This window comes from Chrysemys picta, chromosome 6 (assembly GCF_011386835.1).
Source record: "Chrysemys picta bellii isolate R12L10 chromosome 6, ASM1138683v2, whole genome shotgun sequence".
NCBI lineage: Eukaryota > Metazoa > Chordata > Testudines > Emydidae > Chrysemys > Chrysemys picta.
In genome coordinates this window covers 71,020,900-71,597,615 of record NC_088796.1, presented here as the reverse complement: position 1 = coordinate 71,597,615, position 576,716 = coordinate 71,020,900, and the positions used below count along the sequence as shown (strand labels likewise).

At 42.3% G+C, this 576,716-nt stretch overlaps 6 protein-coding genes and 4 long non-coding RNA genes across 23 annotated transcripts; 3 read left to right on the top strand and 7 right to left on the bottom strand.

Moving 5' to 3' along the window:
- Window positions 1-1,093: 1,093 nt before the first annotated feature.
- Window positions 1,094-3,639, bottom strand: LOC135972394 (uncharacterized). The gene is made up of 2 exons (XM_065550336.1): window positions 2,658-3,639; window positions 1,094-1,663 (listed from the first exon to the last, which is right to left on the bottom strand). The coding sequence occupies exons 1-2, from the start codon at window positions 3,232-3,234 to the stop codon at window positions 1,188-1,190; spliced, it is 1,053 nt and encodes a 350-aa protein (XP_065406408.1). The 5' UTR covers window positions 3,235-3,639; the 3' UTR covers window positions 1,094-1,187.
- Window positions 3,640-27,570: 23,931 nt separating this feature from the next.
- Window positions 27,571-30,201, bottom strand: LOC135984325 (uncharacterized). The gene is made up of 2 exons (XM_065599252.1): window positions 29,121-30,201; window positions 27,571-28,126 (listed from the first exon to the last, which is right to left on the bottom strand). Exons 1-2 carry the CDS (start codon window positions 29,695-29,697, stop codon window positions 27,651-27,653), a joined length of 1,053 nt encoding a protein of 350 aa, XP_065455324.1. The 5' UTR covers window positions 29,698-30,201; the 3' UTR covers window positions 27,571-27,650.
- Window positions 30,202-78,374: 48,173 nt separating this feature from the next.
- LOC122172170 (uncharacterized) lies at window positions 78,375-81,484 on the bottom strand. Of its 2 annotated transcripts, XR_006172228.2 has the most exons (4): window positions 80,932-81,484; window positions 80,705-80,775; window positions 80,516-80,604; window positions 78,375-79,073 (listed from the first exon to the last, which is right to left on the bottom strand). It is a non-coding gene; the product is annotated as an uncharacterized LOC122172170 (long non-coding RNA). The 2 variants fall into 2 exon arrangements; XR_006172229.2 differs by having other exon boundaries at window positions 80,705-81,482.
- A 26,989-nt stretch (window positions 81,485-108,473) lies between these two features.
- On the bottom strand, window positions 108,474-207,895 carry KCNN2 (potassium calcium-activated channel subfamily N member 2). 10 transcript variants are annotated; one of them, XM_005281596.4, is made up of 8 exons: window positions 206,807-207,895; window positions 205,958-206,053; window positions 181,612-182,030; window positions 137,132-137,273; window positions 118,985-119,095; window positions 116,334-116,461; window positions 110,700-110,769; window positions 108,481-109,080 (listed from the first exon to the last, which is right to left on the bottom strand). In XM_005281596.4, exons 1-8 carry the CDS (start codon window positions 207,893-207,895, stop codon window positions 108,796-108,798), a joined length of 2,340 nt encoding a protein of 779 aa, XP_005281653.3. In that variant the 3' UTR covers window positions 108,481-108,795. The 10 variants fall into 10 exon arrangements, with proteins under 10 accessions (XP_008168207.3, XP_005281653.3, XP_065406403.1 ...); XM_008169985.4 differs by lacking the exon at window positions 116,334-116,461 and having other exon boundaries at window positions 108,474-109,080; XM_065550327.1 differs by lacking the exons at window positions 108,481-109,080; window positions 110,700-110,769 and adding an exon at window positions 118,029-118,156.
- LOC101947715 (protein FAM204A-like) lies at window positions 138,982-139,888 on the top strand. The gene is given in 1 exon segment (XM_042840467.2): window positions 138,982-139,888. A coding segment is annotated over 1 exon segment (738 nt). The 5' UTR covers window positions 138,982-139,003; the 3' UTR covers window positions 139,742-139,888.
- LOC135972392 (myb/SANT-like DNA-binding domain-containing protein 2) lies at window positions 195,632-205,950 on the bottom strand. Its single transcript, XM_065550335.1, has 2 exons — window positions 197,089-205,950; window positions 195,632-196,259 (listed from the first exon to the last, which is right to left on the bottom strand). Exons 1-2 carry the CDS (start codon window positions 197,624-197,626, stop codon window positions 196,135-196,137), a joined length of 663 nt encoding a protein of 220 aa, XP_065406407.1. The 5' UTR covers window positions 197,627-205,950; the 3' UTR covers window positions 195,632-196,134.
- Window positions 207,896-207,961: 66 nt separating the features above from the next.
- Window positions 207,962-367,680, top strand: LOC101948431 (uncharacterized). Of its 3 annotated transcripts, none has more exons than XR_010588827.1 (7): window positions 207,962-208,094; window positions 288,319-288,396; window positions 303,905-304,117; window positions 339,500-339,616; window positions 360,938-361,073; window positions 362,826-362,895; window positions 365,004-367,680. It is a non-coding gene; the product is annotated as an uncharacterized LOC101948431 (long non-coding RNA). The 3 variants fall into 3 exon arrangements; XR_010588828.1 differs by lacking the exon at window positions 207,962-208,094 and adding an exon at window positions 253,644-263,961; XR_010588829.1 differs by lacking the exon at window positions 360,938-361,073.
- Window positions 233,254-244,787, bottom strand: LOC135972393 (uncharacterized). 2 transcript variants are annotated; one of them, XR_010588832.1, is made up of 4 exons: window positions 242,759-244,786; window positions 242,217-242,512; window positions 240,043-240,162; window positions 233,254-234,142 (listed from the first exon to the last, which is right to left on the bottom strand). It is a non-coding gene; the product is annotated as an uncharacterized LOC135972393 (long non-coding RNA). The 2 variants fall into 2 exon arrangements; XR_010588831.1 differs by having other exon boundaries at window positions 242,217-244,787.
- Window positions 339,610-570,953, bottom strand: LOC122172180 (uncharacterized). The gene is made up of 5 exons (XR_010588830.1): window positions 569,176-570,953; window positions 444,641-444,735; window positions 378,739-378,860; window positions 343,432-343,506; window positions 339,610-342,717 (listed from the first exon to the last, which is right to left on the bottom strand). It is a non-coding gene; the product is annotated as an uncharacterized LOC122172180 (long non-coding RNA).
- Window positions 416,097-418,636, top strand: LOC135972391 (uncharacterized). The gene is made up of 2 exons (XM_065550334.1): window positions 416,097-417,072; window positions 418,067-418,636. The coding sequence occupies exons 1-2, from the start codon at window positions 416,496-416,498 to the stop codon at window positions 418,540-418,542; spliced, it is 1,053 nt and encodes a 350-aa protein (XP_065406406.1). The 5' UTR covers window positions 416,097-416,495; the 3' UTR covers window positions 418,543-418,636.
- Window positions 570,954-576,716: the final 5,763 nt, after the last annotated feature.

Here is a 576,716-nt window from a genome sequence, read left to right as displayed (position 1 = left end):
AAAATAACTGTTGGGGATGTGGAGATGCCTATAGTCATCCTCGGGGACCCAGCCTACCCGCTAATGCCCTGGCTCATGAAGCCCTATACTGGCGCCCTGGACACTGAAAAAGAACTCTTCAACTACCGGCTGAGCAAGTGCAGAATGGTGGTGGAGTGTGCTTTTGGCCGTCTCAAGGGGAGATGGAGAAGCTTACTGACTCGCTGTGATCTCAGCGAAACCAATATCCCCATTGTTATAGCAGCTTGCTGTGTGCTCCACAATCTCTGTGAGAGCAAGGGGGAGACCTTTCTGGCGGGGTGGGAGGTTGAGGAAAATAGCCTGGCTGGTGATTACTCACAGCCAGACAGCCGGGCGATTAGAAGAGACCAGCGGGAAGCGCTGTGCATCCGGGAGGCTTTGAAAGCAAAGTTCCTGAGTGAGCAGGGTAACCTGTGATTTTATAGTTTGTGTACTGAGAAGCTAAACCTGCCCCCGTTTCTTTACCCAGGTAATGTTGACTATCCTATCCAGTTACATACCCCCTTCACCCCCCCTCCAACACACGTGTCGAAATAAAAATAGTTCTACTTTGTTAAAGCACACCGTTTTCTTTAATACTGTTTTAGCGGGAATTTTTTAAAACTGGGACGCAGACTGTGGTGCGGGGCGGGTCTAGTGTTGTGATGCGAATGCAGCTTCTAAACTCAAGGATTGACAGGCTCCGCTGCGGTGGGATGCTTGTTTCAACGGAGCCTGTCACCCCTCCTGATCGGGACTGTGTGTATGGGAGGTCTATTTGACTTTGTGGCAGGGGGAGGACGGTTACAGATCCCATGCTGTGTGGCTCTGTGATCCTGTCTAAGGACCGGCGCTTAAGATCTGTAACTGCCCTCCCCCGCCACAAAGTCACAGAGCAACCCACCCCCCCCAACATTACATCAAAACAACCTCCCAGACTAACCGGGGCAACTAGTCACTGCATCACTGCACTGTGTATGTGCCCTGCTGCTGTGCCTGCCCCCGACTATGTACCCTGCCAAAGGAGACTGTCCTGTCCAATTTCCAACCCCCTTTCCCCTCCTCCTCCAAAAGAACATGATTGAAACAGTAGTTAACAGAAACGAATTTTTTATTATCAACTACACATGGCATTGGGAGGTGAAACTTGGACGTGGGCTTGTGTCAGGCGGGAAGGAAAGAACTTTTCAAATTTTGGGAAATGAGAGCCTTCTGCTACTAGAGCTCTCTGCAGGGGTGGAGTGAGAGTTAGCAGGGACTCTGCCGCCTCTCCTTCTTTGCACTTTGGGTGAGGTGGGTATGGGACTTGGTGGCGGGGGAGGGCGGTTAGAGATGGACTGCAGCGGGGCTCTGTCCTCCTGCCTCCGTTCCTGCAGAACATCCACAAGGCGCCGGAGCGTGTCCGTTTGCTCCCTCAGTAGTCCAAGCAGCGTTTGAGTCGCCTGCTGGTCTTCCTGCCGCCACCTCTCCTCCCGATCCATGTTGGCTTGGTGCATTCGGGTCAAGTTCTCCCGCCACTGGGTCTGCTGTGCTGCCTGGGCTTGGGAAGAGGCCATAAGCTCAGAGAACATGTCCTCCCGTGTCCTCTTCTTCCTACGCCTAATCCGCGCTAGCCTCTGGGAGTGTGATTCCAGGCTAGGTTGTGAGACAGTCGCAGACGGGGCTGTGGAAATGGGAAAAAGGGAGTGAATTCCTCAGAAAGATAAATGTAGTTGTGAACAAAGAACATAGTCTTTCTCTGTGAACAAGACCATGCACAGCACCTTTCACATGCGCACTCAGCACAAGGTCGAATTCTCGGCCTTCGCATTCTGTGCCTGGGGTCTTGAACAGCACATTTGAGAAGCGAGGCAGCACAACGGAATTTCTGTTGCAGGCAGACATGGTAAGCCGTACACTTGTGGCAGTTTAAAACTTTTATATTACCACTGGCCTCATTTCACATTTAAATCAATGTCAGTCCCTGCTGCCAGCAATCCGGCAAGCGGGAACTCTGCCCCTGTCCCACCCCCTCGCGGCTGTCCCCGGGAATGATCCCTTTCGGCTGCCCCTCTCCCGCCTCCACCGCGTGGCTGCAAACCAGCGGTGACAGTTCTGTAAAGGAACGGGAAAGCAGTCCCAACACTAACATTCCCCTACCTAATTAAAAGCAGGTCACCATGGCCGACATCACCCTGATGAGGATCTCCGAGAGCGACAAAGAGAGAATGCTCCGGGAAAGCCTCCAAAGACCAGGGCCGTATGCCGCCCTGCTGTGCAGAGCAATGATCCCCGAGTACCTGATAATCTCGTGGCGCGGCAACGTGTCGTACTTCGGAGGACCCAATAAGGCCGCTCTCCCCAAGAACCTCATGCAACGGCTTTCAAGTTACCTCCAGGAGAGCTTCATCGAGATGTCCCAGGAGGATTACTGCTCTATCCCCGCACATATAGACCGCATTTTACTGTAGCTGCAGTAGCAGGGAATACACAGTAGAGCGGCTTGTGCAGGACAATCACTGAAAACCGGACATTGCTAGATTTCTTTTCAAAACTTGCACTGCCCCTTACTAAACCGTTAAGCGCCTAGGGCACACTAATCATGAACAACCCATTCTTTTAATTGTTAATATTCCTGTTTTGTTAAAAATAAATGTTTAGATGTTTACAACACTTACTGGCTGATCCTTCACCAGATTCTGTGTCCGGGGTAATGGCTGGGGACGCTTCGTAGGGGATCTCTGTAAGGGTGATGAAGAGATCCTGGCTGTCGGGGAAATCAGCGTTGTGAGAGCTGCCAACTGCCTCGCCCTCCTCATCTCCTTCCTCATCTTCCCCGTCCCCTAACATGTCTGAGGAACCGGCCGTGGACAGTATCCCATCCTCAGAGTCCACGGTCACTGGTGGGGTAGTGGTGGCGGCAGCACCGAGGATGGAATGCAGTGCCTCGTAGAAACGGGATGTCTGGGGATGGGATCCGGAGCGTCCGTTTGCCTCTTTGGTCTTCTGGTAGCCTTGTCTCAGCTCCTTGATTTTCACGCGGCACTGCGTTGCATCCCGGCTGTATCCTCTCTCTGCCATGTCTTTAGAGATCTTCTCGTAGATCTTTGCATTCCTTCTTTTGGATCGCAGCTCGGAAAGCACGGACTCATCGCCCCACACAGCGATGAGATCCAAGACTTCACGATCAGTCCATGCTGGGGCTCTCTTTCTATTCACAGACTGCATGGCCATCACTGCTGGAGAGCTCTGCATCGTTGCCAGTGCTGCTGTGCTCGCCACGATGTCCAGACAGGAAATGAGATTCAAACTGGCCAGACAGGAAAAGGAATTCAAATTCAAATTTTCCCGGGGCTTTTCCTGTGTGGCTGGTCAGAGCATCCGAGCTCGCACTGCTGTCCAGAGCGTCAACAGAGTGGTGCACTGTGGGATAGCTCCCGGAGCTATTAGCGTCGATTTCCATCCACACCTAGCCTAATTCGACATGGCCATGTCGAATTTAGCGCTACTCCCCTCGTCGGGGAGGAGTACAGAAGTCGAATTAAAGAGACCTCTATGTCGAACTAAATAGCATCGCAGTGTGGACGGGTGCAGGGTTAATTCGATTTAACGGCGCTAACTTCGACATAAACGCCTAGTGTAGACCAGGCCTCAGTTGTGGCTAGGTTTATGTTGTGGTCTTAGAAAAGCAAATGTTCTATAACTATGCCTTCCATTGGAAAGCTTGCAGGCTTTCCGAGGTCCTGATTCAGCAAAGCACTGAAGCACATATTTAACATTAAGCATGTAAGCAGTTCCATTAACATCCTGGGGACTACTCGCATGCTTAGAGCACAGGCACATATTTTAAGTGCCTTGCTGGACTGGAGTCAATTTGCCAATGGTATGTCACACTTTAGCTTCACGCTCCTCAAAAATAGTTTTTTTTTTTTTTTTTAAATGTAAGTGCTGAAACACTGACTTCTGAGTAATAAGAGCTACAGCGGCCTCTCTATTAATGCCTTCTTGAAGTGTGTGGGTGGGGGGGGGAGGCAGAAGGGGCTATTCTTTTTAACTACTGTAGTCTTAACTTTCAAACATGGGCAGTTTAATTCAGGATATCATAATCCCCCATTTGGAAATTCCACTCAGCGTGTAGGCATGCAAAATGGCACAGCATGTCTGAACACCCAATTTGGATATTCTATTTAGGCCATCCACACTTATAAACCGGGTTCCCCATGTTGCAATAATTGCAACATTGATACTAGTCAATTGCAACATTCACTCTAGTTCATACTGAATAGTCAAAGATGCTCTGCAAGTGCCTCAGCGATCTTTTTTTTCAATAGCACCAAGACTCTGTCTGCTTGGCTACTGTAATAATTACGGTTAGCTAAAAATGCTTTTGTTCTGTATGTGTTCCCTTTTTCAAACAAGTGGCTTAGTTATCCTCAGTGAAGTTAAAGTGAAAGATAAGAAATGCTGTAATGTGCATTAGAGTTGATGAAAATCCTTTGATTCTGTTATGCTCTGCACCCCAGAATAGTAATCCACAAACACAAAGAAGAAGCAAGACGTGCTTGTCAATCAAAGCATGTAATAACCATGAACTGATTAGGTCAGCAAATCTGAACAAAACATAACAGTCCAAGCAGCAGCGGGACTGAGTAGCTGCATACACCCGATGCTATACACTTGCGTGCACACAGTGTTTCTGCTGCTGTTTAAGGCTGAGTTCAAGGAGTGGGAAGGGGCACACACCCACACACCATCATCATCACAATTTCCTTCCTTTCTCTCCAAAGTTCAGTGATACCTGGCTGGAGGCACCAGGTGAACTTGGGGGGCCATAAGTTATACCTCTGATCTAGCTCAAGGATTGGATGGTGTTGCTGTGGTGCAACCTCCCCAAATGACCACATGACAACACCATTATATTTAGAAAGAGCATCCTCTTTCCCGGGGTGGCTCTGGTTTTTGCCGCCCCAAGCACAGCAATCAGGTGGCCTTCGGCGGCGTTTCTGCGGGTGATCTGCCAGTCTCGCGGCTTCAGCGTACCCGCCGCCAAAGCCACAGGACCAGCGTACCTCCTGCAGGCATGCCGTCAAAGGCTGCCTGACTGCCACCCTCACGGTGACCAGCACGCCACCCCCCCCCCCCCCCCGTGGCTTGCCGCCCCAGGCACGCACTTGCTGCGCTGGTGCCTGGAGCCGCCCCTGCTCTTCCCCCTCAGTTCCCTTTTCAGGAGGCAGTATGTCTCACTTGTTAACAATGCATTCTGTGTGATAAACACACTCCCCATGCTCTGTACCCTGCAGCCTGAAAGATCACAAGTATTGAAAATGCATCCAGACCCTCACCTAACATAGGCGGCTTGTCCAGGCTAGAATGCATGGAGTCTTGCACAGGTATTCTTGTTGAAATGCCCATAGTTTCTAATCACATCAGATGGCTTTGAGGCTGGTGAAGGGGTGGGATGAATGTTTTCCATCAGCACAGCCAACTTGGTCCTCATAAATCACCTGAAGAGCCAGTAGAATGGTGTTTCTCCAATATTTTCACAAGGTGTACTCCAAATATCCTATAAAGCATGACATTAATGCAACAGGGAAGGGTGTATCATGATAATCTTCCAGTATCTGAGCTAAACACTGCTTCAGAGTCCCATACAGTCTCTCCTGCATCCCACTTCCTTTGGGATGGTGCACAGCAGAATTAAAATGTACTGTACCAATACTCATTAGCCTTCAAACTCTTGATACAAAAGGTGTTCTGTTATCTGAAACAAGGCTCTCAGTAGCCAAACATAGTGAATAAAGTGGTCAGACAAGAAACAAGCTCCTTTTGGAGGTGCCTTGTGAAATTATGAATGCAAATGGGTAACGTGACTAACAGTCTATTACAGTCAACAGTGTGTTTCCATTCAGTGTAACTGAAGGGCCAGTAATATCCACTGCAATTTTCTGCCATGGTCTCTCTGACTGCTGGTTTCAAAGGGGCCAGGGAAACAGTAATTGTGTGCATTGTGCATGCTTCACACACAGCTCAATGTCCAAGAGCACAGATCATAGGAAAATCATGGAATAGAATTTAGTAGCATAGACCTTTTCAGTCAAGGCTATTTATAGAGCACAGAGTATACAGCTTCCAAGCTTTTATAACCATTGTAAATCAGACAAGTGTCCAGATTGTGAACTCACCTAGAAGACAAATGTTAACTTCAGCACCCATATCTGCCATGCATTTCAGCCTTGTACCATTAATTTCCATGATATGGGATGCCATGTAAGAAGCTTGTACTAAAAGAAACATCCGGATCCCTGGTAAAGGTGGTCTTGTAGCTCCACATTCACAGTATGCACTCCAGGCCTCCCATCTACATGCACCAGTGTACTGCAGCACACTTACTTGGTGTCCTTCCTTCCCAAGACCAGCACATAGCATTTCTAATCCCGCAGGCCTCTGGGCAACAGGAGGAGAAGCAGCTGACAGCTTAAGCATAAATTCAAAGGTAGCAGCAGGCTGAAACCCATATCCCCCTTTTGGCTTGAGGCCTCTCAAATGCCTTACACTTAGCAACCATGGTGGCATCAAAAGTTAGCGTTCTAGCATCTTCAGGCTGTAACCATTTACCCAGGCAGTAATTGGCTATGCCAATTACAAAAATATCCCTGACAATGATCATCATAGTGTCCCCAAATTCTCAGTCCTGGGCCAACCACCGCTACTGAGATGCAAACTCAAATATGGTTTCACTGGCCTGTTGGTGCACTTCCTCTTTAACAGAACAGACTATGGTCCTAAATACTTAGTGAGACACTGTACACCTGCCTTAAGGGAGGACTTGGCTTCAGGAGTCCATCATAAATACCAATGCCATCCCAACTCAAGCAGTTCTGCAGTAAGGGTAACCTAGCAGCACTGGAGAGTTTCATGATTTGTACATAGTTCTGAAAATCCTGAATAAAGTATTGCCAGGCAACAGCTGAAGAATATGCAGGAAGCATGGGTCGCAGAAAAGCAGCACTCATCCCCATAATGTCATGCTGTGATACACCCCACAATAGCAATCCAAAATCACACAAACAAACCAAGATGGGCAACTAGACTGTCAATCAACACTTGTAATAACTATGAACCGATTAGGTCTGCAACAGCTTGAACAAAAAAGTCCAAACATCAGATGTGTAGCAGCAGAGACAGAGTAGCTGCGTGTGCACACACACAGTCTTGAACAGGAACACGGAGTTCAAGGAGCAGGAAATAGAACAGGCACACAAAGCAGAATGCCCCCCCCCCCCCGCCCCCACACACACACCAGTCATCACAGGTTTCTCAGAATTCCATGTGAAAACATCCAACACTTCATTTCCCAGGGGTTAGCACTCCTCCAATTTCTGCTCATTTGAATTGTCACAAAATTATTTTCACATTTAAAAACTTGCAAAAATGTGAATTGGTTTTGCAATATCCCTACTCCCCTGGTGTGCACAGTGACTCAAGGGGGCAGCCAGGACTCCATCCCCTCATGCATTTAGCAGCAGATCTGACTGGCCATGTGGGTTAATAAGCTGCGCTCAATGGAGTATAGTAGTGAGAATACCTCATAGTGTTCTAACCATCCTGTTCTTCCCTCTCCCCACCCATGGGCAGGACCCTAGTTGTTCCACTACACAATGGGACCAAATTCCATGGCAAACACCCTTAAATTCTGCAACAATTAATTTATTCTATCTCCATAAAGTAACCTTCATGCTCATGCTCCCACCCCTACAATCACCCAAACACTGTGATATGAAACCAGTCAATGATCATTTCCAACAGTTGTTTTTATTATGCTTTCTGGATGGCCTGTCTCAACAAGCCTTGGCTGCATAGTTTTCCAGATGACACAGCTGAAAACCTCCTCTCCTGTGTATGCTAGGAAAGGGGGGATCCTGTAGCCAGCCTCATTGGCTCATCTCCCTGGGCCTCGGATGCTGTACTGTTCTCCAGGCAGGCCAGCTGCCCAGCCTTCCCTGCTGCTTGCCCTTGTTCCCTGGTTATAAACTGGAATCCAGCTTTGCTGCTTGATTCCAGGGAACAGTGCAGGAAACGTGCACCATAATCAAACTAACTGCCCCTTGTGGGGAAAGCCAAAGAGCAAGAAATGACTGCAGGCTGGGTCCTAGCAGGGCAGGGAGAGAGAAAACAAAAATTTCAATTGATTTGGTTGCAGCAGTATAATGAATTCTGTGTGGCCTCTTGGGTGGCAGGGGGAAGAGGGAATATTCTATGGCTATAGAATCATAGCATCCTCTGGGCCCTGACTGAGATGAACGGGGCAGATCATAGGTCTCGGAGAGACAGAAAACTCAAGAAGAGGGCACTGCATTGTTTTTACGTTTGACTTACATCTTTAAGGTTTCCTTCAAGGAGGCGGGCTAGCAACATACTTTTTTTTTTTTAAAATATGAAAGCTAAGATCCTAAAGCGCAATTCTGTGGGAAGGAGTAAAATCTGTAGCTGAGGAATTGCAGAATCCATGACGCCCTGGCTATTGTCTGCATCTAAATGGCACAAACTAGCCCTGAGTTGTTATAGCTGTAGACATTTTTTTATTTTATTTAGAATGATAGACTATCAGGGTTGGAAGAGACCTCAGGAGGTCAGCTAGTCCAACCCCCGGCTCAAAGCAGGACCAATCCCCAAATAATCATCCCAGCCAGGGTTTTGTCAAGTCTGACCTTAAAAACCTCTAAGGAAGGAGATTCCACTACCTCCCTAGTTAACCCATTCCAGTGCTTCACCATCCTCCTGGTGAAAAAGTTTTTCCTAATATCCAACCTAAACGTCCCCCACTGCAACTTCAGACCATTACTCCTTGTTCTGTCATCTGGTACCACTGAGAACAGTCTAGATCCATCCTCTTTGGATCCCCCTTTCAGGTAGTTGAAAGCAGCTATCAAATCCCCCCCTCATTCTTCTCTTCTACAGACTAAATAACCCCAGTTCCTTCAGCCTCTCCTTATAAGTCATGTGCTCCAGTCCCCTAATCATTTTTGTTGCCCTCCGCTGGACTCTTTCCAATTTTTCCACACCTTCTTGTAGTGTGGGGCCCAAAACTGGACACACCACTTCAGATGAGGTCTTACCAATGCTGAATAGAGGGGAATGATCACATCCCTCAATCTGCTGACAATGCTCCTACTTATACAGCCCAAAATGCTGTTAGCCTTCTTGGCATTTAATGAGTATTGGAAAGTACACTAGTCTTTTCCATACTCAGGGGAGCATAACAAAGAACTTTTAAGGCTGATCCATGCACTGAATGTATCTAGTATCTTAAGGTAGCTCTTTGAATAGAGAGTTCTCCTGATACTCCTTTTTACGGTGAATCAAACTTTTGATTTTAATCACTACAGTGGTTTGACTTACTGACTTTTGAAAGTTCAGGTGCTGCCAACTTGCCCTTCTGTAAAAGGCAGAAAGGAATCTAATTAAGGGATTTACATGTCTGTAATCTAGCCTGAGAAAGGTCTCTTCATTGTTGCCAAAAACACTTAAGCGGTTAAGCTTTACCCGTAACGTTGTCGTGCTGGTGCAGGGCAGCCTACAGCTGGAAATACCAACTGCTTCCACAACGACATCAGACAGAATAATTCATGCATGCCATATGATGTCTTTGCTCAGAACTGCAGGTTTTTGGCACCGGGCAGTTTGTTTCCTTCTTTAATGCCAGCTTTATTTAAAAAAAAAATCTTCTGAAGGCATCCCTTCCTCAATGACATTTAAAGAGTAGAAAACAGGGTTTGACAGATCACGAAAGGTAATGATTACAGTAACTTTTTAACTGCCTCAGGGCTATATTAGTTATACACCTTCCCTGACTTAAATAATGAGCATTCTTATAATCATTTCATGGATGAAGTTCTTGGGTCTGACCAAGCTGCATGGCCAGGGTTTGGTGCTAGGTACCTGAAAAGGAGGTGATAGGATGGGCCCCCAGACTGGAACAGACTGATACAGGATTATTCTGAAATGCTGTAGGTACTTTTTCTAATCTATGCTTGTTCTAATCTAAAGCAGCAGTGGCGTAACCCAGGTGTAACATTAGTGATATTGACCAGGGATTAACATAGCCCCAAGTGTAAAACTGTTCTGAACCCCTGTCATAGGTTTCATCCCCACTCTGATCTTTAGGGTACAGATGTAGGAACCTGCATGAGAACCCCTAAGTTTAATTACCAGCTTAGATCAGTATGCTGCCACCACCAAAACGTTTAAACAACTGTTTAAGTAATTTGGGAACTCTGTCTTTCCCCCCAAAATATCTTCCGCCCAAGTACTATAACCCTTCCCTGGGTAGCCTTGAGAGACTTCTCCACCAATTTCCTGGTGAACACCGATCCAAATCCCTTGGATCTTAAAACAAGGAAAAATCAATCAGGTTCTTAAAAAGAAGACTTTTTTAATTAAAGGAAAGGGATGAAAGGGATACCTGTGTGAGATTAGCATTCAAGCTACTCTCACAGGTAACAGATTTAAAACACAGAGGATGTTCCCCTGGGCAAAAATCTTAGTTACACAAAAGAAAACCCAATTTGATTATCCCTCTATGCAAAAAGAACAAGTCACAAAAGGAAATAAACATAAGCTAATTCATTCCTTCTCTAATACTCACTACTCTGGTTGATTCCTGGATCTTAATGAATAGAACAAAGGAAAAACTTCCCTCCTTCCTCTTGAAAAATCTTGTCCCCCCCCATTGGTTCCTCTGGTCAGGTGTCCGCTAGGCTAGGTGAACTTCTTAACCCTTTACAGGTAAGAGGCATTAACCCTTAACTATCTGTTTATGACAGGCCCATGCTGCTCTACATACACTGTATGAGAGTAGAAACTCCATGAAGTTTCATGCACAGAATCAGGTGGACTCCACTCTGCCTCCACTTGTGGAACTGAAATTTATCTGGATCCCCAGAGAGGGAATTCCATGTAGCCAAGAGGAGCTGGGGGGTGGTGGGGAAACAGGATTTGGATAGAGCACTTGTCCTTTCCATTGCCCCCGCACTTAAGATCTGCTCCCTTCCTTTCACAGATGCATAAGGTTCAGGGCCATTGAATACAGAAATTATTATTATACAGGGTATATTTCACAAGCTAGAAATGTATACAAAATCTCACACTTAACCACTATAAAATCACATTGATATTTAGGGAACAAACCTTGAATAATGTATATTGTGCAATTATACAAGAATTATGCAAGAATGCCCAGATGCTTGTAGACTATCTAACTGGTCTTTCAGTACAACCATGCCAAACTGCCAGATAATAAAAGAATTCACATAGTTCAGTAGATACCTTGATCCAGCTATTGCGACTTGGGACGAAAGCATCACTTAGTCAATGCTGATGTCAAGACTCTCTCCTCCCGTAACTTAGCAATAAGAGTAATTTACTTCAACAGAAATCTAGTTGCTGATATAAAAAATAAAATAAAATACACAGCTCTAATGTTGGCCATGGCTAATCTACCTGCCAAATGCACTACCTGACACTTGCCTTAAGGTAAGTTGGGAATGGAGCTCCCTAGATGAACAGTTCCAAGGACCATGAAGGCATCTGTCTCAGTCCATTGTTACTTACAGTATTTAAGTACTCAGGGAAAGTGCTCCCATGAAGGACAAAAGAAGCGGTTCAAGGACACGCTGAAGACCTCTTTGAAGTCCTTCGAGATCAACACCGCCACATGGGAAACCTTTGCCCTGAACCGTCCAGCATGGCGCAGCCTCATTCACACAGGCAGTAATACCTCTGAGGCGAGGTGCATTGCTGAGGCTGAAAAAAAGCGTGAGCTGCGCAAGTCCAGAACTGCTCGTACATCAACAGTGCCATTACATGTCTGCCTGACGTGTGACAGGACGTTCCACGCGTGAATCGGACTGATCAGTCATCTTCGGACGCACAGAGCCCGGTCATCGAAAGAATGAGTTGTTGAGGTCTTCATCGATAATGATGGAGAACATTATTTATGGGTCTGACTGTCTTCTCACATTGGTGTAATCAACTGCAAATCAGTGTTAATTGCTGACTTTGATGATGTTGCACAAGTGTAAAACATGCATGAGAGCAGACTCCAGCCCCAGGTGTTTTTGTTTTTCATTGTTGTGCTACCAGGATTGCTAGTTATTCTGCACACATCAAAACAACTATCCGAATTATTTCAGTCATCAGTAGAATGGGTATTTTTGTGCTACTCATGATCACCCAAGTGGAATAGCCATTTCCTCCCACCTGTGCAATATACAGCATATGATGAACTACAGCTTTTTCTACTTCTGGCACGTTAGACTATTATCTCTTTTTTTCCCCAGGCTTTCTTGTCTGCTTATCTGCTCAATATCAGAAGACTTCTGTTTTCTGAATGTTTTAGCCACTCAGTACAAAACAAAAGTTACCCATTCACGTCTAGTCATCACACTCTACTATCTCTCAGCATCAGTATCATGTTACTTCCTGACCCATTTAGAAACATTTTGAGGTGCTCAGGTGATCATTCATAAGCATGTGCTTTTCACTGCCTTCTCCTAAAGCTTTTGAATGGGAACATTTTGAGATTGTCCTATATTCCCAGTCTAACATGTTCCAGGAAAATGTCTTCTTTCAGTGCATGAAGAAATGGTTGCTTACAGCAAAGGTAGAGCTCAAATGGGGTTTCTTTTCCAAAGCAATGTCTTTATTTACTTTCATAAAAAGACCTTGCTTGTGACTTTGGAGAAGGTAGAGCACAAAGATCGTTCAAAGGAAAGCAAGCAGTGGGGAACACCAGAATACAGCATCAGCCTAGTTTTGTCTTTCCATGGCTCTTTAGAGTTTGGTCCCTTTTAGCAACCATGAACCAAATTATTTCCTCTTTTCCCAGATATGATATTGACTATCAGCAACTGATTCCTACAAAGACTATTCAGTGCACCTGCATGGGTCTGGGCAGAGAACTAAAACTGTCTAGTTTTAGTTAGTTTGCAATGAGATGAACATGAAATTGTGCGTAAGCTGGGGAATCCTGTTGCTTGGAAGGCATTCAGGAAGCATGGCTTCAATTAAACTTCATAGCATTAGTTCTTTCTTTTGTTTTTCCCTTTTGGAGACTTACCAAGATCAATACAAGCATAACTAGTGCAATGTGCACACAGCTCTAATTAAAGAACAAATTACTGTGCAATCTTCTCCCCTTAGGTGTTGATACTGTTCAGGAGCAAGAATACACCATAGCGTGCTTTCTTCGGCTATGACTGGCAATGTTACAAGTCTAATCTGTGTCCTAATTAAATTTGACAACTACATTGCAACCAAACTGATCAGATGTCAGCTGTAATCATAGAATATGATTATTGGTGTCAGGGTTCATAAATATTTTAAGTACCTTCACCATATCAATCTGAAATATTGCCAGTTTTTCTTCTAAGTGAATCTTCCTGAGAGGCAAAAGAATGAGGTATTTGAATAAAACTGCCTCTGTAAGAAACAAATCAGAGGGCAAATTACATTTAAGGGAATAGAAAGAAAACTCAATGTTTTTATATGCAAATAAATTCAGAAGGATATCTCTAAAACTGTATGATTATAAAAATTAAACTCTAGATAATACTTACATACATTTATAGCAACAAAATATGGAATCGGAGTCATTAGACAATCAGAAAACCCTTGGTGAATACCCAGAGGAGTCACTAAACTGACAGATTATTCCACAAAGACAATCTGCTCCATGTTTTCTTCTCCTTTTCCCAACAGCACATTTGAACTTTGGAGACAATATTTCAGGTGCTCACTTTGGCAATGTGGAACTGTTTATATTGCAAATAAAATATCCTCTCGTGGGGGGGGGGGGGGGGGGGGCGGGGGCGGACATTTGCATCAGTCTAGATTTTTTTATTTTATTTTTAAAAAGTGAAACAAATAACAATGCAAATGGTACAATGGAGAGAGCACCTCTGCCATGTATTAAGTAAAAACTGATGTGTAAAATATAATAAAGAATGGATCATGTGATGTTTCAATCTCAAATGTCTTTTAATATGGTATTAAAACCTCTGCCAGATCTGTAACTACTACTCCTCCCCACAAACTCTTGCCAAACAAAATTATTTATTTCCTCCAACCTTAAATTCACATCTTCTTAGTTTTTAAGTCTTTCCTTTGAACTGATAGTAGTAATTCTACTGGTTGCATGGATCTCCTGTTTACCGTCTGTGGATTCAAGACTGTATGAAATGTAAGAAATACTATGATTGTTTTTACACATTGCACTCTTACTGAGTTGAGTACATATGGATTTCTTGTGGTTAAAGAAAGAGATGTATTCTATAGGTGCCAATACAATAAGCTTTTTAGAACAAAATATCCTTTCTATACAAATGTGAAGAAGCTGTAGCTGCATCTTGGAAAGTCTGGGTCCCAAGAGTTGACTGATCACTTAAGATGCTGCAAGATCTAGCACATGGATTGGTGTCTGTGCTGTGCCTCATTGTTCCAGTGATTGCCTTAGACTTGTGAAACTGAAAAGAGCTGCCAAAACCCTTTTGGTTTGATGTGATTTGTCATCAATGCAGATGTGTCACTTTTCAAACTTTGACAAGTATTTACAGTAGTTTTAACAGATTGGCCGGAGCTTCAAGATTGGGATCCAGATCGGGGTTTTTCAGATCCAAGGATGGAATGTAGGCTTATCTGCAGTTAGTAGGTAGTTTTGTAGCAGAAATTTGCCAGTCCATGGATGTCCTTCCGTCTCTCTCTTCCTTCCCCTCTTCTCATCTCCATCTCAGCACTCCTCCTACAGCTAGGGACATAGTAAGGCACCAACAGTTTGCTATCCCATGTGCCCCTCTTAGGCCTAGGTTTGCCATTGCACCTGTCAAATGTCTTGTTTACTGTCTCTCCTTGTAAGGTTAGAGTTGGCCCCAAGACACCCTTCGCTCACATGAAACATACAGTTGCTGAGCCTTTTCCACAGGTCCTGTCAGTCTTCATGCTCGTTTTAGTTGTCTCCATCTGGGAGCAAACAGAAATCTGTCCTTGGCCAAAAGCTGTTGAAGACAGAGAAGCTCTGCTTGAGCTGCAAGAGGGAAGAGGTGCTGTCCCTTAGCAGCATTTACATTTTAATGCCCCCTTTATCAGAATTACAGGGGAAGCCCACTTAGCTTGTACACAGTTACAGTCATTTCATGTCCCCAGTCCTGTGTTGTGGAACCAACACGTTCCTCTCTGCCTGTGTGAGCTCAGGAAAGTCATGTAGACACTGTTCAAACACGGGTGCCTAGAGTAGTGACTTCACTGGGAGTTGTAGGTGCTCAGTACCTCTGAAAATTGAGCCACTTATTCAAAATGCCCACTATAAGGCATCTGTCTGAAAATATTGCTCATTAACATGTGCCTCGGTTTCCCCATCTGCAAAATACCAATCACTTTTGTAATGCACTTTGTAGGTGGCACCTTTGATCCAAATGTCTCATACAAAATATTATTAGTGATACATTTAATGCTTCTGCTGCCTGTACTGTTGCTGCTAACTGGAAATGGGTGGGCAGTCAGGGTCTCCTATGAAAAACCTTCTCAGGGATTGGGAAGGAGCAGGACTACTGAGAAGCCCTTCCCTCTTGAAGATGTTGGATCTGAGATGTGGATCAATTCATTGCCTGGCAAAAATAATTCAGGAAACCAAATAAGGTTGGGCTATATTCCAGCTTCAATGGGGTTCTATACAAGTACCTGGGTAGATTTATTTGGAGGATATAGCCCTTAGTCGGTAGACTCCTCCTGCAAACACTGGCAATGAGACATCCCATCACAAAAACGCTTGCAAATTTAAACCAATGGGAAATGCATAACTTTTTTGGGAGGTGGGGGTAGAAAAGGGGAGTTTTTATTATGTTGAATATGAATCTCTCAAAGAGCAAATATTATTTAAAAAACCACAACATTAAAGATATCTAGCCCATTCGTGCATAAACTGAAGTGTAAGAAACAAACAAGCTTACCACTTATAAATCCAGTATCTCTCAAATTCACGTTTGATTTTTTTTCATTCATCTGGATTCAAAACTGAGACCTCAAAGGCAGTCTTGTACATCAAGCAGTCACTGAATGGTTGCTTACATGTTGGAATACCATGCTTTAGAAGTGTATCAGAATAACCAATCCATGCCATAGCATCTGGAATCAGCTGAGTTGTACATACTCTCTCCTCCCTGATAACACTCTCAGAAGATTTTTGATCAAAGCCCCTGAGCTTTAAAACATCCTACCAGAGATGAATGCTCTTGTGAAATGAGTTGTTAACAAAGGTTCCTCTCAGAAATGGACATGATGGTTCAGACGTGGGATAGTGTCTGATCTCAGAATTCCAAAGTGGTTGTCATGAATATAGACCAGCCTACAGTGCTAACAAAATGGTGCTACTGTTCATGCAAAAAATGAAGGTGTTTTCTCTCTGTAGAACAGCACATATGAAAGCCTGACAGTAAAAGGTCCCTGTGAGACATTAACAAGGACCCAAAGTGTGATCTTGCTTCAAGGTTCCTCTGGAATCTCTGGCAGTGTACTGTTGAGGGAGAGCTGTAGTTCCATGTGTGGCTGAGAAATAATAAAAATAAGTGGATCATGAGATGGTATCTTTAATCTTATGTTCTCACTTTCCTGAGATGAGTTGGGCCTTCTTTTAGCTTGAGGTTGTCAAAATGTGAATAGGAACCATTTTGCTGCTGATCATGCTGGCCACAAACTGCTGCCAATGAGTGTCTTCCCTGGCTGATGTACATAAAATGGCTGACCTGATGCGGTAATGCACAGCAACTAGCACATGTTGCTCCTCTGGAGCTGGCACTTTCAAGCACAAAATATTTGTGCCACAGTAACCACATGTAGCCAAGTAAAAATTTTGTTGCGGATACATTTTTTCCACACTATTTTTGCCAGATGGTATTTTCCCAACAGGGTAGGGTGAGGTGGGGGAAGCAGATTCAAGATGGGGATTTCATTCTGGTTCATGCTATCATGATGAACCAGAATCATTCTACAGGTTTATTTTGATCTGAAGATCACATTATGGGGGAGCAGATCTGAAAGGCCACTTGTGGGGGAGGAGGGGAAAAGGGAGCAGAAGCGCACTTGCTTAATATTCTTTAAATCAAAAATTCACTATGGGACAAAAACTTCAGGCTAATATTATCTCTCCCAATGGAATCATCCGCTATTGTGAGAGACTGAATACCAAGTGGACAAGTCTCACTTTTACGATGTAGCAGCATTGTCTGCGAATATTGTCACTGATTAGAAATAGGGAAGCTGCAGTTGTACTTGATACTCTGAAGGAAACCTTTTAAAGTATAGGTATAGTTCAGTTAGATGCAGACAGACTGGTTTCCAGAGACAAGTAAGGAAGAAGCAAAGTTGGGGGGAGAATAAATTACAGAATTCAAAACCACCCAGAATGAATATAGAAAACTCACTCCAACAACAACAAAATTAAAACAATTAGAAATATCTTGTGTTGTGTAGATATTTTGGACGATAACAGGGCTATTCCGACACTATCTACCGATAGCCTGACTTTTCTGTTTGCTGCCCCATACATGAAAAGTTACATGCCTCACCACTAGCTTTACATGGAACTTGTATCCAAGGATCCCACTGCAAATGTTTTCTCATATCCAAAGAGCAAAGTATGTTCTTGGTTGGCTTGTTTAGCATCTACATGGCTTTTATTTCACTTTAAGGAAAACCAAATAACAAATGTAAGGTGCCATCAGAGAGAGCGAGCGAGAGAGCACCCAATTTAATCTGTAACATTCTGACTTTGATGTTGAAACACCAAAGGGCAGCTGCCTCGCTTCAGCAGAGACTCCTCTACATTTAAAGGAGCCAGTCATAGAAAAGAGACTGACAACATTTCTTTTCAGTTGTAGCTACTTGGACAGCAATAGAGATGGCTTCTATTCAAAGGTCCAAAGCAAAGATGGAATTTTACTGAAACAGTCTTTTAAAAACTATTGTTACGCATCAGGCTGTACACCATTCTTGGAGAAGTTAGGTGATCAATATTTTCCATTTATTACACAAATGACTTTATTTAACACGGGAACCTGAATCTCTCTAGTTCACATGGGACCACAAATATCCTGATCCAGAGTAAATGCTAGCAGGGAAAATTTCCAGAGTCGTTGAAAGGGTTAACAATAACACTGGTCTACAATTTTTGAGAAGTCGTCTGCTTCAGAGATAAAATGTGCTATTTATTATGTATTTTGATGTGCTGAATTCAAATATAACAATTAAAACAACTGATTGGTTACTGTTTCTAAGATATTTAAGTTTTTACATTTTATGTCTATGTATATTGTGTAGATAGTAGAGTTTTAATCATAAATTGTAAACATAGGTCTTTTCATGTGTTTATGGTTGCTTTACATGATAATATTTCACCTATCCTGTTTATGTAACACTTTAAAAATCAGCAAGAGGGTTATATAAATAAAATTTATTATGAAACAAAAGGCAAAAAACTATTATGTACATAGTTTAGTCCTATTCAGTGTCTACTCGGCGCTTCTTGGCTTGTCTCTTGTATTCATTAAATGGAGCATCTCTTGTCACTGTCCAGCAATAGTCTGCAAGCATTGATGGGCTCCATTTGCCCTGATAGCATTTCTCCATTGTTGCAATGTCCTGGTGAAATCGCTCGCCGCGCTCGTCGCTCACTGCTCCGCAGTTCGGTGGAAAAAAATCTAGATGAGAGTGCAAAAAATGTATCTTTAGTGACATGTTGCAACCAAGGCTTTTATATGCTTTGAGGAGGTTTTCCACCAACAACCTGTAGTTGTCTGCCTTGTTGTTTCCAAGAAAATGTATTGCCACTAACTGGAAGGCTTTCCATGCCGTCTTTTCCTTGCCACGCAGTGCATGGTCAAATGCATTATCTCGAAGGAATTCACAAATCTGAGGACCAACAAAGACACCTTCCTTTATCTTAGCTTCACTTAACCTTGGAAATTTTCCACGGAGCTGCTTGTGTTTTGTCAATAGCCTTGACAAAGTTCTTCATCAGACCCAGCTTGATGTGTAAGGGTGGTAACAAAATCTTCCTTGATTCAACAAGTGGTGGATGCTGAACACTTTTCCTCCCAGGCTCCAATGACTGTCAGAGTGGCCAATCTTTCTTGATGTAGTGGGAATCTCTTGCACGACTATCCCATTCGCAGAAAAAACAGCAGTACTTTGTGTATCCAGTCTGCAGACCAAGCAAGAGAGCAACAACCTTCAAATCGCCACAAAGCTGCCACTGATGTTGGTCATAGTTTATGCACCTCAAAAGTTGTTTCATGTTGTCATAGGTTTCCTTCATATGGACTGCATATCCAACTGGAATTGATGGCAAAACATTGCCATTATGCAGTAAAACAGCTTTAAGACTCGTCTTCGATGAATCAATGAACAGTCTCCACTCATCTGAATCGTGAACCATGTTGAGGGCTGCCATCACACCATTGATGTTATTGCAGGCTACAAGATCACCTTCCATGAAGAAGAATGGGACAAGATCTTTTTGGCGGTCACAGAACATGGAAACCCTAACATCACCTGCCAGGAGATTCCACTGCTGAAGTCTGGAGCCCAACAGCTCTGCCTTACTCTTGGGTAGTTCCAAATCCCTGACAAGGTCATTCAGTTCAGTTATGAGGTGTGGTTCAGAGGAGGAGGGTGGGAGAAAATGTGGGTCCTGTGACATTGATGGTTCAGGACCAGAAGTTTCATCCTCTTTCTCTTTCTCATCTGACTCAAGTGAGAATGATTCTGGTGCATCAGGAACCGGCAGTCCTTCTCCGTGGGGTACTGGGCGTATAGCTGATGGAATGTTTGGATAATGCACAGTCCACTTTTTCTTCTTTGACACACCTTTCCCAACTGGAGGCACCATGCAGAAGTAACAATTGCTGGTATGATCTGGTGGCTCTCTCCAAATCATTGGCACTGCAAAAGGCATAGATTTCCTTTTCCTGTTCAACCACTGGCGAAGATTGGTTGCACAAGTGTTGCAGCATATGTGTGGGGCCCACCTCTTGTCCTGATCTCCAATTTTGCAGCCAAAATAAAGGCAATAGGTTTTCTTAACCATAGTGATTATACTGCGCTTTTGTGATGCAAAAGTCACTTCACCACAAACATAGCAGAAGTTATCTGCACTGTTCACACAAGTACGAGGCATTTCTGCTCACTTTGGCTACACAGAAATGTGTTCCTTTGCAAAATCAAACACTGACAAATAAGAGAGCACGACTCTGTATGATTTCTAGAGCTGATATAGGGCAATTTGTTCAGCAGAGTGATGTAAGCTTTGTTATGATTGCCTCATCCATGACTTCTAGGAATAACATGATGCAATTCATATCATGTATGACGCAATACCAGCTTCAGATTGCATCATTCATTGTTTTGCCTAAAAAGCAAGTACTGTCCAAACCCAGTCATAGATTTATTCATAGATCCAGTCAAAGATGTATTTTAGTTATTTCTGGTTTAAATTGAGATCCCTTTATAACTCACTTATCCTCCGCTATTCCCAAGTCAAGGGTCGTATATACTGACCCAATAGCATATCTTGAAAATTAGAGCCAATCAACAATTTTAAGCATCATTTTCGTTCTCAGTGACCCAGAATTAGTAAAGTTTGACTACATTTATTTCAGAAGCATTTTGGCTGTAGAGCAGTGTAATCAACTAATCTTTACCACAAATAGGCAATATTGCCTTTCTTCAGTTTCTCTTGATAAACTGATAAAGAAATTCACTAGTAACCTACACCTTTTGATGCTGCCCAGTGTCTTACAAAGATAAGATCTAAAATAAATCTCTCCCATCATGACATAAGGCACTAGCAATTTCTTTAATCAATTCGTACCTCGGGCAGATGCTTGAAAATTTGTTGGTGATTTACAAGAAAAATCATAAACTTCTGACAACATGAAACTGGCCTTTTTAGCAGGACACAAAGAGCTGGGCCAAACCCTCATTGACTTCAACGTGAGAAGAATCCAGCCTAGAGCAAAGATATAAATGTTTATATTTAAAGCACCTGCTTTCATTATTTCTAACTAGAAAATAGAGCAGATGAAAACCTTTGCGGATTAGAGTATTAACAATGGCCCCTTCAAAATCAGCCAAACCAAAATCTCCTAGCTGGATGCCGCTATGCTGGTGTGAAGAATCCAGATACAGCCTTTGCAGCTTAAGCCGCTCTCTGTTTTTAATGCAGTCTAATGACTTGACAGAATGCTAAACATGCTCACTGTAATTCCTTTTTGTTTAATAAATATTGCATTTGCTTATAATAATGCACCAGAGTACTAATGGGTTTTCTATTAGGATCTATCCAAACTGATGGTTCTTATTAATGTTAATGAAATTGCCAGATGGCATTTAGAATCAACAGTAGACTGGGATTCAAAAATGAAAGTCTATCATGCTTCATGTATGTAGCTAAAACTTCAAACTGGGGCTTGAACTTGCTAAATGAATTATAAATTGCTGCGGAGTAAGAAGTCCTTAAAAATATAATATTGGTTTCTGTATACTACTATTACAGTTGTAACATAAAACCTACCCTCTGCAGATCTTTTGTTCATCATACTTTCACTGTATGAACAGTACACCTCTCCCCAATATAACGCGACCGGATATAACACTAATTCGGATATAACGCGGTAAAGCAGTGCTCCGGGGGGGCGGGGCTGCACACTTCGATGGATCAAAGCAAGTTCGATATAATGCGGTTTCACCTATAACGCAGTAAGATTTTTTTGGCTCCCGAGGACAGCGTTATATCAGGGTAGAGATGTACTAAATTTATCTAGGGCTAATTAGCAGACAACTTCAAGCTGCTCGAAACCCACAGACACAGGGTGTGTGGTAAACGTATTGTGGAGGGATAGTGGCACATTTCTTGACTTCTTTTTTTTTAAAGTCACATTGCAATGCAAGTGTTCCTTCTTTCTCCAACCTGTCCTTCAGTTTTCCCTTCCCCAGAAGCTCAAGCGTATGCTGGGCTCTTCTCAGCAGCAGCCACAAGAGGATTGCACTCAGACTTGCCTAATATCTGACTTCCCAGCTGAGTCTCTGGCTTTTGGCTAGTTGCCAGAGTTAATGGAGTTGATGGCTGACTTCCCTTGCTAGACAATCAACACCCTTCCTGCTGTCAGCTCCTCTCCCTCATACAATGAAAGTCCCACTGGAAGGGAACCCTGAGTGGCAAGGGAAGAAGGTAGGTGAGATGGAGGGAGAAACTAGTAGGCTGACAGGAAAGGTCTTTAAAAAAAAAAAATCATGCTAAAATCAGTTATCAAACCATGTAGATCTTGTTAAATACTTCTGCTGAGCCTGCTTCTAAATCATTCCCTGGAACCACAGGTCTTACATAAGCATCTCAGCAGTGTTATGCTTCGGTTAGATCAACACTGCTGAACACGCCTAAAAAAACCTACTGAAAATTCCTGTAAATTGAAACTGAGCCAGTTAGGAAGACTTTAAGATGCTATGGCTGCATGAAAACAGTCTCATCATTTGCTTCCAATATGATATCTTTGTATGCATGTTTGCACAGACACTTAAATGTTAAGGAGATAGTAAGAAAAGAATAGGGTGGGGCAGGAGTGCCTGGTATGTGTGGAGAAGCAATTACAACTCCCCCACCCCCCTTATCTCTTAAGGAGACACTTGCAAATAGCTTTTGGCCCAAAACTTAGTTGTCACTGCTTGCTTGTTTGGAGTTTTTTTTTCCCCCTTCTAAACAAGGGTTTACAAAATCTAATATGAGTAGACATGCTTGTAATGTTGTTTATGCTGAAGTTTTATAGCTTCTAGAGTTGTAAAGAAAAGCCTACCAATTACTTAGTGTTGGAAACCCAAATAGTGTATAACGACGTTGGGCTACTGAACAGAAGTGCACGAGCACTCTGGTTTCGCTGCCCTAGCTAATGGAGTGCAAAATTGAGCTAACACTATACTGGGAGCAAGCTTTTATTTTTATTTTGAGTGTTGGTGATAACAGAAGTGAAGCAATATTTTAAAGACAAGTTTTAAAAATATTGTGTATATTGACACTCATCCTGTAAGTAATGGAGAGACTGAATAGGGGCAAAAACAAGTGGTGGATTTTTTTTTAAAAAAGTGCTGGGAACTTTTTAAAAAACAATTAAAAAAATTTATATAAATCTATAAACTAAGTAATTTACCTCTTTTGTACTTTTCATTCTGTTTTTGTTTCCAAATACCACATGCTACATGGCATCTCGAATAGAATTATGCAATTTTACAACTTGTCTGGTCTTGTAGCTACAACAATATTACACAGACCCAACATTGTTAGGGCGGAGGTAACAGTAATAAAGTAGGTTTCAGAGGGGTAGCCGTGTTAGTCTGTATCAGCAAAAACAATGAGGATTCCTTGTGGCACCTTAGGCTTGGTCTACACTAAACCCCCAAATCGAAGTAAGGTACGCAACTTCAGCTACGTGAATAACGTAGCTGAAGTCGACGTACCTTACTTCGAACTTACCGCGGTCCACACCCGGCAGGCAGGCTCCCCCGTCGACTCCGCGTACTCCTCGCGGCGAGCAGGATTACCGGAGTCGACGGGGAGCACTTCTGAGTTCGATTTATCGCGTCCAGACAAGACGCGATAAATCGAACCCAGAAGTTCGATTGCCTGCCGCCGAACCAGCGCGGTAAGTATAGACTAGCCCTTAGAGACTAACAAATGTATTTGTTAGTAATAAAGTAGGAGAAGACCTACATGAATAGGGAAAGGAGTGGACTGGCAGGGAGGAGGGAAAAAGAGAAGGCTTTAGGCAGAATGGATGTCTGGTATTACGTGAGCTGTCAACGTTTTTAAATCTAGAAATGAGGTCCAAATGTCTTTGAATTCATATAATTGCTTTCTACAGCCATAACGTATTCTTTCTTTGGCTGCTAACTCAGACTGGTCCAAACAGTGCTTCTCTATTCTGGCCATCGGCCTATTTTTCCATTGTTGTAAAATCATGTGCTTGGTGATCACTGTGGCCCTAAAAAACAACAATCTTTATGACAGACTTGCATCCAGCTTAGCTGGTAAATAACCTAGGATGTATTTTTCAGCTGATGTTTAGCTTGTAAAACTGAGCTCTATTTTAACTCTTGTGGCTACTTTTTTCCACAGCTGTCTGACTGTTGGACAGTCCCATGGCATATGCAGGGCCGGCTCTGGCTTTTTTGCCGCCCTAGGCAAAAAAGCCACCCGCCGCCCCGCCCCCCTGCGAGCGCGGCAGGGGAGGGTGCCGAGCAATCCCCCACCAGCCGGAGCGCTGGGGGGAGGGCGGCGAGCCCGCCGCGGCTCTGCTCTCCCCGGCGGCCAGAGCGCCGGGAGGCGGGCGGGGAGCCCGGTCGGGGCTCTCCGCTCTCCCCGGCGGCCAGAGCGCCGGGAGGCGGGCGGGGAGCCCGGTCGGGGCTCTCCGCTCGCCCCGGCGGCCAGAGTGCCGAGGGGAGGGCGCAGAGCCCGGCCGGGGCTCTCCGCTCTCCCCGGCGGCCAGAGTGCCGGGGGGAAGGCAGAGAGCCCTCGGCGGCCAGAGCGCCAGGAGGAGGGCGGAGAGCCCAGCCGGGGCTCTCCACTCTCCCCGGCGGCCAGAGTGCCGGGAGCAGGGCGGAGAGCCCACCGCAGCTCTCTGCTCTCCCCGGCGGCCAGAGTGCCAAGGGGAGGGCAGAGAGCCCCCGGCGGCAGGAGCACTGCGGGGAGGGCGGCGAGCCCAGTCGCGGCCCCGCTCTCGGGTCGGAGCGCCCCGCCGCGCCGCCCCCCTCCAGGCGCCGCCCCAAGCACATGTTTGGTGGGCTGGTGCCTGGAGCCGGCCCTGGGCATATGCATCAGGGTTCCTTTGTCTGTGCTGCAGTACCAACAAACATCAGAGGATAAGACTTCTCTTGAGCAACATCCTCTTCCAATAGTGGGGTGGGTTGGCTTATTTTTGTTTTGTTTTTTTGGTGGGGTTTTTTGTTTGTTTGTTTTTAAATAAAATCTTTTTCTTTGAATCAAACCTAGCCTGAGATCCACAGAAGTGTTTTGAACATTCTGTAATATGCTCTGCCATTGAGATTCTTTTAAGGGCTGTGATGACCCCTCCCCCCCTTCTCAAAAAACCCAGACCAATGGAGTTTCTCTTCATTAGCAAAGTATACATAGCAGACATGGATGTGGGGAGTTTATGAAGCATTTCTAAGGCCTTGTCTACACTACGAGAGTAGTTCGATTTTACTTGCATCGAATTTTTGGAATCGATATTGCAAAGTCGAACGTGTGTGTCCACACTAAGGACAGTAATTCGACTTTGTGCGTCCACACTAACGGTGAAAGCGTCGACATTCGAAGCGGTGCACTGTGGTCAGCTATCCCACAGTTCCCGCAGTCCCCTCTGCCCATTGGAATTCTGGGTGTAGCCGGCAATGCCTTCTGGGTAACAAAATGAGTCGAGGGTGCTTTTGGGAAGCTGTCGTCATCCGTCCATCACTCCCGCCCTCCCTCCCTGAAAGCGCCGGCGGGAAATCAGTTCGCGCGCTTTTCCAGTCATTGACAGCGCGGACGCCACTGTACTCCGAGCATGGAGCCCGCTGCGACCATCGCTGCAGTTGTGGCCGCTCTCAACGCCTCGCAGCTTATCATAAAGGTTTCCCTGAGGCAGATGCAGAAAAGTCAGGCGAGGAGGCTACGGCACCGCGGTGATGTCCTGAAGTCTGAGAGTAGCACAGACCTGTCAGAAAGCAGGGGACCCAGCGCCGAGGACATCACAGTGGCAATGGGTCATGTTGATGCCGTGGAACGGCGATTCTGGGCACGGGAAACAAGCACTGAGTGGTGGGACCACATAGTGCTGCAGGTCTGGGATGAATCCCAGTGGCTGCGAAACTTTCGCATGCGGAAGGGAACTTTCCTGGAACTTTGTGAGTTGCTGTCCCCTGCCCTGAAGTGCAGTGACACCCGCTTGCGAGCTGCACTGAGTGTACAGAAGCGAGTGGCCATAGCCCTCTGGAAGCTTGCAACGCCAGACAGCTACCGGTCAGTCGCGAACCAGTTTGGGGTGGGCAAATCTACTGTGGGGGTTGTTGTGATGCAAGTAGCGAAGGCAATCGTTGATGTACTGCTGCCAAAGGTAGTGACCCTGGGAAACGTGGAGGCGATCATAGATGGCTTCGCAGCGATGGGATTCCCAAACTGCGGTGGGGCCATAGATGGAACTCACATCCCTATCCTGGCACCGGACCACCAGGCCACCCAGTACATTAACCGAAAGGGATACTTTTCCATGGTGCTGCAAGCACTGGTGGACCACAGGGGATGTTTTACCAACATCTACGTGGGATGGCCGGGCAAGGTTCATGACGCTCGTGTTTTCAGGAACTCTGGTCTGTTTAGACGGCTGCAACAAGGTATTTACTTCCCGGACCACAAAATAACTGTTGGGGATGTGGAGATGCCTATAGTAATCCTCGGGGACCCAGCCTACCCGCTAATGCCCTGGCTCATGAAGCCCTATACTGGCGCCCTGGACACTGAAAAAGAACTCTTCAACTACCGGCTAAGCAAGTGCAGAATGGTGGTGGAGTGTGCTTTTGGCCGTCTCAAGGGGAGATGGAGAAGCTTACTGACTCGCTGTGATCTGAGCGAAACCAATATCCCCATTGTTATAGCAGCTTGCTGTGTGCTCCACAATCTCTGTGAGAGCAAGGGGGAGACCTTTATGGCGGGGTGGGAGGTTGAGGAAAATAGCCTGGCTGCTGATTACTCACAGCCAGACAGCCGGGCGATTAGAAGAGACCAGCGGGAAGCGCTGTGCATCCGGGAGGCTTTGAAAGCAAAGTTCCTGAGTGAGCAGGGTAACCTGTGACTTTAAAGTTTGTGTACTGAGAAGCTAAACCTGCCCCCGTTTCTTTACCCAGTTAATGTTGACTATCCTATCCAGTTACATACCCCCTTCACCCCCCTTCCAACACACGTGTCACAATAAAAATAGTTCTACTTTGTTAAAGCACACCGTTTTCTTTAATACTGTTTTCGCGGGAATTTTTTAAAACTGGGACGCAGACTGTGGTGCGGAGCGGGTGTAGTGTTGTGACGCGAATGCAGCTTCTAAACTCAAGGATTGACAGGCTCCGCTGCGGTGAGATGCTTGTTTCAACGGAGCCTGTCACCCCTCCTGATCGGGACTGTGTGTATGGGGGTCTATGTGACTTTGTGGCAGGGGGAGGACGGTTACAGATCCCATGCTGTGTGGCTCTGTGATCCTGCCTAAGGACCGGCGCTTAAGATCTGTAACTGCCCTCCCCCGCCACAAAGTCACAGAGCAACCCCCCCCCCCAACATAACATGAAAACAACCTCCCAGACTAACCGGGGTAACTAGTCACTGCATCACTGCACTGTGTATGTGCCCTGCTGCTGTGCCTGCCCCCGACTATGTACCCTGCCAAAGGTGACTGTCCTGTCAAATTACCAACCCCCTTTCCCCTCCTCCTCCAAAAAACCAGGATTGAATCAGTAGTTAACAGAAACGATTTTTTTATTATCAACTACACATGGCATTGGGAGGTGAAACTTGGACGGGGGCTTGTGTCAGGTGGGAAGGAAAGAACTTTTCAAATTTTGGGAAATGAGAGCCTTCTGCTACTAGAGCTCTCTGCAGGGGTGAAGTGAGAGTTAGCAGGGACTCTGCCGCCTCTCCTTCTTTGCACTTTGGGTGAGGTGGGTATGGGACTTGGTGGCGGGGGAGGGCGGTTAGAGATGGACTGCAGCGGGGCTCTGTCCTCCTGCCTCCGTTCCTGCAGAACATCCACAAGGCGCCGGAGCGTGTCCGTTTGCTCCCTCAGTAGTCCAAGCAGCGTTTGAGTCGCCTGCTGGTCTTGCTGCTGCCACCTTTCCTCCCGATCCATGTTGGCTTGGTGCATTCGGGTCAAGTTCTCCCGCCACTGGGTCTGCTGTGCTGCCTGGGCTTGGGAACAGGCCATAAGCTCAGAGAACATGTCCTCCCGTGTCCTCTTCTTCCTACGCCTAATCCGCGCTAGCCTCTGGGAGTGTGATTCCAGGCTAGGTTGTGAGACAGTCGCAGATGGGGCTGTGGAAATGGGAAAAAGGGAGTGAATTCCTCAGAAAGATAAATGTAGTTGTGAACAAAGAACATAGTCTTTCTCTGTGAACAAGACCATGCACAGCACCTTTCACATGCGCACTCAGCACAAGGTCGAATTCTCGGCCTTCGCATTCAGTGCCTGGGGTCTTGCACAGCACATTTGAGAAGCGAGGCAGCACAACGGAATTTCTGTTGCAGGCAGACATGGTAAGCCGTACACTTGTGGCAGTTTAAAACTTTTATATTACCACTGGCCTCATTTCACATTTAAAGCAATGTCAGTCCCTGCTGCCAGCAATCCGGCAAGCGGGAACTCTGCCCCTGTCCCACCCCCTCGCAGCTGTCCCTGGGAACAATCCCTTTCGGCTGCCCCTTTCCCGCCTCCACCGCGTGGCTGCAAACCAGCGGTTACAGTTCTGTAAAGGAACGGGAAAGCAGTCCCAACACTAACATTCCCCTACCTAATTAAAAGCAGGTCACCATGGCCAACATCACCCTGATGAGGATCTCCGAGAGCGACAAAGAGAGAATGCTCCGGGAAAGCCTCCAAAGACCAGGGCCGTATGCCGCCCTGCTGTGCAGAGCAATGATTCCCGAGTACTTGATAATCTCGTGGCGCGGCAACGTGTCGTACTTCGGAGGACCCAATAAGGCCGCTCTCCCCAGGAACCTCATGCAACGGCTTTCAAATTACCTCCAGGAGAGCTTCATCGAGATGTCCCAGGAGGATTACTGCTCTATCCCCGGACATATTGACCGCATTTTACTGTAGCTGCAGTAGCAGGGAATAAACAGTAGAGCGGCTTGTGCAGGACAATCACTGAAAACCGGACATTGCTAGATTTCTTTTCAAAACTTGCACTGCCCATGACTAAACCGTTAAGCGCCTAGGGCACACTAATCATGAACAACCCATTCTTTTAATTGTTAATATTCCTGTTTTGTTAAAAATAAATGTTTAGATGTTTACAACACTTACTGGCTGATCCTTCACCAGATTCTGTGTCCGGGGTAACGGCTGGGGACGCTTCGTAGGGGATCTCTGTAAGGGTGATGAAGAGATCCTGGCTGTCGGGGAAATCAGCGTTGTGAGAGCTGCCGACTGCCTCGCCCTCCTCATCTCCTTCCTCATCTTCCCCGTCCCCTAACATGTCCGAGGAACCGGCCGTGGACAGTATCCCATCCTCAGAGTCCACGGTCACTGGTGGGGTAGTGGTGGCTGCCACACCGAGGATGGAATGCAGTGCCTCGTAGAAACGGGATGTCTGGGGATGGGATCCGGAGCGTCCGTTTGCCTCTTTGGTCTTCTGGTAGCCTTGTCTCAGCTCCTTGATTTTCACGCGGCACTGCGTTGCATCCCGGCTGTATCCTCTCTCTGCCATGTCTTTAGAGATCTTCTCGTAGATCTTTGCATTCCTTCTTTTGGATCGCAGCTCGGAAAGCACGGACTCATCGCCCCACACAGCGATGAGATCCAAGACTTCATGATCAGTCCATGCTGGGGCCCTCTTTCTATTCACAGATTGCACGGCCATCACTGCTGGAGAGCTCTGCATCGTTGCCAGTGCTGCTGTGCTCGCCACGATGTCCAGACAGGAAATGAGATTCAAACTGTCCAGACAGGAAAAGGAATTCCAATTCAAATTTTCCCGGGGCTTTTCCTGTGTGGCTGGTCAGAGCATCCGAGCTCGCACTGCTGTCCAGAGCGTCAACAGAGTGGTGCACTGTGGGATAGCTCCCGGAGCTATTAGCGTCGATTTCCATCCACACCTAGCCTAATTCGACGTGGCCATGTCGAATTTAGCGCTACTCCCCTCGTCGGGGAGGAGTACAGAAGTCGAATTAAAGAGACCTCTATGTCGAACTAAATAGCATCGCAGTGTGGACGGGTGCAGGGTTAATTCGATCTAACGGCGCTAACTTCGACATAAACGCCTAGTGTAGACCAGGCCTAAGGTTCCCTGTAGTTCTGTGGCCTCTGGAATTCCTAGGGCATCTGAACCAAATTGATACATTAGTAATTGTCTTACTTGTAAATACTGCTCCTCCACTGAGGGTGAGAGGTCATAATGTTGCTTTAGCATTAGAAAAGGGATAAAGCCCTCATCATTGACTAACTGGAAGATCCATATCCTAGGGTTACCATACTTAACAAATAAAAAAAGAGGACCCTCCACGGGGTCCTGGCCCCACCCATTTCCTACCCCCAACCCCGCCCCCTCCTCCCTCCCACTCCCAGCCACATGGAAAGGGCAGCCTCTATGCCTCCGGACCCTGTGCCCCCGGCCGGGCACTTCCCCTCTCGGGCTCCGGTGGCGCAGGGTCCGGAGGCATGGTGGCTGCCCAAAGCCCGTAACAGAGCTGAAGAGTCGGGGAGGAGCAGAGCCGCCGTGGCCGGAGGCTCTGCTCCTCCCCTGACTCTTTGGCTCTGTTTAAGAGCCGAGCTGCCCTAGCGCTACCGGCTTCGGGCAGCCCCCATGCCTCCGGACCCTGCGCCGCCGGAGCCCGGGAGGGGAAGTGCCCGGCCGGCGGCTGGGGTCCAGAGGCAAGGGGGCTGCCTGAAGCCCATAGCGCTTGGGCAGCTCGGCTCTTAAACAGAGCTGAAGAGGGGAGGAGCAGAGCAGCCGCGGGAGGGGAAGTGCCCGGCCGGCATTTTCCCGGACATGTTCGGCTTTTTGGCAATTCCCCCCGGATGGGGGTTTGATTGCCGAAAAGCCAGACATGTCTGGGAAAAACTGGACATATGGTAACCCTACCATATCCTGCCCCTGCTCAGGCAGTTCTTCCAAGTCATAGGTTTGTCCCCAAGTTGCAAGTCTGGGTTACCCCAGAAATTTTATTTATAATAATCATGGAGAAGCAACAGACAGAAAAAGGCTACATGTGAGTTGCTTCTGCCATTCTCCTGGACCCTGATTCCCTTCACTGGAAAGCCATGTAAATTTTGCATACAGGACCCCTCTAAATATTCCTTTGAGATTCAGAATGCACAGCATGACACACTTTCATACCTCTGATTTTGGTAATCTCAGTTATTGCCCAGGTGATCAACAGATAAAGCCAGCTCTGGATAGAAATAAATAAATAAATTTACATATAGGCCTATCTGAAACTGCATCAGGAGATCTTGTTTCTCTCTGGATTCTCCATTGACATTATTAGCTTAGGCCTATATCTTCAAAATTCGTCCACTTATTCTGGGGGCTTCTGTTTTTGGAGCCCAATTGGAAACACTTAGTCCCTGATATTCAGAGGTGCTGAGCAAGCACAACTCCAGCTGAAATCAAGCTGCAGATAGTCAGCACTTCTGAAAATCAGACACAGTAGGTTGTTTCAAAATCAGAACTGAAAAACTGAGGCTCCCAAAATCAGTGGATATTTTTGAAAATGTTAGCTGTGCAATTTTCTAATCTGTGCAAAAATGTTCATCCAATTGTGCACTTTGTTTGCATGTGTAATTATCACAACTACATGCACTAACAGCTGGTTAGATTCATAAGAACGCTGGTATCCTTTCAGCTTGATTCCCTCGGGATTCCTATCTCATCTGCTCTAAGAGGAATGTTTATGGACACACGGGTCCAGTGTCAGAACTTAAAGCTATGACTCAGAGACCCCAATCTCCTTGAAACAACATTAATAATGTTGTTTGATGGGTAAGTAGTACATATAATTTTATTAAAATCTCTTCTTAAATATGACTCATCTCATAACTGGAGGATGAGTCACTTAAGTGCTAAGGATTTCCCTACAATGATGATGTCATTCTTTTGGAAAAGTCCATAAAAGCTCACAGCATCCTAGTAGTTGTGTAATACACACTGCAGGAATATGGCTTTGAATTGAGTGCCTTTAGACTGCCCCCCATGGAGTCCTGCTCTTGGACTGAAAGGTATTATATCAAAAAATCATAAAAGCTGTCAGTGGAAAAGACCTAGAGTATCAGATCGCCCCCTCCATCTCTCCCTGCCAGTGCTGAACCACTCCTACACAATATTTTGTCCTGTCTAGTTTCAAAGTTCCACTTCCCTCGGGAGACTATTCCACAGCCAAGACAATTCATTTTCAAGAAGCCTTCCTAATAGCCTACATTTTCCCTTCCCCAGTCAATCCAATAACTCCTAGTTAGAGCTCCATCTGCCACTCTCAATTCATCCCCGTACTTTGGGCTAGATAGCATCTTGCCCTTCATGAGTTTGGCTCAGCAGTGTGTAATTTGCTGCCCACTATGAATACAGGTCTCTTGCAGCATCACTGCTTCCCAGGTGTCTCCTTTCCATTGAGTTAAATGTGTTTTGAGGGTCTTCCCCAGATGAACTGGTGTGCCGTTTCCCAGGCTGAGTCTCACTTCGTTGTTTTCTGCCCTTTCTAGGTCCCTTGGTGGAGTTTCTATATCCTGACACGTGTCTGTAAGGAAAGTGGGAGAGTTAACCTGGTTTTCCTTCCCCACCCCTCACCTCTTCGGTATCATTAATGAAGACATTAAATAAGACTGAACTAAACACTGATTCCACCTAGACAACTCCCCACAACTTTACACATTGCATTTAATCGTGACTCTCTTCACAGTCTTTGAGTCTGTTTTCAGTTCAGCTGACTGGCCAGGGCACTCATCCAAACCAATCTGAATGAATTTTTAAGTAAGATTTCACGAGTCTCTGTATTAAATGCTTTATGACAGCTGATGGTGCAGTGTAGCCCAAGCCCATTGGATATCTTCACATTAAAGAGGGGCTCCTCCTCAGGATCATTCTCCCACGCCTCCATTGCATTGATATGTATTTATGCCTGTGGATATGGACAGCCCTGATTGGCTAGTTGACCCCTTCACTGAGAACAATAAGCCTCTATGCCCATTATCAATGGTGGTGATAATAAAGAAAATAATAATAATAAAGAAAATCAGAGTTTAGGTTGAAAAGATGCTGATGGCAGAGATTGTCATGGCTCTTACCATGCCCAGGGTTGGGGTTCTGGCCTGGCCAAGGGGAGGGGCCTCAGGAGGCAGAGGAGGAGAGGGGGGCCCATGACAAGGGGGGGACCTTATCAGCTCTCCCGCTGCAAAACATGGCCCCCATCACCATCAATCTGTGCCTGCCCAAAGCTACTATGCCCATGTTAATGGGGTCCTGGGCCATGATGGGGGCTCTTAGTATTACCACTATGAAAATTATTATTAAGAATATTTTCTAGAGTGAATGAATACAATGTACAAACGCTCACCTGTGTGTGTGTGTGGGGGGGGGGGTTGTTTGTTTTGTTTTTTTAAGGTAACTTGCCACTGTTGAGCCATAGTCTAGCAGCACTAAGCCACACGTACAGGGTGTGTTCTAGTGGACTCTTATTGGTGCATTCCTCAGAGGGTTGAGGCTTTATGTCTCTCAATATGCCCAAGGCAGTCACTAATAGCCTACTAAGGGACACCTTGTGCTGGCTTATTGCTATAGGGGAAAAGTAACGGAAAGAATTATTGAAGCTCTGACCTTCTTACTATCAGGTGTTGAGAATTTTATGACAAACTAACCCTTGGATCCAATTTCTTCAAGTGAGCCATAACTTATAAAGTTGAATCCATATTTAGGAATAATGTTTTCTTTAGCAAAACTGTAATTATTTTATTCCATAATTGACTGTCCTGGATCTGACCTATTCCAATAGCCTTACCTTGACATGGCTAATGGTTGCCCTCTTTGAACATTCATTCAGCTGACATTATAGTACAGTTCTTCTCAATCCCTCCAAAGCAGTATGAGCAGACTCCATATAGAGTATGTAATATGATATTTCCTATGACATGACTACATTTAAAAACAGAAACAAATTCCCTCTTGAAGATGGAAATATACTCTAAGAGTATTTTTATTTACTCCTTGTATCTGGCTTTCTCATCACTTTTGGGGACTAGAAAACCAAAGTAATTGTGATAGGGTCCACTAGCTATATTTCAATCACAAAGACAAAGCTACTGGACAAATTACATTGCATTTACAACGGGACTGGGGGGTAGTAGAATCATACAGCAGCAAACAGTAAAATACCACTCCTGAGCAAGCTGTCTAAGGTATTTTCTCAGGTGCTTGTATGGCCCCCATCACTATGGTAGTCGAGCACCTCACAATCAATACAGCATTGTGAAACAGCAATGTAAATGTGCTGTGGTCCTCCAGCAGTGTTGCTCCAAAAGCAATAATTTTGAAATAACCCAGACGCATCTTTTCCAAATTATTTTAAAAGGCTGAAAGTGGAGGATTTTTAACATAATTGTAAAAGATGCTCCTTCCAGTCACACTGAGTTTAAAAAGAAAAAGAATTTAACACTAGAAGCACCTTTCACAAGCTTAGGGTTAAGACGGTACTAAAAGATAAGGCCAGATCCTCTCCTGGTGTAAATAGGAACAGTTCCACTGGAATCAATGGAACTTCACTTATTTATATTGTGGGGCCACCGCTATGGGCACCCGCATGGCCCCACAATATGCCAACATTTTTATGGCTGACCTGGAACAACGCTTCCTCAGCTCCCGTCCACTCATGCCCCTTCTCTACCTACGCTATATTGATGACATCTTCATCATCTGGACCCATGGGAAGGAGGCCCTGGAAGAATTCCACCATGCTTTCAACAGCTTCCACCCCACCATCAACCTCAGCCTGGACCAATCTACACGGGAGGTCCACTTCCTGGACACCACCGTACAAATAAGCGATGGCCACATTAACACCACCCTATACCGAAAACCCACCGACCGCTACGCCTACCTTCATGCCTCCAGCTTCCACCCCGGTCACACCACACGATCCATCGTCTACAGCCAAGCACTGAGGTACAATCGCATCTGCTCCAACCCCTCAGACAGAGACCAACACCTACAAGATCTTCACCAAGCATTCTCAAAACTACGATACCCACACAAGGAAATAAAGAAACAAATCAACAGAGCCAGACGTGTACCCAGAAGCCTCCTGCTACAAGACAGGCCCAGAAGAGAAACCAACAGAACTCCACTGGCCATCACCTACAGTCCTCAGCTTAAACCTCTCCAACGCATCATCAGTGATCTACAACCCATCCTGGACAATGATCCCTCACTTTCACAGACCTTGGGAGGCAGGCCAGTCCTCGCCCACAGACAACCTGCCAACCTTAAGCATATTCTCACCAGCAACCACGCACCGCACCATAACAACTCTAACTCAGGAACTAACCCATGCAACAAACCTCGATGCCAACTCTGCCCACATATCTACACCAGCAACACCATCACTGGACCTAACCAGATCAGCTACAACATCACCGGCTCATTCACCTGCACGTCCACCAATGTTATATATGCCATCATATGCCAGCAATGCCCCTCTGCTATGTACATTGGCCAAACTGGACAGTCACTACGCAAGAGGATAAATGGACACAAGTCAGATATCAGGAATGGCAATATACAAAAACCTGTAGGAGAACACTTCAACCTCCCTGGCCACACAATAGCAGATGTAAAGGTTGCCATCTTACAGCAAAAAAACTTCAGGACCAGACTCCAAAGAGAAACTGCTGAGCTCCAGTTCATTTGCAAATTTGACACCATCAGATCAGGATTAAACAAAGACTGTGAATGGCTATCCAACTACAGAAACAGTTTCTCCTCCCTTGGTGTTCACACCTCAACTGCTAGCAGAGCACCTCACCCTCCCTGATTGAACTAACCTCGTTATCTCCACACTGATATATACCTGCCTCTGGAGATTTCCATTACTTGCATCTGAAGAAGTGAGGTTCTTACCCACGAAAGCTTATGCTCCCAGTACTTCTGTTAGTCTCAAAGGTGCCACAGGACCCTCTGTTGCTTTTTACAGATTCAGACTAACACGGCTACCCCTCTGATACTTGACACCATGCAAGGCACTGCATTTAGCCGTATGGAATGGAAATCTATCAACCTCATGAAGAAACTTGCACAAATACAGACAGATATCATCTTCCTTTCCAAATGCAAACAGATGGACATCATACCAAATGGACTGAAGGTGAAAAATCCATTGCTATCTACATACTGCACAGACCACAGTGAGAGATTATGCCATACGTTATCAAAGAAACTGAGGAACCACCTGATCAGCATCCTTTACAGCAAACAGAAAAACATCAAGAAAGAGCTCTCCAACCTGGAGACTCTCATAAATAACCAACCCTCCACACAAACGGACTTTACTAAAATAAGACAGGAGATCTACATTACACACTTCACCTCTCTACAAAGGAAAAAGGACCGTAAGCTGTCTAAAATCCTACCTGCCACATGGGGCCACAACAGGGGTACCCCTAACTCACCCAGCAATATCGTCAATTTATCCAGCTACACACTCAACCCAGCAGAAGAGTCTGTCCTATCTCGGGGACTCTCCTTTTGCCCCAGCACCCCCACGAACATGATACAGTTCTGTGGTGATCTGGAAGCCTACTTTCGCCGCCTCCGACTCAAAGAATACTTTCATGATAACACTGAACAGCGCACTGATACACAGATACCCTCCCACCAACAACACAGGAAGAAGAACTCCACATGGACCCCTCCTGAGGGTCGAAATGACAGTCTGGACCTATACATAGAATGCTTCCGCCGACGTGCACAGGCCGAAATTATGGAAAAACAACATCGCTTGCCTCATAACCTAAGTCGTGCAGAACGCAATGCCATCCACAGCCTCAGAAACCACCCTGACATTATCATCAAAGAGGCTGATAAAGGAGGTGCTGTTGTCATCATGAACAGGTCTGACTACCAGAAGGAGGCTGCCAGACAACTCTCCAATACCCAATTCTACAGGCCGCTTTCCTCAGATCCCACTGAGGAATACACTAAGAAACTACACCATCTACTCAGGACACTCCCTACACTAACACAGGAACAAATCAACATACCCTTAGAGCCCCGACCGGGGTTATTCTATCTACTACCTAAGATCCACAAACCTGGAAATCCTGGACGCCCCATCATCTCGGGCATTGGCACTCTCACTGAAGGACTGTCTGGATATGTGGACTCCCTACTCAGACCCTACGCCACCAGCACTCCCAGCTATCTCCGTGACACCACAGATTTCCTGAGGAAACTACAATGCATTGGTGACCTCCCAGAAAACACCATCCTAGCCACCATGGATGTAGAGGCTCTCTACACAAACATCCCACATACAGATGGAATACAAGCTGTCAGGAACAGTATCCCTGATGATGACACAGCACAACTTATTGCTGAGCTCTGTGACTTTATCCTCACGCACAATTATTTCAAATTTGGTGACAATATATACCTCCAGACCAGTGGCACCGCTATGGGCACCCGCATGGCCCCACAATATGCCAACATTTTTATGGCTGACCTGGAACAACGCTTCCTCAGCTCCCGTCCACTCATGCCCCTTCTCTACCTACGCTATATTGATGACATCTTCATCATCTGGACCCATGGGAAGGAGGCCCTGGAAGAATTCCACCATGCTTTCAACAGCTTCCACCCCACCATCAACCTCAGCCTGGACCAATCTACACGGGAGGTCCACTTCCTGGACACCACCGTACAAATAAGCGATGGCCACATTAACACCACCCTATACCGAAAACCCACCGACCGCTACGCCTACCTTCATGCCTCCAGCTTCCACCCCGGTCACACCACACGATCCATCGTCTACAGCCAAGCACTGAGGTACAATCGCATCTGCTCCAACCCCTCAGACAGAGACCAACACCTACAAGATCTTCACCAAGCATTCTCAAAACTACGATACCCACACAAGGAAATAAAGAAACAAATCAACAGAGCCAGACGTGTACCCAGAAGCCTCCTGCTACAAGACAGGCCCAGAAGAGAAACCAACAGAACTCCACTGGCCATCACCTACAGTCCTCAGCTTAAACCTCTCCAACGCATCATCAGTGATCTACAACCCATCCTGGACAATGATCCCTCACTTTCACAGACCTTGGGAGGCAGGCCAGTCCTCGCCCACAGACAACCTGCCAACCTTAAGCATATTCTCACCAGCAACCACGCACCGCACCATAACAACTCTAACTCAGGAACTAACCCATGCAACAAACCTCGATGCCAACTCTGCCCACATATCTACACCAGCAACACCATCACTGGACCTAACCAGATCAGCTACAACATCACCGGCTCATTCACCTGCACGTCCACCAATGTTATATATGCCATCATATGCCAGCAATGCCCCTCTGCTATGTACATTGGCCAAACTGGACAGTCACTACGCAAGAGGATAAATGGACACAAGTCAGATATCAGGAATGGCAATATACAAAAACCTGTAGGAGAACACTTCAACCTCCCTGGCCACACAATAGCAGATGTAAAGGTTGCCATCTTACAGCAAAAAAACTTCAGGACCAGACTCCAAAGAGAAACTGCTGAGCTCCAGTTCATTTGCAAATTTGACACCATCAGATCAGGATTAAACAAAGACTGTGAATGGCTATCCAACTACAGAAACAGTTTCTCCTCCCTTGGTGTTCACACCTCAACTGCTAGCAGAGCACCTCACCCTCCCTGATTGAACTAACCTCGTTATCTCCACACTGATATATACCTGCCTCTGGAGATTTCCATTACTTGCATCTGAAGAAGTGAGGTTCTTACCCACGAAAGCTTATGCTCCCAGTACTTCTGTTAGTCTCAAAGGTGCCACAGGACCCTCTGTTGCTTTTTACAGATTCAGACTAACACGGCTACCCCTCTGATACTTGACACTTATTTATACTAGCTGGCAACCAGGCCCATAGACTATAAATGGCACAAGATTTGACCTCAGTGTGACAAGAATAGTCGAATGGATTCCCATTTAGTCTAATAACAAAGGAAACGTAACCATTGATATGAATGTAAAGCTTTGTATTTGGCTTAATAAAGTTGAAATGTGTATTAGAGGCACCATCCACAATCTGAAACAATCTCCTTCTCCCCAGTTCTGACCTACCCCAGCTGCTGCTGCTGTTCAGTTGTTCTGATTCCACTCTCCCCTGAATCAGCACTGCTGGTAGCAACACCACTTATAAATCGCTCCCAAAGCATGGCCTCTAGAAGGATTGAATCCGCCAAGTATGAGACCCACAGATACAGGTGATGGACTGAAATGTGGCTTAGTCCTGACAGGAAGCACACAGCATTTAGGAACCCTGCTTTTAGCGTGTGTCTACACTACAGGATTACTCCGAATTTACAGAATTCGATTTTGGCAACAGATTGTATAAAGTCGAGTGCATGCGGCCACACTAAGCACATTAATTTGGCGGTGTGCGTCCATGTACCGAGGTTAGCATCGACTTCTGGAGCGTTACACTGTGGGTAGCTATCCCATAGCTATCCCATAGTTTCCGCAGTTTCCCCCACCCATTGGAATTCTGGGCTGAGATCCCAATGCCGGATGGGGCAAAAAACATTGTTGCTGGTGGTTCTGGGTACAGCCTCACCCCTCCCATGAAAGCAGCGGCAGACAACCGTTTCACACCTTTTTTCCTGGGTGAACTGTGCAGACTCCATACCATAGAATGGAGCCCGCTCTGCTCAAGACAGCATTCATGAACATTGTAAACACCTCGTGCATTATCGTGCAGTTTATGCTGAACCAGGACCTGAAAAACCAGGCGAGGAGGAGGCTGCGACTGCAGCGCGGTGACGAGAGTGATATGGACATGGACACAGAATTCTCTCAAACCGCGGGCCCTGGCGCTTTGGAGATCATGCTGTTAATGGGGCAGGTTATAGCCGTGGAACGCCGATTCTGGGCCCAGAAAACAAGCACAGACTGGTAGGACCGCATAGTGTTGCGGGTGTGGGACGATTCCCAGTGGCTGCGAAAGTTTCGCATACATAAGGGCACTTTCATGGAACTTTGTGACTTGCTTTCCCCTGCCCTGAAGCGCCAGAATACCAAGATGAGAGTAGCCCTCACAGTTGAGAAGCGAGTGGCAATAGCCCTATGGAAGCTTGCAACACCAGACAGCTACCGGTCAGTCAGGAATCAATTTGGAGTAGGCAAATCTACTGTGGGGGCTGCTGTGATGCAAGTAGCCAAAGCAATCACTGAGCTGCTGCTACCAAAGATAGTGACTCTGGGAAATGTGAAGGTCATAGTGGATGGCTTTGCTGCACTGGGATTCCCTAACTGGTGGGGCGATAGATGGAACCCATATCCCTATCTTGGCACCGGAGCACCAGGGCAGCCAGTACATAAACCGCAAGGGGTACTTTTAATGGTGTTGCAAGCACTGGTGGATCACAAGGGACGTTTCACCAACATCAACGTGGGATGGCTGGGAAGGGTTCATGACACTCGCGTCTTCAGGAACACTACTCTGTTTTAAACAGCTGCAGCAAGGGATTTACTTCCCAGACCAGAAAATAACCGTTGGGGATGTTGAAATGCCTATAGTTATCCTTGGGGACCCAGCCTACCCCTTAATGCCATGGCTCATGAAACCATACATAGGCAGCCTGGACAGTAGTCAGGAGCTGTTCAACTACAGGCTGAGCAAGTGCAGAATGGTGGTAGAATGTGCATTTGGACAGTTAAAGGGTCACTGGCGCACATTACTGACTCGCTCAGACCTCAGCCAAACCAATATGCCCATTGTTATTGCTGCTTGCTGTGTGCTCCGCAATCTCTGTGAGAGTAAGGGGTAGACCTTTATGGCAGGGTGGAAGGCTGAGGCAAATCGCCTGGCTGCTGTGCAGCCAGACACCAGGGCGATTAGAAGAGCACACCAGGAAGTGCTGCGCATCAGAGAAGCTTTGAAAACCAATTTCATGACTGGCCAGGCTACAGTGTGAAAGTTCTGTTTGTTTCTCCTTGGTGAAAACCCACCCCCTTAATTGACTCGTTCTCTGTAAGCAACCCACCCTCCCCCTTTGATCACAACTTGCTTGCAAAGGAAATAAAGTCACTATCGTTTAAAAATCATGTATTCTTTATTAATTGATTATAAAAAGAGGGAGAGAACTGACAAGGTAGCCTGGGTGGGGTTTGGGAGGAGGATAGGAGGGAAGGAAAGGCCACTAAAAAAGTTCAATATAATGACAGCCTTTTGGTTGGGCTGTCCACTGGGATGGAGTGGGAGGGTGCACGGAGCCTCCCCCCGCGTTCTTACACATCTGGGTGAGGAGGCTATAGAACATGGTGAGATGGGAGGGCAGTTATACAAGGGCTGCAGCGGCACTCTGTGATCCTGCTGCCGTTCCTAAAGCTCCACCAGATGCCGGAGCATGTCCGTTTGCTCACGCAGCAGCAGCTTTGCATCCCACCACCTCTCATCTCGAGCATCTCTCCTCTCCTCACGTTGGTCCCTCATGTCCTCACGTTGGTCCCTCCTGTCCTCATGTTCACTGGCATCATTCCTGTACTTTGCTACCGCATCCTTCCACTCATTCTGATGAGCTCTTTCATTGTGGGTCGATTCCATGATTTTAGAGAATATTTCGTCTCGCGTCCTTTTTTTCCACCAGCGTATCTGAGATAGCCTTCGGGATGGAGGAGGGAGGCTTGAAAAATTTGCAGCTGTGGGAGGGAGGGAAAAAAGGGAGAGAAGTATTTAAAAAGATACATTTTACAGAACAATGCTTATACTCTTTCACGGTGAACAACACTATTCACATTACATAGCACATGTGATTTCAGTACAAGGTCGCATTTTGCATCTTAATATTGAGTGCCTGCGGCTTTGGTGTTAGAGATCACAGACGCAGGTCCGGGCCACAGAATTTGGCTTGCATGCGGCCATGGTAAGCCATTGTCTTTCGGCTTCTGCAGCCTTCAGAAAAGCAGCGCCCTCCTTTCCCACATACCAAGCAAAGCCCATTGCATGCTGCAGTTTTCATGTTAACGTGCAGCAGCAGAAACCAAACTAACCCCCCCATCCAATTCTCTGAGATGATCGCTTTATCCCTCCCCCCACTGCGTGGCTGGTATCAGGGAAGATCCCTGCTAGCCAAACGTAAAAAGCTCAGCGCCAATTCCTCCTCCCTCCCCCCCCCAGCTTGGCTAACTGCAGGGAAGGATTTCTTTTCAGCCACAGGCAAAGAGCCCAGTAGGAACGGCCACCTCAGTCCCCTTAATTAAATTCCCATATTTCAACCAGGTTACCATGAATGATATCACTCTCCTGAGGATAACACAGCGAGATAAAGAACGGATGTTGCTTGAATGCCAGCAAACACTGGGTCCAAATGCTGCCAGGCAATGATACCAAATTATTTGCTACTAGCATGGTGTGTTCAAGTTGGAGGACGGAATAAGTCCAGAAACCTTCTGAAAAGGCTTTTGGAGTACCTCCATGACAGCTTCATGGAGATGTCCCTGGAGGATTTCCACTCCATCCCCAGACACATTAACAGACTTTTCCAGTAGCTGTACTGGCTGCGAATCCATCCCAAGCCCTCAGGGCAAATTAATCATAAAAAAAGGCTTGCTTTTAAACCATGTTTTATATTTGCAAAGGTAACTCACCAGAGGTCCCTTCCATGGCTTCATGGTCTGAGATAATGCCCTGGGAGGGTTGTGAGGGTACTTCAGTCAGGCTGAGAAAAAGATCCTGGCTGTTGGGGAGAATGGAGTGCTGTGTGCTCTCCACAAGCTCATAGTCATCCTCCTCCTCATCTTCCCCGTCTGCAGAATCCTCAGGCATGGCTGAGATTATCCCCTCCTCAGAATCAACAGTCAGGGGTGGGGTAGTGGTGGTGGCCCCCCCTAGAAATATTTTTATTTCTGTACCCTCCCTTCCCCATCAAATAATAAATGAAGTATCCCTTTAATAGTCTTAAGATATTTAATATCCTAAGATAGGTCCTTTGGACCACATTTCATTTGCTTCAGTGTTGTGAATTTAACTGGCTGTAGTAGTTAAAATTGCTTTTGAAATCTGCTGAGTGTGCATTAATGGTATTAATAACAAAACTTACATAATTACAATAAATTATTGGCTAAATGTGCTTCCAGTGTTCCTTTAGAAAACTGTAATTTATGCTGAGTACAAAGTGTACAGTATGATTTCAGATTTTGTAGATAGAAGGATAATTTTGGAATTTACCCATGTGACTAGATTGTGAAAAGATGGCCCTGAATATTTACCAAAGTCAAGATTAGAGGTCTGCATGCATTTCTAGATATTCAATAGTGTGCCTGATTTGTAGGTACCCTCACTGCAAATGTATGGGTAGATTTAGGTGTTTGCACATGCAAAGAAATCTAAATATTGTAGGCTGTATCCAGAAGATTAGTTCTTCAGCCCTGTTTCTCTGGTGCACAAAGCTGCCAGAAATCCCCCTCTGCTCTTCTGATGATTCCTTAGAGTGGTGGAATTCCAAGGTGGCATAGAGCCATCTATTTCATCATACTCCATCCCCTCCCGCCCATTGGCATATTGTATGCAGTAGGCTGCAGGGCTGTTACTAGCAGGTCAAGTTCCAGTACCAGATATGGACTGGCTACAGAGCTTCCTTCCCAGAGAGACAGATCCTCATGTGTTCACTAAAAAATGCTTTATGCACTGCCAGGAATGACTGTTGTGAGGTTAAGGTACGTTATACACAGTGCCACCTTGTGATTTAAACAGTACAATACAGTTTAGTATGCCATTACAGGCATAGTGAGTGTTCCCTGGCTCAAGGCCAGAGCATCTGTGGACATCAGAGATTACCAAAGTGCAAACCACAAAGCAGCTGGGTATAACTGAAAGCAACAACGAGGCTGCTCTAAATTTTGGCTGGTGACTGAGAAGCTCCCCAGATCTGGGAGCTTCAAAAGCAGGTACAAGAACCAGGATTGTGGCTGTCCCTTGGGTAGGTGCCTTTTACTGAGTAGAACAGGTTCATCCACAATCTGGCCTATAGTACAGGGGTAAAATATTGACAGTGGTATATGTGGTTGTGACTAGGAGTTATAGACTGATCAAGGGAGAGGAAAATGTAGGCTGAATGTTAGAGAAGGTTCCAAGTGAGATGTCCTAGGCTGTAAAACGGTTTCTCAAGGGAAATGGGTGGGTAGAAGTCCTGGAGTAAAGTGAGCTGGAGTCCAGAGACTGAAGGAGAAGGCTGGGCAGGGATATGGCTGCAGAGTCAGTGTGGTTATTGATGCCATAACAGTCAATTATCAGTTTCCAGCTTTTTGTTTTGCATTAGCCCATATTTAAGCATAACACTAGAATCAGGAAGTGTATATGCATACAAAGCTTTAATTTTTTTTTTAAAGTTAACCAGTCTTTACCAACTCTTTGAGTTAATGGCAAAAGTTTAGGGTGATTCTTATTCAGTGTGAAATTCTAAAGGAGGTGGGAACTGCTTCCACACATGGAAATGTAAAATTGTACGACACTGCTGTTGTAGGGTCTGACGAGCAAAGAACTCCTGTATATCCCACGCTTAGATCAGACATTTGTTTCATGCTGCCTATTATTTTTTACTGTGATTGTATTGGCCACTATCAGTGTGCTTGTGACATACCAGGGTACAATACAGACTGAGTAGCTGTGTCACGCTTGCCCTGTAACCTGGGGTGACTGTTACAATGCCTCACTACTATCGCCTCCAGCATGTAAGTCACTCCCAGCTATGTCTGTATGTGTGCTGCAGCCAGCTATCCAGCCACACCTTGGCTCTTACCAACCTGGGTTATGCTGCAGTGTGACCCCAGCACACTCCCAGTTCCCAATTCCTCCCCCCCCCCCCCCCCCATGTATGTCCTATAGTGCCCAGCCCTCTCCAGGACAGTGCAAATATGTTACATCCATTATTCCTTTGAGAGTAATATGCACACAACTTGTTAACTCAAATGGAGGTACCCAGACCTTTCAACTTGAAACACTGGCTTAATATACTTGTTTTACTGTTTTATCTAACTACAAGGAGATTTTAAGTGAGTACAAATAATGAGGGCTAAAAGTCAGAAATAGTTATGAGAAAAAAAGATGAAATATCTACTGGTGCCTAACGGAACAAACTATATTAAATTCTAAGCAAAGTTTTCTCACCACAGGATATCAGTAATCTTACTGACCAAACTCTTTAGGCCAGGACCTCTTCCCCAGAAACCAATGGCTGTTTCCTTTTTGTCTCTTCAGGTGCAAGTGAACACAATGGTGGTGCTATGGGATGCTTGTACCTATGGTGACTGGATGTCCCGATTTTAGAGGGACAGTCCCAATATTTGGGGCTTTTCTTTAATATATGGATTCCTGTTACCCCCCCCCCCCCATTCCACCCCAGCCCTGTCCCGATTTTTCACACTTGCTATCTGGTCGCCCTAATCATACGTCCTTTTCATAGCATTGAACAACCTTTGCAACTGAGGCCGCGGAGACAAAGAATTGACATGGAATGATATTCCCTGCTGTTTTTCCCCCACCAGTTTGAGGTTCCTCTGTCTTCCCTTCCTGCTTGACTATTTGGTTTACTGCTTAAATGCAAATTAAAGCAAGCACACATTCCTTTGTTTCTGATAGACCTGTTTGCTAACTTCTGTGTGGGCAGAAGTTTGAAACCTGTGTTAATACCACCATACAGGGGGAACAAAATTGGTACATATTTTACCAGGACAGAATTGACCAGCAAATTATGAGTTTTTACACGATACCTCACAATGCATACTTTGTACAAACATTATTACAATGGTGTCTAGGATGTGAACACAGGGGTATATTCTGTCACAGTGCTCAGTGCTATACATCATGCAAGACACATTCCCTGCCCCAGGGAGATCACCATTTCAAATAAAATAACTGCCCAATTTAAATGTCATCTATTTACCAGGGATTGAAGGGTTCAGTCTCAAAGCAAAGGAAATACTTAAAATATATTAGTGTCATTTAGGGGATTAAGAGTCAAAGTTTCAATTGAAAAGGTGATTCCATTAGGAATTTAATGAAAAAGCTAGCTTGCTTGTTGCATCAATAGAGGGTCACCTAATTATATTTCTCTTCTAGCCTGAGCTTGCTAGTTATCTTATACACAAAGCAAACTGTTCTAGTAGCTTAGAAGGCAGACTGGCACCTTGACCTCTTCATATTTCTACTTCTGAAGTTTAGGAAAGGGAGAGCTTTAAACATTCCACTGGCTTTTAAATACCAAAGTCCACTTTTATTTGGTGTACTCCAGATGTAATTTTTGTTTCCATTATCCTGGCTCAAAAGGTACACAACCTATCAAGGACTGAGGTGATGCTTATCTGTGGGGTAAAACAACCAGAAGAAATGGCAAAGTAGATCAGCATTCCTTGCTGTAGGGGGTTGCCCATCATTATTCTATTCAGGTGCCAAGAGCACTCTGTCATTTGCACAGGGCAAGAAGGTACATTCATTTTTTGAGCTGTGGACCTCACTATTAGCCATCCTTGCCTTTGACATTTCAAAAAGAACAGGAGTACTTGTGGCACCTTAGAGACTAAGAAGTGGGTTGTAGCCCACGAAAGCTTATGCTCTAATAAATTTGTTAGTCTCTAAGGTGCCACAAGTACTCCTGTTCTTTTTGAGGATACAGACTAACATGGTTACTACTCTGAAATTTGAGTGTTGGATTCCTGCAATGAGCTTTACAGTACACACGGATATACCTTAGAAACATTTGGAAACCTGCAACTGGTGAAGAATATCATGGTCCCTATACTAAGTGATATTTGCCACATTACACCTGTAGGAAACACCACTCCATCTGTTCCTTATTGTAAAGGTCTATACAATCAAATAGGAAGTAAATATGCCTTTTCCACACATGTTTAAAATCATCCTGTAGAATTTAATAGATAACTACAGCCCTGCTATAGAATGATTCAAAAAAGCTCCAGAAGGAATCTTTATTAGGATTTTTGAGCAATTTCTATAGAACACTATTAAATTTTTTGTCCAACCCAATTGGCTTTGCCCCATCTAGCTTTTAGGGGCTCTGCCATCTACATGAATCCACAAACCCTGGGTTAGTTATGTAGGCTTCCTAGTCAATGCATGAAGAAAGGTTCCTCAACGTGGGAGCCACAAAAACAGGCATGCTAGGTGGTGAGCCACCTAAGCTAGCCAATTGTAGAGGGGTGTGTCCTAAGCCCTGCCCCACTCAGGGAGTTAGGTGCCTCCCTCCAGCCTGGACTTAGCTACCTATGTTCACCTGATTTGAGGATCATACTGGGTTTAGGCATCAGAGAGGAGCCTGCCTGAGGCAGCAGTGTACACACAGAGAGGCAGATGCTTAAGCACCTAGGGAACTTTTACCCTGAATGTTTAGGCACCAAATGAGTTCAGGGGAACTTATAGGGTTCAACAGGAGTCTTCTTAATTGCAGCAGTGCCCCAAACTGAGATTTAGGATACGTCCACACAGCAGCTTCCCAACACAGATAGACAGACACGTGCTAGCTTGATCAGAGCTAGCACACTATAAATAGCAGTGTGGCCACAGCCTCATGGACGGTGGCGTGGGCTAGCTGCCAGAATACATAGCTGCAGGAGGGGGTGGTCAGGTGGGAATGCAATCAGATAACTAGCCCAAGCCACACTGCTCTTTCTAGCATGCAACTGAAGCAGAGCTAGCAGCTGCTTGATAGACATGTAAGGGTATGTTTACACAGCAACTATAAAAGTACTTCTATGAATCCCACGCCAAGTGCCTTAGGGTTGCCTGTATACATATTCTTCTCAGAGACCATGGTGTAAGTAGCTTTTGTGATTATTTCTTAAAAGGGAAACTTTTGGCCTTAATGCCTCCTTGTGGTTTCTTTGTAGTGAAAACTGAGTGACTGTACTTGTCCTTCATTGATTTAATCTCCAAACTTCTAGATTAGTTGTTCATACTCAATTTACCTCAGTTTACCTGATTTTGCCCCTCCTCTAGTGTAAAAAAAGTTGTGTGACCTCTGTCAAGGCTCCTTCCCCACTCTGAACTTTAGGGTACAGATGTAGGGGCCTGCATGAAAACTTCTAAGCTTAACTACCAGCTTAGATCTGGTCCGCTGCCACCACTCCCAGTGTGGTGAGTCCCTTCCCTGGGTAGCCTTGAGAGACTCTTCCACCAATTCCCTGGTGAACACTGATCCAAAACACCTTGGATCTTAAAACAAGGAAAAAATCAATCAGGGTCTTAAAAAGAAGGCTTTTAATTAAAGAAAGAAAGGTAAAATCATCTCTGTAAAATCAGGATGGAAAATAACTTCACAGGGTAATCAAACTTAAAGAGCCCAGAGGAATCCCCTCTAGCCTTAGGTTCAAAGTTACAGCAAACAGAGGTAAACACTCTAGCAAAAAGTACATTTACAAGTTGAGAAAACAAAGATAAAACTAACACGCCTTGCCTGGCTGTACTTACAAGTTTGAAATATGAGAGACTTGTTCAGAAAGATTTGGAGAGCATGGATTGATGTCTGGTCCCTCTTAGTCCCAAGAGCAAACTCCCCACAAAACAAAGAGCACAAACAAAACCCTCCCCCCACCAAGATTTGAAAGTATCTTGTCCCCTTATTGGTCCCTTGGGTCAGGTGTCAACCAGGTTACCTGAGCTTCTTAACCCTTTACAGGTAAAAGGATTTTGGAGTCTCTGGCCGGGAGGGATTTTATAGTATTGTGCACAGAAGGGCTGTTACCCTTCCCTTTATAGTTATGACAACCTCTGATGTAATATGAATCCAAATGTTAGCTATCTATCTGACTGGGTTCTTTACAGTTTTGATTGCACAAATAGTTATTGCTTTATACTTTGAATATCCAAGTTGTAGGTCAACCCACAAAATGTTACTAAATATGCAAGCCATGGTTTGTTTTGTCCCATTCAGTGTTTGTTTAGTTTAGGTGCTTTCTAATTATTAATATAGTGCTTTATTTTAGAACACTATCTTCTGATGTCTGTTTTTTCATAGATCTGATCAGAAGAACCGGTGAATTTTTCTCTCTTTAAGCATGAATTTACCATCTTGTATTGCAGTTAGCTAGGATGATTTGGTCAGGAAATTTTATTCAGTCTCCTAAAGGCCCAGGTGGATCTTGTCAAGGTCTGCTTGAATTCAAGCTGTTATGCACTAGATCCTGGCAATCAGTATCTAGTAAAAGTTAGTCACATTGTATGTGTTTTAAGTGGCTCTTTTAGAATGGTATTTAAAACAAGGACATAGTGAATGGCTGGCCAAATACGGTGGGCTTATACATCAGCTCCCAGCTGGAGCACTGCACTTGAAATAATAGAAGTCGCACTGTCTGTCCTGTGAATAGCATGGCAGAACACTTTTTTAAAAATGTTTTGAAAATCTTTTTATCCCCTATCAATACACCATGATAAAACATGCCACAATGCAAAGGATCAGCTGAAAAGTAAGGATAGCATATTTTTCCTCAAAACATGGTTACAGGTGTTCTATATAATGATAAAATGGACATTTAAACAAACAAAAACAGCTGGAACTAGTGATAAATGTACAGATTAAAAATCTTAGATTGAGTGACTTTTCCATCTTGAATCTTTGCAGAACCCCAGGGAGCGAAATCCTGGCCTCACTGCAGTCTATGGGAGTTTTCCCATTGACTTTACTGGGGCCAGCGTTTCACTCACTTCTTATTAGCATGAGGATTATTCTTTTTACTGAACAAAAAGATGATCCCCCGTTTTATAATTTATACTTAGTGAGACATTTCCAACATGCTAGTTGTCAAGCTTTCAGCACAACCAGAGCGCCAAATAGCTCTATTCAGACTAAGAAGAAACCTTTACTCAGGGCCTTTCGTATTTATAAAACTATTAGTGCATTGATATTGTCCTGAAATTCAGACCATTAGAGACATTTTATTGCAGGAAAGCGGGCACTGCAAGCTTCTTTGAAATCGGTAGTGGTTTGAGGTGCACCAAAACACCAGCAAGATGCTAGTTATAACAGGCTTGTTTTATTTCAAAACTTTGACAAGCCAGTTCCAGACAATCATGTTTCTTTTAATGTGAGTGATGCCAATCAATATGTCAGCCAACAAGATCAAAGAGTCATAGAAATTAGAGAAGAAAAAAACCTGTATGGTCATCTAGTGCATCCTCCTTCTAACATATGGTTTTTCTCTATTATGTGCTTTGTACAACCTGATTTTTAAAATGTCCCAAACATGGGATTCCATATGCCTCCTGGGAGACCGTTTTGCAGCCAGGAAGTTTGGTCCTAACATTGATTGAATTTTTCCTGTGTAAATTTCTGCCCTTTATTCCTAGCCATAATTGCTCTTAAAATATCTTTATTCTTTAGAGAGTACCCAAAAATGTGCTAGGCACTTTAGAGACCAAAAATTAGGTCAGTGGCTCCTAGGTGCTATGATAATACTAATAATAGAGTTTTGCCAGCAAAGGATTTAGGTCCAGATCTTCAAAGGTACTTAGGTGCTGAGCTTCCATCAATTTAAATGGGAGTTAGGTGCCTAAATATCTTTAAGAATCTGGGATTTAGCCCATTGTCCTAGCCCCAAGAGGTTACAATCTAATTTGAGTTGTGTCAAAACTAATGAAAATAACAAATAAGTAAGAACAAGGGCTGTGGTAATAACACAATTACCTTGATATGTGTACACCTGGGTGGTTTTGCTATCTTTTTAAAATGATGATATATTAAACCATTTCTTGCAGACAACATGGGGAAATATGGATTTTAAGAGGGATTTAAATGAGGAGCAGGTGATAGATTTGTGAGCAGGTTTCAGGAAGGAATTCTGTAAACAAGGTATAGCATAGAAGAAGTCAAAGAGATGGGATTGGGAAAAAGAAGTGGTTGGGCCATCCAGTCTACCATCACTGCCAAATCAGAGGGGTCAGAAGGGAACACGATAGGAGACAGGTACAGAGATGTAGGCTGGGGCAGAGTGGTGCAGGGCCTTGAATGCAAGAATTAGTTTTATCTTGCTATGTAGAATGAAGGGAAAATAGTGGAAGGGTGGGTGGCACAGCCTGAATGAGTGGCAAAGAAGATTACTTTAGTGGCAGCATTTTGAATAGGGAAAAGAGGGGGCAATGCTGGCATCACAGAGAGCAAATTTTCGGTGATGAAGACCGGGGGTGATTAGGGCATGGACATACGATTCAGCCATTGAGACAGATAGGAAGTACAGTCCTATCCTACATATTTCCCAGTTCTGTCTATCTTAGTTTTGGACTGCACCCATCACTATAGTATCTGAGTACTTTCCATGTAAGAATGATTAGCAATAGTGAGTTCCCTCATGGACTTCATGAAATCACTGGCTCATCTCCTGTATCAGGTTATGGAAAGCTCTGCTTGTGGTATAGGATGTTTGGCATCTTTTGTTCGGTATTTTGTACTATCCTGAATAATTCCTTTCCATCCTCCTTGTTTAGACAGTTCAGTATTTGTAGATAATCAAGTCCCTTTCATTTGTCCCCTCTTAGCTGAGCTGTACATATTTAACTAATTTAAAGGTCAGTCCCTCCAGGGCCTTAATCATTTTTGTTGCTTTTTTTCTTAATCCCATCTATATCTTTCTTATAATGAGGTATCCAGAAGTGAACAAAATATTCCAGGTGTAATCAAGGCTGCACAGAGACGGCCTCTAGCTCCCCATTTCTTCCTGATATGTCTCTGCATATACAGTCTACAATTGTGCTGATTTCCCCCAGCCCCTGCCAAATGGCCTTGCAAATATAGCTATTTGCTACCTACTCTCACTCCTACAGTAGATTTCTTTCAGCATTATTGCTTTCCAGGGTTGTTGTGTTTTTGGTTTGTTTGGTGGGTTGTTGTTGTGGTTTTTTTTGTTTGGTTTGGTTGGTTTTTTTTGGGGGGGGGGGCTCCTTTCAGTATTTTCTTACTCCCAGTCTTGTTGAGGGAAGAGTTCTTATGTAGGTATCAAGGTTCAATGGTTTCATGCCTGTTTCCTTGTTTACCTCTTCCTAGAGCTTCTGTTTTTTTAAATTTCATGGTCCACTGTCTTTCCCATTTGCGATTTCAACTTGTTGTGTGTCTTCTAGAACTGGTCAAATAAATTAGCTGCTGAATTTTGTAGTACCTTTAAAATTATTTTAATATTGTTTTCTATTATTTGACCAGTTCATAATTCAAGAATATATTAATTGATTTTTTTTTTAGTTAGTTGAAACCATTGTTCAAGTTGACTTTGATGGCTATATTTTTCCATTAGTCATCCAACTCTAGAGCGATTAAAAATACTGAACATTTTTAATGGACAATTTTTATTTTTTTTTAAAGAAAAAAGTTGATGAAATTCAGAATTTTCAACAAATATGGATCAGGTCAACCTATCTCTAGCCTTTCCTGTGGGACATCCTCTTTGCACTCAGGGTTTCTGTACAGTTGAGAGTTCCTGCTCAGTAGTTTGATTTCTTGTGCCTTTTTCAGACATTTTGCATACTCTCTGAGCATCTCTATCTTTTCCTTCCTTAACAGAAATGACCTGGAACCCGCTACATGCCACAGGTGGGTGGGTGTAATTATAATAAAAGCTTACTGAAGGTTGCTTAAGAGAATTTCACTTAAAAAATTCCTTTAAGAAATCAAGGAAATTGCCACTTATGACAATATTACCATGCACCTCAATTCAACTGCCTCACCATGTAAATGTAAAACATTCAGACTCTTTATAACAATCCCCCTTGTGATGGGTCCCGCTGGGGTGCCATCTGGAACTAGGGTACCACTGAGCCCTCTGGCTCACCAGCCTGGGCTTCCTCTCACATGGTGTTGCTGTGACAAGTTGCAGACCCACTCCCAGTTCTACACTTCCACCAGCATTCACCACAGCTAGGGACACACCCATGCAGTTACATGTAGGCTGACCAGCCACTACCTGAACCAACAATAGAGAGGCTACAGCCAAAATAACCACCAACTTCCCAATCTAGGACCCCAGAGCTGTACCATCCTGCCCTGGTCAAAACCCCAACCAGTATGAATTTATTATCCAGTTCGACTCCGCCTCAAAAATGCAACAGCCTTTGCACATTGAGCTAAGATTTCCAAGCACTTCATTCAAACTCACTGGTTTAGATAAAGCAAAAGCAAGTTTATTAACTACAAAAGATACATTTTAAGTGATTATAAGGGATAGCAAACAGATGACAGCAGATTATCTAGCAAATAAACAAAACTGCAAACTAAGCTTAACCTACTAGATAGATTGCATATGAATTAGCAATCTCTCACCCTGTCTGATGAGACAAGCAGGCTTGCAGATTCTTAAGGCACAAGCTGCACTTGCTTTGCAGCTTGGGATCCCCATTCGTGTTCCAAGTTCTTTCTCTTTGGAGCTTCTCTTACATGTTCAGTTGGGGGTGGAGGGAATGAAGGGAGTGTCACTCCCTGCCTTTATATAGCTTTAGCATATGGCGGGAACCCTTTGTTCCAAACTCAGTTCCCAGACCAGCTTGTGGAAAAATACAGGCACCCCAAAATTGAGACCAGAGTCATGTGACTCTTCCTTAGCCTAGCAGAAGCAGACTAGCTATCAGCAAGAATATTGTGTTAGTATAGTATGTGTCTGTGACCCAAGGACACAGAAATGTTGAGTTAAGAAGAAGTCATTGTTTTTGCTCACTTTTCTTTGTGTGTCCTTTTAACATGCTTTATACCTTTTAGACAAATTGGGCTCAAATCAGAAGTGAGTTGAGGAGGGTTCTAAGTGATTGACCCTTCAGTATGTAATTTACATGAACTTAGACCCATGTGCCCAATTTTTGGTGCGTAGTTTACATGTCTTTACCCATGACCTCTGAATTTGGCTCACCGTATACATCCATAACACAGAGTAATGGTGAGCAAATAAACACCATCTCCTTCTTAGAATGAGGTTAGGTTAGGGTCTGGTGTTTGAAATGGGAATATTTTGCTTACTCTTTGGGGAACATCTTTATATTGCTGAGGATAGTGAATTTGCATTTTTCAAAGCCCTCTTTAACCATGGAGACTTGCTTCTTGTAAACTTGTTGGAAATTCTGCTAAAAACTATATCATCATTGATATTTCACTGCAATCTCAATAATGCATTATATCACATTCTTGGAGACAATGAGACCTGTATGCTAATTTAAGCCAATAAACATTACTGAGTCCAAAAGGACCAGATGTTCATTGCTTGCTGTATCTAGGGCTTCTAAAAAAGAGAACATAAAATAGTCACAATTTTTATTAAAGCCAAAAACCTGCTTCAGTAAGCTAAAAGCTGTGATAATCTTTTAACCTCAAATTAGAAGGAAGTAGTACCTCTTGATATTAATAAAATATATACTTAGGTGAAATTTTCATACTCCAAAAAGCAGCTAGTCATTCTACTGCTTTAAAAATATATATATGTAACAATATTGAGTTGTTTCTCCAATTCTGGTGACTTATTTCAGCAGATATGGAGAATTTTACAAAGAGAAAATAGGATGAGCATATTTTTAAAAATGAAATTGAAAAGCTCCTGTAACAGATTCTTATAGTAATATTTAATCAAGCACATTGCATAGACTGTATATATATCGAAGGCTTTGGTTCTGTAAACATTTATGCCCATGTTACCTAATGTGATCCTCTTAAGCACAGATGTGTTTTCAGGATGGGTGCCTTAGGTCTATATACTTAGAAGCCTGAAAATGTTTTGTGTGTGCAATATGGGGCAAGCTAATGTTAATATGAGGACCTTTAAGTACTGCATTCCCTGACTTCTTTGTCTTTAACATGCTCTGATCCTGAAGGCAGTTCCTGTTCCTGTATTCTTACACAGCAGTAACCCCTCCTAGCAATAGCCAGGCCCCCTGCTCCTGTCAAGTTTTGGAATCCCATCATTGCCTATTTATGTCTTGTTTCTAGTTCAACAGTTTGTTTTTAAGCTTTTCCAATGATAAGATCAGTGTTATTGGAGTAACATTTTCTGTTGCTGAATCTGATAAAATAAATTCATCTGCTTTAGATTAGAGCTGGGTGGAATATTTTCCATGAATAGTCATTTGAATTGTTAAACAAAGCCACTTAGTTTTTGTTTGTATCCCTCTTGCACTTTTTGTCCAAGAATATTCTAGTGCAGCAGTTCACAGACTTTGGTACCCAGACCACTGTTGGTCTGCAAATCACTTGCTAGTTGTCCACAGAGAGCTGGCTGGTCACAAAATGTGGGCTCCTCCTCTCCCAGATTCAGTCCCATTAGAATAATAGTGAAAACAGGCTTTTTCGCTGCATCTCCACAAACTCCACCATGAGGCTTCTGCATTTGGAAATGAGTGGCTAACCAAGGCTACTCTTAGTCTGTAGCCAATTATCTCCAGCACACTCAGCTTCTTTGACAATCAAAGGGAGAAGGAATGTTAATAACATCCTACTGCTCAAGCCAGTATTGTAATAAGTTGGGTGGTCAAATGCTCATCCCAAATATTTCAGGAGCCACCTATAAGATGGCTACATTTAAAAACAACTTTTGTGTCATATTCTCACCTCTGAAAATGTTATTGAAAATGTAATTTTTGTTATCTCCATGGAAATTGAAGTAATAACATGTACCTGTGTTTATTTTATTTTTTTGAGAATTGGTTTACAGGAACTTTCATGGTGAATGATATAGGAAAGGGTTCTTGTATAACTGATTTGTTCACCTTGAGGTGAGACAGTGTATGAGTCATGTACCTTTAGCAATAGTACGGATACAGTTTCATGGAGAAATTTAGTTCAGAGCATTAATCATTATATTATATCACACTATGCATTAATAAAGATAATCAAATCAAAGCAATGTAGGGTAGGAAGGGACCATGAGAGGTCATCTGAGGCAGAACCTATGCCATTCCTGACAGGTGTTTGTCCCACCTGGTCTTAAAACCCTCTAATAATGGGGAATCCACAACATCCTTTAGAAGTCTAGTTTAGATCTTAACGATTCTTCTAGTTACAGAGTTTTTCCTAAATCTAATGCATTACTTCTTGTCCAACCTTCAGTGGACACGGAGAATAAATTATCACGGTCCTCTTTCTAGCAGCCTTTAACATATTTGAAGACTATCAGTTCCCCTTTTAGCTGTCTCTTCTCAAGACTGAACACCCCCCATGTATATGTATGTATATATAACTTACTTTTAACTTTTTTACTCATAGGTCATGTTTTCTAAACTTTTTATCTTTTTTTTATTGTTCTCCTCTGTAGTCTCAGAATGAAATACAATAAATTGGAATTTGGCCAGATCACCAAGATTAACAGTTTCCTATTCTTATAAAAAGTGTCTTTAGCTTCCAAATACCATACTGGAGTATTGTCTCAGCTCTCACAGAGGAAAGAGAATCACTCAGTGAGTTACCACCACCACTGAAGTACCTGACTGATCCTTTGAGTACTGACCAGTACTGATACTGTTTCGCTTTATGATATGTGACAAGATTGCAACCAGAGGTGACATAGTTACAGTGGAGGTAATGTTAAATACATAATACGAGATAGGAAACAGATATTACTACAAATTCATTTTAAAGAACTATTTGCTCTTTCTTAAATCTAGCTAGAAGTTGCCAATAACTCTAAAACACTCCGATTTCACTGAAGAGACATACCTCATGTTGAGAGATACCATAGCATGTGAATAGCCCTCATGGCAGCAAATAAAAAATAATATCCACTCCAAGATTTTCATGATTAACTTGCAAACTCTAGCATCCTCCTTCTTTCCCCTTTGCCATCCAGTTAGGTTGCATCTGGGATCATGATATCCAAAGATAGACAATTCAGTGAATATGCACTATTCTTTCACTTGGAGACCTGGGCTCCCAACCTGTTCAAGAGCAACAAATGATTTTAGTAACATCATCCTCATTATCAAGCAGACATCTGCCTACATTAAAAAACATCTTAAACTATTCAGTGTGATTCCGGGGAGACCCAGGACTGCAATAGCAGGAGTGTTGCTAATTAAGAATGAAGTGCATAGGGAGGCTTGTGATATATCCAGCTCTAGATGATCCTCAGGTCCTAACATTTATATTCATCCAATAGGGGGCAGAGGGGGAAGAGTGCGTCTATGGTTATTTTGCTATTGCACATCCCAAAATAGAATCAACTGACTTACTAAAGTATACATCCTTTACTCTGTAAATCAGAACCTGGCACTACTTACAGTATTTTAGCATAATATGAAAGAGAGCCTCCCACAAGACTCCTAGAACATAAATTAAAGAGGGCAAGTGGAGGACATAATCTAAAAGCTGAAAATAACTGAATTAAAACCAGAAGTATCATTTCACAGTGGGAGATTGACAGTTGTACAGCATTGGTGAAAAGGAGGTTAAGGACAAAGAACTAGTGTACATATATAGATATGCTCAAATAATTATTTTTGGGAAGTTTTATGACCCGAGTTATAACAGGAGGTCAGACTAGAGGATCACAATGGTCCCTTCTGGCCTTGGAATATTTGAATATATGTAATTTACAGATACAACAGCTTTGGAAACAACTACAACAGCTTTGGAAACAACTTGCAGCTAAATCAGAAGACATGGAAGAAAATTATTAACGTAATACATTATAAACTGCAGGGATGTATTTAATCAAAGACAAGTAAAGATAAAAGAAATGTATCCTACATGTAGAACATTAAGAATATAGATATTCTTATTCAATAGACAAAGGAGAATTGTGTTGCATTAGTTTGCGAACTGATGACTTAAACTGTGGGTGGTGACCCCAAGTGGGGCTGCACCATCAGCAGATGGAGTCATGGCACTCCCTAGTGTGTGGAGGATGCCATTTTGCTCCTACCAGTGTGACCTCACATGTACAGTGCGTGTGAGGTCATGATGCATAGAGGATGTCATTTTGCTCTGCAAAATGGCATCTTCCACACAGTGACCTCACATGCACTGTACATATGAGGTCACACTATGCTGAGGATGCCATTTTGAAGAGCTAAATGGTGTCCTTCATGCAGCATGACTCGCATGCTCCATGTATAAGAGGTCACGCCATGCGGAGGATGCCATTTTGCTCTTCAAAATGGCATCTTCCATGCTATCTGGGAATCTCAGTAGGAGATACTTTGTTAAAATGGGATTGTGCTGACAAAAAGATTTGGGAACTTCTGGTTTAAGTTAAACCTCAGATTCTAGTAGGGCATCTTCCAGATCTGTTCATTTAAGTGTAAAATTTTGTGCTGTAATAGAGGTGGGATGTGGATCTTTCACATGATTGGTAATGGATTGGTTAGTACTTTTCACCACTTGCTCATTGGTTTCAAGAAAGATCTAGTCAATTGTAACAAGGTCTTTCTCTAAATTAAGTGTAGGAGTCTAAACTTTCTGAAATCCATTAATCTAAAAGAGTGTTGTGGTTTGCTCCTGCCTCAATGTTCTCAATATTCAAGTGCTTTGCTGCCTTTTAAGAGGGTAGAAAACAGACTGAGTATCTCTCTACTTCTCATTGAGGTATTCTTCAAGATTCTAAGCCTCCAAGGGAAGCTCCTGGTGTCCTGGTTAGCAGCACACAATATGCTTAGGTTGATCATACATCCTGTTTTGGCAGCGACAGTCCTTTTTTTAAGCCCTGTCCTGGCTGTCCAGACTTTTTTGGCAAAAGGGGGCATTTGTCCCGTTTGCTCTTGCCAACTTGATCAGTACACCTGTGTTTCAATATCAAAGCAATGGGGGCGGGGAGGAGTTAAGCTTTCATTCTTTGTGGTAGGAAGAACAACTTTCTCCCTCCCCCCACAATTAAATTTTGCTTGTATTGATCATGTTTAAAGTAATAATATATTATATTGCACATAGAACTTCCATGGAATACATTTTTGTTCCAGGAATAAAGTTGACTTCTTTTCTCCAGCTAGGCACACCAAATACTTACTTAAAAATCTTTTCAGGCCACGAAAAAGAGAAACATAAATCATAGAACCAAACAAAGGGTAAACAAAAATTCAGCAAACAAACCCAATTAATGCCATCTTGTTAATATGACTGCCCCACTGGTTAGGGAATAATTCTACAGTTTTAATAATTCATAACTTCTTATTTTATCTGGAGCACCTGAAGTGTATCTAAGTCTGTATAGCAGGTGAGTTGTGCCAAACAAGTAACAGAATCCCTGCCTGGGGTAGGGCTACCAATATGAAGACCGGAGCTGTAATGCTATGGTGCAAAACAATGCAAACAGACCCAGGGGACATGAGGTCTTTGATTTATATTTATTATTTGTATTGTAGTAGTGCCTAGAGACCCAGTTGGGACTGAGGCTCATTGTGCTAGGCACTGTAGATATACATAGGAAGCCACTGTTCTCTGTCCCCAAAACCTTACAAGTTGAAATAAACAAAATGGAAAAAAGTTGAAAGGTCTTAAAGATGTCTTAGAATGTGTCAGTGAAGCAGCTTACAAAAAGAGAGGGAGGGAACACTGATGTAAGTTATTTGGGAGAGGTGTGTCTAGCATATGGAACAGTATGAATAATACAGTGTTGAATTTTGTTGGAAAATGGTCAGATTTATGGGATAAGAAGGATGCTGAGAGGAGCTGTAGTGGGACCACATACAATTGGGGACTTTACATGACAATGCAATAGCCTTCCATCCATGGTGAAAAGGACATCTAGAAGACAGTGAAAAGTTGTGGGAGATATGATCTCCCTCACTTCCCACCCAGCATATTGCACTTTTGAAAAGAGGTACCTCATGGTGAGGTGATGGGAGATAAGAATGTGGTAGAGTTTGTGGGAAGTAGAGGACAGAGGAATACATTGAGGGGGTGAAAACAGGTACAGTGGGTATGTGGGTGGAGATGAAAAGGGCAACAGCAAGGAACATAAGTATTGTGAGCATGTAATATCAAGCTAAGGATGTTTTATAGCATTCAGTGACTATAAGATGAGTGGTATAGACAAGTCTAAGGGCCAAGTTTGGCTCTCTTACACTGTAGTAAATACAGTATAATTCCATAGAGGTCAGTGGAATTACTCTGGATTTAGACCAGTGTAAATGAAAGCAAAATCTGGCTCAAAATGTGCAAACAAGCTGAAGTATGACGGAGAATAAATCATGATATCAACAGAGACACTAGTTTTATGGATCATTACAACAATCTGTAACCTGCTATCCTCCTTTGTCCTATGATGGTGGAGGTGTTAATTGCCCATTTTCTTTTAAGTGGTTTCTTGCAACATGTTAACCCCCTATGTTTTACAAATCTTGTATTTTGTTCAGACATTCTGGTTACCTTTCCCAGACTTGAAAAGAGCTTTGTGAAGTTCAAAGGCTTGTCTTTTTCACCACCTTAAGTTATACGTTTCCCCATCCCTTAAAAAAGGACTGTTTATTGGATCTGCATAATCATATCCCCTTGCTCCTTGCATGTCAATCACTTCTCAAATTATTTTGTGTGTGTGTGTACACTTTGCTAACAGTGTTGTTGTAGCTATGTTGGCCCCTCCCCCCCAGGATATTAGAGATACAATGTCGTCTTTTTACTGGATGCAGACCTTGCCAAGCCAATTTGCAGCAGCCTCATCTCTGAAGTGCAGAGCCCTCAGACCACCATCAAATCTGGTCAGAGGGCAGTTGTCAGTGATGTGTTACATTGTCTGTCTGTCTTTGGCCACAGCCACATGTGGGATTATCTCATAGGCCCCAGGTGTGAAGGATGGCTGCACATTGATCCTGGCCCATTCAAAATCCATTCAGAAGGGCCCATGAGTAGTGTGGCAAGTCAAAGAAAGATACACGCGTGTTTGGGTCAGTTTTAAGAGATTGGTTTCTGACATCAGTTGCAGACCATTCTTCATGCCACATCAACATCACAGAGAACTCTGGGCAGGGCAAGTGGGCCCACAGTGGGTGCCCTGACAACAAGCACACTTTTCAGTGGTATATGGTGGTAGGCTCCCGTTTGGCCTGATCTTTTCAACCATTCCAGCTTTAGCATCCTCACGATGGAGGAGTGATTTTTGCTTAACGCAGGGAGCCAAGGTACTGATGTGGGTCAAATTGCCCCAGTTTTGATGCTCATGGTTGAGTATAGTTGAGTCTCAACCAACTTGACATGAGACGAATGGCGCCAGACCGGTCCACAGTATTCTGCTGTAAAATAACAGAGGGCCTAAATTGGATTATTGGAGAGTTTGAACATTTGTTCCCCATGAAGTGCCGGTCAGTATGCTTAGAAGTCTGTTAAACGTCATCACCTTAGCTGCAGTTTCCCTCAGGTGGTTAAGATATGTGAGAAATTTATCTAGGGTTACTCCAAGGCAGACTGAGTGGGATTTGTGTTTTGAGCAGCGTCCATTGAGAAATGAAGACAAGGTGCATGAGGTAATATCTTATAGTTAACCAACTTCTGTTGGTCACAAAGACAAGCTTTCTCTATCACCAACAGAAATTGGTCCAATAAAAGAGATCCTACCCACCATTTCTATCTTTCTATATGCACACTTGGGTCTATGTGTGTGTGTATATACACAATTTGTTGTCATTATATAATGTCCGTAATTCTTCATATCCTTTAAGTTTCAGTTTTGAATAGTAGAAATGTTCAGCTCCACAGGGGAGCTGGGGTCAAGAAAGAGAGAGGCCTTGGCAATACCCGTGAACAAGACAAAGAAAGCAATTTAGAGGGGGCGGCGGTGGCAACGAGGAACATCAGTAGTGTTTTATATACCAATAATTTACTGAAGGTTATGTGATTACTGTGGATGGGGTTTCATTTTAAAAAAAGAAAAGAAAAAGAAGAAAAACAACCTGCTTACCATGGCAACCTTTTTTGTTATATAGTTCACATGCTTCTGAACTTCAGAAATACATGGCACCTTGCTCAAGAAACACCCACACACATCTTTGCAATGAAACATTTTACATTTTGTTATCGTTTTTTGTAGGAATAGATGCAGATCATTTAAAGAAACAATTTCTGGCACTCTAATGCAACAGTTTTCTCTGTTTTATAGTGTTGTTTTTTTAATAAATGAAAATATGGCCATTTTGAAAGAACAAGAGAATAAATATAGAAAGACTATAATCTGTCTCATTCAGCCCTGTCCCTGTTTTGTGTTTCACAGACGGGAGGAGTGCTGTGTGGGCCTGACCCAAAGTCTATTTAAGTCAATCGAATTCTCATTGACTGTAATGAGGTTTGGATCAGACCGTATGAGTATTAAGCATTAAAAAAAGTGGAAGTACTCCTAATAGTATTTAAATTCAGCAGGCCTCGTTTAGAGCTCATTACCCCAATTTAAAAATGGCTGCATCTTCAGATATTTCATTGGATTTACTCCTGGTGTATTCTAAAATCAGAATCAAGATTATGATTGTGATTACTGTTACTTGGTGTTACAATACTGCCCAGGTTCCCCAGTCAGAGTCAGGGCCCCATTGTAGTAGGACCTGTGCATATATATCAAGGGACATGGTCTCTACTTGAAGAGGTTATTATTTAAGGATTTGATCCTGTCTAAGATCTGCTAGGGCAGATGCTTGGGATTCTGCACAGGCACTGAGGTCAGTGCTAGCAGATCCGATGCAGAATGGAGACATAGTTCCATAGAAGGATGAGAGGGTTACAATTGTAATATATACAATTTTTCATAAATTATTTGTGCTTTTTTTATATCTAAACAAATCAATGAAAGTTACATTGTAGACTATGTACCTGTAAAACATGATGCAAATAGTAACACAATCCAACTGCTATCAGTGTATTGGTGATGGCTTGAAAACATTTAAGGCAGATAGTTTCATAACAGAACAAGAATCAAGTCTTTATATCATCCAGTGATGCTGGCAATTCCTGACACAGTACTGCAGCTACCCTGAGTCCTTAAGGGTGGAAAAATTCCAGCCTCCTCCTGGCTGATTGTCTTGCTGTTGGCAGGGTACTCGGACACTGAGAATTTTGATTCCCTGCTTCTCTTCTAGCTGATTCATCCCTTAGGTTTCAAAAATTAAACTGGCTGCAATGTGCTGCTCTCCACTGAGCTTCTCTCTGCAAGTACTGCCTGCCAGCATTTACAGTGACCCAGCCAGGGGCAGGAAGAAGCAAAGTTCAGCAGCAACAGAGGAGAGAGACAAAGTAGGCACTTAGCAGAAAAACATAGTGAAGAGTCCTGGCCTTTTGAGATTTAAGAAGGAATCCTTACAGCTGAAGGGAAAAACACCTGCAAATACAAGACTCCATTGTGCATACTCCTTTATGGGTGCACAATGGAGGGAGAGGGGGCAAGGAAATGCCCTTCCCCATCCCCTTTGCACCTCTCTACAGGAGGTGGGCACACATGCAGTCCTTGAGTGGTCTGTTGACCACTGTGGAAAGGGAGGGAGCATGTACTGCTCCAGATCAAGGAGAAAGGCTTGTCCAGAACTTAGGGTGATAGTCTGGGCTGTGGAACACCTGGGTTCAATTCTCTACTCTGCAACAGGCTTCCTGTGTGACCCTGAACATGTCACTTAGTCTCGCTGTCCCTCAGTTCCCCATCTGTAAAATGGGAATAATCGTACTTCCATACTTCACAGTAGTGTTGTGAGAATAAATACATTAAAGATAGTGAGGTGCTCAGGTACTGCAGTGAGGAGGGGCATATAAGTACCCAAAACTTCTGAATAGCTAGGTAGTTTGCATTCCAAAAGACATTGTGATAGCTGGGGTGCAATGCTTTCTGGGCTTCCATTAAAACTGCTTTAATGCACAATTGAGCTCAAGGATTCTTTGAAGGGTGGTTGTCCTTCTCTATCCCTCCCATTATTTGATTAGTTCTATCTGTGCTCTTATGGTTCCCACTACAGAACCCCTGCACTATCTGAGCTGCTAAATGTTAACCATTGCAGCTGGTACTAAAGTGACAGCTCAGGAAAAAGGAAATAGCTCCACATTGGTAACGTCTCTTCCCTTGAGACCTGAAAGTAGTTGAAATACTCTAGAATAAAGCTGGCTAACCTGGGAGCAATGCAGTGCATTGACTTTTGATGATCAGGACATAATTTTGTATTTAGATTCCTTTCTTTGGGAGAAGATAAAGTAGGCTTCAAAGGGACATCAGTTGCCACCAACATTTTTAACCTAAAACGTGTGGTTAGTAGCCTCACTTTTGACATTTTCTGATTGCAAAGTGATGGAATTTGGTCTGGAAGTTAAAGCACAAGGCTGATACTTCTCTTCTTGGAAGAGCTTGGTTCCCTTCATGATTGTGGCCTTTAATTGCTACATAATGATGGGTAACTAACAACCACTCTCTTTTGGTTTCACTCCACAACATTCCAGATAACTCTTTTTTAAGTCTCCTGAGTGTTGTGGGGGTTGATTAGTGAATGTAATATGTTTTGAGAGCTTCAGACGGAAAGTACTATAGAAGTAGAAAATATTATTTCTAGTGGGAGTGGCAAGGACTGTTGTAGTTAAGGTTCTATAACTAGGGTTACCATACGTCCTCTTTTTCCCGGACATGTCCGGCTTTTCGGCAGTCAAACCCCCGTCCGGGGGGTATTGCCAAAAAGCCGAACATGTCCGGGAAAATGGCGGCTCTGCTCCTCCCCGTCTCGGCGGCTCTGTTTAAGAGCCGGGCTGCCCGAGCGCTACCGGCTTCGGGCAGCCCCGTGCCTCTGGACCCTGCGCCGCCGGAGCCCGGGAGGGGAAGTGCCCGGCTGGGGGCGCAGGGTCCAGAGGCATAGGGGCTGCCCAAAGCCCGAGCGCTACCAGCTTCACGGTTTGCCGGGCAGCCTCCAGACCCTGCGCCCCCGGCTGGGCGCTTCCCCTCCCGGGCTCCAGCTGCGCTGGGGAAGCGCCGGCTGGGGGCGCAGGGTCTGGGGGCTGCCCGGCAAACCCTGAAGCCGGTAGAGCTGGGGCAGCCCTTTCCCCCTGGCTGGGAGTGGGAGGGAGGAGGGGGCGGAGTTAGGGCGGGAAGGGGTGGAGTTGGGGCGGGGCTAGGGTGGGGAAATGGGCGGGGCCAGGGCCGTGGAGGGTCCTCTTTTTTTATTTATGAGATATGGTAACCCTACTATAACAACTTCCAGTCTAAGCCTCTGTTTTTAGATGCTCATTTTCAAGGCTTGGGCTTTGCATTGGGATGATATGCATGTATGTACAAAAAATGGTGCAGCATTTTGAGGAGCGGCTAAATGTATGCTTCCCCCTCTATGAAAAAAATGAGACTTTCTGACCAGCTCCAGCACCAAAATGACTTAGGGGTAGAAAATTGAATTTTGGCAGTAAATACACTTTCACTGTAGAGGAATGTCTTTAAACGTTAGGGTGAAAACTGGCTTTGCTTTGACCATGTTTTGTGTACAGCTGGTTGGAAAAATTCCACTGAAATATTTTTTCATAAGAATTTGCCAGTTTGTCAAAATCAAAACACTCTGTGGTGAGCTTGATTTCGACAAAGCTCTGACAGAAACCAGGCATGGCTCTGGGGGATTTCCTACCAGCTTTCCCGCAATCTCCCTGGCAGGCTACTGGGGAACCCAGGCTTCCAAGGTCTTCAACCTAATATAAAAATAATAGGCTACAATTTTGAGTAATGATAGTGCTAAGTTTGTAAAATGCAGGTAGCGATAGCTGTGCTGAGCATGTGTGTCTGACTACCTCAACTGTTTTTACCTCAAAAGTCATGAATGACCGCCAATCGTGGCAATCATTATAAGACACGTAATGCCACCATACCTCCCCCTCTTCCAGTTCCTGTGCTAAGCTGAGCTCAGTTTGGACTCAAGAATTGGGCCCAGGGCCTCCACATCTCTACTGGATGTGCATTTGACTTTGTCTTACACTTTGTAGGACTTATCATCCCTAGAAGGGCAAAGGACAAAACACAAAGCAGCTGTTTGGGGTGGTAGGAATCCTGATACCACATTTCCACATAGAACACGATTGGTCCAATTCAACAGCGATTTCTGGCATCTGGGCTCATTCTGGTGCCTGGGCATGTTGCGTGTGTCTACGCACAGAAATCTTTTCAGGGAGTTCTGCAGAATTAAAATCCAAACCAAAAGGAAAAACAACCCAGTTGACAAACCAAATGAGAAGTAAGTTGCCTGCTGGTACGTTAAGGCCAGTTCAGGGGCCAGTTTCAGGGCCTCTGAATTAAAAAAAAAAATTCCTGTTTTTATATTTAATGAGAGAATGACTAATTTGTAAACTGTTATGAAAGTTTTGTGTGTGTTACCCCTCTAATAATAAATGTGCAGCAGCAACACTCACAAAACCCGCTATGAACTTGGCAATGGCTTTTGCTTTCACTTTTTGCCCCGTTACTTAGGGGCAGGCAACACACTGAAAATCGCCCTGGTGGCCTCTACTTACTGCCTGTGGTAGGGAAAGACACTGGCTAAAAGATGGGTCATTTGCGTTGTAAACTAATCTGTACTCTTGAGACTGCAATGTCAAATGCTGTCTCACTAATCATCAGTGAGGTTCCTCTCTTGTCAATCACCTGTTAGAGGGCTATTATCATCATTTGCATGTCTGATGGGCTTGTCTTGAAAAGTAGAAATAAATAAATAAGTAAAACTGAGCTTTCCAATCAGGTGAGTGTTTAAAAGTTCCTCTAATTCTACTCAGGCTTGTACAGAGCTTGTAGAGGCAACAGAGCTTTGTCTGAGATCAGAACACTCACTGTGCGAGTGCAGAGTTGAAAATTTAATAGCACTAGCACCAGTGCTGAGCTCCTAGGCACAGCTGCTCTTTAGGGATATTTTGTTTCTGAGTCTTGCCTCCAGTGCAGCTCAAGTTTCATGATGACTTCAAGAAGCCCTTATAAGCAGCTGTTGCATTCAAAGAGAAAAGACTCTTTGTTTCTGACACCACTGATCTACCAACAAAATGCCTAATTTAAAACCCCATGTAGCATTCCTTTATTATCTGATTTTCAGAATATGGGTTTTTTTCTGACCAATCTGAGTTAATTGAATCTCACTCAGAATTGACATTGGGATTGTCGATATTTATAGCAGCCTAATTTAAGCTTTCACTTGTTCAGCTAGATACTGTTCATTAAGTTTAAGGAGGTGCTTTGGGTCTCACAAGAGTCTGTTTTCCTTCTTGAGAAGAGCCTGTTGTATATGCTGTCTTGCCAAGGGCTGTGACACAGTTTGATGGCCAAAGGGAGTGCCATTTGAGAACCAGTGGCACTGGGCATTGTCATCAGAGGCTTTGCAATGAGTTTATTGCAGGCATTCCTGCATGGTTTTAGTGTTTCAGTTTAACATTGACTAGTCTGTTGATCAACATGAACTTGAGAGGTGTACACTGGTATCTTAAACCCCAAGAGTTCTTACTATAGTACATATAAGAAAGAATTCCTTTAGTGTTTAGTCCTGGCAAGATTTTCTTTCTTTTTTATTTCTGTATGTAGTAGAGAAAGTTTTGCATACTGCAGTACTGATTTAAGAGTGACTAATACCTATTTCATTTGGTTCGTTACAGAAATTAAGTTTAATTGAAAAAAGGCAGTCTGCAATCTACTAGTGACCACACAATGGTGGTTACACCAATTTAACTTAATCAATTTAGAAACTGATTTAGTTAAATTGGTGCATTTTCTATTTGTAGAATGAGGCTAAATCATCTCCCTTTGCTATTTTCAGAGGGGGAAATTAACTACATTTTGAGCTTATTTAACAATGCTAATTTCCTATCCTGTCATCAAGAGCGTATCAGGACAGTTTTTCCTTGGGGCATTCGTGCAGGTCATCTCTAGTGCTTTGTGGGCCTGATCCAAAACCTATTGTAGTTAATCGGAGTGTATTTATTAGAGTCAATGAGCTTTTGAACAGGCCCCCAAACTGGATTCTTGCTTTGCTGTTGCACAAGAGAGGGCAGGATCTGGCTCTTAAAGAAGGTTTTATTCTCTAGTCACACACAGGGCATATTCTTAGACTTGTCTGCATGGAGAAATTTCCCAGCATTGCTATACAGGAATAATTATTCCACTACAGTTATACCGGTATAAACCCCATTCCAGAATAGGAGATTTTATTCCAAAATAATTACTTGCCAAAGGATTTACACTGGTATAACTGTAGTGGAATAATTACTCTGATGTAGGTATTCTGTGAAATTTCCCCATGTAGACAAGCTGTTAGATCTTGAAGCTATTTGTTTACCAACACTAAATAACATGGCATTCCTCTTAGATCGATACCCATTTTTAATCCAAAGCCTTCTATTTTACATCAAGTAGCTTCACTCAAAAACCTACACTTTTCAGGGTGAAGCATGAGTAGTCCTAATGCGAAGCTGAAAGTGCTTCATTTCCAGTGTAATATGTTGTGCATGCACAAAGAGCCAGCTATGCCCTTTCAATTAGAATGACCTTTATTTTGTTTTACAGCCATACAAGAAAGAACAAAAGTAAGGGCCCAGGGTCAGATCACATAGCATGTGCCTACTCAGTAGCAGATTGCTTGTGGGCACAAAATGGCTGCTGCCTCCCCAGTAGGAAGGGGGATTTCTTTCCATTTAAAGGTGCTGTACACTGAAAAGAAGTCATGATTGGCGCAAGCTGTATATACTCCATACCTGTAGTAGGCTTGAAGAGAAGTTCTTGCCAAAGCACAAAACAACACAGAATAAAGTATGGGGAACCAAGCTGTGCACTAGGGAACAGAGTAACAGCATATGCCAGAGGTCACTCAAGTGTAGAATGCAGAACAAAGGTACACTGAGTCCACAGGCCACATCTCTGTATTGGACGCATAACAGGCTGCTCTTTTTTTATGCTCGTGCCAATGTGGTTTTCAGTTAGTATACAGCATGTAACCAACTATTCTGTATTCTCCAGGTTCCCAAATAATGCTTCACAACCTTGTGAGAGACAAGGCTTTGAAAAACTTTCACCTTAGGTGCATTTTACAGTTGTGGTTACATTTTATTTTGCAATATAATATTTTATGAGTTTTGTATTTTTCAGTAAGTGTTATGCTAATTTATTCTAAGAGAATCAATTCTACAGCAACCACATGCGACTGAAATATATCTTCTTCTTTCTCAAACAAACAGATTAACTAGAAACACTTTTCATCTGCCTGGTGATAAGAGGGTAAAATGGATATGAAGGTACATCAAATTTGCTGGCACTTTTTCTTTTCTTCCGACCTACTGCAAACTATTTATATCCAGGAAACATTAGGTTCACTTGAAGGACTGCTGATTTGTTCTTTCTACTCCTAACCTTGTGAGCAGATAGTATAAACATTCTTTTCAAGGTGGTTAACTTAGATATTGTCTGTCTTTATAAACTGGAGTCCTAAACAACCCTGCTTTCTGCATTGCTTATTGTACTCAATCCACTTTCAGGAAAAAGTGGTGGTTTTTGTCTCTTTTTTGTCTCTGGATCTTTTTTGCTGCCTAGTTTCAATTCAATAGCATATGGACATGCTATTTAGACTGGATAATAGCTTCTCAATTAAAATAGCCCCTGAGAGACATTTCCTCTCCAGGGAAACCAGGCCTTAGTGGCCACAACAGTTGGGGCAAGAAGACCAAGTGTAAACATTTGAACAAACATACATTGGTTCTGAAAGTGAGAGAAGGGAGGCCAACGGTGGGCTGATGAAATCAGAGGATATTTTGTAGCTGATCAGTACTTCAGCTTTAGTTTTTATTTATTCACTAGAAAATAAGTCACTAATTTAACAGCAAAAGCTTTCAAAAATAGGCTCCTAGGTCAGTGTTTAGGGGTACAAATTTAGTAGCCTGATGTTCCAACATGCTAAGCTAGGGTTACCATACGTCCGGATTTTCGGGCCTCAAATCCCCATCCGGGGGGAAATCCCCAAAAGCCGGACATGTCCGGGAAAATAGGGAGGTAGGGCCTGGCGGTGCGGGGCCGGCGCGGTGCTCGGCAGGGGGTGCGGGCCCTTGGCCGGGGCCCCAGCCGGGCGGGAGATGCCGGGGCCAGAGCCTCTTGGCCTGGGCCGGCCAGCTGCCAAAGGGAGCCGCTCAGCCAGGGGGGCCGGACTGAGCTGCGCCAGACCCCGCCCCAGCTTACCTGCTGCCTCCCTGTTTGAGGCTTCCCGTGAACATTTGATTGACGGGAAGCAGGGGAGGGGGAGGAGCAGGGGGCGGAGCGTTCAGGGGAGGGGGCAGAGTTGGGGCGGGGCTGGGGGCGGAGTTGGGGCAGGGAAGGAGCGGAGTTGGGGCGGGGCCGGGGACCCATGGAGTGTCCTCCTTTTTAAAAATTAAAATATGGTAACCCTATGCTAAGCACACAGACATTCAATAGAAGTGTGTAGGTACTCAGCATTTTTCAGTATCAGGTAAGTTATTTACATACCTATATGAATCTATATACACATGCAGTTGCCAGGCTTATGTGTGCAAATCTGGGCGTTGCATGTGCACTTCACAGACACTGGCGTTTGAAATTTGGCAATCTAATCTAGCTGTTTACTTGTTTGACTTCACTATAAACAGATTCTACCATGTACACACATTCCCAACTGTGTGAAATGTGTGACAGTCAGATGGGCTGATCTGTTGGTATAAAAAGCATATAAGGTCATTGTTAATGTTTTGCAGTAAACAGCAAGTTTGATGACATTGGGTATCTTTTGGACATGGACGTGGAGTGTGTTATTGACAGTGTTGGAGGCAATATGAAGAAGAAACAGAATGCAGAAGTCTTTCCCCTTAGCTTCTTATTGTCAGTTATTTAAGGTATTTTTGGTGGCTGGGATGTGTCCTGCTGCAAACTTAAATGTCACTAAACATAATTTTTGTTTGCTGATATTGTGCAACATCAGGAGAAATAAAAGCGTGTCAATGGTAGATGTGCGCATCAAGGGAATATAGAATATTTTGTGTTTACACTGAGGAGGCTTTAAGTATACAGCAAGCTCAGTGCTTACATGACATTTCCAATCTGGGTTGAAAAGCTTCATCAGAAAATGGAGGGAGCAAACCTTTGGTTGTGAGATCTCTACATGGACTCAGTTCTCAGGCCATGTCTACAAATTATGTCAACTGAAGTTACATCCTCGCTGGCCGCCATCTCTGACACAATCATGGAGCTGCACAGTGGTGCACTATTCTCATGAGCGTTGCAAGCACAGGGCGCATGGCCCTGGAGTAGGACCGCCAACCCTCCCAGTTTCGCTGGGAGTCTGCCAGAATCGGGTTCTATCTCCCAGAGGCTACTGAAGCCAAACTGGGAGATTTTAGGCCACTAAAAGTCTGGCGGCACAGTGGGGCTAAGGCACACTCCTTACCTGCCCTGGCTCTGCACTGCTCCCAGAAGCAGCCAGCACGTCCCTGCGCCCCCTGGGGAGGGCAGAGGGTCTCTGTGCACTGCCCTTGCCCTGAGCGCCAACTCCGCAGCTCCTATTGGCCGGGAACTGTGGCCAACGGGAGCTCCCAGGATGGTGTCTGCGGGTGGAGACAACATGCAGAGCCCCGCCCCCCCCAGGGGTTGCATGGATAAGTAGGCCGCTTCTGACAGTGGGGCCAGGGCAGACAGGGAGCCTGCCTTAGCCCCGCTGTGCCACTGGAGTATTTGCAGAGCCACAAGAAGAACCCAATGAGTGGGGAACATGATGAGTTCTTGGAGGCGAGATTGCTGTCAGCTATAGAGGGAACCAATTCAATGGTGTTGGTGGCAGTCTCGGAACAGCTTCAGATAGTGGAGTGTCCTTTCTGGGCCCAAGACCCAAGCATTGATCGGTGGGATTGCATTGTAATGCAGGTTTGGGATGACAAGCAGTGGCTGCAGAACTTATGGATGCTCAAGGTCACATTCCTGGATCTGTGCATCGAGTTTCCTCCAGCCAAGGGACACCAAAACCAGAGCTGCACTGACAGTGGAGAAGCGAGTGGCGATCACATTCTGGAAACTTGCAATGCCAGATTATGGTGAGTCAGGAATCAATTCGGAGTTGGGAAATTCACCACAGAGGCCATTGTGATACAAGTGTGCAGGGCCATGAATCTCTACTCACAAGATTGGGATATTTTTCTCACTGAATCCCAATGATTAGAGCTGCATGCCATGTCCTGCATGATATCTGTGACACAAAGGGGGAAAAATTTCCACCAGGGTGGAGGTGGAGTGCCTTTCTGCTGAATTTGACCAGCCAGATACAAGGCTCAACGTAGAGCTATAGAGCTGAGGGAGGTTTTGAAAGACCATTTTAACAGTGAACCATAGTAGTGTGCTCTACCTGGCCCTGCTCTTTTGTGGCCTGGCAGGAATCATGTGGTGATTGCTGTACATGTAGGAATATAACATTGTCAATGTACCTATTAATTTTGTTTGTGAATGGTCCTATGGGTTGTGTGACACTGTGCAGTAAAAGGAAAATTGGTTTCTTTTAGGACTGCTGAGTACCTGGCAGCATCTGCTGTGAACTAATAAAGATGAATTCATGTTCCAAATAATAGAATTTTTATTCTGTAACAAAATCAGTGTAAAAAAACCCCATGCAACTCTAACACAAATACATTAAAAACTTTGTAAGTTTTATTCTCAATTTATTTCATTTTATTTTTCACCTACACCACCTGTGGGCCTTCCCGGGTCAGTGTATGTGAAGCTGTAAGTATGTGTAATGTCCCCTGGTGGGGAGTGGAAGGGGTAGTGTAGCGACCCCGATGCCACAGAGAGTATTGGGGGGGGGGAGTAGTTAGGAAGGGCCCAATATTAAGTTCTCAATGGGCTTCAGAGGGAGGTGAACCTGGAATTGTTGAACCTGCAGCACCACCAACTGCCTAAGCAGCCCCATTATGTCCTGGTGCATCATCTCATTTTCCTGCTGGGCCTTTCTCCTCTCTGGTCTTTCTTTTGTTGGGCTGTCTGCAGTGGGCACCCTCCAGGTCCCATGCTCATGGTCTGATGCACCACTGGTTTGCAGGATCTCTTTGAACTCGGCATCCCCTTCTTCCTCCTCCTTATCTGGCTCAGGGCTTCCACAGGGTGGAGGGGGAAACCCTGGAGGCTGGGGTGGCAGCAGCTGAAGATAAAAATCACATAGGTACCAGTGTCAGCATATGCATTACAGACAGTGAAACTTAGGATGCCAAACTCGCTCTCCTTGCTCCGCTCTAGTTTTAAGCACTCCATTCTCACTTCTGCTTGGGACTGCTGGAACACGGCACCAGTCCCAGCATTAGCCACGGTGAGTCAGGCCTGCCTGCGGTTGAGGAAATAAAGAAGGAATTGATCGGTTGCATGATTCTAGTAGAGGCAGGGCCAGATTAACCTTTTGTGGGCCCCTATGGGGGCAATGGAGCATGGTGCAGGGGGGGGCCGGCCCCCAGAGCGAGTGGCTGGCCAGGGGTATGGCATGGCATGGCAGGGGCAGCCCCACTCTGTCCAGCCCAGTGCGAGGGCACTATTTACAAACCGGCAGTGGCAAGACGCACAGTGGCCATGTTCCGCCGCCCCCCCCCCCCCCCGATTTCCTATGGCCAGAGCCCCCTTGGATCCAGAGCCCCCCCAACCCTACCACAAATGCACAGCACCCTGCACACCACCACCCCTGTCCTGTGTCCCCCTGCCCACAGCCCCATAACTGCCCAGAATCCCCACTCCCCAGAGCCCCAACACACAGATCTTCCCCGCTCTCTCATAGGCCAGCACCCGCCCCCAGGTTCCCCAGAGGCCCACTCCCCCATGCCCTGCCTCCCGGCCACACTCATTGGCCCTGCTGGGAGGCGACTGTGTCTGCTACCCTGTTTCCCCGAAAATAAGACATCCTCCGAAAATAAGGCCTACTTACAGTTTTGCCTCTCGTTGTAATATAAGGCATCCCCCCGATAATAAGACCTCCCCGATAATAAGGCATCCACCGATAATAAGGCATTTTTCATTTCTGAAAAATAAGACATCCCCTGAAAATAAGACCTAGCGCATCTTTGGGAGCAAAAATTAATATAAGACACTGTCTTATTTTCGGGGAAACAGGGTAGGTTGAGCTGCTAGTGCAGCCAGGGCTGGTCCTGGGGCAGAGAATCACTCCAGCTCCCCAGGACTGGCATGATCAGCCAGGCCAGAGCCTGCCCCAGCCAGACTCCCTCAGGACCCACTTGCCTGGAGGGACCCAGCCTCCCCCCCCCCACACTGCCCCCAATCAACTGGCTGAGATTGGCCAGCTTCTGCACCAGTCCCAGGCAGCTCAGCTCCAGGGAGACAGGAGGGGTCGCACAGGTGGTGGGAAACAGAGACTGCCCGGAGCTGGAGGTGCACTGGGGATCTGGCTAGGGAGCAGAGAGAATCAGAGAAGATGAGAGTTGGAAGAGACCTCAGGAGGTCAGCTAGTCCAACCCCCTCCTCAAAGCAGGAACAATCCCAACTAAATCGTCCCAGCCAGGGCTTTGTCAAGCCAGGCCTTAAAAACCTCTATGGATTGAGATTCCACCACCTCCCTAGGTAACCCATTCCAGTGCTTCACCATCCTCCTAGTGAAATAGTTTTTCCTAATATTCAACCTAGACCTCCCGCACTGCAACTTGAGACCATTGCTCCGTCATCTGCCACCACTGAGAACAGCCTAGCTCCATCCTCTTTGGAACCCCCTTCAGGTAGTTGAAGGCTGATATCAAATTCCCCCCCCCCCCCACTCTTCTCTTCTGCAGACTAAATAACCCCAGATCCCTTAGAAGCTCCTCATAAGTCATGTGCCCCAGCCCCCTAATCGTTTTCATTGCCCTCTGCTGGACTCTCTTCAATTTGTCCAAATCCTTTCAGTGATGGTGGGGGTGGGGGTAACCAAAACTGGACACACTACTCCAGATGTGGCGCCACCAGTGTCAAATAGAGGGGAATGATCACATCCCTCAATCTGCTGGCAATGCCCCTACTAATGCAGCCCAATATGCCATTAGTCTTCTTGACTCATAGCCAGCTGCTCATCCACTGTAATGCCCAGGTCCTGTTCTGCAGAACCTGCTGCTTAACCAGTCGGTCCCCAGCCTGGAGTGGTGCATGGGATTTTTCCATCCTAAGTGCAGGACTTTGGCCTTGTCCTTGTTGAGCCTCATCAGATTTCTTTTGGCCCAATCCTCCAATTTGTCTAGGTCACTCTGGACCCTATCCCTACCCTCCAGCGCATCTACTTCACCCCCCCCCCCTCCAGGTTAGTGTCATCCGCAAACTTGCCGAGGGTACAATCCACCCCATCATCCAGATCATTAATGAAGATGTTGAACAAAACTGACCCCAAGACGTAAGTTCCCGGTAAGCTGCGCGGCCACGCATCAGTCTGTTTAGCGCCACACAGGTGCTCAGGGAACCTGCCTGGGGACCGGCTGTAGCTGGGGACCAGCCGGGAGAGGGGTGCCTCTCCCCCAACCCCATGGCCTGGAGCCAGGAGCGGCCCGGCCCAGCCCGGACCCAGGCGCGGCTCAGGGCAGTGCAGACCCAAGCATGAACAGAGCGGCCTGGCCCAGCCCAGACCCAGGTGCAGCCAGGGTGGTGTGGACCCACGTGCGGCCGGAGCGGCCCAGGCTGAACCCAGGCGTGCCCAGGGCGGCGCGGCCCCAGGCACAGCTGGAGCACTCCTCCCCAAGCCTGAATCCAGCCCCGGCCTGGACCTGCCAGGGCCAGGGAAGGGGCACCTATCCTGCAGCCCCAACCCCAGAGCTGCTGCTGCTGCTGCGGGGAAAGGAACCTCTCCCTCACAGCCCAGGTGTTGCTGAGGGGCAAGAGAGCTGGGGGAGGTGTGTGTGTGGGGTCCTCTCTCCATGCCTTAGCCCCAGAGCCTCCTCCCGCACCCCAAACCCCTCATCCCCAGCCCCACCCCCAGAGCCCGCACCCCCAGCTGGAGTCCTCACACCCCTGCACCGCAAACCTCACATATCGCCTCTATATTGGTGCACATAACAAAATTAATTCTGCAAATGGGTGGGGAAAATTAGCTGGAACACGGCCCAGGCCCAACCCCTGGGGCACTCCGCTTGATACCGGCTGCCAACTAGACATGGGGCCGTTGAGCCCGACAATCTAGTCAGCTTTCTATCCACCTAATAGTCCATTCATCCAGCCCATACTTCTTTAACTTGCTGGCAAGAAGTTGGAGGGTGGGGTTAGGGGGTGGAGAGGAGCCCTCAACCGGCTGGTGGGTAGACCAAGAGGAGCAAGTGGTGGGTGGAGTTGGGGGGGGGTCTGGTGGGGGCTCACGGCACAGTGCAAGCAGAGCAAGCCAGGGCCCCTTCTGAGCATGGGCCTGACTCCATGGAGCCACTGGCGCCATTGTAAACCCAGCACTGTCCAGGCACTGAACCATAGGCTGTGGTGATTTTAGCTGGTATCTCACTCCTGAGGGTAACAAAGGCAGAGAGAGGCCACCTACTGCTGGCTGCCCAGGCCTGTATGCTGCTCGCTTGTGTACTGCAATGGTGCCTGATGAGGTTAGTGGTGTGGGAAAGTGTCCTATGGCAGAGGAAGAAATAAGGCAGCCCTCCCTAGACACCTTGGGCAGAGGATTCCTAACTCTAGAGGGCAATGGAAAGCAGACAGCAACTCTACTTCTCTTAATTGGACCACTACCTCTTCTAGTGTGAGTATATTTAATGAAAAGACAAAAGATGTGTCCCGCTATTTTGTAGGGGCCACACCTGTAACTGAAAATTAATCTACCCTCTACTCCCTCGAAATTCCCTCTCCTGCATCAGGCTCACCCATGCTTAACTGGTGGAACTTGCCGGACTGCAGTTGAGTTAAAAGCACGTCCTGGCCCACTGCGCAGCTGGATCCCCTAGTTGTCTGTCCCTCCTCCTCCTCGCTGTCCATGGCAGGGGCCTGTGTCTCAGGTATGGGGGTGGGGTGTCTCTGTCAAAAATGGCATGCAGCTCTTTGTAAAAGTGCGGGCTTGATTGTTGGCCTCCTTTGTCCTCTGGTATGCCTGCTGCAGCTCCTTGGCTTGCACATGGCGCTGCTGCTGGTCCCTGCCATACCCCTTCTCCTGCAACCCCTGAGCAACTCTATTCTCATTCTCTGTTCTCAGTGGTGGCAGATGACAGAACAAGGAGCAATGGTCTCAAGTTGCAGTGGGGGAGGTCCAGGTTGGATATCAGGAAAAACTATTTCACTAGGAGGGTGGTGAAACACTGGAATGCGTTACCTAGGGAGGTGGTGGAGTCTCCTTCCTTGGAGGTTTTTAAGGCCCGGCTTGACAAAGCCCTGGCTGGGATGATTTAGCTGGGAATTGGTCCTGCTTTGAGCAGGGGGTTGGACTAGATGACCTCTTGAGGTCCCTTCCAACTCTGATATTCTATGATTCTATGAGCAATCTGCTTGTAGATGCTGTTTGTACAGCTGGTTCAGAGATGTGCCTACACAACCTCTTCCCTCCACAGGTCCAGGAGATCCAATCTCTCCTGTCTACGTCATGGTCAGCTGGGCAGTTGCACTCAACAATGTGCTGTTATGTGTGCTTCCCAAGCTGGACAACCAGGAGAAGGCATTGAAAGATCTACAGGACTTTATAGGGTGTGTGTGGGGGCATCTTCTGGTCTCTGTGACCCCTGGACAGTGCAGTTCACAATGGTGACCAGCGCAGTCAGTGTGGGCATTGTGAGACAGATGCTCAAGGACAGTTAGGTCAACGCAGTGCAAGTGTAGATAATGTGTTACTTATGGTGACCCTAAGTGCATCAACCAAAGCTCTACGCTGCTCAGGAAGGTTGTGTTACTATGGGCCTAGTCCACACTGGGGCGGGGGGGGAGGGGGGAAATCGATCTAAGATATGCAACTTCAGCTACGAGAATAGCGTAGCTGAAGTCGACGCATCTTAGATCGACTTACCTCCTGTCCTCACGGCACGGGATTGACGGCCGCGGCTTCCCCGTCAACTCCGCTTCTGCCTCTCACCCTGGTGGAGTTCCGGAGTCGATGGGGAGCGTGTTCAGGGATCGATTTATCGCGTCTAGATGATATGCGAGAAATCGATCCCCAATAGATCGATCGCTACCCCGCCCATCCAGCGGGTAGTGTGGATGTACAGTAAGTCTGCTTAATGAGGCGCTTAAAAATGGGAGACCAATTTGAGAGTTGTGCACGTGCCTACCAAGTCAACGTAAGCTGCCTTGCGTCAATGTAACTGTGTAGTATAGACCAGGCCTCAGTAACTCCTAAAGAACTGCTGCTAGAAAATGTAAATTGTGTATGGTACTTTAGCATATGAATGTGCAGTACATAGATTCCAGAGGTGAAACGCCATGGCTTCATCTGTTAAGCTAGGAACTCTCCTGTCCCTTCTATTAATAGTAACACAAGCCCTAACTTGATGTTATGTGATAGCTTACTCTGTTATTAATTGGAAACAGATGTACAACATTTTTCAAATTGGTCTTTAAAGGCCCCATACAGGACATGTATGAATGATATGTACTCTTGTGTTTCAAGATCAGCTGCTTTGTAAGCAAATGCCAACATGTACATGACTGGTTTGAAAACCTATACTATATTTATCACCCTTCAGACAACCCTCTCTTAATCGGTTGCTCTGTTGTTACGGGAGAAACCCACCTTTCTCTGAGGTTTAGTAACAAAAAAGTTGATAGCTGTGAAAAAGCTAGCTGCATGTAAACAGACAGGCTGCTGAGCTTGTACAAGCTGCCATGATGAAACTGGTTTTAATATTTAAATTGTTGACACTGGGAATTATTCAGTATCTGCTACCAGAAGATTATGCCTGGCAATATGCAAGTGGCAGTGGTAGTCAGAGACCCTTTTTCTTTCCTTCACTCTACAGCTGCTGCTTATAATCTGCAAACAGCTTGACATTCTTTGTATACTGTCTCAAGTCACAAAAACATTTTCTAATGTGATTGTTTTATCCTGCAATTCAGGGCCCCTAATTAGCATGAATGCTTTTTCCTTCTCCTGTTATTTGAGATTAGTTTTGTTTTGGAGTCCATGTCGCTACTTTTCCTAGGGGAGTTACAGCTTGTTAGGTCTTCCCCACTGCTTTCTCTCCATGGAAAGTGATATCAGCGCTGCAAAACTCCAAGGACTCAAGTTCCCAAGTAAGAGCTTGAAAAGCAAAGGCAGTTGGTGTAGAAGTTGACGGGAATTGAGAGAGAGAGAGAGAGAGAGAGAACAGGATTATTATTCAAAATCTAAGGGATAGTAAAAAAAGAGACATGACTAAAATTATCAGTTCAATGGATCAATAGATCAAAGCTCTAAATTAAGGCTTAGGGAGTGAAGGCTAAGGCTAACTGAAGCGGTTAAATTTTGGTTCAACATTCCTCACAATTTTTATAGCCCTCCAAGTTAAGGGCCTGATGCAAAGCCCAAGGAAGACAATGGAAGTCATTGAGCTGACTTCTGTGGATTTGAGGTCAGGCCCTACAGACCAGATCCTGAGCTGATATCAGTTGAAGTTTGTGGAACTATGTCAACTTACATCAGCTGAAGATGTGGTCCTAACAAAGGAAAGAGGGAGGGGATTGGGTTTGCATTAGTCTTTTTCTGATTGTTGCATGTAAGTTGGTGAACATAATATTTCTGTCACTCTTCATGTAAAACATATTGGCTTCATCTGCCTTTGCTCACATAGGAAGATTGCAAAAGAGCATCAGTCTTGGGGCGTTGTAACTGAAGAGACATTCATCCCTGGGGCATGGATGGCAGGCAGTGCTAGAACTGCTATTCTCTTAGACGTTTCAACAAGTCAGTCAACTTTAAATTGCAGGCAAGGCTCCACCGGACTCTAACCAGCCAAGACTGCTTGGTGAATGTATACCCCTTGGTCACCCTCACTACATCCGCTCTCCAGACTTCTAACCCATTGTGGGGACTGCAGTACTTGGTATTGTGCCCATCCCCGGAGTGCGGGTTGCATGTGCCTCTGTAACCCATTTGCAACAGACCTTTATTCTTGGTCCCCTGAATTACAGTAGCAGAATCTAGCCAGGCATTTTAACAACTTTTTTTCTCTTTAAATACAAAAGGCAAATAATCAGCTAAGTGAAGTGCAGAAACAACAACATGCCATGGCCTACAGCTACATTGCAAAATAAAGCCTAACACAAGTAAAGGCATTTAGTCGCTCTCTATTTATTTATACATTCAATAGTAAAGATGAAGTTGTGTGCAGTTTGGGGGGCCATCCCATGCACATAAACAAACCATTAAAATGTATTATTGAGCCAGCAGAACTGGTAATATTGCATCATTTGATAAGATAATCAAAGTTTTGATTGCAAAAGTCCTGCATACATCAGGATGAAAAGCTAAGTCTTTTTCAGGGGGTAACAAATAGACTTCTAAACTGATACATTTTAGCCTCTTATTCCACAGAGCACTATAATCTAAAAGGTGAAAAATTAGATTAGATATTAGGAAAAAAGCTAACTGTAAGTGTAGTTAAGTTCTTGAATGGGCTTCAAAGAGTGGTTGTGGAAGCCCAAGCACTGGAAGTTTTTAAGAACAGGTTTGACAAACAGGGGTCAGGGCTGGTCTAGACTTACTTGGTGCTGCTTTGGGGGTGGGGCAGGGAGGAGTGTAGCGGGGGGTCTGGACTTGAAAATCTCTCCAGCCCCCTTCCAGCCCTACATTTCTGTAAAACATCAGAAGCAGGTAACAAATCAACCACTAAGAACTATGAGGAAAATTCTTCCCCTTGCAAAAACCCAGCACAAAGGCAATGAACCACTTACTTAAGTTGCAGTTTAGCCTCCACCCAGGGCTTACGTGGTAATCGGCTGGTTCACGGTCCTTGTATTTCTTGCTAGAGGAATGAAATCAGAGTCATATAAAATAATCAGGCAATAGGAACCAGACACATATGACTTATTAATCCAGGCAAATATCCAAGCTTGAGACCTAATGGTGCATGAATTCCTCTGTTGCACGTCTTGCTTTTTGACAAAGAAGGTGCACTTACCCCCCCTCCCATCTCAAAACTGAGTGCCTGTTACACTAAGAAAGGTGCTACCCTATGGCCCACGTTCCAGTTATGAGCAGATGGGGACCAGGGAAGGCATAATGAAGTGCTCAGTGACAGCTTATGGTTCGTTCAGGGCATGGAAAAAGTAGGCATGACTTTTCAGAAATCAGCTGTAGCAAATACCAAATACGCATATGCTCCCTTCGAATGGGCAAGGCACGTTTAAAGTGCTCCTTTCCCCCACTATATATGAGCACAAAACTGTTATTGCTGTGGTGAGGTCATTGCACCCTTGAGGACAACATGCCGCAGTGGTGACAAACTGAAACTATTCCATAGTAAATGCCAAACTGACATCATACTAACAACGCTAGGCAACCTATAAGGGCTAGGTTGTATGATCTGGTCCACACCATTGAGCAAATGGACACGGAGACCAAATTCAGAACTGGTGACAGCAGTTTTGACACCATTTGGTTATTCCAACTAGCTCAGATAAAAATGTCACTTTTTCTCTTTGAGACACCATCTGCAAATAGCTTCTGCTGATGTGGTGTGACCTCCTGATTCCTTTATTAGGCTAAGTCATTCCGTGAAACAAGAAGAAGAACAGGAGTACTTGTGGCACCTAAGGTGCCACAAGTACTCCTGTTCTTCTTTTTGCGGATACAGACTAACACGGCTGCTACTCTGAAACCAGTGAAACAAGAGAATACCATGTGCCTTCCACCATGTGACATGCCCCACATGCCTAACAGAACTGGGTTCAGCTGGAAACGGACCACCACCAGAAGCTTGAACAGATCCAGCAAAAAGCAAGCCTATAATCCAAGTTATTGGCACACTCATTGGCTTGAGTGAGCAAAGTGCTTTCTTGAGAGGCACTGTTGTCTACGGGCCAAAGCATTGGCTTGGGAGCAGAGAGACTAGGTTCTATTGCTTGCTCTGCTCTGTGACTTCTCTGTGCCTCTTCCCTCCTTTCAAACCCTTTGTTTGTCTTGCCTATTTAGATCATAATCTCTTCTGGACACAGACTGTCTCTCACTATGTTTGTAAAAAACAATGAGGCCCTGATCTTTGCTGAGGTCTCTTAGTGCTACAGTAATATTAATAATAATTATAAGGTCACTTCCTGGCTAAAAGTGAAAATAAATTGTTGCTGGTTTGCAGATGAAGTGAAATGTGCATAAAAGCACTTTGGCACGTTGAGTCAAACTGTTTGCAGAGCTCTATTTTTTTTTTTTTTTTACTGACAGTGACACTCAGAATAATGAATGTTGCTCTTTTTTAAAAAAGTGAATTTTGAAGAACTCTTTTTGGTACATACCTCCTGCTTTTCTCCCTATTCATCAGTCTGTGCTAATACAGGATTACTCCCACACAAAGACACCTCACCGAAGGAAAGTGCTTTGTTAGGAAATAAAGGACTCCCTTTCGGTGGTCTGTCACGTGTTGGCCAAGACAATGATTAGCAAGTACTGTACCAAAGAATTTCAGGGACAGAAACACACTGTAGTTGAGTGCAGACAATGCATCACACCTGAAACCAAAATGACTCACTCTGTTCAGAAGCCTGGTGGGAGATATCAGCGTTAGCACAACCCCTCTGTGTAGCAAAAGGAATCAATACGGGGAAAGTGGCTTATGCTTTGTATGATGGTGATACACACTGTAGCTGGGCATCAGCTCATGAAGTGACTAGGTAGGGGCTTTAGTACCTTTCTTTACTGCTCCAATAGATGTCCATCCACTTGAAGTGTGCATTAGATGACTACTTACAAAGAGCATCTGCATATCTGTTCCAATTTGATTAATTTTGTGTACTGCAAAGATAATCCATGGCAATACTATGCAATTGTTCCATCACTTCTGCCAAAGTGAAGGAAAAATCAATAAATAATGTATAAGCACCTCCATTAAATGTAGACCACTGTTCCTAAGAAAAAATGTTTAAGCTGCATTTATTGTAGAAAGAGCTATTAAAGCCTCTCTGAGCTTTTGAAACAATAACATTTTGACTAAGACTACTCATAAGGTGTTCAATTTTTTTAAACAGATGAGAAAAAAGTGCAGTGCATCTTTTTTGAACATCCTATGGAATATGAGAGTCTTTCCACTACCAGATCAGTATTAGTGTTATTCCTAGTTTATTTTTTGCCTCAAACACTATGACATGCATTCTAAAAGAATGCCTTTGGGGAAGACAGATTTTTAACTGTATTTGACAGTTGAGTCGTATTCCCATGTAATCTGTATCTAGGAGCAAGTGTAGCCTACTGGTGCATGTGTGCTACAGGTCCTCCTTGGTGTCCAGTCCACAGAGGAGGAGTCTGTTACAGGCCCCATTAAAGAGCTAGAGCTCTTTAGTGCCTCAGGTCCACAGTTCAACCTTTGCTACATTGCCCAAGATGGCAGCTATCCTAAGTGGGGCCACATTTGGGATTCAAACAACTGTGGGCCTCAGACACTCAGGACAAGCTCAGAGGTGAAGACAAAGATGGCAGCTGTCAGACAAACACATCCCTCTTGTCTCCTCTGTGGGTATAAACAGCCCTACTTGAAGAAGAAACAATGTGGTTCTTGTGAGAAGTATAAGGGGTGCTCTCATATGGGGTAGGATACCCACATATAGTTTCCTGGGCTCCACTCCATAGAGGAAGTGTCTGGAGCAGGTGCGGAGTTAGTAGATTTGATCTATTATCCTCACTATCACATGTACAAATACTACTGCAGGCTATTGCAGCTTCCTGTAGCAGCAATGACAAAGGGAGTGGGGGCCCATATGCCTAGATATTACATCACATCACACCCTGAGCAGAGGATATAGCATCAGTTTCAGCATTACTTTGGCATATTTTGGTAGAGGTTAATGAAGGAAATGCTGACAAACAAGAATACTAATCAGATAGCTGTTCCAGTCTATTTTAAAAGTGTTACATTTACATGAAGATAGAGAATAGTCCATTATAATATACAGTTCCACAGTATTTTTATAATAAAATCCATTTTAAATTAAAAAAAAATGCCCATAGGTAAATATACAATTCAATTATGTCATTCTGAAAAAGTTATAAAAAACACAACCCCATTAATTACATCACAATTTATCAGCTAAAGAGATGAATACAAAAACAGAGAAAACACTACCAGGAAGAGGACAAATCATTCAAATTATGGGAGGTTGGACTTTTTAAAGTCCTGCGTCAGTTAAAGATTTGATCCCTCTCCTTCCTGCTCCTGAACACCAAGGATGAGCGTGCCTTATCATATAAAAATAGTTTTGTTACACCAGAAATTGTAGGAGAGAGCATACATCTGAAAATATGAAACATAACAGCATAGAATAAACAACTGAATTATACTGGTAACACAAACAAAGAATATGAATAGATGCAGCTATGAAGACATAATCTTTTATTAATGGGACGAATGCATTAAAATTTCAGGCTAAACGAGTTTCTCTGTGGTCAGTTCACATACTATGGTGAGGGGGACCATCTAGATAAAAAGAAAACGAGAGTTTTTTTCTTTCATTCTGTTTATCTACTGAGGTACCAAGATATTTAGAGCTGGCTAAATAGCTACAGTCAGGGTTTCTTTGTTATTTATACACAAGCAAAAGCAGAATGGTAGGTGGACTGCTGGTTACAGACTTGGAATTGGATTATTTTGTAGCATACCCTGTATTCTATTGTTATGGGGTATCAAAACAGTCCTTCAGAGATACTGGCTTGAAATGAAAGACTCACACAACCAGACACACACAAACTCTGAATGAATGACATTTTTTGTACTCCATGTAGTGGTTCAGTTGGGCCCAAGACTCCTGTAGAACTATAACTTCAATGTTAGAGGTATTAGCAAACAGGAAGTTGGGCATGCCCACAGTAAGGGTAAGTAGAAAGAAATACATTCAATTACAGAATTCCCCCTTCCCCCCAGTTAAATATGCATTTATGATGTCAGTTCTGAAATCCTCTATCATGTAGAACAACTGCAGCAAAAGTACCAGCAATGCAAGCTTCCATGGGCAGAGTAAATCTGCACTCTCCCCCTTGGTTAGACAGAGTAGTTCAGCCTCCCTATCCAATCAGTCCTTGGATGCTGTTGAGATTGACAACAAGTGTGCAGTTAAAATGACCATTGTATTTGACAGTGTGATGCAAATACTGTTACTCGGAATTGGACTGAGACTATCAACCTATTTCACATAAGCCAATACAGTTGTGAGAGGATAATGGCTTCTGGTTGCAACAAACTAAACTGGCTGGATTTTAATGAGCAACCTAGAGGTGAGCAGCACTATATCTCATGCCTGATCCCCTTAAGCCATAGCGGGTATGTCTACACACTGCAATTAAAAACCCATGGCTGGTCTGTGCCAGCTGACATGGGCTCAGGCTAACGGTCTGTTTAACTGCCATGTACGCGTTTGGGCTCAGGCTACAGCCTGAGCTCTGGAACCCTCCCACCTTGCAGGGTCCTAGAGGCTGGACTCCAGCCCAAGCCCACCCATCAACATTGCAATTAAACAGCTCCTCAGCCCATGGGCCAGAGTCAGGTGTAGACATACCTTAGAGCCTAAAGCCCCTTGGAATCCGTGAAAAGATTCTAGTTGACTTGGCATCATACCCTTAGCCCCCTGAAATGTATACATTTCACACTGGAGTGCATGCAATCTTTTCTATATCTGTTTTCTCATTGTTTAAAACAAAACTACTTCCATCTTTTCCTCATACGCTTCTATCATCGTCCCCATTATTGGTGCACTTGAGGTCCTTACGCTTCTGTTTTTGCCTTCATGTTATAGTGCTACTATGGCCTGACCTAAATACAGCCCATGGCAGTAAATGTGAAGATTTCACCCATAAATGCAAAGACTTCACCTGCTGATGAAATTTGTGACATTCCAGTTCAGTTATTTATATCAGAACTAAGGAAAACTCATCTTCAAGCCACTGAATAGGCTGGTAGATACTAGTCACTTGTATAATATTTTGCTTAATGACTGTCAAGTAAGTAATGACAAATGTTTGAGCACCTGAAAACAAGTGGGTCATCTACAGTAAATGGGAAAATGTTTAAGATTACAGGAACATCCTTCTGAAAGCACTACATCAAAATTCAGTATTAAGTTCTCTTCTCAAACTACAACTCTGTTCTCTTGACTTTATAATTCACAGCATATTCAAATAATGCAAATCTGATGGAAGGCTCAAATGTAGTATGTCATCTCACCAGAGGAATCAGCATACTCCATACACAGTCTGCAATAGTCACAAACAACTAGGGTACATCCATATTTCAGCTGTAAATCCCTATGTAATCCTTCTTTTAAAGTGAGTGCTTAACGCACAAATGGATACACGTCTTAAATTACCTCTGAAATAGTGCACCCTTTCTAAAGGAAAAGCACTTACAGCATTTCATGTATCATTAATTTTTTATAGTCTTTAAGTAAATAAAATGCAATAACAGTGATACTATTTTAGTGTTTCCTTTTATATGCCAGATAACTAGGTACTTCTATGGCCCTCATCACCATAGTATCAGGGCCCCCAACAACCACACCTGAACTGTCCTCACACCACTGTAGTGAAATAGGGAGAGGTATCATCCCCATTTTATAGCTAGAGAACTGAGGCCTGGAGAGATTAAGGGCTAGAGCGACAAACTGACACTTTAGGTACCTAAGTCCAAAATGTAGATCCTCAAACCCCCTGCTCAGCTGCTGCCAAATCTTGTAGGCACCTAAAGTCCTTAGAGGTGGGATTCACAAAGACATTTAGGCACCTCACACCAATTGATTTCAATTGGCATTAAGCACCTAGGGACCTCTGTGAATCCCACCCTAGGTGTCTGCCAGTAAAGTCACTGTGGCACTAAAATTACTGCTGCTGGGCATGTGCTCAGCCATCTGAGTCCTGATGTCCTGTTCGTACCTAAACTCCAGTAGGATCCGCAGACTAGGCATTGCCCTGCCTGTCTCACATGCAGAGCCTGAGGTGATAGCCATAGTCAGAGGTTGCTGCTGACTGGGCCTTGCACTAAACAATGGCAGAGGTGGTTCCTCTCCCCTCCCCCACCCTCCTTATACCCTATAGCACAGTGATAAGAGCACTCAAATAGGATATAGGAATCAAATCCTCCCTCTGCCTCATGTGGAGCAACGTCTCCCACCTCCCAGGTGAGCGCTGTAATGGCTGGGGTAGGCTGGTGTGGGACACTCTCTTGTGGGAACTGTTCTTTGTGTGAGAAAGTGTGAATGTCTCTATGGCCCAATGCTTAGAACACTTATCTGGGATATGGGAGAGGCAGGTTCAAGGTCCTGCTCCAATGACTATTGAATTTATTTTACACAGTTTATTTTACACTGATACATTTTATAAAATTTATTTTGAAGTGGAACAGCTTCAACAGGAGAGACTGAGAAACCAGCTCCCTAGAATGCCCCATAACTCAGTGGTTAGTGCACTCACCTGGAGGGTGTGAGACCAGTCTTTGAATCTCTGCTCTACATCAGAGTAAGGATTTTATTCTATGTCTCCCGCATGCTGGGAGAGTGCTCTAACCAGTGGCTCTCACCCTTTCCAGACTACTGTACCCCTTTCAGAAGTCTGATTTGTCTTGCATACTCCCAAGTTTCACCTCACTTAAAAACTACTTGCTTTCAAAATCAGACATAAAAATACAAAAGTGTCACAGTGCACTATTACTGAAAAATTGCTTACTTTCTTATTTGTCTGTATGAAACTTTAGTTTGTACTGACTTTGCTAGTGCTTTTTATGTAGCCGGTTGTAAAACTAGGCAAATATCTAGTTGAGTTGATGTAGCCCCTGGAAGACCTCTGCATCCCCCGCCCCTGGTTGAGAACCACTGGTTTAACCAGTGGGATAAAGGTTTTAAGGGAGCAGCCCCTCCTCATTTTTTTGTGAGGAAGGGGTTAGGCACCTAACTCCAAGAAAGGATTCCCAACTGGGAATACCAAGCCAAGGACAGTGTCTAAGTCTGGGCTAGCCTTGTGCACCTAATTCCCTTTGAGGAGCAGGGTTTAGGGCACATGCCCCTCCCCTCAGCATTTCCTATTGGCTAGCTTAGCCAGATTCTGTGCAGCTGGCTGGCTTTTGCAGATGCTGTTTTAGTACCTAATTGTCCCCATCATTGTATAGGGAGTCTGGGCATCAAACTCAGGACTGTGGATTTCACTAAGTGATGGGCCCCCTAAATGTTAAGTGTTGTAACACTGAGGCTATGCCCCCTTTGCAAATCTAGCCCTTAAGTAACTTGTCCAAGGTCCCCATAGTAAATATGTTGCAGAGCCAGGAACCGAATCTAGGTCTCATGAGTCTCCATCCACTGTGTTAACCCACAAGGCTGTAATTTCTTCCCTGTGTATGAAACACACCATTTTCCTTGCTCTTTTCTTTTCATTGTACAAAATAACATTTTATTTAAGGAAAGGAGCGCTCTTCTGGCCTGCTATTTGGCTGGGGCTGCGAGAGAGACAAATTGATTGAATTACTTGTCCTGCATATCCCTTCTAAAAGTTGCTCTAGCCCTTGAGAATGTTGTCAATGTGCCTGTATGCATGATGATATATCTGTGTCTTTCTCCTTTGACTGTCTCTTAAATCAGAGACAGCCTCAAATAATCCTTGCTTCCATGTCGATATGCAAGTCTTTCTCATGGTGAGCTAATTGGACAATTCACATTGCAATTCTTCCATATAAGATTTGCAGCAAAATGGCAGTTAACGCCTTGGGACTTTAATTATCACAACCAAACAGTCATTCTGTACATTTACATGCTTGGGCAATTTTTACCTCAATAAATATAACAGTTCCATCCCTGTAACCACAATTTAATTTAAGTGGCATTCAGTTTAATTTTGTATCACATTGCCAGTTTTATCCTGGAAACAGCAATAAAACTGTGAAAATCAGCTCTGATGTAGAACCTACATATACTCACTAGTTGCCTGTTTCATCCTAGTACACCGTAAGAATATAAATACATTTGCTAATGATGGTACTCTCCCAAAAGTTCTAGTCTTGGTATTCTGTGATTTCCTAGCCTTCTCTTCCCAAGACAGCAAAACTTACAGTAAAATACATTCTTTAAGGTAATTTAGGTCATACATATTCCATTTTACTTGTGTTTCCTACCTAGGGAAACATCCGAAATGGGTTTCTGTTACATAAAGTGATCTGGATACTTACAGGGCAAATAAGATGGTTATTAAACTGCAAAACTAACAACAAAATACTTTATTTGGGTATAAACATTTGTATTAGGACAATTATATTTATTTATCCAGGTTCATAATTAAAAAAAATATCATTTGCATTAGAGTTCTGCAGAATTTAGCTCACAAGGCCCAATTTTTATATACAGCATGATTGTGCCTGGCACTATACATCTAACCCTTTTACCACTCAATTTATTATTATTTATTTGTGTTATGGTGGCACCAAGAGGCACCAAATGGGGATCAGGGCCCCATTGTGATAAGTGCTGTAGACACACATACCAATTACAGTAAGGCATTTTTGTATGGTATTCACTATTATGCTGCCACCATGTGCTCAGATACCATGCTTAGTATGATAACTAACTAGCTGGCTAGATAGATATAAACAAATTTTGGGGACAGATCCATGTGTATTTTCATTGTCGTGCCAAAAATCTGGTGATCTGTCATGTTTGGGACACTATGCGGGAGTTAACTTTAATTTGTGTTTATGAACCTAGATGTTGCTGTATTGAAATATACCATCGGAAAGCACAAGGAGTGAGCTACAGTAGGGAAAACCAAATGAAAATGCCTGTCTTCACAGGCTAATTCCACAAATAGTCAGTAGGAAAGTGCAGATTTATTTTCCAGAAAAATAATTGGTTTCAGTTTGTTTTTCAAGTAAAAATGCTTCTTAAATGATGTAGCATTTCTAAAGGAGAAAGCAAAATGACACAGTCTCTTTTTCTCTCAACCATCCTAAAAGAAACGTAGAGTAGTAATATCCAAAGAGCTTCAGAATGGCTGGTGGCCTCTATTAATACATTAGGAAGCGGTTTCAGACCACTTACCAATTCATCAAAACCAATGAACCCTTTTGCTGGCAGCCAATAGAGCCAGGATTGACTGGGCCCAAAGACTGACAACAGGGCTCCTCACCTGTAGAAATGATTCTTCTCGAACTGGCTTGAGGCTCAGTACAGGGTTCTGGGGGGAACTTGCACAGCTGCCACCTTTGCTGTATCCTTGCCATGGAGAAGTCCATTTTCCGGAGCTATTCATGTGACAGCCCACGTCAGCACTAAAATCACTTCTACAGGAGAAGACTAAAGATCAAGCATCAGATATTTTCCTGGATCTTGGGATTGTGTCTTAGGGATAGTCCCAAAGAGCTAGATTGTAACTGAAGCTACAACCCTGAGCAAGGAGGGGTGCATAAACTGCTGTGCCTAAGGGAAGACCTGTAACTCAGACACCTCTGAATCACTGCTCCTCCCTGCTTCCTCCTTGCTCTGCAAGTGGGGTGAGGATGGTATGGTCTATACCAGGAGTCTCAAACTCCCAGCCTGCGGGCCATCTGCGGCTCATGAGCCTCCCCAGTGTGGCTGGCGGAGCTCCAGCAATTTTGGGGCTGGGTCTCTCCCTTGGCCCCACCTGCCACCCCCGGGTGCTCCCCCCTCAGGGGCCCCTGCAGCGGAGCAGAGCTGAGCGGCATCTGCCTGCTCGCTCCAGTGGCTGCTAGCCCCTCCCTGTGGCCCAGGGGTGGGGCTGTGTCTTCCCGTGCTGCCCCTGCCCCGAGCACCCCTTCAGCCAATGGAACGCTGCAGGAACGGTGCCTGGGGGCAGACGCGCGTGGAGGCCCAGGTAAGCGCCTCACCCCTGACCCCCTCCCAGAGCCTGCACCCTCTCACCCTTCCCACGCACCCCCTCCCCACATTCCCCCTGCCCTCAAACTCCCCCCGAGCCTGCACCCCCTTCTTACACCCCCCCTCACACCTCCAAACTCCCTCCCAGAGCCTGCACCCAGGCCCCCAAACTCCATCCCAGAGCCTGCACCCCAGACCTCCTTCCCCACCCAAACTCCCTCCCAGAGCCCAACCTCTCACCCCTTCTGCACCCAAACTCCCTCCCAGAGCCTGCACCCTGCATGCCAATCCCCTACCCCAGACCTCCTCCCCCACCCAAACTCCATCCCAGAGCCTTAGGCAGGTGGGGACAGAGTTTTTTGGGGGGGCAGAGTTTTTGGGGGGTGGGTTCTGGGCAGCATGAGTGACATTGGCCGGCTGGGAGGATTGGCACTGGCCCTAAGGTAAACTGAGTTTGAGACTCCTGGTCTATACCAAAGTTGTGCCCATTCCCTGCCTTTCCCACCCATCTGCTCTGTGAGGAGTATGTGGCCATTGCCCAAGGTCCAAGTAACCCACATAGGGGGGCAAGGTGAATTCTTACTCCCCCTTAGTCCCGTGCATGGGCATGTGGTGTGAGTCACAATCCAGCCCAATGTTTTTCACATGAATTCAGCATTCTAATTCACTCGCTAACATCCAATCATTCCCCAAACAAACAGGCTTTCTATCCAGCAGCCTAATATGTTACAAGAGGTCTCCATATAAAGGCTATAGCTCTTTTACATTAAATCAGCCAAGCAAAGATCAAAGGGGGAAAATTACAGAAAATAACATATTTCACCAATCTGCCTGTTATTTAGAAAAAGCTTACTGTATAAATGTCATGGAAACAAGCTGTTCTTACAGAAAAAAAACCTAGCATATTGCATCACACTTTCCCCCTTCAGTTTTAATCTTTTCAATACAAGGGCAAAACAAAGCAAATGTTAAAGGTTTAAAAGCAAATGTTTCTATGGGAGCAGTAAGATGATCTCTCTAGTTTTGCCTGGTCCTCTCTGAATCCTCTGAGATCTCTGGACAGAAAACAAACTAGTCTGACAGGTGAAGATTGAAGCATGGAAATAAGTACTGCTGGGGCGTGGGGGAGCAATCGGTGTAGAAGGCCCTGTGCCTGAAGGAGAAGCAGCAGCTGTGACAATTGTGACGATCCAATCAAAAAGGGGACTCGCGTGGTCATTGCTGCTATGGCTTTGGATGCATTTAACTTTGAAGATTTGCTCGACAAACAATCCATACATCATGAAGCCCCTGAACATAGGCAACCCAATAGTATCTGCTTGGCTGGTCCCTACCACTATTCTTGGTGAAAGCAGGGCCCCTCCGTTTCTTCTTCCGCCACCACCTTCTGAGATTCCTCCTTCATAGTGGGATCTGGAGAGCCAAAACTTGTTCTGCCCTCTATGGAATGGGCTGGCTGGCCAGCAAGAAGCCATGTCTGCTCGTTTAATCTCCCTGCAGAAGCTGCATCCTGGAAGGGTGGGCCCAGGACTGTCTCAGCAGCAGGGTTGAAAGAGACTGAAGAGTGCTAACTCAACCTCTGTTCCTCTGTTTTCTTTGCCATCCTTTGTCTATCTTGTGTATTCAGGTTGTGAGCTCTTAAGAGCAGGGACAGTATCTGTGTTGGTACAGTGCCCAGCACAGCTGGGACCTCAAGACACTAATATTTAGTCATAACAATAAGTGATGATTTCTTTAGCATTTTCTTTTCCTGTTTCTGCTTCATATTTGCAACAAACACGCTTGAGGAACATAAAACCCCAAAAGTTTTGACAAAAGCCAAACTGGTGGAGGCTTCTGTAGCCGCCTCTCTCAAGCAAGACAGGAGGAAGGCACAGACAGAGACAAGGAGATGGAGCTGGCTGGCCAAAGAGTGTGAACCTATGTGGGATGAGGACATGAATAAGCAGGAACCCTCTATTGGTTTGTACAGGTGGCAAACTGGGACTCAGAAACCAATAATTATTCCTTGGATTGTATCCACTTCCTGAGTATTTACAAAAAACCCAAATAACCAACAGCAAATACAATTGCCATGTGGGAGTATGAAATGTAACTTTAACAGTCTTTCCCAGTGAAATGTTGGCAGATAAAACTGAAGAGCAAATAAGAAGCACACTGTAGCATATTGAGGGAATCACTTCCATGCAATATCACACCGCCTCCTGAGCAGCCCACTGCTCAGTGTCCCCACACTGACCAGCTGCAGGGTTCCAAGAGCTTTCTAAGGGATTATGGGTTTTCCCCAGCTCTTTAAGGCCTAGATCTGATCCTGCAAGCACCTACTGAAAATAGTGCTTACTATTGCACCACGAATGGGACTCATAGTAGAAAGCACTGTGCGAGCAGATCCGGACTTCAATGTGAGGTTTACCTTGAACAACATTGGAGCAGCACCATTGACTGAAGTGATGCTGATTTGCCAGGCTGAGGAACTGGATCCAAATCTTTGATGCAAAGCTACACGAGAATTTTCTTTTCTTTTATGTCATGTTATTAAATTTAATCTTACTTTAGCTAATCTGAGTCAGATCCATACCTGATAAATCAGCAAAACACTGACATAAAAGGAGCTATGTTAGTTGATATCAGACGAGGATCTAGCCCTCTGTCTGTCTCACCTGTATATTTAATGTATCTAAATATTTCTACCATGACCAGCATAGAGGTACTTGGGTGCAAAACATCTTTGGAAAGTCATCTATGTTCAGAGTCGTCAATACCTTTATGAAAAAACAAAACAAACAAACAACTTTTGAGCTAGTCTTTTCTTTGTACTATAATTGCTTCAAACTAAAAATATAGCAGAAGAATTAACTACGTTTGCAAGATGGAAAACATGGTAGCAAGGGAAGCATGAAACTCGGATAGATAAGTAAGCTGCAGAAATGTGGGCTTGAAAGAACTACATCAAGTGGATACATAATTTGTTAAACAAGCAAACACCAAGTAACTATTAATGGAATGAGATTGGAGTGGAGGGAGGTCACACGTGGGGTTCCACTGCGCTCTATTCTGGGTCCAGTGTTGTTTAACATCTTTACTGATGACCTGGACGATGTAGGAATAGAGAGCATACTGATCAGGTTTGCAGATGACACAAAATGAGGGGGGCTGCCAATTCTTTGGAGGATAGAGCTAAAATTCAGAGGGATCTTGTTAAATCGGAGAACTGGTCTACAGACAACAAAATGAAATCCAACAAAGACAAATGTAAGGTGTTACACTTAGGGAAGAAAAGCCAATTGCGCAAATACAGAATGGGAGATAACTGGCTTGGCAGCAGAACTGCTCAAAAGGATCTGGGAGTTATGGTGGATCACAACTTCAACATGAGTCAGCAATGCAATGCTGTTGCAAAAAAAGCAAATGCAACTTTAGGTTGCATAGCATGCAAGTCACAGGATGTGATATTACCACTCTACTCGGTGCTGGTTAGGACTCAGCTGGTGTACTGTGTCCAATTTTAGTCACCAATGTGTAAAAAGGATGTAGACAAACTGGAAAGGATTCAGACGTGAGCGACAAAGATGACCAAAGGAATGGAATGCAAGAAGCAAAGACTAAAGGAACTGGGTGCGTTTGGTTCTGAAAAGAGGAGATTAAGGGGGGGTATATGATAGCAGTCTTCAGATACTTGAAAAGCTGCTATAAAAAAGATGAAGAAAAGTTGTTCTCTTTTCGCCATAGAGGGCAGGACAAGATGATGTCTCCTTCCAGATGATGTCATAGTAGTCCAAAGCAGACTGCAAAGAGCTACAAAGGGGTCTCACAAAACTGGGTGATGGGGCAACAAAACAGCAGATGAAATTCACTGTTGATAAATGCAAAGTAATGCACATTGGGAAATATAATCTCAACTATACATATAAAATGATAGGATCTAAATTAGCTTTTACCACTCAAGAAAGAGATCTTGGAGTCATTGTGGATAGTTCTCTGAAAACATCCACTCAATGTGCAGCGACAATCAAAAAAACGAACAGAATATTGGGAATCATTAAGAAAGGGATAGATAATAAAACAGAAAATATTATATTGCCTCTATATAAATCCATATGGTACGCCCACATCTTGAATACTGTGTGCAGATGTGGTCGCCACATCTCAAAAAAGATATATTGGAATTGGAAAAGGTTCAGTAAAGGACAACAAAAATGATTAGGTGTATGCAACAGCTTCCGTATGAGGACAGAGTAATAACATTGGGACTTTTCACTTGGAAAAGAGACGACTAAGGGGGGATATGATAGAGGTCTATAAAATCATGACTGGTGTGGAGAAAGGAAATAAGGAAGTGTTATTTACTCCTTCTCATAACCCAAGAATTAGGGGCTACCAAATGAAATTAATAGGCAGCAGGTTTAAAACAAACAAAAGGAAGTATTCAAACAACGCACAGTCAACCTGCAGAACTCTTTGCCAGAGGATGTTGTGAAGGCCAAGATTATAACAGGGTTCCAAAAAATTATTAAATTCCTGGAGGATAGGTCCATCAATGGCTATTAGCCAGGATAGGCAGGGATGGTGTCCCTAGCCTCTGTTTGCCAGAAACTGGAAATGGGCGACAGGGAATGGATCACTTGATGATTACACTGCTCTACAGCCAAAATGCTTCTGAAATAAATGTAGTCAAACTTTACTAATTCTGGGTCATTGAGAACAAAAATGATGCTTAAAATTGTTGATTGGCTCTAGTTTTCAAGATATACTATTGGGTCAGTATATACGACCGTTGACTTGGGAATGGCGGAGGATAAGTGAGTTATAAAGGGAAGGGATCTCAATTTAAACCAGAAATGACTAAAATACATCTTTGACTGGATCTATGACTAAATCTATGACTGGGTTTGGACAGTACTTGCTTTTTAGGCAAAACAATGAATGATGCAATCTGAAGCTGGTATTGTGTCATACATGATCTGAATTGCATCATGTTATTCCTAGAAGTCATGGATGATGCAATCATAACGAAGCTTACATCACTCTGCTGAACAAATTGCCCTATATCAGCTCTAGAAATCATACAGTGTCGTGCTCTCTTATTTGTCAGTGTTTGATTTTGCAAAGGGACACATTTCTGTTTAGCCAAAGTGAGCAGAGATGCCTTGTACTTGTGTGAACAGTGCAGATAACTTCTGCTATGTTTGTGGTGAAGTGACTTTTGCATCACAAAAGCGCAGTATAACCACTATGGTTAAGAAAGCCTGTCACCTTTATTTTGGCTGCAAAATTGGAGATCAGGACAAGAGGTGGGCCCAACACATATGCTGCAACACTTGTGCAACAAATCTTCGCCAGTGGTTGAACAGGAAAAGGAAATCTATGCCTTTTGCAGCGCCAATGATTTGGAGAAAGCCAACAGATCATACCAGCAATTGTTACTTCTGCATGGTGCCTCCAGTTGGGAAAGGTGTGTCAAAGAAGAAAAAGTGGACTGTGCATTATCCAAACATTCCATCAGCTATACACCCAGTAACCTACGGAGAAGGACTGCCGGTTCCTGATGCACCAGAATCATTCTCACTTGAGTCATATGAGGAAGAGGAAGAGGATGAAACTTCTGGTCCTGAACCATCAATGTCACAGGACCCACATTTTCTCCCATCCTCCTCCTCTGAACCACACACCTCATAACACAAGGTGAACTGAATGACCTTGTCAGGGATTTGGAACTACCCAAGAGTAAGGCAGAGCTGTTGGGCTCCAGACTTCAGCAGTGGAATCTCCTGGCAGGTGATGTTAGGGTTTCCATGTTCCGTGACCGTCAAAAGGATCTTGTCCCATTCTTCTTCATGGAAGGTGATCTTGTAGCCTGCAACAACCATCGATGGTGTGATGGCAGCCCTCAACATGGTTCACGATCCAGATGAGTGGAGACTGTTCATTGATTCATCGAAGACGAGTCTTAAAGCTGTTTTACTGCATAATGGCAATGTTTTGCCATCAATTCCAGTTGGTCATGCAGTCCATATGAAGGAAACCTATGACAACAGGAAACAACTTTTGAGGTGCATAAACTATGACCAACATCAGTGGCAGCTTTATGGTGATTTGAAGGTTGTTGCTCTCTTGCTTGGTCTGCAGACTGGATACACAAAGTACTGCTGTTTTCTCTGCGAATGGGATAGTCGTGCAAGAGATTCCCACTACATCAAGAAAGATTGGCCACTCCGACAGTCATTGGAGCCTGGGAGGAAAAGTGTTCAGCATCTACCACTTATTGAATCAAGGAAGATTTTGTTACCACCCTTACACATCAAGCTGGGTCTAATGAAGAACTTTGTCAAGGCTATTGACAAAACACAAGCAGCTTTCAAGTTCCTCCGTGGAAAATTTCCAAGGTTAAGTGAAGCTAAGATAAAGGAAGGTGTCTTTGTTGGTCCTCAGATTCGTGAACTTCTTCAAGATGATGCATTTGACCATGCACTGCATGGCAAAGAAAAGACGGCGTGGAAAGCCTTCCGGTTAGTGGCAATAAATTTTCTCGGAAACAACAAGGCAGACAACTACAGGTTGTTGGTGGAAAACCTCCTCAAGGCATACAAAAGCCTTGGTTGCAACATGTCACTAAAGATACATTTTTTGCACTCTCATCTAGATTTTTTTCCACCGAACTGTGGAGCAGTGAGCGACAAGCAAGGCAAGCGATTTTACCAGGACATTGCAACAATGGAGAAACGCTATCAGGGCAAATGGAGCCCATCAATGCTTGCAGACTATTGCTGGACAGTGACAAGAGATGCTCCATTTAATGAATACAAGAGACAAGCCAAGAAGCGCCGAGTAGACACTGACTAGGACTAAACTATGTACATAATAGTTTTTTGCCTTTTGTTTCATAATACATTTTATTTATATAACCCTTTTGCTGATTTTTAAAGTGTTACATAAACAGGACAGGTGAAATATTATCATGTAAAGCAACCATAAACACATGAAAAGACCTAGGTTTACAATTTATGATTAAAACTCTATCATCTACACAATATACATAGACATAAAATGTAAAAACTTAAATATCTTAGAAACAGTAGCCAATCAGTTGTTTTAATTGTCATATTTGAATTCAGCACATCAAAATACATAAGAAATAGCACATTTTATCTCTGAAGCAGACGACTTCTCAAAAATTGTAGATCAGTGTTACCTGTTCTGTTCATTCCTTCTGGGGCACGTGGCATTGGCCACTGTCGGAAGACAGGATACTGGGTAAGAACAACCTTTGGTCTGATGAAATATGGCCTTTCATATGTTCTTATGTTACGTAAGAGGCAATGTGTTCAAAGTACAGCAGAGCAGATTTAGATTAAATCTCAGGAAAAACTACCTAACTGTAAGGACAGTAGGACAATGGAACAGACTGCCTGGGGAGGTTGTGGAAGCTTCTTCACAGGAGGTTTTCAAAAGGAGGCTAGATAGCCATCTGTCTTGGATGGTTTAGCGACAACAAATCCTGCATTTTGGCAGGGAGTTAGACTAGATGACCCCCGCGGTCCCTTCTAACCCTATGGTTCTATGAAACATGACCCTAAACTATAAAAAGCAACTTCTATCTCTTTGTAAAGAAATAGTGAATGTTTCTTTTCATGCCCTTTATATTTGAAATCAGCAAGGCCTTCACTTTCTACTGCCGCACCCAACTGACTGTGTGGCCTCCTTGATGCATAGACTGTAATTAAACAGGCTGAAGGAACAGATAACCAGATAGCTAATCAAATATTGCCTTTCAGTCAAGCTTTTGATTTCATGGGAAAGCATCTCCTCCTCTTTGCTAAGGGCTTGCTCCTTTGAGTTGCTGAACACTTGGTTCTGCTGCAATACCCTGAGCTCCCACTGGCTTTAATAGGAGTTCAGGCTTTTCAGCACCTCGTGGGACTGAGCCTGACTACAGGTTAGCATAGCTATCTAAAGTCAATAAAATGCTCCAGGGACCATGAACCCATCAGCAGTAAGTAGAGTTGTAACGCACTGACCTTAAAACACATTAAAATCACTAATGCAATAAATTTAATCCACACTTATTAGTCAAACTTCTCAAAAACTTTATCTCAGAGTTGAACTAATGAAGCCAGGGTGCTTGCTAGGAGAGTTCCCCCTCAAGGCCAGATTCTGAACTTATGCACACTGGGGTAAATCTATAGTTACTTTGTGGTGTAACTGAGATCAGAATCTGCCTCTGAGTGAGCAGAAACATCAATAAGCGCTAAGGTATATCAGCCAAAAATCAATGCCCATCTTAACACAAGGTTCTAACTTCTTTCTGCAGTGTTTGACCTGAGCCTCTTAGTCATTAAATAGCATTTATCATTTAACTACTTGGAAGCGGAGTCCTTCAGATCTTGTTACCTGTGCCCCCAAATCTGACACTTATTGGATTTGGTGGATCATTGCTGTGAACTTGAATGATCATCCCCTGCAGTGGCTGTGGGGTAGAGTGGAGGCAGTCTGGGGAGGGTCTCCAGGGCATGAGTTTCTATGTTTCTATTTCTCTTCTCTGATTCTATGGCAAAGGAGAGGCAAGTTCTCTTTGGTCCCAGCAATGGCATAGATTCACAGAAATTCCCTACAAATGTCCGAGTCTGCCTATATCAGACCATATTCCTGCCACTGGTGTTCATTTTCTTCCAGCACACTGTCTCTGTCACAGATCATCTCAGACCCATAGCGACCTCTGTAAGCAGAACGGTGGGAAAGTTCACTCTGGTGCTAGACTGTCTATAGAGATAGACTCAAACTGCTCACCAACATGGAACTCGCACCCCCACATCCATCACCACTGAATTTGTTTCACTGAAGTCTAAAGGAGTTTAAGAAAGTGTAACATATTGTGGGGTCAGACCTGAGGAGAATAGAAAGCAACTCTAGAGTGCAAAAAGGCATAAGTCACGTTAGCTTATATCTTCTTCAGGCATCTCCGTATGTAACTTACACCAGTTTAGACTCCCTTACAAAATTGGCTTAAGTGAGTCCAAGTGTAGGGAAGACAACATTATTAAAGGCATTTTACACATTGTCTTTGCATTGGGCCCTGAGAGTTGTTTGTACTTAACCTGCTCTGGTGCAGTAGCTATGCATACAACTGCTTTGATGCCTTCTGTCTGTGGTTTTAGCTGTATTGTGTCTTCCTGCTATCAAATCCGAGGAAGGAGAAGCTTTATGTTCCTCTCTCAGTGGGAGGTTTGTAATTCTCAATATGGAGGATGAAGGAAAATGTAAGATGGTTCAAGCCAGAAAAGATACAGACTTACCTGTGCTTGTAGATGCTGTTGTGAGATACTACATCAAATACAGACCTGTATACTACACTCCATTAAAATATGTTAGATTATACATTAAATCTGGTAATTGGCTCTCTGTTAGCTTTCCAAGCATCTCCTCACTTTGTTCTCCAGTCTGTTCAGAGATCTCATTCCTTACAAGCGTCACTTAAATCAATGCTTCTCAAAGTTGGGCCACCGCTTGTTCAGGGAAAGCCCCTGGCAGTCTGGGTCGGTTTGTTTACCTGCCACATCCACAGGTTCGGCCGATCGCGGTTCCCACTGGCCACGGTTCGCCGCTCCAGGCCAATGGGGGCTGTGGGAAGGGCGGCCAGCACATCCCTCAGCCCGCGCCGCTTCCCGCATTGGCCTGGAGCAGCGAACCATGGCCAGTGGGAGCCGCGATCAGCCAAACCTGCAGATGTGGCAAGTAAACAAACCGGCCCGGACCGCCAGGGGCTTTGCCTGAACAAGCGGCGGCCCAACTTTGAGAAGCATTGATTTAAGTGACGCTTGTAAGATCTGTTTATTGAAGAAGTTTGCCCATCAACACTCCGCACATCTGGCTTTTGGAGAAACCCACTTTGAAGTTAGGTTTTATTTTCTTGTTAACAGCTTTAAGTAGATTTACCTTTCCTCAGCCAGGTTTTTTTTTTTTTTTACTGCATGAATCTGCTATGCCAGGAAAGATAATTTTGTTACTTGATAGATCTTTAGTTAGAGAACAAAAAGGCAGAATAAAGTTAAGTAACTTGCCTAATGATGCGCCAGGAATCAAGAGCCGATGATCCAACTCTCTAGTCCAAATTTGCTGAGGGTGAACTCTGGACCCCAGCATGGGGAGAGCATTTTGTAATGAGGGATTGAAGGAACATTGGTGATTGACTTGAGTCTATGGATCACAGCTAATTTGCATATAACCCTAACTATCCTCTAAAGTAAAGATAAATTCAAGTGAAAACAGATGTTATGGTTGTGGAAATCATTCCTGAAAGATTAATAGCAATTGCTGAACTAGGCCCAAATCCTGCAATTTCATACATCTGAGGAGATTGCTGCACCCAAAGGGAGCCCTGTTAAATGCAATGGGGTTGTAAGCAGGTGCAGCAGTCCAATTATGTGCAAGACGTTGCATGATCTGGGCCATAGCCTGCAATCAGGATTCCCATAAAAACACACACAGTTCACTGGCTTCGTCCTGACCCTGCAGTTATAGGAAAAGGCAGCCACTGAATGCATTGCCAGCTTCTGTGCTATTGCATCTGGCTCTGGGCTGTACACTGAGCACCTCTGGAAGAGAACCTGTTATTGATGTGAGTGAGGAAAATGAGGCTGCTCAGGGACATCACGAAGGCCAGCGTTTTCAAATTAAGGACCGAAGCCTACACTTAGGCATCTAAACAGAAGTGCTGAGCACTTGCAGCTCCCACTGACTTCAGTTGAGGTGTGCGACTCAGCAGCTCTGACAAACAGGTGCCTACGTTTGGATATAGGTGCCTAAATTTGGGCACCTAGTTTCAAAGTTTAGCCTCAGATAAAGACAAAGAGGGACTCTCTTCCCCTAACACAAAGAACAAGTTTTAAAATATAACAAATAAATAGAACTAGAAGAGCCTACACTAAATTCCTTTGCCTGGCCACTTCCACAAAGAGCAGTCCTGTTCTAAGCAACCTGATTGCCTAGGTGTTGATTTTTTTCTACTCAGATCCTATTGCCCTGCTACTGAAGACAATCCCATCCTCTGCTCCTGCATCAGAGATGTGGCTTCTATTCATGGGTCCTGAGGTAGGTGCACCAGCTTTTCTGCAAACTAGCTCTTTAGACCTAATACCTCCATTCCAGACCAGCAGATGATGGATTGAGCTACCTTACAGGCACATACATCCTTGTATTATTTTTTTCTAAAGGGGAAAAAAGAGGAACATGTGTAAATGGAATGACTAGATTCAGAGTCCACATTTAGAATGTAGGTGAAACTAAAAGTGTTGAAAGATTTAAAAATTACAATTTTGTGAATGAATGCTGGAAAAGACACAGCTACATATACATGGAAGGAACACCATTAAAGGGTGCACTGTATCATAACATTGTGCTGTTCTGCATATGTAAAGAAAAAGGAGAACTCAGCATTGTTTATGCCATCCATGGGCAGAGATCCAGAAGCGAGCTAATGAATCTAGAATGCTTGTATAGAATCAAAATCATGTGACCTGACAATTAGAAAATATCTCTTTTCAGCAAAAGAGATCTGCCAAACAGTTGAGAATAAGTCCATTCTTCAGAGAAGGTGAGTGAGAATGATAAGTAATGGGGTGAAAGTGAATAAAATAAAATTTAGATTCAGTGTCAGGAAAAACTGTTTTAATGATTAAATGGGTTCCACTTGATGAAAGCCCTATTACATGAGTCACTTAAAACCTGGATACAACAAGGCATCACTGTAGGGAACAATCCTGCAGTAGTAAAGAAAAATGCCTCTCCTTTTAGAATCCTGTTCACTCATAGATCTCAAAGCACTGTACATTCATTCTTATTTTACAGAGGCAGAAAGGAGCTAAATGATTTGCCAAGATCACACCATGATCGGTAGTATATTCAGGAATAGAATCTAGATTGGCTGACTCCCTTCCCTGTACTCAGGACACCAGACTGCAGATTCATCAGAGGAAAGAGATTAGTAGACATAATACTTGATTCTGAGATTACAGTTGAGTAAACAGGTGTGAGATCAGATTCAGAGCCCCAATTCAGACAAGCCCTTTGGTATGTACTTAAGCCAATGGGACTACTGTATGTTAAAGCACATACATAAGTATTTTGCTGGATTGGGGCCCAAGATCCTAATATTTTTCATTTCTAATTTTCAATTAAACTTGGTTGAAAATGGAAAAACGTTGTGAAAAAGTTTTTATTTTCTAAAAGATTTTCATTTTTGTAGAGTTTAGAATGGACTCATTTCCATTCAAATATTTGTGATTTTTTTCAGCTTTTAAAAACTTTTTTATAGAATTTCTTTTTAGTCAAGAATTTCCATTACACATTTTTTTTTGTTGTTTCTTTCTTCCTTTTCTCTTTTCCTCCCTGCCCTTTCCCCCCAATAATTTTAGAAAAAAAGGGAGAGGGGAAGGAAAAGGATATTTACAAATAAGAGGAAAAAAGGAAAGAAGGAAAACCCAAACTCTGATAAACAAAACCCAAAAGATTTTAATAAAAATTATCAATGTTTCACTTCAAAAAATTAAAATTTTTGAACAAATAATTTGCAAAAAAAAGGATGAAAAAAATCTTAAAATTGGACTGTTTGAATGTTTTTAACCCATAAAAAGGCTATTTTTTAAACAAACAACCCTCCCCCCCAAATCTTCAGACAAAAAGTTTCCCTTGACTATTTCCAGTCCCATGAAATTGAAAATATTTGGTCCTAATCCTGCAACTCTTGCTCATTTGAGTAGTTTTGTTAAAGTTAAGGAGTTACTTGCATAAGAAGTACTCAAATGAGCAAGAGTTTGCAAGATCATGCTCATGGGTTGTACTGTATAAGTAAAGATACTATATGTAAAACAGGGAGATTATCTCAGCAGCAAAGTGAGATGAAGTACCAAGTGCTCTTCCTCATCACCTTATTTCAAAAAAGTTAATAAAAACCTTCAAAATAAGACCTACAGTATTAAGAACAGTTGAGAGAGCAAAGTTTGTACAATTTGGAGAACAACAGCCAAGGAGACACTTGATAATATTTTATGAGTCCAATAAAAAGGATGTTGTAAGCAAGAAAGGAGTAATCATTCTTGCTTCCCCAAGATGACAAGACCAGAAGTAACATGTTTAAGCCACAAAAGAGGATAGTTCCAATTCAATAGTAGGGGAAATGTTCTAATCCAAAAAAATCAATTAGAGGAAGGAACATCACTGAAAATTTTCAAGACATGATTTTATAAGTAGCTGTTAGTCATGGATTAGAAGAAATATTAAGATATGGTCACAAAGCAGGGGCAAGGCTGACATGACCTTCCAGCGGTCCCATCTAGTCTATGTGATTCTATGAATATTGACTTCAGATTAATAGTGCAGAGCTAGTAGCATATAACTGATTGAGCACTTAATCCAGTTTTTCATTTTGAATCTTGAAAGAGAGAAACTCAGAGTCGGTAAACCAGATATAGCTAAGAGCAAGTGGTATACTGAAATAAACCAGATTGTAAATACTATACCTGCTACCGATTACAATCAACCAGAAAACACCACACATGAATTATTGGAAGCCACATTGTGACATTTAGAAAAGCTATATAAGTTATACCTAAAGTTAGACAACTTTAAATTATTCAGCCCTCACAAAGGTGGACGATTGCTTCTCATTATGACCAAACAATCCCTCTAGACTGCTTATATGTAGCAAGAGTCATTTATGCACAGCCAACAGAAAAGTAAACATGTAGCCCTAAACAGACAAAAATACAACCACAAACTATAGTTTGTGCTACATTGTGGATTAGGGAAGATTTTCATTTTTGGAAGGGGAGAATATGTATGCTATGTTGCTCTGTTTGGCTATGTCCATCACTTTTTGCATGATTGCGTCCCTCTGCCATCACTGTCAACCATTCAAAAGAGAACCAGATAAGTTCATGGAGAATAGGTCCATCAACGGCTATTAGCCAGGATGGGCAGGGATGCAAAACCATGCTCTGAAGTGTCCCTAGCCTCTGTTTGCCAGAAGCTGGGAATGTGCAACAAGGGCAGGATCACTTAATGATTACCTGTTTTGTTAATTCCCTCTGAAGCACCTGGCATTGGCCGCTGCTGGAGGACAGAATACTGGGCTAGATGGACCACTGGTCTGACCCAGTATGGCCATTCTTAACCTATTGGTTTCTGAAAGTGGAGAATAAAAAGAAGGGACAGATAATAAGACACAGAAAATATCATAATGCCTCTTATGTAAATCCACATCTTGAATACTGCATGCAGATCTGGTCATCCCATCTCAAAAAAGATACATTAGAATTGGAAAAGGTATAGAGAATGGCAACAAAAATGATTAGGGGCATGAAACAGCTTTTGTATGAGGAGACATTAAAAAGATAGGACATTTTCAGCTTGGGAGAGAGATGACTTAGAGCAGTGCTTCTCAAAGCAGGTCGCCGCTTGTTCAGGGAAAGCCCCTGGTGGTCCGGGGCCGGTTTGTTTACCTGCTGTGTCCGCAGGTTTGGCCGATCGCGGCTCCCACTGGCCGCGGTTCGCCGTCCCAGGCCAATGGGGGCTGTGGGAAGTGGTGCGGGCCGAGGGATGTGCTGGCCACCCTTCCCGCAGCCCCCATTGGCCTGGAGCAGCGAACCGCAGCCAGTGGGAGCCGCGATCGGCCGAACCTGTGGACGCGGCAGGTAAACAAACCAGCCCGGACCACCAGGGGCTTTCCCTGAACAAGCGGCGGCCCAACTTTAAGAAGCACTGCCTTAGAGGGGATGTGATCAAGATCTATAAAATCTTGACTGGTGTGGAGAAAGTGAATAAGGAAATGTAATTTACTCCTTCACATAACGCAAGAACCAAGGGTCACCCAATGAAATTAATATGTAACAGGTTTAAAACAAACAAGAGGAAGTACTTCTTCATGCAACACACAGTCAACTTGTGGAATGCTTTGCCAGGGGATGTTGTGAAGGCCAAAACTATAACATGGTTCAAAAAAGAACTAGATAAGTTAATGGAGGAAGGTCCATCCATTGCTATTAGTCAAGATGCTCAGGGATGCAACACCATGCTCTGAGTGTCCCTAGTCTCTATTTGCCAGAAGCTGGGAGTGGACGACAGGTGATGGATCACTCAATGATGGCCTGTTCATTTTGTTCATTCCCTCTGAAGCACCCGGAATTGGCCACTGTTGGAAGACAGGACACTGGGCTAGAAGGACCATTGGTCTGACCCAGTAGGCCATTCTTATGAGAAAATAATTTTTTGGAAATTATACAGAGGCCTCACAAAACTTGCTTCAGCCATGCAGCTTATGATTTAAAAAAATATTGTGTGTCACATAAAGGATAGCAATTTAAGGTCCTCATTACTCTGGTTTCTCTTATGGCAGTGTTGCCTAGAGCATTGGCGTGGTATTCAGGAGACCTGGGTTCTATTTCTGGCTACATCACTGGCCTGCTAGGTGACATCAATTTCCCCTATCTGTAAAATGGGAATAATAATACTGACCACCTTTGTAAAGTGCTTTGAGATCTACTGACAAACAGCAGTATATAAGATCTAGGCATTTTTATTATAGCTTCTACTAAAGAACACAGTATAAATGGATGAATTCCAGCAACCCATCTTACTTACTTTAAAAGATGATCACGGACTAAGAGGAAGGGGAGTACCTTAGAAGCATTTCAGGCAGAATTGTTTCAAATAAAAAAGTTCCTATGTGCAATATGGTATCAGAGGTAGGCAAGAAATATATGAAAATATTGCAAGAGCATTCATATTTTTGGGAAAAGAAACACTTCAGTTGGAGATGTGGGTGCCCAGTGTTTCTGTAAATCAGGCTAAAAGTGTCTTAAGTTGGGCACCCAAACGTAGAGTCACTTGAAATCAGACATCACTTTAGAAAATGTTGGTCTCAAATCCCAAACATATACAATGTGGATTGTTAGCTGGCATCCTGAACTGGCATACAAAAGCATTCTGGCAATTATGCCCATCTAACAACATGAATAGGATGAGGCTGGTCCAGAAGTCAGCATACGTTTGTTGCCACGAACAAGCTGACCAGCATAAGTTATCTGTTCAGAGGAGCAGTAACAAATGCTCTGCCGTCTGTTCTAAGACACACCCTGTGATGGCAGAAAACATGGCTAATGATCCACCATAATGTATGTTACACAAGTGTTTCCCCTAGAACGGTAGCACCTGGCCCTTAACTGGGCAAAAATGAAGCTGCTTAGAAGAGGTCTGGATTTCCCAGTGCTATGTGCTAAGTGCACTGGTGTATAAAGCAGTGAAATTTTATCTCCCAGCACAAAGGTATTCATGGAAGGATTCATCCTAGAAATGTCCCTGTGTTTCCAAGATGAGAACAGCAATTTCCTTTAATTGTTTACCAAAAATTAATTTCTGTAGAGTGGAACTTGCAATCTTTTAATATAACAACATCAATTTCCTCCAACATGCATATAGTTCATATCTAGATCTATTTCATAAATATATTTTATGAAAACATGAAATAGCTATACTTACCAATTATCTTCAAGTACTCATTTGGATCGACTCCATCAGTTGAGAGATAAAAGATGACACCAACATAGGGAGTTAAAGCCCCCTACATCCTGTTTTTATAAATGGGAACCCTGCATGTAATACTCTTGTGCCTTACACAAATAATTTACTCAGGATTCCCACTCATGGATATATGCAGTAGAAAAGCCAAAGAGAACACTTCCCTAATGCATACTTATGCCTCTTCAAAATATCAAAGAGACTTCATTATTAGTGAATGACAGGAAAGCAATGGAGTACCCACCAGTTCAGTTCCATCACCTGGAACACTAGCTTCCAACAGCTGTTTTACGACCATCATAAAGAGCCTCTTAGGTTAATCCTTACTTCATTTCTATGTTAGTTTGCTATGTAGTTGAAATCAAAGGGATTATCTAAATGTGACATGACATTTAGCACTGAGCTGCTATGACACAGTAATTTAGGCTTTTCTCTGTAGCTTGTACCCACCATACAGAGATATATGACAAAAACAACAAAAAACAAAACAAACACCCTTTTGAAACGCAAATTAAAAATGCAGAGTAATTTGGGGACACTATCGACTTGAAAATCATATCGGTCTGGAAATATTGTATCTGCTATAGTTACAAGTCACTACTAAACTGATTATAACTGCATGAATTAGGCGGAATTATTTCCCCTCTGGTGTTTTTACTGTGCTTACTTTGTGTATTTGCAGCATTTTATGAATAGTCAATTTCACTGTATAGGAAGTTAAATAGTTTCCCACTACTGAAAAAGGCCTTTATAAACAAAGAGGTGAGCAGAACCCCTCTCCAATAAAAATAATACTTTTAAAAAAAATTAATGGAACATTTTATAAAGGGTGTAGCAGAAATTGTTTTTTTTTTTTTTAAGAAATAATCACTTTAAAAAAATTCAAGTTAACATTGTCCCTCTCAAGTGATTATACACAAGCAAACTTAATGTTCATCCAGCAATAGTTTTTTTCTCCCCTGGGGGCGGAGTTTAGAAAATCAATATTCACATCTGAAGGCTAATTATGCTTAAACTTTGTTTTTCTTTAGTTAGAATCATCTTCTTAAAATAATGCTTAATAAATCTTTAAGAATGTTAAAGCCGAAGTGACCAAGCAGGTATGTGCAGAAATTAACCTTTTTATTATATTATATACTATAATAGTAAAGTTTGTTTGAAGTGCATGAATAAAAAGTTAGTGAAATTACAGGAGGAATAATCTATATAGCAATAATAGGTGCATTCAGTGTGCATCTGACAGGAAAAAAAAAGTTCTCACTCATTTTGGCCTAAAACTTTGTGTTCAGGTTTCCAGGATTCTGACATCAGAACCAAGATAACACTGATTAGAACCATAGGGCTTTACAATAAAAGCTAAAATATCGACCATATGATGGCAAAAAGTCTTTATTTTGTTGTTAACGTATTCTCTTCTAGCTACTCTCTGACGAGGTCGGTGGTGCTGTGGAGGAGGATCTCCGTCTCGACAAAGATCGTGATCTCTCAGCACTGTAGGCAACATGCTTGTCGTAATTTTGTATCTGAGCTTCAAGAAAATCCCTCTGTTGTTGGCTGATTGTCTGGCTAATCAGTCCTGGGAGAGCTTGAATGCTACCAATTAAGGTTTCCAGTTTAGTTTCCAGAGTAACAATCCTCTTCTCAAAATCTTCACTTCTTTCATTTAAGTCAGAAATCAGGTCGTACATGATGTTTTGAGTCTGAAAGGAGAGGATGCAAGCAGAGCTTTAGAACTAGTTTGCAAACATTTCAGTATGAAGTGTTATTCCAGTAGGGTTTTGTTTTTGTTTTTTCCCCTGCCCTTTAAAGTTGGTACTGAAAGAAAAGGTCAGCATGAGTGGAGGGCTGATGATACTACGACAAGCACCTGTCTCATGAAGTAATTTTACTCAGGGCTTCAGTACAAATCCCTCCTTGGTGCAACATTCAATGAAGTTAACATTAATTTCTTAATGAAGCTGTTTTAATTTCAAAAACTGTTGATGAATTGGGTAAAACAGAAGACCTTTCAGAAGTACAGAGATTTAGAAATGTGCTACCTTAATATTGGATTTATTCAACAAGTGGAGGAAGTCCAAAGGTTCCACTGTATATGGGATAAATTCTGGAATTTTTATCCTTTTCTATATTTGTGTTACATGGATTTTCATACTTCTAAGCGGTATGTTCTTCCCTTGATCAGCACATGAAGCTCTCATTGGTGTTAATGGAGCTCCTTATGCCGACCAAGGAGAAAATATATTTTTAAAGGTACAACCATCCCTCCCCCCAGAAAACAAAAATAAAAGTGATAATACAAGTGATTTGGTAATACGAAGTGCTTTGAAAATAACCACATGCTCTATCGTAAATATGAAGCATAGAATTTTTATACTTCATTTTCACTGCTACAAATGACGGGTCTACACTGGGACTTGTTGAATCAATGATCCTTAAATGATTAAACAGAGTTTAATTTATTTTCAGAGTTCACTAGCTTTACGAGTAAGCAGAACGGATATCCCTTGACAATTTGAATTTAAAAGTACATTCATATTTGCATGGTTGTATTGCTAAATCTCTTTATTTAAAATATATACACGTCTCGCTTAGTGACATATGAAGTTCAGATTGAGCAGCTGCTATGTACACATATGCGGATGTGAAAGCTTGTACATTTTGGCCTCAATCCTATAAATCTGATTATTATTCCCTACAGAAAGCACATAATATAATAGAACTTTGCACCTGAATCACACATTTCATCTGAAGATCTCAAAGGGTTTTAAGAAGTTTAATTAATCAAGCTTCATAGCACACTATCAAAATAGGTAAGTATTGTCCCTATTTTACAGATATGGACCAGAAACACAGATGTAATGTAACTTGCCTAAGGTCACACTAGCAGTGCTGGACATGAACCCAGAACTCCTGAGTTCCAGTCCCTTGCTGTAACCAGTAGGCTATGCTTCCTCTCACATCATATGTAAATATAGGGAAGAATTTACTCTTTCACATATATACCATCACACAAACGTGGCCCATTCCTGAAAGAGGCTAAACATCGGATCAGGCTCCTTGTTATGTGCATTATACAAGGGCTTTGCCTTTTTTCTGAAGTATCAAGTATTTGCCATTTCAGACTGGCTTTAACAGAATTTACCACAGCAGATAAGACAATTGGTCTATTTTCCTATAATGACAGACTGAAGAAGAATGTGTATGTGTACCTGTGAACTACAGTGAAGAGATGAGCTTTTTATTCTGAACTATTCATTTTGAGAAGATAAATATTAATTTACAAAAGAACAAATGAAATATTTGATAATTGCCTACTAACCTTCGCAAGGTCCACCAAAGTGTTTGCTTGATCGTTCAGTTTCCTTTGCTCCATTTTTACACTTCGTAATCTAAAAAGGTGGAATTTGAGGTCAGATATGTTTTTTTCCAGCTTAGGACTTCTAAAGAGCATGCATATAACTTACAAGAACAAATAACTGCATGGACAATGCCTTGAGTACTTTGTGTAAAGTCAGAACTGGTTATGTGTCTGGTACAATGAGAAGCATGCTTCCTCAACACCGCAAAAAAGAAAGAGCAAGAAAATGTGATGTCCTCAAGACTATTATTTGTCATGGTTAAAGTTGAATTCAAAAAGGGAGGTAAAGGTTTACTCATACTGTATGAAAGAAAGCCAAAACATTCCTTAAAGCCTCAGTATCATGACAAGTAGATATAGGAAGAGAAACAAAACAAGTCAGATTTCATCAATAATGTTATAACAGTCAAGAATCTTCCTATACCTACATGACTAGATACAGATATTAGCCCTGTTCAGTCTGAAATGGATTGGGTTAGAAGGTGTTTGAACCTGATGAAAATACAGTGATAAGTGAGTTTCTTTTTAATTAAAAAAAAAAAACTTTTATCTGACCAGCAGCTAAATAACCAGAATACTTGTCACTATATTAATTTTATTGTCCTATTGAATTTAACTTGCAACTTACCTCTAAATAACAATAAATTTCAAAATATATATCAAACATGTTTTTCTGAATTATGCTGTTAATATGTCAGCATGAAAATGCACTGTTTAAACTACATCATTGTAAAAACTCCTGTATTTTTTCCTCTGGATGCCTGAGTAATTGAATTAAGTTAATTACAGTTATGCACATACATTGAGAGAGGGAATGCAAGCTTTCAGTTTCTCACACTGTACTAGGAAAAAAAATCAGTTTGCTTTGTTAAAAGGCCTGAATTTCCAACAAGGCCTATACAAACGGACAATTTTAATCAATGATTTTGTGAACTCAAAAACTGTGAGAAGGAAAAAAATCCTCATTCATTTGCTAAAGTTAATTATATTACCAAGCTTTATTGCAAATGGTAAACGGATCAAACACACCAACTGACATAAATGTGTTTTTTTGTTGGTGACAGAATGGGTCATTTTATAATCTTTTACTCAAAATACAAGATTTGTTTTGTATCACAAATATAAATTTCAGTATATAAGAGTTAAAACACCTCTAACTTCTGATTTCTCATATAAAAAAATTAGGGGCCTGAATCTCTTCTCACTTATACTGGTTTTACCCTGGTTTAATGCCACTGACTTCAGTGCTCCTGGGTTACACCAGCATAAGTGAAAGGAGAATTAGGCCTAAAGCCAGGACAATTTCAGTTTTACAGGTAGAGAATCAAAACTCTAAGGGTAAAATTCTACCGTCAGTGAGATTTTTGTGATTAATTCCATTGTTGAGCAGATCTCTCCATATGATCAAGGCTACAAAACTTTTCCACATTCTTCCCTGTCACAAACTCAGGTTTCCAGATCAAGCGATGGGAGTGGTTTGCAGATGTACTCATCCGCAATAGGTTTATGAGAGTTTAACCATTTAAGTGTGAATTGTTTGCTAAGGTGTTTCATTTTAGCTGACAAGCAGAAATTGGGCTACTAACCACATCAAGAGTCCTAATGGATATTCTTAAAAAACACTATTTAAAAAAAAAAGAGTCACACCATATAATACAAATGGAGAAATATCATGCACTGTAACTAACATGCTAGACATGTATGCATAATTAGGGAATAGATTCCTGTTCAGTGGCAGTTCTTATTTTTTGGAAATTTCAACAGAATGAACTCAGGAAAGCAACTCCAGTTGCCATTAAAATACTAAGAAACATATAGGAGCTGGAAGAATTATTCTGTGTCTCATGTCAAAATTTTTATGTAACCAAAATACTTCAGGAATTTTCCAAAATCCACAAGAAGTTATCAAATGAAGTTTGTATTTGGATCTTTACATTAAGCAATTAATTTGTAGAAACATATTGACTTCCAACTTCATGCTTGAAAAAAAGCTGTGAAGAGTAAAATATCCCACTGAAGGGGTGTAATAATTTCTGTTCCTGAGGTAGGAATCAATTGTTTTCAGAAGACTGACATTCAGTCAGTGTGCTGGCTAGCTTCCCCTTTTTGGGCAAACCTAAAGCTTCATCACCTGAAATCTTCTGAAACATTGTTGGTGCATAGAGCTGTAGCTAAGCCCTTTTGGAATATGGAAAACTCCTGAAGAACATGAGTTAAACATCACAGTCCAGAACAGACTCACTCAAGATACTTTTCAGAGATAAGCATGTACAGATTTGACTGTAGAATTATACCCTTAGTATTTTGTTGTGAATTTATTCAAACAATTGAAAAGGTACATATACATTTTATTTTCTAGCTTCTTAACACACTATATATTGTGGACAATCCAATTGTCAATTCTTTACACTTCAGCACACTGGACTAATCTTTGTGCTGACTAAAAGCCCATGTAATTACATGGATAACGGACCAGCAGAAATACCAGCTGACAAAATTTGGCCTAGGGGCTGCAAAGGTACAGCTATTACATACAGATCATTCTTTAGCTGCAACAGCCAGATTAAAAGGAAGTTGGCAGATTTTATTTTTTTCTTAAAATATGGATATTCCAATTCCTTCCTTATGAACTTCACTTATCACAGCAAAGATCATGATTTTGGATCACATTTTCACAGCAGCAATCAGACCATTAAATTCACAAATAAAGAATCCATTTGTTGCATGCAGACAGTGGTAAATTCTGCAAATTTGAAAGGAACAGCTCATACAACTTACTTCCGAGCTCTATTTTCATTTTGTTGAAATAAAAAGACAAAACAAAAGAAAACAATCTTTAAAATATACTAGAACAAAACAACACAGGGGGTGGTGTTCATAGGCACACAGTGGATTCAATTCAGCAGGTCCCATGGTTTCACCATTGGCTTCTATGGATCAGCAACAGCCATGGGGGTTAAGCCTGATTTGTTTGCACAATAATGATGGGATTTGCAATAGTGTTACACGTCATTAAGCCTTGCATTTCTTTCCCATTTTCCTTTATGCCTGCCTGTGACCCATGGATCTTCCTTATCCGTATAGAATATACCATTTATTAATTATGTCTAGTAGTTCCTGTGATTCTCCCCCCACGCCCCCATTTAATTTACATGAGGAAAAAGGACAATGAGTTGCTGAAGGCAGAGCCAGAAACAATAATTTCATGGATTTTGTAGTTTTTAAGGGTCAGAAAAGATCATTTACTCTGACCTCTTGTATAACACAGACCATAGACCTTCAACCATTGATTCCTGCAACTAGTCCAATAATTTGTGGTAGAACGAGAGAATAATGTGTTTTAAAAAATTAAAAACTAACCCAGAATAAAGATGGATAAGGGACATATTGCCATGAATCAGAAGAGAAGTAAACCAAAACATTTCATTGTGCCCAGGTACTCTAACTAAAAGGGGGGAAAAAAGCAGCATTCTGGAGCTGTACTCCCAACAGATTATCATTGCATGCACATAGGAGGCCCTCTGATCTTTTGCTAAAATACAATGTGTAATGCAAAGTACTCTTCTGAATCAGAAGTAAAGTGCTGCAGGGCAAAGGAAAACTCATTAGCATGAACTCTCAGAGCCCTGGACTGGCATAACTAGAAAAAATGACCACTGCAGTCCAACTGAACTGACTGCTGAATAGTTAAGGCAGATGCAGAACAAATATCTGCACCCTTGTGCACTTCTTTTGGGGTCTGAATGGTGTATAAAGCTGCAGATTGAGCCAGATGGGCTTTTTATTTTAAAATCATTTTTGCATACACACACACACAAAATAAATGACAAGGTTAAAATGAAGGAATATCCTATGTGGTCAAAGGACAAATGTAAAATGGTGCAAAGGATGACAAGGCTGAGTAAATACATTTCAGAACACATTTTCTTAACTTACCAAATCCTAATCTTTTGTGGACTTTTTACATAAAAGTATTTCAACTATAAGTGTTTACAACAGTTCTACATTAAAATTTGCAACTTTGCTAAAATGAACCAACATGCAGTGTTTGTACAGTATTTTAAAACCTTCAACGCACTGCACAAACATTAACTAATATGCAGTGAAGCAAATATTATCCCCAATTTATAGATGAGAAAATTAAGGGCCAGATTGTGCTCCCAATCCCTATATCCACACAGGAAGAGAAAATTTCCTCCTGCAGATCTCCCACCTCCCGAGCAGTGAGAGTGAATATATGTGAGCCAGCCAACACCATCCCTTCCTGCGGCTTGGACCACATGTAGGCAGAGGTTGGAGGGCTTGGGGTGGGGGAGTGGGTATGGGATGTGCACGAGCCCACATCAACCTGCATTTAGAATTTATTAAAAAAGCCAGTACACCCAAAGGCTGAGTTAACTTTTCCGCACTATGTTGCGGAAGCTCAGCTCATGGCAGGTACCAAAGGCTTCAATTAGCTGGGTTGCCATGCAGCTGGAAGGGTCAGCAGGAGGTCCCAGAGCAGGTGTGAAAGTGCCAGACCTCCTAGCAACCCCCTGGGATCTGCATTTTTGGGGGACAGAAGTCCTTTCATTCCATGCAGCTCAGGGAACTATCTTTGGGTTGGAGGAATGCTACTCCCCATGCACTATATGTCTTTACTTTGAAGCCCAGAAGTTACTGATGTGAGGAATCTAGTTGGGAGGAGTCTTGGTCCTCCCTCCATCCTCCTGGCTGTGGATCTGCTTTATGACAAACACTTACTGTGAATTTTAGACCAAATTTAGAATGTAGCAGAGATTCATGGGCTGTATTATGATGATTCAGCTTACTACCATGACTGGGCCCAGCAGAGAATCTGGTCCAGTCTCCGTCTTTATCACTCCCGATTCTCAGACTGGTTTTATCCTCTGGTGGAGATCAGGACAGGCTGGGGGCTGATCTAAATTATGCTGGTAAAAACTCGTAAGGGGCCATCTGGGGTTTGCCAGAATACAGCATGCTCTGGCCATGCTACGTCCCTGCCTAGATGCCAGGGGGTAGTGTAAGAGTCAGCGATGCCAATTACACCCACTGAGGACTCCCGCATACTAAGGAAATCCCCAGCTGAGGATGGGCAATTACGTTTTTGTCCCTTTGAGCTGCTGGAGCAGCTCTAAGGGCCAGAGAATCTGGTCCATTATCTTTTCATTAAATATTAGTTGCAGTATTAGCCTCTATTTTAAAGTGATTAGATTATTCTGACATGAAACGATTAAAATATTTGCTTTAAATGAAACTGACATACTTGCTGCATTTCTGTTTTCTACTGTGATAAAAGGAGGCAACTGCTTTTCAGCCAATTCATAAAACAGTAACAACAAACTACTGGTAATAACATAACATAAAAATCTTCATGGTAATTTATGAAGCATTATAGAGAATTCCAGGAAAATGTTTACAAAAATTCAGATCATAGCTTTGCACTGCTGGCCCAGTTTCTTTTGTGAATAAACACTACTCTAAAATCTTATTTTGCTTTATTCTAAGAGAAAGAGAAAATTCAGAACCCAGAGCAAAGTTCTGGGTGAGGATAGATAAGTCTGGACAGAAAAACCAAACCAAAATAGTACTTACTGATGAATAGCTTGCAAGAATTTGCGTTGATGTTTCCTTACTTTTGCATGGTCTATCTTTTTAACCAGCTTTGTATTTTTATAAATTAACCATGTTTCCCTGAGTACATTGGCAGCTGCATTTTTCACCTGTTTAATAAAAGAAAACACCAGGCTCACAAAAATAGCATTAATGTCTCTTTGAATTTTCTCAGGTGTATACCGTTTTTCAGAAGCACTCATGGTCCTAGCTATCTGTGGGGTTGGGGTGCTAAATGAAGCTACAGCAGTGATGCAGGAAAAGCGATGACATGACCAGAGACAATGAGGTCTATCTAATAAATCTATACTTCTTCTAAAAGTGATATTTGTAACAGCTTCCTCTGTGACTGAGAATCACATCTGTTTCTGATAGGAACTTGACCCATTTGGTGCTCTGAGTATGTGTAAATTATATGAAACAGACATTAAAATGTTACATGTCTAGTATTTAACTGGAGAGATTGTACAGGACCAAAAATGGATTTCCCTATTACAAGTTTGTCTCTTCTGGTCACTTCCTTCTTGTAAGATTTCTCCCTCTCACTTCTAATAGTGATTTAACAGTCTTTTCTTCTGTGATAAACTCAAAAGATGCTCAAATAAGTGTTTCTGTTTTTCTTTGTTCTGGTTCTCACATTTTTGTCCCTCCACTTTCTCTGAGATAAGCATGTTGTCAAAACCTTCTAGCTTTGTTTACTGTATATGATTCAAGTCTGCTTTGTATTTTTCTAAAATGAGGGTCTCTATAAAATGATATTCACAATATAAAATGTAAGGATACCTTCAGTTTTCCTATGCCCTCTGATGTCCCCAGTGTGGCACTGACAATTCTTATACAAATATTGACAAAGCATTTCAATGTATTGATGACTAATGTTAATTGATAGGATACTTCCTACGGTAAATATAGAGTATTCAATTGTAGCTCTTATCTCTCTCCTTATCCCTCTCTATCTATGCCTCTATCATATCCACCATTGCAGTATTCAAGGTAAATCATAGTATACAGAAGAGAGCAATGCAGAGCTGCAATTGGATCCTGCAACTAGCAGGAGCTCCCAGAGACAACGGTCCCAATCATGTACCACTGTAGTCAACGGGAGTTTTGCCACTGATGTCAGTGGAAGCAGAATCAGGCTCACTGGACCTCACTCAAGGACTGAAGTCCTTGCTCTCTCCTTAGCTTTGGACACCATCAGTTTGTGATTTATGCCAAAATCCAACTTGTGTTTTGTGATCTAACAAATATTCAGAAACAGGAAGGTTATTTGCTTTCCTTTGTATTATCTGAGTGGCTGAGGTTACTGCACAAGTATGCTCTGAGGCTAACTTAAATATTACACTGAGCTGATGTTTAGATTTATTTGGAGGAATAGATAGATAGAGAAAGCGGATAGACTGTAATTAAAGAGAAGTGAGTGAAATCCTAAATTCACAAGAGCTAGCAAATTTGCATGAATCCATTTTACTGCCTAGATTTTCAAGTGTCGTTAAAGATATTAAAGAGACAAGGCAGGATGAGGTAATATCTTTTATTGGACCAACTTCTGTTGGTGAAAGCTTGTCTCTCTCCCCAAAGAAGTTGGTCCAATAAAATATATTACTTCAACCAACCTTGTTCCACATTGGGAGGGAGGGGAGGAGAGAGGGAGAGTTTTACCTCCCTATTACTCACGTTCATGGTTGGCATGGTTCAGTTTCTTAATACCTATGTGACTACCACCACCTTCTTCCTAATCTGCCAGGTTGTTTTTCCTGCTTTTGGGTCTGACTGAGCAGACTTTTCTCACATAAATAATCCCCCTGAAATGAATGAGACTAATCAAATGAGAAAGGATAAACTCCATTATTTGTTCCCTTTACATAAACATATTTTCCCAGGATTGTAGATCTTCATTGTCTTCTTAGCTGTGATGCTTATATTTTCTGAAATTGTTATTTTTTAAATCAATTAAAAACATTTTCTTATGAATTTTAGTTTCTATCTGTGAAATATCTTTAATGGGTGTATGAGATTGCTACATTATTGCAAGTGGCTGATTGAATAACCCCAGGTGTTCAGTAAATGAAGCAATAGCAGACTTGACAAAAAATCGCTTGTGAATATTTTTAATCCTGTTTTTCAAGATGTTCTCTTTTACAAAGAACAGTTTTTCTACTTGTGTATGTTTGGATTTCAATCTATATAACTCTTTAAATTCATATAATCTAATAGAACTACAAGAATTACATATATGCTGTAGTTTTTTTCCTCTCATATGCTGCACAAAACTCAATCTAGTTTAATACATAATAAACTCGTCTTTCAGAATAATATTCTGTTCTTTGCTGGTTACCTCAGTTAACTTCCAACTTTGGTCTAGTTTCAATATGTCCCGCTGGAAGAGAATCTTCAAATCTACTGTCATTGCACCAAATCCTCATTAGGAGTGAGAACCTGCAACTTCCGTTGAAGTCAATGGAAGTTCAGGTGCTCAGTACTCCCAGAAGGCACCCAGCACCTTGCAGAAGAAGGCCCATAGAGAAGTACAAGAAAGAAAATTATATTTTTTTCCCCAATGAGTCTCAGAAATACATTAAACAACATTCCTTTTTCAGTGGGGAATATAAAGATCTGCAGATATAACTTACTCTTTTAGTTAGCTGGGTATCCATCATGAAATTATGCACATGTTTTTCAGCTTTGGTAAGTTCTAACTTCCTTGCAACCACAGCTACCACCAGCGCAGTGCACCCTGCACCCTGAAAACAACAATAAAACAAACCCCAAGGAGTTACTACTGTGTGTTTCAAAAGCATTTTTTAAAGAAGTTTCGCCTTCACTGAAGAAATATGAAAGGCATCAGATGAATCACCATTCCTAATAAATGTGATGAATATAGTACAGCTATTTTAGTTCAGGGTTATATAAAGAGTCTGTTACCATAGACTAGTAAACTGTCAAGGCATTATCAATTGCTTACTGAAGAGCATCATTTTAAAATCCTGCTTTTTTTCCTCTAGAAGTTGAAAAAAGAAATGGATTTTAGAGCAAATTCAGTTTCTAATGTCTGAACAAAGGCAGCCAGATACAACGTTTAAAATTTAGAATACAGCCATAAATGAATCCAGAAAGGCCTGTTCATAGTCATGGTATCTGCAATTGCTAAAAGGAAGTAAGATTGGATTAGTATCTAGCACAATAAAACTAGAATCTGTTTTAAGGATTTCTTTAAAGTCTAAAGATAAAGTTACCTTAAATCTAGTTTTTAGTCACATATATACTTCCTTGGACAGCTGGTCAAAATTTGTTGTACAAAATCTTTTTTTACTAATACAGATTTGTATTGACTAAACAATTTGCGAATTTTGGTTGAATTCACTGAACTGTTTTGGCTGAACAATAGAAATAAAACATTAAGAAAAATCTAACTTTAGTTTCAACATTTTCAACTAAAACAGTTCAATTTTTAAAATCTGAAATGCCCTTTTGTTTCAAATTCTACTGTGATTTTATAGGCAGGGAAAAAAGTTTTAAAAAAACCCAGAAAATGAAACAAAACATTTTCTTTCAGGTAGAATGAAACATTTAGTTTGACCCAAAATAAAATTTCCCCACTTTTTCAAATTACCAAAACCTCTTGGGTCTGCCCAAATGATTTTTATGGTCAATTTTTTGGTTTGGATACCGAAACAAAAAGTTATTTGAACAGCTCTATTTCCATATTCTCTTCTGACAAACAGAAGTGATCTTTTTCTACAAATTATGCTTAGTTGACTGTACTATTTTGAACAACACACGTGTCTTGCAGAAATAGCTTTGTAACTTGGACCTTTGTAACAACTGGAGTTTGTTTTGTGCCAAGTATATGTATGTTTGTAACTATAAATACTGTTCCAAGTATAGCCTGGAATAAGCAGATACAAATCCCATGGAAGAGAAATATAGTGGGGTAGAGTATGTGCCAAGAGAGTAGAAGCAAGTTGTAACAGGTAAAACAACTAACAGGAGGGTGTAATATAAAGCAGTCCCCAACTACAAATTAACCCGCCAATTCCCAAATCAGCTCTGTTGTAGTACACCTGGCCAACTTCTACAGACAGCCCCTCTATCCCCAGTATTTTTCTGATATATATACACACTGAGTTACACTTTGTCTAGTCGTCAATGAAGCTGTATCAGTTCAACTCCTAGTATAGACAGACAAAGTCTCTCTTTGCATCTTGAAGTTTACCCTGGTTTCACTCCTATGCTTGCCTCCACTTTTTCATATTCTAAATTCTTCTGTTTCCCTCACTCTCTCATCCTTCCCTCCAAAACAATCAATTCTGCTACCTCCAATAAATATGGAGATTTCCCTAATTAATTTGCTCCCTATAAGTTCCCCTCAATTAATTTATTTGCCCCTACACAAAGACCCCACAATGAATTCACCTGACTCCCTCATTAACATAGACTTGTCAGTGAATTCATATGCCTCCTTCTCCCCATATACTGAGACACACCAAATACATTCATTTGCTTCCCCACCGCCCACATACCATTTAACTTGTCCTGGATCCCTCCCAAACACAGACCCCTCCAGTGAACTCATCTGCTCACCACCAACAAATGCAGCCCTGATCTCCCCCAGTTAGTTCCGCCCTAGCTGAACCTCCATGCCAATTTTACCCCCCAAATAAGTCTCTCCCGAGATGTTGCAAGTGCTGCTCCCTGTTCTGATTCTCTCTTTAAGCTTCTTCTTCTTCAGAAGCTGTACTCCCTCACTCCTATTCTAGTGCTGGATGAAATCAAGGAAAGGGAAGCTGGAGTCTCCCATGCCCTCGAGGCATGAGGGAGCCAGGAGGAAGTGTCTTCACTTCTTCCAAATCCCAGCCCCAGCAAGGAAGCATTGCTGAGAGCTGCAGAGAAGGTGCTATTTATACCAGTGCTAGGGGTGTGTGTAGTTTATATACTCCACATACCGCCAGAAGTATAGATGTAGCCTTATACTCTGCACACATTTTCTGACCAATCTCCCCCTAGCATGTAAATTAATCAACCCCTAGCCTCACCTTTGAATCTGGGTGAAGTTATACAGGGTGAGGGCAGTGGGAGTGCACAGGGAGTCAGTGCAGACTCTGAGCAAGGTCTTTTAGCCAGCAATGGACATCAACTGGTTTGAGGATCACCATGTTCTCTTAAAAATATAGCCCTGAAATCTAAACTGTCAAATGTATCAAAAAGAGGCTATAATGAAGATCACTAGAAAGTCAGTGGTGGTGAACTCGATGCCTCAGCTCAGGAATGCTATTATTTAGTCCCAATAATTATTTAGTCTCTGTACCATCTTTCATCAACATTTCTCGAAACACTTCCCAAATATTAATTACTTGAGTCTGAGACCATGCCACTGAAGCAGTAATGTACAAAGAATAGTTCACCTGCTACTGGCATGATGGAATGAAGCAGCTGTTTAAATGGCAAATCACAGCCTAGAACCAAAAAGTAAAAAAGAATACTGTATCCAATTGAAATTAAGGGAATATAGGTAAACAAAATGCAATTACCTGAATTGGAATGATTATCATCTGAAAGACTGTGCCTGTAGCAGCTCCATACTGCCACCAACATGCTAGGGAAATGCCTTATATTGGCCTATGGGACAGAATGCTATCTCTTGAATCATCAAAACTGCTTCATGAAGCATCAAGATGTTTGTTGGAGGGTTCTCATGCAAATACTAATTCACACTGGCTCTGTTCGGCTAGTGAAATATGACAGGATCACATCATGATGGTATGCGTGAAAATGTGCACTTTTTACCTTTGTTCAAAGGAGGAAAGGTAGAATATTACTTGTGGATTTCTTCTTTGCACTACCATGGAAGAAAACAAATGATGTTTATTCTTTTAATAATAAATAGTTTACAGAGATAGCACATTAATTTAAATTGGGATTTTAACATTTTATCATTATTATAAATACACTGAATTATTATCATACTTTGTACTTTCACTTGAACTAAGATGTGGTATTCACATTTTAAAGATCAGGAAACTGAGGCATAGATAATCTGTACTGCTATGTTAAATGATGGCATAATGTTGCATAATCACACCCTCCCCATTTTTTCCATAATTAACACTGCACAAAAAAACCAACAACATTTTCTGTTGGAATTATATCTGCTGGGTAAAAGCACAATTCCAATTGCAAGAAAGTCTTATTTTAAGCTGAAAAATGTATTTCAATTATTGTACTTCGAACATTATGCAGGACTAAGGCAAACAATAAACTAAATCACTGCTTCAAGCGCCTGCTCTCTCTTCGTGGGAATCTTATTTCCTCAAAAACAAAACAAATGGGGAAATGCACACAGCTTTTGGAATGTCAAAGCAATAATATACTCTATCTGGAGTTTACACACAGTTTGGTTTGGTTCATTCTTGCCTGTTAGACTACATTTTATTTTAAATTGCATATTCTGTGTTGGTAAACATCAAGTTTTTAAGAACTTGGGAATGCCAGTTATCATTCACAGACCAAGTTGAAAGGACAAATACAGAACAAAAGCAGTATCTTGTTAGTACAGTTAAAAGGTAACTTTCGGATGTAGTCTTGAATGCTACTATGGTCTTCAGCCATCCTGATCTATCTTTAAAACAGAATCTGCCAACCAGGTTTTTATTTTTTTACAAGAATTAGAGAGCAGCAAGGCCTGCTAATTAATTGCAAAGACTTTGTAGAACATCTAAACATGATGACTTGTAACCATTTCAGAAAAGGAGGAATTTATCACACATAGAACAGAATAAATTCAGAATTGACTAATCCATTCTAGCTATCCTGAGCCTCATAAACTAACTGCGCCAATTTTTCAAGACAGCCTATGATTGTGTATACAGTTTTACAGTGTGCATAACCCTTCCTTTGTCCAATGCAAACAGAATTCTCATACTCATCTCATATAGAAATCTACCTGATTTGCATATGCAAATAAGCATCAAATAATTGCAAAATCACTGGCACAAATTTAGAGGCAGCCTTTTAAAATGTGGCTTTCATGCTAATTTTTATAACCGATATTCCATTAAAACTCATTTTAAATTTTTAATGAGATCTCCTGCATTATTTTTCTAACAGCACCACTAATTCTTAAAACACTATATTTAGTAAGGTGCTGGTATTCTGGGTGATGGTATATTTTAAATGAAAGCATGTAAGTCCCTGTGTTAAGTAAAGTAGATTTAAGTATTTTAAACAATAATGTATATAGTAAAATAATTTTGTATCCATTACATAAAATTTAATTATGTGATTTTATTCAGTCTTCCCAGTACAGTTCACAAACACCTTAAGTAAAAGTCCACCTGCCTTAAGAAATTGTTTTTTTCTCTGCCTCTTGCCAAGTGGTTGCTTAAATTTAAATGCTGTACATTAATTCCATTTTATTTCATAATAAATATTCATAAAATAGAATAGAATAAATTATGAGCAGATATGCAGTTAAATATTCTCACATAAGTGTTCTAGGAACTCAGAAGTTGCAAGGCAAAATTGTAAGCAACACATCTATTTTATTTAATGAAAGTGGATAGCTGTTGCTAAAAGCAGAATTAGGAACATGATGTTTGTTTTTCAGGAGTACTGTAAATTATGCATTAGATGGATTTCCAGCAAACTACACACTAAAATGATGACCTGCCTAGATTCTTCAATTCTCCAAAAGCGTCAACAGACCTGTTTGGCCTATCTGCTGACACAAGTGCAGATTTCACCCCATTTCATTGAAGTCAAAGGTAAATCTCCCATTGACTTTAAGGGGACCAGGAGTTTTTCCAGGTTCTGGTCAACACCTATTTTTCATGGTCAGAAACTGGGAGAGTTTGAGCTTTATAGTAAATGTACTAACAACATGTTTACATCATTAAGTGAACTCTATGAATACCAATGTATGACAAATTCTCAGACCTTCACTCATGCAGAGTGACAAATGTTGGAATGGATCTGACTGCATGATAGCTCTCACATCTGCAGGCATCATTTCTTAAAACTCTGTGACGTCAATGGAGCACACATTAGAGAGTGGCTCATTTCTGAAGCAAAAGCCTGACAATCATTCACAAGTGGACAACATTTTCCCTTGACCATTGATCTACATTTTACCTGTACTGTAGGACGATGTTTCAGTTATATATACAAAACAAAAAAGAGCATTCCTCATATCTTCATTATAGACACAGTCCTCCCTAATAGAATAAACATAAATGAGCTTCAAGATCATACAATTTCTAGTTCAAATATTGGTCTATGCTATGTCTTGTGAAATCAGTTACCAGGAATCTTGCTTAATGCCAAGAATCTAAAATAAGACCCGTTGTTAGAAGACACGTGTGTGTATGTATTTGACCCATTTTTGGGTTTTGGTATTGAGAGCCTAACTCTCTACTCATTTACACCAGTGTGAATCATGAGTTGCTATCCTGAAGCAAATGGACTTGCAACAGTGAAAAATGGGCGTGAGTGAGGGAAGAATCATACCTGACTGCCTGGATATACGTTTCTGGCACCAGTCTGGAACTTTGAAGGCCTACAGCCTCCCAATCCGGCAAAGAGAGGTAAAGTAATAACATATAAAATTATTATTTTGAGATAACCGTAAAAGTGAAGCTTTGAAATCTTCCCCACCAAAAAGGTTGTACGGGCTGTTATCTTCAATTTGGACCTCTCTCTAGGTGCTCACATCCAGGCTACATCTAAATCTTGCAGATTCTTTCTGGATAACATCTCTAAGATACAGTCTTTCCTATCCATCCACAGAACTAATACTCTTATCCAGGGTCTCATCATCTCATTTCTCTATTACTGCAACATCCTTTTTGCTGGTCTTGACAAATTTAATTTTGCCCCACTCATATCCATTCAGAATGCTGCTGCAAAGATCATTCTCCTAGCTCATTGCTTTGGTCATGCTGCCCCTCTCTTTGTATCCCCCCCACTGCCTCCCTCATTGCTACTGCATTAAACAAAAGCTGCTTGTCTTTACATTTCAAGGTCTTTTACCATCCATTCCCACCACACCTATTTTCTCTCACTATCAAGACATTGACTCCTGCCTCTGACTGGTCCATGAAACCAGCATCCGCCATCCACCGGTTAAATTTTCAAACAAGCATCTACATGCTTTCTGTCATGCTGCCCTTCATACTCAGAGGATCTCCCTGTAAATATATGCAAAGCTACCTCATTATCCTACTTCAAATCCCTCCTTAAAACCCTCCTCTGTAGTGATAACTACAAAAAACAAACAACCTGACAATGGTTAGGCTGCCAGTGTTCTGAGACCACTGCCTATCATGCTGACCAATTGTCTCAGTTTTTCCTTGTACTCCCCCATCTGTGTCTGTCTCATCCATCTGTTATCTATTGTCTGATACTTAAACTGTAAGCTCTTTTGGGACAAGGACTGCCTTGTTGTACAGCATTTAGCATAAAGGGGTGCTGGTCCATGACCAGGGCACTTACGTGCTACACTAATACTACTACTAACAAACAGCTCCTCAGTGGAGCACAACAAGCAAAACAGCAGCTCTAGTGGGGAAAGACAAATGTCACCCAGAGGAACCAAGGCCACAACCGTGATAGCTAAAAACAGACTTGAGATGTAAAGTCTGGATCAGTTTCCAAGCTTTCTTCAAATACAGAGGTGTTCAGATTCATATTTTCAGCTTAGGCACAACACAAAGAAAGGCCAGAACTGCAGTGTTTTGATCTGGACATTGACAAAGTGTAGAGGGTTTGGATCTAGGGTACTAGTGTGGGTTCAGTTTTAGTGATAGCCAAAGAATGGTGCTGGCATCTCTTAAATAAAAAGTTTGAAAAAAAAAATCTAAGATGATAAAATGCACTTGGACTTGAAGAAATTCTAGATTTCACTGAATGAACTCCTGTGGCATTTCCTCTTGATTCTGCGTTTGGCAGGGTATCAGAATTGCATTTAAATGTTGGCAATGAACTAGGCAATTGCTTAGTCTGGGCCTACCACCTATTGTTTACATCTATCCATGCCTGTGGTGGAGGCTATGGGAAATGGAAGCAACTTTATGCTCAGTGGCTCAGCTGGAAATCTCTTGGCAGCTTTGGTCTAGCTGGACTGGGAGTGAAGTGTGTTCTTTAGTGCTGCAGTTGTCACAAAAGTGTCCTGCTATACTTGCCTGGTACTGAGAGAAGGCAGCTGCCACATTTTCTTGCTCATTTCCCTTGGGATCCACTGAGGCAGAGAGAAGGTCCGCTTTGCAGACATATGTCTCTGGTGGGAAATTTAGCTCTGCACCAGAAAAGGCACAACATTCCTCCTGCTGCTCTGCATAAAATGAAAAGCCTGTAAGAATTTAAACAGATACTCTGTTCATTTGGCTCTCTAGTAGGTGGGCTTATTGGACCAGCCAGGGGGAAAAAATGTCCTTCTTGAAGCAAAATTGCTCTCCAAACAAGCAATGTAAGAATGTTGAAAGAGGAATCCACCCATGAAATGGACACAAGGCTAAGGAAATGGGAGTCATACAGCAAGCTCATACACCTGAGTTTTTGCATTTATCACAGCTGCTACAGGGAGTGAGGAGTAACCCTGCAGTGTTGAACAGAGCAGGAGACGTAACAGCACAATTACTGTATCCTCCAATCCAAAACTGTGACCTAAAATTGTTTTGCATTATGGCCCTTCTATGTGTTCAGTAGTTGTGCCTAGCTAGCAACTGGCTTCAGTGGCATTTCTGCCTGTTTGAATTTGATCCATTGTATTTGAAACATTTAAGCTTCTTCTACTCATAGTGTGGTACTTGAGCACATTTCCTCACTTTTCACCAGTCTTTCAGGTTTGTCAGCAATATTAGAGAAAATACAAATTGTGTGAAATACTAAAAACGACACAAAATAACGTAAATTAAATACCTACAGATAGGCCAGGACCCCAGGAATTGCCTGATAAGTACAGAATAGACCCAGTTTTAAAAATAGATCCAAGAGACAGAGAGAGAGAAAGAGAGGGCCAGTTTCACTTTCTGATAGACTTTCTGCTGCAAGAGTCAGTACTATTAGGTGAGAAAGGGGATTAATGTTTTGCAAGACATGTGCATTCTACTCTGTACCAGAGAACCTGCAAAGGGTGGGTGGTACTGACTGAGAGCTGCATTGATTCAATGCAGCCCGGAGGTGGGGCTCCTACGGAGCCTCTGATGGGTTCTGCAGCTTTAATGTCCACTGCACAGAGTGGTGGTGGGAAAACTGCCTGTCCTCCTTGGAAAGCGTGAAGACTTCTTTCTGCCTGTGTGCAAAAATCTTTGCTGGAACAAGGAGGTGCAATTGTCTTCCCTGGACCAGAAGGAGGGAAATCTAGCTCACCCCCTGTAAAAATGGAAGGAAATGTTAGTTTTGTTCATTCAAGACAGTAGCCGTTCTTACTGATGATGATCTGCAAGTATCTGACAGTCACATGACTTACTGAGTTTAAATATATTATTTTCAGTACAGCAGGCACAGCTAAATATTCAGACTGGTACCCAGTCACATACACATGTAGATTACAAAGCACTGCAGGTTGTATACTATTGGGAAATAAAAGTTATATTTTTTCAACTCGTAAAGCAACAGTTTTCCCATAGTGTTGCTACAAACTATTCTTCATTTCAGTCAATAACTTCAGGTCTTTTAACTTGCTGAAATTTGATTTTGACTCCTAATGGCTTCAGCGAGCGAGTTGAGCATCATTAACTTCCTTCCCCATATTATGCATCTGTGTGATACTAGTGTATTTGGAGCATACTGGGTTAGAAGAAAGACATCACTGGAGGAAACAAGCTGTTCTGAACTGTGAGGTCATTATTGATATTTATTATTAAATTCTCAGAACTTAGCTTGTTAAATTCTTAGCACAACCATCTTAGTAATGGATATAAAATGTCACTAATGTGTGTGAAAGACATTTTCCCTTACTCACAGGAAAATGAAGCTGTTAGAACCATCATATCTATGTACAAAATGATAAAAAAAAGATTCCCACTAACACTTACAAATTAAATGAAGGAAAGCCTTGGGTAAATCTTTAATTGACAATGCCATCTATTTTCATCTGGTTGATATTACACAAAAATTGACTCCTTTCAAACTTCTGCCTCTGGACTGGGCATTAGTTTTAATGATACATTCCTTGAACATGACTCACAGCACTACGTTTTTGTATTTAGAAGTTACAAAATTAAACTGCGTAAAGCTCAGTTTTTCTAAAAATCAAATACAAGTTTTTAACTATTATGATTTAGGGTAATTCATGATTTCAGTGCACACTATGCATAAACATCAGTTCACAGCAAACTGATATTTATTTTCTCTCTTTTGTTTTGGATTCTTAACAGAAGATCTGTACCCGATGTTAACACTGCAGCAAGATTCTCCTCCTTTTCCTTCATTGCCTATCCACTATTATATATTAAATGCCACAAACTACATTAATGGGATGGTTCTGTTGAGATTTTGCTATATTTTTCTGCTTTACTACATGACTGCAGTGCATGCTATGAGGGAGCAGGATTGGGCCCACAGATGTTTGAATTTATTTTCCTTTAAAGAAAAAGCAAGTAAGACCTAGAATCATAGATCTGTAGGACTGTAAGGGCCCTTGATAGGTCATCTAGTCTTGCCTCTGGCATCGAGGCAGGACTCAGTATTATCTAGACCATCCTTGAGAGATGGTTTGTCTTACCTGTTAACAACCTGTACGATGGAGATTCCACAATCTACCTAGGTAAATTGTAACTACCCTGCCAGTTAGGAAGTTTTTCCTAATGTCTAATCTAAATCGTCCTTGCTGCAATTTAAGCTCAATACTTCTTGTCCAGTCATCAGTGCAAATGGAGAACAATTTAACAACCTTTTAAATACTTGAAGAGTGTTATGACCCACTTCAGTCTTTTTTTCTCCAGACTAAAAATATACCTTTTCCCCCCCTCACCAATCTTTCCTCAGAGGTCATGTTTTCTAGACCTATCATCATTTTTGTTGCTCTCCTCTGGACTTTCTCCAATTTGTCCACATCATTCCTAAATCATAGTGCCCAAAACTGGCCATTGCAATTCAGTGCCCTTATTAGTGCTGAGTAGAGGGGAAGAATTACTTCTTGTGCCTTGCTTACAATACTCCTGCTGATACATCCAAGAATGATGTTTCCTTTTTTTGGAAAAACTATTACACTATTGACTCATATTTAGTTTGTGATCCACTATAACCCCCAGATCCTTTTCTGCAGTACTCTTTCCTAGATAGTCATTTTTCATTTTGTATTTGTGCAATTGATTACGCCTTCCAAAGCGTAGTACTTTGCATTTGTCCTTACTAAACTTCATCCTATTTATTTCAGACCAGTGGCAGCTGGCTGGGTACCCAGCTCTGAAGGCAGCGCTGCTGCCAGCAGCAGTGGAGAAGTAAGGATGGCGTGGTATTGTGGAATAAATGCATCTTAACAGTTTGCAAAAGTGTGACAATGACCTTATCATATACATGTCTCTTTTCCTGGTTAGCTCTCTCAAAATAGATCACATTAAATATATACTCCAAAAACAAATTCACTTTCAACCCAAAGGGAAATGTTTCTGGAGAGTTAGAAGCACCTGAAAACAATAGTTTTGAATAAGAGTTCCTCTTTAACTGTAACACAAACTGCACACTGTCTAATTAACATTGAGAAGACCTGTTATAAAGAGATATGTGGGGGCAAATTTTTTCAACCTATGCAAACCCTGAGTATGCCAGCTTCCTTAGCGGTATCTAGAGGCCACTGCCCTTCACAGTCACATATCCCAGCTCTTCCCTAGTCTGTTCCAAATCCCTGTTCAGAAGCATGGTTTAGCCTGTACAAAGCATTCTCCTTCCCATATAGCAGAAACACTGCATTCCTGGTGCCTTTTAGGTCCCAAGCACGTATGTTAGAGGAGGTAAGGTTTGCCCCTTTTAAAGCAAATACAGACCCTAATTTTCAAAATGATATGTTCTTTAATTCGTATGCATCCCTGATTTACACCTGGACTTTGAGAGTTGCACCTCAGCAGAACAGGCTTGAATACTTGTTCCTTACTAGAGATTTTTAATTGGCTCTTAACACTAGTGAAAGCTAGTATGGTGGCATCAGCTTGCCACAACTGTCTTCACTGTGACTATTCCTGATAACTGGTCACCTTTGTGAGGAAGGGGTTCATGATCCAGCCCTTAGAATGTGCTATTTAAAGATTTTCTGAAAGAAATTGCTAACCTCTTCCCCCCCCCCCCACTTCCACTATGCAGCCTAAGAATACCTTCTACATTTGCTTGCTTCACCCTTAAGCTTAATGAGCTCTCTAGTGCAGGCATTTACTTTAATAAAAATGGTATTCAAGTTGTGCAGTGAATCTTACTGCAGATGCTAAAGAATAGAAGTTTCAGCAACACAGAAACACAGAGCTGGAAGGGAACTCCTGTGTCACTGAGCTCAGTCCCTTGCTATTGCAGGTCACCCTGTTGTATAATTGACAACTTAGCCACCTCAAAGAGTCCGTAAGATAATTATTTGGTTAAAAGCAACCCTCAATCAAGCTACATCAGACATCTGTGTGCATCCCAAAGGATAGCAGTTATCATAATCTTCATTCTCCCATTTATTTTAGAAACATAGGATCTGACACAATAGATCCATCAAATCCAGTACCTTGTCTCTTGCAGTGACACATGATACTTCAGAGGAAGGCAAATCCTCCTCTCTCTACCACCATAATGTCCCATCCTATTCTGCAGTGCTGCATGTCAGAGGAAAATATTCCTTCCTGATCCTTGAAGCAGGATTTTTGGGTGCCATTATTTTCTCTTATATAAATACAAAAATTTATAAATTATATATACAATTATTTTTAGGGTTTTTTTAGATGATCTATTTAAATTTTCAGAGTTGTGGGAAATTATGGGGAGGGTCAGACAATAATTATTTAATTACAGTAAACACAAATTTAAAAAGTTAAAGTTTATAACCATTAAAGCACAAACTATGAACATAACGTCAAAACAGACAAAGTGAATATCCTTAAAATCAAACTCTAAGAAGTTCTCAAGCAGCATTTTCCTTATTTTACCTATCTGTACATTTCAATTACTATTGATAGAAGTATTGTTTTGTCGGCTTGTGTGTGGTGAAATCGATATTTACTGATAAAAATTGAATCCTGCCAAGTTTATTTATTAAGATTTATAAAGTTATTCAGACACACTGACTTGTTGACCACCTGTGAGAGTGAATTCCAAAGAGATTATATGTTCACAAAGAGGTATTTCTATTTATTTGTTCTAAATTTACTGGCCCTTAATTAAGATGAATACATCCCTTGTATGAGATGGTGTAAAAAGAAGGGACGGTTCAATTTCCTTTGCACCCATCATACATTTTTAATAGCTTAGTCATGCACCCTGACTCTTCTCCTTTCCACACTATGTAATTCTAGATCTCTCATCAGAAGTAAGTCTCCCATCAGCACCAACACTTTTCACTTCTCTCCTTTGACTCTTTAGAGCTAGATCCACAAAGAGGACTTAAGCTCAGCATTGCAGTGCCTAACTTCAGGTGCTCTGCCACTGAGTGGAATCCACAGTTCCAAGTTAGGTACCCAGGCTCCTTATACAGGGCATGGGGGGAAGCTAGGCACCTAACAGTGAGAATCAAAAGCCAGCAGGGATACTGAGCAAGGAGATACCCAAGCTAGCCAACAGAAAATGCCGAAGTGTGTATGTGTGTGGGTGTGTGTGTGTAGGTTATAATGCATATGTGGGAGGGATGACATGCTGCATCTTGTCTAGCCTCTGGGGCTTGTTCTACCCTCCACTGTTGCCCTTTGATGTGGGAGTGGTGCAAGCTCAGGTGACAGGCTCCTGTCTGGTGATAAGTAGGGACACAGCAGTGATACAGTCTGCTTGTCAGGGGAGTAGCCATTCTCTTTCAGCCCCTCCCTTCCTTAGTCTAGTACCCAATATCTCCTCTGATTGCCAGTTCTAGGAGCTGAGAGGGATTTCCCCTCCTACGATGAATTCGGCAAACTGGAATGTGGAGTTTTCACCTTCCATTCAGCATCCAGGATGTCTGGTTTGGGTGTGGGCGTGAATTTACAAATGTCACAAAGCTGGTGGGTTCAAGTTCAGTTGGTGGGCTACGCAGGGTCCAGCAGAGCTCCCTGCATACTGGTTGAAGGCATTCCCATGGCATATTTAGGAGGTATGACTATGCCTGGCACAGCATGTGGCTCCTCATATCTAATACCTCTGCGCTCTGGTTGGGACTCTGATTCCTATCAGGGTCCCTTTGCAGGCCGGTCTAAGAGTGTAGAGGCGGCACAGCCTTTACACTCACCCAGGTTTATATTTCAACTGGCACCAATGGCCCAGATGAAGTCCACTCTGGAACAATCCTGCTGAGTAGCTCAAGATGGCTACCCCAGTTAGGTTTTAAAGTTGCAACTTCCATATTTAACCATACTATGGTGTCTGTGTCACACATCAACTGCACACGTCTAGTGCTTCTAAATGCACCACGGCTCAGCATGATGTTGTGACAACAGATTATGCATCATTTCTCCCAGTTTTTAAAAGTATCCAAATGTCCTATTTGTGTTTTGTTGCTACTTCTGCTTTGTTTTTTTGTTATTTAAGCTGCTCCTGCACCCAGAACAGACTTTTAAATGTATCTATTCTTGATGACTCCTGAGGTATTTTCCCTTCAGTTTATCCTTGAAGTTCAGAGTCTATCAACATATATTAGAAGTTTAAGCTATTTTCTGGCAACAGGAGTTAGTGGGATTTAAATGATGTCATAGTCCAATCTTCCAAGACACTAAAATCCATCTGGAGTCTGACAATATATCATTAGTTTTAATAGTCAAAGCAAACTGTAAACACTCAAGGTCTACTTCTCTAACAAGTCATTATTAGACTGTTCCCAATATTGATTCTTGGGTACTTTATGTAACTGTTCTTGCATCCACTCACTACAACTGCTTCCCATTACTTAAACAGGTTTCCCTTAGCAACAATATTTTCCCTTTTTACCTATCGTTACTTAATTTCCTATCTACTCCTTTATCAGGGCCCTTAATAAGAGTTTCCGGAAACCCAATTGAATTAGGTACAGATCAGAGTTATCTACTAATTTATTTCCTTATTCAAAAGGTTAGAGTCATGATTTTCCTCACAGAAATGTTGACGGATTGACCTTATTTGGATGTATTTATTCAAGTGTTGTACTAGTAGACCTTTTAATTTGACTACCAATCATTTCTATAGAGCTAAGGTGAGGTTTACCAGACGGTAATTCCTGGCAGCTTGCTTTTTTCAAAATAGATAAAAAATTAGGTTTCCAGTCTTCAGAACAAGTTGCTGTTTTTGCTCTTGGGGTTCAGTCCCTAAGATCACATGCTCAGTAGTGTGCCCACTATTTTATGCCCTTCAGAAGACTAGCAGGAAAACCAACTGTATTTACAGTACTGGAATTTCTCCAGTTGCTCCATAGCTTCCTTCTTAGAGATGTCAGTCTGTCAGAGCCAAATTTCAACTGCCCTTAAAAGCGTTGCTGGGGGCAGGAATGTCAATATTATCTTATTTTAGCTTCACCATTTTTTTCAATTGCTTCTCTCCTTTTCACTAGTTTAGAGCAGGAGTTCTCAAACTGTGGGTTGGGACCCCAAAGTGGGTCGCGACCCCATCACCAGGGCTGGTGTTACACTTGCTGGGGTCCAGGGCCAAAGCTGAAGCCCGAGCCTCACTGCATTGGGCTGAAGCCAAAGTCCAAGGGCTGTAACCTGAGCCCCCTGCCTGGAGCGGCTTTGCCTCCCCACCCCCATGCACAGGGTGGTGGGGCTCGAGCTTTGTCTCCTCCCCCCACCATCTGGGGTGGTGGGGCTCAAGCGGACTCAGGCTTTGGTCCCTCTTCCTGGGGTTGTTAATTTTTGTTGTCAGAAGGGGGTTGCAGTGCATTGAAGTTTGAGAAACACTGGTTTAGAGTGTTTACAGTCTGTCCATTTCTCTAGGTCAGGGGTTCTCAACCTTTTTCTTTCTGAAGGCGCCCCCTCCCCCAACATGCTGTAAAAACTCCACGGCCCAGCTGTGCCACAACAACTGTTTTCTGCATATAAAAGCCATGGCTGCCATTAGGGGATAGCAAGGAGGGCAATTGTCCAGGGCCCTATAAAGCTAAGTTACTCAGACTTCAGCTTCAGCCCCTAGTGGTAGGGCTTGAGGGTCTTGGCTGCAGTCCCATGCAGCAGGACTTCGGCTGTCTGCCCTGGGCCCTAGCAAGTCTGATGCCAGCCATGTTTGACAGACCCCCTGAAACCTGCTCATGGCCCCCCAGGGGGCCTTTGACCCCTGGCTGAGAACCACTGCTCTAGGTGTTCATATCACACTCATCACCATGCTAACTGAGACTGACTGTGTCAGTCACATTTGAAGCCTCAGTGCTTTTAATGTATTTGGAGAATTTTTAATTATTTACTTCATGCCTTTGACTATGTTCTTCATATTCTCTCTGCATTTTATAGGCCAAATTATCAAAAAGGGTCTTGCTTGGCCTGGCCTCCAACTGTGTGTGTAACTTTGCATATGCAAACACCAAATCTTAAATGATAATTTAATTCATTTTTCACCAAATACAGTAGAAGCAACTATGGCAAACTATTTTATGCTTGCAGTAGAATCACATTCTCATAAGTAAAGTGACAAATATTGCTTATCATTCCAGTCTTGAGTGTGATTAATTCATGAGTATGGAGAATGATACTTGCAACAATTTGGAGTCTGTTTTTAATGATTTTATTTTTACTATGTTCTTACCACATTACAGTTATACAGCAGACCCTTAACCATCAAAGTCTTCGAAAAGAGGCCCTAATGCTGATCTCAGCTATGCTAGCACAAATCAGTGCTAACTCCATTGGTGTCAATGGAGTTGTACTCGTGTGAAACCCACATGAGATCAGAGCCAGTGTGAGTGCACTTACCACCCCTTTTTGAGGCTAGGAAGCCCATCATAAGAGTTCTGTATAAAATTTACTCTGCACAAAAGGATTTTTCATATTGCAAATATCAATCATATTCCAAAATTTGCATTGAATGCATATTCAGATTAATTTAAAACCGAAGTTTGGCTCAGCAATTCTTCAAGCACTTAGGAAAAGGCAATGTACCTCTCAGTAACTGTAGCATGAACCAATCAGCTGCTGTTGCTTCTCATTTCTGAAAGGGAGTGGGGGACTATTTCCTTCCAGTTTCTCCCCACACTAATGCTTTTCTCCCCTCTTCTTCCTACACTGCTCATGTCAGATTCCCCCATGGCAAATTCTTCTTTGAGCCCCCTCCTTGGTATCAGAACCCATCTTGTACTGAGGAGGACAGTCGAGCACCTTGGAAGATGGCAAATTTGAACTTGCTTTGATACACTCTATGGAAGTTTTCTTTTTCACTCCTCACCTCTTCCAGACTGTCTTTTAAGACTAAATTGCAAACTGTATTTCAAAACAATCTGTATATGCCACTATCAGCAAACTTTGCTAAAAGGGCATGGAGACTTTCTTATTATCTCAACCACTCTAAGTTAATGACAAGAAATTTATCATAAGTAAAAGACCAGTTGGCATAAAGTCTCCAAGCCTTCAAGAGTGCATTAGTCTACTTCACATTTTAGAAACAGAAATATATATCATTATATACAAAGAAAAAGGAATTCTTTTCAGATGAATTTATTTGTCAGAATATCTGTACAGAAAAGGCAACTTTTAGAAAACAACCCTTAGTTATCATTAGGTATGAGCCAAAATCCCAACACCTGTTTAATGAAAGGCAGGTGTTCAAGCTGTATTTTTTTATTATGTGTGAACACAAGACTAGAAAGTTATTAAAATAATAGAAAAATATAACTACAATATATGAAGTTGGGTTACCATTGGTGCTGATTTGGGGCCAGCTTACATTACATTTAATGGACGCTTTCATGAATAAGAATTGCAGGGTCAAGCCCTTTATTGCTAACATTCTGCAGCAAAATAAGATCAAATTAAATACATGTGACAGTCATTTGTTGCTCTATCCATTATTTGGCTTTAACCAAATACCACGGTCAGTTATAGTGCATTAGCCAAATATTAAAATTAGGCATTCGGTACAACCCTAGTAATATAGTATAATAATATAGTAACCAATACCACATTAGCATTGCACTTATGGTAGACATATTATATAAACCTACTTAAAAGCAATTATATATATATATATATATATGTGGACTACCTTAGAAAATTCATGCACAGTAAAACATGCTATGGGAGACTAGCTACAGTAGCTTTTCTATATATTTAAATAACTTTAAAATTTTAAGAGACAGGTATAGACATTATAGTTTTGCTATTATTACTGATCTACTTACATATGCCCAAACACAAAGCAAGATCCATAAGTGTTGTCGCTATATCGTAACCTTTAGAAACAGGCTTTATTGAGACTCTGATTCTCAGATAACAGCATGTTAGATTCGATTTCTCCGTGTTTTATGATAAAGCTCTGCATTTACCTATAGAAGGCGAATGCTCTCAGTTACTGTCAGAATGAAAGATTTGGGAGTGGCCCAAAGTAACCCATGTACTGTACAAAACTACTGATAAGCATTTTATATCACCACCAAGAAGTGCTGTGTTAAAGCTAACAATCTTATGCTAGACTTAACTGAATACACGAGAAAGTTAGTGAAGAAAATCAGTGACGCTTACCATTATTCCAGTAAGTAAACAGACTCCTTTCCCACAGTATGTATTAGGTACCATGTCACCATATCCAATGGAAAGGAAAGTTATTGAAATCAACCACATAGCTCCAAGGAAGTTGCTAGTAACATCCTGTTGATCGTGGTACCTAAAAGATAGAAACATAATTACTCTATCATAAATACTTCTACTAAATTTCTGTGCTTTGAGGGGGAGCTTTCACTAGCTGGTGTCTCAGCTGTTCCTTCTCAAAGATGTAATGCTATTTTTATTTATGTATTTTTTGTGTTTTGTTTCTGGAGATAAGCAGTTGTTATATAAAACTCAGACACAACAACAAAAATCAGCTGGTACAACAGCAGAGGTATTTATCTGTGCTATTTAGTCAATATACTTTTATTATCATCTAAAGTGGTGGAAGCCTTTGGCTGAAGAACCCCACCCCCCATAGAATCACTTCATTAGGGGGCAAATTCTCCACCTCCACAGGTGCAGTGGAACCAGCACAATCTGCTGCCTATACGGACGTAGCAGCGGGTCTCTGCAGGTGGTGGTGGAGGCATGGGTGGGCTGAGGGCAGGGCACCCTGTTCATCTCCCCAGCGGCTGGTCTGAGGATTGCCTTATAAGCAGAGGTTCATTATTAAACTGACATATGGACACTGAATTAAACTGAAGCAGCTTGGCACCTTCATTCTACTTCACTGCATTCAATAGCTGTAAGTCGGCTGTCCTGCATTGCATTCCTATTTGACCATGAAAGGTTCATGTTAAAAAAGTAAATATTCCTTTTTGTTAAAATCCAGTACTTACTATACTTTGATTTTTGGGGATGTGTCTTTTTGTTAAAATACTCTAGAACAATACAACTATTCCTCCCCTCCATCCCCCGCAAAGAGAACAGTCTCAGAGAAAGGTTAAACAATACATTTGGCCCTTATATTACATTTGGACCCAAGCAGCTGTGAATCCAGTGGGACCTGCTTTAGGATCAAAACTTGTTGCCAACACACTGTCTGAATGAAATGAATGCTCACAGCGAAGCTTGTGGTGATTATGGCAAGTGGACATCTTGTCTCCCAGGCACAGAGCAACACAGACACCCTCTGCTTCAGGGTAACCCCACAGCTGCCAGGCTGCTCTACATGAATGATTTAGGCTGTTGTATGCTGGTGTTGCCCTCCCCATGGTGTACCCCGAGCCACCGTCCTCACCGGGCACAAGGTCCACTTGTGGAGCTATGCTCCGTGAAATGCAGGAGTATACTGTCTCCTACCACAAAAGCAATTTCCTTAGTGTTGCCTCCTTAAGAGTCTCCGATGCTTGCAGAGATGGGCTAGGATTGCACAGGGAATGCATCAAAAGCTCTCTCCTTCACAGAGTGCACACCTTTACTACACAGCTATTTCAGAGATGCAAGGATGCACATTTTTAACAGCACAATTATCAATGGTAATTTTCCAGGTTTCACTTGAGAGGTGTATCTTAATTAGTAAGGTCTTTTAGATGAAATATTCATTAAAGCTGTCTGCATCTATATTTAGTAGACACCACTTCAAGGACCTGTTCAAACGTTTTTATCTTGTTAGCTCGCAGCAACAAGCTGACTGATCTCTGGGATTTCCCACTCTGGTTATTTAAGCCTTTGATTTAGCAACATGCTTAATAGTGCTGCCAATTCTTGTGATTTTACCATGAGTCTCATGATATTTGGTGTTTTCATTAAAGCCCCTCAAGCAATGTGGTTAAAAACTCCTCATGCAATGAGATAACAGCTTTCATAAAATAAAGAACCGTTTCCAGCCCTAATGACTGCAGAAAACAAGTCTGGAAATGTGACCCCTAATGCTCAAAAACACGGCGGATTTTAGACTGAAAGATGTGGAGTGGGCTGTTGCCTCCTGGTGTGAATGAAAATGATGTTGACTTGAGTTCTGATGATGGAGACCCAGCGGATGGCCCTATATCTTGCTCCAAGGAAGATAAAGGAGATGAGGATGTCAAAGGAGTTCAGGTTTCTGATTTTCAGACAAATAGACCTGAGAGTATCATTGAAAGTAAATCCATTCCTATAGCAGTGGCAGATGGACAAAATGAATGTTAAGAATGCCCTTCTGGAGTTTCTTTAAAAATGTGGAATAAATTTCAGGAGCTGCAGAAGAAAAACTTGGAAATGAAAGTCCAAACAAATCAGGGAAACAGGGGGAAAAAGAGAAAACGTTACAGAAAAGAAAAACTGAAAAAGAGCATAAAAGAAGTGATTGAAAGTCAACAGTCTTCAAATGAAGGTCAATGGAAGGAACTCTCACAATACTTTGGAATTAATGATAGGTTTGAATCTCTTGTGAGCAACAAGGCTGCCCAAAAGTCTGGTCTTGAAGTCAGCATAGACAAGTCTGTGACTGAAGGGGATATTGAGAGAGCAGAGGAACTGAGTAATAGATTAGCCACTCGTGAGCTCGGCGTGAAAATTGCTAAAGCTGTTGCTTGTCGCAACTTTGTAAAAGCCAAGCAAGATACGGAGGCTTCCCAAGAAGCTCGAAAGAAAAAGAAGCTTGCCTGGGGATTTGAAGCGAAGAAAAGATGGGAAACAAAAAGCAACATGGGATACATGTAGTTCTGTCTTGATCTCATCTGAAAGTAAAGCTGTTTAAAATATAATTATTGGGGGTTTAATACAGTATGTGCTGCCTCTTTTATGCTTGTATAACTAAATCTTGAACAACTAAGCAAGATTGATAGTAGTTTAAAAAAGGCAAAACAAAGAAAACCCAAAATACATTAAATTTTATAATCTTGTGATTTTTAAGCCAGCTTCATGACTTTTGTGGCCTGAGTCATGTTTTTGAACCCCTGAGGTTAGTAATCTAGGTTTAAATATGTGCTTAACTCCTACTGATTTTAATGAGACTATTTATGTTCTTAAAATTAAGCACATACTTAAGTACTTTGCTGAATCATGACCTGTATGTCTTTATTTATTGGATCAGGTTCTAAGGGCTTGGTCCTGCACCATGAAAGTCAGTAGAAATTTTTCTGACTTCAGTGGGAGCAGGTACAGGCCCCATGTCTATATTTAAGATGTTGCATGCACTGTACATATGATCAACTACAAAGTGAATCCAGCTATATTAAAAATGGAAGAGGCAAAGAGCATTTTCTGCATACTAGAAATTGCAATGTTGCATTACAAGCTCTACGAGAATGACAACAACAACTGCAAAAGGATAGATGAGACATTAAATCAGTTCAGTTTGAAATATCTATTTTTTACCTTTCAGACTTGTTTTAAAGGCATTTTTAGTTATGCCAGACCCACAGCTATAAAGCCCCTATTTATCCACAGAACAAGTACAATGTGGATAGTGGCAGTTCAAACCTTCCCACAGCGTTCTACCAACATACCTCAAATCTGTCATAGAGAACACTTCTAAGAGTGAGAGGGTAGATAGGCTCAGCAGAGAGACAACAGACAGAACCCACCACTGAGGGAGCCAATTGGATTGGTGATTATTGTGGTGAGGACACCTGCCTACTAGCAGCTGGAACTAACTTACCAAGATCACCAACTCACTGCAGAAAGGTTACTGAACAGCCATCAGCTGGCAATAGCATTTGCTCAGTATCAACCTGGGCTGGATTTTGAATGGCAACCTAAATGTTAAAGACTCCATAATCCAACTGCTATCCATTCCTTCCATGTCTGAAATCTCTACTACATGACAGTGCAGGCACCAGTGAGCAGTTTAGATGCTATCATATCAAAAGTTTAATAAAACTGTAGCAATACAAAAGACAATGGTTAGATAAAATTGCCTTAACACAGTTTTGTATAGCAGATTTTGTATTTTGTATTTTATCATTACAGCTAAAAGCTGGGTCATTTCAGAAAGCACGTGCAGTAAAACTGTGTCCGACTCAGATTGTTCTTATATAAGAATGGCAAGTAAGAAGAAGAAGTGTGCAGACATACTCTATAAACTTTTTACCTACAAAAATAAGTGGCCACATTACAAAACACTTAGCTTTAAAAATGACCAAGTTAAACTAGATAAAATGAGGGCAAATTTGGACCCTTCTAAGGATCTATGAGTCAGAGGTGGGAGCTCTGAAATGGAACTGAGGGCCACATTAGACATAATTGTGCTTTGTTTAACTTTATCACTCAAACACTTATCACATTTCTAATGTGATATGGCTTGGCTATTTCTTAAAAAAAAAAATTAAATAGAAACATACTGTAGAAGTTGCTATACTGGATCACACCAGTGGCCTGTTTAGTTCAGTGTCCTGTCTCTGACACTGGTCAATAGTTCCTACTTCTGAGGAAGCAGCAAGAAATCCTGCAGTAGACAATTATGGAATAAATTGCCCTTAGTGGAATTTCTTTCTAATAGACAACAATTCACAGTTGGCTTGTACCATGAAGCTCTATATCCTTTCAAACAAACAAACAAACCACCTTACCAATGTAACTGTGGAAGTTCTCACTATCCATAGAAAAGTCTATGCCTTTTTTGAATCCTACTAAGCCTCGCTAGGTATTCCCTCCATTTGGAGGAATTCTTGGCAAGCATACAGCTGGTTCCTACATAAAGCCCCTGAAAACTCTGACATAAATGGTTACAGGTGTGTTGTCAGTAAGATTACAGATGCATCAAAGTAGCTCTCCAGCTGACAGATGGTTCCTCGGAATCAGTTACCAGCTAAAGAAGCTTCACACAGATGGGGTAAAAACAGCCCCAAGATCTGGGGTGCAACTGGCTCCCTGGACCCCTCTAAGGATCTAGAACAATGCATTTCTAATTGATTTGACAGAAATAAAATAAGAAATCAATAAAAATTGATGTACAGCTTGAAGAAGACTTGAACACAATATCTTGAAACATCAGATAGAAAATTAGGGGCTGATATTGTTCCCTGGGAAGTCAGTGGCAGAACTACCAGTGACTTTAGAAGGATGTAGGAATGAGCTCTTTATCCACTATAATCTTTGGCTAACTTAGTGGAAAGATAGAGGCAATAATTTGGCTACTAGAAGACTCTAGTGCATATCCATTAATAGAACAGAAATATTCAGGATTCTTAAAATACTAATTTCAACACTGAATGTATGGAATACAAAGTTCTTATGCAGTGCATTCCATGGTTCTCATCACATGCATTCCAAATGTCACAGATATTAAACAAAATACTCTTCAGAATCTTTTGATTCATTAACAAAAAGATATATTTAAATATTTTTATTTTATTATAATGCAATATTTTTGGACAATGAAAGCAAGCCTTGAGAACAGTCACCCATTTGAAATAGAGAATAAGAGCTAGCAAATTTTAAACCCAATTATAACCAGTCACTGGGACACAACTGCCCTGCTCTGGCAGCACAAAGGGCTGCTTATGACAGCTGAAGATTCCCCTGGTGTGTGGGAATCCTTGGCTGGTGCAAAGCAGACAAAGGCAGCTTTGCCTTACATCATCTTTTCCCCTGCTGTAGGGGTACACTAAAAGAAGGGAGAGAGCACAGCCAGACCACATTTCACTGTAATGGGGGGTAGTTAAAAACTAACATAAACTAGAGTAGTCCTGAGATTGCTGTAATTTACGACAAGGGCTGAAATGATTATGCCTTTGCAAAAAGAGAGTAGGTGTGCTCCTTCTCACATTAACGTTAAGGAGTTTTGCCATTGGCTTCAAGAGGATTAGCATCAGATTCCTCAACTAATAAAGCTGCAGTAATTCAATACTCCAGATTCCATGTCAAGTCTGGGTCTACAGAGAATGTAACAGCAGTGCTCTTTTTCTAATCTGGCTCAAATCAATATCATGACTCAAAATTATTTTCCTTCATAATTGCATTTGTATTTGGTGATATTTCATTGTAACTGCTATGCCTGCCTTTAACAGCACATATTTATCACCCAGTAATTCTGCCTTGACAACCGATTACATTCATCTTAAAAATGATGAGTAAAAAGAAACAAAATGTAAGTTTTAGCCTAACCAATGACATATTACTTCACTCTTAGTAGCTTTGTTTCAGTTTAGCCTACTTCACTGGACAGCTGACTAAGAAATTTAACATTCCTTGATTTCGCTTTCCTAGACAATCCAAGCAAAAAATTACTGTGGGATCAACTGAGATGACCATCCTTTTAGCCGGGGGAAATATAATAGACTGTTTGTATAGTAATCATAAAAATAAGTAAAAAATCTTAGCTTGCCAAATCAAGTATGGTTTTGTTAAATCTTAAAACTCATAGACTAGTAACAGCTGAAAGTGTGTTCAGCTCGTTAAATCAGAAACTTGTCAAGGCTCAGATAAGACACTGATTTATTTAACTAGCTATTAAAGTTCTCCCACTATATTAAATCTTTTTGGCTGTTAAGTGCCTTTTCAGCTCTAGTTAGACAGTAGGCATAGGCAGGTTCCCCCCCCCCCACCTTTTAATACAGTGATGATCACAGATAGGTCTTTATTTTTCCACCATTTAAAAAGCAAAATCAACTGTGCTTAAAGTAACATACACCATGACTCAAAGTTGGCTTCTATGAAGTCAACGGAAAAAACTTCTGTCAATGGGCTTTAGAGGGGTGAGATGGTTTCAAGTAGGTGATGTTAGATTTCCTTCTTTCTTTCCCTCTGTCATCTTTTCTGGCCTCCTACAAACATTTATGAACAAAAGCAACATTTTTCTTGCAACACAAATAATTTCACAAATACACCAGGTTCTAAGGCAGATGTCTGGAATCCACAAACACAGATGCAAAAATACAGCAATTATAAATGAAGCTAAAGGTAAAAGGTATAGGCAAGTGGTCTTTTCTGAAGGTACTGAGGTCAAAATGTTGCAAGTAACTATAATTTCTCTTTTTAAATTAAATATTTATTAATTTTAAAGAATGTTTATAAAGGTAATGATTAGCTTGTATGTAAGAGAAATAAAGACCGCTGCCCTGGTTTTCAAAGGGGCTGAGCACCTGCAGCTTCCAGTGATTTCAAAATCTATCCAGAGTCCTGAAACTTCTGAAGTTCTTTCCATTGTTTATAAAGGAGTCAAAAGCTGTCATTTCAGCTAAATTATTATACCAGTACTCAGCCTTTGGAGACAAACAGGATTCCACCTTTGCAAGAGAAGCCATTTGACTTCATGGGTAGCCTGAAGGAACCAGAGTTTCTAAGAGTTTGGACAACCTAATTTTAACTCTGTCAGTCCTAATATGGAAGTTCCAGATGTTACAGGATTATTCACATCTAAAATAAAACTGGTTCTGGCACAGACATCCTTCACATGATGGCAGTCCAAGAGCACAAATACTAATGAATCATAGACTTTGCTGCACCACCAGCATCTCTGCCTGCCTTAAATAAATGTGAAGTGTTCCTGCACATTAAGGAGCATCTCCTGTTGAACTAACATTAACTGTAGGTCAGCTGAAGACTGTTGAATATTAGTGACAAATATTATTCCATTAAGAGGCAGTTAAGTACATCCCTTAGGGAAGCTAGTTTATCAAGGCTTATTACTGTTTCCTTCACCAGGAAAGAATATACGGTAACAGAAGGCCTAACATATCTACCAGTCCCTTAAGGAATTTTACAATATAGTGATTCTAGAGCACTAAGACCAAATTGGTGTTCTAAAAAATGCTTGAACTGTAGATGCTGCCAAGAGCAGATCATTGATTAGAATGGAGCTATGACAATTTACAGCGGCTTACAATCTACCCCTGCATGTTTTGGAAGCCCTTAAATATACCTGCTTAAATGAACTGGGACAGAGTTAGAACTCCCTACAGAAGCACTACAGCTCTGCTCAGAAGACTAACTAAATGTTGATAATCTTACACAATTATCATGTATTAAAGCCAATGATGAACACCAAAGCCCTCTCCTGGGCCTCCTATGTGAAACTGATGTCGAATCATCCAAAACATCCCTATTCAGGAATAGTGGTATTTTACTTCACTACCATATTCAGTCATTTTAAATAACCACTGCTACTATTGTACTTTCTCTAAATGTTTGCTAGAAATATTTATATGTACACAAACAACAACAGAACTGCAATCTCAGCTGACTTTGAGCTGAACAATGACAGCATGCAAAATTCAATCTATAATTTACTGCAGCACATAAACTGGAATATATTTCAGATACACATGAATTGTTCATCTTGGTTTTACATTCTTTATTGATTTAACCAAACATACACAATGTAACACCTCATCAGCGATAGGAAGAACTCATTCCTCAAAAACTATCATTCAGGAGTGATTTTATAATTGGGTTTTGATGACACAGATACTAAGTTAGAAGCTCCACTAAATCCATCTGTTAATTCTCTATAGGTAGTTAACATTTGCATAATCCAGTGTAAATTGTTCTGCTTAACGAAAGACACACCTTCTACAAACATATCATAAGAAAAATCCTTAGACTTTTATTTAGTGCTGAAGAAATATTCTGAGTGCCAAAAACTGACCTGAAAACTTCCCCAGAGTAAAACAGGCTTTTCCGCATGCCCACAAACTAAACAAGTCTAGAAAACTATAGAATAATATCCCCAAGAGGTGGTATGCATAACTAGGAGCTGTTCTAAGGACACTGCTGACCTATCCCTTTGGAGGCAGCAGGATCCGGGGAGAGGCCTGTCTCCCACAGAGGTACCACGGCTGCTACTCTGACACCTCCTCTGTGTGCTCCACACATCCCATAGTAAAGACATCTGTTCACTCATCTCTATTATGCCCATCCCCCTGAGAACCCCCTTCCCAATTACTACACACACTCCACCAAGATATTGGACTACTTCGTATTGGGATGTACCATCATCCCAATGAGGCAAGAACATGAGACATCCAACCCCGAAAAAGGCTCCGCTAATTGCTAACGCACCTCTGCCACCAATATGCAAGCTCCAAGTGTGTGCTCTGCTCCCCAAAAGACTCAAGACCTTTAACATTCCTTAGGAGGATGAAGTGAAAAATATCATTAGCTTATTGAGGACCAACTCTTGAAGAAACTAAACAGATTTTTACGATAGCTCAAGCCTTCCCCTCTGCCTCACTGAGGCAATCCACTTCTCCCAATTCATCCCCACCACTCCACCCACACACTTCCTTTATGAAGAGGAGAACTGGGGCTCTCTGAGCCAGACAACTTTTCTGAGTAGTTTGAAGGACAGTATGTAACAGGATTGCTCAGTTACACTGTGTACAATTAGCTCTTGCAGAGCACCTTTCAACAGTTCTGCTGCTTCACAGCAGAGACAAAAGTTATGCTGAACTCACACACACAAATGAAATGGTATGTTTCATTACATTTTGATACAGCAAAAATATTAGTGTCATCTTTTTACACTTCACATATAATGCTAAATCAAAATTTGGACTAGGTTTGTTCATGCAGCTCTTTTCCTGACCTTGAAAGCACTGGGGAAAGAGCACTTCCTTTGCCTCGCCGTGCTCAGCACTCCCCTCTCTGGAGTAAACCAGTCCCAGTTCAGAGAGCTTTTATTCCTCACTCAGGTTTTATGTTTCAATATTTTACAAGCTGGGCCTCAGTGTTGACACAAGCAGTACTCTTCAGCCAAACAAACAAAAAAATTCATAACACAAAGAGGGAATCTCTCTCCCTGGCCCCTTCTCTGGGGTGCTGCCTTGTTATGCTAGCTCTAGGATGCCAGCCCTTCTCCAAACAGGCAGGTACCTTGGTTACTTCCCTTATAGGGAGGAAAGCAGCCTTCCAGCCAGGAGAAACCTTTTCTCCCTGAGGTACCTTATTTCATTTCCCTCTCTCTCACCAGAAAAGATTTTTTTTTAAAAAAAGATAGCCCTTAATTGGACTCAGGTGTCCCTAGTTGACCTGAAGTAACCTCTTTTCAGCTCAAGGGGGAAAGACCTTTACCATTCTAGGGCTCATATACTGCTTTCCACCACTCTCTTACAGCAGTCCAGCCTGACTTTGTCACAGCACATAATGAGTTTGTCCCCCCTAATTTAACAACACTTTTACAACTACAGAACCCTCTTTGTTGACTTCAAGTAGATTCAGATAACTCTGATGAAATCCTGGCTCCAATGAGGTCACTAGAAAAATTCTCCCTGATTTCAATATCGCTAGGATTTCACCCCTCATTTTTGATGGAGCATCAGCAAATCAGTCTTTTAAAAATGTTTTTCTGCCCTAAAATATATTTGCACTCAAATACTTCTGAAATGTTTATTTTTATGTTGTCTTGGATTCAAGTTTTTGGCTCTTAATTTTGAATAAAGCTTCATTTTTTAGTTTGATTTTATACATTGAAAGACATTTCACATTCACTCATTAAAACAACCAATGAAATTAAAGCTAATACAATTAAACAAGAATTTATTTTTACTTCTTAAACATTCTAAAGTGTGATAATGATTCAATAGGTTGATATTTGTTACTGAAACTTAGTTAATATTGATTAACAAGATCCAAAATAAGCTTCCTACAAAATATTTTCTGACTGTCCAGATAGCTAAAACTTTCCTCATCTCCCATATTGACTTCTTCAACCTCTCTCTCTCTCTAACATTTCGCCATGAAAACTTTTATGACCAGCATGTGGCCAATCAGCTTACTTGTTCATTCATAGAAGATCAGGGGTAGAAGGGACCTCAGGAGATCATCTAGTCCAACCCCCTGCTCAAAGCAGGACCAAATTCCCAAACAGATTTTTATCCCAGTTCCCTAAATGGCCCCCTCAAGGACTGAACTCACAACCCTGAGTTTAGCAGGCCAACGCTCAAACCACTGAGCTATCCCTCCCCTGGAGGCTGTTTGTTTCCGCTGAACTCTTTGGAACAGGGATGGTGCTTCCTTTTATGTTTGGAAAGCACCTACCTTATTTTGGTCATGCTGGAAACAATTAGTAATGATAATAAAAATAAGTTTAGTCTTGAGGAATTAAAATAACATGCATAAAGATTTGTATTAGACTTGGAAATGTTAATTAAAAATGCCAGTGTAACACCATAGTTGCAACCAATGGCCACAATCCTGCTGACTTCAATGGAAAGTTTTGCAAGCATAAGGCCTGTGGGACTGTGTCGGGTGTGAGAAATTACAAGGATCACTACATTACAAAGAAGAGGAAATGGAATGAGAAAATATGTTAGAATACACACAAAAATAAAAAGAAAAAATATGTATGTTGGGAATCTACTCATTGCTAAATTTACATTAAAATATGGATGCAGAGTACAGAATGACAAACTGTAGAAGAAAATTAAAATCTGGTTGCAAGGAATGTCATAAATTTATTTTCTATAGCTTGAGTGGTTTGTACTACAGATTTTTCAAAACAGCAAAGAGAGGTGCTACAGTATAATTCTGAGTTCATTAAAACAGTGCTAGGCAGCAATATAAAAACAAACAAAATTGTGTTTAGTCACCGTCTGTGCCTCAGATTACACATTTATATAATAAATCTCAGATAAACCATAATTCTATTACAATACGTAAACATATAAAGCAGTCAGACCTTGTGCATTACTGTATACTCTATTGGCTAATTTACCCAAGTATTAATGCCTATAGCTATGTGAAGGGGAAAATATTATTTAAAGACAGACTACCTTAGTAACGTTAAACAATTATATAAGAATCCATGAGATTTCAAGGTTCTGAAGAGCTCATTAGAATATTTTAAATGTTCAGGCTTCCGTTACAAACCATCTGAAAGTCCCATTTCAGGAATATATTGTATGAGATTTGGAAAAAGGAATTTATATCACCTGCATTTACTAAGAATGAGCCAATGAAACTGGAAAGAAACAAATTAAAAATGGATAAAAGGATATTCTGTGACACAATGCACAATTAACCTATAGACTTTATTGTCACTATTTGTCATTGAGGACAAGAGATTAACAGGATTCAAAACAAATTTGACAATTATATGTATAATGAGAACATCCAGTTACATTAGTGAGATAAAAAATGCATAAATAATAAAAATCTTGATGTTTCATGGCATAAAGCAACCACTAACTGTCAGGGATTAGGAGGAAATTTTTCCTATAGGCAAGTTTAATGGATCTGTTAATCTCTCCATGTTTCATACCTGACTTAGCAGAATTAATGTTAAGAATGAATTCTAGCATTACACACGCCCTGTAGCTTTCAAAGCAGATGAAACCAGCTTCAGGATAACACCTCGAGTCAAGACAATCGTCATGAAAGCATAATCCTTAAAACCCAGCAGTGTGGATAGACAACCTGTGAGGTAGGGATGCTTATAGGAAATTATAAGATGAAAAAGTTGAATGGGCAAACAGGAACGGAAACAATTTAGGCATAGCACTAAATATAGTTCTGCATGATTGTGGGACCAGACCCTGGTGAACACCCCTTAGTGGGCGGGAGTCATCCGGTATGATAACTAGCCAGACACATCAAAGAAATCTGAGAAGGATTCCTGCACTGTGAAGGAACTTGAAAGGAGTAAAATTAGAGGTACACCTCTACCCCACTATAACGCGACCCAATATAACACGGGTTCGTGTATAGCGCAGTAGCAGCGGGGCTCCGGCAGCACTTTAAAGGGTCCAGGGCTCCGGCTGCTGCGGGGAGCCCCGGGCCCTTTAAATCACAGCTGGAGCCCTGCCGCCCCTATTCCGGGGCTGCGGCAGCGGGGCTCTGCCGGTGATTTAAAGGGCCAGGGCTTCCCGCAGCGGCTGGAGCCCGGAGCTCTTTAAATCACCGCCGGAGCCCTGCCGCCCCTACCCCCATATAACGGGGTTTCAGCTATAACACACTAGGGATTTTTGGCTCCCCACGACCGCATTATATCGGGGTAGAGGTGTATGTCTTTCTTACAGACTGGATGGCCAAGAAGGTCACAGAGAAAAAGGTAATTTTTATAAAATGCAGTCTTCTTTTTTGTTCCTTTATCACAAAGAGCTTTATGCAGTTGTTATACATGCTGCTTCTTTTGTTTTAATTTCTGTTCTCCTAGACTGATGTTTCAGAATTATCTGGAGAGAGAAAAAATAACCTAACAAAACGAGTCTGGAGCCTCTCTCTTTTGAGATCATCATTCAAAAGGAGCATGAATTAAGAAGTCCCCTCCCATAAGGTGTGGCCCAATGGACACACGGAAAATGCCAACTGACCACACATGAGAAACAAAGTATAGGGGATGGAGGCAATAGCAGGTTATTCCAAAATTGCCCATTATGGAGTGTCTTGCACTTTCCTCTGAAGCAATTGATACAGATTGGATCTAATATGGTAATTCCTGTGTTCCTACAAATACTGTATGGAGTTTTTATTGTTTTGTCAAAGTGACATGAAGGACCAATTTGAATGGTGGTTTCATATTGCTCAATATGTGGAAACAGACATCTACCCCCCTGGGCTTGACTATCCTCTTATTTACATGGATGTAAATCCTGAGCAAGTGAGAAAGGATCAGGCCCTCTGTTTCTAAACAGAGTTCAATTTAAATAAAAGCATGCAAGAAAATAAATGAGAATTTTAATTTAAAAATACATATACTAGCTCTCTCATTCTCTTATTCAGAAATTATAGGTTGGGCTGGGTAATTAAAGACTTTATCATATTGCATATGCACAAAGGGACAATAAGGTTGTACAGGCAGCCTTAATTCTGGCATCTCTTCACATTTGAGTGATTGACTTTGCAGCCTTAATAATGTTCTATTAGGTTAGTGTGTGTGTGTGTATTAATATACATATATAAAAAAGGCACTTTCTGCACCCATAGTTGTAGTGAGCAGCATAATGTTAAACATTTGCATTAAGTATTGATTAAAACAGAATCCTATTATTTGCAAAATGTGCTTCAATTTCACAAAGTTTGTAACAATATATTAATCTAATATGTCTCGTTTTAGGAGTATCAATCTTTCACAATCAAGAGTCCCTTAATGGATTCCACTGTGAATCATTCAGGATATTCACTTGCAAGCAATATACTCCTTCCTCATCTTCCTTTGTCTTGCATTGGATGTTCTCTCTGGGTGTGTTCTGCTACTATTTTATATACAAATCCCTTTTTAAAAGGACAAGTTTTTTCAAAGCTAAAACCAAACAATCAATTCAGGTCCAAAGAAAACTCTGTCACTCAACCGTAACTGCTTCAATCTCAAGCAGATCAGAAAAAAGTATTAATCATAATTCACTTAAAACCAAACCCACTGGTGATATTTTTTTCCTGACATAAAACTGTACAACCAGGGAAAGCTTACCCTGGCCTTTCAGCCATATGGAGGAATCATGCAGCTGAGCTAATGCTGCAGTGTCTGGGAAGATTCTGTGACAAACTGAATGGTCTCTAGGGTGTTTTTCTGCTATGAAACTAATTTCACTTGTCATCATTCATTATGCAATTATTTTTTTAATTCCTTGTTTCTTCACTATAACAGCAAAGCTCCATGTATGCGATCTCACAAAAGGTAATAAAGTAGAAGCTTACAATTATAAAATTTAATCTTAACAGCTACAATACTTCAAAATAAAAACAGTTTTACTAGTGTGAGCAGATTTTCAAATTTAAAGTATATAGAATAGGGAGGGAGGACAAACAATCTTATTTCCTTCAAAATTCACTGATAAAATAAAATACTATTATTACCCAAAATATCTTTCCTACATAATACAGTGTTAATAACCATTTTACATAAAGCTATGTATGAAGAACCTTTTAAATAACTTTGGGCCTGATCCAAAGCCCCTGAGAGTCAATAGAAAGGTTCCTATTGATTTCCATTGGCCCATGTCTCATGCTACATTATTAGGACATTTCATTATTCCAAACAATTACTGCATCGATCATCATTTGGCTTTTTTTTAAACCATTTTTAAAGGGAAAGGTTTTATTTATTTTTATGCTTCAACAATTCATTCGGTTGGAAATTAGACAGGTTTTCCTGAATATTTATAAGCTATTTCCAAAGATGAACACTGTTTACTTGCAAGACATCTGAAAGTTGTGCCAGATTTCATCAACAGTCTGCCACTGATGTGGGGGTGACAATTAGTACATGTAATTTCATGGAATGTAAGAAAGTATACAACACAGCTATTACATATTGTAATTCAGGAAACAAAGCAAAGAAAGCACATGTTTGTAAGATAAATATTATTTATATTTTTATATGAAACTGTTTAGCATGTTACTGCAAACACTTTTAAAAATTGCTTTCTCTTTCCCAAATTTTTATCACCTATCACTGCTACAAGCAGACTTGGAAAATATTTATAAGATGACCTGGATCTCATATTTAGCTGTTCAACAAGAACATGTGGTTGTCCTAGTGCTTTTGCACATCTCCAATATCAGATTTGAAGCCAGAAGTATTACCCAACAAGACACATTTGATAAAAATGAAAGCACCTCAAGTGATTTTCACAATGTCATGTATTAGGGTTTTATACTGTCATCCATCACCATAGTATCTGGGCTAGTGGACTTCATGGAATCTCTGGCTCTTCTCCCTTTTCACAGTAAACACCTCTGCTTAGGGTAGAGTTTGGGATGTTTTGGTTCAGTTGGTCGGTCAATTTCTTTGTTTGATAGTTTCAAGTTTGTTTGATTTGCTTCAGGGGAGTGCAGATAGAAAGGGTGTCAATGTAGTATCTTGTTGTGGTGGAAATGCTTTATCAAAAAGAAAGATTTTGCAGTGTTTCCTAAAGATGGCCAAACATTGCATTCACACAATCACCTCTGGAAGTTCATTCATAGACAGATTGACCAAGAAAACCTTGTTGTCAACTTTCATGCACTTCATTCTAGGCTTTGTGATCTGCAATATCCATTCACCCAGTGATCTCGTATATATATTGAAGAGAAAGTCAATATAGGACAGTATTATGGATCCCTGAGGGACTCCACATGTGAGCTTCTTCAGAAAGGAAAAGCAATTACGTATCATTCCTCTCTGAAGTCTACTGGAGAGGAACAATTGGACAGAGCCATTGTAGTGCTGTGCCCTCTATTTCTGCTATGTCATGTGGGCAGGTTAGCAGTACCTTATGCTCTACTAACTCAACAGTTGCAAAGAAGTCCACCAGTATGCATGTGGAAAGCTTGTCCGATGTTTATTGTTGGCAATTTCCTTGTAAACTATTACTGATTTTCCATACAATGTTTGTGTGAGGCAAGGAAAATGACTTGACATTTAAATTGTCCATTTAGGTCCTGATTCTATAAAGCACTTAAGCATGTGCTTAGCTGTTTTGCTCAACTGCGTCCTTAAAAAAAGATTAAATGAAAGGGACTTGGTAGTTGTGGGAGTGCTCAGGGGTTTGATAACAGGACACTGAATTTTTCATTGCTGAAGTTACTGGTTTGAATTCAAAACAGACAGTTGCCAACTGTATGCTGTTCAGCCTATGTGATATGGATCCACATCAAAAAATCTATCAATACGATTAGTACTAAATGCCAACAAGGCAGGTAGCCTGAGCAGAGAGGTCAAATATCAAATGAGCATGGAGATTAATTTGCAGTACTCTCTTACCCCAAGAGATGGTTCGTCTAGCCTGGCTGAAGCTCATTGATGAGGCAGTGTGGAAGAGTCTGCATTGCCCATTTAGCTCTATGGATAGAAGACTTGTGTCTTCAAATCTGTCAATCCTACTCTTTTCACAAGGTCAAATTCAATTTTAAAAGATAAATTAAATCAAACATCTTACTGTTGCTTGGAAGAGTTGGCCTTCTGAAGTACAAGATTTCACATACATAGTAGGAAAAAACTAATTCTGATGTCTATCATATTATCAAAAACCCAGCATGCTGAAGGATTCTAACAATAAAACCCAGGTCATAGCCATAGTGCAGAATATTTTTGGTTTGGGGAGCTAAAGAGAATTTAAGATATTTGTGTTGTTGCTTTTCCTTACATGTCCCTCACCAGAAGTTACATTACTGGATCTTCCAAAAATTAATTTTAAAAATCGATAAAAAAGAAACATTTAAACATTTGAAAATACGACAGTTACAATTCCTCTACATTTTGAATGTCACTTTTTAAATAGGATTTAAAGAGATATGAGTAAAGTGTAAATTACTGGGCAGATAGCCCTTTTGATCTACACATGCAGGGTTCCCTGGACCCTATGTAGGGAGCTTTATGGGCATAAGGACCTATGCAGAGTGGAGTAGAAGGGCAGTAGGCAGATCAAGGGAGAAGTGGGTATTTCCCTTCTTAGCCAACAGAAATTTCCAAGAAACTTAGCACAGACACAGGCTGTATTACATTTCCACTCTCCAACTCATGGTGGTGACCTCTCCCTTTAAGGTGGGTTTAGCGGGAAGCTGAGATCAGAGGAAAGCAAAGACAGGGCTGCTGCACAGACACAGGGCCTCTGCATAGAATGTCCCAGGCCCCTTGCAGCTCTCCATTTCTTCCCAAGGAGTGAGAAGAAGCAATGGAAGGACACAGAGGAAATGCCTTGGCTGAGTTCCCAGCCCTTCATCATGGATATTACCAATTCAGCAATTGATTTTAACTGTTGTAAAATCATAACTCATACTTTACACTTTTCTAGACCCTTCCATCTGAAGATCTCAAAGCAATTTAACATTACAATCCCCCCGCTACTCAGAGACTAGTATCATTAGTACTGTTATCCACGCTGAAACTGAGGCTTAAGTGACTTGTTCAAGGTCACAATAAATTTGTGGCTGAGCCAGAAACAAATCCCAAATCTCAACTTCTCATCCAATGTTTTAATCACAAGACCATCTTCTGTATATCTAGTTAGACAACCAACTGCACTTTCCACTAGTTTGTTGCACTTTTTTATTAATAGACTTTGGATGATGTACCATATGATTCATGAAAACTATCACGTACTAATTATATTGAATAACAGGAGGATAAAGAAATTATTATGGAGGATCTCTTTAAAATCTATGTATTTGATTAATTGAATTTGGGTTATATTCTGGAGAAAGTAAAAATGAATGGTGAAGTTACAGGTGCATATTGCGTATGTATTTATCACATATTGGTACAACAGATTTCTCACCTTGGCCATTTGGTTGACGGGTGCCAGACCTTACCCTCAGAAACAAGGCCAGCTCCAGGCACCAGCCCAGCAAGCAGGTGCTCGGGGCAGCCAAGCGAGAGGGGCAGCACGTCCAGCACTTCGGCCGCAATTCGGCGGAGGGTCCCTCAGTCCCTCTCGGAGCGAAGGACCAGCCACCAAATTGCTGTGAAGACTGAAGCGGCGGCGGTAAAGCTGCCGCAGAAGTGCCACAGATTGCAATCGCGGCTTTTTTTTTTTCTTCTTTTTGCTGCTTGTGGCGGCAAAAACCCTGGAGCTGGCCCCGAACAGGAATCATATATCTCACCATAGGTGCAGTAAATGAAGAGTCATAATGTTCAGATGAGACAAGCCGATTATGTCAGCAGCTATGTGTCTACCAGTACAATTAGTAATGAAACCAGCCAAAAGAGCAGGAAAGGCAACCTCTGCAACCTGCTTGGAAGCAGATGCCATTGTTAGTAAGCAAATACACTCCAGTTTGGTATATGGCTTTCAGAAGTGCCAAGCCTAATGTGTTTTCAGTGCTGGGCTACAGAGAGAAAAGGGAGCAGAATTAATGTCTACAAATGTAGACAACTGTACAAATGTAGAGAGCTGTAACAAGCCTCTCCAGTGTTAAATGATATACATGTAACATGTAATTTGCTTTTGAATTGCTTGGAAGGAAAGATCTACTGGAAAAGAATATTTACATTTACAGAGGAGTTTGAATAGGCAGGGGTAAGATTTTAGAAGCCTATTAAAATGGTGTCTGATGGCTTTCTGAAAAGAGGACTGAATAAAAACAAAGCCAAGAAAAAATGACACATTTTAGGGTGAGAATTTGTTCTGAAATTGCACTGTTACATCACTGGTAATTTTGCACCCCCAAAAAACTGTATTTTACCCACATTTTCCTAGTGTCTAATTTTTGCTTTGAAACATGGGACACCATAAGAAATAACCTTTATTTTGAAATGTTGCAGTAATGAAATTTCAAGTGGAAAGGGACTAGCAGGCTTCTTTGAAATGTTACTTTTGTGTATCACAGGTGAGGAGAGAGGAAATATTACTACAATGCTGGCTCCTTCTACTACTGGCCTGTTTCTTCCCCCAAAGCTGATCTACTGAAGACTCAAGCATGGTGGTCCGGCTACTAGTTCACATATCTATTATGAGGGCAATTATCCTGCATAGCACCCAAATCAACAAGTGTTAGCAGCAGCAAACTGAGTACCAACATTTTTAGGTTAGGTTTACTTCGTCCTGGCCCAGAGCAAGGGGCTGGACTTGATGACCTCTAAAGGTCCCCTCCAGTCCTACATTTCTACGATTTTTGACAGATTTGCATTATTCCCTAGGACATGAGGTGTCTGAAATTAAGCAAAGCAGGCAGGACACAAAGATTACCAGCATCCAGCAGTAACCTTTCAGTCCTGCTGCAGAGTTTAAACAAGAAACGATAGGCACAAGTGCACAAGCCAGACACCACCTGCAGCAGCAAAGGTAGCCTGTTCCCCACCAGGATCCCACAGCATTGCTGATCCTTATGTCACACCTAACACACTATATTAACCATTGAAATGAAAAGCAGCTGGACCACCTGGCATGATTGATCATCAACCATCATACTCCTCCTTACAGGAAGATTTTGGACTTTTCCTCTTCTCTGTGGAGGGGAGTGAGGAGCGCTGGGCTTCTCCCTCTGGATATCTCTTATGTTCTGTGCTGGCCAGGTGTAGGTAATTAATGATCCAGAGGACGAGGAGAGGGCACATTCAACCACCAGTTTCCTATCTAGCACTGCAGATCCAAGGGGCAGAAAGCTAACTTTTTTTTTAAAAAAAAAAGCTCAGATTCATTGATTCCAAGGGCAGAAGGGACCACTGTGATCATCTCATCTGACCTCCTGAGATGATGACTAGGAAAATAATTTCTTGTGACTGATTTTAAAACAGCCAGACATAGTTTAGCCAAAATGAGTGCAGAATAACTCATTCAAAATGAGAGCAGAAAACACTACTAATTAGAGCTGCAAGAGAAGTGTGGGTCAGTAAAATGCAATTACCTCAGGTAACTTACTTGTACTGGATTTTGATTAGACCAACACTGTTAACATATCTACGCTTGTGAAAAGTGTTATGGGGTTTTCTAAGGACCAGTGACTTTAAGTTTCATTTGAAGATGGCACCTCTAGCAGCACATTGGGCTCTAGCACTCTGCTTGCATACTGATTCCAAGCTGCCTGTGTGCCCCCTATTGAATCACCATATCACTTCCTGCAGCAGCATCTAGGTTTTTCCTAGAGGCCTGCCAGACAAGTATTGACCTAGCTCAAGCTCCCTTAGCTTATGATAGCTAAGATCACAGCTGGGGTTTGTATTGCTGCACATTTTAAAAACTCTGCTCTCATCAGTTGAAGTTTGGACATTTAATAGGGTATAATTTCAAAACACTGGATTTTAGCTACATGACTCCTATTAACTTTATAGCCACACAGCTGAAAAACCGCTGCATATTGCTTTCAAAATCTATGGAATCCACCCCACCCCCTGCCCTTTATCATGAGGAACAAAGCATCCAATCAAAGATAAAAGGATGTTAGAGCTAAGCAGCTCACACAAGCAAGTTGCAATATTTTCTTCTGAAACTAAGAATGTTTTCACAAATGGATGTGCATAAGCTAGCAATGCCTTGGGCCATAATCATTCTTTGTTTCACCAATCACTAAAATACCTCTAAAAGAGAGGAACTTAAAATCGCCTTCTCTGATAGCATTGATTAAAAGTGGTATCCTGTTTTGTTACAGACTGCAGTGTAAGTAAACTATTTGTATGATGTTATAGAAATTATATTCTATGTAGTTACAAGAACATTTCTCACAAAAATGTGTCTGAGGCCTTGGCTACACTGGCAATTCACAGCGCTGCACTTGCTGCGCTCAGGGGTGTGAAAAAACACCCCCTCTGAGCGCAGCGAGTGCAGCGCTGTAAAGCGTCAGTGTAATCAGTGCCTGCAGCGCTGCACGCTCGCTCGCAGCGCTGCAAGCTATTCCCCTCGGAGAAGTGGAGTACTTGCAGCGCTGCGAAAGAGCTCTTGCAGTGCTGGCGGCGCGACTACACTCGCACTTCACAGCGCTGCCGCGGCAGCGCTATGAATCCGCAAGTGTAGCCAAGGCCTGAGACACCCTCTGAGTAAGGTGAATCAGACACAGACAAATTTCATTTACACTGTCAGACTCACAGTCTTCATGGGATCTTCAGTTGTGGGAGCTAAAATCCCACTACACAAACACTAGCACCTTCAACTGGAAATAACTGTAAAGGGTACTTTGTTAAAACATTACATCTAGGAGTCTTGAAGTTAGCATACTTGGACTTTCAGAAAACTTTTGACACGATCCCCACCAAAGGCCCTTAAGCAAAGTAAGTAGTCATGGGATAAGAGGGAAGGTCCTCTCATAGATCAGTAACTAGTTAAAAGATGGGAAACAAAGGGTAGGAATAAATGGTCAGTTTTCAGAATGCAGAGAGGTAAATAGTGGTGTCCCCCAGGGGTCTGTACTGGAACCAGTACTGTTCAACATATTCATAAATGATCTGGAAAAAGGGGTAAGTGAGGTGGCAAAATCTGCATATGATACAAAATTACTCAAATCATGCCGTTCAAAGTAGACTTAGAAAAGGGATTTCACAAAGCTGGGTGAATGGGCAACAAAATGGCAGGTGAAATTCAAGGCTGATAAATGAAAAGTAATTCACACTGGAAAACATAATCCCAACTATACATCCATAATGATGGGGTCTAAATTAGTGGTTACCACTCAAGAAAGAGCTCTTGGTGTCATTATGGATAGTTCCTTGAAAACATCTGCTCAATGTGCAGCAGCAGTCAAAAAGGCTAACAATTGTTAGAAACAATGAGGAAAGCGATAGATAATAGGACAGAAAATATCATATTGCCACTATACAAATCCATGGTATGCCCACATATTGAATATTGTGTACAATTCTGGTACCCCATCTCATAAAAGATATATTAGGATAAGAAAAGGTACAGAGAAGGGCAACAGAATTGATTATGGGTATGGAACAGCTTCCATATGAGGAGAGATTTAAAAGACTTGGACTTTTCAGCTTGGAAAAAGATGACTCAGGGGTGATATGACAGAGGTTTATAAATCATGAATGATGTGGAGAAAGTGAGTAAGGAAGTGTTGTTTGCCCCTTCACATAGCACAAGAACTGGGGGTCATCCAATGAAATGAATAGGCAGCAGGTTTAAAAACAAATAAAAGGAAATACTTCTTCATGCAATGCATCAACTTGCAGAACTCATTGCCAGGGGATGATGTAAAGGAGAAAACTACAATGGAGTTCAAAAAAGAATTAGATAAATCCTGGAGGATAGGCCCATCAATGTCTATTAGCCAAGATGGTTTAGCAAGAAGCTGGGAGCAGATGGATCACTCTATGATTGCCTGTCCTGTTCATTCCCTCTGAAGCACCTGGCATTATCCACTGTCAGAAGACAGGATACTGGGCTAGATGGACAGTGGTCTGACCCACTATGGTCAATCTTATGTTTCAGTATCTGAGGCAGCCTTTCAGTAATTCCTATCTGGTTTTAAAAAGTGTATTTGAACAGATGATAGGCAAAGCCCTCAGCAGAAAGTGTTTGGAACAATAATAATAGGTTTAGCTTCTGTTGGACTTTTAATCTGAAGATCCCAAAGTGGTTTATAAACATTAATTAATTTAGCCAGCTACCAACCGCAAGAGGCAGGGAAGAATTAACCCCATTTTATAGATGAGGAAGCTGAAGCAGAGAGATGGTATATAATTTTTCTTAGGGCCCACAGACAGACTGAAAAAAACAGAAGTAATACCCTGATCTATTTTTAATCCTGATATTTAAAAGAATACTCCTTTTAGCTCAGGCCAACAGTCTTACAGTTCATAAAGTTAAAAAAAATTCTTACTTTGGACTCCTATGAAGTTCTGTAGAGCTAAACATATAGGAGATAACATTGCTTGGAATGCAATTTGTCAGATACCACAAAGCATGTGTTATTTGAATGCAACTGTATCTATAGATTTACTCTCAGGTTTGGGACTATTAAGAAGAATATTTGAATATTGATCATTGTCTAGCTTATAATGGTGTTATCATAAAATCACCTGATTTATTAAACAATTATAAGTCATTTGAAATAACTGACGGACATTTTTATATCTATTGCACTCCAAAAGACAGGACATGACCCTGCAGTCCTTCCACACCCACCACTACCTGCTGACTATGAAACTACATTTGTATTAAATATATAATTGTATTATACTTTATACATGAATAACATCATGGGGTGAGAAAAGAGCAGCTGCTGGCTCCCATAACACTACATCCTATTTTTTAATTGTTTCTATGACACTGGTAAATGAAGTGCCAGCTCTGGCCAAGGCCTTAGGTGTTAGCTAAGAACTGACAAACTCATAGCTGGAGAGCAAACCAGCTCACCTGTATGTCAGTTTTTTTAAAATAGGTATTATATATTTATAAGCATGTATTTAGTGTTTAGAGTCTATGAAATGCTTATAAATTGCTGCATACATTAATCTCATGTAAAACGCTGCGTGCCCATTTAGGAGCCCTAGCAAGATTAAGCGGGTCATTAAGGAACATCACGACACAAAGGATTGGTGAATGCCCCTATCACACCTACATGCAAGGGAGCTCATCTCAGAGTTTGGAAGACTAAATGTAAAAGATAAAATAGGGTCACAAGAGAATTTTGCATCTCTTTACTGTTTGAACTATCTCACAGCCGAAAACATTAAACTAAGGCACAGATCCCCAGGGGTTACCCCTGCATCCACCCTGAAAGACATTTTGTATTGACAGATTATCACATTTTTGTCATCTTTAGGAATCATAGATAGTAACTCATTGGGATGTATATGTTTGCTTGCTTTAACCTGTAAATAACTCTCATTTCTTTTTTCCTAGTTAATAAACCTTTAGATAGTTTATTATAGGATTGGCTATAGGCAGTGTCTTTGGTGTAAGATCTAGGGTACCAATTGATCTGCGATAAGTGAGTGGTCTCTTGGGACCTGCAGCAACCTGAATATTTAGCGATTTTGGGAGTGAGTGACCATTTATTACTAAGTCCAGCTTACTTTGGTGGCAAAATAGACTGGAGAACCTAAGAGGAAGTGGGCTGTAGCCCACGAAAGCTTATGCCCAAATAAATTTGTTAGTCTCTAAGGTGCCACAAGTACTCCTGTTCTTTTTGCGGATACAAACTAACACGGCTGCTACTCTGAAACCTGTCATGGTAAGACTGTTATAGTGATCCAGAAGTTCACATTTGTTACTAGGTTGGTGAAATCTAATTATAAAACATACCAGAAGTTTGGGATGATTGCCCTGTTTTTGACATTCTGCCCTGAGATAGGCACTCATGGTCGTGAGACATTTCAGACAGCATGTCAATTTCACCATTCCATATTTAAGTTATATATTACAAAATGCAGCATTGTTACAAATTCAATGTACAGACTCCATGTTTATTATGAGTTTCAGCTTGGGGCTAGTCTTTTGTAGGAAGAGAAGTTACCTGTTTTTATATTCATGAAATTAATTGAAGTGGAAAAGTTTGAAGACAATATTTGACAATTAAGGTTTTTTTTTAAAAACCTTCTCTCTCTCTCTCTCTCTCTCTCACACACACACACACACACACACACACACACACACACATAGTGTCACACTGATGTTACTTTTCAGGAAAGCTGATGCCAATAATAGCAATTAAAGTATTTGTTCTTAGTTACACTTTGCAATTTACTAACATTGATGAGCATTACTTAATAGGGATGTGCAGCAGTCTCCAAATACAGCACTCATCTGAATCTGAATTTGGGACCAGTCCCAATTACATTTCTCACCAAGTACCTGATCCAAAGCCCAGTGGAAGTCTTTCCACTGGCTTCAAAAGGCTTTTGATAAGGGCCTAAAGCCAGGGCCTAATCCAGTGTTGATGGGCTAGGATCTTTTACCAGACCTCTTCTCATCCTGTAGGGTCAGGTAGTGTATGTGTAGAATGTCCTTTTATCCTCAGCCCCTTTCTCCAATTCTCAGGGATTGATCTTTCTCTTTTTCACACACACCTTGTGCTGAAGGGTAGATGGGACCACAACACAGTTACCAGCTACAGCTCACCCCATTTTTCCATGTTCCAGATCATTCCTTGCTGCAGAGGAGTTAAGGGGAATGAAGGATTCCTTTCTCCCCCTGCTCCAGTGTGGATGAGAGGGCTCACTGGCTCAAATGCCACAGTCTCTTTGAGAGTGGGGAGCCATTAGTTAGAGCTGTGTTATTTCTGCCTGGTCAGTGCACTCAGTGCTGTTACCATAGTTTACAGATTCTGAACATAGTTTAACTCTTAACTCTAAGTATCAATAATCTTCTGCACGCTCATCTGTATCTGAACATGGCTGGCCTTCAGAAGAAGTGTTTGGTTTAGTTCTCATTTCTCCTTTTTATTAATTATTATTAGTAGTATTTATTTGTATCACAGTAACCCCAGTCATGGGCTATGCTAGGTGCTATATAAACACAGGACAAAAAGATTGTAAGCTGTTTGGGGCAGCAACCACCTAAATTACCTGAAATATTTATTCAACTTTCACTGCACTAATATCTGGAGTTCTCCATTTTTGAAGTGTGTGGGCCCAAGCCTGCCCTCAGTGAAATCAATGGGAGTTTTGCCACGGACTTGCACTAGAACCGGATATAGTGGTGGTTGTTGGTTTACTGGGGGGGGGGGGGGTGTGGTGGTTGTTTCTGTTTTTAATGCTCATACTGGAATTGTAGCACAGTGCAGACTCACCTGGCAGCACCTCCTGCTGGCTGTCTCAGGGAATTAGCTCTGCCAGCCTCGGAGCACCCTCTGCAGACCGGTGTCTTGCCACCACTGCTGGCCCCCCGTGTCCCTCCCAGAACTCCAGTGCCCCTTTAACTGGGTGCTACCCCCAGCAGTACCCCCACAATTCTGGGTCTCCCCCTCCCAGGGGAACCCCCACCCCCTATCCCCACTTCATCTCAGAATATGGCTACTGCCACTCACCATCTAGCCCCGCTCACTGGGGGCAGACTGCAGTGTACATGCCATTCATCACTGGCAAACGGGGGTTTGGACCTACTGCCTTTGCCTAAACCAGGCTACCCCTCTATAGCCCCAGTACCTGTCCTGGCCTTTATCAAGGCCTTCAGCCTGGGGGTTCTCCAGGCTGGAGCTCCCCAGCTCCTCTAGCCTTTCCCCAGCCCTGCTCCACTCTAGGTACCTTTCCGAGCTTCAAGGCAGCCAGGCCCTTCTCCTTCAACAAGCAGAGGGAGACTGTCTATCTGCCCCTGGCTTCCCTGCCTTTATAGGGCCAGCTGAGTCTGTTTGGGGCGTGGCCCCAGCTGCAGCCACTTCCCCCAATCAGCTCAGCCTAAGAGCTGCTTTCTTCAGCCACAGCCCCCTCCTAGGGCTGTATTTCAACCCCTCTGAACCGGAGTGGGGTGACCACCCCACTACAGTAATGGTAATGCTTAAAAAAAAAATCAGCATCTTTGCACCAGTCCTGATCAGATTGCTGATGTCCATGATGCTAGAGATGCTATTAGGTCTACTGTCTGAGATTTTGCTCATCTCAGGGGAAGCCCTGGACGTGACCCCTCAAGAGTAACCATTTTTCAGTGATGGGGCTGTTGATCTTCAGTACATCACCACCACACTAGCAGCACTGTAAATGCCATGTAATATATTACTGTTAAATGCACTGCTGAATTGATTACATTTGCCAGGAAATAAGAGGTCAGCTCATAGTAACAGACTCCAGAAGAAAACACAATCTCCTTCCAAAATATTTTGTTAAAGAGTGTGTTTCACCATTGTTGTTAAAGATGTTATGAAATGCAACACTGCTGTTGGGGATGCTACGGATTCATACAATAATTAATGCTGGAAACTAAAAATTTAAAACTAAGTGAAAAGTATACAAATGGGAATTATATTTCACTCCTGATGATTAATATGCCAGACTGTAAAGTTTATTTAATGTTATAATCACATCATATTGAACAATTCCCTAAATGAGCCACAATTGGAAAAAACATCTATATAGTGAACTATATTTTACTCTATTTTAATTTCTGTTTTCACATATTTCCATCTACATGGCCTTGTTCATAATAATAATGTATTATTTGTACAACATCAGGGGTATTTATGGTATTTTACAGAAAAAAAAACACACGATACGGTCCATGCTCCAAGAAGCTTATATTTTAAATCATATAAATCAATATAAGATGTGATGAAGGTATGGGTGTGTTTGGGAATCCAAAATATAAAAGTCAGCAATAATTTGTATTTACATAGTACAATATTTTATTTAGCATTTTTGGGGGGCTCATTACTTCTGGTCATATGGCAAAACATTTTTACATTTAGATCTTCCTTGTAAAGATTTCTAAAGGGAAAACAGTGAGCAGGGGCTGGGACAGCATTAGAAGAATGCTCCTGTGTTGCCTTCACTCATGGAAAGACACATGTGGGACATCAGCTACTGTTCAAACTTTCTTTTTATAATGGACTGCTAAGTTTTCTACATATACAAACACTTATATATTTTAAAGAAGGACTGTCCAATGCTGACTAAGATCAATTGAAAACCAGCAACTAATTTCTCTTCAAGACTCACTTCTGGTCAACATCTTTCAGAAGTCAGACAATTTATGATGACACCACTTCAAGGCAGATAAGAAAAGCTTGGACTTATTTATAATAATGTTTAAAGTTGTTAATGTATATACATTTAAATTGTATCCATTTCCTCCCACTCATCATGTGCCAGGTGTCCAGTTTTTGACCAGAATGCCCAGTTGAAAAGGGACCCTGGCAGCTCCGGTCAGCACTGCTGATTGGGCAGTTAAAAGTGCAGTTGGTGACACAGTGGGGCTAAGGCAGGCTCCCTGCCTGCCCTAGGTCTGTGCAGCTCCCGGAAGCAGCAGCATGTCCCCCCTCCGGCTCCTATGCATACGGAAAGCCCGGGGGCTCCACACGCTGTCTCTGCCCCAAGCACTGGATCCGCAGCTCCTATTGGCTGGGAACCACAGCCAATGGGAGCTGCAAGGGTGGCACCTGTGGACGGGGCAGCGCGCAGAGCCTCCTGCCCATGCCTCCATGTAGGAGCCGGAGGGGGGACATGGCGCTGCTTCTGGGAGCTCCTTGAGGTAAGCGTCGCCCAGAGCCAGCACTCTTGACCCCCTCCTGCGCCCCAACCCGCTGCCCCAGCTCTGATCTCCCTCCCACCCTCTGAACCCTTCAATCCCAGCCTGGAGCACCTTCCTGCACCCCAAACCTCTCATTCTTAGCCTCACCCCAGACCCTGCACCCCCAGCCAGAGCCCTGACCCACTCCTGCATCCCAACCCCATGAACCAGCCTGGTGAAAATGAGCGAGTGAGTGAAAGTTGGGAGAGCAAGCGACAGTGGGAGAGGGGGAATGGAGTGAGCGGTGGCGGGGGCCTCAGAGAAGGGGTGTGGCAGGGCATGGCCTCTGAGGAGGGGCAGGGCAGGGAGTGAGGCCAGGGTGTTTAGTTTTGTGCGTATAGAAAGTTGGCAACCTTACAGGGACTGTGCCTTCATAGGTGCTTGTGCAATAACCAGGAGAGTGAGGCCCTGTAGGCCATACACTAATATGAATATTAAACAGCTGAACTTGAACGCATTCCTACAGCACTTTCCAGGAACTACTGGAAAAGAAGTCATTGGTACAGAACTGGATCTTGTTCTCAATCTGGCTACTGCAAAGAGACAGTGTTCCCAAAGTGACCTTAAAATGGAAATTAAGGCTGTCAGGCTCATGACAACCCTCTAACATACCCCAAGACTCTAGTATCAGCAAGGACTGTAAGAACTTTGGGCTATAGAAAAACACAACAGATGGGGATATGGAAATATGGAGAAGAGTTTTTTAAAACAAAAAGCAACTAAATAAAACATACAGTACGATTTGTGTATAAAAGTTTAAAATTGTTTATTATAGTTAGGCAATATTTTCATAACATTACCGTACACCATATACTTCATTGTTATGTATAAAGAATATGCCAACTTGATTGCCCTTCCAAATTGCATTGTGGGATGTGTGCATGTGTGCTCATGCGCGTGTCCCTACAGGAGAGATATTTCATAATCTCTTCATCTAGCAGTTTTTAAAAAGACAGGGTCTGATCCTCTCGTTTGGAATAAAAAGCATGCAAAGAAAAATGATGCTCCAAAACAGAAACATATCAATTCTGCACCCTGCACCTCATAAAATCCATAAAAAAATTAGCAAAAATTAATAGCAGCCACTAAATGTTGTTTCAGTGACAGTGGATGTTCCATATATGAAAGATGCCATATTTATCTATGTGCTGTCAAAGCATCCTTATTTAGTTTCTGGAAACCCAGCAAACAGCATAGTGTAACCACAGCAAGTGGCTCATATGTGAAAGATCTTTATTATGCACAGCTCAGAGGTAATTGCAGCTGATGGTATAGCTATAGTAGACAGACAATAGCATGGGCCAAATTTTCAGTGGCCCAGTCACTTGACTGCGGGTGCAATTTGCAAACGAGGTACCCATGTAAGCACTAAGGGTTATGTCCACAATTCATTTGCTAGGGTAAAGACTGCATGTATATATTTGTGCCAGCAAAGAGACAGGCAAACCTTTAGCCTAGCTGAAAATTTCCACTGTGAATATAGTGGAGTGGAAATGAGAATGTAATCCAGAATCCCAGAAGAGATAACTCATAACAAATAAGATACACAAAAGCAAACGATCACTTGATATAGTTGCGACAGTGACAGACATTGCATTTAGTATAAATCTGCTGTCTACCTGCTGTGTAATACTGCTCCGGCAGTCACTCATGTTGTTGGAATGGGTGTTACCCCAAGTAACAACAATCTGTAGCCCAGTCAAATGAAGAGGGATTGTGAGCCAGACTCTGTTTGGTGTTGAGAGCCCCTAACACTCATTAATTGGAACACCATGCTCTGTTCCTCGCAAGATTGGGCCCTCTATCCATAATCAATATGACCCATTTTGTGACAGAACTGTTATGGGCACAGTGATCCCATCCACCTGGACAGCACACTTTCTAGTGCATATAATAGAACTTGTATGCAATACCATCAGTAGGATATATATTCAGTTTTGAAAATGTATATATTTGTCTCTACTTCATCCTGCAGGTAGACCTCATAAACTGCAATGACCTCTCACTAGCACCAATATCATGATTACAAAAAGCACAAGTTAAAGATATCATGGGCAGCAAATTGTGTTGTTTTTTTTAAAAACAGCAGCATCAGAATTGGACACTACTGAGGTACTTCTTGGAGATACCATTATGATAGGCTATTACATGTTCAACATAGCTTTCCACCAATACTTATTACAAAGTGTCTTTGTATGTTTGAGACTGGGAATTATACTTTATAAGGTGAAAAGCAAACATTTCCTTATAATTACTTTTAAAGAGATATAATCCTAAAAGACCACATATCTTTTAAACAACAAGAAAGAATAACTGAGAAAAATATGCACATCTTGGGCCTTGAGAAGATCTGTGGGAAATTCCAGAATAAAGATGTTTAATGAAACATATTATAAAGGCTTCTTGATCTAAAGTGCCTAGTGTAGGGTAAAGCTTTAAGAGGTTACTCTGTATCTACCAGAATGAATAGATGATTCACTTCTTTATGCAAGAGAAAATCCATTGCATTGGAAGACAATCTTTTCATATAGGAATCCGTATATAAAATGTTGCATTAATCCAGAAAAAATATCATAAGGCTTTTATTTCTTTATAATAAAGATTAAAGGATGAGGCGGAGAATAACTAAAGTCTTGGGCTTGATGCAGATAGCACTCTTTGATGTGTTCAAATCATAACTTGCTCCTCCCCCCATCATAGAACTCATTCAGGAGGTAGGCGAATCAATCACTTAGTTCAGGAGACTATTTTTGAATCCACTTTCATGATAAATGGGAATTTAGCAGAATGTGCAAAGCACTAATATTATTGCCCAAATAAATGGCCAGCAAAAGGCAGAATTCAAAGCAGTCCAATTCATCAACACTACAGAACTGCAAAGCATTGTACAATCGGAGCAGAATGTTGTATTTTCAAATTCTGGGCCATAGGCAGAAGCCCACTGGCATAAGCTGAAAACACTTGCATTTGTGCATATGGGGAATGATGCTGTACCCATTGAAGCCAATGGTAAAGCTTCCACTGACTTTAATGTGGGAAAAATCAGGTATACAGTTATCATGACTACATAGGCAAGGCAAGTTAGTGCATGACAGTACGAGCTGGGCTCTTAAGTAGGCAACCCACACTTCCCCCACCTGCTCCCAATTTGCACACAGGAATCTTGGCCCTTCATTTTGAAAATGAAGTCTAAATATAGTGACATGAAATTTGTTACGTTTCAATTTACATTTGTTCAACAAACCAACCCTAAATAGAAAATAAACCTACAAATAACACAATAGAAATTTAACAAAATGTTTACTTCTGCAAAAGGCATCATGAACAGGGTCCCCTCTTCCTCTCCACGAAAGCCCTAGCTGGTAAGCCCTCTTTCTGAATTAAGCAGCACATGGTTCCATCAAGGTATCCTTACCATGTGAACATGTTTGTCTCCTTCTTAAACAGCAGACAGAATGTAACCATATAAGAGCAATTATGAGAAACCCCCTTTCCTATTCCCCAGGTTAGCTTTTTATACTGCCTGCTTTCCTTCCTGGGTTCTCTGGCTGATTATCTAACTACCTCATTAACTCATGAGGCTACCAGCAGGCGTAAGTGCTCTCTTCTACCTTAATCACATCCAGTGCCTGGGGTGTTCTAAGTGACCAGGGTGCTGGCTTCCACTGAGCCAAATTTGAAACTGTTAACAGTACCCTGTCACAGACACCTTGACATTTATTTTCATGTATGAGTATAGCTCCTCTTAAATGTCAATTCAAGGGGGGAAAAAAGCAAATACAGTACAGTACTGTTTTAAATGTAAACTACTAAAAAAAAAAGGGGGGGGGCTAAAAAAAAGAGTTGACAAGGTAAGGGAACTGTTTCCGTGCTTGTTTAATTTAAATGAAGATGGTTAAAAAGCAGCATTTTTATTCTGCATAGTAAAGTTTCAAAGTCAATATTCAATTTAACCTTCTGAAAGATCAGTAAAAATGTTTTGTTCAGAGTTACGAACAACCTCCATTCCCAAGGTGTTCATAACTCTGAGGTTCTACTGTATATGTGCTGTATAGATGCAACATATACTGGCGAAAGAATGTTTTTGCCAGAATATCATATACCAGTTCCTTGAATTACATAAGCTATGCTGGCAAAAGCACTTTTATGCCAATATAACTACTACTACACTAGGCCTTCTGTAGGGTTACCATACATCCGTTTTTTCCCGGACATGTCCGGATTTTTGGTAATCAAACCCCCGTCTGGGGGGAATTGCCAAAAAGCCGAACATGTCTGGGAAAAATACCGGCCGGTCCCTTCCCCTCCCGGGCTCCAGCTGCTCTGCTCCTCCCCTAACTCTTCGGCTCTGTTTAAGAGCTGAGCTGCCCGAGCGCTCCGGCTTCGGGCAGCCCCCTTGTCTCCGGACCCCGACCCGCCGGCTGGGCACTTCCCCTCCCCAGCTCCAGCTGCTCTGCTCCGGCGACGCAGGGTCCGGAGGCAAGGGGGCTGCCCGAAGCCAGTAGCGCTCAGGCAGCTTGGCTCTTAAACAGAGCCGAAGAGTCAGGGGAGGAGCACAGTAGCCGGAGCCCGGGAGGGGAAGTGCCCAGCCGGGGGCGCAGGGTCCGGAGGCATGGGGGCTGCCCGAAGCCCGAGTGCTACCGGCTTCACGGTTTGCCGGGCAGCCTCCAGACCCTGTGCCCCCGGCTGGGCACTTCCCCTCCCGGGCTCCAGCTGCGCTGGGGAAGCTGCCCAGCAAGGAGTGCAGGGTCTGGAGTGCAGGGTCTGGAGGCTGCCCAGCAAACCGTGAAGCCGGTAGTGCTCGGGCAGCCCTTTTCGGGTGGCTGGGAGGGAGGAGGGGGAATTAGGGCAGGGACTTTGGGGAAGGAGCGGAGTTGGGGCGGGGCCGGGGTTGGGAAAGGGGCGGGGCCAGGCCATGTGGAGTGTCCTCTTTTTTTATTTTTTAAATATGGTAACCCTACCTTCTGCTGTAATAAAAATGTCATAAAAATAATATCACAACCCTAACTTACATTACTATACTGGCAAAAGTATTAAGCATAGACCTGCACTGACTCTCAGCCAGTAAAAGCACCCATTCCTATAGCCCACTCCCTATTACACAGATTCTCCTGTTCTAAATTTTGAATGTGTTTGGCCATTTGGTTTTGGGAACTGGGAAATGGATTATCTTTGCTACATATTTATATATAGCTTTATCTATAGCTGTTTTGCAGTACAACAGGAAACCTACTTGAATTCAGTGATTCCACCCCATAAACACAAGGGATCAAGTCTGTTAACAGTCTATCCAGCTTGACAACACTTATTCCCCAGACCCAGTGGTAACCATTAACTGAAGGTGACATTACTGGTTCAAATATCAAACACTTATGTCCAAAACTATTTTAGGACTGGTCTTCACACAAGATGCACTGATTTAACTGCACTGGTTGCAGACCCCTTGTGCAGGGGCACCATTTGCTATGGGGCAAAGGAGGCAGTTGGTCTCTCTCATCCCCTCCTCCCCCCTCCAGTCTGGACTTTTCATAGGTCTATATGTTCTATTATGTCTTCCATGTTTTGCCCCTCATCCTCATCTCTCCCCCACTCGCTGAAATTTGCAAGATAAAACATTTGTGATTATATTGTATTTGGTAACAGAACTTGGCACCTCCCACTCCCAATTTTTTTTCCTGAAATGATGTCCCTGCCATTGTGTGGACATTCTTAAATGGGTTTAAAAGTGCCTTTTATTGATATAGCTTAAGTTGATTCCTTATTTTAACTGCTTCAACTTTTGTGTGCAGACAAGGCATTAGGGTTACTTCTTAATACATTAGCCACAGAAATAACTGCCATCTGCAAGATTACTTAGGGCAAAGGTTATAAAAATCTTTGGTTGATTTTGAAATTTTCAAGGTAAAAAATCAGCAATGCTGTTTCAGTACATAAAATAACATCAAAAGCAAGGAGATGTAAGGAGTCCACAAAGCTGGAAAAGAAATCAAATTAAACTAGCAAACTGCATATTACTGCAATCTTGATTTAAAAGAGGGATTCTCATGCAAGGAAGAGAAACAATGTACTTTTTCAGTATTCCCTTCATATAAGTATCAGTGTTTGAAGCATATGAAATTTCTCCTACAAACCCCAGTTTCTCCTACAGCTGAACTATGCAGTTAGGGCACAGGGTCAAATTCTACTCTCATATTAAAGTTAATGTATAAATATCTAAGGACAGAAGTTGGTCCACAACCCCCCAATCGGCTACCACAGAAATGATTACTATGTTACAAATGTTATATTCTTTTTTGCAGCTTACAAACTAGGTCAAGTAGCAGGAGAAAACAGATGGTAAAGCCTAAGATCCCCCCATTTGAATGTAAAACTCTTTCCTAAATTAAGAGGCAACAAAAAATAAAGATTAAAAAAAAGTGAAAGATTGTACTGAAGCATAAATCAGTTTACCATGTATATTCTACAGTTTTTCCTCAAGGATAGAGTCCTTCTGAGGCAAGACGCTGCACTATTAAGAATATTTCAGTTTAAAAGCAGTCAAAACAATTTAAGTTATACATTACAAAGGAAAAAAATTCTGCTTTGACACTAAAATTTGTCTTCGTTTGAAAGCAGACTTCAGAGATTATAACGTTGACTTTGAACACTGAATAAGGATATTATAGGAACACACACAAATTTCCAATTTCCTGTAAAAAACAGTATCAGTTTGGGAACATGACCAGCTTTCTTTCTATGGGAGGAAGGTCAACATCTATATCATGTTTTGAAGAATCCAAATTAAACCAGACTTTTTTTGTCCTTGAAAGCAACTGTGCACTTCTCTGTTTCACACTCTTGTGGTTTGATAATGAAGCACTTGTGATTTTGCTCACCTGCTGTTTTGAGGCCCCAGAATCTTCTAGGTGATTTGGTCCTGATTCTACATGAATTTATACAAGTGAAATTAGGAGTAGAACTGTGGAAATAACTGATTTTTCTGTTTACTATCAGTTCCAAACAATACTAAAAAAAAAGATTTAATTTTAAATCAACCCAAAAGGGGGCGGGGAGGGAGGAGTGTTTGGTGTTTTTTGTTTGTTTGTTTGTTCTGCTATTCAAAAAGCTGGGGGGGGGGAATTGTTTTGGTGGTAACACAATGTTCTGCTTTCAGGCATTTTTAAACCTCTTAAAAAAAAAAGCAAATGAAATTTACAAAACTGTTGTAGTAGTGCCATTCTTTACGCTCTATAGCCCAGCAGTTAAAGCACTCACCAAGGCTATGGGTTCAAGTCCCTCCTTGGCCTAGAGTGGAAAAGGGATTTGAACCCACATCTCTTATATCCCAGGAAAATACCCTAGCCACTGCGCCAGAGCGTATTCTATGGCTCGGCTCACAATCTCTCCTGCTGAAGTTATTTCATTTTAAATAACTAATTAATATTCATTAGAGCAGGAATTAGAATTCAGGTCCCCTACTTTCCTATACACACCCTCAGGTGTGTGCCCATGCCACCAAGCCATAGAGTGATTCTCACTCAGTCTAGCCCAATAAATATTGAAGTACTTCATGCAAAGTAGAACAACTTCAGTAGGAGATATTGAGAGTGATTTATTGCAGAATACCCCATAGCCCAGTAGTTAGTACAATTTGCTTGAAAATTGACACAAATTCACAAAATGTTTCAGCCAGCCTGCATCTGCATTTTTCAGAAAGAAAAAAAAATCAGACAAGTTTTGCACAGCTTTAATCAGGAGTAATGTCAATAAAATCAATACAGTTACACAAGCATAAAAACAGTGCAAGTAAAAGGAGATTCAGGCCCCAAAAGATTTTCCAGCTTTAGTTGGATTAAACTAAAAAATAAAAACAGAGACATTATTTTAACCAGTTATAAAATCTCCTGCACTTAAATATTAAAGAAAGAAAAAAAATTTTTTTAGGTAGCCGTTGTGTTGGATATGCCATTTTTTGGATTGGTTAAAGACTGACATTGCCCTGGTTCACTAACACCTTTCCCTGAGATTTTGTAAAGAGAGAATGTTACTCACTGACACATTACTCCTTTCTTTGTGATCTTCCATTATAGTGAAAGTAATTCCATAAATCAAGGCTAACAGAAGAACATGTCAGTGCAAAGTGTTCCAATTCATATTCCATGAAGTTCTGGCAAAAACCACAATCATCATCGCTCCAGAATATAATCAAGGGAAGAATCTAAGACAGAGTGGAGTCAAATTCACCATTAGTATGAACTGGTGCATCTCCATTGCCTCCACTAAAGGTTCCCCCTTCAGACTGTGCAACAACATGGTACATAGTTATTTTCCTTTAGCATTACACTGACGGTCAGTTTTTTCCCTGGATCAGCTACACTGTGTTGGGTATGGGCCTTCCAGGATTTATCTGCCCCCAAACAGGTTGTGTATACCATACAAGGGTAGAGCTTCAGTGATAACACCCCTTACGTTTGTATTGTTGTTTTGTAAAACAATATTGTTAATGCCTATTGGTAACTTTCACAAATGGAAAGGACGGTTACATAAATGGTTACATCTATTTTTAGTCCCTTGAAGTGTAAACATTTAAAAAGCACTACAACTTACACTTACAGTAATTAACATTCACTCTGCAACATCCAAAACTAAAGTTGGAATTAAAAGAAAAATATTTGATCATTCAGAGCATTGGAACAGAGTCATAAATCAAGGTGATAATAGGGCATGTTTGATCACTGTTGTAATGAATATTTTATGATTACTTTTACAACCATTGAAGAAACCTGATCACAAGTAATGTGTTTCAATTTCAATCAAACCAAAAGGAAATAAGAGATTCTGCACTGAATGGACAGTAATGATAAAAATAAGACGAAGAGAGAAGAACACTGGTTGTCGGTAGCTGAAAGGGCAATGGAACAAGCTATGTTGGGAATTTCCCTTCTGGATCGTATCCCAAATGAAATGATTAGAGAATGCACTGGTGAAAAAGATATTGTCATGGAAAGCAGATATAATAAGCTACGATGGGCGGGCCACATAGCACGGTTCACGGACAATAGGTGGACCACAATCATTACTGAGTGGTACCCGCGAGAACAGAAAAGACCACCTGGTCAGCCTCCAAGAAGATGGGAAGATGACATTGTTAAACGTTTCAGACGAACATGGAGAAGAAAGGCAAGAATGCGAGAAGAATGGCGGATGTGTTGTGATCGGCGCAGTCTTAATGACAGCTGAAGACTGATCGATCCAGGTGATAAAAATAAGAGAACAATTTCTTTCATATTCTTTTTGACATTGTTTAGACAGGTTAGCTGAAAAAATGAAAAACTTGGTTTATTATTAGTAATATATGGAGATATACCTATCTCATAGAGCTGGAAGGGACCTTGAAAGGTCATTGAGTCTAATCCCCTGCCTTCACTAGCAGGATCAAGTACTGTCCCTAACAGGTTTTTTGTGTGTGTGTGCGCCCCAGATCCCTAAATGGCCCCCTCAAGGATTGAACTCACAACCCTGGGTTTAGCAGGCCAATGCTCAAACCACTGAGCTGGTGCCTTTCCCACTAGCCTTCGATCCTGCAGACCTGCCTCGCTCCAAGAACCATAGTGTCCTCTTCATGATGTCTCTCAAGTCGGGTCACCATCCGTGTTTCCCACTTGCAGGGTTACCCCCAAAGTCTTTCTATGCAAACAGTCTCAGGCAGTCTTCTTCTGTGGTGCCCTGATGATGCCACTTCCCCAGTGGCCAGTAGGGGAACCCAGGCCTGAAGTTGACATATTTAGATCTACTTACCGCGGTGTCTTCACTACGGTGAGTCAACTGCTGACGCTCCCCCGTCGACTCTGCCTGCACCTCTTGGCCTGGTGGAGTACAGGAGTCGACAGGAGAGCGCTCGGGGATCGATTTATTGCATCTAGACTAGACGCGATAAATCGATCCCCACTGGATCGATCGCTGCCGCCGATCCAGCCAGTAGTGAAACATACCCTTAGACATTAAAGGGAAAAGGGAGAAAGGGTAATAGTTCGAGAGAGACAAGAGGGGCAAACAGTGCATTTGTTTTAAGATGGGAGAGACTAAAGCATGTTTGTATTGTGAAGGGAAAGAGCTAGAGAAGAATGAGAGGTTAAGGAGAAGAGTAAAGGGACAGATGAGATAAGAGTGGGTGTAAGACATAAGAGTTGGGTTGGAGTCACTGAGGCAAATGGGTGATTAGAGGAGGAGAGCAGCAAAGAAACTTCCGCCTCTGTGACAGGAAAGAAGGAGGAGAGATATAGGAGGAGAAGCAAAGGCAATCTGAGGGGAGGAGGAAGATTTGGATGAAACTTGTGAGAAACTGTGCAGAAAGGGAGGTTGAGGCCAGATCTTAACATCACTATCAACTAGACTGCAAGATCTGCAGGGCAGGGAATAGATTTTATTGCATATATGTCCAGAGGATTATAAATATAATGGGGCCCCAATCCTGATTAAGGCATCTGGGAGCTACTGTAATTCACGTAACTTCAATCTGTCTGGTAAACATCTATATTAAAAAGTCTTTAAAAATAGATAGATAGCCCATGCAGAAAACAGGGGTCTACTCAGTTTACCATATGATATGTGGCATTCTGCTTTATATGAATACTTTAGGACACATTTCCCTCTCACACCAGCAAATGATATTGGGCACAAGTCATGAGGAAATTAGATATCTAAATAACTTTTCATTTTCAATGAGAGTTTAGAGGCTTGACATGTCTGAGTTGTCAGTATGAAAAAAGGGATTCTTAGATTTCCAGAATTTGCCTCACACTTACGATTTCTAAGTTTCTTGTAGAAACCTTTGAGATGACATCTGATTTCCAGAAAATAAGGTACACAGAAGTTCATGTATTTGTAGAAAAATGAAAGAATGTACAGCAAGTACAGAGGAAGTCCAAGTGAACTCAAAAAGAGAGTAAACAAATATTTGAGTTAAATCAAGGACAGGACAGAACAGAATCTGAATGAGAAAAAATGATGACATAAGCTTCTTTGTCTGAAATGGCTTCACAGTCAAAAAAGTCAAAAGAGAGACACACAAAAGCAAACAAGATGCCAATGTCATTTGTAAGAAAAATGTAGTGGACCCAATTCTGCTCTCAGTTAAACTGCTGTTAATTCAGAGAAACTCCAATGAAGGGAATGGAGCTACTCTGGACATACAGCAGTGTAAATGAGGGCAGACTTTGGCTCAGAATCTTTTTACAGAGACGCGCTGGAATATTTGCATAGAATATTATAGTTACAGCCGCAACCAGCATTCCATTTTAAGCTCCCTTTTTGATCCTCCTTGTGCCGGGAAAAATAATCTCTTTTCAGCGTGAAATAAAGGAGTTTTTAATTTAAATTTTTTTAAGCTTGAAGCAAATTTGCCAAGCCATTTTTCAATTATAAAATACTAAAAATTTAATGTGTTTCTAACTTTTTTGTGGAGGTAGAAGATATTTATATTTCACCTGTTGTAACTGACTGACTGCCGGAATGAAGAGCCATTTCAGCAACAATTGAAAGATCACTATGATGGAGACAGTAAAAACCTATTAGTTTCACACTTGAATAATGGACCCTGTAAGCAAAGGCATTCATGAGTGTTGTAGATTAAGAGTCAAATGTCTCAAAAAGACAAATGAAAAATTAAGCATTTCCTGGGTTGGGCCAGATAAAACTAAGATATATTTTAGGGAGCACATTCATGACAGACAGCTGTGCATCAAACTGATACCTGCTGGTGAGGTGTAGATATTCAACACTATGCCACATTTGCAGCCCTAGAAACCACAAGCAATCAGTCAGGTTTCCAGGGCTGCATGTATGGCAAAGACTTGAATACCTCCACCATGCTCATCTTCTATGTTTCTTTTGCCAGATTATCCTGGAACGTTGCTAGACTGCCTACACTCAGTACACAATACCTGCCTGCTCTCATTTTCATGCATACCTAATGCCCTCAAGGATGACCTTAAGCTGCATCCTGTAAAATGTTTCATGCACACACCAACACAAAGGATGCCACCTACTATTGTTAATTTGCTGAGAGCTGACACTATGCTCAGTGCCATACAAAACATTGAGGAAGACACAGTTCCTGCTCAAAAAGTGTTTAGACTAAGTCAAGCCAAAGGATAGTCAAAGCAATGACTAATCTAGAGACAGACGTTTCCTTCCCAACCATGAATATTCCCACTCAAACCTATCCATCACATTTCCAAGAGGTCTATGATGTGATAGTCTCCAGAGTCCCAATGGGACAACCGATTGGCCAAACAGTTTAAACCAAATAGGACTGGTTACTAGGCTGTCATTCAGCTGCTGCTTCTGTTGTTAACATGAGTACTCAGGATTTTACGGCACTTACATGAAAATCTGTTATGCCTTTTCTGTTTGCCATTAGCTATTCCTGGCTATGCATAAACCTTCATGAGTGCTTTGGAATGGGATGATAAAGTCTAATATGCATTCCATGATTTTTATTAATTTTTTGATGAGTCCTGTCTCCATTCACACTATTTTGCACTAACTGGAATAGTCAGGCAAATTGATATGAAGATATACAGTCACAGAAACACTAAAACAACTTGCTATAGCACTTTATCGACCACTGTGTCTGTAGGAGAATTAGTGATATTTGTAGAACAGAACAAACAGTTACTTTTTCTTTATTTCATTGTCTCTCATCAGGAAAATAAATCAAAATCCTGACAGAGTTTTAATTTCTGCTGAATAAGAATCTGTCCCCCCCACCCCAAAAAAACAATTAAAATGTTAGACTGCCATGTATAATGCCAAGTAAAACTATAAATTCTTTCTAATTGTAATGTTTATTTTCTGACACGCTTAAAACAACCTACTAGAATAAAGGTTCTCTCTACTTATGATGGAAAAATCAACTTAAGTAAATGAAACATGTGGTTATCTGTGTACATTTTTGCTAGGGAGTGAATCAAGCCCATTAAATACGGTTTCAGATCCATCCTCTATCTGGGGATTATAACTGCACTAACCTCAGAATGGACTCAATTATCTAAATTGTCTTTTCCATCTCTAACTACTATTATAACTATGAATATATACAAGAAGATGATGTTGGTTTAAAAATAGACACACCTTTTAGCATTCTGTGCCTGTGGCACTTTCTTACTGTACTTCATTACAGAGTGAGGAGCCACAATTTTTTAAATGTGACTAATTAGTAACTGGGCCAGTGACACTGATTCAGTGCAGTTCTTCTATGAAGCATAATCCCTCCAGGAGAAATACAAAGTGTAATGTGCAGGAAATTGGCTATGCAACTCCTATTAATGATAGGAAATGAGTATCCAATTCCTCATGCATTAGGCCAAAGCTTTTAAAATTCATAATTACTAACAATAAGGAGCCAAACTAATCTCTCATTTAACTCTACTGAAGGAAGTGCAGTTACACCAAGTATAATGTTAACCCTAGGACTACTGTATGTTGATCTGGTGTTTTTTAAAATAAATAAATAAATAAATAAATAAAATCAGTGAATGATCACGCCTGGTATCTACATTCATTATAGTGAATTCAAGAACTGCAAATGAAATTAAAAATTCACAAATTCTGTCATTGGTTTTGCAGAGAATAAGACAAGTCACAGTCATGATATATTTGCAGTTTTGTCTGAGCGCAATGGAACTAGATCACATTAGCAAAAGTATTCACATGCTTAAGTGCTTTTCAGGAACCTCACTGTTTTCATTCAGTACCTTTCTTCTTGACAGAAACTGGCTTTATCATAGTCTGTTTTGAATATTCATTTAATACAGGGCAAATAATAGAGTGATTCAATAATAATTAAATTACAGTATATTCAAAAACAATGGTGTTAAGTAAAGTTGAATCTGCTCAGCTCCTCTTGGGAGGCTACTGGAAGGTGTCCCAGTTGAAGGGAAATTGGAGGCAATATGACAAAAAAAGGACAAAATTGGTGAAAAATTAATTATGTTTGAAGTTTATTGTTAACATATTCAGGAGGAGAAACTGACTTTTAATAAATAAAACATAATAATAATAATTTGTTATACCTGTCCCAGCTGAGGGGACTATTCTGATAGACAATAACTAACGTTTGTAGTGTTGTAGCCACAATGGACCCAGGAACTGAGGCAGACAAGGTAAGTGAGGTAATATCTTTTATTGGACCATCTTCTCTTGGTGGAAAGTACAAGTGTCTTCTGAAGAAAAGCTCTGTAGTGGTCAAAAGCTATACCACCAACCCATGTTGGTCCAATAAAAGATATTACCTCATCTACCTTGTCTCTGTCAATAAATAATATGATATATGATCCTTAGCATGGTGTTTCAGAATATACTCTGATGACGAGCTATTCCTGGCATCACATGCTATACACTGTACATCTTCACCACAGCACTTGGATCATTGACAATCCAGAGGAACATACTATATCACACTTTATTCCACTGTTTTTCAGTTCTGAGGTTTTTAAACAGGGAAGACTGTGATAACAAGATAACTTCCATATTCGGTTTATAAAATTTGCCACTTTTCCCCTTATCTAACTGAGTGGAGATGTGACAAGCAACTTTCAAAAACAACATGTCTACAGCAATTGACTGTCAGAAAGCAATTGCAAAATTGTTTTCAAAATGGGCATATAGGCAAAGGGCTACAGAGTGATCAGCAATTGATAGTGGAAATCTTGGAAATATTTTGAAGAAGGTATTCCACCATGAGTAACTGAGGGTATTTCAGTGTAGGGCCTGAGAACCACATCAGATATCAAATCTTTCAGAGATTCTTCCTAATTGTTTCAATCAAATGGTCCTGTTCTACCTGTTCTCAGTCACTCACTCACTCGAGTCCACAGTAGTCAGAAGTTACCCTGCTCATTTCTTTTTGTAAGTGGTATTTTTGAGAAATCAGATTTGATGGTGTCACTACTGATACTGATTTGTTCTGTGCCTGTTCAACGTCCATTGGTTGCTGAAGCTTGAAACGTAAGTTAACAAAATATCATGCTATCCAGTGCACTTTTTCTGGACTTCCGAAAAAAGTGTCAACCACTATAACTCCTACCTCTTTCCTCTATTGTTATATTTGTATTTTTACCAAAGTAAATCAAGTATTTGTAAATACACCTCTACCCCAATATAATGCGATCCGATATAATATGAATTCGGATATAAAACGGTAAAGCAGCGCTCGGGGGAGGGGGGGCAGGGCTGCGCACTCCAGCGGATCAAAGAAAGTTTGATATAACACAGTTTCACTTATAACGCGGTAAGATTTTTTGGCTCCCGAGAACAGCGTTATATCAGGGTAGAGGTGTATAAACGATATGCATTCAACATAACCAAAATAAAAAGATCTCTGTCAATAGAATATATTGGGATTACACCTTTGATTTTTCATTTTCACTAAAGGGCACTAGAATTATGAGAGTTTTTGGAATCAACTTTTTACTGGCTTTTCTGATTACTGATTTATTTACACCATTGTCAGTAACTGTAGTAAGCCATAAGCTAAAATGTCTGAGACCTAATATTAATACAGAATTTTAAAGACTATTATTAAAAGTAATATTTATGGCACTCATGTTCCACTATCCACTTTAATGTTCTAGGCTACTCATAATAAAGCACTCAGATAAAATTAGAATGAAGTAAAAAACTCACATCACAATGCTATGGGAGAAATCTCTGACAATTTAAACATCCCTTTCAAAGGCCTTTGAGGTCAAAAGATAAAAGTATTCTAGAGAGCCATGATACAAAAAGCACAATACAACTAACAATCAACAAGCCCCTAGCAGGGCTGGTTCTAACTTTTTTGCAGCCGCGAGCACAAAAAAAAATGCCCCGCCGAACCAAAAACAAACCCCCCCCGAGCACTGCCCCGCCGAAACAAAACAAAACAAAAAAACCTGAGCGCCGCCCCGCCACCCCAAGATTGGCCGCCCCTTACAAGGTGCCACCCCAAGTACATGCTTGGTTGGCTGGTGCCAGCCCTGGCATCCAGGTACTGGAAGCCTCACTCCTCAACATAAGAGAATGAAATAATATCCAAGGGATTAGAAGAAAAACACTTTGTAAGACATTTACATTTCTTAAATATATATATAAAAGGAAAAAGAAACTTACCTTTCACAAGCTCGGACAGTCCATGCAGCAATTATCCATAATGAGATACTAAAAACCAACAATACAGTTCCCGGACATATTGTCATTAAAGTCTTCATAACAAAACGTGTATTGAAATTTATCTTATTTAGTGCTCCAATGCTTCTAGATGAGGCATCTGTGAAAAGTTTGCTATGCAAAAGCATAACTCTGGCAATAAGATATAGTCTTAAGAACATTGGTATAGATAAAATAATATCCACATCAGCTGTTGTTGTGGATGGAGCATAGGAGAAGGCAAGACGGGCTGTCCATGTGAATGTATAGTTCCCAGGTATGGGATGTATAGCACACACCAGTATTTCCAAGCAGATGAAGAAAATACGCTCGTAAGTCATGGCTATTCTCCAGTCATCTGCTCCGTTGTCCACCATGAACAACTGAAATAATAAAATATAAGGTCTACTTTAGTAAAGGGTTTACACATTTCTTTAAAAAACAAACAAACACATATGCAGTAGTTGGTCATTAGCAACATTACAACTGACAAAATTTGAAAATTGTAAATATGTCAAATACCATTTGCTAAACCACTGTGTTATGGAGTCAAAGGTATAACTAAACCAACTCAATACATAATTTTACTTAAGCTAGAAAGAACTTTTATATAAAATAGAAATTGATGTAAAAGATGTTTATATAAAACTGAAGTTTACTCAAATTCTTATATCCTCTCATTGTAATTTTGGATTAAGGCCCGGCACATGCTAAGATTTCTTACATGCTTATACTTTCCACACTGTGAGTAGTCCCATTGAAAGTGATGGGCTACTCACAGTAGGTAAAGTTTAGAATGTATGAAAGCTTTCTCAGGATTGTGGCCACATGACAAATTTTAGGCCCCTTTCCTGCAAAGTATCAGGGGGTAGCCGTGTTAGTCTGTATCTACAAAAACAACAAGGAGTCCGGTGGCACCTTAAAGACTAACAGATTTATTTGGGCATAAGCTTTCGTGCGTAAAAACCATCTGAAGAAGTGAGGTTTTTACCCACGAAAGCTTATGCCCAAATAAATCTGTTAGTCTTTGAGGTGCCACCAGACTCCTTGTTGTTTTTCCTGCAAAGCTTACTCATATGATTAACTGCAGCACATGAGTAGCCTCAGTGAGTTCAGCAAGCCTGATCACATGCTGAAAGTTATACATGCTGCATGAGTAAGCCTTTGCAGGATCGGGGGCCTTCAGCACAAAAGGTATCAGATACTTCACTATATTTTATCAACTGTCACCTCCCAAACTTTTCTAAATAAATACCAAATCAAACAAAAAATTCACTCTGGGAGTGGGAAAAAATTGATAATTATGATATTGAGTTAAAATATTTCACATACAATAAACAACCATATGGCATCTCCTTTCTTTCACGATCCTAACTGGCTAAGTCCTTCCACAGGCAGACCTCCCACTGATTTGAATTGGAACTATTCAAGGAAGAACTGCAGAACCAGGTTCTATGAGCAGCTTTGCAAGAGGGAAAATAATCCATGACACTAGCAGTGTTTCATCAGTGATAACATCCCACCATGAGGCAGAAAAAGGAATGTCTGGTACTGCAAATATAGTCTGACCCAAGCTATTCACTATGTGGGCAGTATGTAAAACTCCTTTCCATAGCTGAAAGATGAGAATCCTTCCTAACTAAGGTTGTTAGAGGTTTTTTTTAAATCAAATTATTAGGAATTTTTAAGCTGATTTTTAAATACCACAATAAATTTCTAAAAGGAAGCTGCAGGAGGACTATGAACATGTGAATGGTACCCTAAACAATGTACAATGCCTTGCAAACTCTTCTTCACTGGCAGAGTCCTCGAGCAATCTCACCTCTCTTCACAAATCAAGAGTTTAAATGGTCGCCTGAACTTCCTATATTAACTCTTACAGACTGCTAATACACTGTACATCCTCCTAAGAATTCAATCAACTTGCAGTTTAGAAAATGCAGCTCCTCTTTGGGTTAAGACTGAGATGGCCACACAATTTATTTTAAAAGAAGAAATGGAAGACTACAGTTCATGAACTAATTTGGAATTGAGCAGACCATAAAATTGAAACATTCATAATTCAAACATTCAAAATTACAGTAGGTACAGATCATAAGTTAATGTAATAATCGTTCAACAAGTGTACATAACAAATGCAAAGAGTTATTTGCTGTTTCACCTTTGTCTGACTTTCAACTAACTCTTAAAAAAAACCAAAAAAAAAAACCAATGAGCACAGTTCACTTATAGTTCTTAACTGTGAGAAAGGACACTTAAGAAGACAGGGGTACTTATACACAACCCTTCCAAGGCATGACACATTTGATACTATGGTGCTTTCACCAGAGCATAGGAAGGTCAATATTTCCACATGCTGAGTGCATGACATCTGCTCATTGCTCAAGTACACAGACAAGTATTTATTAATCAAGGAATAAAAATGATTCATGTAGCTGGTTGATCACAACAATCAGGGTTCTATTGTTCAGTAATCATCTAGTGATCCATCCCGTCGCTCATTCCCAGCTTCTGGCAAACAGAGGCTAGGGACACCATCCCTGCCCATCCTGGCTAATAGCCATTGATGGACCTATCCTCCATGAATTTAATACTTTTTGGAACCCTGTTATAATCTTTTTAATTAATGCTCTTTACCTTCATCATAGATGATATTCTTATCTTTGCTTACTTCAGTAGTAGCAACCAGGGCTGCCCGGAGGTGGGGGGGAGGAGGCAAGTGAGGCAATTTGCCCCAGGCCCCACAGGGGCCCCCCACGAGAATATAGTATTCTAGAGTATTGCAACTTTTTTTTATGGAAGGGGCCCCCTACATTGCTTTGCCCCAGGCCCCCTGAATCCTCTGGGCAGCCCTGCTAGCAACAACTAGTTGTGGTATGCCAAAGAAACCGTACAGACTAAATTCCACATAGACAACCTGTACTCAGAATATTGGTCAGTAAATTGCTCAAATACTCTTCCCAAATTATTTCAAAACCTTGTCTACAGACTTTTACCAGATCCTCATCCACCCTTCAATTCTCACATACAATTTCACCGGAAAATAAAGGAAATTTCTCAAGTGCTCTTGAAAAATGCAGATGAAAAGAAAATAGTAATTTATATTAGAAAGATCAGTACAGCAAGTTTACAGTGAAGAAACACTTTCTAATTATTAGTTCCATGCAGAAGTCTGTATGCAACCATATTTAAAATCCATATGGTGGCAAAACTTCCACTGATTTTAATGGGAGCTTTGCCTGTGTACTGACCTCAGGATTCTGCTCTACAGTAGGAGTCTGTTCTCTCCTTATTGCTCAGGCATAACTCATTAATTTTATAGGGACTCCTAAATTAAATACATGGTTAATCAGCACCACACCCACATAACTCAGAGCAGAAATGTTGATTGGTTGATCACAGGATGACTATGAGCTGCCAATGCGATGTGGCTGTGAAAAAGGCAAATGCAATCCTCGGATGCATCAGGCGAGGTATTTCCAGTAGAGATAGGGAAGTGCTAGTACCATTATACAAGGCACTGGTGAGATCTCATCTGGAATACTGTGTGCAATTCTGGTTTCCCATGTTTAAGAAAGAATTATTCAAACTGGGACAGGGGCAGAATAGGGCTACTAGCATGATCAGAGAAATGGAAAACCTACCTTATGAGAGAAACAATGAGGAGTCCGGTGGCACCTTAAAGACTGACAGATTTATTTGGGCATAAGCTTTCATAGGTAAAAAAGGCAGAGCAGACAGCAGCGGCTACAGGCCAGGTGCCTAGCTCTGAAGGTAGTGCTGCACCAGCAGCAGCATAGAAGTAAGGGTGGCAATGTGAAACATGATATTTGTCACCTCTTTTCAAAGCAGACTTAGCTTCCCATTGCCACCCTTACTTCTGTCCTGCTGCTGCCACCCCATGGCTGACAGCTGGAGCCCAACCAACTCCCAGTGAGGGATTGGTGGGGGGGAGAAGGTGAGCCCGAGTGCAGGTGGCGGGGCTCTAGATGTCAACCCTGGGCTCCAGCTGTCAGTCCTAGGGGCTCCAGCTGTCCACTTTATCCCCCCCTCCCAGATGTGCATGGCCTTTCTGCACAAGCCTCAGCCACCCCGGGCTGACAGCCAGAGCTCTTAAAAAAAATAATCACACATCTCGCGCCTCCCTTGACACATTTCCACACCTCCTTTAAGAGGGCCACCCCATAGTCTGAGAATCACTGATCTGTAGGTCATCCAGGGTCTGTTCTTCTCCCTTCTTAAGCCTGGAGAGATTGTCGAAATTACTGAGGGCTGCTGGACTCCAGCATGGTTGATAGGAACAAGTCTTGGATACAAATCTGCATGGCACAGAAATTAGGAATTTCTTTTTATTTTGTCTAATTTTGTATAAGGACATGGTGAATCCAACACTTACTGCATAACAAAACAAAAAGAGGTGAATCAACATATAACCCAGCAGTGACACAGCACCTTAAAAATACTCCTGTAATATATTTTTGCTTATTTTGCATATAAGAGCTTGTTACCTTCATACAGGGGTAGAGACAAACTTTTCACTGGGCCACTAAAAATGTGTCCATAAACTCTTGTTGGTATAACCACCTGTATGCATGAAACACATCATTTGTTCAAATCGGGTAATTAGACAAGCAAATACATTATTTGCATGCATAAATGCCTAATTTGCTTGTAAAAATCTCAAATTAAGGGGACAATTTGAAAATGTGACGCCTAAGAAGACAAAGGTGGCATTAACTGCTCACTTTCTAGAGTCCCAAGGGGCCAATACTGCAACCAGCAATCACTGGGACATAGGGAAGCCCAAGTGATGCCATCTTTCCTCTCAAACATACCCATTGCAGGAATCAAGCGGGGTGTAGACTCTGCAACAGTGGCTCTATGCCACCCAAGAATTCCTCCACGCGAGGGGAATTGTCAAGATGCTAGATACAAAGGCTTTGCGGTAAAAAAGGTGTCTTAGTGCTGCTGGGAAGATGGAACCTTACCAAAGACTGCAATTCAGTAGTGAGTTAAGTGATTCCTGTAAGTCTATAAAAATATCATGAGATCAAAGAAATTAGATGAGTTTATTAATAATAAAGAGGTGTTAGCACAACCCAAAAGTTACATTCTGCTGAATTAAAAAGGTATATCATGAGCTAATTTACTGAGTATAATTTCTTCTGGACTCTTGCTGGAATAATCATCAGTCTTAAGCATCATCATATTTGTAGTCAATAGGGAGCTATTTATCTAGATGAATTTTACACATCTTTCATCCAAATCAAAGATCCAAATATAAAATCCTCCACTCAGGGATACCATCTGGATTTGTGACACTCCTTGGATCCATAAGTAAGTGACTGAATTAAGATAATACAATAAATGATCCTTTCATCAGTGGCAGTTTTAATACAGATAATTTAATTTAATATTTAATAGTATTTTTCATTGAACAGGTAAGCAAAGTGTAATTTAACACAAATGCATGGCCTGTTTCTCCCTAATGTGGGAATAAACAGTGTAATAAAATATTTTTATTTTTGTATTAAAAAGAGAAGGGAAAGGCATTTATCCCTTTATGCACTTATATATAAAGTTACAAACCAAGACACTGGGCTTGATTTTAGCTGCACCGAATTAATTCTCAGTACAGCTGATGAGGGATGGGGAGAAGGGGAAGCATGCATAGCTTTAAACCACATTTCTGACTCTTGATGTCAGGGGTTAGCAACGGCCAAAGCAGCCCACACCTCAAGTGGAGCAATGTAATAGCTGCTCCAGCTTCTGCCAGATTGTAATGGTTCCTCAGGCACTGGCAAAGATAACGCATTCTGGCCCCAACTCCCACCTGGTCCCATCACACCCCATCCCCCAATTCCACCTCTGGCCTGCTCTGAAACACCCCTACTACCAAGAAGAGAGAAGGTGGCATAGAGCCACCTATGTCAGCTTTACAACACATGACAGTGAAATCCCCAAAGAAATCCCCAACTGCCCCCTTTAAGGCGGCTTTAAGTTCCCTTTGCACATCTGGAGAGATACATAATACAGGGACATAATTACATTACACTAATGATTATACTAATAAAACTCCAGAAAGAAAGGCCAAATCTCTTAGAACAAACATCATCTTGTCTTTCAGACAGTAAGATATCCCTCTCCAATTTTGTCAGTGCACTAATCCAATCACCCCACTCAGTAATGTTATGGAAACACTAGTTGTGGTTCTGTAATTCATGGGAAATGGTGGCCTCAAAAATATAGGACCCCACCACCTTCCCTGAAGGCAGCTTGGCATCTCTCCCTTTGGGAACAATGGAATGAAGTGACCATTTTGAAAGTGAGCATCCTTCCTAAGAAATCTAGAGGGGTGTGTGTGTAAGGGAATGTGAGGGACGGGGGTTAAGAGAAGACTGTCTGAATGTGGAGATCAGAAGCTGGAGGATACTGGCCATTTCACTTTGGGTGCTTTCCACTTGTCCAGAGTGAGATAAAGCACCAGAACATACTGGTGAATCTGGTCCTAAAAGTTAAAATAAAGGGAAAAAAGTAAGGATGATACTAATATATTCAAATAATTAGAAATACACATAACATGCTCTTTGAGTTTCTTGTTTACTGTTTATATATGATTTGTTTTTTAAAAATCTAAGGAACTTCCCAAATAAAATTATGTTAATTGGAGTTAAGGTTGAGGACATACCAGTAATTTAAGGGTAAAAGCATTACAGGGATGTTGTAACTATTTTAAAAACAAGCATTACAAATCCAAGAAATTCCGAAGATAACGTTAAACTTAAAAGATATCCAAAGATGCTAAGGTATAGAAATACAGAATTAAAGCACTTTAACTCTGCTCTCTAGAAAAAGAAAAAAAATCTGATGCATCTTTAAAAATCAGTTTTTAATCTACTGTGGGACAACAAAGACTATTTTGCACTAAACACAACTGTATGAATATTGTACATGCAGATTACCCCCAGATTATCTACCTTCATCCCCATCACATCATTGGGATACTGGCACAAGGCCCCACTGACTCTCCACCCAGCTATCCAAGAAAAGCAAAAACACAGCAGCGCCTCTGTCCCCAGTTACCCAGATTATACTCAGGGCATAACCATAAGGGAGAGCATAAAGGGCCCTCATGCCCTCCTACTTCACTGTGCTGCTTCATATGGCAAGTTACAATCTTGCCATAAAGCAAGACTTTCAACAGCAGGGTCAGATAAATGAGGAAGCAGAGGACATGCGGTGCATTCTTTTACGTATTAAAAATGTTTTTTTCCCTGCACCATTAGTTGTGACTGAAGCTGCTATATCAGCATAAAATAGCTTAACCCATCAACAAAATCCTTACAAACTCAAATCTATCAAGCATAAAAAAGGAAATCCCAGCCTATTCTATCAAACACCTTTTCAGCATCAAAGGTTATTGCTATTGCCTGGTTGTTGACATTTTTATTAGTGTTTAACACATCAACAAAAAGTCTAATGTTATTATTGGAATGCTTCACTTTTATCAATCCCGTCTAGTTTATGTGAAGTATCCCACGAAAAAACAGGCTCTATCTAGCCTCATAGCCAATAGTTTTGCAAAAATATTGCAATCTATGTTTATAAATGAGATTGGACTGTAGTTAGAGCAACTAACCCCATCATTTTCCTCACCTTCAAGACAGAGAGATAACTGCATTTCATAATGTTTCAGGAAACTTCCTTTCCACAAACTGCATTCTGCACAGCAGCCCAGACTAGGAAAAAGCCCATTGTCTGGCAGCCCAGGAAAACCAAACCAAAAAAAAAAAAAAACAGGCAGAGAGGTGAAATTTAAAATCACTTACTGCCTGCTATACAAAGTGTTTATCTGAGTTCAAACTCCTAGGTGCATTGACTAACACATCTGACCTGAGGCTGAAAATAAAAATTGCTCAGTCTCTTCTGTTTCTTCCACCAAACAGCAGCAGAAAAGAGTGGTTTGCCAGCCCTGCCACTACACTGTTAGTTTTCTCCTTTGGCTCTACTCAGCCAGTAGTGTCCCACACTGCCTTTGGGAAGTAGACACATGTCCAAGTATATATGGCTACAAAATACAAATGGATAATCACACATTTTCTTATCTGACAACCAAATCTGAGATGCAGGTTGCCATTGTACAGAAATCCTTCATTTGACTTTGCTGTCTCAAACCATCTCATTTGAGAGATCACAACAAAATGGAAATTGTTCATACCAAACTGGATGTAAGACACAACTGAGTGCCATCTTGTGTTATTACAGGCTAGTCCTGAATAGGGGGCAATACAGTGCAGTACCCCAGTGGGTGGATCAGGAGAGTGACATTTTGCTATAGTAGTGACCAAAGAGAAGCTGTTCTACCATACTGAAGTTTGGCTGACAGAGGATTTCGTCTCCATCAGCCTATCCTTTGTGCACAACCCAGTTACATCAGCTGCACTCTACAGTCAAGAATTTGAGTCAGATCAGCTCCTTGCACAGAAATACTGACTGGAATGAAAAAGAGCACTAAAAGAATCAGGCCCTTATTGTGTCATAATGCCTTTTGAAGAAAAAAGTGCTAATGTCCCAAACTGATGGCTTTGTAAGATAAAAGGGCAATATGATTCCCACCCATTTATGCACTTTCATAAATGCAAACCTCACTCTGTGGTAACATTTTGCCATGACACACCTCATGTTGGTGTGCAGCTGATAGCTACTCCCATATCTGGGATAAAACTAATATGGGTGATTTTCAAAAATAGCCCTTGATGTGTTGCCAGTGAAAGCTGTTTGATGGCTAACTACAAAATTTGCAAGTGCAAATTGTTATTTCTATTTATTATTTATATTTCACTAGGTGATAACATGTTAGGCACTGTCCAGACATATATGAACACATAGCCTTTGTCCTGAACAATTTACAATCTGAGATGTGGGTTCTACACATGCAGAATCTGTGGGGACAATTTTAGAAATTGGGTCAAGGCCACTTTAAAAGATTGGGGCTACAGTGATAATACAAGGTGCCTCAACACCAGGCTGTAATCACACAATAGACTCCTCATAAATGGACTTATCTGAAAGTATAATTGTCTTCCTATCAGGGAATAGCATTCGTTATCTGAAGCACACTGATGTGTTTCATGAGAGAGTAAAATTGAAGCACTGGCCCACAATTCTAATCAAATATATCACATATATTGGTCAAGAGTGTGTAAAGAAAGACTGCCTAAGATAGTGTCCCATGAGAGGCATCAAAATGCTGTGGAGGCTTGAACAGATGTTCATAACAGCAATCTAGTGACTCATGGAGGTTTTCAACATTATACTATTAGAATGCTTCCTAACACTGACCTACATAGTCCAGTAATACAATATCACTGAATCGTTTGCATTGCAACATTATGTTGTAGGGGATGTAGTGTTGTGCCATATGCCATGCATATCAGTTACAGTGAGTTATGCTATACACATGCTTCCTGACTACAGCACATTACCCAGACATTCATGAGAGTATTATTTTATTGTATGTTACAGTCTAAGTGTCATATTGCAGCCAAAGTAGTATTTGTATGACATGCCTCTCATTTCAATGGCATGTATTTCGCTGAGCACAGGACTGGGCACCAGGAAATACTGAGCTCCAGTCATAGCTCTCACTCCAATTTATTCTTTGGCTCTGGCCAAATCAAACTGTTTGCCTCAGTTTTCCCCATCTATGAAATGGCAGATAATAATAATTATTTAATTCACAAAAGCGTTGAGAGGATTAATTAACATTTTGAAGTCACTTTGACAGTGAAAAGCACAAGGTAAATAATGTACTCAGGTATTTTTTCGTACTTTACACACACCCTGTACCAACCTGTGGAGGTAAGGTGGTTACATCTTTTAACTGTTCATGAAAGACATGCAGCTACCATTTAAACAGTTCAAAGCAAAAAACTTTACCAAAATTCTATTTGACAGGTGACAATTTATACACTTCACATCTCAGCAGACCAAATATAAAGTCCCATTCAGAAATATTTGTGACATATTGCAGATGAGAAAATTAAAAGATGGTTTTACTCAAAAAAGTGACTCTGCAGAAATGTCATTGTGGGGTCGTATATTTTTGTCTCCCAATTATTTCCATAGCAAACATGCTCCTTATACAAGCACAAAATCTCTACCACCCTCCCCAGTCCTGAAAACCTAGGCTCTGAGAGTCAAGCAGGGTTCCTTCCTTCTAAAGCATTATCACCAGTAATGAATGTTCTGCAAGCCAAATTACAGCTTCAGTTAAACCTGTGCAACACCTTTGTTTTCTGGTTATGTCTCCAGTGACACCTGTGCTGTCCTATTGCCTTCAATGCGTTTTCTCAGGTGCAACTGATTGTAACATAGTAAACAATTCTGTTGATAATGCTCAAGGGATAGACTTCAGTTCCCTATGTGGGCTCTGAGGTGTCATATACTCAACAGCAATATTAGAAAGGATATACACAGGATAGATACATAATACACCTCTACCTCGATATAACGCTGTCCTCGGGAGCCAAAAAATCTTACCGCTGTTATAGGTGAAACCGCGTTATATTGAACTTGCTTTGATCCACCGGAGTGCGCAGCCCCACCCCCTCCGGAGCACTGATTTACCGCGTTATATCCGAATTCGTGTTATATCGGGTCGTGTTATATCGAGGTAGCGGTGTATAAAACAAACTATCAGTATCTTCAGTTGCGTAAGTCTAGTTTAAAATAAATTGATCCTAAGTGACAGCAAGTGCTTCGTCTTTTACTATTCTCTTTAACACTAGAATTCTTTCTAAACCAGAAAGATGTTCTATAAAAATGAAATGTGATCCAGTGGCAACTATGAAATTTGTTTCAATAAAACTTCCAAAATTAAAGTACCAGTAATATAACAAAGTTGACCAACCTAGTCACAGTGAAAATACATAAGCTACTAAAAGTAAAATTGTTAAATATTGCAAAGACCAAATTTTCAGACTGGACTTTTCTCAGCCACCTGTCAAATGTAATAGATTTCATAAAATTACAAAAAAATTAAATACTATTAAAACAAGGAGCAATAATTGATAACTAATACTGATTTTCTCTGTTCAGTCATGTGCTGTAGCTCTTTTATTAATTGTAATTATGTAAAAAAAGGGAAAGAATCCAACTTTACATTCAGTGAATGCAGCATTTTCATTGAGGGAGTTCCCATTGACTCCAATAAGTACCCGGAGTGCATCACGGGAATAATTTGGACTAGTGTTTATTGTAATAGTGGAAGTTTCTTAATAGCTACTAAAGCTCCATATAAGTTTCCTACTGGTGTGTGTTCCAATCTGCATATTTTGGGGAGTGGGAGGGAGAAAGAGAATCTCTGGGTTCCCCTATTTATTGCCCTACCAACACCTTTGGGCTACAGATTGCAATGACTTCCCCTGTGTTGATGAGAGTTGAATGTGGCTCAGTCATTGCAGGCCCATCAACAGCACTATGGGTATGTCTACACTACGAAATTAGTTCGAATTTATAGAAGCCGGTTTTATTGAAATCGGTTGTATACAGCCGATTGTGTGTGTCCCCACATAAAATGCTCTAGGTGCTCTAGTCAGCGGACCGCGTCCACAGTACGAGTCTAGCGTCGACTTCCAGAGCATTGCACTATGGGTAGCTATCCCACAGCTATCCCACAGTTCCCGCAGTCTCCGCCGCCCCTTGGAATTCTGGGTTGAGATCCCAATGCCCGGATGATGCAAAAACAGTGTCGCGGGCGGTTCTGGGTACATGTCATCAGGCCCCTCCCCCCCCGTCACAGCAACAGCAGACAATAGATTCGCGCCTTTTTACCTGGGTTACCTGTGCAGACAACATACCATGGCAAGCATGGAGCCCGCTCAGCTGAGCTCACCGTCACCATATGTCCTCTGGGTGCCGGTAGACGTGGGACTGCATTGCTACACAGCAGCAGCTGCTAACTGCCTTTTGGGGGTAGACGGTGCAGTAGACTGGTAGCCTTCATCGGCGATCTGGGTGCTGGCAGCCGTGGGGCTTGCCTTTTGGCAGTAGATGGTGTATTACGACTGTTAACCGTCCTATTACAAGTTGGGTCATCGCACATTAGCAGAGTCTTCCCCGAGCAGCAGATCGTGCAATAGGCCTGAAGACCATCGTCATACACTAACTGCCAAGCGCCCAGTATTTGCTGCCAAGCACCCAGAAAGATGCCGAGGGCTATCAGTCACGCTGCACCGTCATCTTAAGATGTAAAAAATAGATTTGCTCTGTATTCATTTGCTTCCCCCTCCCTCCGTCAAATCAACGGCCTGCTAAACCCAGTGTTTTCAGTTTAATCTTTGGGGGGACCATTCTGTGTGACAGTTGTTTGTGTTTCTCCCTGATGCACAGCCACCTTTCTTGATTTTAATTCCCTGTTCCTGTACCTGTACGCCATGTCGTCACTCAGCCCTCCCTCCCTCCCGCCCTCCCTCCTTCTCCTGGTCCATCAGATACTAGTTTCGCGCCTTTTTTCTGACCAGGCGCCATAGCTAGCACTGGGATCATGGAGCCCGCTCAGATCACCGCGGCAATTATGAGCACTATGAACACCACGCGCATTGTCCTGGAGTATATGCAGAGCCAGGACATGCCAAGGCGAAACCTGGACCACCCGAGGAGGCGATTGCAGCGCGGCGAAGAGAGTGATGAGGAAATTGACATGGACATAGACCTCTCACAAGGCACAGGCCCCAGCAATGTGGAAATCATGGTGTCACTGGGGCAGGTTCATGCCGTGGAACGCCGATTCTGGGCCCGGGAAACAAGCACAGACTGGTGGGATCGCATCGTGCTGCAGCTATGGGACGATTCCCAGTGGCTGCGAAACTATCGCATGCGTAAGGGCACTTTCATGGAACTTTGTGACTTGCTTTCCCCTGCCCTGAAATGCCAGGATACCAAGATGAGAGCAGCCCTCACAGTTGAGAAGCGAGTGGCGATAGCCCTGTGGAAGCTTGCAACGCCAGACAGCTACCAGTCAGTTGGGAATCAATTTGGAGTGGGCAAATCTACGGTGGGGGCTGCTGTGATCCAATTTGCCAGGGCAATGAAAGACCTGGTGATATCAAGGGTAGTGACTCTGGGCAACGTGCAGTCAATAGTGGATGGTTTTGCTGAAATGGGATTCCCAAACTGTGGCGGGGCCATAGACGGAACCCATATACCTATCTTGTCACCGGAGCACCAAGCCACCGACTACGTAAACCGCAAGGGGTACTTTTCAATGCTGCTGCAAGCCCTGGTGGATCACAAGGGACGTTTCACCAACATCAACGTGGGATGGCCGGGAAAGGTACATGATGCTCGCGTCTTCAGGAACTCTGCTCTGTTTCGAAAGCTGGAGGAAGGGACTTTCTTCCCGGACCAGAAAGTAACCATTGGGGATGTTGAAATGCCTATCGTGATCCTTGGGGACCCAGCCTTCCCCTTAATGCCATGGCTCATGAAGCCGTACACAGGCAGCCTGGACAGGAGTCAGGACCTGTTCAACTACAGGCTGAGCAAGTGCCGAATGGTGGTGGAATGTGCATTTGGACGTTTAAAAGCACGCTGGCGCAGCTTACTGACTCGCTCAGACCTCAGCGAAAAGAATATCCCCATTGTTATTGCTGCTTGCTGTGCGCTCCACAATATCTGTGAGAGTAAGGGGGAGACCTTTATGGCGGGGTGAGAGGTTGAGGCAACTCGCCTGGCCGCTGATTACGCACAGCCAGACACCAGGGCGGTTAGAGGAGCACAGCAGGGCGCGGTGCGCATCAGAGAAGCTTTGAAAACGAGTTTTGTGACTGGCCAGGCTACTGTGTGAAACTTCTGTTTGTTTCTCCTTGATGAACCCTCCAAACCGCCCCCCCGACCCGGTTCACTCTACTTCCCTGTAAACCAACCACCCCACCCCACCCTTCCCTCCCCAATTCAAGCACCGCTTGCAGAGGCAATAAAGTCATTGTTTTTTCACATTCATGCATTCTTTATTAGTTCCTCACAGAAGTAGGGGGATAATTGCCAAGGTAGCCTGGGATGGGTGGGGGAGGAGGGATGGAAAAAGACACACTGCATTTTAAAACTTTAAGTCTTATTGAAGGCCAGCCTTCTGATGCTTGGGCGATCATCTGGGGTGGAATGACTGGGTGGCCGGAGGCCCCCCCACCGTGTTCTTGGGCGTCTGGGTGAGGAGGCTATGGAACTTGGGGAGGAGGGCTGTTGGTTACACAGGGGCTGTAGCGGCGGTCTCTGCTCCTGCTGCCTTTCCTGCAGCTCAACCATACGCTCGAGCATATCAGTTTGATGCTCCAGCAGACGGAGCATTGACTCTTGCCGTCTGTCTGCAAGCTGACGCTACCTATCGTCTTCAGCCCGCCACTTGCTCTTTTCATCCCGCCATTCAGCTCGCCACCTCTCCTCTCGTTCATATTGTGCTTTTCTCATGTCCGACATTGACTGCCTTCACGCATTCTGCTGTGCTCTATCAGCGTGGGAGGACATCTGCAGCTCCGTGAACATATCGTCCCTCGTCCTACGTTTTCTCTTTCTAATGTTCACTAGCCTCTGCGAAGGAGAAACATTTGCAGCTGGTGGAGGAGAAAGGAGAGGTGGTTAAAAAAGACACATTTTAGAGAACAATGGGTACACTCTTTCATTACAAGGTCGCATATTTCGGCTTGCAGGCAGCCATGGTAGGCCACAGTGTTTTGGCTTTTTTAACCTTCTTAACATGCGGGAAAGGTTGCAAACAGCAGCGCATTTCCCATATCAAGGATGAATTGGGTTGTCCATTTAAAATGGGTTTTCAATGTAAAAGGAGGGGCTGCGGTTTCCCAGTTAACATGCGGCACAAACAAGTAAACCACCCCCCCACACACACACACACACACACGATTCTCTGGGATGATCACTTCACCCCTCCCCTCCACCCCGTGGTTAACAGCGGGGAACATTTCTGTTCAGAAGAGCAGGAACGGGCGCCTCTGAATGTCCCCTTAATAAAATCACCCCATTTCAACCAGGTGACCGTGAATGATATCACTCTCCTGAGGATAACAAAGAGAGATAAGGAATGGATATTGTCTGCATGCCAGCAAACACCAGGACCATACGCTGCCATGCTTTGTTATGCAATCATTCCAGACTACGTGCTACTGGCCTGGCGTGGTAAAGTGTCCTACCATGGCGGACGGGATAAGGCAGCCCTCCCCAGAAACCTTTTGCAAACGCTTTGGGAGTACATAAAGGAGAGCTTTCTGGAGATGTCCCTGGAGGATTTCCGCTCCATCCCCATACATGTTAACAGACTTTTGCAGTAGATGTACTGGCTGCGATTGCCAGGGCAAATTAATCATTAAACACGCTTGCTTTTAAACCATGTGTAATGTTTACAAATATTTACAAAGGTACACTCACCAGAGGTCTCCTGTGTGCCCTCAGGGTCTTGGGTGAGTTCGGGGGTTACTGGTTCCAGGTCCAGGGTCACAAACATATCCTGGCTGTTGGGGAAACCAGTTTCTCCGCTTCCTTGCTGCTGTGAGCTACCTACAGTACCTCCATCCTCATCTTCCTCGTTCCCCGAACCGTCTTCCCTGTGTGTTTCTCCAGTGAGAGAGTCATAGCACACGGTTGGGGTAGTGGTGGCTGCACCCCCTAGGATCGCATGCAGCTCCGCGTAGTAGCGGCAGGTTTGCGGCTCTGCCCCGGACCTTCCGTTTGCTTCTCTGGCTTTGTGGTAAGCTTGCCGTAGCTCCTTAATTTTCACGCGGCACTGCTGTGTGTCCCTGTTATGGCCTCGGTCCTTCATGGCCTTGGAGATCTTTTCTAATACTTTGCCATTTCTTTTACTGCTACGGAGTTCAGCTATCACTGCTTCATCTCCCCATATGGCGAGCAGATCCCGTACCTCCCGTTCGGTCCATGCTGGAGCTCTTTTGCGATCCTGGGACTCCATCACGGTTACCTGTGCTGATGAGCTCTGCGTGGTCACCTGTGCTCTCCACGCTGAGCAAACAGGAAATGAAATTCAAACGTTCGCGGGTCTTTTCCTGTCTACCTGGTCAGTGCATCTGAGTTGAGAGTGCTGTCCAGAGCAGTCACAATGAAGCACTGTGGGATAGCTCCCGGAGGCCAATAACGTCGAATTCCGTCCACACTACCCCAATTCCGACCCGCAAAGGCCGGTTTTATCGCTAATCCCCTCGTCGGAGGTGGTGTAAAGAAACCGGTTTAAAGGACCCTTTAAGTCAAAAGAAAGGGCTTCGTCGTGTGGACGTGTCCAGGCTTAATTCGATTTAACGCTGCTAAAGTCGACCTAAACCCGTAGTGTAGACCAGGCCTATGACTGCTAGCCAAGAATCACTTAAAAACACTCCAAGACACTTCCTCTTCCCTCTCTGAGGAACCAAAGAGTGCCGCCTCCACAAAGAAGTCAGCCTCTACAGGCCTTGGAAGTGATGGATTGAGCTCTGGAAATTAACATGAGCTTGAATGGACCAGCCATGGCTTTGGAATTTTATTATGGTTTGTACTTCACTATTTTAAAGCTCACTGAAGTCCTGTAGACTTTCATCAAGACTTTTGCCTGAATATGGCCCGAAGGTCCAGTCTTATGAGGTGATGAGAAACTTCAGCTATTCAAGGGCTGCCGATCCTGATCCAATTCTACTGGCATAATTTTAACTTTCTGTGCCAGCAACTGAAGCTGCATCCTAGAGGGTGTCACTTCTGGGGAAAAGCATGTGGTGGTTACTCAGGTTAGGGCAGCTTTCACTTACATCGTGGGCTCTGTAGGAGTTCCAATGGTACAGATCCCCTGGAGGTGGCACTGAATTAGTACACACACGGAACATGCTCCACCCTAGCCAATGCTACCCATCTCCAAGGCCATACTGGTCAGCTCCAGACCCCTTGTGAAATAGGGATTATGAACATGCTATATCACGGTGTCCTCCCTCCTGAAGGATTTTTGTGAGATTAAAAAAAAAAATCACCAGAGGCCTTCAGTTCTGGGTTATGTAAGAAGAGGTCAGTATAACCCTGAGCTGCATCCAGCTCTATGAGAAAAAAAGGCAATGCCACCTCCAGTAATATCAGAGTAACATGTCTAATTTCTAATGCATTGCTATTAAAATTTTCTCTGTACAAATTATGAATTTCAACATTATGTTCTCTATCTTGGAAGAACAAGTTTTAATCATGATATATATTGCTATTTAAATTATGTAAAATAGTATGTGGTAACAGGCTGTGTATACATAGAATGAGTGCCTTACACATATCGGATGCCTTATACATTTTTGCAATAAATAATTAATTCCAAAAATAGAATCAGCAAAAACTGCCAATAATTCCTGTTTAATGTATCCTATTCATTTGTGTATTTTAGGACCATGAAGCAGCAGAAGGAAACTGACCCAAAATTTTCATGTTACCCTTTTCCTTACTTTATCAGATTTAGGGTTGTCAAATGATCAAAAAAAATCTCAATTAATCACAAGATTAAAAAAAATCATGATTAATCGCAGTTTTAATCACATTGTTAGACAATAATCGAATACCAATTTTAATTCAGCATGGAAGCACGTCCTCTTGAATGGTGGTAGAAGCATGAAGGGCCATACGAATGATTAGCATATCTGGCATATAATTCCTTGCAACACCGGCTATAACAGTGTCATGTGAACGCATGTTCCCACTTCAGGTGACGTTGTAAATAAGAAGTGGGCAGCATTATCTCCCATAAATATAAGCAAACTTGTTTGTCTTAGCAATTGGCTGAACAAGAAGTAGGACTGAGTGGACTTGTAGGCTCTAAAGTTTTACATTGTTTTGTTTTTGAGTGCAATTATGTAAAAAATAATAATTCAACATTTGTAAGTTGCACATTCATGATAAAGAGATTGCACTACAGTACTTGTATGAAGTGAATAGAAAGATACTGTTTCTTTTGTTAATCTTTTTTACAGTGCAAATATTTGTAATAAAAATAATAATGTAAAGTGAGCAGTCTACACTTTGTATTCTGTGTCGTAATTAAAATCAATATAATTGAAAATGTAGAAAAACATCCAAAATATGTATAGCAAATTTAAATTGGTATTCCATTATTATTTGTGATTAAAACTGCAATTAATTGTGACTATTTTCTATTGCACAACTAATTGTGATTTTTAAAAATCTAGTTCATTTGTTTTGCGTTAATTGCTTGAGTTAACTGTGATTAATTGACAGCCCTAATTAGATTCTATTGTGGACACACTGAACTATCTAACTGCTCAGTAATGGAAAAAATACAGTGATTCAATGCCCAATTACATTTCCTCATTCTTGACATGGTTGACACCGTACTAACTGCAACTGACAGGGAAACTTTTGCCATTCTAGTATACTTTTATTTTTAGCTGTCTCATTCCTCAAATGAGACAGCAACGATGAAATTCATCTGAGTTATTTCCTTTTCCTCAAAACTTTCAATCAGATGCTCAGAGAGAAAAAACAGTTATTTAACACTGTCACTAAAGAGTTATAAAGGTCAGTTCTGAAATCAGAAGCCCCTAATCCTAAAAATGAAGTACTGCAGAAAATTTAGCCAATGTGCTTTTCATTTACCTTATGCTGAATCAATGTTGAATAAAAATTCCTGTCTCCCTTCTCCCATAGCTTTCCCAATTTCTTGTTGGTGGCTTCTGCCTATATTGGTCTTCCTGCCACACACACTTATGCTGTGCATGCATGACAGAACAAGAAAGGCCAACAAGCCCATTTTGTGGTAAACCACCAGCAACACATACAATTAATTTGTGGTGCAACTCCGTACACCCAGCAAGCAACGATATATTATCATTCTATTATATAAATAATGAAAGAACCTCTAGATGTGCAGAACCTTTATAAGTAAAGCACTGCTAAATGATATGTGGTATGTAGTGGATACCAGAAATCATAGGGATTATGTCTCATTTCATTCAATATGTACAAAGGTGGCAACATTTAGAACCCTATAGTTAAACTTATTCCAGCTTTATTTAAAATATAAAGGGAGGAGAAATCAAAATTGCCTTAATCATCATAATCAATGTGTATAGCATATCTCAAGGTTCATTATTTTCATTCATTAATTCTTCCACAGTTTTCTTGGGTTTATAATTTTAAAGTAAACATTCTATTTAAACTAAAGTCCATATAGAAAATATACCATAAATTATGATGTATAATTGCAAAAGTAAACCACTAGCCCTGGAGGGTTTCTGTCTCCATTACACAGGTTCCCAGTTCCTCAGTGGGATATTTGATAAGCCTTAGAATGATGGGCCACTAGTTTGTCACTGGCCAATAAAAATAAAGTTTATTAGTCTTACCCTACCTATCTCAAAAACTTCCTTAGCAGACTTTTGCAGTCAGGGAAGCAGCTACCCTGTGTCAGGACTCTAGGGAAAGCATTGAGTATGCTTTCCCTATGGAGACATACGTTCTCCTCCAGAGAACAGTTTCTTTGATGAACCCAGAAGGCTTACGGATCTTTCATGGGCCAAAAGCCACCAACCCTTCTTTTGCCTGGATAGGCATGCTAATGCATATTTCATAATCTCCCAACTAAAATGTTTTCATAGCATTATGGGTATGAGACAAATGAAGAAAACTCAGCGTTAATGCTGTCTGCATCTTTGACTCCTGATGTTCTTGCCTTGTTCACAAAGACATAAGCTAAGAATAAAGTACTATCCCTACATTTAAAATGTCCTGGATCCTGCTGATTTGTGCTAGACTTAACATAACAGTTAGAAAGTTAATAAATTATTGTAATAGATCACCCTTTACCCACTGAGAGTTTCAAAATAAAACGTATTTTTATAATAGACTTTCAATTAGTGTGTTAGTGTATTTCAAAAACGTATTTCTTTGAAAAAAAACTTTAAAAAGGTTGCAAAACATCCAAACATGATACTTTTCCTAGTACTCTAGAAATATAGTATTCAGGAATCCTTGATCTATGTACATTTATTGGAGCATAAAATGAATTTGTTTTGCTAATGGGTTTAGAATGCAAGACTTAATGTGCATTCAAAAATCATGAATTTCTATTCAGTTAATATCAAAAGCCAATAAAATGTCATTTAAACCTTGCATTTCCAGGAGCATTTTGAAATGGAAATTGAAAATTCTTTATTAATGATGTTAACATATAGGTTCTGTTTAGAACACCAGGACGTAAAGCGCCATAGCCAAGCATTGCCAAAAGAATTTCCAATATGGAGCTGTCTGTGGTGCTGAAAGAGAACAAACCAACCTATGGCATGAGGAACTGCTGCCCTTCTGCCTTCTCACTATGGAGTACATGGTCTAACAAAATAATAATCTAACATGTATCAGCTCAACCAAGGCTGTAATATAAAATTTCCTTAATAAAATAACCTTGTGAAGGAACCTCATAATTCTAATAAAACCCGCTTACCAAACATCTTTAAAATAGGATCCTTGTGAGGTCTGGACTGGCAAACTGCAGAGTTTAGCTTTATTGCCAATTTGACTGTTCTCCTATCAGAATATATCAGAAGAGACATTTAAATTGGTAGCACACAGTCATCTCCAGTACAGGGAAGGACTGAACCACACATTGTTCAGACTTCCCATTGGCAGTAGCTCAAGGTAGTCATTGAAAATAAAGAAGAAATTTTGATTCCAGCTAGTAGGCATTTTAGGCCATCAGGTGCCGTCAAGAATAACTTCTGAGAGCAGAAACAATCTGTAAACTTTCATCATTTGTCACAAAATACTTTCCATCATGTTTTGTAGAACAATACCTCTCATTTCCAAGTAGCGTTGCTTCCCTCAAATTGTAAAATGTGACACACTACAAACAGAGAATATGGATAGTCTTCCAATTCCTAGAATATTGTTTGCAATCTCAGCAAGTTCCTGTTAATTTGCACTGTACTGACTAGCACAGTCTCAACACTTCTCAGATGAGGATTAGAATGGAATCAATGCTCAAACACAGATTAGGTTAACAACAATTAGCGAATTCAAACAACCCACCAGAGGGAAAAAAACAACCAAACAATAAAGCCTTCATCGTCAAGTATGTCACATCTCTATGGACATAATCCTGTAGTCCTCACTAAGGATAAAACTCTCACTGAAACTAACAGAAGTTAAAAATTTGGCAATATAGATGTCCCTTCAGAAAACAGATGGCTAAAAACTTGATCTTCTTTAAATCTACTGACAGTAGGAGCATGCAATATTTTTCATGGAACAATAATCTGAAGAATAGATTTCACAATTTCTGTTACAAGCCAAAATATTTAAATTGTGTCCACTGTATTCAGACATGAAGTGTAACATTCACTTATATACCCAGTTATTATTTGCTACGTATATGGCTCTTTATGTTGCTTTTTGTGTTTTTTTACAGAAAGGGGAATAAAAAGTTTTAAGTAGGTTGCCTCTAAATCAAGAGGATATTTAATGTTGTCAGCTTAAAGGCGATATAGTGCCCTTTCCCATGTTGCTGGAAAGAGATCTCCTTCTTCATTGTCCAGGTAAATGAACTGAGCCCTGAAGATCTGCAGTTTATCCAAAACCCTACAACTATTGGCAGTCTATAGTACCTTCCTGATGAAAAGAAACTGTATCACTATTTTGCAACTAAGGGCTTGTCTACACTACCGTGTGGGGTCGATATAAGATATGCAACTTCAGCTACATGAATAGCATAGCTGAAGTTGCCGTACTTAGATCTACTTATCACCGTGTCTTCACTGCGGTAAGTTGACTGCTGATTCTCTCCTGTCGACTCCGCTTGCGCTCCTCGTTCTGGTGGAGTACCAGAGTTGACGAAAGAGTGCTCAGTGGTCGATTTATTGCATCTGCGATAAATCGACCCCTGCTGGATCTGGCAGGTAGTGTAGACAAGCCCTACGTATGTTTTTAGTTTTAGTGCTGTCAGGCAGTGTTAAACTATATTAACTTTGATTAAGCTAGTAGATGGTGTTACTCATTCTATATCATCTCATTTACTGGGAAGCTCTCTAAGAGGGGCACCAAACCCAGAAGAATTCACAGAAATACAACCAAAGTTGCATTTTTGTTTATTACCGACCAGAAAAACAAATGAGTCACTGTAAGGTAGGGTTGCCAACACTGTATTTCAAAAAATAAGGGACTGTTTCCTTAGCACCTTCCCCTCCCCCTGTACTCACCTACATTCGCCGGGGGTATTTCTTGCTGCTTTTTGCAGCACTCAGCAACTCCCGATCTTGTTGTACAGAGATAAAAAAATAAGGGACATCCCTTGTAATAAGGGACTGTTGGCAACCGTACTGTAAGGTATTTGATTTCATATATATTAGCTGAAGAACAGAAGTCCTGGATTATTTTATCTTTTGTTAACAACTGATGACACATACAGAAAGATGCACAAGATTCAGCTTTACTACCAGCTGTAGCAATTATTTGCAAAAATTTAGCCGACAAATGTAAATCTATGGTCTTTCTAAATAATTAGTACTAATCAAAATCCTAGGACAAAATCAGTGATATATTTTTTGGATCTGTTGTAGATTATTTGAGTTCCCTTATGAATACAATTGTAGGCACATTTCTCTACAAAACATTAACTTCTTCAAACTTCAGAGATCTTTGGGCTTTTTCTTAATATTATTTATTTTGGTTAGGGTTGTGAGTTGGTTTTTGGGGGGCAGGGCAATAATCTACACATGGCGATTGTTTAATGAACAAATGTTTGAGTACTTTCAAAATTTTTATTTTACTGTAGTTTGGAAAATTAACTGATGTATACATAGATATAAAGAAATATTAAGATAATTTTATTTTCTATTTAAAGTTTCTTAACAGAATTGCATACAGCAACTGAAATATCTAGGAAGGTTATTTTTACATAACACACTTCTACAATTTTCATTATGAAAAGCACTGTGAGGGAAAAAAATCTCTGCATTACAGAAATATCAACAAATTTTTTTCTATTTTTCTTAAGTCCTCCAATAGTTTATATTAACACTTCCACAGCAACTACTCAAGAAGAATTTAATTAACAGGTTTCCTAGCTCTATGATCTTAGTGCAAAGAAACTAGAGCCTGATTCAGAAATGGGAGTTTTGCACGTATAAGGACTGCAGGATCAGGGTCCTATTTTGCAAATGGTCTCAGATAAAACAGTATTATTTTACTCTAACCTTAGCAGGTTACTGTAGCAACCTGTACATACTCTTATATAACAACTATATTACAGAGTGACAAAATGGATGAGGTAAGATCATTTATTGGACCAACTTTGTTGTAGCTCAAAAGCTTGTCTCTTGCACCAACAGAAGTTGATCCACTAACCTTGTCTCTCTAAAATCTGGGACCAACACAGCTGCAACAACAACTATATTATAGTTCCTTTATAAGTGTTCCATTTTTCTTTCTGTTAATTGATACAACACAAAAAAAGCTTCTTTGTCCTTGAAAATATTCACTACTGCTTTAAGCCACAAGTTCTCTATAGCAGGAAATAACAATAGCATTATATGCATCTAGGAATAAAACACCAAGGAAAAATTAATGTGGAGATTATCCTTATTTGATTATAAATCCAATCCTTCTTTCACTCCTTAGCTAAGCAAAATCCCAACTGAAAATTTGGGTTATTTATGGAAGGAAGTCTACAAGCCCTGAATAGGTACATTTTTAAATACTAATGAAGGCAACACTTGTTGACCATTACATTTTTTTCTCACATTTCTTTACTAGATGCCTATAATTTCTGTGGCATTAAAAATATCTGTTTACAGTTTAAACATTCTATGGCTTGTTTTATTTATCTTTTTTCTTTCCAACTATTGTCTTATCTTCAGTGTTTAGGACAGCATGGTTAAGACTTCATATCTAGAGGTGACTGAAGTCTCCCTACAATTAATCATGTGATCTAATGAGGATGTCTGGATCAGCATAATATAGTTCTAAATTCTGGGCTAAAAATTCCCCTTATAGCATAAAACAACAAGTGTACACAGAATACTCTATTCAGTCATTCAGAATAAGTGATTATGCAGCATATTACAGACATTTTTATAACTTCTAATAGGAATATCAATTTATTATATTTAGTCTCTAAGATCCCTTTGAAATAGATTCAGTAAACTGCACCAAAAACAAAGTGAATGTTTTCTGAAATACTGGAAAAGAGTAACTACTCACCAAAGAATACCCTTTGAAAACTGAGTCTTTTCATTACCGACAGTTTCAATGTTTGGTAGTTTATAAAGTGAAACATTACCTGAATTTCCCTTGCGTGGTATACAATAATAAGACCAAGCAGAATAATCGTGGAGAGGCTAATAAGGCATTTTAGAGCTAATGAATACAGCGACTCCTGCAACAGAAAAATATTTGAGTGTCCATGAAAAGATATACACCTTTATAAAGACTTTTTGTCCTTCACCCTTCTGAACTGTGATGGGGGGAAATCTATCTTGCATAACAGAGACCAGGATTACTGACTGGATTTCTCTCTTTTAAGGATGAAGAATAGGTGCCCTAAATCAAAACGGCTACTTGTCATTGCTTCAGCAGCAAGTCCAGTACAGGTGGGACAGCCAGCACTGGGAAACCAATTTACTCTAGGGACTGCCAATGGGATGGAGAGGGGAAAAAAGTCTCTCTCTCAAGTCTATGGAATTACACAAATCCAAAGAAATTGACCCTGGTTGGCAGAATGAAGAGTTGAGCGTGGCGATTTAAACCGCTGACTTAGAAAACACAGTTTTCTTTTCAAGTTGTTCTTAAATCCCTTCTCTCCCTCCTCCTCATCCTTTCCCTCCCAGGTATGTAGCGCATGTCGCAAAGGAGCAGCGCCTAACGGACACTGGTGACACTGGCAAGTGAATGTAGAAAGTGTCTGCAGGGCATGCACTGGGTGGGAGCCGCTCTCCGCGGGGGAAAGGCGGACTGACTGACAGACCAAGCAGCTGGCTGGGACCTTGGAGAGAGCGCGGAAGGCAGAAGGAGGGAAGGGTGGGTAGGAAGCTGGTGCCTAGGAGAAAGCAAGCCCAGCAGCAGGAGGAGTGAAGGTGGGTGGCTGGCAGCTAGCGCTTTGGAAGGGAGGCGAGCGGGGAGGGGCAGGTACCTTGGTGTAGGCGCCCCAGGACAGCTCGGTCTCGATGACCATCACCACGATGCCGAACATGCCGAAGATGAGCGCGTAGTCGCTGAGCCGCTTGCGCTTCTCGAAGAGCGCTCGGCGGTGCCCCAGCTTGTAGCCGATGTTTTGGTTTTTCTTCTTGCTGGACTTGCTGCCGCTGTTGTTCTGGCTGCTGCCCCCCACGCTGCCCCCGGGGCCGGGGCCGTGCAGCGCCAGGTTGTTGGAGTTGTTGTGCTCCGGCTTGGACACCACGATCTCCGGGGCTGAGGAGGCGGCGGCGGCGGCGGCGCCGGGGCTGGAGAGCGGCGGCTGCAGCGGCTGGGACTCGGAGTCCAGTTCCTGGAGGTTCCTGCGGGACGAGCTCAGGTGGCTGAGCGGCCGCATGACGCCGCCGTTGTACCTGCAGCTGCTCATGGCTATTTCGGTGAAGGGGTTGCTCTCCCGGCGCTGGTGGGGCTGGTGGTGGTGGTGGGTGCTGCCGCTGCTGACACTGCTGCTGGGGCTGGCTGCCTGCTGCTGCAGACTATGGCACTGGTGGTACTGGTGGTGGTGGTGGTGGTACTGGTGGTGGTGTGGCTGCCTGGACGAACCGGCATGGCTGGAGGGGGTGAGCTCGCTCACGTTCAGCTGGCTGCCCTGCCTGGAGGAGGCGGCGGAGGAGGAGAGCGGCGAGGAGTGGGTCCTGAAAGCGCCCGACAGGGGCGAGGAAGTGCGGAGCAGCAGGGGCAAGTTATCCCCCGCCGCAGCCCCAGAGTAGCTGCAGTTGTTGCACTGGAGGCATGGGCTGTGCTGCTGGGGCAGGCTCTGCTTGTCCTGGCCCGGTGGCGGCTGCTGCTGCTGGCAATGCAGGCGCGGGCGCTGCTGCTGCTCTGAGCAGAAGCCCGGCTGGAACTGCAGCGGCGTTTCCATGTCAGAGCTGTTAAAGCTGCAGGAAGACCAGGCGGTGGTGCACCCTGCGCAATGCGTTATGGTCGGCAGCGGCGAGTCCTGCCGCCGCCACGAAGGGCCCATCCCGGCGCCCGTAGAATCCAGCCGGCGAGTCCGATTGGCCGGGCGAACCAAAACAACGGGCATGACGTCACCTGGAGGACGGGAAAGCTGCAGCGTGAGGCGAGGAGCGAGGGATGGGAGGGGGCGCGAGGAGAATCCCGGGAGCAGCTGCCAGCCAGCGCGAGCGCTGCCCCGCCCCTGCCCGGGGAATTCCACCTTCCCTGCAGTGCAACACAGCCCGGGCGGGGCGCGGCGAGCCGTGCTGCAAGAGCTGCTCAGGCAGGTAAGGGTGCGTCCGTCTTCTCCCTCGGGGGCACTTACACCAGGGATCGTCCCGCCGGAGCAACAACAAGGCACAATTAATAACCACAATCACCATTCGTAGCAATATTCCGCCCTCCTAGAGCCTGCCACGGTGGATGCCTCAAACCCTTCGCAAACACTAACGACTTGCTGTCAACACGCAGCGCAACCCTGACTAGCACAGCACTTGAGGTGGTTATATTCCATCTGGAATCCTGTTATAATACCTTTGGCCCTAAAGATGCTGCCTGTTAGGATCAGAAATCTCTGCAGTTAGGATTTGCTGCTGCCTGTTTACATTAATATGCAAATTATTCCTCATTCCACCCAATTTGTATCCAAAACTGGGGGAAATGTGGCCTCGTAATTACTTGTTAGCAAAAGGTGCTGCAGTTATGATACTAAAAGTTTGACAGGTAACAGTATCAGTTTCAATAGGATACAAATGCGATACCAGTGCAATACCTGGTGTATTTCATTTGACTTCATGGGGAAAGGGCTGCATGCAGGAATTTTCCTCTGCCCGGATAATTATTTTGGGAGTAGCTTGGAACGGATTGCTCGATTTGATTCATAATAACAGGAAATCCCAGAATTACAGTGATAGAGGCAGCGATTATGCCCTTGCCTGTGTATTGTGGTTCTGATCTGGAGGCAGCGGTGAAAAGCTTTGCACTGAAGTGCGGGAGGAGTGAATTGTTGAGCCAGGACGTGTGGCTGTTTCTAACGCGGAACTAGGACTGCACCTGTTCACAAACAGTTAGCTATAGGGAGAGAAATAACCCCCCCACACCACCACCACCACCACCACCCCACACACACTCCAGACCCTTCTCCTTGACATGCTTAAATGATTTTCAGTCCCGATGTGCATTGGAAGCATTGGCATGCACGTCCGAAAGCTCTGAACTAGGGGGAAATGGGGAAGCCTGGCTGGAGGCGGGGATTTCCCCGGACCTAGCAATGCCAGCCTCGGCGTAGACCGTTGGATTCGCTCACATTTACGCTTTTTCCGAAACATCGGGCTTTGCGCCCCGCTTCTTCCTGTCCCCGTCTTCAGCTGCACGGGAAAGATGGTAGTAGGTGAGGCCTGGCCCCGGGGCGGTAGGAGCAGAAAGGAGGCCCTGCTAGTGGCCGCGGGGAGCTGTCCAGCGATCCCCAGCAGAGCAGGGAGGGAAGGCGCGGCGGAGTCCTGCCCCTCGTCTTCCTCTTTCTTCCTGCTGGCCACCTGCAGCAGGTTCCCTGGAGACCTGAAAGACAGACATATAGCATGACTTCATGTCTCCAGCCATCCTCTCCCTGTCTGCCTACCTATGCACTCAGAACAAGCATACATATGAGAGAATAGAGAGAAGACCCAAGCTATTTCAAGAAAGAGGTTGCCATATGTATGTGTGTGTTAATGTACATGCAGAGACACTAAACTCTAAGGGTGAAATCTGGACCCCATTGAAATCCATGTAAATTCCCTCTGATTTCCATGGGACCAGGATTTTGCCCTGTGGCTCAGGCAACTAAATGCATGAGCAGTCCCATGTGCATGCATAAGTGTTTGCAGGATTGGGGCCTAAAACTGCACTCATTCACTAAGTTTGTTATTCATGTGAAGTCAATGGACTATTAGCAAAAGGATTATTTCTGAGTAAGGGTTTGCAGGATTGGGTTCAGAGGCTTAGATATAATCCTTTAAAAGTGGAGGGGTAGGGGGGAAGGGAGAGAAGAGACACAGGAATTGGCAAACCTGTAACTGGATTTTCCCACTAAAAATTAAAGAATACTCAAAAATAAACTAAATTCCAAACATTTTTCAAATCCTACAATTAAAAAATTTGAGGGATTTTGCAATATGATTTAAAAAAAAAATTGAGAGAAGTCAGTCAGTGTTTTAAAAAAAAAATCTGCTTACAATAGTCCACCAAAAGATTTACATGATAGAGACTTGTTCTAATAGGTCTAAGACTTACTGTGAAACAGGATCACTTTCATTAAGTAATTGTATTTCTGACCTGGATCCAATTTCCTGAAATTCTATTCTGCAACAATTCTAATGTTGGCCATCCACTACCATTTTGCCTTCTTTTCCCCAGTGACTTCAAGTGAATAATTCATTTTAGCAGTTCCCTTAGACAGTTTAATGTCTGAGCCAGATAAAGTCTCTATTTTGCATTTGCTTAGAGAGAGGAAAGAATCGTGAAAATGGTAAGTGATTCATTTATTATAGCCATGCTACTCTCACTGCTAGAGTTAAGGCTGTGTCAGCATTTCCATTATGCAGATAGTTTCCAAGAACCAGAAATTCAACTGTTAAATTTCATTTGAATGGCCTGACTTTAAGGGGTCAAAGTCTCTAGAAATCTTTATTTTTTCCCTAATAGTTAGGGGAAATGTTTGTTCAAGCATTTGTAAATTATAGAAATGCAGAAAAAATAATTGTTGATGATAGGTTTGTGTTTTTCAGTAGGTGTTTCCATCTCACAAAATAATTAGATTCCCAATGACATTGTGTATGCTTTAATCAGGTCTGTCTTGGGTAATTTTATTGGGGGTGAGGTTGTCAGAGAGGAGTGGATGAAGTGTTTGAACAACTAAGCTATTTAATTTAGGAAAGGCAAATTTACAACAGACCAATAACTTTATTCTCAGCCAGAATGTGGCATATTGCTTTTAGGACACCGATCTTGTAAATACATATTCATAGCAGTTTCACTGATGTAATAAAACATTATGGTTCTAAAAACCAGTCACAGGATTATTGCAATGACCCACAAATTGGAGTGTTTAAGTATGCTTAGACATGATTATAAAATAAGTGCCTGTAAATATGGATTTGCATGATATACAGTATCATGTGACATCTTTTATGAGCATCTGTTGGGTTAATAATCTGGATTTGAAGTCCCTTAATACATATTTGAATGACAGATGAAGTTATAATATTCTGTTAAATCAATCTGCACCTTCAAACTATATTAATGTACTTGATCTGTATAAACCCACTTCTCATATATTTGAGTAAAAAGGAAATTGTTTTACATTTAAGAAGAACAAATATTTTAAGTAAATTTCACAGTATTATAAGCAGACAAAACAAAATCCAGAGTTATGCCATGCATTCTACCTCAAGTTGTTCTGTTTTGTCTAAATCTTGAAGGGGCTCCTATGGTAATATTTGGGTCTCAGATTAGTCCACAGTGGCACATCTCAGGGACTATATTTGTAAATCTATCTATGCATGGAAATTCTATGTAAAGTTAGGGACCAAGAGATTTGCTTCATGATAGGATGAATTAAAGAATGTAGACAGTTTTAACTTTGAACTTCCTTACTTTTGTCTGTTCATGACATGGTCTTAATGTTAGCTTAATATACTTTTTTTCCCCCTTTAACCTTTCTGGCCACATTTGTTCTTTATCCTGAAGATTTCATATCATGTCAGTTTATCATGAGTTAATCTTAAATGCATAACTAAATCTTCAGATTTTCTGTGTTTTCATCTAATCTGATATTTTAGTTTTAATTAATTGTGAATAAAGTTATAAAATCAGAAAAAATAAGATGAATTTTTAGTAGTAGAACACGTATATGTAAAAGCTTGCTGTGGTCTGTAAGGTAAATTATATCTTTATTCTATTATTTAATATATGAACAGATTATTGTTGACAGATTGTGTCTGTCCTTAAAATTAGGTCAAGCACTCTGCTGCTACTAGCTTTTGGAATATTTTATGTGCTTGCTTCATCTTTCTTTAAAACAATAAACAACTGAATATTCCCCTGTTTAACACAAGAGGGCATACGAATACACTCAACATATTATAAAACTAATCAACTGCAAGCTTTTATTTGTTTCAATTATATAGAGATTATTTTTACTACCCAAATTTTAAAGGTCTAAAATAAAAAATTAGTGAAAGCTTACGTTTTTAAATGCTAGAGGAACAGACCCCCCCTCTCTCTCAATTTGTCAAAGATGCAAAAGAGCAGGAATAGAAAGGCACATTATTAAAATCAACCCTGCTTCTTATAATAAGCATTTTTGAAACTTTATATAAGAATGGGTGAGTAAAAGCATGTTAATAGTACAGACAAAAGATGCTAATTGAATTGCCTTTGTATGAAAGGGACACTAGCATGGCATAACACAAAACTGATAAAATGATATCATAAGGCATGTGCCAAGGTGTAATGACAGACCCCCTACAGAACAATTTAGAGATTTTCTTTGTTTCATCAAAACATTTTTTAATTCCCTATTAAGCCTGCTCTTAGCACTATTTTAGGTCACTATGCTGCTGTGCCAAAGATGCCATGTTATGGGGAGAGATTTATTTTAGATCTAGTTTGATAGTATGTTTAGAAAAAAGTCCTGTTTTCCAGCTGGCTACTCTAACAGCCATTCATTGCTAGGGCAAGATCAATACTGTAGAGTAAAACTGTATCACTGATAACATGTGGAGTTCAACAGATACAGAAAAAATATTGCTAGGTTTCTTAGATCAGGAAAATGCCTGACCTGACAGCTAATGCCTAACTATCTTAAGTGGCCTAAGTAAAAGCCCTCTACATTGGTCATTATCGTTTTAGCCCATAGGTGTTTTAGGAGGCAAATAATGGCAGCTGTTGTATTAGAGCACATTATCTGAAGTTATAGATAGCTATTTTGGCCAAAGTCCTGCAGTCCTTACTAAATCAAAACTCCTATTCAAGTCAATAAGAATTTTGCTTGTCTAAAGTTAAGGGTTCAAAGCTACCACAGGATGCATGCTTCTGTTAGTTGGGGCAGGGAACAAAATAAGTTGAACAGGCTAAGAAGTTGGTTTCCCATGTTTAAGAAAGATGAATTCAAACTGGAACAGGGGCAGAGAAGGACTCCTTGGATGATCAGAGGAATAGAAAACCTACCTTGTGAGAGGAGACTTAAGGAGCTTGGCTTGTTTAGCCTAACCAAAGGCTGAGAGGAGATATGATTGCTTTCTGTAAATACATCAGAGTAATAAATACCAGGGAGGAAGAGGAGTTATTTAAGGTAAGTGTTAATGTGGGCACTAGAACAAATGGATATAAACTGGCCATCAACAAGTTTAGCCTTGAAATTAGACGGTTTTTAACTATCAGAGGAGTGAAGTTCTGGAAGAGGCCCAGGAGAGCAGTGGGGGCAAAAATCTAACTGGTTTCAAAGACTGAGCTTGATACAGTTATGGCAGGGGTGGTGTGATGAAATTGCCTTCAGTGGCTTGTGGCCCATCTGTAACGGCTAGTAGCAAAATATCACTAATGGCAAGAGATGGGGCACAAGATGGGGAGGATTCTCTGTTACTACAAAGAATTCTTTCCCAGGTGTCTGGCTGGTGGGTCTTCCCCACATATTTAGGGTCTAACCGATCACCATAGTTGGAGTCCGCAAGGAATTTTCTCCACAGGCACCAACTTTCCAAAATGCTGGGGGATGCTCAACCCCTGCGTCTGCCCCAGGCCCTGCCCCGCCTCTTCTCTCCCAGTTCCGCCCCCTTCCCTGAGCATGCCGCGTCCTTGCTCCTCCTCCTCCCCCCAGAGCCTCCTGAATACTGTGAAACAGCTAATTGCAGTGGGTGGAAGGTGCGGGAAGGGAGGCGGAGGTGTTGATACATGAGACCCGCCGGCAGGCAGGAGCTGATAGGGCGGCTGCCAGTGGGTGCTCAGCACCCACCAATTTTTCCCTGTGGGTGCTCCGGGGCTGGAGCACCCACGGAGTTGGGGCCTATGATTTTCCCCCAGGTCAGATTGGCAGAGACTCTGGGGATTTTTTGCCTTCCTCAGCAGTATGGGGCATGGATCACTTGCTGATATGAACTAGAGTAAATGGTATATTCTGTGTAATTGTAAATCTTTAAATCATGATTTGAGACTTTAGTAACTCAGCCAGAGGTTATGGGTCAATTACGGGAGTGGGGGGTGAGGTTCTGAGGTCTGCAATGTGCAGGTCGTCACACTAGAGGATCACAATGCTCATTTCTGGTCTTAAAGTCTATGAGTAAGAAACAAAACCTGTAGCATGCTACGTAAGTGTCAGGCCTGTCAGCTCCAAGAGATGCAGCTGTTAAATCATGGCCAGTTTAGGACTATTTTCCAGAATTTGCTTGTGCTTATTATTAATTCAGTGGCATCACTTAACTGTGGCAAGTTTTCTCTTGTATAGTTCAAGAGGAAAATAGCTTTTGAATCATTTGTGGTCTCATACCAATTTTTGTATAGAAAATAAAAGCAAAGAATTTGCTATTTGGAATATAAATGTAAAGGTACATTGTTGACTTAATGAAACATTTTTAAAAGGCCACATATAAAAGGTTCTTCTAAATTTATTCACAAAATGAATGCATAGATTTCCCCCCCCCCCCCCAATCTACCAGCAAATTACTTTTAAAGCTGCCAAGGAAAACTACCAAATAATCAGTCTTTCATGCTAAAGAAAAGGAAATTTAGCAAGGACAATTGTGCTATTTCCTTATCTGTTATTTCCAGTTTTTTTCCAAAGGGTAGGGATTCAGTTACATTCTCTTGACTAATTTCATTTTTTGACTACCATTAGGTTGGACACACCTAATGACAGACTTGCAGTATGTTTATCCAATACACAAATACATAATGTAAGGTTATAGTTTATGCATACCCATATTGTTTGATCAATGTTACCATAAGTCTCAACAGAAACAAGAAAAGACTGGAAAATTACTCTGTGATAATTACATAATGACTAAAAACAACACTGAGCAATAAAAGGCATAACGGCCAGATAAATGTGCAATGTGAACACAGAGGGCTACATTATGAAATATCTGTATTGTAATTGCTGTCTGAACATTCTTGCATGCACCCATTGCCAGTGTAAAACCTTCACTTGCCTGTGCATGAATCCATTGCCAGCGTAAAACTGTAACTTGGATATGCAAATGAGTATTGTCACCTGCCAAATGGGTAACTGCATTTACAGATGGATATTTATGCATATCTCTTATCAGCATTTGAACAAATACTTCTTTGCAAATGCACAGCTGAATTTTGTGTATGCAAGAGATGTACATGTAATATTTTGAAGGTGCAGTTTAAATGCCTACATTTGAAATTTTGGCCCAAAAACCCACGTCAGAAATAAATTCAGAACTAATAGCATCTGAATTAAGACTGTAAATCTGGAACTAGTGAAATGTGCAGAGCTCTAATAAAAAAGTTAGAAAATTTTTGCTGAAATATAATGGGCTACACTTTCAGAAGGATGGTTTCCCTTGTGCCCACTTTTTTGTGCCTACATTTCAACTGTAGGCATAAATCTGAAAACTTGTGCCTCTAGCTACCTGATTGCAGGCACAAGGTGGAGAGTTAAAGGCAGAAGCACACAGAACTGCAGGGTTTTTTATGGGGATAAATTGTGCCTGTTATGAGGCCAGGCTTGAATCTTAACTGAAAATATTTCCCTTCCCCATATGCATATAAATAATTTTTGAGTGAATACAATTGGAGTAAACACCAGTGAGAGACATTGATCTGTGGTATAAAAGTGACATGTGGCTGGTCTGGAAATGAAATTGATACGCTAGTTACTCTGAAAGAATATTGGAACTATAGAGATGAACAATTTGAGATGGAAGAAATGGTTATGATGAATAAAAATAGCAGTTACAAAATAGATGTGACAGATATTAAAAAAAATCTAAAAGTTGGGAATTGAAAAGTGTAATTATGAGAATGAGAGGGGATGTTTTGGTCAGAAATACAATATATTGACATAAAAAAATTGTCTGAACATGACATGTAGGCAGCATTGAAATTCTCAACAAGCAAAGTTTTTTCTCATGTATTTAATGGCAATGGCAAATTCTGAGAACAGACTTAATCCTGTAGAATAAGCAATGCCACCCATCTGCCTCAATGGGTGGGGGAAACTGAATGGGCCCATTGGGGAGAGGAAAATCTCAGCAGTCAAGTAGGCAGATGCTCAATGGCGAACACCAGGTAGCTCCAGCCTCCCCTTGGAGTCGGATACCCACTGGCCAGCTGGGAAGGAGAGGGTCTGTTTGGCCAGGATTTCACAGTTCCCAGGATTTAATCTGGAATGAGAGCCATTTGGAGCATCTTCCAGCTCCATTCCAGCAGCCCCACCCTGGACTAGGAATGGGAATCAGGCCTGACAGATACTATGGGTCAAGCTGATCACCCGTTTTGGGGTCAGGATGGAATTTTTTATCCTATGGGCCAGCTGGCAGAGGATATGGGAGTCTTTTGCTGTCCTTGCACCACCTTCAGGCCAGTTTTTTAAGTAGGATCATGCTTAGTACCTAGCTAAGGTTGAGTTGTTAAATTGCCACAATTTACGATCGGTACCCAGTGTGGTTAAAAGAACAAAATGACTGTTTCCAAAGGTAAAAGACCTGGAATTTTGGTGATGGGCCTTGGGCTCATGGGATAGGATCAGAGCAAGCTGAGTCCTGATGAGTACCCTGAGAAGAGCCTATGCAGACTTATACAGTAAAAGCCCTGTACCCCATACTGGAACCAATTAAATGCCTGGTATAGGAGAGCATGGGTGATGTGTGCATAACGCCCCTCCCCTGCCTTAAAGTTTAACAGAAATTGGGCCTGTTCCACCTGTCTTGTAAAAGGTGCCCCTGTAGTACGATTCAACTACAATACTCTTTATAGCACCATGACTGCTCCCCTCATTGCAACCCTGGGATGCAAGGCACCCCAAAGAGGGCGGGAGGAAGGCAGAGCCATCCCCCCATACATCAGCCTGTAGTGGTGGCAGCTGTGCAGTGGGAGTGAGGGGAAATGCTTCATCTTTTAAAGCAGCATATCAGCAAGCAAGCTCCTCCTGGGGGGTTGTGGTTCTACTGGCCCTCAAAGCAGAGCTGTACATTAAAGGCACAGTTGAGCCCTAAGTGAGATATTTCAAAGGTTTGTATAGGAGCAAGAATTCCAACCACATTGCTGTATCCAGAAATTTACAAGCTTGTTTTGCATCTGCACTGCAAGAAGACAGTGCAGATATTTAGAAGGTTATTGGAAAAAGTTAAATGAGGAAGATAATCCATACTTTATCTCATTGTCCTGGTGGTCTATAAACCCCTCTGTAGATGATGATTTCACCAATTCAAATGCTGATTTAAAAGTGACTTTAAACAAGTGCATACTGCTCAAAGAAAAGATGAATGCTAACATACCTAATACTGCATTAGAAGTAAGGGATCCTATCAAATCAAGACAAAAACAAAAGCTGCAATATGACATCAGGAAAAGTGTTTCTAAAGTCAATGTGAATCTGTCATTGAATTGGAAAATAATGAAAACATACTACCATGGAAGACAGAGCAAACATGCCAAGTTCTTCAGTAAGCACTTCATTGATCCGAAGTGTCTAATTATATTTTAAATACATAATACTCTAATGCAGTGGTCCCCAAACTGTGGAGCATACTCCCTTGGGGGGAGTGGAGGAATGTTCGGGGGAGCCCGGGCCAGCCCCCACCAGAAGTGGCCAGGGAGTGTCACCCATCGCAGTTCTGACCCCAGGCACAACTCCACTCTGTCCTCATCCCAGCTCTGGCCCCATTTGCTGCCCCAGTCTGCTCCCAGCTCAGCTCCTCCCCCATCCCCAGTTCAACCCCCAGCCCAAGCTGCTCTACTGAGCCACCTGTGCAGTAATGGAGGGAGACACAGACAGATTCCATTACTGATAAGGGGCAGTGTGACAGGAAAAGTTTGGGCACCACTGATCTAATGATATTACTAACACCACTAAGGATCAAGTTTTCAAAATTATCTCAACCCACCCTCCATTTGTGTGCAAAAACCTGTGTGCATGAGCACTTTTCAAGCAGTAACACTTGAGTGCAAAAGATGCAATCATCAGATTGTGAAGGTAATGTTTGGTCCAGCAACCTACTAGGTAAACAAAAAGGGGAATGAACAGTAGATTAAAAAGATAGGAGGAAAAAGAGTGTAAGGAGAGGGAAATTAAAGAAAAAAGTTTGAAGGACAAGGGGCAATCAAAAACATGGGGAGAAAGGAAATGAAATGAGTTTCCCATGAGGAAGGTCTGAATAAGGACTTCAGAAATTTTCTTCTTCATCCCCCTTTTCCTCTCTCATATGAAGGAATATAGTATGTACAGATCTTCCAAACTAAATGAAGCAGAGCCAGGCAAGCCTCTGGGCTTCCTCCAAAGAACCTTGGGGCACAAGTTAGCTAGTTAAATCCTCAGACCCAAACAAGAACAGAGGAAAGGCAATAGAGCATTAATCACAGGAAGTTTTCAGATTTATTTAAGACAATAGGAACATACTGGAATTGCCAAACTGGATCAGACCTGACATCCATCTACTCCAGTATCCTGTCTCTGGCAGTAACAAGTCCCAGATGCCGCTAAGGTAGGTGTAAGAACCCCACTGTTAGCAGATCTGAGATAATTGCCCTCACACTAAATCACATCCTGATCTCTAATAGTTTTGAGATTAAACTTAATGATTCAGCCAATGTCCATTACAAAGTTTTTGTTCTTAATTACAACTCTGGCTAGTCTTGTCATCCATGCAAGTGTCTCATACTTTCTTGAATCTTGCTGAGTTCTTTGCCTTAGTGACTTACTATGGCAATGAGTGCCACAATTTAATCACATGTGAAAAATATTACCTTTTCAATCAGTTTTGAATTTTACATTTAAAAAAATTAATTGTATGTCTTCTTGCTCTTGTCTTATGAGATAGGGAGAACAGAAGTTCCTACATACTATTCATTATTTTACATACTTTTATCATGTCCCCTTTTATTTACCTCCATTCTAAGGTAAACAATCTTAATCTCTCCAGCCTTTCTTCCATGCCCTTGATAACTGTTGACCTTCTTTCAACCCCCCCGCAATTCTGAAATATTCCCTTTCAGATGGGGTGACCTGTGCTGCACGCAGTATTCCAGATGAGGCCACAACATTGATTAATATTAAAAGTCTTTATAATATTCTCCATTCCTTGTTCATCTTAACTTTGTTTACTACAGCTGCACACTGAGCAGAGTTTTTCATTGAGCTATCTATGACACCCATGTCCCTTTCCTAAAGGGATTTCCCAGCTCTAGTGGTTATAAAGATGCACATTTCTTGCTACATTAAGTAATAATGGTCTGTCATCCCAACATTTCCCTACATAGTCTGTTAAACCAAACTCTTTTAGAATGAACAAATGAAGAACCATTAAAGATAAACAAGTACCTGAACATAGTGAACAGTGCTATACCCCTTTCTTATTTAGCTACCTTCTTAGCTTAATTGGGTCCCCTGAATCTTTGTTTTAGCCTTTTTTCCCCTGTAATATGGATACAGTAGGTAGTAAACCTAGCCTGATGAGAGAACAAATTCACTTAACGGGTATAACAGAGAAGATTTTGACTCAACTGTTTTAGCAAACCACAGATACTACAGAAAAGTCTTAAAGCAATGGGCCAAATCTTTTAGAACTTTAATGTTTTTATTGTTAGTAGGAAGCATTGATGCTTAGCATTTTTGAAAATAAACCCACCTATTTAGATACCAAAGTGTGCATTTAAAAGTCTAACTTAAGCACACATTTAAAAAAAAAAAAATCCTAGCCAGAGCTTTTCTCTTGCTGCAATGTGCAAATGGGTGCTCTGAAGCTGCAGTGTTAAGACAGATGGGATAATGTAAGAATGACTTCCTTGGCTCTAGAAAAATGGACTAAATTTATGTTAAGCCATTTTCGGAAATGATTTAGCTGTTCGAACATCCTTCATAAAGCTGTGGAGAATATGGATGATAAACATTTGTGCTCATAGCTTTTCAGAAGAAAATTTTAAAATGCCAGTAGTTCCCTCTGAATGCAAGAAATCAAGAGCCATTGCTTCCCTGTAACATTTTCCTTAGTACTGCTTGTTCTATGTAGTGTTAAAGTGACTTTTATACTAAATGAACATATATGCCTTTTCAGTAAGTCATTTTCAAAGAGGCCTTACCAGAGCCATAGTAATTCAGAGACAAAAACAGTTGAAAAGAAATGATAAATTGTTGAAGTCAGAAGTGCATGAGAAGCAGAAAGAAAATTTCATTAGTTTAAAAAAACAACAACAACAATATAAAACCAACATGGCACACCTTTCACGAATTAAAAAATGACTAACTGATAGGTCTCAAAATGTAATTGTAAACAGTGGGGTCCCACAGGGATTGGTTCTTGGTCCTATGTTCTTTAACACGTCTTTCAATGACCTAGAAGAAAACAAAATCATCACTGATAAAAAGCAACAGAGGGTCCTGTGACACCTTTAAGACTAACAGAAGTACTGGGAGCATAAGCTTTCGTGGGTAAGAACCTCACTTCTTCAGATGCAAGATGTACTTGGGGGAGTGGTAAATAATGAAGGGGACAGGTCAGTAATACAGAGCTATCTGGATTGCTTGGTAAGCTGGATGCGAGCAAATAGTGTGTTGTACTACAACTAAATATATACATTTAGGAACAAAGAATGTAGGCCTTATTTACACGATGGGGGACTCTATCCTGGGAATGAGTTACTCTGGAAAATACTTGGTGTCATGGTGGAAAATCAGCTAAACATGAGCTCCCAGACATGTGGCCAAAATGCTAATATGATTCTTGGATACATAAACAAGGGAATCTCAAGTACAAGTAGAGAAGTTATTTTACCTACTGTACTTACTATTTGGCATTGGTGAGACCACTGCTGGAATAGCATGTCCAGTTTTGATGTCCACAATTCAAGAAGGATGTTGATAAATTGGGGAGCGTTCAGAAAAAAGCCACAAGGATGACTAAAGGATTAGACGATTTAGTTTTAAAATTCTCAACATTGATAGTCTCAAGGATCTCAATATGTTTAGCTTAACAAAGAGAAGGTTAAGAGGTGACTTGATTACAGTTTAAGTATCTACAGGGGGAACACATTTTTTATAATGGGTTCTTCACTCTAGCAGAGAAAAGTACAACATGATCCAATGGCCAGAAGTTCAAGCAAGACAAATTCAGAATGGAAATAAGGTGTATATTTTTAACAGTGAGTGCAATTATCATTGGAACAATTCACCAAGAGTGGTGGTGGATTCTTCATCACTGGCAATTTTAAAATCAATATTGTATGATTGTCTAAAAAAAATACACCCTAGAAATTATTTTGGGGGAAGTTATGGCCTGTGTTATATAGGTCAGACTAGATTATCACAATGGTCCCTTCTGGCCTTGGAATCTATGAATCTACGAAAACATGAGTAACTAGAGAGAAGTATAAGGTAGCAACATGTGGTCACAAAGAATCTAAGGTTTTTCCTTACAGATATCTATCTAAAGAAGTCTGAGGCTGGGTCTACACTACCCGCCTGAATCGGCAGGTAGAACTCGACCTCTCGGGGATCGATTTATCGGGACGCGACAATCGATCCCGAAATCGACGCTCTTACTCCACCAGCGGAGGTGGGAGTAAGCGCCGTCGACGAGAAGCCGCAGAGGTCGATTTTGCCGTCGTCCCTACAGCGGGGTAAGTCGGCTGCGATACGTCGAATTCAGCTACGCTATTCACGTATCTTAAATCGACCCCCCTCGCCCCGTAGTGAAGATGTAGCCTGAGAACTGTGGACCTTCATTTTTAGCTCCACCCATCAACATCCACTTCTTGTGTTGCTTCATGCATGGAATTTCACCCTCTCTTAATGTATTGTTAACTAAGTTCTTGAGTAGGATCCTGAATATACATTTTGGTGCATTTTTCCCCAGGAATGTAATAGGCAAGGGGATTCAGACTGGAAAGCATTTTCATATTTCTTACTTGAAGCAGATCCTTATTTTAGCTACCTGGCTAATTCTGGCACTTTCAGAATTACTCAGAATAAAAGCATGACTTGAAGGTGAGCTTGTGTAGTTCCAAAAATTACTCATGTTAGTGGAAAACAGATGAAAATAGGTTGTCTCTGAAAGAGAACCTCTCTCATTCTAAGTATATAAAACACAATGCAGCAATAAGGACCTGGATTCATTTGAAAATATATTTATTTCTCTTAGTCGTATTATCCATTGAACAACAAATAAATACAAAATTACAGTCAATGATTTAACTGGAAATTGATTGATAATCTTTCCTTCCATATCTCCTATACTGAGGCAATGCTGTTTGTTTTTTCACATTACTAAACATGTATTTTTCAATGGACTTAAAAAAATATATTTTCCACTGACAGAAAAAGATTTGCATTCAGTTTCTCTTTAGCTTTCATTGCTAAATCAGTTTTCTCTCTCTTCAGTTTCCTTGGACTCCAGCAGTCTGTCTGTCTGTCTCTCTGTTTGAGCTTGTTGTGGTCTCTTTTGGCATCAAGTTAAATTGTCTGTCTCCAATCAACTCCACCCACCTCCTTCCCACTTCTCTCAGCAAGTCAGTTTGATGTCACATATATGGCCAAGCTAGATAAAAAAATGTGAGAGATCTGATTCTTGTGGAACAGTGAAGAATCAGGGGAGCGTGGAATTCCATTGGTGAGAGTAGGGACTGTTGAGAGAGACTAGGGGGTAGGATCTCAAATATAGCTCATGCTCTTACATTTGAGCTTGTGTTTCCTTGTTTTAGACACCAATTTGAAGTGGCTTTCAAGTCAGTAAAAGAGGTTTTCATGGACTAGATGACTGCCTATAATTCCATATTTTCTTTGTTACTTTTTAATGGCTGTTTAGCAGCCAATGCAAAATAAGTTGGTGGTCCCAGGCCATTGGCTGGTGAACAGATTTCTCCATCACAGTAATTAGCTCACATCATTGATGAAACAGAAATTAAGAATGATGAGCCCTCTTGCTATTGCTCTAGTTCACAGTTAAAGCACTTAAATCTTATTTATATCTGTGAAATTGCCCACCATTTTTATCAGTGGTTCAGCTCCAGCCATGTTAGCCTCATTGGGAGCCCTAGAGTGGATGGGCCAACAGCAACCACAAGTGTTTTAAGCACTGTGTGTGTTAGACCCTGGTCTGAGCAGGGTTAAATGACACTGCTTAAAATACCGGTGGTAGCCATGTCCTTCCTGCACTAGGACTTCTAGCATTGCTAATACTGGGAGAATTGAACTGGTGGTGGTGAAAGTGGAAAATTTTGCAAAACTTTAGAAAAGACTATGAAGTGGGTTGTATGCTAAGCTTGCATTGCTGCTGCTTATGCTGTACTTGTGTGCCTGTTGTGGCTAAGTAAAGGACCTGGGTTTACCATCTGTTATATGCAACAGAGGGTCCTGTGGCACCTTTAAGACTAACAGAAGTATTGGGAGCATAAGCTTTCGTGGGTAAGAACCTCACTTCTTCAGATGCAAGAAGTGAGGTTCTTACCCACGAAAGCTTATGCTCCCAATACTTCTGTTAGTCTTAAAGGTGCCACAGGACCCTCTGTTGCTTTTTACAGATTCAGACTAACACGGCTACCCCTCTGATACTTGAGATCTGTTATATGGCATTTTTTACAATTCACATTAAAGGGGAAAAATCAATTTTATACATTCAACAAAAAACAGAAATGGAAGTTTAAGATGGTGCTTTATCCAATTACACCTAGTGATTAACTTCATATCTATTTTAGATGTGTGCAAACATTAAACTATAGACTTTTAAAAGTCTGTGCTCCTCTTTAAAAAAAATTTAATTTAAGAAATGCAAAGTTATACATAAATGAGCAAGAATCTTTGAGCTGCAAACACGTAGTGCTGTATTCTAAATAATTAGGATGCCATTCACCCAGACCCAAGAGGTGTATCTACCTATATACAGAGTAAGCAGCTATTAAATATTGTCTCCTCATTGAACTATTTACCATATACCATTCAAATCCTGCTCTGAAGATGGAATTTATTAATTTCCTTGATGTTTTCCTATGATGCACATCACTGTAGTATCTGTGTGCTTCTCAAACATGGAATTTATTTCACAGTACTCCTGTAAGGTGAGGTGGTATTATTATTCCCATTTTACATGTGGAGAACTGAGACACAGAGATTATGGTCAAAAATATGTACTAACTTTGGGTATCCAAGTTGAGACACTCCAGGTTTGACTTTTTCAGAGAACTTAGCATTATACCTGCATGTAATATGTTCAAAGCACAGCTCCCATTGACTTCAGCTGGAAGTGCTCAGCCCCAAGCTGTCAAGTTGGACACCCAGAAAAAGAACACACAAGTTACTGAAACCAAACATCACATAAAAATGCTGTGGCAGAGGCAGGAATAGAATTCAGTTCTCCAGGACAGCATTCAATTGCATTAACCATTAGACCGGAGCAGGCAAGCTTTTTGGCCTGAGGGCTGCATCAGGTTTCAGAAATTGTATGGAGGGCCGGTTAGGGGAGGCTGTGCCTCTCCAAACAGGCAGGTGTGGCCCGACCCCCGCTGATGGCCCCCCAGGACTCCTGCCCCATCCAACCATCCCCATTCCCTGACGGCCCCCCCCCAGACCACTGATTCATCCACCCCCCCCCGCTCCCTGTCCCCTGACCGCCCCCGGAACCCCCACCCCTGACTGCACCCTGCCACCCCATCCAACCCCTCCTCTCATTCCTGACTGCCCCCGCCCGGAACCCCTGCCCCATCCACCCCCCTGCTCCCTGACCACCCCCGGAACCCTGCCCCTGACTGCCTCCAGTCACCCCATCCAACCCCCCTCTCCTTCCTGACTGCCCCCCCCCCCGGACCTCTGCCCCATCCAACCACCCCTTCTCCCTGACCGCCCCCAGAACCCCTGCCCCCATTCAACCACCTGTTCCCCACCCTCTGACCGCCCGACCCCTATCCATACCCCTGGCCCCCGACCACCCCCCAAACTCCCCTGCCCTCTATCCAAACCCCCCCCCCCCCACTCCCTGCCCCCTTACCATGCTGCCTGGAGCACCGGTGGTTGGCGGCGTGGCTACACCATAACAGGCAGCCACGCCGTCCAGCTGGAGCCAGCCACGCACCGCACAGCACAGAGCACTGGTTCAGGCCAGGCTCTGCAGCTGCGCTGTCCCAGGAGATCACAGCCCTGCCACCCAGAGCATTGCGCCGGTGGCACAGTGAGCTGAGGCTGCGTGGGAGGGGGAACAGCAGGGGAGGGGCGGGGGGCTCAGGGGCCAGGGAAAACACGGGCCGTAGTTTGCCCACCTCTGCATTAGACTCTTCTTTCTCTTCCTGCAGTCCCCTGCTGCATTTGCTACTAGAGCAGAGTGAATAATTAATCTGATTTTTCAGTTCAAAGGGCCAAACTGAAAAAATCAGTTTTAGCCGAACCAATGTTTTTTTTCTGGATTTTCAGTTTCTCAGAAAAGGAATAAATTTCAAGTAGAATTAAACTTTCATTGGACCTTAAATGAAATGTTTTCATTTTTGGGGGGTCATTTTGGAGTGTTTTTCAACCTTTGTTTTTTAAAAAATTGCTAAATTTTTAAACAAAATACTATTTGGAAATGAAAAGTTAAAATGTTTTTTTTCCCATTGAAACTGTTTGCCAAATTCAACCAGAGTTTGCAAATAGTTTAGGTTCCCTGAAAAAAATGTTTACAATTTCTCACATTTTATTTGCCAACTTTATTTACTACACACTCCTTACAACCAAGAGGCAGGGGTACTACAAACAATATCCTCCACGACAAAACCTGGATTGATTCCCTGGCATTGACCATCCTGTGTGCTGAGGAAAAAAGTATGTGATCCCATAATTAAAGACTGTATCATAATATATATGCATGAGGGGGCTGAATCAAAGTTGCACACGTAATCTTAATTCTGGCATTTTCTAACACTTGAGTCCTTGGTTTTGCAACCTTAACATTCTTTTAATGAGGGACATTGTTTCCCATTTGATATTGGAAGGACAATGGTAGAAGAGGAGAAAACAAACCACATATGACAGATGTTAGTCATGTTACTAATGCGCTACTGGAAGCCACTCAGGATATGTCTACAAGTGAATTGCCCAGCCCAGGTAGATTGATTGGGGTTGCAGGGATCATGCTACACTCTAAAAATAGCTGTGTAGGCAGCACTTTAAAGTTGTGTCTGAGGCTGGAAGTTGGGCTTCAAAGCCCACTCTCCTTCCTAGGCTTCAGAGTCCGAGCCACAACTTCAAAGAGCGGTCTACACAGCTATTTTTAGAGTGCTAGTGCAAGCCCGAGTCTGTCAGCCCCGGGCTGGGAGGTGTGCTGTCAGAGTCTGTGTAGACATACCTCAGATACTGTGGTGATGATGTGCCTATGAGGAATAGAACAACACAACACTCCTTGCCCTCTTCTACTGCACACAAAATGGAGCCACTAAGATCATGCTTTCTGCTCATCATTTTGCTCACGTCTGCTCACCTTTTTCAGTCCTCTGCTGGCTCCCACTTTTCCACCACAAAGTTTGAGTTTCTTGTTCCAGCAATGTTCAAGGCTCTGTATAACTGTGACTAACTTGTTCTCTATCCTTTCCTCTTGTTAAATCTTACCCCATCTCCAGCCTTTCCCCTCTGCCAATGATGCCAACTTATTTGTCCACATGCCACAAATAACTCCATATTTTTTCCTCCGCCGCATTCTAAATACAAAACTCTTCTTGAGCCACAAAGCCTTTCTACCTTCTCATTTCAAACCATCTGACGATCTCTTGTTTCTGTGACATATGCACTACACCAACTGATCAAGTTTTCTACTTATTTATTTTGCTTATTTTGAATGAATTGGATCAAATGCTGAAAGGAAGGGTATATGGACACAAACTGATACTGGGAACTCATGTGCTGGGAAAACAAGGAGTAGAATTATGATAAGAGGAAAACTGAGTGTGTTAATTCAGAGACTGTCTTCCTCTGCAATCCAAATAGTAAATACCTTTTTGGATGATAATTGCACTTATCATATGGCTGAAGTCCTTTGATTTTGTTACTAGTCATATGCTCAACATGTGTTGGGGTAAAAAAAAATCTTAAACATATCCATTTCATTTTTATTAATAAGGTTTAGCACCTCTACACAGTGATACCTCTTCAAACTACTGTACAAATACATTCATATTTGTAACTGAACACAACACTGTTTTTGTAAAACCGTACAGCCCCAACATCTATGTGGGGTGGGGGGCAACCGACAGGGGCAGGAAAGGATAGGACAACATATGGCAACTTTATGCCATACCTGCATATGTCTCAGCCTGTTGTGGCCCCTTTACAGTAGTAGTAGTGTGTTTGTGGCAAGAAAACCAGTGTCCTCTGCATTATGGCCTAATTCTGAATCACTTCCTCTGACAAAGCTCAAAAAAATATCAGTGGTCAAAAAGTCAAATCCAAGCCTCTGTAGCTCATCTCCTACAAAAAGTACAGTGCCATACATGCCACACTAATAAAAGGGCTCCTTTTCCTGCAGCACTGAATGTTGCATAGCTGTACCTAAAACTAAAATAGACCATTTTGTCAGTGGCTTGGTCGCATGATAAAAGAATACAACAAATCAATTAATCTTTCTTAGCACTGAAAATAGATTTGAATGGGAGTTTTGTTTTGAGTAGGAGCTGAAGATCGGACTTCTAACTAGCAAAATTATGTATGGTAGGCCCTGGTAATGTTATCCACTGTTCCACATAATGTGCTACTCATTCAATGGAAGAATGGAGAAGGCAAGCTTAATGTGAATAAATTACACAATAAAATGCACTACAATCTTATTTTGCATTAAACAGAGTGACCGGATTTTCAAGTGGAGGCACCTGTCAAAGGGGATGTTTTTGCTGGAAGTCAAGGAGGTTTAGAGTGAGTGGTCAGGAAAAGGGTGCCCATTTCTTCCCCTTTGTAAAGCTGTCCACCTCCACCTCAGGGTAAGGACACATGCAGACATGGCAGGCTGACTGAGTGGATAAGGTGGCAACATGCGATGATGTTGGGGAACAGGGTCCTTGAAGCATACATGTCCCTTGTACAATTGGTCAATTTTTCATTCAATACCCCCCTCCCTCTGGCCTTTTTTCCAAAGGTTTCAGTTTTTGAACATTAAAAACTAAGGTTTTTTTGGGGATGGTCTCCCTCCCTTCTTTTTCCTACTCTTTCCCCCCCCCTTTGGGGAGGTGGAGAGTGGTGGGGGGGAGGCAGTTTCAGCCCTCATAGTGGAAATCAATACTATGGACAGAAAAGGGAGATCTGATTCCAAGAGGAAAGACATAAGAATTGGAAAATGATGATCTTATGCAAGAGAAACACTTCTGTCTTAAGAAGAACAGGAGTACTTGTGGCACCTTAGAGTGCCACAAGTACTCCTGTTCTTTTTGCGGATACAGACTAACACGGCTGCTACTCTGACTTCTGTCTTAGAAATGCTAAGTTAATGAAAGTTGAAACCTACTTAACCTGACTTTCTTTTGAATTCTCTTACATCTAACAGTACGTGCATTAATAATCTGCAAGGAAACTATCATGCGTGCCATCTTACCTTGAAAGTGTCGGGGGAAAAAAGCAAAAGCTGAACTTCACCAACATTTATTGGACTATTTACATTCCAGAGATGTAGGCTATTGTCTAGCACTCCACTGGGTTTATTTTATTTCATCATGTGGTTAAGCCAATGACAAAATTATCCATTTTAGTTTTAGTTACAACTTCTCAGCATTAAGTGTGGCTGAAAAGAGAGCCCTTTTCTTTGAATATCCCATACCATACAGAGCACACTGCTAGTCGCTGGTGAGGAGCTACAGAGGCTTACACTTGGCTTTTTGTATTACATAGGAGGGCGAGAAATTACAAAGAAAGAAGAGGACTAGATATTCCATATTGATAGATGGTCCCTTCCCTTGAGTCAACAGTTGTAAGCAATAATATATCTTTTTTTTCTCCCACTATTTGCATAAAATTCTTTCAGTGGGTATTTTGCCAAGCGGCTCTTTTTGTTGAACCCAGGAGTCTCTTCCTTGGTAAGTACAGTGCTCTTTGTATAAAGAAACTCTGCTTAAAAAACCTAATCCTTACATATTTTGTGGCCAATATTTTCAGTCACTAGTGCTTTTGGTTGCCCAACTTGAGACATTTTAAAGAGGCCCGAGTTTCAGAAAGTGTTGAACACCACACTCAAATATCAGGCGCCTCAAAGATATATCAGGTTGGACACTCACACTGATCGTTAATGACTCAAGAGAACCTTGAGCTCATGTCATGCTGTATTTGTTGCTAGGTCAAATAATATTGTAAGCATTTCTCTCTCCCTTTTTAAAAATCCATTCAGAGCTGTGTATATGAGCTCACCAAGTATTCTTCTCATTTCTAAAGAATAAAAGCCTAATTCCTTCATCTCTAAGGACCAGATCCATTACCTGTTGAAAGTAAATAGAAAGATCCCCATTTATTTCAATGGATGTTCTGTCAGGCTCCCTAAGTGTATATATAACAAAATTTACACTATCTTCTTTAGAACTGTTTTTACACACACACCACAGTATCTTTTGTGGAAAGTGATATGCCTTAAGAGTACATTTACAACTAATTAAGCTCCACATTTTGCCATCTGCTCTAGGTATATGCAAAAGGAGTAGCAGATACAAGAAGTCTTCCCACCGCATGTCATGCCCTTGCCCACCAGCCAGGTACAATCACAGTCCCCTGAATTTCAGTTTTTTGATATGGCCAGATTCCTCCAATAGCTGTGAATAACTAACTCAGAATCTGCTTACATTTCCCCTCTGATTGCCTTCTAATAGGCAAGAACAGACAAGGGTGCTCAAATGAACTGCTAATATTTTATTTATGATTCATCAGCAAAAGCTTTAGGGACGAGTAAAAAAAATATTCTCATTGATTCAAGTGAAAAGAAAAACAGAAACCAGGATTTGTCTTCAATTAGATAGCACCCCCACAGTTAAACGGTAAATTATATGGATTAGATTGTGTGTTCATCCTTATAACTGCATTTAGTGGATGCAACACTTCCTAAATAAGTTGTACTACTATTAACTACTAAATTTATAACTATTATCTTAACATAGTAGTCAGAGTTGAGAGAGAAAAACTTGTTTCCTTGATTTTAGTAATTACACTAATTCAACAATCAAGAAAAGTGATTTCAGTGATGTTGCACTTTCTTTTAAATTAATAGGAATCCCAGTACTCAAAGAATTAATTTAGTGTGTGGACATGCTCTAAAAAAAAAAAAAAAAAACTGAATTTGCTGCTTGCCCGTTAGACTGATAGTAGGTATCCAAATAATCATTTAGCAAGCTTAAGACCACTTTTTAAATTTTACCTCCTACGTGCCAGTGCAGCATGGTATGAGACCATTAGTAGTTACAATGATTAACAGGAAATTGTAACCCACTAAGCTATGCTATGTTACAGTTTCACAGACTCATTAAAATAAAATGAACATTCTATAGTTTATAGTATTTCACTACAATATCGATAATGTTTCAAAATCACTTCCATTACAAATATATGCTACTGGGCTGGCAAATATATGGTCTGAATTATTAGCATTATATACAACCAGACAGTCGATGGGATTTTGGCTAAGTGCCTAAATCCCTTTTGAATGTGAGATGTAGGCTCCTAAATCAGTTAGGCATTGCAACACTGAGTGGATCAATGCCTTTAAAAATCTGGGCCTAAGTGATTTAGAAAGCTAAATCTCACTTTAAAAAGTATATGCAATTGTCAAATTAGAGACTCAGATTTCAGGGAAAAGTTCTTTTCTCAGCTCTGAGAGATGTCAACTCTAAAGCTCTCTTCTCTCTACTTTCTCCGAACTCACCTTTATATCAGTTACCTGAGAGGAGAATTTTGCACTAGGAATGAAGTTCTTGTCCATCAAGAAAGACCCTTGTAAAAGGGATTTGTATTGAGTCCACAGTAAGAGAGAAAGGGATGACATGGTGTCCACACTTCAAGAAGGATGTGGAAATACTGGAGAGAGTTCAAAGAAGGGCCACAAGAATGATCCAGGGGCTGGAAAACAAACCTTACAATGTAAGACTTAAAGAGCTCGATCTATTCGGTTTATCCAAGAGTAGGCAGAGGTGACCTGGTCACATGTACAGGTATTTACATATGGAAAAAATATCTAAGAGTACAGGGATGGAGGGTTTTGATCTTGTGACAAAGGCATAACAGGACCCAGTGGCTGGAATCTGAGGCTGATAAATTCACCCTGGAAATAAGATGCAGTTTCTTAGGGTCATTAAGCATTGGAATAGCTCACCAACAGAGGTGGTGGACTCAACAGTACTTGGGGTCTTTAAAATGAGATTAGATCTCTTTCTAAAATCCATGCTCTAATTCATCTTCTGGGAGAAATTTAAGCCATACAATAGTACTTTATATATGTTTGAATGGGGAGTTGAATCTTGACCATATGACCTAGATGCTGTGTGTAGCAGAGATTGTGTGTAGTATCCTTAATGTTCCCATAAAACCATCTTACAGTGCAAGAAAGAACCCAAATATGTATTCAGAACAATGTCAGTTTTGCTTCTCTTGTGCTCTCTCATGCTTCATGACTTACTAATAAGTATGCAAGCTTCCCTCTGTTCTAGGATTCTCTGAGAGGCAAATGGTGGTCCCAGCACAGAGCCGGAGTAACTACAGCCTGTGATTTGGAGCTCCTGCACGAGGAAGAATCCTCACACTGTAGCTTCATTTACCATTCACATAGAAAGACTCTTGACTCTGCATTCTTGAGCTCCCAATAGCTTTGTAAAGCTGAAATATTTGACCTCTTATGTGGTGTTTTAAATTCATCATAGTTTGGTATTTTCTCTCCTCTGCCCTATTACATGCATCATTTGAACAGGTCAGTTATCTTTCGGTACCTGGGGCCAATTTCTGCCCCAGGCTCCTGTGGATAGGCTCCCTGTGCAGCAGAATTTCTCTGGTTTTGCTGCTTGGAGGGAACGTTTTTGGGGGAACTGTGCAGGTGGAGCACACACAGTATGTGGCATAAAGTCCCTGCATGCTGGAGGAGGAGCAACCCTCTGCTATACAGATTGTGTCATGCCTCCCTTCTCCACCCCAGGAAATGGACATGTTAGATTTATTGGGGAGCTACTGCAGCCTCAGGAATTCACTCCACAGAGTGAGGGGAAGATTGCGTCACTTTCACCCCCTCTCCAACCACTTGTATCTCTCCAGCATTTAGCTAGCTGGTTAGGGTGGGTACTGGGAGAAGGATTTGTGTAAACTCATTCCCATATATAACCTCAGCCTCAAAGAATAAGGAGTACAATCATGAGCTAGCCTCTGTTACCTCTGAAATCACAATCAACTTCAGAGGGAGGTTATGGCAGCGATCCCAAGACTGCAACATAGACCAGTGCAAGGGACAATAGAGGCTGCCGTACAACTCAGGAAAATAAACATATGCCAACATTTACCTTCAGAAGGGCTGGCTTGGAAGGCTTTCAAAAGCACATCCCCAGAAGATGTCAGACACTATATATACACACTTGAACTTTCAGAACAGACAAGCTAACCATATAAGATAGTCATGAATGTTTTATCTGGATCCCTTTGGTGAAGAAACCACAGGTCTTGACTAAATGCTTATGAGAGAGATTGGAAAGGAACAGCATGACTGTGGGAGGAAGCTGGTTGAAACAAACCTGTGCCACTAAAGCAAGAAAGCATGGGCCCTCATTTGCAAGCTGAACCGGATGGATAACAACCAAAGCAGAATCACCACAGTCTTTCCAACCCAGGTTTCATACCAACTCATCCTAAATGGGAAACCAGCCCACAAAACAAAGTGCAAAATGAAACAAGTGAAGTGGGAACTTTGCCTGCTCCTCAGAGATAGCAAAGTCCACAATGAGCAGCTCAGCATTGAGGAGCTGACAATAGTCATGAAAACACTTAAATGTGGAAAGGCAGCTGGAATTAATGCTATATCTAATGAACTACTGAGGTGAGAGAACAGAAGTGGCTGCTTGATTCAATTCTTGCATGGAGACAATGCAGATACTCAGGCTGTGGAGACAAGCCAAACTGGTTGCATTACTTAGAGCACAAAGACCCTAACTCTGCAAATAGTTGCCACCCAGTATCATCACTCTGTTTAATGGATAAGCTATATAAACGGATGATAATGTGTAGAATATTGCAAATACTAGAAGGGCAACTGACTGATCAACTGGTTTCTGCCCAGCATGTTCATATTGTGTCCAAGTTGCAAACCTAACTCAGTACATAGAAGATGGCTTCAAAATCTGCAAAATTACAGGGAATGCAACGTGTTTGTTGATCTGTCAGCTACTTATGATGCTGTGAAGCCATCATACTCTTCTACTGAAATTGGCAAGAATGTTGAGAAATAGCAATATGGTCCAGGTCATCTCCTCCCTGCTTGAAAATGACCTTTTTGTCAAGATGAGTGGTCAGAAAAGTCAGTGGCATACACAAGAGAATGGATTGCCCCCAGGTTCACTGCAGTTACCCTGGCTGTTTAACACCTACACAGATTACAAACAAGAATTCACCAACATGTGAAGATTCATTTATTTAGATTATCTTTTCATCACCATCCACTCAGAAAGATTCAAGGACATCAAGCTAATTTTAACTGGCTCACTGTACTTGGAAAATACTATTTTACTTGGTCCCTGAGTGTCAACCCTCGTAAGACATAAATGTTCACTTTTCACCTGAAACACCACCATCAGACCAAGCATAAACTCCTGATATCAGGGGATCTTTGAGCACTATGAACTTCCAGTGTTCTTTGTGGTTACATTAGACATCTAAAGAGCACATAAAGAAGCTGAAAAAAGCAAGTGAATTCCACGAATTGTGTGCTCCAGAAACTAACCAAAACAAAATGGGGAGCTGACCCCCAAACACTGAGCAACTGGTGTCATCTTGTGTTACTGAACTGCAGAGTACTGTGCCCCCAGTCTGGTCCTGCTCAAGTCAGACCCAAAATTGATCCTGAAATAAATCCTGTAGATACTGAATTCATCACAGGGACTTTGAAACTCTCTCAACACGGTCACTATACTGCCTCACAGGGAATGCAACACCATCAGCGAAGTTAGATGCCTGCAGTAAAAAGGAGAGACAAACAGATGCATGATCCAAGATGTTCACTTTATGGACACACTCACCACACAAAATCTGAAGTCCAGAAAGAGTTTTGCCTCTGAAAATGCCTTTCCCCAAAATACCACAGTGGAAGGCTATAGAGTAACAAAATGGCAGGAAATGCCAATCTTGGAAAACCTGCCCTCTCTCCCCCCCTCCCCTGGCACTGATCTCAAACAAAAACACAAGTATACTCTACATTGAATGAGAGCTGGAATTACAGGGGTGAAAATGTGACCAAGTGGAAGTTGATAAATGACCCCAAATGTGAATATGGAGAGCCTAGGCAAACACTTAACACTGCCTGATGCAGTGCTGCCTGTGAACATCCTGTGCTCTCAAGGAATTATTTGAAAAGCGACAACTCCAGGTCTTGGCTATGGTTTTGGAGGGACAAGCAATGATGATGACTACCTCAGCTTTATTAGCCATCATATGAAAACACTAGCAAGAACTTTACAGGTCAAATCTTGCCTGCCTTACTCATTCATGTGGTCACCTTGAAAGCCAAATCCTGAAAAGGGCAGAGCACCTGCAACTACAGTTAGTTAAGTAAATGAAAATGGTGAGTGCTCATTATCTATCTCTCAGGATTTAATTTACTGATTTCATGTAATCCAAGCTGGTGTCCCCACATTTAGTAAGTAAATGTATAAAGTGTGTCCTGTAACTATAATTATTTGCCTCTTCCTTAACTCTTTCCTTTTGTTTGACAAGCAGTAAGAGAAATGGAACCATTTGCTCCTCTGTTGCTTTGGACTTCTTTTCTAAAAATGGAAGTGAAATTAATTTGATAAGACAGAGAACAAAGGTTCTCAACCAGACTGTGTGGACTTGACCAATGGCCAGCCTCCTTCCTTTCATTATAATCAGGCTGTATCTGATCAGAGGCAAAAAGTTGCTACCTTGCAACCTAATTTGTTTTCTTAGAACAGTTTTCACAAGCATTATACGTAGCTTAAGGTCATACAAGCTTTTCAAAATGTTCATGTTGTGTTAGGTGCATTTTATGCAATTAAATAGTCTTTTATAGGCCAAGCCCCCTATCCTTAGTGATATATTAGACTTACTATGTGGCAGTGAACCTGGATTTATGTAGCAAGGTATCCCAATTCTCCCCATTTAGTTTATCCATGATCCACTGCCCAACTTTGCTGCCCGCTAGCTTCATCCTCGGCCACTTAAAGTGCATAAAGAAAAGGGGGAAGGGATCTAAGAGTCACTGTATAATCTGTATGCTGGTAAAGAAATAAAGTATAAAGTATTAGCAATACAATATGTAGTGTCTCAGTGCTGCGCCATATTAACGGTGCTGCTAGAGAGTTGTCACTAATTTTTATATTCTCCAGCCATTAAAGATATTCTATGCAATTTCTCAACAGCTACTAACATTGCTCTGCCATCCAATATTTTAATATCTATGTGGAAACTAAGATGGATCCTTTTGTAAATGACTTTTTACACTTTAGACAGTCAATTTGCATGTCACATTAGTGCACCTATTCACACTGAATCCCATACCCCAAATTTGCTCATTTAGAGACTCTTACTGACAAATTTAAGGCTCCAATCCTACTCATATAGAAGTGAATTGGAATTTTGCCATTGATTTGAATAGAAGCAGTATTGGGTCCTTTATGCCTTATATTCATCTTTTCAGTTGGTCACTGTTCTATTCATTTAAACTTACTGTTTCACAGCCTTCAATTGTACTAGTCAGTGAGCAAGGACAGAAAAGACAGGATGCTGTCTGCTTCGCTGCTTGAGTTTGGATTTTAATCTGGATTTTTGCTCTCTCTCAAGCAACTTGGCTAGTGTGAGGTGGCATAACACTGCTTTTAAATTATTAACACACTGGCCCCTATCTACACTCCCTCGTTTAATCAACATACATACAATGCATCACATTGGTGTAATGAAGTATTTTAGAGAAATGAAAACAAGACAGCCCCCTCTTGTGTGATGCTAATGGCTTTTGGATTTTAGAGGTATTTTGACATGTGAAGCTTGCTTCTGTCTATTATGCTCTTTATTTTCTAAACTAATTGAAACCTGCAGGAGTTGCCCCAAGCACCTTTGTCATTCATGCAATTGTGATCTGAGCAGACCACCATAATGCTTTGTTTGCAGGCCTTTATTTGTCTTCTGTGAGATTAATCCACTTCATACAAAATTAAGCAGAAGGTATTCTCATCTAACAAGTTCCCAAAGCATATAAACCTCTGTTTTAAGAATCTTGCATCAACTGACAACTCTTTTAGAAACTGATTTAAGAATTTGGGACAGATTCTATTCTCTGTTACACCAGAGGAATCCTAGAGGGATTCCAATGAATTTCCTCTGGAAAGACAACAGTGTAACAGAGCAGAATTTGGCACTTTGCTTTAAATACACAAGCCAGTGCACAGCCTCGGACCCTTGTACCTCACCTGATTATTATTAATCCCTGGAATAGTCTTCCAAGGGACATAGTGGAAGCCACATTGCTTGAAACTAGATAGCTATATTTTCCATTGCTATTTTCAGTCTCAATTGTACCTCTAAGCCAAAGCCCACAGTAGGGAGCATTTCAGAGGTACACCATCCCAGAAGAAGTCAACAAGCTCAGGTGCTCAGAAACTCTGAATTCAGCTACTTACATTTAGGCACCAGTGGCTGAAAATGTTGGTATGTGTAATTCGACTACAGACAGATGGAAACAGTGTCAGGGTTTAGCCCTTGCTGTAATGAACTAGTCCTAGAGTCACAAATGGGATTTAGGCACTTAAGTCCAAACTTTATATTCTCAAAACCTTGGTTTAGCTGCCACCTACTCCTGTAGGCACCTACATTTCCACTGGAGAGGTCCCCAAGATGCCTACATTTCTGCTGGTGGGCATGTGTACAGTCACCTCAGACCTGACACCACCAAGCAGCCTGATGCCAAACTCACATCTAAGCCCCAGAGGGACTGTCCCCTACTTATCTTGTCTGCAGGGCCTGAGGCAGTGGAGGTGCTCTGAGGCAACTGCTGAGCAGGTCTGCCAGCCAGAGAAGGAGATGGTTTCTCCCTTGTACCCAATAGCCCAGAGCTAGAGCACTCACCTCAGATGTGGGAGACCTATGTCCAAATCCCTCTGATCACAACAGTCCCTTCTGTCCTTGGAATCTGACTCCCCTCTTGCCCTGAGGTGGAACAAGGATTTGACCCAGGTCTCCCATCTCCCAGGTAAATGCTCCAACTACTGGGCTACAGAGTATCCTGGGATTTCTTTCAGGAGAGGGTTCACAGCTGTGAATCCTGAATAGAGGGAAGCTTCTCCCTCCAGGTTGGACTTAGGCACTTAGCACCCTTTGTGGAGTAGGATTTAGGCCACAGCTCCCTTCTTGGCATTTTCGGTGGACTAGCTTAGGCAGCTCCCCACTCAGCGTGTTGGATTCTGTGAATCCAGTTTTATGCACCTAACCCTCCCCAAGCATTGTATAGGAACCGTCGGTGCCTAACTCAGGCTTGTGAATTCAACTTGGTGGCAGGGTATCTAAAAGCTTGGTTCTGCAGTGGTCAGCCTAAATTTCCCTTGTTAATCTGGCCCCAAGACTTGTAATTAGTCCACTAGAACTTGTTCCTCTTGCTATTGAGCTGCCCCTCGTAATGACCAAAGTTCATGCTGGCAGCTCAGCGGAGGAATGGACTCAGATGCAGATGAATGGCTATTAATGAGTCTGTAGCATCCCTGGTGTTATCAGTGGTAGTGAGGATTGAACTTCCCCAACAAATGTGAACTGATCTGCCATCTTCCCAAAAAATCATTCGGGTAGCTGTGAAAGGATCGTGAATAACTTGAGAGCTTTAAGAAAAGATAATGACAAGCTTTTGAGCCTTGCATTCTGTTAACATGAAAAGGACTAGAAAATTACTACTTTCTTTTAAAAAGACAGCGGAGATTCAGCTACATTTCTAGCTCCCCCAAATTTAGGTTCTGAGGACTGCAAACACAGGCTACAGAGATTTCTCTCCGAGCTACGTCCATCCAGTGGCAGGTGTGGTTATATTTGCTATGATGTATGTGCTGAATGATTTATATAAATCTCTCTGCATGCAAAATGTGCGAGGCTTTAAAATATTACTAATGCTTTGAGATCTGCAGATGAGTACCATGATAAGCACACATCACTTCAAATATATGTATAAACATTGTTTTCATTTTAAACTACAGATTCAGGTATAAATTAAAAACAGGTGTATTTGTGTGAATGTTCACCCTCATAGCCACAGGAACTTTCATACAAGCACTCAGCTCTATAGTCAGAGGGACAAGTGCTCACAAATTGTTTTATCCATCAATCTATTTTAGTCCCGATCAAAAGCTCTTCTCTTGAAAAGATCAAGATTATGAAGAACTGTGGACAAATGCATCAATTATTCTTGATGGATCAATTCAAAAGTAAAACACAGTGGAGACAAAAGGAGGCCCACACATTTAAATGATCCTGGAGTACAAGATTATTACTAACAGTGGTTGATTGTTTTCTATGTTGCTTAAAGCAAGAAAAAATAAAAATCTACAACTCAGATGAGTATCGCAAAAGGTGTGAATTGTCACTTATTCCCACAGAGAAAGGAGCAGGTTATACTCCCTGTTGAATGGTGAAAGAAAACTAGACTGGTGTACATTTGGCTATGAAGTAAATCAACTTTCAGTAATGCTATATCCAAACCAGCAATTTTCACACCACATGAGGAATGTCAACGCAGCCCAGGGCAGTAAGCTTCCCAGCCCACATCGACAGACTTGGGCTAGCTGTGGAGACTGAGCTTTGAAGTTGCAGTTCGGGCTGGAGCTCAGACTCTGAAACCTTCCTTGCCTCCCTTAGGCCTGAGCCACAACTTCAAAGTACCGGCTACACAGCTATTCCGGGAGTTCAAGTCTGTCGACCCAGGCTGGGAGGCCTGCTGCCGCAGGCGGTGTAAGCAGATTCTTTGGAGAGCCAGTCTTTTTGCCCCAGGGGTTAAGGTTTACAGAAATGTTGAAATAATATTGTTATACAATTTTTATTTATAAGTTTTTATTAATATATAAATAAGGAAAGTATTAAGCAATGTTAACCATAGACATTGCTGCCAGCTCCACCTAGAATACATATGAAATATGAGATGTGGGGCAGACAAGCAAGTTCCCCCAATTTGGGAATAGAAAATACACTTTCCAAAAAGACAGGCACATAGAAAACGTGATCCTAGATGGCTCCTACCTGAATTCATTATATGATCATTTTGATTTTTAAGGATGAACGGTCTCTGAATAACTAGCAAACCCACAGATTTTGTTTGTAATAAGACAGTAACTTTTTGTTCTGTTTTTTCCTTGAGCAAATATTTATTGCATATCATGGGAAAAAAATCCATCTCTTTGTGGCCTTGACCCTGCAGGCTGGTTTATGAAGTGCAGAGAGCCAAAGAGCCAGCACTGATCACACAGTATTTGCTGTGCACAGGTCTCAGCAATGTGAGCAATCCTCCACCCACCTCTGCTGAACTGTGCATGTTTCATGAGAAAAAACAGCACGCATGATGAGTGAGAGAAATACGGTTTAAGGGCTTAAATGCAATCCAGTGAATTCAAATGAGGACCTCAGCAGCCATTTTTAGCACTTCACTTTACTCTCACCACCCTCCAGCAGTTGAATTATACTGCTGAGAATCTGGTTCCCAGTCTCTCAGCCAGCTGTATGATGTCTCCTGGCATATTCTAGGCATAAAGTGCATACTGGCTCACCAGCCTGGAGCTCCAACGCCCCTCAGCATGCTTCATCTAATGGCTCATAGGGTTGCTTTCTCACAGACTTCAACTCTACAGATGCAAGTTCAAGGCCCATACCTTCTGAATTACTTTGTGCTTCTCTTCCATTATCTGAGAGACTTGCTTCTGGAGTACAGGATCTTGTTCCAAGCACAGATCTGTTTCATTTGTTGGTGTTTAGAACTTCTTTTAAGAATTCTAGTAATTAGAAATGCACTATTGTGATCTTTTCTTCAGCAGTTCTGCCTTGTGGGGATACAAATAAACCTTCCTCATCTACAGGGCTGGCTCTGGCTTTTTTGCCGCCCCAGGCAAAAAAGCCTCCCGCCGCCCCCCAGAGGGGAGCGCGCCGAGCCCGGCCGGGTCCCGCTCTCCCCAACCAGCCGGAGCACCAGGAGGAGGGCGGCGAGCCTGGCCGGAGCCCCGCTCTCCCCAGGTGAGCGCCGCCCCCCTCCAGGTGCCACCCCAAGCACATGCTTGGAGGGCTGGTGCCTGGAGCTGGCCCTGCTCATCTAGGCATGTGAAAAGCAGAGTTTTCCCTTCATCACTCAGAGAATGTACCATCGCATTAATGGTACAAGATGCCGGGGTTATAGACGTAGCCTCACCACTGAGCATGCTCTGAAAGCAGCCAGTTCCCATGCACTGCATGCTGACGGAAATAACCCCTTCAGTCAAATATATCTAAGGGATTAAAGAGATTTTTTTTCTTGTGTCTAATTTAGAATAATAACAGGCTAGATTGGATAACATCTTGAGAGACCAAAATCCTGTGTTTATCCTTCTGCTCTCTGTACTGCTGAAGAGGGAGTCAACCCTACTCAGCTGCTGTGAGACAGACATTTTAAAATCGGGCCTATTCCACTGTGGCCCAGGAGGAAAGCTTAGCTGAGCCATCACTTGGTGGGGAGGCTGAATAAAACCACTTCAGCATCCAGTCTATGCCACCCATTAAATCACCACAAAGTTACGCCCAGCACAGTTATCCTGCATAGCAAATCAGCTAATTGACATGAACCATGTAATCCAAGTATTAGTCCCGAGCATCAACTGCTGTGAAGAGTGCCCAGCCTACTTTGCAGAAGAGATCCACAACTCTCTTGGTTGAGGAAAGCCAGAGAAGAACAACTGTGCCTACTGCTATTGAAAATTGTCAATGCCTCCTTCAGAGAAGCAAGTCTGCCAACCTGCCTGATCCTCAAGAAACCAATATTAGACACAAAGTTAGCCAGCTATGCCTCATCTTAACCCCTGTTTCTAGATTAAATAATTTAAAAAGTAGTCACAACTAAGCTCCAACAGGAAATACCTTTTAAATCAGGCTTCAGATGGCCTTGGCAAGACCAAAATGATGCTGGTCAAGAGGGAAATTACTTCAAAAACTGGGACATTATTCTTCCACTCCATTGAAGATATACTTCCCATTTCCCACCACATCTTCATTTAGCAAAGGGGTGGGAAACCTAAGGATCACTAAGCCTAGAACATCAGGTAACATCAGTGGTGCAAACCACCACCAACTGCCCCTGTTTTAAATGAGAACATGGCCACACTGATCCACCCATCTATTGTCTCCATACAAGATCACTGCAATTCAGGACTTGTCTAGGTGCTTTTTTAAATTCAGTTTGCTTAATTTAAAATCCCTCTCTAAACACCCATGTAGACATAATTTAAACATATTTAGCTCAATTTTAGCAGGTCAAGTAAGAGCCTGTATAGGACCCTTTGATGGCTTCCAGTTTGTTTCCATTGCTCAATCTTCAAGCCCATCCATGGGTCAAGATGCTGTTATGTTTAGAACTGGGTGAATAATGGATATTTTAGTTTATTGGCAAATTGAAAAACATTGAGTCAAAAAAAAAAAAAAACCACTTCATTTAACCAAAAACAAATTTTTGTTGTTTCAGTTTCAGACTGGGCAATTTTTTTTCCCAGCAAATATTACATTTGGGTAAAATTTGGCCAATAGTTTCAGCAAAAGAAAACACATTTTGGAAATGTTTCATTTTGAAAAAAATCTAAGTGAGCTGTTTCAAATGGCAATTCAGTTTGGCCCAAATGAAGTTTTTTTGGCTTGTCATTTCTCCAAAGGGCAGGGGGAAGTAATTTTGGTTCAAAATAACCACTCCCCCCCCCAATTCAGCCACTAAACCAAAAAGAAAAAACAAAAAAGAAAACCAATTAGTCACCCAACATTGGCATGCCACTGCCCTCCTTATAACTTTAAACCCGTGGGTTAGGGCACACACCTGGGATGTGGGTGACTGAGGTTCAATTCTCCTCTCTCCCCCTTGTTCTGGAGGAGTACTTTAACTTCAGTCCTGAACATTGCAAGAGGGCTCCCTGAGCTATGGGATCTTCTGCTGTGGGTCTCAGTCTCTCCTGTTGAATCTGTTCCCCTTTGGATACATAATAGTAACCAGAGCAGGGACTTGAGTATCCCTTATTTTAGGTGAGTGTCCTAACCACCACCAGGCTATACAGTCATTTTCACTCTTTCCCTGGCCCAATGACTGTTTGTTTTCACCACAAATGACTGTTGCCCCTATAAACCAGAAAAGGGGGAAAGAAAAATGATTATACATATATATCTTAAGTATAGCTTAGCCAACATCACTTTGCAGATTTAGTTTACCAAGGAATTGCTATGATGTTAGGTGATTTAAAAGTTCCTAAATAGATAGTGTGGTAAGGCACCTTCTTGGTCTCACCAGCCTCAGCTGGTTTTAGTCTTAGAAAGATGGGCTTAGGGTAAAACAGTCCCTCTTCACTGCAAAGGGGCAGTCCATACCTTCTATCAGCCACTCTTTTAGGCTTGTTTTTCTCCCTTATGGGAGAGACTGTCATCTCACCTACTAGCAGCTTGTCTTCCCCCCCTCTCACCCCAACAGGGGAGGGTTTAAAAAAGTCTAAGGCAGCCCTTAGTGGAATCAGCTGATCCTAATTGATCTCTGGTAACCCCTTCTCAGCTGAACCTGATTGACCTGTAGTTGACAGGAAGGAGGGCCTTTTACCCTTCTGGGACTGTTTTCTGCTCTGCCCTTGCAGCTGTCTGTCCTGAGTTTATCAAAACAATAGGTAGCAAATTGGAAGTCCACTTATTTATTACAAAATCAAAATCAAACTCTGACCACGTACTGGTCTTCACACAATTTTGCTGTGCTACAAATGTATTGTTGCAGAGAAGTCTGTACTAATGAGAAGATATCATGACTCCTTGGTTATAAGTTAAACTTAATTTTTAACTTTTCACTGTGTTCTACCCAAGATTCATAAGCAAAGTAGTTACCATCTGTATAATATATTAATCTAGCATGCCACCAACCCTTTCTGCATGCTTAAAATTTGCCAAAAGACCAACAGCAGATTAAAAACTCAAGAACTATATAAATAGTGTACATATTTTCTGCTTGAATACTTGAAAATCAGAATTTAAATCTTCCCTGATCTTTTCCTTCCCTCCCCCCTCCCCCCCCCGTATTCCCTGCCCCTGCCCCCCACCCTCAGGTTAATTTCCTGTACCACTTAATTGTGCCCTTACTGGCTTTAGAGTAAATAGTATTTCCTCTTTGTGACTAATAAGATGCGCTGTTACTTTTTGGGATGGAATTTCTTGGGAGGGAATTGCTCTTTCTCTACATATTTTATTTTACCAAATCATCATTTCAATCAATTGAATATTTTAATTTGCCCACATTATACCATGATCCAGGTAACTATTAAAATGCATCTTTACATCTTATGAAGGAAATTCCATATAGAAAAGAGTCTTAATTGTAACAGCTTTGCAGCTTAAATAGGCTTCTCCCTGATCCCTTACTAGAATATTGTAAAGGCTGATTCCACTAAATATTGAGTCATATGAATACCTGAAAGAAAGAAAATTAGCATGTTAATTACCTGCATAATCTTAATATGTCACTATCAAAATAAAAAAAAATTCTTTCCCACCACGCTAGTAAAATATTGGAAAGGCTCTTCATTTTCAGTTTTTATTTTGTTTAAAATTTCCCAGGAATTTATCAATTTAAGTTAAAATGGGTAAAAAAAGCCATTATGTGCAAAACATGAACTTCATTGTTTTTTGTGTAAATATCAGGGGTAATATTAGTGTGGGGATGGGAGGACAGAAAAAAAGCAACAAAAAGAAAAGTAAGATTATTGGACATAAGAACAGTTGAATGTTGTGGTTTGTTTCATGAACTGTACATTAACAGTACATACACATATGCACACATGCGCATATCTTCCACTACATTGTCTTACTTTAACAGTCAGCCTAACGCGCACACTTGGACTAATTTATTATTAAAATAAACACATCTAGCTAATGTAATCAATTAAATATTCTTAACATAATCAGTATGTTCATGTACCTGTGTGGTCCAAAATTCAGGTGAAAGTCAGTAAAAAAAAATTGAATAATAGCTTTTGTAAAACCCAGGAATTTGAGAAAAATAAGTAAAAACAGAAAATGTAAATAGTGGTAAAATATTTACACAACACAATGTCATGACAATCAAAGTACTGCATATTGTAGATACCTAAGGTTAGGGGACAAGTAGGGAAGTGGAACAAAAACTAAATTATGCATGGAAGCAAAAATCGGAGAAAAGTAGAAGGCAGAGGTGACAAAGGGTGAGTCAACATTATCTTCAATTTTATTGGCTTTTTGTGTTTAAATCAGGAATTTTTTTTAACTGATGCATTATAGACAGCATCTACAGGGGCATTTTAAGTATAAGATACAGGAAATAAATTCCTTCATTTCTTAATTGGGCTGTATTCTCAGATGGCATAAATTGGAAAAGCTCCACTGATTTACACCATCTGAGGATATGGCCCATAATATTGTAATTTATTATGTACATTGCATTTAGTGACAGCCTGTGTTTCAGTAGAGTTAGTCAGAAACAAGAACTTGGATCAAAAGTAGATTTTGAAATGCCAGAATTTCCTGCAGGATGGAAATCCCCCCAAAATTAAAATTGGAACTATCAAAGCATTCTGCTTCGATAATGTCAATGTTATAATTTATATATTATAGAATAATAAAAATAATAGTTTAATATAATAAGTAAACAATTACTTGTAACCATAAAGTCTAAACATAAAAGTTTACTTTATCAAAACAAAATGTTCCAATATTGAAACATCTAAATATTGCATTTAGACTCCCCCTCCTCCCCATCAAATTTCATCAAAAGTCACATTCCTGTGTTATGTTTGTTTTGATCTTTGTATTTTCCAATGGAAAATTATTCCTTGAAAATTTTTGATCTGCTCTAGTTCTCAGCTTTATCATAAACCTTACTTATGTGAAATGAAAGAAAGATGGTCCCCAGTAATAAATATAACAGTGCTATATAGTAGTAAATTTAATAGACTCTTGGAAAATTAAGTTTGCCAGGATGTGTGTAGTAATCAGTTCTCAAAAGTGCCTTTTTTGGCGGGGGAGGGAAACTAGGAGGTTACTTTGATTTTCCATTTCATGGGCTCCTAAATCATAACACAGCAAGCTACAGGAATGTATGGTAGCACACTTTTATATGTGTACCCATGACACGCACCCTGGACTAATGAACACGGGCAGGTCCAGGCACCAGCGCAGCAAGCGCGTGCCTGGGACGGCAAGCGGACACAACATCAAGAATGTCAGTTTTATGGAGAATTAAAATAATACAATCTGCATAGGAAAGAACCACTCCATCACTCAAATTTTGCATGAGTGTGAAGAAAAGAGCCATGAAAAATAAGGCAAAAGGTACAGTTGTATTGAACTGATTGTTGAGTAGAAGTCTTAACAGGAGATTTTTGTCTGGAACTTGTTAATTGATAAAAGCGCTGCAGGGAATGGCAGCATGTCTTTTTGTTCTCAGAACTCCTGTTTGTCCATATTAATCCACAATCAGCCTGGGTATTTCCTAATATTGTTCCTAAAGAGCTATAACCACAAATAGAAACTGACTGGCATATGATGTCAACAGCTAAATTTGAAATTCTGGTCCATGTACCTTGGTTACCATTTAAAACAATCAATGTTTAACTTCAGTTACCACACTTAAATATTTAATATGTTGGTCACTGTGGGAAAATTACATTTTAATGGCAACCACTGTATACTGACCTTCATCCATGGCAGCACTATCAATGTGCAAATGTTTAATCAAAGACAGAGTCTAGAAGAGAAGCTGGTTCACAATGATGGGGAAAGACAGCCAACTACTGTAACACAACTGGGGGAATAAATTAACAGGCTGCCCACAAGGCAGGATGGAATAATCTGAGCCCGTGGTGGAAGATGGGAACTTTTAAATTAATATTTTCTTGGCAGTCAGAATTAGATAAGCAGAATATGCATGCATATGAAAACAGCTAACTACTACAAATTGTTTACTTGATGTTATGGCTGCGACACTGCCAACCAATGCCAGATATTTCCAAGTTATGCTGACATGCTGTCCTTAACACACCATTGTGAAATAAACAAGTAAATGAGAAATTAAGGATCAAGGCTTTAATATGGATTTTCCTGGCTTTTGAGAGTTTGTGTCACAGTCCTAACATCCTCCGATCAGGCGTTTAATGTCCTCATTTGTTTTGGGCATTTTAGCTTTGGGATATTGTTTGTGCTAAGTGCGTAGAAGGTTCTAAAATATCAGTTCTTTACTCAGGAGATTCAAGTGATCCATTAGATTTGTCAAGTAAACAATCAAGCAATTTAAAAATATTTACAAAGAGTAAGTAATATAACCACCCTATCAGTTATAATTACCTAAAAATACATATTGTATAAGTGCATATTGGTGAAACTCATTGATTTTCTCTTGATTGTGACCTGAAACCATAAATCAGCCTGCATTTGCTTGAAACTCAGCCTGATTTGGGTCACAGTTTAGCCAAAGCTGACAAATTATTGTGGGCATTGGCTGAGATTTAAGTTGGTTGTAAGCTTAGTTACAAATGTTTTGTGGGGTTGGGAGATTGATTGATTTTTAGGTGGGGATGGTATGAGCAGGGGGATAATAAAGGATGATTCAGACCCCACAAGTGGTGCACATTTTTATCCATGATACCAATAGCACATTGTAACTGCAAAGTGTGATGAGGGCTACCTTTGTCATTGCTCTCCTGTTTGTCACACACATTGCATCTGGTTAGATTGAAAGCTCTTTGGCATGGCAGGGACCATATCTGTCTTCGTATGTGTTTGTACAGCACCCAGCACAAAGAGGCTTCAATCCTGACTGGGATGTTTGAGTCCCACAGCATTACAATAATGAATAATAGTGAGGCTGGTGTTTCATGTGGCTCCTGTAAGTTGCCAAATCTGAGAGTTAACAAGCAGTTATTGTTACTATGGAAACTGATTTATTTCTTGGTTAGCTCAACATGTCTGTCTCATTCTGTACTTTCATGAGAGCTGTTCTGTGATTTTAATTCCACTACTCTGAGAATCACAAGGAGTGAATTATTCAGCTTGTTTGCAATAGACCCTTGCAGTGAATAACATGCTTGTCTATCGTAACATAACATATTCATTCAGGTTACAATATTTTCTGACCTAAATGAATATATATTTTCAAACAACATTAAGGTGCAATAGAGCAATTAAACTTCCAACTGTGACAGTATGGAAGCCTGTTCACTGCTACTGAACTAGCAACTGCATTCATGCCTTACTAGCCCATCCATTTGGAAAAGCTCATAAAGGCATTTTTTCCTTTGTAAAGGGTTGAGTTCTTGTCTCACAGACCATTAATTCTCATTCAGCTGTGTTCTCCATTCCCCTTCTTTAGCTGAGCAAAAAATAATTGTACCCCATGTGTCCCCCCAACTCGAGCATGTGGCAACTCCCCCTTGTAGGCTGTGTGGTTAGGAATTATTGTCATTATTTAAGAGATGATTGTACTCAGCACCATACAAGTCACACAGGTAAAAACAGTCACTGCCCAGAGGAGCTTATGATGAACTACTTGACAGATACAGGTAAGTTGGCACACACTAGGAGATCCAGAAAAGGTGTTAATTCAGAACACCGCTATTTTTATTTCTTTCTTGACTGGCTAGGGCTAACCGCCTAATGGAATAAATGAGCCAGTGTTTCTGAACCTTGCCAGGTTGACAATTCCACATTTGAACTCCAAAATTTTGGTGTTCCTCTTCTATTTACTATAGAAGTAAGAGTAAAAACATATCAATGATAAGCCCATATAAAACTACCACTACCTTTGACCTCACAATCGTTGAAGGTTTTAACTACCCTGAAGATACGCTGGTAATTTTATTTTCTTCAATTTAGAATTGTAATAACATTTAACATCTTGCAGCTGGTGCTTAATTTGTGCCAGGGCTGAGCTCTGGCACCTCTAGGCTTGGCAGTTGATGGACCCAGCACCTCTGGACTTTCCCCGTGTTAGGAAAGTAAAAAAATTGCTTGGTACTCAGCACCTCTTTCACTACAAATTAATCACTGCTTGAAGCGCCCTTACCTCCAATAGGCTTTTATGACCTCCCTAGAGGTCATGGTCTACCACCTGAGAAACATTGCAGTAAAGAATTTGAATGAAAAGGTGGGAGTGGGAGGTCATTCTATTTGAGGAAACCTGTATTAATTGTAACAGTACAAACTCTCTGAAGAGACTAATAAATTCTTGTTACAAGAAAGCATGAAAGTCTCTTTTATGATTCATGGTAAGAGACAAAATATATATGAATACCGGGGTGATGGCATAACAGCAGACCATAAAAATGGTACACTTGCAGCTGGAAAACTAGGGATAAAATGATCTTGGGACCCAATTCAACAGCTGTAATAGCAAGGAAACCTATACAAAGCAGCCAAAGCTCCCAAATACTAGCTTGTGTTGCCAAAGCAGAAAGATTTTTTGTTTAAATGGTCCCTGATGGTTATCAGCTTCAATTTCTAGTATAATCCCATTTAAATTAAGTACAATTTAACAAAATGTAGTTAATTTCCTAGGCCTGGATCCACTGCCATGTCTTGATGTTGTGTAACTGAGTGCACCTCAATTTACAAAGTTTCCACTGCTAATCTGGCTGTTTCAAGTAGCACAAAAACAAATGTCTGTAGCTGGTAATTTTTCTGATAACATTGTTAAGAAAAAGGAAGAGCACAGAGTTCTCTCAATGAGACATACATTAGTCCCTTAGTATTTTAGTGATTAAGATCTTTCTTAACAAATAAAACACTACTTGTTTCAGTTGGTTGAAGTTTCCTGGAGGAGAAAAGAATGATTGAAACATCAATGAGATCTTTATGTGAATCATATGACTAAAAATGGGTGGTATACTTTTATTTCTAATTTACTGATTTTTTTTCTCATTTATCTTAATATTTGTAAGCTGATGTTTACCCATCATTAAAGGCAAAGCCATTTTAAGGCTTTAAATCAGTATGCACTCCACTATGATAATAGAATGGCAGTATTGCCAATTCCTCTAATGTGCATGGTTGAAGTTTCATCCAGGAAATTTGTCTGGCAGTAGATTCTCAGTATGTAGTGGACTGATTATGTCAAAGAAGAACTCAACACAGGGCATTATGACAGATCAGTAACAGGCCCTTAAATATCCTTTTAATATTGCTGGGACGGATGTGATGAAGATGACAACTTTATTGAAGTAAAATATCTGATGTGAGATTAGAAAGTGTGATCTTATATTGCCAGCTACATTATACCCAAATCAAAAATCCATAACAAACTTCAGCAGGAAACTTATTTTCACATTCGTTGTCACATTGTTATAGCTATTTCACATATGAAGGGTGGGAGTCAGTTTTCTCTTGGGGCTCAGTCCAACACCTATTAAAAATAGTAGGAGTTAGATCAGTCCACTTGCATGGTGGGAGAGTCCCAGATGAGAGTCAGATATTGGTACTTACTGGACATAGGCCCACTTGGTTGAGATCATTGATTCTATTCAGTGGCATCCACAAATGTGTTTATAGAGTAAAATTCACAAATGTAGTAGCTTTGGGAATTGTGTCTTCAGAGAGCTGCTGGCTCGCAGAAGATTTTCAAACCCCACTGCTTTTTCTGGAGTTCTGAAAGCAGCGCTATGCTTGTGAATTATAAGCCTGGCTGCTGCTTTGGAAATCAGAATTCTTGTTCAAAAGTGAAAATGCTTTTTTGATAGAAAAGCCTAGGAATACCGAATTCTGTGTTTGCATCCATTTCAGTAACTCACAATTGGAGTCCGTTCCCTTCCAGCTGCTCAAACCATGACAATAGTAATTATCCTCCTTCAGACTACCTCTGCCATGATGCTTACAAAACACTCAACAATGGCTAAGCAGCTGGCATGCTATGACCACTGCTTATTTTAATGATGAGTATCCGCTGTCTGTTGCCTATGCTCCCTCTCTGTTTGTTGCATTCTACTGTTGTCTCATTACTGTAAGCTCTTTGGGGCAAGGACTGTCTTTTTGTTGTGGGTCCACAGTGCCTAGCCAATAGGGTCACAACCTCTGATGCAAGCCGCTATGATATAGCTACAGCTGGAAAGGTGGATGGAGACTAATCTAAACACTAACCTAAATGAAACATTCAGTGGAATGGTCTCTGTTGTAGCTTGTAAAGAACCCACTCTCTTTGCTCACTTGATTCATTTGAAGAGTTACTTTATTTCTCTTGTCATTTTTATTATGGTCCAATTAAAGTCACTGTAATTAAAGCACATTTGGTTTAGTAGATTTCAGAAGCAAGATCAATCTGCATAAGAAATGGCATGGAGGGGCTCTGATATGGCCCACTCCAACCTTTTGTGGCTGAGGTTTAGAAGCCACGATTTAGCATTTGAAAGGGTCTGGGGGAAAAGTTGAAAAAATGTCTGGAGTTGTTTACAGTGCAACAGGGAAGTTTGTGTGTGCACGCGCATGCCCGCATGTGCTTTTCAGTAGTGCATTGCTTGCATTACTTTATTTACAACATATAAATCAATTAACTAATCCTAGTTACTCCCTGCTTTGTGTGGTAACTATTAATTGCTCTAAACACAGACTCAAGTGGGTGGAGGAACTGGCCCATAGACTTTACAGTTGGATACTCAAAACTGAGAGAACAAAAATCATTTGCCACTTAGAATATTTTGGCCTAAGTCAGTGGTTCTCCACTAGGGATACGCATACACTTGTGGGTATGCAGAGGCCTTCCAGGGGGTACATCAACTCATCTAGATATTTGCCTAATTATACAACAAGCTACATAAAAAGCATTAGCGATGTCAGTACAAACTAAAATTTCATACAGACAATGACTTGTTTATACTTTTCTATATATTATACACTGAAATGTAAGTACAATATTCATATTCCAATTGATTTATTTTATAATTAGAGGATAATAAATGAGAAAAGAAGCTATTTTTCAGTAACAGTGTGCTGTGACACCTTTGTATTTATGTCTGATTTTGTAAGCAAGTAGTTTTTAAGTGAGATGAAACTTAGGGTACACAAGACAAATTAGACTCTTGAAAGGGGTACAGTAATCTGGAAAGGTTGAGAGCCACTGGCCTAAGTGACCTACCCACAGTGAGTGAGGGACAAAGCCTAGAACAGAACCCTTGAATTCTGGTTTCCAGCTGAAAAAAAACAAGCTTGTCTCTCCCTGTTTATATCTCTTCCTTTGTAGATCATTCCTGAGAATGTTGACTTCAGTTATGTTCTGTTTTTCTTCAGCTATATATAATATGTATTAATCCTGTCATTCCTTTTGGAATCAGCATATTGATGAAGCAACAGCAACCCCTTTTTGATTCGGCATAACCTAACTCATTTGACAAAATGAGTTCATTTTATAAGCATTTACAGAGGAGCAATCTTTTCTTCTGATCCCACTATTTACAGCACTCACTGCCTTCTGTACAATTTATTTGTAAGGTAACATCATGATGAATCACAGATTGATTCTTCTGTGTAAAATACCATAACATTTATATGCCCTAATAAAATAAAAAATTGCATTTATGAGTTTTCAAAATATATACTCTCCCTAAATTGCTGGATGAAATGAGCTGAATAGCTGATAGATCTGCTCTCTTGTGGTCTAGTTGCTTTCTGTTGCATAACTGTTCCTGAGACAGACTATATAGTACTTGAGATCGCTAGCAGTGGAGTCACATCAGCACATCCAACTTGGCAGTATGATGTTACCCTGTCCCTTACAATGAGTCACTGTCATTCTAAGAGCAAACCGTGCCAAAAATTTAAGATGGACTATGGCCTTTGCTTCACTGCTAAAAAAAAAAAGGTGCATGCTTTACCTCGTGGTAACTAACACTCATGAGCTTTAGTTTTACCTTGAGACAAACTTGCTAAGGTCAGCCCCAGAAGAAGTTTTAAGGCTGTTTATGCACAATAAAGTTAAAGTGCCTGCTCAGGATAGCTGATGCATATTGGTTACCCGAAGGTAAAAGTGCACCGGTTTAGCAGTGAAGATAAGTTCTTGTTTGCCAAATATCTCACTCCATGGTGAAAGCTATAATAAGTTAGATAGTTATGGCAAGTAAATGACACTCAGTAGTATAAATATAGTTAGAAGAGGCAGAAACTACAGTATTATTAACAGAAGGTATATTGACTAAAGCAAAAGCAGCTTTATGGGAGGGGGATTATAGCTGAGTTTCTCCTTAAATAAGAAAGGCAGTGATTTCTAATCCCATCAAGCGCTAAGAGGCTGCCCTTGTGCACATCTTTGCACAACAATATGGCTAAATCATAGGCATGCAGTAATGTGCTGTAGGGTGAGGGAAATACTATACCTTGGGGGCAGAGGCAGACTTTAAGGGAAGTGTACTCAGCAGCAGCACTTACTGCATCTTTTTTGGAAAGGTGTCATATGTGCTTTCCCAAGCACCAGAATCCAGGGACACATGCAGAAATGGCTTTCGGCACACACCCCATCCCAGCTTCTGCCTAGCACTGAACACATCCAATCTCCCTCGTAGTGCTCGGAGCACTATGGCAGGTTTAATGAGAAAGAGCAAGCCCTTTTCCCTGTAGCAGAGTTGGGAGAAGTCACAAGCTACAGACTGAGAAACTGATTGCATGGTACAGCAGAGGTTCTGGGGTCAGGTTCTGATCTCTGGCGCACCATTTAAGGCAGGAGTAGTTCCACTGACAAGAGTGACCTACTGTCGAATCTGTAAGTGAAATCAGAACCAGGCAGTCAGCCTGGCAAAAGCGTCCAGGAAGGCTGGGAACTAGTGACTTAGGCATTGCAATACTGAGCATCTCAGCACCTAAACTTTTAGGCACCTAGAAACTCATAGGAACAACCCTCCGATCCACAAAGCCTGAGTTATGTGCCTAGGCTCCCTATACAATGAATGGGGAGAAATAGGTGTCTTAGAATGCGATCCACAAAACCCAGCACTCTAGGACGGGAGCCACCTAAACTAATCAATGGGAGATGCTGACGAGAGGGATGTGTGCTAAGCCCTGCCCCTCCCATGGAGATAGGGGCCTACCTGGGGGCTGTAGGGAAGTGCCTATGCCTCCTGAATGGTCCATGAATGGGAACCAGCAGCCTAGAGTCAGGTTTAGGCTCTTGTGGGAATGAGTTAGGCACCCACCATGTGCCACACAAAAATGGCCAGAGGAGGAGAAGGTGGAGCCCCTCCTATAACTTTGGTTGGGATGTAGAAGACCCTGGTTCAGTCCCCCTGTCTACCAGAGGCACAGAAGGGAGAGCCCTGTTCAAATCTCATCTCAGGACAGTGCTGTAACCCCTGAGCTATGGTATAGTCTGATAATCTTCTGTTGAAGTATTTATCCGCAGTGGAATAGACATTAGCTGGGGGGGGGAGAGGAGACTCTAGTCCAGTGGTTTGGGCACCCAACTGGGAGGTGGGAGACACTGGGAGCAGACCCTCTGCTCCAATCACACTTTCATTATTTATCCAGAGTGCAACAGCTTCCAATGGAGAGTTTGAGGGAGGTTCCCCCCCCCATCAGAATATCCCATAGCTCAGGTGAGTGTTCTAAGGTGGGTGGGTGGTGACAGCAACACTACCTGTTGCTGCCTCTGCCAGGTTTTAAATGGGGTCTGCTCCAGTAGATGTGCTCAGAGGCCACCTGCCAGAGCAGGTCCACATGCAACTTAGACTAATGCTTATCTTCCCCCATTGTGAATTGTTTTGGGGCGTAGGTAAGAAATAGGCATCAGGACACATAGAGGGAGAGAGCTGCGCACGTGCCCAGAGATAGAAACGCAGGTGCCTACTGCCGCTGAACCCAGTTTTGTGGATCACAGTGGAGCCAAAACTGGGATGTAAGCACCTATGTAACTTTGTGGTTATGATGTAATACCTTGCAACAAGACATGCAATTGCTTCCAGAGTTTTGAATAGAAATGAAAAGAAAATACTTTTAAAAAGAGATGAATCTGTGATTATTAACAATTCTACTAAATACAACTTGGTCCTTCTTGGTTCTTTCATTTGCTAGTGCTTTAATAAAGGTGGTGCTAGGTCATCTTATCTTTTAGCATTAAAATAGCTTTTAAGTTAGTTGTTTGGAAGATACACAGGGTGTGGGGGAAGAGCAGCTGTAAAATTAACACAGATCCTTTGAAATGGAAATTGCCTAATAAAAAATTATCCATGATAACAGAGGATTTGAAGAAAGTGAGAATACATCAAGGCAGTGCTTTTTGAAATGCTGATGCATATGGGCATCCTCTGAAATAGATTTTCATTACTACAGCACGTCAACACATCTTGTGTTCACTTAGCCTACTTTCCAATGCTATTATATGTGTATTCAAATGGTTAATTTCATGGTGTGTGAGACAGGGTTTGACTAACTGCTGTGGCACCTCCTGCTGGCAGTCCTGGGAATTAGCTTAGTTCACCAGTGCGCCCTCATCTGGTGACATCTCACCCCCATCACATCTACTCCAGGAAGCATGTTGTCCCAAAGAACACAGCATCCTCTTCAGGACACAACCCTCCAGCTGTGTTACACTCAGTTCTGCCCCCTTCTGGGGGAGCGGAACAGCAGTCCATTGTCTAGCCACTTCCTTAGTGGTGATTGGCGGGGAGACGCAGGCCCACCCACTACTCTGGGTCCCAGCCCAGGGACCCTGTAGATGGCAGCCATGTACTGCATCCCCTCCAACCCCTCAGTCTACTTCCTGGGCCACTTCCCCACAGCCCCAGCACTTTCTCTGCCCTTGTCTCAGGGCCTCAGCATGCCAGTCATCAGCCAGGAGCTCACTCTCGCTTCCCTGAGCCTGCCCAGCAGGGCTAGCTGCCCTTCTGCCGTCAGGGTAGCTAGTTTTCCTCAAGCTCCAAGGAGTGACTGAGCTGCTCTCCCCTGCGGCTCTTCTTATATGGGCCTGCCCGGCCCTGATTGGCTGCTCCTCGTAGCCCTCTCCAATTGACTGTCTCCTGCGCAGCCTCCCTAGGGTCCTCTCCAATTGGCTGCCTGTTGCTCAGCCTCCCTAGGGTTCCATTAACCCTTTATGGTTAATGGGCTAGTGTGGGCTGACGCCCCATCACAATGTGAATCAACAATCTTCATGAATCCCTTTTAGGATTAGTAAGCTATCCTTTTGCTGACACAGCAGGTGCCCTATACAGTCAACAAGAGGGGTCTCTTGCTTCCAGTTGTATCTGAATATTAGAAATTATAAGCAGCAATATATGTGATTGCCAAAGTGCCTATAAACTTTCTCAAGGATCAGATTATTCTGGGATTTCAAGGTTTCAGATGCTTATGAATCAATCACTTACTGCACATTTCAGAGCAGGGATGGGTATTTAGTGGAATTTTCCCCCTGTAAATAATTGCTTTCACTCATGCCACTATCAGGCATTGATTTTCATATCACCGCAGTGTTTTTCTTCTTTGTATAATAGGTTACAATGGGCTTCATTTCTATTCAGAACAAGTGTCTGCCAACCATAATTAACAAAGTGACAAGTTAGCAAGAGGAATGCATTGGGCTTAGACAGTTAAATAAGCCAAGCATGTTTGGGGTTTTTACCCCACATACTTCTCACCATTGCGCTATCAGATGGCAGCTATTTCTTGGGGATTATTCTCTAAGTTTTGTCTAAATGAGGATAATTTGCACTGCTGTAACTACATGACTAGTTGCACAAGTGCAGAACCCCTGATACAGACACACAGCACTGGTACAAAATGGAGCTTGTGCTGGTGGGTCTTACACCTCATCCCAGTATATTTTGCTCACACTGTAGAAATGCAATAAAAAGGGGGTTTCTTGCAGGGAAAAATGGTCCAGTGGTTACGGCACTAACCTGGTACTTAGGAGATCAAGGTTCACTTCCCTGCTCTGTCACAGATTTCCTATGTAACCCTGGGCAAGTCACTTAGCCTCATTTTACAGATGGGAAACGGAGGCACAGAGAAGCTAACAGTACTTCCCTACCTCACAGTGGTCCTAATGCATTAAAAGATTGTGAAGTGTTCCATTACCATAGTAACGAGGGTTAAAGTAGTACTTAGGATAAGGAATAGCAACATTAATAATTTCTGTATATGGATCACATGAGTAAGAGCTGAGGCTTGAGAGTGTGTGGGACAACCCCCACTTGCTAAAAATCTTTCATGATTTCTATGAAAAACTAGAAGAGTGCTTCAAAACCCACAGACTGTTTGCCCAGGGCCGAGCACAAAGGGGCCTGACCTCAAGATGCTACTGTTATAAAAATAAATCAATGGAAAGACTTCTTAGAATTGGTCATAAAACAGAATGTCCATTTCCAAATTTGTTTTTGTTCCAAGTTGGAGAAGCTGAAATTATTGGCACAACAGGAATCGCAGATTTAAAAACCAAAATGTTTAGTTTTGAGAGGGTCAAAATATTTCAGTAATGTCAAAATTATATAAAAATAATATTTATAACCATTTAAATGAATATACTATAAAGGAAAAATGGAATTGATAAAGTAGAAATGAAATATTGTGTCATTATCAAAATGGAACGAGAGAGTCAAAAGAATTCATTTAGCCTTTTTCCTGTTGAAAACGGACATGTTGCTCGCCATGCACAGGAAATACTCCACAGACAGTTTCAATAACTGGGCAAGTTTGCTCATGCAGGCAGCCAGACTCTCTACCCATCTGGATCCAGGCTCTTGGCCCTGCTTCAGCCCCTTCAGGCTACTGACAAGCCAACTCAACCAGTCTCCTGAGTGGGATGGGGGCCTGAGAGTACCACTGTCCTGCAGCAATTGCCCGCTGTTAGCACAGCCATTGGGATCCATAGGCACCTTGGCACAAAACTTAGAGCAGCTCCAAAACTGAAATCCACACAGACCCAGGTTTGGAGAGCTACAAGAAGTGACAAAGCCACATTCTTTCCATTCTTATCTGGTCTTGTATTAGACACAGCTCAGCTAGATCAGAGAATGTGGTCCCTGGTGTTTATTCACATATTTAGACTTTTACTTTTGTAATGCCTAGGTCTATGTGCTTATTACAGCAAAACTCACCAGTATCCCCAGTCACAAGCACACTAGGACTTTCAAGCCACAATCCCACCTCTAAATCAAAAGTCTATGTTAAAAAAATGTGGGTGGTATGTGGGGGTGTTTGATTTGCAGCATCCCTAGAAGACTAACAAATCCAAGCTCCTGCAAGCATATTGCTATAGCAAATTCCAGAATGAAAGGATAGCAGCCTCCTCCCTTAGAAAAAGAGGGGGTCCCATTTGAGAAACATTGTCAATTACAAGTGCAACAAATTGCCCAAGAGAGAGACTGTCTCACTGGTAATAATCTGGCAAAATAGCTACCCTGCCATCAGTTCACAATCTAGCTCTACAGTTACATAATTTCTTCAGGCAGTATAAAATATAAGGCCAGACCCTTAGCTGTTGTAACTGAGTGTAGATCCTGTGTGATCTTAGCGATTTACACCAGTTGTTGTTCTGGACCTCTGTGTGTGGGAAATGACAAAATAAAAGTTTGTGTGGTAAATACTCTAAACAACAACAAGAAAAGATAGTTTAAATGCTTTACACTCTGGAATACAAATGCTGCTGGAATGCAGATAATACAGTACAAGTAATTCATAATACAACTAAACATGGATCACTTTTGAAAACAGTTTAAAAGACTGTGAAAGATCTGTAATCTGATCTCAAACAAAGCATTTAAAGAAAAATCTCAGATCTGACAAAAATTGTTTGCGTCCTGCACCACTGAAGTTGTAACAATATACAACCTCTGATATTGAATCAGTGATTTTTGGCTTATTTTGTTTTGTTCAGTTGAATTATATCTTTCGTTTTTTAAAAAGAGTTTAATTCAGAATTGATTTTGACTAACACTGTCTTTTTTTACATCCAGACTTTTAGATCCCATCACACGACAAAATGCAAGGCCATTTCATTACAATATTAAAGTGCTCCTTTTTTGCCAATTCCTTCCTAGTGAAAAAGCAACTTGCTTTTCAGATTGAAAAGTAATGACACACTAGTGTAGCTCTGTAGCATTTCAAAGGGGCATGTTCCCACATAACATCAGCACACTGTTGCTAAATTAATGTAGAATCAAGTCTCTAATTACCACAATCAGTCCTAACCAGTAAAAAGCAGGAGCAGAAGAGGAAAGAGGGAGGCCATGCTGGAAGCTAAGGGACTGCTGCAATCTGCCTCTAAGAGAACATCTCACATTAATAACTAGGACTGTGCAGAGAATGTAAATTTTGTTTTGTGAAGGATTTTAAAGATTTCAAAAATTTGACTTCATTCAAAATTGGAATTCATCCCAAAAATGTAAAAATTCTCCACAAAGTAAAATTCTGAAAAAACTGCTTTGTTTTGATTTCCACTTTTGAAAAAAATTATTATATTATAACATAATAAAATAAAATAAAAATTTTATAAAATAAAATAAAACAAAAAAAAGTCAGCATGAAAACCATTTCAAAAACATCAAAACAGGACATGTCGAGAGTGTCAGAACTTTTTCCCCAGTTTTCTTCTGAAACAAAATTCCGAAGACTTCGACTCCATTTCACAAAGCATTTGGATATTGAGAGAACTACATATTCTAACAGAATGTGTTTCCATCAAAGTTTCTCCTACTAGCTCCATGTATAATGCTTTCCTGTATTACCAATAGTTATATTGTACTTTACATTTTCAAAGCACTGAACAGTCATGAACTACTAAATCCTTACCGCCCTATAAAGAACATAAGGAACACACATGGGATTTTGCCATTTTATAATTTAATTTTAAAAGACAAAGGGTTCCGTTGTGGCTTTGCCATAAGCCTAGAGTAAAGGGCAGCATCATAATATGCAGACCAAGGACTTGCATGTAACTCATGGAGTCTCCATCTGGTCACCGGTTCCCTTCTTCTTACAGGTAGGAGGCAGTCTACAGCAGCCTTCTATGTTGGCTGGAGCATGGGATGGGGGGCAAAGCCAAGACTCCACTTATTCCTCTCCCTGATCATGTGGAATGAAATATAGTAGCCTTAAAGAGCTGTTCTCCCTTGTCCCCATATTGCCATCAGCAATATGAACTTCCATTCATGCACAAGTAGCCAGAGCCATGGTTGTGCCCAAAATATATTCAGTTACACTGCATAGAAAGTCATTCTTTAAAGTTAAAAATAGAGTGTACTGATTCATTTTGAGTAGGCACTTGTGTACCGCCCTCCTTGGTCACCTGTCCAAAGCTTGAAAATGGCCTACAGATATAAATATTTTTTTCTAAACTGAAGAATAAATGTTGGTTCTGTATTTACATGTTCTCTCAACTGCTGCTTGTGTGTTTCCTTTTGAAATATTTCCCCCCCAGAATAACAGAGATGTGCCTGAGCTGTACAAGTTGGATCCAGATCCAGATTTTAAACACCACAGGGTTTGTGGATGTCTAGATCCAAGATTTTGGTTTGCTACAGGGATGGGGGGTCAGTTACAAATTTTGTATCTAGTTCTGGGTTCAAGTGCATTGGTGTTTGGATTTGGGGACTTGGTTCTCAGCTTAATAAAAGTATCTTTTGGTAGAGATGTTAAAAATGTGTAATTGGTTAAAAGGATAAAGCATCTCTGAAGAAACCATTGACTTCAACAGGCTTTTGGTTCTGGCCCTAGAGCTTGACTAAAAGGTTGAACATGGGAATAGAGAAGTAAACTCTCTTCAGCCACTCTCTTCTGTGGTCTTAACTCTCTCCTCCATATTTTCAATGTATTATTTCCAGGCCTTCCTACTTCACTTTTGGGTCACCTGTCTCCCTCTGTATAAACTGGTAATACTGGAAATAATAAGGCCAACTTTAACAAGAGAAACCCTAGTTAGAAAAGGACAACTCATTAATAAAATTCACAACAAAGGCTGTCCTACAACATGCACAATGGAATGATTCAAGAATGTACCCAAGGTAGATTCCCTGCAGCTTCCACTGAACTTCGATTTCCTTTTATACTGCATTTTGACAGACCCTTCCTATTCTTTCACAGCATTTTTGTTGTAGTTCCTTTGTTAATTAGGCTGGTTTTTTTTTAAATACACACATTACCTTTAATGTATTCCATTCACCAGATTGTGATGCAAAAAGGGAGCAACTGAGCTGGTCAGAAAATGTGGGGAAAAGTCAGCATTTTTCAAAAATTTTCATTTCTGGTTTTTGGTTAAAAATTTCAATTCAACCCTTACCCCTCATGGATAGTGAGCAAGGAGACTTGAGGTCCACTACTGTTGAGAATTAACTCTTTCCTATGTGAATGCAACATGAGTGGCGTTCAGGGTGGACAAGTCTTTTCTCACATTGGAAGCAGAGGAAAAGTCAAAAGAAGTGATTTCCAGTCTTATCCTTACAGCAAATGTACAGTGATCAAAATAAGCAAATGCAAACACATTGAGTGAAATCCTGTTCTCACTGAAGCCAATGGACATTTTGCAATTGACTTCAGTGGGACCTGGATTTAATCCACTGGCTTTTTTCAATTTATGTTTGATCCATATAGACAAGCTATCACGCCTAGCAATGATTAATAAAATTCCACTATACACAAATATATCAAACAGAAAATATTACACCATATATTTTAGTTCCTTATTGTAGTCTTACAAAAAAAAAAAAAAAAAGAGTTTCTGCTGTTTTCTTTGCTCCTATGGAGTAATTTTCTTTTACTCTAATCTGGAAATCTCTTTCAAATATTCATTTCAATATGTAAAGAAATAATACAATCTTTTTCTCCTTTACTGCTCAACCTTGCCAATGACAGTTCCCCCTCTTCTTACCATCTACTGTAATGTGTTCATTTATTAATATTATTGTAATGATAAGAAAACCAATTAACAATTCTATGACAAAAGAATGAAAGGACTTTGGATGTGATATTGTTCATAATAGCAGTTCCTCTTTAATTAAATAGATTTCATTTGTACAGCTAAATTACTCTACACGCACAGAGCCCCATTGAAGTCAGTGTGGTTCTATGCAGATGCAGAACGCTCTGTGCAGATAACTTGCAGGATTGGGGCCCTAATTTGAGAATCATATTCCACATTCCTTTACTTCCCAGACCTACTCCACTCTCCCCCACTCTCCTCTTGGATTTTGGAGCCATGTCCTTCTCCTTATCTCCTTACCTCAAAGGCCCCTCTCAACTCTGAGACTTTTCTGTATTTAAATAGATTTTTTTATTTTAGGCTCCTCTCCCAAACCTCTTTTTTTCCCCTTCAACTGCGTCACCCTTCTCCTCCCCTGGCGTCACTTCCTTCACTGCTTCTCTTTTCACTAGCTACTCACCACATTTCTGTCATGCTCAATTAGGACTCAGTCCTGCAAGTTACTGAGCACTCTGATCCAATCCAGAAAGTCTCTTGAATACTTGCTTAATTTTAAACACATGAATAATCTCACTGAAGTCAGTGTTCTTAAAGTTAATCATGTGTTTCAATACCTTGCTAGATCAGACCATAGTACTCAACATCTTGGAGGCTCAAGCCCTTCTTGCTCTGATCCCACAAGCACAGTTTTGTTACTGGATTCCAGATTTACTTGAATGAGTTCTTCCATCCCTAATTAATGTAATAGGAAGCTGGATCTTGCCTTTAAAACACCTTAAGTGACCCATTTAGGGCATTTCAGATTAGTAACTAAAAACAACTCTTATAATGGACTCTTGGGGTGGTTAATTAGTAGGGTGGATGCCATCACAGACATTTTTCCAAGCATCCTCAAATGTGCACCATGCAAATGAAACCAAGCAGAGTTACTGTTATGTTATGACTTTCAAATAATACACTCCAATGTTCCACCCTATCATGGTGTGTTTGGATAACAGCTTTTCACAAATCAACATCCATTGAGTAATCATTTTTCTCTGTCTCTCATTTCCATACAGTTTAATGACTGAGCAATTTTTTTCTTTCTACCAACATCGAAAATATAATCAAAGTCTTCATTAAGCCATGCTATTGTGTAAGAGATTAATTTTCCTTGCCTCCAATATATTTTTTGGTTCAATGAAAAATAGATTAGCTGATTCATATTTTAGGCAGTTTGATTTAAGATTAAATTACTGCAGTAATAATTATTCAAGATATGCCAAAATGTTCAGAACAAATTAGGCAGTTACCCTTGATGTGGCAAAACAGGCAGTCTTATCCCTCTGTAAGTGATTTTAATAAGAGAAATGATGTCTCTATAACTAAACTGTTGAAATCTCTAAAAGGAATACATTCTTTAATAAATGGTCACTATGAAGAAGTCAGGATTTTCCAATAGTTTCCACCAAATGGTATTTGCACTAGCAATTCCTTGCTATTTGCAAATACTGATTTTTTTAAAATTAGCTCATTGCCATAGTCATCAGGGCTACTATTTTAATTTATGTCTGATTATAAATGCAAAGGCATCATAGCTCACCCTGTGGGGAAAAAAGCACAAAGGATGAAACTTTTCAACAGGTCCATTAAAAAAAAAGTAAGTATGAACTTAAATTTGAAATCAAAGGAGTTACCATGCAGATACAGTTTCTCCTTGTCATTTTACACTAAATAGAGGAAATATTAACATAATCAAAACTAGTTTAAAACGTCACGTTGTAAGCCTCACACTTTGACTTGCACCACCGCTGGTGGGCTGTCCCCACAGCATCATAGACCCTAAGCAGTAGTCCAGATCATCTGAAGCTCCACTAGCAATTCTCTTCAGCAGTGGTTCTCAAGGCGGCCAGCACATCCCTCAGCCCCTGCCACTTCTCGCAGCCCCCCATTGGCCTGGAGCGGCGAACCGCTGCCAGTGGGAGCCACAATCGGCCGAACCTGCGGACACGGCAGGTAAACAAACCGGCCCAGCCCGCCAGGGGCTTTCCCTGAGCAAACGGCGGACCGGCTTTGAGAACCACTGCTCTACAGCATAGGGATAGATGCAACAAGAGCAAAGACTGCTGTTGCTGTGATGTGGCAATAGCTGCCATGGAATCACTGTTCTATGGCCTTAGAGGATTTCCCTCTCTGAACAGGGAGATTTTGGCAAACCAGTAAAGTGCCTGAAACCACTATGGCTTATTGTTAAAAGCAACCTAGTCAGCAGGTTGTAAAGTGGCCATGCAGCTTGACCCAGGAGGAGGGGAGGGGGGGGGGTTGGGGTGCCACAGAAAGGGCAGCTTGACCCCGTGTCCTTCCTGATAAGAGTTGTGTTGTAGTTGCTGATACATGCATTTTAAAAGAGCAGGATGTGCTCCAGGAATGTCTATTGGGGTCTCAAGGCTGAAAACTCTGGAAAAACACCTGGTTAATCAATAATCAAAAGGAACCTCTTGCTTGACCATTGAAACTGCTTACTTAACAAGTTTTCTTTAAGGGACATGTCATTCTATTTCTAATGTATAAATAAGGGGGAAAAGTTTGAGATAGTTGGACTCTTTTTGGACTTGCCCTCTGGATACATCGTGCGGTCCCCACCAGCAGACAGAAGATTTGGCCACTGGAAGCCTGCTGCTGTGTCACTCGAGAGCCACACTCACGTTTGGTAATTATCAAGGGTTGGGGGTGTTTTACTAACTTGTTGCGGACGTGTGTAAGTGCTTGAGACTAGGTAAAGTTTAGCTTTAAGTGAAAGCACTCTTGTGTTGTCCTGTTTGTGCCAGTCATCTATCGGTCGGATGGACGTGTCTCCCCTGATTTATTTCCTGACATCACCTCGCACAGAGTAAAAGTTACCAAGAGCTTTTGGTTGAAAGAACCCCAGGTAACAACTCCCCTGGAAGTATCCATGGAGAACTCTAGTACACAGTCTAATTACTAGTGCTCTGTAATAGAGTGAGAGTTGGGGACCTCTCGAGGTCCCTTCAAGTCCTACAATTCTATAGGCAATCATGGAGTGAGAGCCAGCTTTACGAAGCAGTAGTTGTCTATTGTTCTTTGTCCGGTTATTCACACTGTTAATACTGGAAGAGATGAAAGTGCAGTTGCATTAGCAGAGACTCTGAACCTGCTAGACTCCTTACAACTACAAAAGGAAAATCTGGAACTGCAGCAGTACCACAATTTCAAACTATTACAGAAGGTCATGTTTTGCTAAAACACTTTCTATACTGAGAGGTGTAGTGGGCCTGTCATTGACATTGATCTGAATATTTTTGTTCCTTCAGGGATAGCACAGTAATATTTCAGTTGCTATGAGAAAACTGACAACAGGATCTCTACCAAAGGGTACAAAATGATTATGAGTCATGTTCTGAATTCCAATCTGCAGTGATGTTTCTGATGACATAAGAGACCCAAGGGGAAAGAGACTGAGATCACTAGGCAGGCACTATTTATTTATGTATGTATGTATGTATGTATGTACTGCACAGCCTCAGTGTATTGGTTTGTAAGCGAAATCTAGGGTCCAATCAGATGAAGGCTTTTATAACCTTCAGCAATTTGTTCATCTATGTCACCATGACAATACTGAACAATGAACAGTTACCTGCTGTTATACAGTACTAAATGTGAAACACAGGCCAGACTCTACTGTAATCAAGATATCATACAGTTTCTTCTTATGCTGCTTTTGAAATGAATGTTAAGTAATAAATAAATGCAATCACTTTCAAATCTGACCTTTAGGGGCAATTTGCACAGTCCAAAGACTAGGGATTCCACCAGGGAGGACAGCTTTATACTCCGTTGGGGGCTCTCTTAAATCCTCATCAGTCAAAATTGCTGGGGAATGAACTCAATCAAGGTATCGCCCTGGTATCCTGGTTCACTCCACATCCAGCCAGCTCTACCGACTTTCTGAATTGCACCAGGTGGCTCTTGATCGGGAATGGAGAGCATCCAAGCCCACCCTGACATTCTGCCCAAGCAGGCATTATGCCACTGAGGGTCCCTAGCCCATGTTTTTGGTGGTGGAAGTTAAGCCCTTAAGAAGACATGTTTTTATTGAATGTTAAGTTTATTCAATTTGTTAACTAGAGTGACTAGATATAACAGAAGTTTTAAAATTGTATTGTTTGTTTAAAATGTTTGAAATATGTCACTTCAACAGAAGGTTTATACAGGATTTATGAAATGCACTTCAGTATGCTGTATGTCCCTATGTTACATATATATAGTGTCATGAAGGGGATTGAAAAATATATGCGAAGTATTTTGGTATCTCTCCAAGTATAAAACAGTCTTACCTCAGATTGATGCATACACTACTCTCCACTCATGTGCATGATGCTGTGACAGTCCTGAGGCTGTGCAAAGAAAGTGTTTGTACTGCATTTTCACAGTGGATGCATAAGCAATACTGAGTTAATTACTGATGTTATTAATAAGGCTCCATGTTTGTCGTGGAAGTCACGGATTCCGAGACTTCCTGCAACCTCTGTGACTTCTACAGCAGCTGGTGTGGCTGACCCTTGGGGACAGCCACAGCAGGCCATTTCTGGAGCAGCTCTGTAGCCAGCTGCTCGGGGGGCCCTGCAGCCAGCCGAACCAGACACTGCTCTGGTGGCCCCGGGCAACTGCCGATGCGGCTGGCCCCAGGGAACGGCCTGAGCAGCAGTCCTGGGGGAGGGGGGAGGAGGGAGCAGCCACAGCTCAGGGGCTCCCGGCAGTGATCCCGGGGCAGCCAGAACAGTGGCTGGCCCTGGGGCTCCCCCGAGCGATCCCAGGGCAGCCAGAACAACGGCTAGCCCCAGGGCTCCCCCAAGCGATCCCGGAGCAGCGGAAGCCACCACTGGTCACCTAGGGCTTCCCTCCCCCTTCTCCCCCCTTTCCCCCCCCCCCAGAGGCAGCCAGAGCAGCCTCTGGCCCCTCCCAGGGCTTCCCCCCCTCCACAACCACAGCTGGAGCGGCAGCAGGCCCCCTGCAGCTGGTGCCGCAGCCCCCCCCCCAGTTTCCTCCCACAGAGCTGGTGTCACGAGCTCCCTTCGCCCACAGCACCCCCACCTCACAGCACCTCTCCCCTAAGATTCAATCAGGGGTATTTATGGTATAAGCCAGGGATCGCAACCTTTGGCATGCAGCCCGCCAGGGTAAGCCCCCTGGCAGGCCGGGCTGGTTTGTTTACCTCCCACATCTGCAGGTTCGGCCGATCGTGGCTCCCACTGGCTGCGGTTCGCCACTCCAGGCTAATGGGGGCTGCGGGAAGCGAAGCGGTCCGAGGGATGTGCTGGCCGCCGCTTCCTGCAGCACCATTGGCCTGGAGTGGCGAGCCGTGGCCTGTGGGAACCGCGATCGGCTGAACCTGCGGATGTGGGAGGTAAACAAACCGGCCAGGCCCGCCAGAGGGCTTACCCTGGCGTGCCGCATGCCAAAGGTTGCCAATCCCTGGTATAAGTCATGGACAGGTCATGGGCCATGATTTATTTATTTTTGGCTCGTGACCTGTTCGTGACTTTTACTAAAAATACCTGAGATTAAATCTTACCCTTAGTTATTAATACAACAGATGGTCAATAAATGAAATATAAGCTAGGTGCAATGTGCCCTGCTCAGATTTGCATCATTATGGTTTCATTAATGAGAACCCTAATGTTATCAAAACCTGTCCCATATGTCCTGAAACACATATTAAGAAGTATTTGCTGGTGACAGATTCTTTCTGCTGCAAATAAAACAGAGAGGATAGATATTATGAAGAAAGATCTCAATAGCCCATGTGATAAAGGAAAGTAATCCAAGGATTAGTCTCAGAAAATCTGTTTTGCTTATCCCACATAAAGAATTGATAAGTGCAGTTAGTTCTTCTGATGAAATTAAAGCATTACCAAAACAATTTCTCAGAAGTCCTATCTAATGTATTTGTTTTATTGGAAAGTTACTACAATTGCATCTTATTTTAAACCTCGAGCAACAAATGAATTCTAGCCAAGCTTCTGAACAAAGTATGTAAAATTAAAACTGATATGTACCAGTCATCTTCTGGTGACCTTCTGTCACCTTCATTCAGTAAGCTTTACCAATATGAAATTGATATGCCATAATAGTTGATCTTGAAAAACTGATTCATTTTAGTATCAATTCTTTAAATTTCTTCAGGAAGTCTCTTCCATTCAAAATGAGGAATGTTCTTAAAGTGAAAAATTAAGTCTGCATTAATACACCAGAAGAGCTAAAAGAAGCCAAGTTATTTGTGTAAATAAGTACACGTATCTTTTAGACTGCATGCTCTTTGGGGCAGGAACTGTCTGTCTCAGTGCCTAACATTTATTGTTTGCTACCACAAAGGAAAGAACATTGAACCAGTATCTTAGAATCATAGAATCATAGAATCATAGAATATCAGAGTTGGAAGGGACCTCAAGAGGTCATCTAGTCCAACCCCCTGCTCAAAGCAGGACCAATTCCCAGCTAAATCATCCCAGCCAGGGCTTTGTCAAGCCGGGCCTTAAAAACCTCCAAGGAAGGAGACTCCACCACCTCCCTAGGTAACGCATTCCAGCGCTTCACCACCCTCCTAGTGAAATAGTTTTTCCTGATATCCAACCTGGACCTCCCCCACTGCAACTTGAGACCATTGCTCCTTGTTCTGTCATCTGCCACCACTGAGAACAGCCGAGCTCCATCCTCTTTGGAACCCCCCTTCAGGTAGTTGAAGGCTGCTATCAAATCCCCCCTCATTCTTCTCTTCTGGAGACTAAACAATCCCAGTTCCCTCAGCCTCTCCTCATAAGTCATGTGCTCCAGACCCCTAATCATTTTTGTTGCCCTCCGCTGGACTCTTTCCAATTTTTCCACATCCTTCTTGTAGTGTGGGGCCCAAAACTGGACACAGTATTCCAGATGAGGCCTCACCAATGTCGAATAAAGGGGAACGATCACGTCCCTCGATCTGCTGGCAATGCCCCTACTTATACAGCCCAAAATGCCGTTAGCCTTCTTGGCAACAAGAGCACACTGTTGACTCATATCCAGCTTCTCGTCCACTGTGACCCCTAGGTCCTTTTCTGCAGAACTGCTACCTAGCCATTCGGTCCCTAGTCTGTAGCAGTGCATGGGATTCTTCCGTCCTAAGTGCAGGACTCTGCACTTGTCCCTGTTGAACCTCATCAGGTTTTTTTCGGCCCAATCCTCTAATTTGTCTAGGTCCCTCTGTATCTGATCCCTACCCTCTAGTGTATCTACCACGCCTCCTAGTTTAGTGTCATCTGCAAACTTGCTGAGAGTGCAGTCCACACCATCCTCCAGATCATTAATAAAGATATTAAACAAAACCGGCCCCAGGACCGACCCTTGGGGCACTCCGCTTGAAACCGGCTGCCAACTAGACATGGAGCCATTGATCACTACCCGTTGAGCCCGACGATCTAGCCAGCTTTCTATCCACCTTACAGTCCATTCATCCAGCCCATACTTCTTTAACTTGGCGGCAAGAATACTGTGGGAGACCGTATCAAAAGCTTTGCTAAAGTCAAGGAATAACACATCCACTGCTTTCCCCTCATCCACAGAGCCAGTTATCTCATCATAAAAGGCAATTAGGTTAGTCAGGCACGACTTCCCCTTCGTGAATCCATGCTGACTGTTCCTGATCACTTTCCTCTCCTCTAAATGTTTCATAATTGATTCCTTGAGGACCTGCTCCATGATTTTTCCAGGGACTGAGGTGAGGCTGACTGGCCTGTAGTTCCCCAGATCCTCCTTCTTCCCTTTTTTAAAGATGGGCACTACATTAGCCTTTTTCCAGTCATCTGGTACCTCCCCCGATCGCCATGAGTTTTCAAAAATAATGACTAATGGCTCTGCAATCTCACCCGCCAACTCCTTTAGCACCCTCCTGGCTTCAATGAACAAAAGAGTTTCAACGCTGGCTAGTATTCTGTCCATTTAGTTGAGCCTGATCAACAGGCAAAAGAGGATCTCTCTAAGTAGATTGGATACCCCGGCATTATGTTGTGAAATTAGCTGAAGTGTTCTTGGTGCTTCTTGTTACAAAACAACACAATTCAATGAAGTCATAAGGGAACTTATGGTGCTGGTTTGAGGCTGGCCTCTGGCTGTCACAGGTCATGCTGGCAGGATGTAGGAGTGCCACAGAAGTAATCCTCTCACTCTCTGGAGAAGATGAGAGAATGCCAGATTGTACCTGGGTAGCCTCCCTTTAGTGGTCCACTTTGCCTGACATTACTGAGGTGGAAGAAACCTCTTCACCATGAAGTTAACTTCTTCAAGAACATGAGGCTTAGTGGAGGGAAATTTAGCATGAATAAAAAATTAGTGGAGCTGGTGCAGCATAAGTAAAAGCTTCTTTACTGTACTAAGACTGTCCATTCATTATTACCCTACCTCAAGCAGAAGCAAACAGGGCCGGCGCAACCCATTAGGTGACCTAGGCAGTCACCTAGGGTGCTACATTTGAGGGGCGGTGACCGCGGCAGTATTTCCGCAACGGGACCTTCTGCCGCCTCTGTGGGGGTGGCATTTCGGGGCGGGATCTTCCTCTGCCTGGGGCGGCAGAAAAGCTGGTGGTGCTCCTGGAAACAAAGCCTCCTTACTAGTTAGCAAATTTGTTAGCTGAGTCAAGATGCTAATCACTGAGTCCCCTCACATAAAATTGTGTTTGGTTGAAGATACGGACACAGCTGTTATGTCTCTTTTGCCCTTTGTTTCTATAATATGATAGTTTGCATTTTATTTAATAAGTCTAGCAGGTGCTCTGAGCGTACTGGGCACGCAGTTTTGGAGTTCTGAATTCAAAGAAGGATTTGGGGGCTGTAACAGAAAAGTCATTGACGCCATCAGCCTAACATACAGCTGATTTTTTTAAAAATAAGATAAGTATTTTACACTAGCACATGGACAAACTAGAAAACAAGTTGGTGAGGTTACTGCACTTTTTAAAGGCATTTGTCATCCCCCCAAAGGATTGTTTTATGCAACACTGGTCAATGCATCTGTGACGTTGTGCAGTCTATATGGTTTTATAGAAACATAAGTGAATATAATGTAATTGAAATAGTTTTATAGAAACATGACAATAAGTGAATATAATGTAACTGGAATATGCTTCATGCAAAAGGTCTCTTGTAAGGTATCATTACAAAGCTTTTAATCTACTGAGTGTGATCATCCTATTTGTATAAATGTACCACTCTTGTATCTAGAACTAGAAATATGAAATATAACTCTGAGGGCCTATTGTAATTATGCAAAGTATGGGTCATTAATGGTGGTTTGGAATCTTGATGACTCCCGTTAACCAGGACCATTGTCTGCAGATGGCTGTGTTTTACTTGTGAGTCTTCCTGTATATCTGTGTGCTGGCAAGTGGGTAATGAAGTCTTGCGGTGACATATGATCATGTCACCTGCTGAACTGGAATCCATTTTTAACCTGGTGCTTTTCCAGTGAGGGGGGGTGGAAACCCAGAGGGACAAAGGGTTCCCACCTTATGCAAAAGTTATATAAAGGGGAGAGAAGAGCCATCATGAAGAATCCCCTAGCTACCAACTAAGCTGGAACAAGAGCTGTACCAAGAAAAAGAATTGTGCCCAGGCCTGGAAGGTGTCCAGTCTGAGGAAAAAGCTTACGGAAGCAACTCTGAGGGTGAGATTATCTGTATTCAGTTTGATTAGACATAGATTTGTGCATTTTATTTTATGTTGTTTGGTAACTTACTTTGTTCTGTCTGTTACTACTTGGAACCACTTGAATCCTACTTTCTGTATTTAATAAAATTACTTTTTACTTAGTAATTAACTCAGAGTATGTATTAATACCCGGGGGAGCAAACAACTGTGCATCTCTCTCTATCAGTGTTATAGAGGGCGAACAATTTATGAGTTTACTCTGCGTAAACTTTATACAGGGTAAAACGGATTAATTTGGGTTTAGACCCCATTGGGAGTTGGGAATCTGAGTGCTAAAGACAAGTACACTTCTGTGAGCTGTTTTCAGGTAAACCTGCAGCTTTGGGGCAAATAATTCAGACCCTGGGTCTGTGTTGGAGTAGACGGGAGCATCTGGCTCATCAAGACAGGGTGCTGGAGTCCTAAGCTGGCAGGGAAAATAGGAACAGGGGTAGTCTTGGCACATCGGGTGGCAGCTCCCAAGGGGGTTTCTGTGATCCAACTCGTCACAGCATCACAGAATGATATTATTGTTTTGGAGAGGATGCAATAAACGGAATGGAAAGAGGATATCAGGACTGAAGAATAAGTCAGTCCTACCTGAGCCAGAGTGCCAAGAGTGAAAGTCATAGAGCTGTCAGGTGCCAACATTTGTGAAGTTTCAGTTTTCTTCCCTCCCTCCTTCCTGTTCAGTCTGTTTTACCTTCCCCTCCTGTTTGTTTCCCTTTTCCTCCCTTTCAGTTTGACTTATTCCGCCCACTTCTGTCTCCAACACAGGACTCTCCTTTGCAATGTCTGAAATTCTATTCAGGGAACGTGCCACTGGAAATGGCATCATGTGCTGTTATGAGGACACAATATACCATCTCTTAACAAAGAAAAGTTAAAGGAATTAGTCTTGTGCACCTTGGAAAAGAAGAATTTGATGTGACCTAATAGAGATCTGGAAAATGAAAAAGGGACTAAGTCAATAATGTGTTGGTAAAATGAGTATAGTGATGGGGGGGGGGAGGGTGTCAAAATCTATGGGACAAAGTGAAAATTAGAAAACTAGAAATAAGCAGGAGATGTAGGCGGTCACTCAAAGGGCAATATACATAGGGAATCGTTTACCAGAAAGGTAACTGAAATAAAGAAAGATGATGGGTTCAAACTGAGACACCCAGCATGAAATTCTGGATCCACTGACATTGATGGGAGTTTTACAATTGAATTCAGAATGGCCCGGATTTCATCCTTAGGGCCTGAAATTGCTCTCATGGTATAGCAATGTCAATCAAGAGAAACTATCGAAATCAATGGAGTTCCAGCAGTGCAGAACCAGCATGAGAGTGGGATCAGGCTTCTAGCTTGGCTTACATCAACAGTAAAAATGGTCTGTTAGCCACATAAAAGAGCCAGCTTTGGGGGTATATACGCACATGCATAATTTAGAACATTTGGAAGGCTTCAAAGAGGTAATGCCCAGGACTAGAATTGCAGGAGGTACATGGGCAGAACTGGATTGAGAACTGAAAGGCACTCTGGGGAATTCAGAACCCGCCCAAGAAGGCTGTGGCTCTGATGAACAGTGTAATTCACGCAAAATTCAAAAAATAATAATGCAGAGCAAAATGATTATATTTTAAGTTGAGAGCGTATGGTCCAGCCTTCCATGGTTGAGGCACAGGACTATCTCTAACACAGTAACAGTCACCACAGGTCCAGCCGTGTGCTGGTACATTTCTGACTCAGGTAAATGCAACCCAGTATGTTTTCTGTATAGGAGTTCCTAGAAGTTAATTTATCTGATAATATGTTTACTACATTGGATTGTTACACAAAATAACAGGCTGTTGATACAGTTATAGATATATATACAGACACTCACACACACTATTACTCTTCGTCACAACCCCAGGCAGGAGGCCTGTAACCTGAGCCCCGCAGCCCAGGACTGAAGCCCTTGTGCTTTGGTTTTGGCCCCGAGTGGCAGGGCTCAGGCTTCAGCTTTGGCCCTGGGCCCCAGCAAGTCTAACACCAGCCCTGCCGACCCTGTTAAAATGGGGTCATGACCCACTTTGGGGTCCCGACACAGTTTGAGAACCGCTGCTTCGTAATTGCAACATAAAGCCATCTCCATTAAAAAGGATAATGAGAAGAAAAATTAATTTTAACAAATAAATTATATTCTTATTCCTCCTTTCTCTGCATAGGAAAGTTGTACTAAATATCGCTCACTTGTGATGATTGCCAAATTTCTTCATTTTGAGACAAGCGGTACTTCGTATGGTAAACAGTGAATTGTGCTATTACGTGCAATGCTGCTGGCCTCCTATAAACAATAGAATCAGTAATTAGCACAATGTCTACAAGTCAAATCAAATTCAGAATTCATTAGGGCAAGATTGTGGTTCTAAGCCACTGCCTGTGTGAGAAGCAAGGAGATAAGGAGGGTCTGCATCCAGGAGTGCCAGAGGAATGTGCAAAGCAGTTTTATAAAAGGTGGAGCCTGTTTCCCACAGGCTCAACTAATTCTGCCTCCTTCTTCAGAAAATATAGCAACTCTGTCTGTGCCGGACTCCTCCATCCTTATGGGCCAGGAGCACAAGGATCAGGAGTGTTTCTAGCCAACTCAAGGAGGGGAACTAGGTTTATAACCATGTAGGGACAGGAACAATTACTACTATTTATTTTATGGGAGCACCTAGAAGACCCAACTGGGATCAGGTTCTCATTGTGCTAGGTGTTGAGTACACACATACGGAGAGAGTCCCTGCCCTGGAAAGCTTATAGTCCAGCTAGACACGACAGCCAAAGGATGGGAGAAAAGAAGCTTACAGGTGTGGAGCATAGATTGTAAATCCTGGCCCCATTGAAGTCAATGGAAAACTTCAGATTTTAAAACCTGGATCTTGCACTATTCAAGTCAATGGTAATTTGCCTCTGACTTCAAGTGTGGTGCCCAAGGTCACATAGCAAGTCTGTGGCATAGTTGGGAATTTCACCCAGTTCTCTTGAGCCTCAGTCCAGTTCTTTAACTACAAGACCTTCCTTTCTCTCTTATACTCTTTTCTATAATGGAAAGCAATGCCATTTATTCATTTAAACTCAAAAATCTAATACTATGTCCTGGTTCTCTCTTTGAGAAATGTTGCCTGTAGTTTCAAGCATCCTTATAGTAAATACATCATACATGAAAAACTTTTTTAAAAGAACAATGGGACTTTTATAGCAATTCTAACTGAAAAGGACGTTTTTCAATAACTGCTGTAAGATCTAAATTAGATAATTTCCATTTTAGAAAAAGACAGCAGATATAATATCCAGGGCTCTCAGCACCTTGCAATAACCATAGGAATAAATAATAACGACTTAGCTCTCATACAATGCTTTTCATTCATAGTTCTTACTTTCCTTTGTAAAGTGCTTTGAGAATAATTGAATGAGGAAGATTGAACACACAGCACAGAGAGGTTAAGTGACTTGCCCAAGGTCGCACAGCAAAGCCGTGGCAAAGCTAGGAATAAAATTGATAGGAATAGTATTCTGATTCCCAATCCATTCCCTATTAACTGGACTTCATTGCCTCCCAAATGTACAACTCCCATTGTAATCAGTGGGAGCAGAAGCAGGTCCACCTGTGTTTGTAAGTCAGGTTCTATTCATACATGTTTATACAACACTCATCACCATCACCAAGGTGCAGAAAGAAGACAACTGCTAACCAGGGTCCCAATACTGCAATAGATTAGTGCCCATGTGCAGCCCCAACTTCAGTGGGGCCAGCCACAGGCATGGCAGTATGCCCATGAGCAATCAATTGTAGGATCAGGGCTTAATAGCCCAATCCATTGACATTCATGAGATTTCAACTCTAGATTAAAAGATATACTATGTCCTTTAGTTCTATAGTGAGATGTTCATTTGGGTAGAATACAAGGACATGTCCCTCTGTGGAATTATAGAATATGCATGGACTTGACTGGCAACGATAGGCCTCAGTCAATTTCTGTCAGTTTTCCCAATTATGGATGCAAAGATGCAAATGGGGGAATCAGTTTTCACTGATGCAAGTCGGTTCACATTTGCTCCAAGCTGTATACAACATTCATTTTGTTTTTCTTTTTTATTAAGATCACTATTTGATGATGACACAAATGATTTAGGGTTTTTTGTTTGTTTGTGGGGGAAGTGGCAGCACCATGTCTAGTGGCAAAAGAGGTAGAGAAGCAGTGTCATGAGAAAGAGCTGAAATGGTATGTTATTTCAGTACTTCTGCCTCGTGAATCTGTAGCTGTGTTTCAGCATATTTTTAGGTTACTGACTAAATAATATGATGTACTGTTGCCTCATTAGTGTAGTGTTCTACAATATACATGAAAAGTATGTAAGATTGGGCAGAATCACATACATTTTCTATTCGTGAGTTATTAAATATTTTAATCAACTTCTCACAGGGGTATCACATGGTACTAATACCAAAGAATCATCTGTAGAGCAATAAAATTGTGTAAGATTTACCTATACAGTTGTTGATCGTATTATGATTATAGAAATAATATGGTTACACTGATTGAACAGATTGTAGGATACCAGTGAGAAATAAAAACAATTACATATGTCTACACATAAGATTATATGTACATAAACACACTATCAGGGGAGTGATCTTTGATGAATGAAACTGATGCATTTCTAGCAGGCTAATAAATACAAATATAACGTGAAAGCTTTTGATCCTGTTTGAATCCCCAGGCAAAAGGCTGCCTTTGATTTTAAATTGAAATGTATGAGGGGTCATAGGAAAGTGACAATCTAGAATGAAAGCCCAGATCTGGTTTCATGTAAAGTTTATACTGTGACTACAAGATAAAGCTAAGTGCAAAGCCCAAAATCAAAGAAGAGAATATTGCTGGAGTTTATGTTAATGAGCTGGAAAGATCTAAGATCAACAGTGATAAAAGTCTTTTATGAGCAGATGATCTGCACTATAAAATGTAATGAAATGCACACCTGCCCTGCATTTTGTAAATAAGCCAAGGATAATGAATAGTCTTTTTTTCAATTGTATCATGTATTTTGAATTTAGAGTAATAAAAAATATTGATCTCCTAGCTGTTTTCCACAGAGGAAACAACTGTGTTTTATTTTCTACAAAGCAGTTACTAATGTAGGTGACGTTTCAGTCTTCATCAATAAAACAAAAAATAAGAGCCTTCTAAGATTGCTGTCTTTTCTGATTTGAACTGCATATTAATTACACAGAAGAATGTTAGATTAAAGGATAATATTTTCTGTCTGCTTGGTTGTATTTTCTCATAGTCAAAGACCTAACCTGCGTAGCATAACTTCGACATACTCTTCAGGAGATAAAAGGCAGTTTTTATTAAAGCTTCATGTCTTCGAATCATTTACTTGTGATGGCAATAATCTCCTAAATCTAAGTATCCCAGGTAAAAATTACAATATAAATGCATTGTATTAATTATTTGGAACTTAAACTAATGAATTTCTGACACAAAGTGTTCTCTTGATCCCATAACTCAATACTGCCAGCCTTATTTATGTTGAACAGTGCCCCACTAGGCAAGCAGTCCCGCTGATTTCAATGAACAGTGCCCCACTAGGCAAGCAGTCCCGCTGATTTCAGTGAGACTTCTTGCAACCAAAGTATTACTTGGTGTGTAAAAGGGTGGCAGAATCAGGCCCATAATAATTACTATTGCAAAGTAAGCTTACCAACACACTTAAGAAATAAAGACTTGGAAAAAGAAAGGGACCCATTCCTTGTACAAGATACGGAGATTCACATTGTCATAGAAAGCAAATACAAATTGAATGAATTTCAAATAGTTGTTGGTCAGAGAAGTTTTAAGAAAACAATTGCACTAAAGCCATAACCTATAGAGATTAATACAATGAAAATGATGTAAGCTCAGTTCTCTCCTGTTAAAAGTGCCTTGTTCAATGACTTTGCAGCTGGTAAGAAAGCCTGATTGGCAATGGCTATATTTTCATATTCAGATAAAGATACTTTGAGCTTACCTGTTCTCTCTCTTTCTCCTGATTCAACGGTATACTCTCCTGACAGCTTTGTTTTTCAGTTTGGGCTCAGCCCAAAGGTTGCTATCCCCAGATTCTGGTGACTAATTGCAGACTGCAATCTCATCTGCCATACACAGCCTTCTTATTTGTCAATTCAAAAGCTTCTTTATAGGAGTGAGTAGGAGAGGGTCAAAAAAACTGCAGGTTCACTTCAGTCATTCTTGATCTCCAACTGAGACTTTATGCTGTGCGTTCAAGTTGTAGAGCTTTTCTCTTTTCTTTTGTATGTGGTGGGACAGGAAGCAGAGGGCGGCTGTAGAAAAACAGCTACACCACAGCAGGTGAGAGAGAAAATGACCCTTCACAAACAAGGCTTATTAGAAGTTCAAAAAGAAGTGTTAATAAAGCCTCCAAAGATATAAAGAAACCTCTTTCAAAGTCAGTCATCTTCTAGTGCTCGGGGGTGAGGGGAGAAGGAACTTCTGTACTTACAAAAGAGATACATCTGACAGGAAGGCGGATTACTGAAGAGGAGGGGACAGGCTATAGAAATGTTTGCATGACTGACAGCCCTGACTACCATTTTTCCTTTTGTCGTGCAGTCTTCCTCCTGCCTGGTGCACGCAGACAGCCACATATTACTACAAAATAGCACTCAGCCAGTTTCAGTCATCACACCCTCAAAAGATGAGGTCTGTTTGGCTTACCACCCAGCTCCACCAAATGTGCATTACTAGTACAGTTTTGCTATGCAGCTTGCTGTCATATTTGAGGATTACTATGATATCGTCTATTTGATAGGACAGGGAATGACAACCTGAGTTTTCATAGGATTTCAATTTCCATAAAAGAATAGTTTATTTAAATACTTTCCTGCTTTTCTCCCTCATTTGGGGCACAATCCTGCATCTTTGTCCTTTCATTGACTGATGAACTACTAGAATATGATAGTAAAGAGATGTAAGGTGAAACTATTTGCCAAGGGCCAGATTCTGCCATCCTTATTCACTCTGAGAAGTACCTCACTCTGTAAGTGTTTCCATTGATTTTAGTGGGCCTACTTAACAATCAATGGGACTTCCTGCAGAGTAAGCAGAGCAAGGGAGGGAGAATCTGGTTCTAAAGGTTTATTTAGTGCTGGTGGAAAATGTCAGTTTGAGACTGGAGACTGTTTATCCACAGAACAGATAAAGCAGAAGCAGTGCAATCCTTCACTCACCAGCTATCTGCATATCTCAAGCCTGACTTGGTGGATGACATCTTCAGAGGAAAGGACAGTTCTGTCTCAACATGCATTTAGTCTGTGACCTCCCTGCTGAGACTAAAAAGCGAGTGCCAAATTAGGGCCTGGTTCAAAGCCCACAAAAATATGCAAATGTCCCCTGACATCAGGGTGCTTTGGATCATGCCATTTGTACCAGTTCTGATAGTGTTGTTTGTGATGTGGACACCTAATAGGAAATGGACTGAGACAGTCAACTTCTTTCAGATAGGCTGGGCTTCTGATGGTAACAACTTTCAGCAGGCGACATTTGAAGTGGTCTGGATTTCAACTGGTCGCCCAGGTTCTCTTTTAATAATTATAGCATTTCATTTCTCAAACTCTAAGCCATAAATTCATTTTTTCCTGGTTATGTTATGACTCAGCTCAGCTTTCTCTGTTTTTAATTGTAGAACAAATTGGTTTTGATTCAAATTATGCAAAGACTGTACCCACATGAGTTGAATCATTTTTGTTTTGAGCTTATTCTTGTATATTTTCATGTGCCTTTCCTTTTTCTTAATTGCTTTCAATTACAATTCTTTGAAAGAGTATTGAACATTTATAACAATCAATTTTATGTCTGTACACATCCAGTTGGTATAATGGCATACTGCTCTTTTTGAATTAATGAATGATCTGACTTGTGATTTTGAGGGGGACATTGTTGGTGAGCAGTGAAAATGTAGAGTAGAGATAACAAAAGACTTGATGAGAAATATTAATTTGATGGGTTTTATGATGGCATGAACAGAATTAGATATTGTAATGCAAATATAGTTATAAGCATTGGAAATACAAAAACTGTCACAAAGAGGACAATAAAAATACACAAATATTGACAGAGAACAGCTCAGTAATTTAAAAAAGAAAAATATAATGAGGAGCAGACTTGTGATTTAGAAACAGGTGAGAGTATAATCTGTATAAGTACTAAACCATACCCAAGTACAGATGGGTTAATATGAGCTCTAATGAACCACAGTTACATTCAAGGCTGATGCAAACTGGGACTAAGAAGTTCCCTTTGAATTATGGCAGCAAATAATACACTAGTTTTATTTTCCATGGCATGCTGCATCTCTGATGCATTGGATTGTAAGAAGATTTGAGGCTGACTTGACTTAAAAAACAAGGCTAATTTCTGAAGCCCTATTTTGTCTCTGTTCATTCACAGTGGGCATCATATAAATGAGTAAGTGGTGTACCAATAGGTCAGTGTAGTACAAAAGTTGAAAGCAAAAAACACTTAAAATAAAGCTGAATCCACAAAGAAATACCAAAGGAAAGAAAGGAAAAAGACTAACATAGCCTCTAATGGCTGGTACCTGTCACTTGATTGATATGATAGGTACCTAACCTATTTATGCACTGTTATGCACCTTCCCTTCCATAAAACATGATGCCTTTATTTTATATTCTGTAAAGTGTATCTACTCCTAAGACTTTTTCCACCCCCACATACTGCGTGGTTAAGAAGGAAGTATATAGCAAATAAGCTATGTTGCTCCTTCTGATACCAAGTTTTCTGTAAGGAGACAAAGAAAATTATACCCTGTACTCGAAGAGCAAAAGCATTCTAACAAATAAGTCACAAATAGTTCTTAAATTATCATAGACATTACAGACCTATTAGGTCAGAATCCAGTCTAACTGCTGCCAATGCACAATTTTCTCCCATCTGTGCATTTTCTAGTGTCTAGACCAGACTAAGTGGTATAAGTGATGAGGTTTCCACTACTTCCCTTAGGAAATTACTACAAAGCCCAATAGTCACAGGATGCAAAACTAAATACATTTCTGTGTCCTAAGATTTCCCCTGTAGCTCTTCGCACATGTAGTCACACCCATTTAAACTCCCACCTGGCACTCAAGAAAAATATCTACTATTCGTTCAGATATTATTCAAGGAGAGGGAGGGAATTTGAAAAGTTGTAAAATTATTCATTCTTTTTACTCAGGTGGCATCATATAAGTATCTAGATCTCATGTTCTGGGTGCCAAATGCCAGCTTAGTCTCTGACCCAGAAGTATGAATCACATGGTCACCCCATTGCAAAGCTGCATCCACCTCACTTCAGTGGGGCTCTATAGTGCACAGGGGGCATCCACTTGGTTCTGAATGCAGCACTTGGGGCCTTAGTCAAAGGTACTCCAAATCTAGTGATCTGACATATTTCAAACTCCTTTGTCAAACTGAGCTGTTCCACTCTGGCTAATCCTCTCTCCACTAGTCATCTACTGCCTTTCATCCAAAAGAACTTTATTCTCCCATAGCAGTCTTCAAACAGTTATGGAACCAGCTGAGCTTGAGAACAGCTCAGGTAAGTGGTCAAAGTATAACACCATATATGCTTATATTAAAGTGCTGCAACAGTTAAGATAATAATGAAGGCTTGTGTTTGGGTTGAAACAAGGGAATGCAGAGGTTCAGGTTGGTTCGCTCACCCTTAGGCACAGTCTCACTCCTATTATTCATTTACCCTCACAAATTTGAAAGGCTGATTCTCTTAGATATCAGTATGTTTCTAGTCTATAAGTGAATATTCTCTTCCTAGAATGTAATTCAGCTTCCATGTGGGCTGACAGTCTCCTAGGGTGTCTGAAGGAGCTATACTGTATCATAATTATTTTGTCAGTAAAGAGATCCTAATTGTGTTGAGTGGAATGAGGAGAATATTGACTACATTGAAAATCGAAGAAATCATCAATTCCTATGATTAGGCTAATGAAACCTATTCCATTTGTGCAATCTTTTCAGCATCTTCTTTTGAGAGCCCTCATTCCCCAGCAGCGAAATTAAGTCCCTGCAAGTGACAGTTTTTAAACCAAACTTGCAGCTTCTGATTGTTTCTGCATTTCAGGTCTGAATTCTTCTCTGATATAGGGCAGTGGAGGAAAGAGATCCTGCAAGCTAGAGTTAGTTTACTAAGAAAAGACTTAGGGCCACTGCCACTATTGTACATCATTCTAAAATGCTTCCAGTTAACCATACAGAGTTAGCACGATGAGGGGGCCTTCAGAAATCTCTGCATATGGATGAGATGATGATGTAAAGAGGAACGGTATAAGCGCATTAGACACTATGGACTTTTTTGGAGATGAGAGAGGCTGTGTGAAAAGGGGTTCCACTTTAACCAAAGTAGAATAAGACTGCTGGTACAAAAAGTCATCCAGGTTTAGGGGGATTATTTAAAGTAGGAATTGAGGAAAAGCCAAGAGCTGCCAGAGAGCACTCTTATCAGATATAAGATTGTTAATAATTAGGGCTGTCAATGAATTGCAGTTAACTCACGCAATTAACTCGAAAAAAATTGCAAATAGAATACCAACTGAAATTTATTAAATATTTTGGATGTTCTTCTACATTTTCAAATATATTGATTTCTATTACAACACAGAATACAAAGTCTACAGTGCTCACTTTATATTATTATTTTTGTTACAAATATTTGCACTGTAAAAATTATAAACAAAAGAGATAGTATTTTTCAATTAACCTCATACAAGTACTGTAGTGCAATCTCTTTATCATGAAAGTGTATCTTACAAATGTAGAATTATTATTTTTTAACATAACTGCACTCAAAAACAAAACAATGTAAAACTTTAGAGCCTACAAGTCCACTCAGTCCTACTTCTTGTTCAGCCAATTCCTAAGACAAACAGGCTTGTTTACATTTACAGGCGATACTGCTGCCTGCTTCTTATTTATTTTGTCACCTGAAAGTGAGAACAGGCTTCTCATAGCAAGGTATTTACATGCCAAATATGCAAAACATTCATATGCCTTTCATACTTCGGCCACCATTCCAGAGGACATGCTTCAATGCTGATGATGGGCATTAAAAAAATAATGCACTAATTAAATTTGTGACTGAACTCCTTTGGGGAGAATTGTATGTCTCCTGTTCTGTTTTACCTGCATTCTGCCATATATTTCATGTTATAGTAGTCTTGGCTGGTGACCCAGCACATGTTTGTTCTAAGAACACTTTCACAGCAGATTTGACAAAATGCAAAGAAGGTACTATTATGAGATTTCTAAAAATAGCTACAGCACTTGACCCAACATTTAAGAATCTGAAGTGCCGTCTGAAATCTGAGAGGGATGAGGTGTGGAGCATGCTTTCAGAAGTCTTAACAGAGCAACACTCAGATGCAGAAACTACAGAACCTGAACCACCAAAAAAGAAAATCAACCTTCTGCTGATGGCATCTGACTCAGATGATGAAAATGAACATGCTTTGTATCATAATCGAGCAGAACCCGTCATCAGCATGGACGCAAATCCACTAGAATGGTGCCCGAAGCATGAAGGGACATATGAATCTTTAGCACATCTGGCATGTAAATATCTTGCAATGCCGGCTACAACAGTGCCATGTGAATGCCTGTTCTCACTTTCAGGTAACATTGTAAACAGGAAGGAGGCAGCATTATCTATTGCAAATTGTAACCAAACTTTTTTGTCTGAGTGATTGGCTGAAATCAGACTGAGTGGACTTAATGTTTTACATTGTTTTGTTTTTGAATCCAGTTTTTTTTTATTTTTACATAATTCTATATTTTGTAAATTCAACTTTCATGATAAAGAGATTGCACTACAGTACTTGTATTAGGTGAATTGAAATATACTATTTCTTTTATTTTTTACAGTGCAAATTGTTGTAATCAAAAATATAAAGTGAGCACTGTACACTTTGTATTCTGTGTTGTAACTGTAATCAATATATTTGAAAATGTAGAAAACATCCAAAATATTTAAATAAATGGTATTCTATTATTGTTTAACAGCACGATTAATCATGATTAATTTGTTCAATTGCTTGACAGCCTATTAATAATACAAAGGTATCTCTGTATTCAGCAATGGATAGGAAAGAAGTTACAACTGTGCTGAGGTGGGGACAGGTTGAGATCAAATTCTTGGATAGTAATAAAGTGTCATACAAAGGAGTTAAATAATTAATATACATATTTATATAGATACTATATATATTATAGAGAAATGTAGAGGTGAGAAGGGAGTAGCGCTATGCTTAGAAGATGCCATAGAATCTCATAAGAAAAATCTAAAGTCAGAAGAGGGAATTTGAGCACACAATGTAGAGCTGAGTGAATAATTGATTTTTCTGTTTGGGGTGGCTGAACTGGAAAAATCAAAAATAAAATTTGGTTAGTTTCAAATTGAAAATCAAAACCAAAATTTGGTTAGGTTCAAATTGAAAATTTTTGTTTTTTCTTGCCAAAACAAAATAAATTTCATTTTGGGTCAAACAAGTCAATTTTTAGATATAATTTGTTTTTTCAGTTAGGTTGTTTCTGGTTGTTTTGTTACTTTTTTTTTAAATTAAAATCTATCTAAATTTCAAGATGACTTTTGATTTCAAAATAATGCTTCAAGACATTTGTTTCAAAAGTGTAGAAACAAACCATTTCAACTTTTTCAATTTTGTCTCTTATTTAGCCAAAGCTTTTTTCCAAATTCAACCCAAATTTAAATAGTTTTGATCATTCCAAAAATTGAATTTTTCAGCAAATTTAGTTATAGTAAAATAGTTACCCAGCGCTAATCAAAAGACTAATTAAATATAATAAAAACAGTAATGATTTGTAAAAACTGTATAAGATTGATAAATGAAGGAGCAACACATCATTAGGACTGGACGGTGGTATTTATCAAAAACATGCAACTTTCATGTCAAAAGCATCCAACAAGAAGATATAAAAGAAACCAAATACCTACAATCTGAAAATTAAAGTACTGTCATGTGTTAGAAACGGGCTAAAAATAGAAAACAAAAAGAAATAATAAATGGTCAATTTTCAATATTCCAAGAGGGTAATGATAGAGTTACAAAAGATTTCATGCCAGGACTGGGGGTATTTAATATAGTTACCAGTGATCTAGAAAAGGGGTTGAACAATGAGGTGGCACAATTAGCAGTTGCTATAAGACTGGAGAAGAGTTTGAAGAAATGTAGAGGGACCTAACAAATCAGGTGACCATATTTTCCCAAAGGGAAAACAGAACACCCTAGGGGCTGACCGAAGACCCCCCTCCCTGCGCAGGGCCGGCCCCGGCCCTCCCTGCCGTCCGCCCACACGGGGACAGCCAGAGGCCCCCTCACCTCTCCGCGCGTGGGACAGCCTGAACCCCCCTGCCGCCCACCCGTGGCCAGCCCAGCCCAAGCTGTTCTTCTGAGCCCTCCCTCCCATGCGAGGCTAGCGTTGCCTCTCCCTCCTCCCCCTGCATGTTCCTCTGTGCCCCTGATAATCAGTTGGCAAGAGCAATACGGGACAAATGCCCAGTTTTGCCAAAAAAAGGCCACGCTGACAAATGTATAAAGAATGGGAAAGAAAATACTGAAAATATAATTTATAACACAATATAAATCAATAGTGTACCCTGACCTGAAATACCATGTTCAGAGCTAGCCAGTCTATCTCAAAAGGATACAACATAAGTATAGGGAGTTCATAGATGAGCAACAAAATTGATTAGAGGCATGGGAAGACTTGCGTATGACAAAAGAGAGAAATAAATTGGGGCTGTTTATTTAGAGAGGAGACAAGTAAGACGGGACAACAATAGAGGTATACACAATAACAAACAGTAGAAAGATAAGTCAAGCACATTTTAATTAAAATGTATGGTAAACAATTTAGAACCCGATTTAAAAAAACTACTTTCTTTCCACAAAACACAGCTAACGTTTGGAACTCACTGCCGCAAGGTACCGTTGAGGCCAACAGCTTAATAAGATTTAAAAAGATTAGACATTTTTATGGGTAATAACAACCAGATTAGACCAAGTAAAAAAACTGGACTAGATATAAAACCCTATACTTCAGAGCAGAAGGTTATTCCATAAATATCAATTGTCTGGTTTCTGGAAGTTTTCTCTGAAATGTAATAATTGACAGTGTCAGAGGCAGGATGCTGGATGGGATGAAATGATTGGTCAAATTGGATATGGCAATTCCTGTGTTCCTATATTCCATGTCAATTAAACATAGTGCGAGTGTAATCCTATTTATGTCCTGCTGCTTGTAGCATTCTATTCCAGTGTAGTTTTGGAACTCATAGTTGGCTCAGGTGTTTCCTTCTTCTTTATTGCTCCCTTTTTACTAGTTTGGTACCCTGAGGTATCTTGAAAAAGGCAGCAGCTAATGCATCCGCACATTATGCTAACAACAATGCTCACAAGCATGTAGGATGGAACAAGGCCACAGGTGCAGCAATATTTCTGGCCACAAAGTGTCTTCAAAGACCAAATGTACTAAAACAATTTTTTGTAAAAGCCAGCAGCATCTTTAGTATTAAGACAAATGGAAAATTGCACTACAAATGGGCTCAATTGTGACCAGCCCACACCCACATGCCCACATTCCTCAGCTGCAGGACAGCACAAGCACAGCCTTTGTCCCAGAGGAAGAGGGAAGGAGGCAGAGCCATAGTTCTGTCCCCATCTGCACCAGACACAGAGGGCAGTACGCACTGTATTTCCTTCAGGGATAGAAGCATTGCCCCTGCATGGTGGGATGACCCAGGAAGCACTATGCTCCCAGAACTCATGTATCCAACATGCTCCAATGCCTTACTGGCACAATAGAGCCAGATATTCACATCAAATGCCAGATATGATTTTACGCATTTTGCTGCTTGTTAATGATCTGTGAAAACAACTACAGTTTAGATTTACCTATCATGTTACTTTCTAGTATGCTATATCATAGGCTGGGGTCTGATGCAGCAGGTCATTAAAAAAAAAAAGCAGAGTTACCAACATATGCCACCATTTTAAGAGCCAGGAGCTGTAAACCACTGAATACAAGACATTCTTAACATGGACATTACTAATTGAAATTCCCTTCCTTCTACAGTGAAAGCAGCTTTTTGTAGCAAAATAGCAGTTCTGTGCCTGAAAAAGTCTGCCTTTGGTTTTCATGGAAAATGGTGAAATGCAAATTGCATTAATTTACGTTGGACTGGTAAAAATACAATCTCTTTCTCCAATTTCATGGATAATAGGCTGAACCCTCCTGTCCCCCCCACCCTCCCACTCCCCTTCACAACTGCAGGCCTTGCAAGAGCGTGTGGGACCAGCTATGGAACTAAGAGAAACTGTGTTTATGTTAGAGTTTGAATTCCCACATTGTGCCCAGGATTGACACTTCTTTTGCTTATGGCCTTCATAATGCAAGCAAACTGGAACTTTACAGTAGTAGTATAAACACAATGTAATTTCACACCCATCCTGACCCCAATCTGTGCGTTCTGTATCTTGGTGAAGGATTATCTCCAGAGCTCACTCTTATAAGCTAGTCCACCACCAGGGGCGGCTCCAGGCACCAGCACAGCAAGCGCGTGCTTGGGGCGGCAAGCCGCAGGGGGCGGCCTGCCGGTCGCTGTGAGGGTGGCAGGCAGGCGGCTTTCAGCAGCGTGCCTGCAGGAGGTCCGCCGGTCCCGTGGCTTCGGCGGCAATTCGGCACCGGGTACGCCGATGGCGCGGCACCGGTGGACCTCCCGCAGGCATGCTGCCGAATCCGCGTGACCAGCGGACCGCGCCGCTGAAAACTGCCTGCCTGCCGTGCTTGGGTCGGCAAAAAACATAGAGCCGCCCCTGTCCACCACAGTAAGATACACTGGAAGCCTGTCAGAGAGTGAAAAAAAGAGAAATTAGAGCCTTTTCTATGGGGCCCGGCCTCATGGGCCATACTGCTGCTTGTAGTTCATTGAGAAGCCTGAAGTAGAAGGGAATCCTACTATCAATACCACCGCTGCTCTGCTCAGTATTATTGGTTACAATGCATACAAAGAACAATCTCTGAAGAGGTCTGTGGTGTCAATATTAGTTCTACATCGACCAGGGTTTCCCCATCAGTCCAGGCCAAGAAAACAGCGTCTTTCTCGGTGTAGGCACTTAGCTATACCTCCTTCCCTGGACACACACATCCTGCACTGGGGATCAGTAGAGATGAAAGAAAGAGAGGGGAAATGGTAGGAAGACCCTAGCTCCTAACTGTAGTGGAAAGGAAGAAAAAGTATAAGAGGAATCTATGATTACAATATCTCATTCTGAGAGCAACTGAACAGCAGTTCCAGGGCATAGTGTCAACGATGTGGAGAGGTAAGTCATTCCCCGTCCTACACAGACTCCTATGTCAATTCCACAAATGCCCTCATGTCACCAAAACCCAGTCCAGAAAAATTCAGTCTCAATCAGTTTCAAGTGCTGTCATTCTCCCTGACCAGCTATTGGTGCCACAAGGTGCAGTACCAAGGAAGTCAGCAATCTGAAAGGATTTTTACATTAATTTAACTAATGTATTGTGGGCCATTTACACCATCTGCTGCCCAGGTGTCAGTCAAGAAAAGAAGGGTGGAGATGGGGCAGAAGTCTCAAAATACCATTCGGAGGTAAAATTCTTGGCCCAGCGGCTAAAGCTCATGAAAACAAAGTCTAGTGGCCAAAAGCCTTCTAGTGAGAGAATTAAACCAGGTACTGTCAATATTATTTCTGAATTCTGTGGATCATGGGAGATTTCTTTCCAATTGTTTCCTGTCTGTAAATGTATGTGTACCTGTATGTGCACAAACACATACAGACATGTGCGGTTGAATGAACATAAGACTTTTTACTGGGTGAGTGACTAAACCAAAAGCAAACAGCTCACAATTAAATAATGGCCCTGAAAAGCCTGTACACAACAAGTTATCCTTCTACAAAGGTTTGGCATAAAAATGACCCAAGGTGTTTCTAAATGTATTTTTGTAGGTAAATGTCTGGACTAATTTTGACATTGCCTATAGGTCTCTGAACGTAATGACTGATTCATTGTGGAGTCACAAGAAATCTCTGCTGCTAAGTAGTTAAAGGCCTTTTTATGTATGTCAAAAAGCCAGGGATAGACATTCATGATCAGCATAGCTCCATGCCCCGGCGTGCCGTCCTCCTCCCTCTCTCCAAGTTGAAATATGCCCCCACAATCCCTTCCTGTAGATGGCAAGTTTCTATTTCTGTTTTCTCTTTCTAGGTGGATGACTGAAGCAGCAGAGAACCTTGGTGTCTGAAGAATGGCTAGTGTTGCTTTAGTGGAGGGAGAGCATTGCGGGTAAATTGTTTTTCAGCAACCTTGTCTTTTTTTAAAAAAATAGCTCATAGATACAATTTAATTGCATGATTGTGGCATAATAGATGGGTAAAGGCAAAAAGAGTTCTCAAGCACCAGGGTCACAGAGAAGGATTTCAGCACCTCCACCTTGTCCATCAGTCCTTTATTCCTGCACCCATTGAGATGTTAAGGCGCAAAGCAATGTGAGATAGGGGTGCATAAATACCAACTGATGTTTGCCATTTGTGACAAAATGTGCCTTTTAATGGGGTAAGCTATAACGTTACTAGCGCAAGAAATTTAGAAACAAAAGTTTGGACCAAGGAATGAATATATAACTTCCACAATAGGCTCATATGGTTGGAGTTCCACAGCAGGAAATTATGAGTGTGTACAAGGGAACCACAATGTCCAACAGCATTACCCAGCAGAACATACCCATTTTTATGATCCGTTCTTCCAAGGATTTGCCAGAACCAGTCATGCTTTTTCATCCCACTTTAGAGTCTCAAGCTCAGTATTGTGTTTTAGGAATTTTCTGAACCTTTTACACCATTATTGGCTTTATCCTGGATGTGTGGAGTACTCTGGCTTGGAACCAGCAAAGCACTTAATTAGCTTTTAAGCACTTTAGTACTGTTGAAAGCTAATTGTGTGCTTAAGTGCTTTGCTGGATTGAGGCCAGATTGCTCAGCACCATGCAGGATTGAGCCCTATTAGAGTAAAGAAACAACGCATTTCTTGGACACATTTGAGTTGACCAGGCATCTACTTGTAACTAACTACATCTTTGGCAGGAGCATAGTGGGTTTCTTTACAGGACATTATAATATGTATTGGACCTAAGGCTAAGGCAGGATAGGTTCATTTTCATATAATCATTTCATTTGTTATGCTCATAATTTTACTTGCATAAAGTGGCAGTGTCAACTTTATAAGGATTTTTGTTTTCCCCAGAAGAACTTTACAAAGGTTGTAGTTATGGGTTGATCTCTCTCGCTTTTCATCCTGCTTTACCAGTTGGGATGAAAGGAATTTGCACTTCGAGGAAAGGAAAGCAAGAGCTAGCAATTTACAGATTGTACACTCAGAAACAGATCTTTTCCCATTTGCCACCCACCAACATCTGTGTGAAACTATCATTGTTTGCTCTCTCTTTGCATTGCCAAACATTTTTGGTTGGCAGTGGGTGGGAGGAGGAAGAGAGAAAAACTAAACAAAAAAAACCCCAATAATAGCCTGCCTATTATTTGAAGGAAAAATAAATCTTATTTTTCCCCCAAGTGATCCATGTGGCATCGCTCACTCCTATGTGTTCTCCATGTTATCCTATGGGAGATGAGTCATAAGCTGAAAACAATGTTTTGTAAAGGTACACCCCTGTAGAAAGCTCAAGTAAACAGGCTTTGTACAGTGAATTAAAATAGAAACTTGGCACAGAGGTAGACAATTCTGCTGCAGCCCATCTACTACAGTTGCCCCCTAACCTGCAGCATTTGTGTCTAGTGGATGTAATTCATGGACCCACTGGCCACTGCTCCGTCACTTCCTTGACCTGTCCACATGCCTACACACACACACACACACACACACACACACACTCCTCTGTGCAATGCCAGTGTGGAGCTTGGCAGCACACAGGTAGATTCTACATCACTTTATGCAGTATTTTCAGTGTCTAGCTCCCCTCTGTTAGTGGAACCATTGCAATCTACTGCATTCTGGCCTTTCTGCAGTCACAGAGAGGCCAAAAGGATGTCATCCCCATAGAAAAGAAACTGCAGCAATGTATGAGTTCTATAGATCTTCGTCATAATAAAACCGAGGTTTTTCAATGTTGTGAGCTCATTTGATATTCCAATGAAACAACAGGTATATTCTGCAGTCACTTAACATTTCTGCGGGACATGGTGCAGGGTAACATGAATATATATTGCAGCTAATGACATTCAGCTTTAAATCAAACAGTTCTAGCTGTGTTTCCGCAAAGCATGCTTAAAGCTAAGCATGTGCATGAATGCTGACTGAATATATGCTTATTTTAGCTTGGGCTGCCATTAGTTTGATCAATTACTATTCAGTTTCCTGTTAAAGCAGTTCAACAGTACATGTGTTCCTTCTTGCAGCCACACCTAGCAATGATTTACAAATGCTCCAAACACTTCAATGACCCCATTGATATGGCATAGGTCATTGCAGAAAAGGTCAGCACTCGTCATCCAGTTTCTGTCACTCAGCATTCGCACTCCGTTTCTTTGCTCTCACTGCACTGGGAAAGCTGAGCAGTACTACCTGAATCTCTCTTCCTACATGAAAAAAATGCTTGTTATATTTGTATCTCCAAGGGGAAATGGGTTTGTATTCAAGTAATTCCCTAACTTCAAAACTTTCCAAAAAATGAGAAGCATAGATATCTTACCAACTCAAAGGACCCAGAATAATTACAAAGGCAAAATGGATAAAGTTAAAGAGCTTAGCAATTAATTCTTAATTACTGTGGATAATAAGGGCATTTATTTATTAAGGATTATAGTTTTATTAGCATTGTATTATTCATTTGAAGGTCAGAAAAATCTGCTTTTCATATCACTTTGGGACTATAAGCACTGCAAAAAAGTTACCTTGTTTAGTCTCAAAACTAATGTCAGCATTAATTCATGACATTTTATAGGTCCATTCAGGCCTTAGTTTTTTCATACATAGCTGTGATCTTCATAGAATATTAGGGTTGGAAGGGACCTCAGGAGGTCATCTAGTCCAACCCTCTGCTCAAAGCAGGACCAATCCCCAGATGTTTTCGCCCCAGATCCCTAAGTGGCCCCCTCAAGGATTGAACTCACAACCTGGGGGTTTAGCAGGCCAATGCTCAAGCCATTGAGCTATCTGTCCTCCCCAAGGTAAGGGTGTGTGCAAAGGGGCGGGGGGGATATTTTCCTTGCTTTATATTGCAATAAAATTTAACCCCTTGCAATCCCCTAGTTCTTCTAATTGAGAAATACTGTCTTAGATGTTTGGTAAAGGGGATCACTTGAATTTTTTGTGTCTAAGTCATTTGTTCGAATCCAGCCCAGGACTATAGTAATAGAAAGTTGTTAGTTACTGACATTTACTCACAGTATGTGAAGTGAGTTGGTGGTCTCAGTCCAGTTTGCTAGTGGACAGGTGTCCACCCCACATACTGATTGTAGTTAAAATACATTATTAATTTATCTCTTGTGGGGGGAGGAGTTGATATTCCTTTTAGTACGAGAGTTTCAGTCCAAATTTGGTGGGTCTGGATGAGGGTGCTTCAACAGAGGGACTTTTTTAGGCCAGCCACATAAAAACATATGGCCCAACTCAGTTAAATGGTCAAATATTAAAATACTTTCCTGGTTAGTACTGTCTTTATGAACAAATAGAACAGTACAAGGTAAGATTTCTCTGGCATCTCAAATACACGTACAAAGCTACCTCCCTCCACTCCCTCACCTTTTCCAGAGCACAGCAGCTCAAGCTCTAAACTTCGCCCTTACCCCATCAGCCAACCTGTCTGGTAGGTTTATGTGATGACACTCTTATTCCCATTATCTCAAAAATGAAGTGTTAATAGCAACAGCCATCTTTAAAAGCTCTCCTGTACCATTGGGTAGACAGATATTGTGCCTCTTATTGGAATGGAAGCAGAGAGCTCCTCAACACTTAACACCTCACAAGAAACAGTGGAGCAATTAATTGTTTCCTGGGAGGTTTTACAGGGTATCCATCTTAATCTTCCCATCTCATTACCAAGGGCTAGCTACACCACTTCTCCCCTCCCCTCTTTTCATTGTTCCTTCTTTTTTTTTGCTATCCTCTTATTTAATCTTCAGGTACCCACCTAACATGCCTACCCTACCTCCAGATTCCAGAAAGAAAATGGATAGGGTCAGTAAGAGTAGTTCTCAACTGTTTGCTGTCAGACTGGGAGGGCATGTCTAGTGGGATCCTGCAGGGGTTAGTCCTGTGTCCAGTACTAGTCAATATTTTCATTAATGACTTGGATAATGGAGTGGAGAGTATGCTCGTAAAATTTGTGGAGGAGGGGTTCAAGCAGTTTGGAGGACTGGATTAGAATTCAAAATGACCTTGATAAATTAGAGATTTGGTTTGAAATCAACAAGATGAAATTCAGTGAAGAAAAGTGCAAAGTACTGCACCCAGGAAGGAAAAATGGAAAGCTCAACTACAAAATAGGAAATAACAGGGTAAGTGGTAGTATTGCTGAAGAGGATCTGGAGGTTATAGTAGATCACAAATTGAATGAGAGTCCACAATGGGATGCAGGTGCAAAAAAGGTTAATATAATTCTGAGGTGTATTAACAGGAATGTTGTACGTAATAGGAGGTAATTGTTCCACTCTACCTGGTTCTGGTGAGGCCTTGGCTGAAGTTCTGTGTACTACACTTAAGGAGAAATGTGGATAAATTGCTGAGGATCTGGAGGAGAGGAGCAACAAACAACAAGTACAAGATAAAAGGTTTAGAAAACCTGACCTGTGGGGATAGGTTAAAAAAATTCCCATATTCAGCCTTGAGAAAAGATGACTGAAGGGGGACCCAATAATAGTCTTCAGATATGTTAGGGGCTGTTATAAAGAGGATGGTGATCAATTGTTCTCCATATCTACTGCAGGTAGGGCAAGAAGTAATAAAATTAATCTGTAGCAGGGAGATTTAGATTAGATATTAGGAAAAGCTTTGTAACTATAAGGTTAGTTAAATTCTAGAATAAACTTCAAAGGGCGGCTATGGAATTCCCGTCATTGGAGGTTTTTAACAACAGGCAGACAACCTGTCAGGGATAATCTGTCAGGGATAGTCTGAGTAGATTTAGACTGTCAGGGATAGTTTAAGTTTACTTGGTTCTGACTCAGTGCAGTAGGCTGGCCTTTATGACCTCTTGAAATCTCTTCCAGCCCTACATTTCTATGATTCTAGCTATAATGACCCAAATTCTCCCATTAGTGAGGTCCATTATTTGTTTCTCAAACACATCAATGGAAGTCAATCTGTTGTAGGTAGATATTTGTAATTGGGAATCACTTGTATTTAAGGGCAAATCTTGCCCCCTCTCTGAGGCTAGCAAAGGTGCCTCTGGTATGGTTCTATTGAAGCTGGATTTGGAGGTGGTGCAGGGACTACAAAGCCTTATGTTAAGCAAAACACAGCTCCATGGCAGCCCCTACCTGGCAGCGTAGAAGGAAGGAACCAAGGGTAGGGCCAGAGAAGAAGCTGCTGCACAGGTTTTACCCATCGCCCCCCCCCCCCCCCCCCCACCATATTGGAAGCATGCTTGGACTATAGAGGCTAATTCAGCCATTAAGCTAAAGTAGCTCCTGCTGAGAACCTGTAGAGCTGATCCATGCCCTGGAAGAGAGAATTCATCCCCAGCACAATACTCAAATGCCCAATTCAGTATTTGGCTAGGTCCTTGGATTTGCCCGTTAGGAGTCATATGTAAAATGATACAAATTTTGAGCCTGATCCAAAGCCCATTGAAGTCAGTGGAAAGACTCCACTGGACTTTGGATTGTGCCCTAATAATCTAACGAAACAGCATTTTGTTCCTGTGAATTGTGAGATCCCGTTGTCCACAATTTAGCAGGACACATGAAACCAGACAGGTTGCATTCTGCTGAAGTTTGTGTTATCTATTTGAACAGCTACACAGCTGACAACCTCACATTTAGAAACTTCTTTCTTCTAGTACAGTCTCAAAGCAAACCACTGCGCTTACTTACATGAGCTACAAAAATGGGGGCGAGCAAGTGAAGGCTGGTGACTTAATGAAGAATCCAGTAGCCTTCCTGCAAGTGTAGGGCAGCCTAGGAGAATACTCTCTGGCATGCATCATACTGCTGCTTAGAAAGGGAACAATGTGCACCCTCCGTCTAGTACGTGTAGCCACCATAGGTATAGGTAGACCAAAGGTGTAACCATACACCCAAACTGAAAGGCCATAGACCCTTGAAGCCATGGAGTATCAATGAGTATGCTAGATCGCCCCTCTCCTGGTATCCTACCATTCAAGAGCCCTGCTATTACATGGGTATGTTGGGAAGGAAACAGGGAATAAGCTCCATACCATCTTCCTCCACCTGCAAATGTAATCATGCGGCATAGAGAACTATTAGGTCCATAATTGAGTACAAGTTTCATTTATCCACTGGTTTAATATGCATCAATGTTGGGGTAATAAAGATAACATTTAGCCTTTGTAGATCTCAAAGCACTTCACAAAGCTTTTGCAACAGTATGTGAAGTAACACATTAAGACAAATCAAGTGACAATTCTTTCCCCTACCAGGGTCAATGTGGATCCACTTCTCCTGCCTGTAAGCAGGTGAAGTCATCAAGAGTCATATCAAAGACACTTTCGAATTTTATATTTGCAATCTGTTTCCTTTTTTGTTTTATTAGCATTTTCTCTGCTACATATTAATTATTGCAGACCTCTGCCAACGCGTGTGGTTAATATCCAGCTGCAGTCTGTTTCAAAAGGAAATGTCAAAGATTAAATTCAAATGAAAGATGACATTTCAGAGTCTGCATATTCCATGAATAATTGCTCTTCTCTACTTTCTGGAAACTTTAATGATAAAAAAATACTATATTAAAAGAAAAATCACAAAGGTAGATTTATAATCTTTTGATATATTTAGACCCCCGAATCGTCTTTCCAGAGGCAAAACACTCTTGAAAACAAAACTTGGAAACAAATTCAACTCTTTCAAAGATCTACAAGCTTCACTTACAAAATACTGACAGGTGACTGCACTTGATCAGAAAAAAACAAACACAATCACCACTATCCTGCCCCGCCCCCCAGGCTTTATACCGTATTTGGCCCTCTGGTTTTTCTGTCTGTGAGTGTGTAGGCAGGATGTAGATAAGCACTTCTGCTTTTCATGAGCCCTATTCAGCAATATGTCTAAGCTTGTATAAGAAAGTCTAGAGAAAATCATAGTGTATTGTACTCTTTCTTCCAGTCCCCTCAGTAGGCAAGTTATGCCAACTTAGGCTCCCTCCAGATTCCCTCTAAATCACAGGATAAAATTCAAAGGTAGTGGATAATTTTGATCTACAATAACTTAGACCCTCTCCTCCCATTTACCTCTTGGAGCTTCTTACAATTACTTTTAATTGCAGTATTATCTATCGGCCGCATTGTCCTAGGCATTGCACAAACATGTAGCAAAAAGACTTGCTGCCCCAGAGAGTTAAAATGTCGGGTTTATGAAAATGGGTGCAGAACAGACAAACAGGGTTGGCTGGGGAGGAGAAGCTAACAGTAAAACAAACACACTTTTTCTTTCAGTGTCCTCAGGAGTGTGAGTTGGTACAACATATACTTCAGTGAGCCAGAAGAAGCTAGCTTAGGTATAAGTAGCACACTAAGGGCGGCTTGTCTTCACAGGGAAATTGACTAGAGTAGCTATAGTGGAATAATTATTGGTTATAACTGTTTCACATGTTGACAAGTCCTAAGAGAGTTTAACTGAGCATAAGTTATACTTCACCTCTGAATTTGACTTTAAGACATGGCCAGTATTTTTGGTCAAAAATATTGTAAACCATAATATGAATCCCTGGTTTAGTGTTTATAGCCAACATCTGTGAAGTTGGTTAGACAACTTACAAAGTGGCCTTATTAGTAGAGGTGTTGAAAATCCATAGTTCTCATTGGTAGTTGTGGGTACTCAGTACCACCGAAAAGTGAAGCCACTTATTGCCTATGATGGATTTAGGAACCTAAGTTTAAGACACCCAAGTTTTGTGTCCACCATGTGCCTCATTTTGGTTGTTGAAACTAAAAGAGGCATCCTACTTATTTGTCTAGCACCCTTATGGAGAAGTCCTACAGAATTTAATAGTTTAATATTTTTTTAAGTGCTACAGAATTCAATAGAGAATCATAGCAATTCTGTAAGATTATTCAGAAAGCCTCTAAAATTTTTATTGTACTTATCCTAATAAAGAACATTCAAATATTTCATAGGTCCTACCTAAGACCCTAAGGTTTATGTGAAATGGCCTCATTCATGTCCAAATATAATTTTGCTTAAGCGATTTGCTTGGAACACTTCTAGAACTTTGGTAATGAGAAACGGGCCTCATTTCACCATCCAAGTTTTGTTGTGAGGCTTTCAGTCCCCACTTTAGATTTAAATGAAATCAATTTGAAATAATAGTATTTCATGTCTTTTTATTTATTTTCTATTCTCTGTATTACCTTTTGCTGTTTGGATCATTTTAATAGCTTCTGCTTTTTATTAAGTGATTGAAGTTTCTCAGACTACCTATTTTTAGAAGCAATAAAAGAACTCAAATAGAGCAGAACGTGGTTAAATCACAATAAATCACTGGGCACTTTTAAAAGATGTGTCCCAAGGACTTGAATAAAGGCTATTACATTTTGGTATTTTATCAAAGGATGCATTAGACTGTACAGTGTACTGTACATATCCATCCATCACCTGGCATGTTCAAGTCCCCAGTCTTGCAAACATCTTAAGCAAATGTGTAACTTTATTCATACGAGTAGTTCTATTATGGGACATTTCACATTAATGGCATTACTCACAAAAGATACAAACATCCATGTATGTTTGGAGGACTAGGCCCTAAAGGTCCATCCTGAAGCAAGATGCCACTGAAGTCAATGGGACTTTTGCCTAAGTAAGGAATCAAAGCTAGACTGTGCCTTCATCTTATGTGCCAGGTGGGTGAGTAGAATAGGGCTTAAGCCTCCACTCAGCACCTCCGCATGTGGCCAACATAGACCTGTCCATATCATGGCTCCTGGCTGAGTAGGAAAGAGAAGAGCTCCCTTCCCTCCTACAGCTCCTACCAGTGGGCAGGAGGGGAGTGGATCATTGGCTCCTACACACCCGGGCAGTGGAGCTAGTTGGATGCTGTGTCCTGTTAAAGGGCTGTGGTGGGTTATTTCTACCCCAAACACAAGAGGGTGAGGAATTGCACCTCAGTGGGGTGTCTCAGGGTTGTGTTTAAAAGGCACAATCTAGCCCTTAGTAAAGTATTCAGGGTTTGGGCCCTAAAACAGAGGCATCATTCTTTATATATATATATATATATTATTAATTTTTCTTCTTCTATTTCATACCATATTATTGCTCAAACGTAGGAATTTAGACACTGTATCTGACCCCAACAAGGAAATGTTGTGTTTTAACCTATGGTATCACATTGGCTGATATCCAGTTCCCACCTCTCTCCCCTTTGTTTTCCTCCTCTTTCTCTAATGCTAAGCGATACAGCTCTAGCTTGGAACATCTATCTAGAAGAATTTTGCAGATACGGCATATCTGTTTTCTGATAGAGTTACTGCATAACATGCGTGTGTCTATTATAGCAAAGCAAGAACTAAGAGCTGAATTAGATCTCAAAAGTAGGTGCAGTTTTCCATTTCTGCTTCACCAGCAAGCCAGCTAAGTGGCTCACTCTCAAAAAAAGTATTCAAATTAATTGGAGAAATACAAAACAGAAAAAAATAGGGATGTACTGATCTTTTCATAATAAAAATAAAAACAGAAAACTCTGCAGCATGTCATTCTGTGCACATTCTCCAGAGTCAAGCATTTGTACTGCTACTCCAATCAGTGAAATAAATGTGCACCTAACATATAATATAAAAAATGGCCAATTCTTAACCTCAATGGGATTTTGCCTAAGGGCAGAGTGAAAACCAAATCAGGACCTCAGGATTTGTCCCATGCTGTTCAAATGTCAGATATAATGTATTCAGTGGATAGCACAGAATTATAATCAGAAACCCCTGATTTATAATTAGGAGACATCAAACAATTCTTTAAAAGGGGCTGTTTGTACTTTCTGCTTTCATTTGTCTTGTCTCAATCTACAAAAACACACTCTCTCTTTTCTCTTACCACATGGAGAGCCTTTGAATTCTGACCTGCATAAAAGAAAGCAGCAAAGGCTGTAGATGTTGCATATCAGATGGTACGTTAATTTGCTGTGTCACTTCCAAACATTTTGCTCCCAGCTTTGTTTAGTTTCCCTCTGGAACCTGGCAAGTTGCAGGTTAGTTATCAAGTTACATTTTCATAACAAAATGTTCTTATTATTTACATTTTTAGTCCTTATCACCCTTAAGGAGCCAAAAGAACTTCGCAAATTGCATATACATAGAATCATACTACTGAAATACACCTCCATCTGGGTTGGAACACCTCTGCGTTGGAACACGTTAGCCATTCTGTAACTGCAGCATATTTTAGAAAAATTAGGGAAAAATACCTATTACAACCTCTAAGGAATTATGCATGAAAATGTAGCACACATTATGCATACTTGCACATGGATCTTTGGCTATCTGTGGGGGAGGGGCTCCCTGGACACCCCTCCCCCAGGTCCCCGTCCATTGTTTACCTATTCTTCCCCCCAGTTGGAAGCCTTTCAGGAAGCTCTCTTAGGGCAACCACCCATGGGCAGAGGGTTGGCTACTTCACTTCCCTTGCAAGAGAGGAGGATCTATCTGGAAAGAGGACCAGTTTCTCATGCATCCCCTGGATGTTCAGCTCTAAGAGCTTAGTGTCCTATAGTCTATTGCCCCATTTCAGAGTTTACCTTCTACCCCTCTTCCAGGGGCACATTGTTATCAGCCAGGGCAGCTTCGGGAGTGGTGTCTCCTCCTCCGAGAGGTGTCGCAGCTGTCTCCTCCCTCAGCTGATCTACCTCTGTTAACAGAAGCATCTGCTGGGGCAGCCTTTTTCCTGTTGACCACCCCTTCCTGTGGTAAATTCCCCACTTTTAAGCTCCGCCTCCTCCAGGCCAAACAAGCCTTGCAGGTGCATCTCATTAGTGAGGAAAAGGATCAGAGGAGCTCATTAATCTCCACCATATCCGAGTGAGGGCATGTCTCTTCACAGTCCCTTTTTAAAAAAAATTGGGCCTTTTATACTGAATTGGGTGACTCCACCAAAACATTTAAAAAGGAGAGAGCTCATCTTGTTGTAAAATTAATTAATAAACCATTCAAATGCAGTATTAGAACCTAAATAGATTAGGTGAAGTGGATGGGGTGAGATGGAGGATACTGGGAGGATACGGTCACGCTGTCTGGAGTGGCTCACGACTATGAGTGCCAACCTCAGGGCAGACTGTCAAAAAGCAGGGTAGACACCCCAAACCGGTTGTAAGTTCTATTATTAGATTTCACCAACCCAGTAACAAGTGTGAACTCCTGAAGCACTATAACAATCTTACCATGGAGTCACAGACAGTTCCCTTGGGCTCCCAGTCTGTCTTGCCACCCAGGCAAGCTGGACTTAGTGATAAATGGTCACTTACACCAAAGATCAAAAAATATTCAGGTTGCTCCCAGTGCCAAAGGACCAGTCACTTACCCCAGCTCAATTTGTCATGCAGATCTCACACCAAAGACAACACTTGCAGCCAATCCCATTGTAAACTATTTAAGGATTATTAACTAGGCAAAAGAAATGAGAGGGAGTTATTTACAGATTAAAACAGGCAACATATGTGTACAAATGAGTTAGTCTTTGGTTCCAAAAGGTGACAGAGATGTAGTAACCTATCCACTGAATGTCTTTCAGGGCTAATCCAGGTTGACCCTGGGGATCTCTACTTTTGTTTCCTAGCTGCAGCCACATGAGAGTTCAAACAGCAAAGAAATGAAAAAATCTGAATGTCAGCTATCTTTATTTCCCTCTTCCAGAATTCAAACTGAAGGGATGTGTCCTTCTGCATGTAGCCTGTGTAGGGGCAATTAGTAAAGTCTGTGTATTGTGATGCTTCACAATGGCCCACTTAGTCTTGATAATCCTCCTTGATGGGCTGGGGGAACCTCTCCTCCTGTCTGAGTTCAAAGCAGGTATTTTTACAACTATAAAGCAAAACTTTCATATTACCTTATAGCAGGGGTTCCCAAACTTGGTTCATAGCTTGTTCAGGGTAAGCCCCTGGCGGGCTGCAAGACACCTTGTTTACCTGAGCATCTGCAGGTACGGCCGCTCGCAGCTCCCAGTGGCCGCAGTTCGCCATTCCTGGCCAATGAGAGCTGCAGGAAGATGCATACAACATTTCTTGGGGTCATGTTCCTTAGCTTCATATTGAAAACTAGACAAAAAATACTCCCCAGACACAACTGAATGATTTAAAAAGGGCTGGGGCATTTTTTTTTTAAAGAAAAGCTTGCAGACAGTACAAAGAAACAAAAAAATCCAAAATACATACCACAAACAACCACAAGTGCTGGGACAGGTTTACATGTGACCCGGTGTGAAGCAGATTTGTAGAGGGATCCCAGCCCAACTTCTAGCTGTGCACGTGTTATTATTTGTACATGTAATTTTCAGCTATATCTCTGACATGTGCAAATAGCCTTCACAAAATCCATTTGGACTGGATTGGTGCACACAATGGATTTTTCACATGGAAATTTGCATATGCACGTGATAATTTAAAAAAAAAGTGTGCCAGCAAATAAATCAAATTTTGAAGCTTTGATCCATTTGCTTGAAAGCTGAACTGACAATATATTTCTGAAAATTTGAAAGCTTCCCATTCTTCCCCCATTTCCCACCCAAACAACAATTTTTAAACAGAACATCAGACAATCTTGGGAGAAAATAACCCAAGTTACAAGTACTATAGTTTGTCACTGCAGACAAGCCTTTTGCTTTAAAAATATTCCTCTACATTTGCAAGACATTTGTAATGTATTTGTCTTTACAGTAATTACAGTATCTCTCCTGATTCAGCCTGGTGTTACAGAGGTAATTCATTTGTTTTTCCATTTTCATTCTTGTAATTTGCTGCCTCTAAAACATTTTTTAGGAGTAGAGAAATTGTTAAGTGTTGAAACTTAATAAAGCATACATTTTCTTGTACTAAAATGTTTTATGGAAAGACAAGAATAAAAAAAGGTTTGTTGTTTATAAAGAACAGTGTATTTGCACAATTTGTATACAAATATGTAAGAAGAAAATAATTGTGTTGTTTTAATTCATTGATGTTCTACTAAGGTTGGTTGTTTCATTGTTTCCCCTCAACCTATTAGCGTTGCATCAAATGAATATTGGTTGATTACAGATTGTCAACTCTGGCTCTTGCTGACACCACCTTACTCACTAGGCCCATGGAAGTTTGATAGCTGTTCTTTCACCTTTGGTACTGATCTAGTTGAACTGTGTGTTTGCCACCACAAAGGTACCTCCATGATGTTGTTCCTGCTGGTGCTGCATTGCTCTGATTTCCTTTCTCAGTTCTCCTTACTGGAGCAAAATGAGATGACTTAGGCGATGTCTACACTACAGACCTTACAGCGGCACAGCAGCGCTGGTGTAAGGTCTCCTGTGCAGCCACTCTGCCAACGGAAGAGAACTCTCCTGCTGGCATAATTGAACCACCCCCAATGAGCGGCAGTAGCTATGTCAGCAGGAGACTCTCTCCGGCCAACACAGTGCTGTCCACACTGGCGCTTTTGTTGGTGAAATTTATGTCGGTCGAGATGTGCTTTAAATTATGGCTGAGGAGAGAGAGAGAGAGGAAGTCATATTTAATAAGAGTAATGAAACCAGTCTGCTCAAGCAAACAATCAGCAGCATGTCACTAGTACTTTTAAGAGACAGAAGGATCTGAATTGTTTTATAATTACTTCACAGCAGTAATAGCCTTACACCATATGTAGTCCCAGTGACTTCAGTGAGACTAATAATGGTAGGACATTCTATTAAATACACATAAAGGTTGATCTTTGTGTCCTTTTTAATATAACCCACCCCACGCACACACACACACACACAAAATCACCACATGCATTTGTCAATGCCCTAAAAGTAATTACCATTCTGATTCTTAGGCTTGATTCTGATATCACTTACATTAGTGTAACTCTACAGACTTCAATGGACTTACTCCTGAGTTACGCCAACAGGTGGGAGATCAGAATCAGGCCACAAATTTGCTGAAACTCCTATATTTGTAAAAGCTTGGGTTATGGAGTAATTTTAACTAAGTCAAGTTTCTGAACTCTATGTAGTCTGAAATGAATCACAAAGAGACCATAATTTGAAGCAAAATAAGCAAACACAGTGAATATAGGCTTCCAAGTTTGTGGGAAACTAGAAAGTTTCATTTGGCCGTCACAAACTGAGCATCAGAAGGAAAGTTACTTCCATTTCTATTTCAGTCATCATACTGCTGTTTGTTCAGTGTCCTTATCAAATTTGGGGCATTACAAATAAAGAGATAGTTATTGCATTTTGCCCCAGGAGGGGGGAAAAAAGGGAGAACGAGTGTAACATTACAATTTAATCTTAGAGTGATTCACATGGTCAAAGGCTGTACATTTAAAAATTACTTCTTTTTGGACTTGCTGTGGAAGGACCTTTTTATACTTTCAGAAAGCAGTTGCCATTTGCAAGGGTGGGATATGCTTTTCAGTTACTCAGTCATCTTTGTTCTGTACATTTTCCTTTCTGCAAGCTAACAAACAGGCAAGTACATTGTGAAGTACATTAGACTATTTGTTTTTCTGCTTGCCTGCATAGATGTACGTTAATTCATACCCTTCCTTCTCCTCCTCTAAAGAAATGTCGAAGGACCTTGCCAGCCACTTGGGGCTATTGCTACCTCCTTCCCAATCACAGGGTATTGCATACATACTACTGACTGATTGCAGTATACAAAGAGTTATCTGATCACACAATATTAGTTTCAATCACCATTCTTTTCATCATTACAGCAGAGTGAAACTTTTGTAACCATGTACAAAAATATTGAGTGACTCTACAAACAACTCCCATGTGCAAATACTCTGAATTTCAGCTTTTCTTGATGTGACTTTCCACAAAGTACAGACTTGGTCAATTGTTGCCTATATTTAGCCATCTTAATCTTGTTTTATGTTCAGTTTTATTATAAAAACTACCTACTACAGCCATGACACAGTATTATTTCCCAACAAACCCACACATTGGTATTTGCAACTCTTCCTTTGAGACTCTCTTCCATCCAAACAACTCGAATCTTTTCCCCTTCCTCCTAACATTTTGCTACACCATTTCTCCTTGTGACATTGCACTCCATATGATTTTATGAAAATATGCTAATGAGTGTGAATATAATGCAACTGGAATATGCTTCATGCAAAAGGTCTCTTGTAAGATATCATTACAAAGCTTATAATCTACTGAGTGTGGTCATCCTATTTGTATAAATGTATCACTCTTGTATCTGAAACTAGAAATATGAAATATAACTCTGAGGTCCTATTGTCATTATGCAAAGTGTGGGCCATTAATGGTGGTTTGGAATCTTGATGGCTCCCATCAACTAGGACAATTGGTTGTAAATAGCTCTGTTTACTTGCAAGCCTTTCTGTGAGTCAGGCCAGGAAGAATGAAGGCTGGGGTCTCACAGGACATGTGACCATGTCACCTGGTACTGGAATCCATCTTAAACCTGGTTCTTTTTCATTTAGAAGGAGGGGTGGAGACCCAGAGAGACAAAAGATTCCCGCCTTGTGCCAAAGCTATATACGAGGGTGGAACAGAACAAGGAGGTTCCAGTTATGAGAAATCCCCTAGTTACCACCTGAGCTGGAGCGAAAAAGAACTGCACCAGAAGAAAGAATTGGGCCCAGACTAGGAAGGAGTCCAGTCTTTGAAAGAAGCTTATTGGAACATCTCTGAGGGTGAGATTTTATCTGTAATCAATTTCTTACTGTATTAGGCGTGTTTTGTTTTATTTTGCTTGGTAACTTACTTTATTCTGTTTGTTATTACTTGGAACCACTTAAATCCTACTTTTTATATTTATTAAATCACTCTTGCTTATTAATTAACCCAGAGTAAGTAATTAATACCTGGGGGAGCAAACAGCTGTGCATCTCTCTATCAGTGTTATAGAGGGCAGACAATTTATGAGTTTACCCTGTATAAGATTTATACAGAGTAAAACGGATTTATTTGGGGTTTGGATCCCTTTGGGAGCTGGGTGTCTGGGTGCTGGAGACAGGAGCACTTCTTAAGCTGTTTTCAGTTAAGTCTGCAGCTTTGGGGCATGTGGTTCAGACCCTGGGTCTGTGTTGGAGCAGACTGGCATGTCTGGCTCAACAAGACAGGGTTCTTGAGGCCCAAACTGGCAGAGAAAATGGGCTCAGAGGTAGTCTCAGCACATCAGGTGACAGGCCCAAGGGGGTTTCTGTGATCAAACCCATCACACTCCTCTCCAGTGCTAAGCTAAGGGCTTTCAGCCATGCTCTTCAGAAAGATCCTCTATAAACCAGACATTATTTGATCACAAGAACTCCATTGTATTTGTGATTAATGATTGGAGACGCTCAAGAGGTTCAGAAGTTCTGTTCACATAATCATCTGAACTTTTTAATGCTTATCTTCAGCTTAACCAAGTCCCTCTGGTTAAGAGATCAAACTGGTAACCTTACAAAAACAAGCTCTGTTGAGACTTTTACTAAAGCCTCAGTTTAGTCAGGTTGTTTTTGTACTCTCCAAACAAGTCTGCCATTCTCCAATTATCAAGGGATAAAATTCAGCAGAATGCAGAAGGCCTATTTGATACAATACACTCCATAGATCTAATTCATGGAAGTATTTTATGATTTTCTTAAGTCCATCCCTATTCTGCACAGCATTTAACTTTTAGCATGTGTTTAAGTTCTATATCTTTCAATGGTACTTAAGCCCTTGCAGAATCATAGAATCATAGAACTGGAAGGGACCTCGAGAGGTCATCTAGTCCACTCCCCTGCACTCAAGGCAGGACTAAGTATCATCTAGACCATCCCTGTCAGGTGTTTGTCCAACCTGCTCTTAAAAATCTCCAATGATGGGGATTCCACAACCTCCCTAGGCAATTTATTCCAGTGCTTAACCACTCTGACAGTTAGGAAGTTTTTTTTAATGTCCAACCATAACCACCCTTGCTGCAATTTAAGCCCATTGTTTCTTGTCCTATCCTCAGAGATTAAGAACAACAATTTTTCTCCCTCCTCCTTGTAACAACCTTTTATGTACTTGAAACCTGTTATCATGTCCCCTCTCAGTCTTCTCTTCTCCGGACTAAACAAACCCAGTTTTTTCAATCTTCCCTCATAGGCCATGTTTTCTAGACCTTTAATCATTTTTGTTGCTCTTCTCTGGACTTTCTCCAATTTGTCCACATCTTTCCTGAAATGTGGCACCCAGAACTGAACACAATACTTCAGTTGATGCCTAATCAGTACGGAGTAGAGCAGAAGAATTACCTCTCGTCTTTTGCTTACAATACTCCGGCTAATACATCCCAGAATGATGTTTGCATTTTTTGCAATAGTGTTACACTGTTCCTTCCTAAGTGGAGTACTTTGCATTTGCCTTATTGACAAATTTACTTCAGACCATTTCGCCAGTTTTTCCAGATCATTTTGAATTTTAATCCTATTCTCCAAAGAACTTGCAACCCCTCCCAGCTTGGTATCATCTGCAATTTATAAGTGTACTCTCTATGTCATTATCTAAATCACTGATGAAGATATTGAACGGAACTGGACCCAGAACCATTCCCTGTGGGACTCCACTCGTTATGCCCTTCCAGCATGACTGTGAACCACTGATAACTACTCTCTGGGAACGATTTTCCAGTTATGCACCCACCTTATAGTAATCCATCTAGGTTGTATTTCCCTAGTTTGTTTATGAGAACGTCATGCAAGACAGTATCAAAAGCCTTACTGAAGTCAAGAAGTTCTGTCCTGAACAGAGATGCTGTTTTTTCCAGTGAATTTTTTTCTGTGAAGATTGTGGTAACTAGTAGATTCTAAAGCAAAGAAAAATCTGGATAATATTCAGCTAAAGAAAACATGACTAAGTGCAATTAATGTGTTGTGATAGCATAAAAGTGACGTAGTCAAAACTGTTGTAGAAACCACAATGAAAGGGCTTCCTACCCCTACATACAACGAAGGCAGTTTTCTAGGACTCATTTGGTGTATTTCTTTTAGAATGGCTCTTGCCCTGCCATATGGCTTCTGATGGTCATAAACAGGAACCAAATCACCTCAGTAATTAGCTTTGAATCAGCATTCACTACCCAGCAGGCAGTTAAAAGCCCAATTATGGCTGTCTCTGTGTGGCTATCAGGATTACCCATTCCGCACACTACTTCCAATCAGGAGGCAGCAATAATTCAGCTACCTGAACTGATAGTGCAAGGAGGAGCTGAAAGTGCTGCCTCGCACTGCTCAAATTCCCAGTGGGGCATATCTGGGTGAGGTGCCATATGGCTATGTCCTGCCCCCTCCTGTATATTGGCAAGTTGCTAGGGGGCTACATATGTTACTAAATGTGTAGTAAGGACAACTGTTCAGGGTGCTCCCATCTCCCTAGCATTATAGAAGTATTATTATGTTCCTGACTTACATATGCAGACTGCTGCCCTCCACCCCAAATTTAAAGCCATCAGTCATGCTAACTGAGCCCACAATAAGGCAATAAGGCTGGTGGCATGAATTCAACCTGATTTTATTTACTGTGTGTCACAAGCAAAGGTGGCGTTTGATTTTTCTCTTCAATACTGACTCATAGAATGCAGTCAAGTCCCCCAATTTGTGCCTGTTGCTCTAACTCAGTACTTCATTTACAGGAAGATGGATTGAATGGTCTAATAGACTGATCGAATCCTAGATGTTTAGAGATGGAAAAATCAGTGATCAAGACATGCTGGTAACTGACGGCTTTAAAGGGATTAGAAACCAGAAATTTATAATATGAGAAAACAAAATGCCTCATTCAGACTTTGCTTTGTTTCAGAATGCTCTATGAAACCACCATGCATTATACTGATAAGAAAACAGAATGAGAGAGTTGGTTTATTTTCCTTAGGGAAGATTCCTTTCAAACTGCCTGTTGCAGCTATTCAGCTTAATCAATAACACTTATCTGATTCAGTGTGGTGTTGCAACTTCAGACACATTCTTTATAAAAAAAAATAAGAAACCTTGAAAAGCAGTTTTACTGGTAAATATCCATTTACATGTATAGAACTGTGTAAGCCTACATAAGACCATTTAGTAATCTCAGTAGTGAGGGCATTCATTACTAAATGTATTTTTTTTTTGTAACAAGCATCACTGAAGCAAAATGCTATATCAGGGGTCGGCAACGTTCGGCACGCGGCTCGCCAGGGTAAGCACCCTGGCGGGCTGGGCCAGTTTTATTTATCTGCTGACACGGCAGGTTCGGCCGATCGTGGCCTCCACTGGCCGCGGTTCGCCGTCCCGGGCCAATGGGGGCGGTGAGAAGCGGCGCGGGCGAGCGATGTGCTGGGAGAGGGTTTATTTTTTTTCACCACAATGGATGACGTAGTGCGGGCACTGATACAAGCTACGGCAGCCCAGCAGGAGGCTACCCGTGTCCAGGCAGCTGCCCAACAGGAGGCAGTGCGACTACAGCAAGAGACTAATCGGCTGCTGATGGACCAGGCTGCTCAAGACAGAGCTATGTTGCGGGAACTGGTAAACCAGGTAAAGTCCCTTACAGAGCTGAATCGCTGCCACGATGGGACGTGGCTCATATGGGCCAGCCAGTGGCTGCAGAAAATGACACGGGAGGATGATATAGAGGCATACCTTCTGGCCTTTGAGAGGACAGCCCTATGGGAGGCCTGGCCTCAAGATCAGTGGTCTGGCATCCTTGCCCCATTCCTGTGTGGGGAGGCCCAGGAGGCCGACCATGATCTGCCTGAAGAGGCTGCGGGAGACTACCCCCAGCTGAAAGCAGAGATCCTGGCAAGATCTGGGGTAATGACAGCAGTGCGGGCCCGGCAGTATCACAGTTGGAGGTACCAGAAAGACAAAACCCCGCGGTCCCAATTGTATGACCTCATCCATCTCGCTGCACTAGAGTAATCAGGAACCTGCTAGAACCAGTTAAGGCAGGCAGGCTAATTAGAACACCTGGAGCCAATTAAGAAGAAGCTGCTAGAATCAATTAAGGCAGGCTAATCAGGGCACTTGGGTTTTAAAAAGGAGCTCACTTCAGTTTGTGGTGGGAGTGTGAGGAGCTGGGAGCAAGAGGTGCAAGGAGCTGAGAGGGTATGCTGCTGGAGGACTGAGGAGCACAAGTGTTATCAGACACCAGGAGGAAGGTCCTGTGGTGAGAATAAGGAAGGTGTTTGGAGGAGGCCATGGGGAAGTAGCCCAGGGAGTTGTAGCTGTCATGCAGCTGTTACAGGAAGCACTATAGACAGCTGCAGTCCACAGGGCCCTGGGCTGGAACCCGGAGTAGAGGGTGGGCCCAGGTTCCCCCCAAACCTCCCAATTGACCTGGACTGTGGGTTCTTCCAGAGGGGAAGGTCTCTGGGCTGTTCCCCAACCCACATGGTGAATCTCTGAGGCAAGAAAATCTGCCAATAAGCGCAGGACCCACCAAGATAGAGGAGGAACTTTGTCACAATACATTTCCACAAAATCAGCCTTTTCTGACAAAAACATTTAGCCCCCACAGGAAACCAGATGTTGCCCTGCCTATGTCACCTGTGGGTCCCGATCTGTTAGGCATGCTCTGGGTATGCCTAACTCCATACAAAACAACCAGGAAGTTGGGGGGAGAAGAGGCTTTCCTCGTTAACCCAGTGGTTAGGAAACTCACTGGGGTGGTGGGACATCCTGATTCAATTCCTTCCTCTGCCTGTTGAAAACGGATTTAAACAGGGGTCTCCCACCACTCTGGTGAGTGCCCTAGCCACTGAGCTATGGCAGTTTTCACTTAGGTGTCTAAAAGCTCCATGAGAGGCAGGGCTTTGGACACACACCCCTCATCAACATCTATTGGATAGTTTAGGCAGCTTCCAGACTAGGGTGCTGGCTTTTGTGCAGCTCTTTCTCTGGTGCCTCTCTATACCATCTACTCATTGTATAGGAGCCTACGTGCCTAGCCTCCAGCCGCGGTGGCTCTGCTCCTCCCCGACTCTTCGGCTCTGTTTAAGAGGCGAGCGCTATGGGCTTTGGGCAGTCCCCATGCCTCCGGACCCTGCGCCCCCGGCCGGGCATTTCCCCTCCCGGGCTCCAGCGGCGCAGGGTCCGGAGGCATGGGGGCTGCCTGAAGCTGGTAGCGCTGGGGCAGCTCGGCTCTTAAACAGAGCCGAAGAGTCAGGGGAGGAGCAGAGCCTCCAGCCGCGACGGCTCTGCTCCTCCCCGACTCTTCGGCTCTGTTTAAGAGCCGAGCGCTACAGGCTTTGGGCAGCCCCCATGCCTCCAGACCCTGTGCCGCCGGAGCCTGGGAGGGGAAGTGCCCAGCCGGGGGCGCAGGGTCTGGAGGCATGGGGGCTGCCCAAAGCCGGTAGCGCTCAGGCAGCCCGGCTCTTAAACAGAGCCGAAGAGTCAGGGGAGAAGCAGAGCCTCCAGCTGCGGTGGCTCTGCTCCTCCCCTGACTCTTCGGCTCTGTTTAAGAGCCGGGCTGCCCAAGCGCTACCGGCTTCGGGCAGCCCCCATGCCTCCAGACCCTGCGCCGCTGGAGCCCAGGAGGGGAAGTGCCCGGCTGGGGGCGCAGGGTCCAGAGGCAAGGGGGCTGCCCGAAGCCCAAGCGCTACCGGCTTCACGGTTTGCCGGGCAGCCTCCAGACCCTGCGCCCCCGGCTGGGCGCTTCCCCTCCCGGGCTCCAGCTGCGCTGGGGAAGCGCCGGCCAGGGGCACAGGGTCTGGGGGCTGCCCGGCAAACCGTGAAGCCGGTAGCACTCGGGCAGCTCTTTCCGCGTGGCTGGGAGTGGGAGGGAGGAGGGGGCAGAGTTAGGGCGGGGAAGGGGCGGAGTTGGGGCGGGGCTGGGGGTGGGGAAATGGGCGGGGCCAGGGCCCGTGGAGGGTCCTCTTTTTTTTTTTATTTAATAGATATGGTAACCCTACGCTAAACTAGGGGCTTCTATGCTAATGACAACACTTCTGAGTTTTGACCCGTAGGCAGGGGTATTCATACACTTTTGATTGATCAGAAAACACAGCATGCCTATTCTGGGATCTGAAACTTTATTTTCATAGTCACCTTTCGCAGACCCCTTAGACATAGTCTGCAGCCCCCAGGAGTCCATGGACCACAGGTTGAAAACCACCGATGTACAGTATCTTTGAAACAGACACTTATTTGTATGAGACCATGAGAAGGTCTAACAAAGAACAATTTTATTGCTATAATGAGCTTGTTGGAAAAGTTTAATTTAAAAATATAACAAAATATAATCCTACCTTTTAATTAGTGATATTTAGAGGTGACAGCCATGTTAGCAAAAATATAAATCTAAATAAAGCAACACAAGCTGCATCAGGTTCAGTATTACCATATGGAATCCAGCAGGTTCTGCTGCTTTTACCTCTGTTAACTCCTGATATTCTAAGGAGAAGAATTACCAGTTGAGGATAATTAACCACAGGAAAATTTTACCAAGAATTGTGGTGGATTCTCCATCACTGGAAGTTTTTAAATCTAGATGGGATGTGTTTCTAAAAGACATGCTCTAGTTCAGTCAACAATTACTTAGGGAAGTCCTATGGTCTGTGTTAATAAAGTCACCAAGATTTTTGCCTGAATAATAATGAAGAAATGGTGGGTCGATCAACTTCTGCTGGTGAGAGAGAGACGCTTTCTAGCTTACCCAGAGCTCTTCTTCAGGTCTGGGAATTTTATTCAGAGTGTCACAGTTAAATACAAGATTGTTTAGCATAAGTAGTTAACACATATTTCAAGGGACCATTCAACTTAAAGTGGACTGTTAACACCCCACCAGTTATAGGGAGAAAAGGATGGGGGGAGCAGCTGGGAGAGAGGTTTATTAGTGGGTTACAGATTTTTGTAATAAGCCATAAATCCCATGTCTCTATTCAGTCTATGATTTTTAGTGTCTAGCAAAGTTATGAATTTAAGCTCCAAAGCTCATCTTTTTAAAGTGTTGTGCACAGTTCCTTTGACGATAAGGACCGATAGCTCAGCTATAGAGTGATCACTTTGTGAAAAATGTTCACCCACAGGTGATATGGTGTTTGTCTTTTATCAGTTTCCTGTGTGAAAACAATGAGGCATCCTTGTGGCACCTTAGAGACTAACACATTTATTTGAGCATAAGCTTTCGTGGGCTACAGCCGATGCATCCGAAGAAGTGGGCTGTAGCCCACAAAAGCTTATGCTCAAATAAATGTGTTAGTCTCTAAGGTGCCACAAGTACTCCTGTTCTTTTTGCGGATACAGACTAACACAGCTGCTATTCTGAAACCTGTCACTTTTTTGTAGTGACTCAGCCACTTCCAGTCTTTTTTTCAAGCCTAATTTGATGGTGTCAAGTTTGCAAATTAATTCCAGGTCTGTAGTTTCTCGTTGAAGTGTGGTTTTGAAGTTTTTTTGTTGAAGAATGGCCACTTAAGTTTGTTATTGAGTGTCCAGAGAGATTGAAGTGCTCTCCTATTGGTTTTGGAATGTTACAATTCTTGATGTCTGATTTGTGTCCATTTATTCTTTTGCGTAGAGATTGTCTGGTTTGGCCAATGTACATGGCAGAAGGGCATTGCTGGCACATGATGGCCTATATCACATTGGTAGATGTGCAGGTGAACGATCCCCTGATGTGGCTGATGTGGTTAGGTCCTATGATGCTGTCCCTTGAATAGATATGTGGACAGAGTTGGCAACGGGGTTTGTTGCAGGGATTGGTTCCTGGGTTAGTGTTTCTGTTGTGTGGTGTGTGGTTGCTGGTGAGTATTTGCTTCAGGTTGGGGGGCTGTCTAGCTGTAAGTGAGGACTGGCCTGTCTCACAAGGTCTGTGAGAGTGAGGGATCATCCTTCAGGATAGGTTGTAGATCCTTGATGATGTGCTGGAGAGGTTTTAGTTGGGGGCTGTAGGTGATGGCTAGTGGCGTTCTGTTACTTCCTTTGTTGGGACTGTCCTGGATTAGGTGACTTCTGGGTACCCTTCTGGCTCTGTCAATCTGTTTCTTCACTTCCCCAGGTAGGTACTGTAGTTTTAAGAACGCTTGATAGAGATCCTGTAGGTGTTTGTCTCTGTCTGAGGGATTGGAGCAAATGCGGTTGTATCTTAGGGCTTGGCTGTAACCAATTGACCTTGTTAGCACTGACTCCCCACTCGGTAACTCCCATCTTTTCATGTGCTGTATATTTATACCTGCCTACTGAATTTTTCACTCTATGCATCTGATGACGTGGGTTATAGCTCACAAAAGCTTACGCCCAAATAAATTTGTTAGTCTCAAAGGTGCCACAAGGACTCCTCGTTGTTTTTGCTGATACAGACTAACACAGCTACACCTCTGAAAGCTCTTTCCTGTTTGAGTTCATTTGAGAGCCTAGTGATTGTCTGGTTTCACCCACAGAGTTGCTATTGAAGCATTTAGTGCACTGCATGAAGTATACCATATATTCTGATAGGCATATGTAGGACCCATGGATCGTGAAAGGTGTGTTGTGGGGGTGTTGATCATCGTAGCAGTGTCTGCAGGTTTTGCATCTGTTGTTCTGGCAGTGTCAATCTATAACTGACTAACAACCCGTCACCCAATTCCTTCCCCTCATGCCCTGTTTCCTCCCTTTGACTGGAGAGGTATTAACAGGCCACTTAAGTTTCCTAAACCTGAGAAAGAGATCTGTGTAAGCTTGAAAGCTTGTCTTTCTCATGAGTTGCTCCAATAAGAGATATTACCTCACCCACCTTATCTCTCTAATATCCTGGCACCCTCACAGCTACAACAATACTGCATATAATGAAGAAATGGAACAGTTATGGTACTTGATCCTATTACAAAGGAAAAAGCTTTGGGATTTTTTTTTAAGTTATATATTTATTTAAGCTATGGTGCTTAAAGAATACCACTCTTGCACATGCATGTATTATATTCATTGGAAATAAAAGTGCATGACTTTAACTAGTTTCCATTATTCCAAATCCAGTTTCCATGTAGCAGACAGAAAAATTCTGAGACCATCTGAGACCAACTCAAGGAGTTGATCCTTAGAGATGACCAACATAAGTACTCTGTGACGGGTTGGACCCCCTTCTGGGATGGCACCTGATGTACTGGGATTTCACTGAGTCTCTCCTGCTCCACTGGCCTGGGTTCACACTCCCTGTTTTGCTGAATTAGGCTCTCTGGCCCCTTGCAGCACACACACACACAGGTAAGGCCACACCCAGCTGCAGCCACAGACTGAAGTCAGCTCTGTCTGAGAGGACTCCCCCAGCACTCATGTGCACATCTCTTGTGGGAGATAAACCCAAAATAATACTGTCTTGCACTGTATAGAAAAATCTGCACAGCACAAACTCAAAGATCCGCCCTCTTCCTCAATGTGAAGAGAGACGTGCACAACTTCTTGCCCCCCCCCCAGTTAGAAATTACATAAACTTGGTTTGATAATAAACAAAATATGTTTATTAACTACAAAAGGTAGATTAAGTGGTTAAAGAGATAGCAAACCAAACAAAGCAGATTACCTTAGTAAGTAAACAAAAGCCGCAAATTGAATTTAACACACTATATAGGTAGGATACCAAATTAGCAAATTCTCACCCTGAGTGATAAACAGGCTGGCAGCTTCTTAAGGCACAAGTTTCCTTGGCTTTCCCAGGTTTTCTTACACAGGCTAAAAATCCTTCCAGCCTGAGACCATCACTTCTCACAGTTCAGTCTTTGTTCCTCATGTGTTTTCAGGTGTGGTGTTGTCCGTGGTTCAACCCGCAGGATTAGGGGCCATTTCTGGCATCCTTGTTTATTTCACAGTTGTTGGTGTGACCCAGGGGCAGTTGAACCACGGACGGAGCTGAGTTTAAGCTGTTATGCAGGCGTCCCGTAAGCTTCTCCATCAGCCAGTCCCCCCTCCTTCCTGCCGCAAGCTGGAGAGGAGCCATGGCCGCTGCTGAGGGCAAGGCGGGGGTGAAGCGCCGAGCCCAGCCGCCTTCCACAGCCTGGCCGGAGGAGGAGGGAGGAGAGAAATGTGATAGAGTGAGTTTTCACTTTTCAGGCTTTCATTAGCTGAGTTTAAGCTTTTATGCAGCCAAAAGAGGTGAAAGTAAGCTGGTACCGAATTGCTTTGGCCACTTTATTACTGGTATGCCACCGCACTTTTTTTTTTTTTTTACACCGGTACACCCTACTGGCTTACTTTCACCCTTGTCTTGGTCAAACAGCTCTACACAACGGGAACTATCTCTGAGAAGTTTCTGTTGCACACAGTTCCTGGGGTAATCCTTATGCTTGTGTGCATTTCTTCAATAAGCCACTAACACTGTGTGGCCTCATCCTACGGAGCACATTTGAAATACAGAGACATGGTCAATATTCCCAGAAATGATAAATGCATACAAATTGGATAAACACATTCCATAAATCATAACCTTTCCAATGATATCCTATAAGACCCATCTTGTGTAAAGTATATCTCAGTTATGTCATATGCATCATATAACCATATTTCTATGAAGAATAGGGGGTGTAACGTCACACTCTCACCTTCCATTACTTTTCAACAGGAGTTGAGGGCACAGAGGACCTCACTGGATCAGGCTATATCCTATAAATACATATCCTTCCAGGAATACCCTGAACTTGCACTCTGATTCTCAGCAGATTTTGGAACCATTTCTAATGCAAATGAATCACTTTACAAATGCCTGGGAGCTGCTAAGCATATAGAAAAAGTTAGCTTTATTTTGAAGAAAAATGCATTACACAACTTGCGTTTTGTAGCTTAAAAATAGATCCACGGGGCAACAGATGAGGTTTAAAGAGGAAAAAATGTCTATGTTGAACCAACTAGGTGCAGCTATCTTACTAATATCTTCCAGTGAAATCTACTGAGAATTTCCCTGGCCTACAATCCCCTTCTGTATTGAAAATGATTAAAAAAGAGAGGCTTCATAATTGTCCAAACATTTTTATAGGGTCCATCAAGTGAATATTGCCACATTCCCAGAGGAGCAAATAAAAGATCTTTTTAGTAAGAAGTTTGCAGAGACCAGACATTTATCTTAGTTGAACATTTGTCATTTGGAAATTTCTCCTTTCATGGTCATTGTGATGTGGCAAACCCTATCAGAAGTTGTGCTGTGGGCAGCTACTTACTGGAATCTGTTTTTATGTTAGCAGTTTTCCCGTCATGCCACACTAATTTTAAATGAAAAAAGCATCATAGTAATACAATGATGGCTGAGCAATAGAGAGCTGTTGAAACATGACAGATTCTTGTAAGCAGCTAATAGAGCCACCCACTTAGCCTAACAATTGCACCTTTTATGAATTTCTCCAATTCCATTCTCATATTGAATATAACTGGCTCCTCCCACCCTTCTGTACTGCATCAAACATGAGATACCTGCTTCACTTGCAAGCCCCTTCACAGTCAATCTCCATGCTACCTATCATGTCTCATTCACTATCCAGAGGTAGACTCCCACTCACAATGCCAGCCTGTATCACTCATTTGTTACATTTTCAAACAAGCCTCTTTGTGCTTTCTCCTCGGCTGCCCCTCACTTTTGGAGGAGCTCCCATAAACATCCACAAAACTACTTCGTTATCTTCCTTCACAACTCTTCTTAAAACTCTGCTCTGCCACGATGCCAGAAACACTTGACAATGGTTAGGCTGCTGCTGTGCTACACCATAGCCTATCACACTGACTAGTATTGTCTCTCTGCTTCCTTGTACTCCCCGTCTGCATCTGTCTGTTGCCTCTTGTCTTATACTTAGATTGTATGTTCTTTGGGGCAGATACCCATTTGTTTCTTCTGTGTTTGTACAGCACCTAGCACAAGAAGGTCATGGTCCACAACTAGGGCCCCTCAGTGCTACAGTACAAATAAATACCTTTTTAAAAAAAACTGTATTAGTGTCTTTTATTGTTGGGTTTGGTAATTTATTGATTCCAAACATTAACTACTTTCTGTAGAGGATATAATGTAGCTGGAACTAATTCATCCTTGCTACAATGCTATTGACTTCAATGGAATTATACCAGGGATGAGTTTGTCCTATTTTACCTAATGTCCCCTTAAATTACAACATGGATGCACTAGCTAAGTCACAGGCTGTTGTGTCTTTTGCTCTTACACAATAAACCAGATATGCAAACACAGGCCTCCTCCCTAGTGCAGATCCCTTCTCCAGACTTGGAAACTGCTTCCTTCCCAGTGTAGCCTCTTCCACCCTCTTGTCCAGTACAGTTTTAATTCACCTCAAGCCTAATCAAAGCCTACTGAAGTTAATGGAAAGATTCCCATTGACTTAAGCAGGCTTTGGCTCAGGACCTTAGTTTTTCCCAACTACTCTTCTCCCAGTGCAATCATACACCACACCTCATTCCTTTCCTAACGCCTGGTCTACACTGGGAAATTAGGTCAGGAGAACTATGTCTCACAGGGGTGTGACAATTCCACACCCTTCAGCAATGCAGTTAAACCAACCTAACCGCTGGTGTGGACAGTACTAGGTCAATGGGAGAATAGCGACCACCTCTTGGGGAGGTGGAGTACCTACACCAATAGGAGAAGCTCTCCCATCGGCATCGGTAGTATCTTCACTGAAGCACAACAACTGTGCAGCTTATGGCTTTGTTGTCAGCAGCCATCCAGCATTTTGAGGGAGCAGAAGAGGCCCAGACAGACAAAAACAAAACCACACACAGGCCTTTTAGTGGGCAGGTTAGGATGCTTTCAGCATCCCGATCATAAGAGATATGAGAAGGAACAGGAGTAGAAAAGGGTGTAAAAGAAAATTCAGAAGGTTAAAACCCCAATCCCCAAACTCAGCTCTTTCAGTCTCAAGGTAAAGTAGAAAAGAAAACTTTGGTCTATTATACTTTTGTTTTCTCCTGTAGGAGACAGTCAGGACTGCAGTGATTGGTGATACTATATCAATTTAGCTAAGACTGAAACATCTTGGATGTCAGGATCCACCTGAGACACTAAGCATGTTTTTAGCTTTAGCCTGTACGCACCTGCTCTTATACTTGACATTAATCTTAGGGAGTATTAGAGCATATAACATCTGTCTTCTCTCCAGTATCATGTTTGTATTAGTAAGCCCCAGGGCCATGCAACGTATGTAGCCACTGAATTTCCTATAATAGCAAGTACACTTGCAAGGGATTGCACTAAAAACATTTAACCTCTCAAGGCTGAGAGCAGATGGGGAGGAAGAGAAAGAGCATTTGAAAGTTAAGGAACAGTTTAAATAATTTACAGAAAAATATGCACACTTCTCTGTATGGAAGGAATGCAGGAGTTTCAGGCAAGTTTTTTTCCATTAGTAATGCTTAGAATGGTGTATGGCCTGATACCCTGCATGAGAATCACAAAAACACCTTCCAAGAATGCTGATTCAATAGTCCAAATTAACAATAGTCAGAATATGCTGCCAAGCACAATGGCCCCAAGAGAAATGAAAAGAATTCTTCAGAATATACATTCTAAGTGCTTTCTTCTAGAAGTATCCATTTATGTTCCTAAATATATTCCAGTACAATTATGGTTATGAAACTCTTTAGAAACCCTTTGTTATTGCTGTAGCAGCAACAAAGAAGTGTTTAACCAATTAGCAACATGGCATATACATATGCAGCAAGCACTTGATCCTTAAAAAGCCCTGAAACAGCTTCATCCTTGCAAACTATTTTATAACAATGCTGAATTTTTAAACTAAAAGGAGTGATAAATAATCTGTTCTAAACATAAGGTCTGTTCTGGGATGACCATTACTAGCTTCTATATATCCTTTATATTGTCAATACACAGAAAACTTAGTTCTGCTAGACAGTCTATTCTATGCCACTGTTTAGCAATTCAGTGCAGGACTGTCCACCTCAAAGATCTGTTGGTTGTGTTACAGTTCTCCTCTATATTCCATTCTAAGGTGATAGTTGAACAGAAGTTCCCCAGTTTCTTACATTTATAATTAGGGTACTAGAAATCTATGTGTATTTTCTTGAGCAAACATATACTTATTTGTCTTATAGAAGCAGCAAAAGGGCCTGTTATGCTTGACACTGCACCAACATGAAATGAAAAGACAGTGACTGTCCCTAAATAACTTACATTCTAGGCTGATAAGGCACAGCAGGTCTTAATTTCACAGCTTTCCACCTGCCTGTCCATGGTTATCTGTCAGTGTCAGGGATTTTTTGGCATCATGGCAGAGGAGAGCCTTAAGGAGGGATTTGAGGGAGGCCACAGTTGTGCTTTACAGATTTTTTGAGGATGTTATTCCCGTGTGTAGAGGCCAGCATATGAGAGGACGAAGATGTACCTTGTAGTCATCATTACTTGATTCCATTTGTATAGAGAATAAGAATTACAAAAAATCATTATCATTGGATTGGAAGGCTTTCTTTGTGGGATGATGCAGAAAGACAGACTTTTGGATAACAGGAAATAATTAGCAATATGTAAGAATGGTGGTATTAAGGAAGCAGCTTTTGTTTCTGCAAGAGGTAAGACAAATATATTCATGCCGCGGTTTGCCTTCTGTTTTTTGATTATGCACTGCCTGACAATCCCGCTCCCAGGTATACCAAAGTAGTCTTTAAAGAATAACTGAAAAAATGCAATAAGGCTCTGAGAAGGAAGAGCGGCAGTATTATAGACTTTGCAGCTGATTACTACTGTTGATGAAATTTATAAATTGTATGCGGCACACACCTATGTGAGATGTGCATTTTCCTTAACAATATAAAATGAAGATAGATTTAGAAGTGTCTGGCCCATGTAATATCTATGTAGATCACTTGTTTATTAAGAAGAGGAGAAAAATTATTCAGAATTGTTTGGAGAACTCATTTAAACCCGTTTAGTGGGTGCAGATTTAAGTCAATGGCGCAATTCCCCCTGTCCTATGGGGGAAGCACTTTAAAAATTGATGATCAATAATCAGCAGCAAAGACTAGACAGTTGACCTAATTCTGATCTCACACTGATTTTTATACTGACAACTACATTTACTTCAAAGGAGTCATATCTGTGTTAAAAAAAAAAAAAAAAAAAAAAAACAGCAGAAACAGATTGAGTGTTTTTATGCAGTAGAAATTTCCATGGATAAACAAAGTTATGATAACTGTAGTAGTGTTTTTTGTAGTAAAGGGTTACACAGGAAAAATACCAGATACATATATGCTCCTTTAACCTGTAATATTAAAATTAACAACGTTAATTGTTACTTGCATGCACTGAGTGAGGGCACAGCAAGACTTAGAGAAACTGCTGGGAGAAGATTTAACAAAGACAAATGCCAAGTGCTCCACTTAGGAAGGAAAAATCTGTTTCACACATACAGAATGGGAAAAGACTGTCTAGGCAGGACTACGGCAGAAAGGGATCTAGGGGTTATAGTGGATCACAAGCTAAATATGAGTCAACAGTGTGATGCTGTTGCAAAAAAAAGCAAACATGATTCTGGGATGTATTAACAAGTGTGTTGTGAGCAAGACACGAGAAGTCATTCTTCCGCTCTACTCTGCACTGGTTAGGCCTCAACTGGAGTATTGTGTCCAGTTCTGGGCACCGCATTTCAAGAAAGATGTGGAGAAATTGAAGAGGGTCCAGAGAAGAGCAACAAGAATGATTAAAGGTCTTGAGAACATGACCTATGAAGGAAGGCTGAAAGAATTGGGTTTGTTTAGTTTGGAAAAGAGAAGACAGAGGGGACAGGATAGCAGTTTTCAGATATCTAAAAGGGTGTCATGAGGAGGAGGGAGAAAACTTGTTCACCTTAGCCTCTAATGATAGAACAAGAAGCAATGGGCTTAAACTGCAGCAAGGGAGGTTTAGGTTGGACATTAGGAAAAAGTTCCTAACTGTCAGGGTGGTTAAACACTGGAATAAATTGCCTAGGGAGGTTGTGGAATCTCCATCTCTGGAGATATTTAAGAGTAGGTTAGATAAATGTCTATCAGGGATGGTCTAGGCAGTATTTGGTCCTGCCATGCGGGCAGGGGACTGGACTCAATGACCTCTCTAGGTCATTTCCAGTCCTAGAATCTATGAATCTAAGATCCTCAGCTAGTGAAAATTGTCATAGCTTGGTTGAAGTCAGTGGAATATGACGATTTATACCAGCTGAGGATCTTCCCCTTCATGCTTAAAGCTCATTAATAGTGAATGCAGTAGAAGACATTCCTCATGGAAGCCAGATGGTCAATGACCCAGGAAAAAGAGGAAAGTTGGATTAACTGGGAGGTAGGATAGATGGAAATACATTTTAAAACGGAAGCAACCACACTGGAAATAACCTGAATTGTTAAGAAATTGCATTTGCAGCACCTTATTATGAGAAGCAATAAATTCACAATCATTAGGAATCTTTAAATCTAGTTGTGACATTGTGCAGTCAATATGGTTTTATAAAAACATAATAAGAAGTGAATATAATGTAACTGGAATATGCTTCATGCAAAAGGTCTCTTGTAAGGTATCATTACAAAGCTTATAATCTACTGAATGTGATCATCCTATTTGTATAAATGTACCATTCTTGTATCTAAAACTAGAAATATGAAATATAACTCTGAGGGCCTATTGTAATTATGCAAAGTGTGGGCCATTAATAGTGGTTTGGAATCTTGATGACTCCCATTAACCAGGACTATTGTCGGCAGATGGCTGTGTTCTACTTGTGAGTCTTCCTGTATATGTGTGTGCTGGCAAGTGGGTAATGAAGTCTTGCAGTGACATGTGATCATGACATCTGACCTGGAATCCATCTTTAACCTGGGTACTTTTCAAGTGGGGGGGGGGTGTGGAAACCCAGAGGGACAAAGGGTTCCCACCGTATGCAAAAGATATATAAAGGGGTGGAAGAGAACAGAGGGAGAGAGGAGCCATCATGAAAAATCCCCTAGCTATCACCTGAGCTGCAACAAGAGCTGTACCAGGGGAAAGAATTGTGCCCAGGCCTGGAAGGTGTCCAGTCTGAGAAAAAGCTTATTGAAGCATCTCTGAGGGTGAGATTATCTGTATTCAGTTTGATTAGACATAGATTTGCACATTTTATTTTATTTTGTTTGGTAACTTACTTTGTTCTGTCTGTTACTACTTGGAACCACTTAAATCCTATTCTCTGTATTGAATAAAATAACTTTTTTCCTTATTAATTAACTCAGAGTGTGTATTAATACTTGGGGGAGCAAACAACTGTGCATATCTCTCTATCAGTGTTATAGCGGGCGAACAATTTATGAGTTTACCCTGTATAAGCTTTATACAGGGTAAAATGGATTCATTTGGGTTTAGACCCCATTGGGAGTTGGGCATCTGAGTGCTAAAGACAAGCACACTTCTGTGAGCTGTTTTCAGGTAAACTTGCAGCTTTGGGATAAGTTATTCAGACCCTGGGTCTGTGTAGGAGCAGACGGGAGTGTCTGGCTCAGCAAGACAGGGTGCTGAAGTCCTGAGCTGACAGGGAAGACAGGAGCAGGGGTAGTCTTGGTACATTAGGTGGCAGCTCCCAAGGGGGTTTCTGTGATCCAACCCGTCACACTAGTCTGATATCTTTCTAACATATACTCTTTAGTTCCTCCAGAAATTATTGGGTTCAGTAGTATTCGCTAATGGAGTAGAGATACTATGGTGACAAGCACAATATAAGAAAGTATGTAGAATAGAATAGAACATTTCCCCTCCACTGCAGAAGTTACTGAAATTCTAAGGCCTCTAGGTGGTGAATCTCAATTACCACAGTGGTCAGGAATGGCCTGATAGTCTGTGAATATTTTTAATTGTGACCAACTGAATGCTGTTTGCCATTAAAGATCAGCACTTTGCCTACTACTACCATACACTGGTATATGACATTGTCATAGCTTTTCAAATGTATGATATATGTGATAAAAGGCAGCAATGTTAGGGTTCTTTTTTATTGGTAAGAAGACTTACAAACTTACCCAAAAAATCTGCCAGGAATCAAATAAAAAACAAAACAAACACACACACTGGCAGATGTCAATCAGTGTTACAAGTACTGAGAGCATCATCAGAAAGTCCTGAGTCAGTCTTTGCTGAAGCATATTTATCAGTTTCTAACACTAGGTGTCATCTCTGGGTGTAGCCAAAAGTGATTAAACATTGGTCTCTGTTGAGGGATTTCATTTTCTAATGGATGGCTTTATTGTGAAACTGAGAACCCTTGATGGGCACAGTATTCAATTTAATTCGCCCTTGGTAAGACAAATAAGGGTCTGTTTTCTTGATTTACTTTTCAAATGCCTGAGCAGATTATTGGTTTAACTACTATCTCAGACATAGTGTGAAGACCCAGCAAGTGAAAGAATTTAAAAACGGAATCAATAAGATCACTAATGTCACTTTGAAGTTTAAAACCTGAAAGATGATAACAAGCAATAGAGAGATGCTAAAATAGCCTAACAGGGGACATTATATTAATTATCAAGTTAGATAAAAAGAACTTGTGCCAGTGGCACAAACCTGTATTTCCCCAGCAGCTTGACCATGTTTATGGTAGACGAGAGTGCTAATGAAGGAGACTGTTACTTGAAAACATGCCACAGAGACTTAAAGAATTCACAACATTTAACATTTCACTTCTATACGAAGAACCTTCTATTAAAGTGGAACTTCCAGTAACTGCATGATCTAATCTGTCTGTTATTAATTATAGAAGTTATTTGTTTGGGAGCAAACACTTCTAATTAAAAAAAACCATGTTCCTAAATGAGTAGAAATATAACTGTCTGTCCATACTCTCCATTTGGCTTTAATTTTTAAGTAGAGTAAAAACTCAGCCCTCTCCCACAGTCTCTTGAGACCAAGTGTTAGGCACCAATCAAATCACAAGAACAAGCTTTGTACCTGCCAATTGCAAAACTGCCTCATCCTAAAGTCAGTCACGCTGGGAAATTAATTTTGGTCCCTGGCTTAGCATACATAGCAAACCCAATGGTGGCTAGTAATGGCTAAGAAAAGAGAGGCTTTTGGGTCAAACTGCTCATCCCAGTATGCCTACAGTCACTCTCAAGAGTTATTAAAATGGAATTGCACTTGTGTCTGTATGTACAATTTCTGCAACTGTGAACATAATCAGGTGTTTAAACAAACACTTTATGTTTGATGCCTTCTTCTGGATTCATTTGTTTTTAAAAGTGACAGATTTTGGCAGCTTTTTGTAAGATTCAGAAAATTTTGTAAGTCTGCTTTTATATTGTGGGACCAGAGACATTTTTTAAGTGTATTTTTTAGCTGTATCTCATACCCTTCTATATATAGGAAAGAATGGAATAGCATAGCCTAAAGAGAATTCACGAGCGAGCACAATGTGCCTACTGCCCATTGAAAAAAAACCATGTATTCTTGCCTTCTTGCTAAACCACCTTCTGAGCTTTTCCTTGGTCATTATTCACCTGGTTGTCAAAATTTCTCAGACACAACTCCCACTATTTCATTTATTTGGCTCAAAAACTGGTCAACATCAGCAATTTCAGTTCAACCTTTTCTGACCTTCACTCAAAGTAAGAACATAATCGTTGAACTGTTGTTTTTGACATGTTGTTGTAGCCGTGTCGGTCCCAGGATATTAGAGAGATAAGTTGGGCGAGGTGATAGCTTTTACTGGACCAATTGCTGTTGGTGAGAGAGAACTCACCCACCTTGTCTCTCTATTTTTCCATGCAGCCATTTATCATGACTGCTTACCCAGTCATTGGTGTGTGCCATCACTAATTGCACAGATGTGAAGGATTGTAATCACACATTTTTTGCATGTACTCTTCAGGCTTCCTTTTTCAGAAAAATGATCCAATGAACTTTGCTGTCTCTGGTATTTGGCTGATCGAGGTGGTTACTTGACTAGGACAGTGAAGCCATCCCAGACACTGACTCCACTATTATGATTTGTATTGCAGTTGCACCTAGGAGCTCCAGTCTTGGACCAGGACCCTATTGTGATAGGCACAGGAGAGACACAAAACCAAACATAGTCCCTGGTCCAAATAACTTACCATCTAGAATTAGTGCTTCTCTTCAGTACCTACAGAGAGATTTCCTTCATTTAAACTTATCAAAATCTTAACCACCCTGGCAGGTTTAGGGTTTTCCCCCCTAATTTGTGCAGGTGCAATCAATGTACCTATGGAAATGTTGTTCTTTCTTTTCAGTGAACTACACCCTTAAATGATTATAATGATGATGCTTTCAGCAGAAGTAGCTGCCTGTAGCGGAGTGGTCAACCGCTCCGGCCCAGAAAGGGTTAAAGCCAGCCCTGGGAGACAGGGCCGGCTCTGGCTTTTTTGCCGCCCCAGGCAAAAAAGCCTCCCCCCGCCTCCCCCCCAGCGCGGCAGGGGAGGGCACCGAGCCCAGCCGCAGACCGCTCTCCCCGACCGGCCAGAGTGCCGGGGGGAGGGCGGCGCGCCTGCCACGGCTCCGCTGGCGGCCGGAGCCCCGGGAGGAGGGCAGAGAGCCCAGCCGGGGCTCCGCTCTCCCCGGTGGCCAGGGCGCCGGGAAGAGGGCGGCGAGCCCGCCGCGGCTCCGCTCTCCCCAGCGGCCAGAGCCCCGGGAGGAGGGCAGAGAGCCCGCCGCAGCTCCGCTCTCCCCGGCGGCCAGAGCGCCGGGAGGAGGGCAGAGAGCCCGCCGCAGCTCCGCTCTCCCCGGCGGCCAGAGCGCCGGGAGGAGGGCGGAGAGCCCGCCGCAGCTCCGCTCTCCCTGGCGGCCAGAACGCCGGGGGGGAGGGCGGAGTGCGGGCCGGGGCTCCACTCTCCCCGGCAGCTGGAGCGCCGAGCCGGAGCACCGCGCCGCCCCCCTCCAGGTGCCGCCCCAAGCACAAGCTTGGTGGGCTGGTGCCTGGAGCCGGCCCTGCTGGGAGAGGGCTGAGGCTGGGAAGGAAAGCCTGGGCTCATTGGGGAAGGCAGTAACAGCTGAGGACACGCCCCAATCAGGCCCAGCTGGTTCCTATAAAAGGCTGTGAGCCAGAAGCCGAAACAGTCTCTCTCTGCCTTCAGAGAGAGAAGGGCCTGGCTGCTGGGAAGCTCAGGGTGCCTAGAGTGAGGCAGGGCTGGGGAGCTCCAGGCTGGCAACTCCCCAGGCTGCAGGGCCTTGTCCAAGGCCCCAGAGAGGCACTGGGTTCCAGAGAGGGGCAGCGGGTCCAGACCCAACTTTGCCTATGATGAGTGGCTTAAACTGCAGTCTGCCCCAGGGAGTGGGGCTAGATGGTGACTGGCAGTAACCTTACACTGAGGCGAGGTGTGGTTAGTGGGTAGGGGTTCCCTGGGCAGGGGAGACCCAAAGAGGGTCTTTGGGGGAGGCATAGCTCAGTGGTTTGAGCATTGGCCTGCTAAACCCAGGGTTGTGAGTTCAATCCTTGAGAGGGCCACTTAGGGATCTGGGGCAAAATCAGTACTTGGTCCTGCTAGTGAAGGCAGGGGGCTGGACTTGATGACCTTTCAAGGTCCCTTCCAGTTCTAGGAGATGGGATATCTCCCTTAATTTATTTATAAAGAGGAAGGTGTTACTGTCAGGGGGCAGCCCCCAGATAAAGGGACACCGGGTCCGGGAGGGACACAGGGGCCAAGAGGCAGGCAGATCACCAGCCTGCAGAGGGTGCTCCAAGGCTGGCAGAGCTAATTCCCATGGATGACCAGCAGGAGGCACTGCAGTGGTGAGTCCGCACGCTTACACTGCCATTTTCTGAGCACAGCTGATGCAACATGTTAGAGAGGAACCATACACCACTCTTGTCTTTCTTGTTTTGTGATTACCCTTAATCTAAAATAAAAGACATAAGATTGAAAGTTTATAAATGCTTTTTCCATATGGAAAAGTATAATAGCATGTTAATCCAACTCATTGGTCCAATAATGGCATATGTCTTTTCCTACACAAACTCTGGATGGAGAATCAGCTATGGATTTCTGAACTATACCACTACTTAATTGCAGATACAAGGGACATAATCTTAACATGACATATTAAAGAAAAGGAAATTTGACTCCTCCCCAATATAGTACTCACCCTCTGATCATTTCTTTCCTCCTAATGATCTAAATAAAATATTTTCCTGCATTTTAAAACGGGCTTGTAGGACCTTTTGTTTTCATTTACTGTGCTGGAGCAGATAAGTGACTACAGTTTCTGTCCAAAGCATGGATATTTATGGCCAACAGTTCTGCATTTTAATAGGGAAAAAATTGCTTTCATCTCAAATTATTGCTGTCGGTGCAATACAAATGTGTGAATGAGGTCCTTTTTGAAAATGAGAATGTCCTATTAAGTCTAGCAAAATTATGCTTTCAGATAAGCTAAGTGTTTCTGTCAACAAAGCAGCATACCCCTATCAGATCAGCCTCTCTACTGCTTCTATCAGGAGGAGGATGTCATTTATCAGGATTTCAATTATAAGTAAAATTACTCAATACACTATTGTTTTAGAAGAGCCAAACTGTTTCATTTTTGTGAGGTCTCTATAGTTATGTTGTGTGTCTGTGAATGGTGCTCATGTATGAAGCAGTAATGACACTACCCGTGACAGGAGTTCTGTTTATCCACTGATCATATACAGTACAGGTAGTAGCAGTGCAAGCCACCCATGGACAGTGCTCACCAAGTGGGTAGCTATTCAATATTCCTTTCTATCCTCATTATTCAATGTGTGGCCCAGGCCTATTTACTGCATCACATCCAAACCCCGCACTGGAAACACAATTATTAATTTCTTCTTGGGCTTTTCTACAGCACTTATCACCGTAATATTTGAGTGTTTCACAAACTCTTATGCCCTTGTCCCCCTAATCCATTCCTGCTCCTATTCCCCCCACCCATCACTTCTGCCCCTGTCCTCACAGGCTCCTGTCACTGTGTACCTCTTCTCCTATTGCTCCTGTCTTCATTTGCCCTCTCCTCATATCTTCAGCTGCTTCCTCCTTCTCCTTTATTCTGACTGGTTCTAAGAAATGTCTGAATCTTAAAAAAAAAAAAAAAAAACAGCCTGAGGCAGACACCTAGCACAGGAAATTTCAACATGAACAGTTAACATTCAACAAAAAGTTATAAGCAACTAAAAACAGGGCTATAATGGAAAGTGTTAAGCAGCTTTAACAATAAGTGTCACAACTAGAGGTATTTTATATAATATATACACACATGCACACACAGCACTATAAAAGCTTTACCCTTTTAGGTTAAGAAAATTGATGTCAGTGGAAAATAGATGCCTTTAATTTTAAGGGGCCACAAAATTAATTTAATTATAGATTGCATCCATAGCCAACTGAGAGACAGTGCTTTTTTTTTTTTTTAAGCATCTAAATATTCTTGCAGAATACTTTCTTTTAGGGTAATTCACCACCTTTTATTGGTTCATCACAGGAGATTTTTCTTATCGATGGAAGAGAAATAAAAAGGAGAAATATTCCAGTTTCAAAATAACTGTCTCAATATGACTACAAAGGAACATTAAGTCTGTTCACGTGCACCTCTCAGAGACAAATTTCAGAAACAGAAAGCATCAGACTAGCTTCTAAAATGATATTCATCTCTCCACTGACACAGAGTTATCCAGACACAGCCCTTTGACATGCTGATGGGCATAACATGAGTGAAGGACAACGCACACCAAATGAAGGCATGGGAAATTAAATTCTAAACCGGACATACAATATCAATAACAACAAAGGTCTTGTGCCAATAAACCCTTGCCCAGCAGTATACCCAAGGTTACCACATTCCATCACAAATGTGAGCAGAGGCTGGGCATGCACACAATTAAATTTACAACAGTCAGTCCCATTATGTTTAAGCACATGCTTAAGTACTGTACTTTGGGTTGGGGCTTTGGTGAGTTTCTCCACAGTGAGAAGCATTAAATCTCAAGGCCCTTGTATGCCCTCTCCCTCTCAAGAGCGCAGTGTAAAATCTGGGCAGGGAGTGGGCATATCTGATCGGGCAATGTTTCTCTCCTCCTCCCCACCTTCCAGGTCTGACTCCTGCTACAAGGTAGGAATAATTTAGTAGTAGTGCAGGCAGCACTCTTTATAACAGCAGCAGACTCCCTGTCAGCCCAGGTCCTTTCCATCACTTTTTACCTTGCACTTACACATGTGATACTCTATACCAGCACTGTGCAGGATCCACCCCAACAGACAAACATTTCCACTAACTGATTCATGCACGGTCATATGTGCATGCTAGACAGAGACACTCTCTATACCGCACTGATGGCTATTTGAATGTATACGATCAAGCCAGTATAACTAAAGTGAATCCCACTTGAAGCCTGCTGAACTTGATATTCCTTGTGATCTGCTCTTGGTTTTTGCTGAGAAACTTGTAGTTTTAAAAAGACTTCACTAAAGAAACTACACTTTTCTTTTATAACTGTCCATGGACCTTTATTTCCAATAAATTAAGTGCTTGAACCAAGATGATGGATGTTATGAATGAATCTGTGAATGACAGAACTCTCAACTAACGTAAAGTAAATTGGCTTATCAAATTTCATTAGCTCTGTGGTACAAAGAGAGAGAATATACTGAAGCTTTCCTAAGCTTTCCTTTAGCTCAGCAAAAACTGAAGATGAATTATGCTCGAATATTTCCCAAAATGAATTACAAATTGTATCTTCAATTATAAATTTCACAACTCAGGCTATGTTGGTTAGTCATGAAAGTAATCCAGTCAGTCAAAGAACCATATGAACAATGCAAATAATGGACATAGCATGACTTGCAATGACAGTATATGCAAAAAACTCTTCATGAACAATCTGCAGCCCAAAATTTAGAGAATACTTTTGAGCTCTTCAGGGCAGGAACCTTATTATCTTATGCATTTGTACAGCTTCTAACACAATGGGACCTTGATCAGACTCTGAACACTACCACAGTAAAAATTATATATATATATAGTAGAATTTTTCAATTTACACTTTGTGAAAAATATAAAAACAGCAACATTCTTTGAATAAGTTATTTGTGGCTAATTATTTAATATTCATGTTTAACTGCTATGAAGATCTAGGTAATCTGAGTTATTTTTATGATTATTATGTGTACCTGTTCGATTGCTAATTGCTAGAGGGGTTCAAAGAATTAACTCCTTCCTGAACTCACCTCTCTTCCATGAGGAGGGAGATAATGGTAAACATTTGTATGTCCCTTCATGCTTTGGCCAGCATTCCAGAGGACATGCTTCCTTGCTGGTGGTGCTCCTTAAAAAAATAATGCATTAATTAAATTTGTGACTGAAGTACTTGGGGGGAGAATTGTATGTTCCCTTTCCAGGGGAACCCCCAACCCTCTAAACCCACCTTGCCTCAGTGGCTGCTGCCAGTCATCATCTAGCCCCCGCTCCCTGGGGCCGACTGCGGTCTGTAAACCACTCATCATTGGCAAGAGGGTTAGGACCTGCTGCCTCTGCCTATCTCTGGGCTGCCCCTCTGCAGCCCCAGTACCTATTTTGTGGGCCCTTAACTCTGCCTGCGGCCTAGGGCATTGCTAGGCTGGAGCTTCCCAGCTCCCTCTGCCCTTCCCCAGCACTGCTCCACCCTAGGTACCCTCCTCAGCTTCCCAGGCAGCCAGATCCTTCTCTCTTAAAGGCTAGAGAGAGAGTGTCTGTCCTAGCTTCTGGCCCACTGCCCTCTTATAAGGGCCAGCTGAGCCCTGATTAAGCTGGCCGCAGCTGTGGCTGCTTTCCCCATCAGCCTACCTTTTCCCCCGCCACAGCCCTCTCCCAGGGCTGTTTTAAGCCCTTCAGGGCAGGAGCAGGGTGACTACCCCGCTACAAGCATGCTTTCAGAATTCTTAAACGAGCAACACTCTGATGTGGAAACTACAGAACCCGAACCACCAAAAGAGAAAATCAACCTTCTGTTGGTGGCATCTAACTCAGATGATGAAAATGAACTTGCGTTGGTCTGCGCCTCTTTGGATTGTTATCGAGCAGAACCCATTATCACCATGGACACATGTCCTCTGGAATGGTGGTTGAAACATGACGGGACAGATGAATCTTTAGCTTATCTGGCACATAAATATCTTGCAATGCCGGCTACAACAGTCCCTTGCGAATATCTGTTCTCACTTTCAGGTGATACTGTAAACAAGAAGTGAGCAGCATTATCTCCTGCAAATGTAAACAAACTTGTTTGTCTGAGCGATTGGCTGAACAAGAAGTAGGACTGAGTGGACTTGTAGACTCTAAAGTTTTACATTGTTTTGTTTTTGACTGCAGTTATTTTTTGTACATAATTCTACATTTGTAAGTTCAACTTTTTTGATAAAGAGATTCATAGATTCATAGATTCTAGGACTGGAAGGGACCTCGAGAGGTCATCGAGTCCAGTCCCCTGCCCGCATGGCAGGACCAAATACCGTCTAGACCATCCCTATAGATTGCACTACAGTACTTGTATTAAGTGAATTGAAAAATACTATTTCTTTTATTTTTACAGTGCATATATTTATAATTAAAAATAAATATAAAGTGAGCACTGTATGCTTTGTATTCTGTGTTGTAATTTAAATCAATATATTTGAAAATGTAGAAAACATCCAAAATATTTATATAAATAGTATTCTATTATTGTCTAACAGTGCGATTAATTGCGATAATTTTTTTTAATCGCGTGATTGCGATTAAGTTCTTTAATTGCATGACAGCCCTAATTGTTACATTTCCACAGTTAATATACAACTTTGTTTTGAAGAAGCTGTTCACTATATTTAATTACTAGTCACAACTTCCAAATTGAAGACTCTTGCAGGTGCCAAACCTAGCTGGATCTGTTAAAGGATCACAGTTGGTAAACTCTAACCAGTCTGTGTGTGGGAGAATTGTGGGATTTGTCCAAGAGGAGTGAAGGCACCAAGTCTGTCACCTGAATGGGAGAGTCAGAAGGTGCAGCTGACCTTGTAACTATGACACCCATCTTCTAGCCAAGAAAGATATTTTAAACTGACCAAGCCCCCCAAAATGGGTTTCATTTTCAAAATGATTTCTTCATGCCAGAATTTTTAAAGGACAGTACAATTGCTTTTCTAAATTGTTTAGAAGTACAGCCCACAGGTAGTCTCTTTCTAGAGTAGGGGTGGCTGAAGACTTAAGACACCCCGCCCCATTGGGCAGAAGCCAAAGGCAATGTGCGGGGGGAGGGCACGCCTCCCCAGATTTTTCCAAGGGTTTGCTGGCCCCATTCAGTCACATGGTTCTGCCGGGCCCCATCCCTGCACGGCAGCTGTTGGAGCTGGCAAGCTGGGAGCTGCAGGAAGAGCTGCTGCTTTTGGTGCTGCCTTTCTTGTAGAGCTAAAGGCAGTGGCCCCTCTCTCCAGCTCCCAGCTGTTTGCCACTGCCTCTCAACATGGAGCTAACACCTGAGCTGCAGGGAGGGGCCGCTGATGGTTGTGGGGGAGGGACTCAAGATGTTGGGGGGCCTGAACCTTTAAATTGTCCCCCTCCACTCTCAGCAGGCATCATGCATCTCTGGCAGAAGCCCCTAGCCCCACCACCCCGTTGCAGGGCAGAAGCCCCAGGTCCCCCCCACACACGCTAATAAGGGAGAATGGGGAGCATGAAGGGCTCTGCGAGCCCCACTTTAACTGTAAAAGAGCTGTATGTGGCTCACAAGCCACACTTTGGCCACCCTTGTTCTAGAGTGTGGTACATTGAGTACTATGTAATAATCACATGCTATCACTTTAAGAGTGAAGGGTTTCCGGTCCTGCTTGCAGGGTAGCTGGCTCAGTTGACAATACTGTTGCCAGTCCTGTTCATTTGTCACACTGACTACAAGAAAGGATCCCTAACTTGTGGATGTATAAAAGATACTAATGCACCTCTTGAGAAATAAAAGCTCAAATCCTAAATAAATTGGGTTAAATCCATATCACTATCTCCTGTAAGGCAGAGCCTATTGTTGATACATAATCAAAAGTTATCTAAGCTGTTCTTCTTCCAAGACATCGGATTGGTACTATAATTAGACAGGGGAGAATGTAAAAGGGAAATTAGCAACAGGCTGTCTTGTGATTTGTAGAGGGGAATTCAGGTAATATTGAGGTAAACATTTCCATTCAGCTAAGGCAAAAAGGCAAGTTTAACAGTGACCACAACACACAGTAAACAAACAAAGTTAAGGAATATATTAGGTACTACTTTGGTGTCATTTGTGTTGTAGTTCTTTCAGAGGGAAGCAAAGCACAGCACAACCCAATTAGAAAGTGTGTTTTAGATGACCCTGAAGTCAGGCATATGACTGCGTGCCACTGGTTGATTTTAAGAACTTGTGCTTGTAAATAATTTGTTTCCTAAACATTTATTTCTGAAGTTTGCATCCCCCTGAGGTCTCTTCCAAGCAGGGGGACTTAAAGGACCTTCCAATTTAAAGGACTTACCGGTACGCCGGAGTCCTGAGCAGGGGCGTGGCCTCAACCAGAAGAGGCGGGGCCTTTCAAGATTTAAAAGCTCTGGGGCTCCATCTGTGGCTGGGAGCCCCAGGGCCTTTAAATCACCCCAGAGCTACCAGCTACAGAGGCGGCTGGGAGCCTGGGGGCTCAGGGGTGAATTAAAGGGCCCAGGGCTCCGGCCGCCGCAGAGCTCCGGGCCCTTTAAATCACCGCGGGTGCTCGGCTGCTGGAGCTCCGGTGGGGATTTAAAGGGCCTGAGGCTCCCTGCAGCGGCCGGAGCTCCGGGCCCTTTAAATCCCCACCCGAGCCTGGCTGCAGGGGCCTTGGAGCTCCGGCAGCTGGGCTCGGGTGGGGATTTAAAGGGCCCAGTGCTTCTGCCACTGCGGGGAGCCCCGGGCCCTTTAAATCACCTCCGGATCCCTGCCGCCACTTGGATAGCAGCAGCAGGGTTCTGGCGGGGATTTAAAGGGCTCGGGGCTCCGGCCACTGCGGGGAGCCCTGGACCCTTTAAATCCACTCCGGCAGCCGGGCTCAGGCGGGGATTTAAAGGGCTCTTTAAATCACTGCCGGAACCCTGCCGCCGCTACCCCTCGGGGCTCGGGTGGCGCTTTAAAGGGCCCAGGGCTCCCTGCAGCGGCCAGAGCCCCATGCCCTTTAAATCACCGCCGGAACCCTGCCGCTGCTGCCCTGGGGTAGCGGCAGCAGGACTCCGGCGGTGATTTGCAGGAGCCCCAGGCCCTTTAAATTCCCACCTGAGCCCGGCTGCAGGAGCCCCGGGACTCCAGCAGCAATTTAAAGGGCCAGAGGCTCCGGCCGCTGCAGGGAGCCCCGGGCCCTTTAAAACATTGCCAGAGCCTGGAGCTCTGGTGGTGCTTTAAAGGGCCCGGGGCTCCTCGGAGGAGCTGGAGCCCTGGGCCCTTTACATCACCGCCAGAGAAGCCGTACTGGACCATACCTGCTTACTTTCACCTCTGCTTCCAACCCTAATCTTCTATGATTCATCTCCTATATTCTGTAGTACATCAGCCAAAATACAATCAGTATTTGAGAGCATTAGAGAGCAATAAAGAATTGAAATGCATTGTTACACCTTACACTTTTATACCTGAAGTCATATGTAATTTTATCAGCCTTCCATTTAATTAACTCATTTCTGCTAGCATATTTCAGGTACAACCTGCTACAAAAAATCTCAGATATTTGTACTCATGATTTTAGACCTGACACTTATTGGGTAGGAAAGTAATGTTGACCTCAGTGTTCCTAGATTAGCACAAAGAAGAACAGGAGTACTTGTGGCACCTTAGAGACTAACAAATTTTCCACTCCATACGGCTAAATGCAGTGCCTTGCATAATGACAGGTTTCAGAGTAGCAGCCGTGTTAGTCTGTATCCGCAAAAAGAAGAACACGAGTACTTGTGGCACCTTAGAGACTAACAAATTTAGATTAGCACAGACATTTTCCAGAAAAATCAAGATTTTGGTGTACGTTAGTAATTGGATTGTTTGTGAATTTGGTTTCGTGAGGCCGACACATTTAGAAAGTTTGTTCCAACTTTCCTTAAATAATCATGCTGTCCTTTTCTTCCCCTATTAATTGTGACATGCTGTAGGCCACTAAGTGCCATCAATGGATCAGATCTTCAGCTGGTGAAACTCAATGTGGCTCCACTGATTTGAAAGAATTGTGAGGATCTAGCCCTCTCTCCAGGATCTAATCTACATTCTTCACAGATACTATACGGATCCATATATATATATATATACACACACACATATATATATGGGCTCGATTTTGATGTCAGTGAGACTATTCACAAGCTTAAAGTTAAGCGTGTCATTGAAACAGGGCCAAGGTACTTAGGAGAATCTAATCCTACTTGAATTTGTAACTACAAAAAACAATTACTTTTTAAAACATTCAGCGCAAAGCCACCAGACCCCCATTGTCTTGCAAACTGTCCCAGGGCCTCCAAAAATAAAGAAGACACTAAGTTGGAGCTACAAGCCAGCGAATTTATCAATACAAAACCAATATGAATATCAGCAAATACACCAACACCTAAAAAGGTTTTAAAAACACATCACAATACTAACAGACTTTTTTTCTCTACTAGAAATCACAGTCTTAGCAGCAGTAATGGATTTTCTACAAAGCTCCTAAACAAGCTCAGAAGCAAGAATTGGCCTCAGTCTAAGAATGAGCAAATTAATTAATCAGACTCACTAGTGTTGTTAGCATTCACTTCTTAAATCCTGCCTACTGTATAATACAATCAGTCAATCAAGTGTTATTGCATACACAACTTGGCTTCACAGACATATATAATCAAGTGACAGTAATAGAGAGATTAATGAGTCAAAACAGATGCAAAATCTCCCCATTAAACACAGCAGAAATAATCCCCCAAAACTCTATTTATGTCAATATCTAATTAAGTTTGCATAATATGCAAACTGAAAACTCTCTCAACAGGGAATGTCAGTACAATCTGATGCCAGCAACCAAATTTTCTGCTCTTTTGGAAACAAATTAACGGTCTAAGGAAAGATTTGTTCTCTAAAAACTGTCTCTCAAATATAAGTAAGACTTGTTTGTTGAATCCTGTAACAGCTAGGGGTTTCCACTCTGTGTTCACTGCATGAACATATTCTTTCATTCACGTGGATGCCCTTTAATCTGCCAATTAAAACTGCAGACTTCATTGCTTCAAATCTCAGTGAAATGCAGGGTTTTCGGCATTTGACTTTTTTAACCAATTTACTAAAATAAATACAAAATATTTTCTTTGGTTCAAAAAAGAGGAAATAAAGTGACAGGGGGCAAATCAAGATACTCTGGGCCCTTAGTTACACCCCAGCCCCTTTATGCCACTCTGTTGGTATAAAAATAATCTTAAAGAGGGCAAAAAGAGCATCCCCCCCCCCACACACACACACACATTAAAGATACACCAAGTGCAGAAGGCATCCCTGGCCAGCATAAAGCTAATAATCATTTTTCCTAGCATAGGGGCAGGTTGAGGATGTGGCCAGAACACACTGCATTGGCTAGCCAGTGATTTCTACAGATCTTAGAAATCAGAGTAAATTAGGGTCTGGCTACACTGAAGGTAAAAACCTCACAGCTGGCCTGTGTCAGCTGACTAGGGACTGTTTAATTCTGGTGTAAATGTTCAGGCTGCAGCCTGAGCTCTTGGACTTTCCCACCTTGCAGGGTCCTAGAGCCAGAGGTGGAAGTAAGCCGGTATGGTCCGGTTCGGCGTACCAGCGACAGCCATTACGTCGTGCCAGACCAGACCGGCTTCTGCTGCAGTGATTTAAAGGGCCCAGGGCTCCAGCCACTGCGGGAAGCCCCGGGCCCTTTAAAGCGCCGCCGGAGCCCCAGGCCCTTTAATTTGCCACTGAGCCACAGGGCTCCCAGCCGCCTCTGCAGCTGTTAGGTCCAGGGTGATTTAAAGGCCCTGGGGCTCTCAGCCACAGCCGGAGCCCCAGAGCCTTTAAATCTTGAAAGGTCCCGCCTCTTCCCGTTGAGGCCACGCCCCCGCTCAGGACTCCAGCATACCGGTAAGTCCTTTAAGTTACTTTCACCCCTGCCTAGAGCCCAGGCTCCAGCCTCAGCCCAAATGTTTACAATGCAGTTAAACAGCTTCTTAGCCCGCGTCAGCCAGCACGGGCAAGACACAGGTTTTTAATTGCAGTGTAGATGTACACTTAGAGTCCCTGAGACTGCTCTAACTATCTCAGGGGGCCCATGAAGGGGGCTTAAAGCCACATTTACCCTCTCTGTGTCTGCCCCAAACACAGGAATGAAGAAACTGGAAATCAAGACCCTGAATCTAGCCTCATCTTCCTGTCTATTATCTTTGGTTCATAGTTTGGCATAAACAGAAAGTGATAAAAAAATTCTTCCCTCAGGTGCCCAAGAGCAAGCTGAGGTAGTGAATGCTTTATGAGTTTTATCTATTATCATTTTTACTAGTCAGAACTGTTTCTGATAACAAAGCAATATTAATAATCTTTGAGGCCTTTTTCATTAAGATATCATCTAACGTTGATATAATTAGGATTTGTTTCCCATCTGAGTAACATTCCCGTTACAGAAGGAGTTAGGCCCAGGATTTTAGCCAGAAAACTATTTTGAACAGAATCTAAGACTAAGCAGTCCCTCATAGCCCATAACTCAAACTTATATGACAGCCCTGAAGGCACCTTGACTTGCAAAACATTATCCCATAGTACAACTATACACGTCCACATAGTTCTCATGGTCTTGAATACTATGTATGAAGTATAACTCAGACTACCGGCTGTACAGAACTCTCCTGGGAAGAAAGGATTCTGCTGCTGTGCATGCTTCATTTAAATTACTCTTATTAGTGTTTGCAGCTGTACAGTTTAGCAGCAATCAGGACTATAAAAGAACACAGGATGAGATAAGAGGCTGTCGTAATCTTAAATTATATCTATAAGTAATAAGGAAGGAAGAGTAAAGTTACTTATGTATTAAGTACTTAACATGAAGAGAAAACGTATAGATATTGCCCTCTCTATTTAATTAAGAGAAACTACAGACCAAATAGTCTATTGTCACCTGAAATGAAATAAAAGTTTTGTAAAACAATGGAGGGAGAGAGAGTATGTTCAGTACAGAGCCGGCTCCAGGCACCAGCTTACCAAGCAGGTGCTTGGGGTGGCCACACCGGAGAGGGACGGCAAGTCCGGCTCTTCGGTGGCAATTTGGCAGTGGGTCCCTCACTCCCGCTCGTAGCGAAAGACCTCCCGCCGAAGTGCCACAGATCGCGATCGCGGCTTTTTTTTTTTTTTTTTTTTTTTTGCGGGGGGCGGGGCTGCTTGGGGCGGCAAAAACCTTGGAGCCGGCCCTGGTTCAGTATTTACCAACTACCACTCAACACCGAGAAAACATTTGTCAAAAAATAGTTACTGGAACATGGACAGTGAACCTCATTACCCCTCACACGGAAGGGGCATGTCAGACTGGTCAGCCACATCCTTAAATCAAATTCGCATCTACTCTATGGGATGCAAAAGCATGGCTATTCCCTGTATTCATTGAGCACTCCCAAAAAAACAGCCCCCTCCTTAGCCCCAAACTTCTCTGCGATCACATTCCTCCACCCTTCTCCGAGATTTTGCTGCCTTACAATCATCTCAAGTTCTCCTACCTTCAGAGATTTGTTCTGGTGTCCAAAAGGTGGAGTAGTGTATTAACTAACCCTTTAAACGCTTTCTATATTCAAAATCAGCTCTGGTGCTTTTCCCAGTTAGGCATCTCACAGAATGCATTGTGCCCAGGAAACCAACACACTGGCATGCATCAGCAACAAGTAGCAGAAAATTAGTGGTGTTCTTCCAACTGGAAAAATGTGAGGCTCAAGCCTAACAAGCCAAAAAACTTTTGCTGGCCCAGCCAGATTTTTTTTAAATCCCTATTCTCTCTCCCCACAAGATTCTGGGGGAATGGGTTTTTTGACACCCCACTTCTCCCATTTTAGGCTCCAATCAGATCTGACTAAAGGATCATGGCCATACTTAGCATCTTTCAAATTCCTTGGTGATCTGGAAGTGTCTTAGAAGCCCTTAGAAGAAATAGGAAATGAAAAAGTTTTGGAAAGAATTTGGGAAAGAATTTTGCAACTATCCTCTTAAGACCTGTTAAACTGTATGATAGGGTAAGCAAACTGGGAGGCAGCTACTATAAGCTCTGATTCTGCAAATACTTATTCATGCATTTAACTTTAAGCATATGAACAGCACCATTTACTTCATCTGAATTGCCCACACACTTAAAATCAAGCACATACAAAAGTGATTGCAGGATTGGGCTATAATCTCTCAGTAGTCACTAGGAGAGTCTTGATGCGAAACCAGTCTGATTTAGAGGTGTACTGACGTGCTTTTAAAATAAATATAAAATATTTTCAGGCTCTGATTCTGCAAATGTTTACACACAGACACCTCTACCTCGATATAACGCTACCCGATATAACACGAATTCGGATATAACATGGTAAAGCAGTGATCCGGGGGGGCGGGGCTGCACACTCCGGCGGATCAAAGCAAGTTCGATATAACGCGGTTTCACCTATAACGCGGTAAGATTTTTTGGCTCCCGAGGACAGTGTTCTATCGAGGTAGAGGTGTACTTAACTTTGAGTAGTCCCATTGATTTCACAATACTAAAGTTAAGCACATGCATAAGTGTTTTCAGGATAGGATCCCAAGATTGTAACTCATTAACTTTAGCTTTAAAGTCTTACAAATCAATGCGTTTAAAAAAATATCTGAGAACTGTTTACTCTTTGACTTACCTACCAAGCAGGGCCGGCTCCAGGCACCAGGCAACCAAGCACATGCTTGGGGAGGCTCCTGGTAAGGGGCGGCCAATCTTGGGGTGGCGGGGGGCAGCGCGGCGTGGCATTCCGCGGGGGAGGCCGCTCCGGCGGCGCGGCACTCGGCGGGGGGGGCAGCGCGGGGCACAGCTCTCGGGGGGGGGGTCCGGCGGCATGAGGCACGGCGCTTGGGGGGGCGGGGTCCGGCAGCGCGGCGCTCGGGGGGGGGGGGGCGGCGGAGCAGCGCTTGGCGGGGGGGGGGGCTCGGCGGGGCAGCAAAAAAGTTAGAGCTGGCCCTGCTACCAAGACCTAAAATCAGGGTTACTTATTTTTCCTGACAGAATGGATGGCACCCAGAACACCAAAAGCAGTACAAAGAATGTGGTTCCTGTTTTAGGCAATTGCAGGGTCACCAAGTTGTCAGAGACACACAGTGCCCTGAATTCAGGACTTGACAGGTAAAAACTCTTCCTTTTATTTTTAAAATACACTGGACACAGCATATCCGCTAGCAGGTTCCAACAGCAAAGAACCAGACCCTTTGTTCACATCCAGCCTGAAAATGCTACTGCATCATGGACAAGGTACAACATCCAGGTTCACCCCAGCCAAACACTCCCCCAGCTGCAAACCTCTTGCTTCCCACACAGACACAACACTTCCCACATCACACACACAACTTGGGCACAACCTTGAATATTTGCTAATGCTGCTGAGGTTGTATTGAAAGTTTTACATTATACTGTGGGGAAGATTAATGTACGTGGGTTTGGAGAGGGAAACACACACATCTATATACCCAGTTATTGATATTTCATTTGCAAAGTGTGAAGCTGAGTGCAGGTTAAGTCGAACAAGTGGAACTTTATTAAACCCTATGTGCTGCTCTGTCCATGGAGATGAATTGCTTTCAGCCTGTCTGCTTTCCCTAGTGTCTCTTCAATAACAATAACACTAGGGAACATGGGCCTTCTGATTCCAGTTCCACTGATCATGATACAACTGAGACCCTACTACATGGCCTTGCCCACGCAACCTATGGTCCTGTTTTTAAGGTGGAAAATCTAGTTACTCTATATCCCAGCCGCATTTCCTAGTACCATTGCTGCTCATTCATGGCTCTGAAGATGCTGTTGGGCATCTTAGGGGAAATAGGCTCCAAAAATGCAGAATGGGGGAGTAGGCCATTTGGCCAATACTTGAAAAAGCATGGATGGGGAAGGAAGGATGCTGATGGGTTCAGATCCTCAAAAGTATTTAGGTTCCTAACTCCTACTGATTTTGAGAATCTGGCCCTTGCTCCCAAATTGGTAGTTGCGGAGGGGGGATGTTGTAGAACACTGGGTTCCTTAAAAACAACAGAAAGAAAGAATGGGGACTATTGTGGAAGGCTTATCTTGATTTATACCAAACCTGGGTGCAATGTCAGTCTTGCGTTTGTTCAACATTTGAAAAAGATCCCTCTGGTGTAAATATTGAGTTCAAATATTAACATTGTAAAGTTAGTCTCTTCTTACTATCAATCATATAAAAGTAAACAGGGGGCAGTTTTATTTGTCTCAAGTCTGAACAGGTCCTGTAGCAGTCTGTGGTTCACAGTGGTTTGCATTTTTTAATCTAGTGTAGCACTATTTTTACTGAAGAATGCCTGGTGAAGATTTATAAGAATATTTATGGCACCAGCACATACAGTGAGATGTTCTATATAAGTATATACTGTGAGAAAAGCTCCCATAAAAAGACTAAGGGTAGAATTCAGAAACTGCAAGGAAATATTGGATTTATAAATCGAATAAACAAACTGAGCTGAATTTTTCTTGTACTACTACAGTACAGTAAATCAGAATCACCGTACACTGCAAGCGTCCCCATAAGGCACTACATTCTGAAAGTGCTATCTTTAATTGATAAGGACAAGATATGTAGTTTTTTATATTGCTTGCCGGTGAGAAGTCAATAGACATGGAACAGTAATGGCATCACTTTCAGAGGAAGCAGAGTGTCCTGCAAGCTGATTACTGAAGATTATTGGGAAGGAACTCCAGGTAGCATACCATAAGCAGGAGTCACTTCACCAACTGAAAGCTGCAGGTTACTTACTATTGTACAATGTAGGTCATATGCCCAGAGCTGAGAGATTCCTGAGCTGAGCATGGCCAGTAGAATGTAGAGTAAAATGAGGTACAGCCATGAAGTATAGCTGGGCTGAGCATGCCCAGTAGTAAAAAATTACATAAAATGAGGTATGACCATGAAGTAAATGGCCTGGGGCATGAGCAGTAAGGTCAGATGGGGTAATCATTTCTCTGAGGCAAAAACACCACAAGTGAGCATGTGCAGAATGAGATATTGTCAGATAATGAGCATGTGCAGTACAAAAAGTAAAAGGGAGACAGAAAGGTCAAACAAGCCTCAGCCTGAACTGGCTTGGGCCAGCTCAGTGCTGCTTTAACTGGTTATCAAAAATGAGGTAATGTTTGCTAGTGAGCATGCTCTGTTTGAAAATAGGTGAAAGGTTAGCTAAGCAGGTCAAGCAAGCATGCTCAGTAGAAGCTAATGACCAATGAAACCATATATAAGGCAGTTGATTGAGAGATAGGAAGACTGCCCGAGAGGATAGAAGAAGAGTACAGCTGTTGAAGAGACCTGACCAAGCAGCAACAAACAGCAGACAATGCAGCGGAATAAATTAATAGTGTAAGGCTGCTAGTTTCTAACTATAATATAGTATAGTGTAATACTAGTATGTGTATGCTTGAGAGGTATCCCCACTCAGCAACCTCCTGTCCCTATGTGTCCCTGCATCCCCTGACCCCATGTGTCTCTGTGTCCCCACTCAGCCATCCCCCTGTCCCTATGTGTCCCTGTACCCCGCACTCAGCCACCCTCTGACAGGCACTGTAAAGAAGGAAGGCTCTTTCTCTTCCCTAGCTGGCCAGGAGCTGCTGCTGTGTTCTATCACCACAGTGCCCTCTGGTGGGCAAAAGGCAGAACTGCAGCAACATTTTGGCAGAAGCTTTTTTCGGCGCAAAAAAATAAATATGCACAACTCATTAATTATGCATACATGCAGTAGCGCAGAATTCCCCCAGGAGTAACTCTTTACAGTCTTGGGCCATAACATCCTGCTTCTCCTGCTTGTTTGTGGAGGTGTATTGACCAGCTCTCAATGTTATTCAATGGAATGCACCTGCACAGCAGATGGGATTTTAAGGTTTCTGCACTGTTTATAGGGTGTTTTGAATGTTATGTAGTTTGGCAATTTTTTTCTTACCTCAGCAACAGCAAAAACAATTTAAATTAACAAACTGATTCACAAATGGAAAGGCTGATACCCAAGCAAAAGTGATGCCCCAGGCTCCCAGAAGGGGAGAAATCAAGTCCTAGGTTGCTTCCTCTTTCTACTCCTTTTGCTGGATGGGATCAGGCATCTGATTGTTTCTTCCCCCTGCAGTCCCACAAGGGTCAACTTGTGAATTTCAGAGCTTGCATGGGATGTGGAGCATCCAGGGGCAGGGCCCCAAACAGCTGCTTGTTTTGCTCATGCTGAATGCTGGTTCTGTGAAAAGAGGGGAAGACAAAGGAACAGTCACCCTTGCTGTTATCTATTCACAAGCCAAAGAGACAGTAAATAGGCTGTTTGGGGGGTGGCAATGAAATACTGCCCACACCCATAGTATACTGGGGAAAGAAAATACTCTGAGAATATGGCAGCCTGTTCATAGCATCACTACTGATTCTGAAGGTTTCATACACATAGCTACAGAGCCATAGAATCCAGACAGCCCATGAACATGCAGTAGAAGCCACTTGAGAATGCATGTGCTAGCTTCTTGGCAGTAAGCGTACACAGGACTAATGGCCAGATTCTTGCTGCTGAGGCTGATTAATCCTGGTAACACCTTGCTTTTACCCAGTGCTTCAAGAGTATATCCTTGAAGAGCTTCAATAATCTACTTCCTTTTCTGGATGTTAAACTCAGATTCTTGCTGTGCTAGGGGCCTAATTCTTCCTAATCCTCCAAAGAAAAAGAAAAGCAATCATAACTTTGGCTACTCCTTTCTTTCAATATCAGAAAAATATAATGTGATTGCTCTGTGGAATCTCAACTCCATGGTCTGAATTCTCAAAATACTCATTTGCCACATCAGATGGCATTACTGTTTCTAGTTTTCATTTGTAAGGGTTAATGACCTGAATCAAAATCCCTCCCCGCTCCCCCCCCCTTTTTTTTTTTTTAGATTCATGGAAAGAACCATATCTTCCCACTTACATTATGCCATACAAAGCCATCTGTTTGCTCAAATACATCCCAGGCGTGTTACTTGTGGATGACTCTTAGCAAGAACTAAAGGAAACAGAACAGAGAAAATTGAATAAAATGTGGATGCAGTATGTTCTTGGATTTGTGAGCTTTGAAACCTACAGTACTCTCAGCCAGTTTAAGACCCTAAATCTGATAGCATATTTTCAGGTTAAAGAAATACTGGACTTTTTCAAATCTGCTGCTATTGCTAGACAGGCAGTAAAATATGAAGTATTGTTGTTAGCGCCTTCCCATACACTTCTTGGGTTCCAAATAAATGAACTAGGTCATGAATTCAGATAAGACAAGTGTTAATTTCTGAGTTAAAACTTTGGTTTGCCTCCATTTCTGGAGATTCTCAAGAGCAAGTTATATAAAATACCAGTGGAAATTATGTAGGCAACAATCCTACAGGTGCAGGGGTTAGCATCAGATCATTTTGTTACAGAACTTTCATCACAATATCTTATATAGTATGTGTGGACCTAAGTATAGATAATGTAATCCTGATTTTCCTATGACTTACACCAGTTTTATGTCAGTATGTGTATCTCCCCTTAAGGGGAGTTACTCCTGCTTTACACTACTGAAACAAGAGAATCAGGCTCTGTAAAATTAGGCCCCTGTTTGTGATCCACTATTAATACATCTGCAGAGCAAAGGGATTCACACAATGAGTAAGGGCAGAAATTTCTCTAAAATTGAGATGCGGAAAAGGAGCTTGAAGTTAGTACTTTCAAGGATTTATTGAATATACTAAAGTCTTTCAGATCTTAAGGAAGTAGTAGTGAAGAAGGGAAAGGTAAGTATCCTCAGCTATACATGTCTGCAAACATGAAGTTAACTTATATGACAATCGTGCAACTTAGTAATGTGCACTGACTAATATCCTTGGTTGAGTCCAATCCCTTCCTAATAAAGCTGGTCAAAAATGTTCATCCTAAATATTTTTTCAACAAAAAATGAGTTTTCAACCAAACTAAAAGTTTTGGTGAAAATATTTCATTTTTTTAACCTAGTCTCTGCCCCCTCCATTCTTCCCCCCACACACACTTTTTCTGGAAAAGGGAGTTAAAAAGTACAACAGTACAAGAAGTTGTTGTGTTCCCTATCAAAAGTTTTTGCAATTTTACAAATATTTTTTGTTTTGAGATTTTTAATCAGAACGTCCAAAGTTTTCCTTTTGGGGGAATGGAGGGGGATTTTTTTGTGACACATGCTGACCGTTTTTTGACCAGCTCTATTGAGTGCTTACTTCCACATGCCATTTCTACCTTAGTTCTCATTCTTGCTCCTTTTGCCATGGTTTAGATGTAAGCGTTACTCCATCTAATGGTGGTAATAAGAAGAAAGGTACAAACCCTAACAAGCAAGGAAAGGCAGAGTTCTAGGATGCTTCCTAACTGTACTCTCATCCTCATGCAGCACATTTCCACTGACCGTTACTGATTCCACAGCATCACAAGGAATTTCTTTTGGCCGCCAGTGGATTAGGGAACACTTTACATAACACGTCTCCCTCCCACACAGAACAACACAAAACATTCATCACAAACTCAGTAAACATTTAGGGTTGACATATGAGACATATCAAGTGTGTCATGTATTTGTGGAGGAAATATGAGGTCATAATTAATGGTTTTGTGTTTTGGTTTCTACCCTTAACTGTAGTGAATATTTTTGCGAGATTATAATTGATTATGATTGCTGTCTCAGTATTAAACTGACAAAAGTTCTCTTTGAATTCATATTTGTTTAATTTATTGTAACAAACTTCCATCCTATTCTGTCAAAGGCTTTCCTTCCTCCAGACTGATGGCTGTATAATCTTGGTGTTTTTATGGTTAATCAAGTTAATTAGATCTATAGCAGCCTGATTTTATGGTAGGACATAGGAAAGTCTATTTTTTATTAGTCTTGTTTGCTTTTTGGATAATCTCATACTTGGGAGAAAGATTCCAGCTTTTTTCTAAGATTTTAGCCAATATCTAACTGTCTGCTGCACTGATAAGTGAAAAGGGGTAATAACTATTGCAGCTCCGGGCATTTTTTCCCAGGATTAAGTAACATGGTAATAAATAGTTTTCTCAAAGTATCAGAAAATATCTTGACTTGGAAGGACTCATCATACATTCTGTGCTGTATTGGGCAAAGCATATGCCTGAGGGCTATACAAAATCTAATTGACAAGACATCAAGACTTGCTGTTCTCCACTAATGATAAATGTTACTGATCCCAGGACCTAGGTCACCTGCATATTGCTTTCCAAAGGGCTTTCATTTTTATAGAAGTGTTTCAAAGGCCTGATGGCCTTTTCATCACAAATCCATATAAAATGCTCTGAATTCTGTCTTCCTAATATTCAGCATCCTGTTGTGTTTATATCCATTACTTCATTATTACTTTTGGTATCTGCTTATTTAAATCCTGTGAAGGACTTTCCATTCTTTTACCATAACTCCATTTCCGGTACCTCTGCTTTAGCCTAAGAAGCCTAAAATTCTTGAGCTCCTTGGACCCTAGCCTATGATGAATTGCTATGACAATTACCTACTCTTTGCAGAGACCTGACTGCTCTTCATTACCTGAAGGTTTACATTTGTGCTATAGTAGAATCCCGCTAAATACACACCCTTGTCTCTCGAATACATTCATTCATTTAGCAGGTTGCTGTCTCTAAAAGAGGATTGCTTATAGTGTTCTGTACTTGAAACAGTTTTGCTTTGATGTACATCAAATATATTCAGTTACATATCCAGTTATCAAACTGGTATTTATTTTATGGTGCTTTATGATTCTTTTCTTAAGTTCAGTACTCCATTGATATTCCTTTAGGGTGAAATTCACTGCTGTGCTGAGGGTTCACACAAGGCCCTATACAAAACTTCAGACCCACAGTAAAAATTTAAGTGGGGTTTAAGTGGTGCACAGGGATGAATTTCACCCTAAACAGGGGTTTCTTATTGGAAGTGACTGTCTTCATGGTAAATATCATAACAATTGATATCTAGCTGTTCATGAGTACGCAACATAATTCCAGTGCTGAATGCTCCAAATATGATGAGCATTTGGTATCATGGTGATATAGTGGTGTGCCCTGTCCCCATTATAAACATGTGTAACTGGCTTGACACTTACACCAGACCTAGTAGCAGTGGGAATTATGTTCTTAGAAAAAGCACAGTTAGGTAATGCTACAATGGCACCAGGGAAACGCAGTTCTTTACAGTGGGTTGGATTCTTTAGCAGTCCTTGTGAATTCCCTTAGTGTTGTATCTTGTCTTAGGCTAAAATTAGTGCACAAAGTGGAACGGCATCAATTATACTCTTGAATAATTTTGTGGCATCTGACTTCTCTAAATCCCTCAAAAAAATTGCACTTGAGTAAGGCTTTTTTTGTTGTTGTTGTTGCGCTTGGGGAGGCACAAATGGTAGAGCCGGCCCTGCCTTTAATCTCCACTTTCCTAATTAATATAACCTAGTTTCCCTATAGTTCTAATGTATGGGACTTTATTTCCTTAGGCCTCTTCTGTGCCTTTTAAAATTATCTGAATTGTTTGTTTCTTATGACTTTATATTGCCCCTTTAATATGGTTCCTAAAAATGTACACTTTAATATGGTGCCAGTCCAAATTTTGTACAGTGCCACAATGATCTATTTTGATTTGGACTCTTTCTACAATCTAGTGTCCCTTTTGCTTTTCTGACTGCTGCTAGATATTGCACTGATGTTTTTAAGTTTCTTCCATTATCACTGGGGTTTAGGGTGCTGAAATTAGTACCTTTGCGAATGTAATGGTACATTCTGGGGCTTAAAGTCGATCCTGAATTTTAAAGTGACTGATCAGCAGGAAACAGTAGAGGGGTCATTGGGCCCCAGAGATGGCTGTTCATACACAGTGTCTGGAGTAGCTTAGGGAAGTTGGCTTCCATGTCTGCTCTGAAGACACCTGACAGTGGGGGGTGGGGGGGGGGAGTACCTGATCACCCTTGAAAAGAAGAATATGATGCTGGAAAGGGAGTTGCAGCCTGCAGGACCTGTCACTATAGGTAAGAAGTGGAAATGTGGCTCTAAGACAAACATTCACAAGCCTCAGAAAAAGTTTGGGTTTGAATCAGTTCAAGGGAGCGCTGAATACCAAGAGATGCAGAGTTATGCTTATTCCTTAGGCAGACTAAATATTTATCTGTATTACTGTTCTTGATCTTGATTATTAAGATTCATTATAGTATGGAAGCATTTGATTATGACCTCCAGGCTTAAGGGTCTCAAAGCTGAGCAACAGCACCTTAGTGTTTTGTGTGACATGATCTGATCGTGAGACTTACAAGAATGAATTTTGTGATTTCTCTTTCAATTAGCACTGGTTCCAGGACTGCATTGGCATCATCAATTATGTTAGTGCTCAAAGAAAATGTTTTAACATGATAAATTATATGCATTAAACTTCTGTTCTTAATTAATTAGTTTTATTCAAAAGAGGGGAAAAATCCATGCCTGCTACATGGAAAATAACAAAATGAGCTGAAAAAAATTATTTTCAAGATTGTGAAAGAAATGATAAATTATGGGAAGTTAAAAAATGTAGATGATTAAAAATATTTGATATTACCCTTTTCAGCCATGCAATTAAAATAAAATAGTGTCAATAGGAAAGAGGTGGTCTTTACCTCATGCTTTAGAGGATCTTCACCCTCAGTAAATAGGTGAAGGATGGTATAATGGCAGAAGAGATGCGCAGTACGGCCCAGATTCTATTTCCACTGAGCTAAGTGGGAGAAGGATGGAGCCCTAAAATATTTCTGAACATTTGTGTAATAGCAGTAGATTTCCACAGTGATGATATCCTGCTCAAAATCAATGATCAACTCTGTGTAAAGCATAACATTTGAATCTGCTGGAGTAGGACAAAGGCAGTACCAGTAATTGCAATTTTTTTTGTATATAAACTAAATTTGCTTCAGTAGTTTTCACAGTCCCTTTTATTCATTTTCTACAAGAGTCAGAGAAATTTTGTTTTCAAGAATGTCAGCAGGAAGAGAAAGCATCATAAATATATATTCCTGACAGAAGTGTTCTTGTGCTTATCTTGAAAGTTCTTGGAGGGATTGGTTATCATCCACTCAAGGAGAAAAAATTCCATGTGATTTAGGTGACTAATCTCACAGTGCAAATAATGAAGAGCCCAGCCTAGAGCAAATCAATACTTCTATCAAAATGAAATTTTGATGAAAAAATAGACACCCCCCCCCAAAAAAAGTAATGACAAATGTTTTCTAGTTTCCAATCATCTGTAGTAAAACTAATAGTTATGAGTGAAAATCATCCCTGTGCAGAAGGCTAGCACAAGGTCTAAACACCACGTACGTCTTTAAGACTGTTCCTCTTCCACATCTTTCCTTTTCCCACCTCCTTGCTCCTGAATTAAAAAAATAAACATGTAACTTACAGAGCTGGGCCAATTTTTCATCAGGTTCATTTGCTTGTCAATTGTGTCCTCATCCTCAACCTTTCATCTCTCTGAGTCTTTAGATTGTAAACACTTCGAAGCAGGGATTTTCTTTTTTCTGTGTTTGTACAGTGCTCTGCTCAATGCGGCCTTTTGCGGATGCCATTGTATAAATATTTAATAATAATAAGTCCCACTTAAGTCCTCAAAATACCTTATGAGGGAGTTAAGTGTTGTATAGACCTTGTGCTGGCCCATTGCAAAGGGATGAATTTCACCCATGATAGACCGTGAGAGCTCAATTCATAGGCCAATCGATATGTTTGCAGTTTGCACAAATGTTTTCTCAAATAATTTCAAACAACAAAGACCTTAGTAAAATCAGATTCAGTCTGATGATAATTCGTGAGCAAAGAATAGTGGCTATGTTCATCACATAAATTATCTATTCTCAGTAGTTAAAGTGGGAAGCTTTAAAACACTCGTTTCACTGCTGAGCCCTGGAATCCTCCTATAAATTTCAATTGGCCCAGCTCCCATTTCAAACCCAATGTTATTTAACAGGAAAGAGTAGGGGAATGATTTAAGAACATCTTGAGACCAAACAAAATTCTTCAAAGAAAAGCCAACGAGACACTGTCAGAAATCTCTTAGTTTGTACTTATCAAATAGGCTGTGCAACAGTGGATTTATCCCTTCCTGTGAAGGCTTACCCAGCACAAGTGAAAGGAAACAATGCTGCTGTCATACAGCAATATCTCAGTTGATCATCAGGCTGGAAAGGAAACAGATAACAGTGGGAAAAGATAATGATGAGGAAGAATAAAAGCAACAGGAATATACACAAGGCTCTATTCCTTGATTTCACACACACGATAGTGAGCAGCTGCTGAGGGATTTGGCTAATAACACCATGATCCCTGCTGAAACTATTCCTGCTGCCACAAGTAACCACTACAAAGAGGCAACGGTCCATGAAAGACAACTCCTGCCTCTACCAATCTGGGAGTCCTTCTCTGTGAATTCCAAGAGCAACCCAGCTGTGCCATGGGCTCTTACGCCTCCAACCTTTTTGGAGTGGTTTAAAAAACTAACACTGCAAGGTGAATCTTGTAGAGTTCAATGTCACTTCTGGCCTCTTACCATGGATTTTACCAGAGGAGGGGACTGATCTGGTGCCATATATTTTACAGATATTCTCTCATTCCTAGGGTACTAACACCACATCTCACAACATCTGAGCACAGGCCAATTCACCAAGCCACCCCAGATGATTAATCCAAATAAGAAAGGAGGAAAGCCTGAGCCTTTTTTGAAGGGAAAAAAACACCCCTTAAAACCTCAATGGAACACACTCGTTAGTTCTTAAATCTGTGGCACTATCACGGGATGAATTCTGGAACTGATGGTTATTACAGAGACCATTCCTGTAATACCAGGAACCGAATTTCACAACAGTAACATTTTTCAGGTACAGCCTAAAATCCTGGCATGCATGCTGGATTCAGTTTTGTTCTTTTTTATTGCTGGTTTTATTTCAGACACTTTGAGGTGCTGTTCACAATCAGACTATTGTCTTCTAATAAAAGGAATAAGAAACAATAACTTTGTCACTTTTGTTGATCTGTTACCAGCAATCTTCTAATGTCAATGAAAGGTAGCCATTATATATCTGTTGTGCTCACATTTATGATGGTACTTGGGCAAGGAACAGACTTATTGTGCATCCATATCTGTATGAAACATTTTTAAACCAATTTGCAGGGTAACCAACGGTGTATGAGATGTATGCCATGAACATTTTGAAGCCAGAGCTGTTCCCAATAGGATATATTACAGACTAATACCCACTTGTGCTTCAGCTTTATTGAATGTAGTTTCTCTTCTGCCATTACTTTACCAGCGTACTGTCTTCAAATCATTTGAAATGCTTCAAAGCTATACATTGCAACTTTTTATTGTAAGTGACATTCTTGGGGGAGGGAGGAGGGAACCCAGCTACCTAGTATTCAAAATGAAAAGCTGGTGCTAGAGTCTCATTTGGGGCTGAATTCTGGGTTTGTCCTCCCCATGCTGACTCTCTCGGTGGACAGAGAGAAAGCAAGGAGTCGTCTTCTACCCACACTGGAATCAGCGAGAATGTTGCAGCAAGCACACTCACAAGTGTTCTAAAGGGGCATGGGCAGCTAGAGAGAGGGCATAGCTAGCCTAACCAAACACCTGGAGTAGCATCAATTGCTACATAACATATTCACCCTAGATCCCATTCAACTTTTCTGTCTGTATCCGCCACATGCCAGGAGAATGGCTTGGGATAAAACCCTTGTCTGACTGCTAAATATCTGCTTGCCACACCCACCCAGCACAGTTCTGAGAGAATAAATCAAGAAAATTGGCCATTTATGCACAATACTTTGTCTCTTTTTTGTATTTATTTGATGGCACCATTTAAAGAACATTAGATCATTACCAATAAATATACTGGATTTTCTGTGTTCTGTGCTCTTTGTGCACATCTTTTTAAACAGTGACAACAGTTGATACTCGTTTAATCTAAGCAAGGGTTACAATTTGCTTGCTCAGAGATGCTCAAAAAGCATAGGCAATAAGAAATTGCTGCCACTGAGACAACTTATTGCCCATGCTAAATTCTGATACAGTCTGATGCCATGTTCTATGCAGATTCTGTCATATTGGGATGCAATACCTGAAGCAATGGCAAAAGCGTTAAGGAAAACCTTCTGAAAGTTAGAGAAAATTCTTGTTTAAAGTTTCAGATACTATAGCTTTATGGCTATGCAACAATGTATAATTGTATTGTTTATTTGTTAAGCACTTGCAGGCTATTGTACCTTTAGATACTGCCTAGGAGTGGAAAATAGGGTTTGTATTGAAGGTTCTGATTTGGTCATCTTGATTGTTTTACGACAATGTGTAAAGCCCACAGCCAAAACTATCTTCCTGGTCTTTATTAGCACTTAATTTGGTCATGATTGGTATGAAGTTTAAAGATACAGTCACAGAGAAGTCACATATTTGCAGGTCAAACTTCTTTATTATTATTTTATAGATAAAGTAATTCAAGATAATTGTTCCCATCTAATACTTTTTAGAATAGACTATTAAGGTTGTTCTTTCTATAGAAAGCAACATGGAACAACAAGATAAAGCAACAGACAGCTCTAACAGCATGGTGAAATATTTTAGAATATTATTCTTTACTATTTGTATTGTGGTAGCACCTGTACCCTAACTAGTGCTCAGGGCCTTATCATGCTAGAGGCACTGAAGACACCTAATTCAAGGACAGTCCCTGACCCCAAAAGCTTACAAAGTATATGTTGAAAGACAGCAGGTGAATAAAACAGACAGAGAAGCACAAGTTAACAGTGAGATGACTATGGCTATTGTAATAAGAGTGGCTTCACCACATGAGCTGCCTAGCCATTGTCAAGTGCTTTGTAGGCATCACGGCATCGGTGAGATTTAAAACAGCATAATGTGGTGCTTTGCAGATTTTTATAGGGAGCTGCTCCCATGCATAAGGGTAGACAGGGAAGAAAGGGGGAAGGTGCTTCAATACTATGGTGGTTTTATTCTCAAAGCAGGTAGTACTTCATTTTCACAAATATTTTCAGAGACCATGCAAAGAGCATCCCAAGATAGATAGGAATAGTGGACTCTTGTTTGTGCCCTAAGTGATGTCTGACTGGTTTTGCTTCTGTAACCTAGGCAGTAAAATCGTTTGATATTCTGCAATAACACTAGTGCGTTGGTTTCTAAATTCCAAGGGGATTAAGCTAGAAGAATTTCCACGTAACTTGCACAGAAGGGCTGTATTACCTGCTTCTTGAAAGCAGGTGACATTACAGTACTTCAACGCTTCTGGCTATCATGCTTATTAGCAGGGGCAAGATCAAAAGGGAACCAAAAAAAAGAGAGAAAGGAGAAACTCACAAAAAAAGAACAAGTTTATGTTGATGAACAAACAACAAAATAATATTTTTGACCACTTAGAAGCTCCTGGCTCAAGACAACAGACACTCTCACTATTATCTACTTAGAGCAGGGATAGGATTAATAATTTTTTTAATCAGCACTTGATGAACAACATACAAATAATTTACAAGCTAAGTGCATGCTAGCAGAAAACATTTGGCAAACCAACTATAGGGTGCATCCTCTAACAAACAGGGCCAGAGCATGGAACACACAGATGATCTCCATGTGTCTTTAACAGTGTCTCTCAGATGGAGTGCATGATTCTGATAGATATGAACCCACAACAGTGGAAGAACCAGCAGAAAACTGGTGATAAATATAGATGACAGGCTAAAACTACTATGAAAATCCAATCCATCATTATCAACATTCCAAACAGCCCCCTGTTTGCAGGTAGCAATGTTTCCCCTCCCCTCTCCTCCTTCCCCCTCCCCTCAGACATACACACCATAACATAAAAGGAATGCCATTCCTAGCTAAAGACTTATCTTGCAACATGCTAAGGGCTCCCAGCTCCACACTCGGCCCTTCACAGGATCAGGACCTAAGCCAGTAAGAACTATGGTAACTCTTCTCAATTGGGCCACTCTTAAAAAGCAGCTCAGATTCTGCTGTATCTGATCACATGCTTGCTGTGTGGTAACAATAAAATCCTCTTCAGTTCTGCTCCTGTTTGTAACACTTCAGTTTAATGCAAAAAGATTTTCATCAGTTCAGATGTTGAGCTATAAAAACAAGAACTGAAAAGGTACAACTTGAAAGTGGTGTTTGGACTATTTTAAAAGGTTAGAGGACCTATGGATTTCAGTGTTTCTTTTATATTTGTTTTCAGATGATACAAGTGCTCCACCAGGGTTTATCTGCTGGTACTTTATTGACAGGACTTGTCAGGCCACAAGAGATTCTTGTAGGTAAAAAGCATAGTTTGAGATCAAAGCATTATCTGATTCTTCTCAGAATTCTTGTCAGCTAGCCACCAGCTCTCAGAATGACCATCCGTGTGCAGTCAAGTGGTATATAAAAAAAAATGGCCCGGATACGAATCCTTTTTATGGGCCTTGTATTATCTGCAGATAATCTACACATAAAGACAACAGATGTTTTAAGAATTCCAGCTCATTCCAGCAAAAAGGCCAGCAGATTAGCTGGATCATCCTAGTTGGGGTTTTTCCCCAGCACCGGGGTAGCCAGAGAATGATGTACTACAGCTGTCCGTGGCTGGAGGCTGACCACTTGAGGTACATCTGCACAACAAACAAACAAAAACCCACAACCCACCGCAGCGAGTCTGAGCCCAGGTCAACTGACTCAGCCCTGCGGCACAAGCCCTGTCCGCTTAATAATAGCAGCGTAGCTCTGTCTTGGGCTAGAGTCCAGACTCTGAAACCCAGCAAGTAACGAGGGTGTAAGAGTCTCAGCATCAGCCCAAGCCAGAACATCTATACCACTATTTTTAGCCGCATAGTCCAACCCCAAGCCCTTGTTTTTACTATGTAGATGGACAATGTGGGAACATATCCACGCAGGGTAATTAAAACAGCTCCCCAGCTACTTTAATCTATTCAGAGTCTGGGTATGGTGTAGATGAGGCCCCGGAATCAGGAAATTGTGGCCAGCTCTATTGACCTCCTACTCCAAGATGCATCTGGCTTCCAGTGGGCAGATGTGATAATCTGGGCCACAATAACTGTGGTCTTGTCTACATGGTGCTTTAGTCTGCAACAGAGGAGTATACGTTTCTGTGCATATTTGCATGGCATGCACTTACTGGCATGTGCACAGTAAAAATTTCCTTGTGCACAATAACATAGTCCCATTTCAAATTACATTAATGTACAGTAGAGAGCTTTTAGTGCACACCAGCAGGGTCTACACAGGCCAGTTACAGCATGACACACAAGCGGACTCGAATTTTCACCCCTCCAGAGTGGGCTAAAGCACCATGTTGACAAGTCTTGTGAAATACAAAGAGTCAAGGTGGGTGAGGTAATGTCTTTTATTGGACCAACTTCTGTTGGTGACAGAGACAAGCTTTTGAACTACACAGAGCTCTTCTTGAGGTCTAACATTTGGCACCACAATCCATATAGACTCAGCCTTTAAAGCTAGAGGGGACCATCGTGATAATCTACTGACCTCCTGCACATTGCAGGCCATAGAATCTCATATGCACACCCCAATTGCTGTAATAGGCCCAGAACCTCTAATGCAGTCTGACATGATTTTCATAGGTTCTGAGTACTTGCAGCTCCCTTTGACTTCATTGAGAGCCATAGGTAATCATCACCTGAGAAAGTCGAACCACTTTTGTTAGGGTGGCTTCATATGGATTTAGGTGCTTTGCTTTAAGCTCCCAGAATTGAAACTGTGGGCCTGAACATCTATGAGGTAAAATCTTTAAGATTATAGAAATGACTGCCGTATTGAAAAAGGAAATCCCTTTTAAAAAAAATATAACTATAGGAAATGAGTGCTAATTTTTAATTCTACAGGCAGATGAGTTCAAAAAGGGCTTTGCAGAAAGCTTGTTAAAATAATTTATAAATCACGTTGAACTATGGTATCTGTGTAGAGTTTGCTACTTGTCTTATGCAATAGGATGATATATTGACTGCTTTTAAAGCAGTCAGGAAGCAGAGTGTCACTCAGTCACTTTATATGAGACCATGCCCGCACTCCTTGTGTTACTGTAGACCACTATCATTCTGAAGTTATGGCCTAAATATTTTTAATGTGTTGATTTTTCCAAGGCTAAGAAACTAAGTAAAAACAAAGCTCTGAGAGCTAGTCTGGATTTCCACCAGGTAAAGCAGAATTTGACTCATGGTCCCTGCTTCAAAGATCTTACAATTTAAGGTCTCATTATAGCATTGCTCTGCACAGAGGGACCCAAATTAATTTCAGGAGGAGTTACATATATGAAACCGAGGGTAGTTTTGAACCCTAAATAGTCTACATTCTACCTTGAATTTGATTAATTTAACTAAATAAATTAAGAGAGACTCTTAGGCCTGTGAGTATCAGTCAGCTGCAGGGGGACACCTGAAGGGATCACATGGCAGAATCCGCACCTATACCTAAACCTAAGTGTAATCAGACTGCATATTGAAATAGCAGTCAGTGTGCTTTAAGAAAACAAATCTACAGAATATTAATGTAAAAAACTGCATTACAGTATTTTTATAGATGAAAATTTAACTACTACCCCAGTGAGGGTGATACTAGATCAAACCACCAAGAAAAGTAGTATATTCTCCATCTCTTCAAATCAAGACTGAATGCCTCTCTGGAACATATGCTTTTAGCCAAACATTAATTATGCTTTAGTCAAACACAAGTTATTGGGCTCAACACAAGCGTAACCGGGTGAAATTAATAGCCTGTGATCTATAGGAGGTCAGACTAGATTATCTAACAGTCTCTTCTAGCCTTAGACTCACCTGTAATGATTATGGTTACAATGTTAACAAACCAAGCATCTCTCAAGTTTAAAAAAAAAGAGGAAGGATGGTGGTTACAGCACAGCGCTAAGAAGACAAGAGATTTGGGGTCTATTCTTAGTGCTCTCTTGACTTCTGCTGTAATTTGGGGCAAGTAATTTAATCTCTCTGATGCAATTTCCTTATCTGTAGAAGGGGGAAATAACACTTATCCATCTCACAAAGATGACTGAAATGTGACTAAAAGCCCAATCTAACGGCCACTGAAATCAATGAGACTTTCCATTGACTTCAATGAGTGCTGGATGAGACCCTCCACAAAAACAGAACCTTTTTACTCAGCTTCTCTCATTATTCCTGAGTATACGTGGGGTTCTAGCTATTCCTCTGAGTGATAAATATAAGCTGTTGCTAATTTTATTCCTCTTAGCTCTGCAGAGTCAAGAGAGCTATGCATGAGTGAGCTGGATTTTACTCCTTGTGTGTGTCATCAACAGCATATTTGGCATGGCTAAATCTGCCCTCAGCTGCACCTATGATGCTGTGTTGCATAAACATAAATGAAGACAGAATTAAGCCTGCAGAAGCTTTTTACTGGCGATGATGCATAAGCCAGAAAAAACCCAGGATGACTCTCAGCTCACAGACAGAGGTTAGAGCAAGCTGTTAGGAAAAAAGGATTTTTTTCCCCTTGGAAATTGAACAATTCTGATATAGAAGTAATTTGGGACAAAAACCCTAGAATTTCATGGTGCCACCTTTTCAGTGCCAAACATCATTTTAACATCTCTGAAGTGTTTTGACATGCTCAGATAGCAGGCAGGCAGGAACAAATGGGTTCTGTTCTCAGGAAATTGTCAAAGAGCTGTGGGATGAAATCCTAATTCCCACACTGAAATAAACTCCAAGGGTTCCATGCATTTAGTCCATGTATGCTACTGCTCTTCATATTCTGCAGTAGCTGGACATGGCCTTGGGGACTTCTTTTCATTTTGGGAATTTGGATTCTGCCCTGTAGCTCTTTAGGAATTTCATAAGAGCCACCACCTGTTTATTCAGACGTGCTCACTTTCCCCAATATTGGACCAATATATATTAGAGACTGAATGCTCGGCCATGTCTCAACTTAGCTATGGAATAGTTAAAATACACATTTTCTAGTGTCTGAGCAATCCACATAAAAGACTGCAAAGCACGTGCAGGCATACCCAGCCAGATTCAGCTTGTTCCTCTCCTATGCCATGCTGGGGCAGTGCAGATGTGCACTGAGAACCCATTGGGTATCTCTCTATAATGCCTACGTGTCCTCTCTCTTTGGTGTGCTGAGGAGACCTGAAAGAGAGGACTATTTGAAGAGGTGAGGTCTGCTGTATGAGGTCCACTGCTGTTTTTGCCATCCCTCATCCTTGTACAACAGAAATGCTTTAAGTCCCTCTATGCCAATTCAAGTTGCCTTAGTTGCTCAGACTTAAAAAAAATGAAGAATCAAAATCAATCAATCAATCTATCAGTGGTTCTCAACCCGTGGCCTCCTTGAGGCGCAGTCAGCACACAGCTGAGGCCCATCTGACATCCTCAGGGCCATACAGGTAGTGTATGTATATAAAATATTGTGTGGATGCGGCCCACATAACACATAGATTGTTGCATATGCAGCCCACAGTGGTAAATAGGTTGAGAACCATTGATTACACTGGTCTACAATTTTTGAGAAGTCGTCTGCTTCAGAGATAAAATGTGCTATTTCTTATGTACTTTGATGTGCTGAATTCAAATATGACAATTAAAACAACTGATTGGCTACTGTTTAAGATATTTAAGTTTTTACATTTTAGGTCTATGTATATTGTGTAGATAGTAGAGTTTTAATCATAAATTGTAAACCTAGGTCTTTTCATGTGTTTATGGTTGCTTTACATGATAATATTTCACCTGTCCTGTTTATGTAACACTTTAAAAATCAGCAAAAGGGTTATATAAATAAAATTTATTATGAAACAAAAGGCAAAAACCGATTATGTACATAGTTTAGTCCTATTCAGTGTCTACTCTGCGCTTCTTGCCTTGTCTCTTGTATTCATTAAATGGAGCATCTCTTGTCACTGTCCAGCAATAGTCTGCAAGCATTGATGGGCTCCATTTGCCCTGATAGCGTTTCTCCATTGTTGCAATGTCCTGGTGAAATCGCTCGCCGTGCTTGTCGCTCACTGCTCCGCAGTTCGGTGGGAAAAAAATCTAGATGAGAGTGCAAAAAATGTATCTTTAGTGACATGTTGCAACCAAGGCTTTTGTATGCCTTGAGGAGGTTTTCCAACAACAACCTGTAGTTGTCTGCCTTGTTGTTTCCGAGAAAATTTATTGCCACTAACTGGAAGGCTTTCCGTGCCGTCTTTTCCTTGCCACGCAGTGCATGGTCAAATGCATCATCTCGAAGAAGTTCACGAATCTGAGGACAAACAAAGACACCTTCCTTTATCTTAGCTTCACTTAACCTTGGAAATTTTCCACGGAGGTACTTGAAAGCTGCTTGTGTTTTGTCAATGGCCTTGACAAAGTTCTTCATCAGACCCAGCTTGATGTGTAAGGGTGGTAACAAAATCTTCCTTGATTCAACAAGTGGTGGATGTTGAACACTTTTCCTCCCAGGCTCCAATGACTGTCGGAGTGGCCAATCTTTCTTGATGTAGTGGGAATCTCTTGCACGACTATCCCATTCGCAGAGAAAACAGCAGTACTTTGTGTATCCAGTCTGCAGACCAAGCAAGAGAGCAACAACCTTCAAATCGCCACAAAGCTGCCACTGATGTTGGTCATAGTTAATGCACCTCAAAAGTTGTTTCATGTTGTCATAGGTTTCCTTCATATGGAGTGCATGACCAACTGGAATTGATGGCAAAACATTGCCATTATGCAGTAAAACAGCTTTAAGACTCGTCTTCGATTAATCAATGAACAGTCTCCACTCATCTGGATCGTGAACGATGTTGAGGGCTGCCATCACACCATGGATGTTGTTGCAGGCTACAAGATCACCTTCCATGAAGAAGAATGGGACAAGATCCTTTTGACGGTCACGGAACATGGAAACCCTAACATCACCTGCCAGGAGATTCCACTGCTGTAGTCTGGAGCCCAACAGCTCTGCCTTACTCTTGGGTAGTTCCAAATCCCTGACAAGGTCATTCAGTTCACCTTGTGTTATGAGGTGTGGTTCAGAGGAGGAGGATGGGAGAAAATGTGCGTGCTGTGACATTGATGGTTCAGGACCAGAAGTTTCATCCTCTTCCTCGTCAGACTCAAGTGAGAATGATTCTGGTGCATCAGGAGCCGGCAGTCCTTCTCCATGGGGTACTGGGCGTATAGCTGATGGAATGTTTGGATAATGCACAGTCCACTTTTTCTTCTTTGACACACCTTTCCCAACTGGAGGCACCATGCAGAAGTAACAATTGCTGGCATGATCTCTTGGCTGTCTCCAAATCATTGGCACTGCAAAAGGCATAGATTTCCTTTTCCTGTTCAACCACTGGCGAAGATTTGTTGCACAAGTGTTGCAGCATATGTGTGGGGCCCACCTCTTGTCCTGATCTCCAATTTTGCAGCCAAAAATAAAAGGTGATAGGCTTTTTTAACCATAGTGGTTATACTGCGCTTTTGTGATGCAAAAGTCTCTTCACCACAAACATAGCAGAAGTTATCTGCCCTGTTTACACAAGTACGAGGCATCTCTGCTCACTTTGGCTAAATAGAAATGTGCCCCTTTGCAAAATCAAACACTGACAAATAAGAGAGCACGACCCTGTATGATTTCTAGAGCTGATATAGGGCAATTTGTTCAGCAGAGTGATGTAAGCTTCGTTATGATTGCATCATCCATGACTTCTAGGAATAACATGATGCAGTTCATATCATGTATGACGCAATACCAGCTTCAGATTGCATCATTCATTGTTTTGCCTAAAAAGCAAGTACTGTCCAAACCCAGTCATAGATTCATTCATAAAGCCAGTCAGAGATGTATTTTAGTCATTTCTGGTTTAAATTGAGATCTCTTCCCTTTATAACTCACGTATCCTCCACCATTCCCAAGTCAAGGGTCGTATATACTGACCCAATAGCATACCTTGAAAACTAGAGCCAATCAACAATTTTAAGCATCATTTTCTTTCTCAGTGACCCAGAATTAGTAAAGTTTGACTACGTTTATTTCAGAAGCATTTTGGCTATAGAGCAGTGTTATATGTATCTATATTGCTGGAAGAGAGCATTACCTTAAAGAATCACATGGCTGGTTGAAAAGATTACTCAAGTACTTCTTTCCTTCAGCTTGATCCTTTGCTAACTTTTCCTCATGACACGTTTCTAATATCTATCGAGGCATTTCTAACATACCCATCTTGGTAGTATCTAGATATTGGATCAAGAGTGTTAGTCTGTCAGTGCCTCTTTGTATGTACTGTAAGGGTTACATTAAGGAGCAATTTTAAACTTTACTGTTGTATGCTTCCTTTCTTTATTTGAAAAATAGCTAGTCCCTCCTTTCACTGTTAGTTTGATGATATGTTCTCCATTCCTTTCAGGGTGCAGAAACTGAAAGGAATTATCCGTTCTATTATAGTTACTACTTACATCAAATCTTCCAGAGCTTCATTTGTCACAAATTATTTCACTGCAGGACTGTGTTCATGCTGCCACTCAGTGGTAGCAAAGAGATAGGTAAGTTAGAAAAGTACATGTTAATATTTCAGGCCAATTTTTTGACATGGGTTCCTAAGACATACACCATATGCCCATTTTCTGAATGTCTGAACATTTCCCCACAAAAATCACATAAGGCTAAATGCTGTTCTGATTTACATAAGGCATAAATCAGGAGTAACTCACTGAAGTCTGTGAAATTACTCAAGATTTGCACTGGTGAATTTGGCCTTATATATTTCTTTCAGGGCTTAATTAACAAAGTCACAGCACATAACAAACAGAACAAACAGCACATCCTCCCAGAGATACACAGCAGACATCTGAAACAAATTCTGCTCTCATTTTCACTGGTGTAAATCCAGAGTTATTCCATTGGCTTCATTGGAGTTATTCAAGGCCTACAGTGGTGTGTGAGAGAGCTGAATTTAGCTATTTGGGGTCTGTTGTAGGGGCATCAGAACATTTTTTGTCTTTTTGTAAGTCTGACCCATGCAGCAAGTCAAGAGACTCTTAGAACTTTCACCTTCTGTTGAACTTATACATGTCTGTCAGGGCTGTATCAGCGTCAGTCACAACTCCATTGCAGTGGCATATCTAGAAATCAAAATGCAACTGAAACTGTTGCTCTCAAGCAGAGAGGCAGCAGGCAGCTGGCAGGCACGTGTAATTAAATTCCTGGCACACATTGTAGGTTTTTATACTTTTCCTTTGGTCAGAAGATATTTAAGTGTGCAGATTCTCTAAACCCTCTGCATGGTCTTTTAAAGTGTCGTTGCATATTTGCAGGTCACTGCACATTTTGACTGATGATTGTCCATTTAGAAATTAATTCCTTAACTGTTTCAAAAATTCCAATATCAAACTACAGATGACATGGGCAACTCCTCAGTGATTTCAGTATTCTCCTTCCAAAACAAAGGAATACCAGCTGGGCTCTACATATAGCTGGAATGTTCCTATTCACTCCACAACTTGATAAGATGTGTGTTCAATCCCTCATCTACATCTGCCCTCCTCTGCAAAATTGTCATCTTCAGATCCATTGGAGAAAGAGAACAAGAATGCTAAAAGAGAATGAAAAACGAGCAATTGTGATTTTCCTAACAAATACACAATGACATTTAAAAGAACATGCAGAGGGTTTCGAGATTCTGCACACTTAAATATCTGCTGACCAAAAGAAAAGTATAAAAACATCCAAAGTGTGCCAGGAATTTAATTACACGTGCCTGCCAGCTGCCTGGTGCCTCTCTGCTTGAGAGCAACAGTTTCAGTTGCCTTTCACATTGTGGGTCTGTTTTATTACAGCACTATTCTCCAATAGGAAGTCTTTCTGCACCCTGGTACTCCCTTATCAGTACATGGGATAAGGCTTTGGTGAATTTTTCACGCTCCTTTAGCCATTACTCCTTCCCCCCACCCCCCGCAATCAAAAAAAGGTCATTTTAGATACATCCAGAATGTTACTTTTATTTTTTTTCCATGTACCTGTACATTATACACTCTGTAGTTCCTATCACTATTGTTAAGCACTTTATAAACACCTTTAAAATATGCAATAAATCAACAAGTGGCTCCAGTAAAATCAGCTAAATAAAAAAGCCCTCTAAGATGCCCTGAATACAGCCAAATTCAGGTCCGGGTCATGGAAATTGAGTTCCAAAGGTGAGGACCCTCCAGTCAGTCCTGGAAAGCTGAGACCCAGGTAACAACAGTAACTGCAGCTCCAAGGATCTAATGTCAAAGGGGTTCTGTTTTCTCTTTCAGCTCATCTCTGTCTATCGATTCCATCTGCATGCAACAGCTGCAGATAAAGGACTAGACACTCTTTAACCAGGTACTGCCTGAATAATGCATTAGCTGTCGAATCTCGGTGATATTCAAGTAATGTGTTATTTGATGCTCTGATCCCTAGGATTATGAGGCACAAGTTTACCCACATCATCAGTAATCCTGTATGCTTCATTTCACACCTCCCAAACTGTTTGATCCAATAGAATAATCATATGTCAAATACAAGAATGAGAGCACGAAAGCAACCAGAAAGGAATGGTTTGGTAACTGTAACATTGAGGAAGGGAACATTTGGATGGATTGTGTCCAGTAAATCATTCTGGCTCTACTTGCTCTATAGTAATGGGAGCAACATAAAGGAATTTATCGCCACTCTGCCATTGAGGCCAAAAATTTAGCAAGATTCAAAGATAACAAGAGTTTGTGAAGGCATATAAAGCTTTGTGCTTCAGGGTTTAAACTGATCTCTAACTATTGGGATTAGGATGAGACTTTCATGAGGACAGTTTATCCCACATCTACCTACTTGCACCTTCGTCTGAAACATCGGACAGTGGCCAGCACCAGAGACCAAATACTGGACTAGATGGGCGTTGGGTCTGATCCAGTATAGCAATTTCTGTAGTCCTCAGTAAATACCCAGTTAGATAAAAATACATTGTGGGTCAGATTCTCCTCTGTGCTGCAGCTGGTTTGCACTGCATTGCTGGTGTAAAGGGGTCCTAAAGCTGATATTAACCAACCCTAGTAGAATCCACCCAGTAAAGGGGGATCCTCCAATGACATAGAGACAGTGTAGCAGCTCTTACAGCACACTCATTCCAGCAGCCAGCATGGAGGCAAGGCTAAATTTCCAGAGCCCTAGTGATCTCCAGTTGTATCGGCAGCCTCTTAGGAACAGTGGCAGCTGGCATAAATTAGAACAGCCATCAAGCTGCTCTAACTGTTGACAAAGAACTGTCCAAGCACACAGCCAGCCCAAGACTGGGGAAGCACAAAGAAGGTTTAAAGCCAGCTTTGTGCCACACCCCACATCCATTCCTGAGTTGCACGGTGCCATAGCTGAGGATCAGGACAAGTATGTAGCTACCCATAGCCATGGACAGAAAGGATTAGAAATAGCTGTACGCTTTTACATACAGCACACATTGAAATTGGAAGTGCTGTATTTTCAAATACAGGATCCTAAGCTGTGAATGTTAATACAGAAACAAACGTAATTACACACTGAAGGTGAAATCTACTCTGCCTCCATAGAGCCCTAGTATTCGGGTTCTACGTTGTAGAGTGTGAAATGGCTGGGGTCAGGGCAAAGCTCTGTGCTGGTCCCTCTGGCTGCTATTCCAGCTTGCGGACTGCCAGAGCCCCTTTGTGCCAGTTGTATGGGATACTGAGGCCACTTGATTGTGTAAAAGTTGATATATAGCCCTTCCACTGGCCCTTCCCCGTGTGGCCTTCTGCACCAGACTCTGTGAGGTCAGCTCAGAGACCCTTTCTGCAGCATAAAAGGAGTCCAAAGATACCCCTGTGCAGCTGCTCTGCCAGTTAACTCCCAGTGCAACCAACATGCACGGCTTAAGTAGTGGAGAGGACCTTGCACAATCCTCTGCACCAGGGCTGAATTTAAAACAAACAGTTGCAAGTACAAAATGCATAAAAGTGTACCTGCTAATGCAGTGTGTGTTTGCAGTCACTGAGTCTGTATGTATCATGCATATTTTGCACACCAGTTATCCCTTTGCACCCATTCATTCATATTTTGAATACATCATTCAGAAGCCTATTTTGAGAGAGACCATTAGATCTTCAGAGGGAAAGGGGTGAAAAGGAAAGATTACGCTGGCCTCAAACTTAATTTCAACAAACAGGGTCAGATCCTCAGGTGTAAATCAGCATAGCTCCACTGAAGACACAGCTCAGCCCCTTTACACAGCTAAGCTTCTGGCCCAAGGTTAGTAACAGTAACACATAACAAGTGTGATCATATGACAATGTGGATTGAAGGGTCTGGGAGCACTAAACAAATAATTATGTTTAAATGCTCAGCTGCCCCCCTAAGGCTTGTAGGATGCCTGCATGCTCTTATCAATATTTTTTTCAACAGCTGGAAAAAGCTTAATGCTCCAATATTTGTTTCATATGCCCTTATAGGCAGCCAGCTGGACTAAAGCCCACAAAAAAACAACTACTCTAAACTTCTCAGTGATAAGAGAAAAAATAAGAATCTGCTCCAGCAACATTACTTTCCAGTTCTTCCTTCACAGCAACAGCCCAGAAAGCTAATATAACTGCAATCAACGGCCCACATCCATGAAGAACCTATCTATAGAATCTCCATGAAATGTATTGTTATATACGATGGCAATGGCTAAGTTTTCCAATAAACGTGTGACTCAAGTTGATACACTTTTATTGCTATTTGCCACGTGTTCCTTTGACATATTCCATGAGTTTATAAAGTGATGGATAGCCATGAATATGTTCTAAATTAAAGGAGGAGATTTTCATGGTTACTTCACCACTGATATGGGAGTCCATGGATATATGTTAACTTAAAACTAGGTCAAGTAGATAGTTAATTGGGGGGAGGAATAGCTCAGCAGTTTGAGCATTGGCCTGCTAAACCCAGGGTTGCGAGGTCAATCCTTGAGGGGGCCACTTGGGGATCTGGGGCAAAAATCAGTACTTGGTCCTGCTAGTGAAGCCAGGGGGCTGGACTCAATGACCTTTCAAGGTACCTTCCAGTTCTAGGAGATGGGATATCTCCATTAATTATTATTATAATTATTACAGCAACTTGCACAAGCTCTTTTTTCAGATAGATTTTCAAACAGTGCATTTCATGCATGCACCAATAGTGTGCAAAAATAGAAGATTTATTTTCAGAAGTGTCAGGTCTGGAGCAAGTAAAGCTAAGGAATTTGTGCTACCTGAATAGGACTTAACTTTATGCCTTTATTTATATGAGCAATCTGCTCTTCAACAAATTCGGCAACAAGCTTTCTTGCTCACAGTTGCACACTAATCAGCATCCCTCCACCAGGAATGGGATACCACTCCTATTCACCTCCTCATTTGTACCATTTAATAGCTCTTTGTTCAAACAGTGCCCTTTGCAACCAAGCAGAAAATTGAGAGCAGACAATCAAATTACTGCTGAAATTAAAATAGGATTATTTTCTCCAAATCCATAATTTAATATCCCTCTTCAATATTTATTCCTCCAACACTATTCAAAGCTAACCCTTTGCTTGCAAGTCTCGTTAGCAGGGTTAAAAACACCTTATTTTCTTCCATTCTTTGTAATACATCTAATGGAAATAGGAGAGCATTGGGATTCCTCTAGACAGAGTTTTAGAGCCACAAATTCCCAGTTGCTGTACTATATTGCTCCTCAGAGGATAGGACCTCAGACTCTGCAGGACACCTGGAAGACCTGCCATAATAAGTGTCCCTCCTTCCAGATAGGTAGTCCAGAAAAGTTGTTACTACTCCCTTCATCTTTGAGCCTGAGAACCAAGCACTTGAAGCTCTACTGTAGGACTGATGTGTAGGGTGCATAGGCAGAACAGACCATGTGCAGAGGCCCTCCCAAATGCTGTGCCCCTTTACTGCAATCATGGATGTACACTGGTTCTGCTCAGATCAGACTCTCTGAGGATGTCATGGAGAAATAAGAATTTGCACTTTAAAAATTACTGTTTCTTTAACTTCTGGTACTGCTGCATGTAATTTTGTTGCATCCTGATAAATTTTGAGATTAAAAACCATGCACAAACATCTCTGTAATTTAAGAGCATTTAGGGTAGCCAGTGGGTCTGAATTTTTTCTCTAAATAGAAAATCTGATTACCAGGACAAAGTACAACTGGTTATAAACTAATTTTACTTTATAATTTAAGGTATTTTGCTAATTCCCTCTAATTCTTATAATTTGGCAGTGATGCATGTTATATCACTTATTATAGATTTGATTCCACAGTGAAATGAACTACATTATGGTGACAACAATTTTTAAAATGTAAACACCATGCTAACCTAGGTCTAAAAAAAAAAAAAGTCTCTGCCAGGTGCAACAGACTAATGCAATTTAATGTCAAAATTATATGTGCAGCACATCAAAACAATGGTTTGCTGACTTGTACACCAATCTAGACGAAACACCACTTCAGCACTGGCCACATTTCCAGTTGCTTGTTGTTTTGAGAAGCTTCAACTTGCTGGACACTGCAATTGATTTACCATTTAAGTAAACTGCAAAGAGAGGGGGGAAGCGGGTGGCTGAGTGGGGACACAGGGACACATGGTGAGTGGGGTGCAGGGACACATGGGGCTGGGGGGTGCAGGGATACATGGGGACAGGAGCAGATGTGCTTGACTGAATGGGAAAGGCTAGGGGTCAGCCAGGGGTCTGCATGTGGGAGGCTCCCTAACAATCCCTCCCTGCCCTCCAAAAACACCTGTTCCATACTTCTCCCACCCACACCCAACAACCCTCAAGGTTCACTCGTAGGCTCCTTCCGAGCAATTACTTCCCTCTCCCTCAGTTCCTCCATTACCCCTGACTCCCCCAAGCCATTGCACTGCTTCTGAGGGTTGCAGGAAATACATTTCTGTATTGTAGTTTAAATGAATTAGTACTCAGAGTTCTGTATTAATATGCCTAGAAGGAATCTATTTGTCAAAAAAACGTGTACTGAATCTTTTTCATTGTCTGTATCGTTAGACATACTTGCTGACAGGTATTTTGAAATAAATTTCCAAAATAATACAATCACACCAGTTTCAATTGTGTTATTTTGACAAATAAAATATGCAGAATTTTAAAATATTATGTGCAGAAATTTTATTTTTTTGGCGCAGAATTCTCCCAAGAATAGCACCTGCACTGTCAAGTCCAGTGCTGAATGTGTCTGGATTTGAATGCTGTAATACAGCCCAAGCAGCCTCTGTGTATTCATACTTGCCACCGTAGTGGCACAGTGCATTTCTGGATCCAGGCTGGCAGACAAATAGCCCAGAAACGAAGCATGGAACAGAGACAGTGGAAACATGGGTTTTTAATTTTTTTTAAAGCCTGGCTGGCTTCCACACTACATCCCACAATTCACAGCAAAAGCAATCCCATGATGCACACTGCTCAACCACGAAGCAAAGGACCATGCGATGTCTTCCACCCCCCAAGAACTCGACTCCTTCAGTTCACAGCAAACTAAGACCATGTGTTCACACAATGAGCACTGAAGACAAAACAGGCATTCCATGTGCACACAATTGGTGCGACTTGTGTACTGCAAGTTACAGACATGCATTGAAAACCTTTGCATTAATCCCTCCCGCATGATGTAGATGACTCTATAGCTTTACTTGCTTGTTTACCAAAGTGACCAAAAAGATGTGGTATTGCTAATTAGCATATCAGGGTATAGGCAGCAGCCACAGCATTGAAGAAATCTCCTTAGCAGAGGGTGGGAAGTCAAATGAATTATGCAAAGCATTGCTGCAAATGAGCGCCTATAGCCATTGGAAGACAATTTAGTTTTCAACAGATAATTAGTGGAGCTGGTAGGCAGTTTTCAATACAACCCTAATTGTAAGCTAACAGAGTGCTGTTGTGAGGATTAATTGGTTAATGTTTGTCAAGTGCTTTGAACATGCAGGAGCTATGCAAGTGCTAAGTAGTGTTATTTTAATACAAAGGGATCAGGCAGACATTTGCATTTTTCCTCACTAGTCAGCTACGTATGATATGACCTGCTTTTCTTCACAACAAAAGGAATTGACTGTATAAGTGCATGAGTTCAAAAATATAAGACTGGAATCAAATGGGAGCTGCAACTTTAAAAAAACCAACATAATTATGTGGAACTCGCTGCCAAAAGATATTATTGAGGTAAAGTGTACAGAGGATTCATAAAAGGTTTGGACATTGTTGCCTCAGTTTTCAAAAGTGACTAATTTGCAGTGTCTCCATTTCAGGGTGCCCAATTTGAGACACCTTTAAAAAGCTTAATATTCAGAGTATATGTGCTCAGCATTTCTGAAAAATCAAACTCAGTTAAAGTGCCTCAAATTGGGCACTCAGGAACTAAAATCACTGGTCACTTTTGAAAATTGTGTTCTTCTGTAAATATCAAGGCTATCTGGACTTGTGTTTGATAAGAAAATGTATAAGGACTATCAACCATCATGCTTCAGGTTATAAATCAACCACTAGTTATGTAATATTGAGAATAAATTTCCATCTAAGGGTATGTCTACACTACGGGATTAATCCAAATTTATATAATTCGAATTTGGAAAACAGATTGTATAAAGTCGAATGTATGCAACCACACTAAGCACATTAATTCGGTGTTGTGCGTCCATGTACCGGGGCTAGCGTCGATTTCCGGAGCGTTGCACTGTGGGTAGCTATCCCATAGCTATCCCATAGTTCCTGCAGTCTCCTCCGCACATTGGAATTCTGGGTTGAGATCCCAATGCCTGATGGGGCCAAAAACATTATCGCGGGTGGTTCTGGGTATATCCTCCCCCCTCTCCAGGAAGCAACGACAGACAACTGTTTCACGCCTTTTTCCTGGGTGAACAGTGCAGACGCCGTACCACAGCAAGCATGGAGCCCGCTCAGCTCAAGACAGCAGTCATGAACATTGTAAATACCTCGCGCCTTATCGTGCAGTTTATGCTGAACAAGAACCTGGAAAACCAGGCAGCGAGGAGCAGGCTACGGCAGCGCGGCGGCGAGAGTGATGAGGATATGGACATGGAATTCTATCGAACCGCGGGACCCGGTGCTTTGGAGATCATGCTGTTAATGGGGCAGGTTATAGCCGTGGAACGCCGATTCTGGGCCCGGGAAACAAGCACAGACTGGTGGGACCGCATAGTGTTGCAGGTGTGGGACGATTCCCAGTGGCTGCGAAACTTTCGCATGCGTAAGGGCACTTTCTTGGAACTTTGTGACTTGCTTTCCCCTGCCCTGAAGCGCCAGAATACACCAAGATGAGAGCAGCCCTCACAGTTGAGAAGCGAGTGGCAATAGTCCTGTGGAAGCTTGCAATGCCAGACAGCTACCAGTCAGTCAGGAATCAATTTGGAGTGGGCAAATCTACTGTGGGGGCTGCTGTGATGCAAGTAGCCAAAGCAATCACTGAGGTGCTACTATGAAAGCTAGTGACTCTGGGAGATGTGCAGGTCATAGTGGATGGCTTTGCTGCAATGGGCTTCCCTAACTGTGGTGGGGCGATAGATGGAACCCACATCCCTATCTTGGCACCGGAGCACCAGGGTACCCAGTACATAAACCGCAAGGGGTACTTTTCAATGGTGCTGCAAGCACTTGTGGATCACAAGGGACGTTTCACCAACATCAACGTGGGCTGGCCGGGAAGGGTGCATGATGCTCGCGTCTTCAGGAACACTACTCTGTTTAAAGGGCTGCAGCAAGGGACTTACTTCCCGGACCAGAAAATAACCGTTGGGGATGTTGAAATGCCAATAGTTATTCTTGGGGACCCAGCCTACCCCTTAATGCCATGGCTCATGAAGCCATACACAGGCAGCCTGGACAGGAGTCAGGAGCTGTTTAACTACAGGCTGAGCAAGTGCAGAATGGTGGTAGAATGTGCATTTGGCCATTTAAAAGGTCGCTGGCGATCGCTACTGACTCGCTCTGACCTCAGCAAAAGAAATCTCCCCATTGTTATTTCTGCTTGCTGTGTGCTCCACAATCTCTGTGAAAGTAAGGGGGAGACCTTTATGGCAGGGTGGGAGGCTGAGGCAAATCGCCTGGCTGCTGATTACGCGCAGCCAGACACCAGGGCAATTAGAAGAGCACACCAGGAAGCGCTGTGCATCAGAGAAGCTTTGAAAACCAGTTTCATGACTGGCCAGGCTACAGTGTGAAATTTCTGTTTGTTTCTCCTTCATGAAAACCCGCCCCCTTTATTGACTCATTCATTCTCTGTAAGGAACCCACCCTCCCCGTTCCCCCAGCTTTCTTTCAAAGGAAATAAAGTCACTATTGTTTAAAAATCATGTATTCTTTATTAAGTGATTATAAATATAGGGAGAGAACCAACAAGGTAATCTGGGTGAGGTTTGGGAGGAGGATAGGAGGGAAGTAAAAGGCCACTGAACAAATTCAATATAATGACAGCCTTTTGGTTGGGCTGTCCACTGGGGTGGAGTGGGAGGGTGCACGGAGCCTCCCCCCCCCACACACACACACGTTCTTACACGTCTGGGTGAGGAGGATATGGAACATGGTGAGGGGGAAAGGAGGTTATACAGCGGCTGCAGCGGCACTCTGTCATCCTGCTGCCGTTCCTGAAGCTCCACCAGACGCCGGAGCATGTCCGTTTGCTCACGCAGCAGCCCCAGCGTTGCAGCCTGCCACCTCTCATCTCGAGCGTCCCTCATGACCTCACGTTAACTGGCATCTTTCCTAAATTTAGATACAGTATCCTTCCACTCATTCAAATGAGCTCTTTCATTGTGGGTGCATTCCATTATTTCCGCGAACATCTCATCTCGCGTCCTCTTTTTCCGACGCCTTATCTGAGATAGACTTTGGGACGGAGGAGGGAGGCTTGAAAAATTTGCAACTGCTGGAGGGAGGGTTGAAAAAAAAGGAGAGAAGTTTTTAAAATGATACATTTTACAGAACAATGCTTATACTCTTTTATGGTGAAAAACACTATTCACATTACATAGCACATGTGATTTCAGTACAAGGTCGCATTTTCCAACTTAATATTGAGTGCCTGTGGCTTTGGTGTTAGAGATCACAGACGCAGGTCCAGGCAACAGAATTCAGCTTGCATGCAGCCATGGTAAGCCATTGTCTTTCGGCTTCTGCGCCCTCCTTTCCCACATACCAAGCAAAGCCCATTGACTGCTGCGGTTTTCCTGTTAACCTTCAGCAGCAGAAAACAAACTAATCGCCCCCCCATCCAATTCTCTGGGATGATCGCTTTATCCCTCCCCCCACCGCGTGGCAGGTATCAGGGAAGATCCCTGCAGAAACCAAACTAACCCCCCCCCCCCCCGCACTCCCCTCCCACCATGAATTCTCTGGGATGATCGCTGTACCCCTCCCCCCACCGCGTGCCTGGTAACAGGGAAGATTCCTGCTAGCCAAATGCGAAAAGCTCAGGGCCAATTCCCCCCCCCCGCGCTTGGCTAACTGCAGGGAAGGATTTCTTTTCAACCACAGGCAAACAGCCCAGTAGGAACGGCTACCTCTGTCCCCTTAATTAAGTTCCCATATTTCAACCAGGTTACTATGAACTATATCACTCTCCTGAGGATTACACAGCAAGATAAAGAACGGATGTTGCTTGAATGCCAGCAAACACCGGGACCATACGCTGCCAGGCTTTGTCAGGCAATGATACCAGATTACTTGCTGCAAGCATGGCGTGTCAAGTGTCCTACCATGGAGGATGGAATAAGGCTGCACTGCCCAGAAACCTTGTGGCAAGGCTTTTGGAGTACCTCCAGGAGAGCTTCATGGAGATGTCCCTGGAGGATTTCCGCTCCATCCCCAGACACGTTAACAGACTTTTCCAGTAGCTGTACTGGCCGCGAATGCATCCCAAGTCCTCAGGGCAAAGTAATCATTAAAAAATGCTTGCTTTTAAAACAAGTTTTATATTTTAAAAGGTAAACTCACCTGAGGTCCCTTCCATGGGGTCATGGTCTTGGATACTGGGTTGGGAGGGTACTTCAGTCAGGCTGAGAAAAAGATCCTGGCTGTTGGGGAGAACGTAGTGCTGGGTGCTCTCTGCAAGCTCCTCCTTCTCCTCCTCCTCTTCCCCATCCGCAGAATCCTCAGGTGTAGCTGATGAGACTATCCCCGACCCGGAATCCACGGTCACAGGTGGGGTAGTGGTGGTGGCCCCCCCTAGAATTGCATGCAGCTCGGCGTAGAAGCAGCATGTCCGCGGCTCTCACCTGGAGCGACCGTTTGCCTCCTTTGTTTTTTGATAGGCTTGTCTGAGCTCCTTGACTTTCATGCGGCACTGATCTGAGTCCCTATTGTGGCCTCTCTCCATCATGCCCTTGGAGATTTTTTCCAAAGTTTTGGCATTTCGTCTTTTCGAACAAAGTTCTGCTAGCACTGAATCCTCTCCCCATATAGCGATCAGCTCCAGTACCTCCCATACGGTCCATGCTGGTGCTCTTTTTCGATTATCGGCCTGCATGGTTACCTGTGCTGATGAGCTGAGCTATCTGTGGTCACCTGTGCTCTCCACGCTGGGCAAACAGGAAATGAAATTCAAATTTTCCTGGGGCTTTTCCTGTCTACCTGGCCAGTGCATGCGAGTTCAGATTGCTGTCCAGAGCGGTCACAATGGTGCACTCTGGGACAGCTCCCAGAGGCCAATACCATCGAATTGCAGCCATACTAACCCTAATTCGAATTGACAAAATCGATTTTGGCGCTACTCCGCTCGTCGGGGTGCAGTACAGAAATCCATTTTAAGAGCCCTTTATTTCGAAATAAATGGCTCCATTGTGTGGACGGGTGCAGGGTTAATTCGATTTAACGCTGCTAAATCCGAATTAAAGTCATACTGTAGACCAGGCCTAAGAGCGTGCTAATGCGTAACTGTCCATGGTGGGGATTTTATTTCTTCCTATGAAGCATATGATAGAAATACTAGTCTAGCGGGACCATTGATCTGATCCAGTATGGTTATTCTTATGTTTCTCTGCAGTTGAAGTTCTTAAAAATGAATATATGTCCTTCTCTTAAAATACCCCTCATGACATCAGCGAGATGAGGGTGTCAGTACTGGATATTAGAGACAACAATAACCTTGCTGCAGAGAAATGAGGACAGGAAGCATTATGGAGTGAGAGAATTTTTCTAGAAATCTGCGTGGAAAAACTGTTTTGGGGTTGAAGTCTCTCATCCTTAGTTTCAGTCCAAAATGGTTGTTTTAAGGTTTCAGGAAGTAATGTACACTACTTCAGCACACATGTACAACTGAAGCAGTATCAGAGTTCCACATAAGATCTTAACCTAAGCCACAACTAGAATTTTCCTAATATCCCCTGACTAGCCCACCACTGATCTGGGAGCAAATGATGCCAAGGGAGCACCTTGAAAACACAAAGCTAGAAGAAGTTTTCTAAGGCACTGCAATGAGAGCCAGTTGGAAATATTTGAACAAAATATGCTTTTGTTGAAAAACAGCCTTTTCAAAAATAAAAATGTTGTGAATTTTCTCACATTTTTTTCCAATGAAAACCAAAGGCCCCCCATTTTTCTTTTCCATCCCCTTTTTCAGTGGCAAAATTGGAGAAGGAAAAAAGGGGGTGGGGGCATTTGTAGTAAAGGATTTCCCCCCAAAATTAAAAATAAATAGTTATTTTTGGAAACTTCTAAATAAAAACATTTTCAAAATTTGAGAATTTTTTAAAATGTTTTTGATCAACTAATTGGAACCTTCAGATGCACTGAAGAATGTGACTCAAAGCACGACTCAACCTATATGTATTGGTTCAGTTTCTAGAATTCTTATTGCATCCATTAGTCCCAAAGCCCTAAATTAGGGTTTTCTGAAGAATATACAGTCAACATCTTATAAGAACTGCAAAAAATCTGATAACATTTATGAGTTAATTGTTTAATTCTTTATGCTTTTGTAAATATTACCTCTGGTAAAAAAAATTCTATTGAAACTGCTTTCAGAAAAATTGGGTTTTCGACTAAACATTTTTCATGAAAAGTGTCTGCTTTGCATGGAAAATTTCAGTTTTCATACAAATATTTTGGCAAAATCAGTTTTCAGCCAAAATCTTTCAGTTTTTGGCTAAAAACTTGGAAATTTTGGTGAAAACAAAATTTTTCATTTTGTCAAAAATGTCAGACCAACTGTATTAAATATGTTTTTTATTAAGAGCTCGATATAGCAAACTACACACAGGGAACCATTTGTACTGCATAACAAGTTGGATTGGTCCTACAAAACCTAGGAAGTATGCACCACACTCTGGAACACCATCTACTGATGCTTTATCGATTAGCAAATACACACATATACAGATGCCTGTTGCAACACATTCAACGTTGTAATTTCCATAATGTTCAAAGAAACAGACACAATACTTATCATACACAGCACCTAGCTCACTTTTGGAACTATATAGATAATATCATACCATCACAATAACAAAATATTATGTATTGTAAATATCAGTTTACTCAGAGGTCTTAATTCTCTCCTCAAACATGTAACATAGATCATAGCATATCCAGAGGGCTTGAAGTAATTCATTTACCCAAGAAAACGCAATTTTTATGCATTGTCTGCTTTTCTAACTAATTAACTATCCTGAGTGAAAGAAGAGTGACCCAGAGACTTGTCCAGTAAACACAGAGTGTTAATAGCTAGCAGTACAGTGAACTGAGGTTAAAACCACTACAATTGGGTTGCTTAATGGGTAGCAGATTATTATTACAGTGGAGTTCAAAGGGTGTATAAAGGCTGTTAGGGAAGGGTGAATGCTAAGTTCTGGAATACAACCTACAGATATAACTGGACTTTATTTAGAGTTGAGCTACAGACTGTGTTACACATGGGGGTCACATGAGACTCAGTCCACATTAGAATCCAGGATCCTTCCAGCTCCCATTCTTTTATTTACTTAGCATAACACCTGTCGGTCTTATTTAATTTACTAGCACCCAGTTATGTATGAATACACTGTTGCTATCTCAGGTCCAGATTCTGAAATGCTTACTCACAATAAGTAGCTCTTACTCATGTGGGAAGTCCTACTTACCTTCAGTGGAGCTATTTGCATTAATAAGTAGTACTCAGCATGAACAAGGGTTGCAGAATCTGGGCTTAATGTAAATATATATTTTAAACAGGGAAGTGTGATCAGAATGGAAGGAAGCTAAATACATTCTGATTGCTGAAGAGCTATTTCCATTAAGCAGTCACTCACAGCTATAAACACTGGGATCTATTTTGGGGGGAAAGAAATGTTTGCCAAGGTTATCAATAGCTCATTCTTAGAGGAGGCACTGAATTACTCATCTCCACCAGGACAGACTGTAGGGACAGGTGGAAGGGATCTCAGTTTAACAACTCATCCAAAGGCCAGTAATGCTAAAGTCTAGCATCCTTTTAGTAGTGTGGGGCAGTCTTAGTTTTAGGAATGAGTCTAAATCCTAATGTGGAACAGGGCCCCATAGCCTTCTGGCCCTGATGCAAGAATGGTACCCAATGAGCCATACAGATAATGGAAAAGACCATTATAGACAATATGTTATCTAATAAGGAGGTATAAAAGTCTTTCTTAAAATTATTTCACTATTAGCACATCCATTTTTAAAGTATAAAACTTTACAGTGATAAATGAAGTTACTGAAATGGCTTCTATCCTGTTGTATTCAAAATATTTCTCTCATTAAAGTAAACTAAATTCCTCTTTTAGCCCTGGAAGAGCAATATAAAGCATCCCTCTCCTGTGAGAGTAGTTTAATATTCTCAACCAGAGAAAGGCACTTCAAGTCACACTTCTTTCATTCTATATAAAGCGTTAAAACATTTTCTAATACCAGTTTGCTCTACATACTCTATAATCTGTTCATTACAGGCTTATCGGCAGTTGGCTATCAAGTTACCTGCACCTATAACAAGGGGACAGCTCAGCTCTGCATCCATTAGGCCTACCTGCCGACAATTGACCCTATGTATTAAAAACCTAATGGAATAGAATCCAATTTCCTTAATGTCAATCTGGGTGAAATGTAGGAGCAAAGGAATTTGCATGACTGAAGATAAACTATATACAAAAATCTTCACTGAAGTCAGTCTGCATAATGCCCATGGGAGCAAGTAATGTTGGGTTTTTTTTAAATCATTATTACCTGCATTGTGGCTATCATCTTGGCCAGTACTCTTGAGAGACCTCAAAGGCTAAACAGAATTGGGACAGGTCAATATTTGGAAGGGAAACCTCAAAGGAAACACAAGAACACTATATAATAACTTGAAGCTGACACCAGAAACCAGAAGTCCTTTCTTGCCAAAGAGTTAATGGTGACTTGTCCAGGGAAAGTCACAGGAGCATCTAAGGTAAAGGGATCCACCCGTAGATTCCTGCTCTGGATCTGTGAAGCAAAGTCTGCACATTATTTAACATAATAAAATCCTCTAAAAACTATCAAAAGGAGCTTTTACTTACCTCCAACTATAAATGTCACAACTTTAAGTCCAATGCCTCAGGACAGAGCAAGAAGCCAGTGCTGCTAGAGCCCACTGGGAAGCTGGGAATACCCCTTTTCTAATAGTATAAAGCTCTAGCATGAAACCCTGGCCCAGTTGAAGTCATTGGAAGTTTTGCCATTCACTTCAGCGAAGCCAGGATTTCATGTTTGGTTCTAGCCTTGCATGTTAATGGTCTTGCACCCACTCTCACATTCACACTTGCAAACATATCAGAATAGATATGGGATGTGTAAAACTAGACATGAGTATGCACTGTACCACAGGAATGACCAGGATCCAGATAACGAGACAAAGGGTATACATTTCTCTGAAAGAGTAAGAGAAGGATAATCAGAGGGAGTGTTGTAAGTAGTTCAGCCTCAGGTCTATGAAACCTGGACCATATATAATCATCAGATGACGTTAGAAGTGTACAGGATTCAGTAGAGCCAAACCCAAATTCCTCTTTATAGTCTCTCTAAAATTGTAATAAGCACTTCTGGCAATTAACAAGAGAGGGGAAGAGGAGGCAGGTTGCAGTGTTACTTTTTAATCTGCTTTTTTTAAATGACCAGCAATGAGAAGATCTACAATAGCAAAACAAGGGGTTTTAATGCAGTATTTCAGAATGACTGGAGTGCTCAGCCTACAAAGGAAGCCATTGTCCCCTGGGATGAAAAAAGTATTTCTAGTAGGCATTAAAGCACCAGCCTCTGGTTTCAGACATATCACACCACTGACCACTTTCTCAACATAGATGGCAATAAATTAATAATTTTATATTCTAATTCTTGATTGAAGTAAAGGTTTAGTGTATATTCAATATCATAGAAAGAAGAAAATGAAATTATTTTCTCCACTCCAGTGGCCTATGAACAAATTGATTATATTGCAACTACAGCTTGTTTACAATAAATGAAGACAAACTCATTCATGTGCCTGGTAAAAGTTGCAAGGAATAACAATAGGGCTAACTATAGCATTGGTTACAATAATTTGATTTGATCTGACTGTAAGGTATGGCATTGTCTGATTAATTACTCCAGCCCAGCATATAAGAGCCAAATAAAATCAAATACTAGACACAATCCAAACTACTGCTGCCATTAAATTAACTCTATCCTCATTGCTGCCAAAGGAAAGGAGCCCATTTATCACATTGAAACTTGAAGCTCATTTATTATAGCAAAAATGAACTTTTATTAAATTATATGGTGGTATCCAAATACCCTCCTATTTTTGGATGGCAGTTTGTTTTTAAATATGTTAGGTCTTTCCCAACTCAGTTGGGATCTGAGAAGGTGGCATGCCACTGACATACCTGAAGTTTAGTTAAAGCGAGTAATAATCCGGCTTCCCTGAAATACATTATATATGCCTCCTTGATTAAGTGACAAAATTATTTTGCTGTATTTTTTTCATTCCAGTTACAAAGCAAACACTCTATTGTAATGGAGAGTTTTCGTGTCATGTGCCTGGCTCAAATCTACCTACTGTGGTACAAAACTAGCCATCATTTTAATAAATATTTTTGACGCTTTCAGAGGGCATCTAATTGGCCTGCCATCACCCTTTGGTAGGCTGGCTGGTGAGTTTATTACTTATGTGCCCGTACTCCCCACAGCAACTTTGAGTGGACAAAAGGCTTACCTGTTCTTCAGTTCCTCAACAACACTTGGAATTGCCTTCATGTTCCACTACACCTTAATCCATTCATAGGGCTGGACATCCTGAACCATAGCACAGTATAGGGTGATTTCACTGATGGTCTCCTTAGATAAAAATAGGCTCAGATTAGTGGCTGCAACTGAGGAATGTTCTGTTCAGCTGAGGAGAAGGCAGGGTACAAGAGCTGCTGCCTGTCCTAGCCCTGGGGTTGCTCTGCATTTGACCATTATGCCAGCATCTTATCCCAGCCTGATTGCAGAGATGAAAGTAGCAGAGTAGTCACTGTACAGCACTCGATTCCCCATCCAGTGGATATTTAAATCTGACTTTTAGGCAATTTTACACCGGCAGAGTCTGATTTTCTAATTTTAATGAGAGTTGGGATGGGCCCTAAATGATCAGATGTAGCTGAGCGCTAGTCTTAGACCCTGTTTCTTTATTGCGTTCAAGAGTTCCTGCAGCACCTGTTTAATTTTTCATCATTAGAAATTATTAAAAGTAATAGCAGCATACACAGATCTAAGCAAAGGTATAACCAAATGTCTGTAAGAGTTAAAAGGCAGCAAGGGGAAGCCACAGGCCTTCAGAATTCAATTGAATTCTGCTTTGATGTTTCTAGATGTATGACAGAGGCTATTAAGAGAGATTGTTTTCTCTGAAGTAAGTAAAGGATGAGGAAACGTCCTATTACCAGGCACACACATAACTCATTTCTAAGTGGATTGGCTCAGACCACATATATCAGTGCAGTAATTTATCATTTTATAAATCATTATTTAAACTCTGTGTGAATGATAAACTACAACACAACATAGACACAGTGAAATAATTCAGCTCCTGGTGTCCAACCTACCTGTTTTTACCAAATGGGTATGTGTATTTGTAACTCCATTCAGAATATTAAAAAAACATGTGCACACAAAATATAGGGTCAGCATGCATACTTATCCCCTTATTTTCCTAAGTTATTATAAATTAATAGAATAAAAGATTGAACTCTCTTTAAAGATTTGTCAAAAAAAAATCCAGGGGTTCTCAAGCATTTTCCGTAGCATGGACTGCATCTTAATAAAGAGATTTGTCTCTTGAACACTTCCCCTCCCCTTCTGGATTGTGTGGGCCATCTACCAGCAAACAGAGAACAGCCCTGTGGCAAATGCAATTGTTTCTTAGATGAAAGAGTAGAACTGGGGACATATGTATGCATTTTAAGCCATCTTTTAATTAATTTAAGCAGCTGGAAATAAAGAGAGCCAAGCACCATGCAACCAGCAAGCTCTCCATAGATCAAGGTTAAATAACCTCTGCCCTGCAAGTATCCTGAGAAAAAGAGACTCCACTCAGAGGTGGCCATATACAGTAAAATTATTCCAGTCCTCTGGGATGATGTTGGGGGATGTGTGAGCATGGATCCAGTAGTAGGGCGGAGTATACCTTCTTTTGCAAAGCTTGCAAAGCTTCCAACATTGCCTATGGAAAGATCAGAACTGCAGCCAATCTCCTTCATACATGATGCATTCTGGGCCAGATCCATAAAGGGACTCAAGTGCCACTGAAATGCACAGAACACCTGTTTGCCTGCTACTTAACCATGTAGGTACTGAAAATTCTATTGTAAAAGTCCCCTAGGTGCCTGAGTTACTGCTTCTGGCACACACACTGCTGCCTCAGGCAGGCACCCAGACACCTCTCTCTCACGTAAGCCCGAGTGTGATCCTCAAACCGGGAGAAGATAGGCATTGCTCCACCTATCTTTCTGTAGGGCCCAATTGGGTAAGCATGCTCAGTGCACAACTAACTCCACACAAAACCGCTGGCGGAAGAGGAGTGTGAGGGTCAGCTGTGGAATGGGGGGCTCTTGTATAACTTCTAATTCATTAATTAGGGCACTCCCAGAGGGTGGGAGACTCCCAGTTCAGTTTCCCCTCTGCCTGAGAAGGGATCTGAACAGATATCTGCCACCTCTCACATAAGTGCCCTAACCAATGGATGATAGTATATTTTGATATGGGTCTCTTTTGTTGAAGCTGTTCCACTTTGGACTAAATAATTACATGTTATTTAGGCCAGTTACTGAGAATATACTTGCACCAGTCCTGAGGTCTTGCCCAGTTCCACTAGATGCAGTGACCGAGGAATGATTAGGCTGTACACCTTGGGGATGTTCTAATCCATATCCAGCTGATGATAGCTGCTTGGGAGCCATTTTGTCAGGTAGGGTTTGCCAGAGCCCAGCAGCACTCTCAGCGCCCCTACTAGGGTTGCCAACTTTATAATCACACAAAACCGAACTAGCCTTGCCCCTTCTCTGAGGCCCTGTCTCCTGCCCTGCCCCTTTCCCAAGGCCCCTCCCCCCGCTCACAACATTTCCCCTCCTTCGGTGGCTTGCTATCCCCCACCCTCACTCACTTTCACTGGGCTGGAGCAGGGGGTTGGATACAGGAGGGGGTTAGGGCTCTAACTGGGGGTGTGAGCTCTGGGGTGTGACCAGAAATGAGGGGTTCAGGGTGTGGGAGGGGGCTCCGGGCTGGGAGTTGGGTTGCAGCAGGAGGTGAGGGATCTGGCTGGGGGTGCGGATTCTGGAGTGGGACTGGGGATGAGGGTTTTGGGGTGCAGGAGAGGACTCCAGCCTGGGGGATGGGGCCAAGGGATTCAGAGTGTGCAAGGGGGCTGTGGGTTCAGGCAGGGGTTTGGGCTGTGGGAGGGGGTGAGGGCTCTAACTGGGGGTGTGGGCTCCAGGGTTGGGCCAGAAATCAGAGGTTCAGGGAGTAGGAGGGGGCTGCGGGTTGAGGTAGCCCTCTTCTTCTTACGTTACACCCAAGCCTGGCCAGCTTTGGGGTAGTGCGTGCGTGAGTATGAAAGTGGGTTAGGGCTTGGAGCTCTAATGCTTTCTTTCTTTCCCTGAGTGACGTAGGAGCGTTCCCAGCACTCTCTGCTGTTATTTTGTTAATAAAACTTTAAAATCTAGACACTTGATGCGTTTCGTCATCTCCTCCCCAAATGATTCTGTGGTGTCAGCCTGATCAACTGACGCTCCAGGCAGATTGGTAACGAAAATCTGTCACACTTATAGGTTCATTAGTTGCTTCATTCTGCTGGTAAATTCTACATAATCATGGGCTTATTTTGGGTTTTTTCCCCTTGGTGTGGAGCTCTAAACTGTTTTTTTAGTAATCCTTATACACCGCCAAGTTAAAAAGATAATATAACTAGTAAAAAAGACCCTCCATGTTATAGCTTATTCAGCTAGAATCAACCTTAACAATCAATATCCCATTAAGAGAGGAAAAACCTGGATTTTCTTTGCCATTTAACATTTTAAATCTAGATCGCATCTAAAATAGCAGAAACCCAAACTAAACCTTTATTAAAAGAAAACATGAAATTAGCTTTCAAAGTATCTGAGGGTTTCAGGTTGGAGTATCTGGCTATCTTTTTTCCCCAAGGTATCCAGAACAAAACTGGGGAATCAAACCTACTAAGTGGATTTGGCTGAACTCTCTAGAATCAGACCTTTCAGTTTAAAAAAAAGTGGCTTTCCTAGCTCTTCTGCTTGGTGTCAGGATCCTGAAAAGGGCAGTCAGGACCAAGAGTCAGAGCAGGGCCAAAGCCAGGTGTTCCGAAGCAGGAATGGTTAGGCCACTACAGGAGATCTGCACTGTTGCCTGGACTCCTGATTTGATTTGGACTTCTGACCTGGACCCTGGAACCTGACAGACTCTGACCCTTGATATCGACCCTGGCCTGGAATCTGAGTATGAACTCTTCCACTACTCAGGCCTTGGGTTTGATCCTGACTGCCCCTATCAGGAGACTGACAATTTGCCTGGGCACTTCCCGGAATGCCCCTTGGACTTATATAGGGCAGAGAGACGCCAATCAGGAGCCATGAGGCTGCTGCCTGTCAGACCCCTTGAGGCAGTACTTCCCATGATCTGTATCCACAGAAGGTTATGGGTAGTGAAGCACAAGCTGGTTAGCAGCTCTGCAGACCTGGGTTCTAGACCCACTAGGCCTTATATTTGGAAAATAAGCTTTGACTATATAAACTGATGCTCTGCTGTCCAGTCTAGTTGAGTGCACAGAAAAGTTAATAAAACCAAGAGTTTGTAATGATGCAAAGACTTTACAGCCATGTCTCCAGGCACTGGCTCCTGGGTCATTGGTGGAAATAAAATTCAGGACTCACTGCTCCTCACAACTTGGATTACATGAAAGTCTCCATTAGTGCCCTCCCGCTACTGCCACTGAGAAAGGGAGCTGGGAAGAGGGCCAAAGCTCTTACTGTTGTTGGCAGAAATGAAATGAGATCTAGTTGGCAAAGCTGAGCGAAAAGGGAAGCTTTTACAGAGACAGCTCTCATTGCCATTATCCTATCCACTCCCCTGCTCTCTAATAGCATCTCTTATGATAACTGCACCTCTTCTGTGCACCCCTAGAGCTTTAGTCCCAGATATGAGGAGCAAAACAACATGGCCTCAAACTTTCTCTTCCCGTGAAGAAAGGGGCAGAGCAAGGGGCTATCTCACGGAAAGGCAAGCTGGCAAACATCTATATTGTTTCCCCACATCTGGGCACTGTGCTGCCTGGAGCAAGGGTAGTGGCAGTGACTTTCGAACGAGTCACCAATGAACAGTATGGGAGAGGCACTGTGGCAGCCTTTAAAGCAGGGGTTCTCAAACTGGGGGTCGGGACCCCTCAGGGGGTCACGAGGTTATAACATGGGGGTTTGCGAGCTGTCAACCTCCACCCCAAACGCCGCTTTGCCTCCAGCATTTATAATGGTGTTAAATATATTTTAAAAAGTGTTTTTAATTTATAAGGGGGAGGGGTCGCACTCAGAAGCTTGCTATGTGAAAGGGGTCACCAATAAAAAAGTTTGAGAGCCACTGCTTTAAAGGCCTCCATTTCCTCAGTCAAGGTTACCAAGTTAGTGTCTTTACATTGATCAGCAAACATGACCCTCTTTCCATCTCCCTTCCTCAGCAGGAAGGGAGTAGCACTGTCTTGCCAATTGTAAGGCCTGTAAATCTTGCCCCGGGGTATTACTGCAAATGGGATAACATGTTTTTTCCCACATTAGTCTGCATAGACCAGGGAATCACTGAGAAAAGTAATCGGCAAACCCAGCAGCTCTCCATACCTCCATTAGTGCAGACTAATAATAATACTTTAACTTTCCTGGTTTCTGCCACCCAAAAATCCCAAAGCACTTTACGAAAAACTATGCATTAAGCCTCACAAAACCCCTCAGAGGTAAAACAGTCTGATTAGACCCATTCTTCAGCTCAGAAAATGAAGGTGCATTAAGAGGCTGGAATGAAATTTTTCAAAAGTTCTTAAGTAACTAAGAACAAGTCCCATTGAAATCCTACCCTAAGTACTAAGGTCACAGGAAATTTGCTGCAAAGCCAGGAATTGAACCCAAATCACCTGACTTCCAGTCCAATGTATTAGCCGTAATACAATTCTTTTCTTCATTCCTGCAGGTTTCATGGATCAATTGTGCTAAACAAAAAGTTAAAAAGGAAGGAGAAATAAATGGTCCCTCAATGACTCAAAGTGGAAGACTGAAAAGAGAGAGCTAAGCCATTTCCGCCTTTTAAATTCTGAATTATGTTTGCTTTGTTCTTAATATTGTCTGTACATTGTGCTCCATGTGGAAAGGATATTCAGCTGCAACGAACAGTAAGTAATACATTACCAGAGTAAGAGGAGGAGTGGGGACACAGGGCTTATGTATTCTAGAGCTGTAACTAGCTTTATGAAAACCTTGCTTGTTGCAAAAGCTAAGCACAACATTTTCAGATTATATTTGAAGTGAAATTGCACTGGACTCCCAATACATTCATTTTTAAAAGTCCAGGCAATATTTCTGGTACCAGCTTGAGGAATTTCTAGCCCCAGAGTATATAGTAAATGTGCCATACTTGATGGGTTGTTTTTCCAGTTAAGTATTTTATAGCATATTTTGATGACAGAGCATGACATTGTTTCTTCATTCCTTATTATATGTTTTAACTCCCTCTCCCTCTCCCAATAAATGAGGGAATTCCTTTCTTCATTTCTATAGAGAGGCATTAATCTCATATGCTTATGTTCGTCTTTGATCTGCAAACTGTGCCAATCATTCATTTCTAATTACATTAACATCATAAAATGTTACTTCTATTGCTTCTTTTTAATTGCCATGCAAATGACTAATTATGCAAAATATAGAGAATCCAATTAAAAATGAAATTCTTGACATTAAGAGTGTTTACTTTGGCTGTGACTTAAGATTTTGCAATGTGCTACTAGTATCTTAACATAATGCAGTTGGAATAACAATTTGAACCATGATTTAACAAAAACACAAATATACTGCCAAACAGCTACTACTTAAATAATCTTTGGAATAGAGATTAATTCAAACCAAGTCCCTGGGTCCAAACCAAGACCCTAAATCCAAATACCCCGAGTTGGTTTTATTGGTGAGGAAAGAATCAGGGTTTCATAATTTGACCAAACATCCAAACTTTTCTGTCACTGTAATTGACCAATCTGGATTCAAACTCACCTCACTTCATCCAAACCCCCTGTGCATATGTATCAGGTCTAATTACTGCAGCCCAGGTCCATTTCTATTTTGCAATAACCACTGCAGTTCTACATGGGATCCCACATTAGTGCTACTACAGTTACTCCCAGTTAATGATACACAGCATGCTATTACTAGCATGCTTTCATTGTATAGCATATGCCTTTGTCTCTGCAGTACTTTTCTTTCACAATGAATTTCTACCTTATAAATTATATAGTTGAAATCAAAGTTAATTGGCAATGAATACTTCATCAGTGTGTTGCCAATTACTTCAAATAAACATTTTTGCCCAGAGCGGCTGTAGATCATGTGTATAGGAATTGTATGCAAAACCCATAAAACAAAACGAAAAAACCACCCCAGACGATTGGCTGTGTTGGGGAATGATCTGTTTGCCAAGCACAGCAGTTTGCAGTGGCAAATACAGCCTGTTTCAGAAGCGGTCAATAAAAATCGGAGCTGAAGATTTCAGGAACACAGAGGGAATAATTCATCCTCTAAATGAAGAAAGATCACCTTCACATTACAGAGTGGTAGCCGTGTTAGTCTGTATCAGCAAAAAGAATGAGGAGTACTTGTGCCACCTTAGAGACTAACAAATTTATTCGAGCATAAGCTTTGTGGGCTAAAACCCACTTCATTGGATGCATGCATGCAGTGGAAAATACAGTAGGAAGATTATATATACACACACAGAGAACATGAAAAAATGGGTGTTGCCATACCAACATTACAGGAACTGCTTAACTTGTATTGCTTTGCATCCCTTTGTTTTAGAATAGTGAAACCAACTTCCTCAACTTCATTCAAAGACTGTATTTCAAAGATGTACAATAAGCATTATTAAGATAAAAAGGCCCATTTATCTGATCTTATAGTAGCACTGCTCAGATGATATGGTTTACAGGATCAGACCCAAATAAAGATCTAAAACCACATGAAACTGTCTGCAGTTCTGTTTTTTTAATACATAGAGACTCACGTTAAAAATTATTATGGTTAGGGGAACTGGCATGTGAAAAATATTTGCCTTTAGCTTCTATCATATATATTGCTAATAGTATTACAGCACAATCTTGCTTTCCTTGCACATCCATGGGGGGGAGGGAGGTTGGGAGTACAAGGCGGGTTTACAGTGTGCAAAGAATGCAGATCTTGGCTCCAAGCCTCTAACTTATGTTATTTTTCATACCTACTATCTTTTTTTTTTAACATTTTATTCATTTCACAACAGAAATATACAAAACTAAGCAGAATAATTTTACAAATTGTCACGGGGTAGGAGATGTCTCTCTTTGCTTTTGTTCTCTAGATTTGAAGCAGCGTTTTAAAAAAAAAATGCATTTTGTTAATTTATGTAAATCAGGACATTTCCCTAACACCAGAATATTGGGAAATAAATCTGTAATCACAGCAGAAATATTTCAGTTTGGGATAGTCCCTGAAAAACTGTGACTACCATGGCATTTCCTCTAGCTTTTAGTTGTGAGTTGCATGCCTGTTTTCCCCCCATTGCAAGACTTACAGGGAAAAAAATCTCATATCATTGTCTTGATTTACTGAAATTACAGAAAGATGGATCCTTGTTTGGAATCCATATGGCTGCAGGCGATAAATGTATCGCATCACAGTGGGGCAAATCCTGCCTCCCATCACTACAGGTGAGCTTCAAAGAGCCCCAAATGCTGCAGAACTGTGCCCTGGTGGGGAGTGAGCAGCACGACGTAAGAGAAATGCAGTGTGTGGGGGTGGGGAGGAGTCTGGGGGTTGTTAATCCTGAACGCCACAGGGATTTCCTGTCTATAACTGTTCGCGTCAGACTAGGAAAAAGGCAGGACCACACGGATCCCTCTGAATGCCACCCTCACAGAGGTGCAGGGCCGAGGACCCTATTGCAACCCTGATACTGTAGTTTTGACTGCAGCAAGGAGGTGAATTCCATCCCTCTCTGACTGCCAGAGGACCTTCCACTCCATTGGATGAATCTCAACCCCATTCACTCAGGCTTATCACAGAGTGGAGGACTGGACCGAAAGCTGCACACACATATATCAACTATAGAAATGCCACTCACAAGAACAAAAGAATTAAGAGAAGTATGGAAAGACTTAGATTAACAAGATGACAATCGGGGAAAGATGGACCTAGCTAAGTGAACTGATTATAAATAAGTCATGTGTTTACAACAATAGCATGTTGATACATCTTAATGTATACATCATGCTGTGTTACCCTTGCTCATGTGTCTGACAACCTGGGTTATACTGTTAACTTACAATATTTTCTTAACAGCAACAATTCTGTTTACATTTAATATAAAAATTAGTAACAACAAAGTGCATTTTAGAAATAGAGGGCTGCATCTTCTTCCTGCAGCATACCATACAAACAAAGGTCACTGTGTCCTTTCATCTATTTGATGTCAATCCTTTAAAAAAAAAATCACGATAGCTATTCTGTAATTCATGCTAAATAAAAATGAAATCATTTTCACTTTGACAATTGGGGAAAAATTGTTAGCAGGCAAAACAGGAACAAAAGAGGATAACAGATTGTTGCAGTGGCAAGGTTGATACGGGCAATATATTCTTCACTAATATATATGTTGAATAACATGAAGGCTCTGACTTCGTCACACGAGACCATATGCATTCGCTTATAATGAAATTACTCTTTAACTCACCCTTATTATTAACTGTGATCTTACATTTCTGACATGCTGCAAGAGCTACATTACACATAACAAAGGGGATATGTCAAAGGAAAAATGCCACGAGGCATGTTCTTCTCCACAGAGCTCTAGAAATATTTTATTTTTTAAACAATTATAATTTTATTTTTTTCTTCCCCCTCAGTTCTGAAAAAGCACCAGGTACACTGAAAAAAATAAAGCATACGGGAGCTCCACAATGTATTTAAAGAAAAATCTGCATCCATTTTTTATTCTTTTCTTCCCTGCCCCTTTTCTTCATTAGAATGCACAGCCATTCAGAGGGGGGAATTTCTTGCTTGCTTGTTCTCTCGCTGGAGGGTTGTTCCTTAACTGAAGGGTTATTCCTTAGCTGTTCTATTTATAGATCTGCTTCAACTGCTGTTGGGGACTCACCATTTGCTGTTCAGCACTTTATGCTCAGATAGCCTCCTGGGTATATTGCATTTTCATAAATTCTGTGAATGGCACAGAAATTGCTTCTAACATTCCATCTGCATTTTGATTTCTCCAGCAAAATCATCTCACATCACTGTTTTCCTTTTATGTTAAAAACAATTGTGGGCACCATCAATAATTTTATAGCATAAATAGAAAGGAAGCAAATTAGCTTGTCATTCCAGAAGGCTTTTCATTGCAATCTTTTTATAGCATTACCAGTTTATAGCCTTGCATCATTACCAGTGAAACAACCAGTCTGTCTGATATATGTATCAGCAGCAGCACATGGCAAGGAATGAGATGTTAAATTTATTCATGAAAAGCAACCGCTCTCACTCAATAACATTTTATCATCTTCTTAACAGGGGCCCTACATAGCCACGTAGAATAAATGTGCACTAACTACTTGGTTCATACCTTGGATGAAGCTTGTTGTTTTGATGCTATTGCAAGTCCATCCCAGATGCAGTGCACTGCTGGGTCTCTCCTGCCCTACTGAAGACAATGGTGAACAAATGCAGTTTCCCCCACCCTCAATACACCGCTCTGACAATATACATGGACCCAGAACTGTGCTGGGAGAAGCCAAGAGTGAATTCCCCAGCTCAGTCACAGACTAGGGCTGCCATAAACAGCCCTACACTGGCCCCCACACAAAGAGTGTGGTGTGTGTGGAAGAGGCATGTCAGGAATAGGCGGAGGAATCTCTGTAGTGACGCTACAGTGAGGATTCTGGGCTGCTCTGGACTGCAGAGCATCTCATAGACAATCCTCAGAAGGCTACCATAAGCTGAAGCATCAAAGGGCTGCTCCAGCTTACTCTGGGGGCCATTTCGACTCTACCCTCCCCCGCCCACCTATGAGCTGTGTCTTCCGCCTTGTGCTTTCAGGAGAACACAGCCCAGAATCTCAACCTGAAAGTGTTGCTATTGACTTCAAGGAGGGCAGGTTCAAATCCTAACATCAGTTGCTGGAGAAAAGACAAAATAATGGTGACACTAAAGGAAGTGGGACTATTTGAAAGGGCCTTCTCCTAGCCCTCTGGAGGTGAGATTCTCTAGTGTATACCAAAGCCTTAGGCAGAACCATTTGAGCCCATATCCTCCTGATCAACCTGTGAGTCCCACAGCCCAGCAGGGAAGCAGGCATCAGAGCAGCCAGAGCCACATTCAGGTGGCCAGCCAGAGGAGCTGTTGACCAGCTGTGGCAGGGAAGGAAAAGCTGCTTGAAGTGCTCTTGGGTCACACCAATGCAGGGGCAGCAATAGGGAATCAGCTGGGGAGGCACTGCCCTTCTCCCCCATCTCCTCCCTATAGCTCCCTGACTGAAATGCTTCAGTTTGAAAATCACAGATCATGGCTCAGGGAACATATTGTCAATTAGTAAAATACAAATTTTCTTCTAAACATGCAGTTGCCGCCTAGGGCCATGAGTTAGAGCCTCACAGCGCCCCAAGTGTCCCTCTGGTCATGCTGGCCTATGTCAAATTAGCCGAGTTTTGGTCCAGTTGCTAGGGGACAATTAGCCACATCCCAAAACCATCACCCCCAGGGTCATTAATTGGCACCCTTGTTGACAACCTAAGCCCAATCACCAAGGATTGAATAAGCATTGAGACTAATCTACTCTCTCCTCTCAAATTGGTCCCTCTAGAGCAGCTGCACCATGTTTTCAAGGTAGTGTGGGAAAACAGAGGACTTCAGGGTCCAGAACTGTCAATCCAGCACATTCCAACAGCACTAAACATTTTCAATTAAAAGAAAAAAAATACCAGTGATACAGGCCACTAATACAGGTCAGTAATTCTTACTTGCATGGTGATAATCTCATCGGTATTTTGCACATACATGACACTATAATGCAAATATAATACAGGACCATGTCTATCTGCTGAACCATAGTGAGAGTTACACAGTAACTACTCTCGGTCCTTCTAGGTGCCATTAAGCAACTACAAAATCATGTAATTAAACATTTTACCCAACTATGCAGTTTGCCCTGGTAATTAAAGACAGTTTTCATGATAACAGTTCTGCCCAGGATAACTCTTCAGCAAAAAACAGCATGAAAATACTATTTACCCACTGCAACTCTACTGAATTTGATAACTCTGAATTACCAGTTTCTTCCCTAGTTTACACTTCGTGTGGTTCCATTGACTTCTGCAATGATTTTCAGCCCATACAACCCAGAATTTGGCTCGTAAGGCCAAGAGCTCAACTGTGCTCCCACTGAGTCAGGGGAGTTTTGTTACGGATTTCAACAGGAGCAGGCCCCTACATCTGTTCACATTACTCACTGACTGCAGTGCACCTACTCACAAGCATTAGAAGAGCAGGATTTAGCATTCAATGTCTGTATAAAAATGAAACTTTCCTGAACATTACTTGCATTTAAAAAGAGAAGATTTACAAATATTATATCTACTACCATGGATTTTTTACTCTGCCTTGAAAGGACAGAAATATTTGTCATTTGCCATAAAACTACATTGCCACTAGAATACCAGGTATTTACCAGGTCCCAATCCTGTGCCCATAGGTCACCCTGCTGGCAGGATCAAGGCCTAACATGAACAGCAATTACTAATTTCTCTGCCAGTGTCCAGTGAATCCTTGTACCATAGTTAAAGCAACTACAAGAGTTCAATGGAAATCTGACTTTTTTAACCTTTCTACTTTTCAGCAGATTCATTATATTCTGTTTAAAGGCACAATGGACAAACTCATGTGCTTTCCATGATTCTTTATTGGAAATTATGTTTACCTCTACCATTGATCCTTCAGCTGTAAAAATTCTGAGTGATCAGGTTATCCTAATACACAAACGTCTTACCTGCTCTCTTACTTTATCCCTTTTAGACCTCACAGACTAACATGAATATGGAAAATTATTTTGCACTCTCTTCAATCAGGAGACAGGGTTGTAATATTCAAAACAGACTGGGAGATTTAAAAACACGTCTCCCATTAGTTTGAATGGAATTAAAATTTTAATGTCTAGATCCCCTACACTGTTTTAAAAATCTGAACCAGAAGCCAGGAACTATATACTTATTTCAAGTGACACCTTACAATCAAGTGAGACTTTCAAATTATTATGTGATATTCCCAAACATAAGTAGGATATACTACCGCTATTCTGTTGCAACTGTAAAATCAGTTCACAGATGCAGTTCTTGTGCAAACAAACAACTACTTACAGGGTCAGTCCTGGCCCCATTTACTTCACCAGGAAAAGGATCAAGCCCAAGGAGGACCTCATTGTCAACAGCAAGAAATGAATTAATTTCTAACCATTTCAAGTCTGGCTTTTATAAGTTCTCAATTAATGTACACACAATATATGTCTCTGAGGGCCTGTGACCGAGGCCCAGTGAAACCAATGAAAAGAATGCCATTGACTTCAAAAGGCTTTGAGTAAGTCCCTTATTACCGTGATACGACAGGCTGAGTTCTGTGGGAACTACAAAGGATATTTTAATACAGACATCGTGAATAATGTAGGATGCAAAAAAACTCAATTGGTGATACAATCACCAAATTCCCAGGATTGTCTTAGGATTCATTCATAAGTTTTCACAAATTTGATGTCCATAGATGCCCAATAAATGGTTTTCTATTTTAGTTGTTTTAATTGCATTTGAAAAAGAAAACTGAGACATACACATTAATTCATGGGCTTTAACAAGGCACACAGCCATAAAACTCTCTCCTAAGAGATTCAACACTTTTTATACCTCCCTTTGTTGTTCCATCTGAATTTGGCCTTCACAGATGATCATGCCATGCTGGCAACTTTAACCACCATGAAATAAGAAGATGGTCTGTCCAAGGGTTAGGACACTAGTCTGAGACAAGTGCCTACTCTGCCAGAGACTTCCTGTGTGTCCATAGGTAAGTTATTTAGCCTCTCTATGGCTCAGTTTTCCATCTGTAAAGTAGGGATAATAGTGCTGCCCCGGGGATGTTATGAGGTGCTCAGATACCCTGGTAATAGGCATTTACCTGCCTAAGATAGCTATGCATATGCATTCACATAATGACATCAATAGCTTTTCTGTAACTCCTTAAGGTTTTCCACAGTGTTAGAGCCAGCAGGAGAAAAGGGGCATCCCACAGGCAGTTGTTATTGTTTAATATATATATTGCACTAACACCACGAGATGCCCGTCAGGATTGGGGCCCTATTGTGCTATGTGCTGTACAAAGGCATACCTGACATAGTGCACACTCCAAAGAGCTTCTCTTGATTGAAATGCTTCCCTTCCCAGCCCCTCCCCTCAAAAAGCCATGAGGAAGGACAGATATTCTGCCTGCAGAGCACCAGAGAGGAAACTAAATAACTATTTTTGAAGGCTTGGGGTTTTGAATTGCATAGAAGCTGCTCCATATTGCTAATAAGAATTCAGGAATGGCAAGTATACCATTTAACTTGTAAAATTAATATGTTGACTAGGATAGCTTATGGCACAAAAACAAACCTGACACCTATGTCTAGCAGCAAGTTAGTTGTGACTTTTGTTTCAGTTATATTAAATATTATGGATATGACCAAAAGGGAAAAAATTATCTCCAGTGTAAACACTTCTCTCTCTTTCCATACATGAGAGCCATGAAGCGCACACTAGAAGGCAGCAGTACAGTGATACTATACTAGCTGAAGTATAGGAACAGATGCGTTAATTCTTTATCTAATATGCTGAAGTGACACTGGCAGTGTCACATCCTGTTTAAGAACACACAAAGCAACCAGTGGGACTATGCAGTACTAATCATGTCTCAGCAGCATTACCAGGCTGTGAGTGGGGGGGGGGGGGGGGAACAGCTGAAGAATGGTGGAGCAGTGCACATGAAGTGTCTAGTATAATGCAATGAATACAGTAAATTATGCACACCCTCATGCAAGTATATGGTGATATATAAATATTTACAGTGACATCATAGCATATTCATATTTCCCTCATATTTCTATGCTCTGCCATATGGTGCAAATTGAGCAGAATAAGTAAAAAAGTTATCTTAGAAAACCTGATTAACCTCCCTTACCTAACTTCACCAGTGCTATTCCAGTGTATTTTGAAAGTGATATGTATGTCCCATCATCAACATCAGAATAGTGCTACTAAATAATTCCACAGGGGGTTCATCAATGCAAAAGTCCTCTCCACTCTACTTCTCTTCTCCCAAACTTCCTCCCTGCTCAAGCCTTATCTTAACCTCCATGATCCCACCACGCAATTCTGCCCTTTACAGCCCCAAGCCCCTCCACAACCCTGCTGTCCCTGGCCACCACCCAGAGCGTCACTTACACTCCACAGCACCATTCCTCAATATGTTCCCATACTCCTACCACATTCAGCTTTTAAATACTGACAGATATCCTGTATCAACACGGGGACTTAACTTTCTGAAAGCTGATTGAGACATAGAACCAGGAGGCCTGGGAGGCAGGAAACATGGGAGCAATTTTGAGCGTGTAGGAAATGGGGCTTTACAGCCCTGCTGGGTGAGAAATGGAGCTAGAGAGAACATTGGATCTCTGCAGGCTGAGTACAAGAGATAGTCCACCTGTTGTCACTGGCATCAATGTTGGCACTTAAAAAAAAATAGGGAAATTTCCACACAAAAACCTTGATTAACTTTGAGTTAAGATTGCCAGACTGAATATCCCATGAAAACAGACTGTAAGAGCAAGAAAATAAGTTATTGAAGTCATTCAATACCTCTACACACCACTCACTAGTTCCCCCTTTCCCATCTAAACTACCTCCCTCTTACTACATATATTCCACAAAATCTCTACTCTTCTGCTGAAAAACGAACAAGCACCCTTAAATTGTGATGGTCATTGGTTACACAGCATGTCCATGTATTTTGATTAATAATATAGGGTCAGTGAGACTTTCATAAATTACATGGTACATAATTGACAGGGGGGAAATATCATGAGCTTCTCGTAAAAAAGCTAGTAAATGGTTTGGTTTTAGTGTGGTGGTAAGTCATTTAATGTCAGACTGCAAATAATAATGGAGATAAATTGTCCCAAACATTACAAAAAAATCTGAATGGGTGATTTATGTTACTGACCATTCTACATCTGGTAATTTGTGTGTAGAAATTACAGACTTGAAATGTGGGTATGAGAGTATGATATTTGGTAAGGCTGTCCTGGGTTTTTCAGAAGATGTGAGTGGTAGAAGGGAAGAGGCAGAGGATGAGAACAACAACTGATGAGTGGAGTGTGGCTGAGTTGCTGAATGAGTTAACTGCTTGTTTTCTTGCACTTTAAAGTCTGCGTTGGTGTGGTTTGCACTCAAGCAACCTTAACTCAGAGTTGAATGTGTGTGTTTTTAGGAGGGAATATGAATAAAATTAATGGTCTCATAGAATTAAGATCTTTATATCCCCTATACCTGAAAAAATAGTAAAGGCTCATTTAAAAAAGTGTAGAACTCAGGCAAAAGCATGTTCAGACTTGAAGTATACAGAAAGATGGCGCAATAGTTAAAAGAAAATAACTTTGTTACTTAAGTCACAGGTGTTCTGATTTATACACTGAGGAATTTCACTAATGGTCCTACAAAATCCACATAGATTAAGATTCATTAGTTCAGTTTGCTGGATCTTTTCTGCTACATTGTGTTTGGTGGGGGAGGGGGTTAAATAATTTTCCCCTTTGAATGGAAGAAATAACTTAAAAGATGGTATTTTAGGCTGGCAGCTTGTCTAGTGACCTGGAACCTCTCTTCAGAACAAAAAATTAAAGAAATACTTTCTCCAGGGTAATATTTCTGTAGTCCCTTTTTCACATCAGGTTGGGCATATATTTAAACGAGCTAGCAAAGGACATTTAAATCATCTAAGGTGTGGTTGGGTATTTATTGTTCTGTTCATTTCCATTCCCATCCTCAAATCTCAAAATAATATAGAAAATGGAGTGCTGTGTATTTTAATTGGACAGATCATAACTGGAATCTCAGATCTGAACCTCTTCAGATCACAGGAGGGGAGGGTTTAGATTAGAATCCCTCATTCTGACCCAGACCCCTACTGTTTTGGTTCTAGAAGAGTTTTCTGTTTCCTGTTTGGAAACTGCTGAATTTTCATGAGAGCAGCTGATCCTGTGAGATTTCCAACAGCTAGGGCAAAAAAACTAATATTTTTTCCCTGTCAAAATGAGTCCAAACCTCAATTCAAACTCTAGTCTTTTTTTAAGGCTAGAATCCAAACCTAAATCCCTAGACTAATCATAATCCCAATCCAGATCCAAAAAACATCTCTTCGGTAAATCTTTAATTACTGATGTGGCACAAACTTTATTTTGTAAAGAGATTTTCAGAATGATAATGAAAAATGTGATTTTACCATATCTAACAGTTTTCATCCAGGGATCTAAACATATTACAAACATTAATTAATTCCTCATACTCGCCCTGACCTGGGTGGTGGGGATTTATGCGAATTGCTTCACCCAACCTTGAAATGAAATAATTTCATTTGAAATACACTAGAATACCTTTTAGGAAAGGAATTAAAAGTTAATATTTTAGCCAATTGGAACTGCATGGAAATTGTAGGTAGGCAGAACTTAATTGCCTAAACTGGAATTTGGTCAAAACACAGTGGTTAATAACCCTCCTTTGACATAAAACACTGTGGGATTTTAATGATCCAAATGGTTAGTAAATCCTGGCCCCATTTAAGTAATTGAAAAACTCCTCTGACTTCTATATGGCCAGGATTTCATCCTGTGATTTATAGTTCGTCCAAAAGACTTCTTCCTTAGCTTCAAGTTTTCCTTTTGTTCTGCCCCCCCCCCCCCCAGAGTTATTTGGTTTTTCCTCACAATCCAAAATAAATTCATAGAATATCAGGGTTGGAAGGGACCTCAGGAGGTCATCTAGTCCAACACCCTGCTCAAAGCAGGACCAATCCCCACACAATTAACACAAAAATATTGATAATTGGAAATAGCTAGAGAATTAACATAGCAACTGAGTGGGGGTTCCAAAGAGGATGGAGCTCGGCTGTTCTCAGTGGTGGCAGATGACAGAACAAGGAGCAATGGTCTCAAGTTGCAGTGGGGGAGGTCTAGGTTGGATATTAGGAAACATAATTTCACTAGGAGGGTGGTGAAGCACTGGAATGCTTTACCTAGGGAGGTGGTGGAGTCTCCTTCCTTGGAGGTTTTTAAGGCCCGGCTTGACAAAGCCCTGGCTGGGATGATTTAGTTAGGAACTGGTCCTGCCTTGAGCAGGGGGTTGGACTAGATGACCTCCTGAGGTCCCTTCCAACCCTGATATTCTATGATTCTATGAAAAGTTCATCAGAAACAAAAGAAATGGTTATAAACATGGTAGAAAGACAAAAAGGGGACTCAATTCACATGAGAGATGAGAATGCACATGAGAGATGGTCCACCTTTAAAGCTTACAACATATTTACTGGATATGTAAAGCTTTACAAGGAAACTAGGAGCTAATTGCTAACCACAGAAGCATATGCTCTCCCAATTGACGCTGGAGTCATTTGATAGTTCTCCTATGCCATGCCAGAACTGACTAACTGGAGGAAGCACTCACCAGGTACTGGGAGATGGGCTAATTCGTAATGTGGGTAAAGTGTAACAATTACTTCTTATGAAAATTATTGTAATAAAATGTGGTGATTTATGTAATCCATTGGAATTCTTTGAGCATGTCAACAAAGTCATGGATAAAGGAGAACTGAATGAAATAACTTATTTGGATTTTCAAAAATCTTTTGATTAATTTCATCACAAGAAGCTCTAAGAGGTCTAGGGTGAAAAGTAAAGTCAATGGAAAAGAAACCAGCTAAGAGACTTCAAACAAATAGGTATGAATGGTTAATTTTCCCACAAGGCTATATGTGAACAATAGGGTGATCAGAGTTTTTAATACTAGTACCAATGTTGTTTCATAATTATCTATAAAGGGGAGAAAAAAGTGAAGTGGGAAAAGTTACAGACAAAATTATCTAGGTTAGTCAAGATTAGACAAGAATGAGCAACTTCACAGGGACCTGAGAAGTCTAAATAAATGGGCTTCATGACAATGGATGAAATTCAGTGTTGACAAATATAAAATAATATACATATGAACTACTCACCCACATTGATATGTTGTATATTAACTGTAACTGCCCAAAAGAATGTTAGGTGCCATTACATACAGTTCAGAGAAAACTTCTGCTCAGGGTGCAGCAATAGGAAAAAAAAAACCCACACACCAATCCTCAAATGTATTGAATACATATAAAAAGAATGGGATAGACGAGAATACTAAAAATACAACGTTATCATAAAAGTCCATGGTACACCATCACTTGCAATACTGAGTTCAGTTCTGGCTGCCCCACCTCAGAACATAAAGCAGAAGTAAAATGGATCCAGAAATTATTAGAGACCAGTAAATACTTCAGAACGAAGAGAGATTCAACCGTTTGGGTCTGTTTTGTTTAGACAAGATGACAACTAGGAGGCAACATAATAGAGATACAAAGCCATGGTGGCACATGAGAGCGTGTAAGTCACGTGCCCCCATTTGCCTTTTCTCATAATAAAAAACAAAGGCAACACATTTTTATACCAGTAAGGGGATATTTAACAAAAAAATTACACAACATAAAATTAACCTGTGGTGCTTGCTGCCACAAGATTTTATTGAGACCAACAGCTTAGCAGGATTCAAAAAAGGAGTAAAATATCTATATGGATAATGTGAACATCCAGTCTTAAATTAATTAGGATTTTTTTAAAATCAGGACTATAAATTCTCATGATTCAGGACATAAGCCAACCACAACCTGCCAGCATTCTCAATAAGCCTCAGACCACCCGATAAGTATTTTTATCCCTATTTCACAAGTGTGAGATTTAGGCACAGAGGTCCAGTTCCTGGCCACTAGTAGCCCTTTTATTCCTCTGGAGTAGCACAGCTCTATGCCATCCTCCCTTGTAGCTCCATAGCCTAGAGGGTATGACAAGGAAGGGGTCTGTTACTAGATAAGTTGGAGCTAGGCTGACCAGATAGCAAGTGTGAAAAATCGGGACAGAGGGTTCGGGGGTAATAGGAGCCTATATAAGAAAAAGCCACAAATATCAGGACTGTCCCAATAAAATTGGGACATCTGGTCACCTTATTTAGAGCAGAGGTCCCCAAACTGGGGGCATGCCTCCCTAGGGGGAGGGCTGGGGGGGGCCCTTTCAGGGCCGGAGCAGAGTGACCACCCCGCTACAGGGGACCATTGAGTTACAGGAACCCTGAGGTTGGTCTAATTTGTGCCAAGAGCCAAACTGGCCTCTGGGGTAGGGGCCCGGGCAGACACAGATGCATCATGGAGGTGAATGCCTGGCTGCGAAGATGGTGTCGCCAGGAGGGCTTTGGCTTCCTAGACCACAGGATGCTATTCAAGGAAGGACTGCTAGGCAGAGATGGCGTTCACCTTTCGAGGAGGGGAAAGACCCTATTTGGACACAGACTGGCTAACCTAGTGAGGAGGGCTTTAACTAGGTTCGACGGGGACAGGTGAGCAAAGCCCACAGGTAAGTGGGGAACATGGAGATCTGGGAGATGGGTCGGAAACGAGAGGGAGTGTGGGCGATATTGACAGAGAGAAAGGAGGGTCAGGACAAAACTGGGAGGAAAGATGAAACCAGTATCTTAGATGCCTATATACAAATGCGAGAAGTATGGGTAATAAGCAGGAAGAACTGGAAGTGCTAATAAATAAATACAACTATGACATTGTTGGCATCACTGAAACTTGGTGGGATAATACACATGATTGGAATGTTGGTGTGGATGGGTACAGCTTGCTCAGGAAGGATAGACAGGGGAAAAAGGGAGGAGGTGTTGCCTTATATATTAAAAATGTACACACTTGGACTGAGGTAGAGATGGACATAGGAGATGGAAGTGTTGAGAGTCTCTGGGTTAGGCTAAAAGGGGTAAAAAAACAAGGGTGATGTCATGCTAGGAGTCTACTACAGGCCACCAAACCAGGTGGAAGAGGTGGATGAGGCTTTTTTTAAACAACTAACAAAATCCTCCAAAGCCCAAGATTTGGTGGTGATGGGGGACTTCAACTATCCGGATATATGTTGGGAAAATAACACAGTGGGGCACAGACTATCCAACAAATTCTTGGACTGCATTACAGACAACTTTTTATTTCAGAAGGTTGAAAAAGCTACTGGAGGGAAGCTGTTCTAGACTTGATTTTAACAAATAGGGAGGAACTCGTTGAGAATTTGAAAGTAGAAGGCAGCTTGGGTGAAAGTCATCATGAAATCATAGAGTTTGAAATTGTAAGGAAGGGTAGAAGGGAGAACAGCAAAATAGAGACAATGGATTTCAGGAAGGCGGATTTTGGTAAGCTCAGAGAGCTGATAGGTAAGGTCCCATGGGAATCAAGACTGAGGGGAAAAACAACTGAGGAGAGTTGGCAGTTTTTCAAAGGGGCACTATTAAGGGCCCAAAAGCAAGCTATTCCGCTGGTTAGGAAAGATAGAAAATGTGGCAAAAGACCACCTTGGCTTAACCACGAGATCTTGCATGATCTAAAAAATAAAAAGAAGTCATATAAAAAATAGAAACTAGGACAGATTACAAAGGATGAATATAGGCAAACAACACAGGAATGCAGGGGCAAGATTAGAAAGGCAAAGGCACAAAATGAGCTCAAACTAGCTACAGGAATAAAGGGAAACAAGACGACTTTTTATCAATACATTAGAAGCAAGAGGAAGACCAAAGACAGGGTAGGCCCACTGCTTAGTGAAGAGGGAGAAACAGTAACAGGAAACTTGGAAATGGCAGAGATGCTTAATGACTTCTTTTTTTCGGTCTTCACCGAGAAGTCTGAAGGGATTCCTAACATAGTGAATGCTAATGGGAAGGGGGTAGGTTTAGCAGATAAAATAAAAAAAGAACAAGTTAAAAATCACTTAGAAAAGTTAGATGCCTGCAAGTCACCAGGGCCTGATGAAATGCATCCTAGCATACTCAAGGAGCTAATAGAGGAGGTATCTCTAGCTATTATCCTTGGAAAATCATGGGAGACGGGAGAGATTCCAGAAGACTGGAAAAGGGCAATTATAGTGCCCATCTATAAAAAGGAAAATAAAAACAACCCAGGAAACTACAGACCAGTTAGTTTAACTTCTGTGCCAGGGAAGATAATGGAGCAAGTAATTAAGGAAATCATCTGCAAACACTTGGAAGGTGGTAAGGTGATAGGGAACAGCCAGCATGGATTTGTAAAGAACAAATCATGTCAAACCAATCTGATAGCTTTCTTCAATAGGATAACGAGTCTTGTGGATAAGGGAGAAGCTGTGGATGTGGTATACCTAGACTTTAGTAAGGCATTTGATACGGTCTCGCATGATATTCTTATCGATAAACTAGGCAAATACAATTTAGATGGGGTTACTATAAGGTGGGTGCATAACTGGCTGGATAACCATACTCAGAGAGTTGTTGTTAATGGTTCCCAATCCTGCTGGAAAGGCATAACGAGTGGGGTTCCGCAGAGGTCTGTTTTGGGACCGGCTCTGTTCAAAATCTTCATTAACGACTTAGATATTGGCATAGAAAGTACGCTTATTAAGTTTGCGGATGATACCAAACTGGGAGGGATTGCAACTGTTTTGGAGGACAAGGTCATAATTCAAAATGATCTGGACAAATTGGAGAAAAGGTCTGAGTTAAACAGGATGAAGTTTAACAAAGACAAATGCAAAGTGCTCCACTTAGGAAGAAAAAATCAGTTTCACACATACAGAATGGGAAGAGACTGTCTAGGCAGGAGTACGGCAGAAAAGGATCTAGGGGTTATAGTGGACCACAAGCTAAATATGAGTCAACAGTGTGATGCTGTTGCGAGCAAGACACAAGAAGTCATTCTTCCGCTCTACTCTGCTCTGGTTAGGCTTCAGCTGGAGTATTGTGTCCAGTTCTGGGCACCGCATTTCAAGAAAGATGTGGAGAAATTGGAAAGGGTCCAGAGAGGAGCAACAAGAATGATTAAAGGTCTTGAGAACATGACCTATGAAGGAAGGCTGAAGGAATTGGGTTTGTTTAGTTTGGAAAAGAGAAGACTGAGAGGGGACATGATAGCAGTTTTCAGGTATCTAAAAGGGTGTCATAAGGAGGAGGGAGAAAATTTGTTCACCTTAGCCTCTAAGGATAGAGCAAGAAGCAATGGGCTTAAACTGCAGCAAGGGAGGTCTAGGTTGGACATTAGGAAAAAGTTCCTAACTGTCAGGGTGGTTAAACACTGGAATAAATTGCCTAAGGAGGTTATGGAATCTCCATCTCTGGAGATATTTAAGAGTAGGTTAGATAAATGTCTATCAGGGATGGTCTAGACAGTATTTGGTCCTGCCATGCGGGCAGGGGACTGGATTCGATGACCTCTCAAGGTCCCTTCCAGTCCTAGAATCTATGAATCTATAAACAGAGAGAGTGTATGCATGTCCATAGTATAAAAAAGGATATATAGCCACCTCCAGTCCCCTCCCCCTTGGATCACTACTACATAGAACTTGGCCATATTAGAGAAATTAATCCAGAGAGTCTAAGGCACAAATTTTCAACTGTCTTATCATTAAGGGTGCCCCAGGTTTTTTGGGCACCTAGGGTCAAGTTTTCTTGAATGCCTACTACCTGCAGCTCATACCAATTTTATTCAAGAAAGGTAGACTTAAGTGTGAACTACAACTGCTCAGTACTTCTATTTTTTTTTTAGCCTTAAGTGCCTCAATTTTGGCTCCCCAAAACTAAGGTGCCCAATATTAGTGGATATTTGAAAACTTGGGCCAACAACTTAGTAGCACAGGTGGCAACAGAAACCAACAACCCTGAGTCCTAGACCCCTGCTCTAATCTTTAGACACACTAAAGAAGAGGACTTCACCGTACCAGAGTTTCTGATTCCACCTCAACCCTTATGGAAACAAAGAATCAGGGCTTATCCTTGCCTAATCCTAATATTAGGTAATAAGATGTCAAAGATGCAATTTACAACTTCAGTGAAAATTCAAAACATGATTTATTTAGTTCAGTAAGTTTTTCTTCTTTTTTAAAAAAACTGATTAGAAGCAGAGTACAAAACTGCAGGGCTTAAGTAATCAGAGATGACTGATCGAGCATACATTAGCTTTTTGTTCCAGGCAGTTGTTTCAGAGCGGGGGGGGGGGGGGGGGGAATGTACAGGGCCCACCAGTAATGGCTTGTGTTCAATATTCAGAATTTGCATTTTGTGATTAACTTGTTGGTACTGTAACTCAGTACCATCCCTCTTTGCTCTGCAATATCATTAACGTATTAAATCTTCAATGGAAATTACTTCCCTCCTTGCTTACAAAGGTGTGCTGCACAACCAGATGCCTTGCACTACATGGATTGCTCTATTCATTGACATTTTCTTTAATGATGCCAGGCTCTAACTGTTAATGCACAATCCTGCTGCTGTGCTTCCTAAAGCAGGCAATAATAATACATCAGTGATTCTATTCACTTATGAATACTACAGCTTCAAACACCACTTCGCACAGAAATGATTTTCTTATATAGCTTTTTATTAAAGCCTACCTTGACCACTGCCCCCCTGTTCACCCAGGCTGGGCTCCGTGATCAGACCACAAAAATTTAGAGCCCTTCCATGCGAAAGAAAATATCTTTAGGTCATGAATTCTGGGATCTGGAGAGTGCAGAATTGTAAATTAACCTGCTGCATATTCCTTAATATGAGGCCTGTATACAGGGAGGTTACAACACCATGGAAACAATGGAAGAAACGAAACTGCAATAACTTAAAAAATAAAGTGATGCCAGCCATTGTACAACCTGCAAGAGAAAAGGCTCAAAGGAGGTTGGATGTTTACAGAAGTATCACTTTACATTCATTTATACAAGAAATATGGTCAAGGGTTCTTCAAAACAAACTGCTGGATAACCTCATTGGACCTGTACAGTCACCGTTTTGATCATAGTATAGTTCTTTGTTAGTAATCTGGGCTGGTTGATCACGGCAAGAAAAGTCCAGGAAAGACTTCCAAGCACTTTAAGTTTGTGGTACAATTAGCCCTTATCATTTATTACTTTATTATGGTCATGCCTAATAACCCAAATCAAGGATAAGGCCCCATTATGCTAGGAGCATTACAGACACGTAATAAAGAAGATGGTCCCTGTTTGTAGTGAGGTCCTTGGTGGGCTGGGTGGCCTAGTGGTTAACATCCACTCAGCTGGGGAAGGGGGGTAGTGGTAGAGGAACCTCGGCCTGCCCACTCCACCAGGCTCCGAGCCAGGGCCCTAGGAGGGTCAGCAGCGTTGACCCCTGGGCAATGAGGAGGGTTGTGGACCCTCTGTGTTACCCGCCTGGTGTCGCTTCTTACCATTGCTCTCTCCACTTCACGTCCCAGATAAGGAGAAAAAGTATAAAAGGGAAACCAAACCATCAACCCCAACCAGGCTGAGCATACAGTCCTTAGTGTCTCAGGGAGGTGTCTCCGACTCCTTTTGCAGGAGCCTGCAGGATAGGTCTGAACTCCTCTCCCTTCTGAACTGGGTTGCTCCCTTTTCAGCCGTGACTCCAGTTGGCGCATGCTATGCAGGGTTAGAGCTAGCTGGTTCATATCATTGGTTGTTCATAAGATTGATGTTCATAAAATCAAAGTTGTACTGTAAAGCAATCAGACATCAGTAGAAAAGCTGAAGTCTCAGCTCACCCCTTGCCTAACAAATGCTAGAAGATGATGATTTGTAAGCATCACCGCAGTGGTAGATTTTAAGGAGTGATTTAAAGAGAATATGATTTTACAAACTTTGACAGAGGTTTTCCCATGCATGGGGGCGATAAGGTACAGCTGTTTTTGAGTGAGGAGCAGAAAAGTGGGTGTTCAAGACTGGCATTATTGACAAAGTAAATAAAATGGGCAGGGCTAACTCGTGAAGAACGCTTGCATTTAATGCTATGGAGGATGTGGAGCCAATGGCAGGAAGCGGAGAGGGAGTATCTTGGTCACCATCATGATTTTTGAAGGGTCTTAAGAAAATATGGATGACAGAAACATTAGCCAACAATTCCATAATTATGTTATTGGCCAATAGCCCATCCTCTTGGCATTACAGAAGCTATTCAGCTGGAGTGAATCAATAATCTCTCCTCACACCCCCACAATCAGTATTGGGCTTCTCTTTGCAACAGTGTTAGATGAGGCAACTTGGCCCATACCCATAAGGGGTTTTAGGCACTTAAGTCCCAGATTTAGACATTGCTGTGATCCACAAAACCCGTGCTTGGATGCCGCCCAACCCGGTATGCGCCTACATTTCCACTGTAAAAGTTCTTTAGACATCTATGTATCTGTCTCTGGGTACAAGCACTGGTGCCTTATGCCAGGTGCCTATCTCATACCTATGCCCCAATGTGATCCACATGGCAGGGGACAATAGGTGGAGGCCCAATCTGGTAGGCATTGTCAAAGCACACCTACTGACATGGGTCCCATTTACAAATCGAGGAGGAGATGGTGGTGGTCCCTCCCTTATAACATTTAGCCCAGTGGTTAAGGCATACTCCTGAGAGGTGGAAACCCCCTGTTCAAATCCTCTCTCAGGAGATGGGCTCCTGGCTCTGAGTTACAAGCAGAGATAAGTGACAAACTCTGTGAGGGGTGGGGTTTAGGACACACCTGCTCATCAGCATCTCCCAATGGCTAGTGTAGGCAGCTCCCTGCCTAGTGTGCTGGCTCTTAGGCACTTGTAGATCCCATTCTTATCTCCCCCATTCATTGTAGAGGGAGCCTAGGTGCCTAACCCAGGCTTTGTCACTCATTATTCTGGTGATTTTCAAGGCACCTCAAAGTTACATATTGCAACATTTAAATCCTTTTGTGGATCTAGGCCTTTGTGACCTTCCCCTGGAGTCTGTTCAGGCAAACTGTTTAGTCCATTTTGTTTGCATGCACTAAAGATGTTGGAAACCCTTATTAAGGGAACTGCTCTTTCCAGGTGACTTGTAGTGGATTCAGAAAAAGCCCTGCAGATAATGACATAATTTTGTAAAGACCTCTGTGCACTTTGACTTAACAATTAGCATTTCAATGACTATAGCACACAGCATCCAGCACCACGCAACAGCATGTTGAACCAAACATCAGGCTCAATGGTGCTGCAGTTAATACAGTACCAGCATTTATTTCTCTTCTGATAAGAAGGCTTAAATAAAGATGTTAAGTCATATATAAAAAAAGCTGGTCATTTAAATAACGTGGAAGCAACCCAGCACTGGATTTTTGTACAAATATCCAGGTATCATAACAGAAGTTCTTTCAACTCTGCTTTATGAACCTGGAACTATGAGTCCAGTGAAAATGATCCAGTCAACACAGACCAAATTTCATATTTTTGTTGCTGAATATTTGCAATCAACTGCTCAAGAACCTATGGGTATGTCTACACAGCAATCAGGAGATATGACTACAGCACATGCTGGCAGGCCTGAGCTAGCTTTGATTTGGGTTCACAGTTGGTCCTGGAAAGTTTTGGCTCGTCAGCTACACAATCACTATTAGAGAAGGTAGCTTGCTAAAGCTAGCCTAGGTGGTAGCTCAAGCTCGCTGCTTGTCTACAAGCCCACCCAGGACCCTCGGTACATACTCAGGTGGCTAGCCCATTCTACCTCACTGCTATTTTGATCTAGATAGCTAGATCAAATCTAGCGCAGGTATGCCTACAGATGTTGCAATCACACCTCCCAAAAGCCCAAGCTGAAGGGATTTTCACCCAGAAGCAGAAAAATGACCCATGGAATATAATTCAATAATTTTGATTGAATGAATATGCATGGTTGGGGTTTGGGGGAGGGAAGGTGTGGGGGAGGTATGAACTAGCTCTACTAATCCTCCTGTCATAAATATAAAGGGAAGGGTAACCACCTTTCTGTATACAGTACTATAAAATCCCTCCTGGCCAGAGGCACAAAATCCTTTTACCTGTAAAGGGTTAAGAAGCTCAGATAACCTAGCTGGCACCTGACCAAAAGGACCAATAAGGGGACAAGATACTTTCAAATCTGGGGAGGGGGAAAAGGTTTTGTTTTGTCTGTCTGTTCTGTGTGCTTGCCGGAGACAGATCAAGAAGGCAAGCAATTCAACTCAATTAGAATTAGTAAGTAATAAGGGAATGTGTTGGCTTGTGATTTTCCTTGTCTAGAGAGAGGTTTATCCCTGGATTTGTAACTTTAAGGTTTTGCCTAGAGGGGAGATCCTCTATGTTCTTGAGTCTTTTGTTATTCTGTAAAGTACTTATCATCCCGATTTTACAGAGGTAATTCTTTTACCTTTTCTTTAAAGAAAATTCTTCTTCTAAGAACCTGATTGATTTTTCATCGTTTTAAGATCCAAGGGTTTGGATCTGTGTTCACCTGTACCAATTGGTGAAGATATATTCTCAAGCCTGCCCAGGAAAAGGGGTGTAGGGGCTTGGGGGGATATTTGGGGAAGGTAGGGCTCCAAGTGGCCCTCCCTAAATGTTTGTTTAAATCACTTGGTGGTGGCAGCGTTACTTAATCCAAGGAATAGGGGAGTTTTTAACCTAAGATGGTAGAAATAAGCTTAGGGAGTCTTCATGTGGGTCCCCACATCTGTACCTTAAAGTTCAGAGTGGGGAGGGAACCCTGACACCTCCACATGCAGGGATGTCCCTAGGCATACGCAGCATATGCGGCTGTATAGGGCACCCAAAAATTTGGGGCACCATTCCCCTCGCTGGCCATGGCTGGAATCCTCTCTTCTCCGGCCCCTCTCCCGCAGTGGGCTGGCGGGCTTCTCCCTGCCCCCAACCCTGCCCCCTCCCTCCCTGCTCTGCCACCCCAGTACCCGGGAGCCCAGAGCAGAACAGCCAGTCACTGGCAACCCGGCCCACTGCCACCCAGAGCAGAGTCCCTCCCTGGACCCTGCCTGCCTGTGCCACTGCTCTCCAGCGGGGGCCAGGACAGGAGGAGCGAAACTTCCACATGAGTAACTGGGGAGGGGGCGGGGGACGACTTAAAGTGACAGTGCGCTCACTGTCTCACACACACACACACAGTCTCACACAGAGACTGGCTCTCATATCTACATACACTCTGCCTCTCACGAGTCAGTCCCCCAATACAGATTGAGACTGTGTCTGTAAAAGACACTCCCCAACACACACACAGTCACGCAGACCCCCAAACACACAGTCACACACACACAGTCACACACAGAGGCTCTCTCTCTCTCTCTCTCTGCCTCTCTCACACAGACATACACTCACACACTGTCACGCACATACACACACTTGTATTATTATTGTTATTACTGCTTGGTACTTCCTGTCAAAATGCTCATGGTGAGCCAGGAGTGGCGAGGGGCTGCAAGAGGGCCATAGGCTCTGGCAAGAGGCAGCCCCCATGTGACAGCGCGAAGCCTGTCTTGAGTCACTGCCGCAGCGTCTGCTGCATACGAAGCTCAGTGTGTGTCAGCAATGGGAGGTTCTGGGGGTTCGCGGGAGGGGGAGTGGCTGTGTCCCCTCGACACACTAGGGTCAGCGGCACTGGCTGGGGACTGCCTTCAGTGGAGCATAAGCACCAGTTTAATAATACTGCATAGGGCCCCATAAATCCTAAGAACAGCCCTCTCCACATGCCAGCTATTCTACAGTGTAGCAGCCAAACATCCTGTCACCCACCTTCCATTTGCTCCTGTTATTTTCTTTCCCTTCACAAGAAAGAAGGGAGGTGAAGGATGAACCCAGAAGAAATCAGGATGTATTACTGTAAAATAGAAATCACTTTAAAACCACAACAGGCAGAAAAGAAGGCGCTGACACACCAGCAAGAGGGAGCAGCAGCCCTAGGGCAGCTTTAACCTGACACTAGTCTTCAATTAATAAAGATGGTGAGGCTGACAAACCAAAAATTTTGGGGACCATCTATGAACCCAGATACAATGGAGAAGTTAGGTTATTCTGTAAATACAGTACTCTCTGCATGTTGGGGATTTATGTGATGCCATGTAAGATATTCATCAGAATTTTTAAATCTCTTTGTTGGGAGATTTAGTGTCTGATTAACAATTCTGGCAGGCTTTCAAGAAGTTTGGATATGAACTAAAAGCAGGTATTTTGAATTAGCTGTGTTTGGTTTGAGACCATCAGTAATTCAATACCAGCAAAATTCAACTTAAAAGATTTTAAACAATCCAATTGATAGGCTTAGAAAACTCTCAAGCTGGAACTCCATCAGATAAGATCAGTACAGCGCAATTTTATGCATGAATAAGTTCAGGTGACAGTTTACACTTTAATTAAGTTTGCAAAATGGATCATTTTTCAAAGAATTTTACAGCTAATGCATCTAATATTTGATTTCTCAGAGTCAGAGAGTGTAATATCACATTTAAAAGAATCTCAGGTCTCTGGCCTTTTAGATGACAGAAATCAGTGGCAATTGCAATTAAAGCCTCCAGAATGACTTTCATAGAATGTGTTGGCTCTTTCTGCATCTGCTTCTGGAAATAGCTTCTTTGGCACAATCCTTTGTCATGTGGACTACAGGGAGATTAATTTGGGGAATAGGACTAAACCTAACTATCAGAGCGTGTGCCTGCCTTGGGTACGTTTGTAAGCATTTTGCTGCAGTGATACAGTTCCAGTGGGGCTACCAACAGCAGACAGGGCATAGTTATGCTTAATCACTGGCTTATGCTATGTGATGGCTAAAAACATGCTATGTGATGGCTGTGCCCTAATTACACTACAGCTCTAAACATTTATAGCTGTGGTGGAGCTGTACTAGTGCTGCAAAAGGCTTAAGAATGTCTCAGGGCAGATACCCCCCCCCCTTAAAAGCTTTCCTAGTGTTTACAGTGCTTGGAATACAAGAGGGCCAACAGAAAAGCAGCACTTTACAGATCTGTGTTTAGAGCTAAAGATTAGCTAGATAATACGACTTATAACACAGCACTTTTCTTCCATAAGTCTCACAGTGCATTACAAACTTAAGTCTATTTTCAAGAGAGGGAAAAGATGCAGGACAACAGGAAAGGGGAAAGAAGGGAATTAAAGATGACATTAAAATATTACTTTGTACCAATGCCACTTCTTGAGGGTGCAGGAACCAGATTCTGACACAGCCACAGTTGTCTTACTCCCTAAACTGGCTGAACCCAGAGATTTTATGAAGCTGATGCATTTAGACTCTGGGGGGGAGGTGGTGGAACTTTTGTGAGAGCCTCACTTGGTGTAAATTAGCATCATTCCATTGATTTCAATGAAGTGCTGCTGATTGACAACAGCTGACGCTCTAACCCACCATCTCTAATAGGAACAAAAGTCTGCTCAGTTATTTAATACCTCCTGTTACAGTTATAGTTCTATAACTGTGTAATAGTACAAACTTGGGATTCCTGACCAGTAATAACGACTGGAGTGCAGATAAGTCCTGTGTCCTCAGATCATGATGAGCGTTTAGTACCAAAATGCTGTCTGACCAAACTCATTATTGTGTTTTATCATTTCCAATTGTATCATTTGCAGTCACATCTAATGGAAAATTCCTACTGCATTGCTGCAAGTTCAGAGATCCAGCTTTTTCTGACCTCCTGGGTATGGTGCCTGGCTTATCTTTGTACAAAAGCTTTTGCATGGGAGGGATCTTGGAGGGGGTTTGGAGGTTCTTTTTTCCCTAAAGGGGGTGGGGGGGAGAGGGAGAGAGAGAGAGACTGACTTTTGGGGTACCTAACCAAGCTGCATGTTGTTTTTGTTTCATACAAATAGGTCCCTATGTCCATGCAGAGCTCCTTGCAGGATCAGGGCCCTATTAATTTGTATTATTTTAAAGAGACAGGGAGGCAGAGAAAGATAATGTTGATCACATGCAGGACCAATGTTTATGCAGAAATATTCAATTCAATATCTCACATTTTCCAGTCATAGGAAGGCAAAAAGAATTCTCAGCAAATCTTCTTATCCATATTACAATCTGGTTTTAAAAGTCTGACCACTCATCTATTTGTCTATGATCTTGTATGCAGAATAATCCGTGTGCACAATTCCCTATATGTAGACATGTAGTTTCTTGAGTTACAGCCGTTTCTTTCTACACACACACACAAAGGCCTCATTCTCATTTATACTAAGACCCCTTTATACAAGTCTGGCAATGTAAATGTACCTTAAAGCGGACATAAATTAAAGCTGCACTCACTTTAAGGCATCTTTACATTGCCAGACTAGTGTAAAGAGATTCTAATATAAACGATAACCAGGTTCAAAGCCTGAGAGCTATTTTATTTCTTTAAGCTTTTCTTTCACAAAACTGTGTCAAATCTGTAATATTCTGTACTTTTTTTTGTCCTAAATTACTTCTCACAGCATAAGTGATGCAATTGCTATTTTATAGTTTATTGTACTTTGTATTATGCCAGTGTGGCCTACTGCTTATTTGAAGATATTGGCAAAAATAACTAGGAAAGTGGTGCAAGGAAGGGTGGTCTTATGGTTAAAGAACTGGGCTAGAACTCAGGAGATCTTGGCTCATTTCCCAGCTCTGCTACAGACTCCCTGTATAACCTGGGGTAAGTCACTTAATATCTATGTGGTTCAGATCCCCACCTCTGATATGGGGGAAATACTTACTCTCTACCACCCTTTGATAATTTTGCCTGTTTAGGATTGTGAGCTGTGAATAACAAAACTGTGTTTGCACAGTGGCTACCACAGTAGGACTCTGGTTTAAATTGGGACCTTTAGGTGCTATTAAACTACAAATTTATAAAATATTAACAAATCTGAGAGGTGCAGACAATTTTGTTGTGATTTCCATGTTATCTCTAAGTCATTTAACTATATAGTCAACTTTTTTGTCATACACTGACTTTTTTCAGCTGAACGTTACAGGATCGTATTCCCATTTGTATTCCTTTAAAAAAAAATGTAGGTGTGAAAGCCATTTAATATTCAAAAAGCTCTCGTCCATCCTCTATTCATAAATGTTCTGAAAACCCAAATTGTTCCTTATAATGCCCGATTTTCAAAACTTTTAGGCATATAAATGTGCAAGAATATGCATGTCTGGTTGTCATAAGAGTTCAATGGGATTGCATGGACAAATCAGACTGCTTGCCATTCCAAACCTTTACAACAGTAGTTTGCAACTAAGTAACCCTACATGGTATTCTCTGTATTTGCAAGTACAAATGACAGCTTAGAAGCATGTATGCCCATGGTTATTTGCACCTGCAGACACCCAATTTCACACATGACTGCAATAATTGTATCCCCCTATTGGGTATACAAAGGCATAGATATGTGCCTAAAATGTTTGAAAATCAGGCCCATAAATACTACACTATCCTGTGTCTCCATCTTATCCTGTATGTTCTCATGCCTTCTTGTGTCAGAGTTCTCTGCATGTGGGAAAAAGGGGGCATTCAGCGACTCACTCTGTTACTTATTGTTCCAAACTAGAGGAGATGATAAAGCATGAGACTCCATCTCACTAAGTTTCTAGAGCTTTATTAATTACAATTAAGAATATGGGTGTACTCAGAGGCTACTGAAGACAACCTGCTGCCCTAGACAAAACTTCAGCATGCTGCCATACCTCCTACAGTGCTAGTCTGCCTCAACCCTCTAGCTCAGCCACTGTACTCTCCCTGCCAACTGCAGATTAACAAATGTTCCATGGCAGTGTTGCAAGGAAAGAGGTGTGCAATGGAATCCCCTCCCCCAAGAGCCCACTGGAATCCAGAGCAGTTCGTCACCAATTCAGGCCCGCATGCCTCTCGTCAGGAAGGGCCTCTCATCTTGAGACACTTCTGTCCCATACTCTAGAGCGCACAGCCTAGTCCATCAACATGAGGGTACTTAATTCGGAGTAGAGTCAGTATATAACTTATCTGCAGGGATGTGCGCCGCAGGCTACTCTGAGTTAAAACAATTGCTCCATATGCAAGAGCATGAGCCAAGGAGGCAGCCAGGGCTGGAGCTAGGACTGAGCAGAGCCCAGAGCGATCACAGTTTGGGGGCTCTCCCACTAGGGTGACTAAGTGTCCGGTTTTCGACTTGAACACCCAGTCAAAAAGGGACCCTGGCAGCTCCGGTCAGCACCGCTGACCAGGCCATTAAAAATCCAGTCGGCAGTGCTGTGGAGCTAAGGCAGGCTAGTCCCTACCTGTCCTGGGGCACCACGCTGCACCCCGGAAGTAGCCAACATGTCCAGCTCCTAGGCGGGGGGGCCACAGGGCTCTGCATTCCCATTGGCTGGGAACCACTGGTTCCACATTCCCATTGGCTGGGGCAGTGCCAGTGGCCGAGAGCAGCATGCACTGCAGAGCCTCCTCCCCTCCCACCCCCATGCCTAGGGGCCGGACCTGCTGACTGTTTCCAGGGTGCAGCACGAAGCCAGGACAGGCAGGCAGCCTGCCTTAGCCCGGCTGAGCCGCTGACCGGGAGCCGCCCGAGGTAAGCCTGTACCACAACTCCGAGCCATAACCCCCTACCTCAGCCCTGACCCCCCACCAGATCCCTCATCCCCAGTCCCACCCCAGAGCCCATATCCCCTCCTGCACCCCAACCCCTTGCCCCAACCCAGAGCCCACTCCCACACCCTGAACCCCTCAACCCCAGCCCCATCCCAGAGCCCTCACCCCCTCCCACACCCTAACCTTCTGCCTGAACGCACAGCCCTCTCCTCATCCCCAGCCTGGGTCCCCCTCCTGCAACCCAAATGCCTCATCCCTGGCCCCATCCCAGAGCCAACACCCCCAGCTGGAGCCCTCACCCCGTATTGCTCCCTAACTCCCTGCACCAGCCCTGAGCCCCCTCCCACACCCTGAATCCCTCATTTCTGGCTCCACTCCAGAACCTGCACCCCCATTTAGAGCCCTCACCCCCTCCCGCACCCCAACCCCAGGGCCGGCGCTTCCATTAGGTGACCCTAGGCGGTCGCCTAGGGCGGCAGGATTTGGGGGGTGGCATTTTGCCGCCCTCGGTGGAAATTTGGCGGTGGGGGGATCCTTCCGCTCTGGGTCTTTGGCAGAAATTTGGCAGTGGGTCCTTCACTCGCTCCGGGACCCGCCGCCGAAGTGCCCCGAAGATGCGGAGCGGAAGGACCCCCGCCGCCGAATGCTCAGAGAAGGAGTGCTCCCGCCTAGGGCGGCAAAAGCCCTGGAGCCGCTCCTGCCCAACCCCCTACCCCAGCCCAGTGAAAGTGAATGAGGATGGGGGAGAGTGAGCCACCGAGGGAGGGGGAAAATGTAGTGGCCTCTGGGAAGGGGCAGGCCTAGGGTGTTTGGTTTTGTGCAATTAGAAAGTTGGCAACCCTATCTCCCATATGAGAGTGGAGCTGAAAGGTGACCCCTTATGGCCTATTCTCAGGAGCAGTTCTCCAACAGAGAACTGGTGAGTTAGGCTCGGACTTCATTGGAGTCAGGATTTGGCACTGAATGGCATTGCACTGCACAGCCTCTCCTCCCAACTCCTTGACCCCCACCTTTTCCCCGTGGTAGCCATTGGACTGTCCCTCCCAGATACCCCCCCCCCTGCTAGGCTCTTGGCTCCCTGGGCATTTATACCCTATCCTTGCTCTCTGGCTGCTATATGCACACCAGTACTGGAGACTCCTGTACTCTGCCCCAGCCAACCACCCAGTCAGCTCAGCTGGGCACCAGCTCAGCATGGGGCTCAGGGCAGGGACAAAGCAGCACTCAGCACATTGGTGACCAGTGCGCACACTCACAGGCTCTAAGGACCGTCAGCCTTAAATGTCAGCTGATTGCCCAGCAGGCCTTCCTCCTCCCTATGCCCCCACCACATGGGAACAACATGGGGTCTCTACAGCATTCATTAGCTGTGTCTAGTCCTCTGTCCCTCCAAACATCTGCTGTGCTGCATGAACCATTCACCTGCAAGCAGGAGCGGCTGATTGACCGGATCCCTGGGTCATCCCCAGGCTTGAACAGAGAGAAGTGAGCAGCTTTCACAGCCGGAAGTGACTCAGAGGAAAAGGCATTTCAAATTGGGAGGAGTGAAAGCACTTCAGCACGGGAGGGCTGAAGAGGCAGACAAGGTCTTCTACCACACACCACAAACCAATTACTAGAGCAGCTCCAGGTGATGAGGATGCTCAGGATATGCACCATAAATCCAAGGTCAAAAACATGTAGCTTCAGTGTCCATATGGATGTGGCTACTTGGAGTAAGGTGCGTGTGCGGCTCTGCGGTGTGAACTCTGGTGGTGGACTTAGCTAACTCATAGATGTATGCATGCAATCCAGAACCTGGGTACACACCCAATGTAGACATAATCATAAGGATTTCTATCTACTGAGGGTATAGGTACACAGACCTACATTTTGTACATGCCTAAGAATCAAATGGAGCAGCCACAGCTGACATTTGTAATTTCTACAGTACTAAGCCCCTCCACTCTCACACATTAGTCCAGTGGATCAACAGTTTATATGTAGTAGAAGAATCTCACCTCCCCAGCAGATACATTTCTCCATTTCAAAGAGCTGAGTTTTCTTTCTAACATGTTGACTGGCTATAATTCTGTTTTGTAAGAGGCCAGTGGATTGACATTTGGGGTGCTGGGTTGGATTAGCCTTACATAACACTGTCATCAAGCTAAAGCTCTAAAAGATTCTCTAACTTTTCTGTTCTCTCCAACTGTATCTCAGAGCAATAGTCCTTCTGTCAGATTAATTTACTTTGTGCCTAGGTAGTCAAAACAGAAAAAATCAATATGAAAGAAAACCAGTTTGATAATTTCCAGGTGATAATGGCTTAGGTTTTCCCTGCCTTTTTTCACAGAATTGTTATTTTAGTGTGTATTAAAGATCTATAATAGTGTGGTTAATAAAGCTCCTCCTACCCCCACTCTCCTTTACACTAGTTGAAGTCTGGAGTAACACCACTGCAGCCCATGGACATGGTAATGGTATAAAGCCACCATGACCACTCACCACTGTCTAGTCCTCAATATCCAGCAATAGTATTACTTTCTCCAAATCCATTTCAGCTACTGTAGTGCATTTAAATCAGAAACAATAAAACAATGTGGAGTTCACAATTCTTAAATAAACTCCACTTGATCTACGCAGTTCTGGAAAACAGAAAGATGTCTTAAATACAGACAGACAGAGGGGAGGAATGAGTTAAACCATTTGCAAGACCCAGTTTATTGATTGAAATGTAATGGCTCCTCCAGTACAACATGGCAAAAATGCAGTATTTATTTGTTTATTATTATTATTATTATTTATTATATTAGCTGCACTGTGATTTTAGCCAGTAAGGGTACAATCATCATGATTCCTTGCAGTACTTTAAAAATGTTTAGTCAGTTTGATCAGTATTTTCTTCTTCTTAAGGTTTTCAGAAACTGCACCCACAGAGCCACAGAGATATTTACAATTTATGTTCGCAGACCTTTTGTTTTTCCAAAAGTAATTTTTAAAACACAGCAAGCCCTTGGGAAACTATTGTTTGGAAGATTAGAGTAACCAGCATACCATTATAGAGAGTTTCATTTTGCCAGAAGTCTGAGGCCTGGTCTACACTAGGCGTTTATGTCGAAGTTAGCGCCGTTAAATCGAATTAACCCTGCACCCGTCCACACTGCGATGCTATTTAGTTCGACATAGAGGTCTCTTTAATTCGACTTCTGTACTCCTCCCCGACGAGGGGAGTAGCGCTAAATTCGACATGGCCATGTCGAATTAGGCTAGGTGTGGATGGAAATCGACGCTAATAGCTCCGGGAGCTATCCCACAGTGCACCACTCTGTTGACGCTCTGGACAGCAGTGCGAGCTCGGATGCTCTGACCAGCCACACAGGAAAAGCCCCGGGAAAATTTGAATTTGAATTCCTTTTCCTGTCTGGCCAGTTTGAATCTCATTTCCTGTCTGGACATCGTGGCGAGCACAGCAGCACTGGCAACGATGCAGAGCTCTCCAGCAGTGATGGCCATGCAGTCTGGGAATAGAAAGAGAGCCCCAGCATGGACTGATCGTGAAGTCTTGGATCTCATCGCTGTGTGGGGCGATGAGTCCGTGCTTTCCGAGCTGCGATCCAAAAGAAGGAATGCAAAGATCTACGAGAAGATCTCTAAAGACATGGCAGAGAGAGGATACAGCCGGGATGCAACGCAGTGCCGCGTGAAAATCAAGGAGCTGAGACAAGGCTACCAGAAGACCAAAGAGGCAAACGGATGCTCCGGATCCCATCCCCAGACATCCCGTTTCTACGAGGCACTGCATTCCATCCTCGGTGCTGCCGCCACCACTACCCCACCAGTGACCGTGGACTCTGAGGATGGGATACTGTCCACGGCCGGTTCCTCAGACATGTTAGGGGACGGGGAAGATGAGGAAGGAGATGAGGAGGGCGAGGCAGTTGGCAGATCTCACAACGCTGATTTCCCCGACAGCCAGGATCTCTTCATCACCCTTACAGAGATCCCCTACGAAGCGTCCCCAGCCATTACCCCGGACACAGAATCTGGTGAAGGATCAGCCAGTAAGTGTTGTAAACATCTAAACATTTATTTTTAACAAAACAGGAATATTAACAATTAAAAGAATGGGTTGTTCATGATTAGTGTGCCCTAGGCGCTTAACGGTTTAGTAAGGGGCAGTGCAAGTTTTGAAAAGAAATCTAGCAATGTCCGGTTTTCAGTGATTGTCCTGCACAAGCCGCTCTACTGTGTATTCCCTGCTACTGCAGCTACAGTAAAATGCGGTCTATATGTGCGGGGATAGAGCAGTAATCCTCCTGGGACATCTCGATGAAGCTCTCCTGGAGGTAACTTGAAAGCCGTTGCATGAGGTTCTTGGGGAGAGCGGCCTTATTGGGTCCTCCGAAGTACGACACGTTGCCGCGCCACGAGATTATCAGGTACTCGGGGATCATTGCTCTGCACAGCAGGGCGGCATACGGCCCTGGTCTTTGGAGGCTTTCCCGGAGCATTCTCTCTTTGTCGCTCTCGGAGATCCTCATCAGGGTGATGTCGGCCATGGTGACCTGCTTTTAATTAGGTAGGGGAATGTTAGTGTTGGGACTGCTTTCCCGTTCCTTTACAGAACTGTCACCGCTGGTTTGCAGCCACGCGGTGGAGGCGGGAGAGGGGCAGCCGAAAGGGATCATTCCCGGGGACAGCCGCGAGGGGGTGGGACAGGGGCAGAGTTCCCGCTTGCCGGATTGCTGGCAGCAGGGACTGACATTGATTTAAATGTGAAATGAGGCCAGTGGTAATATAAAAGTTTTAAACTGCCACAAGTGTACGGCTTACCATGTCTGCCTGCAACAGAAATTCCGTTGTGCTGCCTCGCTTCTCAAATGTGCTGTTCAAGACCCCAGGCACAGAATGCGAAGGCCGAGAATTCGACCTTGTGCTGAGTGCGCATGTGAAAGGTGCTGTGCATGGTCTTGTTCACAGAGAAAGACTATGTTCTTTGTTCACAACTACATTTATCTTTCAGAGGAATTCACTCCCTTTTTCCCATTTCCACAGCCCCGTCTGCGACTGTCTCACAACCTAGCCTGGAATCACACTCCCAGAGGCTAGCGCGGATTAGGCGTAGGAAGAAGAGGACACGGGAGGACATGTTCTCTGAGCTTATGGCCTCTTCCCAAGCCCAGGCAGCACAGCAGACCCAGTGGCGGGAGAACTTGACCCGAATGCACCAAGCCAACATGGATCGGGAGGAGAGGTGGCGGCAGGAAGACCAGCAGGCGACTCAAACGCTGCTTGGACTACTGAGGGAGCAAACGGACACGCTCCGGCGCCTTGTGGATGTTCTGCAGGAACGGAGGCAGGAGGACAGAGCCCCGCTGCAGTCCATCTCTAACCGCCCTCCCCCGCCACCAAGTCCCATACCCACCTCACCCAAAGTGCAAAGAAGGAGAGGCGGCAGAGTCCCTGCTAACTCTCACTCCACCCCTGCAGAGAGCTCTAGTAGCAGAAGGCTCTCATTTCCCAAAATTTGAAAAGTTCTTTCCTTCCCGCCTGACACAAGCCCACGTCCAAGTTTCACCTCCCAATGCCATGTGTAGTTGATAATAAAAAATTCGTTTCTGTTAACTACTGTTTCAATCATGTTCTTTTGGAGGAGGAGGGGAAAGGGGGTTGGAAATTGGACAGGACAGTCTCCTTTGGCAGGGTACATAGTCGGGGGCAGGCACAGCAGCAGGGCATATACACAGTGCAGTGATGCAGTGACTAGTTGCCCCGGTTAGTCTGGGAGGTTGTTTTGATGTAATGTTGGGGGGGGTGGGTTGCTCTGTGACTTTGTGGCGGGGGAGGGCAGTTACAGATCTTAAGCGCCGGTCCTTAGACAGGATCACAGAGCCACACAGCATGGGATCTGTAACCGTCCTCCCCCTGCCACAAAGTCAAATAGACCTCCCATACACACAGTCCCGATCAGGAGGGGTGACAGGCTCCGTTGAAACAAGCATCCCACCGCAGCGGAGCCTGTCAATCCTTGAGTTTAGAAGCTGCATTCGCATCACAACACTAGACCCGCCCCGCACCACAGTCTGCGTCCCAGTTTTAAAAAATTCCCGCTAAAACAGTATTAAAGAAAACGGTGTGCTTTAACAAAGTAGAACTATTTTTATTTCGACACGTGTGTTGGAGGGGGGGTGAAGGGGGTATGTAACTGGATAGGATAGTCAACATTACCTGGGTAAAGAAACGGGGGCAGGTTTAGCTTCTCAGTACACAAACTATAAAATCACAGGTTACCCTGCTCACTCAGGAACTTTGCTTTCAAAGCCTCCCGGATGCACAGCGCTTCCCGCTGGTCTCTTCTAATCGCCCGGCTGTCTGGCTGTGAGTAATCACCAGCCAGGCTATTTTCCTCAACCTCCCACCCCGCCATAAAGGTCTCCCCCTTGCTCTCACAGAGATTGTGGAGCACACAGCAAGCTGCTATAACAATGGGGATATTGGTTTCGCTGAGATCACAGCGAGTCAGTAAGCTTCTCCATCTCCCCTTGAGACGGCCAAAAGCACACTCCACCACCATTCTGCACTTGCTCAGCCGGTAGTTGAAGAGTTCTTTTTCAGTGTCCAGGGCGCCAGTATAGGGCTTCATGAGCCAGGGCATTAGCGGGTAGGCTGGGTCCCCGAGGATGACTATAGGCATCTCCACATCCCCAACAGTTATTTTGTGGTCCGGGAAGTAAATACCTTGTTGCAGCCGTCTAAACAGACCAGAGTTCCTGAAAACACGAGCGTCATGAACCTTGCCCGGCCATCCCACGTAGATGTTGGTAAAACGTCCCCTGTGGTCCACCAGTGCTTGCAGCACCATGGAAAAGTATCCCTTTCGGTTAATGTACTGGGTGGCCTGGTGGTCCGGTGCCAGGATAGGGATGTGAGTTCCATCTATGGCCCCACCGCAGTTTGGGAATCCCATCGCTGCGAAGCCATCTATGATCGCCTCCACGTTTCCCAGGGTCACTACCTTTGGCAGCAGTACATCAACGATTGCCTTCGCTACTTGCATCACAACAACCCCCACGGTAGATTTGCCCACCCCAAACTGGTTCGCGACTGACCGGTAGCTGTCTGGCGTTGCAAGCTTCCACAGGGCTATGGCCACTCGCTTCTGTACACTCAGTGCAGCTCGCAACCGGGTGTCACTGCGCTTCAGGGCAGGGGACAGCAACTCACAAAGTTCCAGGAAAGTTCCCTTCCGCATGCGAAAGTTTCGCAGCCACTGGGATTCATCCCAGACCTGCAGCACTATGCGGTCCCACCACTCAGTGCTTGTCTCCCGTGCCCAGAATCGCCGTTCCACGGCATCAACATGACCCATTGCCACTGTGATGTCCTCGGCGCTGGGTCGCCTGCTTTCTGACAGGTCTGTGCTACTCTCAGACTTCAGGACATCACCGCGGTGCCGTAGCCTCCTTGCCTGACTTTTCTGCATCTGCCTCAGGGAAACCTTTATGATAAGCTGCGAGACGTTGAGAGCGGCCACAACTGCAGCGATGGTCGCAGCGGGCTCCATGCTCGGAGTACAGTGGCGTCCGCGCTGTCAATGACTGGAAAAGCGCGCGAACTGTTTTCCCGCCGGCGCTTTCAGGGAGGGAGGGCGGGAGTGATGGACGGATGACGACAGTTTCCCAAAAGCACCCTCGACTCATTTTGTTACCCAGAAGGCATTGCCGGCTACACCCAGAATTCCAATGGGCAGAGGGGACTGCGGGAACTGTGGGATAGCTGACCACAGTGCACCGCTTCGAATGTCGACGCTATCACCGTTAGTGTGGACGCACAAAGTCGAATTACTGTCCTTAGTGTGGACACACACGTTCGACTTTGCAATATCGATTACAAAAATTCGATGCAAGTAAAATCGAACTACTCTCGTAGTGTAGACAAGGCCTTAGTCTCCAAGACAATCAATAGCTGTTTTCTCATATGCTTGTTGTATTATTATTTCTCCAATAGCCAATCCATCTGTTTTTAGTATTTTTATTACTTTTATTCTTTTGGGACTTGTAAAGTTTTCCAGATATGAACTGTTACGTTTCTAGTTTAGCCAAAAATCTGAAGATATTGGTTAGGACATATAAACTTTATCAAGTTGAAATTCGCTCACCATTCTCAAAGCCTGAATATTTGGACTCTATACACATATAGTGCAGGGGAGCTGAGTAGGTGAAATACACCTCCCTAACTCAAAGCCAGAGTGCAGAGCTGCCATGCTGGCCACTCCAACCCAGTGGCACGTACTGCAGCCTCTGGGCTGAAATAATGGTCACACCTCTTCTGAGTCAGTGGTGTGGATTACTAAGGCCACTGGTCACCCACCCCCAATGAGTCCTCTGCACTGACCTATGACCAGAACAGAGGCCCTTCCTGAGGGAGTGGGTGGGCACCCTACTGTGGGCAGACTACATACAGCCTCTCTGTAGGGCTTAAAGATGCAAAAAAATCTTCCACCAGTCCTCTGTTCCCAAGCTAAATTTCATCCTCAGTGCATACACAAAACAAAAGTTTCTGAAATCTATACATACTCATAAATACATAGATCCCTACGGGGGGGAAAGGTTGTTACTAAGGGATCCTCAATTCACAGCTAAGCAGGCAATTGCAAATTAAAATATCAAATAAAGATTATCTGTCATAGTATATTCTGTACTGCTGGATGCACATGAAGAAACTCTTATACAATGTTCACCTACAGTAGTCATTGAGTGATTACCTAGTGATGGAGGTCTGGACTTTTATATACCACACAAAACTTTTGCTTGATTAATAAGCACAAAAGAATATGACAGTGCATTTAGTAAAAAATAATATAAAAGTAAACAATGTAAAGAAAACTATGATTTCCATTAAAAAGCTTCTACACACTTTTTAATACCGGAAAAAACAATTATTTTTTTTTGTAAAAGACAGAATTGCACCATAGCACTGCACTTCCTACTCATTCGTTTCTAGTCAGAGTTCCACACCAGAGGGGACAAATCATTCCTTCAACAAGAAAGGCTGATCTGAAGAGGTCAATTTCTATGAGATCGACACATCAGGGATGGGAAATCAGGCAAGATACCCTGGCATAATGAACATAGGTTATATGGGAAGGTCATGCCTGAGATCCACAAACGAATCAACAGCTGCAGGCCTGCTACCCATGCCATGATTCCTCTTGCAGACTGCTCCTGCTTTCTCAATTAAACAAATGATCTACTCCCCAAAAGACACAAGTAAAATTAAGTAGTGGGGTTAGGTAATATGGCATCCATCTTATTCAGATGTCACCAAAGCAGAACCTCCATTTCTCAAGTCATCAAAATGATTGCATGGCCTATATTATGACAATAGTTGAGTCATAGTAATGGTGTGTTACCTGGGTTGCCCATACTGGCAGCAATTTTAGATACTAGATTAATGTTCAGAAAAGTTAAGAATTTGACCAAACCTTCATTCAATTTTAGGTGAACTGAAGGCAAAAACCAACCCTTTTTTAATGTTTGAAACATTTGGGGAAAGGAATTGGACGTGCCAAACTACCATCAGAAAAGCTATACTCGCAATATTTCTGGTCATAACAAGAGCAGGAAAACCTGTTCTAAGACTACAGCCCAATTCTGAAAGCTACAAGATGTGAAGTACAGCAAGTAAACAGCTAACACAATGGGGTAAATTCACCTAATTGCCAGTGAATTTGGCTCAGGATGAAGGGAAAACAACAAAGGTTTATTCAAAAGTCTAAAACTGAACATTTGGACTGTGCGTATACTAAAACACCAGGGTTTATAAACAGGAGAAACAACACTGATAATTCATAATCAGGGCTGTTAGTACTGCCTATTAAGGTTGCCCAACACTTAACATCACAAAACACTTTTTTTCAGGTCCTTATAACTTTAACCATTTCAGCTGCAATTTTCCTTGCTGGATGTCTGCCTGAGGCTATATTTTTTGCAAATTTTCATCAAAAACAATTCAGCCATCTGAGAATGAGGCGAAATAAAAACATGTTTTGCCCTTGTTAAAAACTTCTGGCAACCATTTCTCTGATATGCTCTAACACCTCCAAGCAGGTACTTTCTTGACAGGGAAGTGGCCGTTGTGTCAAAGATGTGCCTTTTGGGTGGATTTTCATGGGGATGGCAAATCTGGCCAGGTAATAGGTCTTTGAAAAAACTGCAATTTGCACATGCTCCATAATTAAATTTTTAGCAGCTAAATTCCCCAAAGATTCTCTCTGCACTGGGCATTTGCCAGCTTACATCTGAGCTGAACTTTTCCTGAAAGAGTAGCTCTGGGCTGCTACAGGCCATGTGTCATGTCTGCATGAGGCAGGGGCCCTGTGAAAAGCTAGTATGTGATCATGTAATTAAAGACTATATCATAAGGCATAATAGGCACAAGAGGGTTGAATTAAGTTTGCACAGGCAACCTTAATTCTGGCATTTCCTTACTTTTGAGTGTTTGATTTTGCAACTTTAATAATGTTCTTTCTAATCTAGTTTTTGTGTATGTAATTGCATAGGTTTCAAAAAACGCAAACTGAAAAAATAGAAAGTCCTTCCAGTGGCATCATATTGACATCCACACGGTTCATTGGTAGGGTTAGAATCTCTTGATAAACCAGACCTCCACCACTTGAGATAATATTATTTAGGTTGGAAAGTCAACTTGTGTGCCAGTTGTGTGCCTGAGCCTAAGTTTTGGGAAAATTTCAGCAGAAACTACTCAGTTGTTTCTGAGAATGAAGCTAGGGGAAAATACATTGTTTTGCTCACGTTTAAAAAAATCTGGTGACCTTTTCATGATGTTTAATTATTTATTGACAAAATTACTACAAAGCCCCATAAAACACAAGACAGAAAAAAAATACTTCATAAATACTCCCCACTTTAGTCTTTCAGGAAGAAGAGGTTTATAAGGACTATGGGCCAGATCCTCAAAGGAATTTAAGGGTCTAACTCCCATTGATTTCAGTGTCAGTTAGGCACTTAAAAACCCCTGACAATCTGGGCCTACAACTTTCCATTAGACTATTCAGGATATCCTGGCTTTTCTCTTTCTCTCTTACCATCACCTGAGAGAGTCAAAGCAGCCACACATCCTTCTTGTTTGACTTCCAGCTCCAGATTTGCTGAACCACGTGACTGTCATAAAAAGATGCCTGAAATGTTCATCCTTTGGTTGTCATAGAGATATCACACAAACACGTCCAAGTCCCACTCTGTCTAGAGGAGCATATTTACATCAGAAATATCTTCAGTGTGTGTGAAGGTTTCTTCACCTACATTCACTAAGCCTCAGAACAGGCCATTAATCATCTCCTGTATTTGTCCAAAAAGCTGATTGCAGACATTTTATGTTTCTTACTAATATAAGAGGCATCCTAATACTGACACATATCCCTGAGAGAAACAGCTAATGCATGGGTCTAGTAAAGTTAACTCACTTTCATTACATACATACAAAGCTTTGATTAACAAATGTTCTGTTCCCATCATTTTACAAGCATGGAAAAATTATTTTCAAACCTCATTTAATAAATCATGCTTATTGCAAGCTGTTTAATTTTCTTCCTGGTTGCCATGACTACAATATTTCAGATAATTATATTTTCTGGTATCAGAACTGTTCCATGCTGCCAAACCTATAAAAGCAGATGGATTTGTGAATTTTGTAACAAACCTGTACCAACCATATATTCATAGAAGGAGAGGTTATCCAGAAACAATTTACAAAGCTATGTCAGACTTGTTCTGACTTCATCTGTTAGGAGCAAATGGGATAGTCCTCACATAGCAATTTATAACAAATAACCCAGTCATAGCAACAGGGTGCCAGTTTCAGTTAATGAAGTCTATAAGTCTCCAAATGAAACCTTCCCAGCCAAGCATGATTAATAATTATCCATGAAAGACAGCAATCAGCATAAGAAATGTAAAGGAACATGGTCAAGATATTTTTAAATACTAACATTAGATTTACTTGGTAGGGGAGGTACTGTAATTTCAAAATCCTGGCCAAAGTACTCCAATTCACTGTCTACAGAATAATTGCAGCAAAATGGCTTACTCCTAATTGCCACCTTCTACACACTCATACACGATTTGTAAATGTACACGATGTGCTCACAATGTAGAAGATGCTCATCCTCTGGAATTACACTTTTGAAAGATACTTGAGCATTTGTTCACCCTTCCCGGTGGTGACAGACAGCTGGAAGCTAGCAGGTGAGCCAGCACTCTGATTATTTAGCCACCAGTCAGTTCCCTTGGAGAATGCTGATTGGGGATATGCAGCTAATTAGCTGATCAGGCTGGTAGGGCTGATGAATCAATTAGCCATCAACTGAGGGGTGTAAAAGATGACAGAAAGAAAGTGAGGCGAGAGGGCCTGGGTTAGGTGACCCCAGTATGCTCCGAGATCTTATGGGAGGTTGAGTTATGTTCTTCCCTGGTCCTATGAGATAGGGCTAAAGGGCGAGAAACACTGTAAATACTTTGCTGCACAGATTATATGGGTGTTGGTAAAAGGAATGCACTTACTGGAGAGTCTGAGAAGTTTCTGGGGCATCAGAGGCCAGGGACAGACGGCATGCCTTGTTTCACAGCACATTCTGAGAGAACAGCGATAGCTCAGAGGCTCTCACTCCTACAGAAATTCTTGCCTTATTAAACTTTAAAAGACAACAACAGTTGTATGCAGCTTTGGGTCTCTAACTAGAGAGAGGAAAGGCACATTTTGACTCCTGAAGGGACTCAGAAAGAAGACGAGCAATAGTGGGGACGTAGGGGGAAAACTGCAGGAGCCTACACATATCTCAAACTCCCACTGCAAATTTGCTCTTAAGGGTGAGGGTAAAATAGCAGATACCCCCTTAAAAGTCATGCACATTCTCTGTCTGCTCATCCAACAGTCCTAAAGCAGCTTGGACGTGGGAACAGTTCATGCATTCCTGGCTCAGGCAGCACCTTGCCAATACATTCATATCTTCCTTCCTTCTATGGCGTACAACTCAGACTGTGTAGCCCTGACCCACTAATGGACACCATCTTGCCACCCTGAGCAACACATAGTCTTCTGGTTAATGGGGAGGGAGGGGAAAGCAAAGAGAAACAAGAACAAACAAGGAAGCAAAGCACAAGAAATTGCACACACACAAAAATATACAAAATTGAAACCAAAAGACATACCCACAAAAGGAAAAAATGAGATGAGAAAGAAAGAAAGAAAATAAAGATAGAAACAGATGAGACCGAATAGGAGAAAAAAGACTTGAGAGAATGTGGTAATATGCTGGGACATGCAAAAGAAAGTGGTTGGACCCACATCTCCTCATTTATCACAAACAGGAACTGTCCACAACCAATTAAAAAAAAAGTGAACCACTACATTAAATAACTGATGCTCACAAACCCTTTGTGAAGTATGTAATATTACCCACATTTTACAAATGGTAGAGAAGTTAAATATCTTGCCTTTGATCACAGAAGAAGAACTTAATGGGATTAAAAAACAGGAGTTCCATACTCAGGCCATTAGACCATGCACTTCCTTCTCACTCATTTAATACACAGTTCTCTCGGCCCTATGCTAATGTCACTGAGGACACCATCCATGGTGCTGGCAAGGAAACTAGGAAATATATTGACTTGTGATCCCCAAGAAACAACAAGAAAATAAATAGTTCTTGACACATGGAAAAAAGGCAAAGCCAGCTGGGAAAGCAATGTTCTTTTCCAGATTCCAATAAGATGTTATAAGGAGCAGGGAGTAATAAATAAAAATAAAAACTGTTTAACAAGTGCATTAAAAGTCCCCCCGGTAGCTCTGCAGTGTTCACCCTGGCTATTTTTCAGCTGAGAACACTTGGCCTCATAATTTTCTTGTAAAAATATAATTTATAAAAATTAAAACTGAATCAAAACTACCCTGATGAAAAAAGTATGTTACAGAAATACCTTTATCCACTTTTACTATAATCATGACTTGTGCACCCCAGATGTGATTTGTCGATTGCTTTTAGTATTCAGGAGTGAGAAGGGCAGGTGTAACTAATCTATTGCTCAGGCTCTCCCTAGTAATATTTCCAAAATCCTTGTTAAAACTGCAGTGACAAAGTGGTAATTACTTGGGTGAGTACAGATTAAATGAACCCCAGGCCATTCGCTGTGCAAAATTCACAGATGCATTGAAACACCAGGAGTGAAATTGAATTTGCAATGAAGTGCAGCTTTTACCCAAAGGCAACAAAAACGCTGCTTCTAATTTTCATTAAATCAGATTTATTGAAATATCATTAATGTTGGTAGGATCCAACATTGATACACGTTCAAATAACTTCTACGTATTGGTAGAAAGCCGCAACTTAAGTCACCAGGATACAATCCTGTAAAATAAGAGGATTAAAAAAGTTCAAGGGATGGGTAATAGAACACCAAACCTTCCACTGCTGGGTCAGCAGCCTTAATCCGCACACACATACACACACACACACACACACACAAGCCAAGAGTGGCAGAATTTATTACTGTCTAATGGCTTTTTTGTGGACTGCTGTATGCAATATGAACAGATGGTCTCAGCCCAGACCCTAGTGAACATGTTTATGCATTACAAGTCCCCTTCACAATTAACACTAATTGGCTATTGTTATTGGTGATCTCTACAGAAAAGGGCTCAAGACTGCCATGAAGTCTGAACCACCCTGACATACTTAAAAGTAGTCCTGTGACGTGTTGGACACCCCTTTTGGGGTGCCACCTGATGTACTGGGATTTCACTGAGCCTCTCTTGCTCAATCAGCCAGGATTCCCTCTCCCTACTTTGCTGAACTAGGCCCTCCGACCTCTTACAGCGCACACACACACACACACACACACACAGGTAAGGCCAAACCCTGCTGCAGTCTCAGACTGAAGTCACTGTGTGAGAGGACTTCCCCACTCATGTGCACACCCCTTTTGGGAGATAATCCCAAGATAATACTGTCTTGCACTGTACAGAAAAATCTGCACAGCGCAAGCTCATAAAAATCCGCCCTCTTCCTCAATTTCTCCCCGCCCACGTTAGAAATTACATAAACTGTGTTTTATTATAAACAAGAAGTAAGTTTATTAACTACAAAAGGTAAATTTTAAGTGGTTAAAGGGATAGCAAACAGAACAAAGCAGAATTCATTTTCTTTCACCGGCTAAAGATCTTACCCTGGGACCATCACTTCTCACAGTACAGTCTTTGTTCCTTAAGTGTTTTGTTATAGGGAGAGTGAGGACCCCTCATGTTGTCATTGTCCCTCTTTTACATCTTCCTGCTGGAAAGCTTTTTGCTGTGACCTGGGTCAAACAGTTCCCGTTGTGTAGAGCTATCTGACCTGGGTCAAACAGTTCCCGTTGTGTAGAGCTATCTCTGAGAGGTTTCTGTTGCACACAGTTCCTGGGGAATCCTTATGCTTGTGTGCATTTCTTCAATAAGCCACTAACATTATTTGGCCTCATCCAACATAGCCCATTTGAAATACAGAGACATGGTCAATATTCCCAGCTTCAGAAACAGAAATGCTACAGGCATACAAATTGGATAAACATATTCAGTAAATTATAACCTATCCAATGATTTCTTATAAGACCCATCTTGCATAAAGTGTATCTTAGTTATACCATATTCATATCATAACCATATTTCTATAAAGAATACGGGGTGTAACATCACAAGTCCCTTCAGCTCCAGGCCGAAATATATTCATGGGGTGGTACGTGAAAGCTAACTTACACTGTAACTGAAAGCCCTTTATACAGGCTGAAACACAAGAGCACACTTTCTAAATCAAATAAGCGTACAATCAGACTAGATACACCCCCTGAATGAGAAACAGAACCTCTCTATGCAGATGCTCCCAGACCAGAGCAATTAGCTCAGATGCTACAGGAAAAATAAAGGGCTCCACCTCTTTCATGGCGCTGGTGATTAAGCCTTACATCCCCAGCCCAGACCTCCAGGGCTTTCTGCCCTGGTCATTTCTGCCCCTTCCTGGAATATATCATCCAGAGCCAGTGTAACGCTGACAGACCCTGGTTGTCAACGGGCGGAATCACACCTGGAACCTTTGGACCTTAGTGCATGAGTCTCTACTGCATGAGTTAAAAGCCAACTGGCTGTTAGCTAAGGCTACAGAGCTTGTCGGTCGGTCAGTCTGTCTGTCCTCCCTCCCACCTCCCTCAATGCCACTAGGTGGGACAGAACACCATACCCAGGAGATGTGTAGGGTACACGAACACTAGGCAAAAGCAGACTAAGTAATTGCTTAGGGCCCCGAGCAGCTCAAGGGGGGCCCCTATTTGCTTTTTATCATAAGAACTTGCCTGTTTCAGTATTGTGGGAGGGGGCAAAAAAAATATTCCTGCTTAGGGCTCCCAATAGGCTAGCACCAGCTCTGATACTATCTGGGTCCATCACATGTACCAATCAGCTAGGCAGCCCAGCTAACACAGCAAATGTTGACCAATCACAATTTACCCACACTTTTTTTTTTTATAATTAAAGAAAGTCATAATCTGCTTGTGGAATATCCATGATCAGGAAGAGAGCCTAAATTTGTCTAATAAATTATCCATTGTAAATTATTCATTCAGCACTAGCTATCAATCTGGAACCTTTACAAGCACTAAATTGCACTATAAAAATCCTACAGTGTTACAGATTTGAAAGTATGCCGGTACTAGTGATTTAGGCTATGGCCCACACATTTGCCATCACTGTGCTCATTTATGATCAAACTAATGCATATATCAAGATGCCTCAATTCATGTAAAGTTTATTAAGTAGGACTAATTTGTCCATTTCAGTGATAGTACCACTATCAGTCCAGAAGCAAAAACAATTCCAAATGGACTACTGCAATCCTCTGAAGCCGGTAGATATTCTATTTCTCATTGATCAGACCTCGCTATGAAATCAACATGTGGGAAATACAGCAAAATAGCAGTAATTGATCAAACACATGAAAGAGTTCAATCAAGTACTGGATACCCATTTAAAACATTCCATTAATATATCTCATCAATAATAAAATGAAATAGGCTGCCTTGCTCCACTACATGCCAAAAGAAAATTAAATTATATTTTACATCAGTCACTCAAACTACACAGTTGAACAACAGCAATAACATTAATTAGGTTTTACTCCAAAACTCTTCTGCCTCCAGTCCTGATAAAGGTACTTTCTGTAGGTTTAATACCTGCACTTTCCTGAATTAGTTACTAGAGGATTAACAAGTGGTTCACTTTTTCTGAACTATCTTCTCATCAGTGCTTAATTTGTAATGAAAGAAATGCTGGGGCTCAAGCAATTAGGTGCAGGGGCTCAAGCAATTTTTTTACATTTATAACTCATGCAGCAAGCCCAGAGGTGCCGGGGCTATGAATTGCCAAGCCTAGAGGGTCAGCCCTGGCAAAAATTAAGCACTGCTTCTCATCCATCTTGGTAACATATTGTGTTATTCATGTGCCCATTGAAGGCTGTTCCAGAAAGTAAAAACTCAGTAGATAAATGTAATGCACATGAGGTTATCAGAAGTGGAACGCACAGAGGGAGAAGGGAAAGGATAAAAATGAGTTGCTTGTTATAATGTTAAAGAATTTCCAGAACTTGGAAATTACTTTTATTGTTCCCTAGACTCATTAAAGATCACAGAAAATTGAGAAACTATACACACTGTATTCACCACATTCCTGAACAGGTTATCAATGTTCCTTCATGCATTTTTTGGAGAAAAAGAGACAATATTCCTATTATATTGTGAAAGATTTTCCAAGGAAAGTGATAAAAGCCTCATTTGTTTGAGTCATTTCAAAGTGAACTGAACAAAGAACTGGAAAATATACAGTAGGCAACAACCTTGCACTAGTAAATTATGGAGACAATGACCTTATAGGTCTGTTTCATCTCTCACATCTAAAGGGTATGTCTACACTGGAACTAGAAGATGTGATTCCCTGCTCAGGGAGAGATACCCATGTTAGCTCTGATCAAGCTAGCACAGAAAAAAATAGAATGTAGCTGTGGCAACACGAGTGGCAGGAGGGGCTAAGGGAGAACGTACCTAGTAGTGTTTTGGACAGGCACATAGCTGGGGCAGCTAGCCCCTCCCAATATTCATGCTGCCATGGCCATGCGAGTTCAATCACAGGTGGGGTGGGTATGTCTCCTCAAACTGGTAATCACACCACTACCTTCAAGTGTAAACATACCCCCAGTCAACCTAGAAGTACACATGGATCATTCTCCCTTTAACTCTTCTTGCTCTTTTAAATATATATCACAATTTTTCAGTACCGAGCTTCCAACAGTTAGCATGTGGGTTCCCATTCCCAGCCTTCACAGCACAAATGAGACCTTCTCCAAATGCTTTGCTGCTTCTGAATACACTTTGTTTCCACTCTGATTCTTGCACAAAGCTGAAATCTGCAGATTCAGTTCACTACTACCATCTGTGAGTCTAATTGCTCTGCTCATTTATAGTCCTCTAGGTATCACAGCCCAAATTGAGCTATGTCCAGAGGCTGATCCTGATTGGTGATCAGGAATTACAACTTTAAGGCTATGAAGAAACTCAATGTTCTCACATATCACAGGGAATCAAAAAAAAACAGTACTGTGAAATGGACTGAAAAACAATCTTAATCTATTTGGCAGCATTATGTGTGAAAAAAAAAATCTATGATTACACCAGAAATGTAATCACTTCCTAACTTGTTCTTATGTCCAAATTTTTTAACTTGTGCCAGCAGTTATTAATGTGTCTAGTTATATGAGTGCAATTCTTCTTGATGCAAATAACAGCATCTAGATGTTTAACTGCTTGGCCTGTGAGAGCTACCATGAAGTTAGATCTACATTCTATTATACACCCACAAAAGGTTGCACTCACAAAACTATGGCACCAAAGAACTGCAAGTGCAATTGCACCAATGACTGTTTGATAATGTGGCCCTTAAATTTAGTTTGTATTCAGAGAATTAATCCCTTTTAAGACTGCAATGGACTATGGAGCTTTTACAGTAAAATGGAAGAACTTCTAGTGTTCAGGATTTTCCTCATATTCCTTCATTGTCACCAGAATCCAGAGAGGGCCAAATTCTGTTCGCATTCACATCTGTAAGATCCCATTGACTTCATTGGTGTTGCATATTATACCTGTTGCTACTCCATTATATTTAACTGAGTAAAGCTTTTTGGAATACACATTATAAGATATACACTTTACTTTAAAAGAGGCATTTTACAATATATTGAAATCAAATCTTTACTATATCATCCACCTAGTATCTGCTAAAGAGTATTTATGCAGCTATGTAAATATTTTATAGTGTAAAAAATTCTCAGGTTTGTTACCAGTTCTCTTTCTGACTGAAAGTATACATATCTATACTAAATGGAGTAAGTGTTTATTAGACTTTGTCTTCCATAGTTGGGTTGGTAAAAACAGTCCCAAGGGGGCATTTTCTTCTGGTATGAAACACAATGTTTGAATTACTGAAAGCAATGGAATTTCACAGATGTAAAACTGAGAGCAGAACATGGTTCTTCATCTTCCTTCACTCCAGACTTTCCACTAAAATATAAACCCTAGTGCAATTTTCTCCCTCCTTTTCAAGTAGACTTCTGATGTGTCAACTCATTGATTATTATTTGCACTGAAGTAATGTACCCAGGCCCTGATCAGGATCAGTGTGAGGCACCATACAAACACATAGTAAATCCCTGCCCAGAAGAGCTTACAGTCTCATTTAAGACAAGACTGTGAGCATTCCAAAGAATTCTAGGTAATGGAGGAGAAGGGGGAGGGGGCAAAATCAATGGGAACATGCAGATATATAAACTAGCAATGTACATAATTTGATGTTGTGAGTAATGTAAAGGTCTGAATTTTAAAATGAGCTAAATAAGTAAAATCTATATTCGCAGGAAGGTTATTCCCATTCTTCTCCAATAGACTTCAGCACCTGTGCTGAAATGCTGGTCCCACTGACGTCAATAAAGTCAGGATTTCAAACTTAAGGCAAGAGACCTCATCAAGTTCAGTCTGGAAAGGTTCATTGTTCTTCCTTCCTTTTTCGCTTTTCTTTTTAAGATTTTAAGAAGACACTTTGATCCAGCTACTCTGTTAGACATCCAAAACCTATTTGTGTTGGTGAAAAACCCTCTTCTGTGCTCTACAGTTGTTGCCTCACTAACAGTTTCAGCCCACTGGACAACATTGAATATCTAGCATCCAGTGATCTTTCTTCTGTTCTCTCAGTCTGGCCTTTTCACTGATCAGAAATTCCTAACCGCTCAGGAAGAGGTCATTACTGTGGTCAGAAACCTCAACCCCTGTTTTCCAGACAACAGCAGTACCCATAGTAACTACTGGTATGAGCATTTGGGAGTCCAGATCCCACCCTCCCTTCCTACTGCCATTTCTGCAGATCCCTAACAGGTGTTAAAGCCAATTTAGTTCTGCAAGCTACACTTTATATTGTAGATACTCATGCTCTTTTTATATTCATTGCTAATTTAACTCTGATGAATTAAATGGCAACATCTAGTTAGTAGAAAGTCAGACTAAAAATATCAATTAAAGATAGAAAATACAGTAATTCCTCACTTCACGTTGTAGTTATGTTCCTGAAAAATGCGACTTTAAGTGAAACGATGTTAAGTGAATCCAATTTCCCCATAAGAATTAATGTAAATGGGGGGGTTAGGTTCCAGGGCAGCTTCCCCTACTCTGCAAGCACCAGAGGTGGGGGGGGTTCAACCTTTAGCCCGCCCACTCCACTCCTGCCCCCAAGCCCCCACCCTTGACCCACCTCTTCCCCGTTTACTTCGCTTGCTGCGTCCTGGCTCCTCCCCCTCCCTTCTAAACGTCGCAAGCCAGCTGATTGCCAACTAGGGGAGGAAGGGGGGAGGCACGCCGAGTCCTCGCTCCTCCCCCTCCCTTCGGCAATCAACTGGCTTGCCGCGTTCAGGAGGCAGGGGAGCCTGCGCGCCGAGTCCTCGCTCCTCTGCCCTCCCTCCTGCCTCCAAAATGCCGCAAGCCTGCTGATTGCCATCGGCAAGAGGCAGGGGAGGGAGTGGAGGTGCGCCGAGTCCTCGCTCCTCCCTCCTGCCCAGGGTAATCAGCTGGCTTGCGGCATTTTGGAAGCAAGAGGGAGGGAGAAGGGCGCACAGGCTCCCCCCCCTTGCCTACCGAACACGGCAAGCCAGCTGATTGCCACAGGCAGGAGAGAGGGGGGAGAAGCAAGGACTTGGCGCGCCTCTCTCCTGCCTCCCGAATGCCGCAAGCCAGCTGATTGTTGCTGGCAGGAGGCAGGGGGAGCCTGCTTCTCCCCCCTCCCTCCTGCCCAGCGCAATCAGCTGGGTTGCCACATTCGGGAGGCAGGGGAGGGAGGGGGAGCCTGCGCACAGAGTCCTCACTCCTCCCCCCTTCCCCCTGCCTCCAAAATGCCGCAAGCCAGCTGATTGCCGCAGGCAGGAGGCAGGGGGAGGAGGGGGAAGGCGCTGATCCGCGGGGTCTTCCGGCGGGCGGGAGGTGCTGGGGAGGGGCGGGGTGTAGGGAGGCTGCCAGCTGTGGAGAAAGCGGCAGCCAAACAATGTAAAAGTGGAGCATTGCACAACTTTAAATGAGTGAGTATGTTCCCTAATTGATCAGCAACGTAACAACGAAACAACATTAAGCAGGACAACTTTAAGTGAGGAGTTACTGTATAAAAAAGTGTAAATAAAAGGAGATTTTAACAACAAATAAGAACATGCACTGAGAAAATTGTCCTGATTCTCCTATCATGTATATCAATCCTACACAGGCATATCTCCATTGGTTTCAGGGGCATTACGCCTGATTTATGTGGGTCTAAATGAGATCATAACCAAGGCCACTACACAATACTGGGAATGAAAATCCTGGGGTGACTCCTGCACCTAGCCCTTCTTCATGATAGTTTAGTGCAGTGGTTCCCAAACTTGTTCCGCCGCTTGTGCAGGTAAAGCCCCTGGTTGTTCGGCCCGGTTTGTTTACCTGCCACATTTGCAGGTTCGGCCGATCACGGCTGCCAGTGGCTGCGGTTTGCTGCTCCAGGCCAATGGGAGCTGCTGGAAGCTGCATGGGCTGAGGGACGTACTGGCCACCGCTTCTAGCAGCTCCCATTGGCCTGGAGCAGCAAACCGCAGCCACTGGCAGCCGCGATCGGCCAAACCTGTAAATGTGGCAGGTAAACAAACCGGGCCGAACAACCAGCGGCTTTACCTGCACAAGCGGCGGAACAAGTTTGGGAACCACTGGTTTAGTGTATGGCTGCCACATTTATTTTAAAAGAAGAAAAACAAGTTACTTACCTGAAGACTGGTTTCAGTCATATTGTCATAATATAAAGCTTTCTTGGTGTAGATGCTAGAAAGAGTGCACACGCACTGTATAAGTGTAGTGTGTCTCTCCTATCCAAGAGCTCTGCTTGGTGCAAGAGGAGAGGCTGTCCATGTGCCGGTCATGATTCCCATGACCAGAATGCACCAGCAATATTTACAGCAGCTGCAAGGTTGCTTTTCATTACACCAGTAAAAGAAATGCATAGCTGAGCTCTCCACCCCACCTCTGACATGCTCCAGATCCCAGGAGAGATAGAATGGGTCAAAGGCTCAGGGCTCAGCAATAGTACAGCTCCACCAGCACAGAGTTCCCTTCCAGGGGAATTCTCTGACAGCCATTTCCTGCAGATTACAGCTCCTTTGCCCCACCTGAATGGCACAAACAGGCTATCGCTCACTGAGAATCTGGTCAGATTTTCACCCTAAACATTTTTCCCATTGGAAACTGATGTTGTGATGGGGTGTTTACCCCACACTTGCCTGGAAAGAGGTAATGCAGAGTGAAAAGGGAGATAATTAACCCAACAAGACACAACTGAAGGGATTCCGGTAATCCCCTGACTGAGTGAGGGAACCAATTGAGGACGAACAAGCTGGGCTGGGACTATAAAGACAAGAAATTGGAAGCAGAGGGGGTGATTAGGAATGTCTGCAGTCACTCCCTGGGAGAAAGGAGGAGTGTTTGGTGGCTATAGGGAAAGGTAGCCTACAGTTACTCCCTGGGAGGAGGGAGCTAGGAGGCTGGCAAACCCAGAAAGGGGGGAATGCCAGAGGTAAGGAAAGGGCTCAAGGAAAGGCAGTTATGTCTCAAAGGGAACAGACCTTGACTGCTTACTTGAGGGTCCTTGAACAGGAGGAACCCAGAGAGGAGGGCAGGCCTGGGTTCACCTACCAGCAACTGAGAAAGTGGCACGTTGGGGCAGTGAGAGGAAAGTCTACCTGAGACTGTTAGGGAGAGGGACTTGGATAGCCCAGAAAATGGAAACAGGCTAGTGACCTGGATGGAGAGCTGAGTCACGAAGAGGCAGCAACAGCAGCTTGTGGAGTGAAAGAGGCAAAAAATGGTGTGCATCTGTGGGATTGGGTGTTGACCTCATGAGCTATTCCTAGAGTGACCAAGAGGAGCCACCATCACTGATGTTTTGTCAAAAACTGATGTTTTCTGGGGGGGAATATCAATTTCAACAAAGAGTTTTGATTTTCTGTTCTAGAGAATAAAAAAAGTCATTTTGAAATTAGTCTCTCTCTCCTAGACAAAGTGAGTGAGGTAATATCTTGTATTGGAGCAACCGCTGTTGGTGAAAGAGACCTGTTTTTGAGCTACACAGAGCTCTTCTGTCACACTTAAGGGTGCATACCAGACCAGTGAAGGGTTGTCACCCTGTAACCTTGAGTGTCTCACAATGCTTTGCTATTGTAGCTCTCTGCCTGGGATTCTGACAGTTGGCAACAAGCATGCAGCCTGAGCATCTGTGTGCTATGTAACCAGCCCTGTTTCAACAACTCTGACCCCAGTGGCCTGTCTACAGCCCCACTCTGACTTCCATCAGCCTTAGTTACACCCAGTAAGGTGACCCCAACACACTCCCAGTCCCAAATTTCCCCAAATCATGTGCCCTGAACCGTCCAACCCTCTCCTGTACCACTCAGAGAAATAAGAAGGTCTGTTTGTCCCTCTAAAGACACTAAATGTACAGCTAAGCACTTTAAGTGGCATTAACTAACACTAACACAACCCTGATGGTTTAAATTAGAATTAAAGCTAGTTTCTTAACAAAAGAAAATAGGATTTTAAGTGAGATCAAGTCTGAGATAGAGATTGAAATGGTTACAAACAAAAGTGAAATACTTTCTAATGACTAAAAACTTAACATGGCAAGATACAAACTTTGTTCAAGATGGCTTTTTCTCACCCACAGTCTTTCAGCAGGATTGCTGAAGAAGAGCTCTGTGTAGCTCAAAAACTTCTCTCTCACCAACCTAAGTTGGTCCAATAAAATATTACCTGATCCACTTTGCCTCTCTGATATCTTGGGACCAACAAAGCTACAACAGGGCAAAAAGCATTGTTTTGAAAATACATTGTTTCCAAATGTTTTGAAACAAAAAGTCATTCAATATGTGAAATTGTTGTGTTCAAAAAGGTCTAGAGTTTTTGAAAGTTTTCATTCCCTGAGATTTTTTTTGATAGTCTGACTTCCCAATCCAGTCCATAATGGAGATCAATTTTGAAGTGTCAAAATTTCCTTCAGGATAAAAATTCTGTTTCGCCAGCCAGCTCTATTCAGCATATTTTACAAATAACAGATTCATCCTCACACATTTAAGAGATTTGTATGGTAAGTATCTTGATCACCTAGTTTATATATTAAGAAATTGGGACACAGAAAAATTACTCTAGGTTGTTTTCCCAAAGTCACACAAAGTATCTGAGAGCCAAAAATAGAGCCTGGGTATTCTGTGCTTTAACCAAAAGACAAGCCTTCCATCTTACTTCCAGTGCTACGTTTACAAGTTGCTATTCCTGTTTTTGCCAAGACAAATACAGTTCTGCCACTCCATTTGCATCCATGCCTAACTATGTTGAATCCCAGAAAGTGATGTCATCATGGTTTGTCCCCAACACAAACAAACGAAGAGGCAGAAAAGGAAACCTGTTCCTCCTTCTGTTCCACAGATGTCAAACAGAAGCTCCAACTGAATTTATCTGATTCTGGTTGTTGGCTGCAAGTGCACATTTTATTAACAAAAAGAACTTTTGCTCTCTTTATAGCTTTATCCGTCTTGCGTTATCGATCCACATGCCACACTTCCTCTGAATGTGCCTGTGCACAGATAAATGGATGGTGGTTTTGCCACTACTTTGGCAAGTCATTGATATTGCCAAAGGTTAAATCGCTGTTCAAAACAGTCTATTCTTTGATCTGGAGTAATAACTTCCAACAAAGAAGAGCAAACTTATATCTAATTTTTCATATTCTTCTTGTTTTTGTATTTTTCATATTTAATTCATGATTTCAGCTTACATTTCACATTTTCATGCCACCATTCTACTAGTTATATAGAAATACTATCCTCTTCCAACCTTACCCCCAATTTTTAGCTACATAAGTGTGAACCTTAACCCTCATCCACATTCATGGGATAATGTGCCCTATGAGCACATATATTGCAATAACTCACCAACTAATGGCTCTCCAGCTACGCTGTTTTAGGACATATACACAATTCAGTGAAATACATTAATTTAGCACAAAACACACATTTTCACTATCAAAATATGTGGGGTACATATATACCCCAAACATGTTGCACTGTTATCCTGTATTTTTAGTAGTTAAGTTATACACACATTTGCGTCTAGTGAGAATCTTGTATTGTAATATTTAGCATATGCCAACTGATAATGTATTGCAGTGACAGTAGTTGCTGCCTACTGTCACCCCAAGGTAGAAAGTACTCCAGGGATGTTGGACCCTTCAAATCTAGGCTTGATAGGTACCTCCACACAGAGTGAACCGATTCTGGCTCTCTCTGCTTAACAGTCTTGAAGGGATTTTCTGTCTAGATATTGTACTCCAAACACTGCAGACTCAGGAGACTTTCTATATTGCAGAATTCAAGATGGCAAATAAATGGGCCCGATATTCCGCTTCTGACCTTATAAAAATGATTTGCGACTCTGAAAGTGAGTTGTCATGTGATGACAATCTATTAAAAATAGTAACTTTGACAGATCACGTTGAGAGTAGCTCTGAGAAGGAAGACCACGTTTGCATTGATTGTTCATCAATTTAGTCTTCAGATTGTTCATCAATTTAGTCACAGACTCCTGTCTGTGTTCAGCCCAGTAGAAGACTGGAAGAAATGTAGTTGGGGATAACTTCACCATTATTCAGCTTGCTGAAGATCTACTCAATGAAAACATGACCTATGTTGGAACAATCCAATTAAACAAGCCAGATATACCTAGTGACATGCAGTTGCATTGCAGAAGAGAATAATTATCAGTGTTTGAGTTTGCTACGCTACTCTCCCTATGTTCCAAAGGGAGGCAAGTTGGTACTAAAGCTATCAACAATGCATGACTTCAAGGTTCTGGAAGGTGACAAACAAAGAAACCCCATATAATTCTCTACTACAATGACACTAAAGGTTGTGTTGATAACATGGACCATCTTGCAAGAATGTACTCCTGCAGGTGCAAGACAAATAGGTGGCCAATGATTCTTTTCTTCAACATGTTTGAGGTTACTGGCATTGCAAATTTCTTCATTTGGGTCAGCAACAAATGGAACAAATATCCCAGGTGTTCAAGTATGTGGAGGTTTCAAATGATGGAACAAAGGTTGTTGAGAGCTTTGTTTATTTCATTGATAGCCACAGTAAAACAAGGGAGAGTATAACAGAGGTTATTTTAGAGAAGCTAAAAAAGTCATTTAAGTTATAACTGGTTTCAGGGAACAAAGCTATGACAAAGCTAACATGGCTGCAGCATACAAAGGTGTTCAAAATCAAACTAAGCAGATAAATCAGTACATTTCTTTTATTTCATGGGCTGCCCGCTCAATGAATGTGTTGGAGCCACAATGGATGTTCTATTTTTTGAACTTGTTCACAGATTATGCACTCTGTTTTCTACTTCTACTAGTTGTTGGGCTGTGTTGAAAAGGCATTATTATTGCATTAAAATGCCAAAGCATGATAAGATGGTCAGTAAGGGTTGAGGCAATCTGTCCACTATGATATCAGGTTCAGGGTATGCTTGATGTTTTAGATGAGATCAAGGTTTCTCACAATCTTACACCAGAACTTTAGTCAGAAGCCACTAGCTTGCAAACATTACAGAGTGTTCATTTCTAGTTTTGGCCAAGATGTAGTATACTACATCTTATCAAAAAATCAATGTTGTGAGCAAAAAATTGCAGAGTCCGTATCTTGACATTCAAATGGCTCACAGTTTACTTGGTGGCCTTCAAGTGGATTGACTGGAATTATGGTCTTCTGTATTCATTGCATGCAAGGAAGCTGCTGTTTATCAGGCTGAAACATTCAGTATATCCACACAGTTCAAAGAGTAACAATTTCAAAGGAGAAAAACAATGCGAGGCAAACTTGCACAGGACAAAGGTTCATCAGATCCAAAAAAATTTTAAATGGGAGGTTTTCAACCCCAAATGAGACGCAATATTAACACAATTAGAGGATAGGATGTGTACATTTCATGGAGTTGGAAAGAGTTTTAGTTTTGTGGGAGATTTTTTTGTTTTGATGGGTGAGAAACTGAAGTTTCAGCAGCAAAGAGCTAATGAGGCATTCTTAAAATGTAGTTACCAGCCACCCTGAAGATTTAACTCTAGGGGTATGTCTACATGGGGATAAAAGCTCTGCGGCATGACCACAGCTGACCTAGGTCAGCTGACCCAGGCTTCCAGGGCTCAGGCTGCAGGACTAAAAATTGCTGGTCAAACGTTCAGGCTAGGACTGGAGCCCAAGCTCCAGGATCCTCCACCCTCACAAGTCCCAGAGCTTGAGCTCCAGCCCTAGCCCAAATGTTTACATAGCAATTTTTCATCCCTAGAGCCTGACTCTAGCAAACTCAATTCACCTGACCTGGTCCAGTTGCAGAGATTTTTTTTATCCCCATGTAGACATACGCAATAAGATTGAGCTCTTCACCAGTTTTTTCAAGTAAGGCTTTAAGGATGACTTAGAAGTGAAGATGCCTATTGATCTCCTTAACTACTTTCAAAAAAAGTCTTCAGATGTGAGTTTTCTTAACATAGAAACAGCAGTGCATATTTTTTTGCTGTCTTCCTTTAACCATGGCTCTTAGTGAAAGGAGATTCAGCAATATAAAATTAATCAAAGTCTATCTAAGAGCGTTCATGGGGCAGGAAAGGTTAAGTGATTAGGGGTAGTTATTTCTATAGGAACATGGAAACAAAGCAAATAGACTGGGATGAGCTAATTATTGCTTCAACAAAGGTTAGGAGAGTTCCTTTGCAAGAGTACTTGGCAGTGAATGCATTTTTGGTATGGTGGAGAGGTTTTGTGATGGGGGGGGGAGTTGGTTTTTTGTTCTTTTTTTTTTTTTGCAGCTGGGTGGCAGATTTGAGTCTTCAAAATGGGCCAGAACACCCTTGGCACAGCACTGCCAAGCATGCTATTGGTGCTTATCAAATAACAATGATGGTGATAATGGAGCACAGGTGTTGTGTTCTCAGTGAAAAGCACCACTATGTAGGCCAGCAGCTGTGTTTTGTCATAGCCAGACTGAAATTCCTGTATGTGCTTTACACTTTAAGACAATACAGAAACTACAGGTAGTGCAAAACGTAGCTGCTTGCCTACATAGTGGTGCTTTTCACTGAGAACTGATCCCTGTGGGACCCCACTCAATGTTCCCTTCCAGCTTGACCGTGAACCACTGATGATTACTCTCTGGGAATGGTTTTCCAACCAGTTCTGCACCCACTTTATAATAGCTCCATCTAGGTTGTATTTTGCTAGTTTGTTTATGAGCTGGACATGTGAGACAGTTTTGTTCCATATCTTCATCAATGATTTAGAAAATGGTATAGAAAGTACACTTGTAATGTTTGAAGACTATACAAAGTTGGGAGGGGTTGCAAGTGCTTTGGAGGATGGAATTACAATTCAAAATGATCTGGACAAACTGGAGAAATGGCCTGAAGTAAATAGGATGAAATTCAATAAGGACAAATGCAAAATACTCTACTTAGGAAGGAACAATCAGTTGCACACATACAAAATGGGAAATGACTAGGAAGGAGTACTGCAGAAAGGGATCGGAGGGTCCTAGTGGATCACAAGCTAAATAGGATTCAACAGTATAACACTGTTGCAAAAAAAAGCAAACATCATTCTGGGATGTTGTGACAGGGTTGGGACTAACCACTGCGGCGCCTCCTACTGGTCGTCTCGGGGAATTGGTTCGATCCAGTAGAGCGCCCCCTTCTGGTGGCGTCCCGCCTGTCGTCTCGCCTTTGGTTGGCGTGCGGACTCGCGTTGCTCCCAACGCACAGCCTCCTCTTCTGGAACACTGTCCTCCGACAGTGTCCCTTTGTCCATTCACACCCCCTTCCGGGGGCTGGATGACCCACAGTCCTACACCTTCAAGTCCGATCCCCCCAGTCAAGGATCTGGTGTAGTTTCAGCTGGCCGCTCCCTGCGGCCAATAGCTGAGTGTACTGCCAAGGGGAACAAAGGGAAGGGGGGGGGGACCCAGGCCCGCCCACTACTCTGAGTCCCGGTCGAGAGGCCCTCTAGCGACAGCCTCGCTGTCCTCCTTCTCCTTCCTCCTCTGTCTGTTCCTCTGGACCGCTTCCCCAACGGCCCTCCTTCCCGCTAGGTCCTTTCCTACAAGGCCGGCCGCCTGGCAGGCTACGGAGTAGGACCTTCTCCCACTCTCCAAGGCTGGCCTGCACTGCGCTGTCCGTGGTGCTGGCCTCCCAGCTCTGGAGACAGACAGACAGACAGACCTTCCCCTCTGAAGGCCTGGGACAGACTGACTGCTCTCTCCCTGAGCAGTCTTTTATATGGCTGAGCTGGGCCCTGATTGTCTGGCCCCAATCCGTTCTCTGATTGGCTCGCAACAAGCCCTTCACTCATTGGCTGCCGGAACATGCAGGCACCCGGGCCTGCCGCAGCCCACACTTTCTGGGCGTGGGGCAGCAGCCCCACCACAGATGTATTAGCAGGAATGTTGTAAGCAAGACACATTCTTCCGCTCTGATTTAGGCCTCAACTGGAAAAATGTGGACAAATTGGAGAAAGTCCAGAGAAGAGCAAAATGATTAAAGGTCTAGAAAATATGACCTATGAGGGAAGATTGTAAAAAAAAAAAAAAAATTGTTTGTTTGTTTAATCTGGGAAAAGAGAAGACTTATGGGAGGGGAGGACAAAAGTTTTCAAGTACATAAAAGGTTACAAGGAAGTAGGAGAAAACTTGTTCTCTTTCACCTCTGAGGATAGAACAAGACGCAATGGGCTTAAATTGCAGCAAGGGCAGTTTAGCTTGGACACTAGGAAAAATTTCCTAACTGTCTGGGTGGTTAAGCATTGGAATAAATTGCCTAGGGAGGTTGTGGAATCTCCATCATTGGGGATTTTTAAGAGCAGGTTGGACAAACACTTTGTCAGGAATTGTCTAGATAATATTTAGTTCTGCCATGAGTGCAGGGGACTGGACTAGATAACCTCTTGAGGTCCCTTCCAGCCCTTTCCTTCTATGATTCTATAAGCATTCCCCAAGAATGTATGAATAGCCACCCGATGCTACACTCCAGGTGCTCTCAGAGAGAAACGGAATAGTTGCTCAAGCACAACTCCATCAATTCTATGATGCACATTAACTTGATGTCACATGATTTTTTCTTGAGCAAGGGCTGAAGAATTGCTTCTTTTAGAGAACATGACATACTGCTATTTCACATAGAGATGTTGACAATATCCCCAGTAGATTTTATTACCAAAGAAGGGTAGTCTTCCAAAACCTCATGAGTAACACTAGGTGAAACTCACACAGGAAGACTACATGTTTGTCCTTCTCAGAAATGTCTCTGTGGTAAATAGCTCTTTCTGAATCCAAACAATCTTATCCTCAAAGCTAATTGAAAATTTCTCACAGTTTTGCTATTGTCCTATGCACAGCAGTTAACCAGTCAATTGAGTATATGCCATAGCTATATAAACACACAACTCATCCTGCCTTGAGTGCAGGGGACTGAACTAGATGACCTGTTTTCCCTTTCTGGTCCTACACTTCTATGATAATATGAAAGTAATTGACAGGTAAGTACATATAAATGCAATAGGCCAGGTCTTTTGGCTACACCAGTAGTTCTGCTTTAGTGTGCTTAGAGCTTAAGCCTCCAGGCAGCTTGAAAGTTATACATTTTTGTGGAGTGGCAGGAGGAGGAAGAAGAAAAGAGCCAGGAAATGATGTGAAAAATGGCTTTTACAAGACATGGATTTTTTTTTTTTTGCCAGATCATAAAAGAAATTGTGTTATTGCATTTGCACCCACACCTAACGATGCAGAATCCCAGCAAATGATACTATCACTGTTCACAAGCAGGATATTCATAGAGGCAAAAGAGCCAAGCTCTTCATCCTTCTGTTCCCCAGATGCCCAACAGAAGTTCTAAATCTAAACATACCTGCTATCAGTTCAGAGGGCACACACTTCTGCTTTCTTTACCGCTTTATCTGTCTTGCGGAAATTGATTCGCATTCCACACTTCTCTACAGGGATCTACAAATGAACACACGTTAAAGATTGGGTTCTTGTTCATGTGAACACATTTGTGTCTTATCACAGCTTGATGTGCATTTTCCAGCAAAGTGTTATACTTCAGTGGATATCAGCAAATAACAGATGTGGTTCTTTTTCCACATGTACCCCATTATGTATATGATTACATTATTTATCAGGGTTGGTTTTGACTTTTCACCATAATTTATACATTACACATTAATGGAATTGGAAAGTTACAGAAAAAAGGTATCTGTATGTTAGGGTTCCCGTTTACTTTATCTGCACTTTTGCAGATTCCTTACTGGTTTCTAATGACTTCATAATTAGCTTGGAAGGATAAATAAATGACTCCATAACTAGATCATATGACTCCATATTTGCAGATAGTCTATCCAAAATGCTAAGAGTTGAGCTATAGAAGGGCAAGAAATTGCTATGATTTAATGAACAGTACAATATTTTTTTAAGAATTGGGTGTATATGAAACTGGGCACAATAACTGGAAAATAGCTACAAATTTCTTCTTACAATTCAGTACAGTGTGATGATCTAAAAGTTAAGCAACTTAGCACTTGCAACTTGCTAGTCATGGATCACACTTCACTTTCTGCATTGTGGTTCACTCTGTACATCTCAACTATAATAATTATTATTTCCAGCCTCAGAATGGCAAGGTACATATTGCTGTCCCCTCATAAAAGGAATTAGGACTGGAGAGTGCTTTGCATTGGAGTCTAGATCTTTGACAACATTTTGCTAATAGGTTGTCTGCCGCCACCATTAACCATAAGGGGAAGGATTGTAAAAGAAGCCTTAAGAGATGTAAAAATAGCAACTTAAATGAACATATACCATAAGGAGCGACCACTCAATGCCTTTTCTGATTAGCATCATGTTCAGATCATCAATACTGTCCATTATTCTTGCATCCAAATTATCTCAGCAACACTCTCACCTGTGTACAATTTTCTGCATTAGAAACTCTTTCCTCCCATCTGTTCTAAATTTGTTCCTCATTATTTTCCACTTCTGCTGCTTTGTCTTGTTTAAATTAGGCCACTTATATAGATTAAAACAGCAGAGATCCATAAAAGTGCTGGGTCTCAAAGAGTCTTCCCTCTACTTCCTATTGTCAAAGACTTCCTTGATCACACTTCCTCCCAGGGGCGCTGTTTTAATCTGTTTTTATGAGAAATGAGGCTGAACCATTATCCAAATTCCCTCCAACTTTGGCAGTGGTAGTTGACAGCATATTCTTCCTCCAAAACATACGTAACATTACTTTTTGTTTAATTATGTACATGCACTAAGGAAATACTATAACCCCAACTTCCAAAGGTGGAAATTTAATTCAAGTCTTTGTCCCAAAGCTTAGAACACATGGGGCCCATTCATATTATTTATGAGCAATGACATGGTGAGTTTAAGGACTGATTTTTTATTTTTATTTTTTAAATCAAGCCTTCCATTTTGTACCAACAAATATTTCAGGCACAATTTTGTGGAAATAAATGAAGGCAGCGAGCAGACCAGTTAACTGATTTCTGGGCATACAACTGTGCCAATGATTATTTCTGGGTACAAAATGGCAGGCCCTAAATGTTTTTAAAATGCCTTGAGGTTTGGTAATGATGGATTTGCTCCATTTATGTTCATTTTGATACTGTCTGTAACATGCACTGCTGAGTTTTAGCCTTCTTTGGTTTCATGAATGTGATGAGCTCAATAGAACTCTTTGGAAACACTTACGGTTTTGCTAGTTCTGAGTTTTTGGAGATCTTCCAGTCAGAAAGCTACATGTGCCTAAAATAAGCTAAACACAGAAATTGGAAAAGACCTATTGGACCTATCCCTGCCAATGCAGGATTGTTCTCTAGTATATGCCATAATTACACAGAAATAGCTGAACATTTTATCATCACTCTCTCTTGCACTTCCTAGTCAGCTGCAGTAGTACAAGAGTCCTGACCAGCAATAGCACCAAACAGCCACATATTAATGAAAATCTACAGCAAGGGCCTACTTCAACACTGCACCGCTTCAGTTGTGTGTTTGTGTAATTTTACCGATTTCAATGCAGTTCACTAGTGTAAATACAAACTTAAAGTAGCAGTGAATCAGTCCCTAATTAACCATGGAGAGCAGGTAATACCAGGTTCATCTGAATCTTGTTTCTTTTATCCCAAAAACGTATATCCCCTTTCTCTCATTAATGTTTCATCCATTGCTCTTACTGACTTTCATGTGCGAGGTTAGCCTTTGTTCATATGTTTATAAGGTGAGGGAAACTGATAAAAAGGTTCAGATCCTTACCTATGATAACACCAAATATTTGTGGCAGGACTTTGCATAAACATGGTGGAGGCAGCAGTAAACTCCTACTACCATTTTAACCACAAAACCACTCTTCTCCTCCTTACTTGATATTGTAGGAAGGATGTAAAATTAATTATTTAAAAGAAAACTTCATTAATTTAAATGTTGAAGAAATTGTGTGTTCAATAAAACAAATCTTTAGTATGCAACTACTTTCCAATTGATGTAATTACTGGGTTTTAATATTTCACTTAGTCACTTTTTCAGATCTTCCTTCCAACTTACTTTATTGCTTTGACAACTCAATATAATTCTATATTTTCGACATGTTTTAAATGATGTGTTCATTCATTAAGACAATTCATTGCAGAGAATAGAAAATATCCTGAGGCACATTGTACATGATTTGAATTGATTATATTTTGAGGGATGATGAATTGATACATATAGACATCACATAATATTTAGTGTCCTTGTTTCCTTGAAGATGAAAACATCAAAATGGTTCAAACAGTATTAGACATGAATACTGTATAATTCTCAAAATGACTTATTTTGGTTTGTTAAACAAAAGACTGAAGGAGAAGAACTTTGTTTTTTATTCCTCAACATACACATCACCAGCAAATAATATCAATTTTGTGGGGGATTTAATTATTATTCTAGTAATAATGGGATGGCCAAATAAGTAGGAAAATTTGATTTTATTTTTAATTTAAATACATGAAATTCTTAGTAATTAAAATGTTTAAGTGAATGAATCACTATGTCTAGTGATAATTGCCAAATGGAAATGCTTATAGCAAATCAAAAACCACAAGTGTCAAAATTTACCATTAACTTCATATAGTATATAAATGTACTTATTTTAAAAGAGACGAGCCAAGATAGAGTGCACAGTATTATGCATGTTCATTTCATAATCTTGCAGTTTAGTTAATCTAGTAACAAACTGATTCATTCCCAAGGTGTAGGTAAGTACTTGATCTCAGAACTATGTAAGCGCCATGTTCTTACCAATGAAATACTTAAGTTCAGCCTTATGTTATGTAGCTTCCTTGATTGTTACTAGACTCGTAAATGACAGTCTAAAGAATTAGTAAGCTTGTTCTAAACTATGCACTGCAAATATGACTAGCCAATTATGTTCCAATCTGAGATGGAGGTAAGTCTATTATGCCTGTAAATCTTTCTTTGCTTTTAATAAAAATAGAACATGTTCAAGAATTCCATCAAGATGTTTGTGATTTTTAGGTACACAGCAAAGTGAACTTCAGAAATGCCAAAAGGGTTGCAAATAAAATTCACACAAATTCTTAATAAATCGCAGAACTGAGAAGTCTCAAATTCTACATAGCAAACCCTTACAGAAGAACTTGATCTATTCTTTTGATTAATATATCTTTAATCTTTCTTGTCATATATGTTTTGACAATCTGACACTATGCCATATAAAGTACTGTAAATATTTATATATGCAAATACCCCCCCTTAATATCCCATTCTGCATTAGCTTACGCTTCCAAACAGATTCAAGGTATAGCCCTATGTAGAGCACACTGTAGTAGTCTAATCTAGAGGTGACAAAGATATGGAGCATATCCACTCAGATACTGATGAAGGCAAACTGGATGCTTTCTCTGCTCTTGATGGGACAGAAATATATGGGTCAGACCCGCAGCTGGTGTAAATCAACATAGCTCCACTAAAGTCAAATTTTCAAGTACACCGCTACCTCTATATAACGCCACCCGATATAACACGAATTCAGATATAACGCGGTAAAGCAGTGCTCCGGGGGGGGGGGGGGCAGGGCTGTGCACTCCAGTGGATCAAAGCTAGTTCAATATAACACGGTTTCACCTATAACGTGGTAAGATTTTTTTGGCTCCCAAGGACAGCGTTATATCGAGGTAGAGGTGTATCTTGAGTTTTTTTCTTGCAAAACAGGGCCATCTCTGAGTGTCAAGAGATTCTCCCCGGCTGGAGAATCTGCGATTGTATATAGGGCCATGTGAAGCCATTACAGCGGGCTTTCACTGCTGTTCTCTGGACTGAAGGGATTCCATCTCATGCAAAAACCAGCCTGTTTCTGAGTTGCCTGCTGGGACACATGACCAGAAAATACTCAGAGATATTGTGGTGATGGGCTCTGCATTAAAAACTAGAATAGAATCAGACCTGAGTTCAGTGCAGCTCTGAGGGGGAAGAACTCTTTCATGCTGGCCTCTTTTTCCTCAGCATAAAGCAGATCAGCTTTATGATCCTCCCCCCCCCCCCGCCCCCCTGCCCACCACCACCTCCCCCCCAAATCATTCTGGTAGCCAGGGAGCACCAAAGCATGAGGATGCCCTGGGCCAGAACATTTTCACCCCTACACCCCCATACTCTCCCCACACCAGGGGCCAAAAGGAGGATAGCAAAGAAGCTGCTGCAGTGGTCCTACAACTCCTCAGGGCTCACCTAGGCTGAGGAATCCTCACAAAGCCAAATGTGCCACATTTATGGCTTTGTGTTATTGCAATGGCACACAGTGGGACCTGGCCTTAACATCTACAACAAACATAAAACAGGCTTGGCTTGTAGGGACCAGGATTTAACCCTTAGATTTTCTTGTCTGCAAATATGTAAGATTAGCCCACATCTTTCACTGTTACCCATTGACATAAGAATGCAATAAAATTGGGCAGCTAAAACTTCAGAAGGACAATAACCTTTTTCAACCAGACTAATTCATTTCAGTGCAATGATGGAGACTACATGATACATGGCCAATGCATTTGTTCCCTGATGTTCAACACGATTACAATAAAACTGGCTACTGAACTTCAACACTTATCCATACCTGTAGGCTTCAAGAAACTCAATGATCCTTAGTACACAGCTGGACTTAAAAATCTGCCCTCTTTATATAATATTATAACCCAATTACAAGAAAACAATTTGCTTCTTTAATTGCCTCATAATAAGGAGTTATGTTACCAAATCACTGATGTTGAGACTCAAAAAATGAAATTAAATGTGTTCAATCAAAACATCTGTTTTAATATTTTAGTTTCATATAAATTTTCCAATTTATTAGCTGGCACATGGTCTGAAATCTAGTAGATGGGAAAACATTAGTCAATAACTGCCTAAAAGGTAGTAGTTTTCTATCATAGCATTTAAATGTTCTGAGGCTTAGACCTAAAAACTGATAAAGTCTCAAGAGAGCTCAGTTTTTAATGTTGCCTTGAGTGATTTAACACTGTTGTTAAGCATACAAACAAAAATGTAAGACTGAAGGGATTTTTTTTAAAGCAGCTAATAAGCCTGCCATGGCAGTAAATCTGATCCCTCCCCTTGACTTCTTTTTAGAAGAAAACTAACCGTTATGGTACTTGTTAGCCTGCAAATTGCAGATAGATTTTTCTGTCTATTTAGTACGTAACATTCAATTTATTCATTTTGCTGCCTCAAAACACAGTTTTTCCCCCCAACAAGCTTTGGATAGAAAAAGCTTTTGTTCATACACCTGTTCAAAAATCAATTTCTCCAGTATAGTGCTGTGTCCGGCCAGAAAAGATAAAAGGAGAATCACATCCTGTAAGGATCAGAAAACAAGAACAGAACAAGAATGAAGCATCATCTGAGTAAGTCGCTTCTAACAGAGCTTTTCTGCCTAGGTCTTTGTCAATGGCTCGACATTACAATGGAATAAAATAAAAAAACATTTCTGTTTGTGGGAAGTTAACCTGAGATCAGGAGAACCGCCTTTATAATCTGGAGCACAATTCCATGGCTACAGCACAAGCACTGAATGCAAAGTTACATGGGAGAAGACTATTGTTTTTTTTGGTCTTGACTACTTTACTGAAAGCAATGGTCTAAAAGCAGAAAGCACAGCTCTCAGAGCATTAGACCTGTATACGTTTGCTGTAGTTTACTAATTCTTCATTCTGACTCCTCACATCTATTGATAAAGAGCATCCAGCTGTGGAGGATTAAAGTCTGTTTAAGGAATCTTGTTCCGTTTCTTAACTAGATGCATAGACGCTGATAAAGACAATGATTGAAGAGATCCAGGGGAAGGTGTTTATCTGTTATTATGTAGCATCCTTCCACAGTTGCAGCTTTTGAATTAACTATCCTCTTGTGAACTTTGCTCCATGTGTGGAAAAGTTGCAGAATGAGAAATAAAAATATAAGTAAATTAAAATGTAAGTACACTGTTCTATCATTCATCCACTTCATGGTATATTTTCAAAGCCGTGTACAAGTTAGAGAAGACTCACAAATCTCAGACATATAACATTTGTGCATTTTATTGGAATGTTAGGAAAATGTAATGAGTCTAATATTTAATTCATAAAAGGTATTTGGACTATCAAGTGGACACTTGGATAGAACATATACAGCAGCATTTTAGCAGGCTATTTTGAGATTTGAGTCATCATCAATTGAGACTATGCAGTATGTAGCCTACAGTACACGGCCAAAGTTCAGTAGCATTCACAAGATTAGACAAGCATATTCTTTTTATATCATGGTAGTTTTTGTGTAGCAAAAAAAAAAAAGGGGACTAGATTCTGATCATTTCACATCAGTGTAAATCCAGTGCAAGTTCACCTCAGTTCATGGAGTTACTCCAGGTTTGCACCAGTGTAGCTGAGATCAGAGTCTGGCCCAAAATCTTTTAATTATAATTATGTGCACAATTACATGCCTCATTATAGCCCAAATTTGACCCTCATTCTGATTTAAGTGGCAAAAACTATGGTGTTTTTAGGGTGATAGATGTCCCGATTTTATAGGGATAGTCCCGATATTTGGGGTTTTTTCTTATATAGGCTCCTATTACCCCCCCCCCCCACCCCCTGTCCCAATAGATTACATTTGCTATCTGATTAGCCTAGATGTTTTACAGCAGATTGATTATTGTGCATTAGCTATCTCACTGTAAAATCCTAGTGGAAACAAGGTACAGATACTTTTCACCGTGAGGTAGCTAGGTGAAGTCCACTCTATATCCCTGCCTCTGGTTGACCTCACCTAGTTACACTATGGCGAAAACTACCTGCGCTTTGTCTCCACAAAGATACATCTGGTTTTAGCAATGAAGACATGGCCTCGGATATGCTGGAGCCCTCAAGCTGATTTCAGATCAATGCATAAGAAGCTGAAGACAGAATTTGATCTTGTGGTGGTTTGAAGTTAACATACATTTTCCATTTATTTTGGTCTCCCTCAAGTAAAAAAAATAGGTTAATAAATAAGTAATGTTTTAATTAATCAGCCAACACATTAAATGGCTTGAAAGGCAAAAAAAAAGGTATCCCATTCTCACACAATTACGGATAGAAATCAGCAGTGTGGAAAAACCATGTGCCCCTTTTTTTTTTTTTTTTGACTTTACTGGAATCCACTATCACATATACTACGTATCAATATTGTTCAGCAGTAGCCAATAGGAAACTCCAGAATGCTTGACCTTCAGGCTGGAAATTAAACAATATGTTCCACTGATTCCTGTCAGAAATAGCATCCTACTTCTGCTACTTGCATTCTGACAGCTCATTTCATGTTTGAGTCCAAAATTACTTTCATGCAACCTTTATTGTGGTAGCCAAATGACTGTCAGCTTTACAGTTACACCGAAAGTCTGGAATAAAAAAAAAGGGCTTTGTTCAATCAAAGAGATGCACAAGTGACTATTTATAGGAATCATTTATTGCTAACATGCAGTCTAGAAAAATAAATAGTCCCCTGGACATTAAAATGTTCATTTGCTTATTCATATATAATCACACTGAAACACAAAGCAAATTAAAATAGAAGGTCCCAAGAGAGCTATTGTATCACCTTTAATTTCCTCTTTGCATATGGGGAGTCCTTGGCATTCCATTTAGATGAAGATATGAGTGAGGAAAATATTTTTGTGGAATAATTGCCAATTTTAGACATACTGTTGGATGAGGTATCCAGCCTTCTGTTTCAGGTTTATTTTTTAAAATGCTTAGCATGCTACTTTCACTTCAAAGTCCTAATTCCATTTTGTAATGTGTTAGTTCACTTCATTTTCATTATTTATCTTTTATATTACAGTGCACTTCAAAGTCCCACCCAACTTCAGGACCCCATTCTGTGAGGTGCTGTACAATACCAAGCAAGAAACAGATCCTTACTTAGATTTTACATTCTACATAGACAAGACAGATAAAGGGTGGGAGAAAGGTGGTAGCAGTATTAGCTTCATTTTACAGATGGTAAACTGAGGCACAGAGCTATGGGATCCAGTCCTGCGTTACTCTATGTGGGCCAACCCCTGTACCTGCCTGGAGACCCACAGAAGTCAGTGGTCTAACCCACAGAGTAATGTGCAGGATCAGGGTCAAAATGACTTTCCCAGGGTTACACAGAAAGATTGTGGCATAGCTGAGAAGTGAACCAAAAATCTCTTGAGTCCCTAGCCACTGTCTTAACCACAAAGCCAAGTTTCCTCATCATGGAGGACGGGGGGGGGGGGGTGACTTCATTCCTCTTTTCTGAATATAATCACTCATTTATGGGAAATAATGAATTACACAGTTATTAACAATTTCAGAATGCATTTTTAAAATTTAAATATGTCAAATGCAGCACTACAATTGTCCAGTGAGCCTGAAGTAGGGTTCCCCACCCCACAGGTGTTGTGCCAGCTCCTGCATCTGTGGCCACTGAGAAAGCATGTGGTAGATGAAGCAAGTTTTGGATTTGGGTACGTCAGAGTATAAAGCAGAGTTGTGGGTGTTCCTTGCAAGTGCAAGGACTCCAGTGCTAAAACAGAAGGTTCTTTTCATTCTCTACCCACAAAATAGATGGTGAGCCTCATTAACATCAGAGGGAGCTGGGAATGTGAGGAATAAATAATTTGTATTTTTAAAGGATACTTTTAATTTGACTTGAATGGATTTGACTAGCATTGCATCAACCTCCCAGAACCCTCCCAAAGACAAACCCAGGTGAACCAGTCTTGTTAGGCTAAATCTTTTTGGCTTAAGGGCTTTGATTTAATCCTCTGACTGGCTGCCCAATACAAAACAGTGTCCTTTCAGCCTAGGGTTGCCAGCAATCAGGTTTTTGACCAGAACACCCGGTCGAAAAGGGACCCTGGGAGCTCCAGTAGGCACCATCAACTGGGCCGTTAGAAGTCCAATCAGCAGCACAGTGAGGGCCCAGGACTAAGGCAGGCTCCCAATCTGCCCTAGCTCCATGTGGCTCCCAGAAGCGGCCACCAGGTCCCTGCAGCCCCTAGCCACAGGGGAGGCCAGGGAGGCTCCGCACTGCTCGTGCCCCAACAGCCAACCAATGGGAACCGCAACCAATGGGAGCTGCGGGGGTGGTGCCTGTGGGCGCAAGGGCAGTGTGCAAAGCCTCCCTGGCCACTCACACGTCTAGGGGCTACAGGGACCTGGCGGCCACTTCCTGGGAGCCTCAGTAAGCACTACCAGGACCACACCACTACCCGCACCACAAACCCTCCCCCTCACTCCAACTCTCTGCCCCAGTCCAGAATCCCTCCCACACCCAAACTCCCTCCCGGAGCCCGCATCCCCCCAACACCCTGCCCCAGTCCCCTGCTGCACCCCAAACCCCTCATCCCTGGCCCCAGCCCAGTCTATACCCCCAGCCAGAGCCGTCCTCTCCCCCCACACACCCCCAACTCCCTGCCCCAGCCCAGAGCCCCTTCTTTCACCCCAAACCCCTCATTCCCGGCCCCAACCCCCCAGCCCCAGCCAGAGCCCTCTCCCACACCCTGAACCCCTCATTTCTGGCCCCAGCCCAGAGCCCTCTCCTGCATCCCAAAGCCCTCATTCACAGTTCCACTCCAGACCCCACTCCAGAGCCCACACCCCCGTCCAGAAGCCTCACCCTCCTTCCACACCCCAACCCCCTGCCCCAGCCCCGTGAAAGTGAGTAAGGGTGGAGGATGGAGCAAGTGGGGGCAGGGAGTCAAAGAAGGGGAGGGACCTTGGGGAAGGGGCGGAGAAGGGGTGTTCGGTTTTCTGCAATTAGAAAGTTGGCAGCCCTATTTCAGCCCTAGGAATATTTTAATTTTTTTTTTTTAAAATCTAGCATTGTTCATTTCTTTTCAAAGATTTTTTTAATTGATGTCCCTCAGACAAGGTGACAAAGCTCACTTCTGCCTCTCTCTGTAATCTGTGGTGAAAAATAAAGGTCACTTAGAACTTCTTGACAAGAGTAAGGTCTACCTAGCTCCAATATCATGACCAATATTTCCTTTTAACAGGTGATCTCCCATTAGCCAAACCCTGATCCAAACTCTGGATATGTCCCCCAAATCAAATTATAGCAGCCAATATCATTTATTCCAAACACTGGTCATTTTAAAGTTGGCCTCTGAGGACATCTGGATAATTGAGATTCACTTGTATAATGGACCCTGAAATCCAGGCCTGCATCAGTGGGTAATTGGTGAGTGTGTAACAACTGGTGCATTTGACTACACCATCCCTGCCTCGCCTTTATGTGGTGTAAGTGATTATTTGCAAAGCACTTTCAATAAAAGTGTTATCTCATAGGTGTAAAAGGTCAAATAATAAAGTCAAAATATATTCTATTTACTTCCATGTGTTTGGCTTTCATAGTAATACCTTTGCAATATGTTGCAGAGACCCACAAGCCAAAAGTTTGCTTTTATTATAAGGATAGAAAGATAATTTGTCTAGAAACCAGTCTCTCCTTCTGCTTTTCTCCCTATTCCTGTTTCAGAAACATCATGAGACCATGGATTCAGAGAGATCTTAACCCAGGAATTGCTCATTACTAGATGTGGTGGGGTGGTGCCCCACCCCCTGAAAAAAAGGCTGGAACAGGTCTTTGAGGCTACGCAGGCTGGCAGCCAATCAACAGAGGCCTGTTAGGAGCCAATCAGGGCAGGGCAGAGGCAGCCAATCAGGGTTGGGTTAGGCCATATATAAAGGCTGCCTAGCAGGAGGAAAGGGAGTCTCTCCCTGATTGGCAAGGGAGGAGGACTGGTTCCTGGGCTGACAAGTAGCACCTTGGACAGAGCAGTGCTGGGGAAGGGCAGAAGGAACTGGGGAGCTCCAGCCAAGGAAAACCCCAGGCTGCAGGCCTTGCTACAAAGGGCAAAGTGGGTGCACAGGGCTGAAGGGGAAGCAGCCCAGAGACAAAGTCTGACAAGGGGAGAGCAGGGAGGCGGCCGCCAGAGGGTCCCTGGGTCAGGACCCAGAGTAGCAGGTGGGCCTGGGTCCCCCCCCCCCCCTTGTAGTACACCTAGCTGAGGAGGAGCATGGCCTGATACAGGCCGTGGCTGGCCCCTGTGATAAAGGGGCTAGACTTTGAGGCTGTAGCCGGCCACTAGAACAGGTGCAGATGGAGGACTGCTGATAACACCAAATCCCCCGGAAGGGGGTGAGACCAGAGCAGTGGGCACTGCCGGATGGCAGTGTCCTGAAGAGGACACTGCCGAGCAGGGAGCAACACGGGTCCGGACACCAACAGGGGAGCAGACAATGGACGGGACACCACCGCAGAGGGTGCCCTGCAGAGGACAGAGCTAATTCCCAGACGTGCCAGTGGGAGGCGCTGCAGTGGTGAGTCCCAACCCTGTGACACTAGGCAAGGAAGATAATGCAGTGATTCCATCAGTGACAGGCTGAATAAATCCAGAGCGACTATGGCAATCAACAGTGGCAGAATGGGGATTATCCATTATTAAATACAATGATAAGACTACGAAAAGGAGTGCATGCCAGCAAGGCACTGAGGATAGTCCCAAGGTAACACTTTAAAATAATAAAATCAGTCTTTGTACCCATGGTTATGCTTTTTCTTCCAACAAACCTCTGCAACGTGAAATGAGGTGAAACTGTTCTTCTGTAATGGAGTAAATGTAACATCTCTCTGTGTAGAATCCATGAGGAAGCAAAACAAACTTTCTGTACCTGGGACACATGAAAGACACTTTCATAAACAGTTCTGAAATAGGCCTCAATGTAGCAATAAGCTCTGTATAGATACACCCTTGCATAGAGCATCACTGAGTCAGCTGGGGCTCTGAGAGGGCCTGGGGTACTCATTGCAGAACCTTATCAAGAGCTGTTCATCAAACACTGACTTAGCTTCTGTCTCTTTTCTTAACACATTTTTCCACATTCTTCTGTCCCTATTTTATTCAGATTTCTGATGGGTGTACTTCAAAAGATTTGGCTGGTCAGATAAGCACCCCAAAATGTAGATGTATAAACTATGCAGAATTCTGCAGGATGAAACTCAGGTTGGCACCTCAGGTTTTGTTCCCCTTTGGCACTAGGAGGTGGAAATTTGGCAAATAAACATTTTGCCAAAAAAAACATTTTTTTATTAAAAATGTAAATCATGGTTCATTGAACATTTTCAAGTCTTCAGCTGCTTAGTTTGGTTGAAAGGATGGGTGAAGTCCAGCTTAGTTATATTAGAATAATCCAGTTTGCCATTCTCTAATTTAAGGGTCTCATTTCATAACAAACCTAAATATTTGGGGAAAGGAAGCACTTGTGCATCTCACAGCTATTGAAACTATATCAAAATCATCCCTTCTCTATTTGGAAGCATTGCTGAGAGACACTATACAATCGATCAGCAACATTTTTCTGGAAACGTAGTTAAAATATAGCTTTAGGAAATAGACTCAGCTTATTCCAATCCAGACCATGAAGTGTGATGCCTAACCAGCAAAATTAATTATGTATGTTAATAACATCTGACATGCAACTATATTGTTCAATCAGTTAATAAATGGTTGAGATACTGACCTCTGACAACTTGTATGACTGTCAACAACAGCCTGTCAGCCAGCCACCAATCTCCTGTAGTCCACTGCATGACTATTGTATTATATTGTGAGAAGTCCTGCCAGGAAGGACCCCCAGATACTAGCAAAGTGTCTTCTAGCATGTGACACCCCCAGAGAAGCCATACATTTTAAAACGCCATGATCCATTCACATATTAATTATACTATTTATTATGTGCTGGGGTTCTCATTAGACTGCAACCTAAATAGTGTTTATAACATTGTTCACAAGATGCGATCCCTTGATGTCCCTTCTCTGGCCCGAAATAATATGATAGAAGTAAACTCACTGAGACGTTTCCTGATACCAAAAGCAAGGAGATCCACAGACCCTCCCCTCTAAGGGTAGGTTTACTGCAATTAAAAACCAGCTGACTGAGGCTTGTGGGGCCCAGCCTAAGGAGCTGTTTAACTGCAGTGTAGACACTTGGGTTTGGTCTGGAGTCCAGGTTCTAGGATCCTGTGAGGTGGGAGGGTCCCAGAGTCTGGACTCCAGCCCACACCCGAACATCTGCACCACAGTTAAACAGCCCCTTAGCCCGAGTCCCAAGAGCCTGAGTCAACAGTGTCTAATTGCAGTGTACACATGCCATAAGGTTGCTCTAGCGTTGTAAAAAGGCTGAAGAGCAGCCAGACTGCTTCCTAAGGCGGAGAGCAAGCCCTGAAGTTCCTCCTGAAAGCTAACCAATCTCTAAGTTCATTCCTGAAGACTACTCATGCTACTACGTCTGGATAAAGAGCCCCAAGACTAGGTCTTTCAGGCCCCACCTCAAGAAAGCATCCCTATAGAGCAAAGCACTTAATCATTTACCTCCGCATGTGCTTAAAGTTAGCACATGGCTAAGTGTTTTCTTGAATTAGAGCCTAAAAGTAGTAAAACAAGATTATCATTAGCTGACAGTCAGTCATTGGTTAAAAATATACCAAGCTGTTTTTATGTCCCTCCCACAAATTATTCAAAAATTGTGCCTGCATCTGTGGCTGAAGCCTTGTAGAAAGCACCATTCCTTTTAATTTGTCACCAAATTTACCATTCTGCAAAATTATACCATTTGCAAAATTATGCCAAACAAAAGAAACATTGAGCAACATGTTCTAATATTTCTGCTATGGGAGCTGAAAATGACAAACCTCCCCAAATCCATCTTGGTTCCATACAAGAAGGAAAACATCACAAATGCCCACACGCAGTCTAAACTGAAAGAAACATGAGTTACATAAATTATGTTGGGAGTAAGCTGAAACCTAGCTGAAGGAGGTTAGCACAATAGCCACCCTTCATTCAGGATAAATGTAAGACGCAGTTAAGCTCCTTTTTGGAGTCAGATAGCTAAAACAAAAAAAGCCACCACCTAAAACAGAGGCCACAGGAAAGGCCAGTCAGGAGCTGAGCTATTTGGGTGGAAGGGTTTCACTGGGGACTGAATGTAAATGCAGAGGGCTGCATGTTTTGTTTTGATAGAGCTGCATGTCTGTGCAAGCAGAAGCAGCAGAAACACCATAGAAGCAGACGAAAAAGAGAGCGGAAAGCCAAAGACAGCCAGAGACCCTGTAGCATGACCTTGAGAGAAAGCTAAGAAAAAGCTTTTGGAGTAGGGTGCTGGCTGGAAAAAGACGCTTGGAATATTGAGCAAGAAAACTGCTTGATTCATACTGTGTTCAGTAAAACAGGACTTCATCAAAGAAATACCTATCAACAATTTCTCCTCCTAATGTCAACAACTTGCAAGACTTTGAATATTAGCTAACCACTCAGATCAAAGGGGGTACCATATAGTTCCTACTTTGACTGCAGCTTTCTCAGACCTTGGCTTCTAGGATTAGGTTTCCAGTATTAAAAAACTCACTGCTCCCTTTTAAACGGCACATTGATTTCAACAACCTTTTATTTACTTTTAAAGCTCCCTTTAACCTTACAACCAGTTGCCTAAGGGACCTTTTCAGAATCATATTTGCTTTGGGTTTACACATCAAACTCTGCTATTTGCTCTGCCCTTTCCTTGTTTTGAATATTTTAACAGCCAACATTAGAGCTCAGTCAATAGCGTTAAAAGTTCAAGCCAAAGCTCTCTCATTTTGTTCTTCTTTTGGGATTCTTTGCATGTAGAACCCTCTGTAAACATTTTTTTCTGACTGATTGTGTTACTACTGCATTTATTTCTACAAGGTAAGAGGCTCACTGCTGGGTTTATTCTTGAATTCACCTTCAGTGAAATCCCGGTCCCACTAAGGTCAACTGGACTTTTGCCATTGACTTCAATGTGGCAGGATTTCATTCCTAATTAGATTAGGAAAGGAGGTCAGACTTGACCTAACATCAATCTCTTTTTCTAGTCTAGACAAACCCCTGAAGAACTGAAGCTCCCATTCCTAGCGCCTTGCAATTGTGCAACAGGAGGGTAATACCACAATCTGATTTGCATTTTAGTTTGCATTCACATTTCACAGGTATAAATGGCTACACAAAATTCAAGGCACTGAAGGTCAGAACCATAAAGAACTATGCAGATGGTGGGATTATGGGCTCTCTTGAGCTAGACATTTTTGAGCAGACCACATCATGAATTTGATGGCCTGATGTTTTTAGTTTGAGAGTAACTATGCCAGTGGCTCCATGAGCATACCCAGTTTATACCACAATTTCCCAGAATCAGAAGCCTGAGCAGACTAAGTTGAGTGCTCATTCAGTTAATAAAGAATTGCACTTTCTCTATGAGAAATCCAATTATTGATTGCATGGCTAAACACCCCTGTTTAGAAGACTACCCTCAACACACTAACCAAGTTTCTCCCTTCTCTGTCCTGGGAAGTGGCAACCCTGGGGCTTCTACTGACTTGTTTCCCTGCACGACTGAGTAACAGATTGCTGCTGCATTGTATATTAGAGCATCCAAAACGATTTAGAATCAGTAAATTGCCAGACTGCTTGCTTGCTTTCAATCAAATCTTAACTAGCTACAGAGAGTCTTATCTCACACTGTAAGGGGCATAAAAATGAAGTATAATTATTCTCAGTTTCAGCAATGCACAAGTAATGTTGTGTTTTGTGTTCAAACACTGGACGTATTTGACAAGTGCTACATTTACATTCTTGAACTGCCTCATGCTTTTTAAACAACTCAGTTGAATTCCTAATAGGCCCAATTCTGATCTTGCTTAAGCCAGTCATACTCCCCTGATGCCAATGGAGTAATTCCTGATTTACACTGATATAGATTAGAGGAGATTCAGGCACATGGGAAATCATAAACCCCACATGATTTTGGTGCAAGGAAGAACTGATGAAACAGAATGGGGAAGCAGCAATTAAGCTGCTTTCAAGAATATTTTCTCTTCACCAAATTACATATGCATTATTAGCGTGCATTTACATGACTAGTTTAGGAAGAAATTTCTATGTTAAAAAGTGCAATAATATTATTTACAAATTTAAGCAATTTTACTGGTGGTATGCACTAGTACTGAACAAACATAAAAAAACATTATACTGATCTCTTAGTCATTCTATAAGCAGGCAATCAGAGGGAAATCTTTTCTATCAAACAGTTTCTTCTCACTTTTGGCAATATGTCTTTCTAAACTCTGTAACCCACATTATCACCTGATTTATGGCCTCAATGTTGCTGGTGCAAAGTGTATCTAAAGCCACCATAGCCAGCCATGGGAGGATCACCCTAGTGCAGCAGTTCTCAAACACTGTGGGTCGGGACCCCAAAGTGGGTTGCAACCCCATTTTAATGGGGTCGCCAGTGCTGGCATTAGACTGGCTGGGGCCTGGGACCAAAGCTGAAGCCCGAGCCCCACTGCCCAGGGCTGAAGCCTAAGCCCCACCACCCAGGGCTCAGGCTTTGGCCTCAGCCCTGGGCAGCAGGGCTCAGGTGACAGGCCCCTTGCCCAGGGATGAAGCCCTTGGGCTTTGGGCCCCCTGCCCAGGGTGCTGAGGCTCGGGCTTTGCCCCTCCACCCCCACCCGGAGCAGCAGGACTCGGACAGACTCAGGCTTTAGTCCCCCTCTTGGAGCCATGTAGTAATTTTTGTTATCAGAAGGGGGTCATGGGGCAATGAAGTTTGAGAATCCCTTCCCTAGTGTGTGCAGTGCAGAGTAAGCACAGTAGCTCCTAAACTACCACTCCCTCCTTGCAAATGGGGGAAAGAGAGCTTGGACAGGACTTCCTACCTTGCATCCCGCTGTTCTCTGGTTGCCAAAACAGCCCTATGGGTGCTATTGCAGCCTGGGTAGGAGTACAACAAGTGGAAGGAGACCAAAGACTCCCTAATAAGACAATGCATAAAGGGCGATGTCTACAAGTATTTCAGACAAGACTACGTAACATCATACAAGGTACAATAACCAAAGGATTACTTAGAATCTATTGCATGGAGACACACCGAGTCTGACATAAGAGTCTGTGAAGCCCATGGCTGTGCATCCCTAGACTTTTTGATTCATGGCTGGAGGGAGCTCCTGCCCAAGCTGTTGGCTGGCTGTAGATAAACCAGAATCTCTGCTGTTCTGCCAGTGCAACTTCTGATCACAAATGGGGACATCTCAGTGGAGGGGCCAGCTCATATGCATGCTATGGACAGCAGGCTGTGGGAGGAATTCAGAGTAAAAGAGGCTATGGCTTCATTCTTGGGTCCCCTGCTATTTCTCAGATGACTTACACCCCTCTTTCTTGCTCCCCATCCCCTGTTGGGGGTGTCAATTTGCCCCATCCCTGATCCTTCAAGAGACTATGGCTGGGAGTCCCTGCCCCAATTGCCCAGAGTGGTGACACCCCCCTCTAAGAGCTCCCCAGTGGAAAGAAGCTTCCCTTCTATTCCGCACACCAAAGTTACTGAGAGGATATCTTTGTTCTGATGAAGGACCTGCTCTCCCTCCTCTGCCTGGCGGACAATGCCAGCCCCACAAAAGAGCTGGGAGACATACCTTTGAGACAAACTGCTAATTCAATCTCTTCCCCAGCTGCAGTGAAAAACCCATTTCCCACTGGGCCATCAGGAGAGGCACTAAGGAAACTAAAGTGCACGTACTAAAAGCCCATATGAGTGGAAGAATTTGATACATAACACTGAAGCAAATGGATGTTACAAAACCTCTCATTCAGAGGAAGATGTTGAAAACCTAAGAGACAACAGAATCATTTCAGAAGGGTTCAGGCACAGAGATATGAACTAATCGATGGGACACTCTAGTCTCCCGGCCAGGGACAATCATCCAAAAAGCAAAGATCAACACTTTCAGAAAGAATCAAAGTAGTCACCTGATAAAGCACAACCATAGGGAAAACACATGCAAAGTGCCAGAATGGAACTCCCTACAGCACTGCATTTAAAAAACACTGAGTTTCCTACTTCCAAAGCAATAATGACAAGAGAAAATCCTGTGTAGAGGTTATGAATGGAGGCAGATGTTCAGAAAGTTTTGCTTAGGGCACAATATCCTGTGTGTGAGGATTTCCCTTCATTAGTTGGGATTGAGACAGTCATTCATTTACTAAATAAAATACTTTAACTGAAGGGCTTCTTTCCCCCTCATTTCAAATGTCAAACATACTTACAAGTATATATACGATATCAAAAGACAAAACTGATGCTATGGATTTTTTTTATTCTCTCATGGAAAAATCAGAGGAGGTTTCCTCTCCTAGTGCATTAATTCTCTCTTTGACAGGGGATTGGTTGATTCAGAAGATTGATCGTGGGTCTGCCTCTCCAATCTCCCAGCCCACCCCTATACCAGGTCTTGTAAGGGGGTCCCAGGAGGCAGCCTTACCACTGTTTCCACAATTCCCGCACAATGGGGCTTTTAGGGGTCCTTTACACTGTCCTGTCCCTTGAACGTGGAGTAAAGAGGCCAGAGTAGAGGGGAGGAACTCAGACATACAATACATAATAATACCTTTCAAACCAAAGATCCCAAATCATTTTACAAACATATGAAACTAAAATATAAACTGTACAACAGGATCACTTTATTGACTACTAATGTACAGCCACTTTTGAGGTGAAATGTAATAACAGTTCAACAGTACATAGCACCAAGACAGTTTTAGCAAAGGAAGTCAGTCAGCCAGGTAGGTCCTGTCTACAATGATACTTTTGTTAAAGTCCTCCACAGCTCAACTACCATGAATTCAGTTGCATGAACAGCAACAATTGTGGGAAGACAAGTGTAGGCTGGCTGCTTTTAACACTACTATGTCAGCTGACTATGTGATGAGTTCTTGCTTTCCTCATTGTATTGTAACAATGTCGAAATTTACAGAAATAAAGAATAACCCATAATCATTACAAACAGACATAGTTATACAACAGCTCAACACAGAGAAGTAATACAATTACCAATCAATCATTAGCAGCTATGTAGAATGGATCCACATTTAAGGATTGGTGAAATTGTTAATTTCAATTAAAACAGAATGTTTTTGAAAATTTACAAATTTAGCAGGGGGCTGGAACATCTGCCATTATAACTAACAAGCTGAATTTGTGATAAAAATCTTGCCCATTACTCCTATGATTCTTGTTAACAAAGAGAAAAACTAGTCAAGTCTCAGGCTCAAGGAAAAGAAAGTTCTATAGAATCATAAAATATCAGGATTGGAAGGGACCTCAGGAGATCATCTAGTCCAATCTCCTGCTCAAAGCAGGACCAATCCGCAACTAAATCATCCCAGCCAGGGCTTTGTCAAGCCTGATCTTAAAAACCTCTAAGGAAGGAGATTCCACCACCTCCCTAGGTAACCCATTCCAGTGCTTCGCCACCCTCCTAGTGAAAACGTTTTTCCTAATATCCAACCTAAACCTCCCCCACTGCAATTTGAGACCATTACTCCTTGTTCTGTCATCTGCTACCACTGAGAACAGTCTAGATCCATCCTCTTTGGAACCCCCTTTCAGGTAGTTGAAAGCAGCTATCAAATCCCCTCTCATTCTTCTCTTCTGCAGACTAAATAATCCCAGTTCCCTCAACCTCTCCTCATAAGTCATGTGCTCCAGCCCCCTAATCATTTTTGTTGCCCTCCGTTGGACTCTTTCCAATTTTTCCACATCCTTCTTGTAGTGTGGGGCCCAAAACTGGACAAAGTACTCCTGATGAGGCCTCACCAATGCCCAATAGAGGGGAATGATCACTTCCCTCGATCTCTGGCAATGCTCCTACTTATACAGTCCAAAATGCTGTTAGCCTTCTTGGCAACAAGGGCACACTGTTGACTCAGATCGAGCTTCTTGTCCACTGTAACCCCTAGGTCCTTTTCTGCAGAACTGCTGCCTAGCCACTCGGTCCCTAGTCTGTAGCAGTGCATGGGATTCTTCCATCCTAAGTGCAGGACTCTGCACTTGTCCTTGTTGAACCTCATCAGATTTCTTTTGACCCAATCCTCTAATTTGTTTAGGTCCCTCTGTATCCGATCCCTACCCTCCAGTGTATCTACCACGCCTTCCAGTTTAGTGTCATCTGCAAACTTGCTGAGAGTGCAATCCACACCATCCTCCAGATCATTAATAAAGATATTGAACAAAACCTGCCCCAGGACCGACCGACCCTTGGGGCACTCCGCTTGATACCGGCTGCCAACTAGACATGGAGCCATTGATCACTACCCGTTGAGCCCGACGATCTAGTCAGCTTTATAGTCAGTTCATCCAGCCCATAATTCTTTAACTTGCTGGCAAGAATACTGTGGGAGACCGTATCAAAAGCTTTGCTAAAGTCAAGGAATAACACGTCCAACGCTTTCCCCTCATCCACAGAGCCAGTTATCTCGTCATAGAAGGCAATTAGGTTAGTCAGGCATGACTTGCTCTTGGTGAATCCATGCTGACTGTTCCTGATCATTTCCCAGGGACTGAGGTGAGGCTGACTAGCCTGTAGTTCCCCGGATCCTCCTTCTTCCCTTTTTTAAAGATGGGCACTACATTAGCCTTTTTCCAGCCATCTGGGACCTCCCCCGATCACCATGAGTTTTCAAAGATAATGGCGAATGGCTCTGCAATCACATCCGCCAACTCCTTTAGCACCCTCGGATCCAGTGTATCTGGCACTGCAAGCCATTTCTCCATGGGGTACCTTACCCTTTTCTAGTTGTCTGAATTATTGGTAGTTAGAGAAATGTCCCAGAACATCTATCCATTCAACAGTCTGGCCACAACAAATATACAAGTCCCGGCATCTTGAATAGACGAACCATGGTCTTCAACAGAAGTAACCATGAGCTTTACTGGTAGTGCAACGCTATTATAGGAAGCCATCAGCCAAATGGTACCATATGAGGCCACCATGGATTCAAGAATTTCTTGAAGAAGGAGGGATTTGGCAGGTGAAGAGGTACACTAAAGAAGGGTTAAGTATCTCCTTCTAATTGCTTTCATAAAAAAATGCAAAAGTAGCAGAAGCATAGAATGTTTTAGCAAAAGTTGTAGGGGGGTGTCTAATGGGGGACAGTCTTCTCTCACCATTTAAATCTTTCTAGCTTTGGCTTTTGTCTTATTTTTATGATACCTTTACAGTCATTGGTACTTGACTCTGGAAAGGTTATTAATAACGCCCATCAAATATTTTTTCCAAATGATTGGTGGTTAAGGTTCTTTCTACAATATGCCACAGAATCCAAATCCTTTAATCCCAAATTGGATGCTTTTGCTTCCAGCTCCATAACGGTGCAAAGCAGACCTAATTAATGTTCATTTAATCAATACCTCTTTTTCCCTGTTGTGAATGGAATACAGAGCATTGATCCAACAGCACTCATTCCACTCAGATCAGGGGGAAAGAATTATTGATCAGTTGAAAAACAATTCATTCTGATTTGCACAATTTGTCTGGTGAAAATAAAAGATGGTGTTATTTCAGATTAAAGTTACCAGATCTACTGTTGCCCTGCCAATATTTTTACAAGGGACTCACAAAATATCATCCCTTTACCTGTAATTAGCCATGTGTATCATAGTGCATGTATTTACAGAAAGGAAGGATGGGATCTTGGGGAATCTATTCAAATATTTTTCCATTTAAACAAAAATATTTTCTCCTAGTCATAACCAAGAAGGGAAAAAGAAGCACTATAATAAACTACACATTTTGCAGGAAATGTTCATAATTTGATCCTGAAAAATGTATTTCATATATTAATAGTAGAGCAGAGTTCACTACTTGTATAATTTGAAATCAGGGTGAACAACTTGAATAGAGGGCCAACATGTATCCTCCCTTGGGAATTGTTTTGAAAACATATCTGCTATTTGGTACAATCTGGTCCACTCTAAAAGCAAAATATTTGCTTTTCAGAAGGTAATTTTAGTAGTCCCATAGATAAGTCATCTCTGGCAAGAATGATTAAGCACTGTCTAGAGAGGAATGAACTCCACCAGCTTAAGGGAAATCTTGCCAACTTTCCTTCCAGTTTGGTTGCAAAATTTCATTAAGGGCTACATTGCTGACCAGGGCAAGCCAGCACTTTATATTATTAACCATGGCCCACACTGTTAAATAATTATCTCAAGTAACATCATTAACAATACTTTGTATCATTAACTACACAAATCCAGTCTAGAATCTACAGAACGTTATTTATCTGGGGTAATATACCTGATTGGTTTAAAAATCCAAACTTTGAGGTGCATTCATATTGGAATGTGCAAGTTTTTTCAGCTTCTTAAATAAGAAGAAATAGTAGTCTAGGCATTTATGCTAACACCCAATTCTGTGATCACATGAAACCTAGATGCTATGTTGATGCATGCCCTAAAAATACATAAATTAGATAGATTGTAAAACATTAACTGGGGAAAATATCTCTTTCCTAAGCTAGAGTGCATGTGAAAGCAAAGAGCATTACAACTTGAGGTAGCTCATTAACATTCTCAGAGGATGTCCCCACTTCACTCTGTGCTGTCATTAAAGAAAATCCCATCAGTGTTTTAGTGTTCCTGGAAACAGTCAAACAATCCACAAAACACACATATAGTTACATATGCTTACAGGTAACTTAGTTTTATAGTAGGGATAAGAAAATGCCTAGATTACTAAAGTAATTCATGCCCCAAATATATTTCAAGTAGATAGGTTTTTATAAATTTTAATTCGGAAACTCATCTCTTTCCTAAATTAATACAGAATAGGATGCAAGCAGACATTTTTGGGTCTTGTCTTCCATTAAGGTTCATCAATAATTGCGAAAGAATCCACAAGCATCTGGGAAGATATGCCAGGCATGGGGAGGACATAAGCAATTTCATTTTGGAGCAGCAGCAAGACATGCTCCAGAATATGTGGTGTCCCAGCTCCCCAAGTCATAGAATCATAGAAATGTAGGGCTTGGAAGGGAACTTGAGAAGTCATCAAGTTCATCTCCCTGCACTGAGACAGGACCAAGTAAACCTAAACCATCCCTGACAGGCGTTTGTCCAACCTGGCCTTAAAAACCTCCAGTGGTGGGGATTCCACAACCTCCCTTGGAAGCCTATTCCAGAGCTTAACTATCCCTATAGTTAGAAAGTTTTTTCCTAATATCTAACCTAGATCTCAGAGTGTGCAGCTAGGATGACTCCTGAACCCCCCCCCCCCCCCATCCACTATTCCCCCACTCTTTTACCCAGCATGCCTCGCAATAGTAAAGCCACAAAGTGGCCCTCTTATTGTCCTTTTCAAACCAAGCTGTCTCATACTCAAGGTGACAATGAATGGAAAAATCTAGAGGCCTGCCAAGGAACTGAAAGATGTTCTAATATCTGTATATCCATAGGAAGAGTATTCTATTATATGTTAAGTTATATTTAAATCTTCAAGTTGTTCTAATAATATCGTTACCAAGCAACACCACCAGCTTGAGTCAGCATTGAATACACTTTGCTTTAGAAAAGACAGTTACAAATACATATTGCAGAAGATGTTACGTGGTTATTTTATAGTGGTACTTCTTTATCTGTATAATTACAATGAGGTGAGAGGAGAATTAGTTGGACACACATTCCATAAAATAGACTTCAGAGACATTGTATACTAACAGAATCCCAAGTTGGTGAAAGACAGTCATTCTTGTTATGAGCTCTATTTAAAAGGCTACACAGACGAAGCTATTTGCAGTGTACAACAAGTTTTATTGGTCCTTCAAAACCCAGGAACCAAGGTACATATTCTTGAGCTCCATCTACTGGCATTTTATCTATTAACAAGCTTTTTCTACATAAGCAGAAATCTTATTTCTAGAGCACTTCTGTAACAGTTGTATTGAAGTCAACGGAGCGAAGCTTATTTTCATCAGATGATCTGACCCAGGATGTCCATGATTAATCTTAACACTGTTTGAGAGTACTATAACATTTTCATTGCTTTTACCCTTTTTTAAAGTTTTATGCAATTAAAGAAGTCTTGAGCAGGGGAATTTTAAAGATAAGCCTATTTTCATATCACTGTACAGGGCAGAAACAAATTTAATTATGTAAGCATTCCAAAAAGAAAGGTATGCCAATCATGGTGGTTGAGGTAATAATTAGTACTAGTCAGAAAAAAAGGGGGAACTGTGAAAATGTTTGAGTTTTTTCCCCTTTTTTCAAAATTTGAAATCTAAGCCTCCAACATACAACTCAGTGGGAGGAACAGATCCAAACTACAACCACAGACTATGGCAAACTCCTGCACACAACTATAACACTAGCTGATTGTTTCACTACAGTGAAACGAGCAAATCTAAGGCCGAGTCTCCAACACAGATACAGTGATAAACTAGAGGTGGAGAGTGGAACATGCAAAGAACTATGTAACCTAAGAAAGAAGTGATGGTGAAGCCATATGACAGAAGAGAAAGTGAAGGGGAGAGATACTTTCTATTCTACTCTACAAAATATGAGGGAATCCAAGAAAGAGAAAGGATTTTCCATGAAAAAGCCATGAAGAGAACTGGCATAGCCCTGGGAGAAAGGAGAAAGATAGCACAACAGCAAACTTATGCATAGAATCGGAAACAGACAATGACAGACACAGAAGATACAACTCCAGACCCATTATGAAGCCACAGCCTAGACAGGTGCTCAATATATCTAGCTGTTAGCATCCAAAGTCTCATGATTTCTGTATTATTTTAAATTATGACAACAGTTGCAGAGCTTGTCATGCCAATAAATAAAAATACCTACCTCTTATTTTCACTGTACATCAAAGGAGATCGCAAAGCACTTTACAAAGGAGATCAAGTATCATTATCACCATTTTAAAGGTGGGGAAACTGAGGCAGAGACCAGTGAAATCACTTATCCAAGGTCACTGTGCAGGCTAGTGACAGAGCCAAGAATAGAACTCAGGTTTCCTAGTCCACTCAGCCACACTGTCTCTACAAAGTATTATTAATTTGAAAGAAAGATTTGCCTGCATTTTGGTTTTGAAAGCATGTATTACAGTTCACAATTACAGCAAAAACTTTTGGTTTGAGATCAGCTGTTTCCTGCAGTTCTTATTAAAAAAAAAAACTGTCCTAACCTTGAATAGATAAGCACGTTGGATTGTCCTGATTTCTTCTTGTCAGTGACATCAGAGAGAGTGTTGGCTCCTTTCCTGATAACTCTGCTGCATTGTGCAAACAGAAATTCTCTTGGGGTTTTATACTGCAGATCACAAACATTACTATACCACAAACAAGAAAGATGGAATGATACTCAATCATTTGTAATTAAATCTGGACATGAATAATTCAAGAAAGCAGCCAAATTCTTATTATGGCATTGGACTGACATGATGAAAATTAATATCTGCCCAAATTATTGATATGTAATTTCCCTGATAGCAGTTACTCTAAGTACAATTCATTCCAAAAAGTGATTTTGGAACAGAGTATATCTGTATTACTTGGCAGCAAATATTGTCTGCCCTCTTACCCGTCACCCCCCTTCAGTGTAGGGCTTGAAAGGCAATGAAACTGGTGGGGTCTCTCCCACTGCACTGTAGAACAGGATACAGAGAGCCACTGTAAGGAGATCTGTACCTACAAAGCTGAGCTTGGCAAGATTCTACAGGGAAAACCAGATGGGGAGGAGGAGAGGAAAAGGGGCTTGGCCATTGGATCCATGACTATGCATATCCACCAACCAAAGCACCTTGTATGCACTGGGAGAAAGCACATCTACTGTGGAGGTTACTGCAGCCCCAAGGCCAGAGTAAGAGCTTCAAAGTAGCTGAAACTCTGTAGGCTGGTGATGGGAGAGAGGGTTCTATCCCCCTGCAAAGCACCAATGTAGACACTGCAGTGCAAGGGTCCCAGAGCTTGGGCTGCAGCCTGAGCCCAAAATGAACACTACAATGAAACAGCCTCACAGCCCGAGCCCAAATCAGCTGGCACAGGCCAGCCATGGGTTTTTAATTGCAATGTAGACGTGCTCTTAGGCCACATCAGCAGGGTCTCATGGTACTGTTAGAACACTTCGGTGCACTTTACAGATTACACCCCCCTAGTGCACTTTGTCTTGCCATGTAGACAAGCCCTTAATATTCTACTTATTTTTTTATGCTAGAGGGAAAATAAAAGATTTTATTATCCATAATCAGGCCAAGAATCTCTACAAGGAGCCACATATCATATATACAAAGGAATGTAGAAATCCACCAGACCAGGGGAAGAGAAAAATATTTCTGTAAGCTTCAAGACAGTTGACTAAACATATTTTAGTTTTAGTATGACTGTTAATATTTATATACTAAAAGGTTTTATTTGCCTAAACAACGGATTAATCCAAGGATAAAAATATGGTACCAAGAGAAATGAGTAATGTGCCTGGTAGAGTGAGGAATCTCTCACTGGAGAGAGCCTGGGGCTGATGCTGCACTGCCTTGCACGTTGGGATTATTAACATTTGTGCGAAGTGGATAGGAAACACTACCAAATCACAATAGTAATTCACTCACACCTTGCACAGGTGTAAATTATTACAGAAGGTGCAAGATGGTGGCAAATCAGGCCCCTGGATTTATTTATTGAGCATTATAGTGGCATTTACAAAAACTTGGGGAAAATATTTGAACTACCTTAAAATTTGGTATGACAAATTCTCCAGATCTTATAAATACATACAGCTTGATACTCATCTCCACTGGTTTTATACAATATTGTTACTCTCTTGACCACAATGGAGCTACTCCCAATTTACATGGGGGGAGGGGGTCTCCTGCTGTGTGAACTTACAAGACAACATGCTGACATGCTCTCAGCACCCCAGAAACCCACTCTCTCTCCCCCCACATACACACAACACACTCCCTGTCACACCCCACCCCACCCCCATTTGAAAAGCACGTTGCAGTCTCTTGCATGCTGGGATAGCTGCCCATAATGTACCACTCCCAATGCCGCTGCAAGTGCCGCAAATGTGGCCACACCAGTGCGCTTGAAGCTGTCAGTGTGGACAGACTGCAGCGCTTTCCTACTGCGCTCTACGAAGGCTGGTTTAACTCAAAGCACTCTACATCTGCAAGTGTAGCCATGCCCTAATAGAACAAGCCACTGATTGGGCAAGGAGAAAACACAGAGGGACCCCTACATCCATGCAGAGTCTCACTGAAGTCAATGGGGCTTCACGTGGATGCAGAGATCCACCCACATTACTCCATGCAGGATCAGAGAGTAATAGTCCATCTAGTCCAGTCGCCAGCAAGAGCTGGTGCCACATGCTTCATGAGTAGGCATCAAGCTCTTTTAAATCTATCTAATTGTACATTAGTATACTAATCGGTGAGGAAGAGGGAGTGTCTTTCAGATTCCAGCTGCTGATTAGTTTATGCCCTGAACTCAAACTGAGACAGCCCAGACCCCCACAATCCACCTGGGGAATTTGTCTGTTTGATCCAGGGGAAATTCACCACAGGTCAAATCCAGAGGTTCTTGGGGAGTTTTTACTTACCCTTTATTCCCAAAGGAATTTTGTCTGCATGAAAACTAATGAGGGCCTCACGATTTGGTACGTGGTGAATTAATGTCCTCATCCCCCCAATATATGGACCTTGCCCAGCATGCAGCCCATTTACTTGAGCTGTGCACTTGGTCCAAGAATTGACCCCAGTGCTAAGTTATTTGAACAGTGATTATGTCGGATAAAAGAATTAGAGCTGGGAGAAAATAATTCACTTCCCTTTGTCCTGGTTTTGAAAAGTGTTGAAAAAGACACACATACTCCTTCTCCCTGGGCCTCATTGACTTTAAGGTCAGAAGGGACTATCATCTAGTCTGACCTCCAGCACATTACAGGCCACAGAACCTCACCCACCCACTCCTGAACATAGCACTGAGAGTCAGGAACTTGAATCCTAATCTTGGTTCTTCCACTGATTCACTGCTTGAATTCTTGCCATGCACTGAAGGTCTAGCCCTGCAAACCACTGACCTTGCACAAATGGCCCTATTGAAGTCATTTGCTGCTTGCATATGTAAAGGTCTTCAAAAATTGGGCTATGAGCCTTTGTGTCTCAGTTCTACATCTGTAAAATGAGCATAATAATGTGTCTGCAGTGTTGTAACTGTGTCGGTCCCAGGGTATTAGAGACAAGGTGGGTGAGGTAATGTCTTCTATTGCACCAACTCCTATTGGTGAGAGAGACAAGCTTTCACACTACACAGACCTCTTCCTCAGGTGCATTCCCCAGGTCAGAAAAAGAGCTCTGTTTGGCTCAAAAGCTTCTCTTTCTCACCAACAGAAGTTGGTCCAGTAAAGATATTTCCTTACCCACCTTGTCTCCATGATAATGTGTCGCTATCCTTACAGCTGCTCTGTAAGGCTTCATATTTGTCTAGCCCTATATAAATGCTGGCTGTTCTTAGTAATAACACTTGTAGACTTGGAGATGTTTAAATGAAATAAATCCAAATTGTGAAGGGACCTTTTTGAGTCTCTTCGTCACCCCTTTGGATTCTACTAGTTTGTCTATTCCGTAGCCTGGTGAGGTAGTAGTGCCTCCAGAAAGTCTTTAGACTAGAACCAATCCAGAAGCTGCCCGTTATTTTTCTATACAGATGTAACAAGAAGGGACTTACAGTGATATCTTCTCAAAAGTTCACACATCAAGAGCTAAATTTCATTGAGAGAAAGAAAAAAGATAAGAAATGGGCATTAAGTGAAACAACAAAAAAGAGTTATTGGGCAGGGGAGATATAGTAAATTTTAGAGCATTCTGAAAACATACAGTAGATTAGAGCTATTACACCTCTCTACAAAGAACTTTCGGTTCTGCAAGAAATAACATCTCAGAGTGCTAGTCAGTTCTCAACCTCAGCCTTAACCAAGCTCTTTAGCACAATTATTGTACGTCTTAATTACCAATGCAGTGTGGATACATGTCATTGTGATATACCAACAAGTTCTAAAAGGCTACTGGATTGCTGAGCTCTAGGGAAAGCTTTTCTAGTTTTTGTATGTTTATGTGTCAGAGGTGCCTAAATCTACCATCAGTGCTTCAGCCTATTTTGAGTAGAAAGAGAATGATGCTTGAGGAAACGACTCTATATAATTCATTAACTAGATGAATCATCAAGTCTAGAGAGTGTAATAGTATCACTTACACTGATTGTGGTATTTATGTTGGTGTGTTATTAATCTTATAGTTTGCTGTAAGCTGGTAATTTTAGAGATCTGGTAAATTTGGACTACAAAACACCACATGGTACGAATCAGATTATCCAAATGTATGCCATACGTTTGACTGTAGATAAATTCTACTGCTACCACAGTCACATTTTAAAAGGTATGATCTGGTGAATCTCACACCACACATTGGGATCTGGCCCTTGTTGGCTGCAGTGTACCCAAAGCATTCATAGTAACAGTTCATTGCAATGTGGCATAGCAGATCATGACAGATGGAGATTTTTCAAAGCTATCTAGGGCCTCTGGATCCCCAGTTCCCATTAGCTTTGAAGATCTCAGCCAAATGTCATCTTAGCGCTATTGAAGTTCAAAAGTGAGGAAAGTCTATAAGTTGTAATTTGCCATGTGAAGTCTACTTTTGCTAGTTACTGCATAGCCGAAAAGGCCATATGATATAGGAGTCATCAGCAAGCCAGTCAGCAACAATACAACATGTCTGACAAAAAGCATCAGAAGAGGATCACTTTAATTCTCATCCTCTCTCTGCAATTCTGTCAGAAGAAAATACTCAGACAAACAGATTTATAAACCACAGCTCAGGTGCTAATGTACACAGGAGTGAGATTACTATTGATTATAAAAGTATAGATGTCAGAAAAGGCATCTTCATTCATCCTCTTTAAAAACACTTTTTTCCCCACCAGATGCTCATTTTCATTTAGATTTTCATTTTTAAAAAAATCCGTAATTCAGCTTCACCTTTGGGATTTTCCAGTGAGTCCCATTTTCTATTTGACTGTCTAGAGCCAGTGTGAAAGGATGTATAAACCCCACATGGCAATAGACACTAATGGGTTAATGAAGACAGCAATCACTCCCCTCAGATGCAGCTGAATAGCTGGTTAGCAAAGTTGCCCTGGAGATGGAGCAGGGTCGCTGCTGGAGAGGCTGGGAGCCACCATACAGCAGTTCGACAGCATCGGCTCATGGGGAAAGCTGCCCAGAGAGATCAGCTTCTAGGCAGAAGAATCCAGTACAGGATGCTGTACCGAAGATGACCGCAAAGGCTGTAGGTGGGAAGTAGCCCAGAGAGGCAGTAGGGGACATAGCAAAGAGTCCTTGACTGCTGACACGGGATCCCTGGGCTGGGACCCAGAGGAGTAGGTGGACCTGGATATCCCTACTGCCCCCCAGAGGGAAGGTGGCAGGGCTGCCAAAGCTCCAGCCCTACCAAGACTATTAGACCTTATTTCTGTTCCTGTGTTAGCTTCCTTTGCTCCTCTCTGATTAAGAAGGGAGAGACGGACATTGGGCACCAGGACTAGCAGTTAGAGCCCATCACTGGGCCCTTAGGACCTTGGGGTGAGACACTTACTACCCGAAATGGGCAAGAGATGCAAATGATCCAGCTGGAGGAGCTGCAAAAGGCCATGTCCCACAGGCCCCAATTCTGCAGTGGTACAGAAAGGAGGCAAGGCTGCCGCTATCAAGTACTCTGCCACAAGGGGGCACACTGAAGAGCAAGAGGCCTGATGACAGGCCAGGAATATCTATTTTTACCTACCATACAGCAATGGACACATTATTTGTTTAGTGCTGACAAATACAAAATCACACACAAACGCTACATTCCAAGAATGTTATTAAAGTTGCCAAGTCAACCTCGTTGTGCACATGCATTACAATACAGTCTTTATATGATCACATACTATTTTTTACCTCCACAGGACACCTTCCTTTTTCAGTGCACAGAATGGACAGCATTCACGTAATGATGAGCAACTATTTAATGTGTTTTTTCTGCTCATTGTTGAATATGTGTCCCCATTGTTGGAAGCAGGAAGACAACACATGCATCAGTTATCACACCCATGCACTATTTACTACACACCATTCAAACCCCGCTCTGAAGATGGGATTATTTATTTCCTCAGGGGCTCTTCTATGGCACTTATCAGTACAGTATCTGAGTGCTTCTTAAACATTTGTGAATTATGTATATCACTTTATGTTCAAAGCACAGCTCTCATCAACTTCAGCTGCAGCTGAGAGTGATCACCACTTCTGCACATCAGATCCCAGGGTCTCAAATTAGGCTCCCAGAAAATGAGAGAGACAATTAGTGACCATCTGTGAAAATTTCAGTTTCAGTGACCAGCTTCACATAGGATCTCTGTGACAGAGGCAAGAGTAGAACCCAGTTCTCCAGGACATTCATCTGCCTTAATTGTGACCCTCCTTTCACTTCATGCAGCCCCCTCCCTCATTTACTACACACCTTCCGACTTCCACAACAAATGAGGCAGGGGCCCCACAGACAACAGCCTCCTTCACTAAATACCCCTGACCCATCCCCAGAACAGGTCCATTCTGTGCACTGACTGAGGCAGGCATCCTGTGGAAAAAAATAGTATGTATGTGATCATGGGGGAGGGATAGCTCAGTGGTTTGAGCATTGGCCTGCTAAATCCAGGGTTGTGAGCTCAATCCTTGAGGGGCCACTTAGGGAGGGATCTGGGGCAAAAATCTGTCTGGGGATTGGTCCTGCTTTGAGCAGGGGGTTGGATTAGATGACATCCTGAGGTCCCTTCTAACCCTGATATTCTATGTAATTAAAGGCTGAACCACAAGGGTGCCAAATTAAGGTCTCCTAGGCAACCTTAATTCTGGTATTTCCTAATTTATAAATGCTTGATTTACAAACCTTAAAATTCCTTTTAATCCCACTGGTTCCTAGTCAGTCTCCCCACACAGCTGGTCATTAGATCTCTGGTTCCTAGTCCCCGCCCTAGCTCCCAATCCCAGGGAGAGGTAGGGGGAGCGTCTCTTTATTTTTAGCACAAGAGAAGGAGCTGTGTTCCTCCTTACTTTAACCCCTATGTGTGAAAGATTCATGAAAATGCTCCAGATAGGAGGAGGAATGGGCAGTCATTCCTCTCTTGCTTCCTGGAAAATTCTACCACATGAAAATGGAACATTCCTGAATGGTCTCATCATATCAGCAGATCAACACTGCCTCAAGCTGTGATTTAATCTTCACAAGTACTGTGCTGGAGGATAGCTCAGTTATCCCCAACCATCATTGCATCATCCATGGGTCAGCGACAGACAAAATAAGCCAAAGTCCCAGCCTATTCACAGGCCTCTGCAAATGGACATTTGAAATATAGTTTAGGGCTTGTCTACATGGGGAATTCACAGGGAAATTAGTGCAAGATAGCTAAGGTATGAATTTAAGCAGCAATAGCTATTCCTCACTAACTTGCTGTGTGGACTTTCCTATTCCACACTAAGGCTTGGTCTACACTACCCCCCCTAATTCGAACTAAGGTACGCAACTTCAGCTACGTGAATAACGTAGCTGAAGTTCGAAGTACCTTATTTCGAATTAGTTCAAACTTACCTTGGTCCACACTCGGCAGGCAGGCTCCCCCGTCGACTCCGCGGTACTCCTCTCGGCGAGCTGGAGTACCGCAGTCGACGGCGAGCACTTCCGGGTTCGACTTATCGCGTCCAGACTAGACGCGATAAGTCGAACCCAGAAGTTCGATTTCCAGCCGTCGAACTTGCCGGTAAGTGTAGCCAAGGCCTAAGAGTCCCTTTGTGCAGTTTAGCGTAATGATATCCACTTCCAAAGGCAGTGTCCGCACAGGGAGCTAGTGTGCTATAGCTGTTCTGCAAAAGCTATTCTGGGTTCTTCCCCTGTGTAGACAAGCTCTTGAATCAATAGGCAACAGCCAACTATTTGGACCACACTAGGCAAAAGTGTAGGATTTTGCTTCCAAATGAGATTTGATCAGTGTGAAGAAGATACCAGCAAGCAACTAAATAGTCACACAACCACAGTATAATTCTTTGTACAAAATTAAGCTGCTTCATCTAAGGTCAGTTCAGTTGTACAATCCCGAAGTTCATATCAGATCTTACAAGCACCCTCCCTTTTCACGTTTTTATATAAATGAATCTTACAAATGCAGGTCACATTCACCTTGAGGAAAGATAGGACCAAATGCCTTCTCTGTGTTGCAGATAAGAGGAGATAGAAAGAAAATTTTATTTCCTGCCAACATACTCTTCACCAGGCCCCTTGATCTCACCTTGTGTTAAATACTGATAACACCCATCATTCCGTTATGTAATTATAACTGTGTTATCCCAAGTGACTAGCCATTACAATTACAGACTACTGCGCAAGACAAGCCTAAATAAAACAGATTATTAGAAAGATTATGAAAGACAAATATATACACATTTTGTAGTAAAGAATCCCACGCACCTATGAGAAGTTGATGGGGGGAAAACCTGAAAACATTCTGGTTCTTGTTTCTAGACACAGGCAAGTGTGTCAGAGAGGAGTCAAAACTTTGGGAAAACATAATTTTGTATTGAAATACCTTCCTTTCTGTCCTTCTGCATTCTCTTTTTCTACTCTTCCTCCTTTTAGAATATTTTAAAAGATAACTACTCCCATTATTTCTACTATTTTTTCCACCATCCATCTCCCTCGCTGCCTCTCTCTCTCTCTCACACACACACACACACATACCTTTCTTTCTCCTGTTTCCACCATATCAAATCATCACACAAATAAAGAAATGGTAATTGCTGAAAAGGTTTTTCCACTTCAAGATTTAATTTTCAGGCTATTGAAACTTTCAATTCAAAAGTTCCTCTGTGGAATAAAATTTGCAATGACCCTTCACATCTCAGCAGTAAAAACATACACCTCTATCTTGATAGAATGCTGTCCTCGAGAGCCAAAAAATCTTACTCCATTATAGGTGAAACCGCATTATATTGAACTTGCTTTGATCCACCAGAGTGTGCAGCCCTGCCCCCCTGGAGCGCTGCTTTACCACGTTATATCCAAATTTGTGTTATATCGGGTCGCGTTATATCGAGGTAGCAGTGTATTGCCCAAAAAAAAAAAAAGGGGGACCCAATTCCATTCAAGCCATGAACACAGTTTTCCATCATCAGATTAAGAATTTATGTAGGTGTTATTATTTGTACCTGATTTCTTCAGAAACAACTTTCTTCAGCTGGAGACTTGGGATGGGTTTAGTTCTCAGAGAAGACTCAGTTGAGATATTTGCTATGAAACTGGATCACAGTTTTATAGTTATAACTGTTACAGTGAATAGGTTATATTGTGATATCCCTTCTCACATTAACTTGCATTATTCATTGAGTAGTAGCTTAAATAAGTAGTAATGCAAGTTTCACAACAGGTCTGGTTAATGTTTATTTTCATTTGGCTGTTTGAACTTTACTGAGCATGTAAGTGAACTCTCAAGAATGTCCTGACATGGATGCCATCACTGACTAATTTGGATGCACATTTACCATCATTGTGCACACTAAAAAATAATTTTGTCATTTACACCAGCTTGATGGTGATTTGGACTGGTCACTGTGTGCACAAACAACCAATTTGTGGACACAACTGTATTCACAATGCCACTCAACATTGTAGTGGAAAGCTAAGGTTTCTTGAAAATCTGGCCCTTGATGTCTGCATAAATCACTCAAATGACACTTAGCCAGCCAAACAGAGCAGAAAGAGACAAAAATTAAAATGCACACGAGAAAGAGAGGGAACCAAAGTTTATGGGAAAGCGAACACAACAGAGAGGAGCAGTGACAACAGAAAATGCCATACAGAGAAGGACAGAAACGTGAAGGGCTATGCAGCTCAAGCAAGCTATTTCTTGCTGAGCTCTGCACTGGAACTGTCAGTCAAGCCGAGGTAGTGGGGTCATGTAGCTCTGAAAATCATTGGTCCTTACATAGATGACAGGTGCCTTAGTAATACCATAGATTAAAACCAGAGATTTGGACAAGGAGACTCATAAAAGAGCACAAATATGGCAATGGTCACATCAGGAGACAAGATTGAGGGGACAGAGATTCACTGTCCTCTATATCTCCTAATTTCCAGGTGAGTGTAGTGGCTCTCTCCCCACCAACACTAAACAGAGCAGTTACTCATGTCAGAGAGTAGGGTGACCAGACGTCCCGATTTTATCGGGACTGTCCCGATATTTCCTTATTTCTCCCGCGTCCCGACCTACCTTCGGTCGGGACGCAAATTGTTCCCATATTTTGCCTCCACTCACAGGCAGAGCGGAGCCCGGAGGGGGCTCGCGTCCCCCCCCCCCGATTCCACTCCCTCCTTCCCCCATTGGATCCCTCCCCAAATCCCCACCCTGGCCCCACGCCCCCAGCCCCGCCCCCTCACTGCCCCATTGGATCCCTCCCCAAATACCTGCCCTGGCCCCGCCTCTTCCCCAGCACGTCGCATTCCTCCTCCTCCCCCTTCCCTCCCAGGCTTGCGCTGATCAGCTGTATGGCAGTGCAAGCGCTGGAAGCAGGTGGGAGGTGGAGACGGAGCGGAGGCATGCTGGAGCGGGGGCGGGCGGGGCATGGAGCTCTGGCGGCCTATTTTTTCCTTTTTTTTTTTTTTTGCACTGTCCCCCCCCCGCGTCCCGATATTTCTGTGTGATCTGGTCACCCTATCAGAGAGGCTCTAGGAACTCTTGCGAGCAGCATTAATCTTTTTACTTTTACAGGAGAATAGGAAAAGAAATATTTGATTTAAAAATAAATTCTGTTTTAAAAAAATCAAAATTCACTAAAAAAAGGTCTGAAGCAACATAAAAAAGGCACAAGACCTTGTTTCATTGACTAATATATGAGGTCTATGACAAAGCTTTTCTAATGCAGAAACATAACTTTTCAAGGACAAAACCACCACTAAATGCATTTTAGATTAATAAAGTGCCTTGATAATAATAAACATCTTACCATATAAAATGTAAATTGATCCAAAGCTTTTTGAGATCTTGAAGAGCAATGCCATAAATTCCAGAAAGCAATTGCACTCTTCAACAAGTTATTTCCCTAACAGCTAACTATAATTTTTACTTTTACCTTGAGTAAGTAAATAACCCCTCTGTGGAGATGAATAATATATTCTACAGAAAGCAAGTCTTCTAAACCAAATGTGTTAGGAAAATTTACAAATATTTGTGAACACACAAGAGGTGCAAATGGCCTTCTGTTTGCATAGCACTTATCTTTCAGTGCTATCTCAAGCTGCTAGCAGCATAAATTAGAAACAAATTCTTCCTGCTAATTCACAACCCACCATTCAGATAAGTCAGCTTTGGGACCAATAAAGATTTTCCTTATAGCTACACCTATCACAAAGGGAAAAAAAGATATTCAGTAAAGTTATGTTCCAGAAACTGGAATCAGGGCTGGCTCCAGCCTTTTTGCCACCCCAAGCGGCGAAGAAAAAAGAAAAAAAAAGAAAAAGCCACGATCGGCGGCACTTCGGCGGCAGCTCTAGTGCGCCGCTTCATTCTTCAGCAGCAATTCGGTGGCCGGTCCTTCCCTCCGAGAGGGATTGAGGGACCCACCACCGAATTACCGCCGAAGACCCGAACGTGCTGCCCCTTTCCATTGGCTGCCCCAAGCACCCGCTTCCTGCACTGGTGCCTGGAGCCGGCCCTAACTGGAATTCAGATGTGCACCCTCCCTGTGTGCTTTGCATGGGGGATGGCACTTTGTCTTCCAGAATTCCCTCATGCTCAGAGAAGTGTACAAACAGCCACACCCTTTCCATGATTCCTCCTTGTGTGATCAGCCAACTCCAGTGGCCAATGCACAGATTTGCAGAGCCATGGTTCTACCCATTCTTTGTCCTTCCCTTTGGGTGTTGCATACCCTAAGGGCAGGGGAGTAATTAGAGAGCAATTCCTGTGAGAGGTCAGAGGAGCTGGGCTTGGGGAAAGGGGAGTCGATTGGGACAAGGAGCTTTGGGGGTAGGGAAGACAAACTGGAAGCTGATCAGGGTGGAATATTGGAACTGTTGGGCAAAAAGACTGGGAGCCAGGGTAGGAAACTGGGATGTGGAAGACAGGGGAAAGAGTGAAACTGGGAGCAAGGGAGGTGGAAGGGGAAGACAGATCAGATGAAGAGCTGGGGGGAAGGCAAGGGAAATTGGGACTGGCTGGGGAAAGAGACTGGGACTAGGAACTCAGGAAAACTGGGATGGGGCAAAAGGAGAGACTCAAATCAGATGAGGAGCTGTGGGGAGTGGGACTGGGAGGAGAAGATTGGAAAGGAAGACTGGGAGGTATGGTGAGGAGGGAGATTGGGACTCAGATAAGGAGCCCAGTGAGGGAGGCTGGGACAGCCTGGGGAAAAAGACTGGGACAGGGATGAGTAGCCCGGGGTAGGTGGGGAGAGAGAGACATAACTGGCACAGGGACGGACTGGAGGGAACATAGGAAGAAGCAGATGGGGCTGGGCGGGGTCAGAGGCTAAAGAACACTCCTCTCCAGAACCTAGAATTGCACTCAAGATGGTGAAGTCTTAACATTCCTCTGTTTTCAGCAAATAACTGTGAAAATGCTGGCAAAGCGTACATCACATACCTCTCTAGTGGCTAGTCCACTGAGCTGGACATCCTACCCCTATCAGTTACTCCATTAGCTCAAGCGGCAGAGGTCTGTGCTGTCTACCCAAAAGGTCCCAGCCTTGCTGACGACCCATGTGGGTATCAACATGATTCCACATAATGAAATTTCTGTGTTTTTTAATTTGCTTTTTGTAAACCTAGTTATTTTCTGTGCAATTTCCTATGTTAAAAGATCATTATTAAGATGACAAAGACAAACACTCAAAAGTTAGGAAATGCCAATATTAATGTTGCCTGTACATATCATAATGCATATGCACAAGGGCTCAGAACTGACCTCTTGTGCATATGCATTATGATACGGTACTTAATTACATGATCACATACTATTTTTTCCAAAGGACCCTGCCTCTATCAGTGTACAAGTGGACCTGCTCTGAGGATGAATCAGGGTTGTATAATGGAGACATATCTATAGGACCCCTGCCTCATTTGCTGCAGAAACTGGAAGGTATGGAGCGAATGAAGTTGCGGATTCCAGGAAGAGAAAGGATGATCTTGCAATTAAGGTAGTTGAACACTGCCCTTGTGAATTAGATTCTATTTCTGCCTCTGCCATAGAATTCCTACATGATACTGATACTTAAAGCAAACTATTCACAGATGGCGCTAGTTTTGTGTGCCTCATTCCTGATAGGAAATGCCAGAACTAAGTCTGCCTAACTTTTGATTCTTTTAATGTAGTTTGTTGTATGTAGGCATATGTTGTATGTATTATGTCTATGTATTATATATAAATAATGTCTGTAAAAATAATGAATGTATATCTATTGCCCAAAAGCGTATAAAAGGGCCATTACTGAGTAATCAGTGATCTGTGTCAAATAATTAACATTTAAACAGAGGGCCAAATCTATCTTAAGCCCCATATTGAGGTCAAATGGTTGTGTGAGCTGTAAGTCAGGAAATGATATAGCCAAGACAATTAGCAAGCTGATTCCTGGCTCCCTCAAGGTACATGTAGAATACAGGCACTGCACATCCAACAAGCACAGGTACAAATAGCACAGTGTAGATGGCAAAGTACAGCTTAGGCAAGAAGAATAGAACAGAGTGCTCTATATGCCCAAATCCTGGGTTATATATCCTACATGCCTTTCTATTCACGCAAGCAGTGCCACCCCCATCTACACTGCTATTTTTAGCAGCATAATGTCCCACTGCCTGAGCCTTTCCCTGCCAAATGTAGCTACACAGCATAGTGACAAGTGTGGACGCAGCCTGTCTTTCACAGCTGCATGTAACTTAGCATGACCAGATGTCCTGATTTTATAGGGACAGTCCTGATATATGGGGCTTTTTCTTATATAAGTGTCTGTACTCCCCACCCCCATCCCAATTTTTCACACTTGCTATCTGGTCACCCTAATGTAGCTACTTGTGTAGTGCCTGTATGCCTCATGCCACTGTAAGTCTAAACATGTTCACTATTATGGTGGGGTTATGTCATATAAAGAAAGGGCAATCACTGGAGATCACAGGTAGATACATGAATTAGTTCCACAGTAAATACTTCCTTGACTACAGCAACATATCTGCTCCATAGCTCAACTAGAAGAGAACTCTTTGTGTCTTCCCCTGAAGCCGGTTGGTGAGAGGTCACATTAATATTAAAATGCTATATGCAGTATACTGCACTCACAATGCCAACTTAGAACAAAATTAAACTGAACTTGTGAAGTTTTACAAGACACTTGCTAAAACATTTTTAAAAAGTCTTTCAGATCTGTGCACTAGAACCTAATGCTCAAGCAGTTCTGCTTCAAACAACTCCAGATAGTTTAAAATATAATGTACGAAAGGAAGTAAGCCTTTAACTCGAGAGATGAAGCCAGATCAAAACCCCCATATATAAACACACACCAAACTTTGGGGTGGTTTGAAATTTGGATATAAATTTTGCAGTCTGGGCTCACCAACTCTTCCAAAACAAAAGGAAAACGGAGGGCTGAGGTTAGGGACTATGCTCTCTTTTTTAATGCTGAAGGAGAAAGTATTTTTTTTTTAAAAGTTATTTTCTTTGTTACACACACAAAAAAAGTGTCGAGAGCCTTACTCATTTTTTACCTTAGAAATATCAGGAATGTCAATTCTTTACTTCAGATTTTGCTGATAGTCTTATTTGAAGGACCCGCTGCCATGGACTGGAAGCTCCCAGCCATTACTTGAGGAACTGGAGATGCTGGATCTAAGAAAGATTTTTTCTTCTGTTTAAACTAAATTTAAGTTAAATATTCACTAAAAATAAATAAGTTTTTAAGGAATCTGAGTAGAATCATTTCTCATCTCAATTAATCAGATTTCACTTCCTTGGTACCTGCAGTGTCATAAACTTCCCAGTTCTCTAGCCATCTAGGAAAGCTCCAAGAAAACAGAGTAGACAAGACCTGAATTTCCAATGTAAAAAACAAACTGAAAAACAAACTTCTGTTTTGAAAAAGTGTATCCGGTCACCTTCTTACATAATAAAGAAGGAAAAAAGGTGAAATTCATCTTTTCCTCTGTAGACAACCTTTAAAATAGAGTGCTTGAGAGCATTTAGAGTATTAATGGATAGTTTCTAGGTAAACCAGTAGGGAGGTTAGCTTTATTAGGCTAAACAATTAACCTTGGAGAACTTTATGCCACCTAGCCCAGATAAATTAATGTTTTCGATTGCTTCTGATGAAAATGGATATACGTCATGCTTTTGACATAAGTTCACCCTAAAGTCAAAAAACACTAACTTGCTATGTTATAATTTATTGCATCTAAAAGCACAAGTGAAAAACATATATCTCTCTCCAGGAAAGGGGATAAACATGGAGCCTTTGACTGCTAAGCAGTCTAGTTCTAATCCAACTCAGGTCCATAGTTACAAAAAGTTGTTACAATCTGACAGCTCTTAGGAGGTCTCCGATATCAGATGGTGGTCCAGTCCCTAGTAGAGAGGTTGCACAGCACTTGGCCACTATCACAACTAGCAACCCAATATTCTAATTTCAAGGAAATTTATATTCCATTAGAAAAAAAGTATTATATAGCTGTCATCAATAGCTCAAAAATGTACAAAAGCAGCAAAAATGAGCCAAATGTGCAAGGATTCTTATGTCAGAGTCTTGCTCTTTAGCACATAGGCTAGGGTGAAAGTGTCCATGGGCCTGAGTCCCAATTTACAGTGGAATGAATTAGAAATAACTCCATTGATGTCAATGGAATAAAATGGTGTAAGGGAGGTGATAGTAGGGTCCCATGTCTTTCATGGCAGAGTGCTAAAAATCGGGATTTTTGTCATGGACAATCATTTTCAAAGTGAAATGTTCCAATTTTTTAATCTGAAATGACTTTTCATTTCAAAATGTCCCTCTATTTTATTTTATTTTATTTTTTAATTTAAATGGTAAAAATCACTCAAAATCCAAACAATTTTTTTGAAGAAAGCATTTTGCTCCGCCCACAAGAAAATTTTTCTTCAATTATTTGGAATTGCCATCAAACAAAAACAAAAACAAAAAAAATCTATCATTCACACATCTCTAGTGATGGCTGCAGCTCCAATAGCTAAGGTAAGTCCTCCTCTCATTTCACTAACTGTGCTAATAATGAAAAGCCTGAAGGGAGATAAAGAACGAGTAAATCTTGCTATTATCTCTCTGAAGTAGTTTCTTCTCTTGAATAATAACAACATCCACGTCTAGGTCAGCCTGTCAAAATGATAGAAATCTCACAGTTGCTATTGGAAGGGCTTTAAAAAAGAAAAAAGAAAAACAGCAATGGACTCGTTTTGGGGGCATCCCCACCCCTTGATAAAGAGCTGCTAATCGCATAGAACTTCTGTAGACCTGGAAGATTATTTTATTTTAACTCTGCCATTTTTACTTCATACTTACTTTATATAAGCGGACATATGCTATGTAATATTTATGACTTACCACACATGAAAGGTTTGTAACTTTGTGCTTTGATGAAAAAGTGCATTTCTGTCTGTTTCTCCCTTTTTGACTCCAGCAACATTTTATTCAGTGTCTGCGTACTTCATAATATATCCTTAGTAGGTCTGAAATACTTTTCATATCATCTCCACCACCACTGCACCTGCCACTGTTGTAAATTCTGTCTTCAGGAACTACACCGATTAGACCGACTGAGGCTCTAACCCTTTGTTCTGAAGAGTTTCACAGCAGGGGTCTGAGGTGCATACTCTGTGTAGAGATGGGCCAAACTAGGCCCCAAGAATTTCAGGAAGGGTGGGGAGGATGAGTTGGGTTTGAATTCCCCAATTATTAGATGTGGTCCTGTGTCATAATATTTCTAACAGGACCTGGATCCAAATCCAAACTTTGCATGATCATAATATCAGGACAGTAAAACTTTAGGAAAGTATGGGGGTGTAAATTGGGACTATTACTTAGAAGCAAGAACAGCCAGCAGATTTTCCCCCAATCATTTATTTGCCTATGGTGGATGGAGTGGAAGTGAGAGAACTTTAGATTGTTTTTACAACAATATCCACATATGCACTAAAAATGCTTTATTCTTAAACCTACCTCCCAGCGTCAATGGACTTTGAGAATTTCCAAAGGATTTGCTCTTTTCTGATCTAACTCAATTATTCCCATCATCCTGAGATCATTCTTCATGCACACATCACTGCTATTTCATGCCATCAGCTTTCAATAAATGTTACAAGGAATTTATCACTGTTAGAATAATGTAAATGAGTGGTTCATTTCATTTAGGTCACCTTCTACTATACATGGGAGCCAATTTCCCAAGTGTTTCAGCTCCATGCCATCTGTGTTATGAACTGGGAATGCAGCATAATTTAAAATAAGTACTCCGTGAGTGTTTTATTCACAGCTTAACAAAACGAATTGGCAAACAGGTTCTTAGCTAAAATGGCTTGCTCACTCTTTACAAAATTCTTGCTACCACTTCAGGAGCCTCGTGCTCCAGTGCACTACAGAAGCAAATACATGTCCTCCAGTGATGATCTAAAAAGTACTTTTGACATTTCCCTTTTTGGCAAGGAGTCCCATTATTTGGAGCCCAAATAAACATACATATTTTAAAATAAAACACATGGCACTTTCTTGGCTCTCCTCCTAGCTGCGGATTTCCTTCCCCTCCTCTCCTCCTGCTTTATGCTGAGCTTAGTTTTAGCCCCAGTTAGGAGAAAAATTTCATAGCTAAACATATGCAGCTCTTCTTGATGCTTCTTCCAAATATGACAGACACTCCAGACCAACTGTAACCAGAGATGGACTTAGACCTGAAAGACTTCCAAACAAGCATAAGAGTCCAGATCCTGGTTTAAACTTTGCAGCTTGTTCCTGTATATGTCCCCAAATTCCAGACATCCAAACTTTTCCAACATTCAGGTGTGTGTAACTAGATTCAACTCCACACTTTGCATCTTAGACCCATTTCTATATGTTAAGGCTACTTCAGCGCAGAGCCTGACCCACAAGCTTGGTGAAGTGGCAGATTTTCTATCCCAGCCAAGCTGTACCTATCAAACTCAGCACAAAGGAGATACAATTCGTAAAGACAGATGCATGCCCGAAGAGTAGTCAGAAAGAAAAACCTATCATACATATTTCAGAGAAGTATACAAGATCTTACTCACAACAATATTACTCTGATGGACAGTTCACTGTTGCTCTTTGCTAGACAGGAAAGACTGAAAGCTTCAAAGAAAAGCTTCAGGAAATAATTCCATCTACACACAATGTGAAATATTTTTTAAAAAAGTATATTTACATGGTCAAATAATGTAAGACCTCATGGCTTCATTTCCAGAATAGTTAAGTGCCCACAACTCCCACTGAACTCAAAGAGTGCAAGAGGTACTCAGCTGGTTTGAAAATCAGGCCATTGGTTACAAGAGATTTAGATTCTCCTGCACACATGGAGATGTTTGAAAAAGCTCAAAAGGAAGTTGTCTTTTTATTCCCTGTATTGGTCTTGCTCAGCTTGTATTGTATTAAATACAGAAAATGGGACTAAACACATGGGCTGCCCAGAAATCGTGATGATGAGCATAGTACAAATTCCCAGGGAGGCAGACACATTGAATTCACTAGTTGGTTAATTGCCACAGGCTTCTAAGTACTTCAAATGAAATTCTTTCAAAAGAATTTAAGTCCCATTTTCAAAAGCAACTTTGTCACTTTGAAACCTAAGTTACATTGAAACTAAATGGGACTGTAAACAGGCAGTCTGGCTAAGCATGGCTTGGCAGTGCCCCGTCTCAGGGCTCCTTAAGAATTGAACACAGGCTCTCAGGCCGGCTTTAGGACCTGCGGGGCCTGACTCGAATACCCGGCGGTGGTCAGGGTCTTCGGCAGCACTTCAGTGGCGGGGGGTCCTTCACTCGGCTCCAGGTCTTCCACAGCACTGAAGGACCCCCCGCCACTGAAGACCCGGAGTGGACTGCCGCCAGGTGAGTAAAAAAAATGTAAAAATTAAAAAGGCACCTAAGGCGCGGGCCCTCTTAGGTGCGGGGCCCAATTCGGGGGAATCAGGGGAATCGGCCTAAAGCCGGCCCTGCAGGCTCTCTTCTCCAGCAATGCCCTGGTTTATTATCATATAATGCTCCAATCAAAATAAAGGCTTCAGAGTCCAAATTTCATCCTTGCGAGCCTTAACTGACTAGAGTCTTCTTCTCCCCTGGGTGTGCTCTCTGCTCAACCCCACAGCTCTCTTCCTTGGGGCTATTTGCAATTTAAGCAGCTGTAGAGCCTTGTGAAAAGGTTACCCTTTGTCTCAGTAGTTGTATCAAATACAATAGAATCTCAGATCCATTCCACGTATCCAATTTGGAATCGTAATTTCCAACTAGATAGATACCTGCAAAATTAGTCCTGATTTAAGGCCTTGATTTAGCAAAACACTTAAATACAATCCTAACTTAAAGAATGTGAGTGCTCAATACCTTTTTCTAAAACACTTTGTACAAAGTAGCTCTTTGTCTCTCCTTCTAGCTAGTCAGACTAGATGATCATAATGGTCCCTTCTGACCTTAAAGTCTATGATTCTATTTATATTGCAGTCAATATCATGGTATCTTAGCAAAAATGAACAACAATGGGCAATGGCCCTGCTCCCTGAGGACTGTGCATTATCAACTCCTACATCCAAGGTAGTCATCACCATGAGGTCTTGTAAAGGCACCCCAGATAGATTTAATCATCACCCATAATAAACACGGACAGTGTTTGAGAATAGTGATTAGTCTTGGTAATTTTGTGTTCTCAAGTACTTTGGTATATTCATCTTTCTGCTTTTGCTTTCTCACTCTTCAGTATATTCTTCTCTCTGCTGCTTCTGCATGCCTCATCTACCACCAAAGGTGTACATCTCCATATAAGATCAAATGGAAAACTCTTCACAATTGCATGTCTAAAAGCAAAAATCAAAAGTCAAACACCTAAGATAATTTCTTTTCGCCGACTACGCAGTGCTCATCACACACAGTGAAGGGGAGCTCAAGCAACTTCACAATAGCTTTGTGTTAGCTTGTGATGAATTATGACTAACAATCAATTTAACAAAAATAAAGATTATGACACAAAGTGTGTTGACTGCACCAGAAGTTTTAATAGCTAGTATCATGACTGAAATTGTGTGCAAGTTCTGCTATCTAGGATCAACTGTATTGGATAATTTATTTCTAGACAATGAGCTTAATTCTTGTATCAAAAAGGCAGACACCATATTTGACCAACTGACCGAGCACGTGTGCAATAATAGGAAATAGACATTGAATACCAAAGTATGAGTGTAGCAGATGTGTGTTTTGAGCATGGTAGCGAAATCTGGACCATTTACAGCAAGCATGAGAGAAGGCTATATACCTTCCACACCCACTGTCTTTGGTGTATTCTAAATTTCAAGTGGGAAACCAAAGATTCCTGACATGGAAGTATTTGAGAAAGCAAAATTACCAAGTCCAATCACTATTCTCAAAACACAGACATCTCTGTTGGCTTAGTCATTCGCACCAGATGGACAATGAATGCATACCAAAGGATCTCCTGTATGGAGAATTTCGGATGCTCCAAGGCCACTTGGCCAACCGAGGCCAAAGCTCAAGGATGTTTACAAGAGGGACTTGAAAACTTTCAAGATTAACAATGCAAGCTGGGAAGATGCAGCTTGCAACTGGCCATACTGAAGGGCTATGCAGTACCAGGAAGTCAAAGAGATCAAAGAGAGGTGGATAAGAGAGATGAGAGGAAAGCGGAAAATGCCACAGACTTCAAGTGCTAGTAGCTTCATCTTCTGCCCCGAAACACCTGCATTATTTTGTCAAGGATTGTCACTCAAGAACTGGATTTTTTTTAGCCACTCATGATGGTGCAGCATTACATGCAGTAACTGAACTGCTTTGACAATTACACCATCTTCTTTCAAGAGGGACAATTGCCATTCATCTTAGCATATCCATATTGTTTGTGATTCCCAGAAAGCTCTGAGCAAATTAAGAGATTTCAAAGATACTTTAAAAATGTAGAAGTTATTTTCACTTAATGCAAAAATGTTCTGTTCATATATTGGATATATAACAGCAAAATGACAGAACATTTCTCTGCCTCCCCAGCCTGAATATGATCTGTCAGAGGCCCAATACTCATTCCTTGCTTTCACCTGAGCAAAATGAAAGCAAATCATAGTTTTCAGGGATTGGTTACATGACAAAAATTCATGCTCTGTATCAGAAAATGTGTCGTGTTTTGCTATATATAGATTCCTTCCTTAGTAAAACTCAGCTACTGCCCCAAATCATGTGGCAAAAACTACTAGGGGCCAAGAACTTAAGGCCTTGTAGGCCCAAGTTCTCCGGCATGTCAAATACAGAGAGACATAGGTAAAGTACACTGAGAATCAGGAGGGGATGTTTGACACTCAGTGGGAAACTGAAGCTAGTGAACACTCCCACAGCAATAAGCAATGGAACAGCATCTGTCTCTCCCTGAGACTCCCATTGGTGAGTGTGTATTACAAGTCCCCATTTGTACCCAATGCACAGAGGACAGGAGTGTGTTACAGCTCCAGCTGGAGAATCTTGGCTCTTTAGCTCATGCTTTTAGCTCAGTTCAATCCCTGACATCAGCTAAAGATGGCGGCCATCACATAAGTGGGGGCTTATCTGGGATTCAAACTGCTGTGGACTTCAGATGTGCAGGACAAGCTTCCTTTGAGCAGAGGATGTATGTAGCTCTGGTGAGCATGTGTTTCAGGTCCCATCTTTGCCCTAGTCACAGGGGATATGAATCTGCTATTGCACCCTCTAGAGTGCTTCAGTTAAAGCTGTAGCAGCTCATGCTTTTAGCTCTGGAGTTTCCCTGGTTCAGTCCCCGGTTTGGCAGCCATCACAATATCATAGTATCAGCATCTCAGATTTCAAGTCACAGCAGTGACCAGGGCTGGCTCCAGCTTTTTTGCCGCCCCACGTGGCGAAGAAAAAAAGAAAAACCCAATTGAGAGAGGGAGTGAAGGACCCGCCACCGAATTGCCGCCAAAGACAGAAGCAGAGCGATTGAGTTGCCACCGAAGTGCCACCGAAGAGGAACCAATGGACTGAAGGACTCGCCGCTGAATTGCTGCCGGAGACCCAGACGTGCCACCCCTTTCTATTGGCCGCCCCAGGCACCTGCTTCCTTCGCTGGTGCCTGGGGCTGGCCCTGGCAGTGACAATGTGAATCAAGTTGATTTGCCAACGAAGGTCTTCTTGATACCTCACTCTTGGATTCCCTGAGCCGCCCCCCCCCCCCCCCGAGATTTACATTCAGGAGCAATGCAGACTGCCATTGCTGCTACACTACATTTGGTTATAGTCTCCAGCCAGCTTCTAGTAGCTGCATTGCTGCAGTGCCATCTTGTCAGATTGCAGAGGGAAGGGTGCTATGATCTGGAATTGTGGTTCTTCATTGCCATGCCAAACTCACTGAGCTGCACAACCCACCGTGTCACCTTCCTTCCTCATTATTGCTTTCACAACACACATTTTCACTTGTTTCTTCTGGCCTAAAATCCCAATGGGACCATCCACTTCAGCCTGAATCACACTCCTGACATGGCATATACCCACTAGTTCCCTCCAAGCAAACCCAGCTAGCTGATCTGGAATCAGAAACAATGGGGCAAACATCCAACAGAATAAGATTCACCAGCAGACATTTGGGATTTTCCCCACACTCCTGGCAACGGCTGTGGAAAAGGTTGGTATGTCACAGTGAAATATTACTTCCAGTAGGTAGAAAGCAGCAAGAGCAGATGGACTCTAAATTAAAGATCCGCTTTCCTTGGTAGTGAGAGAGAATGAGTAATAATAAATACCACAGAACATTAGAGACAGAAGCACAATTGATTCTCCATGGGATGTTATTCAAGCTTTTCCATGTGGCACTGGCAGCCCTTTAGAAAAAATCTAGACTGATTTCACTCTTTTGTAGAGTTTATCAGCTATAGGTAATGGCCTAAAGTCTCCTGAATGGATAGACTTTCAGCTCTGTGACTTGTAAGCAGAGTTCCTCCCAGAAAACCTGAAGTATCTTAGGTTATATAAAATGCTAACATCATCTTTCAGACACCACTCTGACCACGAAATCTGTGACTAAGTGTCCTACAGCCATGGACACCCATCAAATGGGTTTCCTTTCCCCACATTCCTACCTTCTTTTCCTGTAGCCTCTCTGTATTTGGGGAAGGGGGTTTATGAGGAGGCTAATACCCTTCCAGGAGTTGGGGATCCATGCACCAACAGGGATCTTCACTTCCCTCTTGGAGCCCTGGAATAGAGCTGGGGTGAGGGGATACTGTAGTTGTCAAGGAAATACAGGACAACTTATTTTTAAGGGACACAGCCCTCACTTTTTAATTCACAATACAAAAATCAGACCTGTATATCACAGGATTGTTGCTCAAAAACATACTTGATGTCAAATCAGATGGATTTTGATAGCTCTCTATTTATTGCATGTAAGTGGAACATTAGGCACCAATGAAGGGGCAGCCCTTAAAATGAAAGGGGGATGGTCAGTATAGTGGTAGTGAGAGCAATGGAAGGTGTGCAAGGGAAATAGGTTCCCGCCCTGGAAGGTGCAAGAGCCAGCAACACCTAAGCTGTCTGTGGATCAAATGGTGCCTGCTGGCTGGACCAGGGCAGGCAAAGCAAGAAGCACCATCAACGTATAGCCCTCATAGCTCCTGTCTGTTGCAGTCAGCAATGCAGAAAGCAGCAATCTAGGGATGGATGGCTGAACAGAACAATAAGCCATAGGATTTATATAACACTCTGTAAAAAATGTAAAGTGCTATATAACATTAATTAATCCTCACGTCATCATTAATCCCCATTTCACTGATGAAGGAACAGACACAGATGGGTGTGAGTGACTTATCAAGGTGACACAATGGGTCAGTGACAAAGCCAGAATTAGAATTTAGGGGTCCCTAGCTCCCAGCCCCAACCTTAAGCCACTATACCATGTATACCCGTTTAAAATGTACTGAAATATTTATGCAATTCACCTGTGAGCCTGTTTTTCTGAGACAAATTGCCAGGTCACAATATATCTCGTAATCAAATTACATATTCTATATAACCTTTACTAAAAATAAAAAGACACTCATCATATGGTTCCAAGAAGACTGCAGTATTAACTGGCTTCTCTTGCATCTGATATTTTAGAACAAAAAGATTCTATAGCACAAAAGGCCTAAGCAGTGAGAATAGCATTTTGATCTTATGTGTGAGCGAAAAAGCAGCTCAAAGCTGCAGCTTTATTTTTTTGAAAGCACTCTCTATATTATAGAGAATGCTGCATGAGCAAGGAGTGATTGTAAGGCTAAATTTTCATGTCAGGGTTTTGCTGTCGCAAAGCACTTGTAGTTTGTTGTGTTACCAGAAACAACAATAGAATTATAACCAAATAATCACAACTCACCCCCATCTTTTGCAGATAACAGTATGTGACAAGGTCTGCTGTTATACTGGTGGGAGATAAATTACCGTGTATACTCATTCATTAGCCTGTTCATTTATAAGCCAACCCCCCCAAGATGGATAAGTAAAAATGGCAAAAACTGTATGACCCTTTCGTAAGCCAACCCAATATTTCAGGGGTTGGAAAACTTCGGCTCCCGGATGGTCAGAGTAAGCCTTTGTTGGGCCAGGACGTTTTGTTTACCTGGAGCGTTCGCAGGCATGGAGCCCCTCAGCTCCCAGTGGCTGCAGTTTGCCGGTTTGCCATTCCCAGCCAAATTTAGTGCTAGCAGCCACCTCCTGCAGCTCCCATTGGCTGGGAATGGCAAACCACGGACACTGGGAGCCAAGGGGCTCCGTGCCTGCAAACGCTCCAGGTAAACAAAACGTCCTGACCCGCTAGCGGCTTACCCTGACGGGCCGGGAGCCAAAGTTTGCCAACCCCTGATCTACAATGACAATGTATTAGATATTCAATTCAATAGAGCTTTGATGCTTCACTTTTTTACCAAAATAATTTGACTTATGAATGAGTATATATGGTAATAAAATAAGGGAAGTGTATCTAATCCTGATGGTTCCAGTACTGGGACCATGGAATTATGTGGGTCCTGCAGACTGAATACCACTGAATAACAAGTTTCAGATTAAAAATAAACAAACAGTCCCATCTAAAGGGATCAGTCCAAGACAGGGGCGGCTCCAGGCACCAGCGCAGCAAGCGCATGTCTGGGGCGGCAAGCCCTAGGGGGCGGTCTGTCGGTCACTGTGGGGCAACAGACAGGCAGTCTTTGGTGGCATGCCTGCGGGAGGCCCGCCAGTCCTGCGGCTTCAGCGGCAATTCAGCGGCGAGTACTCCAAAGGCGCAGGACCGTCAGATCACCCACGGAAATGCCGCCGAATCCACGTGACCAGCGGACCGCCCGCAGGCGTGCCACCGAAGGCCACCTGACTGCCGTGCTTGGGGCGGCAAAAACCATAGAGCCCTCCCTGGTCCAAGATTATATATGGCACCAGAGATTTGCCTGACACTTTACAGACAAGTAAGAAAACAAGCTCCTTACCCTAAGGATTTTATGATCTAATGTCTTGTCTAGAACAGGAAAAATTGCACTGCAATAATTACATCAACGTAATTAAGTCAGTGCAATCGCCTAATGCAGATGCATTGCATCAATGCAGACTAGGGCTTGCACTGGTGCATATCCTGCTCATTTACCAATGCAAACTCCATTTTGTGCCTATGCAGTTGGATAGGGTTACCATTCGTCCGGATTCTCCCAGACATGTCCGGCTTTTTGAGTTTAAAAATAGCATCCGGGAGGAATTTGTAAATGTCTGGATTTCCCGCCCCCATGCAGAGCGCGGCACGGCTGACAGGGCAGCCAGCCAGATTGAGCCACTCACACGGGGCTCCAGCAGCCAGAGCCCCTCCTCGCAGGGCCGGCTCCAGGTACCAGCTTCTCAAGCAGGTGCTTGGGGCGGCCGTTCCGGACAGGGGCGGTAGTTCCAGGTATTCGGCGGCAATTCAGCGGAGGGTCCGTCACTCCGCCTGGGAGTGAAGGACCTCCTGCCGAATTGCCGCCGCAGATCGCGATCGCAGGCTTTTATTTTTTATTTTTATTTTTTTGGTTTTGGCTGCTTGGGGCGGCCAAAACCCTGGAGCCGGCCCTGCCTCCTTGCCTTCCCCTGTCCTCTCCCCCGCAGCTTCAGATCACTTCCCTCCTCGCTCTCCCCCTCCCCCCCTCCATGCATTCGCAGATCGCCAGCCATTCGCATTGGGCCTCCAGCAGTCTGGAGCTCCTTCCCCTGCTCCCGCTCCCCTGCTGCCCAGCGCGCCGCTCAGCAGCACTCTGTGAGGGCGGGAAACAGGCTATGCCCTCCATGGGGAAGCACGGCAGCGTGTCGGGCTCTGCATGGAGCCCGACACGCTGATCTGAGCGGCACGGTAAGGGGGCCAGCGGGGCGGAGAAGGGGCAGGGGGGTTCTGGAGGGGGCAGTCAAGAGACAGGGAGGGTTGGATGGGTCAGGAGAGTTCTGGGGGGGGCTGTCAGGGGGCAGGGGTGTGGATAAGGTTTTGGGCAGTCAGGGGACAGGTAGGGGGTAGGGTCCAAGGGGGGCAGTTAGGATGGGGGGGGTCTCAGAGGGGGGCAGTCAGGGGACAAGGAGCGGGGGGGTTGGGAGTTCTGAGGGGGGCAGTCAGGGGGTGGGAAGTGGGAGGAGCAGGGGTGGGGCTAGGGCGGGGCTCCCACCAGCCTCTTTTTTGATTGTTGAAATATGGTAACCCTACTGTTGGGGATTACACTGGTATAGCTACACTGGTGCAAATAAAGTAGTATAGACAGGAACTAATTTAGACAGCTATATTGAAAAGACAACAGGCCATGGGAGTAGAGGGTGTGAGGAAGAAGAATGTCTATTGTGACGGTGTAAAGAAGGCTTTATGGGGGGATGCTTATAAATGTATGTATGATATAACTGGAGGGTTTTGCTACATATGCCATGTAACATATCTATGTAAAGGTTATGATCTACTGGTTATGTTCATCCTAGTTGTATGCAGGCACCATTTGTGTGTTCAAAGTTATGAACACGGTTTGATTTCTAAGTAGCCTTAGTTAGAACATTTGGTCACTTCCTGGGAAAGGAATGTGCAAGTTAAGTGCTCAGTCAGGAAGCACTTAACAGACAAAAGAGCTTGGAAGACTCCAATCCACATAAGAAGTCTACCTGAGGACGTTCAAGGTAGCATGTGGGTAATGGCTGCTACCTGCAAGTTCTGAGTCATGCATGGGCATGTGACTTGCCCATGTGATTCCAAATCTCCATTTTGTGACTGGATTCTACACGGGGGGGGGGGAGGGATGGAGGGGTGTCTACCCAGAAGAGAAAGTTTATTTAAACCCTTGGGAGACCCCTCCATTTGGTCTTCAGCTGGCTAAAGAAGGAGCATCTCCACCCACCAGGATACTTGAAGGAAACTGGAACAAAGGAGAATAACTACAGGGGATGTGAGTGATTGCTGGACCCAGGCTAAAAAGAGATTAGTCTGTAAAAGGGAGCATTCTGGAACTGGTGAGGATCTTATCTGTATTCAGTTTGACTAGACATAGATTTGCGCATTTTATTTTGCTTGGTGACTTACTTTGTTCTGTCGATTACTACTTGGAACCACTTAAATCCTACTTTCTGTATTTAATAAAATCACTTTTAACTTAGTAATTAACTCAGAGTATGTATTAATACCTGGGGAAGCAAACAACTGTGCATCTCTCTATCAATGTTATAGAAGTTGTTGGTGTCACTAGGCATCACCCTAGGTAACTCGGGGGGTTGGAAGACTCGAGACTCGATGAAGCCCCCCCGCTCTAGGCCAAAGTGAATCAAAGCCCCTGCATGTTAAACTTTACTAACCTCACAGGCCAGCAGCTGGGAAGCAGTAGTGATAAGGGAAACCTACATGCTTCTAGCTGAGGGACAAGATTACTTGCAGAAAGAAACACTGACAACAAGCTGCACAGCCAAGGTCGTGTAATGTAGCCAGAGGGAGAAAGGGGGAGAGGTGGGAATGTGGGGAGGGGAAGAAAGGACGGGGGAAGAAGGGAAAGGCTTAGTTACAAACTGTATAAAAGACAAAGGCCGCTTATGTTGGTGTGCTTGATTTGAGACGTGCCTGTCTCCTTGCACCACTTTGAGATCTCAAATAAACTTTGATTGCTTCTCCACCCTGGTGTGTTCATTGGCGCGAAGCACACCGGGCAATGGACCCCGCTGTTGCTGTCCTCGGGCACTCTGTGCCGGCAACAGTTTTGGCGCCCAGCATGGGGTTCGAGGCTGAAATTTGCCAGGCGGCCAACAGATTGCGGTGACAACCGACGCCCAGCGCGCACCGGTGACTTCATGAGGGGCCTCGGCGGAGACGCGGTTTGGTCGACCCCGGAGGTCACAATGGTGCAACGCGCTCAAGTAGTGGAGAAACAGCTGCAGGCGACGGTGGGGAACCGGTCCCGTGGATAGGGCGACGGTGAGGAACCGGTCCCTTGGATAAGGTAGGAACAGTCCAGTGGTGTGGACTTTTACCTGTTTTGACCTGGGGACGCCCAGTGTCTCCCTAGGGGCAGAGTACTCCAGGCAGGGCAAGGTGTATACCCTTAGAATGCATTTTGGTGAACTGGAAAGTGTTTGAATCGGATCCATTGACTAAAAGTAGATTAAAAAGGTTCTGTACAGTAGACTGGCCTCAATATCAGCTAGAGGACCAGGAAAGGTGGCCACCAGAAGGATCATTTAATTATAACACGATCCTTCAATTACTCCTGTTTTGTCAGCGAACGGGTAAATGGAATGAACATATGTATGTACAGTTGTTTATGTTGCTAAGAGATAGGTCAGATATTTTGCAAAAGTGTAATTTGACTCCGACAGGTTCAGTAGTAGCTACTGTTAGTCCCCAGAACCCCCCACACACACACACACAGCTGTAATGGCAGGTCCAGTGTCCCCTTCAGCTATCACACCCCCACCATATAAAGACAAGGTGTCTCAGGTCCCAGAGATTGCCCCCTCGGTGGAATTTTATCCGTTGATCACCGAGACCGTGGTGTCCAGACATGGCTCGGATAGGAATCAGGCCACTACTATGCAGGTCTATACACATGTGCCTTTTAACCCAGTGGACCTAGCAGCCTTTAAGGCACAGGCAGGGGAATTCTCAACAAATCCAAGCAAGTTTATCTCGGTCTTTGAGGGGTGCCTGGCTAGCCATAAGCCTGACTGGGATAACTGTAATATCCTCATGAGGACCCTGCTGTTGAGGAGGAGGAAGAGAAAAACTAAAAAGGTTAAAAAACTGTCTGGGATTGGGAGCTTATGAACAATATCAAGCCAATTTGGCAGAGACCATCTAAGGAGGTCAAAGAAGATGAAATAACCCTCACCTTACCCCCAAGAACGCGTGGATAATAACCCTTGAAATTGAGCCCTCAGCCATGCAAGCCCCAGAGTGGAGCCAGTGGAAGGACAAAAGAAGGGTTAAAAAGCAGCTTTGCTGGACAGTGCTGGACCAGGGATTTAAAAATTCCCCCACCCTTTTCGACCAGGCCCTGGCCAGAGACTTGGAGGAGTGGGACAATGAGGACAAGGTCCTCCTCCTGCAATATGTAAATGACTTGTTAATTGCCGCTGTGGGTCTAATCCCTTGCCTTAAAGCCACTGTGAGCCTCCTGAACTTTGTTGGACTCCGAGGATATCGGGTAGCACAGAGTAAGGCTCAGATTGCCCTCCCAGAAGTACTGTACTTAGGGTTTCACATAAGGCAGGGGGAGCGTCAGCTTTCAAACGAAAGAAAGGAGGCTATCTGTCAAATTCCTATCCCAAGCAATCGTAAACAGCTCAGGGCATTTCTGGGCATGGCAGGCTTCTGCAGAATATGGATCCCAGAGTTTGGACTGTGGGCTAAACCCTTGTATGAATGCGTTAAGGGAGCGGATCACAACCCCTTTCACTGGTCCTCAGAAGCCAACAAGGCATTTAAGGTTTTAAAAAGGAAAGCTATTGGACACCAGAGGTTGTGCCAAGTGGAATCCTCAAAAGTGGGTGTGCTCATCCTGGTTTGTTGCTCCAAAGCTGTGTATAGAAGTTATTTTACTGGAAGGGTGTATAATGGCAATGTGTTCATTGTTGGGAAAAGGTGTATGAGTGAAGAGTGGAAGTTTCCTTTGTAGGTTAAAAGAAGCCAAGAAAGGGAGAAGGAAAAAGAACAGAACGAGTTAACTGGAAAATATAGCTAGCAAGCTCAGTCCAAAGATAAGATGCTGGCCCCATCCAAGGACATTGTTCACAGCTAAGACTTGGCTGACAACCAAGAAAAGGGAGGGCCTGAATGTGCCCAAGCACCTATGAGATCTGCAAAACACTGCCAGGCATTAATGAAATGTGTTAGGTTTCTTTTCTCACAGATAAAAGAAGTGCTAACCAAAGACCCTAGCAGCCCTGGGTCTGCCGGACCTCACTAAGCCGTTCCAACTGTATGTGGATGAAAGGAAAGGGGTGGCCCTGGGAGTGCTTACTCAGTTATTAGGCACCTGGAAATGTCCTGTGGCGTATTTCTCTAAACAACTGGATCAAGTTGCCAAGGGGTGGCCGGCATGTTTACGGGCAGTCGCAGCAACTGCTCTAGTGGTTGGGGAAGCTGAGAAACTGACACTGGGGTAATTGTGCAAGTATATACTCCCCACATGGTGCAAGCCCTGCTGGATATTAAGGGTGGTCTCTGGCTTACACAGGCTCGGGTAGCTCGGTATCAGGCTAAACTTTTAGAAAATCCTGAAGTTATCCTACAGACCTGTCCCTCCCTTAACCCAGCCACTCTGCTACCAGAGACAGAGGAGCAGGAACACGACTGTTTGGAGGTCATAGATGCCCAGTACTCCAGCCGCCCGGACTTAAAAGATCAACCCCTCCCGAATGCTGATTATGAGTGGTATACCGACAGCAGTAGTACTGTTACAAATGGACAAAGGAGGGATGGCTCCACTCCATGGAAGGCAAAATCCTCCTACCAAAGAATCTAATACGGCTAGTGCTACAGAAACTACATCAGATCACCCACGCTGGCAGAGAGGCTTCCCTACGGTGGCCTGATGCTTTGCCCCTTGTTTTGCTCCGAGTCCGCGCTCTTCCTAAGGGCAGATTAGGGCTTAGTCCCTTCGAGATTATGTTTGGAAGGGCATGGCCTATGAACGGTACACCGGTTCTGGCAGGGGAGTGGGAGGTAGGCTGTGGCTGTTTATCTCAGTATATGTGCTCTCTGTCTGCTGTTCTCTCCACAGGTATACCAGAGATTTGCAGCCTCTCCCACTGGATGCCCCTGTCCACTCCCTGCAACCTGATGACTCCGTTCTAGTTCGGACCTGGAAGGACGAGCCTCTCCAAGAGAAGTGGAAGGGACCCCACACCATCCTGCTGGTCTGCCACACAGCAGCAAAGGTCGAGGGACACAAGAACTGGATTCATCACTCTCGTCTGAAGGCAGTTCCCGCTCCTGAATGGTGGACCATCCAGCCTACGGAAAAGACTACCAGCGACAACTTAGGACTTAAACTGTTATTCAAAAGACAATAAGGTCTGCTGGGAATACCCTGTGACCTCTTTGGACAGCCACAGCACACTCCCCGCAAAAACTCCGAGAATTGGTTGTGTTTATTTTCACAGGACCGGCCTAACCTGGTGGCCTGGTCCCTTTTGTTTTTAGTCTGCCTGCTATTGGTAATTGTTATTTTGTGGGTATTTGGGAAATTGTAATTGTTAGACCCCAGGGTCACCTGCCCAAAAATGGAATCCGGTTCAGGGTCTGCCACTGTGTTACTCTTTGCCATAGGGGCATTCCTCTCATTGACTCCCATTTCCCCCCAGGCACATGCAGGATGGAGAGGAATCCCTAAACTCTTAGAAACAAATAAATATGAGGCCCTGAAGGTTTGCTTTGCCCAAGAGTTTAACCTCTCTAACTGCTGGGTATGCTCTCAAATCCCGCACCACGCGGCAGGGTTACCTTGGAGGGTAGTCCCCCAAAATTGGTCAGATATCTGTTGGGGATGGTTCAGTAGGAGAAGAAATACCTCGGGTACCCCGATGTCCCAAAGCTGCACCATAGAAGCCCCCTTTAGCCTGCTAGGAAATGACACCCTGGCCATAGAAAAAGGCATAAGCTCCGAGCTGTACCAGCTTCGATTGCTGGCTCTGCAAAAACAGACAGGCCTTAGATTATGTTTTAGCCTCCCAGGGCGGAGTGTGCGCCCTTATTGGGAGTGAATGTTGTACTTATGTCCTGGAGAACTCACAGGACATTAACAAGCACGTCCTGTCAGCTGAACAGGCTTTCAAGCAGTGGAAGGCCCAGGAAAGGGAACCCACAGTTTTCGATTCCCTTTGGAGTTGGTTGCCCGACCTAGGAGGACTGGGGGGTGGCCTTGTGCTTCTCCTCCTCACAGGTATGGTACTGTGCCTGGTCACTCTCCTCCTGATTGCTTGTTTTAAAATGCTCCTCTGTTCCCCAAAATGTGCCCCCCGTTCCCCAAAAGTCCCGACATGCCCTCTCATTTATAACCCCAGCTTCATGGCACTCGATCGTATCTTGTCCACAGAATATGAGAAAACTCAGCCAAAAGCTTGTTGAGTATTCTCAAAGGAGGGAGTTGTTGGTGTCACTAGGCATCACCCTAGGTAACTCGGGGGGTTGGAAGACTCGAGAGTCGATGAAGCCCCCCCGCTCTAGGCCAAAGTGAATCAAAGCCCCTGCATGTTAAACTTTACTAACCTCACAGGCCAGCAGCTGGGAAGCAGTAGTGATAAGGGAAACCTACATGCTTCTAGCTGAGGGACAAGATTACTTGCAGAAAGAAACACTGACAACAAGCTGCACAGCCAAGGTCGTGTAATGTAGCCAGAGGGAGAAAGGGGGAGAGGTGGGAATGTGGGGAGGGGGAGAAAGACGGGGGAAGAAGGGAAAGGCTTAGTTACAAACTGTATAAAAGACAAAGGGTGTGCTTATGTTGGTGTGCTTGATTTGAGACGTGCCTGTCTCCTTGCACCACTTTGAGATCTCAAATAAACTTTGATTGCTTCTCCACCCTGGTGTGTTCATTGGCGCGAAGCACACCGGGCAACGGACCCCGCTGTTGCTGTCCTCGGGCACTCTGTGCCGGCAACAAGGGCAAACAATTTATGAGTTTGCCCTGTATAAGCTTTATACAAGGTAAAACAGATTTATTTGGGTTTAGACCCCATTGGGAGTTGGGCATCGGAGTGCTAAAGACAAGCACACTTCTGTGAGCTGTTTTCAGGTAAACCTGTAGCTTTGGGGCAAGTAATTCAGACCGTGGGTCTTTGTTGGAGCAGATGGGAGTGTCTGGCTCAGCAAGACAGGGTGCTGGAGTCCTGAGCTGGCAGGGAAAAAAGGAGCAGAGGTAGTCTTGGCACATCAGATGGCAGCTCCCAAGGGGGTTTCTGTGATCCAACCCATCACAGTCTATAGAAAGGGGAAACATACTGTTCTGAAGAAAGCATTTTATTTTTATAATAAATATCAGGCATGAAAGGTAGGATCAGGTGTCCTGAAGAAGAGGGAGCTTGAAGGAGGGGATGGAGACTGAGGACCAGAAAGTGAGGCTATTCCAGGCAACAAAAGTGACATGGAACATTAAATGGGAGAAGACAACAACGGACCAGCTCCTAAAATTAATGGAGCTATGTTGATTTACACCAGCTGAAGATCAGGCCCCTAAAGTCCAGAGTTAAACATGGTCCTGGACCTGTACTGGTCCTCCTGGAATCCCTTCCTTCAGTTAGCCCATTTTGTACCAGCCTGTACATTCTATTCATATTAAAGCAACAAATCCTGGAATTATATTACTATCTGTCTGCCTTCCGGGAAGATCAGCACTGCCCATAGTGCCTTTTAAATGTATTGATGAGACCTCCGTCAACATATTTCTCTTTCTTTTCCTCGTCACCTGAGTGTTTGAGGACACTGAGGACATTGAGGACAGGAACTACCAAAACCAATCATTTTAAAATACCAGTTGAACTTTCATCCTTCCAAATCAATTCTATTTACAGTTGGTGCCTCCTTACCCTGTTTTTATAAATATCCCTTTTATTTTGATCCATGCCCTGTTTCTTTACTTTTAATGTTTCCCTTTATCAAAGAGCTATGCTGCTTCTGAGCAAAGACATCTGAATGGCAGAGGTATGGTATGGCTACAGAAACTGCACTTGCTGAATTGTTTCCTCCACTTTTATAGACACATCTGACCTTCTGCGGGGGACTTTGTTTATATATAACACTGATCTGAAACAATAAGTGTGGAATAAAAAGGTATGGCATGCAACAAACAGCTAAATCATTAAATGAGCCTTCAGCTGTAAATTAAAGAAGATATTGAAATCTAGGAGTTGGAAAGGATTGCTTTTGCTTTTTTTGTTGTTGCTCTAGTGTTTCATACACTGTCTCTGTAAACCAGGGCATTTTATTCTTCATGGCTGGCATCTTTCATAAGCAGCAAACTGTAAAAATTAATAATAAAAAAGAAAGCAGAAAGGCTGCATCCACTGACTGTCATGAACAGCACCTGCAATGCACTGACATTTCTTTGCCTGCAGTGAAGGGCACTTTCTAAGACAAAAGGTATTTCCCTTCTGTGAAGCAGAAAACCCATCTGTTATTTCATCATAGTGCAGAGCCAGGGAAATCCTTCATAAACGAGAATTCTCCTACAAGAGATCCCTGCACACATTCCCCAGACAGTGCCGCCCACGCATATCAGCTACACATTTCTTGCTTCTTCTTTTTTTTTCTAATTGCTCCTGCAGTGCTAGGCAGAGACCAGTGCCTATGATTAAAAATCGGTAGGAGGCTGCCTTCAAAGCTGTCAGAGAGATTTTTTTTAAACCTATAACAACATTTACTGCAGCAATCCAAGTACACTCAATGTATGATCATTGTGATCATTATTAAAAGGTGGAGAATGATTATTCTCAATCACACTTGTAGTGTGGCAGGTCCTATTTTTCCAAGACAGAGGATTTTAAAAGATAAGTAGATTAAAGACCATGATCAAAATAATGCACCTTGACTGAATAGCATTTCCATGCACAAGCAGTTCTACAGCTGCTACAGAAGTTCAGCTGAAGTACATATGGGGCAGATAAGGCTATCAGGATAATTGATCAGCAGGGAGGCTGCCTAGATTCTCTTTTACTACAATTGTGAAGGGAGAGAGACATTCTTTTTAAAGAAATAAAACCTGTGTATAGATTTAGAAGAGTCACGTGTCATCTCCAACTTGCTTTGTGGCTTTTGAAGAATTTAGAAAGGTTAAAAAAAATTAAGCAGTTCAACACGGGCTTTGGACTCTCTGACTCAGACCCACTGATCCATCTAGTTCAGCATCATATCTCTGATATTGCCAATACCTCATGCTTTAGGGGAAGCAAAAAGCCAGCACTTAGCCAAATGTGCTATCCCTTACAATAGTCATCTGAACACAATAGCTTACAATAATGTCACTACCATGGTTTCAGCTATTTTTGTATAATACAGCATTACTTTTTCTTTTTTTTAAAAGGCAATATATGTGAAAGAAGAAACTGTGTCCTCACCTCTGTAGCTTATGCTTGGAATCATCCAATCTGATTGCTTTTACCTTATGAAATTGCAAAGGTTAATAATAGTCAGAAAATTATCCAGAGCACTGAGAACTAAGTGCATCTCTCAAACATGAGGTGGGTAGGGAAGAATGGTGTAAGAGCACCACCATTGAGAATGCAAAAAAACTGCAGGGGAATGCAGTAGAAAGGAGAAGCCAGCCAGAGGGACATGAATACCTCGTGGTGCAGCAAAACAAAGCATTGCAGCAGTAAGATAAGCAGAATATAGAAGCAGAAAAAAAGTCTAGACATGTTTTATATGTTAAAGGGCAAAACAGATCTAATGAGTTCCCCTGATGAAATAAAAGGTAGAATCTCCACTTATGAATCTTTATTATTTCACAGATTTTACTTTTGAGTTAAAAATGTGTCCTTTGGCAACAGAAACTGTTTTTAAACACTACTGTTCCCATGCAGTCCACCCCTGTGCTGCTATCCAATAGAAAAATAAGGTCATGTAAAAGGCAGGTGGGTGGTTAGAAGGTTGTTTCCTTGGCAGGATACAGATCTAAATAAAAGTGCTACTGTTAAAATATCTGAGGGACACAAAAATCATCACAAAAAGTTGCCTCCCATTCAGTGGAGAAGCTGGAGTCATGGCAGCAGTGGGAGACTTTTAAACAAAACAATTAACTACCTAAAAATATGGTGCCAGCAAACACATTGCAAAAGAAAGACAATAAGAAATACACAGTACCACATACAGGTGGTGCAAGAACCAAAAACCTTATAATGAAAAGAAAAGAAAAAACAATCCCCTCAACAGTTTCATGAAAGGGTAAAAACAAAGGGGATTTGAGCAAGGTAGTCATATTTCTATGGCTTTCAACATAATAGAATGGTGCTTTCTCTTTTTATTTTTCTTTAACTCTGGGCCTATCAGTAGTTGACCTTCTCCAAGCTTTGCAGGGAGAGAAGGAGGGAGCTCAAAGAGCCTTACACTTACACGCTGCCTCAATAAGCACCTACCATACCTGAAGTCTCTATGCTTGATGGAGCACAAGGACTGCTTCTTCCCTGTGCCTCCACGGGCATGCTGTGCTTGAAGGCAGGGGAGGGGGAGGAAGGAGGTAGATCCATGGCTCTACCCTTCACCAGTACTGGCTCACAGAGCAGGTCAGGCACGCCTGGAGACAAGCTGAGGCACACACATACCCCTGTGCACTGGCCCATAAGAAGGGATTATTCCTCAAAGAGGCACAATCCTTTCCCAGCTTCCTTGCGCCTCTACATGACCACTCACCTGGGTCAATAGCTAAATGCCACAATTTGATTTTCTGCTTATGTCCAACTCATCTATCCACCTTCCCATCTTACATATTGTGACGAGTTGGACCCCACGCCCGGGATGCCACCTGATGTGCTGGGGTCCCGCTGTGTCCGCCCGTTCCACCAGGCTGGACTTCCTCACCCTGTCCTTGCTCTGCCAGGCCTCAAGCCTTCTCTAGCACACACACAGGTAAGGCCACACCCAGCTGCAGACACAGACTGAAATCAGCTCTGTGAGGGAAGATTCAGCTCAGAGATTTATCCTGCACTCACCTCACGTGCATATCTCCTTTGGGGTGTAAGCCCAAAATAATATTGTCTTGCACTGTATAGAGAGAGATGTATGAAGCAAGCTCATAAAAAAAATCACGCACACACCCCCGCCAAGGTGGACAGAGATATGCACAGCTTTTTGCCCTCCCCTCCCCCCGATATGAATTTCACAAACTGGGTTTTGAAATGAACAAGAAATAAGTTAAATAAGGTAGATTTTAAGTGATTATAAGCAAACAGAACAAAGCAGATTACTGAGCAAATAAAACAAAACACGCAAACTAAGTTTAGTACACTCAAGAAACAGGTTACAAAATGTAATTTCTCACCCTCAATGTTGTTTTAGGCAAGCTGCAGAGTTTCTGTAGCTTAGAGTTCTTTACAGACTGGACTGGACTCAACCCTGCCTTTCCCTCCAGGTGTTTTAGCAACCTTCCTTCCTGGGCAGGTAATGGAGGAGAGACCTGATTGCCTTACTTCCCAGCCTTAAGTAGGATTTACATAAGGTGACTTTGTTTCCAGTGGAAAAATACCAGCAGTGTCCAAGGTGGTACTCCGTACCAGATGACATCATCAGATGATCCTGCAGTGTCAAAGCAATATCCCAGGAAGCTTCACAGGAAGGTGGGTGATTAGTATCTTCGAAGTTCTATTGTCCTTCTTAATGGCCCAATCCAGACTGATTGCTTGCTGTCTGGTGAAAAGAACAGGAGTACTTGTGGCACCTTAGAGACTAACAAATTTATTTCAGCATAAGCTTCCGTGAGCTACAATTTGTTAGTCTCTAAGGTGCCACAAGTACTCCTGTTCTTTTTGCGGATACAGACTAACACGGCTGCTACTCTGAATACTGTCTGGTGGGCATTCCCCCAAATACACACACAGTTGTAATTGTTACATAGTCAATATTCCTAACTTCAGATACAGAAATGATACATGCATACAAATTGGATAATCACATTCAGTAGATCATAACCTTTAAAATGCTATCTCACATGACCCATCTTGCATAAAACATATCTTAGTTATGCCATATTCATATCATAACAATATTTCTGTACAGCCAGGACCAGAATGGAACCAGTGTGATTCAATCACAGCAGATCAGGGTGGGGCCAGCTAAGGCAGATTTTGGCAACCTGTGCAGGAAGTTCTGGCTACTAGATACCACAAAGCACTGTTCCATGAAGACAACCTGAATCCCAGCACAGAAGAGTAGTATGGATCCAGGGCAGAGGCAGGCCAGAGAAGAAGTAGCGGTTGAGCCACTGCATCTGTGACTGTATATGCACTGGCTGCTCCCACTGATGGAGGAGTAGGGGTAGCAGCTATGGAGTCTACTGACATCCTGAGGCTGCATTAATAGCTCTTGCCCACAGGAAACTGCCAGAGCATGCAACCTGTGTACTTAGACCACGTGTTCTGGGGTTACTCTGAGTCCTTTTGCTTAGAATTTGTAATTGTTCTGTTTGTTGATCACATTTGTTGATTATTGAATCTATTTGTACCATAAAGCTTCACATTCATTTCTATAGAAACACATTGATGTTACGAACATAAGATTACAATTTGAATGCAGGGTCAAGTAGAAGCTGAAACTGAGCTGGGAGTGGGGAACAGGCTCCCTGTAAGGGGCTACAGTGATAACAATGTGTTTGATTGTGGTATGTGTAACGTTACACCCCATGTTCTCCATAGAAATATTGTTATGATATAAATATGGCATAACTAAGATATGTTTTATGCAAGATGGGTCATGTGAGATAGCATTTTAAAGGTTATGATCTACTGAATGTGATTATCCAATTTGTATGCATGTATCTATTATTCAACCTCAAATATCAGCAATAATTGCAAGGAGAACAAAGAAAATGACTGGCCAAGCAAAATACAGCTTGTTTAGATGTTTTATTCTCTTAGTGTTAGCTCCACTGCAAAAGGAAGAATTACAAGACTCAACTCACTAAAAGGAAGAGACAGGGATGTGATCTGCACAGTTTAAAATGCAGGTAATTGAAATATCTGCAGTTAGTGGCTATGACACTGGCTGACCAGGTACCAGCTCTTGCCAAGACTTTGGGCCTCAGCTGAGCACTGACAAATTCATTGCTGGAAACCAGTCTGTTTCACCTGTGTTAGTATGGTTATTATGGATATTGAACTTATAACAATGGGTTTAGTGTTTAGATTTGATTAAATGGTTATAAGTTGCTGTATGCATTCATCTCATTTATAATATCTTTAGCACATGCTATAAGAGAACATTTCAGATTTTGCTTTGTGAACCCAGTCAGGAGGGATTGTCTCCGGCTCATCAAGAAGGCTATCAAAACTAGATGGGCCATTGTGGAACATCTCAATACAAAGACTTTGTTAATTGGACTCTCATAGGGCCAGAGCTATGAAACAGAAACAGGGATTCCCCAGGGTCAACTTGGGTTAGTCCTAGAAGACATTCAGACCTGACAGATTACTACAACTCTGTCACCTTTTGGAACCATAGACTAACTCATTTGTGTATATGTGCTTGCCTGCTTTAACCTTGTAAATAACTCTCATTTCTTTTCTTATTTAATAAATCCTTAGTTAGTTTACTATAGGATTGGCTAAAAGTGTTGTCTTTGGTGTGAGAGCTAAGGTACAAATTGACCTGGGGTAAATGACTGGTCCTTTGGGACTGGGAGTAACCTGAATATTTTGTGATCTTTGGTGTATCACAACCATCTGTCACTAAGTGCAGTTTGCCTAGGTGGCAAGATAGATTGGAATGCCCAGGGGGACTGTCTGTGACTCCATGGTAAGACTGTTATAGCACTTTAGGAGTTCACACATGTTACTGGGATGGTGAAATCTAATTATAGACCATACAACCAGTTTGGGGTCTCTGTCCTGCTTCTAGACAGTCTGGCCTGAAGTTGGCACTCACAGTCATGAGCCACTCCAGCCAGGGTGACAGTGGCCTCAGAGGAAAGAACCAAAAAATAACAAATGGCTAGGTTCTATGATGCTCACATATCATATTACATCATCCCCTATGGAAAAGTTGTATAGACTTTAATAGAGAATTATGGGTGGCATTTTCAAAAGCACCTAAGTGGTCTAGGAGCACAAGTCCCTTTGGAAGTCAAAAATCCCACTCTATATCCCTGGGATTATAATATTCTATAGCATAGCTTAAAATAATACATAGCAAGAGTATCATTTTCTATTACATTGAATAGGTTGTTAGAGTAATTTCTACGGAACATATTGGTTTCATCCCAATTAAATTCCATAAAACTTCTCCATGAGAGACATCAACTGGTATCATTTACATCTGTTTCAGACTATAACTACGTCTGACACATCACAGACTCAGTCCTGTCCTCAGTTGTTGTAGCACAAATCGAAATGTTGTAGAGCAAGAGACCAAACACAATCCCTGGGTTGCACGAGGATAAATAAGTGCAACCCAAGCTGAAGGTCTCCAACAATAGTAGTCTTCTGGAGTAGAGGCACTGTCAAGGCTGTATCCCCACTTTGAACTTTAGGGTACAAATGTGGGAGCCTGCATGAAGACTTCTAAGCTTAACTACCAGCTTAGATCTGGTCCGCTGCCACCACTCCCAAATGGATTCCCTTCCCTTGGAAGCCTTGAGAAACCTTTCACCAATTCCTTGGTGAATACAGATCCAAACCCCTTGGATCTTAAAACAAGGAGAAATTAACCATTCCCCTCCTTCCTCCCACCAACTCCTGGTGAATACAGTTCCAACCCCCCTGGGATCCTAAAACAAGGAGAAATTAACCATCCCCCCTTCTTTCTCCCACCAACTCCTGGTGACTACAGATCCAACCCCCTTGGATCTAAAACAAGGAAAAATCAATCAGGTTCTTAAAAAGAAGGTTTTTAATTAAAGAAAAAGGTAAAAATCATCTCTGTAAAATCAGTATGGAAAATAACTTTACAGGTAATCAAACTTAACGAGCTCAGAGGACCTCCCTCTAGCCTCAGGTTCAAAGTATAGCAAACAAAGATAAACACTCTAGTAAAAGGTACAAGTTGAGAAAACAAAGTAAAACTAAGACGCTTGCCTGGCTTTTTACTTACAAGTTTGAAATATGAGAGACTTGTTTAGAAAGATGGGGAGAACCTGGATTGATGTCTGGCCCCTCTCAGTCCCAAGAGCGAATGAACTCCCAAACAAAGAGCACAAACAAAAGCCTTTCCCCCTCCCAAGATTTGAAAGTATCTTGTCCCCTTATTGGTCCTTTGGGTCAGGTGTCAGCCAGGTTACCCGAGCTTCTTAACCCTTTACAGGTAAAAGGATTTTGGAGTCTCTGGCCAGGAGGGATTTTATAGTACTGTACACAGGAGAGCTGTTACCCTTCCCTTTATAGTGATGACAGGCACAATGGCACACATTACCTGCAATTACCTGCTTTATATGGGAGCCTAAAGCAGGCTGCCACAGCCCCAAAAGTGGGTTGGGCCAGCCCAGGGGGAGACAGGGCCAGGAGATGTGCCAGTTCATCACCTAGGCAGCTTTTATTTGTGATGCGCCTAATTGTATTTAAAAAATCACTCTTCATTTGAACTTCCTTTCCTTGAGAAGGTTGGTAGGAATCCATCTTCCTAAATCCTTTCATTCTGGGGTTTTTCATTTAAGCACATCCAACATATATCATATTTGAATGTAGCAAGCACCTGGAGCCCCCCATAATGTTACAAAGGGATCTCCAGTGGTAGTGAGATTATGCAGAAGAAGGGGCTGTAGATATTGAAAGGATATACTATAGCCAGGGAGCCATAAAGTCAATACAGTACAATTTTTATTATTACAATTTCATGGGAGGTTGGGGGTGAAGGTGAATATGTTTGGTTGATCAAAGATTCAAGTAACCAAAGGAATTTTCAATGTAATTAACAAATGTCAGGGGACATGATGCTGTTTCAGGTAATAACGTTATGAATAATTGAGGTGAGGAATAGGTAATTAAGTTTGTGATATAATTTTTTAGGCAAAAACTATCATTAAAATTACTTTCACATATTTTAGTTAGAAAAAATAGCTATTAAAAAATAAAACGTTACAGGCCTGAGGGTCCCCATTTTTAAGCTTGGGTGTGTAAAATATAAATATCTAAATACTTGTTTTAGCCATTTTAGTTCTGATTTAAAACAATGTTTAAAATAGTTATTCAGATACAGATTCAGGTGCCTTACGTTAGGCAGACACATTTGAAAGTTTGCCCCTGTGGATTATTTCCTAAGACCTTCAACACCTGCAGCTCCCACTGATTTCAATTGCTAACCATCTCTGAAAATCAAGTCCCTTGCCTCTCCATTCTGTGAACAGCAACTGTATACCAAATAGGTCCAATTAGCATTAATATGGCTCATCTATTTAACTTCCACAGCCACACACTTCAAAATGAGAATACACCAGACAGTCGTTACTTTTAATTTTGTGCCTTTGGTATTTAAGGTCATGGGTGAGAGGTGGGAAAAGATATGACTGTCTATTAACCTGGGGAAAAAAATAACAAATTAAACAATTAAAAATAAACAATTCATTGTCTTCATTTAATATTTTTATATAGCACCTTTCATCGTAAAAGATCTCAAGCACTTTAGCAACTATATATTAGTGGACAGGATGTAAATTTTAAGATTGTATCTGTGAGAGAAGTTGTTCAGAAGTAAGTTTCCTAGGCTGGTCAAGTATTTGTTAAATGTTACTTCAGCAAGCCCTGAAAAATAACAAAGCCAATAGAAGTTCGTAGGAATCTTTCTACTGACTACACTGGGGTTTGGATCATGCCCTAAAAGCTGGTATGTAACAACTGATGTGTCATTCACACCTCAGTTACTCCTTTACACAAGTACAGAGTGATACAAAACCATGCACAGTTTGCAGTTACTGAATGACAGATGTAATACTTTCCTGTAGTTGCTTGATTAAATGAGTGAGTTTAGGGATTTTGTCAAATGCTGGGTCCTCACTTTCATTTTTAAGGCTGTAAGATTTGTGCTTTTGTTGCCCTGAGCAGTTACATTTAATGAATGTTTGATCAGCAGAGGAAGATTCTCTAGGATTATCTTCTAAAGACACGTCAGGCTAATTAAGAAAAAAGCACAGTATCCTGATGGGCAGAGAATAGCATATATTCAAGTAGAGCAGGCACAGCTACCCTGTTTCCGTTTACCAGCAGCTGTCATGTTTGCACTTTCTTTCACTATACTTTATGCTTATTCCTGAAGAGTCACATGCTGGAGTTTTCTGCTTTTTTATGTTTTCTTTGCTTTCTGGGAGTATAGTACAGAGATGGAAAAGCTACTTGTTACTGTCAAATTAAAGTAGATTGTTTAAATAACCAAATATTCATTAATTGAGTTATGTTTATAATACTTTTTCTAATTAATCTTATATGCGGAACAGAAATCATATGTTGCATTGTATTCAAATGAATCTATTTTGCAATGGCCTGCTCAGTTTGGAGGTTGACATTTTAGTTTTATGACTTTGTAAACATGCCCCCAGCTACTACTTCAAACACGCATATAACCAGAGCATTAAACTATTAGTAGGAAGAAAGTTTAGTACAGGTGCAGACGGTAACTATGGCTGCCCCTTCAAGCCAAGCTGGTGCTCAGCAGTTCCTGGAAGCAGTCAGGGTAACAATTTAGCTTTCATTTTAGAGAGCCCAATTGGGAGTTGGTAATCTAAATGTTCAATTTATACTACTCACCAATTGAATTTTATTTGGATTATATAAAGAAAATTATAGCCTATATTAAATATCACTGATCAGGAATTACTTTTGTAGCTGGCAATTAACTAGTCTTTGCTTTATGGATGCAAAATGCCTAAAAGCCTGGGTGGCATGTGAACCCCTGGCTAGGGGAGGCTAGCCCCCAGCCCTGCCTCTTCTGCACCCCCTGCCCAAGCCCAGAGCCCCCTCCACACCGCAGCCCCTGCCGCAGGCTAGCCCCCCCCCCCCCCCCAACTCCGGAGTGCCCCCAGCCTCCACCACCAACAACAACAACCCAGAGCAACAGGAGAGAAGAGCAGGCAACACGGCCCCAGCCCCAGAGCACTGGGAGGGCGGGTGGCGTGGCCCGAGTTGGGGCCATCCCATAGGGAGACGGGAGCACAGTGTTGCCAACTTAGGGTATGTCTACACTATGAGAGTAGTTCGATTTTACTTAAAGCGAATTTGTGGAACCAACATTACAAAGCCGAACGTGTGTATCCACACTAAGGACAGTAATTCGACTTTGTGAGTCCACACTAATGGGGCAAGCGTTGACATTGGAAGCGGTGCACTGTGGGCAGCTATCCCACAGTTCCCGCAGTCCCCACTGCTGACTGGAATTCTGGGTCGAGCCCCCAATGCCTGCTGGGGCAAAAAATGTGTCGAGGGTGGTTTTGGGTAACTGTCGTCATTCAACTCTCACTCCCACCCTCCCTCCGTGAAAGCACCGGCGGGCAATCAGTTCGCGCACTTTTCTGGTGATTGACAGCGCGGACGCCACAGCACTGCGAGTATGGAGCCCGCTGCGATCATCGCTGCAGTTATGGCCGTTGTCAACACCTCGCACCTTATCATCTACCTTTTCCAGAGGCAGATGCTGAGAAATCAGGCGAGACGGTTACGGCAGCGCGGTGAGGACATTAAGTCTGAGAGGGGCACAGACCTCTCACAAAGCACGGGACACCGCGCCATGGACATCATGGTGGCAATGGGTCATGTTGATGCTGTGGAACGGCGATTCTGGGCCCAGGAAACAAGCATGGACTGGTGGGACCGCATAGTGCTGTAGGTCTGGGATGAATCACAGTGGCTGCGAAACTTTCGGATGCGTAAGGGAACTTTCCTGGAACTTTGTGAGTTGCTGTCCCCCGCCCTGAAGCGCAAGGACACCCGGATGCGAGCAGCCCTGACTGTTCAGAAGCGAGTAACCATAGCCCTCTGGAAGCTTGCAACGCCAGACAGCTACCGGTCAGTCACGAACCAATTTGGAGTGGGCAAATCTACCGTGGGGGTTTCTGTTGTGCAAGTAGCCAACGCAATCATTGAGTTACTGCTCTCAAAGGTAGTGACCCTGGGAAACGTGCAGGTGATCATAGATGGCTTCGCTGCGATGGGATTCCCAAACTGCGGTGGGGCTATAGATGGAACTCACATCCCTATCCTGGGACCGGACCACCAGGCCAGCCAGTACATTAACCGAAAGGGCTACTTTTCAATGGTGCTGCAAGCACTGGTGGACCATAGGGGACGTTTTACCAACATCAACGTCGGATGGCCGGGCAAGGTTCATGATGCTCGCGTTTTCAGGAACTCTGGTCTGTTTAGACAGCTGCAGGAAGGTATTTACTTCCCGGACCACAAAATAACTGTTGGGGATGTGAAGATGCCTATAGTGATCCTCGGGGACCCAGCCTACCCGCTAATGCCCTGGCTCATGAAGCCCTATACAGGCGTCCTGGACAGTGAAAAAGAACTCTTCAACTACCGGCTGAGCAAGTGCAGAATGGTGGTGGAGTGTGCTTTTGGACGTCTCAAGGGGAGATGGAGAAGCTTACTGACTCGCTCTGATCTCAGCAAAACCAATATCCCCATTGTTATTGCAGCTTGCTGTGTGCTCCACAATCTCTGTGAGAGCAAGGGGGAGACATTTATGGCGGGGTGGGAGGTTGAGGCAAATCGTCTGGCTGCTGATTATGCCCAGCCAGACAGCCGAGCGATTAGAAGAGCCCAGCGAGACGCGCTGTGCATCCGGGAAGTTTTGAAAGCTAGGTTCCAGAGTGAGCAGGGTAACCTGTGACTATTAAGTTTGTTTAAACAGAAGCTGAACCTGCCCCCATTTCTTTACCCAATTAATGTTGACTATCCTCTCCAGTTACCAACCCCCTTCCATCCCTTCCAACACACCTTTAAAAATAAAATAAATGAAACTTTGTTCATTAACACCATTTTCTTTATTAAGGATTTCGTGGTAAAGTGTTGAAACTGTGACGCAGACTGTGGTGGGGGGCAGGTGTAGTGATGGAAAGGACGTTTCTAAACTCGCGGAATGACAGGCTCCTACTCCTAGAGCGGTCCGCAGCGGTGGACTGGTTCTTTCAACGGAGCCTGCCACCCCTCCTTTTCGGGCCTCTGTGTGTGGGGGCTATGTGACTTTGTGGTGGGGGAGGGCGGTTACAGATCCCCTGCTGCGTGGCTGTGTCATCCAGGCTAAGGACCGCTGCATAAGATCTGTAACCACCCTCCCCTGACACAAACTCACATAGCCCCCTCCCTCCCCCAGAACATGAAAACCACCTCCCAGACTGACCAGGGTGCCTAGTGACTGCAATGTGTGTGTGACCTTCTGCTGAACCTGCCCCCGTGTCTGTACCCTGGTAAAGGTGACTGTCCTCTCTAATTACCAACCCCCTTCCCTCCCTTCAAACTCACTCTCCTCTAAAAGAACATGACAGAAACAGTAATTAACAGAAACGTATTTTTTATTAACAACTACACAGTTAGGGGATGAAACTGGGACAGGGGCTTGGGTGAGGTGCTTTTGGAGTGAAGGAAAGGACTTATCAAATCTTTGGGAATGAGAGCCTTCTGCTACTTGAGCAGTCTGCAGGGGTGGAATGACTGTTTTCACGGCCCCTGCCGCCCCTCCTTCTTGGGACTTTGGGTGAGGGGGGGATGGAACTTTGTGGCAGGGGAGGGCGGTTAGTGATAGAATGCAGCAGGGCTCTGTCCTCCTGCCTCCGGTACTGCAGAACATCTACAAGGCACCGGAGCATGTCCGTTTGCTCCCTCATTAGTCCAAGCAGGGTTTGAGTCACCTGCTGGTCTTCCTGCCGCCACCTGTCCTCCCGTTTGCTGTGTGATCGCTGGTATTGCGACATGTTCTCCCTCCACTGGGTCTGCTGTGCCGCCTCAGCTTGGAAGCAGCCCATAAGTTCTGAGAACATCTCGTCCCGTGTCCTTCTCTTTCGTCGCCTGATCTGCGCCAGCCTCTGGGAGGGGGATGCCGGGGTAGCTCGGGAGACACTCACAGCTGTGGGATGGGAAAAAGGGAGTGAATTCCTTACAAAGATACAGTTTTGCGAACAATGAATATAGTCTTTCTCTGTGAACAAGACCATGCACATTACCTATCACATGCACACTCAGTACAAAGTCAAATTTTCGGCCTTCCCATTGAGTGCCTGGGGTCTTGCTGTACAGATCATACAAGCGGGACCAGACAATGGAATTCGGCTAGCAGGCGGACATGGTAAGCCGTAGACTTTTGTCTGCTTAAAGCTTAATTTATAGCAGTGCCCTCCTTTCACGTTCCAAGCAATGCTCCTAGCGTTGGCCAGTTCCTGCTGCCGGCAATCCGGCCAGCATGAACTCTGCCCCTGTCCCACCCCCCTCACGGCTGTCCCCGGGAAAGATCCCTGCATGCTGCCCCTGTCCTGCCTCCACCGCGTAGCTGTAAACCGCCAGTTACAGTTATGTAAAGGAACAGGCAATCAGTCCCAATACTAACATTCCCCTAATTCAAAGCAGGTCACCATGAGTGATATCACACTGATGAGGATTTCGGAGACAGAGAAAGAGCGCATGCTGCATGAATGCCAGCAAACACCAGGGCCGTATGCCGCCATGCTTTGCGAGGCAATGATCCCGGAATACTTGCTGCTAGCCAGGCGCAGAAAAGTTTCCTACCATGGAGGACGCAATAAGGCCGCTATCCCCAGGAACCTCATGCAAAGGCTTTCACAATACCTCCAGGAGAGCTTCCTGGAGATGTCCCAGGAAGATTTTTGCTCTATCCCCGGTCATGTTGACAGAATTTTCCAGTAGCTGCACTGGCAAGGACTAAAAACTAAAGTGCCTAGGGCAAACTAATCATGAAAAACCATACATGTTGACAGAATTTTCCAGTAGCTGCACTGGCAAGGACTAAAAACTAAAGCACCTAGGGCAAACTAATCATGAAAAACCCATTGTTAAGATACCATTCCTATTCTGTTCAAAATAAATGTTTAAAACACTTACCTACTGATCCTTCCCCTGATTCACGGTCCGGGTTACAGCCTTGGGAGGGTTGGTAGGGGATCTCCATGAGGGTGATGAAGAGATCCTGGCTATCAGGAAAATCAGCGTTGAAAGCACTGTCGACTGCCTTGTCCTCCTCATCTCCTTCCTCATCTTCCCCATCCGCGAACAGCTCCGAGAAAGCAACCGTCGACAATACCCCATCGTCAGAGTCCACGGACAGTGATGGGGTAGTGGTGGCGGCCGCACCTAGAATGGAATGCAGTGCCTCGTAGAAATAGCATGTCTGGGGCTGGATCCGGAGCATCCGTTTGACTCTCTGGTCTTCTGGTACCCTTGTCTCAGCTCCTTGATTTTCACGGGGCACTGCATTGCATCCCGGCTGTATCCTCTCTCCATCATGGCTTTTGAGATCTTCTCGTAGATCTTCGCATTCTGTTTTTTCGATTGCAGCTCCGAAAGCACGGACTCATCGCCCCACACAGCGATCAGATCCAAGACTTCCCGATCAGTCCATGCTGGGGCCCTCTTTCTATTCTGCGATTGCATGGTCACCTCTGATGGAGAGCTCTGCATCGTTGCCAGTGCTGCTGAGCTCGCCACGATGTCCAAACAGGAAATGAGATTCAAACTGGCCAGACAGGAAAAGGAATTCAAATTTTCCCAGGGCTTTTCCTGTGTGGCTGGTCAGAGCATCTGAGCTCGGACTGCTGTCCAGAGTGTCAACAGAGTGGTGCACTGCGGGATAGCTCCCGGAGCTATTAGTGTTGAATTCCATCCACACCTACCCTAATTCGACATCGCCATGTCGAATTTAGCACTACTCCCCTCGTCGGGGAGGAGTACAGAAATCGATTTAAAGAGACCTCTATGTCGAAATAAATAGCTTCGTTGTGTGGACGGGTGCAGGGTTAATTCAAATTAACGCTGCTAAATTCGACATAACCTCCTAGTGTAGACCAGGCCTGAGTGACTTTGTCACTAGATTTATTGACTTTTTGGTTTCTCTAGCATGAAAATAAGTGTCAAAGTGACCAGTGACAAATCTAGCAACTTTTACTGCCAATTACAGTGACAGTCAAAGAAAGAAGTCACCAATATCTATAGTCCAGCTGTCTCTGCCGCCCCAGTCTTTTAAATAGCCGCGGGAGCCCCACCGCTTCCCCCAGGGCTCTCACGGCTATTTACAGGGCCAGGGCGGTAGAAGCAGGGGAGCCGTAGGCCCTTTAAATAGCCCCCAGAGCCCAGGGGTAGTGGGGGGACTGCTGCTACCCCGATGGGGGGGCACTTACCTTACAGGGTGGGCTGGGACTGGTGCTGACTCCCTCAGCCACGCCTCTTCTGCCCTAGGCCCCGCCCCTTCTGGGGGCCTGAGCTGGCCCCAGCATACCGGTAAGTCACTGGACTTACTTTTAACCCTGGAGCAGTCGCACCGAGCAGCAGCAGGATGGGGAGAGCCTGGAGACAGAGTGTGGGTGGAGTCACACCTGGCTGTTTGGGGAGGGGCAGCCTCCCCCAGCCTATGATACCCACCGCCCATGCCTAAAAGTGTCACACATGTATGTGATGACCATTAAAGTATTTGCATTATTTACACCTTCATAAAACTGGTAAAAGCAAGAAGAGAATCATTTGATATGATGCCACATGGGAAATTAGTTAAACTAGAGAATATGGGGATTAGTAGAAGAATTGTATGGTGGGTAAGGAACTGACTAAATGGGAGATGACACAGATAGTGCTGAAAGGGGAACTATTGCACATGAGGGAGGTTACTAGCAGAGTTCCTCAAGGATTGATCTTGGGACCGATCTTATTTAATTATTTATAAATAACTAATGACATTGATACAAAAAGTAAGAGGGCACTAATGAAATTTGCTGATGACAAAGTTGGAAGGCAATACAGAGAGGATCAGAATATCATACAGAAAGGATTGGATGACCTTTAAGACTGAGATGATGAAATTTAATCGTTCAAAGTGCAAGGTCATATAGTTAGGGGCTAATGGCAAGAATTTCTGCTACAAACTGAAGGCTCGTGAGTTGGAAACAGAGGAGGAGAAAGACCTAGATGTATTAGTCAATCACCGTATGACTGAGCCAGCAATGTGATGCAACTATGAAAAAGATAAATGTGAACCTAGAATGTATTAGACGAGGTATTTCCAGTAGAGATAGGGAAGTATAAATACCATTGTAGAAGGCACTGGTAAGACCTCGTCTGATATAAAAAGAGTGCAAACCTAGGATGTAACACTATAACAGGCTTCCCCTACTCTAGTGGCTGGGTTGCAGAGAAATGCGGTTTGAGAGAGGGGGTGAGGAAATGGGAAATTAGAACAGTGTTCTTTTGGTGATTGGTGCTCCCTGTTGTCAGCTCTAAGGAAAGCAGGCACTGCACTGTTAAGGCTTGGACAGCATTTTTCAGATTTGGACATAGTGTGGTCTTGCTTCTTTCCTGCAGATATCCCTTACAATACTTTTTTAGTTTGGACACTTATTTTATATTATATCATGTTATAGTTAGGGTGACCAGTCAGCAAATGTGAAAAATCGGAATAGGGGGTGAGTGGGTAATAGGAGCCTATATAAGAAAAAGACCCAAAAATCTGGACTGTCCCTATAAAATCAGGACATCTGGTCCCACTAGTTATAGTGTAACAGGGTATACTGCCCTTTTAAGGGTAGAGGGGAGGGCAAGGAGTTGGATTGAACAAAGGCCTAGAAAATGACCTAGCAGAGGAAGAAAGGAAGTAGTCCTGGGGAATTAGGACTGGGATTGAGGGGTGTCAGAAAAATGCCAGGACATTCTTCCTTTAATGACCTGGGATCAGGAACCCTGTACTGTAGGGTGAAGCAGGGCTCCCCTCTCTTTCAGCCCATCAGGAGGAGCTCTCTGGAGGACAGCAGTAACAGATTGCCTGCCTCAACACTCCCTTTTCCAAGGGAGAAAGAAGCCAGGGCCAGAGGGCTAAACTCCAGTCAGAATCATTCTACTCTGCACTGGTGTTCTTCACTGTAGAAAGAGCAGAGCTCTGGCAAATCAGGCCTATCAGGTTCATTTGCAGTATCATCTGTACAAATGCACCTTTATCAACCCCACAGTGACTTTTTGTAGCTAGGCTGGGATTTATGCCACAGTGAAGTCCCCCCCCACACACACACCCATTTTATTTGTTTTTGATGAATTATTATACAGCACCCTGACTGCCTTAGCAAGGGAGTCTTTTATAGGTACAAATATTAATTGGTTGCAAACATGCAACCAAACTACAAAACTATGGACATGATAAATAAGTTACTTTACAAAATTAAGTTTATGTACAAGGGCTGTGATATCAAAATATACATGATCACTTTTCAAATGAAATCATTCATCCTTTTCAATTTCTCTGACTACTATAATGTTGCTATGATATATTGCCTGCACTAACCACTTACCCCACTTCCTTCCAGATGACAGAAAGAAAGAGGATCGTACAAGAGAAGAAGATGGAGAGAGAGGGAAACGGAGAGGAAAGAGAAATCTTGTATTTAAGTGTCGTGCACAGTAAACAACATTTGCTAATTAATCAGGCCTGTCCAAACACTGAAATTTCAGACCTAGCTTAGCTTTATCTCCTCTGTTGCTACCCGTACTGGGTTGGATCTGTTTTGCATCACCATTCATAACTGGTGACTGTAGACACTGGGTACACTTGGAAGCAGTAGGGCCCATTGTGAATGTTTTTCTCTCAGCTGCTCTTGTTTCCATGGATGCCTGATCACCCTCTTCTATCTGTTAGTCTATAAGGTGCCACAGGACTCTCTGTTGCTTTTTACAGATCCAGACTAACACGGCTACCCCTCTGATATTAGCTTTACTGCTCATGACCATTGTGCTATCTCTGGGTGTGGGATTTTTGGATCATTGCCCTTTGCTCCTTCTAAATTTTGTCCCACTCTTCAACTATATGCTTTGATTTAAAAGAAAAATCCACAGGCAGACAGATATGGTAGAATATTATAAGATGCTAATGATTGTATAGGGCTACTTCATTCTGAGGAGTAAGTATTGAGTCACGGTTGAAAGGTCATGTAGCCTGAGGTAAGACTTCTAAATGGTAATATACCCACTCCCCATTTCTCTCTGCGGGAACCATAGGATTATGCAGTGGCCTAGTTAACTGCAAAATAGATATTAAATCCATTGAATAAAGTAGTATTGTTGAAATGAATGGGAAAGATGCTGCCTCTCCTTTAAAAAAAAAAAAAGAGAATTTGGGCCAAATTGTGGCTTTGAGCCACTGCCCACACTGTATGTGTGGAAGACAGGCTGTTCACCAGTGTCCACTGCCAGAACAATTGGCAGTGCCTTCAGATGTGCTGGGGAAGCGCACACTGCTACACACGAGTCTCCCGCCACCAGCCAAGCTCTGCTCCCATCTTACCCCACCGCCACTGATCCAATGGGACTTGCCTCTCCAACTGGGAGGGCGCAAGGGTGGTCTTTAACTCCCTTACTCCTGCAACAAAATGGGGGTTTATTTATGCTAATTCCCTCCAGATTGAGTTTGCAGTTTTCTAACTTTTACTTATATGGTTTCTCAATGACACCCTTAAACGTGGAAATCCACTGTGCCATTCTCCAAACTAATTCCACTTTCAGGGGCGGATTCTCCTTTCCCTCCCATTTGTTTCTTATCTGCATAGCTACATGAGGCTGCTCCAGTCTGACTTGTAAAGCTAGTGAACAGGGACTACCACTCAATAACAGAGAAGTGCTACACTCCACCTCTACCTCCCTGCTGAGACAGGGGTTTCTCCTGCTACTACCTCCCCTACGAGATTATTGCCGGGCATATAGACCGTGGAAATTGCCATCTGTTTGCCTTTGTGTAATATGAAGTATTAGCCTCATGCAAACACATTTACATGGGCTGCATGTGAAAGCCACTGAGGAGCTGGGAAAAGTGGCAAAGCTGCCAAGAAGATTACTGGCTGGGTTGGGCCCCTCAGCATTCAACCAGTGCTAGTCAGGACTGATGAAGGGTCACTTCGCAGGCTAACACTCCAGCATTGTACCACATCAGAGATTTATGGGGGAAGGGGCTTTGCTGTGGCATAACAATGACAGCTTTTGCAGAGACATTTTCCCTGTGCAGATTCATTCTGCATTTGCTTTAGGAACGGACTGTTCTCACCTTCACAGACACCCCACTGAGATCCTTTTTACCCTTCTGCTGCTCTCCAAATTGCCTTGAAGCAGTGACAGGAATTACAGTAGTCCTCTGACCAACTGCTACACAGACAAGGGATCATTGGACAGAGGGGAATGGCAGTGTGGATGCAAAGTCCATACCTTTGGCTATTCCCATTACTCCAACACCCCTGAATTCACTGGGGTGCACTTCTGGCATAAAATCAGTATGGTGTCACTAAGTTACACCTAAATTACCCATGGAGCTGCAGTGTTCACTCTGCACCTGCAACTCAGAATCAAACCCCTACATTCCAGTGAGATGCAGGGTAAAGTCAGGATAGCCCAGAGCACTCTATTAAAACTCCCCTGCATTTCATACTGGAAAATATAGAATTAGGTAGAGCAGTGTGGAAGCTTGCCCCACTCTCGCCCATGTTCAAAATTCATTAGGTTCACGTGTACCCACTATTCCTTGAGTTTAAAATTAAAATGTATTTCTAATGTATATTTTTGACTCCTCTTTACCAGGTTAGGATATTAAAAACCAACACCACCCTGTCCTTGGCTAATAGGGTCAGCCCAGCTACAAAAAGTCACTGGAGTATTATAAAGGCATATTTGTACAGAAGATACTGCAAATGAACCTGATAGGCCTGATTTACCATAGCGCTGCTCTTTCTACAGTTAAAAGAACAGGAGTACTTGTGGCACCTTAGAGACTAACAAATTTATTAGAGCATAAGCTTTCGTGGACTACAGCCCACTTCTTCGGATGCATCCGAAGAAGTGGGCTGTAGTCCACGAAAGCTTATGCTCTAATAAATTTGTTAGTCTCTAAGGTGCCACAAGTACTCCTGTTCTTTTTGCGGATACAGACTAACACGGCTGCTACTCTGAAACCTTTCTACAGTTAATTACACCAGTGCATAGTGATTATAAAATGCTACCAAGTCAGAGTGGTAACAGTTTACAACCTCTTGGCATTCAATTTGCACAAGTCACTGCACAACAAGCAAACAAGAATCAGTTGGCCAAATTTTCTATTTAAATACAATATGTATGTTTAACTACAGCTGGCCAGTTTGACCCTATACTTATCATAAATTCAATCTGGTAATAGAAGAGCTTCAAGTTATGTTAACAAAATGTCAGCTGTAAAATAAAAAGACAATGGGAGGGAGATATCATCTTTTATTGGACCAGCTCAAAACCTTGTCTCTCTCATCAACAGAATTTGGTCCAAAATGTTGGTCCTTGTCTCTCTAATACCCTGGGACCAACAAGGCTACAACAACACACTGCATACAGCTGTGATATATACATTTGTAAATTGAAGCAGGAGAGTATTGTTCTGGAATGTAGGTCAAAATATCTCACAAATCTAATAATTCTTGAATACCATAATATAAGCAGTACATGGACTATTTGCTTACCAGGCTGTTTGGTTGTTTTTTGAAACATAAATCCTTTTCTGCTTCGAGTACTTTGCCATGAAATCTTTATGCCTCTGTAAATCAAGGCTACACATTGCAGCTGAAAACTGCAGCTTTTACAAACTAAATAGAAACAAGCCAAAGGTGAAAATGCAGAAAAGGTAATTTTCTAGATCAGTATTATTGTTGGTTTACAGCAATGCTGACAAGGAGCTAGATGCTGTAGTGTACAAACACAAAAGGAGTTTTTTACCCACGAAAGCTTATGCCCAAATAAATCTGTTAGTCTTCAAGGTGCCACCGGACTCCTTGTTGTTTTTGTGGATACAGATTAACACAGCTACCCCCTGATACTTGACAAAAGGAGTCATAATCCCTACCTCAAAGAGCTAATACTATTAAAAAGGGTGATTTCTTGTCAAAATTGCTGGGTCCAAGAGTTAAGATTGCATCTCTGTAGATTTTTGGATCGGATTATGAAGTCTTGCAGTCAGCTTTCAGTGCCATCTTTCTACCATCCCAGAGTCAAAACTTCAGCAACTGTTGTCCCCCTATAAGATAGGGACTTCCTGCCTCTTAGACAAAATTTGTTATTCATCTTTTCCACACTGCATGTAGCCAAAAACTTGGAGCTATAAAATACACCAAAATACTTTAGTGTCCTTACTGCAGCAAATCCCTTCCTGAATATAAAGAGAATAATTAAAAGACTGAAAATAGAAACCAGGATTTTCAAACTTTCTCAGATCAAGACAGAAAAATCCTCAGACAGATTGCAATCTTATATTTAATACTGTATCAAGATGTGACAGGTGGCTGTTAACAAAAGGCCAGATTTTCAAAGGTATTTAGGCCTAACAATGCATGCAGATAAATGCTTTGAAAATCTCAATAGGCACCTACATAGCTAATCCCCACTGGTTTGGGAGCTAGAAGCCTAAGCACTTTTGAAAATCCCACTAGTCACTTAGATCCCTAAAGATGCAGATAGATCTCTTTGAAAACCTGGTTCAAAAGTCCATAAAAATCTTTGATTTAAAAAAAAACAACCTTAGTCTAGCTAGAAAAAATGGCAAATGTTTTCTAATGAAAACAAAAATATCCAAGCAGACTTTATTTGCCCAGATTCATCATCCACAGAGCTCCAGTAGTCTACTGCTATTGCCTTTTTAAATAATAGAGCATGGATTGCATCTCTGTAGAACTTTGTACCTGATTCTCCTGTTATCTATAACAATGTAAAACAAAAATAAGGCTATGTCCACATTGCACTGCCATGTGGGACTGAGTGTTGCAGAGCGCACCAAAATGGTGCAATCTAACTGCCCTGTGTGGATGCTGTTGGCGCGAACTAAAAGGTACTTTGCTCATTTAACATACACCTCTACCTCGATACAACGCTGTCCCCGGGAGCCAAAAAATCTTACCGTGTTATAGGTGAAACCGCGTTATATCAAACTTGCTTTGATCCATCGGTGTGCACAGCCCCGCCTCACTGGAGCACTGCTTTACTGCATTATATCCAAATTCACGTTATATCGGGTCGCGTTATATTGGGGTAGAGATGTAGTTATCTTTGAAAGAGGACTATATTAATGTGATAGAGGAGCTGGGAAAAGTGGCAAACTGCCCAGTGTGGGTGGTACCTTTTAGTTCACAGCGGCACCACCCACACAGGGCAGTTAGATTGCAACATTTTGGTACACTCTGCAATTTACACTCCATAGTCCTCACTGCGGCACAGTACAGACAAGCACTAATGCCACTGACTTCACTGGAGTTCTAATGGTGTAAGGCAAATGAGGAGAGAATAAGGGGCAAGTTATTTTACTCAAGAATCCTAAAAGATATAAATCTGAAAAACTTGCCAGGAGACGTCATTGAGGACTGAAGCAGAAGACAGGGTGGATAAAAAACAATGATTTAAAAAAAAATTAATCAGATTTTTTTATTTAAATCAGATTTTTTGACAAAATGCTTTTTGAGGAAAAAACCTATCTAAAGATGGTTTCAATTAAGATACATTACACTGGTCTACAATTTTTTAGAAGTTGTCTGCTTCAGAGATAAAATGTGCTATTTATTATGTATTTTGATGTGCTGAATTCAAATATGACAATTAAAACAACTGATTAGCTACTGTTTCTAAGATATTTAAGTTTTTACATTTTATGTCTATGTATATTGTGTAGATAGTAGAGTTTTAATCATAAATTGTAAACCTAGGTCTTTTCATATGTTTATGGTTGCTTTACATGATAATATTTCACCTGTCCTGTTTATGTAACACTTTAAAAATCAGCAAAAGGATTATATAAATAAAATTTATTATAAAACAAAAGGCAAAAAACTATTCTGTACATAGTTTAGTCCTATTCAGTGTCTATTCGGCACTTCTTGGCTTGTCTCTTGTATTCATTAACTGGAGCATCTCTTGTCACTGTCCAGCAATAGTCTGCAAGCATTGATGGGCTTCATTTGCCCTGATAGCGTTTCTCCATTGTTGCAATGTCCGGGTGAAATTGCTCGCCATGCTCGTCGCTCACTGCTCCGCAATTCGGTGGAAAAAAATCTAGATGAGAGTGCAAAAAATGTAGCTTTAGTGACATGTTGCAACCAAGGCTTTTGTATGTCTTGAGGAGGTTTTCCACCAACAACCTGTAGTTGTCTGCCTTGTTGTTTCCAAGAAAATTTATTGCCACTAACTGGAAGGCTTTCCATGCCGTCTTTTCCTTGCCATGCAGTGCATGGTCAAATGCATCATCTCGAAGAAGTTCACGAATCTGACGACCAACAAAGACACCTTCCTTTATCTTGCTTCACTTAACCTTAGAAATTTTCCATGGAGGTACTTGAAAGCTGCCTGTGTTTTGTCAATGGCCTTGACAAAGTTCTTCATCGGACCCAGCTTGATGTGTAAGGGTGGTAACAAAATCTTCCTTGATTCAACAAGTTGTGGATGCTGAACACTTTTCCTCCCAGGTTCCAATGACTGTCGGAGTGGCCAATCTTTCTTGATGTAGTGGGAATCTCTTGCACGACTATCCCATTTGCAGAGAAAACAGCAGTGCTTTGTGTATCCAGTCTGCAGACCAAGCAAGAGAGCAACAACCTTTAAAATCGCCACAAAGCTGCCACTGATGTTGGTCATAGTTTATGCATCTCAAAAGTTGTTTCATGTTGTCATAGGTTTCCTTCATATGGACGGCATGACCAACTGGAATTGATGGCAAAACATTGCCATTATGCAGTAAAACAACTTTAAGACTCGTCTTCGATGAGTCAATGAACAGTCTCCACTCATCTGGATCGTGAACGATGTTGAGGGCTGCCATCACACCATCGATGTTGTTGCAGGCTACAAGATCACCTTCCATGAAGAAGAATGGGACAAGATCCTTTTGACGGTCATGGAACATGGAAACCCTAACATCACCTGCCAGGAGATTCCACTGCTGTAGTCTGGAGCCCAACAGCTCTGCCTTACTCTTGGGTAGTTCCAAATCCCTGACAAGGTCATTCAGTTCACCTTGTGTTATGAGGTGTGGTTCAGAGGAGGAGGATGGGAGAAAATGTGGGTCCTGTGACATTGATAGTTCAGGACCAGAAGTTTCATCCTCTTCCTTGTCTGACTCAAGTGAGAATGATTCTGGTGCATCAGGAACCGGCAGTCCTTCTCCGTGGGTTACTGGGCGTATAGCTGATGGAATGTTTGAATAATGCACAGTCCACTTTTTCTTCTTTGACACACCTTTCCCAACTGGAGGCACCATGCAGAAGTAACAATTGCTGGTATGATCTGTTGGCTCTCTCGAAATCATTGGCACTGCAAAAGGCATAGGATTTCTTTTTCCTGTTCAACCACTGGCGAAGATTTGTTGCACAAGTGTTGCAGCATATGTGTGGGGCCCACCTCTTGTCCTGATCTCCAATTTTGCAGCCAAAATAAAGGTGATAGGCTTTCTTAACCATAGTGGTTATACTGCGCTTTTGTGATGCAAAAGTCACTTCACCACAAACATAGCAGAAGTTATCTGCACTGTTCACACAAGTACAAGGCATCTCTTCTCACTTTGGCTAAACAGAAATGTGTCCCTTTGCAAAATCAAACACTGACAAATAAGAGAGCACCACACTAGAGCTGATATAGGGCAATTTGTTCAGCAGAGTGATGTAAGCTTCGTTATGATTGCATCATCCATGACTTCTAGGAATAACATGATGCAATTCATATCATGTATGACGCAATACCAGCTCCAGATTGCATCATTCATTGTTTTGCCTAAAAAGCAAGTACTGTCCAAACCCAGTCATCGATTTATTCATAGATCCAGTCAAAGATGTATTTTAGTCATTTCTGGTTTAAATTGAGATCCCTTCCCTTTATAACTCACTTATCCTCCGCCATTCCCAAGTCAAGGGTCGTATATACTGACCCAATAGCATATCTTGAAAACTAGAGCCAATCAACAATTTTAAGCATCATTTTCGTTCTCAGTGACCCAGAATTAGTAAAGTTTGACTACATTTATTTCAGAAGCATTTTGGCTGTAGAGCAGTGTTATAGCTCAAAGATATCATCATGAAATAGGGATTATAAATTCTAATTCTATAATATTCATGTAATGTTTAAGAAAAGTTTTGTAAATCAGTTCCAATAGTTCATGGATTAGGGACCCAATCTTATGGGGTTCCAGGGGCTTCTCTATAGATTATTTAGGTTAATCTTTCTATGTACCCAATGGGACTCAGTGTTAAGTCTAGAACAGAGGTGGGCAAGCTACGGCCTGCGGGCCACATCCGGCCCGCGGGACCCTCCTGCCCGGCCCCTGAGCTCCTGGCTGGGGAGGTTAGCCCCCAGCCCCTCCCCTGCTGTCCCCCCCTCCCCCACAGCCTCAGCTCACTGCGCCACCGGCGCAATGCTCTGGGAGGCAGGGCTGCAAGGTCCTGGGGCAGCGCAGCTGCAGAGCCCGGCCTGACCCAGTGCTCTGTGCTGAGTGGTGGTGTGGTTGGCTCCAACCGGGTGGCGCAGCTGAAGCACCGCCAGCCACCAGTGCTCCAGGCAGTGCAATAAGGGGGCAGGGAGCAGGGTGGGGGTTGCACAGAGTTCAGGGCTGTGGTCAGGGAGTGGAGGGGTGTGGATAGGGGGTAGGGTGGTCAGAGGGCAGGGAATGGGGGGGATGAATGGGGGCAGGGGCAGGAAGGAGGGGGGGTTGGATGGGGCAGTGGGGGGCAGTCAGGAGTAGGGGTTGTGGGGGTGATCAGGGGACAGGGAGAAGGGGTTGTTGGATGGGGCAGGGGTCCCCGGGGTCAGTCAGGAATGAGAGGAGGGGATAGATGGGACAGCAGGGGGCAGTCAGGTGGATTCCAGGGGTGGTCAGGGAATGGGAGGGTGGGGTTGGATGGGGCAGGAGGCCTGGGGGGTGCTGACAGGGGCGAGAAGCAGGGGGGCGGATAGGGGGCGGGGGCTGGGCCATGCCTGGCTGTTTGAGGAGGCACAGCCTCCCCTAACCGGCCCTCCATACAATTTCTGAAACCCGTTGCACCCCTCAGGCCAAAAAATTTGCCCACCCCGGTCTAGAAGATACCATCAGAGATGCTTAGTTTTGCAGTTCTCAGACTATGGATTTGTGTCTCCAGAGATAACATGCTTGTTAACAGCAAAAATGTTTTAAAATAAATAATGTATAGAGGTGAGAAATAACAGACCTCAACCCTATTGTCCCTCTGCGAATTTGTGTACACAGAGTCAATCCCTTACCTCTCTCAAAGTGCAAAGTTTCAAAAAGTTAAATGAATAGAAGATTGTTGGGAGCCAGAATAGATCTGGACAAGGAGAAGATGTCTGGAGATAAATGTGAGACGGCAGGGACCGGCAGTAGAAACAAAAGTGAAACTGTTTGAGCGCATATTCCAGAAGTCTTGAGGTCTTTCTGAGTGTAGCCTTCATTGATTTGAGATCTACCATACCATTCTCTCACTAGAAGGGAAAACCTATAATGGCAGCAGGCCATAAAAGAGACTCAGTTTGGGAATATTTTAATGAAGTTCCTCTACCTGTTGGTAAGACAGGCATGTGTGCAAAATGCAAACAGTGCAACAAAGAAATTCATAGATTCATAGATTCTAGGACTGGAAGGGACCTCGAGAATCATTGAGTCCAGTCCCCTGCCCGCATGGCAGGACCAAATACTGTCTAGACCATCCCTGATAGACATTTATCTAACCTACTCTTAAATATCTCCAGAGATGGAGATTCCACAACCTCCCTATGCAATTTATTCCAGTGTTTAACCACCCTGACAGTTAGGAACTTTTTCCTAATGTCCAACCTAGACCTCCCTTGCTGCAGTTTAAACCCATTGCTTCTTGTTCTATCCTTAGAGGCTAAGGTGAACAAGTTTTCTCCCTCCTCCTTGTGACACCCTTTTAAATACCTGAAAACTGCTATCATGTCCCCTCTCAGTCTTCTCTTTTCCAAACTAAACAAACCCAATTCTTTCAGCCTTCCTTCATAGGTCATGTTCTCAAGACCTTTAATCATTCTTGTTGCTCTTCTCTGGACCCTTTCCAATTTCTCCACATCTTTTTTAAAATGCGGTGCCCAGAACTGGACACAATACTCCAGCTGAGGTCTAACCAGAGCAGAGTAGAGCGGAAGAATGACTTCTCGTGTCTTGCTCACAACACACCTGTTAATACATCCCAGAATCATGTTTGCTTTTTTTGCAACAGCATCACACTGTTGACTCATATTTAGCTTGTGGTCCACTATAACCCCTAGATCCCTTTCTGCCATACTCCTTCCTAGACAGTCTCTTCCCATTCTGTATATGTGAAACTGATTTTTTCTTCCTAAGTGGAGCACTTTGCATTTGTCATTGTTAAACTTCATCCTGTTTAACTCAGACCATTTCTCCAATTTGTCCAGATCATTTTGAATTATGACCCTGTCCTCCAAAGCAGTTGCAATCCCTCCCAGTTTGGTATCATCCGCAAACTTAATAAGCGTACTTTCTATGCCAATATCTAAGTCGTTGATGAAGATATTGAACAGAGCCGGTCCCAAAACAGACCCCTGCGTTACCCCACTCGTTACGCCTTTCCAGCAGGATTGGGAACCATTAATAACAACTCTCTGAGTACGGTTATCCAGCCAGTTATGCACCCACCTTATAGTAGCCCCATCTAAATTGTATTTGCCTAGTTTATCGATAAGAATATCATGCGAGACCGTATCAAATGCCTTACTAAAGTCTAGGTATACCACATCCACAGCTTCACCTTTATCCACAAGGCTCATTATCAAAGAAAGCTATCAGATTGGTTTGACATGATTTGTTCTTCACAAATCCGTGCTGGCTGTTCCCTATCACCTTATGCAAGGCCTGGTTGCACGAATGAAACAACATCATGAGAAGTGTTCCTTCTCAGGAGGAAGCTGCATTGAAGATAATGCAAAGAACATGTCTAAACGTGCAGGATCTTCGGGTTGGTAAACTTTTTTATTTCATACTTCTTTCTTAAGGACTGCCTGTCTTCCTTCTGGACTAGTCTTGAATTCTCATGTTTGAGCAAAAAATATAGTTGTTACACTATAGTACTATCATTTTAGATGCAGTTGTGATAAAAAATAAATAGCCGAAATAGGCAGATCTTCCTTTTATAATTTCACCATTAAAGTAGTACTGAGTGTCAGTGAATGCAATGAATAATACTAAATGAGCAGTATGCTAATAATAAATAACTGTATTGACTTATTTTATTTAGGAGAATCCATCATCAACATACAGGATTCTGAACACTATCCACCTTCAAGATCACCATCATTTTCTATAGTTTCAGAGTTATCTTCCAAGGATATTGTTTCAGTCACATCATGTATGTCATATAGCCACAGTATATCACCTGTAGCAAAAGAAAAAAAAATCTCCATAATCCAGAAACAACCATAGATAAATTTCTGATAAGAACCAGGAGATTACAAAAAGAGGTAATTGATGAAAAAATTGCCCTGTTTGTTTATGCAACAAACTATCCTTTCTATATGATTGAGAACCCACACTTCATTTACATAGTTCAGTCATTAAGACCAGGATACAGTCCACACAACAAAGCAGATGTCACAGGCAAATTGCTGGATAAAGCGTATGAAACAGAAATTGAGCAAAAGGTCTAGAGGGTAAAATGGTTAACCTGAGTCTTGATGGGTGGAGCAATGTTCACAATGATCCTGTTGAATGTGCTTGTGTGACAACAGAAGAAGGGAAAGTCTTCCTTACAGAAAAAATTGATACATCAGGAAATGCACACACCGCAGAATACTTACTAGAAGTAGCAGTAAAAGCTATAACAAACTGTGGGAAAAAATTCAAATGTCTAGTACACAGCTTGGTCACAGACAATGCTACAAATGTATCCAAGATGAGAAGAAATTATTTAGGAGAGTGAAGAGCGTCCCAAGCTAATAACATATGGTTGCAGTGTTCATTTGATGCACCTGCTAGCCAAAGACTTCAGTGTTCCAGAAATAAAGGCTAATGTTGTTGAAATTGCAAAATACCTCCGTAACAACCACTTTGCAGCAGCTGCTCTGAAAAAAGTGGAAGGAACCAAGCTAACTCTCCCACAAGACATGCAATGGAACTCAGTAGTGGACTGTTTTGAGCAGTATATCAAGAACTGGCCTAATCTGATGACAGTTTGTGAACAAAATCATGAAAAAGTAGATGGCACTGTCACAGCCAGAGTTCTCAACATTGGGCTTAAGAGAAAATTTGAACACATTCTGAGTACCCTGAAGCCTATTTCTGTAGCCTTGAACAAAATGCAGGGCAATAGCTGTTTTATTGCTGATGCGGTTGAAATTTGGAAGGAACTGAGTGAGATCTTAAAAAGAGAAATATGCAACGACAGAGTTAAATTGCAAGCATTAAAAAAAAACGAATGGGACAAGCACTATCTCCAACTCATTTTCTTGCAAATATTCTCAATACTCAGTACAAGGGTCAAACCTTAACTGCTGAAGAAGAGGCGTTGGCTATGATATGGACATCCAGCAATCATCCCTCCAAAATGCCAACTATAATAAACTTCAGAGCTAAGGGTGAACCGTTCAAGAAATGTATGTTTGCTGCTGATGTTTTAAAGAAACTCACACCAGTGAACTGGTGGAAGTAACTTAAGCACTTGGATTCAGAGACTGTTGAAGTGATAATCTCACTTTTAACAGCAGTAGCTTCTTCTGATAGCATAGAAAGAATATTTTCTTCTTTTGGACTAATTCATTCCAAATTGAGAAATCGTTTGGGACCTGAAAAAGCAGGAAAGCTTGTTTTTCTTTTCCAGATTATGTACAAACAGGAAAATGAAGGTGAAGATGACTGAGTTAGCTGCAGAAGCCAATATTTTAAGTTTCTCATGTTGACCTGGCTGACATAGTCTATTTAATTTTTGTGGGTTTTTTTAAATATTTTGTTTAACTAGTTTAGATAAAAACAATTTTAACAAAAACAAACCTGATTTAAAAAAACTTGAATGTTTAACTAAATTCAAAAATTCATATGCCTGTTTTGTTAAAATATTATATGTTTGCTGTTGAAGAAAAAAATCCAGAATACATAACGTTGTTTTAGTTAAATAAAACAATGTAAATGTCTGTCTGGTGATGTTCTCCTCCTAATACAGCATGGCAAGAAAATCCTCCAAATATTAATGATTAGCCTGTTGAATTGGAGATAGTTCACCTCCCAAGGATTCCATAAATATCGGCTTCAATTACCTTTGGTAAATGTAATAACCAAACAATCATTCATTTTCTGATATAGTTGTAAAACTAATCTGAAAAGTTTTCAAAATAAATCACTTTAAAAATGTATAGTGTGTACCTTCTAAAAATGAAACCTACATCTATCTCTGAGTTGTGAAGAATATATGTTGGTTGTTATAACTTAATAAGAATGCACTTTTATGTAGAAATCCATGATTAAATCGAGTCTTCCTCAAAATCAATTTGATTTCAATCAAATCCACCCTGGCAGAAGCCTTTACAGAAATAGCATTACCAACCAACCAGAGACTTATACCTTCTTTCAATAAGGCCAGACAAAAACTAAGGCCTGGTCTACACTACGAGTTTAGGTCGACTTTAGCAGCATTAAATTGAATTAAGCCTGGACACGTTCACACGACGAAGCCCTTTCTTTCGACTTAAGGGGCCCTTTAAACCGGTTTCTTTACTCCACCTCCGACGAGGGGATTAGCTATAAAATCGGCCTTAGCGGGTCGGAATTGGGGTAGTGTGGACGGAATTCGATGTTATTGGCCTCCGGGAGCTATCCCACAGTGCTTCATTGTGACCACTCTGGACAGCACTCTCAACTCAGATGCACTGACCAGGTAGACAGGAAAAGTCCCGCGAACGTTTGAATTTCATTTCCTGTTTGCCCAGCGTGGAGAGCACAGGTGACCACGCAGAGCTCATCAGCACAGGTAACCGTGATGGAGTCCCAGGATCGCAAAAGAGCTCCAGCATGGACCGAACGGGAGGTACGGGATCTGCTCGCCATATGGGGAGATGAATCAGTGCTAGCTGAACTCCGTAGCAGTAAAAGAAATGGCAAAATATTAGAAAAGGTCTCCAAGGCCATGAAGGACAGAGGCCATAACAGGGACGCACAGCAGTGCCGCGTGAAAATTAAGGAGCTAAGGCAAGCCTACCACAAAGCCAGAGAGGCAAACGGAAGGTACGGGGCACAGCCGCAAACATGCCACTTCTACGCGGAGCTGCATGCCATGCTAGGGGGTGCTGCCACCACTACCCCAACCGTGTGCTATGACTCCTTCACTGGAGAAACACACAGGGAAGAGGGTTCGGGGTACGAGGAAGAGGGGAATAAAGATAATGTGGATAGCTCACAGCAGCAAGGAAGCAGAGCAACCAGTTTCCCCAACAGCCAGGATATGTTTATCACCCTGGACCTGGAGCCAGTAACCCCCGAACTCACCCAAGGCGTGTTCCCAGACCCTGAGGGCACACAGGGGACCTCTGGTCAGTGTACCTTTGTAAATATTACACATGGTTTAAAAGCAAGCGTGTTTAATGATTAATGATTAATTTGCCTTGGCAATCGCGGCCAGTACAGCTACTGGAAAAGTCTGTTAACGTGTATGGGGATGGAGCAGAAATCCTCCAGGGACATCTCCAGAAAGCTCTCCTTCATGTACTCTCAAAGCCTTTGCAAAAGGTTTCTGGAGAGGGCTGCCTTATCCCGTCCGCCATGGTAGGATACTTTACCATGCCAGGCCAGTAGCATGGAATCATTGCATAACAAAGCATGGCAGCTTATGGTCCTGGTGTTTGCTGGCATGCAGACAACATCCATTCCTTATCGCTCTTTGTTATCCTCAGGAGAGTGATATCATTCACGGTCACCTGGTTGAAATGGGGCGATTTTATTAAGGGGACATTCAGAGGTGCCCGTTCCTGCTCGGCTGAACAGAAATGTTCCCCGCTGTTAGCCACGCGGTGGGGGGGAGGGGTGAAGTGATCATCCCCGATAATTGGGTGTGGGGGGAGGGGGGTTAGTTGGGTTTGTGCTGCATGTTAACCCGGGAACCGCAGCCCCTCCTTTTACATTGCAAACCCATTTTAAATGGCCAACCCAACGGGTGCTTGGTATGGGAAATGAGGGCGCTATTGTTTGAAACCATTCCCACATGTTAAGAAGGTGAAAAAAGCCAAAAGATTGTGGCTTACCATGGCTGCCTGCAAGCCGAAATCTGTTGCCTGGCACTGCGTGAGTGATCTCTCACACCAAACCGGCAGGCCCTCAATATAAGACGAAAAATGCGACCTTATAACGAAAGCACATGTGCTGTGTAATGTGAACAGCAAAATTTAACGTGAAAGAGTGTACCCATTGTTCTCTAAAATGTGTCTTTTTTAACCACCTCTCCCTTCTCCTCCACCAGCTGCAAATGTTTCTCCTTCACAGAGGCTAGTGAAGATTAGAAGGAGAAAACGGCGGACTCGGGATGACATATTCACGGAGCTCCAGATGTCCTCCCACGCTGAAAGAGCACAGCAGAATGCGTGGAGGCAGTCAATGTCACACTACAGAAAAGCACAGTATGAACGAGAGGAGAGGTGGTGGGCTGAATCGTAGCATGAACAGAGCAAGTGGCGGGCTGAAGATGATAGGTGGCGTCAGCTTGCAGACAGAAGGCAAGAGTCGATGCTCCGGCTGCTGGAGCATCAAACTGATATGCTCCAGCGTATGGTTGAGCTGCAGGAAAGGCAGCAGGAGCAGAGACCACCGCTACAGCCCCTGTGTAACCAACAGCCCTCCTCCGCAAGTTCCATAGCCTCCTCACCCAGACGCCCAAGAACATGGTGGGGAGGCCTCCGGCCACCCAGTCACTCCACCCCAGATGATTGCCTGAGCATCAGAAGGCTGGCCTTCAATAAGAGTTAAAGTTTTAAACTGCAGTGTGTCCTTTTCCTTCCCTCCTCCTCCACCCATCCCGGGCTACCTTGGCAATTATCCCCCTAGTTGTGTGATGAATTAATAAAGAATGCACAAATGTGAAGTAACAATGACTTTATTTCCTCTGCAAGAGGTTCTTGAAGGGAGAGGGGAGGGTGGGATTTTTGGTTTACAGGGAAGTAGAGTGAACCGGGTGGGGGGGTGGGGTGGAGGGTTCATCAAGGAGAAACAAACAGAAGTTTCACACCGTAGCCTGGCCAGTCACAAAACTCATTTTCAAAGCTTCTCTGATGCGCACCGCACCCTGCTGTGCTCTTCTAACCACCCTGGTGTCTGGCTGCGCGTAATCAGCGGCCAGGCGATGTGCCTCAACCTCCCACCACACCATAAATGTCTCCCCCTTACTCTCACAGATATTGTGGAGCGCACAGCACGCAGCAATAACAATGGGGATATTCTTTTCGCTGAGGTCTGAGCGAGTCAGTAAGCTGTGCCAGCGCGCTTTTAAACGTCCAAATGCACATTCCACCACCATTCGGCACTTACTCAGCCTGTAGTTGAACAGGTCCTGACTACTGTCCAGGCTGCCTGTGTACGGCTTCATGAGCCATGGCATTAAGGGGTAGGCTGGGTCCCCAAGGATAACTATAGGCATTTCAACATCCCCAACGGTTATTTTCTGGTCCGGGAAGAAAGTCCCTTCCTCCAGCTTTCAAAACAGACCAGAGTGCCTGAAGACGCAAGCATCATGTACCTTTCCCGGCCATCCCACGTTGATGTTGGTGAAACGTCCCTTGTGATCCACCAGGGCTTGCAGCAGCATTGAAAAGTACCCCTTGCAGTTTATGTACTCGGTGGCTTGGTGCTCTGGTGCCAAGATAGGGATATGGGTTCCGTCTATCACCCCACCACAGTTTGGGAATCCCATTGCAGCGAAGCCATCCACTATGGCCTGCACGTTTCCCAGAGTCACTACCCTTGATATCACCAGGTCTTTCATTGCCCTGGCAACTTGGATCACAGCAGCCCCCACAGTAGATTTGCCCACTCCAAATTGATTCCCGACTGACCGGTAGCTGTCTGGCGTTGAAAGCTTCCACAGGACTATCATCACTCGCTTCTCAACTGTGAGGGCTGCTCTCATCCTGGTATTCTGGCGCTTCAGGGCAGGGGAAAGCAAGTCACAAATTTCCATGAAAGTGCCCTTACGCATGCGAAAGTTTCGCAGCCACTGGGAATCGTCCCACACCTGCAGCATGATGCGGTCCCACCAGTCTGTGCTTGTTTCCCGGGCCCAGAATTGGCGTTCCATGGCATGAACCTGCCCCAGTAACACCATGATTTGCACATTACTGGGGCCTGTGCCTTGTGAGAGGTCTATGTCCATGTCAATTTCCTCATCACTCTCGTCGCCGCGCTCCAATCGCCTCCTCGACTGGTCCTGGTTTTGCTTTGGCATGTCCTGGCTCTGCATATACTCCAGGACAATGCGCGTGGTGTTCATAGTGCTCATAATTGCCGCAGTGATCTGAGCGGGCTCCATGATCCCAGTGCTATGGCGTCTGGTCTGAAAAAAGGTGCGAAACTAGTATCTGACGGACGGAGGGAGGGAGGAAGGGAGGGGCGAGTGACGACATGGCGTACAGGTACAGGGAATTAAAATCAACAAAGGTGGCTGTGCATCAGGGAGAAACACAAACAACTGTCACACAGAATGGCCCCCCCAAAGATTGAACTCAAAACCCTGGGTTTAGCAGGCCGTTGATTTCATGGAGGGAGGGGGAAGCAAATGAATACAGAACAAATCTATTTTTTACATCATAAGCTGGCAGACGATGGTGCAGCATGACTGATAGCCCTCAGCATCTTCTGGGTGCTTGGCAGAAAATACTGGGAGCTTGGCAGAAAATAGCATACTACGACTGATAGCCATCATCGTCGAGACTGCCCAGGTGCCCATGATTGACAGCCACTGCAGTACAATGACGACAGATATCAGTCGTAATATACCATCTTCTACCAAAAGGCAAGGGGCTGCTGTTGTGTGCAATGCAGCACCACGTCTGCCAGCCCCACGTCTGCCAGCACCCAGATCGCCGATGAAGGCTACCAGTCATACTGCACCGTCTACTGTCAAAAGGCAATTAGCTGCTGCTGTGTAGCAATGCAGTACCACGTCTGCCGGCACCCAGAGGACATATGGTGACGGTGAGCTGAGCTGAGCTGAGCGGGCTCCATGCTTGGTGTGGTATGTTGTCTGCACAGGTAACCCAGGTAAAAAGGCACGAATCGATTGTCTGCCGTTGCTCTGGCGGAGGGGGAGGTGCCTGACGACATGTACCCAGAACCCCCCGCGACACTGTTTTGCATCATTCAGGCATTGGGATCTCAACCCAGAATTCCAATGGGCGGCAGAGACTGCGGGAACTGTGGGATAGCTACCCACAGTGCAACGCTCCGGAAGTCGGCGCTAGCCTCGGTACTGTGGATGCGGTCCGCCGACTTCATGCACTTAGAGCATTTTATGTGGGGACACACACAATCGGCTGTATACAACCGATTTCTATAAAACCAGCTTCTATAAATTCGACCTAAATTTCGTAGTGTAGATATACCCTAAGTTACAGTTCCTGATTCAAACACAGGAAAGCTAGTATCTTCCAAGTAAATTTGAAAATCTAGGAACTGTTTAGTCAATACTAACTTGGGCCAAATTTGAACTGTGGATCTAGAATTGAAAGATTCCAAATCCAAGGCCAGATCCTCAGCAGCTATAAACTGTGTAGTTCCATTAATTTAAGCTGTATAAAGTGGCCTTAGAGCATCTGGAAATGGCCAGTGGAGATTCCCCCTGTGCAGGGGAACTCTCTGATGGCATAAAACTCTCTGATGGCATAAAATTGGATATAGCCATGGATGGAGGCTATAGGGAGAAGGAGGGGGTAGAGAAAGGAGTGGGCATAACCTTATATGCCCACTCCTTTCTCTACCCCCTCCTTCCCCTTATGCTGTGATTCTGGGGCTGGGCAAGCCAGGGAGGGGAGAAGCCATGGCTATATCTAATTTTCCAGGGACCTTATACCAGTGGCATAAATTAGGGTTACTACCGTGCAGCCCTAATTTGCACCAAGGCTGGGCAGCTCTGAACCAGGTTGCTGCAAGTGTCTCCGTGTGGCTTCCCATCTCCACTACAAGTCAGGGCTTAAGTATTCTTCTCATCTCCTGCTTTTGCGCAGTAGCTTTTCTGGACAATCAATTCTAATTAAGCTCCCACCTCCCCCGCACCTTGTTTTGCATTCCCTCAAAGTCTGTCCTTTTGAAAATCCAATATTTTTGTGCAACTTACCTTTGAGTATGCCTTTGACAGCTTATTAAATCTGATTGCATTATGGTCATTCACCCTTGAATGTCCACAAACTTCTATTGTATTTGTCAAACATAGTTTGTTCTCAAGCGTTTAGCCTAGCTGCTGAACAAACTGTAATAAGAAACAGCCTTGTACTATTCTTCCAGAGACGTGCTTTTCCTTGACATTGTTCGTGTCTTACTCTTTCCATTGTCAGTCATAGAATTTTTCAGTTTGCCTAATGTTTAGTGCTACACAAGCTCTCTCATCTCCATAAATATTTTCTGCTCTTTTATTTTCTTGTAATCAGGTCTTTTTAAAATAGTAATGTTTAACTTCTCCCTCCATCCGAACTATACTGTTGTAATCTGTCTGTAACTGTCATTTCTTTTTTCAGATGTTTTCCTTCTTTTACAGCCCTGTCTGTCTGCAATTAACAAATCACCATTGAAAGTGGGTCAAAGGGGAAACTACAGGACTCTTCAATAAAAATTCCTATTGTAACCTTCTTGGTGCAACCCTTACCCCGGTAGTGAAAACAAGCCTTCAGTGTAAGTCGACCTAAGTTATGCTACTCCAGCTATGTTAACAACATAGCTGGAATCAGCGTAGCTTAGGTCTACTTACCCCAGTGTCTTCACTGTGCTGTGTTGACGGGAGACACTCTCTGGTCAATTTCCCTTACTCTTCTCAGAGAGGTGGAGTACTGGGGTCGACTGGAGAACCCTCTGCCACCGATTTAACCAGTCTTCACTAGACCCGGTAAATCGACACCCGCTGCATCAATTGCAGCAGCATAGATCTCCCCCATAATGAAGACAAGCCCATAGTAGCACTTACACAAGGCCCACAGAATCCCATAGGACTATGTGGGCAAGAACTACTCAGTCTGAATAAAGCTTGCAGGATTGGGACTTAAATCAGCATAAAATGGCAGGCTCTGGGTTGGAGTTGGGTAGGGTTACCATATGTCCGGATTTTCCTGGACATGTCCAGCTTTTTGGGCCTCAAATCCCCGTCCGGGAGGAAATCCCCAAAAGCCGGACATATCCAGGAAAATAGGGGGGCAGGGGTCGCGGGGCTTGGGTCCCGCCTGGAGCCACTGGGGCCGGCAGTGCTTGGTCACAGCTGGTGCCGGTGCCGGGCCGGAGCCTCTCGGTCGGAACCAGGGCCCAAGCCGAGCTGGGCCGGAGCCGCTGGGACTGGGGCCGGGGGTGCCCGAGCCGCTGGGGCCAGTGGTGCTCGGCTGGAGCCGCTCGGCTGGAACCGGAACCGGGGCCAGCAGTGCTCGGGCCGCTGGGGCCGGCGGTGCTTGGGCCGCTGGGGTGCTGGGCCGGAGCTGCCGGACGGTGGTGCTCGGCCGGTGCCGGGCCGGAGCCGCCGGCCGAAATCGGGGCCCGAGCTGAGCTGAATATATGAATATATGCAGGTAAGTTCACATATTTGGAATTGTGCTTAGTACTTAACTTTAGACACCTGTGTTTGAAAATTTTGGCTTCTGAGACTTGACAAAAGACATCAGTCACAGGGTTGAATTTAGCCCAGTGCTCTCTGGCTCTTGCTTAGTTCATTAGACCATGATGCCTCTCATTCTGTTGTGCTGCCCCTCCTACAGGCAGTGGTCACACTCCCTGACTCAGTGTAGGAACTGGATTTTATAATGTACTATGAGAATTAATGTATGATTTGATTTCATCCTGTCAGCCACCCTTTTTTGAATAGCAGAAAGGAATGACAGACCAGAACAATCCTTATGACTAATTATGGTCATCCTTTTGTTTTAGAATAAGTTATAAAGCTACTATGGTTTCCTATATGTATTACAAATTAGGAAGTAAGAGACAGGATTCTCTATTGTGTCTATGTTAAGTAGATTAGAGGAACATTGAAGGCCTGGGTCTCAATGTAAATTGTCTTGGTCATTGATTGTAAAACTTAGACAGGTTTAATTTGCAATGCCCTGTTGCTCAATATAAAATACTACTGTTTGTATTCTCAATCTGTTTGTGTGAATGAGGAATGTATGCATTAGAAAAAGATAAGGTGTGAAGGCCATTGTTATAGACAGTCAAGGAAGAAGGAGTGAAGAAACTTAAAGGACATCAAAGAATCATCAACACGCATCCATAATGAAGGGCAGATTGACGACCCTGAGGTAAAGGCTGGCACCCCTAAAGACAATTGATTAAATCGGAATAAAGGACAGGATGACCCTCTCGGAGGTGTATTGGAATGTTTACACCAATTAAGAAGTAACCGGTCACAAAGTGACACAGCAAAATCCATAGGCTTCAACAGAGAAGAAAACCAATAAGAACAGGGTGCTTTGCCATAGGACTTTGGGTTCGTCTTGCCACACTCCAGGAGCATCGGATCGCGACCGATAGAACCCCGCTCCCCTCTGCGACCAATCTGGCTGGCCACTAGATTGATCCAGACTCTGGACTGATAACTATAAACATCACTGCAGGAGTGTGTGTGTGTGTGTGTGTGTGTGTGTGTGTGTGTGTGTGTGTGTGTGTGTGTGTGTGTGTGTGTGTGTGTGTGTGTGTGTGTGTGTGTGTGTCTAAAAAGCATATGCTAACTGTGGTATTCTCAATAAATGCTGTGTATTTACCTTCCTCTATAAAGATCCCATGTGCTTTGTATGAGCATAACATCAGCCACACGTGAGAGAGAGCTTCTTGCAGCAACCCTAGTGCCAGCCTATGTGGACTGCCTCCTTCAACTTTGAACTTGAGCTGGCATCGCCCCAAAATTCCAATGACCCACATTATCATTTTTCTGGACTTTAAAGCCCAATTCTTGGTGGCTGTGAGAGAATTCAGAAAACCTGTGTGCTCTTTAGGAAAGAGATCAGTGACAAGCTTTCAGTCCCAGTAAACTGTTTCCATCTGATACATTTCTAGGGCTCTGCAAAATAAATAAATAAATAAATAAAAGAGACTCAGAATTCCCTTTTTCTTTAAATGAAGCCCCATCAGATTAGGCCTGAATAAAGACTGGGAGTGGTTGGGTCATTACAAAACCTAAACTTAATTTCCCCCAATACTAATTTCTCCCTACTGTTACTCATACCTTCTTGTCAACTGTCTGAAATGGGCCACTCTCATTACCACTTCAAAAGTTATTTTTCCTCCCTTGGTTTCCTGCTGTTAATTGATTTATCTCGTTAGACTGACCTCACACTTGGTAAAGCAACCCCCATCCTTTCATGTATTTATACCTGCTCCTGTATTTTTCACTTCATGCATCTGATGAAGTGGGCTGTAGCCCACGAAAGCTTATGCCCAAATAAATTTGTTAGTCTCTAAGGTGCCACAAGGACTCCTCCTTGTTTTTGCTGATACAGACTAACACGGCTACCCCTCTGAAACCTTTAACTTCTTTGTTTTCCAAGTCAGGGAGGGAGCAATTGCTGGGTTTGTGGCATCACAGAGGTCAGCTCTGAGTTGAGCTAGGAATATCTTCTCCACACCACAGAGCAAAAGAGAAGCAATGGTGGCTTTCCTTATTCCCCCTGCCACCAGCTAGCAGACATGCCACAGGTGGCAGCGCCTCTCTGAAGAGCTGTCACCAAGATTATTAATTTTTGGGGGGAAAGGAAATTCTTGGCATTTGTATGATTGTCAGATAAAGCTGAGAGTCTCCTAGTTGACCTGAGTAGGAAATTATACAGACGTTAGACTGTACCTTTCTAGTGCACTGGACTAGAGATAAGTGACAAGATTAGCATCTCTTCAAGTATGCCTCTCCTCCCTCATTCTTAAAGGAGAGACCCACGACGTGAAGCAAAGCCATTTCTGTCAACTAAGGGCGTGCAATGAGATGTTCTGAAAAGTCATCTAAGGAAGTATTGCCACCTATAGGTTATATGCCATTTACAGATTTCAGATGAAAAGAGATTTTTTTTAAATCAATCTTGTCATTTTTTAGTTATATGCTGTTCGGTTTAAAATGCTAGTGGCTGTGCTACTTCAGTACATTTTCATTTTAAATACAATTTGAGATATAGAAGAAAATAAAGCCAGAGTGCATGCATTAATAGATGATCTCTTTCCCTAGTTGTTATTCACCAGGGTTCCCCAGACACAACCTGACTGAAAAGAGGAGCTGATACAATTGTCCATTCCCAGCCAGCAATGCTACTTTTTAAAGTTACTTGGGACCAGACTATTCCCCATCCCAGTAAGTATCTCTGCAAGGATCACCTCACTGTAATCCCCCTACATTCTGCCTGCTCCCAAATCTTGTGGATTCCCAATCGTTTCAGACTAAGCTCTGTAGGGTTAGAGGGGAAATGATGTCAAATCCCCAGCACCACACACTGGCCCTCACCTCACTCAGTTTCCATCCCATTGCCTAGTGCCAACCCACCTTTCAAGCACAAAGGGGGAAAATCCATGTACACAGGAACCCCTCTGTGCAAATCTCAGGGTGGGAGAATCCAGGCCTGTGCCTACATACTATAATGAATGGCATGAACAGGAGAAAGTCAGTTTTCCCAGCAGTAGGATGATAGGATTCCCCCTCATATTATACCATCCTCTGCTGCAGCTCTTCACATCAGTGAAAAGTCCCCTATGGCCTTACACTTTCATGGCATACTTGGAGGGAAGTTAAAACGGATTAAAAGCTTAAAGTACCACATTTTCCCTATGTGCGTGTTGCATAACATGTCTAACATTTACAAAAACAAATTGGCCAGTATCTATGTGCTAAGGCACTCTTAAAAAAATAAGCTTCAATGCTGCATTTTTAATATGCAACTTGGAAAGAAAAGAAGAAGGGGAAAAAACCACCACTCCTGTATGCAAGAGATAGGGAGGGTGTTGGCCCCCTACTTATGCTTTGAGATCTTCCAGATGCAATGCTTCTGTGCTCCCAATGGTTGTAGTTGATCTAATTTATCTTCCTGAGTAAGATTTATAGCATCGTCACTCCACCCCATACAGAAATCATAGGGATCTATGGTGAGGTGGAGGGAGGAGATGAATGGAACCTGGCAGCTGGGTGGCCTGGCAGCCATTGATGAGATTGCAGTGCAGAGTATCAGTAAGAGTTCTTATCAGTCTGAAATCCAGCACCAAGCTTAACTTGACAATAACCTCCTAGAATTCCTGCTGTCAACAATCCTAACAGGTAGCACACAGCTGAAGCTCCAGAAAGCAAGAAACATAAGCCAGCAACAGGGAAGAAGTAATAAGAAGAGAATCAAAAGCCCTGAAAAAGCCTGGTGAGTTTGCTACCTATCTGTCTGAATGTAAGACTTCTATTAAGAACCCCCAGCTGCAAAGAACTTCACCTTTTGTCTTGAGACCATAATGGGCTGAGAAAAGATACATTGTTATTGTAGACTGAAGGAAGCTGGACTTTACTATTTGGAAAGCTGATGTTCTGGCATGTCTTAAAACCCTCTTATTACTAATTCAGTTCCTAGTAAACCTACTTCTGCACCAAACAAGCTGTTGCAGGACTTCAGTTTGCAGCATCCCATGTGCACAAATAGAAATATGATGCGGATTTGTTGACTACTGCAAACTTTGTAAGTTTACTCTCCAGGCCATTATCCTCTCTTGTAGATCTGATTGTAAAGGCTGACACTAGGTTAAGGTCTCTGATTACTAAAATACATTACAATTAGCATGGATTTGGTCATCATTATTTGAGAGATTTGGGGGGGAAATAAGTGTAAATGAACCCAGGGATAAGTTTTACAGAGCTAGAGGACACTGGGATTCGACTTTTGGCTCAGTGAAGTCACCAAGTCTGGTGTCAGAGCAGGGAGAAGTCAAATCTAAAGTTCAACCTACTGGATTTAGTTTTACCTGTACATATAGGACCAAACCATGCAGCACCCATGTTACTGAATTATAGTTTGGTGCTATTTACTCGGCCAAGTACAAACCAGGCTATAACACTGTTGGGGAAACTATGTTATAAACTGTTATAAAATATCCCCTAACACAGTAGTTTAACTAACATACTGTTGAGGGATGAAAAGAAAAAAGCCCCAGAGAGTGGAGTGTGACAAACATTCCTGACAACTGTTGACCTTTCTGCATAATTAGTTAGTGACCCCATAACTGATAAAGACATACTCAGCAAATGCCTGCCTCTCCCCAGGCAGGCTATCTTCTCCATTACTAACATTGCTGAAATTTTATTAGACTACTCATGGATAATTAATCACAACCATTTATGGATGCTAATGAGATAATTGAGTTCCACAGAAAATGAATTAGAAGAGACTTACCCTAGCTACTGACAGGATAAACTTAACAAAATGAGACGGCACACACTGTATTTGAGATGCTTCCTATGTTGAAATCTGAAAAATACAAGGGGCAACTGTAGGGCAGCATAGCAGTCAGTATTTCCCTTTCAACTAATACTAAGGGAGCCTTAAGGAGAACTTAAAATGGGGAAATTCTGCCATATCTGATACTTCTCTATCTTGTCACAGTTCTAGCAACACACACACACGAGAGTGGGCAGGATGAACTGTTTGGCTTAGAATGCCGCTGCATAAAGTCTCACATCAAAGGAATAGCTTCTGCCCTGTTGAACTGCAGAACAAGAAGTGAGGAAAGTCAGTTCTGAACATTCTAACCATTGAGGAGTGTTTTCACTTTATATCTTGGAGTGCTTATTCTGAGCATGCCTTGTTAAAGAGCCCACAAAACTCCTTAATTCAAGTATGGTGGCACTTTTAACTTTAGTTGACTGGCCCATTGCAGGCTACAGGCCAACACTCAAGTTCTCAGAGGATGAGTTGCACTAACATGATCACTCTGCAGTGTGAATGCAGCATAGCGCCACTCAAGTGCCACCAGTCCTCCAGTGCCTTCCCACAATTCTCTCCATGTGGCCAGAAAGAGCAGACAAGTTCTCCTACAATTCATAGAGCAGCTCATCTTAGTGCAGTGCAAACCACCTTGGTATATGTCCTCCCCAAAGCCTTAGTGCCGTGCAAGTGAGTGCAGCACTCCTGTGGATACAGCAGTTCAGATGTGATTTCAGTGTGGCCACTCTCACTCAATCTAAACTAACCCGAGAGGAGTAAAACCTGAGTTATCTACACTCAGGTAACTTTGCAGTGAAGACATGGCCTCAGTCCTCTGTTATTTTGGGTCTCATGGGTTACTTTACTTGTTACAAAATATTAGGTTAGATTCAAACCAGGCTAACATTGGCTTCAGCCCAAAGCAGTCCTTGAGGCAGAAAGTTCACCCGGGGGGGGGGGGAGGAGGTGAGGAATATAACACATTGCATCATTGGAAAGCAGCCACAGCCTTCACTCCCCCCCTCAAGGAGTCCATTTGAGATAAGTGCAGCCCACAAGTTAGATGCACTGGCTAGGAGGGAAACATGGGTAGGGACTCTAGGGAGATGAATGGATTAATGTAATCACCTCAGCAGTCAGAGTGGGGCTCCTATTCAGCCCCCAGTGAGGATTAAAGCTGCCCTCCCCCGCTGAAAACTTGGGCAAGGAGTAGTGGTGGCAATTCTGTCCATCTTCCAGTATAAATGAATCTTCCTCCAGCCTTGGGCACAGGGAATTACCTGGGCCAGGAAGGTGTAAGCTACACACCCAAGATGGTACAGGGAGATTTCTGGCCTATTAACTGTAAGTCATGGAGAGAGGTTGGAGTAGTTAGAGGGGCTGTTACCTATTCAGTGAGTTTCAAAGAGGTTTAAACATTTGGTAAGGGGTGGTGGAGAGAAAGGATCAAATATTTGTTCAGGCTCTGTAGCAAATCTGGGTCTGTCATGTGCCTGTTCACTGGTTACATCTCAGCCAAAGAGCAGCCAGTTTTAACAGCGAAGCGTTATGAACTACAAGCTAATTTAATCAAAGCATTTAGGAATTTTATTTTTCACTCTGCTTCTAGGGGCTTGCCTTCACTAGAGTGTTAGTTCAAGATAGAAATCAAGTGTTGCCCCTCACCCAACTCCCATCCACACACAAAAGTCTCTGGCTCAAGATAAGTGATGCTTAAACATAAATTAGCTGGCTGACAAGGTAGGGTTGCCAACCCTCCAGTATTCTCCTGGAGTCTCCAGGAATTAAAGATTATTAATCTTGAATTAAAGATTGTCACATGATGAAACCTCAAGGAAAATGTCCAACTAAAATTGGCCACCCTATGACCAGGGAATATGGGTTGAAGTTTGAGGGCTGCTTTAGCTAGTAGTGCACTAGGGAGGCAGTTACTTTGAGCTGCTAATTCAAATATGGTGAAGGCTGGGTGTTTTGCTATCTGAGCATTCCCACTTGAGCACAGTTAACTTGACTGTAGGTAGCTCAAGCTAACACTGCATTGAAGACAGCCTTTGTATCTAGCAGTCACCTTGCTTTGTCATGCAGCTATGAGCCCTGCCTGGAATATGCTTCTGGTTTTGCTAATTCTAGCAGATAACTGCAAGGCCACACTACTGATGATCACAGCTAGTACTAGAGGACAGATGATACACGATGTGGTAGAAACTCACTTGGGCTCAATTGCCTATTTTTAAAAAAAGACAGCAGCAAGATGAAGCCAGGTAACTCTATATGGATATTTTCACCTTTAACTCATCATTGTGAATCCAATTCAAGTTCATAGTTATTGTACTAACCATTAAAAGATGGGTATTATGCAGCAATAGTGTGATACCAGACTAATTTTCTACCCTAAGAAAGATGACATCACAATATTTTGGCAATCTGTCTGGTAACTGCTGGTATATGTTGACTTCGTAACAGCCTCCTCACTACACAAAGTTGTTATCTTTTGAGTGCAACCAAGGAAGTTTGGGGCTCATCTTCCACCATTCATTGTACTGGATGAGATAAGAACTGCTATTTTCTGGATGAGCTAACTGCCGTTTTCCAGACGCTGTAGGACATGACCTCAGTGCAGAGACTGGAGCTCTTCTTTAGTCACATGTGGAGTGAAGTGATCCTTGTCTCCTTGATGCAGAAGAATGCCATGCTAATAACAGTGTCCCAAAGCACCATTTGAATGTAACAGTAAAATAGGGAAGAGGTCAGAGTACAAACAAGGATCATCACAATAAACTGCTGAAGTAACTTCCATTTCACTCATAACTTAATGTCTAACCCTGATGGTTTCTTTCAAGGGTTGGTTGTTACTGATTTTGTCTGACATCCTTTCGAGCCAAACCCAATACAGCAGCACAAGTGATCCAAACTCCTAGCCAAGCTAACTTCAAAATCCTTTACATAACAGGCAGTTCACAGACAATGCCCATGAAAGTCTGTGAATGAGGTAGGAAGGTTTGCCTCCATTCACCAAAGCAGCTAGCTGCTACTACAGCTCTGTGGCTGCTGCAGCAGTAGCACCCCCTACACAGAACCATGCTGTGTGTGCTCCCAATTCTACAGGGGTAACAGCTAGTGCATGCAGAAGCAACCTACCCACCAATTCTGTCCCTCCCTTGCAGCACTCTATGACCCTCCTGTGCAAGGTGAGGAAGAGCACCCCATGCAGATGGACTGACAAAGTATAGGCGATGCACGTCCACAGTATAGCCCTCCAAATGCCACACTGCCATCCACACATGGTAGAACCATGGCATAGGAGGCTGAGTGCAGCCTGGGGCAAGAGTTGCCTAGAAGTGCTGCTTAGAGGGAATTGAAGTTTAGATTCGCAGTTTTATCCATCATTCCCTAGTTCTCCAACTCTACAAGCTTTGAGGAAGGAGTCTTTTGACCACTCAGTGACCTCCCCTCTAGCAAATCAAATAGCTTTGGTACGCTGGGTACAACCCTCTTCACTGGGGGGTTCTGGAATTATGAAGGCTAAGTGAGCTGTACAGTGGGAGAAGAGGGAGAGTAAATTGGACACTTGCATGTTATTTTGTGAGTGTAACCCAAAGGAAATTCTGATATTAACATTTTGTCCCAAATCAGGACAAAGTTGAAATATTAAGATTTCACAGAACTAAAAGTTCCCAAAAATATTCTGCAATGTTGAAATAATGTTTCAACAAGCTGAAACAAAGATTGTTTGCTTGTCTATCTTGCTTCCCTCACCACCACTACCACCCACACTCAATTGAACATTAACTGCATCCCCTGAAGCTGCCAGTATGCATCATGCCCCCATTCTTCTTTGGGAAGAATGCCCAATCTGGAGTGCATCCCCCATGAAACATCACGGTCACGGGCTCCCATAATGAAGTTCTGTAATTCCCTCTAGCTGAACTGCTGTCTAACATGGGAGATGTAGTCCAACCAAGAAGCCTAACCCATAGAGAATGGGGCATGAGGCATCAAAGCCCATGAGGTACTGCAGCAGATCAGGTGGACATTGATTAATGTCAAACTGATCTTAAATAAAACACTTCAAAATCTTAACATTTCAGTGTGAATGGACTTAACCCACACTGAAATACTTTGTCTTGTTAATTTTCCCACTGAAACCAAACTAAAAGTAGCCAAATTTCAGCCACTCACCCTCGAAGACACACGCAATGAATACTTGCACTTCTAAGAAAAAGGTTCAGTCACCTACAGATCTATTTCTGTCACTGAAAGGAAAAGAAGCAGTCTCCCACTGTCCAGAGTGAACCTTCCTCAGATCAGTATTGCACAGCAAGCGGAGACATTAACTCTACAGACAAGAATGATTGCATCATTCATCATGGATCACAAAGGCTTGAAATTTGCAAGGTTTCCATACTAAAAATACAACTTAATTAGGATTATAAACTGTGCAATGTTTCACTGCCATCTTGCTATAAAAGTGTCCTGATTTTGGTTTGATAAATATCCATTCCACACCTAAATACCCATGATGAGCTGTCTCTGTGAAAGACTATAATACTAATCATTATTATACACCTCTACCCCGCTATAACACGCGTTCGCATATAGCGCGGTAGCAGTGGGGGTCCGGCAGCACTTTAAAGGGTCTGGGGCTCCGGCTGCTGTGGGGATCCCCGAGCCCTTTAAATTACGGCCAGAGCCCTGCCGCAGCTACCCCGTGGCTGCAGCAGTGGGGCTCAGCCGGCGATTTAAAGGGCACAGGCTCCCCACAGCGGCCAGAGTCCGGAGCTCTTTAAATCACCACCGCAGCCCTGCTACTGCTACCCCGGGACTGTGGCAGCAGGGCTCGCCGGCGATTTAAAGGGTCTGGGGCTCCGGCTGCTGTGGCTATAACGGCGTTTCACCTATAATGCAGTAGGGATTTTTGTCTCCCCACGACCGCATTATATCGGGGTAGAGGTATACTTCTCATATAGTGATGATTAGGTACAATGGGCTGAACTCTGCCCTTTAACAATGGTGTAAATTCAGAGTAATGCCATTGACAGAGCATTACTCCAGATTTATACTGGGACACATACTGCTCTCAGTCCGAGCCTTTTTCCTGCTCCCACCCTAAAAAGAGCACAAGTTTTTAATGCTATTTGACATTTACTACCTACATGAGAACCGCAGTGTTAGAAATAGTCATTGGCTGCTGCCATGACATTCCTGTAAGTGCTGCCTTCCACAGCTGGCACTTCCAGTGCAGCTGTTCAAAGTACCCATAATAATGCAAGTATTTTTTATCAAACATTTCTATAGAAACCTATAGAACTTCATAGGGAAAAAAGCAATAGGATTCTATGGCAATTACTCTCAAAACCTGTGCAACTTAATAGAGAATGAGATCCTCTGGAAATATAGAAAAAAATAAGAAGAAATATCCCTGCTATCAAGTATTATAAAATTCTATTGGACTTTTCCATCAGGGTGAATTTTGCAGATGAAAATCCTCCTCCTAATCATTTGAGTCCATCCCCTGCAGAGTCAAGACAATCTCAGCTAAAGTTTTGGAAATTCTATGGTTAAATGATATAGACTTGATCTTGAGGGATAAGCTACAGAAGGAATGTGGTGGGAAATCCCAGATCTGGGTATCCATAGTTATAGACATTAATAAATTCAAACATTCAGGCTGAGTAAAGTAAGCAGTTGAGTTTAGAATGTATCTCCTGTCACCTGGACCGATCTTTATACCAAATAACCAACATGGTAAGACATCTGTACTGTAATATCTGCAGGAATTTTACCAAATCTGAATGGGAAAAGTTAACAGCCAATAGTTTCAAAAAGCTTTGTTCAAAGAGGAAAAACATCTGAAAAACAGATTTTTTCCATTCTTAAACTCACAGTAAGTGTTCTCTTTCAGCCACAAAATTAAGAATGCATGTTGTATCACTTATCTGCATAAACCAGGCTTCAAATCCATGCTACTTTACATTCTAATCTTTAATAGATTTCTTCTATGGGGCTGGTGTGTGTGAAGAGATAAAAATGTTATTAATGGTGTGAGCTGTTTCAGTACAAAGTATCACTATTTATACAAGCAAGTAGGGTGAAGAAATCTAACCTTCAGGCTTTTGAGGAAAGCACAGAATATAGCATGAAAGAGTAACTGATATAAATTTGTCTCACTCTGCTATCCACAAAAGACAGTTAAACCTACTACACAGACTATTACAAAGTAAACGTGTTCAGAGCAAAAACATTTGCTTATTTGTTTATCAATAAAATTACAATTACAGAGAAGTGGTTTGAAAAACCTGGAAGGTTGATGTTTCTTTTTCAACAGAGAAGAAACAGGACTGAGAGCAGTAAACACAATAGAGATTATTTAGGCTGCAGAACAGAAACCCTGCAACTCCCTGGATCTCTAGGAACACTGCTTGTATGACAGCATTACCACAATACATCTGTCTAAATCAGGGCTCAGATTAAGCAATTACTAGTATAGATTCGCATCTACACTTCAGCATTCAACGAATACAGTACACTTTAGAGAAACTGTCTCACGAACAGAATGAAGACTGCTTATTGTATAAACAGAATGCTATACCTAACAACACTAAGAGAATGATAGCTAGAAAACAATAAGGAGTGGCTGCTTTTCTAATATTGATTGGAACAAAACCAAAACAGAAATTAGGATCTACATGGTGAGTTTCAAGTTTAGAAGGGGAAGGCTGCTTCTTACAATTACTGTTGCAACAGGGAAGGTTTCACAATATGATTTTGGCACCTGGCACTGGATCAGTGCCTGGAATGGGAGGACTCCACAGGAGCAGATGTGCAGCAGTAAGGAATGGGTTAGAGTCTGAAATGATCAGTGACGCAAGCCAATATCTTTGCAGGTTTTTTGGGGGGGAAGGGAGGAGAGAAGATGAAGGGGTCTGAATGTAAGATGTAATAGTATCTGGTAAACTACAACAGTTTACCAGATACTATTATACCAATACATCATCCCTCCAGGTTTTTGAAGACCTCCATTAACACTGTTGTTCTCTTTGACACATGCTCACTCACATCAACAGCACAGTTGCCAACCTTCATGCAGTAAATAAGCACCCCAATTTTCACAATAAGCCAAAAATCAAACTAATCCCATTTCAAAACAAGCCAATCCCTAAGAACCCCAACACTCTATGTGACTAGATCCCCGCCGTTGTGCACCCAAATCTCTCCCGCCCTTGCCCCTGCTTGCTGGGAGCTGATTGAAAAAAAAAAAGGCAATAAGCCACAAACTAGCCAACAAGCAATTCACAAGCCAATTAAGCTAAAACCAAGCCCAATTTCTGTGGGGGTTTTTTTTGCAGGTTTGGCATGTCTGATCAACAGTGCAACCAGGACAACATTGGAGAGATTATTTATAAGAACAGAATTGAAAAATCTGATATCAGGAACTGGGTGGAATTTAAAAAACATTGGCTTGACTAATGCAGTTCTGCCATCAGTTAGCCACTAAAAGAAACACCACTACAGTAGTTTTAGAAAGCTGAGAACAGATTAGCTTTGCTTATTTATTTTCCAGCTCCATGAACAGCAGGTCATCTGGTCCAAAGGTGGACATTTTCCATGGACTGTTCTATCCATCATGTAGTGATAACCTAGAGCCTGACCACCTCCTTTTTACTGTATGCAGCTTTTTTGGCTCAGTATCATTAAGGAAGTTAGTACGTACAAGGATGCTCAAAGGAGACAATTTCAGCACGTATAATACATTATATGCATATCAATGCCTCTCTCAAGGGAATTTCTCTCTCTACTCAATTCCCTAAATAACCTTTCAAAATTGGCATGAAAGTACTGTATACTAATCAAGGTAAGACATCTACTTGCTATGTTCCTGGAACTCTCTCATTCCTTAAGAGCCAGATGTAGCTAACAACACCCATCAATTGCCCGGCTCCTCAGGTATAGCCAAGTCACACAAGTCAGGGAGGAACGTGCAAAGGAAGCTTAAAGCTCTCCTTTGAGCTACATTTCTCCCAGAACTGCTCTGTGCATGCTGTCCTCCCTGCACATTTTTAGAGCACCCAAGGGGCTGTTGTATCTGGCACTAAGCCCTCTGTAGCCATTATAGACAACAAAGCAATCTAGTACTGGTATGGTATAGGGGTTTAAATACGACCTTCAGTAAAGTGACTGTGGTCTTGGTTCAACTTCTTCCTTAAAACACACTTCTTCTAGCAAGCCTAGCAACATTACATTGTTTCCAATGTAGATGGATTAAACATACCCACTAAAGAATCTACAGTGCCTTATGATAACTTCTCAAAGGCCCTTCATGGCCATTTGTATTGCTGTATGTGTATATGTTCCATTCTGACTGATTATTTGCATCACAAGGTCACCAAGGACCTCTCCCTTGATCAAGTTAGGGATTCCATTGTGACAGGCACTCTACAAACAGAAAAGGGTAGGGCCCTTTCCAGAAGAGCTTGTGCTGTAATAGGGCAAGGACCATGGGTGAAATCCTGCTCCTTTTGGAGTCAATGGGACTTTTCCCATTAACTTCACTGCGGCCAGTATACCACCCCAGAGTTTTATTCAGCCAATAGCAGGTTACTTAAACATTAAGCACCAACAATCATAATCGATACATTCTTCATGTCTTCTATGTAGCTCCCATTAAAGTCAAAAGAAAGGCTCCCATTGACTTCCATAAGAATTACGTACCAAGATAGTAGGTACCTTAAAAGAACATGGTTTAGTTTAGATTAAGACAGATAAAAATATCCACTCAGAGTACCAATTATCCTGACATTAACAGAATTATTTAATTCAGGATCATAGTTATGAGTGTTAGAAGATATGTACCATTCCACAAAGAGACAAAATTTGAGGTGACCTTTGACTGTAAATTCATCAAGGCAAAAAAAAAAAATCCTTACGTCTGGACATCATGCACTGCAGAAATAAGTTTCAATAATATAGTATTGAATATATGATTTAAGTTTTTATTAACCCCATAGATAAAAATAAGCATAGCGAAGGTCTGATGTCCACATAGCCAGCAGTGTAAATTAATACTTAAGTCCTTTCTAAGAATTAATTTAGCAACATAATACTCATGAAATAGGATAGAATCACACTACACTTGTCTGAGTACATTTTGCTATCTGTATTATAATACTTGATAACAAAATGCATAGACTATATATACACTGTAAACAACAGTATACTTTCAAGTGGAACAAATGTATTGTTCAGAATACATAAATAACTATTTGAAATTTCTTGAGACCCACATAGATGTAACACATTTTTATAGGAATTCCTTTAGATTTTGTATTTATTAAGGTCTAGCCCAACAACTAAATTACAGATACATCATGGAGTTCCAGTGCTATTATCAAAGAGTTTTGGTTATGACATGACCCAAACCTGTATTTATAATTTTGCTCATGGTCTCTTGTGTTTTACTTTAGTGTCACCACTGATACTATGGTTACAGACGAGCTGTTACTTTAAATTTTGAGCCTCAGTTGCCTGTCTTATAAAGTTCACCCCAAAATACTTGGCGACAGTTTGGATTTAAACTCTGATCCAGCAAACACGTTCATACATATGTTAAGTGTTATGCATGTTAGTAGTGCCATTGGCTTCAAGGGGTTCTATATATGCTTAATTTTACACATGTGCATAAGTGTTTGCAGGAGCAAGGCCTGATATTGCAGTACTGAAAGAATGATAGTGACAGAATATCAGATGTGTGGCACAGAATTACATTTGGGTTCTTTGATTGGGGGACAGGGTGAGAGGAGGAGGAAAGACAGCTGACAGGTATAGTGGAAGGAGGATGCCAAATTAAAAAACTGTTAAAAATGCAATTTCTATTAATCTGTGAAGCTACTTTTATCGGGGTGAGGGAACAGGAAGGTGAGCATCCCAAACCCAGTCTGGTGGTTTTGTTTACATTATTATTTTGTAATTCTATTGGCCAGTGCCCCAATTTTACTCCCAAATGGAGAAATGATTCTATTTATGCCTTTATTACCATACTGCAGTAAGCACCATCAGGCTCAGTCCCATTAGGATAAATAGAGTTAGATGAGCTGTATCGTTGTTTCTCAGATAGCCTATCTTCCAAGTAACATTAAGGATGTAGCATATGTTGCATCTAGCTACTTTTTCTTAAAAGACAGCACATTCGATAAGGAATGCATGGTTAGATGGGTTTCTAGCAGCATGGCAATTGATGAAATCACATCCTTTTTCAGTATTGTTCTGGCAATTGCTGTGTGTCATTTTGATCAGTGTATTGCCCAAAGCCTGCAGCTGAAAGAAGCTACTAACCATTTCAATTTTTGGCAATACTTTAAGTGCATCATCATTTGGGAGTCTTATCTCTTTCTAGCCTAATAGCATAGGTCATAAGAATGAGTTCATTTTGCTTCCATCTGGACTGTGCTCTTCGCACTTCCATAGAAAATTCTAGTGGGGCCTTCTCCTGCTCCTATTGAGTGGAAGGTTTGCCATTGACTTGAACAAGAGCAAGAGCAAGCCTTTATAGTTCAAGGTGTTGAGAACCCATATGGACTGTGCACTTTAAAAGGGTCATAGTCAAGAGTGAAGTTAGAATTACTGTTAGGGTAAAGGTTGAGAGAGGCCCAAAAACATGGAGGTACTAGAGCTTAACAAGAACACTTTTTTAAGCCCTCCTCCAGAACCTAAAGAAATATCACTTGGAAGAAATATCCCTAAATGAGGGTATGTCTGCACTACGAAATTAGGTCGAATTTATAGAAGCTGGTTTTATAGAAATCGGTTTTATACAGTCGATTGTGTGTGTCCCCACATAAAATGCTCTAAGTGCATTAAGTCAGCAGACCGCGTCCACAGTACCGAGGCTAGCGTTGACTTCTGGAGCGTTGCACTGAGGGTAGCTATCCCACAGTTCCCGCAGTCTCCGCCGCCCATTGGAATTCTGGGTTGAGATCCCAATGCCTGATGATGCAAAACCAGCATCGCGGGGGGTTCTGGGTACATGCTGTCAGGCCCCTCCCCCTCCGTCAGAGCAACGGCAGACAATTGATTCACGCCTTTTTACCTGGGTTACCTGTGCAGACAACATACCACGCCAAGCATGGAGCCCGCTCAGCTCAGCTCACCATCACCATATGTTATCTGGGTGCCGGCAGACATGGTACTGCATTGCTACACAGCAGCAACTAATTGCCTTTTGGCAGTAGATGGTGCAGTATGACTGGTAGCCGTCATCGGCTAGCTGGCTGCTGGCAGACGTGGGGCTGCATTGCTATACAGCAGCAGCTCCTTGCCTTTTGGCAGTGGATGGTGTATTACGACTGGTATCCGTCATCGTTGTACTCCTCAGTGAATTCGGTCAGAGGCACCTGGGCAAACATGTTTTGTCTCCTGGAGACAGTCCTGCCGGCAGTCCTATTGAACCGTCTTGACGATGATGGCTAGCAATCATAATACAGCATTTTCTGCCAAGCACCCAGAAGATGCCGATGGCTATCAGTCATGCTGCACCATCTGCTGCCAGCTTAAGATGTAAAAAATAGATGGACCAGATTTGTTCTGTATTCATTTGCTTCCCCCTCCCTCTGTGAAATCAATGGCCTGCTAAACCCAGGGTTTTGAGTTCAATCTTTGGGGGGGGCCATTCTGTGTGACAGTTGTTTGTGTTTCTCCCTGATGCACAGCCACCTTTGTTGATTTTAATTCCCTGTAATCCATGTCGTCACTCGCCCCTCCTTCCCTCCCTCCATCAGACAATAGTTTAGTGCCTTTTTTTCAGCCCAAACGCCATAGCACTGGGATCATGGAGCCCACTCAGATCACCGCGGCAATTATGAGCACTATGAACACCACGCGCATTGTCCTGGAGTATATGCAGAGCCAGAACATGCCAAAACAAAACCAGGCGAGGAGGTGATTGCAGCACGGCGACGAGAGTGATGAGGAAATTGACATGGACATAGACCTCTCACAAAGTACAGGCCCCAGCAATGTGCATATCATGGTGTTACTGGGGCAGGTTCATGCCGTGGAACGCCAATTCTGGGCCTGGGAAACAAACAGACTGGTGGGACCGCATTGTGTTGCAGGTGTGGGACGATTCCCAGTGGCTGCGAAACTTTCGCATGCGTAAGGGCACTTCCATGGAACTTTGTGACTTGCTTTCCCCTGCCCTGAAGTGCCAGAATACCAGGATGAGAGCAGCCCTCACAGTTGAGAAGCGAGTGGCAATAGCCCTGTGGAAGCTTTCAACGCCAGACAACTACCAGTCAGTCGGGAATCAATTTGGAGTGGGCAAATCTACTGTGGGGGCTGCTGTGATCCAAGTTGCCAGGGCAATGAAAGACCTGGTGATATCAAGGGTAGTGACTCTGGGAAACGTGCAGGCCATAGTGGATGGCTTCGCTGCAATGGGATTCCCAAACTGTGGTGGGGCGATAGACGGAACCCATATCCCTATCTTGTCACCAGAGCACCAAGCCACTGATAACATAAACCGCAAGGGGTACTTTTCAATGCTGCTGCAAGCCCTGGTGGATCACAAGGGACGTTTCACTAACATCAACGTGGGATGGCCAGAAAGGTACATGATGCTCTTGTCTTCAGGAACTCTGGTCTGTTCCAAAAGCTGGAGGAAGGGACTTTCTTCCCGGACCAGAAAATAACCGTTGGAGATGTTGAAATGCCTGTTGTTATCCTTGGGGACCCAGCCTACCCCTTAATGCCATGGCTCATGAAGCTGTACACAGGACAGGAGTCAGGACCTGTTCAACTATAGGCTGGGCAAGTGCCGAATGCTGGTAGAATGTGCATTTGAACGTTTAAAAGTGCGCTGGCGCAGCTTACTGACTTGGATAGACCTCAGCGAAGCCAATATTCCAATTGTTATTGCTGCTTGCTGTGCACTCCAGAATATCTGTGAGAGTAAGGGGGAGACATTTATGGTGGGGTGGGAGGTTGAGGCAAATCGCCTCGCCGCTGATTACACACAGCCAGACACCAGGGTGGTTAGAAGAGTACAGCAGGGCACGGTGCGCATCAGAGAAGCTTTGAAAACCAGTTTTGTGACTGGCCAGGCTACAGTGTGAAACTTCTGTTTGTTTCTCCTTGATGAACCCTCCGCCCCCCTCTCCCTGGTTCACTCTACTTCCCTGTACACTAACCACCCTCCCCTCCCTCCTTCGAGCACCACTTGCAGAGGCAATAAAGTCATTGTTACTTCACATTCATGCATTCTTTATTAATTCATCACACAACTAGGGGGATAACTGCCAAGGTAGCCCGGGAGGGGTGGGGTAGGAGGAAAGGAAAAGGACACACTGCAGTTTAAAACTTTAACACTTGTTGAAGGCCAGCCTTCTGATGCTCAGGCAATCATCTGGGGTGGAGTGACTGGGTGGCCGGAGGCCCCCCCACCATGTTCTTGGGCATCTGGGTGAGGAGGCTATGGAACTTGCGGAGGAGGGCTGTTGGTTACACAGGGGCTGTAGCGGCGGTCTCTGCTCCTGCTGCCTTTCCTGCAGCTCAACCATACGCTGGAGCATATCGGTTTGATGCTCCAGCAGCCGGAGCATCGACTCTTGCCTTCTGTCAGCGTGCTGACGCCACCTATCATCTTCAGCCCGCCACCTCTCCTCTCGTTCATATTGTGCTTGTTTGCACTCTGACATGTCCTCCCACACTGACAGAGCACAGCAGAATGTGTGGAGGCAATCTGGAGCTCCGAGAACATATCATCCCGAGTCCGCCGTTTTCTCCTTCTAATCTTCACTAGAATCTGTGAGGGAGAAACATTTGCAGCTGGTGGAGGAGAAGGGAGAGGTGGTTAAAAAAAAAAAAAAAAAGACACATTTTAGAGAACAATGGGTACACTCTTTCACGTTAAATTTTGCTGTTCACATTACACAGCACATGTGCTTTCATTACAAGGTCGCATTTTTCCTCTTATATTGAGGGCCTGCCGGTTTGGTGTGAGAGATCACTCACGCAGTGCCAGGCAACAGATTTCGGCTTGCAGGCAGCCATGGTAAGCCACAGTCTTTTGGCTTTTTTCACCTTCTTATCATGTGGGAATGGTTTCAAACAGTAGCACCCTCATTTCCCATACCAAGCACCTGTTGGGTTCGCCATTTAAAATGGGTTTGCAATGTAAAAGGAGGGGCTGCGGTTTCCGGGTTAACATGCAGCACAAACCCAACTAACCCCCCTCCCCCCCACACCCCAATTATCGGGGATGGTCACTTCACCCCTCCCCCCCCACCGCGTGGCTAACAGCAAGGAACATTTCTGTTCAGCCAAGCAGGAACGGGCACCTCTGAATGTCCCCTTAATAAAATCACCCCATTTCAACCAGGTGACTGTGAATGATATCACTCTCCTGAGGATAACAAAGAGATAAGGAATGGATGTTGTCTGCATGCCAGCAAACACTGGGACCATACGCTGCCATGCTTTGTTATGCAATGATTCCAGACTACGTTCTACTGGCCTGGCGTGGTAAAATGTCCTACCATGGCGGATGGGATAAGGCAGCCCTCCCCAGAAACCTTTTGCAAAGGCTTTGGGAGTACATGAACGAGAGCTTTCTGGAGATGTCCCTGGAGGATTTCTGCTCCATCCCCATACACATTAACAGACTTTTCCAGTAGCTGTACTGGCTGCGATTGCCAGGGCAAATTAATCATTGAACACGCTTGCTTTTAAACCATGTGTAATATTTACAAAGGTACACTCACCAGAGGTCCCTTGTGTGCCCTAAGGGTCTGGGAGCACACCTTGGGTGAGTTCGGGGGTTACTGGTTTCAGGTCCAGGGTGATAAACATATCCTGGCTGTTGGGGAAACCGGTTTCTCCGCTTCCTTGCTGTGAGCTATCTTCATTGTCTTTATCATCATCTTCCTCGTACCCCGAACCCGCTTCCCTGTTGTGTGATTCTCCATTGATGGAGTCAAAGCACACGGTTGGGGTAGTGGTGGCTGCAATCCCTAGCATGGCATGCAGCTCCGCGTAGAAGCAGCATGTTTGCGGCTCTGCCCCGGACCTTCCGTTTGCCTCTCTGGCTTTGTGGTAGGTTTGCCTTAGCTCCTTAATTTTCCCTGTTATAACCTCTGTCCTTCATGCCCTTGGAGATTTTTTTTCAAATATTCCAGCATTTCGTTTACTGCTACGGAGTTCAGCTAGCACTGATTCGTCTCCCCATATGGCGAGCAGATCCCATACCTCCCATTCTGTCCATGCTGGAGCTCTTTTGCGATCCTGGGACTCCATCATGGTTACCTGTGCTGATGAGCTCTGCGTGGTCACCTGTGCTCTCCAGGCTGGGCAAACAGGAAATGAAATTCAAAAGGTCGCGGGGCTTTTCCTGTCTACCTGGTCAGTGCATCTGAGTTGAGAGTGCTGTCCAGAGCGGTCACAATGAAGCACTGTGGGATAGCTCCCGGAGGCCAATAACGTCCAATTCCGTCCACACTACCCCAAATCCGACCCGCAAAGGCCGATTTTAGCGCTAATCCCCTCATCGGAGGTGGAGTAAAGAAACCGGCTTAAAGGGCCCTTTAAGTCGAAAAAAAGGGCTTCGTCGTGTGGACGTGTCCAGGCTTAATTTGATTTAACGCTGCTAAATTCGACCTAAACTCGTAGTGTAGACCAGGCCTGAAAGTAGTAGGATCATGGAAACTCCAGCTCCTCTACTGGGTAACACAATGTCACAGCTACGCAGGTGATCTGTGCCCTTTACAATGCCACCTGCAGAGTTTATTAGTGCCAGCAGCTGAAATGCTCAGTTCAATGTATTTTCAAATCCTATCAGCACATCCTATGGTGTTTGTAAGCTATATGAGCAGAGCCAATTCAGTGAGGCTACAAACTCCAACAGGAGTGTTATTCAGGTTTATGCAATAAAAGAGCATCTTTCATTAACTAGACTACATCATATAATTATATAAGGTTAGACTACTAAAAGGATATATTAAAAGTTACAGTAAGTTCACATTAAAAAAAAAAAGACCACAAAATTTTCCAGATCACAAGATCTCATTAAGATACCGTTGTGATTATAGGTATACCAACAAAATTGGTGACTTATTCATCTGTAAAAGACTGATGGAAAATGCTTTGCCAATTTCCTTCAAATGACTTTTACTAGACTGAAGAGTTGATTTTTCACAAAGATTTCAAGGAACTGGAAATAACTCATTAGAAAGCTTGAAGAGCCACTTCCACACAAATATTTGCACCAGGCAAAGGGATACCAAAAAAAAAAAATCCCAATAAAAAGAATGAGGAGTACTTGTAGCACCTTAGAACTAACAAATCTATTTGAACATAAGCTTTTGTGGGCTAAAACCCACTTCAGGAAGCTTATGCTTTACACACACACACACGACATGAAAAAATGGGTGTTGCCATACTAACTATAACGAAAGTAATCAGTTAAGGTGGGCTATTATCAGCAGGAGGGGGAAAAAAACTTTTGTAGTGATAATCAAGATGGCCCATTTCCAACAGTTGACAAGGTGGTGTGAGTAACAGTAGGGGGAAAAATCATGGGGAAATAGGTTTTACAATGACCCATCCACTCCCAGTCTTTATTCAAGCCTAATTTAATTTGAAGTTTTTTTGTTGGAGTATAGCAACTTTGTGGTCTGTAATCGAATGACCAGAGAGGTTGAAGTGTTCTCCGACTGATTTTTGAATATTATAATTCTTGAGGTCTGATTTGTGTCCATTTATTCTTTTGCGTAGAGTCTGTCTGGTTTGGCCATTGTACATGGCAGAGGGGCATTACTGCCACATGATGGCATATATCACATTAGTAGATTTTTTTTCTCCTGCTGATAATAGCCCACCTTAACTGATTACTCTCATTATAGTTAGTATGGCAACACCCATTTTTTCCATGTCCTCTGTGTGTATATCTTCCTACTGTATTTTCCACTGCGTGCATCCGATGAAGTGGGTTTTAGCTTATACTCAAATAAATTTGTTAATCTCTAAGATGCCACAAGTACTCCTCGTTCTTTTTGCTGATACAGACTAACACGGCTACCACTCTGAAACCAATCCCAATAAAAACATTTAATACACTAAACATGTGTGTCATTCACAGAATACATAAGCATTTGGCTTCTGATGGCAGCATTTTATGCGAGATCTTAACACGGTGGAATATAAAGATTTAATTGGCACGCAGCTGGGGTCACCTGCATCTCTCATTCAGCACTTCACTACTTGTGAGTAATGCAGCAATCCCAAACTCATGCTGATAAAAACTTTTATTCTACACCATACCACTCCCTATTAAAAGAGGCCCCAATCCTGCAAAAAGCAGCTCATTGGCAGACTTCTGTGGAGTCAAAGTCAATGGTGCTCTATACAGGCCCAGAAGTCCAACCCATGCACATCCAAGGCTTAATATACCCACACTGTAGGACCCAATCTACTCCCCTTATTTCTATTGATGAGACTACTTGTGAAGTAGAGTGCTGCTTAACAGGAATAAGGGTGACAGAGTTGGGCCCTATCAGGATGTAGATTTGGGGGAGGGAGTGGGAGGGAGAAGACAAGAGAAATATTTTGACTGACACACAGTAAAACCAACAACTCCTAGTAACCTAAGGGGAGATCCCATCCATTTATCCAGAGTACCCAAGATACCTTTACAATCCCCAAAGGCTTTAACCTTAAATATGAAAAAAAGTCATTTTAAGTAGTCAAATGTAATTCAGGAAAATTTCCAAAGCAGGGTACTTACACTACATGAACACACATCCTCACCTCTAGGGCATCCACCTGTGCCTGGGCACATCATTGCAGAGGACTTCACCTCTCACATCACCTCTGGCAGCCACTTTCTCAGCATCAGTAATCAGTCCAAACTAGTCTCTTCCCCAGACTCCATCACCACATCATCTGTGGCTCAGCCTTCCTAGACAAGCCACACAATGATTCAATCCCCTTCCAGGGTTCAGCTCTAAACAGAAGGTCCTTTCCCCCTCCTGTGCTTGATTTCATTTCCTTTGCCCTTGTAGGGCCATAACTCAGGAATCTCCCACAGGAGCCCTCTGTAGTGCTGAGAACCTCAAAAACATTAAGGCCAAAAGGGACCACCACAATCATCTACTGAAATCTGACCTGCTGCACACAACAGAATCTCACTCATTTATTCCTGCAGTAGGCCCACAACATCTGAGGAAACTACTACAGCTCTCAAATCTTGATTTAAAGACTTCAAGTTACAGAGAACCCACCATTTGTTCTACTTCAAACCAACAGGTATCCCATGCCCTATGCTGTAGAGAGCAGAATCTCTCTGCAACACATTTTGGGGGGGGGGGGGGGGGGGGACACAACACTTTCGCCTATGATTCTTTCCTCACTTTGCTGACTCCCCGGTTCTATTTAAATAGTAATCTCCCTGATTCCCCCACCACACCTAGGGTCAGTCTTTCTAATTAAGCTCAATTATTCTCAACTGGGGCTCACTAATTAGCCCTTATGCTGTCAGCTCATCAGTGAGGCTGAGGGATAGCTGCTAAGTCATAGTCAAGACTGAGTCCAGCTTGCCTCAAATGGCCAGCCAGCCCATGACACTGTAGTATAACTTTGATCTATGTGAGGCCATTTATATGTCATACACTTCATTTTAAACCTATTAGATGTGCAGGTTTCATTCAGCCTCTTTTCTAATTGCAAGGAAATTAAAAGTGGATTTGCTAACTTGCAATTAAAGCCCCTGGCAAGAATAAATTAAAAGGGAAATAAATTAACATTTGATTTCTCTGCTAAATTTAATGTACATTTTTAGGCTATATTAGTTCTACACTGTTGACTTGTCCCACAAATTTAAAGTAAGATCACATTGGAGCAGTTGTTATCAATTTATTCTTCACTAGTCATTGTTTTCTCCTGATTCCATAAATCAGAAACCCAGTGAGCTTCATTCCAACTTGGGGCAGACGTTTCCAGCTTTATTTGTTGACTTAGGGTCATATCAGCTACTTTATGATGCATGCTGTGCATTATGGCATTGCTTGAAGAAAAATCTTCCAGTGCTGTAAGTTAAGTTATAATTGTGTATAAAATGCTTTGAGATCCTCAGATGGAAGATACTAAGTATTATAGGAGTGGGTAGTAGGAATCAATATGGATAGGATAGGTGGTAATTTGATTTCCCCCACAACAAATCTTTACGTTTCTGTTGGCGTACATACCCTGATGTATCTGAATATTCAAAAGAGAGGAATTCCTTCTTTCAACTACACAACTGTCTGAAGACATCTGTTTATCAGCAAACACTCCTTTAATGTGAGCATTCGAGACTTTGAAGAAAAAATGCCTACAGCTAGACAGCATATTTTGAAAAGCAGTGGTAAGGGATCCAGTGGTTTTTGAACAGAAATGAACACAGAGGGGAGAAATGAGCTTGGGAAGGATTTGTGCATCAAGCCTGATGATTCATCTTTCTAATTATGTTAATAGGACTAATGTGCTTCAGCCTGTCTACTGCATTGTTTCTCACTAGCTTTTAAATGCAAGACTTTAAGAAGATCTCTCTCACTCTCTTTTTGAATTCTAGCATGTTATTGTTTACAAAACAGCAATCATGCAAACAGTCCCAGACAGTGCAGGGGAAACGAAGCATCTCATTAAGACACTACTGTAAACATTAGCATAGCTAGGCTATTGTGCCTATAAGCTGAGCTAAGTTCAATAACTTTCATATTATGAACAGACGCGTGGCCTGTTTTCGGTTGATGGGTGAACAGAAAAATTGCAAGCACCCCGAGCAGCAAGTGGCTCTGCAGGAATGTGGTTCTCTCACATATAACCAATGTCACCATCATAACCACAACAAAGGAGGAGATGTGGAGAGAGAAGAAATATGTAAATAAGGGTATGTCTACACTGCAATAAAATGCCTACGGCTGGCTCAGGCTGCCAGGCCTTAAAATTGCAGTGTAGACATTCAGGCTGGGGCTGGACCCCAGGCTCTGGGACACTCATGGAGGTGTGGAGGGCATCTGCAGGACCCATTGACTCTTCAGGATTAGAGAACAGGAATACAAGAGTGAAGATGATTAGAAGGAAAGAAGTGAGGGGGAAAGGTAACAAGTAGCAGATTCAGGAGAGAGAGATGATGGGAGAAGAGATGGGGGCAGAAAAGGAGTACGGTGGGTAATATATGAGCTCCAGTAGCTTGCTCCTAATCCCAGCTCTACTCGCAACAATTTCTGTAACGCTTGTGCCAATGCCAAAAAGTATTACCATTTCCCAGATGCAGGCCTGTTTGTCCCTTAATTCATTTCAGTAATTGCATGCAATTCTGTAATCAAGCTTACAGAAAGGTAAATTGTATTTAAGAGTATATATGCCTTAACTCCCTGTCTGATTCTGATTTTTTAAGGTGGATGGCAAGGAGTAGGGGATAGTAGGAGAAAGAATTTCTCAGTTCTAAGGCACCAGCCCCCACATATATACACCATTCAGGGGCCAGATAATGGCCATTGACAAATATGCCAAAGAAAAGTTAGAGCACTGGATTCAGCTATAGCATACAGTATATCTCAACTCATTGGACCATGAAGATAAATATTCTGCAGTATAGTTGTTTGCCCATTTGCCACCTGCAATTAGTGGTGTAACAAAGGTTGCGCTGATACGCCTTGATAACAAAATACTTCATTAATCAGACAACACTAATTAATTCCAACCCTGATATTTGGAAAGTAGTGGCAGCAGGTGAAGAGGGCTACACTTAAGAGAACAGTTCATTAAAAATTAAATGTGTCTACAATGTATATGTTAGACATAGATGAACTTGCCCTTCAAACTGTTAGATTTTTAGGGATCGCAACATTCATTGTGAAGGAATTGTTTGACAAATGTGATTCTTTTTTGTGAATCATTTGTGAACTGCTCCCTGATTTCTATAAATAACTATTTTGACGAATTTGATTCACAATCTGTGCCAACCAATTTCATCCTATGAGCTGTTTGTGTACTGTACATTTTTATAATTATTAATGGCATAGGTTCCATGGTTTCTGCTTTTGATGGAGGTTATATAAATGGGACTAATGAACAACAAATAGTGAATACCCTTCAGTGAGTTTCAACCAGGAGTATGCATAATCCTAGGGGCATACAGAGATCTTCCAGGGGGTACATCAACTCATCTAGATATATGCCTAGTTTTACAACAGGCTACAGAAAAAGTGCTAGCAAAGTCAATACAAACTACATTTTCATACAGACAATGACATGTTCATGCTGCTCTATACACTGAAAAGTAAGTACAATATTTATATTCCAATTGGATTATTGTATAATTATATGGTAAAAATGAGAACATAAAGCAATTTTTCAGTAATACTGTAGTGTGCTGGACACTTCCATATTTTTATGTCTGATTTTGTAAGCAAGTAATTTTTAAGTGAGGTGAAACGTGAGGTATGCAAGACAAAGCAGACTCTTGAAAGGGGTACAGTTGTCTAGAAAGGTTGAGAGTCACTGCTCTAAATCACACAATAATACACTTGCATAGGCACGGGAACTAAGGGTGAGGGGGTGCTGCAGCACCCCCAGGCTTTATCAGGAACTCCTGGCCCCGCACCTCAGGTCAATAATTTCTACCCCTTGAAACTCAATGACTGTCCGATCATATGGCCATTTTTATTATTCTCAGATAGTGCCTTCTGCAGTGACCTTTTCAGACCTACCTGAAGCCTGTGTTTGCTGGCTCCTGGTGCTTTTCATTGTGTTACTTCTGTTAGCACAGGATCATTCCAGTTTCCCTGAGGAAAGAGTGAGCTGTCTGTGTTTAGCTGTCTTGTATTCCTCATGCACAAATAAACTTTGACTTTGATATAGATGACTGGCTAACTTTTACAATCAGCATGAACAAAAAGCCACTCAGGTAAATGTCCATCAACAGCAAAGAGAAAGAGGTGCAAACATTGTCAAACTGAGCAGCCACTCTGAATCCAGAAACATTTACAAATGATGTTTTGCAGTCTTCAGCCAGCTTCAGCATTCAGCAAGATGCTGCAATATTTGCACAGCAAGATATGGCTGGTTAATGCTGTACACAATCTTGACTGTACATCAGAAACAGATGAAGTATTTTCCTATAGACTAAAGAATGTGTTTAAAAGAGCACCATGTGAGAAACAGTGTGATGGGGAAAGGGTTGTTTTTCTTTTATTTGTCACTATAATGGGACAGGAGACACTTGGACCGATGAAAGAAACCTCACATCAGTTGACCTACTTAAGGAGAGAAACACATGAAACAGAATTTCTACCAGCCAACCCTCCCCAATTCCACCAGTTCGTCACATCAAATGAAAAACTCCTGGCAGCAGGAAAGTCACATTAAAAAGTACACATTTAAACTGAAGTTTTTTTATAAAGCTATGGATTGATTGCTCTTTCACACTCTGAAACAAAGTATTGAGCAATAGCAGACTACTCTGAAACATTTTAATGTCATACATTTGCAAGAAGCTGGCAGAAAATAGTTTCTTTCATAGTGGATGTACAAAATAATGCAACATAAAAAAGCACACACTTCACATATAAGGTATAGCACCTATGACTCTTGTTTACGGAATGCCCAAAAAAACTTCATTAACACAGACTTCAGGTTGCCCAGGGATGCCTCATGCTCTTCCAGAATGTGGAGAGTAATGAAATTAAACCTCTGAAAATGAAGAAATGAAGGTGAAAGTACACCCACTCACTATGCATCAACTCTGCTATCCTTGAGCAATGTCCCAGCATGCCAAACACACACAGATGAGTTGTCAATCACTGACTACAACAGATACATCGCTATAGCAATAATCAGGTTTTCTGGCATGGATCATGACAGTAGAAAGCAAAGTACAATAAATTAAAAGCAGGATACATGAAACAAAACAAAATGCTATACCCCAGTTATGCTTAGTTTGTGCAGCAATATACTACACAGAGAATGTGTGTTTTGCAACCACCCTCCCTCTCTCTCTCTCTCCAATACTATTTTAAAGAGGAACCTGATTCTAAGTTATAGTGTTTTTCTAAGAAGCATTTCTCTGGAATCCAGAGGCAAAATGATTGAGAAATTGCTCTTGAGAGTTAGACAATATGCCTGTCACAGTTCCACTCCAAGGATTTCAGAAGGGTTTTGACAAAGTTCCATTTTTCCTGACTCTTCAAGTGCCTCAGGAAGAAAATAATACTTCAGTTTTAATGCTGACTTTCTGTTATTCCCGTAAATTGTGTTATACCATTGGTGACTCTAAATGTGACTCTACAACTTGCATCGTCTCTCAAGAGAATGTGAGGGGATTATGAGTGAATTAAATTAATTTAAAAAGAATTATATGTATTTTTGGAATGGGGGAGTGAGGAAGGATGGAGAAGAAAAGGGGATGGGAGAATCATGGGGGGAAGCGGGACCCCGGCATGCAGCATCCGCTCGGCAGCAACTGGGGCTCCCCCATTAAGCAGGCCCATCAAACCCTCACCCTGACAAGCCCTGCCCCCCTACACCTGGACCCCTCTGATGAGCCCCCCACACCCAGACCCACATCCCATTGATCCCTAACCAGCTGCACCTGGACCCCCACCCCATCAAGCCCCACTTCCCTAGCACCCAGACCTTCCCCCCCTCTGAGCCCCAACTACCTTCACCTGGATCCCCTGCAGAGTCCCATTGCCCCCCACCCAGAACCCCCAACAGTCCCCTGGGCATCCAGATCTCCCACTGAGCCGCCTGCACCTAGATTGCCCCACACAGAAACCTCTCACCCCACACCTGGATCCCCCCACCTTAAGCCCCTCCACACTTGGATCCTGCTGGGTTGAGCCTGCCCACCCACACCTGATGCAGAGGGGCAGGGCCCTGGGGTCTTTCTGAGGCAGGCCCAGTCCTTGCACTGTGTCAGGGTCAGGAGCAGCCTCACTGCCGAGTCCCTGTACCAGGGAGGTGGGGGCTTCAGGGTGATCTCCCACCTCAATGTAGTCAGTAGCCTGTGCTCCCCACTGCCATGCTGGAGCCACATTTATTTGACAGATCAAATTTGCAGAATTTTTAAATATTGTGCGCATAATTTTTAATTTTTTGCCACAGAATTCCGTCAGGAGTAGTATTCATTGAATACACCTATGGCTAAAAGTGACCACACAACACTTGCCAATAGAAGTGAGATTTGTCAGACCATTGTCATGGCGCTTGCATCTATAAATCAGGACACCAGATCATGGAATGTTAGCTTCAAAGAGATGTAGGGAGAGCTTGTTAGGTAATGGGATTTTATAAAACAATGTCTCGACCACTTCCAGAGACCTGCTGCAATGATCCTTTCTGATTATTTTTAATAGCCAATTTTATCCTACTTTTTGTTTGTGGTTATTTTTTCCCTTCTTGTGTTTCCAGGTGGCTGTTCAGCATGAAGAAAGAGAGAGCAGAAGAGCTGCCAACAGACATTTTTTTAAGACAAAGGCCAGAAGCAAAGCCCTCTAAAGTAATTGAACAAGGAATGTCTCAGTATGTCCACACTTGAATTTCTTGAACATCTGTTTCTAATTGTGCTTAACCCTAGGGAATAGTAGTGGAAGATAATTTAAACCCTAGTGTTAAATGTGACTAGGAACAAATGTGTGTCCTGGAACAAAGGTTTGTTTCCGGTCTATATTAGCATTTATAGTTGTGATTCTTAAACAACATACATTAAAAGATTACTAGAACTTCAAATGAAATGTATCCTCAGACTCTTACAAAAGAGCAGTTCAGTTCATCAGCATATTATTTTGAGTGCAAAGTATTTAAATAAATAATGCATGAACACAAACAATATAAAAATGAAAGAGGCATAACTGATATTTGTGTACATTGAAAACAAGAAAAAATTGTACCGAAATTTAAAGTTCAGAGTTAAACGTTCCAAGGCTTATCCTTTATCACAGTCTACTAAAGCTCTTCGTTGACCATTTCCTTTACATGTAATATGATTACCATGGTTCTTTCTGTCCCCAGTCTGCCATTACAATAGTAATCACAGTGAAAAGGAAGTTGATTATGCCCTATGATTTGATACAGGTTGCCCTTAAAAACTTTCCATCTGCTTATCATACATCAGGAGTGCATTCAAACAGCAATAGTCTCCAATGTGCCTATTAAGGAAAAGGCAATTTGGGGGTGTCATATTTCCCCCTCCACATGACTGATAATTCTCCAATCCAGCCCCAAGAACCATCCCACCCTGGTGCCACCCATCCTGCTGGTGCATGGGGAACTGTGCATCCCAATTGTGGTGTTGCCCCTTTTGTTGGTCTTGTTTTGAATACTTGCTAAATTGATTGAGGATAGTTCAGACAGGGAATGATGCCTGCAAGCTCTGCAAGGACTGGCCAGCCACAGGACAGAGCAGGAGGAGGAGGATGGAGTTGCTAGTGTATGTTTTCTACATACATATCAAGTTTAGGGGTTCATGTGCCCCCAGAGAACCTTTCAATTGTGCCTCCCTTCCCCCACATCCACAGTTACGTGTTGCCTGTGCACTTCCCCATGCCAGAGGATATGGATATAGTGATGTAATAGTTCCTGCTAAAACTTTTCCACAGCTTCAGTCTCTTTCTTGGAGAGTACTATAAAAAGACAGCCAGATATGGAACTAGACATAGCAAGAGAACTTCGCCATCTGGGTAGGGTATAGGAGTGGGGATTGAGAGAGGGGTCTCTCTTTCTTGTTCTGGTACAGATTTGCTTTCGGACCTTGGACACCACATTTAATCTGATTGTGCCCAGCTTACATATCTGTAAACTAGGGAAAGTTATAAGTACTTCATGGGTGTGTAGTCAGGCTAAATCATTTACTATTTGTAAAAGACTTTGAGCTGGTTAGCTGGAAGGTGCTAGAGAAGTGCAAAGTCTGTATTATATGAACAAGTGCAATAGTGCTCCAGTAATTCTCTCTTGCTAAAAGCAATTTCTGGGCTGGAGCAATGCTGCTAGCAATTTATAATTCTCCCCACCATGATTTTTCTCTTTTTTGATACTGAGCCCTCCACTACATCATGGTCAAAGCCTGCTGCAAAAACAAATTAACTGAACATTATTACAACAAGTACATGTTAAAATCTTAGCAACCTGAACAATGGATATGTACAAACAATAAGTTTTTAATAATTGCAGTATAAATTTCCTTTTACTGGAAAAGCTAGAGTCACATAAACTTGAATCTATATTAGCACACAGCAACATAACTGGGTTTGATAATCAGATGTAAGCAGTTGTGTTGTGTGTGATTATACATTTCAAAATACATTTCACCTGTGCTTCAGTTTTATCTGGTAGAATGCTCACCTGGGAAAGACACAAATTTGGGTTCTGACCCCAATATCCTTGGACAACCGGAAGGGAGTGACTTGGAGGAGAAAGAGGGTCTTGAGGACAGAGATTACAGAGTTAGACCTCACAGAAAGAGGGCAATATTTGCTCAGACAAATGTGAGAAAGTTACAACATTTTTCACAGTATTTCACACGGGTTCAGTCCTTTTCCCATGCAGAAATGTCATTATTCACCAAGTGTGGCCATTTTCCCCAATCAAAACATGTGAAAACTCAAAATTTCCCACATTGTCAACAAGATTTAATTTTCATCTTAAATTGAGAAATTCAAATATTTTGTGGGTATTGCATCAAATTAACACTAGTTTTGAGTCATATGAATAATGTTTAAAATAATCTTATTTTTTAGCAAATACACAAGTAATTTGTTTCCATAAAATCATTTTCCAGAACTCCGCGTGTAATGTGGCCACTTTGGATTTTCAAGTTGTTCTGATTTTGTTGCAAATTTTCACACATCTAATTCAGTTCTTTCAACAATCTGATGGGGTTTCTTCTTCTGCTGTGCTGCCTCAACTCTCTTTCTCCTCCAAACCCAACCTGTCTTCTGCCTAATCTTCATTTACAAATGAGATTTTCCCATGATGGCCACTAAACCCCCTTTTTTCTAATCAAAAGTTAAACAAACCCATCAGTTCAAATTCTCTGCTGTGCCTGAGGTGCATAAGGAAAGGCAAGGGGACATATAAAGATGGTGTTGGGCCACCTTTGAAGCCTCCAGTTCTGCATCTCCTGGGCACTGGACTACTCTGCCAGTCAACACCTCTGCAAACCAAAGCTGGCAAGCTGTGCACAGCTCCAATAAAAAAGGGATATCTAGCACATAGGCTCCTTTAACACTGAAACCTATAGGAACAAAGTAGTCATGGCACTCAGACCCTGTTTCTCTTATTCTGAGCAGGGAAGGGAACAGAACAGCCAAATCTGCTCTCTTTGCATAACCTGAGGGAAGGACCTCACACAAACCCTTTTTATCCCAGCTGGATTCCATGTTAAAAAGAAAAGATAAAAATACTGATTTCTTTTTTCTAAGGAGATAGTGTCAAGAATGAACCTTTTGTTAAAAATATGAGCAGGAGGCCGGGGATCTCCCGAGTCAGCAGCGCATGTCTTCCAGGCAAGAGGAAAACTCCCTGCAAGGCAGACAGGGAGTCTGAATTATTAAAGCTGAAGGAATAATCTACTCAGACTGATCAGAATGGAACTCTCCTGAGGATTGGTGGGGTTTTTCCACTGGCAGGCAAACTAAGTAATATGTGAGCTGCATTTAAAGCACCTAGAGTCATATTTCCATACTGCTTTTTCAAGCAGAATTTTTAACACCTCAAGTATTTTTTTTAAATCTGCTTTTTGGAATTAGTAAAAATTAAATGAGAAAATACTATTAGCTCTTGCTGGAAATAAAGTACAATTTCCCCACCAACACCACCTCATTGTTACTAGGGCACACGTTTTTAATTAAAAATAATTGCACCTAGAAATACACGATGCAGCAAAATGAAAATCTATGGGCATGGGTGTTTCCCAGGCAACCCCATTTCAACTGCCTGTTTCTAGGTGATGGAGGCTTTCTACCCTTTAATGTCTTAAGTGTACTTATCTGACAGCAACCAAAAAAAAAAAAAAGAGGAAAGACAGAGGGGATTCCTCTGTTACGGGCTTCATTAATTTGAATATATTCATTATCTATAATTATTTTGATTCCTACATTTGATTTCTGAAAGGGCTGCTTAGAAACACCTATTGTGAAGCACGGAATTTACTTATAAAAAGGAATTCATTAGCATCACCTTAAATGAATCTATATTTTGCATCCCCTCAGAAGATTTACCTTCAATGAAAAATTAAAAAAAGGAGCAGCAGTTTCCTGGCATCCCCCCAGACTATTTCTGACTGATTTTGTAATTCTGTAGTGTCATTCATATTTAGTCTGACTTTCACCTCCTGAGGCTTTGCCAGAGGAAAGGCCAATCATGATGTGGACTCATATAAATAATCACTTGAATTGAAAATTGCCATGAAGAGCTGTGCATCACAAAAACTATTGCTGACATATTGCAAACTCTCTCCCTGTATTAGTTGCTTTGTTTTTAACTTCTGCAGGAAGAATAGGACAGAAAAATGCCCAGGGCAGGGCCCTCACGCACCAGCATTTTGTACTACTGTTAGATTGGACTGGAAACCCTCCAGGATTAGGAATTGCATGTTTTAGAAAAAGTATTTATAGCTCATTGAATATTTCAATGCAACTTATTATATGAAAAGCCCTAAATTACTGAAAAACAAGGATTTGCAATATCAAAAAAATTGCATGTGACATGCTCTCTCTCACATCATGATCAAATTATCTACATTTTATAAGAGGAATTCTCCTGCCTATCTCTTGGGGCTCCATTTTCTTCCTCGTGTTTCTTTCCTGTTTGAGTCCCTTTTTCTTATATTTTCTCACCCCTTTCCTGTTCTCCACATTCTGCTGATCTCTGTGCAGACTCCCCCATTGACTTCAGCAAGAGTTGGATCAGGCTCTAACAGAATCATTTGCAGAGTCCTTTTTGGGGGTGGGGAGATGGGCTATAATCAGATAGCAAGCAAAAATAAATTCAACAGTACATTTACAGAAAGAACATAGAGGATATTTCAGGAGCCATTTTAGAACTTCCTTCTCATTGTACTACCCACTGTGTAGTGCAGAAAGAGTGTCCAATCAGAAGTGGTGTTACTGAAAACTGTAAATAAATCATAGGATACCCCACAGGGCAACTCCACTTAACGAGTTCAGCACAGCATCACCTCACTAGTAGGGGACTATTGGCACTCCTGCAGCGACAATAGTGAGGGGGTTTAGAGATGGTGAAAGGTTCATTT

Coding starts and splice junctions, on each gene's coding strand:
- LOC135984325 (XM_065599252.1), bottom strand. CDS start 29,697: ATGCAGAGCTCTCCAGCAGTGATGGCCGTGCAATCTGTGAATAGAAAG. Junction 28,127..29,120: donor ATCTGGTGAAGGATCAGCCA/GTAAGTGTTGTA, acceptor CCATTTCCACAG/CCCCATCTGCGACTGTCTCA.
- LOC135972394 (XM_065550336.1), bottom strand. CDS start 3,234: ATGCAGAGCTCTCCAGCAGTGATGGCCATGCAGTCTGTGAATAGAAAG. Junction 1,664..2,657: donor ATCTGGTGAAGGATCAGCCA/GTAAGTGTTGTA, acceptor CCATTTCCACAG/CCCCGTCTGCGACTGTCTCA.
- LOC135972392 (XM_065550335.1), bottom strand. CDS start 197,626: ATGGAGTCCCAGGATCGCAAAAGAGCTCCAGCATGGACCGAACGGGAG. Junction 196,260..197,088: donor GGGCACACAGGAGACCTCTG/GTGAGTGTACCT, acceptor CTCCTCCACCAG/CTGCAAATGTTTCTCCTTCG.
- KCNN2 (XM_005281596.4), bottom strand. CDS start 207,895: ATGCCCGTTGTTTTGGTTCGCCCGGCCAATCGGACTCGCCGGCTGGAT. Junction 206,054..206,806: donor CCTGGGGCGCCTACACCAAG/GTACCTGCCCCT, acceptor TTTCTGTTGCAG/GAGTCGCTGTATTCATTAGC. Junction 116,462..118,984: donor ATACCCAGCTAACTAAAAGA/GTAAGTTATATC, acceptor TTTATTAAACAG/GTGAAAAATGCAGCTGCCAA.
- LOC135972391 (XM_065550334.1), top strand. CDS start 416,496: ATGCAGAGCTCTCCAGCAGTGATGGCCATGCAGTCTGGGAATAGAAAG. Junction 417,073..418,066: donor ATCTGGTGAAGGATCAGCCA/GTAAGTGTTGTA, acceptor CCATTTCCACAG/CCCCGTCTGCGACTGTCTCA.